The 526,923-nt window shown below is 41.2% G+C and overlaps 1 protein-coding gene and 1 long non-coding RNA gene across 2 annotated transcripts; both read right to left on the reverse strand.

The window, feature by feature from the left end:
• Nucleotides 1–10,874: 10,874 nt before the first annotated feature.
• COL25A1 (collagen type XXV alpha 1 chain) lies at nucleotides 10,875–206,374 on the reverse strand. The gene is made up of 37 exons (XM_075929187.1): nucleotides 206,292–206,374; nucleotides 199,577–199,658; nucleotides 180,538–180,555; nucleotides 149,989–150,015; nucleotides 149,796–149,822; nucleotides 135,748–135,807; nucleotides 133,688–133,795; nucleotides 130,901–130,936; nucleotides 117,706–117,732; nucleotides 114,530–114,574; nucleotides 97,446–97,499; nucleotides 94,921–94,947; nucleotides 93,774–93,818; nucleotides 89,275–89,307; nucleotides 89,033–89,068; nucleotides 86,447–86,491; nucleotides 67,069–67,131; nucleotides 64,767–64,835; nucleotides 61,813–61,857; nucleotides 60,015–60,059; nucleotides 58,168–58,245; nucleotides 55,414–55,437; nucleotides 53,904–53,948; nucleotides 50,748–50,792; nucleotides 50,387–50,467; nucleotides 49,381–49,443; nucleotides 47,535–47,585; nucleotides 47,195–47,221; nucleotides 45,613–45,693; nucleotides 43,941–43,976; nucleotides 42,730–42,783; nucleotides 31,450–31,503; nucleotides 28,884–28,910; nucleotides 27,754–27,807; nucleotides 22,862–22,948; nucleotides 19,264–19,302; nucleotides 10,875–16,103 (listed from the first exon to the last, which is right to left on the reverse strand). Exons 1-37 carry the CDS (start codon nucleotides 206,372–206,374, stop codon nucleotides 16,068–16,070), a joined length of 1,857 nt encoding a protein of 618 aa, XP_075785302.1. The 3' UTR covers nucleotides 10,875–16,067.
• Nucleotides 206,375–223,909: 17,535 nt separating this feature from the next.
• LOC142829562 (uncharacterized) lies at nucleotides 223,910–457,129 on the reverse strand. The gene is made up of 4 exons (XR_012904070.1): nucleotides 455,751–457,129; nucleotides 454,847–454,916; nucleotides 233,457–233,501; nucleotides 223,910–231,170 (listed from the first exon to the last, which is right to left on the reverse strand). It is a non-coding gene; the product is annotated as an uncharacterized LOC142829562 (long non-coding RNA).
• Nucleotides 457,130–526,923: the final 69,794 nt, after the last annotated feature.

A 526,923-nucleotide genomic window follows, 5' to 3' on the forward strand; every position in this document is an offset into this window, starting at 1 on the left:
TGGCAGAGACCCTGGAGGTTTTTCGCCTTCCTCTGTAGCATGGGGTACAGATCACAGCTAGAGGATTCTCTGCATCTTGAGGTCTTCAAAGTATTTGAAGGCTTCAATATCTGAGATATAGGTGAGAGGATTATTCTAGGAGGGGTGGGTGAGATTTTGTGGCCTGCACTGTGCAGCGGGTCAGACTAGATGATCATAATGGTCCCTTCTGACCTTAAAGTCTATGAGATGCTCTTTTGTGCAAATACTTTTAATGGAAAAACTTTTCCATTAAAAATATTTCCGCAAAATCATGCCAGTCTAGATGCAGCCCTGGAGTTTTGCCATTGACTGCAGTGGGGGCAGGCTTTTGCCTGCTATCTCTAGGAGGCTGAATGCCTGCTAGCGCGGTGTTATGTGCCCCTCTGTGAACAATCTACCCCACTGCATAAGGGTGTAGCATACCTGTCTCAGTGTGCAGCCAGCCAGCAGGAGTGGGAGGATTTTGGGAGCAGCTATGGGATTTTCCTTAGGGTTTTCCCTCACACTTCAGGCCCACACAAAGGCTAACCAGAATCTTGTGTGTAGGGAGCAGCAGGTCTGAATTTGGGGGGAGGGAGGGAGCTGCATGGGGAGCAAAGGGAGCAGCTGAGATGTTTCCCACCACCCCCGTATCTAGCTGCTCCCTGGCAAGATCCCAGGTGCTGCAGCAGACACGCCAGCCTCTCTGGCTCCTGGTTTTTCACCCCTTGCATCCATAGAGTCCCGCCAGGCCAAAGCATGTGAGACAACTAGCTTAAGAACAGCATGCAGAGTGGAAACATGTATTATTCCCACAACAGATCCATTGTGGGTGCTCTGTGTCCTGGTTTCTGCCCAGTGGCTGTTGCCAACCTTATATGTCATGTCCTTGTCCTTCCTGAAGTGCTGGTGGCTTTATAAAAGGTTACACAGTTGTGAAAGTTGACTGAGTCCTAAGTCATTGGGGCATAGAGCATCGGGGGGGGGGGGGGGAGGAGGGAGGGGGGAGGAGGGAGGGTGGTAGGCAAACATTTGAAATCCTTTCTTTTCTGATGCCCACCTTTCTGATGAGCATTTTCCTGACCTGGGGCACCAGCAATAGGGGTTGAAGCCAGCTGGAATCTTGAGCTTCACTAGAAGGTGACTAGGGGTCTGTGTGATCTTATGTAAATAAGCTAGTGATTTTCTTTCAGTTCCTAACCAAGAGCTATCACCATCACAAGAGTTAATGGTGACCACCAAGGCTGGGAATTGCAGCTCCAGGAACTGACAAGACTATAAAGACCTAGGCTACGTCTAGACTGGCAAGATTTAGCGCAAATACTCTAAACACAAGAGTTTTTGCGTTAAAGTATTTGGCTACATCTACATTGGCATGATTTTCCGGAAATGCTTTTAACGGAAAAGTTTTCCATTAAAAGCATTTTCAGAAAAGTGCATTTAGATTGGCAGGACACTTTTCCGGAAAAGCACTTTTTGCAGAAAAGCATCCGTGTCCAATCTAGACGCACTTTTCCGCAAAAAAGCCCCGATTGTCATTTTCGCAATCGGGGCTTTTTTGCGGAAAACACTACTGTGCTGTCTACACTGGCCCTTTTCCGGAACAGTTTTCCAGAAAAAGACTTTTGCCTGAATGGGAGCAGCATAGTTTTTCCGGAAAAGCACTGATGATTTTACATGAGATCGTCAGTGCTTTTCCGGAAATTCAAGTGGCCAGTGTAAACAGCTGGCAAATTTTCCGGAAAAGCGGCTGATTTTCCGGAATAACTTGCCAGTGTAGATACAGCCTTTGATTTTGCGCAAAAGCATCCATGTCAGTGTAGACGCTTTCTTGCGCAAGAAAGCTCCAAGGCCATTTTAGCCATTGGGCTTTCTTGCGCAAGAAATTGATGTTACCTGTCTACACTGGCCTCTTGCACAGGAGGACTTATCCCTGAGTGGGAGCGTCAGAGTATTTGCACAAGAATCACTGATTTCATACATTAGAACGTCAGTGTTCTTGCGCAAATACTTGTGGCCAGTGTCGACAGGCGGCAAGATTTTGTGCAAAAGCAGCCACTTTTGCGCTAAATCTTGCCAATGTAGACATAGCCCTATTCTTTAGTTGAATATGGTGGTATTACTAATGCAGGTCAGTAAAAGGATTTATTTAATACACAGGGCCAGGTGAGGCACTGGCATAAATCAACAGTTCTACCAGAAATATCTTGCTATTATTTTTAAGTTGCCAGTGTCACTAAATTGTATACTCTCCTAAAAGACAGCCTGGAGCCTTAAGATTCTAAGATAAAATTCCTTTCCACAGAGTGACATTTAATTTCTAAGCTTCATTGTTTATAGTAGCAACCAGATTTCATGCTTGACTGCCCACTTCAGATTCATTACCTTACTACGTAACGGACACAAAAGCCTGCCATGCTACAACGATCTCTGGTTGGGCTCAGGGACCTGCCTATGCAGCGCTCAGTGAAAGCTTGGAACTTCAGACTTGCTTATTAATTTTAGTAAACAAACATAAAAATGTAGCCCAAGCTCTGTCCCACAAAGACCTGAGTTGTGCTTTGCTTAACTTTACGTCATTGAAATCAGTGGGACTACTCATCCCGTGAAAAGACTGGTATTCATATAAAATTTTTTGCAGAATTGTGGCCTAGACTGTCATTTGGAATTAATAGTAATGAAGAACCAACATAAGTACTTGATAAGCTATTGACAATTTAAAAAATATCAGTCATCACTAATTCTACTGCTAGTGAACTCCTAATTCATGTACACCTAAAGCGATATATACACTTCATTTGAAGACAGAAGCCACGGTGGTCTTTCCCTTACAAAATGTAATTCTCAGGCTCAAAGCTAAGAATATTCTGACTGCAAACCTGAGGTAGAAATTTTTAAAGCTAAAATTTGGGAGAGTTTGCTTTCAGTGTGCCAAGTTCATCTTCTGACACCTTAATCTGGCAAAATCCCATTTCTCTTTGGTGAGGGAATTAGATGAATTTGGCCCATGACTGCCTTTAATACTCAGTCTTTATTTAAAAGATCCCATTGGAGCCAAGTTTCTAAAAAAAAATTGCTATCGAACCATAATACCAAAATTTTCATCCTCATTAGATTAATGCTGCCTTAACATGTTATGGTCCATTTCTGATCTTGCATCAATGCTAGTTGGAACAAAATACAGGACTATGTAGCACTTTGAAGACTAACAAGATGGTTTAGTAGATGATGAGCTTTCGTGGGCCAGACCCACTTCCTCAGATCAAATAGTGGAAGAAAATAGTCACAACCATATATACCAAAGGATACAATTCCTTTGGTATATATAGTTGTGACTACTTTCTTCCACTATTTGATCTGAGGAAGTGGGTCTGGCCCACGAAAGCTCATCACCTAATAAACCATCTTGTTAGTCTTCAAAGTGCTACATAGTCCTGTATTTTGCTTCAGCTACATCAGACTAACACGGCTGCATTTCTATTGCTAGTTGGAAGTAATTCCATTAAGTTAAAACTAATGTGCATTCAGAATTGACCCCATTTAACTATTGGTTAGCACACAGAAGTAAGAACCAAGGATGCCTGGGTTTTATTCTTGATCATGGACCTGAGCCATTGAAGTCCATGGGAGTTTTGCTATTTACTTCAGTGAAGCAGGATCAGGCCCTTAGCAGAGTCTGAGGCAATCTACAAAATGGGTGGAAAATAATTTCCCAACATTCTACAGATGCCTGTAGAGGCATCTGAGGGCCTCGGTAAGAGGCAAGAGCAACATATTAAAGACTAGTTTCTGTCTACCTGTGGCTGTAAACTAAACTGCATATTATTTTCTATGTGGTATGCAAAATAATCCTCACCATTGCTTGATGTGTTTAACCACTCGTTCAATATTTAAACATTGTTTTCCTGTACAATGACAGATGCTACTTTTCCTGGTCACCATAGTTTTGTTTCCAGTGGCTTACTATAAATAAAATATTCTCATCTGTTCCTAAAAGCCATTTTTTCCTCTTAAAATTGACAATTTTTAATCTGTTCTATAACCTACTCTTAGACTCATGTGACTATGTCTACACTAGCAGGTTATTGCTCAAGAACGGCCGTTCTTCCGCAGAGCATCCACACTGCCCACCTGCTCTTGCGCAAGAAGATTTACAGTACGGCATGGTAAGAGAAGGCTCTCTTGTGCAAGAGCTCTTGCACAAGAGGGCAGTGTGGATGTGCGGCAGGGGTTTCTTGCCCAAGAAAGCCCTATGGCTAAAATGGCCATCAGAGCTTTATTGCACAAGAGAGTGTTCACAGTGCCATGGATGCTCTTGTGCAAAAGCACATCTTGCACATGGCAGTGTGGACGTGTTCCTGCACAAGAGTTCTTGCATAAGAACCCTTGCGCAAGATGTTCTTGTGCAATAAGCCACCCATGTAGACAGAGCCCCAGAGTCCATGATTCTGTGGATTTCCAGGAACTTAAAAAAATTTCCCACTGCAGAGAATAGATGGGTCCTGGGACTGTCTTGTTAGCATTCTTCCTGGCAATGAGCAGAAGTCAATAAAGATGCAGGGAAATCTTTACTAAGAGGCAAGAAGACATGGGACTGTCAGGACATGATTTGGGTAGTTTAACCTTTGCTCGATCCATATTCTGACTCAAATATGTGTAAGTATTTTTATGAGTAGATGCTGTTGTCACTTACATCAGAGCTGCAGACTTTTTTTTTCTTCCATATGTTGAATCTTCATTTCAACAAAATAAATGAATCCCAGTTTAAGAGATGAAACATAGGGCACTGGAACAGTGTCAAGTGCTGTAAAACAAGGTGCAGTGCAGAAGGGAGAGCCTTTTAAACAAAGACACTCATTTCCCAATGAAAAACAAATATAATAAATGGGAAAAGAATGACATGGTAGCTTTCCACATGCAATTCCTCTGAGTCCTTCTGCTTCAAGATCTCTGGAGAGTGGAAAGATTTAGACTAGACTCGGAGAATAAACACAATTAGTGCAACAGTGCATGAAGCCTATGGCATACTGGCAACCTGAGGTCAGACAACTATAACAGAGTATGCAACTGTGATAAATATTAGAGTGGGGAAGCAAGTAATTACAGGCGCTAAGAGGCAAAGCCTGGAGCTAGCTAAAGTCGTACAACAGTTACCAGAAAACTGTACACAGGTAGTCCCTGAGTTACGAACACATTGATTTATGACCGTTCATCCTTATGACCAACCTCCCATTAAGCACGTCCCCGAGTTATGAACGCGATCCATGCTTACAAACAGTGCGGTCACATTTAAATGAATGGGGTCCAACTTACAAACAGATCGAGTTACGACCGAGTGCTTGGTACATACTCGTTCATAAGTTGGGGACTATCTGTACATTTGGAAGGCATGCGTGACAAAATGATCAGTTGCAGAGGAACTCAAGGGCTGAGAGAACTGTTGGAAAGATGGTAAGAGTCTGACCTAATGCTAACAAAGCCGTGAGTGGATATGCCAAAAATAATGGCAAAGCCTTATTAGGGATGGCAGCCTGTGCACTCAGGCTGTACTCCGAAGATCCCCCTGCCACTCTGTGCTGCCGCCTTTGTATCAGATGCAGCAGTGCAGGGTGCCAGGCAACAGCTGATTCATGAGGGGAGCCAGTTTAAAAACCAGCTCCCCTTGCAGACCAGCTGCCTGTCATCTCATGCTGCTGCCTCTCATATAGAGGCAGCAGCACGGGGTGGCAGCAGCCTCTATCCCGGGGTGGGTCTGAGCTTTAAATGCAGAGCTGCAGCAGGGGTAGGTCCTAGACCTGGCGGAAGCCAGGACTGAGCTGGGCTGCTGGCCAGCATGCTAAAAAAATTACTGGCAGCAGGGGACGGGAGTATGCCTACAGTCTATACCATTAACCTATAAGCTTTTGCTAATCAGTTAATTGACTATACTATTATATCCTTCACATCAAATGACAAGACTTTGTCGCAAATGAGGAGCTTTGGAATAGTGCAGGACAAGAACCACTTGATGGTTAAATCAAGAGAAGAAAGTGGGGATGGCTAGGCCACATTCTCAGAAAACCATCATCCAGCATAGTCTGTCAAACTCTCACATGGAACCCGCAAGGAAAATGCAAAAGAGGAAGACCTTAGACAACATGGAGAAGACATACTAAGACTGAAGGACAACAACTGGGGTACTCCTGGAGTCAGCTAGAAGTTTTGTCTCAAGACGGTGAAGTGGAGGAGACTTGTAGATGACCTATGCTCCATTCAGAGTACAAGAGTTTAAGAAGAAGAAGAATGATATCTCTAAGCCATATTGGTGAAGACAATCCTGTGCTACAGTGACTTTTGGAAGAGTACCTTAGTGTACTAACTGTGATGCTGACAGATCAGATGCCAGCGCAAGCCAGAATCTCAAGACAATTCACTTGTGTGTGAATATCTAAAAATATTAAGTGTAGTAATACTTTTGAATGTTCACATTACCTTTGCAATGAATTGATATTATTTTATTATAACCTATTGATCGCTATCACATTACATTATGCATACTTAGTCATTGGATAACGCTAGACCAAAATGTTAGTGCTAAATTGAGATGTTTGTGTGAACAGCATTAAAAATAAGCAAAGGTAACTCAGTTACCTATCCCTATTATGTAATAACAGGGCATTGCATTATGTATACCACTATAACTAGCTTGGCTGTTTGCTTTCACCAGCATTGAGTTCACAATGGGAATTTACAGACTTTATCTGCATTCCTCCTTCCCAGCCAGCAAAGAGAGGCCCAGAACCTGTCAACTAGCTTTTTTTGTGCAAAGATATAAAAAATGGATTCAAGGAAAGAACCTTCATCTTTGAACTTCTTGGACATTCACCGGGAAGCATTCCAGATGCAAGAGTGATCCTAAAAGTTATTTTGAGTAGTCCTGAGAGATTACTACTTCTCTGCATCATTTAGGATTTACTAACTTTGACTCACCTGTTAATATATTTTATCTGCTTTAACACTTCATTTCTTTTTCTTGGCTAATAAGCTATTAGCTTAGCAGAAAAATTGATGCCAGCATTGTCTTTGGTGCGAGATTGAGGTCTGCTGAACTGGGGTAACTGCCTTACTATTTGAGATTAGGAATAACTTGAAATACCATTTTTGGTTTTAATAACCTCTTATCTCTTAAATTCAGCTTATCTGTGTGGCAAGACAGGCTGGAGGATGCTAGGGGATTATTTGTGATTATTAGGGGATTATTTGGTAATACTGGTGTAATGATCCAGGGGTACACATTTTGTTACTGAATTGGTGAATTCTAATTATAGAACTACTTCTGGGGGAATTCCACACCAAAAATTAAATTCTGCACACTAGATTTTAAAATTCTGCATATACTTGTGAAAATACCACAATATAATCATGTCAGTTTCAATTATTTTGGTAACTTAGTCAAAATACCTGTCAGCAATATACAGGCAGTCCCTGGGTTACGCACTTATGAACGGGGCTTTTCTCGCCCCGGAGGACACGGGCGGCGGGACCACCCAGATGCGCCGCGGTCCCGCCGCCCACGTCCTCCGGGGCGAGAAAAGCTGCTCCATGTCTCCCTGGTCTGCTGTCCCCCCCCCCCCGACCAGGGAGACGCGGAGCAAAGCCGCGGAGGACCTGGGCGGGGGGACCGTGGCACATCTGGGCGGTCCCCCCACCTGGGTCCTCCACGGCTTTGCTCTGCGTCTCCCTGGTCTGCTGGGGGGGGGGAGGGGCAGCAGACCAGGGAGATGCGGAGGACCCGGGCGGCGGGACCGCGGTGTGTCTCGGTCCCACCGCCTGCGTCTTCCTGGTCTGCTGGGGGGAGGGGGGAATGTGATCTAGTGGCCATAGAACTGGACTGAAAGTCAGAGGAAATGGGGCGAAATCCTGATGCCTTTAAAGTCTCGGACTTCCTGTAGTCAGCCGCTGGTCAGTTTCAGCAGCAGCTGAATCTGGATGCCAGTTCCGACTTACATACAGATTCAACTTAAGAACAAACCTACAGTCCTTATCTTGTATGTAACCCGGGGACTGCCTGTACCTGTGGCAATACAAAGATTCAGAAAACATTTTTTTACTAGATTCCTTGCTAAGTATATTAATACCAATCTTTAAATAATTCATTTTAACCGCAATACAGGAACTTATTCTTTGCACTCCTCAAAAGCAATCAAAGGCTGCAGGGAGTCAGAGAACAGAGTAGCTGAGTGACTGGGAAGTCATTGTGAAGCAGGAGCCTGAGCATGAACCTAGAAACTTGTTGAATGTGGGTGGGAGAAGTATGGAAGATCGTGTTGTTTTGACAGAGGGGAGAGGGGGTACCTTAGAGGAGATGGGAAGCCTCCCTTATGCATCCCCTGGCTGACCGATACTCTCTCCCATTCAGCCAGGTATATCTGTGCCCATCCCTGTTCAAGAGGTCCACATTTGATCCAACAGACTTTTAGTTTAACATCTATGGCATACCAACCCCAATTGCTTCATTCACGCTGCCTGAGGCTGCTAGGAGCAGAAGGGTAATAGAGATGTACCCGTGTTAGTCTGGTCTTGCTGAAACAAAAGACAGGCCTATGCAGCACTTGAAAGACTAACAGGATGGTTTATAGGTGATGATCTGAGGAAGTGGATCTGGCCCACGAAAAGCTCATCACTTATAAACCATCCTCTTAGGCTTTAAAGTGCTGCATAGTCCTGTCTTTTGTTTCAGGAGCAGAAGGGTTATAGTTGTGGAATTCCCTAGACTAGCTCAGATTAGTGACATTTCAGATGGGTAGCCGTGTTAGCCTGTAACTAGAAAAACTTAAACAACAACAAATAGTCTTTCAGCACCTGAGAGACTAACAAAAAACGTAGATGGTATCATGAGCTTTCGTGGACACAGCCCACTTCTTCAGATGAATGGAGTTTAAGGGGTCCAGTTTTCAAATAAATAGCACAGAGAGGGGATTAGGAGAAGAGGAGGAAAAAGAAGGAAAAAAAAGAAATGGGTTGTGTCCACGAAAGCTCATAATACCTTCTACATTTTTGTTAGTCTCTCAAGTGCTGCAAGACTATTTGTTGTTTTTTAATTTTTCTTTCAGATTTCTGAACTTGTCTTAACATGTGCTCAATAACTTGTGATAGAAGCACACTCCAAAAGAGAATAGTACAAGAACACCTACAACCTATGTCATCCCCAACTACTCACCCATTCTACTTCTGCAAATAAAATGGGCACTCTTACTGTTAGACAGATCCTGCCAACTGCTCCCAGAGGGAATGAGGTGTGCACATGTTCTTGCTTTCAAAAGTATAGGCTGCTTAGCAGGTCATTCATAACAGCATTATTGGAAGAGCAGAGATGAGCACACAAGGATTAGAGGTCTGGGCTCAGCTCTGCCTTACACAGTACTTCCTGTGTAACAGTGGGCAAGTCACTTAACCAACATGTGCCAAATTACCCTAATCTGTGAAATGGAGCAGTATTATTTTTTTAACTCCCTGTAGGAGTATGAAGTGTCACTCAGTTCTTTGTAAACTCAAGTCTCTGTTCTCAATCTAATTGAGACTAAAAACCATGACCTCACCCCTCAGCCCTGTATGAAGTTCCCTGAGCCAACCAGGGATTCTGGTGAAGAAAGCAAAATGAGAAGGAGTTTGGGTTTTCTAAAAACATCTGGAAAGTTATCTCAGCCACTTTGAGTCGTTTCCTGCATATACACACACATTGCATTGTTCCTTATGTGTACAGTCAGCCACCTCACCGCACTCTACTCTGCCTGGTGCAATTTCTGAATGTTCATAATTCAGTCAGATCGAACCAACTGCTGCCAGAACATGACTCTACCTCACTGAGGACACGTCTTTCCATGCAAAACTGCAACTTTCAAACAACTGTTTCATTTACAGGGCTGTTAAGAATAGGATCCAAAATGTTATAAAGTGGAAATGAATCTTGTTCAGTCACCTATCCCTCCAAGGGTTGAAATGTTTTTGCTAAAACCTTTCACAACCAAAAGTAATCCTTTAGGAAGAGGAGAAGCCTAGAAAATCTCCAAACCCCAAACCCTCCAAAAGCATGGTCTTACACAGCTCAGCCTGGCCAAGAACAGGCCTCTAGAGCTGAAACCTCTTCCAACTTTAACTGCTGTGATTCTGCTGCTCCAGCTACAATATCTGCATAACAAAACTGCAGCTGTTTCACCACAGACCATATCATGCTCTCCTGTTTATGGTGTGCCATAAACAACCTAATGGGAGACTGTTTCTTAACCTTTTCAGGTTGGCATCCCTTTATTCTAACTCAAATTTTTGGTAACCCCCTAAATCAGTGATATTCAGTCGGATCTCAGTGGTTCAGGAGCCAAATTAGTGATCAACATTCTGCAAAAGAGCCAGTAATGTAAATTCATTGTTTCAGTTACTGTAGGCACTGTTAATCACAGTGATTTAATATGATGTGCTGCAAGGAGCCACAGGAGACGCATTAGAAAACAGCTTGAAAACCACAGTATTACTGTCCTAAATTTTTTGTAAAGGTCAAAACCTATAACGTATAAACCCATATAATTCACTTGTGTTTTGAGAGAGTGACAGGGAGTGTTTTATCTTGTAAACTAAAGTTATGGGAGAACAAGATTTTTGGTTTGGATTGTAATACATTTTTCAACACCTCATGGCTCCCCGTGGGTGCTGACCCCCAGTTAGGAAACATTGATATAAGGGGAGTTGTAGCTGATATGACTATTAACTGGAAGAAGCAGCAGTGTATTTCACACAGCAATTAGTCACAACATAGTACATGCAGCTTTTAATCCAGACACTAGCACACATTTTTGCATCAACACTGAGAACTTTATAACTATGGAAATCAGCATCAATGATTGGATTAATATTTTAATAATTACACACTTTTTACATTATGAAAATAAGTCATAAATAGTGTAAAAATAATTCTGAAGATCAACTTCTCGCAAGCTAGGACAAAAAAACCAAAGTACAAAACTCAAAAACAATATTAAAAAAATGAAAACCAAGGAGAAACTTTCAAAACAAATCCAAAACCATGCTGTTTGATCTGGTTCACAATAAAGTAGAAATAACACATTAAAATGGATTAAACATTGCAAATATTTACACTACTGGGCAAAACAGGTTTTGTGCCATTATTTACAGTGACAAGACACTCCAAATAGTTGTAGCAGAACTGATCACATGAGACTGACCTAATGTTTTCCCAAAAGCAGTGTAACTCTTGCCAAATTACTTTTCATTGCATTTTCATCTCCTCTACTGTACTTACAAGAGACCATTTGCAATACAAAAATAACTGCACTTATAGATGAAAAAAGTAAAAAATACAAATAAAAATATATAATATATCGCAAAGAAAAAAAAGTCAGATACATACATCTTTTACAAATGGTACTAGGCTGCATGATATTATATTTTCCCAAACATGTACAATAATATAAGAATATTCACATAAATGTTAACAATATGTAAAACATTCTTCTACAAACCAACCTCTTCAATAATACTTCAGTGTGCAAGTATCAATGGTATCTGGGAAATTCATATCATTTCTTGGTTAAACAAATAAAACACTAAAGGTCCTAGGTTGGATAAGGCCCCCTGTTCTCCAAAGAAAGACAATTGTTTCTAAGCAGCATTAAATTGACATATTTAAAATTACAAAACAAACAGCACTCCAGAAGATTATTTTTAACATGATACTCCCCAAAAGAAATGGAATCTATGTATTAATTCTATCAGAAATGAAGGTGGCAGGCACTTGTTTGCAACATCATTTAATGAAGCCAACCACCATGTAAAATACTTCAACAACAGAAGGCTTAAGAGAATCTTTGTTTTCACATTACTGTAACATTGATTCATAAAAAGCAAGTTGCCATAGGAAAGAAACCAGTCAGATGATAGGGCTTATCATTTTAAAAGGCCAAGGAAAATGAATCAGTATTCACAACCTCTGCTGGGACTCTTTGTAAAGATCTGCATTTCTGTGAGATACCTTTTTTTTTCCTGTTGTGAAAACCAAGGTAACTGTAAACCTTGGGTAAAATGTAAAAATACAGATTTACAAATATGTATGTATGATGAACAAGTAGTTGAGGTAAGAAAGTTTGAAAGAAAATGTCAACTTCTGCATGTCCTGTAAGACCTTCTACACTTTCAGAAAAGCGAGATCATTCCTGACCCCAGTCCCACCGAAACCAATGGAATTTCTCTAATGAACACCCAGCTTTTCTATAGCACGTGTAATTAGTAGATCTCAAAATACTTTACAAAGGAGATCAGAGGTATCATTATCCCCATTTTACACCTGGAGAAACTGAGGCACTGAGTGACGTGACTTGATCAGCATGGCAGTGGCGCAGCTGGGAACATAATCCATGGATAAGACCCTGGCATGAGTCAACAGAACAATTCCCATTCACTTTAAAGGCATCAGGATTTCGCCCCATTTCCTCTGACTTTCAGTCCAGTTCTATGGCCACTAGATCACACTGCCTTAAGAAATTTAGGACTATTTGCATGAGGCAGGGTTGTAATATTTTCTAGTGTCCTCATCAGAGAATACATACACAGCAGTACTTAAGCTGTGTGTATTCAATATTATCAAGACTATTTTCAGTTTTCCACACTGCACATAGCACAGTCTCTGGAGGACAAGCCATTTTTAAACTATTGGAGCATGTATACTCCTTTTTATGGATGCAGACATGCTGATTTGACCTCTTTCAAACTTTTCCACAGCACTTCTATGGTATATAGGGAAAATACATATAAACAGCTGGATGCACAGAGTCATTCTGACTCACTAGAGATTGTCAGACAATGACATCAAAATCACCAATAAATTTAAAAAAATATATTCAAAGAAAAATAAGTTATCAATATTGTGAATGAATGTTTCATGCTTTACTTTGTAAAAAATGAGGTTTCAAAGCACCCTGTAAGAAAATTCTTCCCCCTCCCTCCCCATCTAGCTTATGAAAATGAAGACAGAAGGCCACTGTTCAATGTGGCTGCAATACACTTAAGTTAAAGATACATAAGAAGATTGGTACCAAATACTAAAAGTCTTAAACGGAGGCACAAGAAATAATCACAAAACAAAGTTTGGGATACAGAATGCAAATTTATGTCCTCTACACATTTTTAGAGCTGAAAAGATTGGTAGATGAACCACTGTTTCTGCATATTTGCAAAATTAAACAAAGAAAATGGTATCTAGTGAAGGAATGCCACTAAAAGTGTAATCATAAAACAGATGGTTCAAACCAAAGTTGCACTGCCAAAGAAACAAAAAAGAAATAATAGCACCAAAAACAATTGTCTTTAAACTGAGCAAATATATTGTAAGTCTTCAGAGGGTGCTTTTCATTATGAAATATTAACCTGAGATGCTTTGTCTTTGCTACATATTAACCTTTTCTAGTTGCTGTTTAGCTTCCATGCTAGTTAACACGCTGTAGGCACCTTTTCAATACCACTTAGTATGTATACCTTATTGTTCTAACCTGGCTGTTGGATTGATAACACTGTATGTCTACTGATGAGACCCCATTTTCAATGGAATGATCCTTTCCTGACATTAGCCAAAATCCAAGACACCCATTAATTGACAGCAGAAGCATTGTTATGTGTTCTATGGGCACAGTGTGAGTGAATGTAGCATGCTTACAACAGAGCTGAATTCTGCCCTGTGTTTTAGTTACCAAATACCATCAATGGAACGATTTGTACTATGATATTTCAACAAAAGTATAGGAACTAAGGCTCATGTTTTTCTTGTTTACAAAATAGGATTTTTAAAGTTGATGTTAAATCAGTTACAGAAAAAAATACGGGGGTGAGAAGGGACAACACACATTTGATAGTACCCTAACTGATAATTCCTTACAATGACTTGTTTTCATGGGCAAGTCCAAGTTTTTGTTATCATATGCAGCATGCTAATACTAGAGTAACCTTCACTTATTCTGCAACCATAGAATGTTATGAAGAACCTGGACCTATCCTGATTTTTTCACTAAAACTAGCTGATTCCATACTGCTATTCTCTTTTATCTTAACATATTTATGCAATTTAGCTAACCGGGCAAATTTTCTCATTAGAAGTTAGGAATTTATCACACTGCACCAGACAATAGATTTACAAGTCCAATAACTTACTTCTGTGGCTTTCCAAAAGTTGGTGTGCCACAGAAAGATGCTATGGATTCCAGTCTCTAGGTGTATAAGTAACCTACCCAGAATGTGTCAGAAGTACTCTCTCCTGTTTAGAGGACAGCCTTCATATTTTCCAAGAAACAGAATAAAATAGGAAGGTGGCAGGGTAGAATGCAGCTGCTTCTGCCTTGATCCTGTAATCCTCTAGTCTTCATGGGTCAAACTTCCACTGAAGTCATTACGGTAATGGGCAGACTTACAACAGTATGTAATAGGCTTGTGCAAGAGTTGCAGGATCAGGCTGCTGGTGGTTGTTAGCACTGTAGAATAAAACATCCATTTCCAACCCAGCATCACTAGGCTATTTAAAAGACAACTGCACCAGTAAGCAGACTTTCTGTAGGAAATTAAGATGGAGACCTATGTAAGACGTCAGCTTTTATATAATTAAAAAATTAATAACTTTCTCCTTGAAAAGCTATTTTACTGACATGGTGTTGATAGACTGAAATGCCAATCACAATCTTATGCAGAATGAAAGAAAGGCCTACAGTATAAGCTCCAGTGACTGGAGATTTTAATGTGGTAGTAACCATCCCCTTGAGAGTGAAATGAGGAGGGGTGCCCACTTCTAGATAATATACAAATTCACTGAGTAGCAAATTATGTATATTTCCAGGAATGGCAGGGTACCCACACATGGATGAAGAAATATTCTTTTCCTACAGCTCTGTTTTTGGACTGCCTATAAAAATGAACTCTCCAAAATGTATATTTAACAGCTTATGATCATCTCAGTATGCACACTTATTTGAATAGATCTAAAAAGAATTTGCATCTGCCAAACACGAAACTGTTTCATGCAAATTAATTTCTTAATCTGACAACAAATGCACCTTATGAAGACTCAAAACTGCAACTGAAACAAATTCTCAGGAAGGTTCAGACTACAAAATTAATGTTTCCAGTAATCAAAATGAAGTGAAACAAAATAGTTTCAGCTTCTCTTGTGTACTAGTCACTTAATCAGAAATGGAAATACAATTATAACTTATACTGTATTGTGACGACCATCCCATGATAATGATTTGGGCTCACTTCTTTTTTACAGTCTTGGCAACCATGTTTAACAAAATCATTGCAATTGCAGAAAAAGAACCATATAAATAAATCAGCCCATGAAAGTAAAATGAAATAACTTTTTTCCAACTTAAAGACTTCAAAGACTAATAACAGATAATACTGAAATCAGAGGAATACATGTTGTGAAGTTATTTCTTTCAAAGCCTGTTTGCCAAAACAAATCTGAAAGAGGCTACTGAAATGAAACTTTTGCAAGTTTTGAAAGCTAATGTTAATTGCGTTTCATTTCCCCCCAGAAGATGTAAGGTTGTGTAATTTATTTGGATAATCCAAAACTCACACACACAGATCCCGTCAGTTTCATTAGTCCATAGAAGAGTGTTCTCAGACATTCCCATTGCCAAGAATGCTTTCCTTTAGCAATCCAAAAATACAATATGTGGGGCACATATTGTGTCAATCCTTGAATCAGGCTGAGAAGCTTCTAATCTCAAACGGGGCCTGCTGTCAAATGATCCACTTGGCATCTTTGTAACCTTTTCAAACTGCCCCAAGAGGAAGTTGGGTTTCTCCTTCAAACTTCTTTCTAAGCAGCTGACTGCACTTGACATCTAAACCCATCAATCTTGAATGTCTTCGTGACTGTGAGCAGTGCAAGAAAACGGATGCAGATCAACAGGCGTGACCCTTTTTGAGCAGGGTGGGGTGTCACATGACCCACAAATCTGGAAGCCGTCCACCTGCGGTTGGAACTGCATTCCCCAAAAATTCAAGACCTTTTTCTAATCTCCTCTGCCTTATCTCTTTTTGGCAATAAGCCACGGTGTGACTCCCTTGAGATAACAAAAGGAAACAATTCAGAAGTTTGGATCAAAGGTCACAGTGAGCTGCCGTTTAGTATGTGGAGTGATCACACAACAAGCAGGTTTGGCACACAATTCATGCTTTTTTTTTTAAAGTCTGTACAAGCAGGGATGGTGGCATGAATCAGTGAGGATGTTTAAGATGAACATGGAAGCAAAGTCAGTAAATTCCAATGGCAGTTGGTACAGTACAATTCATAGCATTTAGCTCATATTTGGTCACAATTTCATGTAAACTAGTTCATGGCACTCATTGTCCATGCAAGTCCACAAGCCAAAAATAAGAAAACTTGCAGAAAAACTAAATCTCCATGATTGTATCTCTATAGATATCTCTATAGAGAGACTAATCTTTATTTTTGTGGGCTTTTCCTTCAGTTATATAGACTGCCTAACTGCAGATATATGTGAAGAAAATGTACACGTGGACTACTGCAAACAAGTGGAAGCAGCTACATGTAAACATATCTCAGACTTGTAAAATAAAATTTCTGTTTTCAACTATAAATACAAAAAGTGGAGCATTATACACAACTTCATGCTTCTATGGTTAGATTCATCACTGCAAAGACACAAAAAGAGATACATTGGCCACGTTAGTAATCTATTAGCCAAACGTTTATCGAAGTGCATAAATATAGGGCTGATCCCCAAACATCTTTCATTCTCTTAGCCACAAATGTGCTTCCAAAATGCCTATAGTTATTTTTTTTAAAAAAGCTATTGTCCAGCAAGTAAAGCTATTACTTTGTTGTATCTATAGGAACAAAGCTGAGCATCTTGAAAACATGTGTATTTAGCAGCATGTTGTACGGATGTGAGACATGGTGATAACAAAAGCTTTGAAGAGAAGGATATTGGCTTTCGAGAGGAATTGTTATACAAAGATTCTGAGACTAGGATGGATGCAGAAGGTCACCAACGAGGAATTATATAGGAAGATACAGCCGAAAGAGAACCTACTGCAGAAGGTGATACCATGGAAGTTACAGCTATTCGGGCATATCTGCAGAATGAACAATGAGCGAAAAGTTAAGACCCTGGTATTCAGCATTTTGGATGGTCCGAATAGGAGAGGCAGACCCCACAGAGAATGGGTAGATGATATAGTAGATTGGTGTGGAGCTAGTCTACAGAAACTAAGCCACTTCGCACTGGACAGGGAAAGATGGAAGGAAATAGTAAGGGACTCACTGGACACCAGCGGGCATTGAGCCCTTGGTGATTGTTGATGACGACGATGATGATGATATTTCAAAAGCTGATCCTGGAAAATGATGATCACATAGTGGAGTCTGGCTAACCATGAAAACAGGTGGATATTTTATTTGAAAATATCAGCTAGTGGGTGGAGTTGTGGGTCAGGCAGTGAGTAGCCCTCAAGCCAGGAAGCAGGAATGCTGTCAGCTACAGGTATACAAACTAGCAACAGATGCCAGGGATGAAGTTTACCCAGCTAAGCCATAAAGACCACTCACAGGGCAGCAGCATATTGTGGCAGGTTGTACTGAGTTGCCTTACCTAATAGAGTAGTCCCAAGCCAGCTGCTGCAGAGCATAGTTAGCTTTATATGCAAACCCTAAACAATGTATAGGTTAGACTGAAATTAAAAATTCCACTTCTAAGCTGGGATAACATGCATTTGGAAATGTAGCTGAATTTGTAGAGTTAGAGCCTGTCTTCACTTCAGGCTGGATCAATGGGCAGCAAACAATCCAGCAGGATCGATTATCGACTGCCGAACGCTCTCCTGTTGACTTTAGTACTCCACCAGAATGAGACATGCAGGCGGAGTTGACAGGAGAGCATCAGCTGTCAACTTAGTGCAGTGAAGCAGATCTAAGACCTACATTATTTACATAGCTGAAGCTGCATGATTTAGGTCAGCAGTCTGTGGGAGTGTAAACAAGGCCTCAGTCAGAACACCTGCAGCTTCCCCTGAACTACTGCCTCCTTTGACAAGAGAGGCACTATTTCACTGGTGGCTTTCAAAACAGGCAAAGCAACTCAGGAGCTGTTGTAGTACTTGAAGCTATTTGTTACTCATCTTTGAAGATGAGCAGATCTAAAATTAATGGTGGTGCTTACCCAGCTACCTGTCTTGTTGCTAGAGGTAAACAAGAGTCACTGTTGGCTTCCCATGATAATAAGCATTGTCTGTCTTCTCAAAAGAGGTCAGTATATCTGCCTATAATTCCTTAGGTAACTGGCAACTGAAGTAGGGATGCACATGACATCCGTGATTCTTAGTTTCCCAGAAAGAATTATTCAGAGACACTGGCTAGAAAGTTATAGATATTTGTGACAGACAAATATCTATAACAAAGTAATAGCTTTACTTTTCCAGATCTTTTCCATCACCTTCAAACTCGCTCTTGCTTTCACTATTCACTATTTTACTTTCACTATTTCCTTCTTACAGACTAGATTATAAATCATGTTGCTCCCCCCTGAAGTCAAATGAGAGATTTTCTAACCCCAACCAGGAGTTCACACTTGGTTTATTCTTTCAAATGAATTCAAGCATCAGTATTCAGAGAGGAATAAACATCCTTTCATTGATACATTTGCTCCGAATTCTGATGTTTTGGAATCTAGCACTGTCAGAGTTCTACTCTTAAATAGCAGAAATCTTTACCAAAGTAACAATGTTACTGCTGTAAATCAGCTACAAGCGCTAATAAAATACAACTGCAGCACTTCTGGAGGGTTTGGAAAAAGGCAAACAGGAAGCAAGATGCACTGTCCCTTTGGAGATCCAGAAAAGTCAAAGCTCATAGGTCAATATGAACATTTCGGTAAGACTGCCATGCCATTGATGGGCAGGTCTGATACAGTCTCCCAGGTCAAAAGCAGGGCCTGAAGGAGATATTGTGCCTTCCCAGCAACTCAGGCACCAACTTTTTTTTTTTATATATAGGGCATAGATCAGATGCCGTTAGAAACTCTACACAGTACAAATTCATCATGCAAATAATATTCAAGGAGAGGTTATAACTTGGGCTGCAGTGTATTCCAAAGATCTGTAAGCTATTCTTACTGACATCAGAATGTGTGAAGTCAAAAGGGTTCTCTTCTGCCAAAGAAAAGGGACAATGCCTATGTGCAGAAATGATTTGGAACGTCTTACCTTTTGCCAGCAGCCTGGCATTGGTAATCCATCTGGCCCCTGTTCCAAGGAGAAAGACAAAAAGTGCATAGTTGAGCCTGACAGTGTATCTGATGAAACAATGAGGCCTTCTTAGCCCACGACTAGTTCCCACTTTCTAACTATAATTCTGTCACTTAATATGAGGGAAATTCTAACATCCAATGGAGACTGAGGGTATGTCTAGACTACATGGCTTCGTCGACAGAGCCATATAAACTAGTTTATCTGACATAGTCAATGAAGTGGGGATTTAAACAATCCTCGCTTCATTAAAATAAAAATGGCCACTGCACCGTGCCGATGATCAGCTGATACAGCACAGCACGGCAGTCTAGACGCAGATCGGTTGACAAGGGAAGCCTTTGTTGACCGCTCTCTTATGCCTCGGATCAGCTGATTGTCAGCACAGTGTGGTGGCCATTTTTATTTTAACGAAGCGGGGATTATTTAAAGATACATAGTCAATGAAGTGGGGATTATTTAAATCCCTGCTTCATTGACTATGTCGGATAAACTAGTTTACATGGTTCCGTCGATAGAGCCACGTTGTCTAGACATACCCCGAGTGTGCTCACACTGAGCGCATACAACCCCCTCACTCCAAAATATTCAAATCCCAACTACAGTGTGCCTAGTCCAGGTCAGAACTTTAAATCACAACTGCTGATTTTTTGCTGCCATGCAACATATCAGAGTCAAATCAGCTGAGCTGGATTCATTGTCTGCATAACGCTATGCTATTATTCTAGTGTAAAGAATCTCTTATTTATAAGTCATGGATATTTAGCCATAGCTCCATCAGCAATAGCATATCATTTGTTGTTTTTGAGGTCCTGGTACAAAGTTAATCCACTGATAGGATATTTATGTCCAAACTACACATGGGAATATTTTCATATACATTAATTGTCACCTTTATAAAATTAAAACTAAATGACTGAACCTACTCATGCTGAAATTGGTGGGATAAGTTTCCCTGAGAGCAGGCCATTAAGGTAGAAGCTGATTGTTTTGAAGCTACTTTTTGTTACTTGAACTGCGCTAGTTACTACAGCACTTTAATACATTCCCTGCACTTTAATATATTCCTGATTTACACTGGTGTAGAGAATCAATCTTGTAATGTGATGAGTGCACAGAGTTGAGAGCTGACGGACTGTAAATGAGAGGAGAATCTTAGATGCCAACCATTTATAAGGTTAAGGGTACTACTGTTTTTTACTTGGATTTCTTATCTGTTAACAGTTCTGAGAAACAGAGTTTGTGTGTTTTGAGTGTTTTTCCCCCACTACTTTCTGTTAAGAACAGCCTGTTTTCTAGACAAGAAACTGTTTGTTTAAAAGCTTATTCTGATAACTGCCTATATAGCTTACCAATAGCACAACATTTTTTCATAGCAACGGTGTAATGATTCTCTAGATATAAATGATATGACAGGTTGAACCTCTCTAAGTCCAGCACTCTCGGGACCAGGTCGGTGCGAACCAGAGAATTTCCTGACTATGGGAGGTCAATATTGTCTAGCAGCATTGCCAACACTTCCACTGCTGACTGAGCTCTTAGATGACATTTAGGGGTAAATTAGAGTCAAATAATAGCACAGAACACTGAGAGCCAGGACTGGTGGCTGTAAACAAACTTTATGGGGCCATCAGAAACTTGACCACACTCATAAGCAGACATCTGGCTAACTAAAATCATGCCAGACCACGGATGTTGCCAGACCACGGATGAGTGCCGGACTGGAGAGGTTCAACCTGTACAAAGACAAACACATTTTTTTAATTATGAAGGCATGCTTGAGTACCCTCAACAAAATATGAGATAAAGTTATCATTATTCAGAAGCAAACAAAATAGAACATGGACTATGTACTTCAGATTAAAATTCCATTGACAATTTAGATTAGAAACTTTATACTTGATATACAACCTACTTCATTTTAACATTCATCTTCAGAGAATCGTGCTTTGCTAACAAACAATATCAGAACATGCAGACCAAATTTAACTGCCAACAATTGAAAACACCTATATTGAACCTTTCAGAAATGTGAATGTACTGTTCAATTTTAATTGGAAAAAATAAAATATACTTAGATTAAAAAAAAAAAATCTGTGTTGCCAGATTGGTACAAGGGAGAGGATCAACAAATAGACTTTTAGTATAGGGGGGAACTTGAATTCATGCTAACACAGAGTGGGGGAATATTGTGTGTATTTCAGGGAGGTAAGTTCCAAAGGAAAGACCATTAAATTGAAAACGTTAAATAAGGAAGACAGGGTTTGGGCTGCAGACCATTATCTTCTTATAAAGCTCAGATAAGTTTTACATTTCAAATTAAAAGACTATTCTGATCTATAAGCCCGGTCCCCAAAACTTTGTTCACAGGACCTGATCCTGCAGATTTTACTCATATCTTAGCTTTTTTGCAAAGCTCTATGATTTAACTTTGACAGTGGGTTATTTATCTCATTCTCTGCATAAATGTAATTTTGGCTCACTCCTGGAAAAAAAGATGCACTCACAACTCCCATTGTTTTCAGCTGGAGTCAAGTGTGCAGAACAGTTTTGGGTGTAGGTTAGGGTGAAACACATTCCTATGCAGACAATCAGCACTACTTAGGCTGTGGGACAAATAATGTTTGTTCCTGGTACTGGCTTTCTGCACAGAAGTGTATTTCATTCTTAGTGAGCAAGGCAAAAGGCACGTGTGTGGGGCGGGAAACAAACAGTGCTGAGGGAAAAATTACGTTGGAAGAACATGTGACGTGGGAGCAAAATGCTGGATGTTAGGTTCCAGGTATTGACAGAATGTGTCTTCTGGATACAGTTATGATTGCTGAAGCAGCTGATTTGTTCATGCACATGCATGTATTAGGTGGATAATGTAAAGTCTGCTCAGAAAAACACCACTTTACACGAAGAACAACGGACTACATACAAAGGAATCGCATGCAGGGTTGGTAGGAAAGAGAAATACTGTACCAATTGGCAAGGGGCATCCAGCCCATCCAGGCCTGGCTGGCCTGGCTCCCCTTTTTCCCCCTTAATTCCACGGAATCCCTGTTTGTAAAGATTAACTTGCAACGTTACTGACAAAGAAGTGTCTTTGATATTTGATTCAGCTGGAGCAAACAACAGTAATAATAATAGAGACCAAGAGGAGCAAGCTTACAGCACCAGTGATTAAAACCTGTGTGGCAATGATCCAGGTACAATCTCAGCTTAGCTTTTAAATGGCTCGCCTGTAAAAAAAAAAAGAACTATGCAGCAGAACAGGTTCCCAATTTGTATAAAACATTGGCAGATAAGCACAAGTTGCCAAAATGTCTACCCAGCATGTTCCATGAAAAATATTCCATAAGTGAGATTCATTTTTAAGATCTTCATACTGGTAATTTAAACCAAATTAGGAGGACAAACATAGTCCAGGCAGTAATTTGCAGACTAGGAGATGAAGCGCTTTGAATAATACCAGGTTATACTACCACTGTTGCTTGCTCCTCTCCCCTCATTGTAACCCATTATAATCTACAGCAGGAGGAGCGATTTCTAATACATGAGTGAGACATACCAACGGGCAAGGTGCATCTAATCCAGGGGCACCCTGTTCTCCTTTCTCCCCTTTAGGCCCCTTTTTGCCTTTCTTTCCCTTTTCCCCCTGTGGACACAATGGTTTGGATAAAACAGATGTTTCATTCTTTTGGGTAAAAAAAATATAAATGAAAGAGACTGGTTTAAAAGATGAGGGTTTTTTTTGCCAGTGGAGGGCTGAAAGGACACTTACCACTGTGTTCTGGTTTGGATGGCACATAATGTAGAGAAATAAATGATATGATCATAAGCAAGAAATGCATCAGTTGGCATTATTGAGCTTTTGTATTAATGTCAGTGTGGTGAAATATTTGAATCCTAAAGCAGGATTTGAAATTATAGGCTGACTTCCTGATTCAAATTGTGGACAAGGACAGAAATGGCAAGCGGAATGTGTTCCTTTCTTTGGGAGCTACGGAGGAAGTAGAATTTCCAGTCTGAGGTGTCTTTGGAACAACTAAACAGATCAATTTAATTTCTGTCAATGGGTGACCAGAGGGAAAAATAGTGGGAACAACTGATTCCCAGTGTGACTTAGTGGTGATTATGTCCCAACATGTCTTATATTGAATGGATCTCACATGCATCAGTCCCAGTACCAAATCTGCCATCAGTTACTCCTATGCATATCCACTGAAATCAATGGGATGGCACGGATACTGCTCTGAACACAATTTGGCCCTTCATTTCAAATCCTGCTAAAGGGCTCAGAAGATCCAAACTGCTTGATATTGAGGTGCTATGAAATTTTCCAGCAATCCCTTCTCAATTCAGAAACTAATCATAAGTGCTAATGGCTATGTTCATTTAAATTTTGCATTCAATACATGATTTCCAAATACCTCTTTACTCCTTTGAATAGGTGACTGAGTTTGCTTTTTAAAACAAGCAAGCGATTAAGATTTCTGAAAGACAAGTTTACAGCCAATTTCACAGCTTTTGATAAACCACAGAAATGAGACACGGAAAAAATAATCTTCTTTTTCCCAATTGGGCAGCTCTGAAAAGGTGACTCCACTCAAGCAGTATGTGATTTTTGGAAAGTCAATTTTGTAACTGATTTCACACCAGTTGATCACAATGGTAAATGAGTTTCAGGCTCACTTGCAGTTTAATCAAACCAAAACTGCTTCTATAAAAAAAAATAAAAGGAGAGGAGGGCATCAGGTACATTACAAAGAAATAGGAAAATATTGAAAGGAAAATTAGTATGATGCTGGAGAACAACCAAGGAAGGGATTTCAAGGTTGTGGCTATGAAAGGATTTGATTTGTAAGGAAAAGGATAAAAAAAGACAGATGGAATTGTAAGGAAAGAAGGTAAAAGGAGAAGGAAAGAATGCACCTTTGGAAAGGCAGACTTACTTAGGATGAAGAATAGTAAATGGACTTTCAACCAGTTTCACACCAAACACAAAGATTAAATACATTTAGAAAAGGATTTTTTTTTTTACAAAAATTGATTACATTTAAGAATCAAACTGTCTTACTGTAATGCATTTACACAAGGGAAAGCACAACAGACATGAAATACTACAGTATACCGTACCATTCAAATGAAAACAGGAGTTTTCCACAAATAGATATGCTGTATTTATGATATCATGTGAACAGAATGCCTCATCTATCTTTCCTGTGTGCCAGAAAGCATTCTTCCATCAATCCAACTGTGTCTACAAAGGATTAGATCAGCACCCTTGATGCTTGGGGAATGTGTGTGTGTGTGTGGATTTTTCACACGCCTGCACACCAAAACTATATCACTCTACGTGTTAAATGTAAACCAAGCCTCAGTCTGTTTTAACTCACTGAGCCGCCTACTAATTCTTCAGTGAACTGGGTAGGATAAGAAAACATGGGGGATAGTTTCTTTTCCCTAACCTGCCAGTCCCCAGTCTCCTGAATTTCATGCAAATTTCAAGGGATCTCAAGAAGTCAAGGAGTATTGGTGTGAATGTCCCTTGTGTCACTACTGCTCTCCAGCACAGATGGATGCTGGGAAGCACAGCTCCTGCAGCAACCATATTTCAAGAGAATCTTCTATATGCCCTGATTCTGGACTATTTCCTCAGCATCTGCAGGCTCCTACTTTTCCTGGGCACAGATTCCCCTCAGCACACAGAAAGGAGCATGAGACTCTTGGGTGTGGTCTATACTAGACCAGGCAGGTCGGCTTAAGGTATGCCATCCAGCTATGCAAAATGCACAGCTGGATTTGGCTTATCTTAAGCTGAGCCATTGTTTACATTGCAGGAGGCCAAAGGGAGCACATACTTCCCTTACCCCTCAAAGAATGAGGCGTATAAGACATCCACGGGTGCTGCCCTCAGTGTTTGATTTGGGGCGTCTACATTAGGCCCACTAAATTGAATGTTAGAAGATCGACCTCCGGCGGGTTGATCTCTGTAGTGTAGACAATCCCTTAGAGTGAAGTCCTGTGGGATTCCAGACTTCCCCCTCTCCTCCAACATCAGTGAGTCTCACTTTGTAAGATGGAACCTTAACCTGGGTCCAGAAAAATCAATCTCTGTCCTTCTTTTTAATAGTTAATGTTTTACCTTTTAAAAAGGTGGGCTTTAAAAATGAAATGGTAAATTATTGGCCTCTATATTTAGTGGGATTTTTAAAACCCATTTTAATGACTCAAAATACTACATTATTTAAGAGTAGACTTTTGAAAATTCATTTTTTTGATTAATACAATTTTTAAAACAAACAGACAAGAAACCCCAATCAAACTAACACAAAAAAATCAAGCCACTTTTAAAAACCTATTTCTTGAGAAGCGCTCCTAGGATATTACCTTGTCTGTCAACTTACAGCTTTGAGCAAACACGTTTTTACAGCCAAGTTATGCAGAAATTAAGGTGCAAACACTCACTCGCTTTTACGATAGCAGAGCTAGTGAGTACCTGTAGGAGAAACTATCAGTCTACGACTTAATCCAGAACCAAGGGGCTGCAGATTTATGTACTGCCTAACATTACCTGAAAGGAGCACATGCATGAAAGAGGAGATGTCACTGGTTGCTAAAAATGCCATGTTTTTTATGCTTCAAATTTCTGCAATGAGCCTCAGATTTTTGGTGAAGAAATGTAATAACCTGAATCTCTGAGACATCAGCCTAGCAGTCAGTAGCAGTCAGCACTATTTAAAGTGACGCCATCCAAACAAAAAAATCATGATTTAGTCAGTGTAAGCTGGCAGAACTAAATTGAAATCAGTGCAGCTAATTTACACTAAGGATCTGGTCTCACTTCACTGACTTTTCCCCCCTTACCTCAACTACTCCAGCTGAGAAAAAAAGTTACAATGGGTGAGAGTGAGAGTCCTGAGTAAAAAATGAATTGGATAAAATTAGCCTCTTTTGTTCTGATCTTGGAACAATGGCAAACAAATAATGATTTCCTCACATCCATTTTCCAAAAAAATCAGATTTTTTTTGAGCAGGAGAGGGGTTACATTTCTTTAGGTCTATGACTCAGCTGTGCGTGAACATCACGTTCTGGCTGTTTGCTCGGAAAGTTGTGCTAATGAGGGATGGGTTGGGCAGATAAGTTACAGGATATTGCTTCCTCTTGCCAAGAAATAGCAGATCTTTAGGCTTTGTGGGTACATGTACCATTAGAAGCAGAATCAGTGTTGCAGAGCTAAGATGTTTTCTAGTATAATTTATTTCCAAGATGTACATACCTTCTATTTCTTTGAACACAAGAAGTAAAAAAATGCAAAAACACGCCCCCCTCAGATGAGATACCACTGAGAAGCACCTGTCTTGGGCCTCTTTCTCTTGGAATGTCATTGTATAATATATATTGCTCCTCCTTCCTATCTCAGCCCCTGAGTTTTCTGGGAAATCCCTTACCTAGGATCACATGGTTTTTCCAAAGGTGGCCTGTCCTCCCTGCTCTACTCTACAACACAAAGGAACTCTAAAAACAAAATTCCATCAGAAAGAAGAGAGCTTTAACCTATACAATCCTCTTTAAAAAGGTGCAGGTGCAGTACTGCACAAATCCCTTTCTACGGAGAGTTTAATCCTCCTGAATGCTTATCCCTCAATGTCTCGTAACAGGCAGGATATTAGCCCTGTTGCCATAACAGTATTGTCTCTGTCCCCTGACTGGTAAGATGCACGGGCACTTTTGAAGCAAATACTCATCATACATGTAGTATTTATATTCTTCCCCAGAGTCACATTCTGGCCCTAAAAATTTAAATCGCTTTTCATTGTGCTTACTATTTGCATATTACTCAATTTGGGCTGTGAAATGAGGCTAGTTAATTTTACTTATGGTTTTCATGCACTAGAGAAATATTGCATTATTTGGTTTACAAATACTACAGAGAAGAGCTTTAACCCATACAAGTTGATTACAAATAATGAAGATAAGTCTCTTAATTGTAAAGTGTGTACATTTTGTAAATAATTCCTAGAATTATAATGAACCAGATCCTCAGCTGGTATAAATCTAGACCCACTGGAGTCATGGGGGCTGCAATGATTTATACCAAATGAGGCCTTGAGCCAGTGTTCTCTCCCCAAAAAATTCTCACATCAGTGGCACGTGCACTGGGAATCACAGAGTGACAAGGACTTTCATTAAGCATGGTATGGATACCAGAAAAGGAGCCTGATCCTAGGGTGAGAGTGAACAAACCCTTCCCCTGCGATCAAGGCAAGTGTTGGATTACTGATTCTGCAGGGAGATTTTGGTTCTCCTCTCTGATGACTCCATCTACAAATACATGCAACCTGACTTTTGGCGCACCACAGGAAGAAAGATCAGGTTTAATGGACAGAGAATAGGCTTGGGACAGCAAAAGGGACTGGGCTGAGGAATCAAGCAGCAGATAATAGCACTGAGGTCACCTTTTCTCCCTTTTCGCCTAGATCACCCTTTTCTCCTCGAGGACCAGGGAAACCCTATAAAAAATGAACAAAGATATCTATTGGCTTCTCTGTCAGTGTAGGTTAGGTTTCAAAATACTGCTGGGAAATGAATACAGAAAAGAATACTGCAGTGCATGCTCTTTTTTAAGAACTTGTTTCATATTGAACAAGCTCATTTCCCAGCATTCTCCTATTGTTGGACATACTCAGTGAAGAGGGTTGCTGCAGTTTGGTGCCTTTGACAGCAGGAAAGGTGGGAATGGGATGAGAGTAGGGATGGCAATAGGCTCTGACCCGCATGCGGTAAGAAATCCTAAATTGTGAAAAATGCCTCATCTGTAAAGTTGTGGGATTATTACTTTTTTAATAGGGATAAAGTTATTCAACCAAATGTTAGTGGCTCCTTGTTCTGCTCCTAGTAAGTGGCAGTAGTTAGAGTCTGATCCTGCAAACCCTTATTACCTGGTGTAGTAGATACTACTGTGATTAGTGCCCGGCAGGTCAATGGGACTATTTTGGGTAGTAAAACCGTGCTTTGTAGGCTGTACTTTCTCAAAATGCAGTCTGTCCCTCTGACCTCTCTTTATCATATGCAAACGACAGCAAAGCAGTGTTTAGTATGTTCTCTGCATGGTCAGCATTGGGGTTGCCAGATGGTTTCACAAAAAATACCGATTCCCCCCCACAAAAAAAAGGCCAGGAAAAAATTCTGTTGAGGAAAAAAAAAAAAAACAGGCACAGGAAAAGTTGTTGAGAAAAAAAAAGGGGGGCCGAAATGCAGCCAAGTACCCTTTAATTCCCAGGCCACTCCCCTCTCTCTCCATCCCAGCCAACTCGAGCTCCACCGCATATCCCAAGTGGCCTTCCGTCGGGTGCCCAAGCTGGGCCTTGGGAAAAACAAAAAAATACCAGACATTTTTGGGGTCTGGTATTTTCTGAATTTTGTTACAAGACGGAAGGCGCAAATACTGGGCTATCTGGTTCAATACTGGCCGCCTGGCAACCCTAGCTCAGCATGCACAGAAAATGGGAAATAAAAATTGTACTGCACCGAATAAAGGAATTATTTACCTACCATTTTGAGTAAATTGGTCATAAATTTTACTTACATCAAGGCCAGGCTCGCCATCTTTGCCCTGCCAAAGAACGATATAAACTATATTAACATCCCTAAGCTTCGGGACTATGTGATTCTTATCTGCTAATGATGCCTACGAAGGCTATCTTAATATGCAAACACTTGCCTTCTGCCTACAGGAGAGCAACAGCATTCTTTCTGTTCTGTAGCAACACACATTTCTAGGAGTTACACAAATAGCATTGCCATTAGTGAAGCAACTTTCTGTCAGCGTTTAACATTTCCCCGGCCTCCAGGAGCTGATAACTTGACTGTAAAAATTTGCTGTAGGTTGAAGCTTATTGCACAAGTTGCAGGAGCAAGTTAAAGCAAAGCAATCGCTAGGATTTCACCAGTTTCACTTCACCACAGGGGAGGAAAAGGTGATGGTTTTACTTATGAAAGTGGCCAGCAAATAAGCATACACTGAAAACTAATACTCACCCAGTATGTCACAGAGATTTTTAGTACACAGAAAGAGCTGAAAGCACTCCCTACCCATTGGTCTTTTCCTGCTCCAGACAAAGTCTATGGAAGTTTTGCCATTGACTTGTCCAAGCAGGATTAGGTGCACTGACTTCAGTGGGAGTTGAGGGCACTCAGCTCTTCAGAGGATCAGACCCACAGCATGCATCTAAAGCCTCATCCTGACACCATGTCTGTTAAGGAATGCACTGAAGTCATGCCAGGTCACCAATCCCAAAGCCATGGTTTTATATACTTCCTTATCACTAATTTATTTCATTTCTCCAAGGCTCAGACACAACAGTAGGGACAGCTGTGCTAGATAATACACAGGGAAAATGGAGGTAGGTTCTGTCACAGAATGGCTGTATCTTTAAGAATTGAGCTTCACTTGTGATGCACTGCCTAGCTTCCAACTGAGACTAATCCACTCAGGATGAGGTAATTTTAAAAGCCAGCAAGTGGTTCAATTGAGGGTAGAGTGTTCCCAGGAATGAGGAGGCTCCAGCAGATAACCGCTTGGTGAAAGAATTAACGGGAGCTTGTTGATTCTTGTGGGAGGCCCTGGAGTGGAGTTTGACTGGCAGGAAGTGATCTACAGAGAATAAGTAGGATCCTGCAGAAGACCCTGGATTAGAGGGAAGGGACAATTGGCGATGGAGAGGCATAACCATGGGGGCCGAAGGCATTTAAGCTATAAGGAGTAGCTCTGTGGTTACAACAATCAGAAAAAGAACACAGGATAGGCCTAGCTGTCAGATCATCCCCATCTCTTGCCATGTTCTCTGTGCCCCCCCATAGGCAATTTTATGCCTGCAGTTTTGAGGGTACACATAACTTGTGTGAGAGATGTCACTTCAATATCGAAATTTGAGGGAGCTATTAGACAGCCACGGGACATTAATTGTAACTGCAAGCTGTGGACATAAAAAAAGGGAGGGCCCTTAGTCGCCACTGTAATTCACTTGACTTCATCTTTTGCACTTGTTGCAAACAGCAGAGAATCCTGATTTGTTCTCACTTTGCACAGGTATGAATCACTACACAAGGAGCAAGGAAGTGGAGAATCTGGCCCTGTATCTTCGGAGTTTTGTTGTGGGACTTTCCTTACTCCCCTGCCTTTAAGTTGCCTGCTTTGGTATATTTAGATCCAATTTCTCTCTCTTCTGGTAGCTGATCAAAAAATAAGTGCCAAAATACTATAAGGAAGCCAGTGATAGAAATGTAGCCGTGTTAGTCTGGTGTAGCTGAAGCAAAATACAGGACTATGTAGCACTTTAAAGACTAACAAGATGGTTTATTAGATGATGAGCTTTTGTGGGCCAGACCTACTTCCTCAGATGAAATAGTGGAAGAAAATTTTCTTCCACTATTTGATCTGAGGAAGTGGGTCTGGCCCACGAAAGCTCATCATCTAATAAACCATCTTGTTAGTCTTTAAAGTGCTACATAGTCCTGTATTTTGCTATAAGGAAGTCAGTGAGACTTCCAGGTCAAATTTGCAAACTTGAGAGGTTTGGATTAGTTTTAGGTCATGATCTGAATTTCTGAATATTTTACCAAAGCAAACCCAAACTATGAACCTTTTAAAGTTTTCCCATCCAGAACTCTCAGAAATGCAAAAAGCAAAATCTTCCACATGCAAACACCACAAAAATAGTAACAGCAAAATATCATCACATCAAAGAAATCTGAAGAAAACATTACAAAAATCACAAAAACTTCCATATCTACTCTCTGCCCTGAAATCTTTGCCAGTCTATTTTGGTGGTCTCAAGGCATCTAACAACATGTACCAACTACAGATAATTAAAATGGCGTGAGTTGCAGAATAAGGGACACTGTAACTCTAGATTTCCTCATTCTCGTTAGTTTGTTAGTTCCATTCTTTTACTTTTGCATAGATGTAAGTGTGTGCATGGACCTGCTTCAAGCACAGTGACTTGCATTTTTAGGGATTATTATCTGCCCTTACATCTTGCAACTAATTACACTGCTGGATGAAGAAGGGTCATAAAACACAGCAAAATTTAATCAAGGAGTGGTGAAAGTGCTGTACAACTTTGAATGTATACAAGTCCCATGCAACTTACAGGCAAACCGTATGGTCCTCTGGGTCCAGGGTCACCAATAGCTCCTTTTTCACCCTAGAAGAATAAGATTGAAAACACACATATGGTTCAATCAGCAAAGAGTATCTTTATGTGAAAAGGATCCCTTTTTCCCTCCCCTCAATAACAGAAGTCTACATATCTCTTATCCTTTGTCTGGATGACATCTGCCTATCTGATTTTCAGCAAACAGTCACATGAAAAAAAGATAGGGTTGCATATTCCTATATTCAAATATACCGACTGTGTCTCTTTCTGGGCAACTCAAGATAAGCCAGGTCAGCATGATAAATGACAACTGTAATAAAGGTAAACATCGTGTAATAATGTTATATTGTGTTGTTTGTGTAGTATCACAAACGTGTATAGTCATTAAACAGCCAGTGCAATGAGCTTCCAGCCAGTGTTATAAGCTTGTAAGAGCTGGAGCACTGGGTCCTCCATAGGAGACTAATACTGTAATGGAAGCTGTGGGTGTTCAGCACTTTGTATCAGGCTCTGGCTCAACAGCTGAGTTTTGCTAAGACGAACAGAAAAATGAGTGCCAGTTAGCTGCTCTTTCAGTTCCAGAAGCTAGAGATGCCTCTGCTCAGATATATTAAAAAAATTCTAACCCAGGGTGAGACAACCAGAAGTGAATCCTAAGTCAGGGGAAGAACAGTTTCCAAAGAGGAGTCATGTTAAAGCAACTATCCACATAAATTTTTACAAGCCAAGACAGAGGAAACATTTCCAGAATGAAATGAAATCTCTAGAAAACAAATGTAGGATTGGCATCAGTACTGGGCTTGGGTTTATTCAAGACAACTGACAGGAAAAAATAAAACACTTTTTAGATCAATTCACACACAGCTCTGCAGTGCTGCAGCTGCAAGACCTCTGGTGTTGATCTTGTTAAATCATGTGTGCTAAGCTCCTGGTGGGCAACAAAATGGGAGACTCCAAGAAACATCAAGTGTGATGCAGAAAGTAATGAAACATTTGCTTTCCAGGGAGTTCTTCCTTCTTACTAAGCACTGAACCACACAGCCTTTTGCTGGGACTGTGTTGCTGGCGGTGTTGTGTTTTGCATGAGACAAAAAAGAGAGGTTCTGGTCATATATGGTTTTCTAACCTGCTTATTTGACCATGTTCCCCCGGGAGTGTTGCTTGGATATCTTCTTTTTCTTTTCCTTACAAAGCATTAGTGTAATATTCCTGGCATGCAAAGCCACCGTGTGCTTTCCCAGAAGCTGCCACAGTTCAGTGGTAGATGAACTGTCTGCGTTTTAGTGAAAGGTGCTCTGAAAATCCAGAATCTTTATCAAGTTTATTAATGGAAAGGGTACATTTTAGAAATACAGACCAGAGATGTAGCTGTGTGTATTATCTTAGGGTGTCATGGCTAAATCATGTGCAACGCTCTGACAACGTACCACTTAAGTGTAAATTATTATGGCTGGGGCAGTAACAGCTGAAAAAAAATCTCAACCTCTTGTTTAACAATCCCCACAGCAAGGACTACATTAGGGGTCTGACATTTGATCAGGTTTAGATACTTTACATTTTTGATGAAGATGAAGATTTGATGAAGATTTTAACTCCTTATATGCGCCTCAGTCTGGATGAGACTAAGTATCGGATGAAGGTCTTTCTGTTCATCTCCCAACTGCTTCTGAGCAGGCAGCAAGACGAGACAACAGGCGGTACTGGAAGTAACAGCTGATTTACAAAAATAATCCCCTGGGACCTCCACACTTTCTGGCAGAAGAAGCTAAGAGATTTGCTCACCTCCTTATAGAACAACTACAACGTTCTTTGATCCATACTTGAGATTCATCAAGACTAGATGATGTCCTTTTGATCTAGACCATATGGAGGCCTCTCAAAATAAGCCTGTATCATTGTTACACATATGGTAGACATAAAAATACTGGCAAAGGGTTTGGCAAATCAGTTCAGGGAACTCAGACCATCTATTATACACAAAGATTGAACTGGATATATACCCTACACAGACTGTCTATCTTCAGTATGAAGCACCTGCAGAAAAGTGTTTGGAACACAGGCTCGTGCCATCAGTGGCTATGAATTAGGACAGAATAAGGGGAAGGGGTAGATTGTTGGGACCGCTGCCCTGAACAGTGAACTAAACCACTAGCTTCAGGGAAACAGACATTCACAGTCTAGTTTTAAGAAGCTCTTAATCTTTTATTTCCAGAGTCTTGCCAGGGCAAAAAGAACAAGGTATGGCTCTTCAGTGTTGTTTCTTGCCATTTTAGATCCAGTGTCCCGAATGATGCTGTTCTGTGTTGTATTAAAGTACTGCAGGAATAAGACTATATTTTGGTGTCTCCCTGGAACTTGTACACAAACTAGATGAGAGGCCACTCTACCAAGGAGAGTATTGAATGAAAAATGTGTTATCAGAAACACTAACATATTTTGAATGTCTATAATGGCAGAAGTTTTAGGAAAGCCACATGTTTGAAGTCCTGAAAAGAGCTTAGCTCAGAGACAAAACTGCCCCACAGGTGAGAATCCTGTGGAATTCATATTTCATTAAGCATTAATCTTTCAAAACTTTTTCAACAGACAAGAGACTGGAAAAATAGTTTTGCTAGCCCCAAGGAACATACAAAATACAACTACTCTAAGATGTTTGATTGTCCAGCAGAAAAAGAGGGTTAGCTGGTAAACAGACTATGTAGATTAAATGTTGTTAGTTCTTTCAGCCAGTCTTTATACCTAATATTTAACAATCAGCGCAATTTTTTGGTTAGATAAATTTTTAAAATATAAGTGGAGATGGGTTGAAAAACTCACACAGTGCCTGGTGAAATGGCAATGCTTGTTTTCAGTGGACTAATAAAAATCTGAATGTATATAGCACCTTTCATACCAGAATAGCAAAGTGTTTTAGTTGTCATAGCTCTTTTCTGACAAGAAGCATTACATACATATATAGCATATTGCACAAAGAGTTATCTTGAAAACCTCCTCATGGTCTTCTGAGAGTATTACATTCCATGTAATAGATAATAATAATTTGCAATGCTTACACAACATCTTGCATTTTTAAAGCGCTATTTTATCAATAATCATATAGGGTTATAAAGCAATTATCACCATATCAAGTTTTACAGATGGAGAAACTGACACAAAGACCAACAGACTCTACTCTGGTTTAAATAAGTGCAACTTTGACTGGAGGCAATGGGATTGTAGTCTCTTATAGCAAAACTGAATTGGGCCAAGAGAAGATAAATGTCATGACCAAGGTCACACAGTGAATTACTGTCAGAGACAGAATTAGAAATAAGGTTTCCTGTCTTGGAGTCCCCTGAACCAGTTCTTTAAACACACTGCCTCTCTCAATACATTTTTGTATGTAGGAGTATTCAATATACAAACGTTCCTTGGAATGTTTGCCACATTCCAAGGAATGGTAGAAGTTATTGTATCAAGTGACTCCATGACTGCCCAAAATTCTGCATATATAAAAATGATTCCATATAATGAAGGAACTAATACTTTTTAATTTGTTTTTTCTTACTCCCTGAAACACTTGAGTCCTAAATCTGCACTCCATTACAGTGTCTTGTAAAAAGCAAGATTATCTTTTCAACTTAAAAGTATATGTGCATTTACAATTTACTTTGTATGTTCAACTGACCCTCGGTAAACATTTCACCTTGAGAAATCTACTTACCCTTTCAATTTAACACTAGCTTCTGTTCTTGAAGAAAAGATTTAGCTATCAGCAGGGACAAAATTTGATCCAGTACTGTGATATCCAGCAGCCCTATTATGGGCTAGTGTTTGAAATTTAGAGGTTGACGTCCAAAGGTAAAATGTTTGCGCTCCTGATTTTGCATACAAAATCTCAATAAGTGATTTGCAAATTGTAATTATGCATGAAAATAGCAGACAGCACATTTGTTATATATTCCAATTTAAACAGTTAAAATATTTTTACAAAGGTTTAGGCACCCTGAGACATGACATAAATACCACAACAAAATCCCAACAGCATTAAATGATTATTCAAGCAGGAACTCTGTTGATCTATCACATACAAAAAGCTCCTTTCCACCCCCATCACTGAATTGATTAGTTCTATTTGGGTATGTCTACACTACAATGTTAGTTCGAACTAACGGACGTTAGTCCGAACTAACATTCATAGCCGCTACACTAGTGCTCCGCTAGTTCGAATTTGAATCGAACTAGCGGAGCGCTTAGTTCGAACTAGGAAAACCTCATTTTACGAGGATTAAGCCTAGTTCGAATTTACTAGTTCGAATTAAGGGGTGTGTAGCCCCTTAATTTGAACTAGTGAGAGGCTAGCCCTCCCCAGCTTTCCCTGGTGGCCACTCTGGCCAACACCAGGGAAACTCTATGCCCCCCTCCCGGCCCCGGACCCCTTAAAGGGGCACGGGCTGGCTACGGTGCCCGTGCCAGGTGCAAGCCTGCCAGCACCCAGCCAGCAGACCCTGCACCTGGCACGGCACAGAGCCACCCACCCGATGTCCCCCAGCCCACCCCCTCTTCCCGGGACCAGGCTGGCGGCTCCCGGGAGCTTGCCCTGGACCGCAAGAGGCGGGCACCTTCCTGGGCTAGTGCGGACATTGTGGACCTCGTCCACGATCTCCGCACTAGGCACAGGAAAGTGGCCGTCTAGGGCAGGAGAGCTGCCAGCCTGGCCACCCAGGAGCAGGTGTGCATGAAAATCAAGGGGGTCCACTGAGACCCCCGACCCTGAGCCTTGAGCTTACAATGGCCGTCCTGGGTCAGACCAAAGGTCCATCTAGCCCAGTAGCCTGTCTGCCGACAGCGACCAACCCTAGGGACCCTGGAGGGGATGGACCAAAGACAGTGACCAAGCCATTTGTCTCGTGCCATCCCTCTCCAGCCTTCCACAAACTTTGGGCAGGGACACCACTCCTACCCCCTCGCTAAGACTACTCCATGGACCCAACCTCCATGACTTGATCTCACTTCCCTTTAAACTCTGTTCTAGTTCTAGCCTTCACAGCCTCCTGCAGCAAGGAGTTCCACAGGTTAACTCTTTGCTTTGTCAAGAACAACTTTCTCCTACTAGTTTGAAGCCTGCTACCCATTCCTTTCCTTTGGTGTCCTCTAGTCCTTCTTTATGGGAACTCATGAAGAACTTTTCTGAATGCACCCTCTCCACCCAACCCCTGCTTTTAGAGACCTCTATCCTGTCCCCGCTCCATCTCCTCTTTTCTAAGCTGAACAGTCCCAGTCTCTGTAGCCTCTCTTCATCTGGGACCTGTTCCCAACCCCTGATCATGTTAGTTGCCCTCCCTTCTCCCAGCCTTTCTCTTCCCCTCTCCCACCTCCTTTTCCCAGTCTCCCCCAGTTTTGTTCAATAAAGACAGAGTCAATGTTGGAAGAAACGTTATCTTTATTTTGTACATCAATAAGAAGGGGGGCTAGGGAAGGGTAAGTGGAAGGAGGTGAGGGAGGAATGGGATACGAGCCCCCGATGGGGAGGACTGGGCTGGCTCTGCGGGCTTCTGGGGGTGGAAGCTCTCCTGCAGCCCCCCGATTGTCCCCTGTCCCCAGATGGCAGCCTGCGGCAAGTGCAGCCGGGCTGATGGCCGAGTGGTGTGATGTGCCCAGTGTGGGTACTCCGGGCACTCCAAGCCAGGACTGCTTTGCAAGCGGGGCACCCCTTAGAACTGTCTGTCCGGGGTGGGGGTCGGGACCCTTTAAGCGCAGCCCTCGGCTAGCCTGAGACAGCATCTCCACGCTCTAAGTCCTCCTCTGATGCCCTGCCGGCACTGCTTCCGGCCATCCTTAAGCCCTGTTCAGGGTCCACTCAATGTGGACTTGCTAGTTCGAATTAGCAAAACGCTAATTCGAACTAGTTTTTAGTTCTAGACGCGTTAGTTCGAATTAGCTTAGTTCGAATTAACTAATTCGAACTAAGTTAGTTCGAATTAGCGCTGTAGTGTAGACATACCCCAAGTTAGTTAGATAACCATAATGCATAGGAGCCTAATTATGGACCAGAATAATATTGTGCTGGAACCCTTACAAATGGAAAACAAAAACATTATTTATAATTTAAATTTAAGCTTTCTTTTTAAAAAAAGTTTGGCGTGGATACAGAGTTCCTGGTCCTCCACAATTACCAGACAAGACCAGGATGCATTGCAGCAAGGGACTTAATAAACTTAGGAACTTCTTGGTAAGGGAGTTCTTTAGGTGCTACTCAGTACATGGATTTTCATGTTTATGTCCTTACACTTATAGAGTGTATCTTTTAAAGAAGACTTGAGTACTGTAATCCCTAAACAAATATTCTATGGCCCTCAAGACCATTAAACCAAACTGAGTGGCAACATTAGCTACTGTACCTGATTTAGACTACAGTACATGTCTAGATCTTGTATATCACCACATATATTTTAAAAAATGAATCCTCAAGTCATGCAGATCTGTCTCGGATGAGCCACTGTTAAAGCTAATTGGATCCATGCCATACACTAAGCAATGACTTCAATATGGCAGGTCTGAAGTAGTGTTACCACTGCTGTTTGTTAGAAATCCAAACAGACAGAATTCTGGGTTTGCGACTCCTAAGAGGTTTTAGTCAGTATCAAGTATCATCTTTTGTTTTGCTGTACAAGTTTAAGGCAGTGCTAAGGTTGACAGACTCATAGGCTATGTCTAGACTGCAGGCTTCTTTCAAAAGAGGCTCTTTCGAAAGCATCTTTCGAAAGAGCCTCTTTCGAAAGATCGCGTCTAGACTGCAGGCGGATCTTTCGAAAGAGCAATCCGCTTTTTCGAAAGAGAGCACCCAGCGAGTCTGGATGCTCTCTTTCGAGGAAGCCCTATTTACATTGAAGAACGCCTTCTTTCGAAAGAGGAACTTTCGAAAGAAGGCGTTCTTCCTCATGAAACGAGGTTTACCGCCATCGAAAGAAAAGCCGCGTTCTTTCGAAATAATTTCGAAAGAACGCGGCTTGAGTCTGGACGCAGGGGAAGTTTTTTCGGGAAAAGACTACTTTTCCCGAAAAAACCCCTGAGTCTGGACACAGCCATTCTATTTAGACTGAAATTGATAGGAAAGTTCCTGTGGATTTTCAGTTGGAAAAAGCTCGGTGACATTTAAAAGCTTCCCTGATTTTGAGGAGACCTCCTCAACTCCTTTAAAATCCCTTTTCCTCAGGGGCAAGACTCAGCAGCGATAAATATGGAGCACTGAGCTTTTTGATATTGTGCATGTACACAATCAAATCATACTGTCTTCTTCTTTCTTCATTTTCTCCATCATTCTAGGCACACGAGACCATGACACTGACCAAAATCCTTTTCTATGAAACACGCAGAATGCAGGAGGTCTTACTAGTTTCTTCCTGATCTGTGATTGCAAAATACCCATTGCCCTGGATTCCTCTGTTTGGGTACGTCTAAACTACATGGCTCCGTCGACGGAGCCATGTAGATTTGTTTGTTTGGCAAAGTCAAATGAAGCCGCGATTTAAATGATTGCGGCTTCATTTAAATTTACATGGCTGCCGCACTTAGCCGACAAACAGCTGATCAGCTGTTTGTCCGCTCAGCGCGCTAGTCTGGACGCTCCCCTACCGACATCAAAGCCCTTTGTCGGCAGCCCCGGTAAACCTCATCCCACGAGGAATAACGGGGCTGCCGACAAAGGGCTTTGATGTCGGCAGGGGAGTGTCCAGACTAGCGCGCTGAGCGGACAAACAGCTGATCAGCTGTTTGTTGGCTCAGCGCGGCAGCCATGTAAATTTAAATGAAGTCGCGATCATTTAAATCGCGGCTTCATTTGACTTTGCCTATGTGTCTAATCTACATGCCTCTGACGACAGAGGCATGTAGCCTAGACACAGCCTTAGTGAATATCAGAAGCATCTCCTACAACCTAAGCAGATGAATATGTGGTCAGAATCATTTGAAAATTTCACTTCAAATTTTCCCTTTTGTACAGCTCTGTGGCTGCAGAGATTCACAAATAAAATATTGTGTTATATAAAGTGCCTAAAAAACAAGTGAGTGAAATGACAAGTAACTCTTGAAGTCTCAGAGGAGTAGCAGTGTTAGTCTGAATCTGCAAGAACAATGAGAAGTCCTTTGACACCTTATAGACTAACAGATTTATTGGAGCATAAGCTTTCGTGGACAAAGACCCACTTCGTCAGACGCATGTAGTGGAAACTCCAAAGGCAGGTATAAATATACAGGCATAAGAAAAGAGTTTCAATCAAGAGTAAGGCTAGATATAATGAGGTCAATTCAGTCTACACAAGAGATCCTCTTCCTGGACACTATAGTGCAAATAAATGATGGTCACCTAAACATCACCCTATACTGAAAACCTACGGACCGCTATGCCTACCTACATGCCTCTAGCTTCCATCCTCGACACACCACACGATCTATCGTTTACAGCCAAGCACTAAGGTTTAACCTTAGTGCATTTGCTGCAACCTTTCAGACAGAGACAAGCACCTACAAGATCTACACCAAGCATTCTTGAAACTACTGAGGAAGTGAGGAAACAGATCAACAGAGCTAGACGTGTACCCAGAAGTCTCCTGCTACAAGACAGACCCACCAAAGAAAATAACAGAACATCACTGGCCATCACCTACAGTCCTCAGCTAAAACCTCTCCACACATCATCAGCGATCTACAACCCGTCCTGGACAATGATCCCCCACTCTCACAAACCTTGGAAGGTAGGCCAGTCCTCACCCACAGACAATCCGCCAACCTGAAGCACATTCTCACCAGCAACTATACACCGCACCACAGTAACTCTAACTCTGGAACCAATCCCTGCAATAAACCTTGGTGCCGACTCTGCCCACATATCTACACCAGCGACATCATCACAGGACCTAACCACATCAGCCATACCATTACGGGCTCATTCGCCTGCACATCTACCAATGTAATATATGCCATCATGTGCCAGCAATGCCCCTCTGCCATATACATTGGCTAAACTAGACAGTCCCTACATAAAAGAATAAACAGACACAAATCAGATATCAGGAGCCTGGCAATACACAACCTGTAGGATTACACTTCAATCTCCCTGGACACACAGTAGCAGATTTAAAAGTAGCCATCCTGTAACAAAAAAACTTCAAGAGCAGACTTCAAAGAGAAACCGCAGAGCTACAGTTCACCTGCAAATTTGATACTATCATTTTAGGATTAAACAAAGACTGTGAATGGCTAGCCAACTACAAAAGCAGTTTCTCCTCTCCTGGTATTCACACCTCCACATCAGCTGGTAGAAGTGGGCCTCATCCTCCCTGACTGAATTGACCTCGTTATCTCTAGCCTTACTCTTGACTGGTACCCTTTTCTTATGCCTGTATATTTACACCTGCCTCTGGAATTTCCACCACATGCATCTGACGAAGTGGGTCTTTGCCCATGAAAGCTTAAGCTCCAATAAATCTGTTAGTCTATAAGGTGCCACAGGACTTCTCGTAACTCTTGAAGTAAATACTAAATTTGTTTTGTTCCAATTCCAGACTTCTTATTGGTAGTTATTGTTTGTAATGTGGTCATTGATGTAGTATGGCAAGAAGAAATGGTCACTCACACTGTCCAGGAATGCTCTTTGAGGTGCATGTTCCTAGAGGTGTGCCATTTTATGTGCGCTAGCAGTGTCTGTCTGGCATGTGCTTGAATGCTTTCCAGCCTCATCCCCTGCACCATTATTATACACCACTATGTGGGCAAACTATATTCAGTGCATTCTCTAGTGTGAAGCTCTGTAGCACAGAACTCCAAAGCAGCGGGGAAGGAAGGTGGGTAGTGGAGCAACTGTAGGGGACACACAACTTGAAGAACTGCAGTTACTGCACAGGCTGAGTAACCATTTCTTCTTCAAGTAATGCCCCTACAAGTGCTCCACTCTATGTGACTACTGAGCAGTTCCCCTGAAGGTAGAGGGGGCTTCAATGTCAAGTCCACTATAGAAGAAAGAACAGTGGTGTCAAATGCAACATTAGAAGCTGAGTCGTGACTTATTGTGTAGTGTTCTGTGAATGAAGATTTGTAGCAAGACTTAATTTAGTCAGATATTCACGTAGCAAGTCTTTCATTTGAGACTGCAGACCCATTCAATCTATCTGGGAGAAAGACAAACAATTCGGGAGTCTTTCAGAGGTTAGTCTAACCAGACAGGGTGTCAGGGATGTGCAGTAGTTCCTCTTTTTTTACCTAGGTGAGGGTTAGTATAGAAGACTGGAAGATGAATGGGTTGGTTAATATGGAATTCAGAGGAAACTTTAGGTAAAACTTTGGGGTAGGGTCACAATGTGGCCTTGTCCTTAACAATACTATGAAAGAGGGACATGCCATAATGGCCTGTATTTCCCCAATTCACTGTACCAGCGTGGAGGCTATCAGGAATGGCGTTTTTAAATTGAGAAGTGAGTAGATATCCATCAGTTCAAATGGTGGTTTCCTAAGGCATTTAAGCACCAGACTGAGATTCCAAACCAGAGTAGGATTTCCAAGCAGCACTGAGGTCATTGGTGGAACATGTCCGAGGACACACAAACAGACAAATCTTGTCCCATTTTGAGAGAATGTGTAGTGAGTAGATTTCTCTGCTGTGCAATAGTACTCTTTTTACCTTTTCTGAGCAAGTTGTATCTATCCTGTGAACCCTCTACCCACTATGAAGCACCTTGAGAGTTGGGTGAAGGATCTTTGTGCTTTCTTGGGAGAGGAAATGAGGTATGACATGGAGAGTGGTTGATGAGCAAATGGCAGTGTATTAGGATGACTCTGGATGTGTCTTTTATTTTAAGCAGCCCTCCACCACCAATGTTCCTTTGTGCCCCCTACAGACTGAAGACCTTTGCTTTAGGTCATACCCTCAGCAATGCCTGTGCAGGTATATTGTTGTCAATATCTTTGCCCTGTTTTAACTGAGTGGAAGTCAGTAAACAATTCTGCTGTGCTGAAGAAGGACTAGCATATAGCTCCTTCCCTCTCATCTCTGTTAGTGCAGCAGGGCTAACTGGGATGGGAGACAATAAACACTTATTTGAATAACTAAATTAAGCAGCTATGACTAAATACTTAGATCAGGATGAGTAAGAATGTGCTAATTTTACATTTTTCAGTTTAAAAATGCACTTTAAACTACATAAGAAAGTCTGACCCTTAAATAGACGAGGTATTATTTTGCTCAATTACATTTGTTGATCTTTTCTTCATAAGGAGAAATATCGATGAATGTATACTTACTCTATCTCCTTTAGGACCTGCTGGGCCATGTGGACCAATTGGACCATCCAGACCCTAAAAGATTAAACAAACAAGTAATGAAAAACAAATGCCCTGAAATCTTCTAGCAGTTCTTAACTTCAGGTTTATTCTAGTCAGGAACTGTCTTAGAATCAGTTCAGCTCCCACTGGTTGAAAATATGGTCTGGGATTTTCAAATCTTAATTATAATGAGAACCAGGCATCCAAATCCACTAGGTGGTTTGAAAATCCCATCTGTAAACTATTAGCTGTGATGTAGCTCATCTTTCATCTAATTGGTTTGTACTTTATTGCTTTAAGTGAAGAGATTTATGGAGGTTTTAAAATGTAGAGTGAATTTCTGCCACTAGGAGTTAAGGGTTATACTAAGGGTTGTGTAGATTAAATATAAGAGGCCATAATGATGAACGACAGGCTTAACAAAGCCTTTAAATACACCACTATGTTGTTCTTTCACTTTTCCCCTTCCTTCTTCATCATTATAAATGCCATAGCAGTTAACATTTGTTTTAAATATCAGAAGGCTCAAGGTAGAATTGTAGTAGTTTTGCACCAGTCACAGACTCCCTATTATCTAATCTTGTGAAATTAGTACAAAACCCATCAGGGCTTCAGATTATATATGGAACTCTAATCTTACCAAGTAGAATGAGCACTAGTGAAACCACTGCTTTTAAAAAAAAATTGGTTTCTAAGATCAGAATTGATGCTCGAAGCATTGCATGGTTTGCATCGCTGAAGTCAGAGGGAAAAGTGCAAGCAAAAGACAGGAAAAGGGAGATATACAGTATGCTTCAAGTGGCAGTTCTCTTTACTTGGAACTTGACAAAGCTACAATTTCCAAAGCCAATGTAAACCAAGGATGAACATAAAGCTCAGAAAGAAGTTAAGTATACTTGGATACACTGAGCTTTGTTCCCATTTTAACAGGTTTTCCTATACAGCTATACAAACTAGGCCAGTTCCAACCTAAATTTTTAATATATTTTTAGGATCCAGAGCTCCAAAAAATCCGGCACTAACTGCTCCCCTCTGGTAACCTGTACCAAGACTTTCTCCAGATTCAACATCATGTAAGTTGCTTTATAAATTTTGCCTCAGTCCATTTCAGCCACATATAAACGAGGCAAGTAAGACCACCGTGAAACACACAGACTCAGTAGCATGGCACAGGAATGCAAGGGACTCACCCGGGGTCCTGGCTTTCCGTCTAAGCCAGATGCTCCCTGTATGATTAGGTGGAAGCATGGATGATGGGTATAACATGAATGACAAGAATGTGATATTAGTAAATGGTGTTGATGAATAAACATAACTTAAACACAGAATATAAGCAGTTACAGGGTTCTGGAATGAGGATCACATTTCTACAACATGTTAGTTAAAAATTACATATAACACTAAGAGCCTGATTCTGATTTCAGTTACAGTGGTTTTAGATCGATGTAACCATATTGTTGTAATTAATAGATCTAATGGAATTACTTCTGATTTACACCAGTGTGCCAGAGATCAGAATGAGACTCTAGATTTATTAGTGCTACAAACATCAGACATTATGGTGTTTCTTGTGCTTTAATGTACAAATACTCAATTTATACATTAACTAGTAAGTTGTCTAATGTGAATTATAAAATAATGACAATACTGACTACTCTACTTTGCAATATAATTAAAATATACATTTTAACAATAATAAGTGTTTAAGATGAAGAAAATTGTGTTACATCACCAACAAAATCTTGGCACCCATTACAATGGTTTTATTCATTTTTCAGGAGCCCAAGAGACAATGAAGTTTCCTGGGTTTTTCTTTTTTTCCAGCAAATTACAATTGTAGCCAGTGTTCATGAACAATGAATTTAATTCCAGGCTGGAAGCACATAGAATGCATTGAACTTTCAGTTTAACATCCTTGGGGACTGGCTGACCCCTGGTGGATTTTATGTGAATAACATAAGACTGGTGTCCTGGAAACTATTTGCTGGATTATCAAAGGGACCTTGTCAACATGAAAGTGGTTAGTTTTATTGAGAGAAATAGAAATCTTGTTGGTAAAGGTGACATTCCTCAGAGTCTCTCTGCAAATCTTTAAAAACTTTTGACCAGACTTTTTTCTGGTCATTTTTAAATGCCGTTGTGTGCAAGAGGGGAAACAGATTGTCTAAGTGGAAAACAATGACATTGACTTTTCACAAAGTGCTCTAAAATGCACAAAGTAAACACACTAAAATATACTATTTTTCTTTTAATCACTTCCAGCTTTGCTGTCTCTTGTGACAAAATTTTCAAATGTAAATGTGATTGTTAAGATCAATCTACGCCAAGTACTTATAATGAGAACTGTTCGGAACAGTCCAAGGCAAAAGTAAAAATATCCAGCACCCCTGACTTCATGGGGAATGTTTTAAAATTCTATGGGCCAATTTCCAAGGTCTTCTCTCAGATTTACTCAGTCCTGACTCAGGCAAACCTGCCACTTTAGTGACACTTCTTCAAGGAGATATCACTGAGGATACATCAAAATTAATACACAACGTGTTTGATAAAACCATGGTTTTAAAGCAAACACCACACAACACTGAAATCACAACATGATTAATGTAATGGGGCTGACAGCATCCTCGTGAGGCCTTTAACACTATCCACTGACACGTGACAAAAAGAAACTGACAGCACTAAGTGTTACAGGATGTGACTCTGGACAATGGCACAGACTCTGGATACAACAAAACAAGGCTGATGTTCTGCTCCAACATGATAGAGATTTAGAAATGCTGTTGAGTAAACCAGAGTTGTTGGTTGAAAGTAGAGAGAAAAGTTTGTGATTTGCACTGAAATGGAATAGGTTTTTTTACTTACTGGAAGACCAAGGGGCCCTCTGTCACCCTTTTGACCTGGTTCACCTTTCAATCCTTTAAGACCATTTAACCCTGGTTCACCCTAAATGTAAAAGTATAAATGCCAATTTTTGGTGCTATAATGGGTATTTAAGCTGGGACAGAAGAGAGCCGGTCTCAGATGTAGCTGCAAATTCCAGTTTGAAATACCAGCATCAGGTACTATCGTATTGACCTGTGCTAAAATATGCAACAGAAAATCTCTGGTCATTTTAAATACAATTGTGTTTAATTGTAATGAAATAAGACATGAAACTCTGCTGTGCAAGACTTTCTTGAATCACTTCTATATAATTATTGAAATATTTGTCTGATGTGGGGTCAGTTGTAATTTTCCTGCTTTTCTTTTTAAGTTTCCTCTATGTCCACACATTTCTGCCACAGACTGATAATTCAAACTAAAGAAAAATCTCAGACAAGAATATTAGAAACTGCATTTTGTTCACATTAGTGATAATTGCAGTAAGATCTGCAGAAAGATGCATTTTGTGTGGAAATACATTCTCTTCCAATACCAAACTGGAATTTGCAATACAGTCTTATGTAAAGATACTTTAAACCTTTAAGCACACATCGTTAAACTGGAAAGTAAGAGGAGGAGTGTGTTGTACTGGGACAATGCATTTTTAGGGTCCATGATTCACTCATCTCACCAAAAATGGTATTTATACTTGAACAAAAGATATTACCTAAAGATTGCAATTATGAAGTTACATAGGCATCACTGTAATAAAATTGTGAAGTGAAAAATGGTGGACCTGGGATATGCGTGAAAACATCTTCATGCCATGTAAAACCACCACCACATGGTGTCTTTACAGAAAACTCAGGGTAGCTAAATGGAATTGCATAGGATTTTCTCTATGCCCAGGACTGTTCCCTATGCCTTGTTCCCATGGTTTCTCTTTGCTATACAAAAACCAAAGCATACAATAATTTAATCAAATTAGAACATGGTTTCTTTTAACCCTCCCAAAATCATCTACATGTTCAGGCCTCTGGGGTGTGTGTGCATGTGCACATGCTATGCAAAGGATGAAGGAGTGCCTGGGGTTGTACTCCAGTGGGGATAGTAGCAAGTGACATGAACTTGTGTTGGAAGGCATAGGAGATGGGAGAGGGAGCAGAGAAAAAGAAGATGTATCTGGAAACAAGTTTATCTCCTCCAGGTACAACACACTTATCCCCTGTGTTCTAAAGTGCAATTTAAGGCAATTGCAAAGCACTAATTAGAATAGTATGAAAATCTCACCAGGAAACAGGAGGATAGATACTTTTAATAGCAGTTCATAATCATCATTATAATAACCTAATCACATTTATGCTCCCGTGAAACACACACAAAAATCATTATATAAATAATTGCAATTAAAAAAAATTTAACTTTTACTTTAAATATCTGCTTAAAGGCTTAGGAGTATCAGAAATATTTAACAAATAAACGAGACAAAGGACACAACATAGCTGCATGCTTCATTATTATTAACAAAGAACATATCATGGCACATTACAGACTTAAAGAATCCAGGCAATTATTTATTTACCTTTGGGCCAGGCAGTCCATGGGGTCCCTGAAAATAAAGATTCAGTCTTTTATTGAAGAAAATAAAGGTTTTGCTGCCTTTTCTAGGTACAAGTTGCACCTGCATTTTTGTTGTCACAAAATAAATTGCGGGTGCCAATATAAGTAGTTGCACCTCTAAGTGCCTCATTGGGGGAACATAACAGGGAAACGTTTATACCCATAATTCCTTTTCCCACTGCCCAAGAACTTTGGGTTAGGATCCAAAATGCATGGCTGTGGCCAACTCTAATAGTCATGTTCTCTCATAGCACTTCACTTAAACAAGCATTACAACAGGGAGTGAGGGAAAAAAGTCTTACCATAGGGCCTGGTGACCCATGAGGTCCTGGTGGTCCTGGCGGCCCTATGATCTACATATAGAAAATGATGTCATTAGCTCATGTAGTGAAGGGAATTCCCCTTGTAAATAGAGGAAGTCAGACTCTTTCTCCAGATCTTCACTAATATCATTTATTAGGGCTGGGGGCGAGGAGATCATTCGAATGTAAGGCTTAATCCTAATGCTGAACTCAGTACAACAGCGGCGAGGAGTCCTGTGGCACCTTATAGACTAACTGAAGTGTTGGAGCATAAGCTTTCGTGGGCAAAGACCCACTTCGTCAGATGCATGTGACGAAGTGGATCTTTGCCCACGAAAGCTTATGCTCCAACACTTCAGTTAGTCTATAAGGTGCCACAGGACTCCCCGCCGCTTTCGCAGATTCAGACTAACACGGCTACCCCTCTGATACTCAGTACAACAGGTAATCAGGTTATTCAGCTTTCAGCATGTGCTTGTTACAGGCTGGTTTACTTTACTGATCTCACCAAATTCAGAAAGAAGAATTTAATTCCAATGTTTATAATATTTAACACCACTTCTCACACTTGGCTGAATCCAGATAGGGTTGTGACAGCAGCATGGAGCCACTGCAGGGCTGCCAAGTGGCACAACCAGCACAAATGGCTTTTCTAGCCAAACCTCTGAGGTTAAGCGCGGTGTCGACAAAGTAGGTTTTAAAATCTAAAACAGGATGAGGAGAGAAAAGTTGACAATGGCTGGTGGGAATCTTCTGGGAATGGAGAGGAGCAGTGACACCTCCACCAAGAGAAGAAGATGAGGATGAAAGCCAAGGCTGTTTTCTCTAGGGGAAAAGGCTTTTACAAAAGCACAGTTGTTCAGCAAATCTGTGCTGAGATCTTTTGAGTTCCACACACACATCATGTTGGAAAGTAACTAACTGATTTTTCCCTTAAGAGCTAGAGTGAGATATTTATACTCTGTTGTGAGAGATGGTACCTAGAGTTGCTAGGTTAGGGAGCCAGCAACTCTTGAATTCTTATCCTAGCTCTAACATTTGACTCCTTTTTGTCTTGGGCAAGAAATTAACCTTTTTTTTGCTTCAGTCTCATGATCTATAAAATTGAGCCAACAGTGTGTACCTACATCACAGGAGCCTCATGAGGTTTGCATTTCTATTTGCAAAATGTTTTTAAGAATCACATATATGTCTGGTACTGCAAACACTTACTTATGTGAGCAATCCTGAATATACCCTTGGGACTAGTAATGCCAGTAAAGATGCACCTATGCATAACTATTACCAAGGTCAGGCCCAAAATCATTAAGGACTGGATACAATGCTTAACAAAATCAATGGGAGTCCTTTACGTGACTTCAGTGGGCTTTGTATTGGGGCTTACCATCATTATAGCCCTTTGAAAATCTAATTTTCATCCTTCCCTCTGAGATAGTCTCTGTACAAACTTGACAGATAGATAAACAGATTGCTGAGGCAGGAAATTCCCATTAATCTTATCTCTCTCTGATTCAACACAAGAAGGCTGCCAGTGGCTTATGCACGGGGGCTAGATGCTTATGTAGTTTTTAACTGTATAGCTTATGTCTAAATTAGCAAACTAGTGAACTGCTTTCCAAATAGACCCATTGTTCTCAAATTATTGTCCAACAGGCGTCTACCTTGTCCACCCTAGTTGATCACAGAGTGAAACATTTTGAAAACCCAAGAGTAGGAAATTAGGGAGGTTGGTAGGAGAGATCATCCACGAAGGTCCCTCCTGCTCTAATATGAAATGTTCCTCAGAATGAAAAGGTGGAGAACCAATGCTATAATGAACACATCCCAACAGCATGGCAAGACTTACAGAAGGACCCTGAGGACCAGGCAAACCGACATCTCCTTTTTCTCCTTTCATACCATTGGCTCCCTAAAAATAATTATAAAATGTTATTAAACAATTCCTGTTTTACTAACATTGACTTCACTCTCGAGAAAAGAACATTTCTGTAATTAAATATTTATGTTTTTCATAATAAAAGTATTACTTATAATGGAATTGTATCTCCAGCTGTCATGACTTTCATACTTGACAACATGTATTATAAATGTATGTTTATATTGCAAAACCCCATGATAATAGCTAGTAAGCACTACACCATTAAACAATTACAGATATTAATTTTAATATCCATGGTTAAAAATATAGGAAGAGCAGACAGCAACACATTTATTAAAAGCTCTTGTAATTAAACTGATTTCATTATATATTCTGTATGTGAGTGTGTGTAGGCATACACATACTATCTCTCTCACTCTCTCTCTCTCTAAATATATATATATATAGTCTCTCTCCATATGTAGATATACACCCCACACACAAATACATGGCGTATGTGTATAAAACCATTTTGTAAATACAGAACAGATTTTTCAGAAGTGTTTATGAAATTTTTTCCTTCCAGAGTATGAGTCATTCACTGAGGGTCCTGGTAGCGAGATATCTCTCTTTCTTTTATAATCAAGCAGCTCATTTTTCCTGAACCTTACCACATTTATTTTTGTCAAAGCACTGATGTGATTGATGACTAGGGCAGTGGACAAGAACATTTGTTCAACATACCAGCTAATCTCCGTCTTTCCAAAGTGAAATTTTATTTCTCCATATATAGAATGAAAAGCTCTGGCAAACAGCCTTTTGGTCTATTGTTCATGCTTTTTCCTACACTAGAAATGGAATAACTAGCACTTTCGTTTTATGGTTTTTGCTACTTTGGCAACTTACAAACATTTGAGAATTATCAAATGTGGAAGATATCATTGAAAAATTCAAATTAGCTTTCATCTAAATAAAATTTATTTTGCATACTTACCGGTAATCCTGGGAGACCAATTCCTCCCTTTTCTCCTGGCATGCCAGATTCACCCACATCCCCTTTCGAGCCTTTAGGACCCTGAAAAATAATCTTTTTGTCATGAAAAAGACTTGTACAATGCTCACACGTCAATAAAATCCTAGATGTGTTCAAGGATAAACCGGTACAACGCAGAGTGACCTTTTGTCTCTTAATTAGCATCACTGTATATCATCACTGCATAATATGCGATCGCTTAATGTGCCATGTCATATGATTATGAATTCTAAGCCCATCCTATCCATGACGTACAATGTTTTTTCTAAAAAAAGCCATAATTGTTGATAGGGTCTGGCACTAGGTGAAGTACTTGGTATACCTGCTCCCCTTCGGCTCCTGGAGTTCCTGGGGACCCTGGTTCACCCTGTAAAACATAAGGTGGAATAGTGTTATTTTCTCTTAATACTGCATTTATTGGTGATATTATGCTGTGCTAAATTATGTTGGTCAGTATCTCCCCTCCCCCCACTTCACACCTTATCCATGTACAGCAGCCCAATTAATGATACAACCCCATATTAACACTGAAGAGAATATGAGAGAGAGATGCCATCTGGTTAAACATGTGGAAGTTTATCTGTTATGGTATGTACATACATAGAATATTTACAATGAGCTCGGCCATGCAGCTATAAAATGACTGCACATTGGCTGCCTTACATGGGAGAAAAATGCCATCATCCTCCCAAAAAACACCTACTCTGCACCATTAGGGTCAAATGGGAGTTTGTCACTGACGTCGTGAACATAACATTAAGCCTCTGGTCAATGGTTTACTATGTTCAACACCATTACTGACAATTTGGGTGAATAAATATGGACCCCTCGAACCCTTTACATTTTCTTCCCTGGCTAATTTGACCATGTTATTCAACCAGGGAAGACCCTCCCTGCCCCACCAGAATGTGGGAGGATTCCTTGATTCCTGAATGTCCTTCCCAAGGGAGAAGGTGATACATAGGAGAGTAAGGGTGGGACCTTTGGTTCCGACCTCTGAAAGTCTGAATTCTGCTTTACCTGGCTCTTTTAAAGGGGAAAGTTTCCTTTTTTTGACAAGGGAGCAACCTCTTCATCTGTACCCCAGATTTTCAGAACCCCATCCCTGAGTGGGAGCTGCAGTTTCTTTGGGCTGCATAAATCCTGCTGAAATGACTTTCTATGACCTGACATATACTGTCCATTGCCAGTTTGTGAAAAGCAGTTTGACACTATTTTCTCACAAATTGCTTGCACTGACTCACACCTATTTTGGCATGTGATGAAAAACCTTTATATGAAAGAACAGTTTTAGATAAACCAAAAGTGATACATTTTTCCTGTGATATCATGGGATGTGATGCATCATACACTTAAACTAAATGACTTTGTTTCCACTGTGGGCTGCACAAAAGGGTATTTGCTCTTCACAAGAACTCATAATCACCAAGAAACTTTGTTGTTATGCAAACAAGATTTCCTCGAGGCTACATGATATGATAAGCTCTTATGAACTCTGATAATTATCTCTTAATTAATTAGTTAGCTATCCTACATTAGCTTAGGGAGTGATTCACTATTCATTCATCATATTCTGATTAAGAAAACCCATTTTAAGTCCAGGCAATGAATGAGTTAGACTGTAAAAACAGAGTACAATCTGGAGGTGATGGGGTGTACCAGGCCCCACACTGTGAAAGCTGAGCCTATCAGGCTCACCTGGCTGAAGAAGCCCTGCTCTCGCAGCCTTGCTGGGCATGCTCAGACTATAGCCCAGGTATAAAAGCCTGGAGAGTGGCTGACTGCTGAGGAGGAAGGATGTACTGCCTGAGCTCCTGCAGGCGAGCCGCCTGAGAGATCAGACCAGGAGACCAGCCAGCGGGAACCAGCCAGGGAGGCTTCCATCGTGGAGGAGGAGCAGCAGACGGATGCAGCAGCAGAGGCCAGTCAGCAGAGACCGGACACAGAAGGGCCCGGATCAAAGGATGCCGACGGGGAAGACGCTAGGAAGTAGCCCAGGGTGGAGAATTGCAGTCCCGAGAAGCTTAGCGTGTTTTAGGCGGACTACCTGCTGAGCTAGTGACAGGACATGCCCATCACTGACAGGGCCCTGGGCTGGGACCTGGTGGAGAGGGAGGGCCTCTAGACTCTGGCCTCTAGGCTGCATTGCCCTGGTGAAGGGGGAATTGCTAGAGACTCTGGCCGCTAGGCCACATTGCCCTGGGGAAGAGGAGCTCCAGGGTATAGCTGTGTCGGGGTTGCAGAGTGGCCCAAGGGCTCAACAGTGCCCCCCTGGGCAAGGGACAAGGGAACTACCCTGCGACACTGGACAATGAATAGCATACAGCTCCTATATGCTGCATCATACTAAATGTGTGCATCATACAACAAAATAATCTATCAGAATTTGATCAAATTTTGAACTGAACTGCAATTAATAAATGTTATGTAATTAGACATCTTTTATATTAAAAATGCATAGACCAAAAAAGAGAGAGCAAGGTACTCTGTTCCATTTTGTGTAGGTTTGCTGGAATGAAAGAGGAAACTCCCACCCACCCCCTTGCCTATCGCTATATCCCTGCAAATACAAGTCAGAATAAGGTTTTAGTTCTCTTAAGTGCCATATACGATGCTGGCTTAATGGGCCTAATGGTGCTCCACACCACCTAAGTGATGGATCAGTTGGCTTTGGGTGGTAGTCAGGGGAGTAGAATACAATGCTTCTTTTTGGAGCAGCAGTATAGGGTGCTGCAGGATGCAGTGGTTTTCTCTGTCGGACGTGTGTGTATATGTTACAAAAGCTGCATTAATATGTCCCCATATTTTGGCAGGCATTTCAATGGATAGTCCCATTACAGACTATTCCTGCTAGCCAAGAATGTGAACACTCTGGATGTTGATGTGTGCGTGGAAACCACTGTCTGGTGAAGCCGCTACTTTGAAAAATATGTGAATTACCCTCTCTGACCACAAGGCCATAGCCTTCTCCCCAGCAGAACATCTACAGATCAACCTCAGTGCAGATTTGGGCACAGTGGCTGAGCACGGGCGATTTTCTATTGGGCTCTTATGCAAAACAGAGAACTAAAACTGTTTTTATACTAATTAAGAAGAACCACAAGCAAATGTAAGCAAATGAAATACAGAACATACAACTGTACATGTAACATTTTTCTGGTTCACTGGCAATTTTGAAAAATGGGAAAAAATCATTTTGGGTTAAATAAAACATTTTGTTTCATTTTTGAGCACTTTTAACTTTTAAAAAAATTAAAGGAAATTTTGAGAGAAAGAATTTAAAACATTTTATTTAGAATACTTAAAAATGAAACATTTCAATTTTTAGAGAATTATGTTTTGTTTCTTTTCTGAAAGATTCAGTGTCATTCAATGTATATTTTTAACAGAAAAAATGTTTCAGTGAAAAAAAAATCACCCAGCTGTATTAGAGAATCTTAGACTTTTAGAGGGGGATGTGGCAACAAAGAAAGATCACCTTTGGTCCTTGTGCTCCTTGAGGTCCGGGTGGCCCTGGTGGACCCTATACAAAACAGATAAACCTGTTAGCTGTGGACCACATAAGCTCTCACAGGACATATTGGATACACATATGTATGAACTTCACCATTGTTAATAACACAACCAGTCTTTCTAAGAAAACTTACAGGGAAGGACCACATCAGCTACAAACAGGTTGTTAATTTATTACACCTAACAACACACACAATGGAGTCACAAAAACCAATGACAAAACAATACTGCACATTTGTGGTTTTGAACTAATGAAGGGGATGCTGCTTCCATGGATGGCAATGGCAAAACATCCGTTGATTTTGGTGGGAACATGACTGAATCCCAACGTATGAAACATATAAAAGCTGGCATCAGGGTCTGATTTAGGGCCCACCAAAGTCAAGGGACACTCTCCTACTGACTACAATGGTTCTTGGATCAGGCCCTTAGTGGCTATTGCTAGAAGATACTTATCTCTCAAATGTCTTTGAGCGTGTTCAGTGCTTTGTGGGAGGAGGACAGGAGTCATTAACTCATCCCCTTTTGTCTAGCAACTGTAGCAGAACCAACCTACAGAATTGTTGACTATTCTGAATGTTGTGCAAGGGGGGGGGGGGAATGCATTAAAAAATCATCAATAAAACAACATTTACAAAGATGGCAAAATGGGCCCAATGAAAAATTTAGAGACAAACAGTCCAAAAAGGAAATAAATATTTGTATATTATATATATAATTTGATCAAATCTGCTGCTCCATGGGAGCCTAATTCTGTAAAACTCTAAGTGCATTCTAGAACACACTGAAACCCCTATGTTTCCAGTGAAGTCACATACAAGGCCAAACTATGGCCCAATGTCTATAAACCTCCAATGGCAGTTACTGAGAGTGCAGAGCACAAAAATACTCAGAACTCTGCAGGATGTGAGCTGTAGGTACTGGAAAAGTCTCAGTACTTCATATAACTAGCTCTTCTAACAGCATCTGGTAAGAAAGGGAAGAAGAAATCCTCACACTAAGTCTTTCTCTTATATTCCTGCTTGTAAACTGAAATAGGAAACTTTTAAGGGAAAAACTGAACTCCTGTGTAAAGTTTCCACCCAAAATCATTTAAAATAACTGTTTACCTTGAAAAATAAAGCTGACAACTAATTAATAAGAGATTTGAGAGCAAAGCAAATGCAGGATCTGCTCTCTGACTGCTAGTGCATACCAAAACCAACAATACCAACAATACTAAGAACCTTACACATCTAATCTGCTTCCTATTTTTATCAATGGAGTTTTGTCATTATTTTATAGTAATAGTTTTAGGCTTTAGTTTTCAAGAATATGTTCATTGTAAGGAAACATTTAGTGAATAGACACACATGATAATGAACAGGATCAACAACAGATAATGAAGATACACCCTAAACCAGCAGATGTACGAACATGCAACTATACAGAATAAAACAGCTACAAAGCACAGCAAGTCATGCAGTAGGAATTACCGTGACAGTTAGGGTGGTAATCCTCTGTGGGCAAAATGTATTAACAAAAGACAATGTTATCAGATGTGAATATTGAAATAAAGTATTTCACTTGTTTAATAATGAATTCCACAGAATCTGTGCTGCATCTGGGAGAGCTGTATCTTAGGCTGTGTCTAGCCCACATCCCTCTTTCCACAGAGGAATGTAAATTAGACACTTTGAAATTGCAAATGAACCGGGATTTTAAATATCCAGGCTTCATTTGCATAATTGCATAATGGCGCTCTTTCAAAAAAGTGCTATTTCGAAAGTTAAACCATGGCCTAGACACGGTTCTTTCAAAAACAGCAGGCTTTTTCAAAAGATCCTGTACTCCTTAAAAAATGAGGTTTACAGGATCTTTTGAAAAAGCGTGCCGTTTTCGAAAGAACTGCATCTATTACGCGATTCACCATTACGCGATTATGCAAATGAAGTGCAGGATATTTAAATCCCTGCTTCATTTGCAATTTCAACGTGTCTAATTTACATCCCTCTGTCGAAAGAGGGCTGTAGTATAGACACAGCCTAAGAGAGCTAAAGTGGAATAGTCATCAAGGTACACTGCACTTGGTATCAGTGGTTTACCCTCATTAATTTACATGGCATTTTTATGTAAGTGAAAACTTACAGGTCTGGCTATAAAATGTTCAGGTACAAATAAGATATACCTTAACAACAGTAGAATTTGAGGAAGGAAAATGTTTGGCTCCTCTATGTTTGTATCTATCTGTGAATTTTCCGCAACTCTCTTTTGCCCAAGGCTGTTATTTTGCCCAATATTTTGAGGTCTCTGCTGATTCTGTCTCATTAACAAATACAATTCTACAGTTCCCAGAGCTGTGATTCTTGTAGTAATAACAGTACACAAACCACAATGTTAAAAAACAATATTGTGCTAAACGTGAAGTTGTTGATACACAATATCACTCATGTTAACTTCAGCTCTATTTAAAACATTTGGAAGACGGGCAGATCAATATTTTCATAATGGAAAAAGGCCAATAATTAGACTATTTAATGTTTAAGTTTCAAAGACAGAACCAATAAAAAGTAGTGAAAATATTCCAAAGGCAACACAAATTATCTGGTTGTATAGTTTAAACATAGAGCTGAACTGTGCTTACATTACGTACATACGAGTTTTCATTAACAATGTGACCTCTCGCACAAATAAGGCAGACAGTATTAGTCATGAAAATGGTTTTAACTATGTGCCAAGAAAGATGTTTATACATTTAAAGTGTCAATCTAAATATAAGATTTAGTTTTATTCAGTTTAATAGGCATGTAATTGCACAATCAAAACCTTTTTTTATAAAACTAGAATCATATCAATACAAACTAACTTTGGAACTAAAATCTCTAGCAGATGGCATTTTATATGGTAGTGCATTTGCATTCACCCTATATACGGAAGTATTTAAAGAGTTTAAAATAGCAGAAAAATTAAATTCTGCTAATTTACATAACAAATAATTAAACAAATTATACCAAATCCAGTAATTTATAGTTTTCACACCTGTTTCATTTCTAACTATATATTTAAAATTTTAATACACAAAGCACTAATTCTGCAGTTCCTCCCAAGATAATATGTCCACTTCAACTATTTGCTTTTGCCTCTGAGATCTAGGAGCAGACCCAAAGAGAGAGACTCATTTATGTATTTTGTGCTTGACCTCTAAGTCAAAGACACAAACTCTGCACAGTTCCTGCTTGAACTGTGATGATAATTTCTATATCTGTTTTCTGTGTTACTGCACTAAGACATCTGATTCTCTGGTGACATGAAATGGAATGGGAGGCACAAACTCGCTTCTTAGGCTGCTTTAGGATTTCTTCCCAAGTGGTGTAGGAATGCAGACAGAGGTGCTGTATCCTGTGAACTGTCAACTTCTCCTTACAATGTGAGAGGCACTGAGAACCCATCAATACTGAAAATTCCTATTCACTTCAATAGCATTTGCAGGTCCCAGAACCTCCAAGAATTTGGCACAATGAAAACTGCAGGTGAGCGCTTGCCTTCTCATAGGACTGAACTGTAGTCAGCAAGACCACCAAATGCTGTTCTTATAGCTTGCCAGTCACCCTGGGACACTTGGCTTTCACGTGAACATTCACTCACCCTTTTCTTAAAACACTTACTTTTCTGGGGCTGAGTAAATAAGGCCACCAAAGCTTAAGTCTATTTTATATATTTACTGCTAAGAATCCTAATTCGGGATGCTGATTGAATCCACAGCTTGCTAATGGAATCAAGTGAGTTGGTTTCCAAACCTCAACGTTTCTGCTCTTTTCATTTTGTGGAAAGAGTAAGAGGAGGAGGAGGAGGAGAAGAAAAAGACAAAGAAAGACAGTCAATATTATTCTACATGAACTGAAAAGCAGAAACTTCTGTGGGATCTGTGTAAATGGTTTATTAGATGAATTCAGCACTCACAGCTGTGGAGCCAGCAATGAATCAATTCTGTCCTCGTCAGATGATGTCAATAGAGTCCAGAGGAGATACACAGCTAATTCACTCACCATTTTATCAAGGAAACACTTTGTTTAACACCAAAAAAGAAAATCTACATGCCAAGCACTGGGGATTCCTAATTAATATGTCCAGGAAATGTTTAAGATACTATGGTGGAGTAATTTCATGTCCTATGCAAAAGAAAAATACAATTATGCCAAAGAGCTGTTCTTCCTGTATTGAGTCAGACAAGCTTCTTTATGCTCACATACCTGTAGAGCTTCATGGATATTGCCATTGTAGTCAATTATCTCGGTTGCACCTTGATCTCCCTTTTGTCCAGGTGGACCCTGAAACATATCCACCAAAATCTACATTATTTGAGTCAAGCACACAAAACCTTACTAATTGTTTTATCCTTGTCTACCTAGATTCTAGTCTGTCTGAGACTGTTTTATTCTATAGTGTTTTATTCTTTGTTTGAAAGATCTCCCTGTCCTTAAAAGTTCAGGGTCATTAAGATCCAAGTTTTGACTGGCGCACTATAGAGATGAGAATCAGAAAGGAAAGTTTAGATTTGAATCTTGTGTCTCCATTTGGGCCCCATAACTCATCAGTTTCTGTGTCCTATTATTATATTTTCGTTAAAGTGGTTTTCAGGGGCATGAAACTCATTCTATCTATTAAAAGGAATATTGACCTCTTTCACATTGCAGCTGAGACTATACTAGCAACAATGCTGATTAAACACAGTTATCATAAGCCTGTTTTCTGCAAAGTTTCCATGACTCAATGTAGCAAAGTGATGTTCAGTCTTCTGATACTTGTCCTATTTATTCAACTCACTTTCATTCCCTGAACTTTTCTCTGGATCTTGGAACATTATATTTTCTTGCTTTTTATAGGGTTGCCAGATGGTTTAACCAAAAATACCAACCCCCCCCCCCCCACAATAAACCCATTGGAGAAATAATTCTGTTGAGATCAAAGTTGTTGAGCAAAAACAACAACAAAAAAAGGATCCTGAGAGTTGTTGAGCAGCAAAACAAAGAAACAAACAAAAAAAAGTATGGACCCTTTAAGATGGCCATCACCATCTTTTTTTCCTGCTCCGGGCCAGATGGCTCCCTTGCGGAACCGAGTAAGCACCCAGTATTTTCACCTCCTGGCCAAGAAAAAAAATTAGAAAATAATGAACATTTTAGATGTCCGGTATTTTCTGGATTTTTTTTACTGGACAGCAGGTGAAAATACCAAACTGTCTGGGTCAATACCGGATACCTGGCAACCCTAGCTTTTATCATTTTCAATAAATCACAGACTACAAAAGTTAATCTAAAACTAAAAGCACTGAAAAAAGCCACTAAAAGGTGCTCTATCAGCCCTACTTTCTTAACTCACACAGGTAAAAAAAAAAACCAGACCTCGCTTACAAAATCTGCAAATCCCAAATCCCTCTATCCTCTCATCTTCTCAATCTACTCTCCCTTCCAGACCCAGCTAAAGAGTTTGCGGGGCCCAAGGCAGCATGCTGTGGTTGGCTGAGCCGCACAGCTACACAGCTCCCAGTCACAGCAGTGAGTGAGCGGCCAGGTAGGCAGGGCTGGGAGCTGAGCAGCACAGGGCCCTGAATGCATGTGGCCCAAGGCAACAGCCTCACTCGCTTTGCCCAAAGGCCAGGCCTGCTTCCTTCCTTAGAGAAGCCTGGGGCAGAGGGGACTTTCCAGATAGCTGGGATCCGGGCCAGTTAGCCATATCAGTACTTTAAACTTCACCTGGAATCAAATGATTGCTACAGCAGGCAAACACGAGCCAAACAGTATTGAAGGACGACTAATAATTTATGCAGTGTTGATTCCAGGAAGTAGAAAAACAAGGAAGGGAAGCTCACAAACTTCTCTCTCTCTTGTCAACAGAAGTTGGTCCAGTAAAAGATATTACTAATCTTCTAGATATCTAGAGTATGATTTATAACACAGCTTTTCTTGTTGATACTGTTATCAGCTCTCTTAATGCCACAACGACGTCAGTAACAATTGCATTTAACCAAGGATGGTGCTAATTTGCTTTCAACCGTGGTTGTTGACTTGGCCTACACGTAAGAATAAAGTGTACTTACCCTTGGACCTATAGCTCCTGAATCACCTTTATCTCCAGGGTTACCCTATGGAAAGGTAATATTCGTAAGCAAAAAAAAAAAAAAAAAAAAAAGATAAACAATCAGTCCCATATTGTTGGTAGTTTAAATATTTTTACTACCCTCCCCAAGCATATTTAGAAGGGAACAGATATACTTTATTTTAAAAAATGAAACAAAAACTTGATATGGATTTAAAACACCAACAGAATATGGGTTTTAATTACATAGGGGTATTTCCACTGAAGTCAGTGGAGTGTCAGGATTGACTCCGTTGCAGCTGAGAACAGAGTTTGGTTCTTTGCGTGTTGCATTTGCTACAGAATACATTATTGGGGTTGCTTAAGAAATAACAAAGGATTAAAAAAAAAAGGCAGACTTCAACTTAAGTCATTTAAACAACCTCCCTTTTCATGACAGCTTGGATACCCTGCTCTTAGAAGCTTTATCAAAAAGCTTCAGGGGTAAGTCAGGAACAGTATGGCTACACCACCTGGGGTTGGTCCAAGTCAGCTGACTTGGGCTCACAGGGCTCGGGCTGTGGAGCCCAAGATGCTATGTAGATGGAGTTGAGTACCTTAAGCTGAGCCTCCAAGTCTAGTGTAGACCTGGAATGAAACTGTGTCAACCCTAACTACAGTGACCTTGACACTACACTGATTATGGGAGGGTGTTATTAAGTTGGTGTAGCAGGCGGGTTACTGCAAAGGAGTACAGACACTTCCACAGTTGGGTTGATGTAAGCTGCCTTGTGTTGACCTAACTCTATAGTGCAGACCAGACATAAAAGAACACATTATTGAATGTGTAAAAGTCCAGTGAAGACCAACTTCCTCAGCATAAGGAAGAAATCAGGGGATATTTAATTGTAGTTTATACCATGTTGGTTCTTTGAATCACTTTTTTACATTTTATTGTTCACTATAGCCCCAGTTCAGAAAAGTATTTAAGCATATGTTCAACTTTGTGAAGTCAATGGGACTGAAGCACTTACATAACTTTGCATGTTTATGTGTTTTGCCAATGGAGATACTCATGTTGGGCCCATGTTACAAGCAATATAGAAACGATTCTCAGCACATCTTTGCTCTCTCAAAGTGATTCAATTAAACAAAAGAACAGTGCACTTTTATTGTGTGTAGATTCCTGGTATCAACTGAAAGACCACAGGAAGCATATGGTTTTGAAAAAAAAAATTGAAAATGTTTACTTTTGCTTTTTGCCAAGGCTTAATGTAGTTTTTCAACTAGTTAGAGGAAAAAATCGGAGACACCCAAATCTTCTACATCTTACTGCACAAGATTCAAAATAAATAGCCAGAACCACTCACAAAACATCAGCAGAATAATAATAAGAAATTATATTTAAATCAAATACTTTTCAAGGGTTATTGGATCAGCAAAATGGCAATAGTACCAATTTTAATAACTTTTTCCTCCCACCCCAAAGAAAATGGATTAAAACACACCAGTCTAACAGAGAAAGAGAGAGAAAGCAGGTACATGTTAAAAAGAAAGTAGACAAAAAAGAGACTAATCATTTTAAGATGTTACAACAGATAAAGAATGAGCACAGTAATGGTGTACAAAATGGTGTAGTGCTTCATTCTGCAGACCTGACAGTTAAAAAGTACAGCGAAACCCCTGGGAATTTTGCTTGTATGATGACTGCAGGATCAGTTATCATTTCTTTCGAAATGACAGTCCATGTCATGTTAACTAGTAATTTGCCCAGAAAATCCTCAGGTTACACCAAAAAAGGCAATTCAGTTGACACTGACCTTTGACCCCTTTGGGCCTCTAGCTCCAGATTCACCTGATTTCCCCTGTGTGGAGGAAGCCATAGAAGATGGACAGAAGAAAAATGAGAGAGAAAGGAAAGAACAGAGGCAAAAAGAAATTAGTTCTGGCTAGTAGTAGTAGAGAGCAGTGGAAACACTCTATTTTCTATGAACAACCTCATGAATCCATATAGTAATGAGTCTAATAGCACCCACAATAAAGAATTCTTTAGTATTGGTGTGCCTATGCTGTAGATTCCCTTCTTTCACAGGAATTCCACCAACTGTTCTCTTATTGATTCTTGCAGAGGACTGGCACAAATAATTCTGGCTTACAAGAGGTATCCTCTGTACTGTTAGGTCCTCCAAGAACTGAGAGGTGAATAGACTCTGAGCCCTGGTCTACACTAGGGACTTATTTTGAAATACAGGCAGTCCCCGGGTTACGTACAAGATAGGGACTGTAGGTTTGTTCTTAAGTTGAATTTGTATGTAAGTCGGAACTGGTACATATTGTAGGGGAAACTCTAGCCAAACATTTTTTTTAGTTTTGGATAGCATAGGGAAAGGTTAACTCCCCTCTAATGTTTGTTTTGCTGTCTGTTCCCCTGTTCAGAAGATTTCACATCTATTTCTGTCCCTGTGACAAACTCAGGACTAAAGGAGTAACTCATCAAATACCAAACAGCTCTGCACCATGCTTTGAGCTAATAGCTTTATTTCCACACACCACCCAGGGTTCTAGGAGGAGGGTCCTTTTTTTGCTAACACAATGAGACCAGCACTTTGTTTGTTTTGGTGGAGTCTTTGTTTGCCCAGGGAGCCCAGAATGTATAGGGGGAGGAGGGGCGGAGAGGCTGCTTTTGTCTGCTGTTCGGCAGCCTGTTGCTCAGGGGAGGGGGCAGCCTGTTGCTGGCAGGAGGGGAGGGGGAAGGCGTGCAGGATGCGAGGCCGCGGGGGGGGGGGGACAGCGGGCGTGGGGAGGCACTTTTCCTCTGCCCGGCAGCTCTGCGGGATCCCTGTCCCTGTGGCCAGCTGCTGCAGGCAGAGGCCAGTTGGAGCCGGCCGAAGAGGAGGAGGAGGTGGATTCTAGGACCCAGGTGAGCGAGCCCCGGGGACGCTGCTGCGCTCCGGGAGCCCGGCATGTATAGAGGGGAGGAGGGGCAGAGAGGCTGCTTTTGTCTGTTCGGCAGCCTGTTGCTCAGGGGAAGGGGCAGCCTGTTGCTGGCAGGGGAGTGGGGGGGGGGGGGCAGCGGGCATGGGGAGGCACTTTTCCTCTGCCCGGCAGCTCTGCGGGACCCCAGTCGGAGCCGGCCCGAGGAGGAGGAGGATCCTAGGACCCAGGTGAGCGAGCCCCGGGAATGCTGCTGCGCATGTGCGGGAGTTGCCTCACCCCGTTCGTATCTAGGGATCCGACGTAAGTCGGAACCACGTAAGTCGGGGACTGCCTGTATCTCCTCTTATTTCAAAATAACAAGCAGAGTGTCCACATTACCATGCCTGTTATTTTGAAATAACAGGCTGGTTATTTCAAAATAATAACTCCTCCTTTCCACGAGGAATAACAGTTTTTTCAAAATAGCAGTAGTGTGGACGCTCCACTGCTGCTATTTCAAAATAACTACCCCCCAGAGTCATTCAAAGTAATTACTACCAGTGCTACCTGGGGCTCTAAGGGTATGTCTATACAGCAACATTATTTTGAAATAACTAGTGTTATTTCAAAATAACTTAGTCTGCGTCTACACAGCAGGCAGTTATTTTGAAATAATGTTGAAATACTGTCAAGCTGGAGGACTTCTTACTCCGACTCCTGTAACCATCATTGTACAAGTAGTAAGGGAAGTCATAGGAAGACTTTTTGAAATATATGCTATGTAGATGCTCCCTATTTTGAAATAAGCTATTTTGAAATAAGCTACGCAATTGATGTAGCTCAATTTGCGTAGCTTATTTCGAGTTAAGCCCTGCAGTGTAGATGCACCCTGAGTCAAGGTAGTGCATCCACATTAAGAGAGCTTGTCTTGGACTAATTTTGAGGCTTCCCTGTAGTGTGAACACGCTATTTTGAAATAGTTATGTTAGGAGCTATTATTTCACCATAAGTTACTTTGAAATAATTTCCTAGTGTAGACACGCCCTAAGTGTTTACAGGATAGTATTGCTAAAATAAAGTGTTACCACAATAGTTTTCCCAGGAAGTATAGATGAATAAAGATCTACCAGAAAGAGAAGCGAGGGTACCTTTACAAGATCCATCAAAAGTAAAAAACTCAATCACCAACGCTGTAGAAAATGCTCGGAAGATATTACAATGTGTTTAGGGCTATTTATTTTTTCTTACGAAATTGGAAGACAACAAGCAAAATGGATTTTCTCTGAACTTGAAAGGTCACAGTGTTCAAACAGCGTGAACTAGGGTGTTTGTAGACACATTTGATTCAGGGCAGAGCTTCACCTTATATCAATTTCCATTGCTCTATCACCATTTATACCTAGTGAGGATCTGTCTCCTTCAGTCCAAACAATGGATTCCACTTCAGAACTAATTCTGCAGCTGCGAATTCTATATTACCACTGGCTGTTGGACTATACCACGGGTATGTCTACAGCTGGAGATATAATTTTCAGCTTGGGTGAATGTACACACAATAGCTATGACTGATCTAACACACTATAAATAGGAATGTAGCCATGGTGACTTCGGCTAGCTGTCCAAGTATAATCCCACCTATGAATTTAGGTCCATATTTCGGGCAGCTAGCTCATCTCATCACCCATCCTGCTGTGTCTATGGCATGGATAGATCTACCCAAGCTGGAAATAACCCCCCTTGCTGCAGTGTACAGGTATGAATTTACAGTGTTGTGCTTTGTTCTGTATTTCTGAGGTAGCTCTTGAGTATTTATATCTATAAAACTAACAAAAAATTGCCAGTGTCAAATCAGACTGACCTTTGGCCCTGGAACTCCAGGTTCGCCTCGCTCACCCTTCCCAGGGGGCCCTGCTTCTCCTCTTTCACCCTGTCAAAAAATCACAACACACATGGAACACTGGCTAACTTTCAAAAAGGACAAAGTTAGTTCAGAAAAACAAAACAGGGTATATTTTCAGGCCCACCTGACAGCTATAATGGGATGGAGAATATTTTTCCTAAGTAAATTTACAGCATTCCTGAAAGCAGAAATGGATGTTTCTGTAACTTGAGCTGAATAATTTTCTGTTGAACAAGACTGTATTATCTGAGAAACAGTATGTAACAAAAGAGCAGAATAAGGCATTCACAGAAGGAAGCAAACTTAAGGTAGCGCTGCGTCTTTCTTCCATTCTCATAATCCTTGGCTGAGTTAATTCCAGTACTCTGAATGAGAGTAGTTCATGTGATGGGTAAGAAAATGAAGGTGGCCTTTTTGGAACGTATTGGCAGTCAGTGCAGCAACAAGCCACTTTTTCTGGCTCACCCAGTTAGGTGAGCAGCTGTATTCTGCACGAGAGCCAGAGAATGCTTTTCACACAAAGTAAAGTTATACAGATTGTACCTCCAAAATCTGGCAACATCCCTGGCAACATCTTGGAGCCTGGGAGCCTAAGGGCAGGAGGTCCAATTGGGCTGGTCATCAGGGTCAGCAGCCCAGGTGGGGACAGCACGGGACTGGGGCTAGAGCCCCACAGCAGATTCCAGGAGCCCCCTGGAATGTGGGGCTGAGGCACGGGCTACGTAGTTTGAACTATCTAGCCCGTGCCGCACGGCACGGGGTTTGCACTAGCCGGCTTTTAAAAATGGTGGCGCCGGCTTTATGCTAATGAAGTCCGGGAAATTCAAATCCCGGGCTTCATTAGCAAGTTCGGTATGCATACATTACCCCGCTAGTTCGAACTAGCGGGGTAGTGTAGACATACCCATAAGGAATAACACTAAATTCGACCTTGCAAGATCGATTTTACGGTAGTGCAGATGTAGCACTGTGAAAATTGACATTCTTGACTTCTGAGTGGTTTTGACTGCTCTGGCCAGGACTTTCAACTCTACTGCTCTCCAGGAGAACAGGAAAAGTCCCAGGAAAATCTGAATTTTATTTCCTGTGTGGTCAGCATGGCCAGCAGACCTCAGAAGAGGCAGCACACCAGACCCTGACTTCCCAGAGTCTCAGATAAGCACCAGTATGGAGCGTGCAGGAGATCCTGGACCTCATTGTTGTGTGGGGAGAGGAATCTGTGCAGGAAGAACTATGAACCAGCAAAAGAAACACAGAAATCTATGCCAAGATTGCAAAGAGCATGGAGGAGGAAGGATACACTAGAGACACCCAACAGTGCTGAATGAAAATAAAGGAGCGGAGGCAGTTGTACCAAAAGACAAAAGGAGGCAAATGGATGATCTGGAGCATCACCACAAGCATGCCGCTTTTGTGAGCAGCTGCATGTCATCTTTATGGGGGACCCAAACACATCTCTAGCCAGCCAGTGGATTCCTCCCAAGAAACTCAACAGGCTACCTCGGGCAGCAGCGTGAAGGACAGCATGGATGAGGAAGAGGCGGAAGAGGAGAATGAACAGCAGGTGAGATGGGCAACTTATGTCGCCAATAACTTTTTATAACCTTGGAGAAGCTTCCTGCTACGACCTCTCGCAGCTGGGCACTGATCCTGGGGAGGATACTTCTGGTGCCTTCACATTTTTTACCTTGCTAAAAGTGGGTTAAGGCAATTGGGTGTGATCTGTGGCAGCCACTGTGGCTACATAGTAGGGGGGAGCGTTCCCCGGAAATACTTGATAATGTGTCTGGAGATGGAGTGGGAGTCCTCCCTGCACATCTCTAATAAAGCTCTCATACAGGAACTTTTTGATCCTTCACACAGAGTTTCTGGGGAGATCTGCCTTATTCTGCCCTCTGCAGTAGGACACCTTTCCACATTAAGCCAGCAGTAATTGGTCTGGGGTCATTGCAGCACAAAACAATGAAGCATAAGGTTCAGGTGTGTGGGCACAGTCAGTCAGCATCTGCTCCCTATAACTCTGTGTGATTCGGAGAAGACATCTCTCACATGGCAACCTGGGTGAAGCAGGGGAAGCTGTTAGGGCGGAAAGAAATGAGTGCATTATGGAATGCTGACAACATATAACCAGAACCAACTGCTGAACAGTTTTGGTCCCAGAGTGCACTGGGAACATAACCCAGAATTAAAAGGGATGCAGGAAAATATATTAAGGAACTCAATATAATATGGGTGAATGCATGAGAGGAGCTAAACTTACTTTTGTTCCTGGCAAGCCTGGTAATCCAGGTTCTCCCTGTGGACCAATGAAACCAGGTTCGCCCTTTAAAAGATGAGAGCATATTAGATTATTCTTTATTTAATAGCAACTTATTACAATAAAATCAGTTTACTTTTAATGGTATTTTTCTCTGATCATTCAGGGCTTTCCAGCTGCGATTCAAAGAAATCGATAGAAAGATTAATTAGGGATGATTAATTAATCAGGGATGATCTCCATCATCATACTTCTTGGAGCAAAATGTCATGTAGTTTGAGAAAATCAAATAAACTGAAAAGTGGCAAATTTAATTTTTATGAAGCTAAAGACTGTTAACATGGCCTCAGATTATGCTGCAACTGATCAAGCAAAAATTTGCCAAGGCAAGACAAGCATCATGGTGGATTCAGCAGGTGGGGGTAAGAACCAGTGCACCTTTAATTCCCTACCTTTCCCTTTACCCTTCCTGCTCATTTATCTGAGGAGCGGAATAACTGGGAAGTACCCTCCCCCCATCATGTTGCATGCGTGAGAAAAAACAATGCTGCTGATGAACTCAGGGTGCGTCTACACTGTACTGTTATTTCTCGATACCTAGCGCTATTTCAAAATAACAATGTGAGTGTCTACACAGCCATTCAATTATTTCAAAATCATTTAAAAATAACAAGCGACTTATTCTGAAATCTGTAAACCTCATTCTACAAGAAATAATGCCCATTCCGACATAGCTATTTCAAAATAAGGCGTGTGGAGACACTCCACTGCTACTATTTCAAAATAGCCCTTCACCAGGGCTATTCTAAATTATTCCTCCCCAAAGCCGCCTAGGGCTCTAAATCGAGATAGGGAAGTGTACATGAGGGAAGCCTGCCTCGGATTAATTTTGAGGCTCCCCTGCAGTGTAGATGTGCTATTTTGAAATAAGCCATTTCAGAATAACTATTCCAGGATAGCTTATTTCGAAATAAGCGTGCAGTGTAGACCTACCCTCAGAGAGATTTCTTGCATATCTGCCTATGAAAATCATTGCTCTCACTGATCATGTCCCACTAGTGGTACAAAACCAGGGCCAGCAGATCTGCTCAAGCACAAAAACAGAGAGAGGGGAAGGGACATTAGTAAGAGATAAATAATGCAGAAACATGTACTTCTTAATGAGGTTAGAGGGTATGTTATAACAATAAAAATAGTCCTATAGCTCACATGCAGCCTTTGTAATGTTAGTGCACACCAGTAAGAGTGTTCAGGTTTTCATTTTGGAGGGAGGCATTCTCTTTTGAGGCTAGCAAATAAAGAAAACACTTTCCCTCTATACAACCACGGAATTTCAATCATTCATTTTAAAATTACAAAGGAGATGGCCAGCTCAACATTATTTTACAACATACCAACACATAGTCAGCTGGGCACCTTTATTACTTGACCTACTAATTATGATTTCTAGGGGGAAGAAACAAGTACTGATTCCATGATCCAACTTCCTTTTACCAGCAGCCAAGCTTAAGAAATGTTATCGAAAGATCATCACACAAAGCTTTAGAGTTGAATCCATGGAATAGCATCGTGCTTAGGCCCATACCAGAAACTTTGTATACTGTAAAAGGAATGCTGGCAAAATCCTTACCCCAAACCTGGAGAGAGATTACTCTACAAGTGCTTTATATCAGGGAGGATATTGTGAAAGGTCTGTGGTTTTATGTCCATGAGTGCAGGGCTTATTCCGAGACTTACTTTAATATTTTATCAAAATAGTTTTCTATAAATTGTGTAATATCCTTGGGCTGGGCATAGGTATAGTGGAAAAATTTAAATAAAGAATAGGGTTTCACCTTCTCTCTATCTGGAAACCTCAGCCCACCATATTCTTACCTTACTACTAAAGCAAGGCATAGGGATGAGTCATTATAATCTGGATAGATAGGGAACTATAACCCTGACCTAGGAATGACCCCTAAATATAACCCATATGAGTGGTTTATTTGGGCTCATGGAGGGTGGAGGGACAAGAAATCTCTGGATGGGCTGTCTGCCAGCTAGAATTCTGGCACCTACTATCATTGCTTTTGGAGCACAGATAGGATTGTGTTTGGCACATCATGTGCTCCTAGAATTATTCTTTTGTCTTTTTTTCCTATGTTCAAGAAAAAAACACCACCACATCTGTTAATGTTCCTGGATGATAAGTCACCTCAACTTATTTCAATGATGTCGTACTACCTTCTCAATGTAATAACGTCCCTGATGCAACCTGCTGGGGTGAGAGAGCCACAGTTTACAGACAAAAAATATGGTGTATAAATACCCGTAGTACCATTTTAAAAATAGAAAAAAATACTGGTTGCCCTAAAAAATATATCTGTTGATGCTCAATGCAACATCAACGCATGTTCACATACAGTTACTGTGCTACAACCTGCCAGGGCCATGCGTCTTGTGGCTGCACCCCATATATTTTTAAGGCCTCCTGAAGAAGTTGGGTTGACACTTGCAAAAATCCTATGGCTAAAATAAAGGGAGGATTTAGGACACTAAGAAGTGCCCCCTCTCAGATTTCTGCCTCTCCAGAAGAGCAATCTGGCAGCTAGTGGCTCTTCTGAATGCTTCAGCAAGATTAGCTTTGGTATGGGGTCCAACCTTCAGAAAAGCCATGAGCAACTTCACAGAAATGAAAAAGTGGGATCCAAGTACCTAACCTCAAGCTTTTTGTCTAGTGTAGACAAGTCTGAAATGTACAAAGAAAAGGGCCAAATTCCAAACTCACATTATGCCCTGGAGGGAAGTGGTAGATGTGAAATACTGGTAGCACGGGAAAATAAATCACAGCCAAGCTACTGTACTTGAGCCAAGAGGGAAATGACAGATAGATAACATGGAAGATTGATCTAGCCACTGCACTGTTTTCAGGGGCCAGAAAGCAGAGGATGGGGGAAAAATGAACACATCTGTGCACGTAATCTTCCTAGATCATTGCCTAAGCATGATTATATCTCTGTACTCAAGCACCACAACCAAAAAGGGCACTGTGACCCAGGGACTTCCTGGTGCCCATTTACAGATGGCACATAGGCACATAAGGGCTACAGGGATCCTCCTGAGTTTGGTATCTACAGGCTATTTTGCCACTGTCACACAAGGTCACTACTGAAGGCCTGTACCAGACTGGTCCTCATAATTATTGTAAAACTTGTGTGCAGATAATGTGAAAGGAGTTATGTACATATACACTGAAAATTATGTTCTTAAGGTTTGTGACTTGTGAATAGGGCCCAAATGGCATGTAACAGGTTATTTTCAGGTAGAAGTTGTTTATTTATCAGTCTAACTACTTATAAACTGAGTATTGAACATAAGAACATGAAAACAGCCATATTGGGTCAGACCAAAGGTCCATCTAGCACAGAACCCTGTTTTCCAACAGTGGCCAACACCAGATGCCCCAGAGGGAGTGAACAGAACAGGCAGTCCTCAAGCAATCCCTCTCCCATCACCCATTCCCAGCCTCTGACAGAGGCTAGGGACACCATTCCCACACATCCCTGCTAATAGCCACCAATGGACCTAACCACCCTGAATTTATCTAGCTCTTTCATTACTGTTTGTAATGAAAACAAACCGTTTTATCTCAGGAATGTATGCAAGTGCTCCTGCAATGCAGAAAGGGGCAATCATCTTGTTTAGTCCATGGCGCAGACAAGACAGAGAAGCCATAACGAATTATGGTTAGAAAATCAAAGACCATGTGTTTTTTTTTTTAAATAATACCTGACTGTAAAAGCTTAACCCGGAGTTTTGCCACAGGAATTCAACACTGGATTCTGATCAACTTACACAGATTGTTTATGCTGGTGTAACTATTAACTTCATTGAGCTGGTTAAGTTAGATGAGAATTGGGCGCTAACTATTGTGGGACTCAGCACCCTTTAATACAGGGAAATAATGCCACTAGGAATTACAGTACCTGCTGTCACACATGCTAATCTATTTTATTTTAGCAAAGGATTTGTCTAGTAGGTACGATAAGTGAAAAATTCACCTCAGTGTAGAGAACTCATGGCAAGCCCTCTCCCCCCAACTATGGCCCATACGAAGGGTTCATACAGGCTCTCCAAACTGGAACGAATGTCATCCTAGATGATAAATCATATTTGCTCTTGTCTTAAAAATGTAGCCTCAAAAACTGGATTCAGCTTGCATCACTGATTAGAAATATCAGAACGCAGAGTGTCTCTCTCACATCTCATTTAATTGTCTTTTCTTTAGCACGGATATACATAACACGCTGAGGACAAAAGCTGTGATCCTGGTAACTGAATCAATATATAAAGGTAATATAGCTTGCAGTCAGGTAGCATGTCAAGATCTAGACAATACATAGATAGATTCCCAGACTCTAAGACATTGAAGTGAACACTTCTGTCTATAAAAATCAAGATAACCTTTAATTTCAAATTCTCTGAACACCTGGTGCGGTTTCTTAAAGCAAAACAGAAATTTTATCTCCTCAAGATCTACTATAAGCAGCTTGGAAACTGATCTGGGGGATCCAAGAATATAAAATCTTGAAGGTCACATGTTAAACAGGCGAGATGATTGTGGCAAGAGATTGGACACTGGTATTTTCTAGAGAAATAGCAATTTTAATAGTAAGAGTACTGCCAGGCAGCTTAATAAAAAACAAAACACACACAACCACATGCACAACCCTCCAAACAAACAAACAAACAAACAAACAAACAAACAAACAAACAAACAAACAAAACTAGAAACACTGAGAATTGCATTTTAGCTTCAAATTTTTGTGTTCATTAGTTACTATGAAACACTTGCTTATATTATGGAACGGTCTCACTTATAATACCTGTAATCCATGCTGTAAGGTAATATTGAAGTGTTTGTTCTATAATGTATAAATATTCACTCAAACTGTAATCCAACCAGAAAAGAAATATGACCAACTGTGAAATACTGGTTTGCACCCAAAAGGAGGGATTATCTCTGGCCCATTGAATCCAAATGGGCCATTATAAACCATCAAAAAGCATGAACTTTTTTATTGCTCCCAGCACACCCAAGAAGAGGGGATGAACAGAAGCGCTCATCCCATCAGCTTGGCCTTTAGGAAAATAGAGATGGAAAAATCCTTGGCCAGAAGGAATTAGATCTTTTTATGCTCTTCAGACTCCAACGTTGTATCTATACTTTCAATTGATCAACAAAACTTTAGTCTTTCGTGGGTGCTTAACCCTCCCTGCAAAAAGACAAAAGTTTTGCTGCGGCATGTACAAGTGTGAACGCTGCTTTGTTGGTGGAACATGCCACCATATCTGAAGAAGCAAAGATTCCTAAACATAACCAAGAGTTCCTAGTATTCACATGGGTTATCCAAAAGGATTGTTTAGAACAGGTGAATTTCAGCAGTTCTATCACCGCTCGAAGCCTAAGATTGCAACTGGCGAATGTGTGTGCGCGCGCACACATGCATAGGTTTATCTGTTTTAACTCTATAAATAACTCTCATTTCTTATTAGGCTATATCTACACTAGAGACCTTACAGTGGCATAGCTGTACTGAGGCAGCTGAGGCTCTGGAAGATCTCTCATGTAGCTGCTCTGTGCTGATGGAAGAGAGCTCTCCCATTACCAGGTTGCTTGAGGGAGGGGGCTTTAGGGGAAGAAGCTGGGCCTGACCCCACATGCACGCACCAGTGGTGGGGGCAGGAAGTGAGTGATGTGGCTGGGAGCTAGCAGAGCAGAGTTGGGGTAGGGTTGCTCCACTTCTGCCACCACCAGTGAGTGCAGGGTGGGCTCGACACCGCCTACCAGTGCCAAGCCCCCTGCTAGCCCCCCTGGACATGCTGCTTGGGGGAGAGGGATTGGGAAAAGAGCTGGTTTAGGGCCAGGGAGGGGGCAGAGTAGGGGCAGGAAGTGGCATTGTGGGGGCAGAGTGGAGGCTCGGGGGAAGGGACAGAGCAGGGGAAGAAAGAAGCTGTGTGAGGGTGGGATCTGGAGTAGACACAGGGGGTATCTGGGGGTACTGTGCCTCCTGCAGAGATGACTCTGGCACACTTCCATCTATGCCAGCAAAAAATTGTGTCACTCAGGGGTGTGCTTTTTCACACCATGGAGTAACACACATTTTGCTGACATAAGTGGTACTGTTGACATAGCCTCAGTTAATAAATCCTCCATTAATTTACTAAAGATATGGTTACAAGTGTTGTTCGTGGTGTGAGATCTAAGGTAGAAATTGACCTGAGGTAAGTGACTGGTCCGTTGGGAGTAGGAATAAACAGAATATTTTGTGATCTTTATTGTAAAGAAACCATCTATCACAGTATCAGACTTGCCCGGGTGGCAAGACTGTCTGTGAGACCATGTGAAGGCTATACAGGCAGTCCCCGGGTTACGTACAAGATAGGGACTGTAGGTTTGTTCTTAAGTTGAATTTGTATGTAAGTCGGAACTGGTACATATTGTAGAGGAAACTCTAGCCAAACATTTTTTTTAGTTTTGGATAGCATAGGGAAAGGTTAACTCCCCTCTAATGTTTGTTTTGCTGTCTGTTCCCCTGTTCAGAAGATTTCACATCTATTTCTGTCCCTGTGACAAACTCAGGACTAAAGGAGTAACTCATCAAATACCAAACAGCTCTGCACCATGCTTTGAGCTAATAGCTTTATTTCCACACACCACCCAGGGTTGTAGGAGGAGGGTCCTTTTTTTGCTAACACAATGAGGCCAGCACTTTGTTTGTTTTGGTGGAGTCTTTGTTTGCCCAGGGAGCCCAGCATGTATAGGGGGAGGAGGGGCGGAGAGGCTGCTTTTGTCTGCTGTTCAGCAGCCTGTTGCTCAGGGGAGGGGGCAGCCTGTTGCTGGCAGGGGGGAGGGGGGAGGCGTGCAGGATGCGAGGCCGCGGGGGGGGGGGGGGCAGCGGGCGTGGGGAGGCACTTTTCCTCTGCCCGGCAGCTCTGCGGGATCCCTGTCCCTGTGGCCAGCTGCTGCAGGCAGAGGCCAGTTGGAGCCGGCCGAAGAGGAGGAGGAGGTGGATTCTAGGACCCAGGTGAGCGAGCCCCGGGGACGCTGCTGCGCTCCGGGAGCCCGGCATGTATAGAGGGGAGGAGGGGCAGAGAGGCTGCTTTTGTCTGTTCGGCAGCCTGTTGCTCAGGGGAAGGGGCAGCCTGTTGCTGGCAGGGGAGTGGGGGGGGGGGGGCAGCGGGCATGGGGAGGCACTTTTCCTCTGCCCGGCAGCTCTGCGGGACCCCAGTCGGAGCCGGCCCGAGGAGGAGGAGGATCCTAGGACCCAGGTGAGCGAGCCCCGGGAATGCTGCTGCGCATGTGCGGGAGTTGCCTCACCCCGTTCGTATCTAGGGATCCGACGTAAGTCGGATCCACGTAAGTCGGGGACTGCCTGTATAGCGCCTGAGGAGTTTAAACTGGCTACTTGGTTGGTGAAATCAAAGTACTGAATTTACAAACAGTTTGGGATTTGTGCCCTGACTCTTAATCTTCCCTGAAGTTGGTATCTTCATGCCTAAAACAATCCAGACAGTATGACATTATTAATATTAATGATAATACTGTAAACTGCTAAATGTGATCATGTCAAACCATCAGAATCAATAATCCACATCTCTCTGTTCTTCCCCCAAGTGTTCATGCAATACAGAGTTACTAGCTTGGCAAATGACAAAATTACAAGACACTTGTTGCAAACCTTTTTAAGTATTATTTTAGCCCCAACAGATAAACATAGGCGATCAAAATGAAGAAATGTGTTAGTCCATTAAAACAAAAGTGATGTCGTGCATCTGACAGTATGTAAGATAGATTAGCTAATACTTTATACTTTAAAGGGCTTTCAGATTCATCCTTTAGGGAAGTTTGTAATGATGTTAAACATTTTTTGAGGACACAGTCTATTTTTTTTTCACAAAGATTGTTATCTAGATGAATTCTTCAGTGGCTGCTTCACGTTTATCAAAACTTTTATGGGAAGAAGTGGAGACAAGCTTTGATATGAGAGGCTAGGGGTAAAGAGGCCAACACCATTTAATCTTGCTTGCTATAGCTGTACAAATTTGTACTTCATTTTCAGCCCTCTAAAGATGAAAATACCACCTGTTGTCCTAACGGAATTTTAATCACCATTAATTTGTTGAAGGATTTACACTGCAACTTATTAGCAGTGGATTTCTAACCACTTAATGACTTGGGTTGGGTCTTCATTTCACAGTTTATATACAGAACAACAGAATTATTTAACACTTTTATATAGGTCCACTCTGCATCTAATACCTGGAATATTTCTATAACATACGAGTTTAAAAAATATAAATACGCTGCTTAAAATAACACATTAAACTGAACATATATGCAACAACTATGGGTAAGTAGTATACATTTGGTTATAATGGTATAACGAGGATTTTGATTTTCTCATTAATATTTTAATGACATAATTTCTCAGTTAGAATAATATCTGCACAAACTGAACCTTTAAAACAAAAACTGTATTAAAAGGTGTGACAACTTATTAAAAATTTGTCTTAGTCTCAATTGACCCCTTTGACTTCCCTCTGCTGGGGTACATCTAGACTACCACGTTTTGTCGACAAAAGTGGACTTTTGTCGACAAAACAATACCAGCGTCTACACTACCGCGGAGTTCTGTCGACATAACGTCGACAGAACTCCGCGGTTTTGTCGACGCTGGTATACCTCATTTTACGAGGCAAAACACCTTCTGTTGACAGAGTTCTGTCGACAGAAGGTGTTATTGCCTGTAACGTTGCGTCCAGACTACGGAGTTCTGTCGACAAAGCGGCTTGCTTTGTCGACAGAACTCCATGTGTCTGGACGCAAATTGTCGACGGAAGTTTTGTCGACAGTATCTGTCGACAAAACTTCCGTCGACAAAACGCGGTAGTCTAGACGTACCCCTGGTGAGAGAAATGCTTAAGCTCAAAAGCTTCTCCCTCACTCTCTCTCTCTCCTCCCAACAAAATGTCCAATAAAAGATATTACCTCACCCACTTTGTCTCTCTAATATCCTGGCACGAATGCAGCTACACCACCACATATTTTTGACCTCCAGCAGTCAGTGATGCCAAATAAGAATGTTAAGTAATGGTTATTTTACTAGTCAAGTAGCCGATGGAATTTCCATTGACTACTCGATTAGTCGATAGGCACTTCTGCATTCCTTCACCTGGGGCTCTTGTACATTTCAAAGGAGGAATGTGGAACTCCGTGTGTAGCCAGGGGCCAGCAGGAAGTCCCACAGACTCCGGATTGCATGTGGCATGCCAGCTTTGAAATGCCACGCGGAGCTGGGGTCATCTGGGGACTCCCAGTATAGCTGATCCCCGGCTCAGCTGTGTGGTGCTGTCCCTTTCAAATTCCAAGGTGGTGTTTCAAAGCAACAGCGCCACACAGCTGAGCCGGGGATTAGCTGTACAGGCGCTGCCCCTTTGAATGCTGCCTCCGTGTTTCAAAGAGGCAGCCACACAGCTGATCCCTGGCTCAGCTGTGCTGCGCTGCCACTTTGAAGTACTCACGCTTCCCCACCCCTTGCTGCCTTGTGGGTAGGAGAAATCGACTAGCATTTGCTTATTGGCGAGTGGAGTAGTCGACTAGTACTTAAGATCCCTAATGCAAAAATGACATCAGAGAATTCAAAGACATTGTAATTCTCTCATTGAAATACTTGTGTAAAGCAATAAAAAACCTTGGGTCCAATTCTTCCTGCCATGTAAAAAAATTCTTGGCAGGGCAAAAGACCCTCCCTGAACACCATATGAAGCTGTGGCATGGTTATCCAAGGTCCTCATTTTAAAACTGTTATGGTGGCACAAGACAGTTAGATTGTAAGTCTCCAAGGAACACAGACATAAACCTTACAAGCCCCCAACCAAACCTGCTGAGCACTTGTCCTTCACATTTCTCAAACCATTTGCTCTCCCACCACAGCTTTTTATTTGCACAATCCTCCTTAATGAGTTAGTACGGTTTCCAGCGTGAACCTCAATAGTGACATGCTCTGGAGTTCTCCGTTGGTGTATTCATACAGCAGATCTTCCACTACCCACCAGCCCCTGGCTCAGTAGCATCCCTCCCTTGTACACTGCCGAACCCCACTCCCATGACAGCCCACTGCAAATCAATATTTTTAATGCCCTCTTTCATTTATGCTCCTACTAAGCAGGGAGAGCTATGGAAATCTGGAATCCAGGAGTTACTCCATATGTAAATAATTTGCTCTTTAATTGTACACTGAATTGCCCCTTTGATTGTTTTTCAGTTTGGACTATGCAAAGTGAAACGTCCTCATTTTATCCAGTCTAACAGATACATTTTAGCTTGTCATGTCTAGGGATGTGCCATTGTTGAAAGATCTTCGGGTATGTCTATACTGCATTCCTCTTTTGAGAGAAGAATGCAAATGCAGCTGAGCGAAATTGCAAATGAAGCACAGATTTGAATTTCCCGTGCTTCATTTTCATAATCGTATCTGGCCGCTATTTTGAAATACCCTATTTTGAGATTAAAAATGCAGTGTAGACACGGTTATTTTGAAAGAAACCCCTTCTTTCGAAATAATCCTTACTTCTTAAAAAATGAGGTTTAATGGTTATTTTAAAAGAAGGGGTTTCTTTCAAAATAACTGCATCTACGTGGGGTTTTTTATCTCGAAATAGGGTATTTCGAAATAGCGGCTGGATGCAATTATGCAAATGAAGCATGGAAAATTCAAATCCACTCCTCGTTTGCAATTTTGCTCAGCTGCATTTGCATTCCTCTCTCAAAAGAGGAATGCAGTGTAAACATACCCTTCATGACTCATTCCTAGACATAGTTAAACAATACAGCTGCGTCTAGACAGGCAAGTTTTTCCGCAAAAACTTGCCAGCTGTCTACACTGATCACTTGAATTTGCACAAGAACACTGACGATCTAATGTAAGGTTGTCAGTGTTCTTGTGCAAATACTATGCTGCTCCCGCTCGGGAAAAAGCCCTCTTGCGCAAATGCTTTTGCGCAAGAGGGCCAGTGTAGACAGCTAAAAATTGTTTTACGCAAAAAATCCCCGATGGCGAAAATGGTGATTGGGGCTTTCTTGCACAAAACTGCGTCTAGATTGGCATGGACGCTTTTCTGCAAAAGTGTCCGTGCCAATCTAGACGCTCTTTTCTGCAAATGCTTTTAACGGAAAAACTTTTCCGTTAAAAGCATTTGCAGGAAATCATGCCAGTCTAGACATTGCCTACGAGTTATATTCTTTCCTTTATGCCATTAAGAAATGTATAGACAGATTGAGATTAAAGAGTACAAAATAAAGCAACTCCAATGAAAGCAATGAGGTACATCAGGACTGAATTTGAGCTATGGCCTTCTATGTTGATTCTCAGACACTGGCTTTTGCTGTATTTTTGTTTCTATTTTGTTCTCGAAGGACTATAATAGTTCGCCTACAATAAGGAAATGAAGGGGACAAAGGGAAACCCTATAAACAATGTTCCATGTTTTCTTAGACCTTTGTTTAGATTTTTGATTGCAAAAATTGGCTTCAGAGGTGCCCTGCTGCACAGGTTCCCTCCTTGCTCATGAAACCATATCTTGACTTTCTGATCAACCCAGTTGCCTAATCAGATTCTTAACTAGGAAAATATTTCTGGTTTTGTATTTATGATCACCATTTGTTTGGCTTTTATGATTCGTTAGAGGCAAAATGTACTATTTAATCTGCCTAAAAACCTGAAGCTTCAGCTTACAACCAGACTCTGTTTTCTACCACATTTATTGCCTTTTAGTGAGCCCAATGTTCATTTTAAAGAAAAGTGCAGTGGTGCTTGAAAAATGTGTGCTGATTTGCAATGGTGCTAAAGGTATCAGCAATAATTCTGATTAATGTGTCATGATTCGGCATGCATTAGTCATACAGAATACATCTTACTTAAAGGCTAATTAGAATTCAAGCCAGCATGATACCTTCTTTTGAGGATTACAGTAAAAACATTTGTTGCAACAAGAGCTTCATTTTTTTCCTAAATACAGCCAACTTTTTAAATGACTGATCAGCTAAATTATTAGAAAAAAAGAATGAAATTCTACAGTTTATCCAAAAGATTGTTTCGTTCTAGAACCAAGACAGACAAATTTAAGGGGCTTCTGTTGCAAATATTAAAAAGGAACTGCAACTGTTTTTACTCATTTATGACTACCTAAAATCAAGAAAACATTTTCTATGGTGGCATTACATCATAAGAGTGCTTTCAGTTTACTGATCTGAGGTCTCCATTATAGCTGATAAAATCCTTGATTTCTGAATACATGAGTCTGCTAATTGGACTCTCAGATTACTCAACTGGATTCTAAATTTGGACTGACTTTAGCCTGCATAAAGAAGCAAATTAAAAGACACCATAAAACAGTTTTCCCATAGCAGATCAATATTTTAACCTGTAAACTGTAAGAGCTTTTGGGGAAAACAGAATTCACATCTTGTGTTCCAGTTATTTATTTTTTACCCTTTTCTCATTTCCCTAGTACATTAGTGTCTTTTCCATTTAGGTGCCAGTCACAAGGTGTTCAGAGGAGTTCAAGATCCAGCTTGGGTCTTTTCTCTGATTTCTGCCCAGAAAGAAGGAATTTTTAGAATGATTGTCTCTAGGACTAACATGAGTTGAACACTTGGCCACAACACACGGAGACCAACAGAGCAGAGATATAAGAGCTCCCTTTTTCCCATTGAGGGAGACACCATGGAAAATGTAAGACTTGTAAATTTTTCTAATGAAAGAAAAGGAAAACCTGGTGAAAACAGGAATGGCTTGTGGATTCCTCTCAAAAGAGAACCAGGACAAGAATCTATCACGCCATGGAAACCTAATGTCGGAATTCAGAGCAAGGATCAAACAGACCATGCCCAAGGAAAAGAGAATGGAGAGTAAATATTACCATGGCAAGATGGTAAGTCACTTCAATAGCACTTAAATCTGAGATTTTGGATCCTAACTTTAGGCACCAGGTTTGAAAAATTTGGCTTTTATTTTTAAAGCTTTGCCTGCATGGAAATCACGTTTTTCTTGGACTCTTTCAGAACTTAAAAATTTGGTTCTGAAAAGTTTTAAGTATTTCAAACATGATTCTAGGCCACTATATCCTACTGGGTAGGGAACAAGATTCTGGGATATGGTAAGAAAAAGAGGGAGAGAAATAGTCAAATTAAAATACAAAATGTAAATGAAGGTTAGAATTGTCTTTGCTTTAGATAAAACAAACATGAGCCAGACCCTGAGGTCCTTAGCCAGTTTTTACTGAGTCCTTACTTAGTAAAATTGTAATTATGTCAGTTGTATGCTGCTGGGAATAGAGTATGTTGACTTGGATCTAATTCACGTGGTCTAGATAAGCAACTATGTAGAAAGATATAGGGACTGAATATTGGCAACTCTGTGTGTGTCAGCCATTCTAACAGAGCTGAGAATAGAGCAAACTATTATGTTTGTCCCTCCCTATACCCTCCCCCCCAAAATCACAACACAACCAAACAACTAGGGCAGAGAAGCCAGATCCTTCAATGAGAATTTGCTGGAATAAGGCTTATTGAAAAGTCTGCTGAGATCTCAAGATTTGCCCCAATATTTGTCTCATAAAATACTAGGAACAAGAAAAGAGATTACACCTAATATGTTGATGGAAAGCCTGATTTCACAGATTATATTATATTGGGCCAAATCTTGCAAAGAACATAGGGGACTGAACTTGATGACCCCTCGAGGTCCCTTCCCATTCCAGTATTCTATGATTCTATGATTCTGGAAAAAGGTTATACTGGCATGGTGTCAATGACTGTATTGGTTAAATGCCACAAAGTTTAACCAAGTCAATAGAATACCTTGAGAGAAGGTCTAGACATCACAAATGAATGAAATTACAAATACCTTCAATGTATGTACTTTTAATGACTTTCTGAAGAGTAGGATAAACCAAAGTTACTACACTTTTGTTCTATTGAAAGAATTCTGCATACTGTTAACATCAGTAATAGTCTTACTAACAGCTAACCTGAGATTTACAGAGATTAGTTAATATTCTGTGTTTTGGTGCTTTACTCATTTTCTGAATGACATGGTGGAAAACAGTCAAACACTCATTAAGTTTGCTGCCATTCCTAAACATCAAAAGGTGGTCAAAAAAAGTTTTCACTATGTCACAGTTTTGGAAATAACGGAGTGAACTTCTGCATTCTCTGTGGCACCAACTCAAAATGAAAGGGATGAAAAAGACCAGGAAGCACTCCAAAAACATCTGTATGCATGTCGTGAATAAGCATCAGAGTATAATTAATAAGGTCTATGCCAGATACACTGAATTCACACACGATATGTCTGTGCCTTTCAGAGGCTGCCACTCTTTGAGACTGAAATCATGTTAATCTAACTCGCTATCTGGAAGGGAGTCAAAATTGCCGCATTAAATAATTAATAGAATAATTGTGCATTATGAAATTGAAACTCTTCGGCTGAGTGATACTTATTAATGTTGTAAGCGATTTTGACTACTCTTTCAAAAATATCTTAATGGTCCTCTTTATACATATGCCACATCCAGCACAAGAACAATAAAATGCACCTTGAAAACTATAGTGCACTGATTGAAATGACCTTTGCATTTACAAAATTTACACGAAGACTGCTTTCAAACTTTCCCCATATATAGTGTATATGATATTTGCAGTTGCATAATGTGTTTCATTCTACAGCCTGCTACAGTGGACAATCCTGGACACTGTGCTGAGAAGAATTTGTAGATGAAATGACACATTTCAGGAACAGCAGAGGTTATACCTCTTATTTATCATGACATACATAAAACAGCACAACGCCATGGTGTTGTGCTCTTCTCTTTCCCTTCAGAGTTACAGAATGGACAACATCAATTGAAGCTTTCTTAGAATTTGTGGCACAAGAAAACATCTCCCCTGCCATATTTCTCATGCAGGAGCCTGTGTGTGTGTCAGTTTGTAGACTACCAGCAAATTCCAAGGGGATTTGGAACACAGCAGAATTGCCAACATGCTCCTCAAACATCTGCATCCTTCTATATAATATAGGTAATGTTACTGAAAATGCATACCTATATTATTAGCTCATCCAGGGTAGCTTCCTTATGACTTAACATTCTCTTGAGCCTCTCTTCTGGATTCAGTTTCCCATTGGCAGGTAACACAGTGCCATGCTGCCCTGAGGGTTTGGTCAGGGAATGCAAATTTAAATGGCACCTAAAGCTCCATCAGAATCTGCGCATTTGAGAATCAATGCTATCACCTGTCCTACCACTGTTGGTGACCACTGAGGTGGCAATGGCTGGCAACAGACTCTCCAATGAGACAGCCTATGCAGGCATGTGGAACAATGCCACACACGTCCAGGCAGGCTTTTCTATATAGATCCTTACACTGCAATTACTACTATAATATCTCAACATCTAGAGTTCAGTATTGAACCTGGGCCTCCCATGTGGCAGGTTTGAATTCTATCACTGACACCTGCATTATTCCACCACCCTAGATGCTTAATGCTGGAAAGCATCTATTCCATAATATCCAGAACTTCATGCTGCATCTATTTCTCACCTTTTGTCTCTCAAGTGGACATCTCTAGACTCCCTCTTTCTGCTGTCCTCATCTCCAAAATGATAATATATGATGAGACAAAACAAAGATGGAAAGTGACTGCTTTCTCACAGGTCTGAAGCACCAAAATGCACTAGAGACTTTTTAGTGTGTTGCAGCAGGGTCTACAGGTAGTGCAGGGCAGGCTGCAGCACTGCAAATTTATACCTCAGCTTGCTGCACACTAAATGTTCAGCTAGATCTGTCCTTAGAGATGTGTTTAAATTAGTTTTAGATTTTATGGGTGAAGTTGTCAGCTGAGTCAGTGACAGTCATTGGAATCTTTGCAGATCACTTGTAACAGTACAGTATCAATAACCACAAGTCAGAAGATGATTTAGAAATGAATTCATTATTTTGGAAGGGCCCTTAAGAAATCTAGAAAAAAAAAGAAAAGAAAATTCCATTCTAGGAATTGAATCCTTACTAAGAGATGCACCTCTAATTTTTCCCAAAGCACTTAATTGTTCTTCTCATTAAAAAGTATATGCTTCAGGAGAACTCTCTCAAAAGTGCTCTTTCTGCCAACCCCCAGAAGATGTTATTGTAACAAAATCTTCTACCTTGGTTGCCTCATTCTCTCAGGACTTTCAGTGCCAAAAGCCATCTTTGATAATTGCTCTTAATCTGTTGGCAATGGCCTCCAAAAGACATATATTATAGATATACTACAAAAAATGTTATATCTATACAGACTTTCCAAAGCAGATAATTACTAAAAGTGTTTTTCTGCATATATTAAGTTCCCATCTATATTATACACAGATTAAACATGGTTCTTGCTTACGGAACACGCAGGATTTAACATAATTTCTATCTCCAGGTCCTGCACTTTTCAGTATTAAAACATGTAAATCCACATTTTAAAATGAGCACACATGCTTCTGTGTGTGTAAGATGTCCAATCAACTCTCATACTTTTCCACAAATGAAAAGCAGATGCTACATCAAAACATTGTAGCACTCGACAACTGTCACTGAGTATGCTACTGAAAATATTATACACCATGAAGGAAAGACTGGTCCTACTGAAGTGAAAGGGAGTTTTCACTTTGATGGAGGCAGGATTTATTTTATCCCTTGTATTCAGTGGGGAGAAAATAAGAGCTCTTCATCAGGCCCATGCTGAAAATTCAATATGAGGAAATTCTCAGCTGTTTCACTGTTTGAAAGAATAACCTCTGCCATGAAAGAGCAACAATTAACCCAGTTAGTTCTTATTCATAACATCTAAATCTGCTCACTTTTTGTGGTACAATACAGTATGAATCAAACTGAGTTCCAGTGGGTTGTGCCCATGAAAGCTCATGATACCATTTAGGATGAAATTTAATAATGACAAATGCAAAGAACTCCACTTAGGAAGGAATATTCAGTTTCTCACATGCAGAAGGGGAAATGACAGTCTAGGAAGGAGTACTGCAGAAATGGATCTAGGGGTAAGAGTGGACCACAAGTTAAATATGAGTCAACAGTGTGGCACTGTTGAAAGAAAAAACAAAAACAAACGTGATTCCGGGATGCGTTAACAGGAGGGTCATAAGCAAGACATGAGAAGTCATTCTTCCGCTCTACTCTGATCTGATTACACCTCAATTGAAGTATTGTGTCCAGTTATGGGCACATTTCAAGAAAGATATGGAGAAATTGGAGAAGGTCTAGAGAAGAGCAAAAAGAATGATTAAAGGTCTAGAAAACATGACCTGTGAGGAAAGACAGAAAGAACTGGGCTTATTAAGTTTAGAAAAGAGAAGACTAATAGGAGACATGATAGCAGTTTTCCAGTATCTAAAAGGGTGTTACAAGGAGGAGGGAGAAAAATTGTTCTCCTTGGCTTGTGATGATAGGACAAGAAGCACTGTGCTTAAATTCCAGCCAGAGATGTTTACGATGGACATTAGGAAAAACTTCCCAACTATCAGGGTGGTTAAACACTCGAATAAATTGCCTACGGAGGTTGTGGAATCTCCATCACTGGAGATACTTAAGAGCAGGTTGAATAGACATCTATCAGGGATGATCTAGACTGGGGTGGGCAAGAGATGGCTAGTGGGCTGAATCTGGCCCACAACTGCCTGCCAGGACCCTTATTACAGAGCAGCTGCAGCCACTTTAAATAGCTGGCTGCTAATTGATCTGCAAGCTGGCAGGGAGAAGAATGCTTCCTGCACTGTCTCTGCCTCCTAACAAACTCCCCAAGCTCCCACAGGCCAGCTTCTGGCCAATAGGAGATGAGAAATTTTGCTGGAGGCAGGGGAAGCGAATGAAGCCTCCTCACTCCCTACTCTCTTCTCCTCTCCCCGTGCTGGAGCAGAGCCATGTGGAGTAGCACTCCACTTCCCCAGTTTCAGGCTCCTAGAGAACTGCTGGCTGGGATCCGGCTAGGTAGGTGCCTCCCAGCCAGAGCCTGCCTCTGGCACCCCACATCCTCTTTCTCCCCAACTCTGTACCCCAGGCTACCACCCAAACTCTCTGTATCTCCTCTTCCACCTGTTCCAGTCACAGGTCCCTCCCAGACTCTGCACTCCCTCCTACATTCCTCCCCCAGACCAGAATTCTCTCCTGCACCCACACCTCTCTCTCCCCCTGCATCCCATTCCCCTGCCCCACGTCACCACCCAAACCCTCTGTACCCCCTTTTCCCTCTTCTCCCAGGTCACAACTACTTCCCAGACCCTGCACCCTCCTCTTTCACCCCTTCCCCAGGACAGAATCCTCTCTTGCACCCATAGCCTCTCCTGGATCATGCACCCCAAGCCCCCGCCCCAGATCACAACCCTCTCCTTTACCCAAACTCCCTCTCAGACCCCACACCCTCTCCTGCACCCCTCTCCTCTATCTCAAGCTTCCTTCTACACCCCACCTGCAGACCCAAACCCTGTGCTCCTTCTACAGAAATTCAGCTCTTGACTACTTACCAAAATTGTAGAGTGGCCTCCTATTGAAAATTACTGTCCACTCCCGATCTAGAGAGTGCTTGGTCTGAGGGCAGGGGACTGGACTCGATGACCTCTTGAGGTCCTTTCCAGTTCTAGTATTCTATGATTCTACATTTTTGTTAGTTCTAAGGTGCTGCAGGGCCATTTGTTGTTCTTTAAGTTTTTCCAGTATCATTGGCAGCAATTCCCAATGCAACACTTATGCCAGGGTTGAATTGACTGCATGTCTTTTATAAGAATTTGCGTAAAGATAACAGGCAGACTGGAAGTCAGCAGATAAATCCATTATTGGTCCACAGACTGTCTGACTGCTTAACGGTAATACTGGATAAAGTATTCTTATTCAAATATTTTGACTTGTCAGTGGAAATTTAATAAACCATGAGAGCAAAGTCTATTTTTGCTCATAAATAAAGTTGGTTCTCCACAATTTGTAAATAATGAAGACAGCTCTCTGGCTGTTAGCTCTGCAGGTTCTGTAACAATACTCATTAAACTGCAAACCAAACACTGGTGACAAGCCTCCTGAATTAGATACAAATGTAACAAAAACTTTTTAAAAAGTAGTTCAAGCTTCTTTTCAAAGCGAGGTGACATTTTAGTGAAGATTAAAGTATAAGGCACATTGTTCATGGAAAACTGGTCATCTATACAGATGGTCAATTTTCTGTGTGAAGCCTTCATGTGCCAAAATCCATTTTAAAATAAAAAAATGTTTAGAAAGATGTAAGCACAACTACATAGATATTATGGTATTTACCTTTATCCCAGGAAGTCCAGGAAGCCCAGGAAGACCTGGTTCACCCTATACAGGAAAATTATATAACATCACAGAACAATATTATGATTGGTATTCAGAGAATAACCAGGTATACAATGCAGTTGGTACAGTATGTGATACTCTATATGAGATTGTTATTCATTTCAGGATTGCAGATAGTCAGGCCAACACAATGCATATTGAAGGGCTTGCTAAAATAGAAGTATGACTAAAGCACATAAACTTGAATGCCTAAATTTAGTCTCCTAAAACTACAATTAAGGATTTAAACATCCCCTATGGATTTAAGAGCCTAACAAGACACATAGGTTGAAAATTCTGGCCAGCATTTTTATCAAAAGGAGAGAGAATTAATTAAATAAAACGAATACTGACATTTACTGCATTTGCAAAAGATATTTGATTCTATCCCCCATACAGATATTGCCTGTGTAGGGTGCTGTGTAACTGTCCAGTTTAGCAACAAAAGTGATTAAAAATAAGCTTAATTTAATTTGTACATTTTCAGGGGGATTACTCAATTATAATTAACTACAGCCTGAACCTTTCTAGTCCAACACCCTTAGGACTCAAATTCTAAGTGATCTAACTAAAGTTATTAAAAAGGACTCTTCAAGGAAAGACTTTTATTAAACACAGAAGAATTAAAAACACATTTCAATTAGTAGTGTTCTATTAAAGCCCAGTGTAGCTGAACGGACAGTATTTCCAGTCCATAACCTTTTCCAAAAATATAAGTTCAATATGATGTATGAGATTAAATGATTTCAAGAAGCTGAATAAAAACTCCAGTTTATTGAACTGAAGTAACCAAATATTCTAAGTTGTATTCTAAGTTGTGGGCAAAACCTATAATGTATATGGCACATCCTTTTTTCATGTATTCACAGATATATTTAATTTAAACATGAAAATATCCTCACATTAGAATCAATACACAATTAAATAAGTAAATAAACTACATGGATCAAAGCCTGTCTTCATTATATTTACACTCAAATAGTGAATCTCATTTAAAGTGCAATACAGAAATGTTGATATGTATTTTCTAGTAATCTGTACTTGCATAGAATATATAAGAATGGGCAAACCCCCATTCCCTACTAACAACTTATTTAAGAAAAGCTCATCCTGTCTGCCAAGAGAATTTTGACTGGTAAGAACTACAGGACTATAGTGTTCCCTGCTTGGCAGACAGCAAATTAGAGTATGAATCTAAACATCTGAAGTGCATTCTATAGTTTATTATTAAAGTAGAACATATAGTACACCTATAGCTAATGATTCTATAGGTTAGCTAGCTAAAACTGCTTTCACTAGCTTTTCCTAATTGAAGCAGAACTTTACTAACACATGTAATTTGCATATCATAATAGTCTTATAAAGTCTGTTTCAAATCATTACAATTCAAATGTGCCATGTTCAGAAACTCAGCTGCAATTTTTTCTTTTACTGATTTAAAAAAAAAAAGATTTCTCAGAGTTCCATATACTGTAGTCATAAAAAAGGAATGGAGTTTTAGAATAGAGTGGGCCTGATATTCCCTATATTCTAAACATGGTTTTACTTCTTCCCTGCCCTGAGTACTGGAAGCTCTCCAAAGTGTACCTTGCACAGTAAGAATCCAGTTCTCCTGTTGGGATGGGGAGATGTTTCTTACTTTTACAAGAGGTGGGGATGGTGAAAGGTTGCTCCAGGAAGCCCTGTAGACTCCAAAGGGAAGCCAAACTTCTATCCCACACATCCCAGGATTGCAGCAATAAAATCCAACCTCTCCTTGTTCCTTGAGGGATACATTGTCACTAGCTCTCTCATCTATGCCTGCATCCTATCCCATCCTCTGAAATAGGCTCAACGGCACAGAGAGGGCAGGCAATGCTGCTTGATGCACCATTGATTTCTTATTGGAAACATCCTAGGCTGAGAGGGTATCATGTCATATCGAACAGCTGCTCCCCCTCTACACCTCTGTCAACCAAAGAAACTTTGGCTGCACAGTGTCCAGTGAAAGGCTTCTTTGGAGGCTAGCACAGAGTAGAGCTGCTTGCTTCTGACTTTTCAGTGCCTATGTCTGCCAGTTTAGCTCTTCTCTACTTCTCTAGTACAAGTGAAAGAACATCCAGCCATAGAGTCAATATTGATTTCAATTTAGTATGGTGAAATATCAGACTATAATCTCCAGGTCAGTATTTAGTCAAGCATGCAAGGGTCAGTTGTCCACATTCAGAGAGATAGCAAAGCCATTCTTTATTAGTTTCAGATAGTTGAGATTGTGCAAACTTTCTGTGTGGAAAAAAAATTGCCCTCTACTTGTAAGAGTGGATGGGTTAGCCTAATTCTCACTTCTCATTCTAGCCAGTATCATGTTTTTTCCAAACCCAAAATGATCACAAACAAAATGTGTGTAGACCTTGAGCAATCAGTACAATTGCAATCATTGCTACTATCAAACTAGTAATTTATTTTCAAGAGGGAATATCCTGTACTTTAAAAGTTGTAGATAAACAAGATTTTATCACAAGGTTAATCATGAGGAAAACAGGGACTGAATATTTCATGTATTACCTTTTGTCCAGGCCGACCAGATTCTCCAGGTTCTCCCTGATAGAAATATTAAACAAACAAACAAACAACCACAAGATCAGAGAAAAAGAAAAAAAATCAGAATTGGAGAAGAGGAAAAAAGTTATAAAATTATTTGTGGCAGGGATTAGAAAGCGACAGGGATTCTGCAAAACAAAAAGAAAAACAAAAACAAAAAACAAAAAAACACATACACACACCAATCGCCATAAACACAACATTACCTTAATTCCTGCAGCAGAAGATCCGGGGTCACCCTAATAAAAAATTCACAAGAAAACACTGATCACACTCAATATGTACATAGATTTCTCAGGAAACAGATACAGTATAACAAATACATGCATGATTATCCTGGAATCTTCTTAAGTACCTTTCAATTACTGTAGCAAGAATAAATATGTTTTGCGACATTGCATACCAATTTGACCATTTACAATACGTCAGCATTATTCAAAGAGAAACAATTCCGTATTCAAATAAATGCAGATGAGGGATTTGCTTTCCATTTGCTTGAAAAGTTTTACAACCAATAATGTAGCTGATATAATAAAAATGAATTTTAAAGAGATGTGCAGTAGGAAGCTAGAGGGTAGGGCTATGTCCCGTCTTATTTTGACATCTCCAAATCTCTGGCACATATTCTAAATCTAAATCATTTGCCATATCAAAGGCATCACTGATCCCTTTGGTCCATAGCTACAGATGGCAAGTGTCAGGCCTTAATTGATAAAGCTTTGTGTTAATGACATTCAACCTCAAAGAAACCAGTAACCCATCAGTTTATCTTAATCAAGGTATGTCAGAGGACCCATCTCTTTTCCACAGTTTTTCACTGTTTTTCTTGGTGCTAAATGTTGCAAGTAACAGAATGTCAGATGAGCTGCAATTTATATGCTCAGAAAAGGTCAGTTCTTTGAGCAACTAGCTTTCAAAGAGGTTCTCTTATGTTTTGTTCAGCTTTAATCTGTGTTGACTGGGTTTGATAGGAGGTAACCTGCCCAAGGTCACAGAATTAGCCAATACTTTTGTTTCTCAGTTCTTTGCTCTATGTATTTAGCCTTCATGGACTTGTGAAAATTCTTGTATTTTCAATTCACTGAACCTTGTCTTGAATGGGATGCCAAAGGAAAGTGGAAGAAGCTAAGTTATCGAATGCTACTTCCCACTTGAAAAGTTTCACTATTCAGCTTATTCATGTAAATAGGTCAAACATGTGGCAAACTGCAGACATCTACAGGACCTGTATACATTATTTTTCTTAAAGCAGCATGCTAGTGATGCACATACTGAGTAAAATAGGTAATATCTGTAATACACTCTGAAGATGTTAAGCACAGTATAAATACTAAGTATTATTATTATTAGTCTCACACTATATAAAACAATACAATTTAAACTGTGAGTATAAAAACATCAGTTTTTGATCAGCCGTCCAGTGGTTCAGAAAAGCTGAATGAAGAGCCAGAGTGATTTATATTTTAAAAGCTGGTTTTTAATTTAAACAAATGTGTTTTGCTTGTACTCAGTGCAACTTCTGTGAATTATAATGAAAATTAAATAGTGCCATGTACTGTGTTCAAAATCTGTGTTCAAAATCTGACTAGATTTCCTTTTATTTATTGTAGCTTTGTATTCCAAGGGCAAAGAGAAAACAAAAGGACATTTTCTAAAAGGCTGATTCATGTCTGGAAATCTGAGCTGTCTTATTTTGATAGGCATGTATGAGCGATATTGCTGTTGTCCCTCACAGCACGTACCACTAATTTTTTAATAGCTATAAGATAACAAAGCAACTGCAGAGAGATTGTTACAAGTCCAACATTTTAAGGGATAACCCTGGAAATAGCACAAATAAGGCACGAAAGTGTTTATAATCCACTTTCGTTCAAGAACGAAAACAAATACAGGATAAAAGTGAAAACTAAACAGCTAGAGCATGTTCTTCATGCCTCATTCAGTCAGCTGGCAATGAAAAAAATGTCAGCAGGAGAAAACACGAATGGAAGAGCACATCAAGGGGATTTTGTCTGCTTGAGAAGCCAATGATGAGAGCAGGAGAATGGAAGCAAGGACTAGTGAGTGGGTTTCAGTCAAGTCTGCCATAGACTCTGTATGTGATCTAAGACGACTCTATGATGCCAATGTTGTCAAATTGAATATATGCACACAAATTCATATTTACACAGTAAGATCAGTGGGAGCTGCAAATGTGTATCATCTGTGAAAATGACACGACTTTCATTTAGGTGCATAAAATATGGGCATATGTTCCTAACTTGTTGTATCCATGTTTGAAATTGTTACTTCTGCACCTCTCTGTGTCTCAGTATCCCTGTATATAAAATGGGAATAAATAATATGCATGTCACAGGAAGCTGTGAGTCTTAATGTTTGAGATCTTTGGATAAAGATACCATATAACTGCTCATTAATTATTATTTACTTCAATGATTTACTCATTGTTCATTCAGACAAAATGTATGCAGATTTACTGTATGGGGAGTGGACAAAAGAGAGAGTACTGGGTGAACTGACTCTAACCTTATTTCATCTCGGAACCTTATTTTTGGTGCAGACTAGTCTTGACCAATCATTTCAGCACAATGAAAACTTCTCTGGTTCCCTCTTTCCTCAGGCTCAGAGATCCCACCCCATATTACCTTGACAATAAGGGTACGTCTAGATTACACTGAAGTTTCGAAAGAGGATATGCAAATTCAGCGCGAATTTTCATATCTTCTTCCGATCTCACTTTTGAAAGTGGAACATTCGAAAGTGAAAGTAGTTGGGATGTGGTTTTTTTGGCAACTCCCCCCCCCCTTTTGAAAAGCTGCTCTTCCTCAAAAAATTAGGTTGACGTGGCTTTTTCAAAAAGGGGAAGGTTGCTGAAAAAAATGAGCTTGAAAGTGAGATTGGAAGAAGATATGCAAATTCCCACAGAATTTGCATATCCTCTTTCGAAACTTCAGAGTAGTCTAGACATAGCCTGAGGCTCAATAAGTCTGTAAACCTCACTGAAGCTCTCCAGCTAAGTACTGCTTTGATGCTTTGTCCTAGAGATGTCCCTGAGTGCATCATATCTCAGAAGCCCAAGAGCCATCTAAATATCCCACGTTCCAAGACTTCTGAGGCATATGGTGCTTCCTGGATTAGCGATAGTATGGAAAACTTTGGCCAACACCCAATGTCAATGGTGCAGCAGCACGGACAGTAGAGAGATTTGCTGGAACACAGTGAGATGCTTCTATCAGGGCAAGAGGGAAAGGAGATAGCTTCTCATATCCCTACAAAGGGCTAGATGAGAAAGTGAAAGGCTTCTCATGGCACTACTTGGAGATCCTGCAACTATGTTGGAAGAGAAAGCAATAGAGCTTCCGCCCATCTCCTTGGTATTAATGGGGAGAAGTGACTGATGGATCAAGAAAGGGAAGGAAAGCAAGAGTTATTTGGGGAATATGCTACTGTTGGTAGTTCTAATTAGGAGACGGCAATCATCTTGATTTATTTCTTCTGCAACTAACACAATTAGCAACCACTGGGCCAAATTAATCTCTGAGTATAATGACTGTCTAGAAGAGTGCAGGTCACTGGAGCAGTGCCCACAGGAGCACTGCTCCTAATTACATTGGTGCAAATGTGGAGTAATTACTGTGGCTTCAATGCTTACTCATTCCTAAACCTCTGCCTCAAAAAGATCTTCTCCTATGTTCCTTATCAAACAGTTCTTCATTGCAGAGATAGTCACCAGGGATATAATCAGAGAAGTTCTTTGGCCTTCTCCTATACCTTCACTGATCCATGGAAAGCCTGACTCCCTTTAATTCTGACTGGCAGATCTTTATGTTGGAGAAGTGGGAAGGAAACTGACCAAAGGTAGTTAGCTATGCCAAACCAGGAGATGTATCATAACAATAGGCCTGATGTTGATAAAGTAATGAGTGCCATACAAACACAATCTATCCATTCCCATTTCATACCAGTATTCCAGACAATTACAAAAAACTTGGACATGGTACGAGCATTATATTTCTGTTCAATTAATTCAGTTACATTTTTTTCAGATGACCATGCAAAAGGCTATCTGCTGACCAATTTTTTCTAAAAGTTCTTTTGAACTTGGCTACCAAACCATCTGAGATTCACACAAAAACAAACAAAATATCCTTCCAAAGCTGGACAATTTCTCAATAGAAAGAGGAAATTTTTTTTTTGGCAGGGGCGGGGGAGGGAATGCATGCCAAGAAAGTACTTCAGTAGCAGATACAAATGCTGCCCAAATATTATTGACTCTTGCTAGGATTTTGATTCCTAAGTGTGTTTTGAAGATAAGATTTATGTTCTTACATCAGTTAGGCACTGCAATGCTGAACACAGCAACACCTTTAAATATATGGGACTTTAATAACAAAAACATGCATAATTTACCAAACAGACATAACAAGAATAACTGATAGCTTGTGACCCAAGTTTCTGTGTGATGTATATTTAGAGGTTTATAAAAGATGCACTTTCAGGTCCCATGTTTAACTACTGTAGACCCACTGTACCTAATTAGAACTGATGAGTTTCTACTTTATGCAAGAATAAGTCGAAGTCAGACAATTTGACCTTAAAAAAAGTCTCTTTGTATATTTTCCTTTTGGTGCACCCCCTTTCATCTTCTGGTTAGATTTTATGGCCTGTAACATGTCTATTCACCTCTACATATTAACATATGTACCTTTTCACCTCTGTCACCTTTGGGTCCATTTTCTCCAGCATCACCCTAAAATTAAAAATAAAATCTTTGTCAAGCTGAATTTCACAGTTTTCGAAAGAAACGTACACAGAAATAATTTCCAATTTGCAAACACTATTACCAGGCTAACAGTTTTAATTCACTAGCCAGTGAATATAAAAATGGCTAAATAAATAAATGACTTCATAAGAAAACAAAACCAACTAAGTAAACACATGCATTTACCTTACCACTTTGTGTCTCAAACAAATGTAATAAGAAATTTACATAATTAATTCAGAGCCTACATTCAACTTAAATCCACTGGAGGAGAAAAACAGGAATTGATATATTTAATTTGGATTGGTACAATTAAAATTTGTTGATAAATATAATCTATAAATGGCCCAAAGAGTGCACCAGTGGACTCATGTTAAATAAAAGGAATTTTTATATAAGTAAAGAGTGCCTGTCGTTTGTAAAATATTTCTTAAGGAATTCTCTTTGCCAGGGCCATGATCCAGGTATGGGGCCCACGGCAAACCTCTTTGCCACAGGCCCTGCCCTGTCTCCACTCCACCTTGTTCCATGCCTTCACCAAACCCCACCCCTGCTCTACTTCTGCTGTGACTCTTCCTGTCTCTGTTCCACTCCCCTGATTCCTTCCCCAAGCAACGCAAAAATACCCGGGGCCAGGAGGCAGGAGAGGTCAGCCCTCCCCCTGCACTCACCACAGCAGCAGAGCCACCAGGAAGACCTACTCCACCACACTGTGCCACCCTCCTATCCCGCTGCACCTTGCTTCTTCATGGCAGCGAGAAGCAGAGTGCCCTATGGCCAGGAGAGGGCAGCGGAATAGAGCACTGCTGGGCTGCTCTGGATCCAGCTGCCACAGTGATGGGGTGTGTGTGGGGGGAGCAACCCTGCTGCTTCCCCACCCCAGGCTTCTGTAATCTCCCAGGTCCCTCCCATCCACAGGACAGCTGAGGTGGCCACTATCTGGGCCCCCGAAGTGTGGGGCCCAGGGTGGTCACCAAGAATCATGCTATGGATGGGACAGCTCTGATCGTCTTTTACAGATCAGTCCTCCGTCAGGAATTCGCAGGTCTTCAAAACAAGATAAACACAGGGAAAATGAAACATGCTTCACCTTTTCTCCACGTTCTCCAGGATCACCCTGATCAAAAGAGCGGAAACAAAGAAATCCTGAAGTCATGAACATAGGTAATGTTCAGAGTGTGTCATTAGATAACTCAACAGAAGAGCCATGAGACGAAAGAGAACATATTTCATGCAAGACACTATAGAGCAGCTGTATTTCATTTAATATCAGATTATTCAACAGAAGAGGCCATGTCAGAAAAGATTCAAAACTTAAAGCTGATGGGCTGCATCAATCCTTTACACGCAGTGCAAAACTCTGCTAACAAAGGCCAGTCCGTTAGGAGGAAGACTCCTCTTTGTCTTTTCACTTTGGATTAAGGCAGGTGAGGAATAACCTCATGGTTCTGTGAAGCAGCCCATCAGGACCAAGAGGAACCAGAGGGAAATGTGCCCAGTCCATTTTATTCTAGAGGGACTGACAGAAAGAAAAAAAAAATGAAAAAGAGGGAGGGTCCTGAGGTTTGGAGATGAGTTTAGAGAACAATGAGAAATGTAAACCCCTTAAATATTTTATCTAGATTCATAATCTGGTAGCAAGACAAAGAGTATCTAGTGCTCCCTGTATTAAAAGACATCTTAAAGCCATTACTTTTCAAATCACAAGTTGTTTGAGAAGCGAGTTCAAGAGCAAATCCCTTTTCATGTACTGAATCTGACCCTGGCAACCCAGCTCTGTATTTTTGACAATTCTAGTTTATTCACACCTCTTTGATGGCTGATGGTTGCTTGGCAACTTAAAGAATACTGCTGTGAATATGAATTAAGCAATAAATGCAATCACTTTGCTTTCACTGTGTATAAACCAAGAAAAGGATATGCCCCTAAATGGCAAATCACTACATTTTAAAAGACTGTCATGGCTAGCTGTCAATAGCAATGTGATTGGGAAAAATCAGCTGAGAGGCATATGTGACCTGATAGACACAACTCATGGGATTAGAATTGGTATGATCCTGAGAGGCCCAATAATCAGCCCATTTTTGATATATCTGACTTGTTTTCGAACAATGTTATCAAGTTTTGTGTGTGCAATTTCATCTGTTTGGAAGCAAGTAAGAAATAATAATTAGTAAAAAAACACGCAAGGCAACATTTTCTTTTTTCCATAACTAAAGATAAGAGCTGTAAAATGATTAACAATTAATTACCATTAATTGTGTGATTAAAAAACACTATTAAACAATAATAGAATACCAGTTATTTAAATCTCTTCTGGATGTTTTGTACATTTTCAAATATATTGTTTTCAGTTTCAACAAAATGTACAGTGCTAACTTTATATTGACTTGTATTACAAATACTTGCCTATAAAAACATAAAACAAATATTTATTAATTCCCCGAATACAAGTACTGTACTGTAATCTGTTTATTATGAAAGTTGAATTTACAAATGTAGAATTATGTGCAAAAAACTTGCATTCAAAAATTTAAAAAATGTAAAACTTTAAAGCCTCCAAGTCCACTCAGTCCTACTTCTTGTTCTGCCAATCACTCAGGGTATGTCTACACAGCAAAGTTATTTTGAAATAACAGCTGTTATTTCAAAATGACTTTCCTAGCATCTACACAGCCAAACTGCTATTTCAAAATTAATTCAAAATAGCAGAGCGCTTATTTTGAATTTGGTAAACCTTATTCCATGAGGAATAACGCCAAATTCGAAATAAGTGCTGTGTAGACACTTATATTGAAATAGGGGCCTCCAGTCTTCCCAGCCTCAACCAACCGGAGCCCTTAAAGGGGTTGACTCTGGCCACAGTGCCTGTGTCAGCTCCAAGCCTGCCAGCCCAGAGCCAGCAGTCACTGCACCTGACCCAGTGGCTCCAAAACATGAGCCAGAAACCCACTGGCAGCCAGTCCTCCACCGCTCCCCAGGAGCAGTCTGCCAGCTCCCAGGAGCCTGCCAGGCCCAGAGAAGGTGAGTGCCTTCCTGCTCCAGGGTGGAGATCATGGACCTTATTCAGGTTTGGAGGGGATGTCCATGATCTCCACACTAGATGGAGGAATGCGGCCATTTATGGCAGGCTAGCTGCTAGCTTGGCCACCAAAGGCCACATGCGAACCCAGGAGCAGGTTTGCATGACAATCAAGTTGGTCCAGCAAGACCCCCACTCCTGAGCTTCCCCTCCCCCCCTTCTTCCCCTTGCTTCCCCTTTCCAGCTCCCTCCTCCCAGGTTTTCCCCTCCCCTCTCCTACCCTCTCTTCTCCCCTCTCCAACCTCCTTTCCCCAGTCTCACCAGAGTTTCATTTCCTCCCCACCCCATCTAAACAGGTTTCCAAATTCCCAAACACTTGCATCATATTTTCCTTGCAGTGCATGCGTACTTGTCACTAACGTTGACTGGAATTAGGTATGTGCAGCAAAAGAACATGCCCTCCTACACTTTGCACTGTAGAGAGGCAGAACACTACAAATCAGTCAGCATATACAAGTCAAAATCCCATGATACCATCATCCATATACATGCCTATGCTGTGCTTTATTTTTCAATTGGTTTTTTGGACTAACCTTAAGCCCTGGTGCTCCACTTTCTCCCACTGCACCAGGCAAACCTGGCTCACCCTAAAATAACAATAAAGAGGTGGTGTTAAGAAAAAGATGAAGACTGTCAACAGTATTCCACATAATGTCTCCCATTGGATTTGTAGTAGTGATGGAGCAACCTCAAAAAGGGTTCAATTTGGATAAAACCTTAAAGGTTGGGATGTTTATATAAAGCTTACTGAACCTCTTGGGGTTGGTGTTGATCTCATTTACTCCAGTCTAAAGCAGGAATTACTCTATTGAAGTCAGTGAAGTTACAATGCCGACAAATAGTCCTGGAGAGGAAGATTAGAGTGCCTGAGTTGACAAAATTGACCAATATCTTCACAGATCTTTCTACGCAGATAGCTAGCACGTCCTCCTTCTCTTTGGCCAGGAAATACCAACAAATTTATGTTGGTACCTCTGGAAGACAAGTGTACAGAGGCATGTGAAAAGCATGTGTTAGCTTTCAATAAAGGCCAGTTCTAGAAGTGAAAGAGGTTTTGGAAAATAGGATGTTCATTTTATTTTTGAATATGAATTTGTTTGCTCAACTCTCATTCCCTTCTACTGAAGATGGAGAAACAGGACAGGACTTTTCAAAGATGCCAGGTTGGGATATCAGTAATTAAATAATAATTGAGTACTGCTTAATAATGTTTGTTACATAGGCAGTCAAAAAAACTCCTTGCTTTTCCTAAGTGAAGCGATAGATAAGAATGTTGTTACTTACAACTTTTATACTTTATGAAATTTACCATGTTTTCCCCCTCCCATCTGTGTAGGTGAATGAAGACACCATTTAAAACTTCTAAATAAACACGATGAAGATGTCACCAGATTATTAAAAAGCTAGTAGAGCTAGCCAAACTAATAAGGTTGCCTATACAACCCTGCTTTACTAAATGACCTAATAAGGTTCCTCAGATAACCTTTAACCATAAACATGCACAGCACAGCTTACCTTCACTTGACGTTGATCAAATATGTTCAAAGGCATACAGGACACGATATTAAAAACATATTCAAGTCAGACTCCTAAATGTATATTTAGGTACCTAAATAAAGTGGTCTGATTTTAAGAAATGCTGAACTCATGGCAACTTCCAGACAGACACAAACATTAGACAGGGAACTGAGCTGACCAAACAAGAGGAAAAAACAAAACCAAGAAACCAGACAAAAAACAACCCTGCAGAAATATTCTCTTCTGCATGCACAGAAAAACTGGCAAAAAGCAACCAGTTTTGCAAGCCAAATTAGAGGGCAATTAAAATGGAAGCTGATTGCAACCACAACTATGGAGAGATTATAATCTTCCATTGCCAGACGCTTTTTCCATCCCTAATGCTACGGTCAGTTATAAACCACAGTTCTGCAGTATCCATTCCTGACAATCATGTAGCATTCTATTTCTGAACTAGGTTACAAAAATATGTTATGTTTATCAAGAGCTGGGTAGTTTGAATAATACAAAATAAGAATATTGAGATTCTCTGCAAAGCATCTGTGACATTAAAGAGGGAAGTTTTTCCAGCAGAGTACCTTGTCACAGGGAGTTATACTGCTAATTCAATTCAGGCAATTCATTGCCATTGGTTCCTGGTATTTTTAATTGGGTCTAGCTTTGGATTGCCAACTTTAGTTGGATGTATTCCTGAAATTTCATGGCATGACAATCTTTAATTAAAGATTAATCTTTAATTCCTGGAGACTCCAGGACAATCATGGAGAGTTGGCAATATTAGGAGCCAGCTCTGGAAGCCATGAAGTCTGATCTATCAGTAATCTGGAATTTAAATATACTGGCTATCAAACATACGTGCTTGACAAAGGGCCAAACTAAAAGTCACTTAAAGACATTTGTAATTTGAGACACTGAGATGGACTAAGTACTTGTCTGTTTACTCATTTCTACACCACCCTTCCAAAAAAGACTCATTGTTCATTTCTGTCCCCTTCACTTCAAAATAGCTGTTGTCTGCTGACACTTGCCAAGGGCTTAAGTCTCTAATCAACGTATCAGGGTTCCAAACTGCCACCTTTCCCCAAGGCCTGCATATCATTGGTATTAATGCCCATAGTTATCAGTATGGCAAAAAGAGGCTGCATATGTAGAGCAGAAAATTCACCTGATTTTCCTTGAAGCGAAATGCTGAAGCTTTAATCAAGCCACAGTAAATCCCTCCTAAAACAAAACTCCATCTCTGACCCCGCCCCCCCCGTGGGTCTTTATAACTTACTCTGCCTAAGGAACAATATCCCCATTTAATTTCTCATCTTACACTTTTTCTGCAGCCTGTTTAGTTTCCTGAGAGCGCTGACGGGCCCTTGCCCCCTGCCTGAGGGTAGCACCTGGGCATAGAATGGCCCCAGCCTCTCGCAGCTCCAGAGCTTCGGAAAGCTGGTGGGTGGCCTGGCCCCAAACCTGGAGTTCCAGAGAGCTGGTGGAAGTGGCACAGCTGCAGAGACAATGGGTAGCGCAGCCACAGCCTCTCCTGGACATGCATGCTGGCTGGATCCCCCAGTCCTGAAGCCAAGCTGCCAGCCCTAGTGCTGTGCAGCCAAAGCGGCCCCAACTTTGGGAGGACAAGTGGCATGGCCTCCAGCCTACCTGCCTCAGCCTCTCTGGCACTGGAGACTCTAGTGGAGCATGGGTGGGGCCAGGTGAGGCAGTTTTGGAAGGCACTACCTCCCCCTGGCTATACCAACTACCCATGTCCCTAGAGCCATGTTATTTTAGAAGCCCTGAAACCCTCTTCTCTCACCCACATATCTGGTCTTCCAGCCAAAGAGATTATCCACTATTTTAAAAAGTGTTACTTTTTACCAATGTGCACACAGAACCCTCCAGAAGATGGGGCCTAGAGGTATATAATACCCTCCCTCAGCTTGTTTGTATCACTGTCCTGTGCTAAACTTTCTTAAATGGTGGCCATGCAACCAATCAGCTACATCTCTCCTGCAGTGGGACACTGGTGAGAAACTAAAGATCTCTCCTTCCTCTGCAACTTGTTACAGATAACAATTCCGTCAAGAATTAGGGTGCTCTAAATGCTTATCTTGCTAACCTATTCCAAAACTCTTGCGATAGCCTTTCGAAGAGTGATGTGACCACACAGCACAGGAGTGCCTTACATCTGCGCGGACGGAAGGGCATACAAAAATCCTTTCATAGCCCACCGAACAGTGGCCCAGCCCTGCAAAGAACCTATTACAAGCAAGGAAAGATAATCTCAACTGATTGAAAATGACAGAAGCCTACAGTCTGGGTATCACTAAGCCTTAAGGAGACTGGATAACGCACTATGAACTGCAGCAAAACCACAAGGGAACACTGCAAGTTGCAAAGTTGTTTGTTTAGTGGAAAGTCACATCTCAAAGTGGGACACTGTCACGGGGCGAGCACTCACCCTTACAGCACTTCCAGTTGGTCACTCGGGGAATCAGTACTCCTGCCTCAGAATGCCCTCTGCTGGTCAGGGTCCCAGACTCTGTTGCAGGTCTTCTACTGGTTCCGCTTTGAGTACCTTCCCACCATGGTGCCCTTTCCTCCTCATACTGTCCTAGATCTGTGCCCCTGAATTCTGGTGTCCTTCACTTCCAGGGGCCCCCCAGTTCCCTATACCCAGCTTGCCTCTGTGACCCACTGCCAGTTATCTAGCCCCTGCCACTGCAGTCTAAAATGGCCACTCATTATTGGCAATGGGGTGTGGACTTTCTGCCTTTGCCTTCCTTGGCTGCTTCCCTGCTGCCCTAGTATTCTCAGGCCTTGCCTCAAACCCTGCAGCCTGGGAGTGAGATTAGACCAGAGCTTCCCAGCTCTGCCTGCCTTTCCCCAGCACTGCTGTCTCAGAAAGCCTCCAGTTTCCATGGTAGCTAGGTCCCTCCTGTTCTCCAGCTAGAGCAAGAGTCTCTTTGATCCTCCCTCCAGGAGCCCATATTTATATACAGCCCCAGCTGTGGGCTTCGTTCTCTCAGCACTCTCCCAGGGCTGAGTTTGAACCCTTAAAGGGCCCATGTGGGACAGACACCCCATTATAGACCCTATCACTCCAGCTATTATGGCTTTTAGCATGCTTCTCTGATATCTGTATACTATGGACCAAATTCTGCTCTTCAATTGCATCATTGGAACTGAGGGCAGGATCTGGCACTATATGCTGATATTTTGGAAAGTTTCAGTTGTTCAAAGCCTTTAAAAATACAAAAACTCGACAACATTTCAAATACTCAGTTGATGAGGAAATTCCACAGGTAGTTATAAAAGCAAACCAGCAGCTGACATTTTAACTGCAGGTAGATTGATGATGCTTCCTCTGCCATACCCTTAAAACACAACATTATTTTGAGTGTATTGGTCCCAACTGGCCATTTCAGTATTTAGGCTGAAAATAATGTTGAATGCCTTTGTTACAAAGTATGGCATATTCCTTTATACATTTTTTAACCAACTACACATTTTAAAACTGTAATGTAAAACACTGCTTAGGTCTTTTTCAACCATTCAAGTAACAAAGAGTAACATAAAAATTTGTACCATTTACAGTGGAAAAGTGGTTACACCATTTTATAAGGAAACAAAACACCACAGGAAAAATCGGTACTTTAACAGTGCTATCACATGCAGTCATTTCAATCTGTTAGTTTTTCAATTTGGCATTGGTAAAATGAAGAAAGCTGTGGATTTCAATCTTGAATCAAATACAATTTTACATTCACTATGCTGTAGTGGATGTGTCTCCTGACTAGCACTGAAGTATGTCCCCAGCACCGGAGCAATGACAATGAAAATGTTAGATTGTGGAAACTGTTCTGTGTATCATTTAGCTCTATATTTTTTGGCATTTCCCCCCACAAACAGTTGTTCTGTTCACAGCACATTCCAAAGTTTAGGTAATGGTCCACTTGTATTTGTAAACTCCTGGGAAACAAAAGGCACTATTACGGGGAAAGGAGGGAGAGAAATTCACCTAGCAAACATATCCTATACTTTTTTAGGGCATAGGTAAAAATATAACCCAAGCACTACATTAGAATGAGAATGATGACCGTATGGTACCCTCACATGGGAAACTGACAGATGGCTCAGAAAACTGTAAAATCATCTTTGGAGCATTCCCTGTTGTAATCCTTTCCATACAGCAACATACTAATAACATAAGAATGGCCATAGTGAGTCAGACCATAGGTCATTCCAGTGCCAGGTGCCACAGAGGGAATGAACAGAACAGGAAATCATCAAATGATCCATCCCCTGTTTCTCATTCCCAGCTTCCAGCACCAGAGGCTAGGGACACAAGTTAAACTGACTTCACTATGGCTATAGAGTAGGGCAGTTAAAAGAGGTTAAGTAATCTTAGTGGTTACACATTGCAGTCCTTGCAGCATAAAGCTTCTAATGCAGAGTCCACAGTGCAGCCAGCTCCTCAGGAGTAGGGCTGGCAGTCATTAGCTCCCTGTTGCTGGCTCTGCTCCTGGGGAGCCATGTGTACTGAGATCTCTGCAGCATAAGTTTTATACTGCATTGCCCATATCGTGGGGCAGCATCTGGCTCCCTGGGAGCCAATGAGCACTGGAAGCTGGCTTTTAAGTCGGCTCCGGGCATACACCAGCTCCCGCTTGCTGTCCCTGCTCCTGGTGTGTAACTGTTTGGGTAAACTCATACTTATTGGTTAACTGTTTAACTGGTTACACATCCCTACTATAGACACCACAGGACTTGACACTAGTAAAGATAGCTATTGTTTCAGTAAGCTGAACAGCATCTAACACAAAGACACCATTATATTATGCCATCACTAAGGTTAGGTGAATCACACCTTTTAGAATCACACTATCTATCACCCCAAACTTCTGAGAATTTCTATATAGGACACTAGTATGAGTCATAAACACAAAGAGAAAAACTTTATGTAGCAACGAAAGAGCCCCCCCAACCAGGAAGTTCCTGCATTCATTAAGCTCCCTGCCACAACACATTCTGGTCTTCTACGGTTACTGCAGAGGACCAGGAACTCTATAGTCACTTCACGGCTCCCTTTCTTTTTCACAAAATATTACAGCTTAAATTATAGACAAATGTACAATAAACTTCAATTTCCTTAAAACAATTTGCACCATGATGTCCCCATATCAACTGCATTAAAATAGTCTAGAGTAGTATTCTAAGCCTTTTATAGTCTCTAATCAGTCTTCCAGACCATGCTATCAGCTCTGCTGAGTTTGTGCCTGTAGTTTTTTGTCAAGAGGGCTCACTTCCTGACAGAATATCTGCCAGATCTAGACCCTCTCTTCATTGTATTGTGAAATACTGAAGATGAACTTGATTCCTCCGGAGAATTCTGGATGAGTCTTCAGGAGGTTGGATTAGGGAGTTTCTACAAAATTGGGACCAGGTTCCAGTGTCTGGGAGCTTTTAAGATAAACTTTGTGGCCTGGCCTCAGTTCAGTGTAGTCTTCTGTGCTGAATAATGAAGCTTTGTTGTTGCAGAATTTTTACTCCAGCATCCTGTTTTCAAAATTGCTTCATGTCAATCCTTAGGCATCCTGACATCATAAGTTCTACTAGAGATAGTCCACACACAGGGGGTTCTGATTGATATGTTAGGAATGCTCCTTTATGAGTCCACTGTTTTTTTAAGAAGTCTTTTTAAAGTCTACACTGCTTTCCCCCTTACCCATAGTTCTGAGAATAAAGGAGACTACTAGAATGATGACCCATAGTTCTGAGAATAAAGGAGACTACTAGAATGATGCTCAGAGTAAAAATCCGGTGCAAATGCTAGCAATGTTCCACAGATAAATTAAGGCCCATTATCAAAAATGAACACTTCAGGAACTCCGTGTCTCACAAATGCTGACTTTAGTTTCAGGATGACCTGTACTGATGAAGTCTGTGTAAGTATCCAAGTCAATACATGTGGAGAACTAATTGACCACAATGATGTGTGCGTATCCTGTCCAGAAAACAAATCTGTGGCTACTTGTGGCCAAGGGCTGTCAGGTAGCTTTGTAGAGAGTAATGGTTCTCACAATATTTTTTTCTTTATTTGTTACATCTCACAGCCCTAGACTAAGTTCTGAATTTGCCTACTCAGACAGGGCCATTCACCACATAGATTGTTATGGTCATGATCTGCATTTGTTCATACCTTGGTGTCCCTGATGGATTTTGAACAGCAGCTCTTGCTGAAGTACCATAGGGATCGGAATGAATTGTCCTTTCAGAAACAGGCCATTTACCATGTGAAGATCATTTTGATCTTGTGAATATGGAAGTAGGTCTGGTGGAAATTGGCTCCAGAACTTTGGCAAAGTTTAATCAGTTTCTTACCCTTTAGATGTTTACCTCCAATTCTTGAAGTCAGCTGGCAGATGCTGGAATTGCTGCCAGAAAAGTACAAATGTCGACTCTATAGCTTTTTCGTCTTTCATTTGTGGCTGCTAAACTGGGGAGCTTGGAAGCGTCTTCTGCTATGAATGCTTTCTCTGGTATATGTTCAGCATAGTACAAAAATTGAAGTAGCCATAGGCCAAATCATTCCAATTCCAATTAGTGGTTTTGGACATAATAATGCCACTTGTGGTCTGTTTTTATGTTCAAGATCTAGCCAAACAGATAAGCACTGAGCAGTTCACAGAGAAAAGTGACTGCTAGATCTTCCCTTTTCCACTTGAGGATACTGCTGTTCACTTTCTGTAAGCCTTGATGTCCCTTTGGCTGGCTTTGTGTGAGCACTGTTCCTAAACCATACATGCACATTTATCTGTTGCTACTGTTGTCAGATATTTTATTGAATAATGTGAAAAAACACGCGGCACTGAACTAAATTTGTCATGAATTTTACAAAATGATTTGTTATGTCTAGAAATCTTCCTACAGCAAAAATGTATTTGGGTTAGGATAAGATGAGCAAAAGCACTCAATTTGTCCGAATCCAGCTGCATTCCATGTTTGTTAATTATGTGTTCTACACATTTTATGTGCTCCCTTCCAAATTCACATTTCTCATTCAGAGTGAGGCCAGCATGTTGGAAGCATCTCAAAACTTCAGAGAGTCACTTATCATGTTCATTTTTATCTCTGCCATATACCACTTCATCTTCCTGGCAAAGGATGCCAGGCAAACCTAACACAGTCTGAAAGATTCTCTAGAGTTCTAGTGCTGAAGATATGCTGAATGGAAAAAAATTAAAACAGGACCTTCCAAAAAGCATTGTGAATGTCACTCAGGGTACATCTACACAGCAACATTATTTTGAAATAACTTAGTCTATGTCTACACAGCAGGCAGTTATTTTGAAATAATGTTGAAATACTGTCAAGCTAAAGGACTTCTTACTCCGACTCCTGTAACCCTCATTGTACGAGGAATAAGTGAAGTCAGAGGAAGAGTGCTCTATTTCGAAATAAGTGCTATGTAGACGCTTCCAATTTTTAAATAAATTATTTCAAAATAAACTACTCAATTGATGTAGCCCAATTTGCGCGGCTTATTTTGAGTTAAGCCCTGCTGTATAGATACACTCTAACAATATAAGTTCTTTAGAAAGGAGGATTTGCCAGAAGCCCGCTGTAGTACCTAACTCAGAAAATTTTGGCTTCTGATAACTGAAATAATGTTTCATGTCTGGACAACTGCATTTCTTCCCCTTTTGGTATTCTCACCATTTTATCAACTGTTGGGAGTTGGTCACATCCACTCTGATTGAACTGGCTTTGTTAACACTGGTCTTCAGCATAGCAATGTAACATTCCCGTCTTTGTATGTACAGTATGTAGATATCGCTACTAAACCAAAGTTTCCACTTCATGAATCTGATGAAGTGGGCTCCAGCCTACAAAAGCTTATGCCCAAATACATTTGTTAATCTTTACGGAGTCAGAGGATTCTTTGTTGTTTTTGCTGAAACACAACTGCCCCTCTGAAACTTGCAAGAAGCATGTGTCTTTCTCTATGGATGCGTTTATTAAGGTGTATTAGATCCACACAACTTCAGATTTTGCCACTGGACTTTAATACTAATACTAGGGAAACATTGTGTAATATCCCAAATGCATCGTTGAATTCTTCTGACATCTTATAAGCTGTGGGAAAGACATGAAAAGGAACCAAAGGGAGTCGAAAACATATTTCACCTTGCAGATGCTACATGCACTGCACGACTGGGATCTAAAATCAGGATCGTTCAGCAAAAATTTAGGTGGGTGGCTAATCTAACTTTTGTGGCATGTGTTGAATTTAAAAGAAAAGAGTAAAAAAGAAAGAAAAAAAGCAGCCTCTTTCATGTCAGCATAATTTTGGTGTGATGAGAGGCTTTTGGTAAAGCATCTGGTTGATTTTTTCCCTCCCCCTGAGAGGAAAAGTTTGTCAGTGCTGCTATATTTTTCAGTCACTAGAATGTAATTAATTTTAAGGAAGAGGAAATACAAGAGGCCCCCAAAACCTAATCCAGTCTAATTTTACTGTAAAATACATAAACGAGGACAGGGGGGGAAAAGTGGTTTCTCAGACATGTTACTGTGATTTTCATTTCAAGCAAGGGTTGAATTACCTCCTTTCAACTTGCTTTTCATTCCCCCCCAAAAAAGGAACTTAAAATTGTTTGTTTAAGGACTGGAAATCTCTCCTGGCCCACTCACCAGGTGAAATTAAGTGAAAAGACTCTTCAACAAGGCTCAGCTGGCCCACAAAGTCGTCTGAGAATTTGTGAACTATACTCAATGATGTTTCCTTTCTTAGTATTTCTTCTTTTAATAAACTGCAGTTCATACAACATGATTTTTGTACCTGAAAAAAATACTTTAAAGAAAATCTTTTAAAAATATGTATCCTGTGTAATAAAATAGTGCTGGAGAAGAAATGTATATGCATGAGAGTAATAATAAATAAGCAATCAAAAAGGTAATAATAAATCTGCACACCCTCAGTCTCTAAATCTCCTAACATATTTAGAAGAAGTAAAATTCTTTACCAAACTGCTATTGAATAACTTGGTCAAATTATTGAAGCAATTTAAAGTGAAATGATCTACGCTGACCACACATTTTGCTTTCAATTCATCCTTTTCAAAAAAAATGCCCCGGTAATATATAAATAAAAACAGGGGGTTAACCTTTGTAGGTGGTGAAGAAGGGAGGATTTATGTACTGGAAGAAATTCTGATTTAAAGCTAACGAGAATTACACAGCTCAAGTAAGTCTCCAATCCATTCATGGGAAAGTAGATTCCTTCAGGCAAAATATGCTGCAGTCTTTACTTAGACAAAACTCCTACTGGCTTCAAAAGTCCTTCTTGCTGGAGACAACAGGAGTTCTGCTGGAACTATGGCTTTTCATGTTATCTGAAAAAGTTTAACCTTTTGGCACCAAAATATGAGCACTGGGACCCACTTGCACAATTCATTGGCAGGAACAGGACTTTATACTGCACAGTGTATTTATTGTACATTATATGTGTCTTTGTGTATGATTCCTTGCAGAATCTCAATGATATTTTAGTTTAGCTTTTCAATATTGTCTCACTAATAAATGGAGTGTATTAGTCATTTCCTGTAAAGAGTTGCAACTTGACACCTTTGTGCTACATTAAAGTAATTCATTTTCTTTCACAATAAACAAATAGTCAAAGGCTATGAAAAACAATTGTGGTATAATGAGAATATTTGTTACTATATTTTTTATTGTAGATATCTATAGCTTTGCTCTATGATTTAGTTGCTTAATTTCGTAATACATTAGTATTTAGTACATTCTTTCTTCCAGGTCAAATGTAAAGTGTTTAACCTGAATGAAAACGTGACGACACCTTTTTGGAGATATATAACTATTTAAGAATGAAAATGGCACAACTACTGAAGGAAATCAGAACATAAAACCATGAATTGAAAATGTCAGGCTCATCTTTGAAGTACAATTTCAATTTGATGAGTATCATGTAAAAATCCATAACTTTTTTCCCCGTGGAAACTGCATATTTATTTTTTCCTTTGTAACGTATGAATATCACACCATACAAGTAACATTCAGAAGGTAGTTTTACAAATTGTGAAATCACAAAATCATATCTTTTGCCTACAGCAAAAGGACAGACTGGTCTCTTTGATGTATTATCTTAAAAAATATTGGCCACAATCCAGCAAATCCTCTCACACATAAGTAGTCCAGTCGAAAAAAATGTCTGTTTGTGCAAGTAAAAACTATTTGCGTGAGTAAAGCTGTGGTCTCAATCCCCTAAAAATAACCTTATAAGAAGTGAATCATCAACCAAATATACATTACAAGCTTTGTTATTGGGAACTCATGAGGGATGGGGGTTGCTAGTTAACGGAATGTGCCGGATACTCAAGCTTATTGCTCTGCCTCACCCAGGGGCAGACGACTGTTTTGCAGGGCCCTGGGCAGCGTAACTCCTCGGGGCCCCCCCTTTGCCACGGCACATGCGTGGGGCTTTTTTAAGCGCGGAGCACGGGGCGGCCGCCCTGTTCGCCCTGCCCTATATCCACCCCTGGCCTCATCCCTACTTGGAGGAAACTGCAGCAGCCAACCCCTGCCACCTGGGAAGGCCTGGCGACTCTTTCCCTTCCCTCTGATCCACAGAGCCATCCTACATGGCAGGCAGATGAGCGGGCCAGCTGCCCAGGAGTCCTCTGGCAGATCAGCTCCCAACAGCTCAAGGCAGATTGAGGGGAAGTAGGTGACATGACAATGACATCATTTGGCAGTGCAAGCTGTCAGAAGCCCCGCAACGGCTGGACGCATGAAGCCAAATGGCTGGACAGGTGGGAGTCAGGCACATGCCTGAAGATGGGGGGATATAGTGGCTGGAGCAATGCTGGTAAACCAAGTTTTCTAGATATTCAAGTACTGGATAACAAAGCTTTTATTGTCTCAAAGGGGTAGTTGTGTTAGTCTGTAACTTTAAAAACAAGTAGCCTTGTGGCATCTTAGAGATGAACAAACATATATACTGTATCATGAGCTTTTGTGGGCAATATTTATTTTCTCAGATGAGCAAAGTGGAGAGAAAAAACTTACTGTAGTTCAGTTTGCCTGGGCTTAACCCTGTTCTTCCTTTACAACTGAGTACGCCAAGTTTTCAAAGATGACGTTACTAATTTTGCACCCATATGTTGGTAGACGCGCCTGATAACACTTAGGGTAAGTCTAGACAGCGGCTCTATTTCAGGATACTTCTAGTACCCTGAAATAGCATTTTCCGTATCTTCACAGTGTGCCCATTATTTTGAAATAGCTTTCGAAATAATGGGCACGCTATTTCCATGTCCCTGTAAATCTCGTTCCACAAGAATTAAGGGATGTGTCGGAATAGCGCTCGATTTCGAAAGACACTTGAAATAAGCTATACAATTGCTTATTTTGAGCTACGGGTGCAGTGTAAATGCACCCTTAGTGGGCAGGCTATCGGGTGACAAACACCATGGGTGTGTCTAGACTACATGCCTCCTTCGACGGAGGCATGTAGATTAGCCAGATCGGAAGAGGGAAATGAAGCCGCGATTAAAATAATCGCGGCTTCATTTAAATTTAAATGGCTGCCCCGATCTGCCGATCAGCTGTTTGTCGGCAGATCGGGGGAGTCTGGACGCGATGCCCCGACAAAGAAGCCTTTCTTCATCGACACAGGTAAACCTGGTTTCACGAGGCTTACCTGTGTCGATGAAGAAAGGCTTCTTTGTCGGGGCATCGCGTCCAGACTCCCCCGATCTGCCGACAAACAGCTGATCGGCAGATCGGGGCAGCCATTTAAATTTAAATGAAGCCGCGATTATTTTAATCGCGGCTTCATTTCCCTCTTCCGATCTGGCTAATCTACATGCCTCCGTCGAAGGAGGCATGTAGTCTAGACACACCCCATTTGAACATAGAAATCATGCACTGGCAATCAGTGTCTGCAGTCTATTATCTGTGCCCGTAAGTGACTATGTCTGCACAATTGTTCTCTCATGAGCACAGGTACAGAAATGCTGATGCAACATCTGAGAGACTTGTGGCAGGTTTGGATAATTTTTGGTGGTGCCCAGAACAGGTTCATGTTCTGCCCCTGGTGCAAGAGAGGTGAGGGGTTGGGCTCTGGAGGGATTTGGGTGCAGGCTCTAGGAGGGGCAGGGAGTTGGAGTGCAGGAGGGGTTGAGAGAGTCGGCACTTAACGTGGGAGGTGCCAGCTCCCAAAAGTGACAACACACCAGTCTGGCAGCGGCTCGGCACTTGGGGTGGGAGCAGTGTGCAGTGATACACTTCCCAGGGGCTGCAGGCACATGCTGGCTGCTTCTGGGAGTCATGTGGAGCAGGAAGCTGCCTTCGCTCCACTGCACTGTCAGTAGTGGTAGTGGTAATGGCTAGGGACCCCAGGCCCTTTTAAATCACCTGAAGGGGTTTGGAACGGGTCCCATATGAGGAGAGGTTAAAGCTACTGGGACTTTTCAGTTTAGAAAAGAGGAGACTGAGGGAGGATATGATAGAGGTATATAAAATCATGAGTGGTGTGGAGAGGGTGGATAAAGAAAAGTTATTTATTAGTTCCCTAAATAGAAGAACTAGAGGACTCCAAATGAAATTAATGGGTAGCAGGTTTAAAACTAATAAAAGAAAGTTCTTCACACAGCGTGTAGTCAACCTGTGGAACTCTTGCCAGAGGAGGCTGTGAAGGCTAGGACTATAATAGAGTTTAAAGAGAAGCTAGATAATTTCATGGAGGTTAGGTCCATAAAAGGCTATTAGCCAGGGGATAAAATGGTGTCCTTGGCCTCTGTTTGTCAGAGGCTGGAGAGGGATGGTAGGAGACAAATCACTTGATCATTGTCTTTGGTCCATCCTCTCTGGGGCACCTGGTGCTGGCCACTGTCGGCAGACAGGATACTGGGCTAGATGGACCTTTGGTCTGACCCAATATGGCTGTTCTTATGTTCTTATGACAGCAACAGGCGGGGCCGTGAGAGGCACATGGGGACAGCAAGCAGGGTTAAGGATAGAGCTGACCCAAATATTGGTGGAGCTGAGCCCCAGTATTTCTGAAACCTGGGCACCATGGGCTCTCATAACTCACAGCCCCTGATCTGAAACCCCCCATGAAAAATTTGGTTGATGGTATTTTAACATTTCTTAGCTCTTCCATATGCTGATTCCAAAATATTTTGTCCTTTGCTTTCTTACAATAGATAACACTATTAGGGCAAAATTAGGTTCATGTTTTACTAGCAATAAATTACTATTAAATGTTAATTATTATCATCAAATCATATGGATCCTGTACTGCAAATTATAATGTTAAAATGCTGTACTTCTTTGGTTAAGAAAAACTCATTTAAAATAAGTGATCAAAAACTTTTGAGTTATTGCTTTAGGTTTTTTTTTATGTGCATAATACGATCTTTATATACAATGGTTTGTCATCCAAACACAGTGAATCAATTATATTTTTTCCTTTTGGTATTCCCTACAAGCGTTTTTAAAGTTTGGTAGGAAAGTTAGTGTTCATGAGAAAAACAGATGCATAGTACTGTCTAGAGCCAGGCCAGGCATATTATGTAAACTTCCCAACCCTGTACAGCCAACAGATTTTAGTGCTGATGTGAAACACTCCTGCTGTTTTAGTCAGAGGCCTCTCTTACACACAGAGACCATCAGTCATATTGAATGGTAAGTCAGTTCGGTGATGGAACTAAAAGATTAGGACTACCAAATTGATTTCACTAGTGACCACAGATAAATCCCTCCTCCTCTCCCAGCTGAATAATGGGGGAGGGGGGAATTATTTCCCTCCAGATGTAGTATTATGCATTTTGCCACCATGAATCTATGTCCATGGTCCCCACTATATTACACTTATTATTCATTATTTACAGCTAGTAGCACAACAATGTGCTAGGCACTGTAAAAACACCAGAGAAGACATGCTCCTTTATAGCAAGGCATTAAGCCACCAGAAAGAAAAAAACAAACTGGGAAAAATCTTTTGTTTTTTTTTTCTTTCCCATAGATATACTGTCTAAAGTTATAAACTTCCCTCTGACAAACTTCCATTTAGCTCCCTGAACCTGCAGAGCTTGACATTATCTATAGCAGGGCTGATCAAACGGACAGAACTTTAGAGCCACCAATGACAATCTTCAAAAGTTTGAGAGGCAGGGTGTGTCTGACAAAGCTCAGAGTTTTAGCCCTGCTCCTGCTGAAGTTCAAAACCCCAGAAGGCTCACCTCATGGGTTCTGAAGCCTGGAGAAGTCAGAAGCAATTCATAGGGGAGCATGTGGGATCATGCCAAATGTTCCCTCTAATTTTGTCCATCCATGTGTGGATTCTTTCCATCCATGTGTGGACTACATTTTGTTATGTGCACCGGTGCTTGTGTTAATGTTTACCATCCATAGAAACAAAAAAACTAGTTATGGGCACTCCGCTAATCAGCTGGACAGCAGTTGCATCTCTCCTGAGTGGCCACACAAGCGCACAGCTTACAGGGAACGCTGGTCATGCCCATTTACCCCCTGATTTCTGCTATGGCTTGTTGGCACTCCTCCGACACATTGGGCCAGAGAGCTCCCTCCTTGCATGGCAAACTGGGAACTGCTCTCGGCCTGCACAAAGGTGGCAGCAAACAGCTAGGAGCTGCAGGGAGAGCCAATGCTTTTGTTGCTACTTCTCATGGAACTCCCAGCCGCTTGCCACGGCCTCGCCACGTGGAGCTAACACTTGGCAACTGAAGGAAGGAACCACTGAGGGTAAGGGGGGGATCTGCCTAGAGGGATGTGATTCAAGCTGTTGATGTGGGGAGTGAATGCCCTCCAACTCTCAGCAGACACCAATTGTCACTGCCCCACCACCCTGCTGTAGGCAGAGACCGCTGGTACTAGTATGGTAGGGGAGACTGGGGGGACACGGAGGGCTCCGTGAGTCACACTTTAACTGTAAAAGAGCCACCTGAGGCTCCAGAGCTGAGATTTTGGGCATATCCGCTCTATAGAAAAAGCCAACTACAGCTGTCTGCAGCAATGAAGGAAGAAGTTAATTTCTAGGTTCAGATTTCATAGGTGTCTGGCAGATGGAGGGCACAGCTCATTGAGGGCTTGATCCTCAGAAAACAAGCATGAGCCACTTTACTCACATGAGAAGTGTCATTATCTTGAATGGAAATACTCATGGGAGTAAAAATTGCTCTCTGTGGGACTGGAACCAACAAAGAGCTATAAGATTCTATTTTTTCCTGTATGTCTAGAAATTTAAGGCTGTTTGTTGTCTTAATTTAAGTGTAAGGAGACTTTCAAAGTACACTTTCTTGTAATCAACAGGACTGTATTTGTTTCATCTTAAAAGCTTTTTCTCCTTTCCTTTCCAGATCCCACAATCTTATTATACTCTTTATTCAAGCAAACTCCCACAAACTTGAATGGGAATTGTGTCTGAGTAACATAGGACTGGGACTGCAGCATTTGACTATATATAAAATGCAAACTCTCCAAAACAAACTTCAATTTAAAAACTAACAGTGACATTGTACATATTTACCCATCTATTTTCTTAACAACATTACCATTTTGAACAGAATCTTTGTCTATCTATCTTTGCTTACTTGTTTTATGTGTATTTTTATACCCAATCATTCATCCTCATATATATTCCCTGGGAGTTCAGAAAACTAAAGTTTCATTTTATGAATTGGGTAATTAAAATTGTATCTAATGAGACAAAGAGACTGAGGATTTGTCTACGTGAGACATTTCCATTTAACTAACACTGGTGTCTTTAAAAACTGATTTAGTTAAATTGATGGAAACCCCTGTGTGAACGCTCTTAGTCTAGCTACACAGTGACTTATTTCAGTTGCACTTAAACCTATTACACTAAACCAGAAAAGACCTGTCAAACAAAAAATAAGAGTATCCACAGAGCCTTTGGCACCATGTTAACAAAATCCATTAAAATAACATCTTAGGTTATAGTAGTACAGTTCTCTCGTAGAAAAACTCGGACATGCTTTAGAAACTAAAGTAACTAGAATATTTAGCACTGAAAAAAAGAAGGCCAAAAGTTTCATATTGAACTTACCATATGTCCATCTATTCCTGGAACACCAGGTACTCCAATAGAACCCTGGTGGGAAACATAGACTGGGGCTTAGTAAGTTTAACAAATTATAAATTGTCAGCTGTAAAGTTAAATGTAAACTTTAAAGAATTATATGAACACATATGCTTGCCATAAGTACAAAACGTTTGAAAAAATAATCAGCATTGGCTGACAAAGAGCTATTTTCACTTGACCTTCTGCACTAACGAGAAGTGTCCTAGCGTTATAATTTTTGTGCTACTTGATGTCCTACTTCATCAACCAACTTCAAATGGCTGAGTATATTGTAACGTTCTGAAGCCATCAGTGCAAACTAAGACATTTATAATTCATTTCCCCTGACCACTTTGTATGAATATGGAAGTCTGAGCCCCCTAATCTCAGGTTTGCACCTATATGATAAAAAACATTCATATCAGGAATCATGTTCCAAAGTTACTAACTGGTAGCACTGATCTATCTTTAGTACTTTTAAGTGATAAGCTGGAATAATTCTGTCTGGCACTGTAAGCAATAGCCAGCCTTTTAAACTACTTAGTTTCACTTACTACAATCAAAACTATAAAAACCACTATAGAGCAAACAAGAAGCAGATGTGAAGAAAGAATTAAAAAGAAATTGACTCTGAAATGTAACATTGGAAGGATCTTTCTTTCTTTTTTTATATAAGGCATTAGCACACATTCAGACTTTGGTATGATGCATTGTCTTTTTGTAGTATCTTGTGCAACTGTCATTACAAATTTTCAGTGATAACTCAGGAGGTGAGGAAACAGCAGTACAGTATGTGCTGATGCAGCAGTCTTTTTTCACAGTAAGTTTCAGCGAACAAGTAAATTGAAACCATCAATTTATCTCTCACTTATAAACATATCCCCAGCTTAGATCACAGACTAGTTTGTTCTAAAAGGAAGGGAATTGTCAATGGTGAAGTGTACTGCTGCCCAGCAGGATCCTTTCAAACAATTCTAGAGTCTCCTGCAAAGCCATTCATTTGGGTTCCCTTTCTACAAGATCAAAGAATCAGTAAGGGACCGTCTCCCATCCAACCAGCTATTCACATCAGTTGGGATGTTCAGTCCAATGGTAGAAGTCCGGGGATATAGAAATCATTAGAAAATGTATCCAATACTGGTGTAAGCATTTATGGATAAGTGGGGGTAGGAAACTAACGGATGGAAGATTCCTGCTAAATAAGAAAAGAAGAAAATGTGTCATATGACCAGGCCACAGTAAAGGAAGAGATATCCTGAACTTTCAGAAAGCTACAGCTCTTGTCTGGATAGAGCTGTGTGAGTTAGTCAGAAATTGTGTGTATTCCATACAAGGTGGCATATCAAACTAGCACTTCACCCTTTTCTACTCTGCTATTGCTTGATGCAAACAGCCCATGAATACTAACCAGCAATGGGGGCATTAGAGAACACACAGGATACATCTGCACAACAGCGTTATTCCTGAATAACACAGTCCGCGTCTACACACAAGCAGTTTACACACAAGCCGTTATTTTGACATAATGTTGAAATAATGTCGAGCTGGAGGACTTCTTACTCCAACTCCTGTAACCCTCATTGTACCAGGAATAAGGGAAGTCGGGGGACGAGTGCTCTGTCTCGAAATAACAGCTGTGTAGACAGCGCCAAAAGTTGAAATAAGCTATTTCGACTTAAGCTACACAATTAGAATAGCACAAGTCGAGTAGCTTATTACGAGTTTAGTCCTGCTGTGTAGACATGCTCATATTCTTGCTGTTCCTCCCAAAAAAATGGAGGTCCAGGCATAGGCTCAGAAGGGAGTTAAACCATCAATCTCTTAATAAAATGGTTAGGGTTTTTTGTGTTTTTAGTATGGACCTTTCCTTGGTTGATACTGCTGATTTTTCTTAGGATATTACAAGACGTTACAATGCATAAATAAAACAGGTTAAAATTAGCATATGCTTAATCACACAAAAGGATCTCAGATTTTCTAACATTAAAAAATAGTTTTGCTGACGTTAAGCATGATATTAGAAAAAGTGCAGGAAATAGAGCAAGGAAATAGTGCAGCTCCCAACTCCATGTAAGTCTGAAGGAGTGGTGTTAAAATGGCAATAGGAGGACTAGGGTAGCTTTACAATTTCACACACTGTCTATCAGAGATTACATTGCTAACTATACAATGCTCCCCTCTCTATCCCCAGGACTTGATCCTGCTCCTATTCATGTCAGTGGAAAAAGTCCCATTGATTTCAAAGGTGCAGGAAGAAGTGTAAGGAATGTAGTTTTTACCTTCTTTTGTTTGAACCAATGCCACACAGACAACATTTCAAAGAATGCTGTGCCCGTGACAGTCTCAGAAACAGAAAATAGAGAATTATATCGTTCTCACCTGTGAAGGGGTAATTATTCTCTTAGGTTTTCTTTATGATTTTAAATCATTAAATGAATTTTATTAGACTTCTTCAACAATATGGTTTATGTTCTGAAACCATTTATCAAAAATTTTGGCCTTTGTGATAATTGAGTGACGTGCTGGCAAAGTGCCATCTACTAGTTTTCATTACCGATAGATTTAGCATTGCTTGAATGGTTCAGTCTCATAAATCCTTGGTTCACTCCATCAAACTGCAGTAGTCCATCCTGATGAGTGTAAATAATGCTGAAAGCATTCACAGGAAGTCAGTTGTCAGGTTGCCATAGAAACAGGAAGACACCAGCAGGCCACCTGAATACAGCCAACTGAACACCATTTATCAGCAACACCTACATCCTTTATTTCCTTTATGGTCTTTTTTGGTCATATGGCACTGATCTACTTGAGTAACGACATGCATTCAATTTGAAACTTTATCCCCTACTTTTCACAGTGTTTTAAGTTTGGTTTCATAGTTACACAGTACTTGAATAAGAAAATTATAGTGACCTTTTCACCTGCAAATTCAGCAGACAGATTGAAAACAGTCTGCTCTGCATTGCTTGAATTTCCTATAATGGGGGAAATCAGAAATCTTGTGTCTCACATTATGTAGTTGTATTTTCAGAAACAAAATTCACAGACTAAACTAACTGCTCCAATGTAATGTACGGTAGCTAATTCCATTCACCTCTCTTGCTTGCAATTTGGCACTGGGAAGTATAATCACTTTCACAGTATTGTTGTTTATATCATACCTTTTGTCCTGGAGGTCCCTGAGGTCCCTGAAAAAGGGAAAATAATTCAATTAGCATAATAATGTAGCCAATTTAGGCTTAAATGACCAATTAAAAATGTCCCATTGTGTAAGCATTCTTATGCTCGACTGAAACCAGACGATGTTTTGGATATCAAGGAAAAGTAAAACTTTCTGCTGGAAATGTACAATGGATCTTTTCTCCTCTCTTTTGGAATAGCATTAACTGCAGACTGGAAAAAAATCAGTTTTTCCCCTATTTTCACCTTTTATATTCCATTCTGTCTGTCTGTTCTTATAGCTGCAAAGGTGACAGTGTTCAGAAAGTTATGGCTTTTCTGCCTTTGATACCAGCTAAGAGACAAGTATGCTTCCACAGCGAAATACCTACACTATATATTTGCTGGGCAATGTAAGAGAAAGATTTAAATAATGCACATAAACTCTCCTTCTCCCCCAAACCACACCTCTTTTAGTCCAAGACCAGTAACTGAGCAAATCTGCGTAAAAATCATAGCATTTGTGGGACTTTTATTGTGCTTTTATTTTTCAATACAGTTCAAAAACACCAACCAATTATTCTTAACACCACCCTTGAGAGGCAGGGAAGCATTATGATTCCTATTTTACAGATGATCAGAGAGGTTAATGGGCTGTTGTCTTTAAAAAAGCACTTAAACATCTGCTTATTGTTAAGCATATGCTGAAGTCCCATTATGGGACTGGTGGGCTCTTGGTTCTCCACTCCACCCAAGTGGAGCTTGGCTGCAGAGGAGAGGAGAGGCAGCAGGGAAATAGTGCAGCTCCAAGACCCATGTCTGTAGGCCTTGGAGGAATTTAGACTAGCTCCAATGGAATTCCTTCCTGTATTCCTCTTCCTTGGCAATGGTCATGGGGAGGTGGGGACAGCTGTTACAGAGGCTGGTTCTGCCACCTCATCCAGCCTTATACTCATGGGCTGTGTCTAGACTGGCAAGTTTTTCTGCAAAATCATCTGTTTTTGCAGAAAAACTTGCCAGCTGTCTACACTGGCCGCTTGAATTTCCGCAAAAGCACTGACGATCTCATGTAAGATTGTCAGTGCTTTTCCGGAAATACCATGCTGCTCCCGTTCGGGCAAAAGTAGCATCAAAAATAGCATCCCCTATAAACTGGGGACATGCTGTATAGCGCACCATACCCCTCAAAAATGAAAACAGTAATACCATAACAATGAGTTCTGTAAAGGAAGCCTGAACCCAAACCCCTTAATTCTGATTGTAAGGGTAAAAAACAATTTTGGAAGACCAAAGAACAGATATGTTGGGTAGTGCAAAGGTCCATCTAGCCCAGCATCCTGTCTTCTGACAGCAGCCAATGCCGGATGCCCCAGAGGGAGTGAACAGAACAGGGAGCCCTCAAGGGATACATCCCCTGTCACCCATTCTCAGGTTCTGACAGAGTCTAGGGGAACCATTTTTACCCATCATGGGTAAATAGCCATTGATGGATCTATCCTCCATGAATTTATCTAGTTCTTTTTTAAAACCGGTTATAGTTTTGGCCTTCACTACATCCTCTGGCAAAGAGTTTCACAGGTTGACTGTGCATTGTGTGAAGAAATACTTCCCTTTGTTTTAAACCTGATGCCTATTACTTTCACTTGGTGATACCTACTTCTTGTGTAACGAGTAGGAGTAAATAGCAGTTCCTTACCTACTTTCCCTACACCAGTAATGATTTTAGAGACCTCAATTCATACCCTTATTAGCCATCTTTTTTCCAAGCTGGAAAGTCCCACCATATTAACCTCTCTTCATATGGAAGTCATTCCATATCCCTAATCATTTTTGTTGCCCTTTTCTGAACCATTTCCAATTCTAATATCTCTTTTTTGATATGGGGTGGTCACATCTGCATGCAGCATTCAAGATGTGGATCACATCATAGATTTATATAGAGGCAATATGATATTTTCTTTATTCTTAACTATCCCTTTCTTAATGATTCCCAACTTTCTGTTTGCATTTTTATTTTATGTCACATATATTTTATACATTTTTTGTATCTTGCAGTGTTGTTGTAGATGGGTTGATCCCAGGATATTGGAAAGATGAGTTGGTGGAGGTAGTATCTTTTATTGGACCAAAATCTGTTGGTGAGAGAGACAAGTTTTTGAGTTACACAGAACTGAAGAAGTTGGTCCAATAACAGATATTACAGAGACAAGGTTGGAAAGGTATGTAAGCACATAAATAAAATGTCAAGGGTAGGGGGAATGGTTTTAATTACTTTATCTTTTTAGGAGTGTAATTAGGAGCACTCCTACCCTACATGGGTAAAAAACCCAGGAACTAGAAAACAGAATGGAAACTTGTACAATGTATTCCCATTTGTTAACTAGGATCCACAGAGTGCTGTATTGCCCATCCGATGGTCTGGAAGGATCTTCAACCCATTCTAGGTTTTGGGACACTCATCTGCAGAGAGCCTCCATTTCCAAACAGCTCCCTCAGCTTTTTCCTTCCATAGCACCATTTCCTCAGGAGCAACATTAGGTCCCTGCTAGTGGTTGCAATGAAACCCTTCTCAGCAGTGCTTAGCAGCTGCACATTCTATTGTGGCTTGGGAAGGCTAACCTGAGCAATCAGGTTTGAAACCTTGTCTGTAATAGCTGCACCAAATAGGGATTTGAGAAATGCTAAAATACGATGAAAATAAAAATGAAGCCCCTGGGAGAGAGGCCAACAAAACCTTTGTAAATCTTCTATTTAAATCAGTATAATATATTAAGATACACAGTAAGTAAATCAGCTACCCAATATGTCAGAAGGATTGCCAGGGATGGGAGATAGACTCTAAAAGACATTCCCAAACCTAACTACTGTAATGTAGGCTCTCAATGAGAGATCAGAGGCTATCGGTCACAAGAACCCTATATTGCTCATGGTGGAACTAAGGGGAACTAAGTGGTTGCTACAGCTGATTGTAAGCACATGTGCAACACATTGCACATGCATCCTTCTCATGACAGTGGAACACAGGATATCTGAGGACAAGGTGACTCAACAAGTTTGTGAGAGCCAGTATGTAAAAGCCCGAAGACTTCCAGGTTGGCTTTCATCACTTCTTTGTGAACTTAATGAGTCTCTGTTCTCTTCAAGGTTTAGAACAGTAAAGATGAACAAATGGGCTGTGTCAGGTGATTTGATACTTGAGTGTTCCCTGGTTAATAAATATCTGGATTAAAATCCTGCTGCTAATGAAGTCAATGGCAAAACTCCTGTATTGGCTTTACTCAGCCAACTCTCCTACTAAAGTTAAAAAAAGAAAAAGAAAAAAACAAACTAGGCCCATAATCCTTATATTGTTCTAATATTTTTGAGCACAATCTGTTAACTATGTGTGCTTTAGAAAGTTGCAGAACAGGAAAAAGTGTTACAGTGAGGAGGAAATATATAAACCTGTCCTTTGAAGATTACAATGTAGTTCAAACGTAAAGTAATTGCAGCTTGCAATGTTTTAGGAAGAGTCACTCAAGGTGTTTTTGTATCCAATTTCAAATTGGCTAGATGTTTAACGTTCAAGGAAATGTAAGAAATATAAACTCTGACCATTTTTATTTGTATGTCTGGTATAGCACAGATGATTTGTTTTACAAGATATCAGATTTCGTGGCTAGCAAACAAATGCCAAATGAGAAAACATAATGAAAAAGTACAGGACATGTGAGCGCTTTTGCTTATTGGGGCATATTCATATTAGATCCTTTTAAAATGTGATGCAATAGAACACCTCTGAACGGCAATACATCATTGAATCAAATAAGTGCTCTACCGTGAGTCTGAAAGACTCTCTTATCTATTTGCATGTTGGTGTCATGCTTGGGGGTTCTAGCCAGACCAGTAAGTGGAAGTGTCACAATGTGCCCTGTTACTACGTGTGACACTGCTATGCAGCTTGGGCTCAGAGCCTTGATACCAGCAGTAGCTAGCTCACAGCACCATGCCTTTCCAACAGCCTGGTTACTTGCAGGGTGAAACCAACAGCCCTTCCAGACCTGAGTCTCCCCCAAACTGTCTCCCAAAACTTAACAAATGCTCTGCTCCTTTAAAGAGACAGTGCACATTTTGTTGTTCCCTGTATGTTGGCCCTACAAAATATCCAACCTCTACCATCCTGAGGGCAAAAAAATATTGAGACAGAAACCTCAACCAGGGGACAGTATAAAATGCTAACCTTATATAAGGGGTGAAATACAAGCTGCATAGTCAATGAAGGTTTTGCCATTGACGTCACTGGAGCCAGGACTTAACCCATTGAGCATCTGATCCTGTTTTGCATGCATAATGGGCATATGAAGAAATTTTGAAAATTTTGTCATTATGGTTCCAGAATAGACTTGCCCCATGCCGAAGATCAATCTACTAGCATTTGATTTAGTGGGTCTAGTAATGTCCTGTTTAATCAAATGCTGAGGGCACCACTACTCCTTGATTCACAAGAAGTAAGGGAAGTCGATGGGAGCATTTGACCTCACACTGTAGAGATGGCACCAACCTAGGCTTTAGGTACCTTGACTCCAGCTACGTTATTGACATAGCTGGAGTTGCATACCTTAAGTTGACCTTCTGGGTCTAGGTTAAACCTGGACGTATAGTATGTATTTACATTCAGCTGCATTTGGCTTTAGAACTGGTGAAGTCATCTGTATAAAATGATAGGTACATAAGAAACAAACTAATTTTCAGATGGGAAACTTCACATATATTCTGATTAGGCAGTGGCCTTAATGCTATTCGTATTCACAGATAAAAAAACAACAGCGATAACAATTAATTAGTTTTCATATAATGCTTTTCTTCAGCAGATCTCTATTAATGGTTGCTATGGCATCCCAGGAAATGTACGTGTCATTCCATTTGATAACAAAAGTATAGAGGAGCTAATTAAAAATTGGAAAATATACTCTTGAAACTAAATTATGGGTCATATCCTCAGCTTATGTAAATTGATATAGCTTCAGGTAAATCCATGGAGAAGTGTGGGTTTTTACCAGCTGAAGATCTTGCTCAGTGATGACATAATTCTACCATTTAATTTGCATTATGACTTCACCATTTCAAGTTTGGTTCCTTTTCTGCGTCAGTTGAGGTTCCCTGATGTTTGCAAAATTTCCCCTTGAATGAAGAGTTGTGTGGCCTCTATTTATGCCACACAATTTTTGAATGAAAGACTCAAAATTTCTAGAACAAAACAATAGTTTCCGAATATAAAGGGTGATGTGCAAAAAAACCTGTTCTCTTAAAACTTGTATTAGAGCATAGTAAATATACCAACAACAATTTTCCACTGTTCCTTCATGATTTCATATATATGGCTCGAAGTTTCTGTCTGGCAGAGAAAGATATTAATTCTTTCTTGGGGTCCCAAGTGGAAAAAGTAAAAATATGTACTACATTTTAAAAAAAGCTTTCAAAATCAGTTAAATGTTAATATATATCATACATCATTAACTGATCTCCCACTGGGTTTATTGGTCCATGAGGCTAACAGCGTGAGTGAATTACTGGCAGATCACATCGGAAGGATATAGGGTGAATTCAGCCTGAAGGAAGGGCAAAAGAAGGGACAGCACTGACCAGAGGAACTGGGGCTGAAAGCCACAGGACAGCAGGTTGGAGGACTGGTAAGTGTGGACTAATGATGAAAGGGGAAGTAAGGAACATTAAAGAATAGGAAAGGGAGACACCAGAAGGATGGGCAGGATGTCAAACACATGTGTATGTGGGGACGATGGGGGTGCATCAACAGGAGGAGGATGTAAGGAGATGTGCTTTTTTCTGCTTTCATGAACTTACTCCTCCATAATAGGTTAAGAAAGAAAGAACAAACGAATGAACACAGGAAGAAAAACAGAATGCAAGTGCACACTGATTTATGTTTCAACTGGTAGCACTGCAAGAACTCAGTGATAAATGGTGCAAAAGCTTGAACAAAAAAGGCTGCCTTCAGTAATGCCACTTCAAGATGGTAAAACCCCAAGATAAAGTCCAGGTACTGCAGAAAGCAGATTAGATAATTCAGTAGTGGTACTTTACCCTCTGAGTAAATACTGAGTAAATACTGAACAAATACTCCAGTCAGATGCTACATGTGCTATGCCATACAAGGTGCAATTTTGGGGATGCGATTAGCACCAAGAACTGATCATCTGTGATCATAAAAACTATTATTACATTTTTCACAAGAAGAGAAGTTTGTCTGCCTGAAAGAATTGCAACATGCTGTCATCCAGGTTTGAGCTTGCTTTTCATCTTCATCATCATCTTCTTTTGGTGGGATAGAAATAATTTTTGCAGTAGGCAGAGATCATCTGACTTAAGTTTGTCATCTGTGCAGCCAGTAGCTTTAATCTTCAACAGCTTACTCATTTTGGAAATCTGTAGAAAATATCAGGTGAATAGAGTCCAACATGTTCATTATTTGCTCACTGGACCTTAAATATTCCACTGGAGACATTGTAGTACACCCATGTGACTACACACTATTTTATATTAATGTAATGGAAATGTACGGCATCTGTAGAGTACGTAATTGTTAAGCATATAACATATTGGACCTACAAGCCATGCAATATATTTGTACATCTGTTGCTCCTGCAAAAACCTTCATTTGCATTTTTATACATGCAAACTGATTTTGTTTTCTCATTTGCTGGCTTACACTCACACTTTGTGTAAAAAATGCATTTTGTAGAGCTCACCTATTGGTCACATCTTTGAAAATGTGGCCTAATACCTCAGAATCTTAAATAGTTATATGGTTTTTCTTTCCAAAATAGAGAGAGAATTATCCATTCTGAAAACCAACTACATTTTGTTAACTCACAGGGTATGTCTAGACTACGTGGCTCCGTCCATGAGGCATAACGGAGTGGTCAACAAAGGCTTCTGTTGTCAACTGCGGAGCATCCAGACTACCGCGCTGTGCCCGCAAACAGCTGATTGGCACAGCGCGGCGGCCATTTTTATGTAAATGAAGCGGCGATTATTTAAATTGCCACTTCATTTTCCTATGTCTAGTAAATTCATCTACATGGCTCCATCGACGGAGCCATGTAGTATAGACATACCCACAGTTACTAGAGATCCTTGAGATATATTTACAGATCCTTGAGATATATTTAAACCATACAAAGGCATACTAAAGTATATTATATTTTCATATAAGATGCCAAATTTAAACATGCAGATATCTGAGGTATAGGAAAATTGAAAAGAATGAAAAACCTATGACTGGCAATCTTACTAGCAGTAACATTAGAAACTCAAACAGCCACGTGGATATGCATTAGAGGAAGGAATAATTGTCTTAGAATTTATATGCTAACATGTTACGGCCAACTTTTAGCTCTAAAAGTTGCAAATTTCAGCCAACTTAATTCTAAAATAACCTCATCCAACATTTATATTGACTACACTGTTAGGATGACACACATATGGGCAATCAAGAAAACAGAAGAGGGAAGGAGAAAGAAAGAAACTGATTAGAATATGTTTACTTTTATTCAGTAGTATATAGACAAAGCTGTGGGCAGCAACAAAGCGGCTGCAGCTCTCCACATGGCCCGGAAGGATTGGGGTGGGAAGAGGTGGGGCCTGGGGCAGAAGGGGGCGGGGCTAGGGCTTGCCTTCCCCAGCTGGCCTTTGACCCGACACCCATGGATTCACTCCTCAGGATTCCACCAAAATTTAAAATACTAGCGTTTTACAATGTCAGCTTTGATATCACTTTGTGAGTTTCATATAGTTTGATCTTTTTCTCCATATAAAAATTAATAGGTTTTGTTTTTCAAGATTTGGTGATGGTTTCTTATGAGAGAGGACTCCGGGATCAAAACCTGCATTTCTGAAAAAAACAACATGTAGGTCATGTCTTCTGGAAGAGGTGTCCAGCAAAAATGGATAAACACAAAGTTGTTGCTCCTAAGACTTAACTGGGGTGGGTTTGCACACCTAGACTTACAAAATGATGGAAACTAATTTAGCTATAACTACTCAAGAGAGAGATCTTGGAGTCATTGTGGATGGATCTCTGAAAACATCCATTCTATATGCAGTTAAAAAAGAAAACAATGTTAGGAATTGTTTAAAAGGAGAATAAGGCAGAGAATAACGTATTGCCTCTGTATAAATCCATAGTACACCCACATCTTGAATACTGTTTACAGATGTGGTAGCCTCATCTAAAAAAAGATATATTGGCATTGGAAAAGATTTAAAAAAGGGAAACAAAAATGATTAGCAGTTTGGAACAGGTCCCATATGGAGAGAGATTAAAAAGACTTGGACTTTTCAGTTTAGAAAAGAGGAAACTAAGAGAGGATACGATAGAGGTCTATAAAATCATGACTAGTTTGGAAAAAGTGAATAAGGAAAAGTTATTTATTTGTTCCTATAACCTAAGAACGAGGGGTCGCCAAATGAAATTAATAGGTTGCAGGTTTAAAACAAACAAAAGGAAGTTTTTCATCATGCAGCGCACAGTCAACCTGTGCCGTGAACTCCTTGCCAAAGGATTTGTGAAGACCAGGATTTCAACAGGATTCAAAAAAGAACTAGATAAACCCATGGAGGTTAGGTGCATCAATGGCTATTAGCCAGGATGAGTAGGAATGGTGTCCCTAGCCTCTGTTTGTCAGAGGCTGGAAATGGATGACAGGAGAGGAATCACATGATGATTATCTGTTCTCTTCACTCCCTTTGGGCCACCTGACATTGGCCACTGTTGGAAGTCAGGACACTGGGCGAGATGGACTTTTGGTCTGACCCATTATGGCTGTTCTTATGGTGATTATTGTACTGTAGTATGCAACATTTTGCATCCTAAAAGCAAAGGTCTGTATTTACCAACAGTACCCTCTGGCTGCTTTGCATTGCTTTAGGGATGCAAAACAGCTGTAAACTTAGCTTACTTGACTGTTAAGTCTGGCATCCAGCTGCTCTGTGTCACCGAAGTGGCACAAAGGAGTTGGCACAAACCACTGAACTTAACACAAAATACTTTAAGAAGGGTTTAAACACCCCAAATACAGACTGTAAAGTATTCATATAAAACAGTATACGAATATTAATATTTCAGTCCCAGGAGTTGAGGTTTCCTGTCGCTAACCGCAAATGAGAACTCATTAGTTTGCAACCAGAAATTCTAACTCCTGGTACAAAATGATCAGCAATTCCATTCCTTGTGCTCAGTTCTGAACAAGAGAATGAAATAATTGGGGACAACTCCTTGGGTATTAAAGATTGCTTACTGATCAGGACACCTGGGTGAATAAAAAATAGGTAGAGAGATGGCTAGTAAGTGGCAGGCCTTAAGTATTGGGGCTGTAAGGGGAAATATCCATACCAAGCATTTAACTTTGCTCATCATGGTGCAAAATAGCCTCACCCCAGCTAATCTAAAATTCAGAGGTGATTTGCTTTAGCCTAACTCCACAACTCAGCCCACCTCTGAATTTTCTCCCACCCTACACATATTCAAAGGGGAATTAGAGTTACTTCAGTCTCCGAAAATGTAGTATTACTTTCTCCATATATACAAAAAAGATAACTAGTTATATCCTGGACCTTTTACTCGTATTTGCTTTATGTTGGCCAGGATGGGTAGGAATGATGTCCCTAGCTTCTGTCAGAATTTGGAAATGGGTAACAGAGGAGGGACCATTTGATGTTTATCTGTTTTATTCATTCCCTCTGAGGCATTTGGCATTGGCCACTGTCTGAAGACAGGTTTCTGGGATAGATGGACCTTTGGTCTGACCCAGTATAGCCATTCTTATGTTACTATAATGTTCTTTTGTGCCTTCTGGTACTGCCATTTAACCTTTATTTGTGTTAGACCCAAGGTGCCACAGGACTACACATTGTTTTTAAAGTTACAAACTCCATCTGAGACTTAAATATTCCTTTATCACTTCCTAACCTTAAAAATTTGTATCCTTGTTCCTTTTCTCTTAAAAACAGGTCTTTTAAGATGCTGCCAGGAAAGTGACCCTCCCACTTTTGATATCCTACCATTTTGGCCCAAATGGAAAAAATACCTTCCCAGTTCAAATGATACAATCAGTCAGGGCCACAGTATCTAGGGGTATGTCTACACTACCACCCTAGTTCGAACTAGGGTGGTAATGTAGGCAACCGGAGTTGCAAATGAAGCCCGGGATTTGAATTTCCTGGGCTTCATTTGCATAAAGCCGGGCGCCGCCATTTTTAAATATCCGCTAGTGCGGACTCCGTGCTGCGCTGCTACACGCGGCACGGACTATGTAGTTTGGACTAGGCTTCCTAGTCCGAACTACCATTACTCCTCATTTCACTGTCATAACACCATTCAAGTCAGTGGGCCCCTCATTTAACTGAAGAAAATTATTCCCAGGAATCAAGCCACATTAAAAATGATTCAAACTTATTGTGTGTGGAAACACGAATCATTTGAAATTTACATATAAGAATTTAATATATCCATTGAGTTGTATGCACTGTGGCAGGGTCAGTCCCACTCCTGGGTCCCAGGCCCCTGTTCTACCCACTATCCCACACTTCAAGTTCCACTTGACTCTTCTCAGTGTTTGGCCTTCTGTCCCTTGGCAAAACAAAGGGTGTTGGGGCCGATGCTCCTGGCTAGTAGGGGCTGAGTAAACGGTCCTCCTCAGCCACTGGCTGATGTTTCTGGACACCTAGGAGGAAGGAAACCTCCAAACACACCCTGTCAGAGCCCCTTACCGCTTTGGCGGTGCTGATGTTCTGCTCAGCTCCTTCCATTCTCCTAATTGTTAGTTCCAGTAAACATCCACTCTCCAAACTCCTTTTCCTCTACCTTCCCACACAGGGAAGGTTTTTAAAGAGGTCCAGAGGCAGCCTGACACCAGCTCACCTGGCCTTTAATTGATTTATAGCTGCCCTGCCTCAGCAGCTCTGGGTTTTTTTTTTCCCCCAGAGCTGCCTGTCTCCCCTTCTCTCAAGCCCTATAACCAGCCCTGTCACAGGTCACATAAATAATGTTTAAAAAGTCACTGTGCTCACTGTAGGCCCTACATATATATATATATATATATATATATATATATATATATATATATATATATATATATATACACACACACACAAATTGTGTCTATATTCTGCGGTCACATTTTAGTTCCAAACTGTCCTTACTTGAATAGGCCTGAATAACGCTCATTAATGGTAAGAGAAGTTATGCAAGAAAACTGAAGGAAAATGTGGGTGAAGATTTTATTTTGAGAACCATTGTGATGAAACCTCTGCCTTAATAACTATGTAAGAAGTAACACAATACAGTGTGTGACTGTTGTGAGAAACCATGCTGTGGGTGAGCACAGGCACACAGTCTGCCAGGACCTGCTGTCATCTCATTATCTCCAAACAGTGATATTCCACTTGGATGCCCGCAAGACGGACTGTTTGTGAGAGGAAAGAGTTAGCAAAGCTGAATAGTTTCATGCTGTGCATGGCACTTGTTGGTCCAGAATTGCAAAGGTTGGAATCTTAGTTTCCCCATTCTAATAATGCTTCTCACCTCTGTGGGAAGATATCAAAGCACTTTGCCAACATTAGGGCTTATGAGGTAGGTGTCCCTATTCCCACTACAAAAGTGCAGAGTCTGATCCTGTAGCATTTATTCACATGAGTAATCCCACTGAACCTAACATTTGGAATAGTTGGCTTCATCTCTGGGTAGGGATGTAAAATCCCGTTTCATTAATTAACCTGCTAATTGTTAATTTTACCGGTTAATCGATTAAACGGGGATGAGCCGCTAGTAGGGAGCTTCTCCAGTTCCCAACAGTTAACCAATTAACTATTAACATTCCAATCTCTGGGCACTACCAGTGGCAAAGATGGTGCAGGCACCTTGCACTGATGCAAATCTCACCCAGGTAGACTTTACCTCTGGTGATCCTGTGCCAAGGTCTGTACTAGAAGACATTTACAGAGCTTGAATGAATCTGGTCCACAGTGCATTAATGAGAGCCTATAAAATGGTATTAATACAAATGTAAACGAAACCCACAGCTATTATGCACATTATAATCAATGGGCAATCAAGAAAACAGAAGAGGGAAGGAGCAAGAAAGAAACTGATTAGAATATTCAGTGGTACTCTTTTTTCTTTAATCATTATCTTAAAATAAACAAGCTACAGGCTTTTCTTTGCCTGCCTGCTCCCAGCAGGGCATTTCACAGCCTAGACATTTCTTAGGTTATCGGCTTCTATGCATATATGACTATTGCCATTCAAAATAACTGGAACTTTTTCAAGGTATAATAACACAATTTCTGCTGAAAACTTCATAAATTCAGACTATAAGCGATCAGATTTGTGTCCAATTCTGGATCCTGCTACCAAGGGCTTCTAGATATTCACAAATCCAAAAGGCCCATGGGCTGTGATTTTATCAGCTCTTATAAGGAAATAGGTTGGATCTGACTAGCACTGTGAGAGGAGACCTCAAAGGACAGAAAAGAGTGAATGGATCACATATTTTGTGCATGCTGGCCAGCAAACACTCTTTCACCTGCTCACTGGTTTAAGTGGGGGTTAGAAGTGATGGTGTTTATTTTATTTCAGATTTAATAGGTTTTATTTTCTTGATGCAGCAGAACAAACCTATTTCCAGATCACTATATTCATAAAAATGCCTCTCCTTGACTATTGAATTAAGGGCCAGATTCTTCCATATATTGGAGAAGAAGCGCACAAGAAGAACATCTTGTGAGTTTCGGTATGCAACATTTCCTCTTTTATTGTTCTTGAAAAGATGCCAGAACTCTTACCACAGAGCCAAGACAGAGTTGGGGTTGTTAAAGAAGTGGGCAAGATACAACAATTAAGCTCTGTACAGAGGGCAGACATGGGACTCCTTGGGAGCAGGGTATAGCTCAGCTGGCTCTTTTCCTCCTGTTGTGCAATCAACTGCCTTGGTTTCTCTCAGAGGAAAGAAGAGTCAGCCTGTTGTGCATAGGAGAGATCTGTCCTTCTATGTCTCATCATAAAGGAGAATCCATACACCTTTCTCACTAAAAAGGGTTAAACAAATTCATAGGACTTTTTGGAGTTACCACCATTGATGAGAACATAAATGTACTCCTTACAACTGTTTAGTAAACTAGAAACAGAAGAAAGGTACTTACCGTCAACCCTTGTTCACCTGGTTTTCCTGGCTCTCCCTTTAAAAATAAATTGGACTTATATCAATAATGTTATTTATATCCATTCCCTACTTAGTAGCATTAAAATGTCTATTAAGTACTGTACACTGAAATACCTACTGTAACACATGACAGCTGCAAGAATATCTAATATCTCTGGACCCGAAATAAACTATAAGAAAAGACTGTCATGTTACATACACCTGAATTATACCTAAATGCTTCAGTGTTTGTTAAAAGTGATGCATTGACTGCCCTTGAAAATGAAGGCATTTTTCCACAGAGAAGGTATAGAGGAATTTAAGTGTAAGGTAGGCTGTCCCACTATGGCTTGAAAGGACCTTAAAGATAAGAAAATCAATCAATCCCCATGCCTACTCATTCTTTGGCCTCTCTGCTGAAACTACAAACAAAGTTTGCCAACTAGTGTAACTGAAGTTAATAGGATCTTGACTGAGTAAAAACTGGATAAGAGATTTGGCCCAGTGTCTGACTGTGGTGCTCATTTTGCTGCACTAGTCCAAAAGAAAGTGAATTTGTTCACCTTCATGACATGCTACATGTCTGAATACTGAAAAACAGTGTTTCCAAATATTCATTCTAATTCCAAACAACTGTTCAGTTCAACCATGTTTGTACTACTCTGTTCACTTTGGAAATCATGTGAACGCACTTTTATTCATACGACTGATTGGGGAATGGCTAGTTATTGTCATGAAAACAAAAGTATTCATAGAAGAAAAGGAATACTTGTGTTCATTCTTCTCTTTATTTAAAAAGTTTCAGTCCAATCACAGAGCAGAAAATAATATGATGTCCCTTAAGTGACCAATTATTCATTTATAGTAAATCAAGTTGTATATAGCCAGACTGAACAGCAGTGAAAAAACACAAAGACTGAATCTTGTTTGTTTGAAATGTCTGGCAAATGGCCACAAATAACACATTTGCAGTGACCACAGTCAGTTTGCAAATGCTTCACACACACAAAAAGAACTAAATCATAATACACATTATATGCAACAAGTAAACTACATCCAGTTGCATATTTCCTGCAGCAAAGTAGTGGGAAGAGAGGGGAGGGAAATAATAGTAATTAGTGTTTTTAGAGAATTTTGATATGGTCATTGGTGCTATTTGTTCCCAAATGTTGTGATCTGCATATGCATGCACTTAAAAGCCTTTAGATATGCACATCCTTTAAAGCTATGTAAATAAACAAATAAACATTATAATCTGTCCTTTGTGGTCTGAAGTCAAACTTATTGCAGGACCATTATGATTCTTGATGACCCCTACTGTATAAAGAAGATGCATTTTTCCCTGCTATGTTAAACACTACTGCTCCCCTTGCTTGAGAAGCAAAAATCAAGCCACATTATCATCAGTCTTGCTTTCTTTTCATCAGTGCCAACCTCAGCCTCTTGTGCGTGATCCAGAGAAAATTACACTGTTGGGGTCAGACAGCTGATTCAGATTTCACTTACACAACTGTAATTCAGGAGTATCTCCACTATGTGAGTGGAGTTTTACTGCTGCAAGGGATATCAGAAAGAAGTCCAAAGTTTTTTTTGACAATGCAGAGATGGTGCATCTCTGCAGAAGTGAGTGGGTGGCTGAGATGAACCTTCAAGAATGGAAAATAGCAGATGTATATGACCTTTCAGTGTTCTTTTAACCAAAGATTTTTCAAGGCAATTCTTGAAAGGCTTTTTGGACTCAGATATCTAAATTCCATGTCTTGTTGGGTTTTCCCAAGAAGTTTTAACAGAACTGAGCTATTATTGTTATGTTATGTTCTATAATTTTATATAGTTAATATAACGTAGGATGAGGCATTCAGAATGAGATCAGAGCATGAGATTGGATGTATTTTCCTTTTGGTTTTTACTTAAAAAGGACTCTGTAGGAAAGGTTTATGTCTTCCTGCCCTGGCCTCACATATGGAACCATGAATTTTCCTTCACAATGTTGATTTTATGTCCCTTTGAACTATGAATATGAAAAAGGGGGGCAGGCTCCTTAAAAAAACCTAAGGACTTTAGTAGGTCACCCAAATATAAAACCATGAGCATTTCCAAGACTCGTTAAAAATAGGGCCAAGTGACTTTTGTATTTATGATTTAATTTAAAAAATGTTGTCAGATCTCCAGCAACAAAATGCCAAAAAAACGAAGACTCTTCCTCCCAAACAAATGATGACTGACTGAGAATAACACCACTGAAATATATGGAACTTTCTGAGGAGCGGTAGGCTGCTCATCTCTGGAGTCTGGATGGCAGAATCAGGCTCTGAGAATAGTGCATAGAATTTATTAATCTATTTCCTCAAACTTCATTTGTTAAAAAAATCACCATCATCATTAGGGAACTAGAAATCAAACATATAATAACCTAGATCCAAATTTAGCTTTAAGAGTTTTAAGTGAGTGGTTGTGTTGAAACATCCTCTTCTTGTTTCCAGGAGGCTACCTAGCATTGTAATAATTAAAATATCAGGAAACAATTCAGAAAGGTCAGGGACCAGGGGGAAATAATTTCCCATGAGAATCATGAGATCTGGGTGCTTTTTCCTAGCCTGGTTATTTACTCACTGTGTGTTGCATTAAGCATATTATATAGCCTTCCTATGGCTCAGTTTCCCCATTGATAAAATGTGAATAATAATATTTCCCACCTCACAAGCGTGTTTGTGAGGCTAAATGTATTCATGCTTGTAAAGAACTCATACACCCTAGTGATGACACTATATCCTCTAGGCTAACTCACCGGTACTCCAGGCATCCCTCGGGGGCCATCCTTGCCAGTGTCTCCTGGAGGACCTCTGGGTCCTGGTGGTCCTGGAGGACCAGGGGGTCCAGCTTGTCCTTGGTCACCCTGAACAGGAGTCAACAAAATCATCATCAGAAGTTTATCTTCAGATGTATAAAGCCTCACAAAAAGACACCAACTGACCTGCAACAAGTTCCTAATGGGCTGAAATAGCTGCTATGAGCAGGATGCTTACTTTGATCCTGGAAGGAGACAGTCTTTAAGCAGCATCTTCATTTCTTATGGCAGAGACTGCACTTAGCCTCAGAAGACTACTGTGCTGCACCTGTATGGTGCAACCAGCCAATATAGTCACAAGTGTGAGGCTCAGCTTCCAAACAATAGCAGGATTTATAGCATATGTTTAGCATAGCCTGGCAAAACTCTCTTCACCCCGTTTTCCAAAGCAAGTAATTGATTTGGAAGAGCAGGAATGATTTTCACTTTGGGATCATCATCATGATCACAGATTCACAGCAAAGACTGAGTGAGTAGGTTTGTCTGAGAGTTGTTCCGTTTTCAAAGTAATTTTGCAAAGCTCAACGATTGAGTACTGATGGAGTTCTAAAAGGATGGTGAAATATAATTGCTTTGCTGAAAAGCTGGGTATAATATTTTATCTGTTTTCAGTAGCTGTTTGATAGTGATAAGCAAGTGTCTACTTTTATGATTTGGATAGATTTATTTTGTAATAGCTGAATTTACCGATTGCCAAAACACATTTCTTTCCTATTAAAAACAGTATTTTTATTCATTTTCCAGAACACAGCTGCCAGCTCCTGTAAGAAGCCTCATTGGCTGAACATTAAATATGAAGCTTTTAGCGAAGCTTTGTGTAATTTTCCACTGCTATTCTACACATATACATTTAATAAAAAATGGTTTATTTCCATGATATTTTTCAAATTAATTACCCACTAAAATAGGCCATTTGACAAAAAAAGTATAGTATAGAGTAATAATCAAATGCAAAGAAGAACCAGAGTCCAGTGAGATTAAGCACTACCTTAATGAGGCGGCGTTTAATGAGCTGCTGATCAGCAGAGAGAAACCCATGATTGATTTTAGGAAACACCATCTGATCAGGCAGGTGAGGTCAAAGGTTGAAGTTCAGAGATGAGAGAGTTGAAGAATAGACATCAGAAGGCCCCAAGAAAGAAATAAATATATATACATTAGATTTATAATAGCTAATATAGTATAAACTGGTGCTTGTGTCTGATAAAATCTGTGCCTTTTCTTTATAAAGGATTTAACATAGAGATTGACTAGATAAAAGATAAAAGCTTTGTTACTTATGGATTAATTAAAGGTAACATAACACAAGATTTCTTCCTAGCAATTCTTTTAGGTATCTCTGAGTTCACCAACATTTTATAATCTTGGGGTATAAAATCAGCATATTTTTATATCCTGGTCCTTTAGCAAAGATTCCATAGACAAAGCACCAATTCAATTTTCAATCAGATTTTCCAACCAGCATACTGTGCCATGAAGAATGGTGCCATTTTAATGATATCTGAAATCCAGGCATACTTAGCTTGCTTAAACCCTTCCTGCTTAATTTATACATTTTTCAAAGTGCATCTGCAAGGGTACAGCTTAAATTACTGGTGCATGACACATAAACAGATAATTGAATCTGTCTATGCTCATTAGGTGCCTGATGTATAGTAATTTGACATTTTCCATACTCCCGTATGTCTTCATAAAACACAATTATAATAAAACTTCATCTAACCACCAAAATGCCCTTCAAGAGTATGGGTGATATGGATGCTAGTATAGATAATAACACACACAGAGCTGGATTCTAATCTCATTCACACTGTATTTCAGGAGTAATTCCATTGGAGGTAAGTGGAATTACAGCATGAAACCTGTGTGGGGTGAAAGCAGAATTAGGCCCTTAGTTAGTAAGATGGGCTAATCAGTATCTCATGGCAAAAATAACTATTCATGGGCACTGTTATGCTGATAGGGAGACCTGACTGAACAGGTACATGTCAGCCACAAACCTTGACGGTGAGGATCTGATTACTGTGCAGAGCAGCAACTGTGGGGAAGCCTGGCAGACCCTAGGGACACAACATAACATGGGACCAAAACAACACGACACAAAACAGCACACAGACAATTTACTAATGGACAAACAGAACAAACACTGTGTTTAGTACGCCCCACTGCCTATCAACAGCTCGACAGCTTTGTCATATGGGAAACAGAACTAGGCGCGAACAGTATATCAGAGATTTGTTTGGTTATATTGCATAAAGAATATAAAGGAATATTAAAGGAAAAAGCCACTCAGCAGTGTCAAATGTTATTATGGATAATTATAAACATTTGACATCTGTTACGCTACAGTTGGCTGAGGTATAAGCCATTTTCAAACAATATATATGTAATAGCACTTATAGAGAGGTACGTGTACAAAGCTCTGCCTCGAGATCACTGAGGAACCTGAAAGACTGAGAGCAGATCCTGATATGACTTTGAATTATTATACCTATAATACTCTGTTTATCATATGACATTCAGTACATAAACTGATACTATTTATAAACAACAATACACATTGAACAATGGTCTACTGCTAGATCAGGAGTAGTCAGATGGCCACGTTCAACATTCTCAATATAGACAGCAGTATCATCACCTCTAGTTCAAAATTCTCCTCTCAGATCCCCCATGGTGATTTCACACATTCTACTCTTCCTGCATGTGCAGAACTCCCATTGTATTGATGAAGGAAGAGGAGAATAGCCGAGTTGGAACCAGCTGAGAGGATAAGAAAGGTGAATTTTGCATCCAATATCCACCTTTCTAACATATCATTGGAGGGTGGGACTTAGACCTGTTAAAGGGAAAAGGCTTCTCTCTCTTCCACAGCTGATCAGTATATTTTTCCTGTAGCACAGTATGTTATCTAAAATATCTCGGGACACTTCTGGCCTGACAGAGGCTTTATGCTGCAGCAGCATTTTTTAAACCATTACAAGTAGCTGAAACCTCTTCTGTCCTCCCTTTCCTTTTTGATCAGAGGGATTTTAGATTTTTCTTTACAAATAAAGTCCAATGGTACATTTAAATCACATCTTAAAATTTGGGTAGTGACTCTCCTCTCACTTTTGTTTTATACTGAGTCACCTCTGCTGACTTCAGTAGAGTTATTCCTTATTACACCAGTGAAGTGAGCAGAGACTCTGATCCTAGAAATGAACTGCAATGACAAAAACCAAACTGTATTGGCCTTGCTATTTCTGCTACGTTTAAGGTGTATAATTTTTGAAAGAATTGCATTGTCCCCCTTTTATGTTTTTTAAACAAGCTAAAAACATCTAAACACACACTGCTACCAAACACAGGAATGATGCATAATTTGGAAAACAGATGTATTTAATTGGTGTTTGTCTTATTATGGAATATGAGTTTTAAAAGTTATTAGATGGTAACATGCCAGAATCTTTACATCTGTGACTCATTAGCCATACTGTGCACATGGTCCATTCCTTTCCTTGACAAAATACAATCCTTAGGTAATGAAAACAGGTACGAACAAAAAACCAACAAAAGAGCTAAAACCTAAACAACAGTGATACACACTAAATCTTGTTTATTTAAAAAAAAGGATTAATTGAAAATATTTTAATGGCTTCATTTCCACTTCGTAGGCTCTACAATTACAACATGATAATACATGATGTTTTTGTTAGCTCTGCATATAACAGGTTTGAAATTTGGCAATTTAAAAATATTAATGGACACTTGGATCAATATTGATTTATTCCCTTCTGAACATGAACCAGACCTGTGGAAGAAAAGGAAAAGGAGATTTTGCTCAGAAAAGGTGCCCTACAGCTCAACTCAAAAGCTCTGAAAGGCTCAAGCTTGTGAATTTTTTGTGCATCCCTCTACAAAATGTTTATATGCACAGACACCACTGGCATACTCAACCCCTCTGAAGCTACCAAAACAAAATAATGAGCAGTTATCAATATTGCAGCTATTTATATGTATTGCAGATATTTGTATGTACAAATATATTAGGGCAAGAGAGAAACCCTCTTTCTAATATTATTTTACAAGTGGATTCTGATTTGCTCTTAGGAAGATGTGCAATAGTAAGGAAAGACATTGCTACATAAAAGCCAGACCATGCACTCAGGGTAACATAGACTACTACTGTATTCCCATATGGGCACAAGGTGCTCCAGAAGGGGTTCGAGAGGAGTCAGGATAATGATTCCCCCCTCCCCCCCCCCCCACACACACATAAAACCTTCTGGAGCTAGGCAGGCATACTTAGATGTTAAGTAGAACATTGTGAAGGTGAAAGGAAACAGGTACATAGGGTCTGCATGCCTGGGAACTTGAAGAGGCATTTTGCCTTCTGGGGTTCAGATGGTGCTGTTGCACAATGAGTCACTCAAAATTAAAGGACACAGAAGATCTATCTTCTGCAAAATGAATTCTCCTCCTTCTGTTCTCCCTCTCTGATACAGTATTTAGATCTGGGGTTTTTTCTAACTGGAGATGTTGCCAGGGATGGATTCAAAGTTGCTCAGTGGTGGATTATTTCATTTATTTTGTCTGAGTTTTAAAACACACATAATAAGAGCACTCATCTCTCACTCTTCATTCCCCTTCCAATAATTAGGGCACCACAATAAGCAACAACTACACTGGACCACTAAGGTTCATCGACAATACAGCCTGAATTCATTCCCATTCCAGAACTCCATTAGCTCACAACATCCAGATATGCACAGTCAGATTCTCATTGATCCCCCTCCACAAACATCTAAGTAGAACCATGAAATTTGGAGCATGGCCACCGGTATGGCAACACATAGGGCCCTGCTTACCAAGCTGGACACTTATCATGACTGTACATTCCTACATGACGCCTCTGGAGGAAACTGATGAATATTAAAATTCCCTGTTACATCCATCATACTGCAGTCTAACTTCTTCAATGGAGGAATTCCCCCAGCAGTCCCAGAACACACTCTGGTGGGAACACAATACACTGTGCTCAGGGTGGCAGTCTTCATAAGGCCACAACTTCTTTCAGGTATTTAAAAGACCTCCATTGTAATTTTACTGCTGTTTTTTAAATGCAATAGCTTTATGAAGTCATTATTACTAGCGTTATATAATGCTGCATATGCTATATGCTGACTGTTGGATTTGCTCTTTATGGTGAATGTGAGAAAGTCCTTATTAGACAGACAAGGTGGGTGAGTTAATATCTTTTATTGGAACAACTTCCGCTGGTGAAAGAGACAAGCTTTTAAGCTCTTCTTCAGGGGACCTGAAGGAAGTTTGAAAGCTTGCCTCTCTCACCAACAGAAGTTGGTCCAATTAAAGATATTACCTCACCCACCTTGTCTTGTTACTATCCTGGGACCTAACACATCTAAAACACTGCCTAGAAAGTCTTCCTTAGGTTTTTCCTTCTGACCTGTCAATAAACCCTTGCTGCACAAGCTTACATGTTCCTGTGAAGACATGGTAAATGAGACAGGAATTACCACCTGCTGCACACTTGCACTTCCTAAGTTACAGCCAGCTGCTGCTATTTCACATCAAATCACACAGGCTTCAGGCCAGAATGATTTTGACACTTTTTATGGCTGACTTCCCTCCCCCATCCGCCACCTTAAGTTCTAATTAATCCCTCAGACCAAGTGCCAGTCCTGCAGCTAATTATTTTACCTGCCCTGGGGAATACAGTGTCCTGTATCTCTCTGTACTGTGCCATGGACTCACAGCGGGAACTCTTTTATACAATCCCTTTCATCACAACTGCTGTTTTCTCCATCACCAGAAGTCTGCTAACTTATACAAGGCTTTGTACTGAATGACAAGGATTGTAGGGTATTTTCACACACAAAGTAATACATCACTAAGCTTTAATGTTAATGTATTATGCCACTGTTAAAAGTTATGTCAACTCAATAAAACCCTGATAGTTAGCAACAAGCATAAACTAATTCTGACTGGAATAGAGTCATTGCAAAAACATTATTTTCTATGATCAGTAGACTTTCATACCAGACTATGATTGACATACTTTGTTTTTAGCATGAGAGGTATTCCAAATAACACAATCACCTCCCCAGAAATAACTCAGTGACAAGTATATTTTAAGTGAGAGCATAAGAATGTAAACTGCAGTTTAGTTGCCTGCATAGTATATATTCCACAGTCAGGTATAACATGAGTTTCAGTGGACAATTTCAACCTGAACTACATGGCTATTCTGTCTAAAGACAATGTCTCAGAGCAAACGCAGCTCCAACTGAAAGAATCCCACTGACTCATCAGTGGATGTCTCCCCCCTGACACTGCTCAAAATGTGCTCAATTCCTTTCTGTTCATTTCAGACACATGCCAGAAAAGATAAATGGCACAACTGCATTTAGAGTACTTATTAGAGCTGGGTGAAATATTCACAAGGAGGAAGGCGAAAATTTGTTCCTCTTGGTTTCTGAGGACAGGACAAGGAGTAATGGGCTTAAAGTGCAGCAGGGGAGGTTTAGATTGGACATTAGGAAAAAATTCCTAACTGTCAGGGTGGTCAAATATTGGAATAAATTGCCAAGGGAGGTGGTGGAATCTCCCTCTCTGGAGATATTTAAGAACAGGTTAGATAGACATCTGTCAGGGATGGTGTAGATGGAGCTTGATCCTGCCTTGAGGGCGGGGGGCTGGACTCGATGACCTCTCGAGGTCCCTTCCAGTCCTATTATTCTATGATTCTATGATTCTATGATTCTTCTACTGCTTGTGTTCACTGCATGATTTTACAGCCACATAAAATCAGCGTAGAAGAGACGAAGTGGAACTACAATGGCATAAACCTGGGGTAGCACAGTAAATAACCAGGCCTCTTTATGCAGATGGTAAGTATCTCTGATCCCATTTACAGATAGGGGAATTCAGACCCAGAGAAATTAAATTATTTGTCCAAAGTTGCAGATTGCACAGTAAGTTACCATTTAGAACCAGGACAGACCCTCACCTCTCTGCTGTTAAGAGCAAGGGTCTCTCAGATAAGCCATTGAAACTTTCTATGCCTCAAGTATTGCCACCTAACAAATATACTAAAGGTAGTTTGAGTTAAACCTTTATTTACATATAACAAAAGAATGTAAAGATTAAGGGCTTGACTTCATAGGAAGCTATACCACTACATAGTAAGGTGGGAGTTTAAATTGTTATACTAGACACATTTATTTGGAACAAGCATGGCTTTTTCTGGTTTAGTCTAAAGAACTTTCTTAGGGTACGTCTAGACTACAGGCTTTTGTCGACAGAAGTTTTGTTGACAGATACTGTCGACAAAGAGCGTCTACACTACATTCAGTTCTGTCGACAAAGCAAGCTGCTTTGTCGACATGGTAGTGTAGACGCAAAGGGCAGTTTATATGCAATAACACCTTCTGTCAACAGAAAGAAACTCTGTCGACAGAAGGTGTTATGCCTCGTAAAATGAGGTTTACCAGCGTCGACAAAATCGCTGAGTTCTGTCGACGTTATGTCGACAGAACTCAGCGGTAGTGTAGACGCAGGTATTGTTTTGTCGACAAAAGTTCACTTTTGTCGACAACACTCTGTAGTCTAGACACACCCATAGAGACATAACCTACACCAGAAAAGAGCACTCTTCTGTAATACAAACGTCCATATGGAAAGTGGATATGGGTGACAGAAGAGTGATCCTGTGATGGTTGTGTTCCCTCCTGCTGGGGCATCTAGTATTTCTTACCTGTCCCCAAGCTGCTTCAGTGCCAGAGGACTGGGGTTGTCCTCTCTCCCCACGCAGCCTGCACACTGAACCCATCATTCCAGTTCCACCACAGAGCAATGATTTAAATGAAAAAGCATAGAATCATAGAATGCTAGAACTGGAAAGAATCTCAGCATATCATCAAGTCCAGTCCTCTGCCCTCACAGCAGCACCAAACACTGTCTAGATCATCCCTGATAGATGTCTATCCAACCTGCTCTTAAATATCTCCAGTGATGGAGGTTCCACAAACTTAGTAGGCAATTTATTCCAGTGTTTAACCACCCTGACACTCAGGAAGTTTTTCCTAATGTCTAACGTAAACCTCCCTTGCTGCAATTTAAGCCCATTTTTTCTTGTCCCATCATCAGAGGCCAAGGAGAACAATTTTTCTCCTTCCTCATTGTAACACACTTGTAGATACTTGAAAACTGCTATCATATCCCCTCTCAGTCTTCTCTTTTCTAAACTAAAGTAGCCCAATCTTGAAAAATCTGCTGCTGTACTTGAGTATAAACATGCAGCAGTGGGTTTTCCAAAGACACTGTTAGGGATACTGTATATCTCAGATTAGAATCATGTCCCCTCTCAGTCTTCTCTTTTCTAAATTAAACAAGCACAATTCTTTCAGTTTTCCCTCAGAGGTCATATTTTTTAGAACTTTAATAATTTTTGTTGCTCTTCTCTCGACCTTCTCCAATTTCTCCACATCTTTCTTGAAATGTGGTGCCCAGAACTTGATACAATACTCCAGTTTAGGCTAATCAGTGCAAAGCAGAGTGGAAGAATGACTTCTCGTGTCTTGCTCACAACACTCGTGTTAATGCTTCCCAGATTCAGGTTTGCTTTTTTTTTTTTTTTTTTTTTTTGCAACAGTGTCACACTGTTGACTCATGTTTTACTTGTCATCCACTATGACCCCTAAATCCCTTTCAGCAGTACTCCTTCTTAGACAATCACTTCCCATTCTGTATGGCTACGTCTAGACTAAATCCCTTTTTCGTAAAAGGGATGTAAATTAGACGTATCGCAATTGCTAATGAAGCAGGGATTTAAATCTCTCCCGCTTCATTAGCATAAAAATGGCTGCCACTTTTTTTCGGCACGGAGCTTTGCTGGAGAAAAGCACCAGACTAGATGCTGATCTTTCAGAAAATAAAGCCTTTTCTGAAAGATCCCTTATCCCTCTTGAAATAAGGGATAAGGGATCTTTCGGAAAAGGCTTTATTTTCCGAAAGATCCGCGTCTAGACTGGTGCTTTTCTCCGGCAAAACTCCGTGCCGAAAAAAGTGGCAGCCATTTTTATGCTAACGAAGCGGGGGAGATTTAAATCCCCGCTTCATTAGCAATTGCGATACGTCTAATTTGCATCCCTTTTACGAGGAACGAGGAGTACAGATAGTTCGGAATGGCTACGTAGTTCGAAGTATCTAGCCCGTGCCGCGTGTAGCCGCGCGGCACGGGGTTCGCACTAGCCGGCTTTTAAAAATGGTGGCGCCGGCTTTATGCTAATGAAGCCCGGGAAATTCAAATCCCGGGCTTCATTAGCAAGTTCGGTATGCATACATTACCCCGCTAGTTCGAACTAGAGGGGTAGTGTAGACATACCCTTAGCTCCTTGAGTATTCTAGGATGCATTTCCTCAGGCCCTGGTGACCTGAAGACATCTAACTTTTCTAAGTAATTTTTAACTTGTTCTTTTAACTTCTAAACCTACCCCATTTTTACCAGCATTCCTTATGTTAGGCATCCTGTCGCTCTCCTGCCACCAAAACAAATAAGTCATTAAGCACCTCTACCATTTCCAAGTTTTCTTGGAAAAACAAAACTTATTTGAGTTAAGGACCCAAGCAACATGGATAAATCCTCTGTTACTGTTTAAGTTAGAGTTGATAAGAATGATGCATTAGAGCATAAACTAGTTGCACAAGGGATTCAGAAAAAATGGCCACATCAGAGTACTAATGTTTACACATTTTGGAATGTTTCCATGATTGCCTCAAAAACAGGGTGCTGGCCACTGCCTGAAACAGGACCCCGGATTAGATGAACAAAGAGTTAGATACAGTATGGAAATCCCTATTTTGGGAGCTGAGTCTGTTTGGACTCAAATAAACATCATCACTTCATTCAGAAGGGAGAGGAATCAGGCTTCTGGCCAGAAATACATTACAGGTGGTTTTGATGCAAGCTAAAAACTAGTGATTTATTCTTCATCTCTAATTATTATTTTCTGACCATCAGAGAGTAAATAATTGGAGTAGACTCTGCATCTAGTAAAGTCAACATGAGTTCACTGCTTCAGGCCATGTCTTCACATGCAGTACTGCAGCTTTTGGTGAAAACAGTCCATGCCAATGGGAGAGAGCTTTCCTGTAAGCAGTGCTGCAAGAGGAATCCATTTCTTACAGGTACATGGGGAAGAAGCTAACGGGGAGGGCATGTGACTCTCTATTTGCCTCCTTCCCATCCTGCCCCCAGTCTGGAGCCCCCGATGCTCTCCCTACCCTCCCTATGGATCTACCCTGCCTTACCAGGGTAAATGGTCTCTGTCCTCCTCCCTGCTAGACACTTCAGAACCGCAGCAGTGAAAGGAGCAGAATGCTGTCAGCTCCTCCACTGCGGCTCCACTGTCACTGCCCTTCCACACCGCTGCCTCTCCTGGAGTCTGTACAGCAGCTCTGCTGGAGGACAGGGCTGGAGGCAGTATAGCCATGTTGGAGGAACTACTGAATTCTGCTTTTTTCCCCTGCTGCCCCATTTCCCTTCTCTCTCCCCCCACCTGCCATTGGTGGGCCTGGTACTACTGCCTGTAAGCATAAAAAAACCACACCATGAGTGACATACAATATCTTGGCAGGAGAAGCTCTCCTGCCAACAGCACCGTGTACAGTAACGTTTTCATCAGTGTAACTTAGTTGCTCCGGGAGGTGAAGCGTTCACATCCCTAAGTGAATTAAGTTTCATCCCTAAGCAAAGTAAGTTTTGCCAACATAGGCAGCAGTACTGTAGACATAGCCTTGCTTCGGTGTGAGTAGAATAGCCCCGAAGTGTTGTTTTTACTCTGCATTCACTGGAAACATATTAACTAAAGCTATCGTGCATGTATCAATCAATCAGGTTTATAAACAATCTGATTTTTTTCAAATACTCCTTCAATTGGCAAAATATGCTGATATCATTAGTTCCCATTAAATATGGAACACTCTATAAAAGCTCTTCTCTACCAGAGTCTGAAATGTAATAGGCAAAAACGTGATTTGATTTTAACATGCAATCAGGACACTTTTTAATTTTAATGAGCTTGCTGTCATCATGACAACTTTCATCCATACTGGAAGAAATTAGAATAATTTTCCCATACTCTAGTGCAGAATGATCTCTTGAGGTCCCTTCCAGTTCTAGTATTCTGTGATTCTAACCTGCAAAGCATCAATTGCAACACAGCTATTTCTTTTTCCTAAGCAATACATACAGCAGTAAATATGCAACAAATTCATTAAAAGCAAAGGCAAGGGTTAAGCAAATAAGAACACTGCATTACTATCTGGGCCTAACTGTTTTAACAGAGCAAAAGAATCTGTTTAATCATTCAAGTCAACAAAGGTTAAGATAATAAAATAAACTTCTGAATGCCTTCCTTTTCTGGAACTTAATCTCTGCTGCTGAAGACATTTTTAAGATGCTATCAGTTTTGTATAGACCCAGCTGTTGGAAAAATTCACTTGAACACACCACGAGGAGAAAATAATGTTAGGAAAGTTGTTATGTATGGCTCCTGGGTGGCTTGTTATTGCACCTAGCTCCCAAAACTAATTTAGAACCAGCTGCTGGCTTATGATTTTTAGTCCTGATAAACAATAAATCTCTCACGTATCAGAAGTGAATGACAGAAGCTGTTTATTATGTCATTTGTGGGAAGATGATAGCAGACTGATTAAGATACTGTGCTGATAGCTGATTAACCTCTGCACATTCGCCTCTTAAAGTCTATTTTCATTAATTAGGCTTCTACCTCTGCTTGGACAATAAATCCTTTGCTATCTAAAGAGAGCAATGTTCCTTAAGTAAAAATCATTATGAAATCTTCACAGGCTTTGCTAGGCTCTAATCCAATAGTTTTAAACTGAAGTGGAGCAGAGCCACTGGAATGGAGCAGTGGCTCAGTATCAGCACATATTCTAATAGCCCATGGGTTAACACACATCAATTTTAATTTTCCATGTCCTGGCTCACTACACAGCAATGTAGACCTCTACAAACGTGTTGTGAAACAGGCACCCTTTGCAAAATGGAAACTGATTCAGAAGAGCGAACAGTGAACCTCTTGCACTCAGAGAAATTCTAATTCTGCAGCTGATCAAAAATCTGGTTCAGTGAGAATTGTTTTAAATGAGTAACAAATTAATAAGAAGTGAGGTACAAATGTACAGAAAACAAACTTACTAAGACCAAACAGTTAAGGTAGATCAGACTTTCTAAAGTGCTCAATCCTGGCATATCTTTGGTCTCACTGGAGTGAATGAGGCAGGACAACGCTGAGCACTTTTGAAAAATCCAACTCTTCACAAATATTAGTCCTTAAAAAAAATACAACCTGAAAAAATACCCCAAACTCCATGAAAACTGTAAGTCTCTGAACCTCTTTTGCAATACCTCTTAGTTTGTACCTCTCAAATAGAGATGTGCTACACAGGGCCTTATTTTCAAACCAGTAAGTATGTATACCTTGTGCACTCTGTTGTGTGTGCAAAGAAACTAAGGGGAACTTCTGCAACTCTGAAATACTGTATTTAATTCCCCTGTCCCAATAGTTTCAGAGTGATTTAAGCAAGCACCATCTTTAAATTTTTAAAATCACAACAGGAAAACTGACAAAGGGATGTGTCTGAGGGCGGTAAGCAAGATGTTCTTGTCACAGGCATAAGTGATGAAGAGAAGATGATGATCTGCATCTTCCTCTTCATTTCACTGGGGATTTTGCAAGCTTCAGAGTCTCATTTTGACCCTGGCAAATCTCCACTCTTTGGTTTCTTTTACTAATGAAAGTGCCTAAAAGAAGAAGGTGGCTGTAATAAAGGCTTAAGGGGCTCTTTTGAATTTTCAAAGACTTAAAATTGGCTTGAAGCAGTAAAACCTTCTCTATCAACAAGTTTCAAAAGCATCTGTGAAAAATGTCTTATAGAACAAAGAAACCGCAGGCTCCATATCTCTAAAAACTGAGCTAGTTTCAAAGTGTCTGGGACTTTCAGGTACAATAACCAGTCTATTTGCAGGGGTTTTTGAATGTAAATGTTGATGTCATTCCAGTATCACTTCCAGGCAGAATGCTTTTGGGAAAAATAGAAACATCCGAGGGTCACCTACCACAATTATGCAAAACATACTGAAAAGTAACCAAGCAAGGAACAAGTGGGTGGTGCATGATGGATTTACACCAAGAACTTCTATTAAAAACATAGGCTACGTCTACACTGGCCCCTTCTCCAGAAGAGGCATGCTAATTTCGAACTTTGGAATAGGGAAATCCGCGGGGTATTTAAATATCCCCCGCGGGATTTAAATAAACAAGTCCGCCGCTTTTTTTCCAGCTTGGGGAAAAGCCGGAAAAGAGCGTCCAGACTGGCGTGATCCTCCGGAATAAAGCCCTTTTCCGGAGGATCTCTTATTCCTACTTGAAAAGTAGGAATAAGAGATCCTCCGGAAAAGGGCTTTATTCCGGAGGTTCGCACCAGTCTGGACGCTCTTTTCCGGCTTTTCCCCAAGCTGGAAAAAAAGCGGCGGACATGTTTATTTAAATCCCGCGGAGATATTTAAATCCCCCGTGGATTTCCCTATTCCAAAGTTTGAAATTAGCATGCCTCTTCCGGAGAAGGGGCCAGTGTAGACGTAGCATAGTGTCTAATCCTCAGGCATAAATTGAGCATATGCATCCTGAAGACAGTAATCAGAAAAGATGACTATTACAGTATGAAAGGTAAAATAGTAAGATAGCCTCCTAACATTTACACTTGAAATACCTGAGGAAAAAGAAGGAAAGGCTACTGTAAAGAATATCCAAACTCATTCTGAGAAAGATAAAGAACATGAGAGAGGAGACTCTGTAAATTACTCAAAAATTTACAAACTTCTTAATGAAACCCTTCAATACAGTGTAAACCGATTTAGCCTCTGATGACGCATAATCAATCCTACAGCATACTGTCTTCCCAACTCTGCATCTCCACTCCTAACTTGTTTTTACCATCCAGCTCTGCATCTCAGCCAGTCTCTCTGACATCTCCTGCAGGTTGTCTGTCAACTTAAACTTAACACATCTGCGGTTGAACTTGAATCTGATTCTTCTGTTCTTTCTATTTGCACTATGCTAGTCTAAAGTCTAGCTAGTCTTGTTAGCCTCAGGACTGAAGAGCTGCAGCAATGGCCACTTTCTCCTCCTTTTCTCATTCTGGATTTGTGCCAGACTGCAGAATCTGGGCCCTTTTCTCCACTCTCTTCAGTCCTCTCAATCCCAGTACGCTTTAACACCACCTCCATTCTCCGATGACCTGGGAGCCATCTTTGACTCTGCCCTCTATGCTGCCACACTCAAACATCTTTTCATTTTTTACTGAACAGAATTTTCCAGCACCAATGTTTTCTCTCTTTCCATCATGCTAGAGCTCTCATCCAGGCCCTGATGGCCTCTTGGTTTATTTAATTCCTACAATCCCTTTTTCCCTAGCCTCTCTCCAACCTGTTGTTCTGGCCATGATAACCTTCCTTTGAATTCCTCCATTGACAACTTCTCCACCACATCAAATTCAAGATCCTTGTACTCATCTTTTTAAGGCCTTCTAAACTCTGCCCTTCCATCCATTTCTCTTTTGGGCCTTACTAAGATGTTCCCTGACACTGTTGATTTTCTTAACAGGCTTGACTGCCAGGCTTGACTACCTGTATGTTCACTTGTCCCACCGGAATATATCCACTGTCTTCTGTGCTATACCTCATACAAACAAAGCCTCTCCAAAGTAGTATAGAGATGTTTCCTCTGCACTGCTCCAAATCCCTACTCATCGATTCACTTTCGCCAAGACGCCTTCAGCAAACAGCCAACTCAATGAGCTGGCCAGTGAGGATTTCTGAGATTTATTTCAGCTACTTCCATTTTATAATTTAAAAAAATCTTTAACTGATTCAGAAACATTGTGCATATTCTCAGTAACAATGTGCAGCTCTCACTGTTACTCTTGTCTTCCTTCCTCACTCCTGCCTTTCGTTTGTTTCCTCCTCTTGTTTGTCTTAAATTAGATATTAAGCTATTTGGACTGGAACTGCTGCTTTCTATGTGTTAGTACATCACCAAGCATTATGGGGCCTGAGTGGGGCTTCTAAGTACTATTGTCATCACAATAAAATGGGCAAGTAAATATGTTTTGACTTTAAAGGATTCTAACTCATAGTGTAATTAAAATATATTAGCTAATTGACAGAAAACGTGCCCTGGCACACACTGTCATGAGAAAATGCATAAACATGTAACTGAACTGAGCCGCTGCATCATTAGAACAATATGTCCAAGCATTTGTATAATGAAGAACAGATGTAAAGAGAATGAACTGGCACTACCAACATAACAATATGTTCACTATTGTATTCCTGCAATTAAAACGATCACAATAGTAAAAAACTAAAATAACCCTACAAAGAATGTGTGAAGTTTACATTACTCACTCTAAAATTTGCTCTATTTCTAACTGCTTGAAAAAATACTACGTTTAACAAACAATAGCATTGTTCTATGAAGTACATGTATGAAAGCACAAGAACTAGCCCATGCATGTGCCATGTTTTTATAATTCTCTAAATAATGGGCATTTTAAGAGAAAATACAGGACCACATATATTATAAACCCCTCCTGCCCTCATCATTGTGGGAGCCCATGCTAGGTCTGAATGGTGGCTGGGGAAACTGGAAGGTTTGCTCTGGCAAACCAACTCTTACACAGAAGAGCAAAATCACTGTCAAATGCATTTTCCTCCACTAGCAGCAAATGTATATTTTCATAGACAGTAACGTATGTATGGCTACTCTTACTCAAATGCTTTTCAGAGACTATTTGGTTATATTTAGTATTGCTGTCCTGCAGACACTTACTATAACATGCAGGGTAAATGCAGCTAATAAGCATGATTAGCTAAGACACTGTTTAATTTAGTTTTGCGCTAAGGACTAATTGCCTACTCAGGGAAGGGGTAGTGTAACATTTTTTTTAAGATGCTTACCCGAGGGCCCTGATCACCTTGATCTCCCTGCAAAGTGGAAAGATGAGATGATAGTTTTAACACAGCATCTGTGTGCTACCCAACTCTCTTACATAATCTCGTATCATATATGTGTCAGTATAAACTACGTGTTCAGTTATTACCAGAAGGGGTTTCCATTTACTTTGTAACCGTTGACAATGCATCTACTCACCTTCTCGCCTTTTGGACCAGGAGGGCCCTGCAAAATAAAACAGAAAAGAATTGACAAATTATTGATGCTAATGACGTTCAGTGACCAGTTAGAGGGACACAATAAAAAGCAGAGCTAAATGATCCAGAGACCTAGCCTTAATGTTATGATTTCTCACGGTCCTCATTCCACAAGCAGCATGTATTTTAGGGAAAGGCTCTGCAAAGATTTATTAGCAGGTGTCATGTGGTTACTCTTGTTGCATTGTGCGCACTCTCTGCAGTAGGAAGGCTCACAATAGTAAACAAGAGGAGCAAAATCCTGGCAGTGGCAAGTGAAATGGCAAAGCAAAACTCCCACTGACTTCAACAGAGCCAGGATTTCACCCTACATCTGGTAATAAGCATTTTTTAAAACAGTAAAACTTTTTTTTTACCACATCTAGTTAATAAATTCAGAGTTTTATACATCTGTCATGTATTTTGGCAGCCTTCTGAAATTCAAACAGTAAAGGAAAATTAGATTAGGAATTCTAGGCGCATAGTAAGTCATGTTCCTTCCACTGGCATGCTGTGATGCAGTAGAGGAAAGTGAGCTTTTTTTTTTCAGAATTCAGGCTGAAAATGACTTTTCAGATTGAAGGGTAATTATTTTAAAAGCACCAGACAAACAAAATGATGTAGTGGTGTTGATAGGGTGGCACTGTCGAGTCTTTCATTATTCTCTGTTGTACAACGAGTTCCCAACTTTGTGTTGTGCACCTGTCTGGAACCAGCTTTCTAGACCCAGTTCTCAAGCTGTGGTTTGTGGATCAATTGCGGGTAGTCTGCACAGAACTGGTAGATTAAATGGTGCCGACTCTGCCTACATGTTTCCAGCTCCTTTCGAAGGTGCCCAGGTATTTCGGTGAAAAGGAGAGTTTGTGCATTGGTAAAAGCAGCTGGAAACAAAGAGGACAAGGCAGTCATGCTGTGATCCTTAGGGGCCATGAAAACAGCAAGAGAAGAAGAAGAAACAAGCACCACTACCAGAGAACAGCACCACCAGCACCATAGTTAAAAGTAACTAAATAGTTTCCTAATGCCACTTACCCACCTAAGTAAGCAGTGTAACTGCTACCAGGACTTTCATGAGCACAAACAGGAGGGGAAGTGGTTCGCATGACTTGCAAAGGGAAGAAGGGTAGCCCATGAAATACTGTCACTTTGGATGCTGTAAAAAGCTTTAAAAATTCCTGTGCTAGCCAGTTTCCTGTGTGTTTTCCTATAGGAGAGCCTCTGCTGCTACACCTTTCAAGGAGACTCAATGTATGTTAACCTCTGTAGTTGGCGCTCTCTTCTGGCTGGTGCAGAAGGGAAGAACCAATGGGAGGGGTAGAATCAAGCCCGGGCCTCCTTCTTACTTCTCCATTTCTGCCCTGGGATGACTAGAGGAGTGGAGCCCTTGATCTCAACTGAATACTAAGACTGTTGTTGTGACCCTCTCCCCCTTGTCACCACAGAGAGGCTGGACACAGCTCCCCCCTGAAGCTTAAAAAAGAAGGTAAAGCACAGATGCACTTGTAATGCACATTTGTCTAGGTGAATCCATTTGGTCAACATACATCTCCCACGGCTTCTTCTCAGAGTAGAGGTTCACATGCCAAACTTAAAACTGCACAGAGGATTCTGCATTCTGTGTCAGCCACTGACCCCATAAATGCTTGCACTGATGTGACTCAGAGAGATAGTAATGCAGCACATTTTCAGCAGGCCTGCTTTAAAACGTGAATATATATCTCGCTTAAGCTCTCAGAATGATATATATCAACATCTGCCAATAGTTATTGCAGACTAGTGTCTGAGAGTATAGCATGTGTGTAGTAATAGTTGGTAATCACTGACTTTATAACGGTGACCACTAATCCGAGAATACAATATCTGCTGGGTTACATTCCATTATCTTAAAAAATAATCCTATAACTGACCTTTGACAATCCCTCAGCTGTGCACTACAGCTAAAGGACAAGATTCAGTAAAGCTGTATATTATGCTCCCTGTGCCAGTGAGGCCTCCTGCCACCCAAAGGTATTCATCTTAAGGAGGGGCAGGGAATTTTACTGCCACTGTCCTCTCTTGGGATTTCTGTTGGTGTGGGGGAAAACAGTTAATTCACAGTCAGGTTTCAACAGAGACACCATTGGCAGAAACTGCTGCTGCAACTATAGCCCTTCCCAACCAGTGCCAACCAGTGTTGGGCTCATAGGTATGTAATTAGTTCATTCAGACACAGCTAAGGATGCAGTCAATTTGCCCCACCACAACTTTCTTCCCAGGAGACACACTAGAGCCCTGGGGGCATGAATGTGAATCCAACCTATGATTTTAATAGAACTTGTTTCTATTATTTGTTTAAATAGCTTGTCCAATGATTTTTGCCCTCTTTTCTCTCTGCAGATTATCTACAAACATCTCCTATTTCTGTGAATTAGTTACTTATTCACAATTGTCTGACGGATCAAATTGGTTTCTGGGAGTATTTCTTTTTTTGCATAAGATGGCTAGTTATCTAAGTCACGTGTTATTGTTTCTCTTGACTGGATGTTTTATAATTAATAAGAATACCCTTTTCTGCTCATAACTTATCCATACATATTCATACATGTTCCACAAATCTATTGCATGAACTAATAATATCCTTTTCAAAATAGCCCCCAGGGCAATTTTGGTGCGAATACTCTCACACACATGTGTACTTTTATTCACCATGTTTTTGTTTTCCACAATTTTCTTGCAAATTAAAATACTGGTAAAGGTCAGTGGTGTTTCATTGCAAGGATATTCAAGTAATATTTTACGGCTGTTTTCACACAGCTCTAGGTCTGTAGAATACCATTTCTATTGTTCGGGGAACTTTAAAAAGGAAATCTCCAACCCTCAGCCTTTGACATCTTTCCATTTATGTGGAGAAATTCTCCCAAAGCTTTACTGAAAAGTTTACTAATGTGCGTTAGCGAGGAGGGATGAAAGAGAGAGGCTATAATGATTTAGGCTGGTAAAGGCTGCCTAAAAGGCTGGTATGAAGTAAAGTGAAGTTTGTGGAGGTGGTGTGAGAGTTTGGGGCCTGGTTTGTTTAAAGGAGGGTAAGTGTTGCAGAGGCTTTGGTTTTCCCCAAAACTATTCTTTCTTCTTGTTCAGAGAAGAGATACAAAGAACCAAGTGAGCTAAAAATGCTAATTTTGAAGGCTGCAGCAGGGGCATCTTGCCCTTTTCCAATGAAGCCTTCTGTGCTTTCGTGTGTGAGAAGGCAGAGATCAAGCCTCTAGCTGCTGCACAAATGTGAAAGCATTTTGTGTCAGTTATGTAAAATGTCTGAGGTCAGAACATTTCTGAAATAACTTTACAGTGTTTTCACTGGAAACAGAGGCTCTTTTCTCAAAGTGTAATTATCTACTGCAGACGGCCATACATTTTCAAATAGAGTTTATAGCCTGTTTGGCATAAGCAAGGCTTCGTAAATCACAAACACATGCAAAATTTGCATTCATAATTGGGTGATAAATACTGCTCTTTTTAAAACTGCGTGTTCCAAAGCAGACTGAAAAGTATCCAGGCACCTGCCAATGGAGAACAAAGCTGAAGTACGGGTCAACTATATTTTACAGCTGCTGCCCCTTAGTATGGACACAAGCTACATTTATACATTCAGATTAGTGTCAGGTGCTTCTTTTTTGCTGTCTTGACTACTGTCACATTTCCATTCCTTTGTCACATGCTCATTATTATAAATAGGTATACAAGCAGTGGAAGAGCAGGGCAGTGTGGTAATGGAAAATATAAGGCCAAATCCTGCAGTCAGACAAGATGCACATTGAAGTTTATGAGAAAATTATCTGAGGAAGGTCTGCAGGATTTAGCCATAGGCTGTATTTTACGGCACATTATCTGAAAGGTGGCATTTTTTTTTTTACTCTAGCATAACAGCTATTTTCACCTGGAAAGTTCTTCTGATGATCATATCAGCAACATCTTCTAATGGTCAGTATTGAAATCAAATGTAAAAATATTTGATCGTGCATTCTTTTATCTTCCAAGCTATTCCAGCTTTTCTTTAAAAGTTTAAACACAGCTACAATTCTCCCTTCATTATAAACCCTCAGCTTGAGTCCACATAACATGTCGCTGCATTAGGAACCAGTATACAAAGAAGTTCAACTAAGAAGTCTCCCAACTTTATGGTCTTTCTCTACATTATGCTCTGTTTCTATACAAAATACTTAAACAGAACATGAAATAATGAGTGAGGCTCTGTAATTGAAGAGGGAAATACTGAGTGCATAATGTAATGTAACACCTAACAGATTAGGAGGAGGTTCAAAGATAGAGCAATGTGTCCAGGTTATGCATATAAGGGCAGATTCACAGCTGTGGACCCCTAGGAGCGGGTTTCTGGTGACAGTAAATTCACTCCACCTGGAGCAGTAATACAGATGTGCAAGTTATAGGCATTCTCTGGAGGCCAGAGCTGATTGGCAAAGGCCATGAACTGTGGTAATGAAGGTCAACACAGTGGACTGCATTTAGAAGGCTGTGATGATACAAGGTCAATATAGACTGTGGCCTTATATACATAAGCTGGACACATTGCAATATCTTTGAATCGCCTCCTCACGCATATCCCTAATCTGCTAGGTGTCACGCTACAGCCTCAATGCAACTGCAGAAATGTACTGACTAACCAACCAAAAACACTTAAAAAAATTAATATGGAGCTTAGCCTAGCCCAATCCAAGTCTTACAGTAAACACATCAAGCGATAACCCAAAACTTTTCCAGGTTAAGGGACAACTATCAGGTAGCTTCTCATTATTGATAAACAGGCATTAAATCATGTTTTCACAATGACGACCATATATACTCGATCACAAGCCTGTTTATTCATAAGCCAACCCCCCAAATTAAAAAAAATGTAAACACTACAATGACCCATTCATAATCTAACCCTATATTGATGGTTTGCAAACCTCGAGTCCCAGCTCATCAGCGTAAGCCACTGGTACGTTGGGACGTTTTGTTTGTCTTGAGCGTTTGCAGGCATAGAGTCCTGCAGCTCCCAGTGTCTGTGATACACTGTTTCTGGCCAACAAGAGCAGTGGGAAGTGGCAGCCAGCACATCCCTCAGCCTGTGCCACTTTCTGCTCCCACTGGCTGCTGGCTGAGGGGCTCCATGCCTACAGATGCTACAGGTACATAAAATGACCTGGCATACCAGTGGTTTGCCCCACTAGCCTGGGAATTGAAGTTTGCTGACCCTCTTCCCCAGTTAAAAAAATATTGGTAAAATGCATTGACCTGTTCCTAAAATAACCTCCCAAAAATTCAGATTAAGATGAAGTATATACGGCATATAAAATATAACATTAACCTATAATTTTTTGAGAATTTTATTTCAATAATCCAAGGTAATTTCTATAGGTGAGGAGGAGCCATTTTACTATGAAACTGTTGATATTTCTCCCTTCACAATTTTGTTCAGAACTCTCAGCTGTCCCAAATTATAAGAAATTTCCTTGATTTTGAAACTAAAAAATCAGTCTCATAGAAACCCAGCAATGATTGTAAAAGTATCTTGTACAATATCACAGGACAGGATATACAGAATTATGAGATGTGATGTTATAGAAAGTACTAAGAAAGTTACAAAACATTTTAAGCTTCCTGCCCTATTATTTTTCTTGTTTCCCTTATGAATCCAGGAACATTAAGCAGCATGGTTTTGGACTTCATTAAATTTGGCCATGTTTGCAGACAAGAGCTGCATTAGCTGGCGCACAATGCCAACATCTCACCTTGGATCAAATATACAAATGCTCTCCAAAATTTCCAGTGCATTTGAACAACCAATGCTGCCTCCAACCCCTTTCTTTCACGTGTTTCATTCTCCCCTCTGGGATTCATATAGTTTTCCTTGTATCATAAAAAAAATCCTCTTTACAAATTTTGCTTTACTCTTGCCCTCTGCGTTGCAGTTTCTTTTTGTTACAATCTTTCTTCTAGTACAGAAGAAAAGAAGTCTTCATGTTTGACAGTGTAATTTGTTCCTGACTTAATAATCAAGAAAAGCTATGAAATTGTGCCAAAAGTACGATGTAAAATCATTGCACGTCACTTAGATGAACAATTCAGTCTTGTAATTTACTTGTTGATGTCAACGCTAATCTTAACCCGACGTTTACTTACACCACTATATCAGAATGCAGTGATATACACTGCTAAGTAAGTCACACAGGTTCTCAAACTACAGGCTAGAAAACATGATCTATCCACGAGGTGCCAAGAAAGTGAAGACTTCCATTATAATAGCACTAATTTAAACATGTAGCTTCACTGAGGCTGAGACCAGGATGCAGCCTTACAAATACTGCCCCTGAAGCTCTCAGAAAACTACTGTGGCCAGTGATTCCCTCTTCTACTGTACTTCCAGATACCCTGAAAGACAAGAGCCAAGCCAGAGTATGAACCCCAGACTGGCAGCATGTTAGCACAATGAGCTATTGCTATATCCTTTGAACACCTTATCTTTTATCTTGTGCACATGATTTCTTTGATTATCAATACAGTTGTCTTCATTGTTGCCACATGCTTTTCTTAAAAAAAAAACATAACCTCAGCGCAAATAGTACTTAAAAAAAAATCCAGAACACTGGAAGAATATGGATAAGTGTCACTGTCTGAGTTTTAGACAAAGGGTCAAATTTAACTCTTACACAAGAGACTGAAATGCTATTTATTTCAGTAGCATTGAGCCTGCTTATACTAGCAATGTATTTGGCTCAATTTCTCTTTGTAGCCGTCCAAAACTATAAATAATTAGGGAAGAGTAATAACATTCTCTGAATCAACTGTGATGTCTCTTCTGAACTAGAGCTAGATGAGTATCTGCAGGATACTCCTAGACCCACTATGCTAGCAGGACACCATGCCCAAGAATATCAAGCCAGATAAATGAGATTCAATAGCAAAACCAGAACACTAAGATAATTCTCTCATCCAGAACAGTCCCAGAGTTCCTGGATGCCATTTGTTGGCTAATATCATGGACTGTACATCCCAGACAAAAATTAATTGAGCTGCCACCTCATTGATCACAATGTGTTTCCCTACGCTCATACTTTGTGTCTCGGCATAAGCATGAATTTACTGATACTCTTATGCATCCATTCAAATTTTGAGCACTGATGTGGATACATACAGTGAGTTCATAAAGTCATACCAAAGATTCTTGTGATAACATGAAAATATATCTGTATTGTTAACATCATAACTATAAAATAATTAATTACTGATGGATAAACCATAGAGGGATTAAGATATGTAGGCCAGATCAGATATGTACCCAAAACTTTGTTCAATTTTGTACTTCATAAATATATGAATCTAGTACATAAGAATGCCCATATTGGAACAGGCCAAAGGTCTATCTAGCCCAGTATACTGTCTTCCAACAGGGGCCCATGCCAGATGGAGTGAACAGAAACAAGTAATCATCAAGTGATCCCTCTCCTGTCATCCATTTCCAGCCTCTGTCCAGAGGCTAGGGACACTATTCCTACACATCCTGGCTAATAAACATTAATGGACATATCTTCCGTGTATTTATCTAGTTCTTTTTTGAACCCTGTTAAAGTCCTGATCTTTGCATCATCCCCGGGCAAGGAGTTCCACAGGTTTCCTGTGCATTGTGTGAAGAAATACTTCCTTTTGTTTCATTTAAAACTTTAGCCTATTAATTTCATTTGGTGACCCCCTACTTCTTATATTATGGGAAGAAATAAATAACTTTTCCTTATTCACTTTTTCACACCAGTCATATTTTTATAGATTTCTATCATATCCACCCTTAATCACCTCTTTTCCAAGATGAAAAGTCCCAGTCTTTTTAATGTCTTCATATGGCAACCATTACAAACCCCTAATCATTTTTGTTGCCCTTTTCTGAATGTTTTTGAGGCGGAGTGTTGCTGCCCCTAGTGCCCGCCCTCCCGGTGCTCCGGGGCTGGGGAGGCTAAGTCGAGCTGTATGGTGCAACTCACCCTCCTCCCTCCCCTAGTGCTCCAGCACTGGGGAGGCTTGTAGCCTATCAAGTTACTTGCCTGTCATGCCAATAATATGGTTATGTTAATTTAGATTAATTAAGTAATAGTTAAGAACTGTAATGCAAAAAATCTGCTAAAGGCTGGTCTGCAGCACAATGTGCCCTGCCCGCCCAGTGCCTCAGACTGGATCAACTGGGCGGTGGCTTATCTACCTGGCCAGAAGGCTAGACTTGGGGGAGTGGGAGGCAGGCATTGCAAAGCGGCTCTCAGCATTCCCACAGGCCCTTTGTGTTAGCTTGACTGATGTCTGGATTCAGGTGTAATGCACTAGGCCTTATGTCTGCCCATTGCAGTTTGGGAAGGCCCACTGAATACTAGCACAGCAGCACTCAACTCCTTGGGGAGGGAGAGCTTTGCCATTGACCCGCCTGTGTACAGTTCCAGGCCCTTTCTTAGCTGGAGGCAGGGCATGTTTGAAAAATGAGAGTCTAACAGGAGCCACAAATTAGTGATCCTGCTGCTCGTACCTGTCTGTGTGCATATGCTGCTTGATATGGTGCCCCTGGCTGGTAAAAAGCCCCGCCTCCCCCCCCACAGCCAACCAGAAGCCTGTTCGTGCCATGGACTGACTGGGTTGTGTGGCAGTCCAGATGCCATTAGGTGTAGAGCCAGCATGGGAGCAGTACAGCCCAGCCCAAGGGCTGTCTGGTGCATCGGGTTCCCTTGCAGTGCAGTGGTTCCTGCTCTAGGGTATAACAAAACAGTTCAGCCGCTGAATGCACTTTCCAATGAGTGCTACATCACATAAAAGTGGGACCCCAACCTAGGGGCGATAGGGAGAAGAAGATGTAATCCTTGGAAGGGCCAGAATGATGATCCCTGGTGATGGGGAAGGTGAAGATAATGATGAGAAAGATGATGGGCTAACACCTAAGATTGTTCTAGAAGGAACGATGTAAGTATATGGTAAGGAAATATGCATGTACATTCCCCATCTTATGAAATTGGGGTGTCTGTGACTGTGCTAACTGTATTAATAAACTATATTTGTAAATATACAAGAGTTTCTATAGTGTGCGTGTTGCAACTGTGCACATCAGGGTTCCCAACCGCAGAATAATTGAATCCAGGCCTGATCCTGGGAGAAAGAACCTGTAAATCCTAACGGTGGGTAATTAGAAATTTAAACATAATCTTAGATCAGGCAATAGGCTGGGCCGAACTGTATGGCACGGCACACCCTCCTTCTTCCCCTGGTGCTCTGGGGCTGGAGAGGTGAGGCTGGGCTGGGCTGGGCCAGGCCACGCGGCACACCCTCCTCCAGGGCTGGAGATGCTGGGCTGTGCCACGTGGCCTGCCCTCCTCCTTTCCCTGGTGCTCCGGGGCTGGAGAGGTGAGTCTGGGCTGGGCTGGGCCTCCCCTAGCCCTGCCTTCACCAACCACCCATGGATGGGGGTGTATCATGGCTTTATACAGAGGCAATAAGAAATTCTCTGTTTTATTCTCTAATCCTTTTGAAAAGATTCTCAAGATTCTGTTTGCTTTTTAGACTGCTGCTGCACATTGAGGGGATGTTTTCAGAGAATTATCCACAATGGCTCCAAGATCTCCTTAGAGGTAATAGCTAATTTAGTCCCGATCATTTTGTATGTATAGTTGGGATTATGTTTTTACAATATTCATTACTTTGCATTTATCAACATTACAATTCATTTGCCATTTTCTTGCCCAGTCACCTAGTTTTGTGAGCTCCTTTTGAAGCTCTTTGCAGTCTTCTTTGGTTTAAACTATCATGAGCAGTTTAGTTTCATATGCAAATGTTGCCACCTCACTATTTACCTATTTCTCCAGATTACTTATGATATGGAGAAAGGGGTATTGGGTCAGACCAAAGGTCCATCTAGCACAGCATGTAGTCTTCCAACAGCGATCAATGCCAGGTGCTTCAGAGGGAATAAACAGAACAAGTAATCATCAAAGTACTGGCAAAAAATGCAGACTGAATCACGTAGACTGACGTCATCCACATATGCACAGAAAAAGTGCAGCATGGGTGAAGGATGTCCACACTGACCCACCAACATGTCTTAGCCTTGATTAGGAGGCAATCTCTCACATCAGGGTGAAATTTCAGCCTCAATGGCCATTTCACTCATTGGCATACTTGCTGTGATTGACATCTCTGTTGCTTTTTATTCTGGGGATGTGAAGAACTGTTCCCTGGGAATGGAATGAAACCACCCAAGTTACACAAGCATTTGAAAAACTATTTGATGATAACTTTCAATAACAACCCCTCAGAGTTCATAACTTATTTTGAAGGACTGGCCATTCAGAGACTGGAGCAGCACAGTTGTTAATTTCCTTTTCACTTCCTCAAGCTCATTTTGGTATTCTGTCCATTCTTGCCCTGCCTGGGGGCTGGAATCCTTTCCCATTCTTATTCTGGAGGATGTCAAGTGGTGCTCTTTTCTTCTTTCTGCCACAATCTCTCTCAACTGGGATTATGTATGTGTACCCAAGCCAAAGTTCAATGTAACACTATTTCTCACACTACTGTTCACTCTGGATATCTGTGCTCATAAGTAAAGTGAGCATAAATTAGCTATGTCACAACTCAAACCTGGAAGGGGAAGCATGCTTTCCTATGCCCCTTTACACTAGTGGAAGGTATTCATTGGAAGCTTTGGGCACATGATAGGATTTTTTTCAATAGCAAGAGAACGTGCAGTTGACTGTGCTTGTACTTTAGTTAATATATATGTACTGCAGTCAATAGACATTAATATACTGAAATTCAGGTAGCAGAACAATACATCAGTAGCTGCAAAACTGCAAACAGAAAAAGGAGGACAAAGAAAGGAATGAAAGGCTACCTTAGCATTTACAATAAAATGGAGCTTGAGACTGAACAATTTCAAAGCACTTTCCACAAACAAGATCGTGTTTATAAAGGTGTCAAACTCTGTTAAGCTGGCAAAGGGAGTTATAGCTATAAACACATTTATAGCTTCAGATTTCACGCCTTTCATTTTACACTAAAGATTAAAGTGACCGTGAAACAAAACGGAACAGGAGAAAAAATAAATAAAACTGTTAGATCTTCTAATTAGCCTCCCCACCCATATTAGGGCTACCAATGATACAGAACAGATCTGTATTATTTTGTGGATGCTTCTGTGATGATCTTTCTTCTACTAAGACATTTTTCTCAAAAGATTCTATGTCCATTTAAGCCCAGGTCTAAGAGGACCCACTGGGTACTGACTCTGATCACAAAGCTCTGCCTTATGGGAGCAATTAATGGGGTCTAGAACTGAAAGAACACTGGGGGGGGGGGGGGGGGGGCTAAAAGAAAGACTGATAGAGCCCAATGAAATTCAGGGCTTATAAAACTGCCTGGATCAGAGAAACACATTCTGACTTTCTTTCCTAGCACAATACAAATTAAATAGCAAAATTACACCTCCTGCCAATCAAAGCCATAACCCCCTTTTTTCATGGCCTTTTGAGATAAAAAAAAAAGTTTAGCAACATGTTTATAACATATCTCTTTGCAGATATTTCTGAACTGGAATGTTCTTCCATTATTTCTAAAAGTACAATATGAATATAGCTTCTCGATGAGGCCTAGGAAATCTTTACATTATTGTACATAACTGTAGTTCACAATGTAATGTTTTATTCATGTTAGCTTAAACTTAAAAAAAGCAGCTCCTTTAAGGCAAGGTTCTTGTGGTATGTGTAATTACTCAGAGGTCTGGTAGATAACCCAGTGTCTTGTGAAAGACTCACGTCAGGGGAGTGATCTTAAGTATCATTTTCTCTTAGGGTGTGTCTAGACTACAGAGGGTTTTTTTTTTTTAAAAGTGGCCTTTTTTGGAAAAAACTTCACCTGCATCTAGACTGCCGTTGTGTTCTTTCAAAATTAAATTGAAAAAACACAGTGGTTTTTTTGAAATTGGTAAACCTACTTTTACCAGGAAGAATGCCTTTTTTCGAAAGAGCTCTTTTGAAAAAAGGCGTTCTTGAATGCAAACAGGGCTTTTTTGAAAGAGAGCATCCAGATTGCCTGGGTGCTGTCTTTCAAAAAAGCGGATCGCTTTTTTGAAACTCTTGTGGCTGTCTATATAATCTCTTTTGAAAGAGGCTTGTAGTCTAGATGTACCCTTAGATCATAGCTTGTGCCTTAAACACCTTGCAGAAAATGACATCTGAGAGTATGCAAAAGAGGTTCACAATACAGTTGGGCAAAATATTTTGGACACAACTTTTTTTTTTATGAAAAAAGCATATTTGGGTAAACCGAAATAGTTGAAAATCCATGTTGAGTTTGTCTAATAATTCCTTCAGCAGGGAACAATTCTGAACAAGTCAAAGTGATTTTTCAGTGTGAAATGACTCTTCATTTAGAATTTTATTTTTATTTTAGGATTTAAAAGTTTTTTAAAAAACCTTCAGAAGCAAAAATTTTTGCAACCCAAAATGAAAAATGTTCAACTTTTTGTTCGAAAATAAAATAAAAATAAAATAAAATAAAATAAAGCATTTTGTTTCCCTTTGGTCCAATGCCAATTATATGTATGTCTACACTTCAACAAGGAAGGTGTTTCCCTGTGCAGGGAGACAGAAGCACACTAGCTCTTGAGCTAGTGCACTAGAAATAATAGTGTAACTATGGTGACATGGGAAAAGCACAACCTACTCATCCATACACAATCGCACCCAACCCTCTGGGTATGTACTTGGATGGCTAGTCCAAGTCAATGTAGCCACTCTTCTATTTTAGCACATTAGCAACGGTAGCACATGTCTGGACATCTGTACTGAGAAGCACATTCCCAGCTGCAAGGTAGACACTGTCTGAAAATAATGCGAACTTGCCATTACTAATAGCCGGTTCAGGAACAACGCTGCTGCTTACTGACACCTGTTTTTCAAATACTGTAGCCACTTTCTAGTGGAAAAAAATGGTGAAATTGCTACTTTTGTCATTTGGGGAAAAGCATTTAATTAATACCTCGTACAGTGTCTCCTTTAACTAGGAATGGAGAAGAGCAGAAATAAAGTAAATGGTGGACTCTTTGTAACTTGAAATCTTTAAATCTCAATTTCAGTAACTCAGCCAGAGGTTATCAATCTATTATAGCAGTAGTGGAGAGGGAGGAGGAAGTTCCATGGCTGTTATGTACAGGAAGTCAGATTACATGATTGCGATGGTCCCTTCTGGCCTTAAAATCTAAGAGTCTGTGAACACAAGACACATGCAGACCACTAGAGACCTTGCATAGATGATGGACAGCATAGAAAACTGCCTAAGCTAAATTGCTAGAAATAAAACTATAAAGCATCTGATTAGTGATGAGGTTCATCACTATCTAAGCACTGGGCATTCATCATCATTGACATTTTACAGCACAATTTCTAGTGAAGTAACTATATACTAATTTGTGGTAAATGTCAACTTGAGAATTATGACAACTGCAATTTTTTTTCAGATTTGAATGACTTCTTTCAAGATTGTTTGGTGTGACAACCTAAAAACAAGATTTAATTATTGAAAATAATAAAACAATAATAAAACAACGTCTCATAATATATTCTATTAAATGGCAGATGCCTCTTTGGAAGAATTTCGGGCTCATTTCAACTCTTAGTTACATAGATATAAAATTTGCGCTTATATAACTGAACAGAATTGGAAACAGGGTGTTAAAAAGTACTGTGAAAGCAATTAGTTGAACAGCTATATTGAACGGCACTAGAATTTACCTTTTAACATAGACTTCTAAAAATCTAGGGGCCAAATTCTGCTCTCAGTTTCACGAAGACAAATCCAGAGTAATTCTATTTACTTGAGTGGAATTACTCTGGATTTATCTTGGCACCAATTAGAGCAATATTTCAACCAATGCTTGTACTGTATTTTTTCTCTTCTAAATTTTACTATAAACTACATTACAAAACACGCTCATTCTTTCAAGGAATAAGAAAACCAAAGAACAATTTAGATTTCCTTTTAGAAATGTCTACAGATAGAACCATATAATGCAACTGTAAAATAGGTGGCAGGTTATATTATATAAATCATGACTGGTTAGAAGGGCAATAGCAGTAAAATATTAATATGAAGCCTTAGCTGTGTAAAATATTGCCCAAGGGAATAGAAGAGTTTCTGAAATTGTAATATAATCCCCATGCCCTAGGAGTGAAGGAATTATTTCACAGTCTATGTAACTTTTTTATCCTTTGGGTATGCTAAAGCTAGGGAAAATAACACACAAAAATGTTGGAATGAAATTTTGCACTATTGAAATTGCTTTTTAAATTTTCCTGTGGGACCATATGTTTCCTCCTTTTCCACTTTACCTTGCACATCCTGTAGGTCCTCAAATAGTTTTTCTGTCCACTAATGTTATTGCTACCTTGGACATTGTGTAAACAAATCATAACATCTTTTAAAAACAAATTACATTATGGCTATTGATCAACTATGGGTAATAAAGAATTGTAGAACTTTACACAACCTAAATCCATCTGAGGCAAATTTCAATCCAAGAGGACACTACAAGATACCTAACCATCCCGTCAGAGTTGTGACAATACAAAGTCAGACTCTTTGGGGTTCTAATTCTGGCTCTAACCTGGGTCTGTCAACCCTTGCTCACAGAACTAAGTCAGCTGAAGTCAATCGTACTTGTGTGAGTGATAGTAGAAAGATCGAGTCCTTAACATCAATGCCTCATTTTCCCCCTCTGCAATAAATGATAATAAAGAAATACTTTATTGAAGTATTTTGAGAAATCTTTTTCTTACTATATATTTTAGAAATGTGCCTCAGTCTGTCTGTCCATTCATGTATGAGTCCATTTGTTCAAGAATTCCTCCTAAACGGTAAGAGCTGGGACTACCAAATTTGATATGCAGCTTCCTCTTATAACTTAAAGCAAGATAAGGGTTTGGTTGTGCCAAGACAATGGGATGTGCCTGGAATTTGATTGTTTCTCATAAAATGGAAAGGGAGAGGTCTGGTAGGAGGATTGGACCAGTAGGGGGCAGGAATGGAAAAAGGGACAGCTATCTACTGTATATTTCAAAGAGTTAGTCTGTTTGTATGTCTATCGGTGTGTCTGTCTGTCTCCCAGACAGGGGACATATATCCCTTCCCTGGCTTTGCCAGCTGCAGTGGCCATGGCAAGCACTTCTCATCTGGCCTCAAACTGCTGCAGTGATAGAGGGGTTGGGGTTGCCCTTTCTCCCCAGGGCGACCTGCACACTGAACCCCATATCTCCAGCCCCACCCCAGAACAATTATTTAAAGGAAGAAAAACTAAACTTATTTGAGTTAAGGACCCAAGCAATGCTGGATACATCTTCTAGTAGTTAATATGTACAATGTTTTTGAAGATGAAACACCCTATAAATTCTATATGATTGTACATTACTTACACATATTTATACTAATGCATATATAAGCACAAGGTGACTAAAAGGATTTTTTTGTAACCTCGGAGGCTTGCAACTTTTTTTAAAAGGAAGCAATTTTAAACAACATCGAGTTTATTAAAAACAAAACTAAAAATTTTCCTAAGACTAATATTTTTGTCTGCAAAACTCAGGCCATCTTCAGGGGAAATTACAGACATGTGTATATATAAATGAATATTTATTCTTTTGGCAAACGATCACTAACAGACATACAGTATAATGCAACTGTATTATATTTCTTCGGAAATATGTGATTCTTTTAAATATTCCCCAGCAGCTCATGATGCTTAACATTCCTTATGAATGGCAGTATTTAAGACTATCCAAGAGCCTCTATTATATAGCAGGGCATCCAAAGTGGATTCCATGGGCAGAAAATGGCCCATCGAGTTCTGAATTATTGCCTGCTATACACATTGGTGACCTGCAGAGATTACAGGTTGCAGCATGCCATGCTCCATCTTGATGCAAACAGGCAAATTACTGAAAATGAAGAGGACATTTTGACCTGTCTTTATGAAAAGAATTATAGTATTTTTTACGGCACTAAGTTCTTTTTGCATCATGTTATCCTCGTGTAAATGTGACCAATCTGCATATAAGCAGAATAATGCATCAGCACAGCTATGCATGCCAGCACCTCATCAAAAGCCTATAATATATTACATTCCTGCTAAAATCTGAAAGAGAGGGTATGATGCATTAATATTTTGGTATTTGTAATAATACTGTTAAGTGTTAAATGTTTTGAAGCCTGCTCCTGCAAATGCTTATTCATGTGAGTTTACTCATGTGCAAAAGGCGTTATAAACCGGGCCCTTACTGAAGATTTCGGGTAAATCAAGGACCCACTTAAGTCACTGGCAAAACTCCCATGGACTTCAATAAAATGTGGATTTTTCAATGGAGGGCCTATTCCAGCCCCTACACACATAAGGAACATTTATACTTGCAAGCAGTCCTGCTGAATTCAATTGCACTACTCATAGATTCATAGAGTTTCAGGCCAGAAGGGGCCATTAGATCATCTAGTCTGATTTCCTGTATATCACAGACCCTTAAATTTCACCCTGTTATCCCTGTATTGAGCACAATAACTTGTGTTTGGCTAAAGCACAACTTTTATTTGGCAAAAGCATACATTTCAGAAAGGCATCCAGTCTTGACTTGAAGACATCAAGAGATGGATAATTCACTCCACTCTCTCTTGATAGCTTTTTTCAAAGGTTAATCACCCTCTGTTAAAAATGTGTCCCTTATTTCCAATTTGAATATGTCTGATTTCAGCTTCTAGCCATCAATTCTTGTTAAGGCCTTCTTAGTACCTGGTATTTTCTAAGTGTAAATGCCAGGCTGTCAAAATAAGGCAATGAAGAAAACACATGCACGTACAGAGAGAGAAAGAGAGAGAGTTAATGGACTGTTCCTGGAGTAAACCATAGAACTAACGGCTTTTACTTCAATGATCCCCAAACTGTGAGGTGTGTAGGAATGTTGGGGGACCCTGATGGGGCCCAGGCCAGCCCTCAAGAGGGTTAGGGAGAGATTTCCACCCAGTCCTGCTCTTCTCCCAGCTTTTCTCTGGCCTGTCAGCCTCAGCCTCTTGCCCCGCTCCTACATAGATTATATATTAACAACATTATATTAATATGTTACTTTTGTCAACCAAAGGTGTAATCTCATCAAAGAAAGATATAAGGGTATGTCTACACTACCCTCCTAGTTCGAACTAGCGGGGTAATGTATGCATACCGCACTTGCTAATGAAGCCCAGGATTTGAATTTCCCGGGCTTCATTAGCATAAGCGGGGAGCCGCCATTTTTAAATCCCCGCTGCTTCGAACCCCGTGCAGCGCGGCTACACGGGGCTTGAACTAGGTAGTTCAGACTAGGGTGCCTATTCCGAACTACCGGTACACCTCGTTTCACGAGGAGTAACGGTAGTTCGGAATAGGCACCTAGTCCGAACTACCTAGTTCGAGCCCCGTGTAGCCGCGCTGCACGGGGTTCGAAGCAGCGGGGATTTAAAAATGGCGGCTCTCCGCTTATGCTAATGAAGCCCGGGAAATTCAAATCCCGGGCTTCATTAGCAAGTGCGGTATGCATACATTACCCCGCTAGTTCGAACTAGCGGGGTAGTGTAGACATACCCTAAAGGTTTGTTATGTAACACCTATTTTCCACAGACTAGAATTAATTACAGTCCTATGCTTTATTCATTGGTAAATGATGAAATCTCTGTAACATGAAGTCTTTAAACCAGTGGCCACCAATCAGGAGATCGGGATCTGCTAGTAGACTTTGGAGCCTCTGACAGGTGATCCTGACTGGTTTGGCCTGGGAGGATATCAAGTGCAGGACATCAGCTGCCCTCCCCCCTTTTGCCATGCTGCTTCTGCCCTTTGCCTTGGAGTCTGCCTGCCCCTGTAATCCACAGAATGAGCGGGATGGGGCCTTGGAGAAGGGTCAGGAAGGCAGTGGGGCAAAGGTATTTGGGTTTGAGATAGGTGCTGGATTGACTTAAATTCAAAAAGTGATCTTGTGCTTAAAAAGGCTGGAGACCACTGCTTTAAGCTATGGTTTGAGGACTTCTATTATTTAGCCAGAGGTTATGAGTCACGTGTGTGTGTGTGTGTGTGTGTGTGTGTGTGTGTGTGTGTGTGTGAGAGAGAGAGAGAGAGAGAGAGAGAGAGAGAGAGAGAGAGAGAGAGAAAAGAGGTTATGACTCTATTACAAGAGTGGTGTGTGTGCGGCCTGCAATGTTCAGGAGCTCAGACTAGATGATCACAATGGTCTGCCCTGACAGTCTATGCGTCTAATTGAATCCCATATCAGCTTTTCTATTATCTTGCCAGCGATTAACATCAGACTAGCCAGATGACAATTGTCACCTCATCTTTCCTTTTTAACATTGGCACAACATTAATACCTCTGGGCTACGTCTAGACTGGCCCCTATTCCGAAATAGCCACGCTAATTTCCAATTTTGGAATAGGGAAATCCGCGGGGGATTTAAATATCCCCCGCGGGATTTAAATAAACATGTCCGCCACTTTTTTTCCGGCTTGGGGAAAAGCCGGAAAAAAGCGTCTAGACTGGCGCGATCCTCCGGAATAAAGCCCTTTTCCAGAGGATCTCTTATTCCTACCTGAAAGTACTTTATTCCGGAGGATCGCGCCAGTCTAGACGCTTTATTCCGGCTTTTCCCCAAGCCGGAAAAAAAGCGACGGACATGTTTATTTAAATTCCGCAAGGGGGATATTTAAATCCCCCGCGGATTTCCCTATTCCAAAGTTGGAAATTAGCATGGCTATTTCGGAATAGGGGCCAGTCTAGACGTAGCCCTCATGAATAAAAATTGATTTATTCTCACAAAAGATAAAGGATCAGGCCTTGGATAGTATAGGTCAGCTCATATTTTAAAGCAACCCAACAGCCTGAGAAATAACTAAGTTTCTCAGATTTCTTGATTATTTTTGTTTGTTTATTTAGCTCCATTGGAACGGTAGGGATCAGCAACAGATTGAGCTGGAACTTAGAACTGAACGAGAGCATGGGGATCATTAAAATGGCTGAGTAGGTGTTTAATATAGAATACAAAACATATGAAGTAGGATAGTAAAATACCATATTATATTCTCGAATATGGTATGGTATTTTGCTCTGACATAATTCCTAATAAAACATAGAGGATGCTACCACATTTTCACAGCTTTTAGAATTATACAAGAAAAATGTAACTTTAATCTGACTGAAAAGTAGGAAATGTTATGAGAATACACAAGACGTTTCATAGTTCTTAAATTGTTTTTTGACAAGCTATTTGTAGACCTGAAATAGAACCATAGTAATACGCTTGCAATTGGTTGTTATACTCATGAGTGCTTTGTAGAGTAATACTATACAGAATTACAGGATCCAAGTCTTTTTGACGTGAGATAATTTAAGCCCTAAAAATACCACAGTGATGAGTGTGAAATCAATTACCCGTTAAAAAGATAGAACATGCATGGTATGTTTCCACTTAACACTAACGTTAAGTGAGATGAGGGAAACAGATTCCCTAGTTTTGTCTTAAAAGATGTATTGGTAGATTTCAGAAACTATGGGCCTATCAAAAGAAGCTAGAGATAACACCCTTCAGAAAGAAGTAGCTGGTCAATTTGTTATTCCTGCAACCTCTCTTTCAGACCCTGGTTAGTAATTATTTGATTAAGTTGTACATAGGTCCTCCAAGGCCTAATTCAGCAACAACTCCTGCAAGGTTCCAAGTGCCCTTAATTCCCATGAATTTAATTGGCAGATGGGGAAGAAGGCTCAGCACACTGCAAAAGGTTTAAAGAATCTATTCCTCCAATTGGTCTTCATCTACTATATGTAGCTGTTCCTGAGAAGCTCCTTCATCAGGAGATGAGGAAGAAAAAACTCTATGGCTATGTCTACACTGGCGGCTTCTTGCGCAAGAACATCTTGCACAAGGATTCTTGTGTAAGAAGTCTTGTGCAAGAACATGTCCACACTGCCATGTGTGAGATGTGCTTTTATGCCAGAGTGCCCATGGCAGTGTGGACGCTCTCTTGTGCAAGAAAGCTCCAATGGCCATTTTAGCCATAGGGCTTTCTTGCGCAAGAAACCCCTGCCAAACGTCCACACTGCCCTCTTGCGCAAGAGTTCCTGCGCAAGAGGGCTTACACCTGTTATAAAAGAGTGTAGCTCTTGTGCAAGAAGCCTCTCTTACCACATAGTACTTACTGTAAATCATCTTGCGCAAGAGCAGGTGGGCAGTGTGGACACTTTCCAGAAGAACCGCTGTTTTTGCGCAATAACCCGCCAGTGCAGACATAGCCTATAGCTTTGGACAAGCACCTTGGCACTGATGTTAGCCTGCACAAAACCCTGTTTGCAAATGTTGCTGACTCTAATGGTTTTCTTTCTGATTGTTATACTGGTTTATATTTTTTTATTTGGGGGGGGGATGGTAAAAAACCTGAGAGCATCTTTAAAATATTATTGGGATTAAAAGATTTGACCAGACAGCTTTCTGAGCCAGAAGAATAAGTCTATACAATATCAGTACCTGGATTTGCTGGCAAGCACTTAAATATTCTGCTATCTGAGCACAAGATCTCCAAAGCTGATTATATGAATTGCAACTCTAAGTAGGAAACTGAAAAAGCAAAATACACATTCTTCACAAAGCAGGTAAAGACAACTGGAAATATATTTTTTCATGCTAGTCATCCCCCCTCTACATCCTTTACACCTGGCAAAAAGGGGACAAGAATGGTATTAAGGGACCCTAAAATCCCTGGATCTGATCTGGGAAGACTCATCTAGCACAAGTACTGCAGAAGACAGCTATAAGGTTACCCTTCAAGGACAACCTCACAAGACCAGGCAAAAACAGTGGGAGGGGTGGACTATGGATAGGGCTGGGAAAGGTATTTTGAGGGTGAAGGCCTAGCATGTAGTGCTGTGGAGATTTTGCTTAGTGCTTTCACCTACAGAGAAGCCCTGGGGAGACTACCAGAAATATCAGGTACCTCTCCAGCCTCCTGAGCAGCCAAAGGATAGGTAGGGTGCAAAGGCTTACAGTGACTTAGCCACTCCCCTGTGTGAGTTCCATGTTGTGTTTCCAGCATAGAAACTCACCCTTTGTATTTACATTATTCTGTTCAGTTACTCGCACCCAGGTGTATATTTATCCAGTGCAAGTGAAGCACACATGTCCCTTCCTGTCAAATTTTTGTCGCAAAAAATTGTTTTTGAATTTATTTGTGCCTTGTTATAGACAAACCTCTAATCAATACATTTTCCAAACTGTTATACATATGGATGTTGTATCTGATAAGTGATTTTTACCCATGAAAGTTTACACCCAAATAACTCTCTTAGGGTATGTCTACACTAGCCCCTTAGTTCGAACTAGGCTAATGAGGTGTAACAGTTAACTCGAACTAAGGACTTAGTTTGAGTTAACGTTTGACTGCCACGTGTCGCCACGGGCAGTTATTTCGGACTAAGGGGATTTAAAAATGGCGCCCGGATGGGAAGATGCAAATAAAGCCTGGGATATTTAAATCCTGGGTTTCATTTGCAACATCGAATGCCTACATTAGCCTCCCTAGTTCGAACTAGGGGGCTAGTGTAGACATACCCTTAGTCTTTAAGGTGCCACAGGACTCCTTGTTGTTTTTGAAGATACAGACTAATGCAGCTAGGCATCTGAGACTTATTATTATTAATTTAATTACTCTATGAAAGTAAATGGCATACACCTTATTGTGGCTGTGTTCGCATGCGGGTTTTGTTTTTTAAAACATCAGACATCAACAAAAAATCTTGAGCCCAATTTTCCAGCTCTCTCTGGTGAAAATCAGGAGCAATTCTACTGAAGCCAACAGATTTATACTGGAGCCAAAGAAGAATCAAGTCTGTTGCTTTTTACTAGGCTACCACTGTAAAGAATTTATAGACCATAGATATGGCATTTGTTTCACGAGTTACACAACTTAATGCTGGCTAAGTGTTTCCTGCAAAGATCACATTAAATTTCAGTACAGTATAAAGATTACATTATGGCTGTAAAAAAGAAAGATTACTGAACAGGTCCAAAAAAGAGAAGTAATAAAGTGTCTAGAATACTCTCTGGAGTTCTACCAGTTAGATACTTCAGTGACTTTGTTCAGATAAGCTTATTTATGAGACACAGTTTTTCAAGGCTCAGTCCTAACCCCTCAGAAGTTAATGGAAAAGCTCCAATTAACTTCAATGGGAGTAAATTTTGGCCCTTGCTGTCAAAATGCACACATAGCAAATAGAATTGTGCATTCTATCTAATTCTCTGTCTGATTGCATCCATCATATATGTGGTAGCTCGAAGTGAGCTGTATTTATTTTTCCTCCAAACCCCCACTGTAATAACAACAACATTAATTAGTTTAAGAGCCCAATTTATCAGAGTCTGGTCCCAACTTTCTTCTCATTTACACTGGTGTAAATCTATTGACTTCATATTTTGAATAGAAATGATTGCAACTGAGAGGAGAATCACCTTTACATATAGACAAAACTATAAATGATGTAAATAACTTTATAAAGAACATTCAAAATATGCAGACCCATTATTTAATGTGTCTTCTTCCTTATTATAAAAAGTTAGTACATTTTTATTTTCTCATACAATGCTTTGGAGGGTAGGGTCATAAATCAAAATGATCTGGACAAACTAGAGAAATGGTCTGAGGTAAATAGGATGAAGTTTAATAAGGACAAATGCAAAGTACACCACTTAGGAAGGAACAATCAATTTCATACATACAGAACGAGAAGCGACTGTCTACGAAGGAGTACTGAAGAAAGTGATCTAGGGGTCATCATGGACCACAAGCTAAATATGAGTCAACAGTGGGACACTTTCAAAAAAGAAAGCAAACATGATTCTGGGATGCATTAACAGGAGTGTTGTGAGCAAGACACGAGAAGTAATTCTTCTGCTCTACTCTGCACTGATTAGGCCTCAGTTGGAATATTGTGTCCAGTTCAAAAAGAGGAAACTTAGGGGGGATATGACAGGGGTCTACAAAATCATGACTGGTGTGGAAAAAGTGAATAAGGAAAAGTTATTTACTTGTTTCCAAAACATAAGAACTAGGGGTCTCCAAATGAAATTAATAGATAGCAGGTTTAAAGCAAACAAAAGGAAGGTTTTTTTTCCATGTAGTGCATGGTTGGCTGTGGAACTCCTTGCCAGAAGAGGTTGTGAAGACCAGGACTTTAACAGGGTTCAAGAAAGAACTAAATAAATCCATGGCAGTTAGGATCTATTAGCCAGGATGGGTAGGAATGGTAGCCCTATCCGCTGTCAGAGGCAGGAAACGGGTGATTGCACATGGATTGCTTGAAAATTCCCTGTTTTCTTCACTCCCTCTGGGGCATCTGGCACTGTCCACTGTCGGAAGACAGGATACTGGGCTAGCTGGACCTTTGGTCTGACCCAGTATGGCCATTCTTATGTTCTTGGCACCACATTTCAAGAAAGATGTGGAGAAATTGGAGTAGGTCTAGAGAAGAACAACAAAAATGACTACAAGTCTAGAAAACATGATCTATGAGGGAAGACTGAAAGAACTGGGATTGTTTAATTTAGAAAAGAGTATACTGAGAGGGACATAGTTTTCAAGTATCTAAAGAGGTATTGCAAGAAGGAGGGGAAAAATTGTTCTCCTTGGCCTCTAATGATAGGTCAAGAAGCAATGGGCTTAAATTGCAGTGAGGGAGGTTTACATTGGACATTAGGAAAAGCTTTCTAACGGTCAGGTTGGTTAAACACTGGAATAAATTACCGAGGGAAGTTATGGAATCTCTATCACTGGAGATATTTAAGAGCAGGTTGGATAGACATCCATCAGGGATGATATAGATGGTGCTTGGTCCTGCTGTAAGGGCAGGGGACTTTACTTGATCTCTCAACGTCCCTTCCAGTTCTAGTATTCTATGATTTTACGATAAAAAGAAAGTAATTCCCCATTAATTTTCAGCACTTGCCAGGATACGATATCAGGGTTCTATGTTTTCCATTCAATAGACATAGACATCACAAACACCCAGTGCAGTAGCTCTCCGTACTGTTTATAAAGTTATTTACTGTAGGAGAAACAAAAACGGTAATGAGGTTTATAAATTGGCTTATTGGTTGTTACTTAAATTTCAGTTTAAATTTCTGGTTTTTGTATAAAGTTTCAATGGATAATATGGATGTTTCTTTATAACAATTTTTTCTTATTTTTATCAATTTACAATTTCAGAGTTTTGATAAATCATGGGGGAATTAAACAATGGAAAGGAGAGTTAGACAAGTATTTAAAGACAGGAAAGCTGTGCTTTTTCTGAATTTTCCTACTGTAAATTTTGATTACCACTGATGGGAAAAAATTTATTCAGTTTGTTTGTAGAAGGTGAAATTGCCATTTTGTGATGTTTATTGATAATCTAATCCTCCCAAGCACACCTATACTGAAATTTTGGCTCTAATGACATCAATTCCATACTGAACTCAATCCACTGTGCCTAGAAATCCAGGATTTGTGAGACTGTACATAACTTTATGTAACACTGATCAAATTTGTAAAGTTTGGAGCTTAAGTTTGACTTGCCTACCCTATGTACCACACATAATGCAAATCTGCACTAACAAATGGCATTTTCACATAATAAATGGGTACATCTCCTTTTATAGTTCAGTGGAACGGGGACCACTTGATGAAGTAAGGAATCAGCAGCTACTAAGAGAGAAAGAGCCATCTCTTGTCAGTTTGGGTCTTCTCTCATTCATTATGACAAAACATTGAATGATTGGGGTGGGAGTTAGCTGACAAGAATCTCTGGCTCATGGATAACTAGAAGCCAGAGTCCTTCAGCTAAGACTGCAGTTTGCTGAGATGCCCATGGACAAGGAGGCAGTAAATGGGGCAGTCTTTCTTCTGCATTAGCAGTCACAGGTTACTTCTCTGGACCTAGTTTTGGTTCTGCACACCATGAGCCTGTCTCTCCCCCTCGCCCATCCCCTTCGACCCATGGTAATGTTGCAAGAATCCACATAGAGAAACTGTTGATAAATGTAAACCTAAATTTGGAGCAGCTGGGGAAAAGGAAGCCATCTTGAGCAAAAAAGAGATAGCGTTGTTAGGCTATTTTGTAATGGGGCTGCAGCGAATAACCCAGTCTGTTTTCCAACTCTTTAGTGTATCCACAACCCTGTTGATTTTTATGACACATATACCATGATTATAGTTTTTACAACACCCATGCCTAGCAGCCTGATATGAACCAGACTCCCCAAAACTAAATTACATATATATTTACTGAGGGAAGTACCTCAAAAAGGCTGAAAGTGGATGGCTATCTAAACTACCTGCACCTATAGAGAAACTCACCAGGTCTTGCAATCCATTATCCCCACACAATTGCCTTCCAAATCTATTCAGTGATTGCAATTTAAGCACAAGGGACTTGTTGCCTGCTACTCTGCACACTAGTATATCTGATGGATGCACTGCTCTCTATTCCAGGTCTTTGCAGGACCTCCAGTCATGGCCAGTACTGCCCTAGAAACCTGGAAGCTCATTAAGGGATGATAAATGGCTATTCCCCCACACACTGCAACACAAGACACACAGAGCTGTTGAGATTTTTTTTTCCTGATACAGAAAAAAAGTACAATATGAATCCACCACTCTTAGAAAACATGTCAAAGTGTTTTTTTTCCTGCTAAATCCACTGACTGCTTAGAGTAGCTTCAGCCAATGAGGAAATGAGAACAAATACTATGGGGCTTTTGAGACCAAATGTAACAGTATTGATGCTCAAAGCTGAAAGTTAAAGAAGCTCAAAGTTACAGAAGTGCAAACATTTGTCACAAAAGTGTTGCAGTTCCCCTATAGTATATGCATAACATTACAGTGGATGTAAATATATTTTAATCAGATATTGCCTGTTCTCACATTTGTGAAATGTCCATGAAAGAATTTTACATCCACCTGATATTTGTCAGTGTAATGTTATGCACTTGCTATATGTCAATATTTTACGCTGTTCTAATAAGGATGTGAAGAGCTACTGAAGGTAGACCAGTCTCTGTAAAGGCTGTGATATCCTGAACAGTGTCTTGGCTTGGCCTCTTTGGCTACTCCTCCTAAGTAGTTATGCTGAAACACTGGAAGAAGTATGCTGCACCAGGAAAAGGCCAGGCCCAGGGTACTTTCCTGTAATGCTGGGGGAAATGAGGAGATTGTAACAGAGCCCCAGTTAAGCACTTTGACAGTATTTTTATTTACTGATGGTGGGAATTATTTTTTATTTGTATTACAGCTATATCAGAAAGATCTGGATCCCATTGTGCCAGGCACTGTATAAACATTGAACTGGAAAAGCTTATCATGGGATTTCCTAAGCAAGATTGTCCTTCCCTTTTATTGTTGTAGTATGTTCATTGTTTTCTAACATTTATGCAACTTTTGTTACTAGAAAAAAACAAAAGTTACTCCTCTTCTCATTAGTGTAACCCATCTTCTTTCATTACCTGGGTGTTACATTCCATGTAGAACTCACTACCTAAACTACAGGTAGTTTTCTGTTAATATATGTATGTATATTTTAATTGCATTCAACACTTGTTGCATGATCATGCCTGAGGGGTAAATTTGCTCCTATGGATTCACTATAAAAATGACCCACTTTGGTAAGTATCACTCCTGGATTTCATATTCTAAGTAAGATATCCCTGATGCAGTTTGGAACAATTTTAGCACTGGCTTTTCCAGGTTAAAATAATGAAGCGCTGATTCATGTATTGCCACTATTCCTCAGAGTAATCCCGTTAACAGTAGGGTATTCTAAACTGTTTTCTTTTTAAAGGGAAAAAAGTAACCATAAATTGGTGCTGTACTATTTAAAAGCTATGAAAAAAATCTATAGTTATGTTTCAGGTTCAATATTGTCAGCAGTAGAATAGGAGCAGAAGCTTTAATAGAAAATGTTCCTGGTTTGTAATATGGAGATCATTTTTACTAAGCTGAAATAGGAAAATCATAAAATCAATTAATCTTTTATACTGTATTATTAGAAAAAAACCTCATCGATGCTAAATCAATAACATTTAAATGTAAGAATGTGGGCTGTTTTCCAGTAGATTGTAAATTTATTTACATGTCGTATTTACATACGGGTTGCTTGGATGTAATAAATACTTAGTACATATCTAGGCTGACCTAAGAATAGATGTTAATGTAGGACATAATATTGTAATTTAGCTCTGCTCTTAGAGCAAACAAATAGGCCTAGAACAAAGGACACTTTCTAAGTGTTCCCTTTGTCAGCATAGGAAATGTATTCTTGGAGCCAGGAACCCTTGCCAAGCCAATTAACTTTTTGCACTACAAATTCCTCATGAGCATAATTAAGACTGGAAAAAATACTTACTACCAGGGCTCATCAAAAACTTGTAATCAAAATTGGGGGATGATGGTTTGCTAAAAGTGTCTGCTTCCTGTAAAAATACTCATTTTTCATTAAAAAAAAAAAACCCTAAATGGGGAAGCAATGTTTCAGGCAAAAAAAAAAAAAAAAAAAAAAAAAAAAAAAAAAATTTAAGCCAACAATTGAAATATTTTGATTATAAAATGTTGCTGTAGTGCCTCCCACTCCCATTCACCTCTGTAGGCCAGGCTTTCTTGCCAGATTTTGTGTGTCATGGCACTTGGTAAAAAAATATACACTGTATTTTAAAATAATCCATATTAGCTAATTTATGGTAAAACCCTGTCATTTGCACCTGTGTTAGCCAGCTCCGGTAAACCCTAAGAGACAAAAGCATATGACACGCCCATCCAGCCCAGGGAAGAGCCAGAACAACTGCCCTCTGCCCCAGGTCCTGCCTCTGCTCTGCCTGTGCTCCACTCCCACCCTGCCTCTTCCCCCGAATCCCTTCCCTTCAGCAATATGGGCCAGAGAGATTGGGGGGGGGGGGGGACATCTGACAACTGCAGCAGGGGTCTGGCCCACATGCACTCATCAGCAGTGGCAGGGGAAGTGGAGCAATGCAGCCCTAGTTTATTCTGCTTCCCTAGCCGTGTCAGTCCTCTTCCTAATGGTGGTCCTTTCCCTCCCCCTTAGTGACACACCGGAAGAGCAGAGTGAGCGAGCTAGGGCTGAGTTGCTCCCTCCCCTGTTGCTGCCAGTGAGTACATGGGGGTGGACCCCTGCTGCAGGCTCCATACGCTCCCCCCACTAGTCCCCCGGAACCCCTAGGGACTCTGGCCTCGACGGCTGCTGGTTGGCCCTTTGCCCCCTCCTGCCCATAGTGTGGGGGCCCCTATGTGTTGCCCCTGGAGGGACTCAATCATGGGAAGCAGTGACTCTGAAAAAGATTTGAGGTTCATAGTGTATAATCACCTGAACCTGAGCTTCTATTCCAGTACTGTGACCAAAAGAGCTAATATGATCCTTGGATGCATATATCAGGGACTCCTGAGTAGGAGTAAAGAGGTTATTTTACCTCTGTATTTGACACTGGTGCAACTTCTCTTGGAATAGTATGTCCAGTTCTGTGCCCTCAATTCAAGAAAAATGTTGATAAATTATCTAATATGCCTTGTAGCACTGGGCTCAAAGAGTTCAATCCTACTCCACTTAAGGTGCAGCAGCAGTCAAAAAAGCAAATAGACTGTTGGGAATCATTTAAAAAAGGGACAGAGAATATCTTATTGCCTCTACAGAAATCCATGGTATGCCCATATCTTGAATACTGTGTAGATGTGGTCATCTCATTTCAAAAGAGATATCTTGGTAATGGAAAAAGCTCAGAAAAGGGCAATTAAATTGACTAGGGGCTTGGAATGACTGCCATAGGAGAAGAAATTAAAAAGACTGGGACTTTTCATTTTAGAACAGAGGAGACTAAGGGGGATATGATAGAGGTCTATAAAATCAAGACTAGTGTGGAGAAAGTGAATAAGGAAAAGTTATTTATTTGTTCCCATAATATAAAAACTAGGGGGTCATATAATGAAATTAATAGGCAGCAGGTTTAAAACAAACAAAAGGAAGTATTCCTTCATGCCACACACCTGCGGAACTCTTTGCTAGAAGATGTTGTGAAGACCAGAACTTTAACAGAGTTTGAAAAAAAACTAGATACATTCATGGAGAATAGGTCCATCAATGGCTGGATGGATAGGAATGGGTAGCGTCTGTTTGTCAGAAGCTGTGAATGAGTTACAGGGGAGGGATCACTTGACAATTATCTGTTCTGATCATTCCCTCTGAGGTACCTGGCTTTGGACACTGTTGGAGGACAGGATACTGGGCTAGAGGGACCTTTGGCCTGACCCAGAATGGCCGTTTTTGTGTTCTTATACTTAATCCAACAAAGAGAAGGTTATGGGGTCTTTTGTTTCTCTTTTAAAAGTATCTACATGGGGAATATATATTTGATAATAGGTTTTTCAGTTTAGCAGAAAAAATACAATTGAATAGCAGCAGCTTCAAACTACAGAAATTCAGATGGAAAATAAGGCAGGCATTTTAATGGTGAGAGTAATTAACCATTTGCATAATCTACCAATGATCATGGTGGAGTCTTACATTTTTAAATCAAGATTAGAAATCTTTCTTATAGACATGTTCTAGGAATTATTTTGAGGACATTCTATGGCACGTCATACAGAAGGTTTGGCTGGATGTTCACTGCGGTTCCACCTGGCTTGGGAACTATCAGTCTATGAAGCTCTCACAATGCACTACAACCATGTAAAATGACAGAACCTTAATTTTATATTAACTAAAACCCAATTCAGTTTTGCCTAGTCCTCCTTCCCTTTTATCCTTCCATTTTTTTCTGAATATAACCCAAGTAACTTATATATAATTTGTGCTGTATCTAATACTTCTCCTCTTTTATTTTCTATGTCTGACTGAGTGCTGAGGATGAATTTCCTTTTCACTGAATTCCCATTTCTTTAATTACACTTCAGGTGACATATTGTTGTGCTATTCTGAACCAAAGCAGAACTAATTTAGGGACTGTATATAATTAATCAAAATAGCCAGTGCAATAACTGAAAGAACTGAATCCTGCCTGGGTTACAATAGCATTATTAGCATGTGATTAATAAGCAGTTAATGTGAACCAGCTCCTGCTACACATTTGCTAAGTTATTTCATCTTCCTTTAAAGTTACGTGGCAAAGTTTCAACCCGTAGTTAAGTGATCTGCTTTATTTGGTAATACATTGTTAAACACACCATCTGGTTAAACAGCTGATGAAATTAAAACAACCATATGGGGGCCCCATGTTTCTCTCTTGGGAAATATTTGGTCTACTGTGTTGTGTAATGATTACCAGCTTTTAAAAAAATGCTAGTCCCAAATAATACAAAGAAATTGAAGATAATCAGAACTCCATTCACTCCAGTTAGGCATAATCTAGTGTAAAAGAAAAAGACACTTACTTGAGGACCAGGTTGACCCTGAAAAATAAGAGAAAGAGAGAGAATGTTACAAAAAGGTATCACTAATCTGAATAGAACCTGACAAAAGTTTTCTGATAAGGAGGTGAACATTGCAGCAAGAAGCAATCTTCATAACATTAGATTCTGGAGTCTCCTCATTATGTTCAATGAGTGCTTGTTTGTCATAATGAACTAATCCGTGGAAAATTATGACAATAATACATCAATAAAACTTCATTTAAGAAATTTCATAGTTCTACTGATCAGATTAGTGCAATTCAGAAATAATGGAAGAAAGACTTAACCAGACAGGAGTGAGGGAGAAAACACAGATATTGGATTTATTGAGATAAAAACATTGGGCTTTATTTATTTTGTTAAACCACAGTAATCATGCTTGATTCACTGGTGCAAGGAGGTTTAAACTACTGTCTACTATGTTAATGAAGGCTGCATGTTGGGGGAGCACACGTATCAGGCAGGTCTACAAGGTCTATTCACGCCTGCCTAAGGAGCATAGGTTTAAACTGAGGTTGCAGTACCACAGGATTCCTGACAGCAGAGGTTTCTTGTGGATACATGATTCAATGCATCTCCTGTCTATATCCTCCCTGACATGCAATCTGCTCCTTCACGGACTTTTTTGAGGCAGTGCTGATCTGGTCAGCTGAGCCCCGGGACAGACTGAGGACTTACAGGAATCCTGTGCTGTTACAATCCCTTTCTGGATGTACTTTCTGCCATAAGGGCCCCTGTATCTTGGGTTCCCCTGGAAAAATTTAGCAAGTTCCATGGGTAAATGTGAAGAGGAAATGTATTATGGTACAATATAGTAAGTGTGATTGTGAACTACAACCTCACAGAGGATCAAATCACATTGGAAGACAAAGAGGAACTTTTACAAGGAGACAAATGTTGGAGCTTTTTGAACTAGCTAAGATATTGGCTTTTCTAGTAACTCAATAATATTCTAGTTTAGTGAGAAAAACCTTTCCTTTTGTTGAATGTAACTGTGCCTAAAGACATTTTTAAAGGAACTAAAAAATGTCTTCACTTTATCTGGATATTGTAATTCTTAAAATGGGTTTAAAGGTTTATATGACCTCTAACCAACTTGATCTGTCCTTAACCATTTTTTTCTCCAGAATGATAAAGAGCATAATCAAGATGCTTTCTACTCGCAAACAAATGTTCTGAACCATGTCACTTTTTGCTTAAAGTTGGTCAGGTTTTATTACACTAAATACAGAAGAAAATGTCCCTTTGAGTTACAATAAGTATTTGTAATCTGAATTCTATGATCACCAAATAGTACTAGAATATTACATACCTATCACAGTCAAAGTATAGTAAAATTGTAGTAATCACACAAGCACTGAATGAGAACTACAAACTCCCATCACTCGGGATGTGGTTGGCATTTTATATTCCTTCTTTCTGAAGAGTGAGTTTCAAAACCAGCCACTTTTGAAGATTTTCAAGCTTCATTTTTAGGGCCAAAACAATATTTAAAGTTGTTAAACTGTTGTAATGTAAAATAATGCTTCTAAATTTGTCAACTCTGGGGCTGATATATCAGACTAGGTTAATCCAAGGCGATGAAAAGAATTACCCAAGTCTCATGGATTTTCCAAAAGCCTATACTTCATCCCACTTAGCTGTAACAATTTTAAAGTTAGTGACACTTCAGATGTACATGCTGGTCCCAATCCTAAAATCAATGAGAATTTTGCCTAGTAATGACTGCAGGACTGAGCCCACTATAGATAAACCAAATCTGGAACAATACCAACACACATATATACACAGATTCACAAACACATGTAAAGCCATAGCATATTCTGAAATATCTGAAAGCTATAGCATATTCTGAAATATTATAAAAGACTATATTTTGACTTCAACTGACCTAAGAAGGAAGTCAAGGCAGATTTTCAAAGTCAGTTGTACACATTTGTGAGTACCTACCACTGAGTTGCATACAAATGTCCATACTAGAGATGTGAAAGGTTAACTGATAAGCATCACCCTTAACAGGTGATGCTTACTGGTTCCGTTTAACCAGTGGGGGCCGGAGCAGCTTGTTTCAACTGCTGATGGTGTTTTCAGCACTGAGTCATCTAGCTGTACTGGGAACAGATTTAATTGATCCAGTGCTTCAATTAGGATTGACAGTCAACGCACTATGTGTGGAATTGTGGCAAAATTCCCACTGACTCTATGGGATCAAGATTTCACCCTACAACTTCCAACATTGCTCAGACAGCTGATTTGAACTGGGGTTGGTGATAGTGGGAAATTTTTCAAATACAAATTTCAAATTTAAATTTCAAACACAAAATACAAATTTCAAATTTTTCAAATAGTCTGCATAGGATACTTGCCTGGCAGGTGGGAGACCCAGGGATCAGTCCCTCTGTTCCAATCACTCTAGTTATTTATCCACAGTGGAACAGCTTCAACAGAAGAGACTGACGAAGCTCCTTATCAGAGTATTCCCTAGTTGAGAAGTAGGAACCCTCCTCTCAGCAGTATGGGAAACTTCTTTTCAATTCTTTTCCTCCGTCTCCAACAGAGGGCGAATTGAATCTTGGACTCTCACATGCCAAATGAGCATTCTAACCACTGGTGTCATTAGAGGAAGTTTTGGAACAAATTGATAAATTTAAGAGTAACAATTCACTGGGACCAGATGGCAGACATCCAAGAGTTCTGAAAGAACTCAAATGGGAAATTGCAGAACTATTAACTGTGGTTTGTAACCTATTCTTTAAATCAGCTTCTGTACCTAACAATTAGAAGATAGCTAACATGATGCCAATATTTAAAAGGGGCTCTAGAGCTGATCCTGGCAATTACAGACCTGTAAGTCTAACGTCAGTACTGGGCAAATTAGTTACTTGAAACTATAGTTAAAGAATAAAATTGTCAGACACTTGGATGAATAGAATTTGTTGGGGGAAAGTCAACATGTTTTCTGTGTAGGGAATCATGCTGTACTAATCTGGTAGAGTTCTTTGAGGGGGTCAACAAACATGTGGACAAGGGGGATCCAGTGTAATAGTATACTTAGCCTTTGACAAGGTCCCTCACCAAAGGCTTTTAAGTAAAGTAAGTTGTCATGGGATAAGAGGGAAGATTCTTTCATGGATTGATAACTAGTTAAAAGACAGGACACAAAGTGTAGGAATAAATGGTAAGTTTTCTGAGTGGAGAGAGGTAACTAGTGGGGTCCCCCAAGAGTCTGTCCTGGGACCCATCCTATTCAACTTATTTATACATGATCTATAGAAAGGGGTAAACAGTGAGGTGGCAAAATTTGCAGATGATATCAAGATACTTAGGACCAAAGCAGACTGTGAAGAGCTTCAGAAAGATCACACCAAACGCAGTTTTGATTGGGCAACAAAATGGCAAATGAAATTTAATGTTGATAAATGTAAAGTAATGCACATAGGAAAAAAATCCAACTATTTATACAATATGATGGGGACTAATTTGGCTACAACTACTCAAGAGAAAGATCTTGGAGTCATTGTGGATAGTTCTCTGAAAACATCCACTCGGTGTGCAGTGGCAGTCAAAAAAGCAAACAGAATGTTAGGAGTCATTTAAAAAGGGATAGAGAATAAGATAGAAAATATCTTATTGCCTCTATATAAAACCATGGTACTCCACATCTTGAATACTGCGTACAGATGTGGTCGCCTCATCCCCAAAAAAGACATATTGGCATTGGAAAAGGTTCAGAAAAGGGCAATAAAAGTGATTACGGATTTGGAATGGGTCCTATATGAAAAGAGATTAAAAAGACTTTGACTTTTCAGATTAGAAAAGAGGAGACTAAGGGGGGATATGATAGAAGTCTATAAAATCATGACTGGCATGGAAAAAGTGATTAAGGAAAAGTTATTTACTTGTTCCCATAACATAAGAAATAAGGGTCACCAAATGAAATTAATAGGTAGCAGTTAAACCAAACAAAAGGAAGCACACGGTCAGCCTGTGGAACTCCTTTCCAGATGAAGTTGTGAAGACGAGGACTTTAACAGTATTCAAAAAAGAACTAGATAAATTCATGAAGGTTATTCAGGATGGGTAGGAATGGTATCCCTAGCCTCTGTTTCTCTGGAGGTGGGTGACAGGGAAGGCATAGCGTCAGGATTGCCTGTTGTGATACCTCCCTGTGGGGCATCTGGTATCGGCCACTGTCAGCAGACAGGGTAATGGGCTAGATGGACCTTTGGTCTGACCCAGTATGTCCATTCTTACATTCACTGTGCTATAAGTTACAAGATGTCTCCTCAGTTGTAAATAGGACACAACTGGATAGGCACCTCTGCCCCACAAGCAGGCCCCACAAGCAAAATCCGATCGTTGCAGGTTCATCAATTGATCTGGGGCTTAGGCAGGAGAGTCTTGTGCAGAGGAGGAGAATAATCTTTGATGTGGGGCCAAGATTTTCAAAAGTGGTCGAGGGCCACACTCTTCCATGATATTAATGGAGGAGGTGTGGGGTCTGGGATGGAGGTTAGGTGCAGAAGGGAGCTTGATGTAAGGGATGGGGTGAACGAGGGCCTGTGAAGTCTGGGAGGGAGTTTGGGTGAAGGAGGCAGTGGACTGGTATGCGGGAGTCTGGATTGTGACTTAAGGCAGGAAGGGGTTGTGACCTAGGGCAGGGGATTGCAGTGCAGGGGTTTGGGTTGTGACCTAGGACAGGAGTAGATTGCAACCTGGAACAAGGGATTTGGGTGCAGGGTCTAGGAGGGATCTAGACTCAGGAAGGGGGCAGAGGGTTTGGATTATGTGGGGTTGGGGGAAGGCAGGGGCTGGGGCTGGGGTATTAGAGGCAGGCTCTGGCTGGGTGACTCCCAGGAAGTAGGCCAGTATGTTTCTCATGCAGCCTCCCTGCCTGCCCCACCCTGAAACAGGTGTATCAGTGAATAAGAGCCTGAGGGAAGGGGAGACTGGTGCTTCATGCGCTACCTGTTCTTCAAAGAAGCAGCTCCTATTGTCCAGAAACTGGCCAATGGGATTCTGCTGGGGACAGGGGCAGTGCCTGAAGGCTCTTCCCACTCTCTCCATTTCACAGCTAAGAAACACAAACAACCTAGCAGTCAATTTTCTGAGCGGTGTGTGGGGGCAGGGCAAGCAGGGAGTCTGCCTGATGCTCTCTGCTGCGTCCGGGCCAGATCCGGTGGTTTGGCAGGCTGAAGACCAGCCTGCATGCTATATTTTGGCCAGCCCTGGTCTTGTGGGTGCCTAAAGGGAGGCAGCAGTGCACACACTGAGAAGCAGAAACTTAATTGCCTAGATAACTTTTACCCTGAAATTTTCAGTACCAAGTTGAGTGTATGCATTGACAGGAGATTTCTGGATTGCAATGGAGCCTCCAATTGGGGTTTAGATGCCTAAACCAGAGATTTAGGTGCCAAAATACCTTTGTGGATTGGGGCCATAGTGCTTTGTGAAAATTCTCAGGAGCATAAGGACGGCATCATCCTTAATAAGGTTGATTTATAGTGGCTGTCTCAGTCTTAGCACCAGAATTATCCAGCATGCAGCTGTATATTTGGATAACCAATATAAAAGCACCCCTAAGACAGGAAAAGATTTCTGCGTCTGCTGCACTCTAATTGCACAATTTCCTTTCAAATGTGAACATATAATATGCAGACTTGTGTCAACTAGGCTAATTATTTCATGGCTATTAACCCTTTTTGATCAATAAATATTTCTGTATACCCCTCATAGCCCAGATATTTTGTTACTAACCAACAATTGCAGTTATAGAACAGTTTTTGTTATTGCTTCTTTTCATTTGTCTCCTTTATATGTTTATTGCTGCATATGTAAAAATGCCAATAAATTATACAAAAAAGATGGTATAGCAAACCCTCTATTCTCATGGGGTATGTCTACACTACAGCGCTAATTCAAACTAACTTAGTTCAAATTAGTTAATTCGAACTAAGCTAATTCGAACTAACGCATCTAGAACTAAAAACTAGTTCGAATTAGCGTTTTGCTAATTCGAACTAGCACGTCCACATTAAGTGGACCCTGAACCAGGCTTAAGGATGGCTGGAAGCAGTGCCGGCAGGGCATCAGAGGAGGACTTAGAGCGTGGAGATGCTGTCTCAGACTAGCCGAGGGCTGTGCTTAAAGGGTCCCGACCCCCACCCCGGACAGACAGTTCTCAGGGGTGCCCCGCTTGCAAAGCGGTCCTGGCTTGGAGTGCCCTGAGTGCCCACACTGGGCACATCACAGCACTCGGCCATCAGCCCGGCTGCACTTGCTGCAGGCTGCCATCTGGGGGGAGGGAGCAATTGGGGGGCTGTAGGAGAGCTTCCACCCCCAGAAGCCCGCAGAGCCAGCCCAGTCCTCCCCATCGGGGGCTCGTGCCCCATTCCTCCCTCACCTCCTTCCACTTACCCTTCCCTAGCCCCTCTTCTTGACGTACAAAATAAAGATAACGTGTCTTCCAAAATGGAATCTGTCTTTATTGAACAAAACTGGGGGAGACTGGAAAAAGGAGGTGGGAGAGGGGAAGAGAGAGGGTGGGAGAGGGGAGGGCAACTAAAATGATCAGGGGTTCGGAACAGGTCCCATATGAAGAGAGGCTAAAGAGACTGGAACTTTTCAGCTTAGAAAAGAGGAGACGGAGGGGGGACAGGATAGAGGTCTCTAAAAGTTGGGTGGAGAGGGTGCATACAGAAAAGTTCTTCATTAGTTCCCATAAAGAAGGACTAGAGGACACCAAAGGAAAGGAATGGGTAGCAGGCTTCAAACTAGTAAGAGAAAGTTGTTCTTCCCAAAGCAAAGAGTTAACCTGTGGAACTCCTTGCTGCAGGAGGCTGTGAAGGCTAGAACTGGAACAGAGTTTAAAGGGAAGTGAGATCAAGTCATGGAGGTTGGGTCCATGGAGTGGTATTAGCCAGGGGGTAGGAGTGGTGTCCCTGCCCAAGGTTTGTGGAAGGCTGGAAAGGGATGGCACGAGACAAATGGCTTGGTCACTGTCTTCGGTCCATCCCCTCCAGGGTCCCTAGGGTTGGCCGCTGTCGGCAGACAGGCTACTGGGCTAGATGGACCTTTGGTCTGACCCAGGATGGCCATTGTAAGCTCAGGGCTCAGGGTCGGGGGTCTCAGTGGACCCCCTTGATTCTCTTGCACACCTGCTCCTGGGTGGCCAGGCTGGCAGCTCTCCTGCCCAAGCCGGCCACTTTCCTGTGCCTAGTGCGGAGATCGTGGACAAGGTCCACTATGTCCGCACTAGCCCAGGCGGGTGCCCGCCTCTTGCGGTCCCGGGCAAGCTCCCGGGAGCTGCCAGCCTGGTCCCGGGAAGAGGGGGAGGGCTGGGGGGCATCGGGTGGGTGGCTCGATCTGTGCCAGGTGCAGGGTCTGCTGGCTGGGTGCTGGCAGGCTTGCACCTGGCACGGGCACCGTAGCCAGCCCGTGCCCCTTTAAGGGGTCCAGGGCCGGGAGGGGGGCAATAGAGTTTCCCTGGTGTTGGCCAGAGTGGCCACCAGGGAAACCTGGGGAGGGCTAGCCTCCCACTAGTTCGAATTAAGGGGCTACACACCCCTGAATTTGAACTAGCTAGTTCGAACTAGGCTTAATCCTCGTGGAATGAGGATTACCTAGTTTGAACTAAGCGCTCCGTTAGTTCGAATTAAATTCGAACTAACGGAGCGCTAGTGTAGCGCCTATGAAAGTTAGTTCGAACTAACTTTGTAGTGTAGACATACCTGGGGGCAATTATACTGACATTTGTCCCTCACCTGTTTCATTAGCCACCATCCATTCCTGCACATAAGTAGTGTTCCCATTTTCAGTAGAGTCTCGTGGTCAGTGTTGCTTCATATTTTTTCTCTCTTTTTTTTTCAGATTGGGTTTGAGTTTCACTTGAACATTTTTGGCTGCAAAATTCTGGAGTTCAGTTTGAAAGCCTCTTCAACATTATCTTGATCAAAGGGATTTTGCCTGGCTGCTAAATGATCCCCTCCTCCCAGCGAATTTGATATCAGCTACTGACAGGACACGGGATACTGAAAGGAATGGGCAAGGAAGTGAGGGCCAACTGAAGCAGCTGTAGGATCAAAGCGAACACCAAAAGCCTTCCAGACAAGTAACAGAGATGATAAAGTACAGATGAAGCAGCGTAGTGACTGGTGGTTGTAATTGTAACAGGAAGGTTAGTTTGTAACAGAACCAGAACCCTGGAGAATAGAGAAAAGACTAAAAAAAGGAAGGGAAGAAGGTTGGCAAGAAGAATCAAGTAGATGTGGTTGAGAGAAGAAGCAAGTAGATGTGGCCAGCTGAAACTGCGGTTGGCAGCAAACAGAGGGAATGGCAAGAAATATAAGCATTCCTGGTATCAAAGCAAAGAGAAGAGTCAAACTAGAAAGAGGGAGAGAAGGGAGAGAAAAGAATGACAATGAAATTGAAGGAGAGTGCCTTTCAGAAGTAGAGAAAGAGAGAGAGGGAGCAGAAACTGAGTCATTTGCACCACCTAAAACATTTTTTCTAAAAATACAGGTTGGACCTCCCTGATCTGGCACCCTTGGGATCTGAGTGGACTTGAAGGAGGGCATTTGCCAGACCTGAGGAAGTCAGGCATGGGGTCTCCCAGGGCTCCACTCCTGGCTACCAGCCCGGGCAAAGTGCTGCCACCAGCCAGTAGTGAGACTTCACTCCTAGATGCCACATCACTCTTGCCAGAAGGTCTCCCTGCCCCGGCTGACGGTGGCTCCATGTTCCCGGCTAGAAGGGGCTTCCTGGCCGGTAGTGGCTCCGTGCCTCTGGCTGTAGATGCTCCCTGCTCCCAGCCAGCAGCAAATCTACAGCCCTGGCCAGCAGGGGCTCTATGTGGAGCTCTGCTCTTGGTTGGCAGGGCTCCTGCCAGTCCTGCTCCAGCTTCTAGCTGGGCTTCCTGATCCCAGGCCACTGGCCCTCCAGGCTGCCTGCCGGGTGAGCTCCCAGGTGCTGGCAACCTCTGTGGCTGGGGCTCTTTGGTCTCATAACATCCGTGGTCCTGCTGGACCACAGATGTTGCTGGACCAAAGAGTCCTAGACCATAGAGGTTCAACCTGTGCATAAAGAATGTCAAGATCTTCCCTCACAAGCCACAGAAACTCCACCATGCATTTTCTAATTGAGAAAATATTTGTTGTAACAACTCATAACTAGACAGAATACACTCTACAAAATTAAAACCCACCTCTGATTTAATTAATTACAATTTCAAAGCATCCATTTCCCCGAAAGAGTATCTGCAATGTGATACAAATAACTGTAAAACCAAAACCAGGCTGACCCAGATGCCATCAGCCAACACTGGACAAAAGACTCAAAACCTTAGAAAGATGGTCCAGTGAAGAAAGACTGCCAAAAAGGGTCATAGGTGTGCTATTACAAATAGGCAGACATCATGCTAAGTTTTGAAGATAATCATGAAGCTACTTGGATGGACCTCCTGTGAGTGAGTTCTATGGACAAAGATTCTGGACTGAGATGGTCCTGTCCCAACATGATCCAGAAAAAAAATGATCAGGACATAGAGATAACAGAGAACAGCCAAGTTATGTTGGATGAATGCAAGAAGAAGAGGTGGTTGGTCAGACCTGGGTTGCTAAGGGCCATATGCATTATACCAAGATGAACTATCCAAAAGGTGGCTATAAATGTACTCTAATGTACTTTTTATAATAAATTATTTAAAAAAGACAGAAAAGAGGAAAGATATGCGGAAAGACCTAGTTTATACTGGTTTTTAACAAATCACCTACCAGCTTTCCATCCATACCAATTGGACCCTAGGATAATCAAAAGCCAAAACAAAATGAAACAGTTAAATCATAGGTACACTGATGTCAGGGGCAAATATACAGACTTGTGGAATACTGTAGGTTTGGAAGATGATTTACTGTATGTACATCAGCAGTTAAATGTAAAACCCTACAGGCACCTCAGACACCAAAATTAAGAAAAAGGCTCAGCAGGAGAAGCAGACCTGTGAAGGTAGTAATCAGAACAATATGGTGGGAAGTAATCAGGCAGTAGCTGATGTTTGACAAGAAAGCGTTCAACTTGAAATGAGAGATTGGTTAGTCTTGCAAACCACAATGGTACAATATGACAGACCATATGAAATAATGCATCTGGCTTATGTATTTTACTTTAAGCAATTAAGGAACTATATTAGGTAAGCCATTTACTGTATGGATGTTATTGCAATTACAGCTTCAGGAACACTTTAAAAAAAGCAAACACTCCTCTCTAAAAATCTCACAAGTAATTTAGCTTTCAGATGAGGTTATTACAATGACTGTTATTAAAAAGGCAGCATTTGCTAACAGTTACTACACTGTGTTAGCTGAGGTACTGAACTTTTGCTCTGTACTTAAGGGAAAAAAATCCTCTGATAAAAACTAGCGTTTTCTTAGTAACAACTGCATCTATTGCGATGTGATATTTCAGAGAGAGAGAGAGAGATTATTTATTACCCAATGTTCAGATTTTGATTTCGGTTATATGGATGTAAAATCAGAGCCACCCCAGTCACTTCAAAGGATTTATTTTGATCCATATTGGTAAAACTCAGAATATGTACCAATATTAAATATATGTAGAGACTGTTTTGGGAAATGTTATCCTTTAATGGCACATCTACACAACAGCCTTATTTCAGAATAATTGGTGTTGTTACGAAATAACATAGTGCACATCTACACTACAAGCCTTTATTTCAAAATAATGTTGAGCTGGAGGACTTCTTACTCTGACACATGGTAAGCCTCATTTCATGAGGAGTAAGGGAAGTTGAAGGAAGACTGTTCTTTCTCGACTTCCTGCTGCGTAGATAATGCCAAAAGCCAAATTAAGCTATTTTGACTTAAGCTACGCAATTGACATAGCTGAAGTTGTGTAGCTTAATTTGACTTTAGCCCTACTGTGTAGACTTACTCTTAGATTTAAAATACCCTCAGTTGGAAGCTAGATCTTTTGAAAATCTGGCCACTTATATAAGTGTCTAAATGGCAATATCAGAGTTCTGTACTCTGGAAAATCTACTCTTGAATCACAACAGCCTTCTGACAAATACAGTTTATACACTTCAGTAATTCTGGTTACTCATTTGTTTAGTTAGCAATGGATTGATATAAAAGAATAATTCGCTCATTTTGAGAGTTTGTCCAGTAAGACATTGTGCTTTCCAATATGACGATATTTATGACTTCATATGATTATCAGCATATCACTGTACATCACTATAACAAGAGTCACGGGGTAGCATCATGTCCTAAAGTGATATCATGCTGCATCAAACACTAATACAATATCAATATGCAATGATTTAATCTATGTCTTGGAAGTTATTTTTCTGATCCTTTAATGTCCTGCAAACTAAGGTGTAGTAATAATTGGACTGATCCAGAGATGAATTAAGACAATCTGAAGCCCTATGAAGATTTAACAAGAGGTTCCCACCTAATCCACTTCTACATCATGTTTCTTTGCCTTTTTTTAAGGACAGCAGGTTTCAGAGTTAGAATGAATGGGAAATTCACACCATTGTTCAGATTTTCTACAGAGAGGAAGACGGCTCCACAAGTTACAGTTGGATCAAGTTTTCCAGCTTTTCTTCACATCTATGGGTGCTAGCAACATTATTTTTTTAAATTAGAGATGAGATACTGACATCATGACATGCCACTAATTTGCTGGGGGTCTAGGCATGGATCTATCTGCCTCTGCTTTAGTCCAGCCATGGATTGGGTAAAAACAAAATAAGCAAACAAATAAAAACAGAATAGATGGGAAACTACAAAAGGTACTGTATGTATCTGATTTCAGAGAGTGACAATAAAATGCAGCCAGACAAACAAATATGTATTAAAGAAATTTATAGCAGCACAGGTCAGAGTAAGTCACTGAAAGCAAAGCAGAAGCCAATTGCCTCATCAGCATTCTCAATACGTGCTACATTACGTCCCAGCAGCCCTTCTGGAATCATTGCTTCTGAGAAAGATATTTTCATCTGCCCTTTTACTTTCATTTATAAAAATATTTGGATCACAACATATCTTAACTGAAACAAAGACTTATGACATGGTGGTTTGAATCTCCCTCTTACAAATAACAGTTCCAAGATGGCAGAAGAAAGTTTGCAGCTGCCTCAGGACTTGTAATTTGTCTCGTAGAAGTAAGACTTGTTCCCCCCCACCACATACCTATTGTTATTGTTACATAATAAAGTAAAACATTTATCCAATTTATTTAAAAGGGCAGTTTTTGTGATTATACTTCCACACTGCCCTGTAAGATATACCACATAGAAAACACTTCATGATTTCCTAGCAATTTTATTGCATTTTGAGGCCTACATTTTTAGAAATGATCTTTGGTTTTGCTAGTACAATCTTATATCTTCAAATTATATCATATGCATTTTTGCTTCCACAATGAACTATGCACACAAAGTAATTGTAAGTAAAGCTCTAATAGCTAGATACATAACTACTAGTACAAGAGAGAAATGTATTAACTGTGAATGTGTGTGTTTGCAATTTGTTACAGGTGCAAAAATGAAGGCTGAGTTGAATCCTGATGGCAAATCAGGTTCTAGTGAATCCTCATTACAGTTTAGCAAGTAAGTAGAAAGAGATACAAACACTCCTTAAATTCCCCATGTAGCTATGTTGGCTAGTAGCCGAGTCTAACATTTTGGCCAACTGTGGGTTTAGCATTAAATCCCAGAAGATTAGTTACTTTTATGATGACTGACTAAACAAAGAATTATACAAGTATTTATAGAAGGCAAACTCATCATAGGTTGTAACTGCTGGCTTATAGTGAATGGCCTCAGTGGGTCCCCTAGTCTACTTCAACTCTCATAATTAAAACAATGTTTCTATTTTCTAAATGAACAGAGAATTTCTTTTGCCTCACTGAGAATAAACATTGTACATAATTTATATCACCAGCTGAGTTACCCTACATGATGGGCATTAATTATTCTTATAACTTTTACCTTCTCTACAGTCATATAATATCGCTACTGTGCTAGAATTAAGCATCTATGTGACATATTTTCTATTAGTAAGTCCATGATTCTCAGTATTTCATAACTCTTGGAAAGGTAGAAGAGGAAATTCCTACAAGGCTGAAAATGAACATAAATGAGGTTTGAACTTGCTCCCATTGATTTCAATGGAAGTTTTGGAACAGAACAGAGTGAATGGTCTCAACCTGGATGAATCTTCTGGGAGTTTTGAAAAAAATGCACAGTGTAATTTATGTTTATGCAGGTAACTAGAAGTGAACCAATATATGAATAAGATAATATAAGCTCTAAATCTATGTTGGGCTCCCAAACTTGGCTGAATCATTCACATTGCCTTTCCAGGCCATTTTATGTTAAATGAAATATGTTGGACCATCATATCGTCTCTACTCTCAACTCTGGTTCCCTGTTACATATTCTGCATACAAGGCCAATAAAGAATTCCCATACAGGAGTACAGAACATGGAACTAAGATACTCATTGTTGATCCAAGAGCAGGATTTTGTTTCATACAATTTGGACTCATTGCACAAATCAGTAGCAGTGACTGCTCCCAAATTTTTCATTCAAGAATCTATGCGTACAAGTAGAATTAAGGAGATGTACCTGTCCATCTCACTGTCATAATTTAATAATGCACAAGTAATCATTGGGCTAGAAACAAGTCCCACTAAAGTTACTGGAAGTTTCACCATTGAGTTCAGTGGAACCAAGTGCAATCATGTTTTAGTATATGTGAGTTAGTTTTGTCTCTATGGGTATGTCTATGCTACAACGTTATTTTAAAATATCTTTTTTCGAAATAGAGCGTCTACACACAAAATGCATTTCAAAATAGCTTTTTGCTATTTCGAAATACTGCATCCACACTGATTGGATGCTGAATCGCATATAAGGTCAGTTGGAACTGGTTCTGGCAGGGCATCAGGTCAGAAGTTACCTTGTGGCCAGGGCAGCCAGCAGGGCACCCTGGGAAGTGCTGGAGGCCCCCTATTTTGAAATAAGTGTCTACATAGCCCTTATTTAGAAATAGCAATTTCGAAATTGGCGCTATTCCTCATGGAATAAGGTTTACCAATTTCAAAATAAGCCCTCCGCTATTTCAAATTAATTTTGAAATAGCAGTTGGCTTGTGTAGATGGTAGGAAAGTTATTTTGAAATAACTTTGCTGTGTAGACATACCCCACGACACTAATTTGACATATTTTTAAATTATACTAGTTTAAGATAGTCACAGATGCATATTGGAATTCATAGACTCTTGGTATGATTAATATTACTGACATGATGACAATTTTCTAAACATAGTTCAGTAAGATAGGTTGTGAAATTGTTGCTAGCAATTGTCTGAATCCTTTTATGTAAATACACATCCACTACAAGGTTTCCAGCAAAGTCTCTGAAAAATAAAGCAGGAATTCAGCTTTAAAACAGCTACATGAGTTGTTAACCATTTATTATTGTCAGTGAGAACTTTAAAATGCACACCTTAAAAAGTTTTTCAATGTCAAACAGCAATTTTACAAATCATCCACTTTAAATACTAATACAGTAAAAGATGGCACATTTTTCTTTTTGCATTGCCTTGGCTAGTTCCTGATTCACACTGGTTAGAAAACCTACTGTTGACAAATCTGTTAATCGCGAAGCCATTAAAATAATTGATCTCCATTTCCTCTCTCTCCCCACCTCTCAGCTAATTACATGTTTAGCAAGACTGGTGTTTAATTAGATGTTTTGATGCGATATCCCTAGTAGTCTGATGCCTGAGATTTTTTTTCTTGTAAAAGTTTTTTAGAACATAGGTGGGTGGTAGGTTTTTTAAGAGGAGCGCCTTCACTAGGTAAATTGCTTTTCCTGATGAAAATCTGTTGGCTCTTTTTCTATGAGTCTAAATGACTGCTGTTAAAAAAAATAGTGAGCTCAAACAGCTTAGCTGCAGAAGTTGCGTGCCCAGTCTCCTGGAGAGAGGCAGCACTTAAAAACATTCTGCAGCAACTCCTTCTGGCCAATGGATCACTAACTACAGCGAGAGTCACATGCCAACGATTGAAATGTTAGGGGAATGAAAAGATGTTTCTTCCTCGAACACCTAACAGATAGATAGATAGATAGATAGATAGATAGATAGATAGATAGATAGATAGATAGATAGATAGATAGATAGATAGATAGATAGATAGATAGATAGATAGATAGATAGATAGATCGATCCATAAAAACAAAAGCATTGACAGTAGAGATGCATGAAAGCACTGTTGACATATTCCATAAACTGGGAGTTGTGTCCTCTGCTTGCTACACTTGCCTACCCCCTTCTCTGGCTGAGAGAGCCTGTTGACGCTGATAACATGATGATGTCATCCTGTCGCCTGGAAGGAACATTCTGTCATCCAGCAGGAAAAACTTTTTTATGTAGAGAGATTATGGAGTTTCTTGTATTTTTCCCTGAAGCATTTAGTACTGGCCCCTCACAGTAACATGATAGTATATTAAATGGACCATTGATTTTATACAATACAATTAATTAATCCTTTTTGACGTGGAGAATTGATTTATAGTTTTAAATCTCTATTGTAAAAACTGTTTTAATACAATTTTTGCGGCAGAATTGTGCTTTGCTAGCCTTAATCAGGAGCAATTTATGCAGACCCCAGTCCTGTCACTGTCAAAAAGACTTGGACTAGAGAACAAAAGAAATATTGCCACGTTTAAATCCATTCAAAATTCTGCTGCCAACATTATTTTCCCAGCTCATTCTTTGATTTCTCTCTCTCTCTCTGGGTATGTCTACACTTACATCCTCTTTCAAGAGAGGGATGCAAATGCAGATATTCTAAATTGTAAATGAAGGTAGGATTTAAATATTCCATGCTTCATTTGCATAATTGCATTATGGCGCTATTTCAAAATAGAGCTATTTCGAAATAAAAATGCTGTGTAGATGCGGTTATTTCAAAAGAAAACCCTTCTTCTGAAATAACTGTTAAACTTCGTTTTATAAGGAATAAGGGTTATTTCGGAAGAAGGGTTTTCTTTCGAAATAACCGCATCTATACAGCATTTTTATTTTGAAATAGCGCCATAACACGATTATGCAAATGAAATGTGGGATATTTAAATTCCAGCTTCATTTACAATTTTGAATGTCTGCATTTTCATCCCTCTATCGAAAGAGGGTGCACGTGTAGACATACCCTCTCTCTCATATATACACACACACACACACACACTTTGCAACCCCTCACTGGCTCTATTTCTACTGCAGCAAACATCATTTGCAATTTAAAACCCTGTAATGCCCAATATGGCCTATAATTACCTACTTTTTTAAGCCTTGCCCACAATGCCATCTCTAACTGTCCATCAGTCTCATTTTCACCTCAATACCTTTGTGCTCTCCCATCCTTTATTCATGGAAAAAGTTCTCCCGAAAACAAAATGCAAAAGCCATTCTACCATCCTCAAACCCCTTATAAGTCACCTCTGTACAATGCCTATAAAATACCATTGCTGCTGTCTCACCAAATGACCACTATGGTATCAGAACCACCATAGCCCTAGAGAGAGGAACAAAACTACCACCAGAGCAAGGGATCTCATGGATAAAAGAACTGAACCACTGACCCAATGTTGGGGTCCCAACGTGCCACCATCATTGCTACCATTGCTGTGGGCAACAGCTGCTGTCTAGAGGGGGTGAAATAACAGCTACTGTTTGAAGAGAGGACTGGCTGCTTAGCAATCAGTCAGCATCACCAATTCTTGTACATGCTGTTGCCTGACTCAAGAAGATGGGAGCTACTGGAACACAAGATCTTTCCCTTCAGATGAAGAAGAGGAACAGAAACAGGCACAGAATAATTCAGCTAAAATGGGAACAAGCAGGAAAGTCAGGACAGTAAAGCAGACTCCATAATGGACCCGAACCAGCTGAAAGACTTAAGAACAAAACCTCAGGCCAGACCTCAACTAGAGAAATTAGAGGGACCAAGACCCTCCAGCAGTCCCCGGCCTGAGTACAAGTAAGTATGTAACTTTTTGTTTTATCTGCATTTTCCTTTCTTCATTTGTCTCTTCTTTAATTTTTAGGAAGCCAAAGGAATATAGAATCTAAAGGCATGAATTTGCTAAAGTAGGTTTAATATCCTACTTAGTCTGAATTAGACAGTAAGAGCAGAAGTTCAAGAAAAAGACAAAATACACTGCTGAAGAGTCCAACAAGAGCATCAGTCTATGAATAGCAGCATTTGAAAGCATGGATGCAGTCACCATGTTCCTAACAACAGCATTAGCTGGTGCCCGAAAGGCAATCTGAATTCTCTCATAGCTCATTTGGGAGATGATGCTGATGGACAGTTATATCCAAAGGTGCGGAGTTTGGAAAATGAAAAATTGCTAGGAGTTTGGCTGATTATGGTGTGAACTACAAAATTACCTCATATGGTGACAATAAGAAAGTCTTATGGAACAAAACTACATTCATAAGCTATCCAAGGCACATCTTGCAGCTGAAAAATACTCGTTGAAGTAATCAAACTTCTCTTGGGCCAAAACAAAAAAGCAGCCAGGTATATTTCTGCCCACCAAGAAACCATCTGCTAGATTTTTCTTATAAAATATTGAGATGTATCAGAGGGCTCTGACTGATTTTCCTATTCATGCAGATACACAGAAGAAACTGGAATGGATCCAACAATGGGATGAGTTCTTCTGTAAGGTATATCCTTGAATATACTATGGCCAAAATGAAAAGAAAGCTTCCAAATATACGGGCGAATAGAGCCAAACACATTGTGAAGGTAGATGACACGACTTCCAAGCTACCACTCAGTGATGCTCATGTGCATTAGGCAGCAATGGGACCATCTCCAGATGCAAACCACTCTTTCTCTTTGAAGCTGGTCCATCTGACCATATTGGCAACCACAAGAGCAGCTTTTTTAGAATGTTTGAAGTGCAGAGCATTCCCTGAAAACTTCCTGCAGAATAACTATAAATCTTTTGCATCTGGCAGTGCTTCCATCATGTTGAAGAAAGTCAATCAAGACTAAGGATGTTAAATATCAATTAATTTGCTAGTTGAGTAGTCAATGGAATTTCCATCAACTACTTGACTAGTCAATAGATACTTCTGCATTCCTCCTTTGAAATGTTCAAGAGCCCCAGCAGGGCTGCAGGCTCCACCCGGGCACTCCCGCTTTGAAAATGTGGTAGCATTTCAGAGGGGCAGTGCTCCCCAGCTGATCCCGGGCTCCCTGCAGCACTGCCGCTTTGAAATGCTGTGCAGACCCTGGAGTCAGCTGGGGAGCTGATACCATGTTTTTTGGAAATGCTGTGCAGAACCCGGGGTCATCTGTGGAGTCCCCTGCTGACCCCAGGTTCCACATAAATGCAACACGGAACCTGAGAGCAGCTGGGGGGGTCCATAGCTGACCCCGGTTTCATGCAGTTTTCAAAGTGGGGATCAGCTAGGGACTCCCCAGCTGACCCCACAGCATTTCAGGGAGGCTAGGATCAACTGGGGACTCCCCAGCTGACCTGGGTTTTGCAGACATGCCACGGAGAGCCCGGGGTCAGCTAGGGAGTACCCAGTTGACTCTAGGGTCCATGCGGTGCTGTCACTTTGAAACGCTGCCGTGGTATTTCAAAGGGGGCAGCGACGCACATCTGATCCCAGGCTCTGTGCTGCATTGCCCCTTTGAAACGCCGCTGCAGCATTTCAAAGGAGCAGCGCCTCATGGAGCCCGGAGTCAGCTTTGTGTGGCTCTGTTGCTTTGAAATACTGCGGTGGTATTTCAAAGTGGCAGTGCCACACACAGCCCAAACCCATACCTGATAGAAGCAACAAGGGGGGAAGCGACTAGTTAACTCGACTATCCAATAAGCATTTGCTTATCAGATAGCTGACTAGTCGACTAGTCCTTAACATCCTTAATCAGAACTCACTCACCATTTACTAACTAAGTACCTCAATCTCTTTGTCTACCTGGGCTATAGACACAGGCTGTAACTTACTATTGGAGACACTACCTGAAACATCAATAGTACAGCTAAGTAAAATAAGAAAACTTTCAATTTGGAGATGTCATTATCTTTTGCTTCAGTATTTTCAATTGAAAATGAAATGTTTCAACATTTCTGAAATTGAAATGTTTCATTTAGGTTTGTTGAGATGATTTGAAATGCTTAATTTCTTGTCAGGTCAAATTTAATTGATTTTTCCGATTGTGGCACATTGCTTCTGTTCACCGCTATGGGCTAGGCATTTTGGCTGGATTACACCTCCCATGCTTTTCTGTAGTGATACGAGTCCCATGATGCATCATACCAACCTGAGTCAGAGGGAGATCAGGTCCTGTCAGTGAGCTTGGCCCACAGGAGAGAATGGGGACCCAAACTACATCTCCCATCATGAGGAAAAGAAAACAGTTTAATGTTTTACTGGATTTATTCAAAGCTAAACATTTCAAGTCAGTTTAACAAAATGAAATATTCCATTTGAATTTTACAGAAAATGTGTGTTCCATAGAAAAACCATTCTGATGGAAAATTCCCAACCAGCTCTAACAAAAAGCATGAATTACCTCTGCAGGTGATTCTTCAGTAAATCAGATACCCATTGAAACCTGTTTTGCAAGAATAAATGTTAATTATACACCTGTGCTAAGAGTGTAGTCCTAGATCTGCTCACCATTGGCAAGACTCTGGATATCTATTGGGGAATATAATCTGAGGCATTTACTAAGGCTGTGTAGAACAAGTACCCTCCTCTTTAGAAACATCTGTGAAGTTTCCATAGTTAAAAGACAGAGATGCCAAGCAATGTATCAAGTACAATGGTGTTGAAAACATCCTGATTTCTGTCATGTTCCTGAAAAAATTAGGACTTATGTTGGATGTTTTGTTTGAACTGTGAGACCTGTTTAGGCAGTTTCAGAGAAAAGATATGACATTCCCTAAACCCCTCTCCCCCATGTCATTTCCACACTCATTCTTATGTATGGATGATGCTCAAGGATCATCTGAAAAGATGGAACAAGATACATCCACAACAGATTCGGTTTTATTGCAATGTCAAATTACATCATAGAGAACGTGTGTGGATCCATGCTGGTCAATTTTCGTGCAGCCTGGCAAATGCAAAGGAAAGTCAGTTGATTCTTCCAAGAATGAGAAGGAAATGAGTGGGCTTATATGTAAGTGTACATTGATGTATTCTTTCATACTGTGCTTCTTGGTGGATGAAGCACATATTAATAAATCACTATATACCAGTACCCTTGACTAATAAGATGGGAAAAGAGAGTAATGCTAAATATAATTTCCTTCTACCACCAGCAACCACAATTAAACAACATTCAATTACTTTGGAAAATAAAATAAATACCTTAAGGCTATTTAATTTTACTGTTGGAGGACAATAAATGATATGGCACACTAAGAAACAATAGATTATAATCAGCTGCTTATAAAAAGAACAGCTTGTATCAAAATTGTGTTCTTAAAGTGATTGCCTATTTTCCTCAGCCATGCACATGAAAAGATGTTGTACTCAAACAACGAGCATGTGCATGGAACAGATAGGAATCTGAATCTGGGCCTAAATAGTCTTATTTCTCTTGAAGAAATTGAAAATTCTGTACCCCTAAATAGAAAACACATGGCTAATTCATCAATGCCAATGTCACTCTATGAATATATTTGATGTGGCTGGTGTCATGTTGATGAGAAAACAATAAACTGTGAAAAATGTCACTTCTCAAAATTGGCTGGCTAGAGTTCAGCAGAGATGGATTGTTGTAACAGCTGTGGCATGATGACTTTGATTAATTAGATTTTTTTCTTTCCCGGAATAATTCTGAAGAACCACTTCCCACCCCCATAGAAGTCAATCCATTTGTTCACATAAGTCATACTAAACAATAATCTGTTCTATTATCACTGTCTTAAGAACTGCAGAGCATCTCCATGCAGTTTTTTCAATTCTCTTTCATAGGGCTTCCACTCATTTTTTTTTCTAGTTTCCTCAAATATTCCTCTCTGGGGGAAGGCTTAGGGGTCTACAAGGAAAACCCCAAATGTGGTCTTTCAGCATCAAGGAATCTAGGGTACGTCTAGACTACAGGCTTTTGTCGACAGAAGCTTTGTTGACAGATGATAGAATCATAGGTCTGGAAGGGACCTCAAGAGGTCATCGAGTCCAGCCCCCTGCCCTCAAGTCAGGACCAAGCTCCGTCTACACCATCCCTGACTGATGTCTATCTAACCTGTTCTTAAATATCTCCAGAGAGGGAGATTCCACCACCGCCCTTGGCAATTTATTCCAATATTTGACCACCCTGACAGTTAGGAATTTTTTCCTAATGTCCAATCTAAACCTCCCTTGCTGCACTTTAAGCCCATTACTCTTTGTCCTGTCCTCAGTAACCAAGAGGAACAAATTTTCTCCTTCCTCCTTGTGACACCCTTTTAGATATTTGAAAACCTCTACCATGTCCCCCCTTAATCTTCTTTTTTCCAAACTAAACAAGCCCAGTTCATGAAGCCTGGCTTCATAGGTCATGTTCTCTAGACCTTTAATCATTCTTGTAGCTCTTCTCTGTACCCTTTCCAATTTCTCCACATCTTTCTTGAAATGAGGCGCCCAGAACTGGACACAGTACTCCAGCTGAGGCCTAACTAGTGCAGAGTAGAGTGGCAGAATAACTTCATGAGTTTTGCTTACAACACACCTGTTGATACAAGATACAACCTAGAATCATATTTGCTTTTTTTGCAACAGCATCACACTGTTGACTCATATTCAACTTGTGGTCCACTATGACCCCTAGATCCCTTTCCGCCATGCTCCTTCCTAGACAGTCGCTTCCCATCTTGTATGTATGGAACTGATTGTTCCTTCCTAAGTGGAGCACTTTGCATTTCTCTTTATTAAATTTCATCCTGTTTACCTCTGACCATTTCTCTAACTTGCTAAGGTCATTTTGAATTATGTCCCTATCCTCCAAAGAAGTTGCAACCCCACCCAGTTTGGTATCATCTGCAAACTTAATAAGCGTACTCTCTATCCCAATATCTAAATCATTGATGAAGATATTGAACAGTACGGGTCCCAAAACAGACCCTTGCAGAACTCCACTTGTTATCCCTTTCCAGCAGGATTTAGCACCGTCGACAAAGACCATGTAGACTACATCCAGTTCTGTTGACAAAGCAAGCCGCTTTGTCGACATGACAGTGTAGACGCAAAGGACAGTGTAGATGCAATAACGCCTTCTGTCAACAGAACCTTATTCTTCGTAGAATGAGGTTTACAGCCACCAACAAAACTGCTGAGTTCTGTCGACGTTATGTCGACAGAACTCAGCAGCAGTGTAGAAGCAGGTATAGTTTTGACGACAAAAGTCCACTTTTGTCGACAAAACCCTGTAGTCTAGACACACCCCTACAGTCCCACAGAAGGTCAACCTCCTTGCTGTTTCTCTGATCCCCACGTTTCCCTAACACATCCCCTCATGGAAACTCCACATGGTCATTGGGAAAATCTCATCTGAGAAGTGCACATGTGAAGCTGCTCCTAAGGGTACAGTGAGAATGCTGCTTGTGGAGCACAGCTAGCCAGACAGTTAACCACCACATGAAAATGCTGGGAATATGACAGAAAACTCCTCCCCTCCACTTTGCCTCTCCATATACCCATGGAACCTGAAATCTGGAGCTGCCATGGTTGGGGACCCTTAGGCATGAGACAAGGGTAGGAATGGTAAAAGAATGACCTCTTCCCACTTCTACAATCCTCCAAAAGAGTCCAATCAGAGTAGACAGTTCCTCTACATTTAGAGGGACAGGGCACAAGCAGAGGCAAAGTCCTTAAAAACAAATGATTTAAAGATTTTTAAAAAATGAAACACTGTTCCATCCAAACCATTTAGCGTTTATTCTGTGCTAGCTACTCTTTGGGGATGTCCACATTGAAATTAGGGTGTGTAACTGCAGCCCATGTAGGCACACCCAAGGTAGTTTAAATCTTGCTAGCATTAGTGCATCCACAAGCTTCTATTTGAGCTGTACCAACCCACTCTAAAACCCTTACACGAGCTTCTCAACCACACCAAAATCCCTGCTGCTGTGACTTTACTAAGATTGGTACATGAGCTAGCTAAATTAAAGCTTGCTGGCTCTACATGTGCTGCAATCACACCCCCTGATAGCAGTGTAGACATGCCCTTTGTTTCACTGATCTCCAGCTAACTCAAGGGCCAATGTTCCCATATATAGGACTGATGCATAGGTGAAGCAGTTCCTGCTGGGCTAGAAATATAGGAAAAGACTATGCAAATATGCCATGTTACATTTTAACAGCAGAACAGGTGCTTTCAACCCTTGTTCCCCAAAAAACACATTGCCACGTGTTCGGATGTTCAAATTTGCAATTGTGCATGTGCAGGTCCATTCAGATTCCAGATATTTGTGTCATGCACTGCCTATATTTAAATGACATTTATTTGTAGTAACTGTAAAGGAGCGATTGTATTTTTGATTGTGCAATAATTATTTATTTATTATAATTATTATCATACAGTGTTTAGCTCCTCCTACACTAAAACGAACTTGTACATCAACACACTTTCTACAGAGGGTCAGACAGAAGTAAGGTACAGTGGGTTTTTTTTTTGTTTTTTATTTTTAGAAACTGACTTAATACCAGGTTCCCTGTGTACTGTAGATTGTAACAGTACGCCACTTGCTGTACTTCATACCTGAAGAAAGAATTATCTCTGACCCAAAAGAAAAATATTCACATAAATCTCCTCCGTGACAGTTCACAAAACTTAGTTTCCAGAAAGAATGTCTACTAGTGTGCTGGAGAAATCAAATTTATTGAGCATGCAATAACAAAGATAATAAATCACAGAGTATTTAGGGGAGCCTTTCATATCTTTATTTGTGATGATTTGTGATGTATAAGATTTTATTTTGATTAGTTCAACTGGTTTTGCTAGGGAGTCAAATTCTACCTTCACTTGTACACTGACCTTAAACGGGAATAAGGGTCTGATCCTACAAAATCTGAATGCCCTCTGGGAGCACCCTCAGAGGTATAAGCAATATGGACATGGGCTCTCAAGCAGCACTACAAGTGGCTCCAATCTTTTTGTACCGCTTCACTAGAAATGTTTGTTCTTTGTCCTTCGGAGATGTAGGTCCTGATTCAAAGCCCAATAAAATCAGCGGAAACACTTCCACTGATACTGATGTTCTTTACAGTCAGAGCCAGACTGATGATACAGCACAGTATGCAACTCCCCGTGATTGTGGTGGTGATGACTTTGATTGGAGTAGCCTCCCTACCAGCACCATTTGGTAATGCTTCGTGCAAACTGGTCCATCGTTAAGGAAAGAAAATGTGTATTCATTTGAACAAGTCACAAGATAACTTATCTCCAACAGGTAATAATTAGTGGTATCTAAAAAAGGGAATGATAATGCCATAACAAAGAAATAGGGAAATCAATCGGACTGTACTGCATATTCACAAGGGACAATTGGGTAATCTCAAGAGCCTCCTAAACCTCCAGAAAATCAAGCTAGAAGAAAACAGGGGCAGTCAGTGGTTGGGAAGGGAAGAGGATGAAGGAGACAATAAGCCACATGGGGGAGAGGTGAAGGCAGGTAATAAGAGGGGCAAAGAGAGTGTAGGGGAGACATGAACCCAGTAGGTAGACAGGATCAGGATGACTGTGTCTTTTGGAAGCTGAGAACAATGTGTTTTCTTTCCCAATTGCTTTGCTCTTAGTTGGCTGCTTCAGGAGCTACTATCATGGACCTGGAAGAGGTGATCTTCCTCAAAAATGCCACTTTTCTTTATCCCCCTTTAAGAAAAATAGCAACTGTACTTCTATGGAAGGATAAAAGATGGAAAGGAGCCAAATCACTGCTCTCTCCTGCTCTTATCCTTCCCCACAATCTCTTCTACCTCTCTACTACCTGTTGCTTCACCCCACATCCTCCATATTGACAGGTCACATAAAGGCAGAAGGGGAAGCAGCAGCTTGGAAAGCCTCATTTTTATTTCCATGTTCCCTCTAACAAAGGCTGGTCTTTGATGCATTCTCCACCCCAATTTGAGAGCATGCTGGATATTCCAGTTTGGACCCTAACTGCAGGCAGAATTTGGTCCTAGAAGCTTATCTATATCTAGACAAAAAACACATGCGAATGTATGTGTGTTTTGTGTTTTATGTTCTATAAAACAGGTCTTAACAAAACAGAGCCCAGAGGACAGAGAAACTTCTATTTCTCTCTTTTTTTAAGCAGAATTCAAGAGATGCATTTGAAAACAGTCAGAATTTCCATGATTTTGGCACAGATGGCCTTCTTCAGGGACCTTAAAAGGGATCAGTGAAGAAGGCTGTTAGTGGTGAAACATGGAAACTTTTATGACTGTTTCCAATTACATCCTTTGAACTGTATTATATATGAAATGAAACAGAAGTCTCTCTTCATGTTCAGGAGCAAGAACACAGTTCTTTAGCCGTAAATCTGTCTAATGGATTCACATTTTTTTCAAAAGTTATTTAAAAAGGGCTAGTGAGTTCCTCTGTACCTGTGCCCTGATCATTGTGGTTAAAGTAATTTATTACAGGTTGTGCATCTGGAACTTAATATACTGATTTTCTTACTATGGTTCTGAAGTTTCCACATAATTCAAAATGGCATCATAGTCTTCATGTTTCTGTTTGCATTTGATAAAAGAATTCTTCATCTTCACCCTGCCGCCATTGCTACAAAATCAGTAGCAAACAAGAACTAGCTAAATTTTGCAGCAGAAACTAAAGCTGAAATTACTGAAAACACATCAGCAAATGAATACATGTTGAACTCTCTAGTTCAGCACCCTCGGGACCTGACCAGTGCCAAACCAGAGAATTTGCCAAACTACAGGATGCCAATATAGTCTAGTAGCAATACCAACACTTCCACTGCTTACTGGGCTCTTTGAAGACATTTAGTGGTAAATTAGAGCTAAATAACAGCACAGAACACTGCAAGCCAGGACTACAAGCTTTAAATAAACTTTATGGGATCATGGGAAACTTGGCCACACCCATAAGTGGACATCCAGCTTACTAAAATCACGCAAGACCATGAATGTTGCCAGACCAAAGAGTGTCAGACTAGAGAGGTTCAAGCAATAGTACATAGAAAATAAAAAACCTTACCTGTTCGACCATCAAAGTTTTACACCTGTGCTTTTGTGAACAATATTTCAATAGCTAGCACATTTTCATACCATTCCATTTCTAACCATTATTAAAATTCTATCCACAGATGAAACACCTACAGAAGTTCACAGGAGCTGAGCAGATATGCCTGAGAACAGAATGCTCTAAAAAATGTGATCAAGTTAACAAATTTAACATTTAGGTTCATCTCCTCATTGGTCTTGCAATCTCTGAACTATACCTTGAACTGCCACTGCATGGAAGCAAAATTGCACTAAATTGAATAACTGTCAAGTTACCCACTTGAATGTTGACCCAATATATTATTGACCATTTGAATGCCAAATTCCTCCCATCCCTCTCTCCATCACTCACATGCACACCAAAACAAACATCAGGAATTTTCCAGACTTTTAACTAGTTTTCAAGCTTACAAAGGATTTTTGCAAAAGCCAGTGACAATATAAGGAACAAAAGTTTGCCTCTGTGTTCTTGGCCTGTGAGGAACAATTTGTGTGCATGTGATGGTAATAGTAAGTAACACTTTACACGCTTTAAAGGCAAAAACCTAAAATGAGAGATTTCCTATCATATGCAAAATTATTAAGATAATTGATTCACATGTCTAGAAGTAAAAATGTGTGGTTGTTTCCTATTTAGGCATATAATTAGGAATGGCTAAATGGTTAGACTACCAGACAGAATAGCACAGGCCAATTAATGCAACTCAATGGACCTTTTTTATAAAAATGTATTGGCTCTTACATGTTAGTGTTGACTAGGGGCGTAAAGCTAGATTATGGATGATGAAAGATACTAAACCGTTCTAAATTATCCTTGGTGTCTGCAGAGTACTCTAATCCACTCTTTCAGCATTCTCTTGCACCTGTGGAAGCCTGCAAGTTTGTTAATAATGCTCTCTGGAACCACGTGTAAGTAGCAGACTAAAGTCATCCTGATAACTGCAAATCAAGAGACACATTATGTGTGACTAACACTGTTGAATGAAACTGTATATCTGAACCTAAACTGTAATTTCTCAAACTCAGGAATAAGACATAGAAAAACCTGTGCCTTCAGAAGTACAGCATTTTCTTCAACAACCACCATTGTTCTCCTGTAGCATGGGTATGCAAGCCCCAAAGCTGCAGTCCTTTCTTATGGTAAATATTATTTATTCAGATGAGTGCTCCTAACAGTATGGGACCACACTCCTAAGCAAGTGATGCTCAGTATGAACAAGGATTACAGAACCAAGGACTATTTTAGTATAATTAATATGGCAATAAGGGGACATTAAAAAAAAAGCTTCTGTGTGAAGCTTATCAAAAATGGCACACGGAATTTTTTTTTTCAAGTTTCCAAGTCTTCCCTCTATTTCTCTTGTTAAAAGCTGCAAACACACAGTCCATGAACATACAGTGCACAATATTTGTTAAAAAAATCATGTAGCAGCAGGAAGCTGATTTTTACACTACAATTGAACACTTTGAATTATGACAGTCTGGACTTCTACACTGATTGCTTCCGCACGCGTGCACATGCTGACATTGTAAACAAACAATATCATGTGACATATAACTTCCATCATGCAGAATGCAACTCTATCCACAGCCTCAAAAACAACTCTGACATTATACTCTATAGGCTGACAAAGGGAGTGCTGTAGTCATCATAAATAGGTCAGACAAGCCCTAAGAGTATGTCTACACTAGCCCCCCAGTTCGAACTAGGGAGGCTAATGTAGGCATTTGAAATTGCAAATGAAGCCCGGGATTTAAATATCCCGGGCTTTATTTGCATGTTCCCGTCTGGTTGCCATTTTGAAATTCCACTAGCCCGAAGTAACTGCCCGCTGCTACACGTGGCAGTGAAACATAATTCGAACTAAGTCCTTAGTTCAAATTAACTGTTACACCTCATTCCAGGAGGAGTAACAGTTAATTTGAACTAAGGACTTAGTTCAAATTACTGTTTCACTGCCGCGTGTAGCCGTGGGCAGTTACTTCGGGCTAGTGGAATTTCAAAATGGTGACCGGACGGGAACATGCAAATAAAGCCCGGGATATTTAAATCTCGGGCTTCATTTGCAATTTTGAATACCTACATTAGCCTCCCTAGTTCGAACTAGTGGGCTAGTGTAGACGTACCCTAAGGTACAATCAGATTTGCTCCAATCGCACAGATAGAGACAAACACCTACAAGATCTTTATCAGGCATTCTTAAAACTTAAATGCCTACCTGGGGAATTAAGGAAACAGATTGATAGAGCCAGACAAGTATCCAGAAGTCAACTACTTCAAGACAGGGAGGGCCCAATAAGGAAAATAACAGAACATCACTGGTCATCACCTACAACCCCCAGCCTAAAACCCACCAGTGCATCATTGATAGTCTACACCTTATACTGGAAAATGGTCCCTCACTCTCGCAGTCCTTGGGAGACAGGCCAATGCTTGCCTATTGTCCACTCGACAACAGGAAGCAAATCTTTTCCAGCAGCTACACACCTCAGATATACAGGCAGTCCCCGAGTTACGCGGATCCGACTTACGTCGGATCCGCAGTTACGAACGGGGCACTTCCTCTCCCTGGTCTCGAGCAGACCAGGGAGAGGAAGCAAAGCGGCGGCGGAACGCGCGGCCAGCTGACAGCCCAGACGCGTCTGGGCTGTCAGCTGGCCGCGCGTTCTGCCGCTCTGCTCTGCTCCGCTCTGCTCCCCCTCCCCCTGGTCTGCAAACCATGGGGGGGGGGGGGGAAGCAGAGCGGAGCACGCGACCAGCTGACAGCCCAGACGCATCTGGGCTGTCAGCTGGCCGTGCGTTCCGCCGCTCTGCTCTACTCTGCTCCCCCTCCCCCTGGTCTGCAGACCCGAGGGCAGCAGGATAGCCACGGCGCGTCTCGGCTGTCCCGCTGCCCGCGTGTTCCGCCGCTTTGCTCCCCGTCCCCCTGGTCTGCAGACCAGGGGGACGGGGAGCAAAGCAGAGCAAAGCCACGGAGCCCGAGGGCAGCAGGATAGCCACGGCGCGTCTGGGCTGTCCCGCTGCCCCCGTGCTCCGCGGCTTTGCTCCGGACGCCTGTGGTACAGCAGCTGGGGCGCTGCCGGTTGGTCCCGTAGCGCCGCTCTGGGTGCCACTGGACCAACCCAGCAGCACCCCAGCTGCTCTGCCCCAGGTGTCCCCTAGTCAGCAGCTGCTGAAAATGACCAGTGGCTGACTACAGGAAGCCCCTGCCCCGGGCTTCCTGGAATCAGCCGCTGATCAGTTTCAGCAGCAGCTGACTTGGGGATGCCTGGGGTTCTTAAGTTGAATCTGTATGTAAGTCAGAACTGGCGTCCAGATTCAGCCACTGTTGAAACTGATCAGTTTCAGCAGCGGCTGAATCTGGATGCCAGTTCCGACTTACATACAGATTCAACTTAAGAACAAACCTACAGTCCCTATCTTGTACGTAACCCGGGGACTGCCTGTACTCAGCCAAGAACGAACCCCATTGCCAGCTTTGTCCACATATCTATACAAGTGACACCAACACAGGATCTAACCACATAAGCTACAACTTCAGGGGCTCATACAACTGTGCATCCTCTAATATGATATATGCCATCATGTGCCAGCAATGCCCCTCTGCCACATATATTGGCCACATCAGACAGTCTCTGTGACAAAGGATAAATGGACACACATCAGAAGCCAGAAATTATAACAAACATGAACCTGTAGGGGAACATTTTAACTTCCCTGGTCACTCAATAATGGATTTAAAAATAGCCATTCCTCTACAAAGGGGAATTTCGCTACCCAATTACAGAGAGAGACTGCCGAACTGGAATTCATATAGAAGTTTGACTCTGTTACCCTATTCTTATATAAAGACATTAACTGGTTGGCGCCTTACAAAGCCAATTTCTCCTGCCTGTAACATCCACATTTTTACATCAAAGGCTATTAATGGGACACATGTGCAGCCCACTTAATTAGGCTCATTAATAAAGACTGCTACTTCTTTTGCTGATGCTCAGTTTCTGTTATTTCCACTCCAACTCATCTGATGAAGTGAGCTTTACCCATGAAAGGTCGTGATCCTATATATATATTTGTTAGTCTCTAAGGTGCCACAAGACTACTCATTGTTTTTAAAGTTACAAACCAACACACGGCTGCCCCTCTGAGACTCTTGGAATTAGTGAGCATTCATGTGCATGATTACTCTCCTTCATGGTTGCCTTGAGAGGTTAAAAAACAAGGGGACTAATTCTGTTTGGTATACCTGCAAATGTTGGCAATAAATTATTCTGAACTCGCACCAGTGAAAATGGGAGCTGAATGTAGATCAATGATTTTATATTATATACTGTAGTCCGTACATGATATGCACATATAAATAACAGAAGATAATAACAAAATGCTAATTGTTTTACCTTAAGCAAAAGATATCAGTACCAGAGACAAAATTACAATGTGGTTTCAAAGAATACCCTTGGGAGGCTGATTTATTATTTGCACAGTGTATTGTCATGGGAAACATTTCAGCTGACATTCCATACTGCTTTTATAAGTTGTTTTACAAGCATGTTTGCTTTAACTAATCCTCATTTCTACTGTCCTATGTGCACACGTGTACCAGTGAATAAATCTGTGCCTGTGAGGAGCTAACAACAGCCTCTACACAAAACTGCTGCCCTAGGAGTATCCTGGTCTTCTCTTTGAAGCAGGAGAGGAGAGAAATGCACGTTCAATGTGTTTCTGCCTGTAGCAAGTTTCATTTAAAGTAGGAGAATTTAGCCCTCCCTAACAGTAATTTGTATATTAAAATAAGATTAGGTCACCCAATCCATCCCCGGACATTGAACGATTGTACCTCAATATTCAAGTGAAGATTTTCAAAGGCATAAAGAGGAATTAAGAGAGCCCTGCAAATCTGCAGATTTCCACTTTATATCCAGAGGTATCTGCATCTGTGGATGTGGATCTCTGCTGTTCATTTTTGCAGATACGGATATACATTGCTTATTTAGAACCTTGTGAACTTGTGGATATCTGCAGGTATCCACACCGACTGACATCAATGTGGATAGCCGTGGCTCATTTTTTCAGATATGGATACAATTTTTGTATCCATGCAGGACTCTAGGAATTAGGACCTGATTTCCATTGTGTGTCTAAATGCACTTGGAAAATCACCTCACCAGTTGGTTTGTTCAGTCAGATCATAGAAACAGTACCATCTGAAGCATGTGCTTCAGGAAAAAATTCTTGAGATTAACTTATTTTTGACTTTTGCTATAATCAACAAATGCACACGAGTGCCTCATATGCATATCAGTTTGGGAACTGTCTGGCTACATGGGATTTTACACCTTTACCGTTTTCAGCAATATCATAGATCCAAATGAAAAAGCTATAATTCAGGGGTATCATATTGGTTTGTGACACTCCTGGAGAGCTTTGTACCTGTAAAGCATCGAATGGATTACGCACATTCTTATAAATAGGGTTTTTTCCACCCAAGACAGGCATATGGCTAATCTTCATATTATAAGTAATAAAAATAAATACAAACCATTAATATAACTATTACATATTTTCTTCTGATCTTTTAGGACCTCGTATAACAAAATGTCAATCAAGCAATGATAAATGTTTTAAAACAATGAAATATTTACTGATGAATTAATTTATCATTGGGCTACACACACACTTTTATCTTGTACCTTTTATTACAAATACAATTAGACAAATGAAGGATGTATTACATTTCCTGCCTACGTATTTGCTGGGTACAGTGTTTTTAGAACTTGAAGTTTCAGTCAACAGTTTATTTCCTATATAATTCTATTTTCATTCATTCTGTTGACCTATATTATCTGCTGTAAGGAAATTATTAGGTAGTCTGCTCAGAATTAGGAGTGCCAGAACAAAAAACAAAAAAACAAAAAAAATCAAAGGCACAGCTAGAGACCTTTAAATGGTTTTAGGTATAAGTTAAATCTGAATCATGTTTGCCAAAGCACGGACATGATAATCCTGTCTTCAGTCTGTTCTGCTCATGCTTATTTGCCAAACTAAAATCAGAGTAGCAAGAAAAAGAATAAATTGGTCCAGTGTGAACAGAAACTTACCTTCTGTTAATTTTTCAAATAGATGGCAGACCCAAACCTCTAACTAGCACAAAGTTGTTCTTTTTCTCTCTGTTCACAGAACTCAAACAGAGAAGAGAATAATCTTGGAAAAGAAAAAACCACCAGTAGTGAAAGAATATGATTCAGATGTCTCTTTGTATCCACTCCATCCATCTACTATGAGAGCATTAGAATGGCCATTCTGGGACAGACCAATCGTCTATCTAGCTTAGCATCCTGTCCTCCAACAGTGGCTGGCACGAGTTGTCCAAGAGAGAATGAAAAGAACAGTGTAACCATCAAACCATCCAATCCGTCATCCATTTCCAGCTTCTGGCAGTCAGAGGCTTAGGGACACCCAGAGGATGTGGTTGCCTTCCTACTAACAAATATAATCGTCTCTTTATTTTCTTATGTGCACAGGGCCAGCTCCCCAGCTGGTGTAAGTCAACATAGGTCCAAATGATGTCAATGGTACACCATAACATCCGATTCTTCTTATGACAGCCTTTATTAAATACAGATATCTAGCCTGCCAAGTGAACTACTGCACAAAGTACCATGCACATATGTTGATTTTACAAGACAAATGGAGTTATCTGCTAATGACTAACATTACAACTGGGCTTCACATGTTAATTTAAAGAAGCTGGATGAGAAGTGGGAAATGATAAATGACGGCAGAGTCACTAACGATGCCTCTTCAGGTGCCTATTTTGCAAATTTAATTTATTAAAATAGTCATTGTTTGCAAAGATGTTTACAATATTAAAAAACACTAAAATATTAAAATGAGCTGAACAATATAATGAGAAAGTTTTAAGAAGCTTAAATCAGGACACACAAAAAGTATGTGTTTATTATAACACAAATCCTTTTTGAAATCAGAAAATTTAGGGCTGGTCTAGACTACATCCCTCTTTTGAAAGAGGGGTGTAAATTAGGCAGATTGAAAGTGCAAATGAAGCATGGATTTAAACATCTAGACGCGGTTCTTTTGGGGAAAAAAACCCCTTTTTCGAAAGATCCCGTACTCCTCACTTTTTATATAAGACTGCAGTTTCATTTTCAAAAAACCCTTTTCCGAAACAGCAATCGGACACAAATATGCAAATGAAGCACGGGATATTTAAATCCGCGCTTCATTTGCACTTTCAATCTGCCTAATTTACATCCCTCTTTCAAAACAGGGATGTAGTCTAGACATAGCCAAGGTTTCTGATTAAGATCTGTTGAATTATGTCCTTCTAATAATTGCACACTGTAAAAATGATAAAATTCATCTCTCTGATACAAAATGTGGACTTTTTTGCTTATAGCAACAGAATATTGTGTATGTGTTGTATATTCAACACTAGTTCCATGTAGCAAATTCTCATTGGCCTTACTCAGACTTCTGTAAAGAGGGTGCTTATTCAGTGATGATATTTACTACACCATGGGTGTGTCTACACAGCAAAGTTATTTCAGAATAATGGCCGTTATTCCGAAATAGCTAGGCAAGCATCTACACAGTAATTCTGTTATTTCGAAATAATGGACAGCTTATTCTAACGTCTGTAAACCTCATTCTACAAAGAATAACAGCTATTCCAAAATAGCTATTTTGAAAGGCGTGTGTAGATGCTCCACTTTTGCTATTAAAAAATAGCCCCTCACCAAGGCCATTCTAAGTTATTCCTACATTAGGGAAGCCTGCCTCGGACAAAATTTGAGGCTTCCCTGCAGTATACACATGCCTGTTTATTTAAACCTTTTATCCTTTTTTTCCTCCTCTGGATTCTCTATTGTTGGTCCACATCTTTCTGAAAACAGGGTGCCCAAAATGAACACAATACTCCAGCTGATGCCTTATCACTGCTGAAAAGAATGGGACAATTACCTCATGTGTCTTACATATAACACTCCTCTTAATACACAACAGAGTATTAGTTGTTTTTTGCAACTGTATGGCACTGTTGGCTCATACTCAATTTATGGTCCACTGTAACCCACCATCATAGCCAATTATGCCTCATTTTGTAATTGTGCATTTGATTTTTCCTTCCTTAGGGTAGTACTTGGCACCTGTCTTAATTTAATTTCATCTTGTTGATTTCAGAGCAATTCTCTAGTTTATCAAGGTAATTTTGAATTCTAATTCTGCCCTCTTGAGTACTGCAGTCCCTTCCATCTTGGGGTCATCCACAGAATTTAAGCATGCTCATTTTGCCACTATCCAAGTCATTATAAAAATATTGAATAGTATGAGATCCAAGATCTACCCCCACCATAACATTCCATCAGATATCCCCTCCCAGTTTGACAGCAAACTATTGATAACTACTAACTGAACACAGTTTTTCAGCCAGCAGTGCATGCACTTTATAGTAATTTAATCTAGACTTCATTTCCCTAGTTTACTTATGAGACTGTCATGAGTGACTGTGTCAAAGATCTTATTAAAATCAAGGTATATCAAATTTATTGCTTCTTCCCTATCTACCAAGCCAGTAACCCTGTCAAAGAAAGAAATTAGTTATATTAGCATGATTTGTTATTGACAAATACATTTTGGCCATTATTTATAACCCTATTATCTTCTAGGTGCTTACAAACTGTTTAATAACTTGTTCTAGTATTGTTCAAGGAATCAAAGTTAGGCTGGAGAATCTATAATTCCTGAAGTCCTCTTTGCTCTATTTTTAAAAGACAGATAGTATGTTTGCCCTTCTCCTGACCTTTGGGAATTCACCAATAATCCATGAATTCTTGACGGTAATCACTAATAGTTCCCAGATTACTTCAGCAGGTTTCTTAAACTGGGGGGATTTCATCTGGCCTTGTTGATTTGATTACATCTAAGTCACCTAAATATTCTTTAACTTGTTATTTCCCTATTCTAGCTTGTGTTCCTTCCTCCTTATTGTTAATATTAATTGTGTTAAGTATTTGTCACAATTATGCTTTTTAGAGAAAAGTGAAATAAAACAGGCATTAAACACCTAAACCGTCCTGCTATTATCCATTATTAGTTCTTCTTCCCCAGTATGTAATGGACCTATGCATCCCTTTGTCTTTCTCTTGCTCTGAGGCTGCGTCTAGACTGCCCAGTTTTTCCGGAAAATCAGCCGCTTTTCTGGAAAAATTTGCCAGCTGTCTACACTGGCTGCTTGAATTTCCGCAAAAGCACTGACTTCCTACTGTAAGAAATCAGTGCTTCTTGCACAAATACTATTCTGCTTCCGTTCAGGCAAAAGTCCCTTTTGCGCAAAGCTTTTGCAGAGAAGTGCTTTCGCGGAAAAGCGTCCATGCTAATCTAGACGCTCTGTTCCAAAAATGCTTTTAACGGAAAACTTTTCCGTTAAAAGCATTTCCGGAAAATCATGCCACTCTAGACTCAGCCGTAGTATATTTAGAGATCCTTTTTATTGCATAATGTTCTTTGCTAGTTGCAAGTCATTTTCTATATTAGCCTCTCTCATTTTGTTCACACATACATGCTATTCTTTTGTATTTTTCTTTAGCAATTTGTCCATATTTCTACTTTTTGTAGCATTCTCTTTGGATTTTCAGGCCGTTAAAGTGCTCCTGATGCTGCCATAATGGTCTTTTCCTATTTTTCCTATCTTCCCTTCACACTCGTATAGTTTGCTGTTTGCCTTTAATATTGTCCAGCTCTCCTGACCTCCTCTTTCCCGTAGATTTTTCTCCCTATAGCACCTTAACCTACAAATTCTCTGAGTCTGTTAAAGTCTGCTTTTTTGAAGTCTATAGTCCTCCTCTTTTCTCTCACAATCCTGTAATAAGGTAAGTGGGCTAGCAGCCTACGTAACAAATGTTGACTGTTTCCAAAGTTTCTCTGCTACACTGATATACTTTGCAGGAAAACAAGGTAATCTGCACTAAAATACCCAGTTACTGCAGTGGCCAAGAGGGAGAAGGACACTTTTGAATTGGCCTCTTGCAACATGTTAAAGTAGCAGCCACTAGTTCTGTGACAACTGAGGAGCTGACACTTTTTCCCATTTTAATCCTGTATTTCCATTGGTTCATATATTAACTCAGTCGTCAAACTAGAGCCAGGACTGAAATTCTGGTATAAAAACTCACTTTTGGAAGGGATTATTTTTATACCGTTTAATTTACAATTAACCTCCCCCCCACACACAAAGATGATGCTTATTAGAGGTGGGTTGAACAAACTTGGAATTGTGTGTGGACTGAAGGTTATACTGCATATTTTGACTACTTCAGCAGCTTCTCAGTGCATACACAGAGCAGTGTTGAAGGATACTCCTCAGAGTTGCACTTCCAAATATATCACTATTGAACAGGGTAGCATCAACATAGCAAAGAAGGCCATCTGTCACATTACTGGTCCCTTTAAGAGAAAGGCTGGTGGGGGGAGTACCCTTTTTTCTCACCAGCTCATTCCAATTGGGCTGAAGAAAGAGGACCTAGAGGAAGAGGGACCTGGTGAGTATGGGATGCCTGAGGGGAGGAGATTGGCAGGAGATGAGAGCTGTCAAAGCCAGAGGGTGTCTTGTGGGGGAAGGCTGAAGGTAAGAAGAGCAGCACAAATAGTTTGCTGGCAGGCCTCGCTGAGCCAGAGTCAGAGGGTTGAAGCAAGGTGAGAAGCAGAGGAAGATGCCTACAGGCTATAAGGCAAAGAGCTGAAGGAAGAGGTTGTAGAAATTTGATGGGAGGGCAGCACTGGAGGGACTTACCAACTTACTTCTCCTCATGGGAGAACTGAACCAAAGGCTACAGAGAAGACTAGAGAGAGTGAGGAATGCTCCTCTGGAGAGAATGGTTTCCTGGCAAAGAAGCTGGGAAGATTCCTGCTGGGAAGAATGAAGTTACACTCCAGCTGGAAGGGCTGGATTGGCTGTTCTGTTATAGGGGTGGAGGAGGATGGACAAGGAATCTAGGTATGGCAGCAGACAACAGTGTATGGTGAAAATGCACTCTCAGCAGAGAGGTTGGAGGTGGTTCCCACTGGGAAGAGTTAGTTTTAAGGACTATCTTTGGAGGGGCTACAGGGATTGTTTTGGACCTTTTCTTACCAGACTATTTGCATTGTATTTTGTAATAACCTGTCTCTTAGGAGGAAAACTATTCAAGCAAGCGTGAGTGGCTCTGCTACTGACAAACCTAAGATGGCTGCACACAAATCCCCTTATCGCCTTTTCCTGCTTCCACAGGATATTTGGTACCAGTAAACCAGAGGCATAATCCAGGTAAGATAGTAAGAAATGGGATGCACAGAATGGTATTGTATTTCTTTACAAATCTTAGTGAATTATTAAACCACTGGCCACATTCTCATAGGTGAGGTAGGACTGTGGGATATAGAATCAGCACGGTTTTGCTGAGTAGGGAAGGCCTGGGTGCAAAGAGAGTACTCAGGGTGTACCCTCTGAGTACCATACATCTGCATCAGGGCCATGGAAGGGGGCACAATATATGGGAATTTTGCATACACTGGCTAAAGCCTTTGTGAAGGGACTGTACAAGTACTCCACATTCTGTGCCAGGCTTGTGTGCAAGGTGCTCGCGCTCTCCCGCCTTACTTGCTTATTGCCAGTTCAGCTGGGATGTGCACAAGGACCAGGATTTGGCTCCTAATGAGCATGATTCAGTCGGAGGAAGTATTAAAATGCATGAGTCTGGAGTTTAGAATGTTGGTGGAAGAAACATCCACAACACAGATCTTCAATTGGGAGAGAAAAACCTTGAAAAACAGTAAAGCCAAAAGCCATAAAGAATAGTAAATTATATATCAACGTGAAACATGATATGACAGCAAAAAAAAAAAAAAAAAAATCAATGTGATTTTAGGCTGCATAAGCATAAAAACGGCCATATTGGGTCAGACCAAAGGTCCATATAGCCCAGTATCCAAGACAGTGACCAATGCCAGATACCCCAGGGAAGTGAACAAAACAGGGAATCCTCAAGCAATCCCTCTCCTGTCATTCATTCCCAGCCTCTGATAGAGACTAGGGAGAGCATTCCTACCCATCCTGGCTAATAGCCATTGATGGACCCAACCTCTATGAATTTATCTAGTTCTTTTTTGAACACTGTTAAAAACCTCCTCTTGGCAAGGAGTTCCACAGGCTGATCGTGCACTGTGTGAAGAAAAACTTCCATTTCTTTGTTTTACACCTGCCACCTATTAATATAATTTGGTGATCCCTAGTTCTTATGTTATGGGAACAAGTAAATAATTTTCCTTATTCACCTTTTCCATACCAGTCATGATTTTAGAGATTTCTATGAAATCTCCCCTTAGTCTCATCTTTTCTAAGATGAAATGTCCAAGTCTTTTTAATCTCTCTTCATATGGGATCTATTCCAAACCTCCTAATCCTTTTTATTTCCCTTTTCTGAACCTTTCCCAATGCCAACATATATTTTTTTGAGATGAGGCGACCACATCTTTATGCAGTATTCAAGATGTGGGCGTACCATGGTTATATATAGAAGCAATAAGATTTCTGTCTTATTCTCTATCCCTTTTTTAATTATTTCCAACATTCTATTTGCTCTTTTGACTGCTGCTGCACATTGAGTGGATGTTTTCAGAGAACTATCCACAATGGCTCCAAAATCTCTCTCTTGAGTAGTTATAGCTAAATTAATTTCCATTAATTTGGGATTATTTTTTCCAATATGCTTTACTTTATACTTACCAACATTAAATTTCATTTGCCATTTTGCTGCCCAATCACTGAGTTTGGTGTGATCTTTTTGAAGCTCTTCACAAGTCTTCTTTGGTCTTAACTATCTTGAGCAGTTTGGTATCATCTGCAAATTTTGCCAGCTCATCATTGATAAATAAGCTGAATATGATTGGTCTCAGTATGCACTCTTAAAATCAGGAATAAGGGACCTTTCGGAAAAGGCTTTATTTTCCAAAAGATCCCTGTCTAGACTGGCGCTTTTTTCCGGCAAAGCCCCGAGCCGGAAAAAAGTGGCAGCCATGTTCATGCAAATGCAGCGGGGAAAATTTAAATCCCCGCTGCATTTGCAATTCCCACTTGTCTCATCTGCATCCCTTTTCCGGAAAAGGGGTGCAGTGTAGACACACCCTTGTAAACTAGTAAGGCAGGATTTCCCTTTACAGAAACCATGTTGACTTTCCCTCCCAACAAATTATGTTCATCTATGTGTCTGATGATTTTATGCTTTACTATAGTTTCAACTAATTTGCCCAGAACTGATGTTAGACTTACTGGTCTGTAACTGTCAGGATCACCTCCACAGCCCTTTTAAAATATTGCTGTCACATTTGCTATCTTCCAGTCATTAGGTAAACAAGCTGATTTAAAGGATAGGTTACAAACCACAGTTAATAGTTATGCAATTTCACGTTTGAGTTCTTTCAGCACTCTTGGGTGAATGCCATCTGGTCCCGGTGACTTGTTACAGTTAAGTTTATCAATTTGTTCCAAAACCTCCTCTAATGACACCTCAGTCTGGGACAATTCCTCAGTATTGTCACCTAAAAAGAATAGCTCAGGTTGGGAAACTTCCCAATATCCTCAGCCGTGAAGACCAAAAGAAAGAATTAATGTAGATTCTCCACAATGACCTTATCATCATTGAGTGTTCCTTTAGCATTTCGATTGTCCAAGGGCCCCACTGGTTGTTTAGCATCTTGCTATTATTTTTTGAGTTTTTGGCTAGCTGTTTTTCAAATTCCATTTTTGTTTTTCTTATTATATTTTTTACAGTGAATTTGACAGAGTTTATGCTTCTTTCTATTTTCCTCTCTAGGATTGTCCACTTTTTAAATGATGCCTTTTTATCTCCCACTGATTCTTTTAGTTGGTTGTTAGTCTACGGTGACACTTTTTTGGTTCTCTTCAGTAGAGGCTCTGTTATGGAAAGCAACTCCATAAAAATGGCACCAAGGGTTCCTTATTTATTGTGTCTCAATGATTTCTAGTTCTAATTTACTCAGTTACAGTGTAAGGGGAAAGATGTTATTTTTAACTGCCAGCCCTGCTAATTTACCCTGGTGCCTGAAGGTCAAGCTGTGTCCTTTCTGGTGCACATAAAATCACCAATAACCATCTCAACAGGACTAAAGGTATGACACCTCAGTTTCACCCATAATACACTTCAATTACATTAGAGCCATTGATGGGGATGTGTCAGCCAGAAACAGCCCATCTTCACTTTCTTATTCCCTATTGAATCTTTTTTTTCCTTGAAGGAAGGGATGAAGTGGAAGGTATTAGCAGCAAATTTGATTTAGAAGTCAATGATGATATATATGCATGTGCTCTCTCCAAGTTATTTTCCAGAGTCACTGTTCAGGGAGAACTGAGGAAAGGGGGAGATTCTACAGAAAACTGTGAAAAAGTACCTTATGGTATTAAGTGGATTTAGTTTCTTTTTTTTTTTAAAGTCCACAGATACTTCTTAGTTAGAAAAGTATAAACATATTTAAAATAACAGTCAAAACCAAAAGAGATTATTCTGGCCCTTCCCTGACTTTGCAAATGGCCTGATGTATCTTATGCAAAGCTTTCCGGGGACAACGTCAACTCCAATTCTAACCAGAATAAAATCAAATTTTAATGAAAGTGGTTGCCTGTACTGCAGTGCTGCCTTTGAGTCCCACTGTCAATGTCTGTGGTTTCAGAATCGCTTTATGATATTTTAAAAATATTTTTCTTCCCCTCGTTGGTGCATGAAAGGCCAACAGAAACAAAGGGGAAACGAAGGACCAAATTCTGTGCTTGTTCTGTGGGGGACGGTGCCAGAAACTTTCACACACAGCACTGCATCATCTTTGTAAGCTCTGGAAAGAATTACAGCCCCCACATTCTTCCCCATTGCTCAGGGGCTACACAATGCATAATCACTGTCTATCTCTGAGCTCCAGGAGGCCTTCAGTCTCACTGAGCAGAATCCCTTCCAGTGCTCCCTCTGGGACAGGATAGCTTCACACCAACCCTTAATATGAACTGTGCCTAACTGACACAATTTAGCTCTAATTCATAACCTCTACAGGGGAAATAATGAAACTAGTTATGAAGAAAGTGCTGTCAAATGCCCAGAAAAACACACTGAAACAATAAAATATTTTCCCCTCTGGTCTTTTTCAGCAGTGGTTCTCAACCTTTCTTGTATCTGGGCCTTCCAAAAACATCATCTCCCATTACAGAGGGTCTCCATCCCATTTCACAATGAGGTAAGGACAGAGTTGTCCCAGTCTCCTGAAATTTACTTGCAGTCTCTGTACCATCTTCTAGTACTGTAATTGTGGGTGCTATTTCTAACGCAAGTGGGAAAACCGGAGGTGCAAATGTTAAATTTGCCCAGTAATGTAGAAGGAATTATTCAGACTGAGGCGTACGGAAATTTCGTCACCCCAACCTCAGCTCAGGAGGAAATGAAACTGCCAGTAAGTCAGCTACAATGTTCATGGTTCAATATATTTTAACATTTTTGAGGGTATTAATTTGTTGACCACTGAAAACCCCACCGGTAAAGAATTTGAGTTTGAAAAAGCAGTAATAGCCAAATGTTCTTCAAATCATTAAATGACAACTATAGGGGATGATTAAATTGGATACATTCCCATTCTGCCATGTGGGAATTCACTCACACCTTAAAGAGAAGGGACAAGTTAAGAAGGAAGTCTAAATAGGCTATGAAGGTGGGAGTCAGACATTACAACTTTGCAGTCTCTATACTACTACTATCACTTGATGCAAAGTCTCTGCACTTGGGCACGTGCCCAAATGGCCACTTGCATCAGCACTATGTGAACTGACCAGAAATGTCTACATCAATGAAAAATGCAGTGAACTATGAATAAGTCTCCCAGTGCATGCCATGCCACGGTTCGGCATAATGGCTTTTGGGATATTTTAGAAGTTCTTTCTCCAGGGATTTCTGGGAGCTACAGGTCAAGAACCCAACAGGCCACTTTCTACATTCCATAACACTTGACACATTCCCTAATTTTAGCCCCGTTATTTCAAACGCCCACAGTCCTGCACACCAGTTTTCAGTTCCTGACATCACTTTGACAGAAGCATAGACCCTTCAGAGCTCAGCTCAATTTTCATGTGCATTGCTGTTACAGGACACACTAGTCTCTGCTACAATAGAGATGGTGAGGAGACCAATGAAGAGATTTTTGAGCTCAATAATTGGGTGCTGATGGACATGCTGATAGCATTCACAGATTAACTCCACATGGTGAAGTTCCACTTCGGTCCAAAGAAATTAGCCTTGATTGCAATGAAGGTTTGGGATAACAATCAGCGGGTACTGAACTTTCAGATAAGAAAGCTCATATTCCTTGAGTTGTATGCTGAGCTCACCCCAGCACGTGGACATCAGAATGAAATCTGAATTGATAGTAGAGAAGCAAGTGCTGATCATGCTCTGGAAAACTGCAACATTGGATCGGTACCCATCAGCAGGCAATCATTTTGGAGATGGAAAATGCACAGTGGAAGTCATTGTGACTAATGTGTGCACAACCATGAAACACCTCGGCTGTGTCTAGACTGCATCCCTTTTCCGGAAAAGGGATGCAAATTAGACACATTGCAATTGCAAATGAAGTGGGGATTTAAATCCCCTCCGCTTCATTTCCATAAAAATGGCTGACGCTTTTTTCCGGCTCGGAGCTTTGCCGGAAAAAAGCGCCAGTCTAGACGTGGATCTTTCGGAAAATAAAGCCTTTTCCGAAAGATCCCTTATTCCTTATTTTAAGAGGAATAAAGCCTTTTCCGAAAGATCTCTTATTCCTTATTTTAAGAGGAATAAGGGATCTCTTGGAAAAGGCTTTATTTTCCAAAAGATCTGTGTCTAGACTGGCGCTTTTTTCCGGCAAAGCTCCGAGCCGGATAAAAGCGGCAGCCATTTTTATGCAAATGAAGTGGGGGGATTTAAATCCCCACTTCATTTGCAATTGCGATGTGTCTAATTTGCATCCCTTTTACGGAAAAGGGATGCAGTCTACACACAGCCCTCCTATTACACAGGCCTGTGATGCTCAGAAACAGGCAGGAATTAGTGGATGGATTTTCAGCAACAGGGTTCCTAAGCTGTAGTGGGGCGATAGACAGCACACATCTCTCTCTCAGCACCAGCCCACCTTTGTATTGAGTATGTCACCAGAAAGGAAAACTCTTCAATGCGAAAGGTTCAGCTACCAGCAGAGAGGGTGTAGAATGAATGCAGAGACACCAACCTTGCTCTGAAACTTCTAGGAATGTTTATGGAAAAAATAGGAAGGAATTAGGCAGGTTCTTTGGACCTCTCTTTCCCTCCTTTGGCACCCTCATGGAAGGTGGGTCTCCCCCCCCCCCACACACACACTTCACCCCCACAGAAATTGGGGCATCTCCTCCAATCCCATTCCCTCACTGTATAAAGTCAAGAGGAGGGCTATTGCAACTGTGATCCTCCAATCCCAAACAAGGAGAAAGGGAGAATCAATCGTAGGAAAGTTGCCTTCTCACGGAACTCCTTTGACTCTTAATTACCTTGGCCATTCTCAGGCTTGAACTTCCTTCCCAAGATTCTCCCTCCTCTGCCACCAGCACCTCATCCTGCCGCTCCACCTTCTCCTCCTCCTTGGTCTGCACAGTGAGTGCCTGATAGGAGGCAAGCCACAGCCTTTGTCACTTGGCACTGTATTCACTGCCCAAGCCACAGGCTGTGCACTGCACTCTAACCACCCCATGTGGACCCTGCTGGCATGCTAGAACACTTTTACATAGTCCAAGAGGGTCTACATGGGGCAATTACACCACAATATGCAGCCTGTGACTTGACTGATGAATCCAGCAGTGACCCAACATATTCAACATCACCGCAGCTTGCCTCTTATCAGACCCTCATTGCGCAGTCTGTGCATGCACCACAAAAGAGGAAGAATAGAATGTCCCTTACTACTTGTTGTGTTGGTGACCTGTTTGCTTGTGAGTGACACACACACTATATATGTGTGAATTTGCAAAATTAGATTTCAGCCTGAATTAGTAATTTCATAATTACATATAAAAATTGAGAGGATTATGGAAGAGTAGGAGAGTTGGCATCTCTGAGACTGCTGAACTTGCTTTGGGGAGGTTGAAGGAACACTGGTGCAGTTTACTCAGTAGATTGGCTCTCAGTAAAAAAAACACCCCAGCTGCATGATGTGTAAGTCATACTATCTGTGAGGCAACAAGGAAAAACCTGTCCCCAGAGTGGAGAAGCATGGCTGACTGGCTCTTTGCCGAATGTGAACAACCAGACATCAGAACTATTCTGAGAGCTAACAATGGAGCCGTTCACACATCTCTCTCTCTCACACTCATACAAAAATCAACAACTTGACCCAGGTTATGTCATTGATAGCGCCATGCATTTAATAATAGCAAAAATGATATTCAGCATTGCTTCAGTTCTAATTTTTGCCACGCAGTCCCTGAAGAACTCTGGTCCATGTTCAGAAGGATGGGTGGATGAAAAAGTGGATTTTAGAAGCTCTTGGATTCTAGGGTCCAAAGAAAATGGAGTGGGACCAAAGATTAGGCCCTAAGGCTGTAAATACACTCACAGTTAAAAAAAACTATGGACTCTATGAACATATGTCTGTAACCATCTTTTTGACAAATAAATTATCATCAGATCGGCTTACATTTCAAACCACACAATAAATGGTTTCTTTCTGCTTCCTACATTATCTTCACCATGCATCAATTACAATTCTTGCTAAAGCTAAGCACCCAGGTCCTATTAAATCCCCATATGGTTTGAGAGTCTAGCTCTGTAGGGGTTCTCTGGAAACACCATCCTCTGTAATCAGAACATGTAGGCTAGTGCAGAAGGCAGAATAGAATTATTGTCTACTTTCCCTCCCAACACAGAACATCTTTGGTCTAAGTCACTTAAACATTATGAATAGAACTGCAATTTGGACTCTGAAGTATTTTCGGTCTTTCTTTCTAGAGTTTTTGATTACAGTTTCATCATGACCATGTTCTTTAGATGAAATTCCCCTGTATTGTTTGTTGACTCTTTCACCACAATGCTGCCTTTAAACTACTACTAGGGTTGGATTGATAGTTCCAAACACACTCCTGCCCTCCCCTTTCCTCTGTAATTTGGAGTGCCTCAATACTATGGTTTGCATGCACACACAGCAATTGTTAACACATATGGAGCAGTAAGACATCTAACTGCCTGATTTGAACAAGCAACCCAAAGTTTTGAAGGCACCAAACTACTACTAAGATCAGGATTAGACAAAAAATTGCTGCATTCTGTAATTATATTGTGTCTCAGATTTGCCCACTATCATCTTTTCTATCTTGGTTTCCCACTCTGTGTCCCAGCCATGGTCTACACTTATTTCAAAATTGCGCGGCGCCTCCACACTACCAAGCCCAATATTTAAAAACAACGAGCTAGTTATTTCTAAATAGCAGCTCCGGCTTTCCATGAGGAATAACGCTTATTTCAAACTATTTATTTTGAAATAGTGGGTGGGTGGATGCTCAGCTGCTGCTATTTCAAAATACTTGGCCTCTCATAGCTGCACAGTGGATACTTTGGCCACACCTGACATCTCCACTGCTCCCCTTCTCCTGCGGGAAAAAGGCTTGTGGCACATGCAGACCTCTGCTTGCCCAGTGCCGCACTGCATCATCACAGGAGCCATGGCTCCCTCTAGGCTCCCCCCTCCCGCCAGTACTCCCACAACACCCACAGCTGCCCCTGGCTAGGGAAGTAGAAGAGCACCAGCATGGCTGATCTCTGCAACAGAAGGCACAACACTGAGGTCTACAGTTGGATGACCACCAGCCTGGCCAAGAAGGGATTCATATGAAAATTAAAAGGCTCAGGCGGGCCTACAATAAGGCCAGGCAGGAAGGACGCTCTGGGGTGGCACCGCACATGTGCTGCTACTCTGAATTTGATGCCATCCTGGGAGGGGACCAGTCACTTTCCTCACCATCATCATCGAATCCAGTCAGGACACACTCGGTGTCAGCCTCCACAAGGGAGGGATTGTGGTGAAGGAGGAAGAGGACCAGGAACTGCTCCTGAGACTGGAGCCAGTCGCCTCATCCTATGATGTCTTGCAGGCATTGGACGAAACCAGGGAAGGCCCTTCAGGTGAGTTCCATAATTTTCCCTATACACACGTGGGGCAGATGGTGGGCTGCAAGGGGCTGGGTGCTCCTCGCTCAGCCTACTAGGCCTGGGGATCGTGCAAGAGCCTGTGCTCATGGGGTGACCCAGTGTGTGTGGGACACAGAAGGAGGCCAAGCCACCCCATCCCCCGCTTCTGCCTGCAGGCTCCTGGCCTGGCCGGCACCTTTCCTTGCCTGCTTGTCCCCAGGACATGGAGTTAGCCAGCAGCTCCATCAAAAAGTACCTCTGCCTTTTTATATAGTCTGAGGCATGTTGGTTGGGGTCCACGATGAGGATATGAGTGCCGTCTATGCCCCCCCCCCAGTTGAGGAAGCCCAGAATGGCAAAGTCATCAACTGTTGTTGATGTTGCCCAGAGTGATGACCTTCTGCATCAGGATGTTGTTGATGGCCATGGCTACCTGCGGGATCACGGCCCCAACTTTGGATTTCTGCACGTGGAACTGGTTCCTGATGAAGCAGTAACAGTCTGGCGTTTCAAGCTTCCACAAGGTGATGTGCTTCTACAGGGGGATGGTGGGTCGCTGTCACTTGAGAGCAGGAGTGAGTAACTCACAGAGCTCCAGGAAAGCGGCTTCCACATGAGGAAGTTCTGGAGCCATGGCTGGCCATCCCACTGCTGCAGGACGATGCGGCCCCACCAGTCAGAATTAGTCTCCCTCTGCCAAAGCAGCATTCAACAGTGTCTAGTGGATTTAGGGTCATTTCAGCAGCAGAAGTGCCAGGACCTGTGTAAAGGGGTCCTCTGTTTGGGGCTGTTCATCATCCTGCTGGTGCAGTATGTGGGCAGTGTGGACAAACTGCGCCATGAGGTGCAACACGAGGCCTATGAGCATGGCACTGCTTTGCAGCAGCTCCAGTTCATGATGTGAGTACTGTGGCATGCGCAAGGGCAACCAGAGTACAGTGTCAATTTGGTGTCCTCGATGGGGTAGGCAGCGTAGGAGTGGCATGTGAAAAGCAGCCGTAGAGTAGAGACTCTCAAAGAGCATGTCTCAGCTTGCCTGACCAAGCAGCCACAGGAAGTGTCTGCCTTCCCGGTGCCCTCCCCAGAGTACTTCCGGGGGCTCTACGTGTGAGGCAGACTCCAATCAGTGCGGACACACTATTTCGATGCTGCCTTATAGTATTAATGTGCTATTTCAATTCTGTTATTTTGGGAGTTATTATTTTGATTTTACTTTTTTTGAAATTATTTCCTAGTGTAGACATGCCCCTACAAAGATGACAGTACAATTCAAATTATGCTGCTGACTGGCTACTTTCTAAAACTCTTATTTGTGGTTCTCCAAAAAGATGCATTATTTCATACATTTCAATTTTTTAGACAGAAAGCCATGAAAGTATAAATGAAGATGACACAACAGTGAATTTTATACATTATCATAAAACTGCTTTATACTATCTTTGCAGACGATTGCTAGGACCCTTATTTTAGCAATTACTTTGCTTAAAATGCATAGAACTAAGCCAAAAGAAACAGAATACAATGCAAGTGGAACACTTGAAGGTTCAATATGCTAGCTGAACAGCTTTCTGATAAAGAAAATAGGTATGTGGGATCCACATTAAGTAACATTTAAAATTAAGATGGAAAAAAGTATCTGGGTGTGTACAAGAATGCACAGATTCAGAACATTTCTACTATCAAACACTGCATTATGTTGATAGGTTATTGTGCAAGTCTATCTCTCTAGAATATTTATAAAGAACTGTTACATGAAGAAGCCAACTTTTTTTTGTTAAGTCTCTTGTTCTATAGGCACTTGAAAAACATCAGGGAAGGGTGAATTTCCCCTAGTTCATTAGAAGGTTAAGAAGGCAGACACAAACAAAAAGACAGAAAAGAAAAGAATGATTCTCAGAGCAACAGAAGCTCTCAAATATATTATAGAGCAGTTACCGGATAGCCATTTTGCCCTGGTTGACCCTGGTTGAATGAAGTGAAATGGGTATGACACACATTAAAAGCATATTCATGACATGTGACATTAACAACATGTACAACATGCTAATGGAAAAAATTAAATGTGTATAGCTATTGATCTTTTTTACATTTGATTATATTTACAGATGAACAAATATGGCACTGAAATATACAGTGAAACAATGGGTTTTTTTTTGTTTTTTTTTGGCAAGAAACGTTATTCAAGATAAAGCATAGTCAACATTAAAAATAACTGACAAAAGGGTCATCTGTTGCCTTTGATCCTTGATGGAACTCTTGCTTTAGGAGTTATACACATAGATTGAGGGGCAGCACATGGCAGAAAGAGACTAAGATACATGTAAGGTGTGCTACCAATAGTATGCCAGTGTCACGGAAGAAATCATAGAAAACTCTATTGGGTTATAAAAACCACTGGACTTTGACTGTAATCCTGACACACTGGTTATAGATGGAAATGTCAGCTAAAATTTCAGTGGTTACCTTTGAAGTTGTTATCACCACCTGCAGTTACTACGTGATGGTACCTAAGGTCCCATATTTATTAATTATTCTAAATATAGAGAACTACTGTGGAATCCCAGGTGATAATGACAGTATAGTTTTTAAGGGTTATCACTACATACACAGGCTCAAACTTAGAGTAAAACATTGTCAGAAGTGATTTAGACACTTGGGAGCCCAAGTCCACTGACTCCCAATGAGACAGACTTTTAAACCATTTCTGAATAATGGATTTCGGTGCTTTTGAAAATTCCATCCTTCAGATAAATAAGTCTCATTGAAAGTCACTCCTAAGTATCCAAGCCACTTTCAAAACAAAAGCGTAGGCTCCTAAATCACTAAGATGATTTTGAAAACTTTACTCATAGCCCTTGGAGCTAATTCTGAGTTATGGTAATAATGTATGGTTTTACATTAAACAAACAAACAAAAAATGGAACTGTGCTAATTCATTAGGGAGATTTCACTATCTGTTTTGCTAAAGTCTCTTGCTGTAGGAAAATCATTTATATCCTGATTAATGCTTGATCTTTGCATGTTCTGAGAAGAAACTGCAAAAAATATTTAGAAAAATCAACTTAAAAAGCAATAGTGTGCATTAAGCCTACTCCTTCTTTGATAACTTTTCAGATGAATTTATGTATGTAAGCCACTGAGCACTGACAATTTAGAAGTTAAAATGTTTCCTGTAACATTACTACTTGGTAGTTACAGTTAACCCTAAAATGACTGTGTCAAGATGACAGAAATTCAGAATATTAATTAATTGTTTTAAAATACACATGTAACTCAGTTGATAAGATAATTGGGTCATGAAAGTAAGACTGAGGAAAAACCAAGGAAAGAAAAGAACAAGTCTACTAAAATCACTTTACAGAAGACAATAGTCCCATGGTTGCATTGTTATCCACGGATGGTATAGTATGACAACATATATGGATACATTTTTAGATACATATTTTAAATACTATATATAGAAAGAGATATGCGAGTTAAGTCTGCAAAGGTGTGAACAAGAAAAAATTGAATTATCTTGTCAGAAATAAAGTTATGGCTAGTTTACTATCCTTGCTAAAGATGAGTGTTATTATTTAATATTTGTATTACAATAGCATCTAGTGGCTGCAGTCTGGATAAGGGTTCATGTAGATATTGAAAAGACAGCTCCTTTCTCAACGAGCTTATTTTATCAGAGTAAGTTACTACTCACTGCCAGTAAACGTGGCTGAATTGGTACCTATATTTATCTGGTACTTCAACAGATTAACATTTAAATACCAGACTGAATAGACATTAATAACTAGTAAACAAAACGGACATACATACTTACATGCTATTATGATCCAAAAATGCTATCTGTAGGGCCGAGGTAAGGTTTAACCATTTCAAAGATTTGTTTAAAAATATGTTTCCAAACAAACTCCAGCGAAATCAGTAAAAGTTTACACTGTCCTAACAATAACTTTACATTTCCTTTGGATCAAATACAAGCCATTCACTGTGACAATTATTTAACATGGTCTTAACCCCTTTCTGCCTGATCTTGTTTAACTTGGGAGACCAAACAATGTATCAACTGTACTTACAGGAGGTCCTGTGGGGGGAAAAAAAGAGAAAAAAAAAGAGTATATAAGTTTATGAAGTTAGTAAGAAAGTCATATGCAAGAAACCAAAAATGAGACCACATGATTATAAATTAGCATAATCAACATACTGTTTAGATTTTGTTTTTTAATAATATTTTTCTTCACTGGTTCTTTGAGGCTGATAGTGATGCCAAAGACTTGAATACATGCAGTTTCTTTGCTGAATAATAAAATATTCTTCACCCATTCCCAAGCAATTTCATGTTAATTATTCTTCATCTATTTTCATGCAGTCTCATGGCAGGCCAAAAAATATTAACCATGAAATACAATTTGTTTTCTCAGACATCACATGTGCATTTATTTTATATCCACCAGTTTTAATTAGCCATGCAACTGGGAATTAAATTACATCTTGTCTGCAGAATTACACAATATATTTTACCCTTGGCATTTAACCTTGGCATTGAGACAGAAATACTTGCATCTAGATCTTCTTACCTTCCTCCTTTGCCAATAAGGAGAAGTTCCTGTGATCACCTGACTCTACAGAAATTTCCTTTCATCACCATCTTTTTTCAAGACCCACTTATAAAATGCTCCCTATTAAAATGTCACACTTTGTGAAGTGATATTTGCACATTTTTCCAATTATTTAGATTCAAAAGCTTTTGTACAGCACTTCTTGAGAACATTATCAAAGGGCTGCAAATCAAATCTAATATTTCATTCGTATTAAGTGGACCAGCTGCAGCTCCCAAATCAATGGCTTTTCATTAGCTCTCATGCCTCCCTCTAACTTCTGAATAAAGTGAGGTGCAAAGAGGGCATAAAATAGCAACAGCTGTATTTTCAGTTTGCTTTTGATATTATCAGGCCTTTTTTTAACTACATAGTTTTATTGTCTAGTAACTAAAGTAATTTCTTTACACTGGTAAACATTTTCAAAGAGTGTTTTAGTGTGAAGGGTCTGTTTCTAAAGGAAAGAGATCAATTTCCTCTGTTAATATTTTAATGTGTGTTTATTTCATGTGTAAAAGCAATGGACAAGCATACTGCAAGGTAGCTGCCAAGTTCATTTGAAATGTCACGATCATTTGTAAAGCCAAATTCATCCTGACTGATTCCTGCTATATTGTAACTTTTTTTTTCTCTGCAGCCAGCATCACACTGATTAACATATCAAAGTTAGTTGATGTTGATCTAATTGTTTCTTTTAGCTTGGCTTTATCTTAGCTATCCAAGAAAAAGAAAATAATTTTCTAAGAACAAAATAAAGTTATAATTTGTAACTATCTAAAAGACAAAACAATAGATTACTGTGAACAACAACTTTTATGGATATCAACCAAAGTGTAAGTTCATCCTAACTTGCTAGATGAATTCACATATAACCCAAAATACTCAGTATAACCTTAAGTACCTATTTCTTTGATGCCACTTCTAGAAAACCCTATCCTGACAAAGAGCTGAATCCTGCAAAGTGATAAGTACCATCAACTCCCCCTGATGTCAATAGGAGCTAAAGGTGCCCCACATCCGGAAAAAGCAAGCTCAAAGTGCAGTTTCCACACAGAGAAAAAAGCTTCTCTTTATTTATGTGTTGCTTTTGCAAACTTTCAGCTACAAACACAACTAAACACAGACTGGATTTTAATTCCAGAGGATCCCAAATGCTACAACTTCCTAATAATCAACAGCTCATTTTACAAGTTCAGTCTATTAGACATTATCTCCATGACTGTTCACATAACACATTCCCTCTTGTTCATGACATGAGCTGTTCTAAACCATTATCACATTACTTACTTCAGTGCAATTATGCAGATGTGCACTGGTATAAATGAGAGAAAACTCACAGTGCTAAAATTATTTCAGCATTACCAATAACCTGTTTCATTATTAAAGTATTTTTATGTCAGCAATTACAAAAGCTATGAAAGGGTCTATAGATGCATCAAGCACTGTGAAGCATGCCTACAATTTTAAGACTCTTTGATATTGAAAGCAATTTAGAGGGCCGCAAGTTATATGCCAAGGATGACTAAACTTTTATCAGAATTTTTTACAGGTCCTTTCCTCCTATAACTCACAGGCAACAAAGAGCAAAAATAAGGCATGCGAGGTGTGCCCTCTGCCCCCAGGAAAAAATGCAAATCAAAATAAAGTGACTGAGTCATCATCTATCCAGTAGAATAATAGATACATTTTCACAAAGCAGACAAAATACTGAGAAAAACATCCATCTGCCCAAAATAAAATCTGACATCTTGCTTCCAAAAGTGAAAACTTACCCGTTTCTCCTCTTCTGCCCCTCTTACCTCGTTTCCCTGGAGGACCTGAAAAAGCAAGCAGTTTCTGGATTGTGATATTACAATTTAATATAATTCTTAACATTTAAAATGCAATTTTTTTTTGACATAGTAGGATTAAACCTACTCAGAATGGGCCAGATTTTGGCCTTCTCCTAATTGGCTGCATAGATATAAGGAACAGTAAGATTCAGATTCACAAATATGAAGGTCACAGTGGACCATTAGCTCATCAAACCTAAACTTCTGTATACCACAATGTAATGAGTCTATAACAGCAACATGGTCTCCCACTGACCCGGAAGAGGAAGGAATCTCTAATACCCATTGGTGGGCAGGTCCAGCCTCACTTAGCCCAGGCCACAGGAAGCCGGGACTAGGAGTATAAAAGCGGAGAGCGATAGCTAGGGAGGCAACAGGGGCTGGAGCAGCAGGAGGCAGCAAGCTCTGCCCCAGGGTCGATGATCACCTGGGAGGCACGGACCGTCCTACCCCCAGGATGAGGTCCACGGCATCAAAATAGGGGCAGGAGTCTGGGTCTGCCCCTGGTTGGGAGCTGCCCCCTGTGGCCCTGGCATACGTCTACTGCAGCTCCTTTATTTTCATGAAAACCTGCTTCTGGGTTCGCATGTGGCCTTTGGTGGCCTGGCTGGCAGCCATCCACCTGTAGACAGTTGCATTCCTCCATTTAGTTCGGAGATTGCGGATGTTGGAGGCATCCCCCCAAACCTGAATTAGGTCCCTGATCTCCGCACTGGACCAGGCAGGCGCCCACCTTTTCCAGCCACTGGCAGGCTCCTGGAAGTTGGCAGACTGGTCCTGGGGAGCGGTGGAGGGCTGGCTGGCACTGGCTGCCTGGCTCATGCTGGGGCCACTGGGTCAGGTGCAGCGACTGCTGACTCTGGGCTAGCAGGCTTGGAGCTGGTTCAGGCACTGTGGCCAGAGTCTACCCCTTTAAGGGCTCTGAGGACAGGGGGAAGGGAGAGGAGTTTTCTTGGTTGTGCCCAGAGTGGCCACCAGTGGTCTACATAGCGCTTATTTTGAAATAGCAATTTTGAAATTGATGCTATTCCTCGTGGAATGAGGTTTACCAATTTCATAATAAGCCCTCTGCTATTTCGATTAAATTTCGAAACAGTGGTTTGGCTGTGTAGACGCTGGTAAAGTTATTTCGAAATCATGGCTGTTATTTCGAAATAACTTTGCTGTGTAGACACACCCTTACAGAAAAAAAACAACAAGTGGTCTGTTAAGCACTTTATAGACTAACAAAACACGTAGATGGTATCATGAGCTTTTGTGGACATCTGAAGAAGACTACATGTTTTGTTAGTCTATAAAGTGCTATCAGATCATTTGTTGTTGTGTTTGTTGTTTTTTAAGTTTGTCTAGTTACAGACTAACTTAGCTACCCTTCTGAAGCTATCAAAATATTAGCATGAATCCACAGGCATTTGCTATTTATGGTTGGGGCTTTTTCATGGCTCGCCTTACTATGAGGTGAACTGAGATGGCTGCCTCAGGTGCCAGACTGAGGGGGGTAGGAGGGGTGCCACTAGGACCCAGATAATTGAGAACTTTCAAAGTTTTGGCCCAAGCAAGGAGGCATGGGGGCATCATTTGAGCTCCCTGCCTCAGGTGTCAAAATGTTGTGGGCCGGCCCTGGGCTTTTTGTCAGGGTTAGATCTTGTCCTTAGATTCTGTGGAGATAATTGAAAGAAGAATGATTAAATGGAGGACCAGGCATCAGGAGGTTCCATTCCCATTTGCATCAGGTGGTTCCATTCCCATTTCTGCCAACGACTTTCTGTGTGGTTCTGTCAAGTCATTTAGACCAAAATTGCCAAATGTGGCTTGCTGAAGTTAGACGATTCCATATTTAAACATCTAAAATGCAGGGAACTGAATTTTCAAAGATGTTGAACATTTTTTTTCCGTGTCACTAATTTCAATAAGACGTGTTCAGAACATCGGAAAATCAAGCCTCCTTTAAGGGCCTGATCCTACAACACTGGAGTAGAAGGTTTGTCATTGAATTCCTGTGGGGCAGAATTTCACCTAGCAGCTTAAATATGGATATAAGTGCCTGCAAATTTTGTCCTTAACCTCTGTGTGCACCAGTTCTTTCATCTGCAAAATGACAATACAGATAAGGGTACAGTATCACCATCCTTCCTCAAGACATATTGTGAGACTTACTGAAAAAGCACTTCAAAAATATTTGGATCAATAGAGCAATAGGTTTTGTTAGTCAAACATGTAAGTTTCATGGACTCGGACTAAATGCCAGAAATCAAACTTTAATGCAACAATAAATTGTGGCTTCAGAAAAAGAGGATTACAATATTTATTTGAATGAAGCTATTGAAAAAGAGGATATGTGGAGAATTGATTTGCCATCAAGTGTATTTTCCTTGTAAGCCCTCCACATGTGAAACTGCCAATTAATGCCAATGGAAGCTCATGGGACCAGACAAAATATTCTTCTCAGGCAGAGAAAGGGCAGTACATGCTTGAAAAAAAATAGCTGGCTTAAAACAAACACATTGTGCAGCCTCCCCAACACTACTTTTCAGGTTGTACCCTGTTTTTATTATATGCAACTTTATTTTCAAAGGGGCAATGTGGACATAAGTTTCCTCCTCTTTGCACACAAGATTAGAAAGGCAGAGAATTGTCTTGTGAAATTTAGAGAATATGGACCATACTGTTACAGTTTTTGAATTTTATGCCAGTGTATTTTCTTTGGCATCAATTGTTACACTATTGTCAAACTGAAGTAATGCATTAGCAAAGCAAATCCTGTCAGTTTAAAGGTTTTTTTTTTAAATTTATCTGTAAACCTAAATAAAAGGATCAGAATTTGGTCCCCAGTTTCTACTTTCCTTCCTCTATTAAGTAGTTTTTACATCAGTCCTTACTTGGGCAAACTTCCACTTAAGTCAGATAGTTTGCCCCAGAAAGACCATAGTACAAACTGGGGCCTGACATTTGCAGTGGCTTCCAATGAGCCTTGGCCAAGTTTTGCAAAAGCAGCCTCCCTCCCCATGGATGCTGAAGAGGGATTTATAGTTTTAACTTGAAATGGTGTGAAACTGGAGTCCCAGCTGCTCTGAGATTTTGGGTTCAAACCCAAGAACTGAAAGTGAAACCCTTATGGAATGAACAAAAAATAAGTTTCTTAAATTGAAGCTTTGGACAGCTGTATTTTATGCTTATATGTAACTCACTTTTGGAGAATCAAGACCCAATGTACATGTTGGACATCTGACATTTCCACTGACTTTATTGGATGAATGCAGGATCAGGTAGATACATAACAGCAATAAAATAACAGGACCAGCAACTTACTCCTTAAAGAGAAACTAATCTATTTGAATATTTCTTCCGGTATCAAATGCAGATTACAACTACGCTGATACTTTGAGATCACTGGATAAAAACGCGGACAAGTGCTAATCGCTGAATACATTCTAATTGTTATTGTAGCTTCACAGTCACGACACTATTGAAGTCTATGGAATTATTCGAAGCAAAATGCAGGACAATGTAGCACTTTAAAGACTAACAAGATGGTTTATTAGATGATGAGGAAGTGGGTCTGGCCCACGAAAGCTCATCATCTAATAAACCATCTTGTTAGTCTTTAAAGTGCTACATTGTCCTGCATTTTGCTTCAGCTACCCCAGACTAACACGGCTACATTTCTATCACTATTCTATGGAATTATTCTGCATTTATGTCAGCATAAAAGAGATCAGAACATGGCCTCTGACCTTTAGCTCCCCGAGCCAGCCTCATTTAGCTGGAGGAACTGCTGCTGAAAGACATGAGACATTCCTCCTTCTCAATTAAAACTTTAGGAACTTTTGTCCTGTACTGCTCTGACACCATGGTGGCCTTTTAACTGATCCTTGGGATGTGGGAATGTTAGCTGTGAAATAATTGGTAGATCCTTCAGACTTCCACTGGAATGCTGAGTGCCACCAGAGGATACAAAAAGAATACAGAAATTGTTTTATATATGCAATGGATTCCACTTACAAGTATTTTTCATGCAGATAGGCCATTATGTTTGGCCCCAATTCAGAAAAGCACTAGCACATTTGCCTAGGTTCATCTCTACATTCAGAAAAGCTCATTAGGAAATGCTTACATGCTCTCTCAAATAGGTATGCATTCCTAAATCAGAGTTGTTAGCATTATCTGATGGTGCCCAGCTACCAAAAGCATTGATCCTTAAATACAAACGTCTGTATTTTTCTCTATTTATAATCTCACAATTAACACAGGAATTTGGAGGAGGTATGGCATAGTGGAGGAGGTGTGTCAATATTTATAAAGCTATATTAAACATGACAGTTCATTTTAAAGCAATGCAACAGGTATTCATTCACACCATTTGGTTTGATATACAGTACTCTACATATAGCAAATGTACTGTACTTTCTCACCTTGGATGAAATCCCTGTGGAATATGATCAGCAAATTCTGTGCCGAGTTATATTTCACCCATATAGAGTACTTAAACAAGACTTGTTTGTTTTAAATGTCTTTTTCAATTTTGAAGTCTCTTAAAAAAAGGCTTTAATCTCAGTGGAATAAACTGTTTTAATGAAGATTAATGATGCCCAATAATAGGCAGTAGGGAACTATTAATATTACAGTAGCTAAATTCAAGAGCTGCCAACTTGCTGATCTACAGGGTTTCTAGATTTACCTCCAGGTTAGGAGTGTAAGTGAAACATTGTAAAAACCAGCTCTTGTTCCTTTTTTTTTTTAAACCTATTTCACTTTAGAGATATTTAAAAAAAAATGTTCTTGAGGAGATTGTGTATGAGTCCAATTCCTGGACATTTTAATTTTAATAAAATGTTATCAAAAGGACAGTTTTTTGCCATTAGAAAAACAAATGAATGTCATTATTTTCCATATACATACACAATTTTGACACATTTTTATAGTGATTATTATTGAATTTTCCATATTTATATAAAAAAAGCTAAGTAGTTACCTATCTTAATAGTTTTTTCTAATAGAAACCAAACATCATCATTTTTTTAAAATGCCATAAACCTTAGCTATTCCCAAGTTATACTTTCTATTACTTTTGGTATTACTTTCTGAAAAAGTTTAGCTTTTTAAAAAATCGAGACAAGATCAAATGTAAAAATGCCATACTCCTGCTAAATAATAGCTTTAGACTTAGTACTTTAACATTGATGTGTTCTCTAAGACAGTAAATGAAGTAGTGAAAGAGTTACAAATTCACTTGTTCCGCCATGTTCAATGGATAAAGCACAAAACTCCTCTCAATGGTAACTACTGGAGATGTGAGAAAGATGGTGTCTTAAATCGGCAAATCATCATTTGATGCATAAATCACATCAAAACTCTCATGGAAAATTACTTTTCAAAAAGAAGGTATGACTAACATGACTTTCCTCTCTTACTAATCTGGTAAGAGGTCTCATCCACCTTTTCATACTCTCAGAAACCCTCAGTTATAGAGCTCACAGCCAGGATGACTAGCATTTTTTGTCAAGTGTTCAACTGTCTTTCTCTAGTTCATGGGTTCACAACCTCAGTATCACAGGTATGAACATCTGAAACACTCTGCTCTTTCCATATTGCTAAAGAGAAGGATGCTTTTACCTAGCTTAATGAGATAGGATCCTGGTATGGTAAAGGTAACTGTAACTTTCCATATAGATACATTCTCTTGAAAACTTCTTCCACGTTTCTCCATGCCCTTCCAGGGGTTGAGCCCCATTTTTTTTTTGCAAAACTGGACATTTATCCAGTTTACTCATATGGGACAAATGCCCAGCTGTGCCAAGAATGTCAGGATGGCAGGGACAGAGCTTAAAAATGGCACTGTCCCAGCCTAAATGGGATGTATGTCTAGACAACGTGTCATGTCCAGACATGAGGGAGAAAAGGGGTCTTCAGTCTGAGACTATGAGCAGAAGGCAGGGAGGGCTGGAGGAGGTGGGATCTTGATTCAATCCTGTGCGATGTCCTGTTTTCCCTTTGGGAAAATATGATCACCCTACCAACAAGCCAGTCCTCAGAGTAGAGAAGAGACTTGCATTATTTCAAGGGATCTACTTAATGATTTTCTCCTATAGCTATAGGACATAAGGAGTCATTTCAACAACTAGGAATCCAGGACAAGGATTGGCATAGGAGCCATTATGCTCACAGAAAGATTGCCATATGCAGTTAAACTGGTTTTAAGGTACTAGAACAGCATGAAACAACCTTAAGAAAGAGTAGTGTATCTATATTTATGTGCCCAGAATAAGATTTATGATGTCCTTAACTATTCATTTCCTTGCATTTTGCAAACAATGTGATACGTAACACTGTTGTCATTTATCAGCCTTGACTGGTTTTTGCAACAAAGATTTTTAGTTTTGGAATGACATACATTTTCAAACTGTACATAATGGCTATAAAGTCCATTCCTTTTTAATTTTTATTTATTCTCATATTTTCCAGCTCCTAGGTTTGACTCTTTAATAACGGTGTCGATGAACCAGTATATAAACCAGTTTATATACTGCTGCTGTTCTCAAAAGTGGTATTTTATGAATTAAGTACTAATTAATTATACTAATTAATTACATTTAATACCGTAGACCTACATACAAAACTGAGCGTCTAGTCAGCTGTCGTCATAGCCATAGTAACCTATGGCAGTGAAACCAGACAACAGATGCTCAGAAAATGGATGCATCTCACCATAAGAGCTTGAGGAAAATATTAGGAGTATGTTTTTCTTTCCTCATAACTAACTCCAAGGTCAGAAAAATGGCTAAAGTGAAGTCTCCATCACAAATAATTTGTAAGAGAAGGCATCTATGCCTAGCATGTTACAAATGGATCGTAATCAACTACCAATTATGGCTCTCAGTTGGAAGTCAGAAAATCCAAAAAGAAAGAGGGTAGACCTAGGATGACTTGCAAACATACACTTCTCAACAACACAGATTTTCAAAATTAATTTGAAATGGGAGGAAATGGATCACATGGCAGTTGATAGTCATGAAGAATGTGGGTAACTCAGTGTGCTGAGAAGCACAGCATTGACTGAGATGTAAGGTAATGAATTATGGCTGATTTCTTGGAAATTGTTAAAATACCACAGTCAGTTCCTTGGCTCTAATGAGACCTAATGTGACAGTTTTTATATCTATCATTCTTTTTTCCTAAAAAATGTTTCATTATTAGATTTTTTTTCCTTCCTCCATTATTCTGGAGACAATTTATTATTAAAGGGGTACATGTTGCATAGAGAGAAATTACTTAGATTTTTGCATAGCATATGAATAGAAACATGTTTGAAAACATTGGCTACTTCCAAAGATTGTATATTAAAAAAAAGATGTTTCTGGTCTAATAAAAAAATATTAGTGTAAACTCAACATTTTGTTCTGCAGAACTCATAGGAACCAAGTGAATATTCTAAACAGTTGGTTCAAATTTAATTATTTAGAATCTGAAAAAGAATCATGAGAGAATGGGGAGAAGGAGCAGAGATTTAATGAAAATTGGGATTTTCTCTTCAGGGTTTTTTTTTTTTTCCATGCACATTCTAAAACCAAGACCAGTCTTCTGAGGGAAATAAATCCCACTGACTCATACATCACAACTGTTAGGTTGTGATGTACTACACATTTCTTTGTATGCATTAAATCCCACCGACTGATAGGTCTTCTCCATCAATAAATTCTCTGATTCTATTATCAGTCACCGTCAGCAACCACTTGTCATGCCAAGCTGTTTTGTCATTTGATCAAATAGGACCTGATTCATACATGTGACATGATTTTAAACTTGAATATAGATCTCCAGAAGATTGGTCTGCATTAACTCAGTGCACCACCTGAGAAAAATGGACAGATATGCAAAAGACCCTGTTCACAATCTAGCCATGTCAACTCAGCCCCTGGATGGTTCATCTGTCTGCTCATGCACATAATTCCCACTGAAGTTAATGGGAATTTCATGCTGCTGATACCAAAAGAATACATGTTAAGGTATTTAAAAAGGTAACTACTGCTATTTTTATTTTACAGATCATGATAATTCCTCTTATTGGCTATAAAAGGGTCCAACTACTGTGTTAACTATCTGAGTTTAAATCCAGAGTAAATTTGCTGATATCAGTAGAGTTGTTTCAGTTGCTCAGTGAAGTACAACTTGGCCAACGATAAAGTAGAGAGAAGAAAATGCCCCCACATCCCTTTTTAATCCAAACTGGTCTTTCCACACAGACTTCACCAGGGACAGAAAGCTCTCATCAGCCTTGTCACAAATGTAAACAATTGCAAATTCTATCATCCAATTTGCAAACCATTTCACTGGTTCCCTACTTATTTCAGGATTCAGTTCAACTGCTCTCCTAGATTTCTCTTTGCTAACAGGAAAAAATAATTAGTTGCAGAATGGCATTGAGAACCAAGTAAACTATGCCACAGCTTCCTCACTGTGCCAATAGCCCTTCTATGCTAAAGCCATAGAAGTAAAGCACATTATAGGGAAGGGACGTGCACAGACAAAGGGGCAGAGATGAACATCCTCTGCTGAACGTGATATATATTGCTGTGAAGCATTCCTATGGTATGCACAAAGTGAACTCAAGTTAATGCTGCTGGAATAACTATCCCTTTGTGCTATGTTATTTGCATTGGAATGGTCACAGCACACAACCATCCGCAGCAGCTTGACATCTGAGCAGGGAGAGACAGGGATCTTTACAGTCTTGCTTTCTGGATTTCTTGTCAATGTGAAATCTGAAGGCCACAACCCAATGCTCCCTTTACAATTCTGCTGTTGATCCCTTCCCAACCAGGAGAGTGAAAAGATTTTTAGCTCCAGCAGACACATGGATTTGGGTAATACATATTGTTTTGCAGAAGGAGAACATAAGGGTAGTGAATTTTAAAATATTGCATGGATTTGTTCCAGGCTCTCTCCTATGAACCTTTTCTCTTTGTATTCCCCTCCAAGCTCTCTCAGTTCATTTTAGATAAGCCTTTCTTCTCTACATAATCTCACCACAGCTGGCATTTAGCCTTTTGCTCTATGCTGCCTACAATTTCAGACAGCTCACCTGTACTTCCGTACTTGAATTCCCTATCTCACTTCAAACCTCTGCTGGAAAAACAGCATTCATGGTCTCACATGCAGCACATTTCCTTCTTGACTCACCTGAAATTTTAGTGCTTATCAGGGTTTGGACAGGTCTCAGAGGCAACTATACAACTTGGCTAGAGAAGTATGGAAAATTAATCTGATTCATCCATAGAAAAGTAATCTATCTGACCTATCTGTCTACCTTCATAATGCTTCACAAATTATTGAATGATCAGAACCCAGGTCAATCTAGTACAGTATGTTTACATAAAAGTCCAATCCCTTTTGTGAATGTTGCTAAATTCTTCATGTCAGCAATTTCCTGCAACAAATTCTATAGTCTAGGTATATGTGTGAAAAAGCATTTCTCTTTATCAATTTTGAATTTACTACGTCTCCATTTTGTTGAATGTCCCTTGTTCTTGTGTTATGAAATGGGAAGGACAGAAGTTCCCACTCTGCCTTTTTCCTGTTCATTATTTTATAAACCTTGATTATTATATCCCTTCTTATATGTCTCCTTTCTAAAGTACACAACTGAAATATTTTCAATTTTTCTTATCAGAGAGATTTTTCCATACCATGGCCTTTTTCTGAACCTGCTCTAATTCTGAAGTGTCCTGTTTGAGATGGGGTGACTGGTTGTAAAAATTAGATGAAGCTGTATCAGTGATTCATATAGAGACATTATTTCTGTACTATTCTCCATCCTATTACTTATATACCCAGCATGTAAGTGTTTTTGACCACAGCTGCATATTTAACAGGTATCCTCTCTGAGCTGTCCAGAAATGGAGCCAGGTTTCTTTCCTGAGTATCTGAGCACCTATGAAATTATGAGGTATACACACAAGGATATAGATTTCTTTCTCCAGTAAACAGGATATGGACTTTGTGTATATGTGCACAGCATGTTGTTTCTGAGGTGGTTTTACTTTGGGAAGGCTAAGCAATGTAGCAGCAACAACATTCAATAAACCTATTAGCATCCTCCACTGTTTCTTAGAATAGGGGGAGAAGAGTGATTAGGTCTGTAGAGTCGAGTCTGTCATTTTTTAAACAAACATTTTTGCTTTTGAGTGATGGTTTTTAAAATAACATGGTTGTAATGTCCAGACTGAAGACCATGTTTACAGAGAAAGCAAGGCAGAAATCCACTGCCGAAAACAATCCAGCTCACGTTCTATAGTCAACTCCATGCATGCTGGGCCAGGAATTTGGGGTTTAGTCAGCACTTTGCTGATTATGCCTGCACTGCATAGTTATTAATAAAGCTCCTGCTACAGCTATGTATCATGCTTTGGCTCTTTGATTTATAAGTGTTTGAAGTAGCTTGGGCCAGAGGCAATGGTTGGTTCTAACATATATCATGATGGGGTAGGCACAATTAACGAACATACAACACTACACACCCACATGACCATTTTTGCAAATACAGAAATAGCTATCATCACCTGTCTGACAAATACGGCTGAGGGACAGCTGAAGTAAGCAGGCATAGCCACTCTATACTAGTAAGGCATGAAAGCCTTCTCATAGTTTCAATTTGCCATTCCATTGTATTATTACCATTGCCATGCCAATAGTTTTCCTTATCCTGATACAAAAAGCATACTATATATGGAGAAAATAACAGAAGTTTCATGTAACTTTTTCAAATACATATTTAATTTTGATGCACTAGTAATAAGATGTTAGGGCCAAATTCTGCCCTTGACTTCAATGGAAACTGCACCAAGATAAATAAGGACTAATTATTTAGTCTTTTTAGGGCTTAAAACTGTGCTCAATATTTTAATATATTTTGGCTGGTGTTTAACATATTACGAGTGATCTAGAGAAATGAACACAGAGCTAGGAATCAGGAATTCTCCACTTCTCGTCCTGGCGCTGCTTTTGATTTGCTGGATGGCTTTGGACAAGTAATTTCACATGCCTGTGTCACAGTTTTATCCTCATTGACATAGGTTACAATAATGCTTTACCTTGCTCATTGGTACAAAAAATCTCAGAGTTGTAGCCATATTAGTCTGTAACTTTAAAAACAACTAGTAGTTCTGTAGCATCTTAAAGGCAAACCAAAATATATAGAATCATGAGCTTTTAGAGGCAAAACGCACTTCATTAATTCACCTGAAGAAGTGGGTTTTGCCCATAAAAGCTCATGATTCTATATATTTTGGTCTCTCAGATGCCAAACATGAATTGGTTAGTTTCCTTGCTACAGTACTTGAAGCATGCAAGATCTGAAATGAGTCTGTAATCATCACCATGAAATAGCAACGTTTCAGAAGGTAACACGTAGAAATACCTGGGATACATAAGAGAGGGTAATACTGAGATGTATTAGGTTCCACTGTAGATAAATGTTGACACTTTAGTGCCAAGCAATGTCTTCTCCCTTGGTATAAGCTATTTGGAGTAGGCCTTATCACTGTTACGTGTGTGCATGGTGCTTCACACAAAGGGTCCACGCTGGCTGGAGCATTCATATACTACCACAATATAAATGTTAAATTGCACATAAAAAACTACATTAAAACAACATTGATGATGCAATGTCAAGAACACCAAAGTTAAGAAATGCCAGCATTAAAGCTGCTCATGCAGCTCTCTCCAAGATCCTTGTCCCAATCCATTGCCTGTGCTGATATTCCCAAGAGGGCCAGGGCCAGCTCTTTTTCATTCTGCCTTTGAATGAGTTTTCTTCCTTCTCCTTGCCACCTGGATGCTGACAGGGGAACCATAGAGCACAGGAGAGATACACTCCCTGCTCTGAGATCCTATTCCCAGAGCCAGAGAGGCTGTACAGCAGCGGGGAGCAGCAATTGTACAGAAGATAATGCTCAATGCTACCGGTTCTGGGCTGCAGTATGCTCACTCATCTAGGGAAGGAACAGTGCATGTACATTCTGTTCCATGAGGGAGCTGTGAGTCAATGGAGAATGATCAGGGTAGATGATATACTCACAGAATGTAATGGACAAATTATAACACATTCCTAACTATCATGTAAGAACTATGACCAAATGTGGGTGGCTTTCAAGGAAATAACAAAAGATATCCCTGACACTAATTTTAAGCTTTTGCTCAAAGATTACAAACATTTTTTAAAATGGGCAGAACACTATATCTTTACCTAATCCCATTCTTGGAAATGAATGTATCATTTTTTTGCTGAAGCTTATGCCATCAATATTGCTCATTCATGGCAATGGAAATAAAAGGGAACAGGAGGAACAAATGCCTTAATGTGGGATTTCCAAAAATATTCAGCATATTGGTTGGGAGTTTTATAACTAACTTCAGAGTTAAGCCAACACTAGTGTTTCTGAAAATTCCAGCATCAATGTTTTATTAAAAGAGATAATTTAATGCTCCACTAAGTGCTTTTAAAACAGAAAGTAATGCTCCCAATGTAAATTTTCATGATACTATTCCAACAGATCCCAAACCCGGTTCATCTCCAAAAACTTGCTCCAAACTGGCAAAACCCCATGTTGAAATCACAGTATCTTCCGTTAAATTAGAGGGCAGTTTTAGCACCGTTTTAGGCTTCACAATTGTGACAACAGCAAGAAATATTACTTTATATTGTATTTTCCAATATTAAGGTTGCTATTATGCTATATAAATGCAAGATATAAATGAATTAATTTTTATGCCAGGCTTTCAAAATACACAGACAAAAATATTTATTTACGAGATCTAACTCTGTTTTTAAATACGCTTTCTTCTGGATTCAGCAAATTTAGTTTCTATTATTGCTTGTCATCCAGTGGTGAACTAATTTTGTCAGTTTTCTGAACCAACAGAATGTCTTCCCTTCCTTCCCCCCCTCCCCCCCCGATTCTCAATTTTCTTGCTTTTATGGGCAAAGCAAGTTTGAGGGGCTAAAAAATACTGAAGCATATATGCTGCTAAGGAGATCTTAGGTAATGCTATCACAGTCTTCAGTAGGAAATATTCATGTTTAAGTGCTGTGCTTTTGGCTAGCAATTTCTAAATATAAGAGAGACAAATATTTAACACCCTTTCCCTAAGAAATGTCCTTTTACATTATGGGGTCCAGGTGTCTCTTTTTCTCACATATCTGATCTGCACACTTAACTTTTAGACCACAACTGACAAGACTTTCATGATTAAGGTGACAGATTAAAGTGCTCATTGAATATAGAGGTTTTTTATTTCACTTATGACAGTAGTGCATAGAGTGACAATGAAATATAATACTACAAGATTAAAGGCGGCATGTAAGTCAGTCACACTAATACTGCAACAATCTTGGTCTAACCCACACATGCTGATCGTCCATGTAAACATAATACTCCACTCCGAGCGGAGCATATTCTTTTCAAAGTTGTGTTCATGTGTCCTTTCTCATTTCTAACATAATAAATAGATCATTTGATGAGGAGCTTAGTGACAGCTGCAGAAGTTAGTTCTAATTACAAAAAAAATAATCAGTGGCTTTGAAACACTTAATAATCCCATATTGCATAACAATGCTGAATGGACATGCAAGACACAAATAGCAAAGAGCTAATAACATTGTCTTGCTTGTGACAAATAAATGCTACAGTTGTTTCACTGATATTCTATGGCAGTAGCACTGAAGCTCCATTATCTACAAAAGAAAAAAAACAAATACATAGGTTTTAAAATGTCTCTTTCGGATTAATACAGAGTGGAGATATAACAATAGGAGTCCCAAAAACAATAAATAGAAAGTCATTTACTATTGATAACTTACATTTCAGAGCCCCAGCTGGCCTATTGTAGTGGTAATGACTTTGGGTCACTAAGAAGATATTTGTTCATAAGTTTGCTAAACGCTAAAAGTCATGAACCAAGTAGAAACACTGGATGTATGACTTATTATAGCAGTCAGAGAGTTATTAACAAGCCACTTCACCTTGAATGGTCCCTTGAAATGTGTTAACTACTTATGATACACAATCCACCCCATCTTGTACTGAGCTGTGCCACTTAAATTTTAGACCATGTCTCCCTCTCTGAGTACATTTCCCAGACCTCAAGGACTCAGAGTCTCTATCATCAGATGGGACCATCATGATCATCCAGTTGGATCTCCTGAATATCCAGGCACAGAACCTGAACACCAGCTCTGAATAAGTTTGAAAGCTTGTCTCTTTGACCAAGAAGTTAGTCCAATAAAAAATATATTACTTCATCCATCTTGTTTCTCTAATATCCTAGGACCAATCTGGGTACACCACCACCACATATTGTTCATCCTGGCAGAAAGAGGTAAAATGCTTTTTTAATTACTTACAAAATAACATGCGACTCATTCTGAGCCAAACTCTGCTGCTAGGATGCATGGACTTCAACATGAGATGTTGTTGGATATGGACTGCACTATAAATGCTTAGTGAATGTACTACCCTGTCATCCTCAGCTATATTCTCCTGTTCAAGCATTCTCGTAAGATTTTCCTGAGGAAAGCCAATCAGTCTATCTTGGGCTCAAGGGAGATTTAAAGTGGATATGCTGGTGGGAAAGATAGGACATTCATTATTTTAACTGTGGACGTGTCTAACATAAGTATAAGCGACTAAAGAAAATTGCAACAGGTTGGGCACAGAATGACACCTCAGAGTTGAAGGATGAACATTTTATTGAAAATCTACATAGATTTGTCTTTGGCCAGCAAGTCATTATGATTTTCAAGTGATGGCAAAAATGTTCAAAAACAAACAAAATCCCAATAAAAATGTCATGCTTCAATGCAAGATGTGTTCTACACAATATTCAAAAGGCAGCAAAGGGGTATGAATACTTTCAGCTGCTTGTCTATGACCAGCTGTACCTTCAATAGCTTGGAAACCATCCAGTGAGTAACCAACAGCCAACTGTAACCCCATGTTGAACTTAAAGAACTTAATCCTCTCTATTATTGCCTTTTCACAGGTGGAACCTATGCCCTTTTATTTTATCAAGGTCCTCTGTACGATGAGGAGGAACATATATCTATATACTCTTTCCTCTCATTATGGGTCCAGATTAGCAGAACAAATCTAGTAGCAAAACCCAGTCTCTGATCTATCCTTTTAGACAGCCAGACACAAAAAACCAAAACTAGAGTCTAGCACGTGTATATGTTAATGTACACACTCTCTCTCTCTCTCTCTCTCTCTTTTTCTACTTTAAAGTCAGTTCCTGAAGTTCCTTACTCCATTTTTGATTAATGTGAGTTTTATTGAGTACAACCTCAATAAAATCTAATTTCCTCAAGCTATACTTCAACCTCTGAGAAATTAGTTTAACAGATTTTATTTTTCCAATTATACTTAGAATGATAAATATAACCTAGGATATAATAAAATATTTCATATACCAACTAATTCAATTTCAGAATGAATAAAGAGAAAGACATACACAGGAAAATATATGAAAACCTGAAATAATTCCTTTATGATAGCGATATGGCCCAAGCAAATAAATCGTAGCTGAAAAAAATCTTTCCAGTAAGTTACAAACTGGTACTGTATATGCTTTTAAATCTACTGCTAACTCATGTACTGTTTAAAAGAAAGTTATTGTGATAAACCACTAAATAACTACAGTATTTTCCCCATCTACTAATCAGCTCCAGATTAAAAAAACACCCAAAATGGGATTAATAGGAGTTCATTAGTTGTCTGTTCATCTTAATGCCATACAGCTGAATAGTTCTCAGATTGTATCCCTGTCTAACAGTGCATCTGAGTTAGAAACAGATATGAAGGGAACTGGCAAGAGACTTGGGTTCTGTTCCTGGCTCTGCCACTGTCCAGTTGCCTGACATTAAGCAAGTCACTTGGCCTCAATGTGCCTTACATTCCCATCTGTAAAACAGAAATACTGACCTCCTCTGTCTGAGACAAACTGAAAAGCATTTTATAACAGGTAGGTGTTAATGAAAATGGCTCATTGCCTCCTTCATATGTAGCTTTGCAGCTATCCTGGGAACAGACCCACTGGCTATACCTTTCTGGCATGTCTACATTCCCCCATGGTGAGCTATGGAGACCCACCCCAGTGAGCTATGGAGACCCACCTCAGAGATAGCCGCAAAACATCAGGGTATAGAATCTGTTGTATAGGATTTCTGCTGCTTTCTTCGCTCTTTATCCAATATGTAGGGCTAATGTTCTTTATGAGCCCTGTATGCCTTTGTAGAAGCCCCATGAAATGCCTATCCTTCCTAATGCATCCTCAATAAATTAGTTGACTGGGTGTTGCTGTATAAGCAAGTTGATGACCTTAGGTGTCTTTCTAAGAATTCTCTCTAATTTGTCAATGTTTTTGTCATGGTGAATTTACCAGAACTGTAGACATTTTAAAGAAAAAGGGCATATCCTAACTATCCAATTATTAAAAACTGTCTCATCCTAATATGGTATTTGGACTTGACTATGTAATTGGAGATATCACGACAGTTTAGCATGACATCACTGAAACAATGGGTGAGCAATGTTCCCTCTATTTTTTTTCACCCATGGGCAGAATAAATTGTATTATGTGCACCAAGGCATGTGCAGATGTGCACCACCAATAGAAACACATGCTGCTGGCTGTGGGTGCATTGGGTGCTCTGTTAGTCAGGTGGGGAGCACTGGAATCTCTGCTGGGCAGCCACCCAAGTACCCAGGCAAGTCTAGCTTATCTGTGCCTTCGGCAGAACGAGATGTAGAAAGATGTTAGGCCAGCGGTTCCCAACCTTTTCCAGATGGGGACCCATTTTGACAATTCAGGAAGACTTGGTGACCCAAGACAATTCAAAAACTAGGGGAGGAGGGAGGGCAGAGCCACTTGGAGAGACACTTGGTGACCCTTTTGAAATGTAATGGAGACCCATATTTGGGTCCTGACCCATAGGTTGGGAAACCCTGTGTTAGATTATACATTAAATCTAAAGTGTTCTTTAGTGCTATCAAATTCATATAGTAGGGAACTTAAATCTTCTGAATGTTCAATTTATAGGCAATTAAACAGTGTCACTTCACATTTGAATATTCTTCATGGAACATAGAAAGTTACATTCATAACTCCTGTTAATGTTAAACACTAATAAAAATGTCTTATTTTTTAACTTTAAACTAAGGTTTAAAGGTAGCATACAGTCTCTGGATCAAAAAAAAGTCAGAGGATTAATCTAAACTAAGAAATCAAACCATTTTTCTTATGCCTATGCTGCTACAAAACAATCTTACTAGGGACCACAGTACTACTGGACATATTCTGTGTTCTGAGATTCATAAGGTCTTATAAAGCAAAAGGTTGTTTAGCAATAACCACTTCAAAGATACTATGACTGGTGAGATGAACTCATATATTCATGACAAAATATTACCTTGGCAACAACATTTGGAACAATTTAGAGCTTGTTTATCAAACTACTTGGCAAGCCAATTAAAAGGATATTAGAAGGGATGAAATAAAGGTATAGAGTTTTTTCTCGGTGTCAGTTATGAAAAAGCATGTTAAGAGCTGCCAGTGTTCCTCAGACGATAATAAAAGGTCATAATCATCTGCAGAACTCAAGAGTCAAATATCTTTTCTCAATTCAGAACAATATCAATCCTAATTAACACAATACTGGAGTAATCAGCCAAAACCTATCCAACTTCAGAGAATGCTGCAAAACCACATGTTGTTTTGGCCTTTCCACCATAACCGACAACAATAAAATAACATACACACAAGAAAACAAAATGTTCTATAATCTGTGAGAAGCCAAAATCCTTCTATGGCCAACTATGAAAATCTACATAATTATACTTAGTTATTAGACAGAATGATGAAAAGCTTTTCACAAATACAGAGAGTGGCATCAAAGACTACTTGTGTTTCTACAGAATTTGGAGCTTTTAACTATATCAATGTCAATCTCTCAAATGTACTTGCTTGACATACTGGAGAAAGTAAACTAGTAACACTAGAATTTTACTTGAAGGTAATTGAAAAATATTAGTGTTCATTATTTAATATCTTGTCATACTGTCTGCCAAAAGTACATCATTATTCAGTTTAAACACACTTGGTGAAAGACCTGTATTTTACCAGTTGAAAACTGAAAGCCAACATGGTGAATATGAATAATCTGACATGAAGGCAACATACGTAGTAGATATTAAACAGCGTTGGATCTATGTCAGAAGAACAACACTCACCTATTTAAACATACTGTTCAACTGTCTGGTGCATGTGACTGAAATCATTTTGAAACGGAACCAGACAGAATGGCAAAATCCCACAAGTATTTTAAAAGTACATCATAATCAAAGGTGTTGAAAGCTGTCTTAAGATCAAGTGCTTCAGGATGAGGACAGATTAGAAGACAAAAATCTGTAAATGTAACAAGGTTATTTATAACCCTGACAAGATTATGAATGCTTTTACAGCTCTGAAATTTATCACGCAAAGAGCTTTTTGATAGATGGCTATTCAATAATGTAGGTATCACCCATTACAGAAGCATTTGGTGGTGAAAAGGGAGGATTTTTTTGTTTGTTTTTTTGGTCTTGATTGCCTGTGGAACATCACCGCTGACAGACAAAGTCCAGAGTTCTTCCTCAACTGATTCCTTCTCATGGTCCTTACTCAAGCGTTTCTGCTCTTAATTAGATTTTCCTATACTCATTATAGCTATATCCTGCCATATGCCTGCTCCATCACTTATGAAAAGGCAATTACATTACTAAGTGCTAATAATATCCTACCGCCAAACTTTCATCATCCCATTCTTAATAAGGAGGTGATGTTTGCTCACTCAGCAGTAATTTATAAACTAGCCTCTATATAACAATGGCAGAAGGGTTTGATTTAAAGCATCTTTTTTAAAGTATGGAATTAACTCAGGGCTTATAAAATTTCAAGAACATTCACCAAGATTTTACTGTTTTCTCTGGTCCAGAAAATCTGTAAGATATAATAAAACAGAATGAATCTAAAAAAGCAGACAAATATATCATGTTGTTTGGGACTCATGAGACTTGTTCCTTTCTTTGCCACTGCCCTGCTGAGTGACTCTGTGCAGGACTTCTTCCTCATCCTGTCAAATTTCCCCATCTCTAAAATGGGAATAGTGATACTCACTTCCTACGTGAATCATTTTGAGATCTATGGGTTAAAAAGCACCGTGTGAAAGCGAGGTGATATTATTATTACTACGGCTCTGCCTGATGTCGGGTATAATGCAAAATACTTAAAACTCCAATGGAAAAAAGTTCTATGCACACAACTCTTTTCTACCTCCTTCACCAATATACACCATGAACACCTAATGGTCACCTTAGGAAGAACCAAGAAAATACAGTCATAGTAAAATCACAAGACAGGATTCACATTTGAAAGTCTGTGTTATGACTTCAGCAACTAGGACATTATTCTTTTGGATCTCATGTTTGGAGCAATATGTATTCCTCAAGCAGCTTTGCCACAATTTATGGGTGTGTTTTCAATTCACTGGCACAAGCATGACTAGAGATGCAGGTATCTCTAGGAGTTCTTCCTTATGCCAAGTCTACACTAAAAGGACAGGTTGAATCAAGATATGCAACTCCAGCTATGTTAATTACATAGTTGGAATTCACGTACCTTGATACGAGTTTTCCCACAGACCCCATGGCGGGAGGCCAACAGGAGCAAATACTCCCGGGGGCTTTGTTACTCCTTGCAGGAGTACCAGCCACTGATGGGGGCACCCTCCGAATTTGATTTAGTGTGTCTTAATGAGACCCAGTAAATCGAACTCCAGAAAATCAATTGTGACAGCATCAATCTTCCCCCAAGTGTAGGAGGAGAACAACTCACTGTGTTTAGACATTTAAAATCATACTGATACTACTGCTAGCTGAACATGTAAAACAGTTTCTTGTTATCCTTGGCAAAATTACAGGTGCATGCTGCCACAAGGCTCATACAAATCTTGTTGATGTACTTGAAATCCCTGCTTATTACAGATTTTTCTCAGTGGGACCAGCAGGTGATTAATGAAATATATCCCAAACGCCTCTAAAATAGATATATCATTCCAAGAATTAAGTTCATTAACATAGTTGCAACTGCTTCAGACAGTGGATCTATTTTATGGATGGTAGCAAGAAGTATATATGCATGTTATTTGGACATAATGCACTGTAAATCTCACCACAGAATTTTTTTCCAGAGTTTTTGCAGAGTCCAAAATTCTGGTTGCTATTATAAGAGAACCAGTCCTTACTGTTCTTATCCCTGCATCATCTGAACGCACAGGGGTAGAAAGTGTTTTATAGGAATCAACAAGGTTCATTTTTCTTGGTAAGGACAGACTGTCTTTTCTAGCCATGAATGGTGGAAGGCCAACTGAATGGCATTTTCAAGAGATGTCTTTACTACTGCAAACAGTAGCACTACTGCTTTTGTCTCCTATATTGTGATTAAACTTTGGTGGTGACATTAATATAGGAGTCTTTCAACTGTTTCAAGCACTTCTGAATACAAAATTAATTAAAGCAGTGGAACAATCTCTAATTTTAAAGAGTAAGTAGATTATAAAATTCATAGACGTGACACAGAAGTACAATAAAGGACTCCATGATAGACTATTTATTCATATTTTACAATATACTTTCTTCAGATATACTTTTAAGAGAATACATCTGTTAACTTTTTTCTCTTGTTTTCTCAGTCTCCATTGCATTCAGTTACTAATCCATTAGGGAGACAGCCAGGTTCAATAATTCTAATATCAGTTTCCTCAAACAACTCTCAACAAACAAAAAGAAATAATATAGGACACAAATTTGCCCTCACTGATGCAAGTACAATTCCTATGAAACTCATGTATCTAAGAGTTTAAGTGAAGGCAAAATTTAATTTTAGGTTCCTAAATGTGTGTGTTTGTTTAGTTTTCTTTATTTAATGAAACTTATTGTTTCATTACTGGCTATGAGTTACGAGTGATTTCTTAAGAAACAGAGCAACCTTCAAAACTTCTCTGTCTGAGGAAGCTGGATGCAACAAAATTGTAGATGGGGGATAATTATTATCCCACTAATTGATTTTATATCAGTGGAACCTATTTTCTGAACTATAGCTATTCCTGACTCCCTATATTATTTCATTTACTTTAGTGAGATTAATTCTGATTTACATTAGTTTAAGTAAAAACAGACTCTGACCCTTTAATTCAGGCTGCAAGTGATTGAATTCCTCATTTTTAATTGTGATTTAAATCAGCAACCGAGGAAACTTGATTTAAATCAACAGTTCTAATTTTGTTTTTCATTTGTACTTTTTAGTAAAAGAAAGATTCTCATCTCTTGATAACCATTAAAACATGTTAATTTGCAACCAAATATAGACATCAGTCTAAATTCAGTACTTTTTTTTTGCTAACAAGGAGAATACACTATGTTTATACACATTTATTTAAGTGAATATATATCTTAAGATACATGTATTCAGATTCTGAATTTTTATGTTTTTTATGTTAAAAATGGTGACTAATGCATATTTATTTACTGCATGACTATTTTATTTTACTTGTGATTTGTGCCAACCTGCATTTGGAATTGGATCTAATTTGGAATTAAATTTTAAAAGGACAAGATCAATATTTTAAAATTGTTGTATTAATTAAGTAAGCCTACCTTAAATGAGCTGGATACATAAAAGAGTAGATTTATTAAAACATGTTTTGCATTTAAAAATGATTTATTAAACAAAAATAAAAGACATTATCTGTAGCTAGTGAATTGAACTGATTTGTCTCTGGATAACCATGTCCTGCAAGATTTTAGAAGTAGTAGACCTCATCTTCCCATAACTTATTTTTATTCTTAGCTTGAAAGAGAAAAACAAGTTTTCCTGGTTTTTCCAATTTTCAATCTGTTTTTTAACTTTAAATGAACTAGTCATTGAACTGAACTAGTTAAACAAACTGAAATGAACAAAATACTCTTTTTGCCTCTGAAAAAGAAGGTACTGCTTTCAGAAACTGGTTGAGCACTTGAACACCTCCAGGTGCTTAATCAATGACTTACTATATAATCCATTAAAATAATGTACCTGAAATTTTAAAAAAAAATCAAGTATTACATGTTGGCTGCCTAATTTTAAAAGGAAATGATACAAATGTTCTGTTTGCAAATATCTCAATAAGTTGATACCTACGATAAACCTTCATAGGACTATCATACATGGGCACAATATATTTGATATAATCTTTAACAGTTTAAGACACAGCGTGAGATTTACTCCAGTTTTATACAATTTCTAATACACGAAGGTACACAATATTCATTGTATCAATATATCATAATCACAGGGCACAATCCCACAAATACATACTATTGTTTAGCACAGAGAATATTCCTATTGTGTTAAACGTTGACTTCTGTAGACCTATTTAGAGAATCAAGTACTGCATCTCGTAGTAAGCGTCTGCAGGACTGGGCCTATAGTTAAAGGTTGGAACACCCTGGGCTGGAATCCTGGGGACTTGACCAGTCAACAAGGGATACTGACGGACCAGGAGAGGTCGTTCTGGCCCCCTACTGATACCCAGACCAACAGATGGCTTCCCTGCCTGTTCCCCCGCTGCACTGCCCTGCCATAGCAGCTTGCTGCCCCGCCAGAGCCCGTTAGTGCTCCGGCCACCCTGACGCAAGCCCAGCCGGACTCCCATAGCAGGGCTCCTGGACTGTGGGCCTTCTTGCAGGTAGTCCGGCTGGGCTCCCAGTCCATGCAGGACTCCTGCCTCCATCAGTACTCTCTTGTCAAGGACCAGAGAGTCCCAGTTTAGAGAGGTTCAACCTGTACTTTATTTAATCCCTGGATTAAGAAATAATAACAAAAATTTATATTTTAATGATGCTAAATGAAAACCTGAAAGAGAACATAACACAAATGTGTATGCAGTATAATTGCCTTATTTCCAAAGTGATTATCTTTTTAAAGAGATTTCTCAGTGAGGTCACTATTTCGCAGCTTAAAACACATTAACACCAACAATGGAAATAGTTGCAAAGTGTTATTCATCATAAAATCTTCTTTCAAGGGCCATATAGCTACACCACAAGCTCCAGAGACACTGCAATAACTTCCACCAACCCAGATGGCTACGATATGTTTATTTTCACATCACTGACTCTAACTCCCTAACACTACAGGGGGGCCTAAACACTTTATTACAACAAACTGTATTCTTTGGGAGTGTATACCACCATGCTATTAAGGCTGCATGTAAAACTGCAAAGCAGGATTTTATCCTCCAATATCTAAAGCCCTTCTGCAGTTGGGCAAAATGCCCAGCTTGGTAAAATTACAATGGTATGTCATCTTCTATCTCTTTGTTTAAAGTGATGGATTTCATATCAAGTTATTTTGCTGGAGTCAAAAGTAATTTTTTTCCTGGAAGCAAAGTGGAATGGCATGAGGCTGTGTGCCAATTCCAAAGTACTGCAATATGCTTCTGTGGCCATTTTCATTTGTAATATTATATAGTAATTCATATTTTATACCCTGCCAGCACTTTATCCCAAACAGGTGCTCAGATAAATACTTCGTACTGTACCAGACTGAAAGTTAACAAGTCAAGATAGGACTGCAGGAGAAGCATGTGGGAAAACTGTATGTTATGCTTAACAGGACTGTATTCTGGATCAAAGATAACATCCTACTGATCATGGCAATAGTTTCACCAAGTGTCAGTCAAGGTGGTCCTTTTTTAATAGTTCCCAATCCCATCTACATTTGAAAAGAAGCATTTCTGGATTATGTTGATTGTCATCAGAGAAAGGAGTTACTGGGTTTGCTCTAACTCAGGGCTACTTAATTTTGGAAGCCCTAAGGGCCACAATGATACTCTCAGCAGTTGCCGAGGGTCGCAACTTAAGTGTGGTTGCATGTACATGCAAATATATATGCAAATATATGCAACTAGCTTCTTTCACACTGGCGGGTATGAATACGATTAAGGCAAGACTACATAACTCATGGGCCCCATTTAAGTCAGTTCTGCTGATATTAATAAAATGCAATATTTACCTGATTTTCACCCATGACAGCACTTTTAAAAAGAAAATTGTATACCAGGCTACGTCTACACTGGCCCCTTTTCCGAAAGGGGCATGCTAATTTTCAACTTCAGAATAGGGAAATCCGCGGGGGATTTAAATATCCCCCGCGGGATTTAAATAAAGATGTCCGCCGCTTTTTTCCGGCTTTAAAGTAGGAATGAGATCCTCCGGAATAGGGCTTTATTCCGGAGGATCGGGCCAGTCTAGACGCTTTTTTCCGGCTTTTCCCCAAGCTGGAAAAAAGCGGCGGACATCTTTATTTAAATCCCGCGGGGGATATTTAAATCCCCCGCGGATTTCCCTATTCTGAAGTTGAAAATCAGCATGCCCCTTTCGGAAAAGGGGCCAGTGTAGACATAGCCCCAGTGTTTTGGGTGTTTAGCTTAAAGTTCCAGGTTGTGCATTTCTTGGAGTGATTTTACTCAGAAAAAGTTTCCAAGCCAGAGCGTTCCAAACCATGGTGGATGGGGAACTGGGTGAGTCAGGCTGGACATGAGAGGCAAAATGGACAGGTGCCCGGGATCCCTGTCCTGGATTCCCAGCAGGGATGATGTCGCCACGCAGGAGTCCGTCACTCCATGCGGGACGGAGTTAGGGCTGCCTGGCTGCAGTGCGGGACCCAAACGAGGCCAGTGTGAGCCAGTCAGCACCTCTCAGGCTCTGCTCACAAGGCTAAGCAGCCAGCACTTCCCGCAATGCCCCGGCACTCCCGGCACTTCCTCCCTGGGGGCTAGAAACATTGACCCGTCTCTTCCAGCCAGCCCGTCCACTTGTGTCTTTCAGTGCTCACCCTGCCTGGGAGAGGCCTCGCTGTTGTGGAGCGTGTTTCCAGTGGAGGCCATGTTCAAAGGATCCCACCTGTGGGCCACATGTTGAGCTCCGCATAAACCCAAACTGCACCACGGGCCACAAACAAATGGGCCAAGGGCCACATGTGGCCTGTGGGACACGTGTTGACAAGTCCTGCTCTCACTAGTTGCATACTAATACAAATCACGTATAACTGCCCATGTAAGGCTCACTGATGGGGAAAGGGTGCAAAGAGAGCAATTGCCCAGGGGCCTAGGCAATTTAAAAGGGCCCTGGCCACCACCACCAACAGCACAGCAGGGCTTAGGCACGCTCCCTGTCTGCCCTCACTACTCTGGAAAGCATCTAGCATGTCCCTGTGGCCCCAAGGGGGAGGAGTTTGGGGATCTCTGTTTGCTGCCTCTGGCTTGAGTGCCAACTCCACAGGGCTGGTGGATGGTGCCTATGGGCAGTGGCCCATGGAAACCCCCCATTTCTCCTGCCTCCCCCCACACCACATCTAGGAGCCGCCACCAGAGGGGTGTGGCTTGTTACTCTCAAGAACCACCAGAGGTAAGTGCCAAACTTGACTACCTCATGCACCTCAACCCCCTGCTCCACCAAACTCCCTCCAAGAGCCTGCACCCTGTATCCTCTCCCTCACCTCAACCCCCTACCCCAGCTTGGTGAAAAGTGAGCGAGGATGGAGGAAAGTGAGTGAGAGTCTTAGCAATGCAGTAATAGCTCTTCATCTTCTGTTATGCTCCACTCAGGTACCCTATCTGAGCAACACAGATTAACAACAAATCAGAATCACTTCCAAGGAATTAGTTAAAAGGCCCACAAGAATACCGCAGGCATCTACAGAGCATGATGTCAATTTTAGAAACAGATTTGATAACAGGTCTAGTGGCACAGTTAGTTGCATTGTGCAGCAGAAGGAGAAGACAAAAGGAGGGTTGAGAGACAGAGAGTAATGGAACACCTGCTGTCACCTAGGGTGTGTCTAGACTACATGCCTCCGTCGATGGAGGCATGTAGATTAGACAGATCGGCAGAGGGAAATGAAGCCGCGATTAAAATAATCGCGGCTTCATTTAAATTTAAATGGCTGCCCCGCTCTGCCGATCAGCTGTTTGTCGGCAGATCGGGGCAGTCTGGACGCGCCGCGTCGACAAAGAAGCCTTTCTTGATCGGCACAGGTAAACCTGGTTTCACGAGGCATACCTGTGCCGATCAAGAAAGGCTTCTTTGTCGACGCGGCGCGTCCAGACTGCCCCGATCTGCCGACAAACAGCTGATCGGCAGAGCGGGGCAGCCATTTAAATTTAAATGAAGCCGCGATTATTTTATTCGCGGCTTCATTTCCCTCTGCCGATCTGTCTAATCTACATGCCTCCGTCGACGGAGGCATGTAGTTTAGACGTACCCCTACAGTCTGTTTTGAATCCATGCTATACAGTTTCACCCATGACAGCATCAGGGTGTGAGTAATGCTGAAGACCAAGTATGGACCTGCCTAACAACGACGTGGTGTTTGGTCAAAATGTCCCGAGTAGCTGATGGAGCCGCGTCATTCAAGAAATGTAAGAATCATGGCTGGATCCCAGCCATTCAGCAGGGGTACTAGGGATTCATACTAAGATATTATTCTTAATTTCTATAAAACCCTTTCTTTGTAAGACAGACACATACTTTGGATTACATATATGGATTACACAAAATCTGCCTATCCTTTAAATGTATTTTAGCAGTGAAAAGAATTTGAACTTGTATCTCAAAAATGAAATGTGATGGCAGACAAAAGTGCTGCGAGGCATCCAGACATTGCTGCCTGACTAATGCCAGCATGATCAGCTGCCACTCTCTGACCCAGTGCACTAGTTACTGTCCACCTCTGCAGCTAACAGCTTGCACAGGTGCAAGATGACTCTCCAGTCTAACTGGAAACTGCAGAAGTTCTGCTCATCTGTCATGCATGGGAAGTTTATTTCAGATCAAGAGGCCCTTCGCTCTACTTTGTCTCCTCAGCATCACTGAGGAAGTTAAGAGAAACATTTGCACATGCATGAAAGCATAGAGGATATAATAGCTTGAACCCAGGAGGTGACAAGGGCCTCCTGGATTATGCTCAATGTTATCTGCTCCCACTAAAAATCAATGATTCTCATTCCTCCTATTTCTTCCCTTCAGAGTATGTCAGCATACAGATGTACAAATCTGAACAAAACTCCCATTGGTTTCAGTGGTATATTTTCCTGTAGATAGTCTGCATTATTTTTTCTATTCCACATGTCTTTTCCATTTGCAGTGAGACAGAGTAAAGTTTCCTAAATCATTAAAGGCCACATAAAAAGGTGCACATTACTGCTCAATGAATAATGGAAAATCCCACAAATACTCCATTATGCTGTTGTAGGAGAAAGATTCTGTTCTTTCTCTTTGCTGCATGACATATATTCCATATGGCATTCAGACCATTATTATAAACCTAAAATTAAGGAAATCATGATAATTCAAGAAGTTAAATGCAGAACTGTTTTAATAAACTGGTATTTTTGTGGTAATAAACCAATGCTACATTAAAAGATTAGGAGTGTAAGCAGCAATAGCTGTTTCCCTCTTCCTCTGACTTGGACTCCTCCACTTACTGGAAGACTGACATTGTAAAGATTGATTCCCCGAGGTTCGATTTAGTGGGTCTAGTAAAGACTCTCTAAATCAACTGCTGATGGTACCCCCATTGACTCCGGAACTCCACTGAATCACGAGGAGTAAGGGAAGTCAATTGGAGACTCCCATAATGGTGACGCCATGGAAACTTGACCAAACGTACATCAACTCTAGCTATGTTATTCATGCAGCTGAAGTTGTGTATCTTAGGCTGACTTTCTCCCTTAGTGTACATCTGGTCTCAGAGTCAGCAAATTACAGCTGCCTCCTCCAACCTGGGTGCATTTGGGGAGGAACAATTTAAATGTACTGCAGAAACCCAACACATTTCTCCAGCTGTGCTTTGAAATACAACATTGTTTCAATCTTAATTCTGAAATGAGAGACTATTCCCTTTAACACCGCTACCAGCCCAGGGCAGGCCCCGAGCCTTGTAAAAATGTCATATTTCAGACACAGAGGTCTAGAAAAGAAGAAAAGTTTTGAAAGGAATCTTCAAAGGCTGATTCTCACCATCTTTCCATAGAGGATGGTTTTATGCGTGAACCGTAGATATTGGAACCACAAGATCAAGTGGACTGCAACCATTTGCAAGCTGAGTACAATGGTCTGTTGCCACTACGGTAACCTCTGGCTGTAGTGCCCCGCTCTGTAGTTGGATTGCACCCTACCACCAACTGGGGTGTACAAAGCAAAGCCATGTGGCATGCCTTATTGCGTGTGGCACCAGAGTTTTACCCTATAGCACTCGACCTTAGGTTCCAGAAGGAATGCTTACAAAACTAACCTATTCTATCCAAAATTATGAGCAGAGCTTTTTATTCTGTTGGAACTTAGATTATTGTGCACATAAGATTTATAAGCATCTGGTAATGAAAAACTCACAATTACTTAGTAAACATTCTTAGAAGAGATCAAGCATTTCAGCAATGAAATCTCTTAGTTCAATAGTCTTATGAATAAAAACAAATACACACAGTAAGTGTCACCAAATACTACACAGGTGTCATATCCAGGGAAAAATGTAATTTTTGCAAAGGTTTATAAGACATATACTGGAATCCAATATCACAAGTCTGATAAAATGGCATACAGAAATAGTGATTCCACAATTAGATGTAAGGCACTGTTAAACTAAAAATGTCACTTCTGGAGAAAACCAATCCATTTTTAAACAAAATTGTTTCTCTAACAAAAAAGTCTTTGGTTTTATGTATGCAGAGCGTGTATTCTACCTAGTCAAGGAAAGAGAGAGAGGGATGTTGTCATGTTTTTCCAAAGTTTAGTCATTTGATAAAACCTTGATAACTTATTTGTAAATGCTTAATCTGAGGTTTTAATCTTCAAACAGTTTCCATGCTGACAGATTTGCTTTTATTTCTCATTCATATTCTGCCTCCACATAATTACCACTTGATTTTGTAAATGATTTTCCATCCGGAAAGCTCAACAAGGAAGATGTCTATCATCTAAAACTTACTATGTTTATCCCAAATTGGTGAAAACTGCTGGGAAAAATCATCAATATTGTGTACTTAAACCAAAATAAAAACATGCGTTTCTGGAACATGAGACAGGCATTAAAACCTCTCCCTTTTAGGTGCTGAAATATAACTGGTCTCCTTCCTTCACCAGTTTGTTTCAAGCATTACTACGAAGAGTATTATTTCTAAGTGTTATGAAGAAATGCTTTTCCCCCCCCCACTTTAAATTCAAACACTAACACCTCTGTTTGAAAGTCCAGCAGAATATATAGAGTTGCAATTCCACTTAGAAGTTTATTTTCTCAGCCAACATCATTTTCAGACTTATGGGAGTATCATAACATTGTGTGACAGCTACTAAAGTAATTATGTTCAGTTCTGAATGAAGTAGTGATTGACTGCTTTCATAGAATCATAGGACTGGAAGGGACCTTGAGAGGTCATCGAGTCCAGCCCCCCGCCCTCAAGGCAGGACCAAGCTCCGTCTACACCATCCCTGACAGATGTCTATCTAACCTATCTAACCTTTCAAAAACTGAATTTGCGTTTTTGTAGGTTTCCCAGGACAACAACTACCGAAGAAGTGCTTGCGTGGACAAATAAAAATATTAACACAGGAAAATGAACATGAATACCTTCCACAAACCTGGTACCCTCTTTTATTAAATATCATCTCCAGGGCTCTTCACTAAGAAAAATCAATTACAGTATAGGTTTATCAATAGCTTTAAAAGAAATATATGGTGTCCAAAAGCCTTTACCTCTTCAAGCACTGTTTCAAAGGTAAACAAATCACCTTCTTTACTAGTACTTCGCCTTTTCAGGGCCCACTGATGATTGGTAGCAAAGTATTCCATATACTACATGTGGGAGATAACAGCTCTTCATGTAAAACAATAATTTAATAAACTTTTGTCTTCAGAACTTAATTCAGTGGAAGCTATTCTAGTCTGAAATATGCCGATACTAGAGGATTTAGCTGGTGTTGCACAGGTCTTTTGTGGGCTCAGGGCAGGGGAAGGAGGGAGCAGCAATCAGGGTAGGGGATTGGGAAATGTGTGTGGGAGATTAGGGCAGGGGAACCACTTGTTGGCAGGGTCCTCCTCCTCCAGTGCCTCCCCCTGGGGCTGAGAAGGGAGTGGTGTTTGGGCTCCAGGTTTGGGACACTCATACCCCTTACCCGTGGCTGATGGCCAGCAACATTCAGAGCGTCACATCTCGCTGATCACTCTCTTACTGATGCAGCTACTCCCTTATGGTCATTCTTCAGTATAACTGTCCCCTGTGCTTACTGCCCCCTGTGATCATTCCGGAGTATAACTGTCCCTGTTATTAGTTCCCTCTCTTTCCATTTAATGAGAAACAATCAGATTCCAGGCATATCCCATTGTCCTGGCACAATCAAATCCTTAGCTTGGTTTAAGTTATGATAAGAGGAAGCTGCTTTCCAGATTTGGTGGTCCTAGCTCTTACCATTTAGGAGGAGGACTCACAGACAGTCACACAAAGCTTCTAAAATATATAGTAAGATATATCACCACTTATCTTCATAGAATCAGAGAACACTAGAACAGGAAGGAGCCTCAAGAGATCAAGTCCAGTCCCCTGCCCCTATGGCAGTATCAAGCACCATCTAGATCAGTGTTTTCCAATTTTATTTGGCCACGGAACCCTTTTAAACTCGTAAGAATTTCGAGGAACCCCTAGGGAAAATTTGTTGGAAAAAAAAGAGCCACCGGACCTGAGTGCCACGGCACCCACCCCTCTCCTCGCCCCCCAGAAGACAGTATATGGAGCTGAAAAAGTAGACCGCAAATAAGTAAAGATAATAATAGTGAACAAATGCTAAATAAGGTCATGAGATCAATATTTAGTTTAATTGCCCATATTTAAAAACAAAAATCACTTTTAATGTGTACCAAAAAATAAAGCTCAAAAACGAATGTGAATTATAATGGCAGTTTTCGTCTTTTCTTGGCAAATTCTTTTTATATTTTGTTTAATATTAAAAAGTTGGATTTGCATATCTGGCGCAGCATTCAGTCGATTTCTGTATTTTGTTGCTGCATAATTCGAGAACCCAGTTTCACATAAAGTATGTGCTGGTGAAGGTTAACAACTGACAAATTGCACGTCTTGATAAAGCTGAATATTCTTGACATAAGCCGCCCAAAAACGTAATCAGAGAAACTTCTTTAAATTTTTGTATTAATTGGCCATCTGAAGTGATTTTGATTAGGTTTTCATAATCTTTCATAGAAAAACTGACTGGCTTTCCCTGTTATACTTAATGGATTTCAAATCCAGTTATTGTCATTTATGGTTGGAAAATACTTCATGTTTGTGTATAAATCAGAAAGATGATCTGCAATGTCCAGGCCAGGAAGAAGATCACAGAAGAAAGCCTGGGGCAGAGTTGTCTGGCCAGGAGGGAGAATACAGAAGGATTTTGGGACAGGTTGTCTGGCTAGAAGTGAGGGTACAAGAGGAGTCTTGGGGCAAGGTGCCTGGCCAAAAGGGAGGGTACAAGAGGGGACTTGGGTCAGGGTGTCAGAGCAAGCTGGGAATGCGGGCTCTTGGTAGGGGGGAAGGGAGTGAGGGGGATATGCGTGCGGGGTCTGGGCATGAGGGGGGATGCTTACCTGGCTTGGCACCCTGCTGCAGCAGGAAAAGCCTCCAGGCAGCATGCTCTTGTTCCTGGGGTGGAGTGGGATGGGGCTATATGAGAAAGCTAAGGCACATCTGCGGAGTAGTGTGCAAGAATAAATTTGGCAAAATATTTTTCAGACGGCCAAATTTTGTCCTCAAATATGAGTGCACAGAGTCTAGCCTTGTATTAAATAGATTTCTTCTCCATTTTATTTTGGAATTTCCCCATAAATTATAATACATCCAAAGTAGGAATGTTAAAATGTGTTTAATTAAATAAACAGGTAGCGGTTGCCCACGGGGGCGGGGGCAGTCTGCTGCTCAGGAGCTGGTGCGTGCAGGGACTCCCATCTGCATCGCTCTCATGTGCACCAGCTCCCACCTCCGCACCCTGACCACTGCTGCCTCTGATACTGAGGCAGCAGCACGGGATGGTGAGGGGACAGGCAGCTCACCAGGAGTTAGGCTGTGCGGGGAGCCTGCACGTAACTGTGAAGGTTAACCTATGAGCCCAAGCTCATCTGTTAACCATGTACACGGTTACACTTTCATGTCCCTAATCCAAAGTCCAGAATAATGAAACTGTTCTGATTGGCAGGTGGCCCAGTGAATCCAGACGATTTTCACATACATAAGAGCTGAGTATTTCCTGCTGTGAAAAAATTTCTCTTGTGGCATTTTTAGCACAAAGTCCCTGATGCTAGAACTCATTTTCCCATAGGTTCAATAGAACTCAAGTGCATCGATGTCTAGGCCAAATTGCAAACTCTGTCTAGTTACTCAGCTTTTTCCTGAGGGAATGGGAGTTATTACTGTGAATCGTGGGAAATAGGTAGGTATTATATTTTTCTTGACAGTACTGTCAATTTGCGTTAATTATTGTGTTATTACATTTTAATGTATGTGTATCTAGGAATAAATACATTGTTAAATAAAAAAAATAAATAAACTTAAAAGAGCTTTTAAAACTAGTGTGAAATATAACACAATTTCTTAAATGTCACCACGTACCTTTCATTTGTGAGCAATTTCTTTATAGCGTACTGTTTGCTTTACAGGATTAAAAAACATGTAGGTATTTTTGTGATGCTCTTGAAAGAAACAGAATAACTACTTGAGTAAGTGACTCTTTCATCATAGCATCACAAAAACCTTTGCACAGGCACAGAGGTTTGAGTGTGTTCAATGTCTTTCTTAGCTGTGATTTTTTCAACTAACAGTCAAATGTGACAACTTTCTAGATCTATGTTTGTACATGTTTGATGAGTGATAAAATAATCTCTATCAGTTCTACATCTTGCACAGACAACTAAAATTCTCTCTCAAGCTTTATTCTGAACTCTCTCAGGTGAATGTGAGGCCAGACTCCTTGATGTCTTTGCTTGCAGCTGGACCTGCAAGAATACTCCTCTTCTTGAGCACATGATAACCCTCCTTGCCCACCAAGACTGCTCCTACTTGGTGAACATGGTGTCAAAAATAATAGAGAATCAGGGATCATGTCTCCATCCAATCCGTACTAGCCCATAGAGCAGGGCCAACATACTGGGAGGAGCATTCTATTCCTGCCTAATGTATGGTTCAAACTGCACAGCCTTGTGTGCAGGAACAGCATCAATGGTGTTTGGGGCTGTCAAACAATTTTTCCAATATATCCCCTCAGGTGGCAGGCTCAGTGGTGTCTCCCACTTAGCCTTATAACTTTACTACAATCTCTGCTTTCATAGGTAAGACCAGAAGAGACTACTGTGACCATCTACTGTGACCTCCTATATAAATGAAGCCACAAGTCTTCCCTGAATTAATTCCTGACTGAACTAGAGCATATATCTTTTAGGAAAAAAATCCTGTCTTTCACTTCTTGTCCTCTATCTCTAAAGATCAACACAAACATAAAACACATAATAATAAACTCATGCAAAGGCCACAGGAAACAAAAGGAAGCATTTCAACATCTAAAGCCCTCAGCAAAGCTTTGACCCAGGATTTACCCCACACAAATGGTACATGATAAGAGTAGGGTAGAATCCTGCCACCTACCCAAGACAGACTGCAGAGCACTGCATGCCACCTGCATGGTCAGGCTACAGCAGCCTCAAAACTGGAGCAGCATTCACAGGCCCTAGGCATGAGTTTAGATGCAAGGATTCATATGATCATGAGTTTCTCTCCATAAACTCTACCGCAACCTCCCCCTATGTAAGCCAAGGGGAGAAGTCACTGCAGATCTGGGCTCTGTGACAAGTAAGGGACATGCACTCCTCAAATATGGCCTAGCTACACTCTGAACTTCCCGGTATTGTAAAGCAGCAATGGTTTCACTAAATTTGTAACCTCACTTTTCCTTTTCTCATCTGGCAGGATTTCCTCTTAAGATCTTACTCAGGCAATGTTTGTACTGACTTCAAAGTGAACTGAATTATCCTCAGTAGCTATATTTCAAGTCTTCATTGAAAATAAATTTCCACAACTGTTTTAGAAGATTTTACCTTTTTTCCAATTATTTCTTATTATCATATGATTTCCCTGATGCTAATTTTAAGACCGATAGAAAGCTAGAAAAGGTGAAATTCTTCCATAATAAGCAATTGTTAACACAAGCATTTTTGAAGGAGCAAAGATACAATGTATCCTTGCATTTGTCTGAGTACATTAACGTCATTAAAAAGTTAATCATTTGTACTAAAGGGAAAAGGTCAAGCTCTAAGAAGCCCCTTAGACAAATTCTATTGACATCATAAAGCAATTGATACTAGCATTACAATAAGAAGATTTTGTTTCTAAAATTGCACTGTACACAGTTATGAGTATCAAGTGAAAAGCTATTTACTGAAAACTATGACAGGAGAGCAGAACTGCTTTGCCTGTCTGTCAAACACCAGGTGACACACAGCTTGTTCTATCATGTGTTTTTCCACGGCACAGGTTTTTCCACATTTCCACAGCACTGCCAACCAACCAATGGCATGAGCAAATCTGAGCTTGTCTTTGAAGGACCCGAAAAAAAATTTCAACAGGTATGCTGCCTGTATCCCTGAGAAGAGCTTGATTCTGCAACCATTTATGCACTAACAGGTACACCTAAATACAAGTGTTTGCACAGTGGATTGTAAAGTCATACTACATTTCCATATTAAAATTCCATTACAATCAGTCACAACATTGACTGGTGAGAACCCCACCAGTATCATTAGTCAAAGTAAGTAAAAATGCAAAACGACAGTTGGTGTGATCATGCAGTATGTGTTAGGAATAACCTGATGTTTGGGAGGGTGGAGGGAAGTGTGCATTCTATAGAATGCATGACAACTGCTTGCTGTGGAAAGCAGATACATTTCTGCTAGTATTTAACAAAATCCACTAAGGTGGTAAAGGACACATTCACTGAGCTCATATTCTATGTGAATGATTCTGTTCATGAGCATGAGCTGCGTAAACACTGAGGGCCAAATAGCACCACATGGAGATGTGCTTCGATATGTAGGGTGACCAGGTGTCTTGTTTTAGACCAGAACATCTAGTCAAAAAGAAATCATGGAGGCTCTGGTCAGTGGGGCATAAGGGGGTTCTGGATAGGAGGCAGAGGGTTTCAGGGGATGGTAAGAAGAGGGGAAGCAGGGGGGTAGGATAGGGGATGGGGGATCCCAGAGGGGACAGTCAGGGTGCAGTGGGGATTGGATAAGAAGTGGGTGTCCCAGGAGGCAGTCAGGAGATGGGGAGCAAGGAGGGTTGGAAAGGAGGTGGGAGTCCTGGGGGTGACGGTCAGAGAGCAGGGAGAGTGTTGGATTGGAGGTGAGGTACCTGGGATAGTGGTTAGGGGATAGGGAGCAGGGAAGGTTGGATAGTAGGCAGAGGCTCAGGGGGCAGTCAGGCTCCTCTCCCGCTGCTTCCCAGCCTTCTTCTTGCTCTCATCTCTCAGAGCTTGAGCTGTAGCACATGTAGTCTGTTGCCCAAATACCAGCACCCTGGAGTTTGAGGTATGTCTATGCCTGTCTTCAAGTGCTGGGACATGGAGGGATATAGTGAGGAGTATGGGGGACAGGAGGTGGGATGGGGATGGATGTAATGATGGGGGGACGGAGTGTGTGGTGCTTGGGATTTGGGATGGGAAGGGACACAGTGAGAGAGATAGTCATGTGGGGTGGCGCAAGGTGGGATGGGAATGAGCCTGCTGAACGTTCAAGTGATGCTAGTTCAAGGCTGGGCAAAACTTTTGGCCCAAGGGCCACACTGAATACAGAAATTGTATAGAGGGCTGGATAGGGGAGGCTGTGCCTCTCAAAACAATCAGGCATGGCCCTGGTCTTGTTGTGGCAAAATCAATTAGTAATCACAAGTGAGACAAATTACTGCCATTAATCTTTGCCCCAGAACTTCAACTCCATTGTTACACACACACACAAATACAGGTCGGGATTTTTTTTTTTAATGGAATGATATTGCTTTCACCAAAACTTTAGTTGGGAAGTTGTCTCAGGGTAGGGGAAGAAAGCCTCATTTCAGATTAGCTTATATAGTCCAGTGGTTAGGTGACTCTCCTGGAGTGTGCAAGACCCACGTTCGAGTCCTTGCTCAGAATCAGACAAAGCAGGAACGTGAACCTAGGTTCTAGTGTGCTACAGTTAGACTCTGCCTTTCTTTCAATCTCTCTTGCTGGAGCTGTTCCACTTTGTACACATAAATATGCACTCAACCAGAGAAAGAGAGAAACTTACTCTTATAGCCCAGTACTTAGGATGTTCATCTGGGAGGCGGGAGATCTAGATTCAAGTAAATGCTCATCTACCCCGCTAACCTGAGGAAGAATGGTACAAGGGGTAACTCTGGAAACTGGCTCTCCCTTGCTTCACGGCTTTCCATCCTGCTTGCTATTTGAGTTCTTTCTTTCTAGAAAACTGTCCTTGATTATTTTCGGGGTCTACACTTATGACTGATAATGGCAAGCAAACTCATTTCCTACTGTAATGAATTGTAGGCTGGTATTGAGCTGAAAAGCTATAAAGCTGTGGGGCTGGAAGACAGAAGGAAGAGAGCATATCTAGAATCACAAGCAAAGTGTTATAGCTGTGAACAGAGAGAACAATTTCCAAAACAAATTACAGACAAATTGCAGTTAAGACAGCCTGCAGCATCCAGTACAGATTCCAATCAAGGACTAATGTTTGCCACATTAGATTTGATTGAACAATGTAGGTTACAAGCTTTTCTGGTTTCCCAAGCAATTATCCAAAAGTTATTCAAATTCCAGCTCTAATTCACTCTTCTTTCTTTCTATTTCCTAATATGATTCATGTCTACCAACAAAACTGTTTAAAAGACCTGGGCATTTATTATTGTATCTAACATGGACATAGTAAAAAGAAATTGATGTTTCAACCAAAATGTGTATCTAAAAGGCTATGCTTTCACCCTCGAGGTGCTTTTTGCTACATATCAGACAAAACTCAAGCTCACCGTGAACTGTAAAGCATTCACATAAATCAATGACCTCGTATTTTTTCTGAAAAGATCATGGTAATCATGGCAGGTTCAATTGCTTAAAAGCTAACCCACATCTTTAGTTTTGGAGACAGACATATACAAAATACACAAAAAATGCATCTAGACCATATACGTGATGGATCAGCGACATTATTTAAGGAGAGCTACAGAACAATATCTGCATTCAGAAGATGCCAGACAGCCTACAGTTGCACTAGAATAGCACGCGAATTTAATTCTCTTCATTTCCATTACTCCTGCTTCGCATGAAAATGCTATCAGAACAGAGGAAACCTATTAAAGACATTACCATTCTTCCTATCAATATTTATTGAACACTTGTTTTTAAACTATTCTAACAGACACTATATAGTGTTTCCTTTTTAGATATGCGGGAATCCTCTATTAGTCCTTTAAGTGCCATTACTACTTTCAAGAGGATTTAGCTTGATTCATATACATAGCTTGTGCTTGACGTAAGGTTTATATTTTTGGTAGCAGGCTGTCACTTCAATCGAATAATTTATATCACATAGTATTAAGACATTATATTTTGGCAATAGATTTTATACCGCATGTTTGAAAAACTTCTGAAGGTTCAAAGATTCATCTGTCAGAAATATGTATTTTTACATGAACACTCTAAATGTTGTGGTAGTTATTTTCCCAATCTGCTACTAATTTAAGCAAGTTTGGAGGTCTTGTAAGTAACTTAACAGAAAACAAAATCATTTTGTTGTAGAAAAGTAATGAAAGCAGAGTTCATGATGGATCCTGACTAGAGATGGGCACACCACCGGAAAAAAGAAAGAATCAACTAAAATCTTTTTGTTTAAACACACTTTTCTAAACCAAAGCTATCTTGAAAGTTTGAAAAAAAATCAATTAATTTTGCTTAGATTGCTTTAAATTAGTTATATCTAGAGTGGTAAAAAAAATAGAGAAGTTTTTACTTAATTTTTTAAAATTCTGCAGATTTTGGAAAATAACTGTTTTTAATTTGTTTTCAATATTGTGGTTTAAATTTTTGTTTTTCTGTGTTTTACCACTTCCTCCATTTTTCCCTCTTCATTCCTTTTTCTATTTTGTCACTGAAAAAAGGGGAAAGAGCCGAAAAAATAAAGAAAGAGGGCATGGAAAAACCAAAACACTGCAAAACCAAACCTTTTTTTTTTTCTGGCTATTGAAAAAAATTGAAGATTAAAAAAAAAATCACCAACATAGTGTTTTAAAGAAAGAATTTTTCAACAAAATACTTTTTGTTATTTTTTTGTCATCTCTAATCACATGCCATCTGAATGTTATAGTTTCCAAGTATCAGAAGTGGAACAACTGAAATATTGCTCCAAAAAAGATCTGGTATCAGAGGGGTAGCCGTGTTAGTCTGAATCTGCAGAAGCGATGAGGAGTCCTGTGGCACCTTATAGACTAACTGAAGTGTAGGAGCATAAGCTTTCGTGGGCAAAGACCCACTTTGACATGCATCTGACGAAGTGGGTCTTTGCCCACGAAAGCTTATGCTCCTACACTTCAGTTAGTCTATAAGGTGCCACAGGACTCCTCATCGCTTCTGCAAAAAAGATCTGTTGCTCTCTAACCCCGCTGGAAGTAGAAATCTCACAAGACAACCTGTTCTCCTTACATTTTTGTAGTAAAGTCATTTTGATAAGCACAGGGTAGTGCCTGGTCTCAGTGTATATGACACACGGAAATTAAGCCTGTGCAGTACGTGAAGTTGGTGGGTGGACTGAATGAGATGCCTGATGGCAGAAGAGTTCCACAGTTAAGGGCTGCTAAAGGAACCAGGAGTATAGCTTTGGGTACATTTTCAGGGAATAGAGCTAGAGTAGTGTTTGGTGACTGGGAAGGAGACTTGAGTCTCTATCTGAGACAAATGGAAAGTTCAATACCTAGAAGGAAATTCAATCAGATTTTCTGATGGGCTATGAACTTTTGAAAGAGTCATCTTGGTAGTTTTGAGGGGAGTATGGTAATTTAGGAAGTAATAGGACAATACGGCCACAGATGTTGCGGGGAGTGCAAGGAGAGCTGGTCACTTGTCTGAGTGAAAGATCTTGTTGAATGCTAGAGCCACTGCAGGCAGAGTCCTTGGCTGCAAGAGTAGAGAAGGGAACTAGTTCAAAGCTGGGAAGTTATCTACTGTGAACCGAAAGTGTAATGCATATATACAACAGAAATAGAATACACAGCATCCAAAGCATAACCCATTACCACTGGAAGGAAAGGAAAATGTGATGCTGCCTATTCTGGGGTCTATCACTGTTGATGACACATGCTGTCTGTTTATACAAGGCCAGCAGTCTGGTACAAAATTGCACTTAACCAGGCTTTTACTCAGACATACTCATCCACATTTGTGCATTACTATTTACTGAGGACACATATTGTATACTCATCTACTGTGTTTGAGAGTAAAATCAGAACTATGTTTGTTTGCATTAAGTATCTAGACAGTATAACTCATCAGGGAGGATTACTGTCAGCTTGTTTATTTAAATGTTTCAGACTTTCTATTTGATCATCTCCTATTTTTTTTAATACAACACAACAGCATTTTATCATGACTGACAAACTTGCCCAGGAGTTCATCTTAGCTGCAGTTATGCAGAACCACTAAATGCCATATCTGATTATGGGGCATGTGAACTTCCTTAATTGCAATTATATTGTCCCACGTAAACAACAAATTTCATTTTTAAAGCAGCAAATGACATTCATTTGAAATGATGAGACAACAACATCCGCTGAGGGACAGATGGTCTATCGATTTTGTGAAGGGCTCCTCTACACAGAGGTACTTTATCACTCTTTGCTAGCGTCTATATGAAGGCTTTTTGTTGCTCCAGACAGCACATTACATCAAAATCATGTGCTTCCTGAAAAACTTTCTGGATTTATAGTGTGCTGCTTTTCTTTAAGCAGACACAGTCGTGCTAAATTGTTTAAGCTGATACCTGCTTTGGAAGACTCAAGCCATCATGCAGGTAAGTGTATGCACACAGAAAGACAATGGTATTTTTCAACCTGAACACAAAGAGCTGGTGGAAAAGAGAATATAGAAATACCATACTAGGAAACAGAGCAAGCATTTGGGAGACAACAGTTCTAACACATTCTGGCTATTGAGATGCTTTTGTTTTTGACACCACTCACTATTTGCTTAAGCAAAATCCAGCAAATGCTTATGTATCTATAGGCACGGAGTTAGAAGACTCGGGTAACCACCTGCTGCACTCTAAGCTGCTGGAATGCTTGCTCACATGCCAGGACACATGCTTGAATCTAATTTAATTATCTTTGACATTCCAACAGATGTATCATTTGATTCTTTTCCTTTCAGAGTAATAATTAAGCATTTTTTGGTAATGAGTTAGCTTTGATCCTAAATTTATATCAGTCGTCATCACCACCACCTCTGTCATTTCCACTTCTTGGCTTAAACTTGAAACACCCTACGAATCAAGCTCAGATCACTTCACCTGTTTGTAAGAAATATTATATGTACAGAGATATATAAAATGACATAAGGCATCAAACTCCTTATGCCAGCATTGGCCCCGCCCCCCTCATCCCGAAATTAGCATCTGGCAAATGAGCAAGTCAGATTACTAAGCAATGTGTAGCCACCAGCATTTTGTCAATAGGGTATTATGCAACAGCTGCTTTATAATAATGTTTTCCCTTTCATGAGGTTTAAAAAGGTAAACAGACAATGAACAACGAGTTCAGCTCACCAACAGGAATCTTTCACAGGAATTCATTTGTAACAAAATGCCTTGCATGGGAAAGGTAAACCTAACAGAGAAGAAGAGATTAGGAACTTGACTCAAGGAAAAGGCCACACTGAGCTCATTTAAAAAACTCAATGTTTGTACGACTTGTCCAAATCAAATATTTACATGTCTAGACAGAGGGATGGTGTATTGTAAAATGCTGTACATATATATTTGTTAAATAATGGCTCAAGAACAGGGTTGTGTATATAAAACCTTGCAGTATGTTCATTATATGAAGGCAACAATGTCAGTCTTCAATAAAGATAATGTTCTGCCTATATTTCAACAGACTTGTTTATACGTTATGTCATATACAAATAGTGAGAGAGAAATTCAAGAAAGTTCCTTTTGACAGAAGTGGGCAAAAGCATGAGGTAATGCAGGGGTCATTTTGCAAATGAACCTATTGCACATGGCCAATTCTATTCACCTCCGTGAAGGCAAATATATTTGTTCTCAACTGAAAATAAACTATATGCAGTTTTAAGACATTTCATTACTTAATAAGCTTAAAGAAAACACAGCCCCATTGATCCACTTGGCTTGGCTAGTGCAGCACTCTGTGAATCATGGAGCAGGAAGGGCATATTGTGTAGTGATCAAACCAAGGAATGAACTGGGAGTTAGGACACCTGGGTTCTTTTAGCCCAATAGCTGTGTTGAGAAACAAAATTAATTAAGACTAGTGTGTGCTTGGTGCTTGCACAGGTGCTTAACCAGGAGAGTCCACAAGCAGCTTTTCCCCTTTAGCACCTGCATTACAGCTAGGCACAGCCGAAACCCGTATGCTCTCCAGAGAGCGAGGACAGCTTTCTTCTAATATCACCAGAGGCATTATCCCACCTCAGAGGAAAGAAGAGGGACAGGAGATGAGACCTATGGAGGGAGATTGACTTGCCAGGCAGGGAAGCCCACACCATACTTTTCTAGAGGGTGATTTTGGTTCACACTTGCCCACATGCCATGGAGTTTCTGAAGCTCACATCAGGGCAAAACGATCCCACAATGACTGGCCTGTTCCTGAATTTGACAATCTTTGGATGCTCTGTATGAACAGCACCAGTCCATAGGATAAACATACAGCGGAGGTTCAGCTGAGGTGTAATGTTTAGAAATCTTGTGTGAATAGAACACAGAACATCTAGGGCTTCCACCAATCTGCTATTTAAAAATAATTTCGAGATGGCGGACTTCTTACTCCGACTTCTATAACTCTTATTTCATGAGGAGTAAGGGAAGTCGAAGGAAGAGTGTTTTTCGTTTGACTTCCTGCTGCGCAGATAACACCAAAAGTCAAATTAAGCTATTTTGACTTTTCAGCTACGCAACTGATTTTTGCCCTACAGTGTAGAGGTGCCCTATAATGTCCCTTCTCTAGCTATCTCTAGCTATCACTTCTTTTTTCACTTCTGAACTGCACTGACTTTGATCACAACTCCTGATTCACAAAGGCATGAAATCACAATCTATATTCTCTAAATCTGCCTCTCCACACCATTGAAAGAAATTATTTTTTAGCATAGTTTGATAGCTAAGTTTGTTTCTTCTTCTAAGTTGTCATAGGATGCTGTAGCTGACAGTTCGGCATCGTGTGGGTTGTTGGGTTTTTTTTCAGCACACCAAATAAAATAACTATTGCTTCAATATATTCTTCATGGGTAAGGACTAATCATGCCAGGTGCTGTACGTCTCCTATACAGAGCTGAGTCTCCTCAAATCTCAATGAAGTCAGTAGGAGCTGATTCTGACTGGAACTCTAGGGATCAGATCCATTGAATCCCCTCTATTGTACAACATCAAACATAGTTTAAAAAAAATCATACTCCAGGAAAAGCACCTTTCACTTTATAGGTTTATAGGGAGATCTGTTTCCAGGTTTCACACAATCAACCTTGAACTTAAAGACATTATTCCTATCTCTCATTTCCAATTTAAAACAGATGGAGATGGAAATTTCAGCTTTTACATTGTGTAAAAGCAGAATAATTTATGGCTGTGACAATTAAGGGTCATCTAGCACAAAGGCTGTAACTGTGGAACGTCCCAAGGGTCAAGGGCAGTGCAGGCAAGAGTATGCATGACTTTTCTCTGTGCCCCCATCCTCTTGCGTACCAGCATAAAGGCCAACCATCATGTGTCCTTGATGTTTTCTTTATCCTTTTTAAGCTCCTAATTCATCAAGACTCCCCACAAATACATATCTAATTTTAAGCATTTAATTCTCACCTTATGCAAGTGAAAAAGTCTCGAAATGAAGGGTATTTCTGTTGTGTTTAAATACTTTGCTGAGTCATGGCCCACACGAATATATAGGAGAAAGTGCCCAGCAATTATTCTATTGAGTAAGGCCACATTCTGCACTCAAAGCCATGAAGATAGAGCCTGATAACTGTGCACAACCCCACTGACATCAGTGGGATTTCATTCATCCTTGAGCCTGAATGAAATCCCATTTTAAATTGCAATATTGGGATATAAGAGGTGGCTCTAGTAAAAAGCAATGTGACCTCTGAATGAGAATGCATTATTCAGATATAATTACACTTGTATTTGTAGTATATGGATTTCCTCCCTGCACACACTTCACTGAAGACTGTTTTGAAATGTTTTGGCTTGATTTGTGATGTACCAAACACACATAAAACAAAATTATGCCTTTCGAGAGTATGATTTTAATAATGTTTGCTATTGTGCACTAGAGAGGACACACATTCTGAGCCCAATTCTGTGACGTTCTGTCAGCCTCATCTCCCATTAATTGCACTGGGAACTGAAATGCCTTTTTCTCCTTACAAAAAGTGCCCAGCACCTTGCACGATTACTCCTTAAACAGGGAGTGAACAAGGAGACTACATTAATCGTGGTTATCTAACCTGTACCTTTTTATTCAGCAGTTGGCATAAATTTACTCACTTCTTATTTTATCCCCACATTCATGCAACTGTTAGTTAGTCTAAATAAGTCCTCGAACATCAAACTAGACTTGTACTATCATTTACATTAGAAAACCCATTCAAGTGCCTGAAGCTCAGCCAAAAAAGAAAAAAAAATAATGCTCCTGACAAAATGTGTGAAGATCTCAGCTTAGGAGCAAATGAATTTTACACACATTTTTATTTTTCATTACTCTGACGTGGAGAAGCTGAGTATTTCACAGTCTCAAACATTTTTTTTTATATTTATCTATTCAAACAGAGACTTTAATGTAAAACAAAAGCCTAATTTGGAATATGAATAAGCTGTTCAGTGGTTGACTCTAATTCTGTATTTTTAGATGCTTTTCCCATGACAAACTACTAACTTTATAATATTTTTTAATTAATGTAACACTTTTGAAAGATGCTGAGTTGACCATTCTGAACACAGAAACCTGTTGTTTAGCCACTGCGAAAGCTCAAGCAGTGGGAGTACAATCTGCCCCATAATACCTAACCCTGACCTTAAAAGACCAGCTTTAGGAATCAGGGAGCAGTTCATTCTCTGGCCCATTCTGTACCAGGCCTCAGCTGCCAACAAGTATCCCTGCTAGAGCCAATTGTGGATGCAGTTATGTGGAGATCTTTCCAACAGGCAGTCACCTGAGACAATCAACTTATTGCGCATACCAGTAGCTCACGGAACAGCCAGTTGGTGGTATAAGGTTGCTGATTCCCTGAGAAATCCAGTCTATCCAATTACTAACTCAAACAAATACACAGACACTGGCCAAATAACATCTGGGCTGGGCAGGTCTGGAAATGGAAGATAAGGAACAGAGATTCTAGAAGTTAAAAGCACACAAGTACTAAGAACAAAAAGCCATCTACCCAAACATACCTACTCAGTTTAGGATGAAGTTAATGCAACCATTCTACTTTCTCACAATCTCTTTCAATATACACGTTCTCCAGAAACAGATCTAGGTATCTCTTGAGCTAATTTATACAACCTTCTCAGTAACTCAGTCCATGTGTTTATTATACTTCGCATGAAATGCACTCTATCCTGCCCAGAAACAGACAAAAAATTCCTTTCAAGCTGACATCTGGCTGTCCCCCATAGAAACTCATATTCTCAATGCTTCTCTTGGGTCTTCCCTTCACACAAACTATGCCATTTGAGCTACCATTGGTGTTTTCCTTTTCATCCCCAATGAGGAATTCATAACCAACAGTTCACTACATCCGACCTTATAAAATACACAATATTACAACTAGTCTGGAAGGACATGAAAGAAAACTTTTAATAAATAACATGGAACATATCCCTTTTATACTATTAAACCCTTTATTATTTCCCTTAGCAATTAAATTCTTTACAAGATACTCTTACCCAAGCTCAATAAAGAGCAATAACATGCTCACAGCAGCAGAAATACTGTATTACTCTGCACTGGTGCAAGAAGATGAAAGTAAAGAGAGCCGAACATGGCCCTGAGTATTTCAAATGATGTTTCTCTCAGGCACAAAACTTTGCCAAACTCACTGTTCATACATGAATGTAACCAGATCTTCACTCAAAACAATTCAACAATGCTGGAGGTCAAGTGGCAGCACTAAGCTGAGTCACACTGAGCATCTGAATTCAGGTCTTGAGTTGAATCCCAAACTGGCAATAACTGGGATCCCCATGGAGGTGGCACATTCAACTCCCTACAGGGAAGGAACGCCACACATATCCCTTTAGGAAGAGCCACTCTCCCCAAGCCAGGAGCAGCACTGGCAGGCCTGTTGACGCGGGGGGAGGGGAGGGAGGAACAAGGGGCACAGAAAGAGAGCAAATGAGACCATTGCTTCAGGACCCAGCAATTCAAAAGGTCCCAGGGCTTTGGGCTGCTGCCACTTCTACCTTAGAAGCAGTAGTGGACAAAGCCCTGGGCTCTTTAAATCATTGCCAAAGTGTGTGTCGGGTAGCTCTGAGGGCTGCCTTGGTGGAGGGACCTGCATGGTGTGTGCTAGGCAACACAGACCTGCTCCATATGCCTAAGGCCCCACCCCTTCTAGCAGTACGGATTCAGCCCTCCCCCCCCCCCCCCGCCCTCCCCACACACACCTGGGGGCCCAGACCAGGCTGTCATGCCGGGTTACCAGATTCCACTAGTTTCTGTCCACATAGGTTTTATTTCCCCTACTAAGATAGCTCACACATAAAGCGAGTGCACCTGAAGTGAAAGATGTGCTGATTGCACACATTGACTAATAGCCATGTAAGCTCCCTCTGCATATAATCAAACACTGCTATGGTTCAGCCAGCCACATCCCTCAAATTCTGAGTACACAAGCACAGTTAGCAAACTGCCCTATCCCGGGAGACACTCTTGGGTACAACAATCTTGCAGCCACTGAGATGAAGCAGGGCCACTCATGCGGCCCGTTAACAAGCCTTGGTTGTCCTTTGCTGATATATAGAAACAAACATCATTTGTGCAGCATGTAGCGTACATAATGGAAAGAACTGGGGATGAAAGCACCAAATGAACCAGAACTTGCCTCTTTTCTCTCCCCACTTGCTTCACAACAAAGTAGAGCAGACATATAGTATTACTTGGTGACCAACTACTGCACTGCTTCCTGTTCTATAAAAATTAACTCTCCTTCCTCAGTAATGGGAACGGCATATGATGCAATTCTCCACCTGTATACAGATACACCCGCTCATTGCTTTCTTTGGAAGGCCTAAAGTTAAGCCATTCCTCACAATCTGCTTTTAATATACTTCTACATGGAAGCCAAGCCTCAGAATCAGCCAAGCCTCCTATTTATCTGTTTCAAGAGCAGACAATATTCTTATTTTTCAAGTCTGAACTTGCATGGCAACCAAAACATCATTTAATGCAACAAGCATTTTGGCTGCCTAAGAGGTACAGGATCAGTCCTGCAGATTACTATGATACCATGGGTAGCATGGGAGGAATGTTGAGGAGTACCACAAGGAGTGTCACTAGTGTCAGCAAGAGTAACCACAGTTTTGAATAACATGCAGACACACTGTCATCCAGAATACAGAGTTGGTGATGTTCTTTTTTTTAAACTGGTCATCACTGAATTAACAGTATTTCTTGTTGTTAAATGACTTGGAAAGCTGAAAGGATGACTAAAAGGAGGAAAGTTACTCTGCTTGAAGGGATGGGGTGGATTACACACACTCCCTCCACACACACATATTCCAAAATACAATGCCAAATAATATAGAAAAACAATGCAGATATATTGTTCAGAGAATCTGAATGCAAGTAAACATTGGTTTTGCAATTTAGCTCTGCCACATTTTCCTTCACTAAATCTACAACATATCATTTTCTTCCCAATTATTGCACATGCTGATTTTCCAGAAACTGTAAAGCTCCCTGTCAAAACTATTTCAATACTGTGGAAATCCAGATTACCAGCTTTACGGTGTAGAAAAGGCATGCCAAGTTAGACACAATAATCTGTTAGGCATAATGAATCGACTGTGCATGTTTTCCACTTTCTAATTCTTAGAATTAGTGAACACTATGGTGTATGTGCTTGGGTGGAGAAAGGGAAAAAGTAAGAACATAAGTTGCGGTTTCAGTGTGGCTGAAGGGTATGAAAAATATGTTTTATCGGAGGTGAATCTGAAGTTCCAGTTCAGCAAAAGAAAGGTGCAAAGGCCAAAGTTTTCAAGTTTATATGAATAAAATTAGTTATCTAAATACATTCTGCCTGATTTTCAGAAGTGCTGTTCAACCCCTGATAATGTTAACTCCAATTGTAATTGTGAGCTGTCAGTCCCTCTCAAAATCAGGACATTCATTCAGGTAATCCTAAATATGGTTTTAGGTGCTTCACTTTTGGCACTCATTCAAAAGTTTTGGCCAACTGGGCTAAATCTGATCCATATTTACACTTTGCACAGTTCTGTTAATACCGTTAAGTTTGCATGAGGTATAAATGAGGAAAGAATTAGACTCAATTATTGTATCTCCTAATTGCCTATGAAGACTTCAGTCCTTTATTGTTAAAAAAAAATCAATCAATATATGTTTGTGGAGTTGTAAAGTCACATACGAATCAATACACCCACAAAAACCTTATGGCAGTCCTTTCTCCAGTCCTGCATCTTTACCAAATCTCATTCTTCTGAAAAATGACTATGATAACAATGCAAGGAAGGTATTTCTTAAACACATCCCACCACATGCCAGTCAGACAAAAATCTTGCAATTATCAAAAAGGCTTTCAGGGACCTCAGAAGCCATGGAATTTCAAACTCTGTAGGAGGACTGGTTAGGAAGCCAGATGTGAATGTACTCACGAAAGCTTCTTCTCCTTATTCTTAATCATCTCCAGGCATTCTGAACCTTTATTGTTCAAGAGAGGTACAACACATGATTCATTAATAGTTAACAGTACATGTGACATTCCAAGGGTGGATCCAAATACAGAACATGAACTTGAAGCTTTATCAAAAACTACAAGGTCCAGATAAAGAACATTACTGAAAGTCACTTTAGGTTTAATTACTTCTCCTCTCAAGAAAGGAGACATTAATGAATGAGTTAGTTTAATGATCACCAGTTTCATGGTGCACATTTTTTCACCACATATTTCGTGATAATAATCTGGTGCAACACTTAGTTTCAATAGAAGACCATATCAGAGGCGATAAAGCTCTATCATGCAGTCTTTGTGAACTACAAAGTCAGTATTCAGTCTCCACAGCTAAACCTTCCTTAACACAGAACTGAAATAGTGACTGTGCAACATTTTACCAAACAGTTTCCATAGTGGTTCTTTTTCAGTGTATTACAAATATTTTCTTCTCTTCTATGATAAAAATTGAAACAAACTGAAAGACTACATGGATAACTTTTACCATCAAGTAGTAATAAAGTTTCTGTGGCTTATAACTTTAGTTCTGAGGAAGGAAATAATTAGCAGGTGAATTTAAATAGTTGCTGTCTCATTAAGCTGTCAAAATAAATTTTATAATTGTCTTTTAGTTTCCAATGAAGGGATAACACTAAATGTTTACTACATTAGCACGAATAAAGAAATCACACTAAACTGTCCCCTTTAGTCCTTGAAATGTGTACCTGTGACACTGAGATAAAGCAGGGGCAGGGAGCTACCTGTCAATCTTTCATCATCTCTTTTATGCAAAAAATTAAAATGGAGTAATCAGAAATACCAGACCACACTTACAGAAAACAATTACTAGTCTATTACTCAGAAGAGTAGCTGTGTTAGTCTGTAACTTTAAAAACAACAAATAGTCCTGTGGCACCTTAGAGACTAACAAAAGTATATAGTATAGAGAGATTTTAATTGGTAAAACCCACTTCATTAGATACATCAATTTACACTGTAGCCTTCTTCTGGAAAAGCTTATACAAATGAAGGTGCTTTTTGCACAAAAAACCCCTCTTACGCAGAGCCGTTCTTGAAAAAATGAGGAAGAACAGCTCTTGAGCAAGAGGGGGGTTTTGTGCAAAAAGGAGCTGTCTACACAGCTCCTTTTTGTGCAAAAGTCTCTTGCACAAAAACAACTGCTAATTAATTATGCAAATGAAGCATGGCGATATTCCACTCTGCGCTTCATTTGCATAAGCTTCTCCGGAAGAATGCTACAGTGTAGATGTAGCCTAAGGTGCCACAGGACCACTCATTGTTTTTAAGGTAATACTGACATCTCTAAAGTCACGAATGAACATCCTGTGTAGACAAATCAGTTGTTAGCTGAAGAAAAGACAATCCCCAACCCCTCTTGATGTGGGGTCAAAATACAGTTGAAACAAACACATGCTTGGAAATCAGGAAATGCTAGTAATTTTTCTCCAGTTGGCTTTACAATTTATATAATTTAATAGCCATGATTCATGGTTTAGTAATACAGTAGAAGCTAAAGATACCAGACACTCCTGAGTTTCCACTCAAGCTAACAGGTTCATGCAGACAGTCAATACTTCATAGGATATGCCTCTAAGCATACCTCCCAGGATAAGGACCGTAATGAGTTTGGGCAGCATGCCCAATACAACAGAAATTGTTTTACAAACCAGAATTTCCATTGTATTCCTAGTTCCCTCCTCTTTCTTATATCAGTCCTTTAACTGAAATATGACAGTTCAGTCTCTGAAATTTAAAGCAAAAGTAAGTTGAGGCAAATATTCAGTCAGTCTTTTACAACTGTATTAAATATCTCTCTTGATTTTTTTTCCTTCGCATGACTCTTAGAATAAGATCTTTTTCCATAATTAGTGTCTGAATATGAATTCACATGGTTTTCCCATTGGAATTTTTGGGAGAAATCTACAGCAGTTTCAATTTGTATTGAGTTCTACATACAAATTGGAGGGAGGAGGAAATCTCTGGAAATATCATTCTGTGTCTAATGTAAACTCATCAGCTATCATTGCCAAAATGGACACTTTTGAAACACCAATTGCCTCAGAGTATTTCCTGTTATACATGGGTACTGCCATACTTATGTGTCAATGTTCAATTAGAGGGTGATAGAAACATACAAGAGTAGATTCTGGAGAGAGGATTTTTACATGCAAAAAAAACAAAGGAATCTTAAAAGATTAAAACAACATAAAAGCACCCTCTGCATCTTTCATGATTAGTTTGGAACAACGTAGATGCAAACAATCTCTCTTATTTCATGTTTTGTAAACACTCAATCACTGAGCACTAAGGCTAACTTATGGAATCCTTATAATAGTCAAGCACACAACTCCAATGCATGGAAAGACAGGATCTTCAGACAGGTAGACCTCTTCTGTCTGCTAGCTTTTCCACAGGATAGCTAGGATAGTATAAAGAGTTGGGTAGAGGTGCAGGTCTACCCTGGGTGCTACATATTGAAAAGAAGAAAGGAGGAGGCAATAGAGGCAATAGGCTTCCTTCATCCCCAGCTAGTCCGATGAGTGGGCTCATGAAACTCCAGTCCAGGGCTGGGTGGGCAGGCAGGAAGTGTTGGAGAGGCAGGTGGAAGCACTGCAGGATTCCCATTCCGTGAAGCACAGATTGGCCCCATTCTTCTCTCTGGTCCAAGATGGGGTACAAGGCTGGCAGTCTCAATCCCCCATGGCCAGTACTGGTGGTAGAAGCAAGCACAAGAAACAGGAGTCCCTAGCAGTGGTTGCCCTAACAACCATAGGCATGCACCAGTGGTGTGACGTCTGCTTGAATAAGCAGCAGCTGGCTCAGAGCCAGCCCCAGACATTTTGGGGGCAAGGCTGTGCAGCAGTTTTCCTGCTGCTGCCTCAAAACACAATTGACTCCTACCCATCAGTATCACAAACTCTTTGCACAAGGCCAGATGAATTATTAGAGGGAGGGCTAGCGTAGTGATTATTTTGGGTTACACCAATATTAGATTGAGTCTTTTGACAGAAAATTGTGTGTGGGGCGGGACTGCATGTGTATGCCTAGGGACTATGGGTACCCCACCTCCTGCTTCAGAAGTGGTTCCTTTCAGGCTTAGTGACCAGTTTATATTTCCATGACTATCAGCACTTGGAAAAAGGCTATCGACTTAATTTTTCCCTTAGGAAAAAGTGAGATTCAGCTTTATGAGCCTCCCAAAGCACAACTCCGTTGACTACAAGCTCAGGCAAGCCTCTTCCAGGTCCTCAGAGCATCTCCCACAGGTATAAATAACTGGAATAATTCTATTAAAACCAATGATATAAAACTGACATGACATCAGAATCAGCCCTTTTGTGTTTGGCCCCTAATGCTTACATTTGAATCTGAGAATTGCTCGGTACAGTCAGAGAAAAATAATCCATCGAAACCAGGCAAATATGCATTCTTCCAAATCCCCTATCTCCCTTTTATTTTCATTCTATTCCTTTTTCAAAACAGTCAACAGTCTTGTTTCATGTTTTCACTTTCTGCCTGTAGAAATCTCCATGTCTAAGTAAACATGGGTAAAATCCAATTTTTTCTACTTTTCTGCTGATTTCTATGATACTTTACAAGTCAAACCAGAAACAGGAGTCCCTAGCAGCAGGGGTGATTTTTTTCTTATAGTCTGCTCAATGAGGCAGATAATGAACATACGTCTCAATTTTAAAAAGTGTAGAAAACTGTCAATGCTATAGTCTTCATCTTCTTAGTTCCAACAAACTGCTATAACTATTCCTACTGGTCATCTCATATAGCAATCAGCATCTTCTCTCTCGGCCTTTTCATAGCCCCAGAAAAATCAAGCTGAGAGACATAAGCTATTGACATGTCTCAAAACACTACTATTACACTTAGTTTTAAGCATATCACAGTTACAATGTTTAAATCAGCAGTTTTAACTGATTAAGCAGATGTTCATAGGAGACAGCCAAGTAGTATTAAACTTAGCGATTAAAATAATCCTTAAGTCTTGGATGCTAAATAACTTCATATAGACCAATGGATCCATCATATTGTCTTGATTTATAGATTTTGAGAGATTTTAGTCTCCAAAGAAAAGATGAAATCATTTTCATTATCTAGAATCCTACAGCTATGTATCTAAATTAAGAGTTCAATCCTATAAACACTTACTACTTAGTGTAGCTCTTAACTACCATGAACAGTCATATTGAAATTATTGAGAATACACATATGCCTGCTTTGAAAGACTAGGCGTGTAATAAGCATCTGGTAGTCCACAGGCACAACGGTGAGATAACCAAATTAATGTAGGTTTTGAATGAGGAATTCTGGAGGTTAACATTTACATTTGGTCAAAGTGCACACACACACACACACACACACAAACATATGTGCATTTCCTTCCTCCATTCATCTTTACTCAAAGTGCTTCTACACATCACCCTTAGCTCGAAATAAGCTACACAATTTGCACTACGCAAATTACGTAGCTTGTTTCAAGTGTATTTTGAAATTGCTTATTTAGTAATTTGGCGCTGTCTACACAGTGCCAAATTTTGAAATAACGTGCTATTCCAAAATTCCCCTTAATCATCGTAGAATGAGAGTTACCGGGACATCAGAATAAGCCTCCCATTATTTATTTTGAAATAATGGGCTGCTTCAATAGACGTATCCTGAAATAGCTTCGCAGTGCACACGTACTCATAGTGAACAGTGCCTTACCCCCAAAGCAGCCCTATTTATTTTAACTGATTGGTTTCAATGGAGCATGTGAAACAACATGCAACTCAACATGACTGTGGTGGCAAAACTGGGAGAGATTTCTGAACTGACAAGAGTACATTTGAGAGTCTCTGAGGGTACGTCTACACTTTTTACTATTTCAAAATAGCACGTCTACACTGAGTGGATGCTGAATTGCACTTAAGGCTGACTGGAACCACATCCAGCAGGCCATCAGGTCAGGAATTACTTAGCCTCAGGCAGCAGCCACACAATCTGAGGCCTGTGCTTAAAGGGAACCCCCCAGACAGCCAGTTCTCCAGTTTCCCTGCTTGCTTGCCTACCTCTATGAGAGACAGCAAAGCATTTTGTCTCTGTGTGCTCTGGTTGCCCTCACTCAGGACACCACAGCACTCTGCAACATGGAGCCAGAGCTGCCCCTGGGCACTCTGGTGCTTCTTGTGGATGCGTTCCTGCGAGCCTGGCTGCACTTTATACAGGCTGCCATCTGGGAGGTCCATCAGGGAGCTGCAAATATTCTGGAGGTCCTGCGGGAGAGCTTCCACCCTGAGGAGCACTAAAAGCCTCCCTGGTCTGCCCCACTAGAGACTTGTGCCTCATTCCTCCCTCACGTCCTTCCACTTACCCCTCCCTAATCCCTCTTCCTGATGTAAAATAAAATACATGTATTTTCATGAACACAAACTCTCTTTAACAAAACAGGGGGGGAGGTAATGAAACTCTGGTGAGACTGGGGAAAGCAGAAGAGAGAGGGTGGGAGAGGGGAGGGCGAAACCTGGGAGGAGGGAGCCCCAAACCTAAATAAGGTCCATGATCTCCACCCTGTAATGGGAATGTGCCTGCCTTCTCTGGGCCCTGGAAGGCTCCTGGGAGCTGGCAGACTGCTCCTGGGGAATGGTGGAGGGCTGGCTGCCAGTGGCTTGCTGGCTCATGTTTTGGGGCCACTGAGTCATGGGCAGTGACTGCTGGCTCTGGGCTGGCAGGCTTTGAGCTGGCACAGGCACTGTGGCCAGAGTCAACCCCTTTAAGGGCTCCAGGGACAAGGGAAGGAGTACAGTGTTCTTGGTTTGAGGCCTGAGTGTCCACCAGGGCACCCTCGGAAAGCTGGAACCCCCCTATTTCAATATAAGTGTCCACACAGCACTTATTTTGAAATAGCTATTTCAAATTTGGCGTTATTCCTCGTGGAATAAGGTTTACCAAATTTGAAATAAGTGCTCCGCTATTTCGAATTAATTTTGAAATAGCAGTTTGGCTGTGTGAAATAAGGGCTGTTATTTCGAAATAACGTTGCTGTGTAGACACACCCTGAGTTTTCTTAGCATTGGATAAACAGAATGCACAAAATGTTCCTGTATTACAGAAATATAAAAAAATTAAAGCAGCATTGGTCAATTGTGACTAATCTTTTCCTCCACCATGCTTCCCCTAACAATTGGTGGTGGTGATGGGGGGAACTCTTTTAACAGAACAGGAAGGAGACTGCTTCTTTAACCCCCTGATGACAGAAACAAATTGTTTTGCAGCCAGGGGAAGAGATTTCCCCAAATGTGCAAAACAGATCCTTCCTCCTTGATATTATACAGAGCAGTAGCACTGTATTTTCCAAAGAATACCGCTCCCTAAACTGTAGCAACAACAGAGATTTTTTTAAACATGCAGCTTTCCACTGATGTACAGCAGGTATACTTCTTACTGAGAAAATCTCTTATTTTAAAACTCTCACCACAGAACTGTCCTTTTTAAGAAACCTATCCAATCTCTAAACATTTAGTATGTCCTTCCCATTATTTCTACTATTAACTTTTGGAATAATAAAGTAAAATACTTACCTACATATTTTGAAATAGTGCGCACACATTGGGGAACTGTTAGTTCTTGTTTAGATCTACACAACCAAACAGTGCCCAATCTATTGGGTTGCTTTAGAAATAAAACCCCTGTAGCATACGTTGGGCTCTGCATAACCCTAAGTAAATTCACTAGGGAACTAACTATATTAAGCAACTCAAAATATAGTAATGGTTAATTAAAAGAAGTAATGATCATGGGACTATTGTGAATTTTCCCCCTCACTTTTGAGTTTGGATGAACTCATGCAAGTAACAACTCACCAGTCAGAAGAAGGCTTTGATAATCTGACCCTACATAATTTTAAAAAAAACTTTCTACCTGTAGAAGTAACAATTTATGTATGTTTGGTACTACTAGCAGCAGCGACGGATTTACGGCAGGGCGAGCGGGATGGCTGCCCTGGGCCCCGCGCTTCCCGAGGCCCCGCGCATGTGCCATGTCAAAGGGGGGAGGTCCCGCAAAATTTTGCTGCCCTGGCCCCCGCGGCGCTTCCCTGGGCCCCGCGACACTCTAATCCTCCCCTGATTAGAAGACTTACTCAGCATTGCTCATCTCCTTCATAGCAGGGCTCTGGTGGGGTGGGGAGGTACAGTAGTCAGGACAGGGATTTGGGAGGCTCAGGGCAGGGGTCTGGAGATATGAAGGGAGGCAGGAGTCAGATCAGGGGGTGAAGAAGTGCTTGGGGCAGGGAGTGGAGGTGCAGGAGTCAGGGCTGGGGATTGGGAGGAGGGGGAGATCAGATGAGGGGATAGAAGACTCAGGGAAGGAGGTGGGGGAGGCTGTTGGCTTCTCACCAAGGTCTGGGGGGGGGGCACGTCACACCTCGCCTGCTGCCTTCTCCCTGGAGCTAGCCTGGGGCAGGAGGCAAACACTCCCTGCCTGCTGGCTTCTCTCTGGGGCTGGCCTGGGCGGGCAGGGGAGGAAAGGGGGGACCTCACACACCCTGACCACCCACCAGCACTTCCCTGGCCCTGCTCTTCCCCCCCCCCCCCCTTCCATTTGATGTGAAACAACCATGTTTCACACCCATGTCGGTATCTTGGCACAACTAAACCCTGATCTTCCTTTAAGTTATGATAAGAAGGAGCTACCTACCAAATGTGGTGGTCCTAGCTCTTACCATTTAGGAGGACTTCTTGAATAAATGGACTCACATACAGACAGAGACAGACAGACACACATTTCTAAAGTATATAGATTGATGTTAAAAATAGTTCAGTATGCTCTCTAACCAGAAGACACACTGTACACTGAAATTATGTTATGCTTTCTACACACTGTATATGTTTGCATAGTATTTTGCTAAACACGTACTTTTAGACGTATGATGGTAGGGGGAGTTAATGAAATTTAGCTCTCAGAGTGCCAATCCAGAATGACTTCCAGAATACAGAAGGGCTGTATTTAGCCACAATACTGGCACAGCTGGAGAGTAGCAGTGTAAGATTATGACACTCAAATATAGCTCAAGATTAAGATGGAAGGACTCCCTGGGGTAAAGGTACTTCACTCTCCTTGCCTAGCCTTCAGCCTTTCTACTAAAGCTTCCAACACAGGGGCCATTTGTGATGGTAGGCTTTCCGATAAGTTCAACTGGGAACTGGACTGAAGCCAATTCATTCATTTGACATATGGCATGAGACCATATTTGATAATATTGTCTCATTTCATTCACTTTTTTGTATTTCTTTACATGGATTTAATTTTTTTCTTTTTTAAAAACATAAAAATACACATAAAAATGGAATAGTCATGGCCTGTTAAATTTCACTCTACAACAACGTGATTCCATTTATTAGGGATGTAAGCCCTGCTGGGGCTCTTGTACATTTATAAGGTGGAACATGCGAGTCCTTATCAACTAATCAAATAGTTGATGGAAATCCCATCGACTATTCCATTAGTTAATTAATCGACATTTAACATCCCTAAATTTATGTCATGTTATTAGATAGGAGCTGATCCCACGAACAGGAGACAATTCTTTGTAGGTAGAAATCCCATTAGGTCCCTGGAATGGTCTGAAGAAAGACATTTCCATGTTTTCAGCACAGCAGTACTGAACTGTTAAACAATCTTAATACAAATATTATAATATAACATTATTCCAGAAATAATGGATCTAGTCATCTCAAAAAACATCTTTAAAAATTTTTCATTAACATTCCAAAGAACAATATTTTTAAGATTGTTGTAACAGGATTTGCCAAACGTTTTTTGACATGTGGACTAAATCAAAGAATGAGTTTGTGAGCTGGTCCTCTCATTGTATGTACTTCCCTCTTTGTGCTAGGAGACAGAACAAGCCTGATTCATGACTCGGTACTATCTATGCTCCAGAAACAGGATTTAAATGATGCTTGGGTCTTGTGCTGAAATATATTTTTCCCTCTCCCCCTCTCTTCCACCCCACACTATGCACCAGAGCACTTTTAAAATGGGGACTTGAAAACATGTTTGAAATGATAATCCAAAGTAATCCAGATAATTTGACAGGCGGCTGACAGACAAAATGAACTAACATGCTCCTGTTGACATAGAATAATAAAATTCGGCACAGATTCATTTATTACGGGCAGATGAGTACAAGGAGAATTCCAAATATGATCATTGGGTTATCTAGAAGAGGTCAGCCAAAAGAACATTGGCCTAAACATGTTAAAAAGTGATATTAATTTCTGGAACACACAGTAGAATTTGCAGTATTCTATAAACATCACAAGGACTGTAAGGAACCACAGCAATTAATCATTCCAAATAAAATGTTTAATTACTTATCACTTCCTATCTCCTTCCTCAGTCTACTTGGTAATATGATCTGCACTGTAGTGATGAAGGACTGTATCAACTGCATGCGGATCGGATACAGTTCAAAAGCAGATAGGAAAATAGATGTACGCAAAGGAATCTCAGATCTGAAGAGCATGCTGTATTAGATGTTAGTACACTATCCTTGGTATTGTACGCTGTGTGCAGATAGAAAGGAAACTAGGAGTTACATTTTCCACTTGATTTACACAGTAACGTCCATTAACATACCAAAGGTAAATGCATGCATCCAGGAAAAAATAACCTCCCTTATAAATAAACTAGAAGACTTACCTGACATTACCCAGGTCCTTCAGGGTAGGGACTTGGGGATGTGGGGTGACAAGAGTCAGGGGAGGGAACTGAGGAGGGGCTCAGGGCAGGGGTGCAAGAGTGAGAGTTGGGGATGAAGAGGGGCTCAGGGCTAGGGATGCAAAATCCTGTTTAATCAGTTAACCAGTTAACTGCTTAAACTGGGGTAGGCTGGAGCAGACTCCCACCCGCAGTGTGGCATGGCAGCTGGACCGGGCCCATCACACCACAGGCAGACAGAGAGCTGCCCCTGCCCGGGCAACTCAATAAGGACAATGCTGACCAATTAACAGGTTAACCATTCACAGCACTACCCAAGATAGGGAGTCTCATCCAGCAGGGCTCTCTCTACCCCCAGCCAGTGGGGCCTTCTCTCACCTCCCCAGCGCTACTGGCACTATTTTCCTCACTGTCCCCACTCTTGTGCTGTGGCCAAGGGCCAGGGTATGTGTGTTTAGGATACAAGGGCTACTTACCTGGTCTGGCAGCAGGCAAGATAGTGGTCAGCTGGGGCTGGAGGTCACCCTCTAATTAGTAGTGCCACTGCCCCCAGTGGTCACTAGCTCTCCACCACACTCACTGCCCCCCCCCCCCCCCAAGGGCCACTCTCAGTATTACATCCCTTTTCTCCACTGCTCCCTTTCCATGTTAAGGAAAACAGTCCCAATCCAGGGAATTCCCATTTTCCTGGCACAACCAAATCCTGACTTAGCTTTAAGTTAGGATAAGAAGAAGTTGCATACCAAAGTTGGTGGCCCTAGCTCTTACCATTTAGAAGGAGTTCCTGAACAGTCAGACAAACAAACTATCAAATATATAGTAGAGGTAAACTATATGACTGTGCACACATATCAGGAGGATCTGATGGCAGCCATGGTAATCAGAACCTCAAGTGACTTGTGGTATTCAGCACCCCAAATGTATGTACAAGGTAAGCTCCCAATTCTGTCCTTGGATAGATGTATGTAACTCACATTGATGTCAATGACACTTACAGGCATAGACATTAAGGTAATACTTACTGGAGCTGATGCTTTGGCAGCATCACAGTGGAGCAGAAAAGACTGTGTCAAACATGACTAGAGACTCACAGATACTAACAAATTTAATCTAGATCTTTCATGGCTGTTAGTAAAAACAGGGGTAACTAATCTCCAATTACAATTAATTTGTGAACTCATAATTCTCTTTATTTTACAGGGACTAATGATCCACACTTTCCAACTTTACATTCTTGTTACTTGTTCCAGAAAGAGGAGGTCCAAACTTGATAAAGAGATGTTGTGTGTCATCTCTTTCCACTCTACCGTGGTGATGTTTTTGCATATACGTTTTTATACACCCCACACTTCCCAAATGTAACCCTTGATTCCAGTGGAGTGATTCTGACATGAAGCAATGGTGAGCCAGACCCAAACTTTTGCTCAAAGGTTAGGCTTACTTACCCAGGAATAAACACTACCATTTTAAAGGAAGGAGAATTACAGGGTCAAATTGAGATTCTGTTAGAGCTATAGCACAAAGGTATAAAATGGATCAAGTCTCTCTCTCATCCCACTGCATTGGCTACATATAGCAGGTTCCAGAGAACCATTGTATTTTTCCCCTATATGCCCTTTTCACAGGTGGACAAAACAGGGCAGTTCTGAGGAGAGCTTTGACTCTAATCTTGAATGCACCAGCCATCATGCTTGCACAGACATGCCAGGGAATACACGCTATATAGGAAAATACCCAATGAATTTTGCTCCTACAGCAATGGAAGCAGAAGGGAGACTATGACAGCATGAGTGTACTTCTGGGTCATAGTAATCACACACACACACACATACACACACACACACACACACACACAGGTTGTGCTGAACATTTTGCCTTTACTTGGTGTTTTGAGCAAAAACATTTTTCAGACTAGGAATGAAACATGACAAAGTATGCAGCTGCCAATTATTCCCATAAATCTTAATAAACCAATAATTTCAACCAGGATACTTGTGAGTAAGGTACACTCAATATATGAGTAGGTATAGCAGAATCTGACTATTACTGGTAAAGGCCAGGTCTACATTAGAAGAGAAAGTCAACCTAAGATATGCAATTCCAGCTACATAAATAATGTAGCTAGAGTCAATGTGCCTTAGGTCAAATTTCTGGGTCTCTTCTGTCAACTTTCCTTACGCCTCTCAACCTAGTGGAGCACCAGAGTGGACTGGGATGCCATCCACAGTCAATTTAGGAGTCCTTACAAGACCAACTAGATTGAACCCTCCACAGCATCAATCTTCCAGGAAGTGGAGACAAGCCCCAAACCCCTTAAAATATAGTTTAGCTATTAAAAGCCACCACAAATTAATGAGTAATTCTACTTGTGCACTGTTTTGGGTTATGAGGCAAACAAAACACACACAAAATTAATCAATGTGCCCAAATTCAACGTTTAAAAGATACCCTACATACATGTCCTTGATTTTTATATCATAGCATGACATTTGGAATATTCTTTAGTCATGTTGTTTCTTGCCATATAACTCATTTTACCACGTAAGTAAAATCTTCTCAAATAGCAATAGTTTTCAGGATGTCTTACAAATCCACAGGTTGAGATGGTTCATACAGAATCCCATACAAAACTATGCATTACAAACCCAACAGTTCATGTAGAAGATTCTCAAGTATATGTAGAAAAAGCAAGGAAAACCCTTACAAATCACCCATGTTACTCATTCCATTACTACTGCTCAGAATAAAGTGCCCAATCTTACTTTGTGGGCTATATTTAGGATAAAGTACACAGAACACATCCTGTTTAAGACAGGAAAAAGATGTGAAAAATGCGTGTACTTTCCTAACAGAACTTATACAAAGCTGATATTGATGGAAATGGTTTTTTCTGTTCTTTAGGATATATCAAAGGGATCTGTAAATGTAAGCCATTCCCCACTTACTTCCACACATTGATAAGAGAAAGAAATCAGAGAGATACCCATTAGAGGAAAAAATGTTCATTAGACTGCAAGACTAATGAATACAGCAATAAAAATCTATTTCAGTAAGTTTTGTAATCTGTTTAGCACATCACTTAGCCTCAGTATAATGGGACCTCTATCAGGAACGTTTTACCTGAGTTTGGGTTTTACTGAATATGTTTTCATGCTGTCAAACACTACTTCATAGAAGTGGTATTACTATGGGCTATTTTATGGTGTTTTAAAGATTCTCAGTCACATATCTGACATTTGTGGGGCTGTTAGACTCCAACATAAGTGCTAGAAATAAGGGTGCTACCAAACCCCTTCGTTTAAAGGGGTCTCCACTGTTTACAGTTTGGTTTAATGTTTCTCTGCACCCCTACTATGGAAATTGTTCCAGCACCCAGCCTCTACATGATTTCAGTACCAAAACTGGCTCAGTTTTCAATTCAATAAAGATTGTTCAGCCATGCTGCCAACTCGGCCCAGAGTATGAAAGTCAAACTGGGCTCCTGGCTCGGTGTACATCACAATACAATATGATCAAGACAAAATTATTTACTTCATATCTAGAGACAGAGACATCTCCCAAAATTTAAGACAGACTCTTCCAGAAAACATACCTCTGAGGAGTACTGCCTTGCTCAGAACATTGCTGTTAAATATACACTGCATAGTGCACCATGCACCAGCCTGAGCAGCTTACTGCATCTGCAGAGCTGATAAATGGTCTCAATCTTTGGATTACCGGATACTGTATCCCAGGAGGCAACAAATCTGAAAAAAGCAGCGGTGGCTGTGATAGATAAGTAGCTGACTACTGTGATGCTGTGGCCAAAAGGGCTAATGCAGTCCTTCGATACATGAACAGAGGAACGTAGAATACAGAGGCGATTTTACCTCTGTATTTGGCACTGGTGTAATCACTGCTAGGGTTGACAGATGGTTTCACAAAAAATACTGAACCCCAAGTGTCCCACGCGACCTTCACCTGGGCGTCCGAGCCGGGCCTCGGGAAAAAACAGAAAATAACGGACATTTTAAATGTCCAGTATTTTTGGAATTTTTTTTACCGGACGGAAGATGCAAATAGCGGTCTGTCTAGTTCAATATCAGACATGTGGCAACCCTACTCACTGCTAGAATGCTATATCCACTTCTGATCCCCACAATTCAAAAAGGGCTTTGGATAAACAGGAGAAGGTACAGACACGAGCCAGGAGAATGGTTAAAGAATTAGAAAACTTGTTCTGTAGGAACAGACCTCATGGAGCTCTATTTATTTAGCCAATGAAAGGGATGATTAGGAGGTGCCTTAATTACAATGTAGCTAAAAATACTTACATAAAGGAACAAATATTTGATAATGGGCTCTTCAAGCTAGCAGAGAAAGGTATAACAATCTAATGGCTAGACGCTGAAGCTAGTAAAATTCATTTGGAAAAGAATCATACAGTTTAAACAGTGAGTGTAATTAACCACTAGAACAACTTACCAAGAGTCATGGTGAAGTATCCACCACTGAAAATTTTGAAATCGAGACTGGATGTTTTTCAAAAAGATATGCTTGAGGAATTATTCTGGGGAAACTCAAGGGCTTGCATTGTGAAGAGGAGAAACTACAGGATCAGAATGGCTTTTTCTGGTTTTGGAATCTAAGAAAAAATACATTTCTGAAGTCTCATTTCAAAGGGACAAAGGCACAAATCATGATAGTAAAGGAAACAAGGAAAAGAAAATGTCATGCTATTCTAGCCAAGAAAGATGCAAACGAACTCCCACCTTTTTGATTAAAGCTCCTATCTAATCTTCCCAAACATCCCTGTATCTCAAAGCTCTGAGAATAAAAACCTAATTCACAGATGACAGGTGAACAACCACAGCCAGCAGTGCAGATGTTAGCCTTGCCAACATTTCTAGTTACTTTTCCCTAGTCACCAGTTCCATTTTGGTCTAGTCTGAATTGGGCCCGCTTGCATTTCATAAAGACACCAGGTTGATTTTTTCTGCTGCATCATCTGGGACTGATGCGATGTAATCACAGAGGGAAGAGCACACTGCATCCTAAACACTAATTCCTAGCTCTTAACAGCACATGTGCAATCTAACTGTCTTCATATTATGCCATAATTGACACCTGTACATTACATTACTCACCTCATTACTTTTAGTAAATTTGCTCAGATTGGAACGGACAGTACTAAAGAAAGAATAAAATCCAATTAATTCTTCTACCTGTAGGACTAAATGAGCTAAAATGCAGTAAAAACTTAAGTCTGTATCTAAAAGAAACCATTCCAATTCAGTGGTATAATACACACTGTGGCAAGGTCCTCACTCAGAAACCCCTTCTTCAGCCACAAATCAACTGGAGACCCTCTCTTGTGTAATCACTAAAGTCTTTTATTGCCCAAGCCCATTCCACACCACCTTCTATTTACAGAGGTTTGTTTGTTCCAGCAGCAAACTCCCCTACACTCTCCAGCTGGCTGTGACACACTCAACTACTCACTGGCTCCTCCCCTTTCCATTACCCCCTCCCTCCCCCCCTTATCTAACCCCTGCTAATGAGGCCCACAGCTGTTTCCCATTAGCCCCTCAGGCCTGGGCTTATTCAGCTGGCTTCAATTGCCCTTTTCAGCCAGGTTGTAGTGGCAGAGCTCAGGCTTAGCCAGGAGCCTGTCACAACAGAAAGCAGAATTGTTCATTAAGAAACTAAAATTTGATATAGTCATATTACAAAATAATTTTTTGATAACACAGTTCCTTAAGCAAATACACGTTAAAAAATAGAGGCAGAAGCATTTTTAAACCACAAGCATTAATAAAAGAATTCTTCACGCTCAAGAGTTTTTTGTGCTCACAGTTAACCCAAACCTACAATCTCTATGATCATCGCAATTTAGAGTAGGAATGTGGAGTAGTTAGTATGTCTGTATCTAGGTCTTTGCTGATTTTAATTATACTGATGTTTCCAGACTAGTATCAAATTAAAACGAGGCAGTTTGCCCCAGTTATCTGAATGGGAGACAGTTACCAGAGCCTATTTGTTATAGAGTGAAGTTCCATTACAGTACATCCAAAATCCTATGATAAAAAACATTGACATGAAAGGTCAGATTATGCCTTAGCATAAGTGGCAACCCTTTTGAATTTAGAAGACTTGTGTCCATTTACACCAAGGCTGAATTTGGTCTTGTAAAGCAATTGACAAGGAAAAGGCAATACAATTCCGGATAATGTTCTCACTCCTGCAGAACTTCCCAACTGCTTAATGGCAAAGAGCCAGGCTCTGAAATCAATAGCATTACTTCAGATTTAAATAGGTTCTAACTGAGGTCAGAACCGGGCCCAAAGTGCAAGCCTCAGGGCCAGTTCCTGAATTCCTTTGTGACATCTTTGAAGTCAGTTAAAGATTTGAGTGCCTGAGGAATGCAGCATCAGGTTTCTAAGTTTGAATACGCTTGATTTTGTCAGCATATCATAAACTTAGATCCAGCAATTAAGCACCAAGTTTTACCAAATGTAAAATTGGGCCAGATTGTGCCCTAGTAATACCGATTCATTTGTCACTTCCTCATTCCTCAACTGCAGTTTTGTGGTTTTGCCTTTTTTTTTAAACTGCTTGGTATTTGCTTCAATGCATACATGTCCTTCACAATCCATGCCTTTGCATGTTGGGACCCATGGGAGCCTGTGAGCTGCAGAAGAACTTAAATCTTTAAATTGCAAGATGTGTTAAATGTTCCATTTCAGTCTTTGCTCACTGTAACTATTCCAGGCAATGTCATTACCTCCTCTGTAAATTAAGTCTATTAAACACTATCTAATCATAGCTCTATGATGATAGTAGTTCCACCAAAATCAGTGGGATTTAATACTATTGGAATGGTTCCATAATACACAGTCTGCTAAAGGCTATACAGGCAGTCCCCGAGATACGCGGATCCGACTTACGTCGGATCCCGCAGTTACGAACGGGGATTTTCTCGCCCCGGAGGACTGGAGCGGCGGGACGCCTGGTCTGGCCGCCCGCCTCCTCCAGGGCGAGAAAAGCTGCTTCCCGTCTCCCTGGTCTGCTGGGGGAGTCAGCAGACCAGGAAGACGGGGAGCAAAGCGGCAGAGGACCCGGGCCAGACCCGCAGCACTGATCTGGAAGCGCCGCGGGTCCAGCCCGGGTCTTCCGCCGCTTTGCTCAGCGTCTCCCTGGTCTTCAGACCAGGGAGACGCTGAGCAAAGCTGCGGAGGACCTGGGGACAGACCCGCGGCGCTTCCAGCTGATCAGGAAGCGCCGCGGGTCCGGCCCCAGGTCCTCTGCCACTTTGCTCAGCGTCTCCCTGGTCTGCTGGGGGGGGACACAGCTAGTGCCCCCCCCCAGCAGACCAGGGAGATGTGGAGCAAAGCCCGGGGCCTGTGGTAGAGCAGGTGGGGCGCTGCCGGTTGGTCCCGCAGCACCGTTCCTTGGCGCTACTGGACCAACCTGGCAGCACCCCAGCTGCTCTGCCCCAGGCGTCCTGATTCAGCCGCTGCTGATCAGTTTCAGCAGCGGCTGAATCAGGACGCCTGGGGCAGAGCAGCTGGGGTGCTGCTGGGTTGGTCCAGTAGCGCCGAGGAGCGGCTGTGCTACTGGACCAACCCAGCAGCACCCGAGCTGCTCTGTCCCAGGCATCCCCAAGTCAGCCACTGCTGAAACTGACCAGCGGCTGACTACAGGAAGCCCGAGGCAGAGTAGCTCTGCCCCGGGCTTCCTGGAATCAGCTGCTGATCAGTTTCAGCAGCAGCTGACTTGGGGATGCCTGGGGTTCTTAAGTTGAATCTGTATGTAAGTCGGAACTGGTGTCCAGATTCAGCCGCTGTTGAAACTGATCAGTTTCAGCAGCGGCTGAATCTGGATGCCAGTTCCGATTTACATACAGATTCAACTTAAGAACAAACCTACAGTCCCTATCTTGTACGTAACCCGGGGACTGCCTGTACAGTGTAGTTTCCGTCTGCAGATATGTGCAATAGATAATAGATATTCTAAAACTCTTTCAAATTAAAAGTAAAGAGCTATAATTAACCACTTCTGCAACATGGATTATTGGTTTGAACCAAATTCACTTGAATGACTGGTTTTTATACAGAAGCAGTTTTTAAAAAGCATTTAAAGCTCCTGAATTTGCAAAAATACCAGAAGAAGGGTTCTATTCTCTTATACAACAAGACTAATGGTGAAAAATTTTAAAACATCCGAGCAGAGTCAGGTACCTAAATCCCATTGACATGGAATAGGATTTGAGCACCTAATTTCCTTTGGCTCCTTTCAAAATTCTTCACTGTGGATGGGATTTTAGGAAGCATTTAGGGCTGACCTCATTTTGTTCCTACAGGACCAATTGTAAGGTCTCACTGACTTCAGCAGAAGAGTTAACCCACTGCACATTGACTTCAATGGGAACAGAGTCAGGTCCATGTTGAGGTCTTTTAAAAATCAGACTCTGATTGCTGTGCAATATCATTTGGATTTATCAAATTTCCTGCACAACTGTTAACTATGAACAGTCTCAACACAGCACACAGACCTATGAGTTAGTATCAAAGCTCTTGTGTTTTTGTGATTAGGCTTTACTGATGAATGAAAAGCAAAAAAAGGAGGTTACTTACCTTTGGCTGCCAGCCTTTGAGATGAGCATCCCTTCGGGTGCTCCACATCAGGTGACAGCAAAGCAATTTGCCCTATGGAAGGAGGGACTTTGGATCTGGAAGGTAAGCTGTCTTCAGGACACCCTTTGCCATGGTTGTGAAGGGAAGAGGGCCAACAGAAAGTGTGTAGTACTTAGCAAAAGTTTGTTCTGATGTCCATGTAGCAGCAGCACGTATATCATCAATGGGAACCTTCCTCGGGTAAGTGACCAGAATAGCAACTTCTCTTATGGAGTGTGCCCAGATTGATATAGGTGGTGGTAAATTATTCAAATAGTAGCACATTCTGATGCAGACAGATATCCAATGGGATAATCTTTGAGATGCTATCTGATGTCCCTTGCTCCACTCCGCAATGGAGATAAAAAGTCTTGAAGACAATCTAAAGGGTCTTGTTCTGCATAGATGGAAGAAGAGTGCTCTGTGGACATCAAGCATGTGCATTTGTGCTTCAAAGAAGTTTGTGTGAGGTTTAGAACAGAATACAGGTAAGTGTATTATCTGATTAATGTGGAACATAGAGCGTACTTTGGGAAGAAACGTCAGATCTATGCCCAAGAACCATCGAGGTGCCACGGCTTGAGGTGAAGTGTGAAAAATTGTGGATGCGGGGCTTTGGTTCCTGGTTGGAATAATATGCTCGAGTTGCATGGGAGCATGAACAGGAGATTTAGGGTCATTCTCTTCAGGAAAGGAAACCACGATTGTTGAGGCCATGAGGACGACCCTCGCTTTGTCCCTCTGTATTTTGATGAATATTCTGTTGAGGAAGGGAAAAGGAGGGAATGCATAGAGTAGGTGATGATCCCACTTGAGGATAAGATCGTCTCCAAGTGAGTCCTTCCTGATGCCCGCACTGGAGCAATAAAGCAGGGGTCTTTTTGTTTGCCCTGGTGGTCAACAGGTCTATGTGAGAGTATCCCCATTGTGTGACTATCTCTGCGAGAACTGAAGGGTCAATCTGCCACTTGTGATCTTGTGGCAGGGCCCTGCAAAGGGCATTGGCCGTGGTGTTTAGGATGCCAGGGAGATGGTACAGGTTTCTGGAGATGCCAGGAGTGTGGCACCAGTTCCATAGTGCTATGGCTTCCATGAATAGGGCATGAGATTGTGCCCCACCATTTCTGTTTATATAAAACATACAAGTCTTATTGTCGGTATATATTCTGATGTGCCTTCCGGTAATGTGAGGTAGAAAGTGTTGGCATGCGAGCCAAATGGTCTTGAGTTTGAGGACATTGATGTGTAGTGTCCTCTCTGCCATAGTCCACAGGCCCTGGGTTGTGAAATCTTTCATGTGTGTTCCCCAGCCTGTGAGGGAAACATACATGGTGATGACCACTGTGGGTTCCAGAGTTTGAAAGGGCACACCCTTGCATAAGTTGTCTGGTTTTGTCCACCACGGTATTGCACCTTTGACTGTGCTGGGAATTGACAGTGTTTTGGTTAGGGAGTGTAGGTTGGCAGGTTGGACTACTAAGGAGTTTGGTGGTGAATGCACAAATAAGAACTCCAACCCCTTTGAGTGATCACAGTATTTCCAATATGCCTTTTTACAGGTTGGAGGAATTGAGGCAGGGAAAGATTTGCCAGACAATTCTGGCGGATTCCATGATGGCTGAGTTGATAGGCAAATCCATTGTTAAGGAAGGCGTAGCCTGCAAGATGTTCATAAGCTCATGTTGCGTGTCCTGCACTTCCTCCATTGCAATGTTAAGTTCAGCTATGACTCTCTTAAAAAAAATCTTGGAAAGGGGTGAAGTTCTCAGTGGTTGCCAGAGGCAAGCAGCATGATAGCCTCATCCATCACAGATGATGAGTTTGTGTTTAATGATGTGTCCAGACCCAAGTCACAGAGCTGCGGTTCATCAATTTCATTTTGTTCCAGCTGTATCAGGGGAGATTGGGATGGGGAGAAAGTGGTTTTTTTAATGTGCTGTGGCAAGGGCCCCTCTTCCCCAAGCCATCACTGGGTAGTTCTCCTCCTCTTAGCCCCCGAGTTTGGGGTTTTACAGCAGGTCTCAATGACAGGAAGCCCAGCCAGGTGCCCTCAGGTTCCCTCCCTAGCTGCCTTTACCTAGTGCTTGGTCAAAATTATTCTCTCCGATTTCTTCCTCTCTGTCTCTCCACCACCTTCCTTTCGTCCTCTCACTCCTCCCCCCCCCTCCAACTGCTGAGGCTTTTAAAGACAGACAGCAGAGAAGTCAGCTGGCCCCAATTTACCTGAGCCCACTCTCTCCCAGCTACATCTAATTGGGCTGCAGTTCTCTGCTTCTCACAGGTTTTTTTTCCCTTTTGAGCTACCTTTTCCCTTCTCTGCAGCAGCTCCCAGGCCTGACCCTGTCAAACATCCTGCCCCCTCCCCCCCCCCCACTCAACTCCATGGGGTTGGGTTACTTGGGTCGTACAACAATGCACCCTTGATAACCTATCTGCATTCCCATGCTGGGTTCCTGATCTGTGTTGCACATGGAAGTGGAAGGGCTGCAGGGACAGGAACCACCGGGTAACCCTCGAATTCTTGTTCTTGTTTCGGTGCATCCACTGCAGAGGTGCATGATCAGTGACCAGGATAAACTTCTGCCCAAGGAGGTAGTAGCGAAGGCTTTCCATGGCCCACTTTACCGTGAGACATTCCTTTTCTACTATGGCGTAGTTTTGTTCCCTCGGCAGAAGCTTCCTGCTGAGGTACAGGACTGGGTGCTCCTCTTCCCCAAGCATTTGAGACAATACAGCCCCCAGTCCAACCTCGGAGGCATCGGTCTGCAGGGTAAACTCCTTCTTAATATCAGGGGCTATGAGAACTGGATCGCCGCAGAGGGCATTTTTGAGATCTTTAAAAGCTTCTTCCTTCTAGTATGCTCTGATGGCCCTGGGCAGACTTCTCTAGAGGGCCAACTATGTCCATAGCAATCTGTTCAAAGGGGACTTCAATGATTGGTAGAGGTACGAGTGGGGCCCTTAGGTGTGGTCAGGGCCCATGTAATTGGCACTCCGGGCAGGAAGCACAATACCTCTGGACTTCTACGTAGATCCCAGGCCAAAAGAACCTCTGAAGGATGCAGTCCAGGGTCTTATCCACTCCTAGATGCCCTCCAAATAAATGACTGTGCGCCAATTCCAGTACTGCCCTCAGGTGCTTGCGTGGTACCAAGAGTTGCTCCACCTCTTGTCCCTGGATATGAGCTACCCTATATAGAAGATCCCCCTTGATTATATAGTAGGGCCCAGTGCCTTTGTTCCTCCCCTCCACTGGGATCCCATTAACTTCAACCACCTCCTTACGGATATTCTGATATATTGGATCATTGGCTTGATCCTGCCCAAAGATCTCACTTGGGGATCTCACCTGCTCAGGCTCCAGGGAACCTAGCCCCCTTTCCTCCCCTGATGAGCTGGGTCCTGCTTCAGGCTCATCCTGTCCTGGGGCGTCTGCCCTAGTAGTTGAGTAGGCCTCCCCCTCTACCAGTGCCTGCTTCCGACCTTGGGCCAAGATCCTTGTCCCTAATTTTTTTGCAGCCCTCCTCTTCCATTGGGTTTTCCGGGGTTCCCCAGGCACCAAGAACATGTCCTAGGAGAACTCATGGAAGGCTGGGAGGGAGCTATCCTTCTCCACCCAGTCCCATGGTAGCAGGTCACTAAACCCAGGGAAGTCTCGTCCAATGACCACCGGGTAGGGAAGCCTTGGGACCACCCTCACAGTTACCTCTGTGACCCGCCCTTGTACTTCTATTTCCACTGGGATGGTGGGGTAAAAATTAGTATCACCATGTACACAAGATACCCCAGTGTATTTGGCTCGAGCCAGCTGGTCCTGCTCCACTAGCTTCCCTGAGATCAACATAACTGCACTCCCATTCATTTTCACAGGCTGGGTATACTGATGGGGGCCCACTGCTACCCCTGCAAGGTTGACTAGGACACTTTGAAGGTTCCCCAGGTCACATTGCATAGGCTCGTCTACATTGGGGCACTGAACCACAATATGCTCTATCTCCCCACAGGCATAACACCTATAACCTGGGCGGGATGGCCCCTTTCGCTTTGGGCTGTTGGGTCTTGATCCCTAGCCCTCTCCAGTCCAGCCCCCAAGGTCTTTTGCCCGTTCCAGTCATTCTTCTGCCTCTTTTCTTCCTGTCTGGACTCGGTCAGAAACTTCAGGGGCACGGGTCTTCAGGGTGAAGGTGGACCTTCTGCTCCGCTGCACCTCAACCCTGGGGCTGCGGGAAAATCCCTTAGCAGTCAATCATCTCTCGACGAGAGCCACTAGTTCATCAAACATCGTGGGGTCATTCTGGCCCAACCATTCCCAAAGGTCTGGGGGTAAACCCCTCACGTACCGATCAAGGACAATCACCTCGATAATCTTTTCGGGGCTGTGGATGTCGGGCCGCAGCCACTTCCGAGCCAGATGGCCCAGATCAAACAACTGAGTTCTGGGGCCCTGGTCGTCTCGGTATCTCCAGTCGTTAAATCTCTGGGATCTCACTGCAACCATGACCCCAGCCCGTGCCAGGATCTCCGCTTTCAGCTGAGGGTAGTCGGATGCAGCCTCCTCTGCCATGTTGAGGTATGCCTTCTGGGCTTCCCCGCTCAGAAAAGGGTCTAAAATGCTGGCCCACTGAGCTTGAGGCCAGGCCTCCCGCAAAGCTGTCCTTTCGAAGGCCAAAAGATAGGCCTCAACATCATCATATTTTGTCATTTTGTGTAAGTAGATGTTGACCCATAAGGGTCGGGCCCCATCTTGATCACGTACCTGGACTGTCAGGGCTTTCAGCTGGTTCACCACCTCCTGCAGGGTGGCTCTGTCCTGGGCTACCTGGCTCATCAACAACTGGTTGGTTTCTTGTTGGATCTGCACTGACTCCAGCTGGGCAGCTGCTTGCACCCAAGTATCCTCTTGTTGGGCAGCTGTGGCCCGCACCAGTGCTTTTACCAGGTCCTCCATAGGTACTTCTCCTTTGCAAGGGGCCAACTTGGCTAGATTTAGGGTTGCTGTGAGGCCTCACGGCCGTAGATCCCACCCCTGACACCATGTGTGGCAAGGGCCCTTCTTCCCCAAGCCACCACTGGGTAGGTCTCCTCCTCTTAGCCCCCGAGTTTGGGGTTTTACAGCAGGTCTCAATGACAGGGAGCCCAGCCAGGTGCCCTCAGGCTCCTTTCCTAGCTGCCTTTACCTAGTGCTTGGTCAAAATTGTTCTCTCCGATTTCTTCCTCTCCATCTCTCCACCACCTTCCTTTCGTCCTCTCACTCTCCCCTCCCCCCCCTCCAACTGCTGAGGCTTTTAAAGGCCCTCAGATAGCCAGCAGAGAAGTCAGCTGGCCCCAGTTTACCTGAGCCCGCTCTCTCCCAGCTGCATCTAATTGGGCTGCAGTTCTCTGCTTCTTCTCACAGGGGTTTTTCTCTTTTGGGCTGCCTTTTCCCTTCTCTGCAGCAGCTCCCTGGCCTGACCCTGTCACAGTGCTTTTTCTTTGATAGTCTCTTTTTGTGATGTTGAGGCCATGGGCTCCAACATTGCCATTGCGGCGGATAAGGCATGGGTAGTGGTATCCACTTTGGTAGGGTGGGTAATATTGGCATGCGGTGAATGCCCTGATGTTTCTGTGCCCGGTGACAGCCGGGGTGAGAAATCTCCTGGTTAATCATCGTCATCACTCGATAACAACATAGGTGATGACATGAATTTGGTTGGTGTTGAGTAGGATAATTTTTCCATGCCTAGAAATGGAGAGTTATAAGTTGACGAGACCACAAGGTCTCTGATGCAAATTAGTAGGTGCAGGAATAAACAGCACCACAGCTAGTGGTGTCGCGCTTGGTGCTGACGTTTGCGGTATCTCTGGTACCTGGGTTATTGTACGTGCTGACGTATGGTGGTTTCTCTGCTTTTCTCGTTTGTTTATCATTCAAACGCCATTTAGGCAACTGCAGCTCCTGTGGCAGAGAGAAGAAATGTCTCTTTGGGGACATTTTAACTTTGTCCCTCTTATTGTTGGGAATCCCTTGAGTGCCCAAGTCTGAGGAAGGATGTTGCCCCTTTTCAATCTGAGCATCTTCGAACGGAGGTCTCTGTCTCTCCATGTGTATGCCTTATGTTTAGCACAGTGTGGGCAGTCCCATTGAAAAGGGGAGTCCCCGAGATACTTGACACATTTGGCATAGCCATCTCAGGCTGGCATTGCCTCGTTGCAGTCTATGCAATGTTTAAAACTGGGTGAACCCATCATCCCGGGTGGTCAGCCGTAACCAGGGGGAAAAACAACTTGGGGGAACCAATGGCAGTTTTTGGTTTGGTTTTGTTTTTTTAGGCGAAGAACTTGGTAAGAACTAGGGAGAAGAATTTGGAAGTTAAACTAAACTACTTATCTACATACATTATTCAGGAACAAAGAGCACTGCAGAGGTCCATCTAGAGCCAAGGATGGTATGAATCAACTGAGGGGAGGGTGGCTGCACGTGCACGGGAGTGCCAAGTGGCACCCTCACACTTCACACACTACGCATGCATGGCCCCAATGCACTGTTAAGAAGAATCTGCTCTGCGGTGCTGGGACACACCAACACCCCAAGGACATCTCTTGAAGAAGAACAAACAGATACTTAAGCTTCCCTCTATGTTTTATCAGAACACGAGCTCCCCATGCACTGTTGCAGCCAAAAGGGAGAACGCGACCTTTGGATACGTAAATGAGGGACTTGAGCAGAATCACAGAGTTTATTTTACTTCTATATTTGGCACTGGTGTGACTATGGCTGGAATCCTGTATCCTAGGGTACGTCTAAACTACATGCCTCCGTCGACGGAGGCATGTAGATTAGCCAGATCGGCAGAGGGAAATGAAGCCGCGATTAAAATAATCGCGGCTTCATTTAAATTTAAATGGCTGCCCCGCTCTGCCAATCAGCTGTTTGTCGGCAGATCGGGGCAGTCTGGATGCGATGCGCCGACAAAGAAGCCTTTCTTGATCGGCACAGGTAAACCTGGTTTCACGAGGCATACCTGTGCCGATCAAGAAAGGCTTCTTTGTCGGCGCGTCGCGTCCAGACTGCCCCGATCTGCCGACAAACAGCTGATCGGCAGAGCGGGGCAGCCATTTAAATTTAAATGAAGCCGCGATTATTTTAATCGCGGCTTCATTTCCCTCTGCTGATCTGGCTAATCTACATGCCTCCGTCGACGGAGGCATGTAGTTTAGACACACCCTAAGTGCCCACAATTCAAGAAGAATATTGAAAAACTAGAGATGGTTCAGAGAAGAGTAATGAGAATTGTTACAAGATTATAAACCTTTCCTTTTCATGACAGATAGCAGGAGCTCAATCTATATATCTTAACAAAGCAAAGATTTAGGGATGACTAGATTACAGTCTCTAAGAACCTATATAGGGAAAAAATATTTGATAATGGGCTTTTTAATCGGGTAGATAAAGGTATAATATGATACAGTGGCTGGAAGCTGAAGCTAGACAAATCCAGACCAGAAATAAGGCATACTTTTTAACAGTGAGGGTAAAGAAACCAAAGGTTAGCATGTGCTAGGGAAAGCCCCTCACTCAAACATCTTGGAATGCAAGAGAATGAAAAATCACAGACTCTCATTCTCCCTTGCCCTTTTATGCAGTATGTGCACATGGAGAGGGGAGGAAGGACTTACCGTGGCAATGCCGGGTAAGTCTTCTAATAGATTTATAAAATAAGAATAAAATGCCTATGTCCTGCTATAGAAAGATATCCTAGTTACTTTTCAGATTCCTTACTGTTAAAGACACAGATGTTCCAGCACAGGGAGTCTCTGGAATAAAGCACTTCAGTGCTAGAGAATACAGAATCATAATTACACCATTTTGCTAACCCTGCAGGCAGGCAAAGAGTAATTTTTCTTCATATCAAGCTGTACCTTGACTGCTTAGCACATTTCTGCTATCAATATAACTGCATGCTATTTATGTAATACATCTATTGAATTTTCAGATATATCGGCTCTACAGACAAAATATATAATGAACATATAAAATGATACAGAAGCATAAACCTCCACAGAAATTATATGCATCTATTAATACAATTCATAGGGGAACACAGAGCCAATCAGAGCCCTACTCATTTAATCTGAAAAAGTAATTTTTTCTAGGAGCCTGCAAAAGAGATTAAGTTGATCCTTAAATACAATGTTTTCATTCAAAACTGATTTTTTTGGTAGGGTACCAAAGATTGCATGTGTCACAAACAGGTAATGATTTGGGGCTTAATTTTACAAGTTGTGTGTGCATTTGCACTAACTCAGGAAATTACTGCAAGACACTTTATTTAGGTGATGTGGAATACCTCCCAGTCATGCAGCATTTATGGGCCCCTGCCCCACCCTCTTTAAGTGTTGTGTGTCTCCAGGGAAGTAACAATGCACCAGCATCTACATTTTTCTTAAGCACAGGAGCTGAAATTCTGTCAATTCACTATACAAATTGCACAAGCATAGGTAGGAAGACTCCTTACACAGTCCCCACAACCCACTGTGCACATGTCTAAGGGCTAGGCAGAATATCACCTTTAGGGGTTTTGTTATTCTTTTAGTTTGTTTTAAAACACATTTCAATTTATCAAATTATCTTAATTACATTGTTATTTTAGGGTTGCTAACCCTTTTCTCTCTTTCATCTCTGCAATCTGACAAACAACAATATGTTCCAAGTTAACAACTACAATGCCCAAGAATTAATAACCTTCTGATGCAGAACAATTACTTTGACATAAGGATTGGGAAGACATTGCATTAGAAAAAATGAGTCAGAAATGTTGTGAGTCCAAGACAGAGTTGCCCTGTTTTTCCATAGATTGTGAGGCCAGAAGGGACCATCTAATGATTTTGTCTGACCTAACGTATAACAGAGGCCAGAGAATTTCACCTAGTTGCCTCTTCACTGAACCTAATAACTTGTTTGCCTAAAGCATATCTTCCAGTCTTGACTTGAAAATGCCATGAAGAGATGAAGAATTCACCTCTTCTTTTGGTAGTTTATCACAATGGCTAATCACATGCACTGTTACAAATATGCACTTGTTTTTAATTTGAATTTGTCCCTTTAATTTCTACCTATTGGTTCTTCTTCCGCTTTTCTCCCCAGAATCAAATCACTTCTTAATCTTCTTTCTGGTTAGTTAATTTTCTTTAGCAAAAATTGTATGCACTTTTAAGAACACAGAAAAGAAGTTTCAGTAAGCTCACTGAACATTAAATACCCCTTACAGTTACCAAGTAACTAAGTGCTATCTGAAAACATTGTTTTTAAAATGTGTGTAAAGCATCCATAATTAAAAAAAAATGTAATTTATGCTACCTACCACTGAGTAAGTAGCTAATGTAACAATGAAAGTGATTTAGAAATTTCACACCGTCAGACAGACAATCCAAGAGCATCTGCAATAAGAGAATTAAACTTTATTTTGACTCTGTCTTTCCTTAAATAGCATCATTTGGGGAAGTGATGACAGTTTCCACCAATAGAGTGTACGCAACACTTCGGGATTTCAGATGGTGAACTGCCAAAGTAAATTGAGTTGTCGATTACCCACATACTCTTCAGGTCTCCAGTGAAAGCAAAAGCAAGGCCCGCTTCAACTGATGTTTTTTGTGATGGTGTGCTTCTCAGATCCTTGACGTGAACCAAATTTTATCTCATAGGGACCAATTAAAAAACAGACCACTTCTGGATACAGATGTCCAAAGTATTTTCCTGGTATAGACTGATGACATAGCATACATGTACATATGATATAAACTCAATGGAACATCACCAAACTAGAATATTTGTTTAAAATAGCATATTGAAATAGCACAAAATATGTATGAATGCAATAGTATTTCCAGAATTCAGCTCTGCTGAGTTATCACAGTGTGTTCAGGTTATTTGTTTTTTGTTTTAAATGACTTCGTTATTCTATTTTGGGGGTAGATTAACCAAAAGAAAACACAGACTAAACTGCCTAAGGGTTCAGTCTGAAACAGCTCTCTATTCTGGACAGAAGAGTGAGCTATGAATCATCTACTGGTCCTTTACTTACACAGAAACAATAATAGACTGTATGAGAACAGCATCTAGCAGTACTGCTATAGTTCAGAATCTGTCAGTATTTCTATTACATATCCCTGTTTTGAGAGGTTTATAAACTAGCATTAAGTATATTTGCTCTAGGCCAAAATTTGGCATGAAAGGGTCTAATTCAGAAGAAAATTTATTAAATACGTTAAATCTCCTCAACAGTCTATTTAGCCATTCAGCATTAATGTAAATGTTGAGGCGGTAGGAAGAGTTCTCTAGTTTTGATTTATAATTTTAAGTTTGCAACAACAAAAAATAAAAGGTTTAATTGTTGAAACATAAGCAAGAGACAAAGTACTTGTGTGGAGTGACTTTTGACAACTCAGGGCCCACTTTGTAATTATTTTTAAATAATAAGGATCATAAGGTGTCCCCACCTAATACCTTTTTCTTTATGTTTTTTATGATATTTAGAAATGATTTGTCTACAACTGTCTAATCAATCTGGGTCAAATCCTAAGGTCCTTATTTAGCTGTTGTATGGGCAAAATCCATAGAAGCAATAAACTGAAGAAATCCGGAAGAAGGGTTTTGGGGTTTGGACTTTTTCCTCACTAATAAAATAAGAAAAAGAACAAGCCATTTACACTTGGAATGCACAGAAGAGAAAGAGAAGGCTCAATAGGACCAGGACCAGGATTCTGGTAGCAGAGATGCAAAGAAAATTTACTTCACAGGAAGAAATGATTAAGCCTCTACTATAACTTATGTGGATGATCTAAATGCATTCACTAGATGTACAGATATATATTTTAAGATATTTCCTGCTGTGAGGAGCATAAACTCTAAATAGACATGACAGAAAGAGTGTGAAAAAAAAGCATTTGATAGACAGGGACCTGAAGCACAAAAAGTAAGTGACTTGGACAAGGTCACACACTGTCTGTGACAGAGCTGAGAACTGAACACAGCTTTTAATTCAGTGTCTTTAACCACAAAACCTCTAATTCAATTTCTATTTTTTCTCTTATTCAGTGTATAACTACAGATAAATAGTTGACCTACAGCTTTTAACTAAAGCATAACTCCATAGTCTGCAGTGCAAGAAAATAAATACTCGGTATTTAATAGGTACGTCAGTCAAAGGCAGCTTACTTTGCAAGACTAACAGTCATTGGTTACCCAGATCTACACAACTTCTTTCTGTGGGCTTGCCAGGATTGCTCCACTTAGAGTGGCGAAACAAATTACCTAATGTTCAGCGTGTACGAAGTAATATCAATATCAGGGAAAACTTTCATCGAAAAATTTAAAGGATCAGAGTGAGTGAAGAAAGCCAAAAACATACAGGTATGGAGAAAGCAAAGAGAGAGGGAAAGGAGTAATATATCTTATAATGCAAATATTTCCTGGAAATACTAACTTTTTCTGTCAATCTACTGTAGTGTCCATTTATCTAATTAAATCAAAAGCTGCTGACTCTGGTCTGCCAATCTACTTCCCTTTCATTTGTCAAACCCTTTTCAAAAAACCAACTTCTTCCATGATGCACAGAAAAAGGGAATAAATAATAATTAGGGGGTTTTTAAAAATCTTTTTCTTAAATCACCAAGTTAAGACTGTGCCCTATGCTGTGTAACTGTGTTCTTATTGCTGTACCCTCTCCTTCCTCATTATTTCTACTCCCTACTACTTGTTACTTGTGGTATCATGTCTAACAAGATGAATTCAGCACATCAAGGCAGAGACTTTTTTGTCTGAACTGTAAAGTACCTAGCACAGTACAGGTTGGACATCCCTCATCCAGCACCCTCGGGACCTGACAGGTACCAAACAAGGGGATTTGCTGGACCACGGGAGGTCCCTCCCAAAATGGCCTATGCTGCTCCATAGGCTGGAGCTCTGCGACTGCCACCTGGGCCAGAGCTCCACAGCTGCAGCCAGAGCTCTGTGGCTGGGGCTTGAGCTCTATAGCTGCTGCTGTCACCGCCCCTGAGCTCCATGGCGAGGACCAGAGCTCCCCAGTTGCCACTGCCAGCCCCTCACTACTGCCCAGCCACGGGGGCCAGAATTCCCTGCTGCATCACCTGCCCCTCTGTGCTCACCCTCCCAACATGGGGCTCCCAGCTGAGTTGCTGGCCACCCCACTGTTCCTGACCAATGACCCAATCTCCCTATACCTGGGATCTGCGGTCCAGGGACATCCATGGTCCTGCCAGACCATGGATGTTGCTGGACCAGAGAGTCCTGGGTAAGGGAGGTACAACCTGTATTACTACTAACTTATTATAAGTACTAGTTATAGATCAAAGACTCCAAGGCCATCAGCATAGTATTACAATCACTAATACAAAAAAGTATATCATACAAACACAGGAAAAGTGAAGAAGCTATATTTGGATATGTCTAGACTACATGGCTCTGTCGCCAAAGCCACGTAGATTAGTTTACTAGACATACACAAATGAAGCGGCGATTTAAATAATCGCTGTTTCATTTAAATTAAAATGGCTACCGCGCTGTACTGATCAGCTGTTTGTCGGCTCAGCGCGCTAGTCTGGACGCTCTGCGGTCGATATCAAAGGCATTTGTCGACCACCCCGTTATGCCTCATGGGATGAGGTTTACCGGGGAGGTCGACAAATGCCTTTGATGTCGACCGTGGAGCATCCAGACTAGCGCACTGAGCCGACAAACAGCTGATCAGCACAGTGTGGCAGCCATTTTAATTTAAATGAAACAGCGATTATTTAAATCGCCGCTTCATTTGGGTATGTCTAGTGAACTAATCTACATGGCTCTGGAGACAGAGCCATGTAGTCTAGACATACCCTTTATTACACTGTATTTCTCAGGGAAGTATGAGTTTTGACAAGGTCAATCAATATAAGGCCATGATTTAGCAGATAAAAAATAAATAATAACCAAGTAACTTCTCTCAGTGCATTTACCTGGGCTTTGTAGACTACAAGTATGTTCACAATGTACTTTTTTATACTTACACATGTTACATAGCCACAGAAATTTAGGGCCCAATCGTGTAAGTAAATGAATAAGTCATGTGAGATGGGTTGCTAAACTTATATTTATGTTGATATGGTCACACCTATCATGGTAATATGGGTTACTGTTCTCACCCTGCCCTTTTTATTTTTAAAAATGATGAGAATAAGCTTAATAGGTTTTAAAATACACTAGTAAATGGAATCATGCACTTTACTGTGATAGTAGCTTATTAAATATATGACACATTTGTATTACATAAGACAGTTCTTTCAGAGTTTAAAGCTTTAGAACAATCTGAAGTTATTGCACATAAAGAGCAATTGGGGTTTATTACATTATAAATTATACACTTGCAGTCAGTAAATGAATCACACTTTGATAAATGCTAAGTAACAAGAAAATCTTTTTAGCCCTTGTTTGCAATCCATATTTCACTGAGACTTTTTTTTACATCATAAAATCATCCAGGGAGAGAGATATAAAACTCATTACACAAAAATATTTGTTTAATCGAAACTGATGGCTTAAATGCTACAATATGTTCCTTGAATATCTTCACATTAAATAGTAATTGAACAAAAAGCCTCTTGGTCCTGTTCAAGGGCAGGTCCCACAAAGCTCCTCATTATCGTAATTTCCAACTTAGAAGCCAAACTAAATAACAAGGAGTAATTTGCCAATTAGAACTTCCTGCTCTTTTCCCTTTATTCCTTAAACACCATTCAGGGGCTGAACCAGTCAAACACTTTTAGCTTCAAAACAGCAACTGAAAGAATTTAATTTGTCTCTCTCCATGGTGAACCTGTCAAGAGGCAGCAGTGATGCATACCATGTCCCAAAACAACAACTGCCCTTAAATACCCCAAAACGGGTTTCCATGCAGTTGCATTACCTGAGGTTTCCTTTTCTCATTTCCTATTATTTTGTTTCCATTACTGGGGGAGGGGAAATGATTGAGTTTTAAGACTTCTCATCAATGCTTTCTGACATCTGGAAATGTCCCAGGGACAAAAGTTGTCTTTTGCAAATGGAGAATTTTACAAATCAGAGGTACAAACAGATGGAATAAAACAGAAAAAATGTCCAACCCCTCTCCCACCCCCCACACCCCAAGGTTGTGTTCAAATGATGAAAACTGTAGCGGTGAGTCCACATCCAGAGAGATTTACCATCCAGAGAGCTTGAAAGGAGAGAACACTACATATGAATCTTGTGATATTTCTTTTAGAATGCAAATTCTAACCAATGCAACCTTTCAAAAGCCTAATTACAGTCCCCAAATGAGAGGCAGAATATATGAGTACAGACAGGCTCAGATACAGGACTAAGATTAAGGAGACTTGGATTTTACTCTCATTCTGCCACAATTGTTTCATGCAATATTGGTAGCAAGCCACATGGGCTAACATTTTCAAAAGTGGCTACTGATTTTATATGCCTCAATTTTGGTGGAAGCAACTTAGAACACCTACCGCAACTTTTCAGAAATCCTGAACACCCAGGAATTCACAGTGAAGGTGTAGGTGTCTCACGTTTGATATCCAAAAGTGGAAATACTCAATTGTTACTTTTAAAACACTTGATTTCAATCTGTCTCTGCCTCCATTTCAACTTCAGTCAATGCAGAATGCTAAAGTGTGACAAATTGAGACTTGAAATAAGGTACAATTTTGTTTAAGTGTGAGGGTAATTAATTATTGGAACAACTTACTAATGGTTGTGGAGGATTCACCATCGCAGAGATATTTAAATCAAGATTGGATTTTTAAAAAAAGATATATTCTAATTCAAGCAGGAATTAATTCATGGAAGTCTCATGACATGTCGTATGCAGGAGAACATGCTACATAATCAAAATGGTCTCTTCTGGATTTATCATCTGTGATTTTTAATGCAAAAACACCCTTGTCTCCCAGAGTATTGTGAGACTAAATTCATCAGTTTGTAAAGCCAGTTGAGGTGTCCACATGAAAAGCACTATAGAACAGAATTGAAAAGTAAACAGCAATGCTACAGATCCAAATGTATTTAGAAATACATTCTAAAACAACATATTTGAAACCAGTCCCCACTTTACCTTATGTGTATATTGTCCCTGCACAATAATAAGTCAAGCTGGCTTTTTGCTTATCTAGGCCTCCGATCCACAGCCAATGGGAGCTATGATCCCCAATACCTGTGGAGGCACAGGCAAGAACTGTGGCATGTGGGAGCTGACAGGGGCTAACCCTAGTGGACTGCATCCAGCCTTAGATCTAATACACTAGGATTGTGTCAGGGCTTAGAGATCAAAACCAAACCTTGAATTGTCAACAAAGGCCCTGAAGAACAATGAGAGCTATTTTGAAAGGAATAACGGTTTAAAAAATAAGTTAAAATCATGAATTTGGAAAGTTTTGAACCTGAGCAATTCTCTTGGAGCTCTTCCAGATTTATTTTGGGTTTGAGATTCCCAAAATTTCACCAATCCTTTCTTAAAAGTGACAGCTTTCAAGACTACATTTTTAAAACTTGTTAACAGTTTCTCTAGCATAATTAACATTTGAGAGAGACAAAGTAGGTGAGGTAATATCTTTTATTGGACCAACATATTACCTCACCTATCTTCCAATATCCTGGAACCAACACAACTACCACAACACTACATACAAGAATTTGCATGTGTGCAAACTGAGCTTTTTACACTTCAGGGACAGGTTTTTCTGTGGTTTCCTTTTAATGATTTTTTTTTAATGTTGTAATTGTAAGTTGGCCGTTAAAGTTTCTTCCTTTCTCCCCTAACTGTTTAAGTTAAATTGCCCTGCCGCAAAGAGAACAATTCTAAAAGATAAAACATGAGTCATTCCTACTCTACATATACTATGAGGCTACGTCTACACTGGCGGCTTCTTGCTCAAGAACTCTTTTGTGGAAGAGTTCTTGAGCAAAAAAATCTTCCACAAGAGTGCGTCCACACTGCCATGTGCTTTTGCACAAGAGCATCCATGGCAGTGTGGACGGTCTCTTGCGCAAGAAAGCTCTGATGGTCATTTTAACCACAGGGGCTTCTTGCGCAAGAAATTCATGTTGACTGTTTAAACTGCCCTCTTCTAGAAGAGCTCTTGCGCAAGAGGGCTTATTCCTTGTGGGGAGAGGAATAACTTCCTGAAGAAGCCCTGTTTTACAAAGCTATACTTTAAATTTACTTGCGCAAGAACACTCGTGCAGTGTAAACAGCAGGCAAGTTTTTTTGTACAGGTGTTCTTGAATAAGAAGCTGCCAGTGAAGACATAGCCTGACACTAATGTGGGTTACGCCATTCACACTGGTGATTTTCTGTTTGTGAGACTCCCAAGAGTCTCTTGTTCTTTCCCCTGAAGCTCCAAAAGCACCGATATCTGATCCTTTTGAGGCCTTGTTCTGCAGTCCTCTTTTGCTCCTTCCCTGTTTCCCCTGAGACCATCACTTTTACGAAGAGACTCCAGAATACTTCCTTAGCACCATGGGCTGACACGCTCCCAGAGGGAATCGTAACAATGAAACAGAAATGCAAGAGCAGTAGCTTTATGACAGTGTTTCTCAAAGTGGTCCATGAAACCACTTTGAGAAACTGGTTAACTAGCTGTGCCAGTTTGTTTATTTACCAGCGCTGCATCCATCAAGCGCCGTGGCTCCCATTGGCTCCAGTTCACCATTTGCAGCCAATGGGAGCTGCGGGAAGTCGCCTGGGCTGGGCCGCCACTTCTTGTGGCTCCCCTTAGCTGCAAATGGCAAAATGGAGCCAATAAGAGCCATGAGGGTCCGTAGCCAAAATACTGCTGAATAAACAAACTAGCATGGCCAGTTAACAGGTTTCTCAATGGTTTTGTGGCCCACTTTGAGAAACACTGCTTTAGGACAGTTTGAACCCTACTTATAGCTCATGCTGATAACAGCTGAGTGAGGCCAAGAAGCCTTCTTATATCCTCCAATTCTCAACCAACCCTCTGTGTGAGTTATTTCACTGCACAAATGGAAGGCTAGATTTGAAAGGGATTGTGATAGATAGATAGATAGATAGATAGACAGACAGACAGACAGACAGACAGACAGACAGACAGACAGACAGACAGACACCAGGCCAAATCCTCTTTATAGTGCACAGCCTACGCTGAGCTAGCAAGATGGATATTATTTCTTGCTATAAATGATGCAAGAAAAATAAATTTAAGTTATACTGATGTTGGGGGAATATTATACATTCTGGAGTAAATAGAAATTTTCATTGGAGACCTTAATGAATAATAAGATGATTGCAAGAATACAAACATAACAGTATCTGTACTAAAACACTGAGGAGTGTTGTGGCATCTTTAAGACTAACAAACAGATTAATCTGGGAATAAGTTTTTGTGGGTAAAATCCCACTTTATCAGATGCAAGTGGTATTTACCCATGAAAGTTTATGCCCAAATAAATCTTGTTACTCTTTAAGATGTCAGAGGACTCCTTGTTTTGGCAGACATAGACTAATACGGCTATGCCTTGAAATACCTGTACTGCTTTCTTCTTGACCAGAATAATGATAATATATTGCTAAAGTCAAGAAAGAGAGAGACTATTAAATACTAGTTTAATAGTCAAATTAAATCTTTCCAGTTAGGGATTACAAACTCAAGGAGGGGAACCAAGTTAGCCATGGATATTGATCAATTAAACTTTTAAATCATTTCTAATATCAAAACCAGATACCAATGGTTTAGGACTGGACAGCTCTGTTTTAAATTTTGATAGCCGACTTGTCAATACTTTTTACAGTACCTCTGATTTCTATCTGCCTATTCCAGAAAAAAAACACTACCAATGTCCTTATCTCTATCCTTCATGGTGCCCAGTAGGACTCATGGGTATCTACTCTCTCTGTTATACCTATAGATTATGTTTGCCTTAATCTAAGCCACATACATTGTACTCAGACACCCAACTACAATGATAGACACTATACAAATCCTTATAAATATACGAAAATTATTCTTCAAAAATTGTCTCACTGCCAACCAAAGTCTTACAACCAGCCTGCGTGCAGCAGATAGGACAGAAACATAAAAGGAGGAAAGGTAAAAACAAAATAAAAATAATGACATCTAATTGCGCCACAAAACGATACAATATATTTGACTGCTTCCATTTGGTGATATTTTGTGAATGCTAGATGATATGCTGGAATCCACTTCCTATATAAATCTGGTAGAAGGCCAAATATGAAAAGGTGAAGGACACAAAGGTTCATTCATAAACCATCATGATAGCATAACTATGTGCTTCAAAAATCCATCTCACAGTGATTAGTCTGAAAGTTGGCTTACCTCAGTGTGGTTCTAAAAATTAGAAACTATTAGGTTTCCTGAATTTCTAATGTTTTTGGCAGTTCTCCTCAACCCAGTAATCAAATAATACCTCCTAAGGGCTCTTCTGAGAAGGACCCAGGGTTATAATTTCTTGAATGCTATGAAAATGGGATTTTATATGTGGGATAAACCCCAGGGGTGCAACTGCTGTGAAGCACTACTTTGTCTGGGCAAAAGACAAATATATTGACTTGATGAAAAGTCCTTGTAGCTTTCTAATTTATTTTAACAGCATGTATCAGAAATAATTGTTAATTCAAAAACATCAAGCAAATGTGCATGGGGAAAATGAATCAAGTAGTGTAAGGAATAACAATTTTTTCAACCCTGCATTAAAACGCCAAAAAGTGACCTTCACATTATGCTTAGGCATTGAAAAAAAAATCTCAAAAAATGTGCATAATAGTATTCACAATAACAACACACACTAAATAGTATGGTTCATCTGTGGATCTTAATGCACTTTACCAAAATTAATTACCTCTGAAGCTAGCATTGGTTCATTGATTTTACAGATGGGTAAAATGAGACGTAGAGATGTTAAAAGCAAAATTTCCAAAAACTGTCCACTGGGCACTCTGTAAAGGATATGGATACGCAAGTCTAGGAGCTCAGAAAATAAAGGGCATTTTCAAGCAGAATATAAGTGATCCTGGTTCTTTGGAAACAGGATTTCTGAATTGGATGCTTAAGGAGACTTGACACTCAAAGGCTCAGCTGAGTACCATGCCACAGAGATGTTTCAAACCTCATGGACATACGATATCCAGGCTGCCCATGAATTACTGTTCTCTCTATTTCTAAGGTTATGTTTACACTTTGAAGGTTTGGCGACAAAAATACTGTCGACATGCAAAAGTCACCAAAAGTGAAAACCGGTCAAACCGTTTTTTCTGCCTCCCATTGTCAACATTTCATGGCCACATCGCTAACACCCTATTGATATAGAGAGCAAAGTAATGTGGGTAAGCATCCCACAGTGCACTGTGTGGAAAGGCAGAGCTGATCCCTACGTTTTGTGGGATTCCCTCATATCTCTGTGAGATCTCCGTGCTAAGGAATGTCAAAGCAACATAGCAGTCTCTCCAGCCCTCCCTCTGCAGCAGCTGGGTAGGACAGAAACACTGCAATGATTTGCTCTTTGTTTATTCCCCAAACTGAGCAGCTCACTCAGATGTTACATACTTCCCAGGGCTTTGAAAAGGGAGGGGGACATGACTGCATGGCAGCAGATATCACAGAACACTGAACACAACCATCAAGGCAGGCACAGTGGGATACTAGCAGAAGCCAGTTCTCTCAACAAAACAGAGTCCACACTGGCTCTTTGTCAACAATAGAGTGGGGGGGGGGGGGGAATCTCTCGCTGAGCTTATAGTCCTTTGTTGCCCAAACTGGGTCTTTTCCCCAACAAAAGTCACATTGCAGTATAAACATTCTCACTGTTTTGTCACCAGAAGGCAGTTTTTGCAACAAAATGTGCCAGTGTAGACAAGCCCTAAATGCCATTATCTGCCCCACTCCATGAAGAGTCACTCAAAATATTTTTTCAGCCTCATCCAGTGGGACAATAGGCTTAGTGTGATAATAAAACATCCTCACCAGCACATGAATTGGTATAAAAAACTTTAAGATTTGCAGAACCTGACAGCACAGATCGGAATTCCTGGCATCTAATTACCTAATCTTTGCTGCAAATTAAGAAGCTAAAGAAACAAGTCCTCGAATTCATGGCTACACTTCACTTTGTGTGTGCAAATATATAACAAATTGGGTCTGAAAAAGGGACCTTACCCCACTTAAAAGTGTACTGCAAAAATATTTAAACAGTGAAGTTCTTTCAATATTAACGCAAAATGGAAGTGCTGTAGCTAGCTATAAACGTATTTACAGTCACTAGGAGCAAGGCTACTATATTTTCAGTGTTATAAATCATGGATAGATTGTCCCCAAAACTTGTTCAAATGGAAGGGATCCAAAATGCCAGAATTTTGGGTAAAAGGCACAGAAAAGGGGAAACAATACTTATACTACATTAGCCTCCCTTTCCCTGAAAGCCCATGAAAGTCTCTCTATGGGTGGTCCATGAACACTGAACTTCATCACTAGAGAGTAAGTAGGCATAGAGAAAAAGTGCCTCGGTTTTGGGAGGAACCAAGTTGATACAAATGACCTTTCATAACACCACACATTCCTGTTACCAAAATTATTTTTGTAACATGTTTCATGGGAGAAATTGCTTACAATCAAGAAATCTCCATGTCGCAGACCAGGCCAGCCCTCTGGCTGTACTTTTCATGTTAAATCTAGATATAATAAACATATTACTGTATCTATTAAATACATTCCACTGGAAATGAATAATACAGTACATATACATTCAAAAATACACAGTAATATATTTGCACATACAGTAATACTCATTGTCTGTGGTCTGTTAGCCCATGCCAAATGAATTGGTGATCTTGGTCCAATTCCTAGAGAACACCTGTCCACATCACAAAAAAGCATGTCATAATTGGCAGTCTCAGCAGAGAGGCCAATGACTGGCATGGAGAACGCATTACCCTTTCCACCCTATCATTCCAGAACATGGTCCAGTCATACTAGCAGCATGGATTCCAGAGTGTACAATGCTGCTGCCTGTACTGTTCCCATTCTGATAATAAAGGCCCTCATTCAGAAGAGTAACCAGGCATGTTCTTAAATATGTATCTGTTCACGAAGCACTTAAGCATACACTTAACATTAAGTGTATATGCCTATGTCCAACAGCATGTGCTTAAGTTATTTCTTGAATAAAGCAGTCTTTCCTAAATAAGGGTTGAATGGAGGACTTATTTTTGGCAATTTCCTAAGTGGAGCTGGCTGGGTAACTACACTAGCTCTGACCAAGCTAGCATGCAGGATGGCCTAGGCACCCTAAGTGCATAACTAGGGTCTCAGATTTGGGGCAGCTGGCCCAGCCCATAATTCACACCATTAAGGCTGCACTTCTCCTTGCATACTAGCTCGATCACAACTAGTGCAGCTATGTCTATTCAAGCTGTAAATTACACCTCTGGCTCCGGGGCAAACATACCCTATAGACAACCACCTAACCTCAGGAAGATTCTTACCAACAACCACAGGCCATACCACATTAATACCAACCTTGGAACTTTCCCTTGCAACAAATCCCATTTCCAACTTTGTCCACATATTTACTGTGATGACACCATCACTGGACCATGTCAGTTATATGATCAAGAACACATATTCCTGTTCATCCAGAAATATAATTTATGCCAGCATGTGCCAACAGTGTCCTTCTGCTATGTATATTGGACAGACTTCTCAGACACTTCGCCAAATAATTAATTCCCACAAATCAGACATCAGACATCTTCCCAAGGAAAAACCAGTTGCTTTTCATTTCAACCTACCTGGACATAGTTTTAACAACCTTACTACATGCATCTTACTTCAAAGAGACTTTAACACCAGATTACAGAGGGAAACTTCAGAACTTTCATTCATGCTTAAATTTGACACTTTACAAATGGGCCTTAACAAAGATGCTAATTACCTTACCTATTACAAAAAGAGCTTCCTCACTTATCACCCCTGATTAGCCATTCATTGACTCATAAATAGCTATTCTCTTCCTCACCCCACCTTCTGTACTAAATCTGATTTGTCAGTTTAATAGTGTGTTCACTTTTTTCATTGTATTCCTTTGGTATATATGGTCATACCAATTCTCTTCCAGAATACGATCTGAGGAAGTGGGTCTGGCCCACGAAAGCTCATCACTTATTAAACCATCTTGTTAGTCTTTAAAGTGCTACATAGTTTTTCCTTTTGTTTTAGCAAGATCAGACTAACACAGTTACCTCTCTCTTACTATACCCACAGGAAGAGATTGTGGCTGCGTTTCCCACATGGCCTGAGCTTGCCTTCTTCCCAGCTAACTCCAACCACTCTGTGAGCTGCACTAGCCAGAAATATCAGTGGCTAGTGATTTAGTACCCAAGCTCCTGAAAAATCCTTGGTTGCTGGAGGCTGAGTCTCATTGTTTTGGTGAATCAGATCAATGATATTTATTTAGAACTAAGAAAGGGACAAACAGGATACATAATCCTATTTTAACCAATTTAAATGTTTGGGTTAATGACCAAGAGAGGTGCCCAATTAGAAGTACATTGTTCATTCTTTACCCTGGCAATATTTACAATGTGCAAAATGCTGCCACTATATGTAACGACAACACAGACCCTGAAGAGTTTGCAATCCAAGTGCCAGATTCTGCCACTTTTGCGTATGTTAAGAAGTACTATATTCTGCAGGTAGTCCTATTGCCCTCATGAGGCTGAATTTGGCCCCATGTTTTTGAAACAATTACAAGTGTTGTTACAGCATTTAACCACATTGTGGTTTATAATGAAGGCTCAAGTTTTATTCTCCGTACAAAACAGTGCTGAGTACTCAGGATTATGACAAGTGCTCTCATGAATAATTACAATATATGTACACAAACATATAAGTAGTTATATAGTGATGACCTATAATTGAGAGCTAATTTCAATAATGAACCTATAGGAAAATTCATTGGGCACGCTGTTTATTCTGATAATATTGCAGAGATCATGCTCCACTGGAGCAAAATTAAGTTAATAGGACTTCTTGAAGTTCAGAGACTATATGTGATATATCTAATAAGAGCAGCTGCTTAATAAGTATAGGTGGCAAAGAATGCTACTCATATTAATTATATATGAATTCATAATTACAGCAACTGTGGGAACAGATCAAATATCACTTTAAAAGGATGGCTCTTCCCCCTAATCTTACGTTTAAAATATTGAAAATCTCTTATGGCTAATGCCATTTTTTTTAAATAGCTGAAATAAGTTGCTTAACTGGAGATCAAATGTTTTGCTTTCAGTCCCTGTCTCTGCTTCTTCGTATCAATATTTGAAAAACTATGATTACCTTAAAAAAGTGCAAGCATAATTTAGGAAAAATGTTAAGAAGCTAAATTATAGAGTGTATTAAATATTAGTACTATAGTGGAAAATATAGTCTGTCTATAATTACCTGCCGTTGCAGAAATGTCATTCCTAATATTAAATTGTCCTAATATGTACAGTACACCTGCGTATCTATGTATTTTATTAACACAGTATTTAAGTACCAACTTCACATCAATGTTGAACAATGTAACCGGCATCAGTGCTTATGCGTGTTTGCCATTTAAAGAATAATGCATAGGATAAATCTGAAAGAGCACCGTGGCTTATGTTAAATCATGTTTCTGAATCTAAACTATTTAAATGTAGAGGAGTGCTAACTCATCCTCTGTGCTTTGCAACAATCATTAGTGAGCTGTGTTAGCATGCGTGGCTGACAGTAGCACTGAAAGGGTTTTCAACAGCTGGCTAAGGATCTGCTGATTTTGATGCTTTGCAATCAATGGGCTTTTCAGTTTCTGAAAGCAAAACTTTTATTCCAACTACACTGCTACCTACCAGTTCATGGTGCTGAGGATGGATGTAGCAATGCTTACCACCCTTCCTCTGCCATACAATTTTTAAAGTAACTGCTCTCCTTTTACTCTTTTAAATGGGAGAGGAGCATGCTATAGAGACTCAAATAGGTACAGGTACACTACTCCATCAGCCAGGTGATATTAAATTACAATATCTAAAAGTATCTGAAGAGTATAAACATCCCAGAAGCAGAGAAGTTGCTCAAGGAGGTTCTCTCAAGAATTTTATATAACATATCACTGTGTTAAACCTCTGTGGTCTTGGACTCTCTGGTCCGGCAAAATCCATGCTCTAGCAGGACCACGTGCTTGACCAGAGAGCCCCAGCCACAGAGGTTGCCAGCAACTGTGAGCTTAGCCAGCAAGCAGCCTGGAAGGTGAGTGACTTGGAGGCGGGAAGCCCAGCCAGTGGCTGGCAGCCAGAGCAGGACCGGGCAGGGAGCTCTGCCAGCTGGGAGTTGAGCTCCTCCAGCAGAGACATGGAGTCCCTGCTGGTCGGGGGCATAGATCTGCTGCTGGCCAAGGGCAAAGGAGCTGCTGCAGGCCAGGAAGCCCCTGCCAACTGAGGGTATGTCTACACTACAGCGCTAATTCGAACTTAGTTCGAATTAGTTAATTCGAACTAAGCTAATTCGAACTAACGGATCCAAACTAAAAAACTAGTTCGAATTAGCGTTTTGCTAATTCGAACTAGCATGTCCACATTAAGTGGACCCTTAGCCAGGGTTAAAGATGGCCAGAAGCAGTGCCAGCAGGGCATCAGATGAGGACTTAGAGCGTGGAGCTGTTGTCTCAGGCTAGCCAAGGGCTGTGCTTAAAGGGACCCAACCCCCACCCCGGACAGACAGTTCTCAGGGGTGCCCCGCTTGCAAAGCAGTCCTGGCTTGGATTGCCCGGAGTACCCACACTGGGCACATCACAGCACTCGGCCATCAGACCGGCTGCACTTGCCACAGGCTGCCATCTGGGGAGAGGGGGCAATCGGGGGGCTGCAGGATAGCTTCCACCCCCAGAAGCCCGCAGAGCCAGCCCAGTCCTCCCCATCAGGAGCTCGTACCCCATTCCTCCCTCACATCCTTCCACTTATCCCTCCCTAGCCCCCCTTCCTGATGTACAAAATAAAGGACAATTGTGTTCAAAAATAGAATCTCTCTTTATTGAACAAAACTGGGGTAGACTGGGAAAACGAGTTGGGAGAGGGGAAGAGAGAGGGTGGGAGAGAGGAGGGCAACTACAATGATGAGGAGTTTGGAACAGGTACCATATGAAGAGAGGCTAAAGAGACTGGGACTTTTCAGTTTAGAAAAGAGGAGATGCAGGGGGGATATGATAGAGGTCTATAAAAGCATGAGGTGGAGAGGGTGCATCAAGAAAAGTTCTTCATTAGTTCCCATAATAGAAGGACTAGAGGACACCAAAGGAAAGGAATGGGTTGCAGGCTTCAAACTAGTAACAGAAAGTTGTTCTTCACAAAGCAAAGAGTCAACCTGTGGAACTCCTTGCTGCAGGAGGCTGTGAAGGCTAGAACTAGAACAGAGTTTAAAGAGAAGTGAGATCAATTCATGGAGATTGGGTCCATGGAGTGGTATTAGCCAGGGGGTAGGAGTGGTGTTCCTGCCCAAAGTTTGTGGAAGGCTGGAGAGGGATGGCACGGGACAAATGGCTTGGTCACTGTCTTTGGTCCATCCCCTCCAGGATCCCTAGGGTTGGCCGCTGTCGGCAGACAGGCTACTGGGCTAGATGGACCTTTGGTCTGACCCAGTACGGCCATTGTAAGCTCAGGGCTCAGGGTCGGGGGTCTCAGTGGACCACATTGATTTTCATGAAACCTGCTCCTGAGTGGCCAGGCTGGCAGCTCTCCTGCCCTAGACGGCCGCTTTCCTGTGCCTAGTGCGGAGGTCGTGGACGAGGTCCACGATGTCCGCACTAGACCAGGCGGGTGGCCGCCTCTTGCGGTCCCGGGCAAGCTCCCGGGAGCCGCTATACTGGTCCCGGGAAGAGGGGAAAGGCTGGGGGGCATCGGGTGGCTGGCTCGAGCAGTGCCAGGTGCAGGGTCTGCTAGCTGGGTGCTGGCAGGCTTGCACCTGGCACGGGCATCGTAGCCAGCCCGTGCCCCTTTAAGGGCTCCGGGGCCGGGAGGGGGGCAATAGAGTTTCCCTGGTGTTGGCCAGAGTGGCCACCAGGGAAAGCTGGGGAGGGCTAGCCTCCCACTAGTTCGAATTAAGGGGCTACACACCCCTTAATTCGAACTAGTAAGTTTGAACTAGGCTTAGTCCTCGTAGAATGAGGTTTACCTAGTTCGAACTAAGCGTCCGCTAGTTCGAATTAAGTTCGAACTAGCGGAGCGCTAGCGTAGCGCCTATCAAAGTTAATTCGAACTAACGTCCGTTAGTTCGAATTAACTTTGTAGTGTAGACATACCCTGAGGGAGCAGGGAAGCCTCCACTAGCTAGGGACATGGAGCCTCCATGGACCGGAGATTGGGAGCACTACCAGCTAGAGCAGAGTGGCAGCTGGGAGTAGAACCCTGCCACTGCCCAGGGGCAGCACACTGACCAGACTGGTGGCCAGGAGGGGAGCCCCATGCCTGACCTCCCCTGGTCCGGCAAACTCCCTCCTTGAGGACCACTCAGGTCCTGAGGATGCTGGACCAGGGAGGTCCAACCTGTACTAGGACTGAATCTGAGGAGGGAAGTGAATAAAGCTGAACAAAGCAAAATGTCCAGCTGTCGGATGGTCTCTTGAAATAATTAGTAACATTTCAGCACTAGAATAATTTAGAACGAGACAACACTGGACAAAGCACAATGCAATATCCCACAATGGCAAGATGAAATACAAAATCAATATAGTTCTTTTCCATCATTTATTTTAATGATTCAGACACAGAAGCTAACCTACTGAGATGGCATTAATAAAACTCTGTTGGAGGATTCTACTGAAACAATCAGAGATAAAGGACGAGCAATTTACAGCACAAAGAAATAATGCTTGTAATATTAAAACGTTTCAAAAAAGTTCAACTGCAGCTACATTTACAGAAAGACAAAAATGAGAGTGAATCAAAGTTTAAATCAGAAAGAGAGAGAGTCTCCTGAAACCATTTTTAAGATGGTCGGAAACAATCAGCCTCTTTTTAAAATGTAAAACCACCAAAGCACTCAAAAGAGAAAAAACCTTTCCTGTGCAGCATGTCTGACCTTCACAGCTAACCCTTAGCCTACTGGGAAAATGCAGCACATACTGCAGATCCCTATCCATCACTCTTATTTTAACAGTCATAAATTACTTCCAGTGATGTAAAGCAACAGGATTCTAATCCAATAATATAAGACTTGAATTCCACCAATTTTCATTCACATTTAGGTGTCAATTTCAAAACTTTTAAAGAGCTAGCTACTCATTATAAGAGTTGGCTTCAATGGCATTACCTCAGGAGTGAGGTACCACTTATTCTGAGGCAAGATAGTACAATTTGGCCCTAAATGCACTGAGCTAGCAGAACCAGTAGTAAACATTATTCTGGTTGAACCTCCCAAAACCGGTACTCCCTCATCTGGCAACACCCATGGACCATGTTGGCTCCGTTTTACCATTTACAGCCAAAGGGAGCCGTGGAAAGCTGTGACCCAGCCTAGGCCACTTCCCATGGCTCCTTTAGTCTGCAAATGGTGAACTGGAGCCAATGGGAGTCATGAAGCTCTGTGGCTGTGGCGCCAGCAAATAAACAAACTAATACAGTCAGTTTACAGGTTTCTCAAAGTGGTTTCGTGAACCACTTTGAGAAATACTGTACTAGAGTGAGGACGACTAATAGCATTGAAAGCATCTTCTTTTTTACCCTCAGGCTACGTCTACACTGCAGGCTTCTTGTGCAAGAACTGTTTTGCGTAAGATTTCTTGTGCAAAAGGTCTTGCACAAGAGTGTGTCCACACTGCCATGTGCTTTTGCGCAAGATATGTGCTTTTGCACAAGAGCCTCCATGGCAGTGTGGACACTGCCTTGCGCAAAAAAGCTCTGATGGCCATTTTAGCGATAGTGGTTTCTTGCGCATGAAACCCCTGTTGCCCGTCCACACTGCCTTCTTGCGCAAGAGAGCTTATTCCTCATGAGGAGTAGAATAACTCTTGCACAAGAAGCCCACTTTTCTGATGCTTTACTGTAAATTTACTTGCTCAAGAACACACGTGCAGTGTAGACGTTCCGCAAGTGTTTGCGCAAGAATAGCTGTTCTTGTGCAAAAAGCCTGCAGTGTAGACGTAGCCTCAGAGTATTACAGTGCATATAGAAAATTAAGATACCTAAACATGATTTCCAGTATTTAAAGAGCAATTAACTATCTAAAACGTGTATAAACAAGGTTGTGGACATTATTCAAACACATGATTTAAAACATTGTTTTGTCTTCTTTCCAAGTACCCTGAAACTGTGGATCTCGCCTTCATGTGCCTACTAAGCCCCAATAGCCCCTGTTCAGAATAGGGATGCAAGCGACTAGTTGAGTAGCTGACTACCCTGAGCATAGGCTGATCAGGTAGTCAAGTCAGTACTCGACTAATTGCTTTCCCCCCTCCTCCGCAATACCCCTGTATAAAGCCAGTGTGAGCCCAGGAAGTCTATTAGATGCTTTGTCAGCATAGGAATGTTTATGAAAGTTATGTTTAAAAAAAATCCCTCCTAGTAGTTGCCTTACATGACTAAGGAAGTAGAACTTAGCTAATGCTATCAACTGTCACCACCATGACTCAGAGTGCAGGACTCTTTGGAGAAAGAATCACAGTTAGAAATTCATAAAAAGCCAGATAGTTCCACTGGGAGGGATTTGGCAGAAGGGAGAAATAGAGCTCCATATGAGAACCTAAGTTACATAAGCAGCACACTGACAAAATTATCAACACCTCTCTCCCCCAGAAGAGTAACCCTAATAAATGAGCATACCCCAGAGTAATGGGCAAATCTAGTAACACCACAATCATCATGGATTTACTTTGAATATTAAGCAAACCAAGCAATGATGAAAATCTGTAATACTGCACAAACTTTCTGTTTAAAAACTGATGAAACTCTGAAATTTTAAGACAGGACAGCAGAAAAACAAAATTCAAGGAGAGTTTTAAAGTACTTTTTTGTGTAAAATGAATGCTGGCATGCAATTAAAACAAAATACAATTAGTTTCACCTTACTAATAACTTATTTCTTGGAAGAGACATCCATGCTGTGTTAAGAAGAGAATTAGAAAAAATGTTCATCAATGTATATAAACAAAAAATCTAGGACCTTCAATTCTACCCCTATGGAACAAGACGTGGTCAATGTCTAGAGGAGACTAATCCAAATGGCAAAGACTTTGCTTTCTATTCCATGATTCCTCTACTTAGGATAGGTTGTATCATCACTAAGGCTGAAACGGACTTTAAATGTAAAATAGGTGCAATATTTAGTTCATATCCATACCATCATGCTCCTCACAAGAAGCATGGAAGGTCAAATAATAGATATGCAGCGGGAGATTCGCCTTTTATCTATTATAAAAGCAGGTATTCGTTTGCTGCACCAAGGAACATAGGTTGCAATACTTTAAAATGAACAGCAATGAAACAGTTTCCCCATGGGTTTTGTCTGACACATTTAAAGCCTCACCTATTTTTTCCTGTTATTTTGAACAACATGAATTTAGTTATATAGTCAATATCCCCTTGGTACGACCATCAATCACTCTCACGTCGTTTATGGAGCTGTCATTATTTACACCAATTATAAGCAACACCAATTATAAGCAATGATTCACTATTTCATGTTCTAACTTGGCAAATACTGAATTTAACCCTTTAATTAATATTCTGAGAGTTAACCCATAGGACAAGCTCTCTGGTGCCGATTTCAGAGCGCACGAACACAGTGGATCTGGTGGCCAACATTTTACCCTAAACGTACTGACTGTAATGAAAAAAGCCCACATTATTACAGATGTGCCAACAGGAAATCTGAACCTATTATAATCTACTTCAAACAACGTAACCAATAAAAACATTTAGAAACCTTCTATAAACTCTTCGGCACGTATATATCTATCCTGGAAGTTTCCCAGATAATAACACTTCACTAAATAATAATTTATTGCCATTTTAAATTCTAGAACTACCAAAGCTTTGTTAAAACCAACAAATCAGTTGGCCAAGATATTGTGTTTTCTACATACTGAATTAATCTATAATGAAAATAACTTACAAGTGAAAAGAAGCACATGAATTTATGTTTTTAAAATTATCTTGTTAAATATTATCTGAACTAGCTTGTTCCCATGTCTTCTATATTGTATCCCCCAAACCCAAACTCAGCAATGTCAGACCCTACTTAGATCTTGTGTCAGATGTGTGCAGCCCAGACCTTGTGCTCTGCAGGGAGCATAGTGGCTCCAACCCTATTAGCAGGAGGTTGCAGTTGTGGCGTCTTCCTCTCTCCAGCTTATCAAAGTTGATGGGGGGAGGGAAAGTGATGAGCATTTCTGTCTGATGCAGCTTCAGACTGATCCCTCTCCTCCATCTGCTGTCCCACTTCCTCCAAATGGAGGCTGTAAACTGGTGAAGAGAAATGTATGCTCCATCACATGCTGAAAGTTGTGGGGTAAGAAGTCCCTTCCTCCCCCCTTAATTACATCCATGCTCCCTTGCCCTTGTTTTATCTTGTCTTCTGCTTGTATATGCCCTCCTCCCCAATACATCCTTACCATGCCTAGTCTTGTCTTTGATGTTCCTGACTCCAGTCCTGCTAGTAGCTACGTGGCTGGCTTTTCTGCACATGGCAGATTGTGAATTTTCTTGTGCTAATAGCTTTGGATTCTTCTCCCTCTCTGCTCTTATGAGTACAGTAGACCCTTGGGGAGGCCCCTTATTACTCCTCCCTTTTTTAACAACTCTTCTACAGCTGTCCAGGCCTTTCAAGAACTAGCTGAAAATGAAAAGAAGCTAGAAGCATGTGACCTCAAGAACAGTGGACATCTGTGATCCACAGAATTCAACTTGAGAGCCACCTGACTAATGAATAAGTACAAAAATGGTATTTTTTCTTTGCTGCACTGGTTGTAAAAAGAACTATCTGATATTATTATACATACAGATTCTAAAATGAAGTGGAATAAAGATTAAAAGTACACAGCAATAATTTAAGAATAAAAATAATTGCAGGGATGTTGTAATTCTCCCAAAACAAAGCAACAGAAATCAAGAAAATTCAGAGTTAAGGATGAATTTAAAAGAAAGCCATGAAGTATGGAAATGCACAGCAAGGCACCCAAAATTCATTACGCAATGCAATAATACATTTATGATTAAGAATGTCAGTGTTTGTGGCCCCAGTTTAGATTAAACTTTTAATTACACATAGGATGGGAGGGGTCATATCTGAATCACCTCCAGGGTGTAATTATATATCTATGAATGCCCTAATCTGCATACACACACACAAATGTAGTAGTATTTGATGATGGGGAGATGATACATACCTATAAGATTTTTAGTCTAGCTAAGAACTGCTGGGAACTCTATTCATTATTTATTTCTTGGTAAAGAGGTGCATAGTTGTGATCTGGGCAAAACTCCCATTCAGTTCAAAGGGAATAGGAACAAGGGTCTCTGTTGTTTCAGTCCTGAAAAAAGAGGGAGCATCAAACAGTTAATGCATACAATATATTTTGGTGCTATTATATCCTGATTCTTTCCTTCTTTATACAGGAGTGACACAGTGGCACCGAAACAAAAATAGGTATCTTGGATTTGATTCTCCTATCTCACATACTGCCATAAATCAATTAAGTCAACAAAGCTATCCAGTGTAAGTGAGGGGGGATCCAGGCTGTTAGAAAATATTCTCTCCTTGGCAGATTTTATCACTTTTAACACAGCTCCAATTTCTAAAGAGGTTAAACATATTTCTTTAGCCATATTCTGTCTTACTAATTGTTGCCTAAAATAGACTATATCAGGCATGTCTCTTGCTTTGGCCCGTTCTGCTTATTGACAAAGGTACTATTTTGTACTAGGTGCTGACCCTTATTAAGCACATGTGTTCATCCTACAGTATTTTATGCATTATCTAGGAGGCTGGTTTATGACAATGTTTCCAACAATGGCATTTATCTATTTTAGCGACAAATCAAAGAAACCCAAGCTTTACTAATACAGCTGCCTTTCACATGCACAGTTCGAGCAGTCATTGACACAAGTAAGCACTGAGTTGGCAGCCGGCACATAACCATGTAGCCAACACTGACATACACTGAGTTTAAATAGTGCCATACCATTCCTGACACTGTAGCACAGTATCAAAGGCATGGACATAACTGGAATGCCACAGTCTATGTCCCTAAAGCTCCTGAATACCTCTATATAAAATTACAGTTATGTTGACAAGCCACCTGTTGGGCTGAAGAAAAACTAGATAACATTGTGCCCTTGTGAGGCCACCTTTTAATGCATGTCCTCCTGACATTTTTCTTCCCCCCTACACTAATACACTGTCGGCCAGGCTGTGCAAACAGCCCATGGCTCTATGTGGAAGAGATGTGGAACGTCCCAGCCCCGCTGGGAGCTGCAGAAAGGATTGCAGCTCAAGAGACACCTTCCACTCCAGAGCTCTCCAGTGCACAGAGGGAATTCTCAGGTTGCACCAGCCCTTGGAATAGCTCCGTCTGCTCTCCCAGCAGAGACGGATGGTCTGTGTCCCTTTGCTCCGGAGACAAAGGGAGGCTCCTGGCTTTCTTTTCCTTTGCTGGCCCCAAACATTCAGAAATAATGAATTTGGCTCAAAAATAATGAGATGCAAATAATAAGCATAATTTAAGCTGTGGGGTTATTTTGTTATTTTAGGGCAGGGGTCAGCAACATACAGCACACATGCCATAAATGTCATGCAAGATGATTTTGAGTGACACGCGGGGAGCCAGCACTGCTGCTGGAGCCTCGCAGCCAGCATGCAGCCATGAGGCTGCAGCACCAGCTCCGGGGGGCAGGCAGAGAGGTGAAAAAAGCAAACACACACACACACACCCTGCAGAGCTACATGTGGAGGAGCGCCACTCCACCCCCCTCTGTGGAAAAGTCCTGCCCACTGTTGGGCGTCTGTTTCGGTGGCTCTGGCAGGGCAGGCTGCAGATTGGGCTGCGCAGATCCTAGCTGGGCAGGACAGGCTCTTATGATGTACAAGCCCTCCCGCTTCCCCAGCAGCAGGTTAGACTGCGTCGCTCCCAGGGTGATGGGAGGCAGCGCTGGAGCTGAAGACCCTGCACACGCAGGACACAGGTGGGGGCTCTGGGCCCTTGAGGGCTTTGCACCCACGGGGACACAGTCCGGGGGCACGCAGATCCATAAATAGATGTGAATAAGTTAAATCTTGGTGTGCCACTTCTAAAAGGTTGCCAACCCCTGGTTTAGTGTTTATTTATTAAGCTTTTCTTTGCAACCACAAAGATTAACTATTTGCTTCTTTTAAATCTCTATAAAAATGATCCAGTTGAAAAAACAGAATTCTTCCTCCCTGCAATTCCTTTGAATAAAGACAATGGTTGTACATCCAATTCAATCACTAATTACGGTCAGAGCTGCCTACCTTAAAGAATGCCTGACTCTTTCCTTTATAAGAGTCTGCTTTCATTTCTTAGAACTTTGTCAAACTTGACAACCTGGGCTGAAGTTGCCTAGGACAGCTGAGTTCCTTAGGCTGATTTTGGAAATTTTCCACCAAAACAGTTAAGCTGTTTCACAGAACAAAGTTATGGGAAAATTACATTATTTGGGTCACGTTACAATTTTTTTTAAACTATTTCACTGAGATACTCTGCCCCTTCCATCTTTTAGAGCAGGATCTTGAAAAATTGAAATGCAGCTGGAATCATATTCTAGAATCAAAATACCTTTTGCCATCCCCATGAATAACCACCCAAATCTGGCCAAGTTACATGCCTCTAACACAGAGGCAAATAGATGGTCAATATGGTGTGAAAGTTTGGACTTGCTGTGTGTTTTTTCAGTTTTTAAAAAGCTAGAAAATATTCATGCAACACTACCAATTTTTATCTACAGGTTGAATTTCTCTCATCTGGTACCCTTGGTACCCGACTGATGCCAAACCCAAGAATTTGCTGAACCACAGGAGATCAATATTGTGCAACAGCATTACTAACACTTCCACTGCTTATTGGACTCTTAGAAGACATTGAGGGGTAAATTAGAACAGCACAGAACACTGAGAGCCAGCAGTGGTCACTGTAAACAAATTTGATGGGACCGCAGGAAATTCGGCCACACCCATGATAAGTGGACATCTGGCTATTTAAAATCATGCAAGACCATGGTGTTGCCATACTAGAGAGTATTGTACTAGAGAGATTCAACCTGTAGTATTCTATTATATGTTGTTGAACCGATTTTTCACTGATGCTAAGAACCCAGAGCTCTCACTGACTTTAATGGGAACTTTGGGTGCTAAAATACCTCTGATGAAAACCAAGGATGTTAAATATTAACTAACTGACTAATCGAATAGTCAACGCATGTTGCATTGAGTATTCGATAGGGCACCTTTGCCTCTGAGTGTAGAAACAACCGTAGGGCTGTTGCTACATTTTAAAGGCGAAAGCACTGCGTGGAGCCCCGGGGTCAGCTGGGGAGTGCCCAGCTGATCCTGGGCTCCACGCAGCACTGCTGCTTTGAAACGCCATGTGCAGCCTGGGGACACCCCAGCTGGCTTGGGCTGCATGCAGCATTTCAAAGCAGCAGCACTGAGTGGAGCCCGGGGTCTGGCCCCAGGCTGCAAGCGGCGCTGCCGCTTTTAAGTACCCCCTTCACTTCCCCCTCCTTGCTGCCTCTTTCTGATAGAGGCAGCAAGGAAGGGGGAAGCGACTAGCTGACTATCCTGTCGACTATCCAATAAGCATTTGCTTATCGGATAGTCAACTAGTCCCTCACATCCATAGTAAAAACAAAAACAAAAAAGAACCATATAAATATATATTATAGAACATTTATTTCCTGGCAAAGTTACACAACGAGCTACATATAAATATTCTGGTTCTCTATTCCCCACAGCTTCTCACTTTAATCCATCAGATTTTCACTCTCCTAAGCTTCTCACTAGGGCATTTAACTGTTCCAAATGTCAAGTGTTACTGCATGTATCTCGTCTTCACCTTGTAGGGTACACATAGATCTGCTAGGCAAAACTGGGATTGTGAAAGACATTGAAAAATAAAATCAGATAAGTCACTGTAGAAAACGAAGCAATTTTCAAGAAGGATTCAAAGGGAAAAATGAAATATGCTTATTTTTAAATGTTTTGATCATTTCTGAGTATTGTTCTGTTTATGTTTTGACTGAAATGTTCTAAAGGTTTTATAGAGTGATTTGGGGGGATCAGTTTTGCTATAACAAGCATGCAAAGCTCTTGAAAGGTGCCATATTGATAAGGTCAGAAACTGAAACCTTCCAGTTCTTTGCCGTATAGGAACAGCACATGGCAAGACTTGGAAGCTTCATCAATCTGCCACAAATCCAACCTCAACCACAGCGAGAAGTTGCCTCCTTCTAGAGGTTAAAGGGCAGTTCAGTCTTGATACCTATTCAGTCCTTTATCTGAAAACTAGGATAGTCAGATAGAATAACAAAAAAATGGAGGGAGTGTTACGATGTGGACACCTGTGCAATAGGAAATGGACTACAACTAGACACTCATTTCATGTTTACTATCAGCTATTAGATACTACCAGCTCTCAGTGACTATCTACTCCATGTTGATTTGAACTTGTTGACCTGGGAGTGAGAGGCTGTGTATCCCATTACCAGGCCTGATTAAAGAGTGCATGTAAAGAATTCTAAACTGCTCCACTGATTCCAAATGTTGGGATTGTCTTTTTTCTGGTTTTAACAAAGTACATTTACTTGCTAGAGAGAGAGAGATAACTCATTTCCCTTGAATTTTAAATGTTAAATTGTGGTTTTCATTAGGCTGGTGCTAATTGTACAAGGAGACAGTCAGGATTTATTGATAGGTTGTTTTTACAGCATATTTTATTGTTTTTCCCTGTTCCTTCCCTTTTGATTGTACAGACTATAAGGCTGCGTCTAGACTGGCAAGTTTTTCCGCAAAAGCAGCTGCTTTTGCGGAAAAACTTGCCAGCTGTCTACACTGGCCGCTTGAATTTGTGGAAGAACACTGATGATCTAATGTAAGATTGTCAGTGTTCTTCCACAAATACTATGCTGCTCCCGTTCGGGAAAAAGCCCTCTTGCGCAAGTGGATAGATAAAATGGATTTTATCTATCCTAATATTTTTAAATTTTTGTTTTGTTGTATACTTATGTTCTACTTAAAACCTAGTTATTAACTGCAACAACTATTTAGGTTATCTAAATAGATAAAATTGCTTATTCTATCTTATTTCCATTTGATTCAGAATTACACAGAAGCAATGAGATTGCCATACCAAAGTAGTAGTTCTTCTAAGCCAGTTTCCAGCTCTTTCAGAGGCAGGTGTAAAGAAAAGCTGCAGTAGGCAGTTATGGTCTATCTGCCATAAGGGAACTTTCTCATTAGTGATACCCAGACTGAGACACATGTAGCCCTGCAATGGATCTCCTGAGGCTTTTTGCATCACATGATATTAAAACACTGTGTGATTTAATTGTTAACCGATCTACATTACTAACCAATAAGGATGCTTTTACTATGTTATTAGCCAATTATAGAATACTTGGTCAGTCATTTTGCTGTGAGATTAATTAATTAATTAATTAATAATAATAATGATTGTTATAATATAAAAGAGGGTAATGTTTGTTAATTTGGCTCCTGAACCACTCAGGGCTGAGTGTCACCGCACTAACCCCTGTTGATTAGAGTGGAGGATATAGGTTTATATCCCTTAATTCTTTAAAAAAAAAACTTTATATTTAACTACAACATGTGTACTAGGGCCCAAACCACAAAGCTGAGATCTAGATCCAAACGTCTCCAAAATTTGGAGACACTAAGATCAGAGCCTGGGGTCAAACACAGCTATAGTGACTGCAGGCTGTCAGAGCTCTACACATCCCACTTCAATCTCTTCCCACGGACTTATTCTGTATCAGGAACTTCACCAAAGTTAGTAACTTTTATTGTCTTGTTGTTTCTTTATGATAACTCCTGTTGAGCCAAAGGATTCCTTGTGGAATTTCTTTCTTTTTAGAAAACAAATATCAATTGTATTCACTATACAAAAATGAGGCATTTCAATACCTTATCATCAATAGATTTATTCCAAAGCATAGGTACTAAATGGCCACATACTGCAGAACCTAATGTCCAGCTGACCAGCACTAGTCTCAAGTCAAGTGGTTTTGTGCAATCTTTTCACTCACATACACCTGGTGTCTTCTCAAAATCCCTTTACTTGTTAACCAGTAACAGGAAGTGTGAGTGTTTTACACACTTACAAAATCTAAGTCGTTAGAACAGGGGTCTCCAAACTACGGCCCGCGAGGCCCTTTCATCCGGCCCGTGGAGACCTTTTTGTCTATGGAAAAAAAATTACGTGAAGAACAATTTGAGAACAAACTTGTCCGATGATAATCTCAGGTCACTGTTGATGTTAGGGACAACAAATCTAAAGCCAGAAATGTCTGCTATTTTGGCATCCAGGAAACAATTTCACCATTCACACTAATACAGGTGTTCATGTGTAGTGTATCAATGTGTTATTAAATAATAACTGAATAAAATAATATTAAATAAATAATTAAAAACAACATCCATGTTTTGATTGTTTTTTATTTGGACCTCAAGTGTGTAGTTGGCCCCCGAACTGCTGTTTGATAGTTAATGCGGCCCTCGGGCTGAAAAGTTTGGAGACCCCTGCGTTAGAAGATCATCCTTACCCTGAGGTGAATGCCCCCTTTGCCTCGCAGCCAGCTACACTGACTTTGCTGCCAGTTTATCCCACTGGGCAATATAATGGGGAATCTAGTTCAGGGGGAGGGAGGCTGACAGAATTGCCGGGCTCCTAGACAAAGTGGGGAGAGGGGGAGAGGCAGCTCCACACTCCCAGAAGGGGTGGGGCTGGAGCCAGTCAGCCTTCAGTGCCACCCAGACTGTGCCCAACCCACTTCCCAGCCGGCCCTTAGCACCGTCCGGACCCATCACTCTGGAGGCTGCCACTGCTACAGTAGTGGTAGCAGTAGCCAGGAGCCCTGGGCCTTTTTGAGTAGCTGGGCCCAGGGGCAGTTGCCCCATTGCCCCTCTCCTCCCAGAGGCGGGGCTGGTCAAGTCCATTGTATTTAACTGGGAAATAATAAACATTGATGGACTAAACTTGAGGTTTATTTTATTTTATGAGATGTAATAAATGGGCCCAAAGAGTCCAAGGTGATAACATGATCCCATCATTCACCAACATTTAAAAGGTATAAACAAGGTTTGAGGTTTAGTATACAGATTATGGATACAGAATAAAGGAAAAACAGTTAAAGGATTTGAAATAAAGACAGATTTTGTTTTAACTGCATCCCTTGTTCCCTTTCTCATTTGCTGGAGAGAGTTTTTTAGAAGGAAAACCTCCCTACTTGACAGCCTGTTAGAAAGTATTAACTGTCCTTTTGGAGAAAGGAGAAGTTAGTTGAGATGAGCTAGAGCCATCATTGCTGCTGAAGTCCTATGCTGTTTCAAGATAAATCCACACAAATGGGGAAGAAAAAGAACAGCAAAAATAGAAAATGCCCCTTCTATCTCAAGTGTTGACTTTTATTAGGTATGTAGCGTATGGGTATAAATAGAGCAAACCGCTGGAATGGATTAGGTATTGTTCTTCGTTCTGATTCCATAGCATATAAGCATGTGCTTAAAGTTAAAGACACTCTTCATTCTTCACAGGATCAGGATTGCTGAGCACAAAACAGGATGATATACAATATGCATCCTTATGACGGGCTGCTCTGTGTGCCGTCCATTTTTTAGAGAATTATGAAGCCTAAACAAGACACCATTTAGAATTAAAACAAACAGATTTTTATTTCAGAATCCTAGGAAATATGTTAATTCCAATAAGGCTGAGACTGATTTGGCTTATAGTGTTGTTTCAGCCTTGAGGTGCAGACCCAGCCGCCACCTGTAAGTTCCTCCAAGTTTGACCTTTGTCCATCTGTACAAACTTGCCATGTTTCCTATGATTACCAAAAGAGTAGCCTATTGTTAACCCAATGACAACTTATACGCTGAACCAGTAGTCAATCGGGGGGAGATGTGTGAACCATTTACTGACCTGAATGACAAGCTGATGACCTTGTGGCCCAGCCTGTAAACGAAAGGGAGTGCTTTAAAATGGTCATTATGATTAATGGTTTTCCCAGACTAGACTAAATGCATAATTGCTCAAACAAAATATACCCCTCAGGATCCCAAATAGCATCATGATATCTAGATATTAAATTTCTTTTCAACTTTTCTAATGTCCTTCTTAGTACAAAGGATTATTTAGCACTTTATTTTGTCACATACAGAATGAACCTAGATTAAAATGAAACTAAATAACAGAGCATAAAATTATAATATATTCCATCCGTTATATAAAAAGTTCTCTTGAGTTTAAGGGTACTGTAACTTGGGTCCCAGCTATTGTACTACGTATAACACCTTCTCATAATATGTAGTTTATTTCATTCCCAAAGATTTTAAGAGTAGATTAGATCAAGTCAGAAAATTGAACATGGCCTAACAGAGCTGTTAATCAATTGTAATCAAAATGTAAATCTGCTCTACCAGTGCCCTAAGGACATTCTTTACCAATAAAAATTCAACAAATCAGCATAATCAGAAAGAGACTCTAGTTCTATGTAATTCCTAATACCTTATTTTAAATTAGTAGCAAGATAAAATTCTTTCCATCAGCACTGAGAAGTTCTGAAGACAGGGAAAGAGTTCACAGGGCCTATGAGCATCACTAAATGTTTTCTACGTGTTGCACCTCTCATAACTGGTACTCTCTGGTCTGGCTGGACTGCGGATATTACTGGACCAGAAAACCCCAGAACCTAATAGCACGAGGGCCAGCAGCCCGGCCCAGAGGAGACCCACAACAATGCTGAAGGCAGGGACTGGAAAACCTCCGTAGCCCTTGGCAGCACAGAGTAGGGGGCTGGGGAGCCCCAGGTGCCTGCAGCAAAAAGGGGCTGGCAGCCGTAAGAGCCCAGCCCCCTGTGGCAGCCCACGGAAGGGTGAAGCTGGAGAACTCCGGCAGTATGGGGATGGGAGCTGGAGAAACCTGGACACCTATAGCAGTGCAGGGCTGGGGAAATCTGGCTGCACATGACCATGTGAGACAGGACCTGAGAACCCTGGCTGCAAAAGGGAAGCCAGGGCCAGAGGCAGTAGAGTGGGGGAGAGGGAGCCAGACGGGGTCAGCTGGCTCAGAGCCTGTGGCAGGGATACCTCCTCCGGTCCAGTAAATTCTGTCGTTCCAGATCGGTCAGGTCCCAACCATTTCGGACCAAGGAGGTCCAACCTGTGTTAGGTGGGGAGCTATTGGGTAGCCTATTTGCTGATTGCAGGAAGCTAGGCAAATGATCTGCCCCTGCAGAGAGAGACATAAGAAGTAGCCCAAAGAATCCTAAGTTAGGACTAGTCTTTTTCAGCTATTAGGGATTAATATCCATTTGACGGACTATAAAAATGTGTGCCATTGAGTGTTAAGACTTTCCTGGGTTATTTATGATTATCAACACTAATGAATTCCCCCAAGCTTTTAGTCATAAGACCTTCTGAAGTCATTGGGACTGAGAACTTAATGTCAATGGAGCTACTATACATCACTGTACATAAGATCAGAATCAGATCCATTAAATCTTGATTAACAAGCACCTTCAGTCCATTCAAAAAACAAAACTCTTGCTCTTAAAGGAGCTGTCATAGTCAATTATGTACCTAAAGGGTTTCATGACATCAGACAAGGTTAGGATCTCTGTCATATGCCACAAGTGACAAATATTGTCAGAAATCATATCCCATATTCAGAGTCAGTAAGCTATGATATGGGTGTGCACACATTTAAGGAAGATTGTTCAAATGTTCACAGTTTATCAGTAAAGGAAAAATGCACAGGCTGCCTAGAGATAAAGTGAAACAAAATCCACAGGGTTTCGTTGCAAAAATCTTGGTTCTAAAACCTTCCAAATGTGTCAAAAGACACATTGATTGGCGGTTGTCACTCACCATTATGTTTTAAATCTGTGGCAATCATTTTTCAAATTAATGGGGTCTTGTCAATTCTCTACCACCTTGAAAATATTGGTCCCTGAGGCTTCTTACTGAGTTTGAAGTTCTCCAATTTATGGTTAAATTCCAAAAGACAAAAATTACCAGGATGGAGTGAAGGGAAACTCACATGCTGCAAACATTATCTTATACCATTAAAAAAATAGCAGCTACAAACCAAGAATACATTTCATATGGAGGATTAAATTTTACCAAGAAAATTGGAGATATTTCCAGAATTAGGAATTGACTAACTGCTAGATATCAGCAGTCCCCAAGTTTGACTAAATATAAATATAATATTTTATCTATATACTACTGCTCAGATAAGCAAGGTGATATTACTTAATTACTTTTTACTTATTTCATTCTAAACAATTTCTTATAGATGTTTACTGTATGTGTAGAAAACATTTTACACAACATCAAATCAAAACTAAAAATCATAAAAGCTTTTAAAAATCCTTATGTAATTTAGAACAGGGAAGTTGCATTTCTGAATGCAATTTCTGAATTCAGGAAATCTGAATTTCTGAAATGCTAATATAAAATGGAATTGCACATGCAAATGTTGGTATGCAAATGCATGCACATTATTTGCACACAGATCTCAATTTTTTTAAAGCCACTTATTTTAGAAAAAAACTTTCTTCTTCACTGCAAGGTATTTTCTCCACTTTGGAATTGCTGGGCTTACATCCAGAAAGCTAAGAGTTTATCCCCCTTTTTAAAAAAGTCTCTTTATGGGGATTGCAGCCCTCATCAAATGCTCCCTCTTCTATGACTCATGAACCACTATAAAAGTTTAAAGTGCTGCCAGTCTGATTCTCTAGCTTTTCTCTGCACTGCAGTGAAAACCTATCCATGTGAATTGGCTCATTTACTGGATTAAACCCTTCCGACTAGAAATTCCTGAGGTTCAGGGTTAAAGCCTGAAATCTCAATCACAACCCTAATAGAGCCCAAAGAGTGTATGCCTTCCACTCCTTCAGGAAAACCCCGTACTGAAAACATTTCCCCCATTCACCAAATTCTCAGTCAGCTCACTCCTTTGCTCCATTTATTAACTTTTACTCCCTGGAAGGGTTATTTTCCTTTCCTTTAGTCTCAAATGTTTCCCCTCTTGGCTTCAGCTGCTGTGTCTGCGCGTCCTTTTACCGAGCCTACTAATTTTAGTAGGTAGTGTTCCAATCACTGTTCAAAGCCTCCCTTCTATGTGCTAGCAACACTGCAATGGTTGAGAAGAAGCACGGAAGAAGGAGCTTGCTCTGTTCCAGTCTTACTGGTCTCATGAAGCCAAGTCATTTTTCTTACATATATTTCCAGCTCTGTTTACTAAGTAATAAATATAAAAGTGTGTGTGTGTGTGTGTGTGTGTGTGTGTGTGTGTGTGTGTGTGTGTGTGTGTGTGTGTGTGTGTGTATTGCGATCTCCTATTCTTTTATTACAATGTTTTGTTCCCCTAGTCCTTCAAGCCTTACCAAATATAAGATTCTACTACTCTTACTCCATAAGTAGTTACATTAATATCAATTAATGGAATTACAAGCAGATTAAGTTACTGCTGCACATGATAAAAGAGTGGCAAACTCTGGCCGCAAATCCATGGTCCATTTTAACATCTACTGTTCTGACGATATTAGAGATGAAATGCTTGAATAGCTGCCGACATTCAAGAGCTTGCAACCATTTCTGCTGCCATCAGGTTACAAATACTCTCTCACCCTTTACATTCTTCCTTTTAAAGTAATTGAAGTATCATCTTAAATGGAACTTTTCCAAATTCTTAGATATTTCTTTCACAAAATAACATTCTCAGTTACTCCCATGTACCCAGTTTCACTCCAGGAGTTTCCTAAAAGCATGAAAATGAGACGTGTGTTTCATGATGCCAATGGTATTTACCAGCATGCTTTATATCCACTCCAATGGTTACGATTCTTCGTCTAACTTTTTCATCTTATAATTGCTCCACACTCCCTACCACAGGACAGATCAAATACTGCTGATTGGGTTGGGCCTACATAGTTTTCATAATCCTCAGTCAATATGATACCCTATTCCAAATTCAGAGTGATATGAGGAGGTCCTTTTGTTTAAAAAGGCAGCATTGTTATGGTTTCTTGTCAAAGGAATTCAAGATGATTAGGGTCATTTTTGTTATTATAGTAATCAGGATCCTGCCACATATTCCTTGCTCTTATAAATTTAAGTAAACAAAACAGCAAAGCCCTAAATACTATCTTGCTATATAGTCTACCCCACAGAGATGTTTGTAACTCTTTCTGCACACCAACCCAGGGGCAGATGACTGTTTTGCGGGGCCCCAGGCAGCGTAACTCCGCGGGGCCCCCCCCCCTTTGCCATGGCGCATGCGCCGTGACACCATGCGTATGCGCGGTGGCGCCACGGTGCATGCGTGGGGCTTTAAGCGCGGGGTCCGGGGCAGCCGCCCCGTTCACCCTGCCCTATATCCGCCTCTGCCCCTAACCCTCTGTCCCCATTGTGACACATTTTGTTCTCTAAGGAAACTCATTCTTACACTCAAAAAAAAAGAACGGAGATCTTGTTCCCTATCTTTCATTTTAATTTTACATGCAAAACAAGTCAGCACCTCATAGTCTGTTGTGACCAATCCACTTAAACTCAACATATGTTTATTCAGAGGTGTCACAGCTGTTGGTCACACAGAATGCAACCAAGGAATAAGACTTACTAAAGCTTTCCAAACATTTGTGGTTACTTTCATTGCTGTAGTCCTGACTTCTAAATGTTTATTATAAATGAACTTCTGTCTGTGAAAAGAATAAGCAAATACTGTAGCAGACAGGGACAGCCAGAGATTGTTGGTTAGGTTTTTTTGTTTGTTTGCAATTATAACGCCCAGAGTCTGAACATGCCTTTTACTTAGGGTACATTTACACTGCAAGTTTTTTTTTTTTTCCTGAAAAAGCTATTCCGGAAGATATCTTCTGCAAAAGTTTATTTTGAAATAGAGCACCCACACTACAGGGAAGCCTCAAAATTAGCCCAAGACAGGTTCCCCTAATGTGGACTCGTTAGCTCAATTTAAAGCCCCAAGAGGCACCGGGGAGGGATAACTTTAGAATGGCCCTGGTGAGGCACTATTTCGACATAGCAGCAGTGGAGCATCCACACACACCCTCTTCGGAAAAAGACCTCCATTATTTCGATTTTCTTTCAAAATAACACAGTTGCTAGTATTGGACACTAGTATTGTTTTTCCAGAATAATGGCCATTATTCCAGAAAAACGGTGCAGTGTAGACACATTCTTAGTTTCAGCCTATTGTCTCCATTAAATTATCACTATCTGATATAAAAGGGAGCCAAGCGGGAGTTAAATTCAAATTTAGGTGAAACACTGTTGAAATGTAAGCTATGATAGCTTTAGTCTGATTTACCAATGGAACCTATTTCCATGTAGTACAGAAAAATACAGCACAAAACAAAATATATATTAATAAAAACAAAATACAGTCATAACAAGAGAAAACAACTGCATGATTCACTGATCCATAAAAACAGGAAGGTCCTGTAGGGTAAGGAAATTTAGACTGTAAGCTTTTGGACTAACTTTTTGTTCTGTGTTGATACGGCACCAAATATAATGTGATCCTTTTTCATGACTAGGCCTCCTAAGCGCTAATGCAATGCAAATAATATTATGATAGAAATTAACTTGGTTGTAGCGTGAGTTTTATAAGCATCTCAGAATGGAAAAGGGTATATCACCATACTATTCAGTGCCCCATCATCAAGCAGAATGGTAAATCTAAGGCTGCTGGGTCACAAAAATTTAACAGCCATCTTAGATATGCAGACAAGAAAACTGCCCCTTCTTCTAACGAGGTAGCTCTCCATTAGAATGCCAGTTTAGTACACAATTCCCTCCTCCCAGCTGTGGTCTCACAGTTTCCAAAAAGTTGGACTGAAGCGAATGAGGGAAAGAAGGGGCAGTGCACCACACACGTCACCATCTGATCCTTGTTTAGTTTTGGTAACTCTACCTGCGCCCCTTGGTGGATCAGAATCTACCCATCTTCCCTTCTTGGGGCCACTCCTTTTCTCCAAAACAGAACTGCGAAAACTCCCAGAGCCTGCGCAGACCTCGCTGAGGAGGCAGACGCTGAAGAGCTTACAGAAGAGTGCACCAACATACTGGGTTATCAGGGTCCTCAGACAGCATGCTAATCATTCTCTCCTTGATTAATCTAGCCTGCTTTACAGCTAGTGTGTGCAGCTTCCTAGGGGCCCACATGTCCCCCCTAAAGTTATAATCACTGATATGAAATTGCACATACAAATCAATACATACATAGATGTTGGAAAAAGCAGAAAAGGCCCCTGGGGTTTATGGGTCATTCCTGACTCAGAGGGCTTATGCACATAAACTTTGGGTCTGTACCCATGCTTGCTCAGCTTGACCCTCTTCCAAAACAGCCCTAAGTGACTACTGTTGTGAAGGATCTGGAGTGCTGGCTTCTCTGCAGGCCTTGGAAGGGAAAGGCAAGGTAAGCCAGCATAGGAGCAGGTGTCTGTTTCCCCATTCTCCACTCTTTTGCACACTATTTCACATGAGGAAAATGCTGCTAGCCCCAGAATGAAATTAACTTTGTGGTGTCTTTTTCCGCAACTTTGCACAACAGTACACAGAGTTCAGTTTAGTACAGGCCAGATCCAGTCCACCCAGGGTTAGCTCCTGGCAGGCCCCAATGCTATATTTATCTGCATGTTCCCAGCCAATCAGAGCTGCAGGAAGCAGTATCCTGATCCGTGATGCTTCTTGCCACCCGCAGTGGCCAGGAATGGCATTCTGCGGCCAACAGGAGCTGTGATCACTGGTACCTGTGGCTGTGCAGGTAAATATAGCAGTGGTAGACTGCCAGGGATTAATCCTGATGAACTGCTACCGTATTATTGCCCGCTCCTGATTTAGTGCCTACTTGCTGATGATTTTCTGATACTTCAAATAAAATTCATACCTGTAAAGTCAATGTTCAATGAAGAACAAACATTTGTCCTTGAATCCATCATTCCCACACAGTTACAACATATCAGCATATTCAATATTACTGTAATTCACTCTTCAAATGCAATAAAGTTCACACATGCATGCACAAAGGATTACAGAAAGGAAAAGAACCAAGAAAGAAGTTATTTGCTAACAAATATTGGCATGATTTTAAAATATACTTTAGTTATATTAAGTGTGCTGGAGGATTTCAGTAGCATATATTCTATTCCCTATTGGATAACAAATGTTTTTCACTTGGCACCACTGTTGCATCAATTGTCATCCATCCATCCATCACCAGTTAATTTTCAAAACCTGAAAGATTCTCTTTTAACTACAGCTGTGTCTCATTTGCTCCTCTTTGCCAATGTTGTCCCAGTGCTATTCTTAAGCTTTTCTCTTTTCTTCTCTGCTGAATGAAAGCATTTTCATTCCTCATTTATGAATGTACATTCAGCAAAATTAAGCTTCCACCAATCCATTCTGTATAACTCTGTCATCTTCCCTGTTGTTTCTGGTTCACAAATAAAAATAATTAAGCTGCATTCTACTGGGCCAGTTGTCTGTTGTATTTATTTGCATTATGCATGCCACAGCTGGAACAGGTGACAATGCCTCCCCAGCTGTAATGCCTACCTAAACATCAAAATATTGGTGCAATGGGCTTTGTGTTCCTTTGATCTCTTCCTGAAGTCAAAATATTGACTTATGAAACGGGTTTATTATTAGAAGGTTGCATGGCACTGTGAAATCTCCAGACTTCTTTTTGCTCAGGAATGTGCTCGCCACCTTCTGCTACCATTGACAGACACAAGTTGAAGAATCGATTTGCTGACTCTCTTCCAAATGTGTAAGAAATCATTTGGGGACCAATGATTTTCCAAAACAGTGAAGATGCACTCTAATTGACAAGTGATAGAAATGTAGCTGTGTTAGTCTGGGGTAGCTGAAGCAAAATGCAGGACAATGTAGCACTTTAAAGACTAACAAGATGGTTTATTAGATGATGAGCTTTCGTGGGCCAGACCCACTTCCTCAGATCAAATAGTGGAAGAAAATAGTCACAACCATATATACCAATCCTTGTTAGTCTTTAAAGTGCTACATTGTCTAATTGACAAGGTTTTTTCCCCTTTCCCTCCATATCCCCCCTCTTTTTTCTGCTACTTATTTATACCTCTGGACCCCTTGCTCTGTTCATCTGAAGAAGTGGGTTGTGCCCACAAATGCTCATGATACCATCTACATCTTTGTTCGTCTCTAAGGTGATGCAGGACTATTCGCTGTTTAAGGTTTTCCAATGTACTGGGTATACTAAAAAGTCAGCAAAGCTCTTACTACACCACCATGTATTTTCTCCCCGTCCCCTTGTACATATATTATATGCACACACACAAATACACTAACTCCACATATAAACAGATTACATCCTGTCTTGTGCCAACAACTCAGATCAAAGCTCATATTGCAAAAAGGAGAGCAGCCTACATGGGTCAGTTACATGCAGGCTCCCCAGACACAAGAGCAAGAATGGACGGGGCAGGAATAGTGATAGGGCAGACCCTTGGCTCCACTTATAGCAGCTACTGTAGCTTCATGGTGCATCCTGAGATGTTTGTAGTACCAGGTCTATACCCTATGCCAGGTATTTCTCCCTTGGAGTAGAAGGAAACAAAGCAGATTGTGACTCTAAGTCACAATCCAACTACCCACCTGCTCCTGTGGCAGGGCATAAATGCATTTGCTTCTTGTTCACGGCTTGTTGCAAAGTCACAAATAAACCCATAACAACAAGCTTTCTTAGAAACTAGTTGCAATTTGCAGAATCCCTCTGCACTGAATGACCTGAGTCAAAACCGCTGTCTGTATAGCACGAGTGATCCTCAAAATGGCATTAATAATCCTTAAAGTTTTGTGTAAAGCATGGAGAGCACTATAAACATCCAATACTGAGAAAATACCAGTACACAAGGGTGCCATTTTGAGAGGCCAAGGGGGCGGGCGGACGGACAGCAGCTGTGCATAATGGGATGCTGCTTGTTTTTCTTCCCATTCCCCTATCAGGGAACAAGGGGAAAGTACACAGATTTCATGAATTACTCCTCTGCCCTCTCCCTTCACTGGCCAGGAGTGAGAAGCATGCACAGAAGCCATATACTTTCCCATTGCTCCCTGTCAGTCAGGGGAACAGGAAGAAAAACAAGCTGCGTCCCAGTATGCATGGCTGCAGCTCTTCCAAAATGGCACCCTTGCCAGTACATAAACAAGATTGATAAAGGATCCTGTGTTTATGGGAGTGCATTTTCTCTTTTGTACATGCATTGAGACTGTTGTACGATCTAAGTCACCCCAGAAACATTTCTTTTGAGTTATGTTCCTTCTTTCATGTATGAAACAGTAACATTAAAAGTAACACACCCACAACCTTTGCTTTACTCTTCTCTCTCTCTCCCTATCTACCTCCTCCCACCCACCCACCCATTAACATTCTTTCCATTAACAAACAAAAATACACACTCCTTTGTTTATCTAGAAAATAGATGCATATTAACACCATAAAAACAGGAGGGTTGACAAAGGCCCGGTTGTTCCCCTACAGTATATTTTTTCTCCAGTGCTTGGTTCAGTCAATTAATTTTTCATTACCCTGGTAATGGAGCTTCTCCCATTTTCCTTGAGAGATTATTCCATCATTTAGTATATTTGATTGTTAGGATATTTTTTCATAATATTTAGCCTAAATTTCCCATTGCTTAATTTAATTCCAAACCATTATTCTTACTTGAATGCTCTGTTGAGTATCCTAAACAATTCTTGCAAACAATTATTGGCGTTAACATTCTTCATGGTGTTAACATGTAAATGATTATAAATATCATCATTAGTTGCTGATTAACCAGAATATGATTGTTTTGTCCTTTTAATTTTTCCTCATAATACACTCCCTGAATATCTATTGTTTCTGTTTCTCTTCTGAAAAATTCCCATAATTTACTATGGCATTGTGAGTACTAAATTCATTTTCTAGGTATAGTTTCTCAAAGTCGCCTTCCCTGTTCCCTGGTTAATTATATTATATCACAGTAACCACAATTCAAAATCATATTGCTGTCTTTTTGAAATGTACTTTATACCCAATTCATAACTAAACTACTTCTATCACCTCTTGGCAACCTGGATTTCCACATGTCTCTTTCCACTAAATCACTCTATTTTAGGATTATTTTTCCAAGATGTATGAGCATGCATTGTCTCAGGTTCACCTTTTTATGCATGTACATCCAGCACTTGACTTACTGAATCTAAAACTAACTTAATTTGTTTTATTCTGAAGAAAAACGTGTCTGCCATACAGCAGGCTCAGGAACGAGAAGAGTATGTTTCATACGGCTGACTGAGATAACACTTCATAATTTTCCAGAGGAGTAATGCACACAAGGAGGAAATTAAACAAGTATTCTTATAAATATTTTCCTGATGTTATTTTCATCATGAAGAAGTGAGATTACATTTACTCCCTTGATAGCAAAATGAAACACACTGATAAAATCAGTGCATTTCAAAACAATGGATATTGAAATGGAAAAGTCATACTATTTTATATAACTAAAATGTTATGTCTTCCATAACTTGAAATTGATTATGCTTAACAGGAATGCCTACAACCAAGTCAAGGTGAGAAGAGCAATTTAAATGATGTACTCTCATTCCTAATGAAGGTTTAATTCTCCATAACACTTAAATACTAATATGACCCCCTCTCTAAAGCACATGGAGAGCTATTGTTTAAAAAGTATTATGCAAGAGCTGTGCATTATTTGTTCATGATGATCATTACTGCTCTGAATCTTACCCTGTGATATCATCCAAACAGCAACTTTCTGAATAAAAGCATCTAACAGGCAAGGCTTGTCTTTACAAACCTTAGGTCATGGCAAGCTGGGTGTAAATCTTTGAAAGAGGAGCAGATTGAGGCACACTAGGGAAACTCTTAGTGTGTAGTGGCATTGTCCACATAAACACTTACTGCACAGTAGGCTAGCATGGATTAGATTTACACCCCAGCTTCCTGCAAACTAAGTGATTGTGGAGACAAACAATAATTATTCTATTCTGTTTGTTATTCTATCGTGCTTCTCAATGAAAAAACCTGTGAAAACAGTAATTGCCTATGTAATAAAACAGTGACCAATGGAGCTAATCCAACTGAAATCTTCCACTGATTTCACTTGGGGCAGGATCAGGTTGTACAAACACAAGACTTTCTAGACATTTACCCTCCTAAGAGACGAGAGACCTGACACCGCATGTATGTCTACATCACTCTTTAGGTCAAATCTCTTCACAAAGGAAAGTAAAGGCCATAAGAGACCAAAACTCTCATGTTGAAATAACTGCCTCAGAGAAGAAGCATAAATTAGGCATTTCCCTTCATAACAGTTGTGTCCCATAAAGTTATCATTTCTATAGCATAACATATAGACTTTGAGCCATGCATTAGGAGCATAAAAGTGTAAGTTGTGACTTCATGAAAACCTCAGAAACCTGCTACTTCCATCCTACCTATCTACAATCAAACAGCTGTTTTTTGCCTTGTTACACTGACACTACCATTTCAGTGCCACCAACACAGTCTCAGAAACAAGGATACCGAAATTATAAAAATCCCAGAAGCCTTAATAGAGTTTATGTTATTTATCCTTTCTTCTGACAGTACTAATTTCACTCAAATGGCACTGCTGGCTTCCCTAAAATGGGTGAGCAGATGTTCAATGTGCTGGTTTCAAATTTAAGGTCACACAGAATGACACCAAAGATGGACAGAAATGTAAGTGAAATAAAATAACTGTACTACTGAATACACAGAAACATATAATGATGTTTACTGAGTTTACTTTGATTGTTCATTCATGAGGGTATGGGAACTGCATCAACTCGCTCTTCTGCAGATGAAATATTAGCTATTATTATAAGATATGTAACACCAGCATTTTCAACATCCTGCTCATGGCTAATACCTCCCAGAATGCAAAGAACTTATGTCTTGGTTAAGTCTAATTGCAGTCTAGATTTTCTACTTCAGATAGCTGACTCAGACTTTTGGGTTTGCATATTCTGCCATTGCACACGAACCTATTTCAGATTGGATTAGAAATTATTCCAGCCTTGCATGGTTTTTGCACACTTATCAGGTCAGGAATATTGCCATTTGAAAATCAGCATTTTACTAACTGTTACCATGCATTGATAACTGAGAAACAATAAATATTCTGCGTTCTCGGTAAGAAGGGGAAAGAGGCACTGGATGGTGGAAATAATTCTTGGGGATTCAGGATGTGAATGTTTAATCAGTTAACCACACGCGGGGGTGCTCCAGCCCACTCACCCCCATTTAATTGGTTAACCAGTTAAACTTATTTAATCAATTAACTAATTAAACAGGATTTTATATCCCTACCTGAGATCCTGTGGACTGTGAACTCTATAGGTGAAATCCTGACTCCACTGAAGTAAATGGCAAATTCCCCAGAGACTTGGATTTTCAGAAAACTGGGATTGAGCCACATAAACAATGCCACACGGTCTGTCCCCTGGCTGAGTTTCTCTAATTTTCATGTAAGTGAGTAGAGGAATATGGCCTACAGACTTTTCTGTTGTTTCCACAATGGAAGTGGAAGGGAGAGATGGGGAGGAAACTTACTTTGAAAACAAAAATCAAATGAGCCAGAGCCCATGACACAAATGTAATGCTTTCCAGTAAAATGATCACTTAATAATTTCTATAAAATAAATTGTAAAGAATTCTCTTTAGTTGCAGAAAACTGCATTGAAGAAAAATCAGGCATACAGAGTGTAGTTATGCTTGTGACTATTTTCTCTTCCCTGCATCATTGTATTCAGTCAGCTACAGGGGCCCACACAGCTACAAGTGTGTGCAGCTCTTTCTCAGCAGAGAAAAGCAGCCAAATTCTCAGTTATCTCCACATCATTAAAATGAGCTACAAAACTTTCTTCCAAGAGTGTCCCCTTCTCCCTTCAACCAACTCCCTCTGTGCAGAGCTGAGCTCCTTCAGGGCTAATGTAGTGGTTACCATCTGCTATCAATACTGTCCACACGCTTCCCAGTCGAGATTTGTTTCAGGCCAAGTTTATCTTGTGAGTTAACGGGAGGTGACAAGCGTGGAAGTTCATGAATTTTCCCTGTATGATTGATTCAGCCTGGCTGACCAGATCCATGCTAATGAGGATATGTCGGCTCAAAACAAAAATATTTTTGAATAATTTAAAAACTTCAGAGCTTGATGTGCCAGATAATGTAATTCACTGTTTAATTATGGCACCAGAAGAATCTGCTTTTGTATGCATCTACAAGAAACATTATGGATTGTAAACGTGCTTGTTATCAAAATTAACTTTATAAATAATGCAAAGCAAAAAAAAGTTAGTCTCTAGAAACACAATGCCACAGAGACAATGAATACTTAGGCTGCATTGCCATTCACAGGTCTTTTAAACACAGCTGAGAATTCATGGAAATATATAAATCGTCCAAATAAAAAAAATGTGAAATTAAGTTAAAATGCTGTAGTTGATGTCAATTATTGCAGACTTTGATATAGTATAAAAATAACTATTTTTGGTTATTTAAATTTTTTCTAAGAGTTCATATTTGTAACTCCTCTTGTTTGTTTTTTTTAAAAAAACATTCGTTGCTCTACTGTGACATTTGAATCAATCACTTGGGAAACTATGCAAGTAAGTTAGTGTCAAAGTGCTAAGGTACTGACGGATCAGATGAGATGCTGTAGAGCAAAACATCTGAGATATTCCCATAAGCGACAGAGCTCATCCATTCTGCAGCATTACTGGCTTTGGTCATCCAAAAGCTTTTAAAACTCAAGTCTAAATTCACTTGGTTTGGTGGTGAGACTGTGCACTGTGATCACTCCAATGGGCTGCGCTTTGCTTTGCTACAGCATCCCAGGACTGGAATCTGAAAGTCTGGGAAATTATATAGAGGACACAATCTAAACAAACATGACCTTGTGGTCTACGCCTTCGGAGATGAAGGCTACTTTATGGATCCATTAAGGACAGCTGCTGGATTTGCCACACACTGCCAGATATAATCAGATACTGGTACTGTAGTGGTATTGAACTGCACATCCATATATTCAGCATAATTACACTTCACGTTTTTAAATGCTCATTCCCTCCCTGCAGCTTGTCTCCTTCACTAGTTTGATCTCTAATATCTAAAACGTAAATTTCTTGGGGCTGGACTTTTTGTAAGTTCTGTTAAATAACTCACACTCTGAGGTACTCTCAGTGATCATTCTTAGAGGACCCCAGGTACCGTACAGTAATAAGCACTAATTCTTAAACTAATCCCGTGTCCCGTGGTTAAATAAAGCATATGAAGCAGTGAAGTGATCAGAATATAATAATAACCCAGAGCCCAACCAAAACACATTGGAACCCCCCAACATAGACCTAACTGGAATATAAAAAATACTTAGCCTGGCCTAGGAGGAGGCCACTGCTAGGACTAGATCTATAGTGGGGAGAGAATGACAGGCTTTGAGAGAAAAGGCTTCCCATCTTCTCAAGACTTTAAACAAACAAACAAAAAAAATCCAACCTGCCACTCTAAAGTGCCATTGAAACTAATAAGGTAGATGGTCCATGATCCATTTGGCTTAATATTATAGAGCTTTATATATCAAAAATAAGGCCTATATAGAACATAGGTATTTGCATACTAGACACCTAATCCGCTTTTCTGGTTTTTTATATAGTGACAAATGCCAGGTGCTAGAATAAGGCACAACAAACAGCGTAGAAGACAAATACAGAATAACCCAGTCAGAGGGACGATTTCTTCCTAATCCACATCAGTTAGCAGTTGGCTCATGACCTGAACCATAAGAGTTTACATTCCTTACTTCAAGTCAAAGACAAAAACAGCAGGCTGGTTTAGAGGTAGCTCCCAGCTTTCCTCAAGAAGAGTGACAACAGACTGCCAAGGACCCCTGGCTTCCAAGGCCATTTAGAGTCTAACATCAGGTCTCCATTTGACCCAGCTGGAGTTTCTTATGTAGCTGGCTTCTGCCATCACCTACCCAAGTGGAATGAAAGAAACATTGAGAGGCAGAGACAGTGTGGATGTGCCTAGGTACCTAGCATTTCCTCTCCCTCCCTAAAGTGTAAAGCCTATATTGGACCGTACAGCTAAGACCACCCCTGTTCCTTTTCACACCAGTCCTTTCCCCACAAATCTGTCCCTATCCTTGGCCTCAAATACAGCTCAGGGGAGGGAGGGATAGCTCAGTAGTTTGACCATTGGCCTGCCAAACCCAGGATTGTGAGCTCAATCCTTGAGAGGGCCATTTAGGGGATCTGGAGTAAATCTGTCAGGGATGGTACTTGGTCCTGAGGGGTCTGGACTCGATGACCTCTCAAGGTCCCTTCCAGTTCTATGAAATAGGTATATCTCCATACATCACTACAACATAAACCTCAAAGCTAACTTCTCACGCAGCAATTTAGAAGGAATGGGGGTAGCATGAGAGCAGCTTTAAGCTCCAGAGGAGTGTTTTCCAGGAGCCACCCAAGACATGCATTGAATCAACACAGTGCTCATGCGCTTTGGTTCCACTTCTAGCCCAGCTGGTCCAGTCCATTCTGGATCCTGGAGGACTAGGAGCTGTATACAACACAGCAGGTTTTATGCTGCACAAAGGCCAAAATATTGTTCTACTCACTGAAAACGTAGGCCCCAAAATGCTACTGGTTTGTATAGATGTGTGGATAAAGTACCTGTATTTAGCACTCAAAATCTCTTGGGCTTTTGGAAAAGTATTTATATCATCCAAACTGAAGCTACACTTAGGGGCTGTGTCTACACTGGGCCACTTATTCCGGAAAATCAGCCGCTTTTCCGGAATAAGCTGCGAGCTGTCTACACTGGCCCTTGAATTTCCGGAAAAGCAATGATGCTCTACTGTACAAAATCAGCCGCTATTCCGGAAAAACTATTCTGCTCCCGCTCAGGCATAAGTCCTTATTCCGGAACACTGTTCTGGAAAAGGGCCAGTGTAGACAGCCCAGTAGTCTTTTCCGGAAAAAAGCCCCGATCGCGAAAATGGCGCATTCCGGAAAAGCGCATATACATTGGCCACAGATGCTTTTCCGGAAAAAGGGCTTTTCTGGAAAAGCAGCCTGCCAATGTAGACGCTCCTTTTCTGGAAAAACTGAAAACGGAATAGTATTCCGTTTTAAGCAGTTCCGGAAATTCATGCCAGTGTAGACACAGCCAGGGTGTTTATTTTAATTACTACACTTTCTTTTCCATCCCATTAATATTGCTTAGGGTGCACAACAGGGCTTCCAGTTTCCCCAGCAGCAGCTCCATGATGCCACCTCCCTCCCCCCCCACCTCATGCTGCTGCCTTTTTCATAGGCAGCAGCGCAGTGGAGAGGCAAGGGAGGCTGCCGCAATGCAGCCTCTGTCCACAGCGACCTGGTCTCACTGCAGATAGGGGCTAGTCCACAGTAACAGCACCTCTCTGCGGGGCATGGGTGTAGGTCTGAGCTCCCCTGTGGACAGAGGCTGCTCTGCAGTAAGTTGGGACCACCTCAGACAGAGGCTGGTCTGAAACAGTAGCCCCTGTCTGTGTGGGAGGGTCCAAGGTCCCCCTGGACAGAGGCTGCTGCTGCAGACCAGCCTCTGTCCATGGGGAGCTCAGACCCCTGCGGATAGAGGCTGCTGCCACCCTGCAATGCTGCCTCTGTATCAGAGACAGAGTAGGCAGCAGGCAGCTGGCCTACAGGAGGAGCTGACTGGCTCCCAGGCAGATCGGCTCCCACCTGCCATCCTGCACTGCTGCCTCTGATACAGAGGCAGCAGTGCGGGGTGACAGGAGGATCCCCAGGAGTAGGGCTGAGAGTATACTGGCTGCCAGCCCTGCCCCCCCCCGGGGACTATCAAATAGTCGTGTAACCACTAAGATTTCATGTGGTTACACAACTTTTCAATTACACAACATCTACCATCCCTAGTGCACAATACCTAAAACTTAGAACTATACATTAGACATAGGGTAGTATATTTGAATGAAAATGTATTGTATTTGCTGCAATTGTGTTTACTCTTTGTGTAACAGCAAAGGAAACACTGCATGTCTAAATATTGATTTTATAAAGTACTTAATGGCAAAGAAGAAGCCTCCATTAAAACTATTTCTTCCTTCAGGTTTGCTGTCCCCTCCATTGTATGCCTGTCATTTATCATAGGATGTGCGCTAAATTCAAGGAACAATGCTGACTTGACATAATCTGAACACAGCAATGTGATAATTATCTTAAATTGTGTTTACTTCTATTAAGTAATAAAAACAGAGAGGGGCAGATTTTCATAAGCGCTCAGCATGTTGCCTTTATGAAAATCTGGTCGTAAGTGTCACAATAAGAGCTGCTGGATACTAAGTGCTTTTGCAAATCAGTCCCTTATTTGCATACCTAAATGAAGCTGAGCTCTTGAAAACTTGGACCCTACTGCAGCTGCTGAGGCTCTGAAAAATCTGACCCCGAATGTTTTTGAAAATCTAACTTTACTGTGAAGTGTTCATTTCATTTTTAAAGCATTACACAAGCATGAACTCATTCGACCTTACAACACTCCTGTGACATAGGCATGTATTTTTATTCTTATTTTGCAAATAGGAAAATGTTTTCAACCTATTTTTTTAAACTTGCATGTATAAAATAGGCACCTGCATTCATAAAAAGGCACCTGAATAAAAACAGTCTGATTTTCCAATGTGATAAGCCCACAAACTAGAGTGACTGAAGTCAACAAGAACCCTGAGTGCACAGAACCCCTAAAAATCAGGACACCTTTATTTAAGTGTCTCAGAGTGGATGCAAGTGATTCATTCTGGGCACACACATTTGAAACTTTTAACCTAAATTAACTGCTCAAGACCAAATCAGTGTCAGAAGTAGAATACAGAAATTCCAGCCTCCTATTCTTGTGTTCAGATGACTGGAACACACATTTCATCTTTTCCTTCTCTTTGGATCACTCATTCATGAAATCAAGTCACAAATATGAGATATATGTAGTAACAGTAAGGGTCCAAAAGAGACCCTCATCTATATATTTTCCACACATATCACTCTTGTGTATTTGCATGTTTAAAAAAGTACAAATGCTTTTCACCAGTTTTCCGCTGTAAAGGGATACTCAAGTGCTAGCTAAAGAACATTAAGTAATACAGATAAGTACACTTTGGACATCTCAACACTACTAGTTGGAATAGAAACAGCCTGACGTATTTCTATAAATTCCCATAACTCAGGCATGGCAGGCTTAGCAATTTTATTAGACGCTTTAATAGACATGAACAGGCAACTGTTAGGGATTTTATAACTACTCTAGTCTTCCCACATGCCATAGAAAATTGGCACACTGTTACAATAGGTATTGTGAGTCAAGTTCAGCTGGAGTATCAGGAATATAAGTTGTATTAATAAACACAAAGAGTAAAATAAATGTTTTAAATGCCTCAAACTATGAATCATTAGGGCTTTTATTATATTTTTATATGATGACACCATGTTCAGAGCACCACAAACAATTATGAAGACCCAGTCCCTGTTCCAAGGAGCTGTCAGGCTAAGTTTTGACAAGCCTTTATTTTTCTAGCTTACAGTATGACTAATGTATCATTTCTTTTAGTCATTTATAAGAGGAAGGTCAGTGTTTGACATCCTCAGAATGTGCTCTGCCACCCTGGTACAGGAATGCTGAGTGTCATATCCTCATATCCTTGTTAGCAGTCACCAGTGACTGCAAGTTTGCACTAACTAAACTATGACCACCAAAGGTGACAGTCACCATCTGTGCCCCACTAGATTAATGTTCTGGGCAGCTGATTTTGGAATTCTTCCAAGCTGGCAAAAGGAACACATCCTCCGCCACGTCATAGATGGCCTTCCACACAACCTGTCTTGACTAGCCCCAATTGCACCTGACACAACAACTGTTTGGACAGCTCCAGCCAGTACTGCTAATTTCAAAGCCCTGTACGGTTAAACTATGCATGTTGGTCTCATCCTGGTTCGACCATCGTCATCCGAGACCTCTGATATGTTGTCACGCTCCCAAACATTTGCTCCAGCTCCTTTGGACTTAAGAAACTAAATCCTCTATCAAAACGTGCATGTGCATTTCCCACATAGAAGCAGAACATAATTTTTTTAAATTTCATTTTGTGTCATTCAGTGTGTTATATAAGATCTGTGATGCAATAAATTCAGCTGTCGTAGTAGTCAAAGCCACAAAATGAATGAACATCCTAAATATTACTTAGAAAATAAAACCAAAACAGGAACTCCATTTTTCATTTCTGATAGGAGTCCTATAAGGTCTAATCTACATGTAAAATTTAGATTGACCTGATTACATCTCTTCAGGCTGTGGAAAAATTCACACCCCAAGCACCACAATTAAGCCAGTTTAACCACTGGAATTCTTCTTGTTAGCCTAGTAATTGCTACTCTAAGTAAGGAACTCTAAGAAAAATCCTTTCCATAATGGTAGGAATCATTTATAGTATGGTGAGGCAGCATCACAACTGTCGCACCATAGCTGTGCCTTTGTAGCACCCATTGTGCATGTGTGGCCTAAGACTTATAAGTTTTAGAAAAAACTTAAGACATTTTATGCAAAGCTTTCTAATCATTGCTGCTGCCAGTGCTTTACAGAATTTGGAATCCTATCCTGGAAGGCAGGAAGGCACAGTAATAGCAGAAGCAGAGTAACATTAGAGATAATGTATTTAGTTCCTTTTCCAGTGTTATAAGACAGCAGCTCTTCCTGTAATTCTTTACCATTGTCACGACACTCGCAGTGCCATGAGCTACCACTTCAAAGAGAAGTAACAGACTCTCATAGGATCAAGCCCTTAGTGGTTATGTTAATAAAAGGAAACATGATATGCACCAGGATTTGCAATATTACTCTGTTAATAATTAAAAGTACATTGCAAAATGAAGAGATTTACATAATTTAATCATCTTTCATAACAGACAATGCAGCAAAAGTGTTTTAAGAGGATGAAAATATAGCCTCTTTACCCTAATCCTCTTACTATACATTTCAGAAATGTGTACCTGTCTATCTGTGTGTCCATTTGTTCGACAACTCCCCCTAAGCAGTAAGAGCTAGGACCACCAAATTTGGTCTGCAGCTTCCTCTTATTGTGACTTAAAACAAAGTCAGAATTTCATTGAACAGCTATCAAGATAATGGGATGTGCCTGGAATTTGACTGTTTCTTATCGAATGGAAACGGAGGGGCCTAGTAGGAGGAAGTTATATTGTAGAATGATCACAGGGAGGCAGCAAGGGGACAGAGATGGGAACTGGGACAGCAAGAACCCCATTGGGCCAGCAGAGGGCAGTGGTGGAGAAAGGGACTGCTACCTACTATGTATTTCAGAGAATGTGTCTGTCTGTGTGCCTGTCTGTCTCCCCGCCGGGGCACATGCACCCCTCCCTCAGCTGTGACAACTCTGTCATGGACAGGCGCTTCTCACCTGGCTCCAAGCTGCTGTGGTTGGAGAGGACTGGGGTTGTCCTCTCTCCCCGGGCCAGCCTGCATAATGAACCCCTCATCTGCAGCCCCACCCCAGAACAGGGATTTAAATGAAGAAAAACAAAACTTTTTTGAGTTAATGAGCTGGCAACATTGGGTAAATCTTCTTGTGAAAAATAAAGAGCTCCTCTGTGCCTTTTAGGTACAACCCTGTGTTGCAGAGGTCCCAGAAGAGAGCTGTTGCACCACCCCATTAAGAAAATGCACTCTTCTCTGTGACTATCCAGCTCCAGTGAATGGCATGGAGCCCAAAGCAGGCTCATATTCACACTTCCCCTCACCTTCTTTGGGACAGCCAGCACATATAGTCCTTGTGCTCACATATGTACAAGGGATGAGATTATCCCTGCACAGGAATTCAAGGGAGTCTTCTCAGCCACCCACCTCCTTGCACAGAGGTACAGGGGCCAGCCACAGTCTGTTTCAACCTTCTTTTTATTTCTCCAAAAGATGGGAAATAGGCTTTGCTTCATTTTCCTGCTACGTCTGGCTACATGTTTGCATTCTGCAGGCCTGGCTATCTCAGCATGACAGTTTTATTGCCAAAGATAAGGAAATATATGAGTTATTTAAAAGCAAATGAGCTCTCAGAATTTCAAGTTAATTGCTGAATGCTCATAAATTAAGAATGGCAAGCCATACTCAGAGCCTGGTTCATACTGCAGAAAGGGACAACTGCTCCCAGAGGCCTATAGAAACTCACTGGGTATAAAGCTACCTGAACTTTGGGACAGTTGACCCAATAAATACATACGATGGAGGAGAAGTATCCCCCACCTGCATCCCTCTCAGACAGTGCAGTACAGGCTCGTAGGACAGGGAGAAGTATGATGTCATAAATGAGTTCTGGAGGCATGACTGTGACATCTCACACCCACGGTCTATAGATCTTTTGACAGGAGGTCCCTGGCTCCTTGCCCTGGCTGCTGCTGTTTCAAAGCTGTCCATCAGGTGACTCTTTCTTGGGCCACCTGGCCATTTTATGGTCCATCCCAGCTGTGCATGAATCACCTCATCCTCACCAGGACATGGAGGAGGCCCTTTACACACTCAGTAATTTCCCTTGCTGCCATCCTCACGTGCCTGACTGCTATGCATGGCAGGATGAGGATGGCACCACAGGAACAGGAAGAAAGACAAACTGGGCCATATCGGATCTTATTCAAAATGTGTTAATAATCAGAGAGGGGCATTCACAAATACTAGACAAACACAGGTCTTTTTTTATGATTATTCTGAGAGGTGTAGGGTGTTTTTGTCACACAGATCTGACTCTGCTCCCTTACATTTCAATGGCAAAACTTTTAACTTCAGTGGTTCAGGATTGCATTTGCTCCATTTTCAAAGTCCACCTTTCACATGATACAAGTGTAAGATCATCTCCAAAACTGTTTTCACATACACTCATGTCAATCAAATGAGGCAACTTTTCTTCAGCTGGTCTTGAGTATCTTGATGTACACGTTTGGTTTTCTATTACTAAAAAAAAGTAGCATATCTTGATGTGCACTTATCAAAAATCAGCATGAAGCTTAAAAATTAATGTGTTCAGAAGGACACAGCTTATGCTAATATGCTTTTGTTTCACGCTGAAGCCCTATTTAAAGCTCGTAATAGAAATGAGTTTCCCCCGGCAATATTAAACACATTCCAAAATATAGACATCACATTTTTAAAATGCCACATTAAAGTAAATAATAGCTTTAAAACAAGCAGGAGTTTAATATTTTTAATCATTAAGTTGTTCAAAAGAGGATCTCCCATTTCTAGTTGCCTGCTTCTAAGACAATTGTACAAACTTTGGTATCAGAAGGCAAAGACACAACCAAAAAATGTGGCTTTCCTGCGGAAGACAGGATTTGATGTTTTTATTGTTTCACTCTTTAAAACACACCACTGAGAAAAGGGAATGCTGAATTTTTGTTGGCCGTGGGTTTTTGACCATGCAAGTGGCTTTGTGCCAGAAGCTTTCAAGGAATATTGCTCATAGGTTTACACTGACCTAAAAATACATATTTTACTGGGTTAGGATTGATCAAAATCTTCACTAAGAGGCTCAAAATGCCTGTAGCCAAATTTCCTCTGTGAAGAGACATGTGTTGTATGTCTGCTCTGAGAGTCCTTTCAATAAAAAGTTCTCTTTTATTTCTCCTTATCTCCCACCCTTTCTATAGCGTCAGAATAAAATCGGTAAACTTGCATTTAACACGAAGACCACATCCAGTGTTGAGGATAGAACAGAAAGCAGTTTTATTATATAAGCTGTTGGTGTCTGATATACAAGAACACATCCATGTAGTATTTTTTATAACTAGAATCAAAGTCATAAACATTACTATGTAAGGCACATGTGGAAAAAACTGACTATGGTAGTTTTGTGAAGAAATCCAATAGGACCCAAGCATGCTGATAATTTTTTGTTGTCATGTGAAATCCAGATTTATTTTAATTGACAATTGTCCTCCCAAAGGAACATGATGCAAGGTAGGGCTATAAAATCCCATTTAATCAATTAGCCAGTTAAACATTATGTTTAATCAGTTAATTGATTAAACAGCCAGGCCCGCCACAGGCAGGGCCTGCTCCAGCTAGGCTGGAGCATCCCTTACCCCCACCAATTAACAATTCACATCCCTAATGTAAGGATGTTTGGGTAAGAAAGGGTCTTTCTACACAGCTCCAGGTAGCCAGGTATTTACTAAACTGTTCGAGATTAGGAATGAACATGGTAGGGGAGACAGGGACAAAGACCTCTGCTTTGGCTAGAAGGTTTAGTCCTTTGGCTAGCAGTCTGCTAAATATTTCAGGCCCTACAAATCATGGCACAGCCTTGTAATTGTGATTTGTCGCACATTTTTCTGTGTGCTATACATCACTGAAATCCCATTTCCTCAGCCCACTGTGACAAGTAACTGCTATAAAACAAAGCTCTCCAATAAGATCAAGGGAGAAAGAAAGAGAAAGTCAATTGTCACAGCCATAATCATTTACCCTCAGTCTCACAAGTTCTGCAAGCTGGGTTGGAGGGGAAGGGTCACAAAGAACCGACTAGGCACCTACTGAAGAACTGCACCAAGTCAATGCTAGAAACTAAATCAAGAAAAATCAGTCAAATTCCCAGACAAAGCATAGAGTAAACTCTGCTGTCCCACATTGCTAAAAATGCTAAATTTCTTTGTGCACAATACCTGCTGCAGAGGGAGCAAGAACTACAGAACTTACAGAGCTTATGGTGACCATCTGAAATTGTGCACAGAGTGACAGTTACTGAGAAGCAGAGGAGGAGAGTGCTGAAGGCTCCAGCTGCAAACCTGAGAAGGAGATTTTCTCTGGGTTCTGTCATGACTTGAAAGCATGAGGTTGTCTTGGAGGCAGGCTGGAGCTGCAGGAGGAGTGGGTTGCTACAATACACCTTAAGCAGATACAATGTGTACCACTCTCTCTCATCTTCAGTATGCAGTGGTTGAAGGGTTGTGACTTTACCTCCTTCCAACTACTGCCACTTTGAGGTGGCTGCTCTAGTAAGCAGAAAGTCAGTAACCGGTCCATATGAAGGAACGGACTGTAAAGCCACAGCAGCCATAACAATGTAGCCCATTCTGAACCTCAAAAAATCTGGCTCCTGATTATATGGCAAATAAAACATTTTAAAAACCCACTTATGTGCCACATATGGATAGTTCAATGGCAACAGGCAGCTACTGTCATGTTACTGTGTGTTCACAGCCCGGCAATAATAAAATAACTCATATGTGGTCATTTCAGAGCCCTGTAGTTTCCAATGCATGTATTATAATGGCTATCAGTCACTAAAGGCCAACAGAAACTGTCATGCTGAATCACAATGTTTCACCAGATGCTTCTACATGTCACCACTGTGTGTGGAGACCATTCTACTAATGTGTACTATCCTCCAGTTACTTACAGTGACTAAGGAGCTGTATTCATTACAAGGAATTCTTCTGCACCATTAAGAAAAACTTTCCTACTTTTCATTGTTATTTTCTCAGTTCTCCTGCTCTTGTTTTCATTCCCAGCAAATACTTAAACTCTATTGTAATATAAGGGACCTAATCATGTTCTTAGGTGCTCTGCTGAACAGGAATAGACTGCTAATGCGGAGTCTCTAAAGCATGTAATTACCTGAAGCTTGACACCATACCCCTTATTCATGCAAATAGCCACACTGACTTTAATAAAACTACTTACATAGTTACCAGTTATGATTAAGGCTGTAATTCTGTCACAGAGGTCATGGAAGCCATGGATTTCGTGACTTTCCGTGACCTCCATCACTTTCACAGCTGCAATGGTCCAACTGCCCCGGTGTCTCTTGGCTAGCCTCAGCCTCCACTGCCTGGTTACATTTTTATTATGAGCATTTTCAAGTGATAACTGTGGGTAAGCAACTCCAGTAGCATAGAAATGTTAACTCTAGATCATATTCCCAGGTTGCAGGCTCTGGGCTTTTAATGGATAATGCTATGTGCTCAGGGCATTTGAAATCCTTTCTACTGCTGAATGCTAGGACCATCAACACTGCTAGCTCCTGGAAAGGAAGCTGCAAGAGAAAGGGAGAAGGAAAAGCTATCATTCTATTCTCTCTGCCCGCTGCTCCCATCTCCATGTGGATTACACGGCCACCAGTGGAGGGCAATGATTCTATGCCACAATCCAGTCTTAAATATTTAAAGACAGATACTCATTAACAAGTCTTATTCCATTTTTATGCAGGATGTAACAAGAATAATCTCAACAAAGTCATATCAGAGTAAAACTAGAGCAGCAGAGGAGAGAATCAAGCTAGCTGTATACTGACAGGAATCTGAGGTTTATCAAAACACTGTGGTACTTTTTAGATTATTAGTTCCATGACTAGAACATATTTAGACTGGAGTTTGTTGCTATACCCAGTTATGCATTTGACCTTGCAAGCTGGAAGGAAGAACATCCTTGTGGGAAATCATGAAGTCTAGTGAGAAGAGAATCCTAGTTATCTGACTTGGGTGACAACTTCAACAGCTGAGGCTATGAACCCCAATGTTTCTACATTCTCTCTCTGTCCAGTAGACATTTTACTTATCACCCGCAAGAAACACAGACGTGAAATGCTTAAAGTTGAGCAGCTGCTCCGGAGGGCCATGTGCTCATTCATTAGCAAGCTGATTCTATGAGGTTTTGTCTTTTCCCAAACCTTTGAACTATTTTTCATTTTGGACTAATGCAAACTTAAAAAAAAATCTGCAGGAGTGAAGAGGGCAAATTGCTTTTTCAAGAAAGTCCAGAAGTGAAAGCCCTATAGTTAAAGGACAAGTGCTGGTGCAATAAGTAGGGTGTGTATGCTTCCCCACACAACTTTGCTGATTTACCAATATCTTGATCTGCAATGTTTGATTCCCAACAATTAAATGTGCTGAATCTTTCCTAAGTGAGAGTGCTGGCTTGTAACTCAGACTAAGACAATCACCAGCTAAAAGTAAGGACCAGCAAACTGACTTTCACTTAAATAATAAAATTAATGCATTTATCCATTTTACCAGATAGACCACAGACCACCTTTGATCGTAATAAAAAATTAAGGTGTCACAATTAGGGTGGATAGGCCAACAAGTTCACCAAGCTCAAAAATATTCTCTCAAAAATAAACTTTCCACCAAATAATCCCTATAAATTTTCCACTGAAGGGCATTTTTAACTGAAACCATGTTAAATTCTAATATAAATTGATCCTTGTTTTGGGGAAAGTAATATTTATTTACGGAATTTCAAAGCCACAGTGGAACAAGTTGCTTGAAATAAGGTTTAGCCTGAAATGTCTTTCTGTCAGGGATAATTTTTTTCCTCATTTGTATAGTACCTAGGATAACAGGCCACAATCACAAGTGAGGCCTCAAGTGCTAATGTAATATAAATGTTAAATTATAATAAATTTTAAATAATTTAAAACCCACGTTAATGGTTTTGCTAAAAAAATAAAATGGCAACATTTTACATTTTATTTGCTGTACGTCTAAAAAACCCAAAATTAAATGGAAAAAGTTCATTTTCCAAATTTTATTTTCAATTCTTTTTTACAATTCTCTATTCTCATCTCCCCTACTCCAGGAAGATTTGCAAGACTGATAAAACACATTAGGCTCCCCTCTTGCAAAAACCAGACCAAGATGCTGAGTCTCTTTCAGCTTGCTTCCATCTCTCCAATCTGCCACTTTGGTCTGATTTTATGAGATTGCAGATATATACCAGGATCTTCTCAGAAGTGCTCTAAGAGCCTGTAAAGTACATTACAATGCTGTGGAGAACACAGCAGGCAGACGGAGTAGAGGGGCAGCCTGACACAGCTGTAAACCCAAACAAAACTATTAAGTCTAAAGTCAAATCCACCAGCCTTGACAGTATACTTTTAATGTAAACAAAACACACACTGTACAGTATACCCCTAGGAACAGAGCTGAACATCGGTCTACTTCTTACTATCTGACTTCTTTTGCTGCTCAAACAAGGCTCAGGATTCAGACTTGAGACTCAACTAAAATTTACAGTTTTCCAGACTCTGTCATCTTGAACACATCACGACACACAGAAGCCAAGAAAAACAAATGAAATTCATGTTTTACTGGGTCCCACATGCTGCGATATTTCCAAGCCTGCTAGCATCCACCAAAAAACATTCAGAATGTTTGATTCTGGAAACAAATCCATAATGAGGATGAAGCACAGGATAAAATCAACTCAACAAGTCACTCCATGTGGTTTTCATTTAACTGTATTCTGCAGAGGAAGTGAATGTGGTATATAATATACGTGGCTCACATTTTGAAGACTCCTGTCCATTTATATCTATTTTTTCCAATTCACATCCTCAGAGCCATTCTCTCTCTCAAGTTTCACCAACTGCAGTTCAAGCAGGAAAAGATACCCACTCAAAGTTCTGAGAGGAGACCAGACTAAATACAATGTGTGCACACACGTGTATGCGCACACCCACACAATATGTATTGCACACATGTTCTGTACAGCACAGTGTATACACATTGCCTGGTTGAACTAGAGTGGAGGCTGCTATAGTACCTAATTTTTAAAGACCATTTGAAACACTCCATACAGTAGTAAAGATAACATTGAAAATAAGCTGAGTTGAGTAGTTTTCCTTCTCTCCTCAGGGAGTAAAATTAAAATGACAACACATTAAAGATGTTCACAGGGTTTGGATGTCACCCAAATGTTTACAATAATATATTCAACAGAAACCGTATCTACAGTGCATATGTACATTACAGATGTGTAATATGCATATGGTGTGTGTGTGTGTGTGTACACATCCAACTTTAAACTGGATAAGGTCCTATATAGAAGAATGTGACAGATAATTCAAGCTACCGTTACGTAGTTCCTGCTCCATGTTGCAAATGAATTAGTGGATTTTTTTACCTCTTCCATGTGTGTGAAAAATTAAAATTAAATATTTCACTTGGACAGAAGTGCTAGTCACTGTGTTTAGTTCATTTTATAAAATTTTGGGGTAAAATAAAACTATTGTATTGTCCTTCCATTTGAGGCATAGAAAAGGCAGAGAACAAAGGAGACAGTACAGTTAAATTGATTTATTTTGTACACTTAAGGTTCTAGTTTTGACCCAATTCTAATCTAAACTTTTACATTTATCAAGCTAGTTATTGACTGATCCTGAAATACCAATCAGTTATTAAAATGTTTGGAATAATTAACAGGTAGATAACATACAGTAGCACTAGATTTAGCAATAACCACTGTCACAATGTAACACAGCTTGTCTCTAGTTATTTTATTCCAGCTGTGAGAATGAATAAAACCTCCTTGCTTAGCTCTTAGGCCACTCATTCATTATCCTTCCAGGGTCTTGGGTAAGTAAGCAAGACAGTATATCTCCACTATCTCATGGACCAAAATCAGTTCTTGCAAAATACATTTACTCTTCATATCCCCAGAATTACAGAGTTTGCTCTGATAATTACAGTCTATGAGCTAAATCTGGAGTATGAACCAGAATAAGTACATTTACTTTTAAAATACTATATCACTTGTCTGGCAGGCTATTTAATGATACATTTCAATAATTTTTAACTTACCTTCCATATGAATTATGGTGGCAACAGAATGAAGAGGCCTCTGGGTCTGCAGGGAGATAGGTAAAAAAAAACTTACCTATCCGCTTACACAGCAGTCTGTGAAAAACAGAACCCCATCAAGGAGGGATCTGTGGGACCCTGAAGAAATCTGAACTACAATACACTGTTTCACAACGTTCCCGACAGAGATGGGAGCTCAGAGAATTTGAACATAGTTTTCAGGGGGCCCCGTTATATGATAAATCACTATTTCAATGGTGATGAGAAATATTTAAAAAGCAAAACTTCTCCTCATAGATGCTTGGATTCAGTGTTTAAGACCCCTCTACTTGTATTTTCAAGACCCCCAGATGACTGTCTCATGCAGATTTATTCAGTCAGCACTCCCAATAAAGACAAGTGCACCAACTACCGAAGCCATAGAAGGGGTTGATTAAATAAAGCCCAGATTGAGCCTTCAGGTTCAAACCTATATAAGGGGCATTGTATATATGCACCTCTCCAAGATGGCCCTACAAACCTTGTGTGTCAGGTTGGGTGTTTCACTCATTCACTGGCCGTATAGGACCAGAGCACAACTAAGCATGAAGACTGCATGGGACACCACCAAAGAAGTCTTAAAAATGCAAGCGTGTGAATATTTAATCTAGTTACTACCACTAGGTTTACTAAAGTCCTAGAAATTGACATACAAGTGGCTCAAGTGACCTAAATGTTTTTAAATGTATTTGCCTATGTCATACGCAGTACATTTCAAGGTAAACTTACATGGTATCTTCTGCTTGTTCTAATCACATGTGCAAGAATTACCACAGTCCCATTTTGTTTTGGTAGGATATGGACTGCAACAGGCCAGGGAGTTTACAGAGCACAACACATGAGCCACCATCACCAAGAGAAACTAATCTGCAGTCTCACAGACAAAGACTGGATGGTCGTGAGGTCTAAACTACACTGTCACTGAAGCAATGTGGTCAGTCAAAGGCACATCTGGTGGATGGTGAAGAGAAGTTGGCACTGACACTATGTTGGGCAGATCTGAACTATGGTTAAGCCCACGCTTCCTTAAGTACATTAGTAATTACAATGATAATTGCAATAGTCATGTGACTAAAATACGTTTTGCTTAATCATTGCTTGTAGATAAAGAGAACCTCAGTTTTTAGACCTGTCAACCTGCCCCTCTTGCTAGCATGAAAACATTTATTAGTAACAAAGATGATTATGGTAACAATCAAATGAAAATGGGACGCGAACCTGAGTAGCTAATAAGAGTAGGGTTGCCAGAACATCCCATAGAAAAGGGATGTAGCAACTCCAGTTAGCACCGCCAACCAAGCTATTAAAAATTTGGTCAGAGGCACAGTTAGCTAAGGCAGGCTTTCTGCCTGCCATGGCTTGGCGCAGCTCCCGGAAGCAGCAATATGGCTCCCTTCAGGCTCCTACTTGTACAGGCAGCAAGGGAGCTCAGCACGCTATCCCCAGCTCAAGTGCCAGCTTGGCAGCTCCCATTGGCTGGGACCTGCAGCCAAGGGGAGCTGTGGGTGCAGCACCTGTGAACAGGACAGCACACAATGCAGAGCACCTGGTAGCAAATCTGCATAGGAGCAGGAGGAGGAACATGCTGATGCTTCCAGAAGCTGCTTGAGATAAGCAGCAGCCAGAGCCTCTGGCCACCGCTGTGACCCATCCTCTGCTCCAGCCCTGATCCCCCTCCTGCCTTCTGGACCTCTTAGGCCCAACCCTGAGCACCCTCTTACACCCCAAACTCCTCCTCCTCAGACATTCCCAAGAGTCCACACCACCTGCTTGAGCCCTCACCCCCTCTCACACACCAACCCATTGCCTATGCCTGGAGCCCCCTTGCACCTTGAACTCCTCATTTCTGGCCCCACAAGCCCTGCCAGAGCTCTTACCCCTCTCCTATATCCCAATACCCTGAGTCAACCCAGTGGAAATGAGTGAGTAAGGACAGGGAGAGCAAGCGACAGAGGGAGGGGAGACAGAGTGAAGGAGGAGGAGGGTGGGCCTCAGAGGAGGTGCGGGACAAGGGTGTTCAGTTTTGTGCAAATAGAAAGCTGGCAACCTTAAATACCAGTATGAACCTGGGAAACAGACATTCAGGGTCAAAATGATAAACCCAGGGGAATAAACTAGGGCATTATTATTAATCAATATTATCATCAATCATGTTTATTAGGTGAGTGCCTATCAACTAACAAACACTGGGGCCTTCTTGTGATTGTACAGTGCCTATCACAGAGTAGAGATAGTCCCTGACCCAAAGAGCTGATTTACTCCTGATTTCGGTTGGCATGAGACCACAGTCAGACTTACCATATGCAAGTGACCCAGCAGGCTAATTTTCAGTAGATTAAATGCATTTCCCAAACTGGAATTTAACCCGCACAGTAAGGCTAATAACACGTTTATTCTTTAAAAAAGTATTACAAGTTTTTAAAAAGCATGCCCACGATCAAGATGGAGTTTACATCTCCTTCAAAAGACAATATGATCTCACAATGAAGAGTGCCACTGATTGAAAGGTAAACATCACACCCTGCCGAATGCTCGATTTTATCTGAATGTCTCCCAGTCCCATCCACGTGCTGGCCAGCGCTACTTGGCAAGATCACAAAAGAAGAGGCTCTGGCCACAGGCTACATCAATGTAGATACTGTACAAAGGCCAACAAAGAAAACATTTGACACTGGAAACCTAAGAGTTCTTTGTTCACCAGAGAGCTGAGCCCAGTAATGACAAAGAAGGATTACTGTTCGTTCTTTCAGAGTCACGATAGAAATCAACTCAAGTTTCCCCTACTCAAGTTCATAACAAAACCCTAAAGCAGCAGTGTCGATACACAAGTGCAACAGAGACCAAAAGAAATACACTTTTGACATGTAAGAACTCGTTGCTGCTCAGACAACAGTGAGTGGACCACTAGAGAAAGGAAGAGCACAAATAGAGCCCTGCACCTACTCCTGCTTGAATTACATAATCATAGAACATTAGGACTGGAAGGGACCTTGAGAGGTCATCAAGTCCAGTCCCCTGCCCTCACAGCAGGACCAAGCACTGTCTAGACGATCCCTGATAGATATCTATCTAACCTGCTCTTAAATATCTCCAGAGATGGAGATTCTACAACCTCCCTAGGCAATTTATTCCAGTGTTTAACCACCCCGACAGTTAGGAAGTTTTTCCTAATATCCAACCTAAACCTCCCTTGCTGCAGTTTAAACCCATTGCTTCTTTTCCTATCTGCTCTCATGTCCCCTCTCAGTCTTCTTATTTTCAAACTAAACAAGCCTAATTCTTTCAGTCTTCCCTCATAGCTCATTTTCTCTGGACCTTTAATCATTCTTGTAGCTCTTCTCTGCACTTTCTCCACATCTTTCCTAAATATGGTGCCCAGAACTGGACACAATACTCCAGTTGAGGCCTAATCAGTGCAGAGTAGAGCAGAAGAATGACTTTTTACATCTTGTTCACAACGCTCCTCATAATGCATCTCAGAATCATATTTGCTTTTATTTAAACAGTGTTACACTGTTGACTCATATTTAGCTTGTGGTCCACTATGAACCATAGAGCCCTTTCTGCAGTATTCCTTCCTAGACAGTCATATTCTGCATGTATGTAACTGATTGTTCCTTCCTGAATGGAGTACTTTGCATTGTCCTTCTTAAATTTCATCCTACTTACTTCAGACCATTTCTGCAGTTTGTCCAGATCATTTTGAATTATGACCCTATCCTCCAAAGCAGTTGCAGCCCCTCCCAGCTTAGTAAACTTAGTAAGCATACTCTCTATGCCAATATCTAAATCGTTGATGAAGCTATTGAACATAACCGGTCCCAAAACAAACCCCTGCGGAACCCCACTTGGTATGCCCTTCCAGCAGGATTGTGACCTGTTAAAAACTACTCTCTCAGAATGGTTATCCAGCCAGTTATGACCCACCTGATAGTAGCCCCATCTAAGTTATATTTGCCCAGTTTATTGATAAGAAGATCATGCAAGACCATATCAAATGCCTTATTAAAGTCCAAGTATACCACGTCCACCGCATCTCCCTTATCCTCAAGACTCGTTATCCTATCAAAGAAAGCTATCAGATTGGTTTGACATGATTTGTTCTTTACAAATCCATGCTGGCTGTTACCTATCACCTTATTTTTTTCCAGATGTTTGCAGATGAATTCCTTAATTACTTGCTCCATTATCTTTCTTGGCACATAAGTTAAGCTGAGTCATTCTTATTTCCCTTTTTATAGATGGGCACTATATTTGCTCTTTTCCAGTCTTCTGGAATCTCTCCTGTCTTCCACGATTTTCCAAAGATGATAGCTAAAGGCTCAGATACTTCCTCTATCAGCTCCTTGAGTATTCTAGGATGCATTTCATCAGGCCTTGGTGACTTGCAGACATCTAACTTTTCTAAGTAATTTTTAATTTGTTCTTTTTTTAATTTATTTTATCTTCTAAACCTACCCCATTTCCACTAGTATTCACTATGTTAGGCACTCCATCATCAGACGTCTTGGTGAAGACCGAAACAAAGAAGTCATTAAGCACCTCTGCCATTTCCAAATTTCCTGTTATTGTTTCTCCCCCCTCACTGAGCAATGGGCCTACCCTATCCTTGATCTTCCTCTTGCTCCTAATTGAAGACCAGGACTTCAGAGCTAGTGCCATTGGCAATACAAGCCATGCTAGAGGTTGGAAGGAAATGATTCTTCCATCCACTTTACAACAAAAAGCAGATCTGGCTAGTCACAGGATGGAGCACTATTCACCCCCCTGGAGGCACTGGCCATAAGACATCAGTGGGATCTGAAGGTACGCATCTCCTTGCAGGAGCTTTCTTTCCACTGTAGCCGATTCTCATGATATCATGTGCCTCTTAATATCTGATGTGTTTCTTAAAGACACAGCTCATAGAATCCTATGATTATGCGAGAATCATGAGAAAAGGTATCGAGCCCTCATAATTGCGGAGAAAAGGTTGCACATTAAGCCTAAAGACACAAAAAACAGAAGGCAAATAAAGAGACCATCATTTATCATTTTTTATAGTCTATTCATTTTTAAGGCAATCATGAATTTGGGGGCCTGACTTGTGAATTTTGAATCTTTGGGGTTAATGCTCTCTCACCTTGCAAGACTGCCCTCACAACGTCTAAAACTTCACCCACTTCCTGGATTTAACTTTTGTTCATTTAAACAACTACCAAATAAATCTCAGTGTCAGCTTCTTCCTGAATCTGCCCTTTTGCAAGGATTTCTCTCTCCAGGACCCATCTGTTCCTGTCCCTAATTCACTGTGCCACAGATGGGACCTTAGACACTTTTTCTAACTCAGTCTTGACTCTTAACTATAGGTGCTCTACTATAATAAACCAAGAACTCATCTGCTTAGAAAAATCAGCAGCAATAACCTCAACACAGTGCAGCGTTCTAGTACCTGACACCGGGGTGCACTAGCAGAAATAACTGCATTTCTATGCAGAGGCCCAGAATCTCATCACTGCTCTTTGGCAATTTTACAGTTAGCATACATGGGGTTATCAAAACATCCCCATTTCTCTTATTTCTGCACACATAATCTGGGTTGAAAAATATAGGCTATTTTTTAACAGTCACTTAAAATATCACATAACCTATCCTAGGGTCGAGCAATGCTTTTATGAATAAAGATGAAATAATTCTCCACATATCATCTGTTGCTTAATGGAACCATTTAGGTAACATGACAAGTGGATACTGAAGGACAATTGTTTGTTTCCAAAATAATTGGTCTGTCGCTTGTTGTGTGCCGATATTGCAACAGTCTCACCTCATTCGAAGGAGTCTCTCTCAAGGAACATACTTCCTCAAACACAATTCCTAGATGTTCCTGTAACATGACATTCTGATCTAGCACAGGAACAGGATACATTGTTTACTACAGTTACATTTGTTTTTTCCTCTTTCAGCACATCAATTATGAACTAAGGCAAGTAGACGAAGTTATTCCATACAGCCTACAATAAGCCTGATTCTCCTGGGAAGTAGGGGTCACCCACTTTTGGCAAAAAAGTCTAGCAATAAATTGCATACATATTTACGTTCCATAGGCACTTATGCATAGTGTGGAGGCAGGAAATTTTATTTTCCCATTATTTTTCATTCAGCCTTTTCTCTTCACAAAATTGTTTTAGGATGAGGGAGTTGGTGTTTTTCCCCCCTAACCTACCTATTTTCTAGGTTTCACTAACTTAAATACTAACACCCATTTTAATTTACATCTCATGCAAATTAGATTTGATAAGGGCCTAAAGAAGCACCAGCGGGGGAATAAGGCCAATTCAGCAATAATAGTGCATCCACTGCATCTCTACCATCTAGTACAGTACTTCATTGGGTCTAGCCAGTAGAAAAAAAATCTGACCTTAAATCAAACAATTTCTTTCTTAATTTGATAGCCCTATGCGAGACCCTGTTGTGAGCAACTACGATAGGGAGCGAATGTGGAAATGGGATCAAAATTGTAAACAAGAAGTTGGAATTAATAAAAAGTATTTTAGTTCAGTCCATAAATTACAATGTTTTATTCTTAATCTGATATCTGACACCAAAGGCTAACATCCTGTTTACCCTCACACTGAGTTAAGTGAAAGACTTTGCTGCTTTTGGGTGAAGTGCCAAGTGTTTCAGTGTGCCCCATGCTGATTTCGGAAGTTGCCAAACATCAAAATTAGAAATGAGCATGCCAGCTGCCCTTGTACCTCACTCTGTGTATACATGATACTACCGAGTCAAAGCATCTCATATCGGTTCATCAATTAGCCAAGGGAAAAAACAGAAGCTTAAAGATCTTGGCACAGCCCTTAGAGTACAAGAGATGTAAATAATATCAGCATCTGCATGAATAGCAAAAGGGACATTCAAGGTCTTACCATTACACTGCCATCCCTTTCTTTCTCTCACATACATTATAGTAAGACACTGTATTTGATACCCATAATGCACGGTTCTAGCTGCTGAGATTTTACAGACACACTCTTCTTGCAAGTGAAAATTAATTTACTAACTAAACTAGAATATGTATCCCATCATACACAAACAAATCCAACAGATTTTGTGAGATGCAATCCATAAATTAATAGGCCTTTTAGAACCCTGCTCGTAAAACATCCGATTCCATCTTTCTTTCTAAGGATTGTAAAATGCATATAAGAAGCTCAAATACTAATAACTAAGAGCTGTCCTCTACTTAAGGAAAAGGGCAGCTTTCCAGAACAAGTGCATCACTGTAATTAAAACAGGAGCCTTACATGCCAAATATTAACCTCAGGGCAATCCTAGTCAGAAAGGTAGAAGCAATAAATAGGACTTGTACTTTTTGCATCCTTTTCCTTGATTAATCATAATTGTGTGTCTAACTGGTAAATGCTCATGAAAAACAAAAAAGGAAACAAAAATGTTGGCATAATTTAGCACAATGTGTATATAAGAGCAGCCATCTATTTGAGCATTTACATTAGTTCAGGGCTGCCTATATTGAGTACATAATGACCTCGTATGCCTATCTGCATGACCATTCCTCTCACACTACACCACTCACCAATCTCTGCTGACACAATCACTCCACTCAGTGAGCTGGGCAACAGCAGCCCAGGCAGAAGGAATAAGAAAAGTCTCGCCAGACAGTATCACTGGCTGCTCAGCTTTCAGATATTTGCAGAGCTACAGCACTGAAGGGAGGAAAATGAGGAGAAAAAACTGGAGAGGAGTTGAAGTGGATAAAGGTCTGTGGAAAGAGAAACAAAAAGTGAAAGGCGGCAGCACAAGAAATGTCCTGGTGCCATTATGCTGATCTATGAATGTTGCAAGGCAACATTTTCTATTAGAAAGATGTCCTGGCCAGTACAGTGATCAGTGAAGGGCAATTAGCTTCCTCTTCCTTATCTTCAGTGCTGCTTCTTGAGAAAGGAAGACTGGAGACACGGTGGTATGCCACCAGCCACATTTCCTGTCCAATGTCCAGCCTAAGTGATACCACCTTCTGCTGTTGCTTTGCTAAGGCTAACTCGTGATCCATCATATAGAGTGCCTTCGCTCCCCGGGTGTAGGCTGTCCACACTGCAGGTCACAGCAGGAAACTCCATGGGGCTGCTACATGGATGGGGATGGGCAGAGCCTTCATTCAACCCCCAGTTTGGAGAAGGATCTAATCCGTGTCAGGAAAAATGCTGATGCAGATTATTTCACTCCTGGGACAAGAGACAGTCTGGGATTCATTTGTGGCAATCTGGTCCCTGGTCTGCTCCTGGACTCCCCTTTCTCACAGTCCAGGGTGATATCCTACCCCATTGAAGTCAATGGGAGTTTTGCCATTGACTTCAGTGAAGTCAGGATTTCACCTTTAGCCCAAAAATAAAACCAGCAAGACTTGTTTCAGTATTCCTCCTTCCTCTTCTCCTTCCAGATTAGATGATGCTTTGCAGGAGTGAGGGAATATCTGTAACGTATTTCTCCAGGAACTTGGGGAAGAAAGTACTCTAATGCATCCTAACCAGAGTACAGGCTTTAATTTAAGTGAGAAAAGAACCACAGTATCTATATAAAAACAGATGGGAGATCCCAAGCTGGTGTAAACTGATGTAGTTTGGCTTCAGTGGAACTACACCAATTTCCCAAGCTGAGTAGCAGTAAGTATCTATCTGCCCACTCTATATACACCCTGGGTATGTCTAGACTGCTTCCTTCTGTCGGCAGAAGGATGCAGATTAGGCAGGTCGACATTGCAAATGAGGCATGAATTTAAATATCCGGTGCCTAATTTGCATAAAAATGGCCACCATGTTTTGCCGACTCAGCACTTTGTCAGCAAAAAGCGGCAGTCTAGAAGGGGATCTGTTGAGAAAGAAAGCCTTTTTCAACAGATCCCTTATGCCTCCTGCAAAGAGGTTTACAGGATCTGTCGAAAAAGGCTTTCTCTCTCAACAGATCCCCCTCTAAACAGCCACTTTTTGCTGACAAAGTGCTGAGTTGGCAAAATTTGGCAGCCATTTTTATGCAGATTAGGCACGGGATATTTACATTCCTGCCTCATTTGCGATGTGGACCTGCCTAATCTGCATCCTTCTGCTGACAGAAGGATGCAGTCTAGACATGCCCTCTTAGTAAAAGACAGATATAAAATCTCCTATGCAAGTAAAAAAAAAGTGTCTATGGATCAAAAAAAGATATGCCTGACTTTATCCTGTGAGCAGCCCTGTCAGCATTAAGATGGTAACCTCAGAGATGTATAAATTAGCCAACCCTTCAGGCCACATGAATTATCCACATGAACCTGCACAGTCCTACAATTCCCATTCCTATAAATGTAGGCTTCAAAAGAGAAAGATAGAAGAATGGAGCATTTCTAAACTGTCAGCACTTCATGGAAGTGTCCCTGTATCATTTCCATATGAGTGCATACTTCTAGGAGGAACTCAATTAAGGGGCAAGGGTGTGAATGTGTGGGCAGGACCGGACGGAGGCATGGGTGAGCCGGGCAGCTGCCCAGGGCGCCAACCGATGAGGGGCACCTGATGGCAGTGTAAGGGGCGCGTGGTGTCCCTTACAGCTGCCATCAGGCGGCACGCACCCAGCTCCCGCAGCACCAGCCAGCAGTGCCCTTCCCGCCATGGGTGCAGGGCCCTGCACGGCCTGGCGCACGCGCCAGCAGCGCTGGCTAGGCCAGGCTGGCAGCGCATGCGCTGTGCGCCCCAGGGGCGGGCCCTGGGCGATGCGCCAGTGGCCGTGGCCGGTGCGCTCATGAGCCATGCGCCGCATGCCCGGGCCCAGGGCGCCAAAAGGGCTCGGGCCGGCCCTATGTGTAGGGGTGGGTTGGTCTCGGTCTCTCTCTCTCTCCGCCCCCCCCCTCCCATTTTCCCTCATTTTAGACTCTGGACTAGAAGGCCACATACTCTTGTAAATATATGGTATTGGCTTATCCTTCAGTAGAAAACAGGGTATGGCAATGTATGGAAAGGAATTACTACAATTATGAAGCTAAGGTCATATCTACACTGCAGTGCTATTTCGGGATGCCAGAGTTATCCCAAAGTAGCTATCCCACATCTTTTGAACGCATCCGCGAAATATAGTGGATGTGCTGTTTCGGCATTCCTGTAAACCTTGTTGCACGAGGGATAAGGGATGCCTCGAAACAGTGTCTTATTTCAAAATTTGGCGCTATGTAGACACGTCAAATTTTGGAATAGCCTATATTGAAAAAGAATCAAAATAAGATACACAATTTGCATAACGCAAATTACGTATCTCATTTCAAGCTAAGGGTGCAGTGTAGACACACCCCAAATGGCATCAAAATACACCCTTACAACACAATAGAGCTTTACCTACTGCCTTTAGGGGGGATAACTTTGAAAGCTTGGAGATGAAAGGGAAAAGCAATATAGGAAACAATTATTTTAAAATAACAGAATGCGTTGCATCGAGGAACGACCAACAGCATTTGGATTAGATGAAAAGGAATTGGCGAGCTACTTACGTATTTGTCATTTTATCGGGTGAGTTACAAATTTACCAACAAGATGTTCTGAATGAAAGCCAAGAGAAGTGTTTATACAGAACCATTATTAATGGATTCTTGAGTATAGTTAATGATTTCATACTTTCTAATAAATGTACAGTAATAGGATACATATGTTAAAATGCCTGAGAACAAGGGATGGCACAGATATTACAGAAATGGTCTTGTTAAAAATAATAAATTGAGGGCAATCAAAAACTGGAATTTATGGTTTTAGGAGACACTGAGGAACTGCACAACTGCTGGTCAAAGAATTTCCATTAGCCTCCTGATGCAGTCCATATACCTACAGGTGCAGGTACAAAGAATACTCCATGTGGAGACAGAAATAATATTTGCAGTAGCTCTTTAATTGTTATTTTAGTTTTCCAACACATTTTTATGTGTCAATATGATTTCTTAATGAGAACTATTCAAGTGCCCTTATAAATGCTTAAAACACACCAGTGCTGGTATTCATGTACCATTACAACTACTTTCTTATGACAAATGCTATGTGTAAGTGCCACAGAGAGTGCTAGAAATCACACATGAATGTTCTTTCCAGTCTTAGAAAGAAATGGGCAATATAAGCAATGCTGGTACGCAGCTCTCTAGGCAAGAGGATCTAGGCAGAGTATATTGGCTGAGCAGTGGTGAGAGATAAACCAGGGGAGCAGCAAAGCCTGGGAAGAAAGACTGAGTTGACATTCTGGTTATCTTATTACTGATTTGTTAATAAAAGGCAAATTCCATGAAGAGAATAAGTTTCGATTTTTCATACACTGTAGAAGGTTTTTTCCAAAGCATATGGGGAAAAACACTTGCTCACAAGAGTTATGGCACAACCGGTATGTAAGGAGGTTCTTCCCAGCACTATCAGTAAGAAGCCCTGAAATATGAGGGCTTATACATCATTTAGGAACTTTATTTTTAAGAGGGTTTTTTTAAATGTCTCAAGCAATTCATTTATAATTTGCAAGTTAAAGTACAAGCAGATTTTTTTCAAATATTTACATTATAGCTTAAATACTTCTTAAATATTTCATTAAAATCCATGTATGATCTCATAAATACACAAAAAGGGAACAAAGTTTCAGTTGTGAAATCTCTAGAGGAAATCTCTAGAGATATAAAAGGTAACAACATCAGAGGGTAAGTAGTAAATTTGGGCCAGATTGCTCTCTGCATGGGAAAAAAACCCACATATGGGACTCTAAGTTTCCATTTCCCAAGTTTCCTCATAGTCATTCCACAGAGTTGGTGGTGCAGGGTTCCTCATTCTAGCAAGAAGAGGCTTCTGTCTGTAAACCTTAAGATATCTCCTGGAAGCTTCTGCTTTTTCAGATGTCTGTCACCAGCTCTGGCACCTCAGTGCAAGATTTCCTTTCATTCACTGCCTTCAGAGCCTTCCTCAGTAGAAGACCTGTGCATGTGATTAATAAAAAAGTGATCCCTGTCCTTTTTTCAGGTGACAATGATGATGGAAAATGCTGGTAGGGAGTGCATTGGAATTTTCTTGTATTTTTTTTCAGTTATGCAACTTAGCATCTACGAAAAGGTGGGACCATCTCCCACTATGTGTACACCAGTGCACGAAGAGGAGAAAGAACAGGAAACCTTTACTTCCTGAGCAAGCAGCATGACAGAAGGTCATTGTAGCATTCAAGATCACACTAAGAGAAGGAGCATGGCTAATGATTTGGGCATGATCAGCAGTCAAACAAAAGAGCATTGTATATGTACGTATTTATAACATGGGTCTGGGAGAAGGCATGCTGCTTTAGACAGTCATCAGAGTCCTCACTGATTCTAAGGAATTCTATAGTAAAATCTCTTGGGCAAAAATGCATCTTCTTTGCATCAAACAGAGCAGGTCTTACTCTTTTTTCTTAGGAGGAAAAAGACTGGTTAAAAAAAAAATCATAGCTTGATTTTTTTCTAAAGTATGCTTTCCTTCTGCTTCCTCCTAGATTTTCTGTCCCAACAATGAGATCAGAATAGCTGACTTGGAGGCATACTCTAAGCATCATGGGAGTATAACAGTGAAATGCGTATGAAATTCTTTCAGATGCCTCTGGGTTTGTGAGCTCCATAGGTAATTGTGCTGACAACTTTAGCTTTCTCTTTGGATTTGTCACGTGGGTATCTGGCTGATGGCTCATCTGTTATTTCACAGCATTTAGTTTTATTTCAAGAACACTGCAAATAAACAACTCCAAACTTCCATGTTCTTTGATAATAAAAGTCATATTTTCCAAACATCTCTGATAGTCAAATAAACACCATTTTAAAGCAACATTAAAAGGTACCACATCCAAAGGAGCAAGACTATTTTAAACATAGGCTCCTGCTACCTCATTTTTTCTGCTTCCTTAAGGCACTGTTTGTGGTTCGGACAATAGATCCCAGACCACAAGCAAGTGTTATTTGTTCATTACTACTCTGGTTACTAATTGTTATATTTAAGATCCTGGCCTAGAATGTGCTGAGCCCTGAACTACACATAGAAGATTCAGTCCCTGCCTTAAGAAGACTATAATAAAATTGGTACTTTAAAGGTTAGCTTACATATAAATGGTACACAAAATATTTATGTCCATTTATGTTCAGATCATAGCCCAGATAGTTCAAATAACTATTTCCATGTAATTTGTTGTGCCATGTGGTATCCTACTCTGCTGAGTCTTACGCTATCTACTGATGTTAAAATTTGCCCTAAGTACAGGCAGTCCCCGGGTTACGTACAAGATAGGGGCTGTAGGTTTGTTCTCAAGTTGAAACTGTATGTAAGTCGGAACTGGCGTCCAGATTCAGCCGCTGCTGAAACTGATCAGTTTCAACAGCGGCTGAATCTGGATGCCAGTTCCGACTTACATACAGATTCAACTTAAGAACCCCAGGCATCCCCAAGTCAGCTGCTGCTGAAACTGATCAGCGGCTGATTACAGGAAGCCCGGGGCAGAGGCTTCCTGTAGTCAGCCACTGGTCAGTTTCAACAGCGGCTGACTTGGGGACGCCTGGGGCAGAGCAGCTGGGGTGCTGCTGGGTTGGTCCAGTAGTGCCGCCGCTCCTCCACGCTACTGGACCAACCCAGCAGCACCCCAGCTGCTCTGCCCCAGGTGTCCTGATTCAGCCGCTGCTGAAACTGATCAACAGCGGCTGAATCAGGACTCCTGGGGCAGAGCAGCTGGGGTGCTGCCGGGTTGGTCCAGTAGCGCCAAGGAGCGGTGTTGCGGGACCAACCGGCAGCGCCCCACCTGCTCTACCACAGGCTCGGGGCTTTGCTCCACATCTCCCTGGTCTGCTCGGGGGGGAGGGGCCACTAGCTGCGTGCCCCTCCCCCCCCAGCAGACCAGGGACATGGGGAGCAAAGCCACAGCGGCGGCGGGGTGCCGCGCCTCCCCGGCTTTGCTCCAGGTGTCCCTGGTCTCTTGGAGACGGTCCCCAGCAGACCAGAGGCACCGAGAGCAAAGCGGCAACGGCGGCAGAGTCCCGCTCCTCTGAGGCTTTGCCAGAGCAAAGCCTCAGAGGCGCGGGACCCCTCCGCCTCCCCAGCTTTGCTCCAGGTGTCCCTGGTCTGCTGGAGATGGTCCCCAGCAGACCAGAGGCACCGGGAGCAAAGCGGCGGCGGCGGGGTGCCGCGCCTCCCCGGCTCTGCTCCAGGTGTCCCTGGTCTGCTGGAGACGGTCCCCAGCAGACCAGGGGTATCCGGAGCAGCTTTTCTCGCCCCGGAGGTCGAGGTGACGGGACTGCTGCGGTCTGGGCGGTCCCGCTGCCTGCGAGCTCCGGGGCGAGAAAGCCCCGTTCGTAAGTGCGGATCCGACATAAGTCGGATCCGTGTAACTCGGGGACTGCCTGTAATGTGAAACTCAATCAACAGCACTGGAAATTACCAAAGAGATTAAACAAATTAACTTTTGGGATGGTTATGTCACAAGTTAAACTGAGAAACAGGAGAGCAAGTCGGTGGCTATAAGCTTCAAAGATTTCTCAGGAAGCCAACTGGAGACATATGTGTTTTCTTCGGTAGCTCAATATGAAAGGCAAGTCTGCATTTTTCTTGTCACATGACATTTAGTATAAACTTTTCTGCAGAGCAGTAAGGGCTTGAAGGCACATTAAAGGAGCCACTACCCAGGCCCTCAGCAGTATCCTATCTGCTACTGAAGCAACTGAAAAGAATCCACAGAGTGCTTGGGATGTAGCTGAGATTCCCCAGGGCAAATCTTCAGAGAAGAACATGCCTCTGGCTGCATTTGGTCTTCCAAGCTCTCCTTTCCCAACAGGCATAAGGGAGTTTTTCACACTTCAGTGGATGTTTGGGAGCTGCCATACACATTGGAATCACTGTCAACCAGCTATACAGCAATCATCCTGCCAGAGAGTCATAAGGGTAACAGTGAGACCCATGGGCAGGCAAGTATCTTTATGCAAGTTATCCTTCATCTTGAGTGAATCTCACGGCAGGATTTGTGAAGCAAAACCGCTGCTTTCATGGGGAGAATGCTGCAAGATTTTCCTCCAGAGCGCTCTTACCTGCAGGTTCTCTCTTCTGAGATAGCAATCCAACTATTCAAAAGACAATGTCAAGAGCAGCAGGAAGTAAGTCCACTGAAGAGATTTCCGCAAATCTGACCCTTGCATAATCTGAGGAAGGAGAGTACTATAAGGAGAGTCAGGGCCAGCTCCACAGCCCTTCTCCCATCCAAGGAAAGAGGCTTTTACCAGCTGTAAGTAATTCTGAAATACTAAAGGAGGCTCTGCTAGGAGGAACATCGAAGACAGCTCTCCCATTCAGTGCTTGAAGCAATTATATTTTAGAGGAAAATTAGTGTCTAGGATGCTTTCAGTCTTTGTATGATTAAAATGGAAGACAGAGGAGGAAACCAAAGCACTCAAAAGGTTAAAAACTCTATCCGATAATGTGCAGGCCATTCAAACAGATGTTCCTAGTTTCAAGACTTACCCAGATTCCTGATGAAAGATAATCCCTTGTAAAACTGAAATGCTGGACAATACCAGCAAAACTCCTCATGAGAATGTTGGGACTTGTAGATAATGGTGTCCATTAAACCTGGCTTGGATTCTCTTCATTTGTAATGCAGACTTCTCTTTTGGACAATAGGATGGGCAGCTTTTATTATTCTATTTTATAAATTGTTATCCAAAAACCTTTAAACAAAATTCAGCTATCATAGAACTATTTTAGTCTGTGGACATCTAAATAATCCTTAGTCACTCAAGTAAATATTTTTTTTAAACTCTACTAAGCACCAATCTGCATCTTTAGCAGCCTAAATACCTTTACAATTCTGGCTTTTGGAGCTCTCAAGCCAGCTGGAATCTTTGTGTCCATAAGACAAAAAATTATCAGCCCCCATTCAGGAGAAGTCGTGTGTTGTCTGGGATATATTATAGTATGTCAGCTATCTGAACTGTGGTTTCTTTATTTGGCTTGTTACATTTTGTTTTAAAGAGTAACTGATTTGCTCTTCAAGAGACCCCTTAAGGGGTCTTGAAATTGAACAGACCCACAGTTCTCTGAAGGTGCTTGTATTAGTGGTTTAACTCACATTGAAGAGAGAAATTTAGAAATGACTGTGCCAAACAGATCTCTTAATAACAAAACCAGCTCAGTAGAGACAAACTGATTGTCTACAGAGCCATTCAGCAGACACACATTGGCTATTTTCTTTTGGAACACAGGTAATTTTTACCACAGCATTATAATTATGTTAAACAAACCTGAGCTAACTCTGCCCATGCATCATGCTTGAGTTTGTATACCTGACTGAGTGCTATCATACACCAAGGCTGTGTCTACATTGGTGCGATCTTGCGCCAAAGCGGCCGCTTTTGTGCAAAAACATGCTGCCTATCTACACTGGCGGGGAGTTCTTGCGCAAGAACACTATTTAATATGTGAAATCAGTGCTTCTTGCACAAGAATTATGATGCTCCTGATCAGGAATAAGCCCTCTTGCGCAACTGTTCTTGCGTAAGAGGCCAGTGTAGACAGGCAACATTAATTTCTTGCGCAAGAAAGCCCGATGGTTAAAATGGCCATCTGAGCTTTCTTGCGCAAGAGAGCATCTACACTGGCACGGATGCTCTTGAGCAAAAGCACATCTCTTGCGCAAAGGCACATGCCACTGTATACACTCTCTTGCACAAATACTTTAACACAAGAACTCTTGCGTTAAAGAGTATTTGCGCAAGATCACACCAATGTAGACACAGCCTAAGGATTTTTATTGAATACGTACACATTGAAATTCACTGACAACTTCAGTGAAAGCATTCCCTGAGTAAGGACTGAAAGATGAGGCCCACAGAAATATACCATTTACTGCTAAATCTATATAGCAAAACAAAAACGATTACCAAGTAACTCTTTCAAAAGTGTGGGTTAAATATAAATTCTGAAATCTGAATCATGGAGAACAGAAACAATTTATCTTTTGTAAGACCATACTTTAACTTCTATGTTATTTCAACACCTTATTGCTCTTATTGTATCATGTTTCTACATTTCTCCTTATTGCAGACTTCATAGCCATAGTCACAGACTGTGAAATAATAAAAGTTGTTCAGTGTGGTAAACAGAGGAAAATTATTTGTTTAAGCACACAGCCCAAACAAAACCTACTCCCGAAAACTGACTTCTCTACGGCTTAAAATGTCTTTGATTGGCATTGTGACCTGCTAAACATTCTTCATCTAGCCTTACTCTTTTTCAGTTTCAGGAAAAGTGAAACACCACACAAAATGATAGCACAGCCCAAAACTGCTAGTTATGTTTTGAAAATCTGAAAATCTTTATATACATATTCTTTAAACAGAATAATTAAAAAAGGGATAGAGAATAAGACAAAGAATATTTTATTGCCTTTATATAAAGCCATGATACGCCCACATCTTGAATACTGTGTACAGATGTGGCCGCCTCATCATAAAAAAAATATATTGGCATTGGAAAAGGTTCAGAAAAGGGCAACAAAAATTATTAGGGGTTTGGAATGCATCCCATATGAAGAGAGATTAAAAAGACTGGGACTTTTCAACTTAGAAAAGAGGAGACTAAGGGGGGATATGATAGAGGTCTATAAAATCATGACTGGTGTGGAAAAAGTGAATAAGAAAAAGTTATTTACTTATTCCCACAATATAAAAACTAGGGGGTCACCAAATGAAATTAATAGGAAGCAGATTTAAAACAAATAAAAGGAAGCTTTTCTTCACACACACAGTCAACCTATGGAACTCCTTGCCAGAGGATGTTGCAAAGACTAGGACTTTAACAGGGTTTAAAAAAGAGCTAGATTGATTAATTGAGGTTAGGTCCATCAAAGACTATTAGCCAGGGTGGGTAGGAATGGTGTCCTTAGCTTGTTTGTCTAGAAACAGATGATAGGAGAGGGATCATGTGATAATTACCTGTTGTACTCCCTCTCTCTGGGGCATCTGGTATTTACCACTGTCAGCAGACAGGATACTGGATACCTTTGGTCTGACCCAGAATGGCGATTCTTATGTTATGTTTGTTCATATGCTTCCATTCACATCACCATAACTTGCTTGAGAGGTATGGAGCCAAATTCATTATCACACTCTCATTGCTTTTGCTCTGTTCTGGAATTGCAAAACATCCACAGACTCAACAAACATACCCAGTTAGTGGCTGGTTTGCATGCTCCAAGCAATGCAATATAGCTAGAGCATTACTGATAGATCTGACCTTTAATATTAAAATGTGACTGACAATGACACAATCTGCATATATTCTAGATGCTGCCATGCTACATGTAGTTTATGTAAAGAAAATCCAATGTCCACATATGAGAGATTCATTTATGCTAGATTAGACCACGAAATTTATCTGGTCAGCAGGGGAAAAGACTCAGAATTTAAAAAAAATCTCAACATTCAGCAAGTCCCATTTCAGCAACTAAATAAGTGGATGGATTTTCCAGAGAGCCACTGCCACCTAGGCAACAAGAACAATGGGAGCTTCTGGGTCCTAATCACGTCTGAAAATCTGGCCACTTTTTGGGTGCCTAAATCGGACATGAATCCTTTCAAAAAAATCCAGCCTAGTGAAGATACTAATGAAGAAATTCTCAGAAAGCAGACAATTACACAAGCTTTCATTTGTAGTTTATTCTTCAATGCTACCTTCCAAACAAAGATCTGAAATAAGTTTAGAGCAGCCAGAAAACATGACTAGTAATGAATGGCCTGCTGGGATGAACCATTTTGTTGATCCTTTTGTGCACAGCTAATTGTAACTAATTCTGTTAATACATGCTCAGTTACATGAATATCACTCATCTTTTGACCTCATACATAAGCCCTTCACTAGAAGTGCATTTATACAGCACAACTCACTTTGCTGTGTCTTGTTCCAGAGCAACTAAATCTTTACTCGGTCCTTAATCAAGACTTCAGCGGTAGGTTGCTTTTTTTCCTAAGTACCACACTTTGGTTGCTGTCCTGATGAGTGAGTTAGTGCTCCCTGAACTTATTCCAGCAACCTGACACAACTGGCTGACTGAACTGCCATTAAATAGAACAGCACAATAATTTTCATAAACTCACAGATTCATATGCTTCAGAGCCTGCAGAGGCCATTAAGGTCACTCGGACCTCCTGAATAATTGAAGACATCGAATTTCATCTAGTGATTCCTGAAATAAGACCATTGTTTCCTGACAAACTACAGCACATGTTTTAAATAGACATCTTGATTTCAAAATGCCATCTGATGGAAAATCCACTACATCCCTTGGTAAATTATTCCAATGGTTAATTTCCATCACAGTTAAAAATCTGTTACTGCTCTTCCTTAAACTGGCAAAGGCACAAGATAGTACTATTTGGAAGTGAGAATGAACAAAAATGCTTCCCAGGCCCTGAAGGAACCCAACACTCTGATCGTTTTGGAGACTGCCCTCTCCTCTATGTAGGCACAGCTCATGCTGTTGCATCCTGCCTGCCCTCCCCTCCACAAACATGCACCACCGCTTCTGGCATCTGGATATCAGTGCTGACTGGTGGGACTCGCTCATCGTGGAGCAGTAGGATGACCAGAAGTGGCTCCAGAATTTTCAGAGATTCTTTCGAGAGCTCTGTGAGTGGCTTGTCCCTGCACGCAGGCCATGGGACACACATGAGACCTGCCTTCCCCCTCTAGAAGCGCGTAACCAGAGCCCTGTGGGAGCTCGCCACGACACACAGCTACCAATTCATCAGGAGCCAGTTCGTCATGGGGAGATCAACCACTGGAGTGCTGTTCATGCAGGTACGGCACTCTCAGGCTACTGTCCCAGGAGGGGGTGGGCTGCTGGGAAGTGGGGGGTGCAAGCACCCTCCCCAGGAGTGTTCAGTCCTGCCCTCACACAGCTCTCAGATGGGGTAAGTGGGGGGTTGCTACTGGTGTTTGTGTGTGGGGGAAGAATTGGGGGCCTCCCAAGGTCCCTGGTACCCCTTTGATTCTCTGTTTGTCTGTCTGTCTGTCTCCTTCTGCAGCTGGTTTGGACCATCAACACCGTCCTGCTGCGCAGATTCATCAGTCTCAGTGACATGGACTCCATTGTTGCCGGCTTTGGCAAAATGGACTTCCCCAACTGTGTGTGTTTGGGGGGGGGGCTACTGACGGCACCCACATCACCATCTGGGCCCCTGACTACCGGGCTTCTGTGTATATGAACTGGAAGGGGTACTTCTCCATGGTTCTGCAGGTTGTTGTGGACCACTGGGGCCAATTTATGAACATATACATGAGGTGGCCAGGGAAGGCGCATGATGCCCATGTCTTCTGCAACTTGAGCATCTTCGAGAAAATGCATGCCGGAACTTTTTTTCCCTGACTGCACCATCAGGGTCAGGGACGTGGACATGCCCATATGCATGGTAGGGGATGCAGTCCACCGCCTTTTGCCCTGGCTCATGAAGCTGTACACCGGCCACCTTGACCACTCCAGGGAACGGTTCAATGCCAGGCTTAGCAGGGCCCGCAAGGTCATTGAGGGTGCCTTTGGGCATCTGAAGGCACGGATCAGATGCCTGCTCATCCGGCTAAGTGTCAGAGGGTATGTCTACACTACCCCCCTAGTTTGAACTGGGGGGGGTAATGTAGTCATACGGAGTTGCAAATGAAGCCCGGGATTTGAATTTCCCGGGCTTCATTTGCATAAAGCCGGCCGGCGCCATTTTTAAATGCCGGCTAGTTCGGACCCCGTGCCGCGTTCCACGAGGCGTACAGCTAGTTTGGATTAGGAAGCCTAATCTGAACTAGCTAGTCCGTGCCGCGTGTAGCCGCGCGGCACAGGGTCCAAACTAGCCGGCATTTAAAAATGGTGCCGGCCGGCTTTATGCAAATGAAACCCTGGAAATTCAAATCCCGGGCTTCCTTTGCAACTCCGTATGACTACATTACCCCCCCTAGTTCGAACTAGGGGGGTAGTGTAGACATACCCAGAGAGTGGAACATCCCACATTTGGTGGCCGCATGTTGTGTCCCTCACAATATTTGTGAGAGGAAGGGGAAGGCATTCTTGCCAGGGTTGGGACAGAAGCTGACCGCATCAGCAGGGCCTTCGAGCAGCCACACATGGCTGCCATTGGGCAGGCCCATCAAGGGGCCATGCGCATCCAGGAGGTCCTGAATGAGAGTTTCTCACAAGGACCCCAGTGACACTCTCCCTTGGGCCTCTCCAGAAGGGGCCTGTGCATTGTGCCTCTTGGCTTCCTCACTCCCCCCCCCCCCCCTCCCTTTCCCTGCTGAGACAATTTAAAAAAAGACAGTTCGTTTTGGAAAAAATAAACTCTGATTTTTTTTTAATGTGAAGTCAAAGTAACTGGGGAGGGACTGGAGAAAGAACTTGGGAGAGTGGAGAAGGGGGGAAAGAGGGAAGGATGAGAACCTTGGAGGAGGGGTGAAGAGAAGCTCAGGGATGGGCCTGGGAGTGACGCCTTGCTCTGGTGATCCCACTCCCAGAGGTGCAGGGGCCTTGGTGGCTATAGTGGGGGTTGGAGGAGAAACGGGAGCAGGAGCAGGCAGCATTCTGGTGACCATGGTGGGCCCTGATCCAGCATCTCCTGCCAGGTGTCTCACCATAGCTGGATATCTTCCTCAAGTCTGCAGTCCAAGGTCAGCTCCATGGATCGGAACACTGCGAGGTGCTCCTTCTGGAACTCCTCCATGGGTCTCCGGCACCTGTGGGTCCCTTGCATTTGGGAGGCTGCCCCAGGCAGTGTAGACCACCCCCTCCTGCAGCTGGTCCAGCTGGGGAGAATAAAGAGAGATGGTCAGTCATCCCAGGAGACACTGTGCCTGAAGCCTTGTCCTCACCTTGGAGCCAAGAGCAACAGTTCTTGGCTCAGATGAAGACAATGTGCTTGGAGCAAGGCCATGTGCACTCTAGCCGGGGGGCCTTGCCTGCAGGGACCCAGGTGTCCAAGGGGAGAGCCTCACTACCCCTATATCCTGGGAACAAGTAGGCATATGAAGGTGCTGGCCAGACTGGGATCCTGCGGGCAGGTGGAGGGGCCTTGGGTCAGCTGGGCTTCCCTCCGGGCCATGCATACCCCGGGTCTGGAGTGGTGGCATCCCGGAGGGAGAGAACTTTTATCTCAGCCTGCTGGAGGAGAGGGGGACAGCATACTTGGGGAGAAGGTGTGTGTGAGTGGCAAACGCTCCTTCACCTCACTGCGCTCTTCCAGGAAGTGGATGCTGCCCCAAGAGAGCAGGCATGCCTGTGTGCAGAACTGCTGAGAGAGTGAGAGTGTGTGTGTGTGTGTGATGTCCCACCCCGGTGTCATGAGTATGGCAGGCCTCTCCCAACACCCTGTGGCCAATAGCACAAGGGTCCTCCGGTGCAGCCTGCTGAGCCTGTGCACCCCAGAATGATGATACAGGTGCTCCCACATGCACAGGCTGCTACGCAATTCCCCAGGCCGCAACGGCCAAGTGAGAAGCATGCCCCAGCGCCTCGCCTCCTGCCCCCTCCACTGTGTGTGTGCAGGGAACATGACGGCACTCACCTGATGCGCCTTCCCCAGCCTCAGACGATGGCTGGGCCACATCTAGGGCGTGTGGTACCGGCTCCAGGGTCAGCATGGTCATGGTGATGGCCTTATCCAGCTCCTCCTCCTCACCAGCTCTGTCCCCTGGGAAGATGACGACGGGCATCTCGAGCCCCGAATTAACTACGGGGGGGGGGGGGGGAAGACTGCTCTCCCCCCCCAGGATGTGATGTAGGGTCTCAAAGTAGGGACATGTGGGGTTCTGCCCCAAGTGGGAGCTGCACTCTTAGGCCCTGGCATATGCCTGGTAGAGCTGTTGGACTTTCATCCACACCTGCTCCTGAATGTGGATGTGCCCCTTGTTGGTCGGGCTCTTGGCCATGCGGCGACAGACATCAGTGTTCCTACTCCTGGTGCAGAGATGCTGGAGGTTGGCCTCATCACCCCAAACCTCAATAAGATCCAGAATCTCTGCCCCAGACCAGGAAGGTACACGTCTCTTTAGGGCCTGGGCAGGCTCCTGGGAGCTATCTGACTATTCCCTGGGAGCAGCGGAGGGCTGGGTGGGAGCAGCACCAGACGGGCTCACTGTGGCCCAAAGAGAAGCAGCAGCAGCTCCTGGGTGGTTCAGGGCTGTCAGGGCCTCCGGCATGCCACAGGCCCTTTCCCCTGGGCTGCAGCTTTAAGGGTTCCGGGGGAAGGGGGAGACTATAGAGGTTGGCTGAGTGTAGACAGAGCAGCCAGCAGGGCACCGTGAGAAGGGCAAGAGGCCCCTTACTTCGAAATAACTGCAGCTGCCCTCTCTACATAGCCACTGTTTTGAAAAAGGCATTTCAGAAGAGGCATTATTCCTTCTAGGATGAGGTTTACCAATGCTGAAATAAGCTACCCATTACTTCGAAATAATTTTGGAATAATAAAATTGCGGTGTAGATGCTTGCATCGTTATTTTTGAATAACAGACGTTATTCCCATTGTAGTGTACGCGCACCTTTACACTCTGATTTCCCGTTGAGGTATACGCGCACCTTTGCACTCTGATTTCCCGTTGAGGTATACGCGCACCTTTGCACTCTGATTTCCAGAAGACCCTTAAAAGTCTAACAAACATTATCCCTATGTTTTTGAGAAAATAACCAAGAAAGTCTGTTTAAATTTTCAGAGGGGGAGGGGAATGGCTGCAAATGATTTAATGACAATGATGTGAGTACTGAAGCACTTGTTCCAAGAAATTAAAAAAGGAAGCCTCCGAAAGTAGAAAAACACTACCTTTGAGAAAATTATTATTAAGTAATAGTTATTAATCTCATTCATGGACAGAGATTTCCAAGAATACTCAATGTATGTTTTCCTGCACTGCAATCTCACAGAATGCCATTTGCAACATGGAAGATTAAGTCTTACATTTTTGCTGTAACTATTTTAAATGAACTTATGTGGAATCCCTTGAGAATAACCAATTTCTTCCTGATAGAAGCTCTTGAACTAAGGCACAAAACAGCAGTGGGAGGTAAATAAAATAGTCCCCACGTGATAGGTTTTTCTCTGCTTCAGCTATTCTAGCTAAGTGACTTGCCCAAAGCCACACAGACAGGATGACAAGGATATAGCTGGGAATTAATTAGCATTAATTATAAATATCAAATAATTGTAATGTTCAATACAATTAAACGCACAGTTATTTTGGAGAGACAAAGTGGGCGAAGTAAGGTCTTTATAGGACCATTTTCTGTAGATGGAAGAGACAAGATTTCAAGCTGCACAGAGCTCTTATTCGGTTCTGGGAGGTGTACTCAGACTGTCACAGCTAAATACAAGGAGAAACAGATAGTTTAGCATTAGTAGTTAACACATATCATGAGAGACCATTCAAAATAGGGATGTTAAATTTAGATTAATCAGCTAATCAAGCAGTGGACAGAATGTCTACAATCAACTACCTGATTAGTCGATAAGGGGAGAGGGGGTGCTTGCTATTCCTGCTGCGCCTCTGCTTTTGAAGTGTACCAAGAGCTGCTCACAGCTCTTGCTACATTTCAAACGCAGAGGTGCAACTTCTGGGACCAGGCATGAGCCAGGACAACTGATTCCTGGATCATACCCAGTCCCCCGCTGCACCTCTGTCTTTTAAATGTGGTAAGAGCTGCCTGCGACTCTTGTTACATTTCAAAAGCAGAGGTGCAGCATCTGGGACTGGGCACGAGCTGAGACAGCTGAGTCCCGGCTCACACCCAGTTCCCAGCTGCACATGTGCCTCCTCTGTTCCCCCCATGGAGACAGTGCTGGGGAGAGGAGGGAGGAACAGGCTTTTGGCCAAAACATGGTGTTTAACAACAATATACTGTGCACCTGCAATGTCATTGCACCACAAAACTCTGAGCCTTAGCTACATCATATTGCATTACAAAATATTAAAGTAACATCATCACACTGTAACATTATGTTAGGCCACAGAAAATTGGGCCTAGGGTGGTCATGCTAAGACAGACCCAGAAGAGTCCAGTAAAGGGTTCTGGGTAGACCCTGAACAAAATTTAAGACATGAGTTAAGCAAGGGAATGAGATAAGCGAACAGCTGCATTTTTGTACTTGCTGAGCTGAACAGCTTAGTTAAGGAACTGATAAGAAAACTCCCTGTCTCCTCATTGTCTGGTAATTGCCTTCTGTCTTAATAAGAAAGTTGCAAATGTATCAAGGCCATCTTGTATAGTTGGCAAGGTATGCATCCATGCTAGAAGTTTCTAACTAACAAAGGGGGGTGGGTTGCTTAAGTAAATAGTCTATGATGCAACGGAACTGGCTATATAACCCCACTTGTTATAGAAATCGGGGGCTGGTTCTCGGTAGAGACGGGCTGCCCTCTATTGTCGTGTGCACTCTTCAATAAAGAGCTTTGTGATTAGACCTTGCTGGTGTTGCCGGTCTCTTTGCAGTCAGATAATGAACTGAAGCCGTCTGGGTTAGAGTCCCAGACAATTATGACTCATAAATGTGCCCTATCAGGCAGGCCCACAAAAGTATCTTCCCCATATAGGAGTAAAAAACAACATATGGACAAATTTAGGCCTAGTTTAAGTAACTCAACTGACTCAATTCCCTTCCCTTCACAAACTTCAGTTGACTCCATTTCCAAGCTCGTTGAATTCATCTGGAAATCATTCAGCTTCATTGACTTCAATATTCCATTCCTTAAAATCAAGTCTGAATGTGGCCCAATGATGTCTCTTCTCACTGTTACACACATATGCAGCATAGATTACTGGCAATGGATGTTATAAAGGCCTCTAGGGGAAAACAGACTCCTATATTTGAATTCATTTGCTGTGCCTATGCTGAAATATATTATTCTAATCTTCAAGAGAATTCATCAAAAGTCTATATGACATACAAGAATTATGGAAGTTGTACATTCAACATGTAGGGCCTAAGCAAAAGCATACTGAAGTAAACAGAAATACCACCTTTGAATTCAGTGGGCTCTGAAAGATCCTTAATCACTATATAATCAGTACTAATTGATTTCAAAATGAACTACAGTCTATTTGCTGGAGAGTATAAATCAAAAATGACAAATCGCAGTGAAAGCAATTAAAGATAATTACATGATATTTGATTGTTTCATGTAAAATATTAAATCAGAAATCCTTTCCAGTGTCATTCTACATCACCAGAGTTCACAAGAGCTAATCAATGTGTGCCTGAAATGAAAGTGAATATTGGATAATCCCCAAAACTATAAGACTACAAGTTTTTACACAGGTTTTTCTGATCTTCCAGCATTCCTTGCACTACCCCTCACGAAAAACTTGCCTTTTCCTCTTGTTTATATTGTTATTTCTACTTAATTGGTCTACACGTTTGCAAAATCGCCCTAAGTGATTTAGGAGCCTAAGTCCCATTTCTCAAAAGTGATCTGGGCACTAAGGAGCCTCGGTCAAACCAAAAGTCAATGAGATTTAGTCTCCTAAGTACCAAAGTCATCATTTTGAAAATGGTACTTGGGCATTTTTGTTGTTTTCCCCCCAGTTTCTATTTTATGTAAGGAAGCAAAGGAAAACCTATGTGTGTGATGTGGAATGGGTGGAGTTAATGACTGAGAGAACAAAGCAAAAGAACAGCGGGAAAAAAAATCAGAAATTGTTCAGGATCACAGCTCAAATAAAAACTGAAAAATGCTTAAAATATAAATCTTGCTCATCAGATTGTCTGTGGGAATCATTTTCAGCAATTTTTTCCCTTCAAACATGTTATTTGCAAATAGGCATTATTCATTATTCGATTAGCTCTACAGCTGTTCAAGTTATTTTTTCAACAGTATGTTCCTATCAATGATTGAATAATGTATTTTGCAATTTTATTTCCTTCCTTCCGCATTATTCAAATATCAGTAAAGAGAAGGACTCTTATGCAGGAGGTTTGATAGAATTGCTGGGCCTGTGGGCAGGGGACAACTCCACGCTCCCAGAAGAGGCAAGGCCTCAAGCACAAGGAGGAGGGCTGGGAGCTAGCTTTCCCTTGCCACCCCTTCAGCATTGCTCAAAATGTACTGACGAAGTCTCTGGTGGCAATTTAAAGCAGTGGATCTCAACCTTCTTTATAACACGGACCAACAAACTCATTAAAATCTTTTGAGGGACTGGCATAGAAACATTTGAATATTCATTATGTTAATTAAGTTGAATATTAAAGCTGCACAGTCCTGGAGCCAGCCGCAAACTGGGACTGCTTAGCCCCAGCTTGTGCCAACCCAGGAGCTAAACCTGCTGTGGCTCTGCATTTTAAACGTAATAAGAGCCCATGTGGGCTCTTACTACAGGTTGGACCTCCCTTTTCCGGCACTCTCAGGGTATGTCGACACTACCACCCTAGTCCGAACTACGGTGGTAATGTAGGCAACCGGAGTTGCAAATGAAGCCCAGGATTTGAATTTCCCGGGCTTCATTTGCATATTGCCGGGCACCGCCATTTTTAAACGTCCACTAGTGCGGACTCCGTGCCGCGCAGCTACACGCGGCATGGACTAGGTAGTTCGGACGAGGCTCGCTATTCCGAACTACCGTTACTCCTCGTGAAACGGAAACATTTTAAAACCCTCAACAGAAAGAGCATTAACCTGACACAGAAACAGCTGGCACCACCATGAGAAAAGAATGTTCCCAAAAAAGTTCACGTGTGTTCAATGCTATCCATCATGCTTCTCCTTCTAAGATTTCAAAGTCATATAAAAAGTGCTAATTAACACTGGTGGAATTAGAGAGATGTTGAGCTATCTGACTATAGACAGCCATACCTTCCATTTCCCAAGCATCTGCCATTTCATGGCATTGTTAGTCATTAACACAGGCCCATCCTGAAATGGGCTGAAAAGTCAGTGGCTTAAGGACCTCAAGATCTGGTGCTAGGATCTCAACAGATCAAACAACTTCTATTGACTTTACACCAGGGATGTATATCTGTGAAAGGACGGTAGGATAGCACTTGAGGTTTCAGAATATAATTTGCCTAAAGATGTATTTTAGTAAAGTACTTTAATACCTGTTTAACCTTAAGCATATGCCAGTCACTTCATTCTCTCTTCAAGAGAGTTATTACTTGCCTTAAATCATGGACAATGTTTTAAATGGCCCATATCTGAACCTCCTCCAATTCCACAATGCCCTGGTTCAGTCAGCACACCTTGCAAATTCTAGGTATGCAAGTGCAGTTAGCAAAACTACCCTATCCCGGGAGACCATCTTGATTATAACAATCACGCAGCTCACTGAAATGAAGGAGGGCCACTCATGTGGCCAACTCTCTAGCTTAGATTGCCCATCACTGATATGGCCTGTACCCAGAGTAAGTCTGAATACAAATTCAAGGTATTAAACAGAACACTATTAGTAACACTGGCAGCTTGTTCTTCAGGAAACTAAAAACTATTACTCTGATCTGCATTTAAGTAGCTAAACAATTTTCAGTTCAGAAGAAAGGAAATGATTGCAGAATAATATGCTTAAGATTGCTCATAACTGCTCTGAATGAGCACTCCAATGGGATTAGTCTTTTCCAGAGCTCTGAACTTTAGTGTGTCACCTAGCTCTCGTTGAGTCCAAAAGAGTGCTGCTTGATGCCCTGTATACAACCAGACATTTTTCTAAAAAGCCAATTTAGTTCAGAGCTTGAATAAATTACATGACATACATCTAATTCTCATTTTCTCTCAACAAGAGCACTTCTGTATTCTCCTGCTTGCCACGCAACAGCGGTTGGCAGGGCACCTTAAATCTAAACTGGATGAAACCCAAAGCAGTTCCCAGGTCACCTGTAACTTCTCCAGCTCATTTTCAAAAACTCCCATTAAATTCATAAATGCAACCACAAACGGACATTTCACTCCTTCAGGGTTGCAGGAAATGAATAAATCATACCCATTCTATGAGACCTTGCACAAAATGAAATTTAGCACAAAATACTATTCAATAGAGAAGACTTGCGATCTCTCCCAAAAAGGACGACTCACTATCCAGTTTCATCAATATAATATGTGATTTAGAGTCCTGAATCTTAATCCTCTCCATTGTTAATGCAGTTATCTCTTGAACCCAATAAAATTGTAAATTTAAACTACCAACTCTAATTTGCTTTCTGTTTGATCTGATTCTCCTCTTACATCATTATAAATCAATAGTCTCTCAAACAAATACAATGGGATCACCTTGGTGTAAAATTGGTGTAAGTCAGAGGAGAATCAGGCCCACAATAAAAGCTCATCGGGCCAAGTAACCAACTGATATTAATCAGCGTACTGACTTCATAACACTACACTGATTTACACTAGCTGAGAAACTGGCTCTGGATATTTCATATACTTCCTATGTAATTAGAAGAAATGACGTTAAGTCTGTGCAAGAAGTTGAGCCTCGGTATTTGCATTAGAAAGAAAAATAATTGTTTTAAATTCTTGTAAAAAGAAGTCTTGATAAATTTTTAAAAAGTTTAACACACTGCCATCTGACTTACACTGCAGACTTGAAAAATGAACCTGCCATGAACATAAACTTGAATTAGTATGATCCAGATCAGTCATGTAAAAGTAACAATGTATTCTGTTTTATTCCCCATGCTTAGTTTTATCCTGGGAACATGGTATTGTTATCATGTCTCTTGCATGGGTAACCAGAGAGCTACACATAAAAATGGTTTTAATGAGATGTATTTCTGAGTGAGAATAACAACTCTGATTTACTGATTGTGACTATTCAAGGTGCAATGCATTAGGACATAGAAACTGAAGGAATACAAAAACTTCTGCAAATCTTCTATGAATTAGTGGTGAACAGGGGGGTGAGGGGTTTCACATTGCTTCTAATTACACGTTAGGAAGACAAGCTGCTGAGGAGTAGTTATTTTACAGTGATCCTAGGATGATTATCTTAGATAAGTTAACTTTTTATCAACAGTGAAATGATTTTTGTTTGCAAAAAACAAAAGTGATATGGCTGTGAAAGAAAACCTAAATGCCACAAGAAGGGATTTGATGATGCAGTTGATGATGGTCTTCATTCTAAGTCCACACTACAACAATTCCATAGTGTGGATTTAGTGGAGCCATCTTTCATACAATACTTTAATTGTAATTTTACTCTAAGCAGGGACTGTAAAAAAAACGGTATTGTAAGGCTCCCTGTTTATTTCCTTTCATTGATTTTCATGTTAAATATGCTCTAATAGGATCTAATAGTACCCCTACATCTTCCCAAATTATAATCGGAGTCATTTTATTCTATCTGGAAACCAATATTTCCTCAGGGACTTCAGCTGGATACGGTATTCCTTTATTATTTTTCCTGCTATGTTACTGGGCTATTTTATGCTATTAACCATCTGCCACATTCCACTCCAGGGGAATATTCTGAATGTTAGATGAAAAGATTCTTATAGCATTTTATAAAGTACTTTGAAATTCTTAAAAAACAATGAGGAGAACTATAGCATATAGAGACCAACAAATGTATCATGAACTTTCATGGGTAAAACTCACTTCATCAGATTGTATCATAAAAAGTGTCTTTATTATTACCACCACCACCACCACCTCCTGCTCCTCAGATCCTCAAATTCTATCTTGTATATGTTTAAATGGACCTTTAGGCAAAATCAAGGCCCTATCCTGAAAATACAGTCTCCTGCTCTCACAAAATAAACCCAACAAGCCAGCTCCTCCCCAGCAGCACTGCTTTTTTGCACTATGAACTTCAATCTTGCTCTAATGTTCTTTTTACCAGCCATGGGAGGATAACCCACACAGTAATGATTAATTTCTGGTGGCAGAAAGCTCATGTAACAGTAGTTATACTTCTCCCTTTTGATGCCACTGAAGTAGAAAAGAGGGAACATGGCTAGCTATAAGACAAAATATGGCAGGGCGGGGGGAGGGGGCAGAGAGAAGAGTGGCTGGGATACCCCTGTGCTATACTGGTCCTCAGTTATGTTTCTGGCCACCTTTGACACTGGTAGCCAAGTATAAATTAGACAAGCCATCAGTAAACTGGGCGCAATACTTTAATTTGATATTTCTAAGGTGTTCAGATGCTACAGTGACAAACACCCCATACATACTCAGTTACATTCTAAAGCTGCTCAAAAACTTTTAGACGGAAACAATTTTCCATCAAAAAAATCCATTTTATCAAAAGCTAGTGTTTCACATGACCATGTTGATTTTCATTAAATTTTCCACAGGAAAATTTCAAAACTATTCATTTAGACTGTCCTGTGTCAATTTGGAAGTATCAAAAAGCAAAGTTATTCACCTGGGCGCAGTAACTGTCATTCTTCGAGATGTGTGTCTCTGTGAGTGCTCCACTGTAGGTGCTGGGCTTGCCCCAGCGCCACAGAATGGAGACTTTTGTAGTAGCATTACCCGGCCGGATGCCACACGCTCAGTGGCATCTCAAGGCATTTGCGTGAGTGAGTGCGTGTTCCAGACCCCGCCAGTTCCTCAAGGCCACCTTGGAATCTGAAAGACAACAGGAAAGAGGACTCCAAAGTGGGAGAAAGGCGGGTAGTGGAGTACCTACTGGGACACACATCTCGAAGAACAACAGTTAGTGCACCAAGGTGAGTAACTTCGCTTTCTTCTTCGAGTGATGTCCCCATGGGTGCTCCACTGTAGACGACTGAACAGGAATACTCCACTGAGCAGGAAGGTGGGAAAAAGAGAGTCTCTATTTATCTGCTGAAAAAAGCACTGCTGGTGCAATCACGGTATCTGAATGCCTCCTGTGATGTATAGCGTAATGTTTATAGAGGTATCGTGTGAGGACCAGGTGGCAGCTTTGCGTATGTCCTTTAGGAGAACACCCTTGAGAAAGGCTGTTGAAGTTTCCATTGCTCTTGCAGAATGGGCTTGAGGCTGTATCGGGAGCAGGGTACGGTTGGAAGCGTAGACCTCAGTTATACAGGTGGTTATGAGTTTGGAGATTCACTGGGATGATGTTGGATGTCCTTTCGATCTCTCGGCCAGAGACACAATCAGTTGGTCGGTTCTTCTGAAAGATTTTATGCAGTCTATGTGAAAAGCAAGAGCTCTTCAAACATCAAGTGTATGGAGAACTGCTTCACGTGAGTAGGCGTGAGGCTTTGGGTAAAAAGATGGGAGAACAATTGGTTCATTCACATGAAAGCTCGATGATACCTTCGGCATAAAGGTTGGGTAAAGTCTTAGGACTACACTGTCCTTATTGAAGATGGTATACAGGGGTGTTGCCATCAGAGCTGATAACTCGCCAACTCTTCGCACTGACATAATGGCAAAAAGAAAAACTATCTTCATAGTCAATGTCTGAAGCGGTATGGTAGCGATTGGTTCAAATGGTGGAGTCGTTAAAGCTTCGAGTACAATATCTAAGCTCCACGCAGGAGGAGTAGGTTTACGGGGAGGGCTTAGATTCATAAGTTCCTTAATGAATCTTTTTGCGTTTGGATGGGCGAAGAGGGAGGTGCCCTCAATATGTTGTCTGAATGCCAAAATGGCTGCTAGATGGACCCTGAGGGATGCCAATAACAGCCATGTGTGTTTTAGGTGGAGTAACTAATCGAGGATAACGTGCAGAGGGATCGATTCAAGAAGCTCTTGCTGTGTAGCGCACCACGAGACGAACCTGCATGATTTTGAAAGGTAAGTGTTTCCGGTTGCTTGTCATCTACTATGGATGAGAATGTGTTTGACTTGTGTGGAGCATAGGGATTCAAAGGGATTCAGCCAGTTAGGAACCATGCAGCGAGGTTCAGCATATGAATCTGGGGATGTTGTAATGAGCCTTGGTTCTGCGTGAGGAAGTTCGGAAGGGCTGGAAGTGGAAACAGTCTGCGGGGTGACATGCGTTGGCGGAAGAGGAACCAGTGCTGACGTGCCCATGCTGGGGCTATCAGTATGACCATGGTCCTGTCTGCTCTCACTTTCTGCAGAACTTTGAGAATAAGAACTGTAGGTGGGAAGGCATATAGGAGAGTTCCATTCCAGTTGGTGAGGAATGCATCCCCTAGGGAGCCCAGACCGAGTCCTGCCCTGGAACAGTACTTCTGGCATTTTTTGTTGTGACGAGTGGAAAAGAGATCTATTAGGGGAGTGCCCCAGTGTTGGAAGAGGACATGGTGGAGCCCATCGTGTAGTTCCCACTCGTGATCCAGGGTGAAGTGCCTGCTGAGAAAATCCACTGTGATGTTCATAGTTCCAAGTAAGTAGGATGCCACAGGTGTTATTTTGTGATGAATGCACCAGTTCCAAAACCGGATTGCCTCCGCACAAAGGGAGCGGGATTGAGCTCCACCTTGATGGTTCACATAGTACATCGCCGCAACATTGTCCATGAGAATTCTCAGTGTGGTACTGCGGATATGATCGTGGAAATATTTGCAGGCGTTGAAGATCACCCAGAGCTCCAGAAGGTTTATGTGGAGCCGTGTCTCTGATAATGACCATCGGCCCTGTGTGGACATGGTGCCCATGTGTGCACTCCATCCTAGGAGGGAGGCGTTGGTGGTGATGTGGTGCAAGGGTTCCTGTTGGCGAAAAGGTACACCGGTAAGAAGGTTTTTGCGGTTCATCTATCAGGTGAATGACTGAAGGACAGATTGTGGAGGGATTACTGGCCTGTGGAAGTCACGTTTGGTGTGACTGTACACTCGCGCTAGCCAATACTGGAGGCTGCAAAAATGTAGTCTGGCGTAGTGTACCACGTAAGTGGTGGCGGCCATGTGACCCATGAGCTTTAGGCAAATGATTGTCTGGACAGTTGGGCTGCCTTGAATGATTTGTATGAGCTCTTGAATGGCCTCGAATCTTTGTAGAGGTAAGTATGCCCTGGCGGTGAGCACACCTAGTCAGACGCCAATGAATTCCAGCTCTTGAGTCAGATGAAAAATTGACTTTTGGTCATTGATAGGAAGTCTGAGGATATGGAAAGCTTGCCTGGTAGCGTCGACCATATTGAGTACTTCGGTACAAGTGCGATACTTGAGTAAGCAATCATCTAGATAAGGAAATAGGATTACTCCTCGTTGGCAGAGGTATGCCACCACTACCACCAGGATTTTAGAGAATACCCTGGGTGCAGACGAGAGGCCACATGGTAGGACTTTGTACTGGTAATGATCTCTGCCGACTGTAAATCGTAGGAATCTTCTGTGTGCTGGGTGGATTGAAACATGAAAATACGTGTCCTGGAGGTTGAGGGCAGCAAACCAGTCGTTGCAATCCAACACAGGAATTATAGCAGCAAATGTTGAATAGTTGCTTTCTTAGGAATCTGTTCAAACAGCGGAGATCTCATATTGGTCGCCATCCCCCCGACTTTTTCTGAATGAGAAAATAATGGGAATAAACCCCCTTGCCCTTGAACTCATCCGGGACTGGTTCTATTGCCCCTAAGGAGAGCAGATGGTCAACTTTATGCGTAACAGGGCTTCGTGAGATGGGTGCCTGAAGAAGGACAGGGTGGGAGGAGTAGTGGGAGGAATGGCGAGAAGGGGATGGAGTAACTTGACAACTATTTCCAGCACCCATTTGTCTGCAGTGATTGTGGCTCATTGGTGGTAAAATGGCCTTAAATGTTGGTGAAAGAGGAGGGTGTGGTGACTGCTACTGTTGTAGGAGACTGTCTGCGTACCCCCGACCAAGATATCAAACCTGCTGTTTGCTGTTCAATGTGTTCTGCATGTGGTTGCCCAGATTTTGGCACCTTTGTGGTCCTTGGCATGGGTGTTGTTGGTCGAAGCTTCTTTGCTGTTGTTGTTGCCGCTGTTGTCTCACATATGGGTAGTCATAACACCATTAGTAAGGAGTATACTGGCGTCTCCTATACGGTGAAGTATACATGCCCAACGTCTGAAGGGTCGTGTGTGACTCCTTGGAGGAATGCAGTACAGTCTTTTCAGTGAACAATTTGTCCCTGTCGAATGGTAGGTCCTCAACTTTACTTTGTAGGTCCTTTGGGACTCCCGCTGCCTGTAGATAAGATGCTTGGTGCATGACTACTGTTGTGGCTGTGAAACGGGCTGCTGTATCTGCCACATCCATCGCTATCTAGAGGGCCGTTCTCATTGACGTATAACCCTCCTGCACAATCGATTTTAGTATAGGCCTTTTAGACTCCGGCAGGTGGTCCATCAGTGGCGTGAGCCTTGTAAATGTATTGAAGACATGAGTACAGAGATGAGTAGTTGGCAATTCTGAGCATAAGTGTATAGACTTTTCTGCCCAATAAATCAAGTCCTTGTCTGAAGAGGTGTGTTTGTACTGTGGGGTTTTTAACCTCTGATGGGCTGCATCAACTACTAAAGAGTTGGGCTGGGGATGAGTGAAGAGGAATTCCATGCCCTTGGGAGGTACAAAATATTTTCTGTCATCTTTTTTGCTGGTTGGTGGTGTAGAGGCTGGGGTTTTCCAGATTTCCTCAGCAACCACCAGTATAGCCTCGTCCCAGGGGATAGCTAGCCTCGCTCTGTGTTGTGGCTGGAGATTTTTAAGACGACGGTGCTGCTTGTCCTTTATTTCATCCAGCAGTATCTCTTGGCTAACCGCCACTCATTTGAAAAGTTCTTGGAACTGTCGGATGTCATCCGGTGGGGAAGTGTCCCCAGGAATGACAGCTTCATCTGGGGAGAAAGAGTGGTCAGTAGGGGACACCTCTGGTGGCTGCTCCTCAGTGGAATGGTGGGTGTCATCTGACTCTGATGGAAGTTGAGGTAGGGACATTGGTTTCCCCATTGGGGTAGGAGGAGCCAGAGTCAGCGAGTGTCTAGAAGATGCGCAGTCACAAGATGACCTACTGTGTGATCTCGACCTATAGTGGTATGAGTACCTACTACGTGAATCACGGTGGTAACAGCCGTCACGGCAGTAAAAACTGTCCAGTGGTGAACGCCTGTCAGAATAGGAAGGGCAGACACATTCCCAGTGATGACTGTGAGGAGAGTGGGAGGAGCAGGAGTGGATGTAGGAGGCTCTGGATGAAGCCGGAGAAGTCAAAAAATGCCGGTAGTGATGTTGTCAGGGGTCCCTGTAGGATGCTAGGAAAGGGGATGGTAGCTGCTGGTGCGGAGAGTATGGCGATTGGTGCCGGTGACTGCAGTATGGGATCGCGGTACTGGTGGAAATGGAGACACTGCCGGTGAGAACACCAGAGATGAGGAATGACTTAGACGCAGAGGAGTATTCGGTGCTGAGGCGTGCACCCCAGGGTCGACTGTGTGCAAAGTCGGTGCCGCTGATTTCGGTGCTTAATCTCTCCGTGCTGCATGGAGGACTGAGGTAGGAATGGCTGCTGGTGCCGATGATGCTCTCAGTACTGAGATGTCTTTTGGTGCCGGACGTTTGTTAGGGTGCGGTGCTGAAGCAACCCTTGGGGCCACTGTCCGTGCAGGTTTCGACACCACGGATGTCTTTAAAAGCGGCTTTGCAGTGCCTGAAGTGCCGGGCTTATCTCCTGTGCTGACTCTGGCATGTGAGGTGGCCAGTAAAGACTTGGCCGGTGATGCCCGTGGTCTTTTGGGTGAGACGGCTGTAGGAGACGAGGTCCTACATTTCGGGGGCTGATCTCCTGAGGCTGACTCCAGGTGTGGTAGCTGGAGGACTTTATTGAACAAGATCATTCGGAGCCTCATTTCCCTGTCCCTCCTGGCCCTTGCAGTCAACTTTGAACAACGTGGGCACTTCTGGGGGACATGGGATTCCCCAAAGCAGCAGATACACGACGAATGCCCATCGGAGGCTGGCATTGCCTCGCGGCAAGTGTTGCATTTTTTAAAACTGGGTGACAATTGCATTTCCAGTGACTATAGTGGGTTTTTTGTTATGTTTTGTTTTTAAGAACTAAAACTATACTATGCTATAATATATAACTATGTACAGCAGAAGGGACCGTTGGAATAAACTGAGTAAGAGTGGGGGAGGAGAAGCTCTGAGGTATTTAAAAACAATTTTTTTTTTTTAAATTAGGAGGAATACTCGAAGTAAAAACAAGGACGAATGACAACTTTTAACAAGGGAGAGCTCAGGATAAGGACGGAAGGTGAAGAGATGCAGTTCACTCTGTCTTCAGCCTAAGGCAGTCAAGAGGAACTGGGGGGTGGCCGGACCGCACACTCACTCAAAATGGCACAAATGCTGCGAGATGCCACTGCGCGTGCGCAGTCCAGCCAGGTACTGCTACTATAAATGTCTCCATTCTGTGGTACCAGGACAAGCCCAGCACCTACACTGGAGAACCCATGGAGACATCACCCGAAGAAGAACATTCTATTTCAATAATATTGAAATCTTTTCTTTCAACTATCATTGTTCATTTAACTGTGATTATAATGTTATAACATGTCAATATTATCAAAACTCAACATTTTAATGCTTTTGAATTTATTTTTTTCTAAATTTCTGTTTAGTGGAAATGTCTTTTTGTTACAATTCAGAAAACATTTTTCCCCTAGGGAAAGAAAATGCAGTTTTTTAACCAGCTCCAGTTTTCCCTCTAAGCTAAGTGTTTGGGTAACCACCCACGAAAAATTAAAATACCACCCAACTGATTAGCAGGGCACACAAATTCAACAGCATCCAGCAGCACGTGTTACTACTGGTGGCACGCATCCGCATATGCCTCAGAGTTCATAACAAAATTTATTTTGCACATGGATGGAAAAAATTAGAGGGAACATTGAGCAGCTCTCTACTTGAGATTAAATGTATTAAATGTAATAGTAACCAGATAAGATATGTTGATACAGCATAGCACTCTGAGACCAGAAGCAGAATAAAAAAATTAAAAAAAAAGAATCTTTCAGCTACCATTGTGCACACACCCCTAGACACAGCCTGTATTCAGCTTGGCCAATGCTGAGGATCTGGTTCATTGATTTTAATGGTGTTATATATGGGTGTATCACTATATAAAACATACACAGGATTGGGTCCAGTCAGATGGAAATCATATTGCACACACTGTGCACATTCAAATTAGGGATGTAAAACCCTGTTTAATTGGTTAACTGTTTAAACACAGGCTGCGTCTAGACTGGCATGATTTTGCAGAAATACTTTTAATGGAAAAGTTTTACCGTTAAAAGTATTTCCGGAAAAGCGCATCTAGATTACCATGGATGATTTTGCGCAAAAAGTGCTTTTGCACAAAAGCATCCATGGCCAGTCTAGACGCGATTTTGCGCAAGAAAGCCCCGATCGCCTTTTTAGCCATCGGGGCTTTTTTGCGCAAAACAGTTCTTCCCTGTCTACACTGGCCCTCTTGAGCAAGTATTCTTGCGCAAGAGGGCTTTTTCCCGAGCGGGAGCGGGAAAGTATTTGCACAAGAAGCACTGATTTTGTACATTACAAAGTCAGTTCTCTTGCGCAAATTCAAGCGGCCAATGTAGACAGCTGGCAAGTTTTTGCACAAAAGAGGCCGCTTTTGCACAAAATCTTGTCAGTCTAGACACACCCACAGTATTTAACCAGATAATTGATTAAGGTGAGGCAAGCAGTAGGGCCAGGGAGCTACTCCAGACCCTACCAGTTAAACTCTCTCATCCCTAGCTCAAATGTGGAGGAAATAAAAAGGGAGATTCATTTGAATTAACAATTCACGCGGGCACCAGTAGACAATATAAAACATGGAGAGTCTGTTTAAAACAAATGGGTGTCTGAGAGAAAGCAATTCCTGGGCCATTTTAATTTTCTCATCCAGCCCTTTTGTAGCAGCTTAACCAAATCTTACTAAACAGTAATAATCTTTATATAGGGATAAGCTGCTCTTGAATAATGTGTACCATGATTAAACCTCAAAATGCTGCCCTTTCGCCTCAAGGGTGTATGCCTTCTTTTTTGACTCTTTCCCTTTAGAAGCTGTAATTATAGCCTGACAAATTCATCTTCCCACTATATTAGATTACATTAGTACACATTGTATTGAGCTTCACCTTCCCATGTCTCTGTGTCCCTAAACCTCTGACTACCAGAAACTTGAACTGGATGACAGGGGTCTCAATTTTATGGTACATGAGCTACAGAAATGTCAAAGATACAGGGACTGATTTTCTGCTGATTTAAAAGATCATAGTTCCTTTAAAGCTAGTGGAGCCACACCAACTTATAGTAACTGAGTGTTTATTAAAGTGGAATGATTCACAAACCCTAATCTACAATGGAATAGAAGTGCAGACTCAATTACAAATAAATACTAAAAAAATAAAGAGGGCTGATTTAGCATAAAATATGCTAGATTGGCAGGACGCTTTTCCGCAAAAGCACTTTTTGTGGAAAAGCGTCCGTTGTCTAGACGCGCTTTTCCGCAAAAAAGCCCCGATCACCATTTTCGCAATCGGGGCTTTTTTACGGAAAACAAATCTCTGCTGTCTACACTGGCCCTTTTGCGCAAAGTTTTTTGGAAAAAGACTTTTGCCCGAACGGGAGCAGCATAGTATTTCTGCAAAAGCACTGACAATCTTACATGAGATCGTCAGTGCTTTTCCGGAAATTCAAGCAGCCAGTGTAGACAGCTGGCAAGTTTTTCTGCAAAAGCAGATGATTTTGCGGAAAAACTTGCCAATCTAGACACAGCCTCAGGTTTTTGTGTTTCCCCTGCTAGATTTGATAACTTTGCAAACTGCTAAGTCTGCAAAAGGAATGCAGAATTAATATTAACAACCTGGGCGAAGAAATGCAAACCAAAATAGGACAAGAATAGGTGAAAGAATATTTCAACAAGTTAGACATGTTCAACTTAGCAAGATCTAATTAAATTAATCAGAGACTATTTAAAGAACTATCTGAAATAATCTCAGAGCCATTAGGAATTACCTCAGGAAACTACTAGAGAATAGCAAAGGTCCCAGAAGACTGGAGAACAGCAAACATAGCACCTATCTTTAAATAGGAAAACAAAGAATGCTGGGAATTATGGACCAATCAGCCTAACTTCAATACCTGGAAAGATGCTGGAGCAAATTAATAAACAATCAATTTGTAAGCACCTAGAAGGCTTAAGGTTATAAGGAATAATCAGCACTCTTTTGTCAAGAACAAAACATAGCATACCACATTACATTCCTTCTTTGATAGAATTACTGACCTAGTGGATGGGAGGATGTTGTTAGATATTATATACCTTGGTTTTAGTAAGGCTTTAACCAACTCTGAGTGACATTCTCACAAGCAAACTAGAGAAATGTAGTCTAGATGACATTACTGTAAGATTGGTGAACAACTGTTTGGAAGACTGTACTCAAAGACCAGTTATTAATGTTTTGCTGTCAAATTGAAAGGACATAAGAGGGTTTCTTCAAGAGTGAGTCCTACATCTGGTACTATTCAATATTTTAACTAATAAGTTGGAGAATGGGAGTAGAGAGCATGCTTATAAAGTTTGCAAGGACACGAAACTGGCAGGAGTTGCACGAACTTTGTCAAGGGCATTTTGAATTTGAAACTTGTCCTCCAAATTAGAGACTTGGTCTAAATTCAACAGGATGAAATTGAATAGTCAAGTGCAATGTACTGAACTTCAGAAGGAAAAAAAAAATCAAATGTACAATTACAAATGGGGAATAATTTTTCTAGGTAGTAATGTTGTTGAAAATGATCCAGGGGTTATAGCAGATCACAAACCAAATACAAGTTGACAATGTGATGCAGCTGCAAATAAGGCTAATACGATAAGGCTTTACCAAGAGCATTTTATGCAAACTACAGAAGGTAATTGGTCCTTTTTGCCAGTACTGAGACTCTGATTTCCAACTCTGTGCGCCACAATTTAGGAAATATGTGGACAAACTGTAAGGAGTTCAGAGGAGAGCAACAAAAATAATAAGCATGCGCAAGGAGGAAAGGTTAGAAGAACTGGGCATGTTTAGTTTTGAGAAGACGACTAAGGGCAGACATGATAATCTCTCAATATGTTAAGAGCTGTTACAAAATGACAGTGATCATTTTTTCTCCACGTCCCCTGAAGATAGGACTAGCAGTAATGGGCTTAATCTGCAGCAAAGGAGATTTAGATGAGATATTAGGAAACACTTTCCAACTATAAGGGTAGTCTAGATCTGGAAGGGTACGTCTACACTACAGAGTTATTTCAAAATATCTTATTTCAAAAGTAACACATCTACACACAAAATGCATTTTGAAATAGCATTTGGCTATTTCAGAATAGCACATCCACACTGAGTAGATGCTGAATCGCATTTAAGGCCTGCTAGAACCAGGTCCAGCAGGGCATCAGGTCAGGAGTTACTTTGTGTGACTGCTGCCTGAGGCTATCTGAGGCCTGTGCTTAAAGGGACCCCACCCCTCCATACAGACAGTTCTTAGGTTTCCCTGCCTACCTCAGTGAGGGACAGCAAAGCATTGTGTCTCTGCGTGCTCTGGTTGCCCTCACTCAGGACACCACAGCTCTCTGCAACATGGAGCCAGCGCTGCTGCTGAGCACTCTGGTGCTTCTTGTGGACACGTTGCTGTGAGCCTGGCTGCACTTTCTGCAGGCTGCCATCCGTGAGGTCCTTCGGGGGGCTGTCAGTATCCAGGAGGCCCTGTGGGAGAGCTTCCAACCTGAGGAGCACTAAAAGCCTCCCTGGTCTGCCCCACTGGGGGCTTGTGCCTCATTCCTCCCTCACATCCTTCCACTTACCCCTCCCTAATCCCCCTTCCTGATGTCAGATAAAATGTGTATTTTCATGTACACAAACTCTCTTTATTTAACAAAAGGGGGGGGGGGAGAATGAAACTCTGGTGTGACAGGAGAAAGGAGGTGGGAGAAGGGAGAAGAGAGAGTAGGAGAGGGGAGGGGGAAATCTGGGAGGAGGGAGCTGGAAGGGAGAAGCAAAGGAAAGAAGTGGGGGAATCTCAGGGCTCAGGGTTGGGGTTCTCGCCGGACCAACTGTCTCCCAGCACTGCAGGTGCGGGGTCCTCAGTGTCCCCGGGGAGGGGGTGTAGAGGGTGGTGAGGGTGTGGAGGAAGAAGCGGGAGGGGGAGCAGTAGCTGAGGAGGCAGCAGGCACTGGAGCAGCAGGAGGCAGCACGCTCTGCACCAGGGTCTGCAGGTGCTGGTAGATGGCATGGCCCTGGGCAAGCTGCTCCCGCCGGAGCTGCAGGTCTTCCTGCACAGAGTGCTGGAAGCTACGGTGGAGGGCTCGCAGTGCCCCCAGGTGCTCCTGTTGGTACCCCTGTGCTGCACAGGTGGTCCTGCGGAGTCCTCGGGCATGGGAGGATGTCCCGGGTGGGGTGGGGTGGTGCACCCTGCACACACAGCTGGTGTGGCTGTGGAGAAATAAGAGAAGTGGTCAGTTCTCCCTGGGGACACAGTGGGTGAAGCCCAGCTCACCTCTGCAAGGCGAGGATGACTATGGCCTGCACCATCAGAGCTGATGTGCTTGCACAGAGGCCATGTTTGGAATGTCCTACTATCCCCAGGAGTGGGAGCTACCTAGAGACCACACCCATGCCCGTGCTGTATACAGTGTGGCGGGGGAGGGGGTGGAAGATGTCCCCTGCCTCTCTGTAGAGTGGCCTTGTGGAGGGAGGGCATCCTGCTGTGTCCCACCCCGGAGTCAGGAGACTGTCATGCCTCTTCATACATACACCTGGATGGCTAACAGGGTAAGGACCCTGTGTGGCAGCCAGCTGGGGCCACATGCCCAGGGGGATACAACCCATGCTTGCACATGCACAGGTTGCTGTGTGATCCGTGGACGGCAAGGCCCACATGCGCAGTCCCTGGTTTCCGGCCCATCTTCCCCCCACCCCGCATAAGGGGACAGTGATGGCACTCACATGTTGATGACTCCCCGGCCTTGGATGACACCAGCGACAGGCCTGCTGGGATAGCTCGGAGGTCCTGGGTGTGCAACACGGTCCCTCCGCTCTCCTGAGGCTCCTGGCCCTCCTCTTTCTCCATGCCCTGGTCAGGGCCCTCTGCCCCACGGTTGATGACCACCTGGGGTGCACAGACCATCCCACCTTCCAGGATGTGGTCCAGGATGTCAAAATAGGGGCGGGTGTCTGCCCCTGTTTGGGAGCTGCCCCCTGTGGCCCTGGCATACGCCTGCCTCAGCTCCTTGATTTTCATGTGAACCTGCTCCTGGGTTCACATGTGGCCTTTCGTGGCTAGGCTGGCAACCATCCTGCCATAGAGGGCCACATTCCTCCATCTAGCGTGGAGATCATGGACATTTGGGGGCATCCCCCCAAACCTGAATATGGTCCATGATCTCCACCCTGGACCAGGAAGGTGCCCGCCTTCTCCAGGCCCTGGCAGGCTCCTGGGAGCTGGCAGTCTGCTTCTGGGGAGCGGTGGAGGGCTGGCTGCCAGTGTCTTGCTGGCTCATGTTTTGGGGCCACTGGGTCAGGGGCAATGACTGCATGGCTCTGGGCTGACAGGCTTGGAGCTGGCACAGACACTGTGGCCAGAGTCTACCCCTTTAAGGGCTCCGGTGGACAGTGGGGAAAAGAAGAGTGTTCTTGGTTGAGGCCAGAGTGGCCACCAGGGAAGGGCTGGAGGCCCCCTATTTCGAAATAAGTGTCTACGTAGCACTTATTTCGAAATAGCAATTTTGAAATTGGCATTATTCCTCATGGAATGAGATTTATCAATTTCGAAATAAGCCGTCCGCTATTTCAATTTAATTTCAAAATAGTGGTTGGCTTATGTAGATGCTAGGAAAGTTATTTCGAAATAACGACTTATTTTGAAATAACTTTGTTGTGTAGACATACCCGAATAGGCTTCCAAAGGAGCTTGTGTTGCTTCTCATCACTGAAAGCGTTAAAAACAAGTTGGGCAAACAGCTGTCTGGGACAATCTAGTTTTACATGAACCTGACGCAGTGAAGAGAGCTGGATTTGACTTCTTGAACTTCTCTGTTCTTCCCAAACACAGTGCAGTCAAGACACCTATCCAGTTTTCAGAGAACATGCAATCAAAGATGCATAGGACTAAAGAAAAACTCTTCACAGCTCTCAGGGTTTTAAACCATGAAGAACACAGGCTTGTAAAGAAGGTCTCTTGTCTGAGAAAAATGTATGAAATAGTGTTTTCACCTTTGAGTACTTTTAGACCGGTAGACCTTTTGAGCATCCAGATGGCCTTAATTAAAACAGAGCAGTTTCTAATTTACAGCACAGGAAACATTCTGAATTTCTTGTTGAAGCAGAGTTAGTGAAACCCCAGTAACCCCAATCTCACCCCCAGACAACTACTTCAATGACTAATTTATCTGCTCAAGTTCCTGATGTGTTCGTAAGTCTTTTTTATGGCAATAATTATGAAGTACTTCTATGGCACTTGAATGCCAAATAAATAAATAAATAGTTTCACATAAAAATGGATTTGTTATTAAACAGAGGAACTATTGATTTCTTTTCAGTTCACCTTGAGTCCACTGAGTTGTTTCAGCTCAGGACACAGAGGCCAAGTGCAGAGACAAAGAACCTTCGGTCTGGAATATTAATAGCTGTCTTGCTTTTCCTTTCATATACACCACATTTTATAAGTGTGACATCACTGCTCCGAAGCTTCTAAGTGGAATACCACTCGTCTTTGCACATACTTGTCATGTATCTCACCAGGCTGCTTTTCCTGTACACAAACACCCAAGGAAATGCCATGTGTTTCCTCAGCTTTGCACCATGTGTGCAGTCCATATCCACTCAAAGTATAATCATGCAAACAATCCCCCTGGAATTGTCCTTAGATTTAAAGTCTTTAACCCTTTTTTGGCTAGCCCTTCACATCTAGAAGTTCTTCATGAATAAATATTTTCTGGATTTTTGTGTCAAATTAATAAGTATTGTATGGTTTAGACTAAAAGCCAACAGACTGTTTATGAACTGGACAAGGTATATTCTGCAATTCCAGTGGATCAGATATTATGGCCGGTGTGAATAATTGCTCCTTTAACAAAAACAAAACAAAACATATTATCAAAAAAAAATCAAAGTGATAGGATTACAAAACTATAGGATGTTTTAATTTTTTGCGTAGCAAAATTAGGCTTTGTTGCCAGTAATATGGTGTGACAGGAGAAAGGAGGTGGGAGAAGGGAGAAGTTTCAGAAAGCCTGCACATTATCCATCAGAAATTCAGCTTTTACACTTTAGTTACAAAATACTGAATTATAGAGCTAACTGTAAATCTATGGAGGGTGGGCAGCAGGTTTGTTAACTTCAGAAAATATAGTCTTAATGTCCATGTTAAATTACCCAGCACTAATACTATTTCATTACACCAAAGCCACCAAATGGGCATTGCCCCTAAGATCTCCAAATCAAGTACAAAGGCTTGAGGAAGAGAATGGTACATTCTCACTACATGCAGTCCCCGACTTACGCGGATCCGACTTATGTCGGATCCGCACTTACGAACGGGGCTTTCTCGCCCCAGAGGTCGAGGTGGCGGATTGCTACCTGCGAGCTCTGGGCGAGAAAGCCCCGTTTGTAAGCTGCTCCGGTGCCCCTGGTCTGCTGGAGACCGTCTCCAGCAGACCAGGGGCACCGGGCGGGTTCCCGCACTTCTGAGGCTTTGCCAGAGCAAAGCCTCAGAAGCGCGGGGAACCGCCGCGGCTGCGGCTTCAGTCCGGGTGCCTGTGGTCCGCTGGGGACAGTCTCCAGTAGACCACAGGCACCCGGACTGAAGCTGCAGCAGCGGCGGTTCCCGCGCTTCTGAGGCTTTGCCAGAGCAAAGCCTCAGAAGCGCAGGAACTGCCGCTGCTGCGGCTTCAGTCCCGGTGCCTGTGGTCTGCTGGGGATGGTCCCCAGCAGACCACAGGCACCCGGACTGAAGCAGCAGCAGCGGCGGTTCCCGCGCTTCTGAGGCTTTGCCAGAGCAAAGCCTCAGAGGCGCGGCACCCCGCTGCTGCTGCGGCTTTGCTCCCCGTGTCCCTGGTCTGCTGGGGGGGGCACAGCTAGTGTGCCCCCCCCCAGCAGACCAGGCTTTTGTTTTGGACCCTGGGGCAGAGCAGCTGGGGTGCTGCTGGGTTGGTCCAGTAGCGCCGAGGAGCGGTGCTACTGGAGCAATCCAGCAGCACCCCAGTTGCTCTGCCCCAGGCGTCCCCAAGTCAGCCGCTGCTAAAACTGACCAGCGCTGACTACAGGAAGCCCGAGGCAGAGTTGCTCTGCCCCAGGCTTCCTGGAATAAGCCGCTGATCAGTTTCAGCAGCAGCTGACTTGGGGACGCTTGCGGTTCTTAAGTTGAATCTGTATGTAAGTCAGAACTGGCGGTCAGTTTCAGCAGCGGCTCAATCTGGACGCCAGTTCCGACTTACATACAGATTCAACTTAAGAACAAACCTACAGTCCCTATCTTGTACGTAACCCGGGGACTGCCTGTACTTTGCACTGCCAACAATGTTGCAAAGCAGCTGTCAATTCAATTTAATTTAAACCCTCTTGATCAGATCAGAGGGTCTGGTCCTTGGTGCCAATGGGCATCTACATCCCTATTTCACCACTTAAATCAGCAGTGTGATTTTTCACCAGCATTTCTCATTGATTTCACTCAAGTAAGAATTGCTTGTGTGATTAGGTATTTTAAGGATCATTTCTAGACTCCAATAGACACAAACCATATCATTGCACTTTACAGTCAGGACACTGGACATCTTTCTCCATTGATTGGCTGTTTGTGATCCTTCTCCTCCCCCCCTCCCCGCCAGCCCCTCCAACCTCTCCCTCATCTTCCAACCCTCCTCCCCCAGTCACCTGTCCCTCTCTGCAACTTCCCTGTATCCCTTCCTCCTTTTTCCCTTGTTCCAGACACCTAGGGGCTTCTCACTTCCTGCCATTCCCTTCCACTCAACTTGTGTGCATGTGCACCTGCCTATAAGTAAGTTAACATTTCACTCTCACTGTTTCCACTCACCCTTTGTCTATACTAACTATTTAAAATGTAAGCTTTTTAGAGTAGGGACATTTGTGCTTGTTTTTCAGTGCCAAGTACAATGGGGACAGAATTCATACTAGGGATGTCAACATGTAGTTGACTGCACAATTAACCAATAAGCCTGGGTTTATCGGTTAACCCTGTCAACTACACACACTCCTCCCCTTGCTGCCTTTGTATCTGGGGCAGTACCAGGCCCTGGGGTAGGGATCTGGTACCCATAAGGAGTCAGCTTTTTAGACCTCTCCCCACGAGCACCAGATCCCATGGAACTTCCTCCCTCTCTTCCCCCTCACTGCTGTATCAGAGGCATCAGCATAGGGTGGCAGGCAGGAGCCTGTCTGCGTAGATAGCTGGGGAGACAGGGGGCTCCCCAGGAGTGGGGCTAGGAGCACACTGGCAGCCAGCCCCACCCATGGGAATATCGAATAGTCATGTCACCACTCAAATTTGATGAGGTTACACGACTATTAAATTATATGCTACCTAACATCCCTAATCCAAACCAGAGACTTTGGCTGTGATACAATTATTGAAGAGTAACATTTGGTTTTTCCCTTTGTCCCTTTCTTCCCCTTCCCTGCATGCATAATTCCAATTAACATTAAAGGGAGTTACATGCTGGCAGGAAGTATAGCTATGCAAACATCTCCAGGGGAATCCCCACATAATATGTCAAAATGGAATTACAGCTGCTTAGCAGTGCCAGGAAAGCCCCCCTCCATCACTGGATCCCTGGCCAGACTATCCTCCTGAGGAATGATTCCTGGATAGCAGGCTGCCTGAGTATTTGGTGTTAAAAAAAAGGGGGGGGGGGGACTAGCTTGATTGGTCTACTGAATTAGGGTTAGAAGGAACTGCAAGGATCATCCAGACTAACTCCTAATTTAACCTAAGTATCCTAAATTCAATGGACAGAACAGCTGATTTGCCCATTCCCATTAGAAGAATAGGAACCTAAGCATTACAGAAAAATAATTCAAACAAAAGGCAGTTAGAGGGAGAAAAAATCTGAGGTTGTTTTATAAGAGCACACAAGATCTACAAAACCCTGTGACTGAACAATTAATTTGTGTGAATTTTCTAATGTCTTCTAACCTTTCATTTTAGAAATTCTAAGAAGTCAGGCTTATTGTACTGTAAGCAGGTATAGCCAATCTCTTTACATTTCCCTTTAACTGTGCTACTTTTGTGTCTTGCATAGCATCTCAGACAAATCTTACATTTATCAAGACCTAAGCAAATATAATATCTTTGCCATGTCACTGGACACAATCCATTCCCAAGTGAAACAACAGTGTCCTAGTCCCAGGTACACAGTTAAAAAAAAACACCAGCATCTGAATCTAAGCTTTATCATTACTGCCTTTCTCAGGATTAGTTTGGTAATGTATATGGACCATGACCACTGATTATTCACATGTGGTTTTCAACTCTTAATGTTGCACTAGTTGTGATCATGGACCAGATCCTCAACTACTGTAAATTGACTGACACCACGATTTACATCAGCTCAGGATCTAGATCATTATGTTTATGAACTTGATTAAAGAGCTGTATTTGTCAGTCCTGGAGCATGGAAATAAAAATGTAACTACATTCAGTACCTGTCCAGTTCTCTAAATCTCCTCATCCCAATGCCCAACACTTTGTTATAGTGTTTGGGGTTGGAGACTGCAATATCCCTTCATACATGAATTTACACTCAGTTACCTATATCTTTCCCAAAATCCGAGTTCAATTTCACTTAGATTCCCCCAGCAGTATTTTTCCCCCATAACAAATTCTAAATTTTATTAAATAAAGAGCTTAGGGGAGCATCTGGTCCTCTTTCATCCCAGCAATTTATTATATTTCTGGGGGTTTTTTATTACTGAATGTTGAGAAATAATCTCAATTGTTATCATGCCAGGTATTTCAGCATCACTTAACACACAACACTCTGAAAGATCATAAGGATTGCCTATTTATGTTATATTTTTCACATGAAAGGTACTGACTTATTTTTAAATTGTTATAGTGGGTGTTATTTATGACTGTCTGGATTTCTCACCTGAGTGTTTTTGTAATTGGAATACTTGCAATAGGATATTTTTTTTAAAATCTTACATAATCACCCAGATATGTGCACTACAGAGATTGGTGTTATATTAATTTAATTTAAAATGCAGGAAAACTAAGTTTCCATGCAAGCATCACGGCCTCTGAGCAACCAATTTAATGTACTTCCTTATGCCCAATATATAGAATGACTTTTAAAATTATATACTTTTACAAGCCGCTTTGCCATCCTTGACCTTGCAGTAGAAGCACATGGAATTCAGACTCTCACAATGCTTGCAGATGTAAAGAATGACTTAATGTTTCTGCTGATAACTTACAGACTGTCTTTAAGTACCCTTTGATGACTGAGTGTATTCACTTCTTCATAGCTAAGATAGCCTATTCACTTTCATGAGTTGAAGCCTCTGTTTTCCTCTCTAGTATGCTTTTTATACTTGCTGGGAAAATCTTTTCCATGAAAAGGTTACACACAAACTAGAAAAAAAAAAAGCATTTCTCCCTAAACTTTTACAAAAAGCACACAAAAAGAAAAAAAATGAGCCAGCGGATTTCAGTGTTACAAAACAATGGCTTGTTTGTTATGTTAGGTATCTGTTCTGCAAAACTGATGAATTATCTTTGTTACTGCAACTCTAGTACTATGAATTAAATTTGAGAGAACTAGGAGATTCTGAGTCAAGGAACTAAATGTGCAAATGCTGGTTCATATAAATGAGTAGCTCAGACCCATGTCAATAGACTATTTTCATGAGTCAGAACATTCAGGATCAGGTTCTAGCATTTTCATAAAAGCCATCAGTTCTATTCTCATATTCATTACAACAAAGTATTTTGTTACATGCCACTTTAAAAAAATGCTATAAGTAGGTAAAGGTATCATTCAACCAAAACTCAGTAGCGCACAATATAATTTAGCTATACAAACACAGTTTCTGAGCCTGCAATTAGATGTGCAAAGGTGGATCCTTTTTGCCCATGTGGATTTCTTGCAGGCCCAAGTATTCATCCACAGGGATACAACTGAAAGGGAGAAGCCAAAGGAAAAAGAGTCTAGTAGAACCTCAGAGTTAAGAGCACCTAGGAAAGGGACACTGTTCTTAACTCTGAACAAAACATGATCGTTGTTCCGGGAATTTTACGGATTCCCTCTATATTCACTTTCTGAAAATAATTTGGTCCCCTCAAAAACAAATATAAAAGAAACCCTGGGGATGCCACATCAGTTAATTCAGTAAAATATAAATTTAATCCACAGAATTTTAATGCAGAGAAACTACAATTAAACTGTATGTACAGTCGTTAACATATTGAAACGATGAGTCATTTCAAAAGGCTGAATTTATGACTGATATAACAATATAGGTTACAGGTACTAAAATCGTGCTTGGAGGTCTTTCTTTGTATAAATGTATGTTCTTTGTATAAAGGCTGAGAGATTATTATAGGCAGTCCTAAACCTGTCGTCATATTCTTCATTCTCCTGGATAAATTATTTTCATAGTCTGAGTCAGTTTGTCCAGTAAAGCCTCAGTCTCAGGGCTGTATAATAAAAAACAACATCCTATTCACACGCACATCACTTCTGGATATGGGATTTTCTTAATTTTATACACTGCTACTCCTATGGTGCTGTTCTGATTTTGTACTATCCTCCATTAATCCAATATCTCCTGTAGTGTAAGCCATTAAACTACCCTTCATTTTTTTATTCTGATAGAGAACTGTATTTTGTCATAGAAAAATGACTATTTTTCCAAAGCTGAAAGCTAACTCAGAGTTCAATTCAAAGCCAAGCTTTTGCCCTCTGTCTGAAATATAATTTAAACATAAATCAGATTCACTTTAAGCACCCTTTCAAACTCTCATCTTATATTTGCAAGTTATTAAGTTATACTGCAGCTATACAGGGAAAGTTTTCATCAAAACTCACTGCCTCTTTCTGCTAGTTGCTAATGTGAGATGTTAATCCACAACCCAAAATATTTCTGCAGTGACCAAAGGGATTATGAAAACCATAGTACCATGTGAACAAATAAGCACCAGAGTTCACAGAAAAGAAACTTCCTGTTTCCATATATCTACCATGGAGAAGTAATCCAGAATAAAAACAGATAAATCAATTTATGTCAAAAAACATATGAAAGTTTATTTAAGCATGAAAGTTGATTTCTAAGATTCAGGATGATGAGCTATAAAACATGTACTCTAAATATTAGACTGTTTTCCCCAAATTCCCTCTATATTCGGTAGGACAGCAAAAATGCTCATATCATCTAATTTCATCTTCTTTTATAAATCTAAATAAATGCCAGGCCTGACCTGGAGAGACTGAGTTGTTCTCAACTATATTAGGGTAAATCTGGAGTAACACCATTGGCATCGGTGCAGCTATTTCATATTTGGAGTAACACAAAGTCAGTGATGTTACAATGCACATAAAAATGGTGTAAGCAGGATCTCAGACAGGTCCACTGTCTATATCAGTAATAGATTTGTCAGTCTCCACTGACTTCCAGAGTTACTCTGGATTTATAGTGTATAAATAAAAACAGAATTTGCTCCAGCAAGCCAGCAGAGGAGCAATATAATTGTATCAGGACTTGATTGCATCTAATAGACACAGCCCCAAGTGAGAGTAGCACAGAGCTGTCAGTAAGCACACTTGATTGCATGAGAAATAAGCTCAAATATTAGTGGGGCTGGCAGGTTATGATTTGGGCCTGCTGCCTTCAAAGGAAACCTATGTCCAGTCAGCTGTTGTGTTCTGAGATTAAGGACACCAACATTTAAGGACATGGCTTTTGTGAGTCTTGGAATATGATGTAACAAGCTTGAAACTTCCTGTTCTCAAAAACCTGGCTCAAACACAAACCTCCAAATTTAGGTCTAATGCGGAAGGGTGTACAGCTACTTTCAAATTCAGAAATGCAAGTATCAGGCGTGTGGTGCCAGGACATTTATGCAGCCTATAGATTGGTTAAGGGGCTAAATTAAAATCATCAGAATATTATGGTTGTCTCATACAGCATTTAAATACACCTTCAATGAATTTTCAAGATCAAAGTCTTCTGATATAAATAGACTGAACAACCAGAAGGGGTTCCAATTTCACAAAGAGAATTTATAGCCTCCAAAAAAATTTAAACATCACATTTGGAAATTTTTCCATAGTTATCAGTTTAGGTACCACTCAAATTACCCTAAGGGGGTGGGGAATATATTTCTATTAGAATATAATTATTTTTGGCCTTTGGTCTACATCTTTTTTAAAAAAAGCAATATGATAAAGTTATCACTTTTCTGAGTGACAAACTGACTTCAGTTTTTTCACTAAGACTTTATACTAAATACTCCACATTACCCTTTCACATCAATTAAAATTAATCCAAAAAACACTGATATTTCCCATCTGGAGAAGTAATGAGGACTCACTAAAGAAGTGACCTGACAGATGAATGCAGTATTTGTTTCAGGCCCCAACAACAGCTTATTACATTAGATTTCTAATTAAAAGAACCAGAGATCTGCATTCCACACATACAAACACACAGATTTAATGCAAAATTACTGTGATCAAAGACATCTAAATATCTATTTGCATGTGAAAAATATCTGATATGCACAACCATCTGCAGTAAGCTGCACTTAATGGACTCAACCTACACATGGACCTCTGACCTCTTTTCTAAAAATCCATTACTTCTCATCTTTCCCTGTGACCCTCTTTTACATGTACAGTGTTGGTAAAACCGATTGTATCTTCAAAGTAAGCACTAGAAAACCACTACAAACCCAGTTATTTAGGTCTCTGATAAAAAAGTCAAACTAGAATTGTTTTTAAAGTTATGCCAATAATAGATTCTGCCCCCTCCAAAACCCACACAAATGCTGATGAACAACAAAACTGTTCTACATTTTATATATTTTAAAAAACCAGGAAGGATGGAATAATGCCTTATTTCAGTGAAACCAAATGACTTAGTGACCTTCTGCAGTTACACCAGGCCAGATGATTACTGTGGCAGATGATCATAAACCCTCATTTTTGGGCAGGAGGAAGTTACTTTTGCTTGCAAATGAATTTAACATTGTTATACAGAGATCCCTTAGTGTACTTTTCCTGTTACCAGAACATCTTGAGAGAGAGAGATTCTAATACTCTTACTTATGGTGAGTAGTACCTTGCTCCTCAAGTATTCCCCCCTTAAAATAAACTGAATTATTTAAGGAGTGAACTACTATTCAACATAAGTAAGGTATTTAAACCTCTTTCTGAGTTAGCTCTGGCTGCAAAATGCACTTCCACATAGGAAAACTTTGGAAAGACATCACCACAGGACTATGCTTTTCAGGCTGGTCAAGTTTGGAAAGGACATACGCAAACGAAATAATCTTAAGTCTCCAAGACATTCACATAATTGTTGGAAGACTTTTTACAAGTTATTTATCTCAAATCACGATTTTGGAGAAGGCGGGTAAAAGCTTTCCCTTTCCCAACTCATATTATTGCTTCTCTTTGCCCCTGGAATTCTGCAAATTTCCTTTCCCCAGTCACTAAAATAATGGAAAACACTAACACCACAGCTCATCCCCTTGCATTACCATAATACCAAGGAGCTCCATTCATGGATCAGAAATCCACTGAGAACAAAGGGTACGTCTAGACTACATGCCTCTAGCGACAGAGGCATGTAGTCTAGACGTACCCAAAGAGACAATCTAAATATAAAACATGATGACATCAGGTGGATCCAGACTGACAGAGATGTGTAAGATAACAGTGAGACAACTTTGGAGCGTATGAGTGGTATGAGCTTACTAGCATCCAAAACGCTGTATATAAGCATTGCAGCAAGGGGGAGAATTTTAAAGAGGGATCTGAACAACAACAATTAAATGGCTTTATGGAGAGCATGGCGGCAGGATGGGAGAAAAGCATGAAGTATCCAGTTGACACTAACAGATTGTTATCAGTGGTGTTCTGCATGGAGAGAACTTAACCAGCATTATGATGCCAATTCCTTTTCTTCCCCATAAACAAAAAAGTATGGCTATGTCTACACTCACGGCTTCTTGCGCGAGTAATATGCAAATGAGGCTAAGCGTGGAATATCACCGAGCTTCATTTGCATACTTAATGAGCCACCATTTTTTCAGAAGAGGCTCTTGCACAAGAAGGAGCATCTACACTGCCCCTTCTTGCGCAAGAAATACCTTCTTGCGCAATGCCGTTCTTCCTGTCAAGTAATAGGTGTAACGGCATTGCGCAAGAAGGTTTTTCTTGCACAAGAAGGGGCAGTATAGATGCTGCTTCTTGCGCAAGAGCCTCTTCTAAAAAAAATGGTGGCTCAGTTATACAAATGAGGCTCGGCGATATTCCACACAGCCTCATTTGCATATTACTCGTGCAAGAAGCCGCGAGTGTAGACATAGCCTATTTTTCAGACAGTCCTGCAAAATCAATCAACATTTAGAATTCTACTGCTACCAACTGCCATCTCTACTGAGGGGCAAAAGAAAAAAGAAAAAGACAAGACAATAAGGCATTCAAATTAATATTGCTAAGTACAGCAAATTTATTGCAGTCAAAATGTTATAAAGTTAAAATGAGTCTACAATGCTGTTCCCATTATTTCTGCATAACACGGTCATAGGAAGCAATACATTTTAGCAGCACTGGCATTATTATTCGAGACAAAATTACATTGATCATACTGTCAAAGTCAAAGAAATTGTCTTAGAAATAAGCCTCATTACTGGCAGAACAGCTGGTCTATCGCATTACAAGTTTATTAGCTAGATTATAGGTGAAATTGTCATTCATGTAGTTACAGTTACTTATGTACTGGGTCAAGACCTAACTAGTGTTGAATGGGACCAATGAGACTAATCACAGGGCTAAAGGTACATACATGTTTATGTGTTTTGCCACATCAACACCATAAGAACTTAAGGTAGAGATTAAGCACTTCCTAGGGCTTTGAGTTGAACTCTCTGCTATAGTTTATTCCATCTTCTAAAGAAAAACAACCACCACTACCATCCTCAGTAAGTATTTGCTCCAAAGGAGCCAGAAGTAATCAAAATTGTGGACCACCATGTTGGTACAACTGCTCTTTAACACAGCTGTGTGTGCCTAGACATTTCAATGCATATAGCAGATGCACAGATTTCAGTGAGAGATCTAAGTTCAGGACAAATGACATCTTTAACTTTATCACTATTAGCAATTTACATCAGCCTTCTAACTTATGACAACAACAAAATAATGAATTCACAAGCAGCAAGCCCACAAAATACATGCACATCTGTCACAATGGTGCCTCCAACACCTTCTCTCGCTAGTCTTTTCCATGATCTTATACTATTTAAAAAAATCCATCAACAGATCAAGTTTTGATCTCACAACACTGGAATGATTGTTTCCAATGCTTTGCCAAGTCACATAAAATGGATTTTTGTTAAGCAAAAGATTTGTTTTCATTCCATTAGCGTAACAATATTCAGAACCACAATGATTTCAAAGCAGCAAAGAAAATATTGAGTCTTTTTTCTATCACCACATATATGAGAAGTTCCTGGATGTTTTGAACATGACACAACGTTAATGGAATAGCTAAAGATTTCCTTATAACTGTAGCCTGTAAATCTCCAGAGTTTTTCAATGTTCATACCAACCTGTTTGGTTTGGCTTAATTTGCCAGGGTCTTATCCCCACTTTTGATCTGAGTTCCAAACACAAAAGTGAAACTCAGCTGAAACTACCTACTTTTGCCCAGTTTCCTCACAAAAACGTCAGTTGGCCAAGGTTCATTCAAAATTTGGCTCAGAACTTGAGACACAATCTTTGTCATAAGGCTGTCAAATCTAAGCAAATGTGGCCTGAGATTTGAGACTTAACCTCTAATCAAACTGTTTCCTTCCCAAGATAAAAACCATGCTAAAGGGCAGCCTCACGAAAGGACTTACAGAAACTGCAGCTCCCTAGAGAAAGTCTTTTTTCAAAGAACATAAAGCTTTTAAAAGGCTGCTACCAAGTGATAAATGCTAGCTCTGAGTTCTGCAGGGGGTGGAAAACTCCTTAGCATGATTTTCTCAAATCTTCCTACCCCTCCCACTCATGAGAGCTCCACAGTTTATAGTAAATTTAATGAATAAACTTACTGTATAGAGCCTGGCTGAGCCTCTACTGCAAAGCTCAGCCAGGTCTACACCCAAGATCTACAGCTTTATGCAATCATCTCTGCTGAATTAGACCTTGAAATTTGCTTTGCTTGAAGTCAATTGCCATTGAAGTACTGTGTCTCAGCTTCTGGAGTGCATGCTGTCTTGTAATGCCTTTTACTATTTCAGTTCAGTTTGTGTTGTCTTTGTTGCATAAGGGAGTGTGAAAATTCAGCCAACAAACTGGTGATTCCTTATGGAGCAGTAACACAGGACTTCAGTATAGCTTCAAGTGGCCATTTGTAAAAGTGAAATAAAATTCAGGTGTGTGTTCATGCATCATGCTCACACAGACATTTCTGACATTTCAATTTTAACATCATCACTAAGATGGAGAAGTTCATGATTTAATAATTTCAGAAGGGTCCGATCATTTAATTCGAAAAATCACAGTTTTAGATCTAGATTCTGTCAGGTTGTTTGGGTTTTTTTGTTTGTTTTTTGGGGGGGGGTCTTTACCATTCACTGACCCATACTAATGATGTTTTGGAAATGAAATAGTCCACTGTGCTCAGAATCTAAGTGAATGCTCTTAGCCTGTTGCTTGTAGCATTATATCTGGTACAAATAGCCTGCACTGCAGGCATAATATCTTTCCAAGTGGAACAGAGTTGCCTTTGAACAAGCTAACTTGAGTTTTAATTGTTAATTACAGGGTAATGCTGATGCAGGTACCTCTGAATGAATTCTTCATGTATTTCAAAAAACATAAGGCACTTCATGTTGTAGCAGAAACATTGGCCCTGATGTAGCATGGTATGTACAAACATTCTTAAGTACTGCTTACTGAATGTGGTCTTATTGCTTACATTACAAAGGTCTCCTTGCAATTTGTATTAAAAGTACTTATCATATAAAGCTTTTGCTTTAAAAATGAATAAAAAATGTGCAAATAGTAACAGCTTTGTAATGTCCAAATATAAATGTTATGTAATGTTGTAATAGTTAATTTACATTTGTTTATTTAATTTCTTGGGGGGGGGGGGGTGTTTATTTGAATATTGTTTCTATTACAAAGTAAACCATTTGTTATGGGAAGACAGAGCTGTAGTATAATTCAAAGACACTACAGTACTTGCACTTGTCTGTGCTAATATAAACTAATAGAGCTGTGCACTGAATTCAGAGAACTAGTTATTCTAAATGAACCTCCATCCTAATATAAAATTAGCTTGTGAACACCATTAATCTAATACAAAATAATATAATCATTTCAATACTCTAGTATTTATACAACCTACATGGAAGCTTAAGATTCTCAGGAACAGAAGCTTAAAGTAACCTGACTGTAATTTGGTCATTGGGTAGTACCTTACTTATCAAGAAGACTGGTAAGTAAGGTACTACAGGTTAGACCTCCCTGGTCCGGCACCCTCAGGACCTTACCAGTCCCAGATAAGGGATTTTGCCAGAGCAGGTGTGGTCATTTCTTGCCCCTCTGCCACCAGCCCCCAACCATTGCCCTCCCAGCTAGCTCCCCCTCTTGCTATCTCTGGTGCCCTGTCAGCCCCCACTGCTCTACCAAGCAGTCCCGCCGCCTCTGCATATCAGGCTCCTGCTCTCACGCCCAGCTCCTGCTGCTGTGCCAGTAAGCCCTGCTGCCTCTGGTCACAGGGTACCCACCGCTGTGCCAGGCACCCCCGCCACCAATGCATGCACCGGGCTCCTGCTCCAGCGCCCAGCAGGCATGCTGCCTCTGCACACCAGGTTCCTGCTGCAAAGCCTGGCTCCTGCTGCCACTCCAAGCAGCCCCACAGCCTCCGCACCACGCTCCTGCTGTCACACTTGGGGCTCCCTCAGCCCTGCTGGAAAGCCCTTTTGCCGTGCATGGGGCTCCCACAGCCATGTGTGGGGCTCCCGCAGCTCTAGCGCTAGTCCTCCACTGGGACTCTGGTCCAATAGGACCATGGATGTTGCTGGACCAGAGAGGCCTGGTTAAGAGAGTTTCAACATGTATTCAACCAATGTGAGACCGAATCTGGCCAATTACAGTTTTTCTAACACACTGGCTCAAATTTTTGTACTAATTACCCCTTTCATATAGTAAGCCTCTGAGTACAAACCCTACCCCCTCCCATACATTAAAACAATTTTTTATATATTTAACACCCTTATAAATGCTGGAGGCAAAACAGGTTGGGGTGGAGGAAGACAGTTCATGACTGGGGGGGAGGAGAGGAAGGTCAACAAAATTGCTTGGCCACTGGGCAAGGTGGAGGCAGGTGGCTTTATGCTCTTGGAAGGGGAGAGGTCTTAGGTGGAAGAGGCAGGGCTGCAGGAGCTAGCTCTTAGTGCCGCCTGGACCATGTCACACCCCTTTCCAGCCAGCCCTTAGTGCCGCATGAAGCATGCTGCCCGTGCTATAGTGCCAATTTAAAAGGCCTGGGGCTCCAGCTACCGCCACTGTGATAGTATCACCAGGACCAGGACAGTTGCCCCCCTTGGATGTATTAGTTTAGGGCCAGATCAACAAAGTGACCATTTATCTCTCCCACTTACACTCCCTCTCCCCGGTATATTACTGCATTTACAAATCAACAAAGACATTCAGAGTAGATCCCCAATATTAACAAGAAGGCAATGTCAGTAGGGTATTGTCTACTGAACCACAGATTTTGGAATTTGCTATCCCCACTCGGTCCACATTTTTAACCTTCTATATGTGCTGAATCAGGCCCCAGGTGAAGAAAAATGTTTAAAAAGTATGGGTTTTATCTGTTCACTGATATTCTGATTTGCTGGTAAATTACTGCCAATTATACTTCTCAGGATGGATGGAGTACTTTATAACTTGATGTCCATAATAAAACATACATATATATTAAACAATTTTTAAATTTTGTAAAAGGTACCAGAGCACAGATTTGGAGGTATTTGATACATTAATAACTCAAACTTTTATTTCAGTAGCAAGAAAAGAAACATTTGTAATAAAACCTTACAACTATGCTGAACTAATATAAAACGTAAATGATAGCAGCATTCACAATGAATAACCTATACTGAAAATGAATTTGTTATCCTTTCAGAGATTTCCACTTCAGACAGTTTTTCAGTAAAGGTGACAATTTTCAAGGCTGTTTTAACAAAGCAGAATTATCTGAGTCTTGAAAAATTTGAAATGCATTAAGAGATTTTGGAGATTTATAAAAACAGAAAGGTTTATGATGAGGTATGAAAGTTTATTTGGCACTATAACGTTTGGCAATATAACAATTGGTTTGGGAAATCATTTCATGTTTAATTGATCTGGTAACTAATATATTATTTAAAAACAAAAACAAAAAACCATTACAGTACTGCATATTTACAAAACAAGTTTCACTTCTCAAAGCTTCTCAAGCTAACCTGATGAGAGTCAATCATTTCTCGCTTTTTCAATATAATTACAACATATCTGAGATCCATTGCTTTACAATTTGATAACCAGATATTTCTAAGGAAAACATTATATAAAATAATGAGAAGTGTGGATTCTAAGCTAAGCTGTCATTTCATCTTTCATAGATCTTCAAAAAAAAAAATCTTCTGTTAACTTAAATTTTAATGATGTAGTATACTTCATTACAGCTACCCCCAACTACCTATTAATACAACTTTTATGTATTTTTGCACACTCATAAAAGGGAAATTGCCATTACCTTGTTTGCATAAATCTAAATCATAATGAAATCTCCCTTTTCCCCTTCATGCCAACAAAATTCTCCAAACGCTCCAGACAAGTTTCCCTGCACCACAGGGGAGCAAAGGCCAAAAAGTAAACTTAATGAGGCTAAACAGGGGCCTTCTAGCTCTTGCGAAAATGTTAATCTTATTTATAAAGGAAGCAGAGTGGGAGAGGGGAGAAAGCTCACAAAACGTATAGTGCTGATTGCAGGGAAAATGTTTATAATATTCCCTTTGTCCAGGTTACCATGCAGAGCTTGAATTCAAAGAAAACAGAGGGACTACAACTGCCCTTATTAAAATATATTAATTAGTTTAAAATATACAGTTCCAGCCTTTGAAAAGCATAGGAAACCCGTGGGACAAACAGCAGGGCCCTGCAAGACTTTGCCCATGATCTTGAATTTACTCTTCTGAAGACACAGTCGCAGAAAGCTTGGCTCAGAAGCTTCTTTCTCCCTTCACCCCTCCCCCCCACATTTTATTAAAAGCTTTTTTAAAAATGTCTCTGTTTTTTAAATAACAAAGGCATATTTATTGTTACCCTTATAGATTGAGCTGTACTAGGAATTTGTAAGTTATCTGGGTAAGGAATCTTAAAATACATAGACTTCTGTAAAATTGTTTTTTTAAGCTATAGTCAAAGATACTGCTACATAGCAAGAATATACATCAGAGAATCTCAGAACCTGCATCAACTAACTTGAACTTCAGTCACAGGACTAGTGCTACAGGCTAAAAATAGCAAAGTTGACAGTCCTGCTTAGGTGTGGGCTTGAACTCTCAGACCCAACTGCCACCTTCCTGGAGAAGGAGGTTCTACCAGAGCTCTGGAGGAAGAGCTGTGAACAGACCAAGCTGCGGAGGCCAGCCAGAAAAGAACAAAGGAAGAAGACCCCAGTCCAGAGGAAAGTGGTGAATAAGGCTCCTTCGATGAGTCCAGTAGGAAGTAGCCCAGGGCAGGGAGTTAGGTCCCCGAGAGCTAGCGTATTTCAGGCAGATTCTCCACTGAGCTAGTGGTGGGATATGCCCACCATTGACAGGGCCCTGGCTGGGGCCCGGGTATCCCTATACCACACCCATAAACTCCCCAGCTGGACATGACAATTATGATTAGTGACTGGGGCCGCTAAGCTTCACTGACCTGAAAGGAAAAAAACGGACTAGGAAGTGTTGCTAATGACTCTGGCTGTTAGGCCTCCCTGTCCTGAGGGAAGGGAGGCCTTAATTGACTCTGGCCCTGGGCCTCACTACCCTTCGAGGAGGGGGTATTTTAGTAACTGTGGCCATTAGGCAAGACTGAATCATTGAAGACAGGGTGTAGTTATTGACCCTGAGCCATGAGGACTGAGACCTACACAGGGTGGAGCACCCTTTAGAAGGTTTTAGAGGCCCAGTGCCCTGATCCTCAGAGGGTTGGGTGTACTCACTCTATGGCAGTGAGTTATGAGTAAAAGCTATATTTTATGAGCAGGATCCCCCTTTTAATTCTGGAATTAAATATTTAGCAATTGTTAATAGTAAGCCCAAGATCGAAACCATATCCCTGTGACTACTTGTTGGGTACCTGGAATATGGGGAAGTAATGACATCTTTCTCCAAATTAGGAGGCAGGCCACTGACTGATTTTTATTAGGAACAGGATTAGGTGGTTTGAACAAAACAGAGAAATTCTGCCAACAAAGACTTTTTGAGGGACAAAACATTGGGACTCCACCAACATTCACAAGGAAAATCAGAATTGGCACTACTATTTGCTTCCCTGCTGGAGAAACAGACTAAGTAATAACAGGCAGCTACATGATTTTCTAATTGAACAAATAGCTTAATCTCATGGTGAGGATGGATGCAGCATATAATTAATGTTGATTTAATGAAAACATTTACTTCTGGTTCTGAAGCACATGACAGTTATTAGTTATGTTAGGCCAAGAGTTTGTTCTCTTATCAAATATTACTTTAAAGCTTACCCTCCTAAATAACTTGCATATTTTGTTGATTTTTTTTACTTGAAAGTTACTCTACATACTGAATACTGTAACATCTGAATGTAAATTATTCACTTGTCATCATTTGTTTATGGAAAGCAACCTGTTCCCAGACAAAGTGCATTTGTAATATTTGTACAGTATTAAATTACAAGTGTAGGTGTTTTCAAGATGTTAAGAATACTGTGGAGACAAGAGAGGGTCATGCAAACCTGACCTACCAAATTTCTATTTACTTCAGGCGGATATCAGCAATAAATGAGATGTAATCCAGGCTACTTTTGTTCCATGAATAAGACAATTGAAAAATTTGATTCAAGACAAACAGGAGACAGAGGAAGAGAGTCTGGAAATGACAACTGAAGCACTATTTTTACTGTTCATGAAAGAGTAAAATATGATGGCCAAACATTCAAAAGATAAAAGTACAAATGTGTATGCAAATAATACAGCCACTTAACACATAATCTGCATATGCAATTACCCAGTTAGCACATGCAATCACAGTAGATATGTACACTGGTCTTAGGGAACCTAACTTTCCTTTCTTGAAAGTGTAGGTCAAAAATTATGATTCTGATCAGAAAAAGAGCCACATAAAAGTGGTTACCTTATTACCCAAGATATCTTTTTTCTCTATGTCCGCACATCTTATCAACTTAATTTACTTGTGAAACTAATTTTCACTACTGTTTGCCCTGAAGACCTAACACAGCTACATAAGCATAGGCTTCATGCTGTTCTGCTTGGCACATCATAAACACTATTGCAGAATCTTTGTTGCTGGTGAAAAAATAACAAAACACAGCTTGATTCTCAAACAAATAGGCTGTGAACAAAGTGCTAGAAAATAGAAATATCATCTTTTGATTTATAAAATGAACAGGTTTACAGAGGACACAAGAAAATAAATATTAACCTTATGCACACAAACTGTTTTTCAAAAGAGTTATATATATAGTGCAGTTATAGCCACATATGTATGTGTGTGTATATTTAATACACACACACACACACACGTATGTATAACTGCATCTTAAATAATTAAATTATCTACCTAAAAAATCACAAGGTCAGGTTAAGAAATGTCAGGATGGTAGCTGGCCTTGAGGGTTTGTAGAAAAGAAAAACAGATTAGTATTTATAAAAGGAGACATTGAAAACTGTGATAAAATTATAAGCTGTCACTCGAACTTCAAAGCACTTGCAAAGTAAGGGGCTTTGTAGGGAAGCACAACAATCAAGCTCTGGTGCATAAAGTATGACTAGGTATGCCTTTCTGCCTTAAGCACACCTTGTTTTGTGTACTCTGTTTTTGGAACTTGTGTGGTAGGGCTATGAATTCTAAGCAATAACCTAGTGTAAGACTGCACCCTACCAGGAGATGTATACAGCTTGAACCTCTGTGATCTGGGATTCTCTGATCCGGCAACATCCAGGAACATGCAGCCAGGCAGACAGCTTGGAGGGCCAGTGTCATAGTGACAGGAAGCCCAGCCAGCAACAGAAGCAGGGTCAGGTGGGAGTCCCGTCAGCCAAGAGGGCAGGGAAATCCTGCTGGCTGGGGTCAAAGAGCTGCCACTGAACAGGAACAAAAAGGCCCTGTATACCAGCTGGGGACACAGAGGCCCTGCCGGCTGGGGGTGTGGATCTACTGCCAGAAGAGAGCAGGGAAGCCCCTACGGCCTGGGACAGGGAGCCCATATTGGCTGGGAGCGCAGATCCACTGCCAGCTGGGGTCAGGGAGCCCCTCCTCTTGGGGAAAGGGAGCCCCATGGAACAGAGTGGGGTGTAGGGTTGCCAGGTGTCTGGTTTTCACCTGGACAGTCCGTTATTTCTAGCCCCTGTCCGGTAAAAAATACAGAAAATACCGGACATTTCTGTTTCTGTCAGATGGAAGACCAGTGGGTGGGAACATTATTCCCCTGCCGGGTCATTGGCATGCGGAGCGAGGGGATATTTAAAACCTTTTTTTTTTTTTTTTTTTTTTGCTCAACAACTTTGGCTCCCAGTTTTTTTGCTCAACCAATTTTTTTTTCCTGTCATGTTCAGGACTTTTTGTGACAGTATCTGGCAACTCTAGTGGCAACCCTAATGGCTGGGGGCAGCACACTAGCCGAGCTGGGGGCCAGAAGGGGAGACCCAGAAGAGCAAACTCTCTACTTTGGGACCACTCAGGTGCCGAACCAGGAAGTTCCAAAAGTTTAATCTACTTTTTTGACGTGTACAGCATGAACATAACAAAAAGGTTTAGATTGGGGTGAAAACATTTTGAGATTTTTTGAATATTTTTAATTTGCTCTACAATGAACCAGAGAACATTTGAAGCCAAGCCCACATCTAGTATATTGTCAACAAAACAGATAGTCCTTGATAGTAAAAACTATTGAACATAGGAAGTACATCAGAGTGTAGTTTTAAAAGACTTAAAGACTAGCGTGCCAGGACTGTTTTACACTGCTCCAGTAATATAAAACAGCCATAAACCTGGCTTACTATCCAGCCTAGTTTATGACTGTTTTGTATTGTTAGATCAACTCAAAGCAACTGAAGAAATGAATCTGACCCAGTATTTTTTTCCAGAATTACAGACCATTTTATGGGATAATCAAAAAATGTTTATTATTTAAAGAAGCAAGGATTAGTCCCTTTTCCCATTCAAGGCAATGAAAACATTTCTGTGGCTTCCAATGGTTCAGGATTGAGGCCTGTCTTGGATTTTGCTTTGCTTTATTCTGATGTATATTGGGTTTGGAGGTTTCAGGAAGTAGTTTTCCTTTTTTCCACATAAGGATAAACATCTTGGATAAAATGGATGTTGATTTTACTGATAAAAATTAGAAGAAAATAACCTATAAGAAACTACCAATAGCACACAGAAAATGTTTGTATTTTTAATTTGTTACCTATTACTTTTTTTCCCCCTGGCAAAATATACTACGTTGATGTCCTGTGAGGATTGAACAGTAGCAGTGCCTTGAGTAGAGGGAGTGCACAGCTGTCACAGCAATGCTGTGTGCAATCAGCATGCATGTCACTTCACTGGACTTTGCTTTATGTGCATGTCACTTTAGTAAACCTGTAGGAAGAAAACCTACACAGACAGCAACCAATAGAATCTGGCAACCCTGCACATGTGCAATGGTAAACAAAATGTCTAATGGGCCACACACAGAACCCCATAGGGCCATATGTGGCCTCGGGCCATAGGTTGCTTACCACTGATCTATAGTATAGAATGGGAGGGCCTTGGGATCTTCCTTGTTTTTTAATTAAGGCTGGACAAAATTCTTCCATCAAACCATTTTCTAGAAGAAAATTGGGTTTTCTATTAAAAAAATTTTTGTCTGTGTGTGGTGGGGGGCGCACGGGCGTGTGCGTGTATATAAAGTGTCTCCCTGTCTCAAAATGTTTTTAATTTGACAGGAAGCCAAAAAAAAAAAAACAGAAAAATCGTTTTTTCCATTTTCAAAGAAAATGTTTGCAGCTTTCAGTTTTCACCAAAAACCTTTTTCTAACAAACCTCTCAACCACCCTTTTACCCATCTCCCACAAATACCTTTTCAGATTTTTGTTGAAAAGCCTACATTTTCAAGGGGAATTTTAAAAAAATGAATATTTTCAGTCCAGCTTTAGTCTTCATTTAACTGAAATGTCACTTTTTTGGGCAATAATATTTCGTTTCACAAACGCAGTTCTGTTTATGTACATTATTATTCTTTTTAATTTAATTTTTCAATTTGAAATTACACATATATGTTTGAAGTTTACACATTAAGGGGTTTATACGATTTTTATCGAGGAGGCGTTGAACATTTTCAGCAGCCATTTATTTGAAGTAAAGATCTTGTTTCGTGACAAGAGGACGTATAGCTATTAAGCACTATATCTATTCTTTGGGCTGACGACCCAATGCCCATGCTTTCTATATGTGGAGTAATTTAGTCACTCAGGGAGTCCCATTTAAATCAAGTGACTTAAATATCACTTTACATTTATGTGTTTAGAACTATCTGATGGAGCAATATTTACCTATTATCTCTCTCTTTTATGTTCTTTGCTTCAGTAAAATAAATATTGCTTTAAAAAAAAATCTATTCTCTTAATGTATGCGTGGCTGGGTTTCAGGTTTTCAAGCCATCATTACTGCAACCAAAGATCAATGACAGAAAAGGTCAGAAGAAAAAAAAGAAGTAATTGCTTCTGATAAACTACAACTATTAACAATACTACAAGTGCAACAAATTAATCTTCTCAATGCCAAACTTATGAACAATCATTTGCAATAAAGTTATTTAATAGTTATCAGCTAAATAAAATAGCACAATTCTAACATTTTATTCCTCCCCATACAGTAAACATATAAATATTCTAATAGCATGTTTATCAACAAAAGATAAACTGTCATTGATCACAGTGAAAAATGCCCTAGACAAACAAAAATATATTCATTTTACTAAATGTGTTATTTGGGTATTAAACAATTGCATGCACCCTCCCCATCTTTTAACTGATTTTATGTCTGTTCACAGATTATAGTAGAATAAGAAGAGCTAATTCTTTGCCCCCATATCTAAATCAAGAGCATTTTTAGATTCCTGAAAGGGCTGATGTCCAAAGATCATATTTTGTACAGATGTGATTGAAAAATAAAACAGACTATTACAAAGTGTAGCACATTTAATGAATGCCAATGAATATTAAGAGTAGCTGCTGGCGTACAATACATCAGCTATATTACGTACAGCAGGTTTAAGAGAAAATAATTTACTTGTATGAACCATTTTATGTATATAATAAGTAAAGCCCTGCAAATCCATGGATATATCTGTGGATATCTGCGTCCACAGATGTGGATATCTGTGGCTCAGATGTGCAGATGTAGATACAAATTTTGTATCTAGAAACCTACACATTTGTGGGTTTCTACTTTATATCCATAGGTATCTGCTTCCACAGATGTCACAGCTTATTTTTGCAGATGCAGAGGTCTAATAATAAGCATATAACTTTCTACAAGAAATGTTCTCATTTGATTATATTCTATCCTTTGCAAACACTGTTGTGACTGTTAATTATATTACGCCTATTGGTACTGACCCTTCTTTTCTGATTGTATTTCAAATACAAAATTAGCTTTTACACAGAAGATACATACGTAAACATATAAACAATGACAGTCTTTATGAAGCTGATGTTTTACTAAAACCCCTTTTTCACTTCACACAAGGGTAGTCTTAGCTTCCAAACAAATCAGCTGAAAAGAACAGTAGCAACAAGCAAATGTTCCCCTGCTGAGTCTATGAAAAGTTTATGTTCCCATCATGAAGCAGCCTTGCAAAAAAAAAAAAAAAAAAAAAAAAAATCACATGGTGGAGATGCCAGTGCTCAAGCCCTTGTATATTTTGTATGATCCCAAGTGGAGAAAAACAACAGTCCATTTGCTATGTAAGGACCCCCACCCTACCCCCTCCAACCCACATGAGCCCCTCTTCTGATGCTTTTAACTGATGGCTGTCTGTCACAAAAAGTCCCTCTCAAACCACTTTCACTCAGAGGTTTCATAGGGTTTAGACAGAGGTGACCGATCATGGCCTAACAAAAAGATTAGTGTGTCTGGACACAATGCAATGCAGAGATGTGAGTAACCCCCTTTGTAATGTCCTGCGCCACAGTTTAAGGAACACTGAATGCAGTCAAAGAGGGAGTTATGCTTAGGCGCCTAAAAGAAAGAAGATGATTTGAGGGGAAATCTGTCTTCAGCTGGAAACAAGCGTTCTTTAATACCATCATGAATTTTCCCAAAGCGTCTGAATAATCATGGGTTCATTACTCCCTATCTCAGAGCTATTATTAGTAATTGACTATGTTAAACAGACACAGTTCAGCTTCAAGTGTGATTAATGGGAGAATAATATACTGTGCCCCTGCCATATACAACCAGTCTGAGAAGCCAAGCAGTTTGTATGTCACAGCAACATCAGTGTGGTAAGAATGCATTTATAATGATGTCCAAAGGAATTCTGGAGTACAATCCCTCTTACTGGGGTATAAACTGATTTGCTTCATTCAGAGGAAACCTAGGAACCTCCGAGGCCCACCGCTCACAAAACATGAAACCATTCGCAGGGTCAGAGTTCAAAATTTGGGCATAATCCTTGGCGTCCCATCAAGCAAGGTGTGGAAGCACCGAATGAGCAACATGCTCAGCCCAAGAGGCGAGAGCAAGAGTCATCTCATACTGCAGCAATCCATCAGATCAAGCCTGGAGTGGAGCTGACAGCCTGTGGAAGGAATCAAACCTAGCCTTATGCAGGCATAGGAAGCTAGTATGCTTAATGCCCAGTAGGCACCTATACCCCCCATCAGAATTTGGGGCATCAAGCCATGTGAATACAGTTCAAAGTAGGATGACTCTCTAGGGCACAAGGGGAAGTAGCAGGGGCTGGAGAGCAGTATTAACACAAGTCCTGTCTGTTGGGTGGTATGATGCTGTGCTGCCCCAGGCTCAGAATTCATGACTGCCTTACTCCAGGGGATAGTACTTTGCTATATGTCACCGCTGCAACAAAGTATCTCTCCCCACTCCAGTGCCAGTTTAACTCTGTTAGGATATGTCTACACTACAAAGTTAATTCAAACTAACAGCCGTTAGTTCAAATTAACTTTCATAGGTGCTACACATACAAACCGCTAGTTCGAACTTAATTTGAACTAGCTGAGCGCTTAATTCGAACTAGGTAAACCTCATTCTACGAGGACTAATGCCTAGTTCGAATTAAGTAGTTCGAATTAAGGGGTGTGTAGCCACTTAATTCGAACTAGTGGGAGGCTAGCCCTTCCCAGCTTGCCCTGGTGGCCACTCTGGGCCAAATCAGGGAAACTCTTCTGCCCCCCTCCCGGTCCCGGAGCCCTTAAAGGGGCACAGTCTGGCTACGGTGCTTATGCCAGGTGCAAGCCTGCCAGCACCCAGCCAGCAGACCCTGCACCTGGCATGGCACGAGCCAGCCACCTGTTGCCACCCAGCCCTCTGCCTCTTCCCGGGACCAGGCTGGTGGCTCCCAGGAGCCTGCCTGAGGCCGCAAGAGGCAAGCGCCTGCCTGGTCTACTGCGGAGATCGTGGACCTCATCCAGGTTTGGAGGGAGGCCTCCAATGTCCGCGACCTCTGCACTAGGCACAGGAAAGTGGCTGTCTAGGGCAGGATAGCTGCCAGCCTGGCCACCAAAGGCCACATGCAAACCCAGGAGCAGGTTTGCATAAAAATCAAGGTGGTCCAGTGAGACCCCCCCAACCCTGAGCCCTGAGCTTAGAACGTAAGAACATAAGAACAGCCGTCCTGGGTCAGAACAAAGGTCCATCTAGCCCAGTAGCCTGTCTGCCGACAGCGGCCAACACCAGCTACCCCGGGGATGGATCAAAGACAATGACCAAGCGATTTGTCTTGTGCCATCCATCTGCAGCCTTCCACAAACAGAGGTCAGGGACACCGTTCCTACCCCCGGCTAATAGCACTCCATGGACCCAACATCCATGACTTTATCTAACTTCTCTTTAAACTCTGTTATAGTTCTAGCCTTCACAGCCTCCTGTGGCAAGGAGTTCCACAGGTTGACTATTTGCTTTGTGAAGAAGAACTTTCTTTTATTAATTTGAAGCCTGCTACCCATTCATTTCATTTGGTGTCCTCTAGTCCTTCTATTATGGGAACTAATGAAGAACTTTTCTTTATGCACAATCTCCACACCACTCATGATTTTATTGACCTCTATCATATCCCCCATCAGTCTCCTCTTTTCTAAGCTGAAAAGTCCCAGTCTCTTTAGCCTCTCTTCATATGGGACCTGTTCCAAACCCCTAATCATTGTAGTTGCCCTTTTCTGAACCCTTTCCAAGGCCAAAACATCTCTTTTGAGGTGAGGGGACCACATCTGTACACAGTACTGAAGATATGGTGTACCATAATTTTATACTTCCCCTCCTCCTTCTTCCCCTGGGTTCCCCCTTCCAGTTCCCTCCTCCCAGGTTTCCCCCTCCCCTCTCCCACCTCATTTTCCCAGTCTCCCCAGAGGTTAATTCCCCCCCCCCCCCAGTTTTGTTAAATAAAGAGAGTTTCTATTTTTGAACATGTGTCCTTTATTTTTTACATCAGGAAGGGGGGTTAGGGAGGGTAAGTGGAGGGGGGTGAGGGAGGGATGGGGTATGAGCCCCTGATGTGGAGGAATGGGGTGGCTCTGTGGGCTCCTTGGGATGGAAGCTCTCCTGCAGGATCTCCTGGATCCTGACAGCCCCCCGATTGATCTCCCCAGATGGCAGCCTGCAGCAAGTGCAGCCGGGCTGATGGCCGAGTGCTGTGATGTGCCGAGTGTGGCACACTCAGGCAACTCCAAGACAGGACTTGGACAGGCTTTGCTGTCTCTCATCGAGGTAGACAAGGAAGCGGGGAACCCTGAGAATTGTCTGTCCGGGGTGGGGGTGGGGTCCCTTTAAGCACAGCCCTCGGCTAGCCTGAGGCAGCAGCTCCACACTCTAAGTCCTAACCTGATGCCCTGCAGGCACCTGTTCCAGACATCCTTAGCTTCGGTTCAGGGTCCGCTCTATGTGGACATACTAGTTCGAATTAGCAAAACGCTAATTCGAATTAGTTTTTAGGTCTAGATGCGCTAATTTGAATTAGCTTATTTCGAATTAACTAATTCGAATTAAGTTAGTTCGCATTAGTGCTGTAGTGTAGACATACCCTTAGGCACCACCCTCTGTCAGTAGACTTTTTGGCGAGTGTATACATGTATAAAATCTTCCAAGTGATGCAACTCCAGAGACTGCGACCAAGTGAAGTGTCACCCTTCCTCACTCAGCTCTTGACATCCCTTGACCCTGATGGAATCCCAATGAGACACACATGTTTTGGTTTCTTCCACTTCATTTTGCCCCACTCTCAAAGCCCCGTGTTGGAGCCACAGTCACAATATAGGGATGGCAACTCTCCTTTCCCACGTGGTCAGAAGATGAGATATAGGAAGGGTTGTGCGAGAGACCCAGAATGCCTGTGGAAATGGTTCCTTACCCAGGATCTGATGGCTTGGTTGAGCCTCCCGTCTTTGTGCTTATATTATAATCATAGAATCCTAGGGCTGGAAGAGAACTCAGGAGGTCATCAAGTCCAGCCCCCTGCCCAAAGCAGAACCAATCCCAACTAAATCAACCCAGCCAAGGCTTTGTCAAGCCGAGACTTAAAAACCTCTAGGGATGGAGATTCCACAACCTCCCTTGGTAACCCATTCCAGTACTTCACCCTAGTGAAATAGTTTTTCCTAATATCCACCCTAGACTGCCTTCCTCCCCCCCCCCCCCCCCCCACTGTTGTTCTGCCATCAGACACTACTGAGAACAGCCTGTCTCCATCCTCTTTGGAACCTCCCTTTAGGAAGTTGAAGGCTACTATCAAATCCCCTCTCACTCTTCTCTTCTGCAGACTAAAGAAACCCAAATCCCTCAGCCTCTCCTCATAGGTCATGTACTCCAGCCCCCTAATCATTTTGGTTGCCCTGTGCTGGACCCTCTCCAATGCACATCCTTTCTATAGTGGGGGAGAGGGGCGCTCAGAACTGGACACAATACTCCAGATGTGGCCTCACCAGAGCTGAAGAAAGGGGAATAATCACTTCTCTAGATCTGCTGGCAATGCTCCTCCTAATTATTATTATTATTAATGTTCCTCCTATTAGCCTGGCTTGATTTGTGTTTGCAGAGGCTCTCTTCTGCAGGTTCTGTTCAGTCATGTCACTTCACAGAGAGATTCTCCTCACAGCCTATCAAGTCACCAGATTATCTAACTGCCGAGCCTGGAGGATAATACCTCCTCTATAGGAGGAGCTGGCTGCCCCCACTGCACTCACACATTCCACCAGCCAGCCAGCAACCCACAAATGGAACATGTTAATACTGAACACAAAGAGACATGCAACAGGTAGCTTGTTAAGAAAGGGGAGGAACAATTGCATTCATCGAACAGTGAGTTTTTGAAGTTCAGTATTGGAGGCTGGGGAATGGGTAAACTGGTACTTAAAGTTCAAACAACTGTCTGAGCTGAGTGGAAGGGACATATGAATAAAAGTCAAGCTGCAAGTTGGGGACAGAAAATACTCAAAAAGCTGGTCAGAGGGATACAGTAAAGAACACAAATGCCCAGCTGTATACACTGTGCTATCTTTTTTAAAATCCCAGAACTGATGCTTAGAACAAATCTGTAGATTTAGGAGGAGTGTTTAGTCTAGTCATTTGGAAGTAGTCAGTATTCATAGGAGCTGCATACTTTGAACACAAAAGTGGGAATACACAGGCCTGCAATAAATGTAACAACTCCCACTGTCCAGACAGCATCTGAGTGCTAACAGAATTATGATACTGTTATGAAACTAATCTTGTACTTTTCCACATGTAAGCAACTGAGGATTTTACATCTTGGACCAAAATGAAAATAATATAGGTTATAGCTCTTTTCTATTATAAAAATGTCCATAGTATTGGAGCTGAAAATAGGCTTTCAGGGTTGGTTATAAGATGGCCAGACCGACATGAGGCCAGAGTCTGCTTTTAGACAGGCTGATATAAATCCAGAGTAATTCCACTGACTTCAATTGAAAACCATAGGGCTAATCACGTGTGTAAAGTTATACATGTGCACAAGTTTGCAGGATTGGACCCAATTATTTTCACTTAATAAAATGCTATTTTAAAGCTATTTTCAGTTATATTTTGTAAGAGAAAAGTCCTTATTAGCACAAAGATACTGTAACCTATCATCAGTTTAACTAATTCCTGAGCTTTTACTAATATTAGCATAAGGCCTTATTTCTCTGTATGAATAAGCTGAACTTGCCATTCGTTATCCATCTGAGTTAACCAGGGAATAATGTTCTTTAGTGCCTTTTGTTTTATTAGGAATTTATTTCTTAAAAAATGTCCCAGAGCAGTAATTATGAAAAAACTTTCCAGAAAGAAAAAACAAAATACAGATATGACACTGTTAAATCTCTTCAGAACACAGCAAGCAAGAATGACTATGCAAGCACTGCAAATACATTTTCTCTGTTGAAATATTTAAATCCAATTATCAAAGGCAGAAAAAAAATCTCTTTCCATTGAATGTATATTAATCTCAGTCTAAAGAGGGCATGGGTGTATATTTCTTCTTTGTTAACATCCAATGGCGAGCTCAGTGTTGATTTGTTAAGTACAATGCCTCTCTAAAAATAAATAATTAATTTTCTAAACAACAAATATGACACTAGCAGGTGGACTCATGCCACTTGGCAGGCACACTTACTCTGCTGCACTCTGCTTCCCCATGGCTCCTGCTGCCAATGGGCAATGCGGGGGAGATCAGCTGCTGCTGCCACCCTGCACCAGGACCCCCAGTAATCCCTGAGGCCATATCTTCAGGGAATGGAGTGCCACTGGGGAAGGAGAGGGCAGGGTGATGTTGGGAAGGGGCAAGGCTTGGGGAATGGTAATGGACAGCCCACTGTCCAACTCCCTGGCTGGATTGTGCAACTACTCTGGCCGGGGATGGCACGTAGGCTGAGAGTTTGAGACCCCTGTTGTACAGGCTTTTGCTTTTAGCACGGAAGGTCCTGTTTAAAACCTCACAGATGACCCAACTGAAAGCATTGGGCACCTCAGAATCTGTTTTTAGTCCAATGGTTCTCAAACAGCCCCGTTTTAATGGAGTTTCCAGGGCTAGCGTTAGACTTGCTCGGTTCCGGGGTTGAAGCCCTAGGATTGAAGCCAAAGCCCAAGGGCTTCAGCCCTGAGTGTCAGGGCTCAGATTGCAGCCTGCATTTCTACATGAGCTAATAAAACTTCCACCTCTGCAATATGAGTTAGCAGCTTATTTACCTTTCCAGTCACCAAAATATAGGATAACATTCACTCCATGTGCGTACAACCGGCCATCTCTCTGATGGCAGTCGCATCTCTCAGGGCAGATTTTGCTACTTCACAATTAATGCATCCTTTGATTTCAAAACTACTCTCCTCTCTCCTTCAGTGTAGGAGACTTTCTTTTAAAAGCAGTTTTCTGCTCAACACATCAATCAATAATGCCCAAAATATCACTAAATACAGTTCGCCAGAGAATGAATAATGTTTCACTGGGTTATGGGAAAAAAATCCCACTTATGAACTACAGCTTTAAAATATGCTTGCGGATTTGGTGGGACCGGTTGTTTTTCCCTCTACATTGCTATATATAGCGAAGAACAGAAATAATAAATAAAAAAGTGGAATAAATGTACTTGGTTAAAAACAGCACAACTTACAAATGGCAAAGCAGCCTAGAGCCATGAGTGATGCATAAGGTGACAATGAGATATTTTCTCTCTGCCCTGTTCCTCCTGCGCTTTTTAGTTATTGCATTTGCACCATTGGCCCTTTGAACTGTAATTCACAGTGACAAGTGTGTATCTTAGAAGAGTAGGGGGAGCAGTTTTATGAAACTAGAAGCTTCACTACCTATGTAAAAATAAGTGAAAAGGGAGCATTTGAGAGTCAGCCTGTCATAACATCCTCCTAAAACTAACCAACTGAAGCAGTCTCTAGTTATGAGACAAAAGACAGGACTATGCAGCACTTTAAAGACTAACAAGATGGTTTATTAGGTGATGAGCTTTCGTGGGCCAGACCACAATTTGATCTGAGGAAGTGGGTCTGGCCCACGAAAGCTCATCACCTAATAAACCATCTTGTTAGTCTCTAAAGTGCTGCATAGTCCTGTCTTTTGTTTCAGCAAGACCAGACTAACACAGCTACATCTCTATTACTATTCTGGTTATGAGGACTTAGCTGTAACTCCCCAGCATAAATCAGATATCTGCATTCACTGTAAATAGTAGGGCAGACCACTCTGGTAATACATGGGATTGCCATACAACTCCAGACTGTCTGCTGCTTTCCCTCCAACAACTACCTAGCTATGTTGCCATGGTCCGGCTCTCAGCCTACCCGTTGCACAACATGAAAAAGTGCAGAGGAACTTGCAGCTGCTCTGAGTAACAGTAATTTATACTAGATACTATGTGATAAGTTATATACTACTTTGGGAAGAAAATATGCCCCTGAGAGCAGCTGTTGCCTAAATCTTTCCAGCTTCTCTAGCCGATTATGTTCCTCAGCTAAGCTTGTGCATTATGGTCATGGTAGGGCTGAAGGAGGCTTCCCAATAGGAAGCAGATACTCCTTTCGCCACCTTCAAAGAGTTTGTGAGTTTTTGTTTCATTTCTCAGGGGCCAAAGGTCAGTTTCTCCAAAATGAGGTCCCTGAGTCCCTTTCCAAAAGAGCCTTCTCTTCTCCATGTTTACTGAAAGTGTATTTAAATGCTTCATATTTAAAATAGAGACACACTGGACCAGATCTTCAGAGGTGGTTAAGTTCCTAACCTAGGTTCCACTAGAATCATACCTTTGAAAATCTAGGCCACTGTGACTTCAGATGTACGTGTAACAGCACACATGAATTGCAAGATATTCCACAACCAAAGCCAGAGTACAAATGTCTAAAGAAGATTGTTTAAAGCAGGTCTACTCAACATGCGGCCCATGGGCCGCATGCAGCCCACAGTCCTTTTTTTTGCAGGCTGCGGTGCAGTTTGGGTTTACACAGGGCTCAACACGTGGCCAAAACAAAAAAATAGTCAATATAATGGTCTTCTGTTGAGAACACATTTTAGTAGTGAAATTCCTGGACTGTCATTCCTCATTAAAAGTGCTATCATATGGGTGGAAATTAGGTAAATATTGCATTTTATTAATATCAGCAGAACTGACTTAGATGGGGCCTGTGTGTTGTGTCATCTTGCCTTAATCTTTGTATTCATGCCCATCAGTGTGAGAAGCTATTTGCATACATGTGCATATATATTTTCATGTAGATGCAGCCACACTTATGTTGCGGCCCTTGGCATATGCTGTGAGTATCATTGTGGCCCCCAAGGCTTCCAAAGTTGAGTAGCACTGGTTTAAAATATAAAGGCTTAATTTTTAATGTGGGGACTTAAGGTCTGCCTTCATATTTTAACCTGAAATTGTTTGCATAAATTGTAGAAAACCCTAAAAAAAATAAGATCCATAGTATTTTCACATTTTTGATTTTTCTCTTTTCTCTTACATTAAAGCATTTTGTTTGCTATGCTTCTACTTATCTATGTATCATAAGAAGCAAGTCACACTATAGCTGAAACTGTTTTTACTTTTTAAAATTTCAATATTTATTTGAATAATTTATTTTTATATTTATTTTCAAAAATGTGTTCTCACTAAGAGGAGCAAAATCATTCCCATTTATTCAAATAAAGCAACAAAAAAGAAAAAACCCATTGGTTGGGATGTGGAAACATGATCAGTAAAAACTTCCCTTTTAATTAAAAAGACAATAATGGTACGTCTACATAACAGGGATAAAACCGAAATAAGCCATGCAACTTGAGCAATGCTAATTGCATAGGTTGAGTCAAAATGGCTTATTTTGAATTTGGGCACGTTTCAAAACAATACTTATTTTGAAATAGAGCACTCTTCCACCGTCTTCCCTTACTTATTTTGAAATAGAGCACTCTTCCACCATCTTCCCTTACTCCACATTCAATGAGGTTTACAGAAGTCGGAATAAGAAGCCTGTTATTTCGAATGTATTTTGAAATAATGGGCTTGCTGTGTAGACGTTATTCTGAAATAACACTGCTGTGTAGATGTACCTAACTGTCCAACTTCCCAGCACAACCTATAGACTTATTAATTCACATAATTAAATAAATAGATTTATAGTTCTTGATTCCCCCACCTCAATTGGAAGTCAGTTCCCTCTTAGATTAATAAATTCCTCCATGACATAATACAGTATGATTCTAATCTTTTTTTAGATGAAATTCTGACAGTGAAATCAGTGGCAAAACTTACACTATCCACTGTGATCTTAAACTCTTCCTGTATTTATCCACTCTCTGGCTGTGTCTACATTGGCACCCCTTTCCGGAAAAGGGATGCTAATGTAGACTTTGGAATTGCAAATTCCGCGGGGGATTTAAATATCCCCCGCGGCATTTGCATTTACATGGCTGCCACTTTTTTCCGGCTTGGGGATAAGCCGGAGAAAAGTGCCAGTCTAGACGTGATTCTCCGGAAAATAAGCCCTTTTCCGGAGGATTTCTTGAAAGTAGGAATAAGAAATCCTCCGGAAAAGGGCTTATTTTCCAGAGAACCACGTCTAGACTGGCGCTTTTCTCCGGCTTATCCCCAAGCTGGAAAAAAACGGCAGCCATGTAAATGCAAATGCCGCGGGGGATTTTTTGCAATTCCGAAGTCTACATTAGCATCCCTTTTCCGGAAAGGGGTGCCAATGTAGACACAGTCTCTGTGTCTTCCAGAAATTTCAAGTTGAATGAAACTACACTGAATTAAGTATACTTTCATTCTGTGTGAAGGTTTTCAACAAGGATTAACAGGTTTAGCTAATTCTCTTCAAATTCACACCTTTAGTTAATTCAGATTAGCTTTCCTACCTCCACATAGAGAAGTCTTTATATACCTATAGAGCATGCTCAGTTATTGTAATTGTTTGGACGGTAATTTCACCATTACTAAAACAAACACACGCACAAAAGCCTTAGGCCACAGTCTCCCTAGCTTCCCTGGGGACGCACAACATGGATATAAGGCACTTCTCTTGTTTTGTGCAGGTCATGCAAGGGCTAACTACAATACTAATCCATGCGCTCAGATGCTGGTCTTATCCAGCTTCCTGAGGGACACATAATGCCTTGAAGGGAGGCAAGGAGGAGGGAAGGACATAGCTCCACCTCACCCCCTTAGCACTAACCAACAAAGATGACTAGTCAGGCAGGGAATGAGTGGTAAACTATATCCCACAAATGGGCATAGTTAGTGCTAAGAATAATTTGGAACTGGGAAGAGAGCTCTCACTGTACCAGATGAGGTAGGTTCTTCTGTTTTTAATTGAAGAGAGGGTGTGATGTCCTCCCTGTTCTTCCTTGCTTTTAACCCCTGGGATTATTTGCAAATCTGCAGCTCTCTAGGGAGTCAAGGGATTCAGTAAGTATCCTGTAGAAATCTCCATTGAGTTCTGTAATCACTCCAAGCCTGATTCTGCCACCCTTGTGAGTGCTTGCTATGTGAGTAGTTCGATTGATTCTATCCTGACCATGACTGGAGCTGCCAGAATCTGGCTCTAACTGGGCCACATTTTCCAAACGTGTATAAATTGCACCCACAGATCTTGCACATGGAAAACCTACAACTGCATGTTCACATAATGACCATACCACATACACATGCAGTCTGCATGAGCAAACACAAGCTCTGTGGACATGAGAATGTTTTGAATGGGCAATTTAGGCAGTCTGTTTTGAAAACTTGGTCTCACAAATTGTCTCTTTCCTTCTCTGGATTACATGTCCTGTTCTGCATACACACACACACACAAATTTTGGCACAGCTGTCAGACTTTGCTTTTCATGCTAATAGGAAAACTTGGCGGAGGCAATAAGATTTCAGAAAGCAAGCCTACAAGATCACATAACTAGAGTACTTTTTTCCTAACAGTTTGCTACAGCTTTAGTTTTATGGGAAAAGAGGGGCTCTTCCACACCATATCACTCTACCTCTCCTTACCATAGTCTTAAATGATGTGGGCAATCAGATAACCATTCTGTTGAAGACTTTTAGGAAACCTGGCAGGGTAATCAACTGAAATGACTAAGGCGGGCGGGGGAACCTCTTCATACACTGGCATTCTTGAAAGGGCTGCAACTAAAAATAATTGTTCAAAAATCTCAATAACATGACAGAGCAATTCTATTATTCTGCCTGGTGACCTACAAAGGCATTTACAGATTGCTATGGTCAGCCAAGCTTTATTCCAAATCTAGCTAGTTACTACAGTATTGAGCAGTACAGAAACTCCAGGTTGTGTTCAGTCCTGCAGCTAACTAAGTTAATAACTTGGTTGGCTGCAGCAAGATAATTTAGAAGGTAATCAGAAAGTACACTGCTGCATGCTATAGCAATGCTGTTATTTTAGTATCATCAGTCAGTTCAATGTACTAACACTGAACTGAAAACCTACAACTCAATAGAACTTTGGCAAATCAAATTCAACCTACCCAAGCTTTAAAATCTTCAGGTGGGAAAGAAACATATCATTATAATCAGAAGATTAAATTCTGTTTATCATACACAGCTTAACACAAGAGTTAAATGACAATTCAATACCTATTCAGGCCTTTTTTAGAAGCCAAATTTAAACATTTATCTAAATTTGTTTGACAAAAGCAGAGGAAGAACAGTAAAATGTAATCCAAGACATTTGAAGAACCTTATTAATAAAACACAAAGAACCAAAATATCAGTTGGTGCAATACTGTTGAAGTCAGAGTTACACAGGAGATGAATTTGGTGCATACTGTTGTCAATCATCCTTCCTTTAATCATCCTTATGTTTCATTCATCACATTATACACAGTCTCCCCACAGCAAAGAGATTTAAAAGGTCACATCTTAGCCAATAAAATCATTTATGTGTACTATGGGGAAAAACAGTAGCTGTAAGCAGTCATCCAAAAGTGACAACATATTACCCAGAAGGTTGCATACTACCGCACATCAAAGATCATGTGTGCCAAGGAACTAGAATCAAAGAATCAGTGAAAATACGAAAGAGGAAATAAAAGCACTGTCAGAAAAAATTACCATTAAGGAAGAATATTGCATTCAGAAAATAGCTGATGCAGAGCCATCAAGGAGATAAGAAGTTCTGGAAGCTGGGATAAGACACAGCACTGCTGGATTTTTAAATAGTAGGGGGAAACAATTCTGGTATTTTCTATATAATTTCATACTTTCCTTCATGATTCCCCAAACCTGCAAACATTAATTCACCTCCTCTTATTTTTACTTCTTTAGTTTCTATAGGGCTACTTTACTGTGGTCATAATACATATCCTACTGATGTCAATTTCTAGAGTCTTTTAATCCCTGAAATTGGATTTCTCTTTTATTCTTTGAGTCTCATTACTTGTAATACTCCAGGAAACAATCTTAATGGAACACTGAGAATTAGAAATCCGATGAGTCTGGTCACCCTATATGTCACACTTCAGCTGCTGGCACTGTACCTTAAAACAGACTCTAGGTTTGCTTCTAAGAGAACAAAAAGTAGCACAGGTATGTAGAGAAAATAGATTGGTTTCATGCACCTGTATCACTATCACAATAAATCTTGCGTATATGATATATCATAAGCTTGATTATATAAGACCATTTGTGTTTGTACAGCACAAAACTTTCATAGTAAAGATTATAAATTATAAACTGATATGGACAAACTGAAACTGTGCATCCCTGATAAACTTGGTTTACAACATTGCTGCATCCACAGAATGAGCACACTTACATATAACAGCACTGAAGCAGACTTGATAGCCTGACTGTAGCAAATTGCACAGTGAACTGGGAGGCACTTCTAATTCCAAACCATGGGGATAGATAATCAAGGTGACATGATTGTAGAAACAGCACAAGATAGCTGCAGATGGTAGAGGAATGAAGAAATTGGAGTTTGAGAATTATGATGGTGTCCAGAAACTGGAAATTATTTCAAGCTACAGGTATCTGAACACTCAGGGCAAAAATGGGGAAATGTGAGGAAATGAGGGGGGGAAAGCACACACACAAAAGAACATTAACACACACACACACTCAGATGCAAAAAGGGGAAAGGAAAAAGAAAACTAAACTTCAGATTCTCATCCATCCGGGTATTCAAGTAATTGAACTTAGTTAAAAGTTCCAGAAAAACAGAATAATGAAAAATAAACAAATGTTTATATTTAAATGATAAATACACATAATTCAGGTATTGTATATAATAGAAGTTAGACATGGAAAAGACTTATATTATCACATAGACCATCCTTTTGACAGCATAGAATTAAATAGATGCAGGTGTACATAGACATTTGGGACTAGACTGCATAGCAAATTCTCATTTGCACAATACTATAAAACAAAAGCTAAATAAAAACCAACACAATTATTCAGGTCATTCTTGAAGTTTAGTTTAAATAGTCTTCAATGATCATTGGCAAAACAAACCAAATTCAGTAAGATGTAATGATAGTTGCATTGTCCATTGAAGGATATTGTTAATAAAATGGATAGGAACAGATTTATTCCTGCTGTATAGGACAACTCATGTATTTCTAACCATCATGCATATGGAATGCACAATCTAGCATTTATAAGGATGTGTGACATTTCATATAAAATTCCTATTTATCTCAATATTTATGGGTTTTTACATTCATCTGCTATTAATGATCCCATTATAACCCTACTATTTGCTGCAGTTTAATTTTATAAAATTCAGACAAGTTAAAAAAATTGCAGGCTAAAAATAGCAAGATCAATTTGGAAAAGCTCATGTTGTTTCACTGTGAAAGAAGGAAACTGTACCTCTGAAAGGGGTGTACTACACTTGCATTTTGAAGGCTAAGAAGATATTTTAAAACTGTTATAGGAACATTAAACAACTGCATGGAATTTCACCCACTATGTTATATAAAAGCTGTTTGTGACATTGCTATGTTTAGCCATCACATACAGAGCTGCTGTACCCACCTAAGACTGACTCATCCTGTGTTTTCACATTTTTCAGCTTCCCTTCAATCTACCAGTAACCCTCAGAAAGTGGAGGAAAACATAAAAAATTTTTCTCCAACAGACACTTTTAGTGTTTTTCCTCAGGGTTATTCTTGTGTCAGATTACTTTCTTGTGAACGTACCACCAAACAATTCCTACTTGCACTAAAATCAATAATGCTGTTTCTTAATACTATGTAGGACCAGATTTTTATATTCTTATACTGATACTCTGACACTTAGGTTAGGTCTACATTGCTGAGAAAAGAAGGAAAAAGTTGCAATTTACTTATCTTTTTCTGCGTTTTTTTCTGAAAGAGGCTCTTCCAAAATTTGGCCCATCTCTCACGGAGAGAAATACAGGGATGCCGAAAGAACACGTCTGCTTTTTCAGAAACTGTTCCGAAAAAGCAGACGCGTTCCTTGGACACAGCAGAGCTTTTTCAGGATTTCTCACTTAAGACAACTCATGGAGCAAGGCACGACTCAACATGAGTAAGGGTATATAGATGAAAGTTAGTTCCTGCATATGATTACTTCAGACTCTCTGCAAAGTCAAAGATGTATTTAAGTTCTTTGCTAAATCTGAGATCTAGTCTACAGGATCCAATCTTAAATGCAAAGGGCTTGTCTTTACAGTTACAGTGCTGTAGTGCTTAGCAAAGCACTGTCTATATGCCAAAGGAGAGCTTCTTCTATATACCTAGGTAGTCTATCTCCCCAACAAGCAGTAGCTCCCTCAACAGAAGCCCTTCCATCGATACCGTGCTGTGTACACAGGTCGGTATACAAATGTTGCTCAGGGTTGTGTTTTTCATACTCAAGCAACACAGTTATACCAATACACACTCATAGCATAGATCAATCCTTAGTGTTTTCTGTCAGGTATTGAATCTTCAGTGGGAGCTAAGAAGACTTAGCACCTTACAGGAGTGCCACAACAAGAACTACATTAAACTGTAATACTCATTTTTAAGGAAGAATTAAAAATACTGAAGTATTATATATGAACAGCCAAACTGGATCAGATCAGTGGTCCTTTGACTCAGGCCTAACATTCTGTCTCCCAAAAGTGGCCAATGCCAGCTTCCCCAGAGGGAATGAACAGAACAGGTAATCATCCACCATTTCCTACTTCTGTCACACTTCACACACAGTTTCACATCCCTGCCCATCCTGGCTAATAGCCATTTCTGGACCTATCTTCCACATGAACTGACCTAGTTCTTTTCTTAGGCATGTAATAGCCTTGACCCTCACACCATCCTCTGGTAAAGAGTTCTACAGACTTATGGTGCCTTGATACAAGTTAACATCCTGCATTTTTTCAGACATACTGATTTTTAAAAGATTCCTAACAATTAGAAAATAGATTACATCTAAGGGAAAAAAGTGTGTCCTGCAATCAGGAGAACTGGAATAATTTTTATATGGGGGGGAGGAGCTGTTGATGGAAACCATGCATTTGATGTTTATTGTTACTAGTTGAAGCAAGGGTGTGTGGCAGCACCCCTAATACCTCTAGATCCACAGGGCAGAAGACCCAATGTAGAGTAAATTATGTAATGTTTAGCCCAACTTGTTCCCAGTCCCCTGAATGAAGGGCACCTTGCCAGAAATTCACTGTAGTGCTAGTTACAATGTAGGACATAAACCGGCTCTCTCCTTATGTCTGAGGTAATTTAAGAGGCATGTTAGTATGCACTTGGATTTCAAACATTATTGTTCTGATTTGTGAAGAAAAGGAATGCTTACTACTGTCATTTGAAAATTCTGTAAATATTATTGACTTTACCTGTTTTCCCTGTCTAGTTTTAGACCCATATAATTGAAAACAAAACATTAATGTTATTGATGTTAAACAAGATTTTTCATTGTGTAGCTTTTTTATAATAAAAAGCATAATTAGAAAAACATGTTTTGTGGAACCGTTCCATTCCACTAAAAAGGAAACAAAACACTATTTACTCAAGATAAGAAGATTAAGCCCCCGATTTTCCTTTAAGGATCCACATAAGGATGGCCTTTCAGATTATGAAAATTGAGAATCTGGCTTCCCTCAGTGTCCAAGCTATTCAAAACCCATTTTCCTTTGAACATCTGAGTTCTTATCGTGGTCAACCACCAGAGGATGAATAACTCAAGCTAATGAGATCTACACCAGTCGCAGGAGTTCAATAACAAACCAGAGATCATATTCTCCCCCATTTCTCTGAAGATTGAATTTCCTTCTTTCACTTTGATAGAGGATGATATAACCTATTTTTAAATAATCTTCATTTTTCTTTGAGATGCAGAATGCTGGAAAGACTATCTTGGTGGCCTTTTGGCAGCTGTCTTTCTCCCAGCATACTGGTATTAAAGGACCACCTCTCCATGTCTTCTGAAGTTCTCCTTGAAGTCAGATCTAATGGTTGAATATCTTACCACTATGTACCCCTAGTAAGGAATTAAGGGAGCTAAGCAGAGCAGCAAAAGTGGGATTGTGCAGTCATGGTAAAGACACTATTTACTCTTCTGAATCAGGACTAAGCTTCACAGGTGCCAAGCCACAGAAGCCCACTGAGTTTCCATGATTCTGTTCCTAAGCCAAATATGACCCTGAATAGAGAGTTTCAAGTCTGTAATGGAAATGTTATATATATATTTTTCCCCAAAAAAGCCCTTTGTGGTGAGTTAAAGACTAATCCTAACTGAAAATTAGTAAATTATTTTAAAGATGTTATTTTATAAAGACAATTTAGTGCATGTGAAAAGTATATTGGCTGTCTGAAGAAATAATTCTTTATACATAGACCAGGTTTCCCAGGGGAAACAACAGTACACTACTCTCCCCTCTTTTCTGCTCTGCTTCAACCCTGACTGGGACAGCACCTTCTACAGTTGCTAAGGCACCACTGTTTTGCCTTTGTGTCTGTTCAGTCCTTGTCCTCTGTGCTGAGACTGCCAAACTAACATCATTTTGATGTAGACAACTGTCCACTGGGAATGCAGATGAGAGCATCTAATCATTTTAAAGAGTTCAAAATGCAACCATCACATGGTGCTAACTTTCAGTCACTACAAACCTGCCTCCAAACTGAAATAGTTACAATGAGGTGAAAAGCTTTGTATCTTATTTCTAATCCTCTGGCCAGCTAGTCCTCTCTGTAAGATAATTTTTGCCAGATCATATTAATTATTCCAACCTGATAGATCTACATTACATGCTTCCCAACATACTGTATTTTGACTTAAGCCATCTGATTTATGCCATGCCTTCTGGTGAGGATTGTTGAAAAATACTGTAGAGCTTGCAATCTATTTGGCACAATATAATGGAATGTATTGCATCAAAATAAAGAACATTGAGGTAAAAACTGGTATTATGTGGAGCTCTAGTGGTAGTAAGGAAGTAAAGCAGCACATAACACCAAACCAGACAATGGCAGAGGATGTCCTGAGCCTGAAAACAGAATAGTAGGAAAGTGACAAGATTAATTTAAAACAGTTAACATGAAAAGACAAAACTGTTTGATGCTTCAGGATTATGGAATACACCTCTGTATATATACATAATATTGTTCTTTACTGCTAAATCTTGAACTTTGTCAGTGTTTAATAGCTAAGCATTAGGAATATTAAATTCAGGCTGTATTCACAACTCATTAATTTTTGGTTGATAAAATTATTATTGCTTTCACCCTTCTACTCCAATTGTATAATATTTCTTATCCTAGCTCGCAAAGAGTTGAGTAACTCCATGCATGCTGTTATACACTTCTGTTCAAACAATCATATGCCCCATATCATGCTAGTGGCTAAGATTTCTATATAGGATAGTTTTTAAAAGATACTATCAGTTGCATTATCAGCAAAATGCTATGCCAACTGTCACAGGGAGTTTCATTCCTGAGGTTCAATAATCCCCAAAAGTTGATGAGTTTGTCATGAGTTAATCCCTTGACTAGAAGAGCCTTCAATTCCTACTTTGCAGTCTCATATCCTACTGATATACTAATAATTTATACAAAAAACACTGTCAAATATTGATTCACTATATCCCATCTCTCGATGTATGTCAAAATCCTGATCTCTTAAATAAAGAGCCATTTTTTCACAACATAATACTTATATTTCATACTGTACAACCATGGTGCCCCATCACACACAATGTCTGTGTCTCTACAGTATCTATTAAACACCAGCATTATCTTCACAACTTCTGAGGAGTAAAAATACGTGGTATAACTCAACAGAAGTCTAATAATCAAAATGAAATTATTCTTTATCAGTAACCTAAATATAGCACCAGACCACACATAGAAGAGAACATCATGCAGAAAGAAGCAGAAAGCTACTGTTTGGTTCCACAAGCAACTGACCCTACCACAACAGAACTCAATGCTGAAGTCCTTACTTAGACAACACTCCCACTGAATTTCTTGGGAGTACTGCCTGAATCCGGGCTTCAGTATTGGGCCCACATTCCTTAAAACAATATACAGTATGAGACTGTCACTTTCTAAACTACCATATTAACCATGAAGAAGAATACAACTGGATAACTAAAACGTTCATAGGTACGAGGGCATATTTAAACAGAACCCGAATGTTATTTTTCATCATATGAAACTAGAGGCATATAGGAAATATATTTCTTCTCGTTAAGTTAACACATAGGCTTGGTTACACTTTTTAAGCATCCCTTGGTCTAATTTTATTTTCATTGATTTTTTTCTAATCTTTTGCCACCTCACAATGGAAACAGGGTAACACTCCTCTCACTCAAAGGTGGAGCTATTAAAAGGTGTATCTCCCACATTATAATTAATATTTGCTGTTATTACATATATAGCTGACAGCCACAGGAAGAAAAAAAGTCAAAATCCTCAGACTCCAAGGAAACATTTCAAAGTTGTTCCTGTTTACCTGCTGGGCAGTTGCACTCTGGAGGCACTTCTCTTGCTATTCTTATTTTTGCCAAATGCTCGTAGGATTTCTGTGAGGGGAAGGGGAAACATTAGCCAGCTTGGTAAGCATTAGCTCATTCTATTACAGCCCGGATTATAGACTTGCATGTGTTAAACTATGATTTACAGCTACTTGAAAGACTGCATAACTAATGATGACTTTTTTACTTGGACTTGATCCAAACTGTATCAGTTGACCGATACACCCCAACCACAACTTGAGCATTTTACACACAGAGAGAGATGGGTTTCTACCCATGGCAGCTTTACTTGTGTGGTATCACCTCTCCATAGAAAATACCTCCTCCCACACACATAGCATCTAGAGCCTAAGATTAAATGTAGAAACTTGGGCTCCTCGGGTGGGAGAACAGTCAATGACATTATACACGAAGGTTATCTTCTCTATCACGTTATGTCAGCCTCTGCTGCCAAACCGGCTAGAGAGATCCTTACCACGGCCCTTTCAAACCCAGACCGTACTTTTACAAGGGCTTCTTGTCATCCAACGCACCCGAGGTAAAGCATTTATTGGAATCAACGATATTTAACTAAGGGGATTTCCCTTTTTCCTCTATGAGATCTGATTATCTTGCAAACATGAGCAAAAAGTCCCTGTCTCTTGAGCTCTCCTCTACCCTCTGCCACACAAACATTTGCGTCAAGGAGCTGTCCACTTTTTCCACTCAATGGTCCCCCTCGCTCCGTTCCCTCCCCCGCCCCCCAAAATCATTTCCAGCATGAATCTTGGGGGGGGGTTGGTTTGTGAAGCAGAAACTCGTGTTGGAAGTGGCTAATTAAAGGCTTTTCATGGGACACCACGATCCCGGCCACGTCCAGACACAACACCGAGTCTTCCACACCTGAGCTAGAAGTCGCTCCACTTTTTCTTGCATCATTGAATTTAGCTGATCCAGAGAGAAGCCGGGCAGCAGCTGGTAGGAAGCAGCAGCAGAGAAGTCCCCTTGGGCGCTCTCGATGGCAGAGACCCTCGCGTGTAGGTCGCTGGTCTTCACCCCCAGATACACACAGCAGGCTACAGCCGCCACTGACAGGAAGGCGGCCAGCAGCGAACTGAGGGGCAGAGTCCAGCTAGGGCAGCAGCGCTGTCCCCCAAGGCAGCGAGGCGCCCCGGGGCCATCCTGTCCTTTGGCTTCTTGGCTTTTCCCCAACATGCTTTTCCACCCTGCAGATGCAGCAGGATTTTTTTTGCTTCGTCCGCCCTCCCCTTTTCCCCAGTGGGGGCAACTTGTTTGCAGAGGGGGGAGGGAAAAAAAGCGGAAAACAATCAAAGAGCGAGCCCAGCGATGAGTTGCAGGCTTTCAAGGCAAGGAGAGCGCGCGCGGCGGAGCCTTCATGGCCCAGCTCAGCAGGGCACCTCTGGAGGGATCATCCAGCGGGAGACACCCCCAAACCAGCCGGGCAACAACAAAGCAGCAGGCTGGCGGGGGGAGAGGGGAGTTGTTCAGCCCCCCTACCCGCCTGGATAAAGAAAGAAAAAAAACCCCTTTGCTTAGTACCCCAGGAGTGGCGCCCGCCACTTGTCAGCGAGACTTCAGGTGCATGGGGAGGAGACCGGGGGCTAAGGAGGTGGCCCTCGCAGAGACGCAGCGAGCGAACTTGTTGCTTCCCTTTCTCCCCCTCCACCTGGCTGCTGGCGCCGCGCACGGCACGGCGAGGGGGCACCTCGCCAGTGGCTGCTGCCCCAGGGCGCTTGCAGCCCTGCCTAGCCCTCACGCTGTATGTGTGTCAGTGGCACAGCGCGGCGGCGGTAGCAGCAGCAGAGCGGCGGCAGCGGCGGCTTCCTCTCTCCCTCCGCACTGGCCACAGCTCCCGCTACACGCCTCCTCCAAGCCCCCGACAGAACCTCCCGAGCCTCATTAGCATAATTTATTCACCTAGTCCGAGGGGAGGTCGCCCAGCGGGAAGACCGGGGATTCGGCGCTTTGCATAATTTATGCAGAAGCGCCAATCGCTCACCCAACGCTGGTTGGCTGCGCCCGAGTAACGGGCGCGGACGGGCCACTTGCGAGCGGGCGGAGGAGGGGGGAGAGTGATGGGGTTGGGGCTGCTCCATACGGGGCCAGCCTGGGGCACCCGACCCTGCTTCTGGCTCCTGCTTCCCCCCCTCTCCCCCGGGGCTGGGGCGCGCGCCCAAAGAGAACCTTGCGGCAGTGTGTTCTGATTGCTATTAGAACGCTGCATTGTCCGTCTGGAGAGGTGGAGGGTGCGTGGCTTAAGGACAGGGCTTGACTCCATGCCTGGTTTAGTCCCTGCGAAAGCTGGACAACAGCATTACTTCCCCACACTCCGCATTTCCCCCTCTGCTCCACAGACCTCTCAGTACCCAGCCGGCTACACAGCATTGTCCTTGTGTTACCGGGGAGGAAACTGAGGCACGGAATCAGTATGTGACTTGCCCAAGGTGATTCAGCCATTCAGTCTAGGTCTACGCTGCAAACAAATCTTGCAGCAGATCCACCTCAGTTGATTGAAGCTAGCCGGACGACAAAACTGCAGCGTAGATGGTGCTGCTAAGGCTGAAGCTGGGGCTTTAGGACCAGCCAGGAAGCCTGGGACAGCTGAGCCCAGCAAGCCCTAGACAGCTGACACAGGCCAGCTGCAGGTGTTTTATTGCAGTGTAGACATACCTTCAGTGGCCAAATCAGGAACAGGAGCCAGGTTTTCCAAAACCATGCCCCATTAAGTAACGACTTGGTGACTCACTCAGTTTTCCTGTCTGTGAAGTAGGAGAAATAATACTTTCATGCTTTAACAGGTGATAAGAGGGTGTTGATATACAATTCATTAATATAGGTAGAATTAAACAGTATTATTAATCATTATTCAGGTGCCATTTTCGAAAGTGGATGCACGACACACTTAAGAATGAAAAGTACATTTGTGTGTACAATTTTGTTGCTATTTGCAAAGTGTGTGCACACACACTCTGCTCAATAGGCTTTATTTTCAAGGTAGGTGTGTGAACCATGCAAAATTCTGAATCTGTTAAAAGAGCTGAACTATTTTCTCTACCCTCTCCTTGGCTAATCTTTTTATCTATTGGAGTTTTGTTTTCGTTTTCCTGAGTTTACAAACATTCTTCTTCACTGTTGCACACACAGCTATGAATTTTCATTATTCCTGATTTGTATGACTAGAAAAGCAATGTTAAATCTACAGTATCACCACATGACCTAGTGGCTATTTCAGTTTTTGTGCTCTTTCTTTCTCTTTCCTGCTAACACTGCATTTACCTGTTACGTTTTGTTTCCCATTTTAGTCTCACCACAATGCAACTGAAAGAGTTGCTGCTGACTAAAAAGAAGTGCTTAACACTTATATAGCACTTTTTATGCTTAGCAAACTTTTCAAACACTAAGGGGCCTGATAGTAGAGTCCTTATTCACTCTGGTGAGCACTTAAAAGAATATTCTCAGCAAAGACAATGGAACGACTCCCATGAGAAAGTGCTCACTGCACTAAATAAGGACTCGATAACCAGACTTCAAATAGATTAACAGAGTTAGTCAGACAATACAGAAAGTGATTTGTGAAAATTTTCACAAACAAAAGCAGCAAGTTCAGAGGGTGAATGTTTTGCTTTGGTGGAATCATTTGTTGTTGAGGAGTATTCAGACAGTCTCTGCTATCATAAAAACTATTTGCAAATCCTCAGAGCTTTATCCATTGTAGCATAAACGATCATTTGTCTGAAAATTTGTAGCAGAAGTGTATTATTCGTAGTTACCCATTTGCTATTTATAATTTGTTTGTTTTTTTCTTTTAATCTAAATTCCCAGTGAGGGAGCAAAACTAATCCCATGCAACTTTAGGTGACCAGTCATTTGCTATAAATAGTGAACAGTTGAAGTGGACAGTTTACAAATACCCGCATCCCCTGCCCCCATCAAAATCACACAGATTATTCTGCCAACATAGATGAATAATGAATACTCTCTTAGGCTCAGTTCAAACACTAGTTCGTAGCAGTAAAGAGCTAAATTTGCAACAAACATTATTTGCAATGTATAATCTTGCCATATGAAACAATGTTCACAACACTCCCTCTTCCCTCAAGCAAGCACTTTTATTTCCATTTACAGCTGGGAATAAGGCAGAGACAAGTTAAGTCTCCTAATTAAGGCCACTGAGAAAGCCAAAATTAAACCCAAGATCATTCCTGCACCTCTCTCAAGGCAAACCATATACTGCTATATTTTGCACTGCATCAACATTAGGTGCTGCTTTATACTGATTAAGGTGAAATTTATGGCAATTTATGTCCATTTCAGAAATGCAGAAACATCCTCTCTTTTGATCCTTCCATGCCCCTAGCAAGGGTTAACATTAGCATAGTATATAATATGAAAAGGAACTACTGTTTGGCTAAGGAGGGGTCACTGCGCATCCTTGCTCCATATGCAACCATCTTGAATTTGGATTAAATTAGAATAGTGCAAAAAATACTACATGCCAGAGAAGAACTAATTAAGTCACAGAGCTGCAAGATTACATGTGAAACCACTAGCTATATCTCTCTGTCTACATACATCTGCCATTATAAAGGTCACCACACAATCCTTAGCAATCCAGATCACCATATTCCCATTGGACAAGTTATAGCTCACATACCATATGTACCTCCTATCTATATCCAGAAAAGTCACAAGAAACCTTTAATTTTCTGTTGCCCAAAGTATATAAGGATTACTACTGTGCTAAAATCAAAGACCAGGGGAGGCCAATGAAAATTATTAGGGACTAGGGCACATGATTTATGAAGAGAGGCTGAAGGAACTGGCATTATTTAGTCTGAAGAAGAGAAGAATGAGGAGGAGATTGAATAGCAGCAGCCTTCTACCTGAAGAGGGATTACAAAGAGGATGGAGATAGGCTATTTTCAGTGATGGCAGATGACAGAATAAGGAGCAATGATCTCAAGTTGCAGTGGGGAAGCTCCAGAATGGATATTAGGAAAATATATTTCACTATAAGGGTGGTAAAGCATTGGAAATAGGTTAGTAGGGAGGTGGTGGATTCTCCATCCTTAGAGGCTTTTAAGGTGGGTTTAGCAAAGCTTTGGCTGGAATTATTTAGTTGGGGTTGATCTTGCTTTGAGCTAAATGACCTCCTGAAGTTTCTTCCAACCCTAGTCTTCTATAATTCTATGAAACAACCCCTGTACCTCAGATACCGCTGATCACAGATAAAGTATATTTTATTTACATTCAGACTATAGAACATTTTAGAGCCTATTCTATATTTGGTAACTTACTAGAACAAGGTAGCTTGAAATAACAATTGTATCCCAGATATTATATGGCAAGCTATTTACCTGTACAGGTAAAATACAAGAAGTCTCAGATCTTCAGCAGCTAAACTTAAAATGCAGTAAAAATAAGATCTCAAGAAGATCTGTTGAGTTGATGGTGCCCAAAGACTCAAGACAATGGTGCTCTCTGAAAGGAAGAGGTTAACTGGTCTGTGTAGACCCTGTTGGGGCTCACTCAATGTTCCCTTGTGCATTTTAATGTAGTACTGTTTTAAAGAACACTATGTTAATCATAAAATTATAGGAGTGGAAGGAACTTTGAGAGTAGATCTAGTGCAATCCCCTACACTCATGATAGGACTAGATATTATCTAGACCATCCCTGACAGGTGTGTCTAACTTGCTCTTAAAAATTTCCAAAAGATGGAAAGTCCACAACACCCCTGGGCAATTTATTCCAGCCCTTAAACACTCTGACAAAGGAAGTTTTTCCAGTGTCCTTGCTGCAATTTAAGCTCATTGCTTCTTGTCCTGTTCTCAGAAGTTAAGGAGAATGATTTTTCTTCCTTGTCCTTGTAACAACTTTATGTACTTGTAAATTGGTATCATGTTCCCTCTCATTCTCTCTTCTCCAGACTTAACACATACAATTTTTTTCAATCTTCCCTCATAGGTCATGTTTTCTAGACCTTCAGTCATTTTTGTTGTTTTTCTCTAGACTTTCTTCAATTTGTCCACATCTTTCCCAGAATTTTAGTTGTGGCCTTATCAGTGTGGAGTACAGAGGAAGAATTAGGCCAGCTCTACACTAGGATATCAGTTCGAATTAAGATACACAACTCCAGCTATGTTAATAATTTTCAATTTTAATCCTATCCTCCAAAGCAACCCCTCTTGACTTAGTATTGGCCACAAACTTTATAAGGTTACGTCTACACTGTGGAGCTATTTTCGGATACCTCTGGTATCCCAGAATAGTTATTCCATGTCTTAAGAGCAAGCCCCTTAAATCGAAATATAACAGGCTTGCTATTCCCATGTCCCTGTAAACTTCATTGCACAAGAGTTAAGAGATGTTTCGGAATAGGGCTTTATTTCAAAATGACCTCGAAATAAGCTACGCCATTTGTGTAGCTAATTTTGAGATAAGGGTCCCATGTAGACACACCCTAAGTGAACTCTATATGTCATTATTTAAATAATTGATGGAGATACTGAAAGAACAGAAGCCAGAACTGATCCCAGCAAAACCTCATTTAATATACCCTTCCAGCTTGACTGTGAGCCATATCCAACCAGTTACGCACACACCTATTAGCAGCTCCATCTAGGTTGTATTTCCATAGTTTGTTTGAGAAATGATCATGCAAAACAGTATCAAAAGCCTTACTGAAGTCAAGATATACCACATCTTTCTCCCATTCACAAGAGTTGTTACCATTTCAGAGAAAGCTATTAGGTTGGTTTGACATGATTTGTTCTTAACAAAATCCATGTTGACTGTTAACTTATCTTCTAGGTGCTTGGAAATTGATTTCCTGATTGCTTAATTTGCTCCACTGTCTGTCCAGGTACTAAAGTTACGATGACTGGTCTGAAAAAAGAAATCCACCATTTATTTCCATAGCATTCCATCTCATGTGAATGTATTATAGATCACTTCAGAACAGAAACAAATTATCCTATGGTTTTTAGAGTCTCAAATATTCACTAAAGTATCTATAAAAAGGGAAATAAGAACAACCCAGGAAACTACAGACCAGTCAGTTTAACTTCTGTGCCAGGAAAGATAATGGAGCAAGTAATTAAGGAATTCATCTGCAAACACTTGGAAAATAAGAAGGTGATAGGTAACAGCCAGCATGGATTTGTAAAGAACAAATCATGTCAAACCAATCTGATAGCTTTCTTTGATAGAATAACGAGTCTTGTGGATAAGGGAGAAGCAGTGGACTTGGTATACCAAGACTTTAGTAAGGCGTTTGATACGGTCTCGCATGATCTTCTTATCAATAAATTAGGCAAAACAACTTAGATGGGGCTACAATAATGTGGGTGTATAACTGGCTGGATAACTGCTCTCAGGCTATCTCTACACTACAAGTTTTGCTGGAAGAGGCAATGCAAATGAAGTGCGGATTAGCATTTTCTCACACTTCATTTGCATATTCTCTTCTGATCCATTTTTGCACTAGGGGTTTTTGTGCCAAAAGAAGCGGTGTGGATGTTTCTTTTTTGAACAAAGATTGGTGTACCTCCTTGGCCTCTGAGGATAGGACAATAAGCAATGGGCTTACACTGCATCAAGGGAAGGTTAGGCTGGACATTAGGAAAAACTTCTTAACTGTCAGGGTGGTTAAACACTGGAATAAGTTGCCTAGGGAGGTTGTGAAATTGTAACCCACACACCTAGGCTATGTCTACACTGGCGCGATCTTGCGCCAGAGCTATGCAAATGAGGCTAAGCGTGGAATATTGCCAAGCCTCATTTGCATATATAATGAGCCGCCATTTTGTAGAAGAGGCTCTCGCGCAAGAAGGAGCTGCCTACACTGCCCCTTCTTGCGCAAGAAAAACCCTCTTGCACAATGCTATTATTCCTGAAAATAAACAGCATAGCGGCATTGTGCAAGAGGGGTTTTCTTGCGCAAGAAGGGGCAGAATAGACAGCTTCTTCTTGCGCAAGAGCCTCTTCCACAAAAATAGTGGCTCATTATATATGCAAATGAGGTTCGGCGATATTCCACTCTTAGCCTTATTTACATAGCTCTGGCGCAAGATCGCGCCAGTGTAGACATAGCCCTAGTGTGGTTACTGAGTACTGCAAGTGGCACCTAGACCACTGTAACAGTTAAGATCAAAAGACCTCTACAGCATGGGCTGGGAGCCAGCTGGCTTTTAGCTCAGAGGGTAGAGGCTCCTATAGTCTGCTCCAGAGGTCCTAGGTTCAAATCCACCTTGGTGGTGGTTACAGAATCACCATCTCAGGATTTAAGAGCAGTTGGATAGATATCCATCAGGGATGGTGTAGTCTAGATAGTACTGGGTCCTGCCATGAAGGCAGGGGACTGGACTTGAGGTCCCTTCCTGATCTATGCTAGTGTTATAGATGACAATTCTGGCAGGAGGCTAAAAAAATGAGTGACAAACTGCATTCAGAAATGGAATGAGGAGACCAGATTTAAGAACGTTAGACTGAAAGAGGCTTACTATGACTCCAGAACAGTTAGGGCCTGGGGTGCTCTGATCTGTTATTTTCATTTATATATATAGCACTATTGGTATGCTGGGCTTTTGCAGACAAATATGTGGACAAAATCCCTGCTCCAAACAGTGAATAATCTAAGGGTTCAATCTGAAAACTCTTATACTTGTGCGTAACTTTACACTTGAGTACCCCCCATCCAAGTGAAGGAGTGAAGTTAAAACAGGTACTAAAGTGTATGAAAGATCAGGGACTATACAGAAAATACATAGACAAGGAGCAGGAGATAGGCTATGACAAAAAGCACGTGATAGAGAAGTGCTGTTTGCCACATGCCTTTTTGGTTCCACAGTTTTATTTGGAGCATTTTGGCTGTCCGTTTTGTTTTGCTGTTGGGTCAGTGTCAAGTATTTCTTTACATAAGCAGCATCTGTATACTTTGGCTAAATTTTTGTTTTAGAGTAATGAAAAGAAGAATGAACAAAACATACACTTCTTTATAGGGCATAATGAGTGCCCCTCAGTCTATAAAAACCACATCAGCTCTGGAGATAAAAGGCTTATGTCCCTCCGACACTGGAAGAATGATATAGAATGGGGGAAAACCTAACTGAAAGAGTGGAATTTGATTTATTAAAATGGAGAATGAAGAGCAATGGGCAAGAAAGAAAATAAGAGTTATTGGAAGGAAATTGAAAAGAGTGAGTTTTGCCATTTGTCAAGGTGAAGTGTGTCTGCTCTAACTGGGGACAAGACTGTTGAGACTTAATAGATTATTTGGAATAAAATATCTTAACACTAACACTGCCAGCTCTACCTCATGTCTAGAGTTACCTCCATAACTCTGTCTAGGATTACATATTCTTTTCCCTCTACCCAATTTTCTATGGAGAAGGATGTTCACATTTTTATCATGGTGTCCAGTACTCTCAGACGGAGCCATTTAAAACATCCCTTCTTGCTATCTTCGTTGCTTCCTCCGCAATCCTAAACCCTTTACATTATATTTATTACTAAATCTGCATATAGGCATATAGGTTATGTGTATTATTAAACCTGCAGTAGAAAGACTTCAGTGGATTTTGCCAACATTGCTTTGAGTGATTTTATTTTTGCAATCAGTTCTAGAACATTTCATTTTACTGAGCTCTGAATAGATCAGACTCCATCCCCAAGTTTAACCACATTTGGGAAAGGGGATAATAATATTCCATGTAACGTTAAGCAGTTAGTTCCTTGCTCAAGAATCAGTGTTTTACCTATTTTCTCTTAGCAGTTGCAATATGAGAGGAAACTTTATGGCTTAACTTAGTTCTATTTCAGGGTCATTGCTCCTTATTTCAAGGAAGTTAGACCCTCAAGATAAAGAATGGTGAACAGCACAGTTTTCTGAGTTACCATGGATATATTTTAATTTCCACCTAGACCTTCTGATGGTGGGCAAAGCAGGCAGCTGCCCCAAGACCTGGTGATTTAAAAGGGTCTGGGGGCTCCTGGCTACTGCCACTGTTATAACAGCAACACCAGTGGCCAAAGCCCTGGGCCCTTTGAATCACTGCCAGAGACCTGGGCAGCATGTACCAAGCAGCGCTGAAGGGCTGGCGGGTGGAGGCTAGCCTCCAGTCTTGCCCCTTCCATGTAAGACCCTGCCCCTTCTGGGGGCCTAAATCTAGGCCCCCGCCACCTTGCCCAGGGCCCAACAAAGTCTGTTGGATGCCTGTTTCTACCCAAAATCTCCCCATAAGAATTCTATTCATTCCCTACTTCTACTTTTGCATAAAGGAAGCCTCAGAAAGTAAACAGAGCTATTGGCAACAGCATGGTGCTTAGAATGATGTGTTCCAATTAGAGATGTTAAATTTAGTTTAATCAATTAATCAACTAGTCGATGGAATTTCCATCGACAAGTCGATTAGTCGATAAGCAATTGATAAGCGGGGGAGCCGCAGCAGAATTAGCTCCCAGCCCCAGGAGCTAACCCTGCTGCAGCTCTGCCTTTTAAATGCATTAAGAGCCAGCAGGCCAAAGTACAGCTTGGGGGATCCAGTGCGAGCCAAGACAGCTGATTCCTGGCTGGCACCCGGTCCCCATTACCCCCTACCCTCCATGGAAACGGTGCTGGGAGGAACCAACTTTTAAGCCCGCTATCCTCAGCACTGGCTCCTGCTCCCCCCCTTGCTGCTTTTGATAGAGGCAGCAAGGGGGGGGGGCAAATAGTCAAGGGACTAGTCAACTAGTCACTTACATCCCTAGTTCCAGTGAAAAGCAGAGCAACATTAAGTACCTTGGAGGATTTGGGCCTCAGTACCTAGGAAATTGTTAGAGGAAGTCAGTCTAGCTGCTATTGGCCTTTGTTCAGGGTCCAATTCCTAGATGAAGTGTGGGCAAAAATCCTTTTTTCCTCAGCATGAAGACACCACTGTGAGAGCATCCCAAAATGTTGATCTTCGACACCGACACATTCAAGAGACATGTCTTGGTGCTCTCAATATTGAGGATCTGTTCTTCTCTGTGTATTTCTATGTACAAAGATGTAATAACCACTCCTATTTGAAATTCTCTGGGCTTACTCTTATTTTAAAGAATTCAATGGGACATAAACACAGTTTTTATTACCAGTAAAATTGTGAGGAATTAATATTTCTCCTAGCCATAAAGAGAAGTTATCAAGCTAAAAGGAACATGACCACCATGAAATTCTCATGAATCAATTCATTCCGAGGCTTAAGACTTAGCAAAGACCTGTCTACTCTGAAATCTTCCTGGTGAGGAATGTTTTTTTCCCCTTTTGATAAAAACACAGAGGAAAATAAGCCTGTCAAGAAATGTTAGTCGCTTAAAGTCTGTAAATAGCCAGGAGCTCATATGACCAAGCATAATGTAATTCCCACATTTTCTTGGGAATATAGGTCTCGGTGTTGTGTCTCTCATCCTGGATCTCCATCTCAGAGCATTTTTTGTTTTTTTTTCAGAGTTCAGGGTTGGGCAAAAGGACCTCCGTGGGCCAGATCTGGCCTGACAAGCAGGTTGATCTGGCCCATGGAGGTCCTGCTGCTCCCCCGCCCGCAGACCAATTAGGGCCTGGGGGCAGGAGGAAGCTCTCGAAGTTTCCTATGCCATGCCAGCCAGGAGTGCGTGGTGCTTAGAAGTGCCAAGCACTCTTGGCAGGGCGGGAGGAGACTTTGTATGCTCCCCTGCCCCTAAGCCTGATTGGCCTGGGGGCAGAAGAGGGAGCATGCGAAGTCTTCTCCCACTGCCAGGGGCATGGGCGCCTATGGGGAACCTCTGGGGGGGGGGGGCAAAGACTTTGCGTGCTCCTCCATCCCCAGACCAATCATGGTCTGTGGGTGGGGAAGCAGGGAAGTATCCTGGCCCGGCCCCTTACACTTAAGGTCCCACCCCTTCTGGTGCGGCCTGGGGCCACTTCAAAAGTTTCTGAATGGGCCCCTGGCAAAAAATTATTGCCCACCCTTGGTCTAGTTCTATAGTTTGTAGATGAGGAGCAAATCAAAGATGAAACCAAGAGTCTCTGTCTTCCCCCGCACATGTTTGCCTACTTACACATTTAAATCTTTGTTAGTAATACCTATTGTTAGGCCCAGCAAACCATGGTTTGGTTTAAGTAAAGAAGTGTTGGGGTAGCTGATTGAAAGCCAGTGGGTTAACTAACCAGCACATCACCACATGCATGAAAAAAAACCCCCACCTCTCCAGCCATAGAATTCCAGGCCTTTTTCCTGCAGGGCTTCAGCTAGAGATCAAGCAATTATTGAAAATAACATGGTCTTCACGAAACAACAAGTAGGTCAGTTAAGCTGGCAAGATGCTATTTTTTGAGAGGCTGAATTATCTTCAATTGTCACCTGATCTCCACCCCACGAGCTGGGAGGCAGCTGGTCAGTCACAGGTGGAGGCTAAGCTTAAGTCTCTGAAAGGCCCACCCTTGATCTATTTATATGATAAAATGATGTACAGACCTTACAGAAGTGTCACTTTATCCAGGAAATTCAACTCCAGCTGGGATGAAATATGTTAAATGTCTAGGAGCACAGAGCAATCCTATACAATAGGTCTGAATGGGAGGGAAGATTGCTTTCCCCATCTGAGACTACAAAATGAAATTAGGTGAAATATAAATTTCTAGAGTCAGAATTTTGTTAGGACAACAAAGTTAACATTCCTATACTTGCAAAGTTTGCCACAGAACCTTGAATGACTATATGTACCATATATACCTGTTAGCCAAAGGCACACCTTGTTTACACTGGCAGCTTCTTGCGCAAGAACTCTTTTGCGGAAGAGTTCTTATGCAAAAACTCTTCCACAAGAGTGCATCTACGCTGGCATGTGCTTTTGTGCACGAAATGTACTTTTGCGCAAGAGCATCCATGCCAGTGTAGACGCTCTCTTCTGCAAGAAAGCTCTGATGGCAATTTTAACCATAGGGGCTTCTTGCGCAAGAAATTCATTTTGCCTGTCTTCACTGGCCTCTTCTGGAAGAGCTCTTGCACAAGAGGGCTTATTCCTTGTGTGGAGAGGAATAAATCTTCTGGAAGAAGCCATGTTTTATAATGCTTTACTGTAAATTTACTTCTGGAAGAATGCTCATGCAGTGTAGACAGCCAGCAAGATTTTGAGGAAGAACGACTGTTCTTCTGGAAAAAGCTGCCAGTGTAGACTTAGCCTAACTGAGTTAATTTAGGACCTGATCTGATTAGATGGAATCATGTCTTTGATTCAGAAGTGGGTTCTCCTCAGATCCTACCATATCTATCACTGGCAGATTTTTCTTTTAGTCTCTCGATAAGCACAGATGCAATGGTAAATTTAATCAGTATATTATGAAGCATAACGGATAGAACAATATCATACAAATGATCCAACAATACCAATCCCAACTCCGCTCCCACTGATATATGAAGAAGACAGTGCAGATTAAACCATGAATTAACAGCTGGATACTATACTGGATGACCAATGGTCTGGAACCGGAGCTTCGGTAGCTGAGAGGGAGGAACACTGAGGCATCCCTGGTGGTAAATGAAGCTACTTTGAACAGCTCAGTCTTTTGGAGAGACGTGCGCCTTCGCGACACAAAGCTGAACATGACTGGCAGTGTTTAGGTCCAATGTAACAGGACAGGTAGCTGCTGATTCACAATGTTGGGCCTGCGCCACAACTGTGGATCAGAGCACCCTGGCAGCAGTAGAAGAAGAACAGGACTAGAAAAGTGGAGATGGTCCTGGCCTTCGCCATGGTATCCCAGTCCAGTGTGCCTCTTTTCCTTGTTGGATTGGAAAACTCCCGACCCAATCCTCTCACAGGTCAGGTTATTTATAAGTTTAAAGGCGGGAAACTTATCAGAGTCCTGTGTGCAACATGCAGAGCGACATGTGCAAAAAGTTTGTACCTGGTGCACAGGATTAGTGTCATGCTCAAAGCTTTAGTGCTGAGTTGATAGAATCTTTTGGCAGCAACTGTCCCTGTCAATCACACGGGTTCCATTTTGACATCCTCACACACATCCTGACTACATTTTGATTTAACACTATCATGTTAACAAACTCATCCATTATCCTGTCCATTTATAAGGCGACCCACCAGGATGGATATAAAAAAATGGCAAAACTCTATGACCTTTTCATAAGCCGAACCTATATTTCAGGGCTTGGCAAACTTGAGCTCATGGCCGGTCTGGGTAACCTGCTGGCATGCCAAGATATTTTATTTACCTAGAGTTTCCACAGGCAGAGCCCTACAGCTCTCAGAGGCTGCAATCCACCCGTCCCAGACAACGGGAGCTGCAAGAAGCAGTGTGGTCCGAAGGTCATGCTGGCCACCACTTCCTGCTGCTCCCATTGGCTGGGAATGGCAAATCACAGCCACTAAGAGCTGCAGGGATTTGTGCCTGCAGTCACTACAAGTACACAAAACATCCTGGCACCAGCAAATTACCCTGATGGGCCAGGAGCTGAAACTCACTGACTACCGTTGTACATCACCAATGATGGAATTTCAATTATGGACTCACCTCTTTAAAAAGGGGTGCTAAATGTTACTTAAATGTTATACTTGTTATGTCAGAATTGAGATAAAAAGTATTAATAAAAATAAAAAGCATGGATATCAATAATATCATTTTTCTCAGTTCATGTCCATGTAAACAAATCACTTAAAACATGACAGGTCCAAGCACCAACTAGACCATTCCTGATAGGAGTTTGTCTAACCTGCTCTTAAAAATCTCCAATGATAGAAATTCCATAACCTCCCTATGCAATTTATTCCACTACTTAAACCATCCTGACAGTCAGGAAGCTTTTCCTAGCATCCAAACTAATCTGCCCCCTAGCTGCAATTTAAGCCCATTGATTCTTGTCCTATCATCAGAGGTCAAGGAGAATATTTTTTCTCTCTTCTTCTTTGTAACAGCCTTTAGGTACTTGAAGCTGTCATGTTCTCTCTCAGTCTTCTACTTTCCAGATTAAATGAACCCAGTTCTTTCAATCTTCCCTCATAGGTCCTGTTTTCTAGATCTTTAAAACATTTTTGTTGCTCTTCTCTGGACTTCCTCCAATTTGTCCACATCTTTCCTAAATGTGGTACCTAGAACTGGACACATTACTCCAGTTAAGGCTAAATTTGTGCAGAATATAGCAGAAGAATTACTTTGCCTGTCATTTCAGAATATTGTTTAACCTTATTGCAACAGTGTCATATTGTTCACTCATATTTATCTTGTGGTCCACTACGTCCCTTAAATCCCTTTCTGCAGTACTCCTTCCTAGACAGTCATTTCCGATTTTGTATGTGTGAAACTGATTGTTCCTTCCTAAGTGGAGTACTTTGCATTTGTCCTTGTTGAATTTCATCCTGTTTACCCCAACCATTTCTCCAGTTTGTCCAGATCATTTTGAATTATAATCCTATCCTCCAACGAACTTGCAAACCCTTCCCACATTAGTATCATCAGCAAACTTTATAAATGTACTCTCTATTTATAACACATATTTATACTGATCATAAAAGAAGTCATTGCCATGAATACTGCATCCATTTAAAGTAACAAAGGCTTTGTTTAGTGGACTAGATTAGCTAAAAGAGCGGTGCTGTACATCTGCACGAAATTTGACCCATGCATATCACAAAATGCTAAATCTTACAAGTCAATCAGAAAAATACAATGAACAATAGTACTACAGCTCTGGTGTCAGTCTGCTATTGTGTAATTTGATCTCTTTATGCATGTCGACTACTGTAATTTGTAAGTCTTGAGCCAATATGAAAATATTATGCACAGATGATTCTGTAATACCATTTAAATAACCTGTTATCACCACAGACATGCCAATCTACAAGGCTGCTTTGAAATAAAGAACAATAATAATTTGACAGTGATAAAGTAGGTGACATTCCTATTTAAAGTCCTACAAAGTCTAGAACTACATTATATTCTAAGATTTGCATACAAGTATTTAAATGAAAAACAGTACAATCAAAAGAAAATGGTCTGCTTATGATGCAGCATCAAAGCTTAAAGCTGTTGAATATGCAGAAGCAAATAATACTTGCACCACTACCTGTGAATTCTGTGTCAATGAGAAGCAAGTAAGAGAATGGGTCGGGGAGAATAAAAACACTAAGGGTACGTCTACGCTTGCTCCCTAGTTCGAACTAGGGATGCAAATGTAGGTGACCGAAATTGCTAATGAAGTGGGGATTTAAATATCAAAAAAAGAGGATTAATGTTAGTTCGAACCAAGGGGTTTGGTTCAAACGAATGCGTCCCAGTGCGCACTTCCTGGTTCGAATCAGCTGTTGAGCGGAGTAACGCGCTGGTAAATCATGCTAATAAAGTGTGGGATATTTAAATTCCCATTTCATTAACAATTTCAGTCGCCTACATTTGCATCCCTAGTTCGAACTAGGGAGCAAGTGTAGACGTACCCTAAAAGACATGCCAAGAAGCAAGAAAAAATGTCCAACGAGGTGCACTTCATTTCCTGAGTTGAAGAAAGATCTCAATGATTGGGTTGTTGAATGTCAACAAAACGGGTACCTCCTCAGCTGAACTGGCAGCACCATCCCATCCATAAATTGGTTCAGCACAGTCTTCCCAGGCCCCAAACTTTGGGGGGACCTTGTAGTGGCCACCTTAGCATGGACAGGACCCAGGGTGGCCCAGGGGATTACCTGGGGAGCCTGATGCAGGGCAGCAGCAGGGATTGATTCCCCACTCCTGCACTCACCGCAGCAATAGGAGCCAGAGTGCCCTGGGAGCCTTCTCCATACTTGCACCCATCTCTCAGCCCACAGTTCTCCGTTTCACCATGGCAGTGGGAAGCAGGGTGTCCCAGCTCCAGGGTGCTCTGCTTCCTACTGCTGTGGTGAAGTAGAGTGTAGCAGGTTAGGAGATGGGCGGCAGAGCAGAGAAGGCTCCTAGGTCACTCAGGCTCCCACCGCTTTGGGGAGTGCAGATGTGGCCTGATTCCTGCTGCTGCTCCACACCAATCCCCCTCTTCCTGCCCCTGGCAATCTTCCAGATCTCATCTTTTGGAGGGGAGAAGGCTTTGGACAAGGGGGTGCAATGGGGGCAGAGCAAGGGAGGGGAAGAGGCGAGGGTAGGGCAGAGCAAAGGAGGGCGGTACCTGTGACACAGGGACCACAAACCCCCCAGGGATGCCCATGAGAACTGGAATTCATCTGGATGCTCTACAAATGTTGAAAAACTACTAATACAAGTCAGTAAATCCATCATTGCTGTGGCATCAGCGAGTTGGTGTACTCGTTTCATGAACCATCAAGGTTCCTGCCTTTGTCAGCAAACAAAGAGCACAAAAGCTGCCGAAAGATCGTGAAGAAAAAAAATCACATCTCTCCAAAAGTTTATTATAAAACATTGAAAGGAATATGCATTGGGCTGTCACAAATAGGAAATATGGACAAAACACCAATGACTTTCAATCTCCCAAGCAACAGAACGGTAACCAGTGTCAGTGAAAAAAAAACAGTTTTAATTAAAACCATTGGCCATGAAAAAAAATCCATTTTACAGTGGTTTTCTCATGTTTGGCCAATGGCTCAAAGCTCCCTTCTGTTATTATTTTTAAAAGAAAAACATTGCCTGAAAACATGGAAATTTCCTGCTGGTGCCATTGTACACACACGAGACAGATGGATGAAAGGGGGACTATTGAATGGCTGGGAAAAGTGTGGAATAAGAGACCAGGAGCAATTCTCAAGAAACCTGCTCTGCTTGTTTGGGATATATTCAGAGCACACAAGATGGATGAGGTGAAACACGTAGCCAAAAAAATAAAAACTACTTTGGCTGTAATACCTGTAGAACTTCTGTTCAACAGCCGCTTGATGTCTGCCTGAACAAACCCTTTAAAGTCAGGCTATGCAAAATGTGGTCTGACTGTATATGCTTAGGCATGAAGAAAGTGACAAAATGTGGGAATTAAGGATGTTAAATATTGACTAATTAACTAATTGAATAGTCGATGCACTTTGCATCGACTATTCAATTACTTGATAGGGTGCCTCTGCCTTTCAAAGGTGAAAGTGCTGTGTGGAGCCCGGGGTCAGCTGGGGGCTCCCCACTGATCCCAGGCTCCGTGCAGTGCTGCTGCTTTGAAATGCCGTGGGGAGCCCGGTGTCAGGCTCCTCATGGTGTTTCAAAGGGGCAGCACCATATGGAGTCCGGGGTCAGCGGGGGAGTCCCAGCTGATCCCGGGATCCACGCGTCACTGCCACTTTGAAACGCCGTGAGAAGCCTGACGCCGAGCTGGCCCCGGGCTGCACGTGGCATTTCAAAGCGGCAGCACTGCATGGAGCCTGGGGCCTGGCACTAGGGCTCTTTCTGATAGAGGCAGCAAGGGCAGGGGATATGACTAGTCAATTCTCCTGTTGACTATCCGATAAGCATAAGCATTTGCTTATCGGATAGCCGACTAGTCCTTCACATCCCTTGTGGGAATCTGATTTTGAGCTTTATCAGTCTGGTCGCCCAATGGGTCAAGGATGTGTGGGAGTTCATTCCCTCAGAAATGATCGAAAAAACCATTTCAGAAATGCAGTATCAGCAATGCACTTGATGGGTGAGAAGACGATGCCATATCTGACAATGACACAATGGAGGCTGATGATGAGAAGGGATCAGTCTGAAGGCGAAACTGCCAACATCTACAGTAACAATGCAGGTGGAGCTATGACTGAAGCTGAGTTTAATTATCTGTTTGGTGAATCAGAGACTGATTCGGACTTTGAAGGATTTTAAGAAATTCTAAATAAGCACATCAGAATGATATGAAAATTTAAACTCAGAAAATGGATGCTTAAAAAATGACTAATTTTGAAGGTATGTGTGCTATTATAATAGGTTTTTTGTTAGATTACATTACAATAATCCTAGTAAAGCTTGCCTGTCTCTTGCTACGCCAATTTTTAAAATACAGCAGGGTTGGCAAATTTTGGCTACCGGCCCATTGGGGTAAGTTGCTGGCACGACGGGAGTTTTTGTGTACCTGAAACACCTGCAGGCACAAAGTCTTTTACTTTTTAGTAGCAGTTTGATATTCCTGGGAAGTGATGTGGTCCAAGGGACGTGCTGGCCCCCACTTCCCACAACTCACACTGGCGTGGAAGAGTGAATTGAAGCCACTGGGAACTGCAGGGCTTCATGTCTGCAGGCACGGCAAGTACACAAACCATCCTGGCATGCCAGCACCTTACCTTGATGGGCCAGAAGCCAACGAAGTCCTTTGATAAGCTAACCCCCACTCTTAGCTGCTTTGCTTTTTTTACCAAAAAAAGGCTTATGAATATTTATGGTAATTAGAATGTTAGCTTTACGTCTCATGAAATAGATGGCACTTAAAAGTGCCCTCTAACAACATGTTATCAGTTCTCTGTTTTGATTCAGGAGGAAGAAGTCTCCCTATGGGATCAGCAGCATCACAAAAGTGTTCCAAGTGCTACTTTAGATTGACTTTAATTTGTGAGAAGCACAAGGTATTATGGCTGAGGCCAGGACATATTCATCTCTAGCGTGTAACAAACACTTAAAAGTTACCACAATTAAGACACACCAGTAGTATCAATCATCCAAGGGGTAATAAAATTTGGCTATAAGATGGGAATCCCGCTCTTTTCTGGGCACTGCTTAAAGATTTTGCTGCCAAATTTTCCATCAGCTATATTATATGGTTTAGTTATTTGAGTCTCCATTCATGTGTCCGTTCTGGAACTAATTTTTTAGGTGGTTTACCCACAGGAGTACCAGCTCAAGTGCTTAAAATAAAACTGGATTTTTCTTATGGAAAGTAAGTTAGAACCCGGCTGTATATGATTACATACCGTAAGAAACTTATAACCCTTTTTCTCAGTCTGTTTATAAGAAAAGGGCAAGTCCCATTTATTTATGAAAGATGCACCTACTGAAATATCTTGGCACAAAATAAGGTACATTCATTTTAACACATTATTAACTACAGCTGTGATGTAAGACTTCCTTGAACAATGGAGGAATGGTGTACCCCATTGTGAGCAAACTGCAGCATACCCACCTAAATAAGAGGTTACAAGCTACCTCTATATCAAAGTTTTCTTTGAAAAATACAGACAAAAAAAATACAAATAAGCAAAAGAAAGACTACGATTTCAATAGGTTGAGTTATTGCCATAGCCCTATTTGTGCCACCATCTATACCATCATGATTCAAATTGATTTGAAACCCTTTTTCTCAGTCTGTTTATAAGAAAAGGGCAAGTCCCATTTATTTATGAAAGTTACACCCACTGAAATATCTTGGCACAAAATAAGGTACATTCATTTTAACACATTATTAACTACAGCTGTGATGTAAGACTTCCTGCATAATCGGATACACTGTCACCTGCACTGAATTTGGAGTTCAAAATGGAGTGACCTCTCCTAAAACCAAAAGGCAGAAATCTCTGTAAATTAGTTACAAGCATTTCCTTTTACATTATTCTTTCTGGCTCCCGTCTCCACCCTTGTTAAAGTTCTGCATTAAAACAGAAGGGCAGATAAGTTTCCTGTCTTTGATCGAGTTCATTGTTGCTCTGTGCAGGGCACCTGAAAGACTTTGCTGGAACCTGAGCAAGGTGGGCGAGGGGAGGAGGGGGGGCAGCTCCAGGCTGCCAGAATAGGTGGGCCTTGGGCAGAATGAAAGGGGGTAGGGCCTAGTATTCTCCCACACTCAGTCCTTCAACACTGGCTCGAGCTGCCCAGGGCTCCATTGGCAATTTAAAGGGCCTAGAGTTCTGGCCACTGCCATTGCCTCTGTAGCAACAGCGGCAGCTGGGAATACAGGGCCCTTTTAATTCACCAGGCCCTGATGAATGGATATTCCCATTATCCCTTGGCTCTGGATACTGCTTATCTAACCTTTTAGTCCTGAGGCTCTTAGAAATACTTCTCAAGAGGGTTTTTTTTTTTTTTTTTTTTTTTGCAGGGGGCCTTGGGATGCACTGTCAGCTAGTATCAATTAATTTCCAAGAAAAAAGGAATCTCTGAAAAGGGGTAGGAGGCCCCTTTTCAAGGCCCTCCATAAATTACACAACGTATCACTCTTCTCTACTATTAATGGACTCAGTGGGCCAAATCCTTAACTAGAATAAATCAACCTAGCTCCATAGTCTTCAAAAGAACCATATTGATTTTCTCTGACTGAGGAGCTGTCCCAGTACATTTTCCAAGAACATAAACATTTTCAGCAAAGTGTAGCTTAGAACAAATTTGTTTACCAGACAGTTTGCCGTGTTCCTTTGGTTCTGGCTGTGAGAAAGCATTGTGTGTTCAAATAGTAAATAAATTGATTCTCCAGTCCCTCTTCTCTCCAAGTACATGCACCTCTTTTCTGTGAAATGTATCACATGTTAAGCAGGAATATTTTTGTGAGAGCCCCTTGAGAAATTATTGGCAGCACTCTTCTGCATTACCTGGTTTCTATGCAATTGTTTACTGTCATCTTAGGTGATCTTGCAGTTACCGGCCAAAATTAGTTGGTTTTTACTACAAAAGTCATATAGGTTATATCGAGCTATGGAGCTACAATGATTGACATCAGCTGAGAATCTGGCCATTTTGATTTTGAATACATGGTTGTCTATGTATTATGTAATCGCCTATGATAAATGATTGGGCAATCAGCATAAATAGTATTGCCTAAAGAAATGTGCTAATATAAAAACCAATCAAGTAGTACTTATATCATCAGTTGTTATTGTTTTAATTTTATTTCCCTATGATTAACTTTTAAAGTAGAGTATAATTTCTTGGAAGTGAGTACAAATACTTAAAACTTAATCAGCCTCTTACAATTACAATTTGTGTTTTTAACTGAGTTTTGCAAAACACATTTAAACACATAAAGGTCATTATTTTGTCCCCTTGAGCCATGCATTTAAATACCTTTAACATTCATGAGACTTGTGGGTATGCATCCAGGGAGAATAAACCTCTTAAACACCTTTTTTACTGTAGCCATTTTGTTTCCTTAGCATTTCTCACTTCTCATGGCTATTTTGTTTTACTTTTCTGTCTTTACAAATACATATAGCAACCATTCATCACTCTTCTAACAATCCTTCCCTCGCTCCTTTTATTGATAGTTCAAGGACACCTGAGATGCTGTTCCTTACTTCATTTTCCATTTTCATTGTGAACTTAAAAACGCTTCTTTTTTCCTCAGCAACTTGTTTCCATCCGGAGACAGAAGCTTGCTCTCCTATATTTCACCCTTCTGAAGGGATATTTATTTGTCTGAAACCACTCAGTGTTTAACTAACAACCTGATTATTTAGTTAGTTAGTTAGTTATTTTGCATTGTCTTAGTATAAACTTAAATTTCTGTAACACCTCTCATCCCAAAGGATCCCCAAGCACTTTACAAACTATGGCCCTGATACCGCCAGCACTTACTACCAGGTGTGATGTTAAGTAGTCCCACTGGGATAAACAGTTCATTGTTGGCTCCTTTTGAACAGTAAAACCCCGATAGTGTCAATCTTGGTGTAAATACAGTACCACTGATATTCCTTTGCCATTTCTAGGATAGAGGGAGTTAACCAACTGACACACAGCTCAGCAGTGGGCGGGAGAGGACATTTTTTCTGTAAATGTAATGGGCCAGTTTACATAGGAATGGCACTCCATACATCAGAAATAACAAACAATTGCTATACCCAAATGAGCTGTTAGCTACATTTGCTGGCTGAGTTATATTTCCATCATTTTACAATGAGCTGTTTAATAAATAACTTCAGATCCAGTTGTAAGCTAAAGATTTTCTCCTGTAACAGCAAATCATTAACACAATGAAGCAAAACAATAAAGATGGAGAAGGGCAGAAGGTTGTTTCCAATGCAGTTCAATAAAAAAAAAGATGCAAAAAATATTTCAGTTATAGTTAAAAAAAACCAAACTGAATGCAGTACATCTTAGGGTATGCCTAGACTACATGCCTCTGGCGACAGAGGCATGTTGATTAGGCTACCCAGCATAGGAAAATGAAGCGGTGATTTAAATAATCGCCGCTTCATTTAAATTTAAATGGCTGCCGCGCTGAGCCGATCAGCTGTTTGTCGGCTCAGCGCGGTAGTCTGGACGCACCGTGGTTGACATCAAAGGCATTTGTTGACCTCCCAGGTAAACCTCATCTTAAGTTCACAATGAAAACGGAAAATGAAGTAAGGAACAGCATCTCAGGTGTCCTTGAACTATCAATAAATCGCCGCTTCATTTTCCTATGTGGGTAGCCTAATCTACATGCCTCTGTCGCCAGAGGCATGTAGTCTAGACGTACCCTTGGCCTGTATCTCAAGGTTTTGAGGAAACTCCAAGCTGCAGTACTTTGAATTTTGCTCTCCTGGTCTCTAAGATGTTTATATCATATCACAGCTCACGGTTGCTTGGGTAGTATGTTAGTCATCATGGTCTTTATACTTTTAGCCAATGTGCATTTAATTTTAGTTATTGTACTCCATTTGTGCCTGAGGTACATCCTTCACATCATATGGCAAGACTTTATCACAAATAAGGAGCTTTGGAATACAGCAGGACAAGAACCACTTGACGTTCAAATCAAGAGAAGAAAGTGGGACAGCTAGGCCACACTCTCAGAAAACCATCATCCAGCATAGTCTGTCAAGGAAAACGCAAAAGAGGAAGACCTCGGACAACGTGGAGAATATCTACTAAGATTGAAGGACAACAACTGAGGTTCTCTTAGGCTGTGTCCAGACTCCATGCCTCCGTCGACGGAGGCATGTAGATTAGCCAGATCGGAAGAGGGAAATGAAGCCGCGATTAAAATAATCGCGGCTTCATTTAAATTTAAATGGCTGCCCCGATCTGCCGATCAGCTGTTTGTCGGCAGATCGGGAGAGTCTGGACGCGATGCCCCGACAAAGAAGCCTTTCTTCATCGACACAGGTAAGCCTCGTGAAACCAGGTTTACCTGTGTCGATGAAGAAAGGCTTCTTTGTCGGGGCATCGCGTCCAGACTCTCCCGATCTGCCGACAAACAGCTGATCGGCAGATCGGGGCAGCCATTTAAATTTAAATGAAGCCGCGATTATTTTAATCGCGGCTTCATTTCCCTCTTCCGATCTGGCTAATCTACATGCCTCCGTCGACGGAGGCATGGAGTCTGGACACAGCCCTAGAGTCAGCTAGAAGTTTTGTCTCAAGACAGAGTGAAGTGGAGGAGACTTGTAAATGACCTATGTTCCATTAAGAGTACAAAGGTTTAAGAAGACGACTCCACCTTTTCTACTGTATTTATTAACTGCAGGTGGAACCTCTCTAGTTTGCACTCTCTGGTCCAGCAACATCCTTGGTCCAACATGATTTTAGTTAGCCGGATGTCCTCTTCTCATAAGTGTGGCCAAGTTTCCCACTGTCCCATAATGTTTGTTTACAGCAGGGGCGGGGAACCAAAGGCCTGGGGGCCAGATGTGGCCCCCAGCTGGCCTAGATCCAGCCCCCGAGGCTCGGGGCTCTCACCCCCCAGCATTGGAGAGCCTGTGCTGGCACTGCAGACCCCTCATCATCCCCTGAAGGACTGGAGCACACAAAATCTACTATCCGGGCCCTGCTAGGCTCTGGTATGCAAGGAGAATGTGGGGAGTCTTTCTTCTTCTCAGCCGGGGGCCACGTCAGTGAGAGTTTGTTTGGGTTTTGTATGTTTGTTTTTTCATCTCATTTGTGTGCAGCCCCCAGCTGATTTTTCTGTGGATCAGCAGCCCCTGACCCAAAAAATGTTCCTCACCTATGGTTTGCTACCATCAGTCCTGGCTTTCAGTGTTCTGTGCTGTTATTTAGCTCTAATTCACTCCTAAGTGTCTTTAAAGATTCCTAAAGAGCCCAGAAAGCAGTGGAAGTGTTGGTAATGCTGCCAGACAATGCTGACCTTCTGTGATCTGGCAAATTCTCTAGCACAGCACCAGTCAGGTCTTGAAGGTGCTGGATTAGAGAGGTTCAACCTAAACTTCAGCTTATCTGAAGTGCCTGTGATTTGAATTTGCAGCAACAATGGGCTATCAGACATCCTCTCTATTAAGCTTATATGTCACAATAGCAGCAGTGGACAATGAAAGCAAGGAGCAGTTGAAGGAGAATACATCATCTCGGCACATCATAGCAGGACAGGGTGAAATCAATGACCCATGACCATCCCAGTGGCTTTCAAAAGTGTGCATAGTAAAAATAATGCACCTGTAAAACAATGCACCAAGGTAAAAACTAGGCGGATATGAAAAGCACCCTTGAGCACCATCAATGCTAGCTGAGTTTGCAATATCAGCAGGAATCAGAAGGTGAGGTATCACAGATGGTCGACATAACAGAGAGGCTTTGATGCAGTAAGGAAATCATGTTTATCTGTATCTTTCAGTTCTGGTGTGAGAGAGCAATCTTCTTATTATGCTAAGGAAAGAGGTAGGGCAAAAGAGCAGTTATCACCAGCTTTGGGATATATGCAGATTGTATGATATTGAGCGTAACTAGAGACAGTGCACGTACATGACTGTTTGCAATGTGCCCAATATGCCAAAAGATCAGATAGTTAAAATAAGCAAACTATGCTGCTGGGGGCAAAGATCTGGCTTAGGAACAAAGAGTGGCAGCACTCAACATATGGGAAGAGTCTACCAATGTAAAGAGGCTGCTGATGCCACCACTACCACTCAGTAAACTCATGTCACTTCACAGCACCATATGAATCTTAGATGGTGCGCAGTTATCTCATGCAGCAGATACCATGTGTCAAGAAAAGAACAAGTCAGGAGCAACTTCAGACAGGAGTGTGAAACAAATATTTATACTCTGCACTGCAGACCCTGGAAAAGAACTGATGAAAATATTAGTCATTGCAGAGGATAGCTATGGAACAGGAATCATATACACGTGGTAGGGGATATGTTACCTCGCTGAGAAGGCTTACCCCTGGAAACAATGCCCCCAACTCATTACAGAGGACTTGTCTACATACAAACTTGCACCAATTTAAAGAAATTGCTGCAAGTTTGTAGGTGAGAGCTCAGATCAATGCAAACCTGGTTTATATCAGTTTAGCTCGCCTTACATCAGTTTAACAGGGGCAAAGGTTCCAGATGCATTGCAAGGCATCCCCACATACAGAATTGTACTGGTTGAAATAACTTGGAACAATGTGACATCATTAGTTAATGTAGCGCAACTGTGTGTGTGGACCTAGCATTAAATATAACTGGCCACTGACCAGCAGATCTCTAATTAAACAAGCCCAAACTGATAACATTGGCAGAATGAGACAAGTCAGACATGGAGGTAGGTGGAAACGCCTCATCATTCACTCACATAGTGGCACCATAATAGCTCACATACGTGGAGAGAAAAGTTAGCATGCTATTGCTCACTCATTACTAGGTTTTTAATGCTGGTTCTAGGGGACTGCACAAAGTAGGAGGGATTTGGCTACCATGGCCATACCACCTTAGGAAAAGAACACACAAACCAAGAATAAACCATGCACATCATGATTTGCCCTCTCCATTCCTGCTTTGTGCAGGTAGAGTGTTGGTGTAATATTTCCTCTGTCTTACTGACTTTTCAAAGTGTTAAGGTGTCACATGCTGCTCGCTTTGTTTCCGTCACTGGCTTGGCATGGCTACATAGCCAGCATTTTGTAGGTTCAAAATCCAACACAGAATTCTATGTTGTGGGGCTCCTCCTTAGGGTGGAGTACTAAAATTTTCACAGCATTGCTAAATCGATAGAGGAGGGGTGGCCAACCTGTGGCTCCAGAGCCACATGTGGCTCTTCAGAAATTAATATAGGTACCAAATCCAGGGCTGGAGCTACAGGTGCCAACTTTGTACTGGGCCGGAGGGTGCTCACTGTTCAACACCCCAGCTCGGCCCTAGGGCAGTCCCCCTCCATCCTTTCCCCCTAGGATCCTGCCACTTCCTACCCTTTCCACTGAGCCTCTTACACCCACGCTTCCTCCCGCCAGTGTCTCTCACTGAGAGAGTGCAGATCACAGTGGACAGGAGGAAAAGGAGAAGGAGGCACTGACCGGTGGGGCTGCCAGTGGGCGGGATATGCTGAGAGTGGTGGTGGGGAGATGATCAGGGCGGGTGTCATAGAACTGTTGCTCTTTGGCAAAGTGCATTGGTAAATTCTGGCTCCTTCTCAGGTTTAGGTTGGCCACCCTGCTATAGTGCTTCGAATGAGTTTCACAAGTTTTGATGTGTTTCTGAAAGTGAAACACATCCTCTTCTGTCAAACGATTATATGAGAATCTCAGCTTCCTTTAAAAAAAAAAAGTACGTTTCTAGACCTCAGAGAAAAGTTTAAAAAATGAACCCTAACAGCTCAAAACCCAGAAAGCAATTTTTTTTTAAAAAGTCCATATTTATTATTTTTAGGCGTGTGTGATTTATCAACCAATTTCACAGGGGGTGTGTGGAGCTGACATGTTTTTTGAATGCTGGCAGACTTAGTGTACGCACTTTGATTTGCTCTCTCCGAGGCTATTGTCTTAAATAATACAGTATAGCCAAGTTTCCTTGCATAACTGAAGATGTAGGGCAGTTATGATTGGTTTAGGCTTGTCAGTAAATTATACAGCACCACATTGTAGCTGACCCTTACGCAGATGTGTAGGGCTTTGTGGGGGAGAGAGACTGGGCGGCTCTCTTGGGGGGCCAGCACAAGGGCCTCTCACAAGTACATTCCTTATGCTTTGGGGAGCAAAGGAATGTTCCATCAGTGCGCCCCCACAGATGAAAGCTACCCCAAGAGGGTGGGGCAGGGAGGAAACAGGCCTTTCCCTCCCTCTCCATTTCTCTGCCCAGCAGAATGGGCTGATTGGTCAGGCTACCTGAAGCTCAATCTCTCCAGTATCTTATAGCTATGACAACAACAAATAAAATGCACAGCTTTCCGAGAGAACTAGTATTTCTGTATCACCTTTCATCCTGAAGGATCACAAGCGAAGCATTGCTGAGATGCCGCCACCTCTGGTATGCGGGGGGGGAGGGGGGAGCCATCTGGCACCCAGAATGCTGCATATCAAAGAGAAGTAGCATTAGAAGAACACTTTATATAAATGAATGCATATCTGAGCTATCATAACTCTATCCTGACATAGTAAAACCATCAGGACAATATTACAGGCCCAGAAGGTCTGTTTAGCAAATCTAGTTTTCAAATAAAAAAAGGTGTCAATCTCCCAGCAGGCTGTTTAGCATATTAAACAGTGTGGCAAATATTCAGAAGTACTGTATATTGTATCCTATTTATGTTTGGATTTTATGTCTGTATTTTGAGCCAGTTACAAACACAATCCTGTGAACTTAATGTGGAGCAACGTCAAACAATTTTATAATTTTGATATTGTCAGGTTGTGATTCTTGTCACCTATTTTCCCTACCCTTTGTGTAGTCTGTTAAATGATAAAATGTTTATTGTTTGAAATTAGCCATGTGAGAGGAAAAGGACACTGTGACAGGTTGGACTACAGAAGTCCCATGGGAATTGTCACCTGGTGGACTGATCAAGCCAGTGATTCCCACCTTCCTGCCCTATGGGGCTCCCCGCCACCTTGTTCTGTTGGGACAGAAGCTCTGGTCTCCCCCTCCCAAGGCATCGAGTTGGGGTAACTGCCCCTCAGCAGATCAACACAGACATAGCATCTTTGAGTTATGAATATTCATAAGCCAATTTTCATAAAACATGGGGAGGCATTACCGACTATTCAAATCTTTAGACCTGAACTCCAAAGGTAGTTTGTCTCCAGATCTAATCCTAAAGTGGAAGGAACCTGTTTCCCAGTTCTGATTCAGGTACTGGTGAAATTTGGTTCTCATCAGATTTCAGGCCAAGAGGCCAGAAACCTAGTAAGAACAACTGATCTTACAAGGTTTCAGTCATTCAAGATATCCACTATTTGAACTCTCTCGAGAACAGCTAAGTAGACTCCAGCACTATTTAATCTAAACTTAAACTCTCGTTTTTATTTTTTTCAAACCATAACTTGACTTAATCAGGATTCTGATCTAGAGCAAAACACCACGGCTGTATCTACACTGGCAAGATTTTGCCGCCTGTCTACCCTGGATGCGAGTATTTGTGTAAGAACACTGATGTTCTACTGTATGAAATCAGTGCTTCTTTCACAAATACTCTGATGCTCCCGCTTAGGCATAAGTTCTCTTGCGCAAGAACACTTGTGTAAGAGGCCAGTGTAGACAGGTAACATCAATTTCTTGCGCAAGAAAGCCCGATGGCTAAAATGCCCATCGAAGCTTTCTTGCGCAAGAGAATGTCTACACTGGCACAGATGCTTTTGCGCAAAAGCAAATCTTTTGCGCAAAGGCACATGCCAGTATACGCTCTCTTGCGCAAATACTTTTAACTGAAAAACTTTTCCATTAAAAGTATTTGCACAAAATCATGCCAGTGTAGATGCAGCCCACATTTTTAACTCTTATTTTAATATATTGAATGCCAAATGTACTCTTGGAATATAATACATGAAAGAATCTCTCAGTCTCTGGGTTTGAAAATGTAAACCACAGTTATATCCAAATACGAATGTTTTGGTAAATAAAAGATGTATTGGTGCCATTATATCCTTCTATGTTACAGTCTGGACAATGCAATGTTTTCCCTTATTCATTTGTATGTAAAACCAGATTGCACTTGACTTATTTCCCTCAATATTATAAAGCTGTGTATTGTTGGCAGAACATTATTGTTGCTAGAAATTAGATCACTAGCCTCTCTCAGACCAGAAAAAAAATTATATAGAAGGAGCTCAGCAGATGGCCCAGCACGTAACACTGTGACTGCCATGAGAGAGACATCCATGATCAGCACCGCTGATCCTCAGGCCAACTGTGAGGCACCCATTTGTCTATGAGATGTGAAGTCCTCAGCCTCCAGGGCACTTAGTGGTTGCACTTTTGCGCTGCCTAGCAGGTGGTTACCAAGCAACAATGCAGTTTCAGAGGCTTACTGTCGTCCCAGCCACTGGATGAATGCATCAGTCACAGCTGCTGCTTTGAGAGCATGATTTCGGGGGAGGGGAGAGTGGGATGAAGGTAGCCTTAAAAGGATGGGTTTTTTATAAACACATTTGATAGTTTTGGTGATCAGACAGTTGATATTTAGAGTTACTCTTTCCATGGTACATAAGACTAGAAGGAAAGTTGGAAGGTCCCTGGTGCCAACCCTCATGGCAAATTAGCAAACAACATCTTAGCTATTTTTTAAAGTAGGGTAACTTTAGTATCTGACTTTGCTATCAGTGAGTTACAAAATTCTACATTTATCATGATTTGTGAGAGGCAGGGAATACAAAGCAACAATGGCTTTCTCATGTGTGGAAATGCATCTCTCAAGTGGGAAAAACCCATCCCCAATTTTGTGTTATAAGATTGTTAACAGCTCTGACAGTGCCACATTAGCTGAAAAAGAAATGATGCACATAAACCATTTGGATTTTGAATGTTTCCTTTAGTCTCCTGTTGTCTGCCAGAACAGCTCCAAAGCATAAAAAAAAGTTAATACCATACAAATATTTCTTTCCTCTTGGGTTTGTAACAAAAACCGCTCTCTTGCTGCTTGCAGATATGTGTCTAAGCTTCAAAAGGGCCTGATCCTGGGTAGAACTGCATGCTTTCTGTACGCTGCTCAGTGCCCCCAATTCCCATTGACTTCAGTGGTAGTTGTGAACCTTCAGCAATTCCCAGTTACAGCTCGGCATCTTGCAGGATCAGGCCCTAAGAGAGACCCAGGCTGAAATCTTGGCTCCATTAAAGTCAATAGCAACATTTGTATTGTCTTCAGTGGGCCAGGATTTCAGCCCTGGGATTCACACCATTCCCTTTGCCAATTGAACAGTGATTAGTTCCTGCCTTTCTTCAGCCAGTTTCCCACAGCACTGGATTTATTTGTGGCCTAAGTAGTCAGGCCAGGAATTCAACGTAGCCCTCCTGTCCTGGAAACCGTTGATGGGGATATACATCAATCATCAAAAATATATACAAGAGATTTAAAAAAATAGCATCCACATGAAACATGGGGTAGGGGGAAGGACACGGAGAGGAGAACGCTTCTTAAATCTGTTTAACGGTTTGCCAGTATTTGTCCCTGCACAGCAGTCTCTGGGTCACTCTTCCCATGTCCCTCACCCCTAAAATGCTCACTTCTGGCATTCCTTTTGTGTGAACATAAGGTGGGAAACAGATTGTGTCTGGGGACACACAATGGGGGTAAAAATACTCTCTTTCCTATTGCACCCATACAGAGTGACATGCAACTTAGTCCAAAACCGTACATCTCATTGCATACGCAGTTTGCAAGAATAATCACCGTCATTCTTCATTTTTGCAAATGTATTACATGCCAGGTTTTTCAAGTAGTCTGAAAAAATGTTGTGCACAGTCATTTCCATTTGTACATGGAATTCTCTGGCTTACGTGCCCAAATAGTATGAGATGCGGTAGGAAGAGCCTTCCAAACTTGCCCCAGTACAGGCTAGCACAGATGGTTCACCAAAGCAGCACTGGTTAAGCAGTCTGGGGAGCATGAGGAGATAGTTCTATTGCCACCCAAATTCTAAAATGGGACATTTTTATATGACCATGTTTCGCTTTTACAATGTTTCCTCATCCAAAAAAGAGTAACTTTCATTTCACAGGTCACATTCACCCTCTATTAATATGACAGCATAGTTTTTTTCCCCTCTTCTACATAAAATGAGGCCTGATCTGAAAGATGCTGAGTGCCAGCAGCCAATGCTGATCTTGCTGGGAGTTAAGAATCACAATCTCAGACTCTTGCAAAATCAGGGTCTAAATACTAACACTCAGATTGGGGCAAATGATGGCTATTCAATCAGTAATTAAGAGGCTTCACCTGATGAGACGGAGCACCTGGCATGTCTCAGTTAAAATATGGCGGCTTTGTATGATGTGTTGTTCACAAGGAGAGCAAAATAGTACATTCTTCTCTCCGCCACAGGAATTCCAACAGAAGCAGAGAGGCTCTTGAGAAACCAGCTGCTCCTAACTTTGCCACTGCAAGAATGCAGCTGAATTTGAAAACTTGTCACCAGGCTGAATCCGTGATACACCTGTCCCTCTCGTCAGTCTCCTTTGGAAAGTCTCACAGGGACTTAAAAACTAAAGCCATAAAAATGGGATTTAACCAGACTTATTCTAGAATGCAATATGTAACATACATGCTCCATATGTCCCATGGTGGGAATGTCCTTTAAACCAGGATATGTAAACAAGACAACAGCTGAGGAATGGCATGAGCTGACCCAATTTAATTCAGAGGAGGAGACTGCTAGATGAAGCTTTAGAGAAGGATTCCTTTTTAATAAATATATATTTATACACACATGGCAACAGAAAACAGGAAATATATTTGATAGCAAGCACTTTCATCTACTTTTTTAATTTAACAAGTAGTGGAGCAAACAGACACCATTTCAATAGGGCCCCCAACCCAGTAATAAAAATGGGAGGGGAAAACTGTTCACTGTTCACTTTCACCTATTGCTACATAGAGCTGGAACATCTTGACTCGTGAAAATCCTGGCTCAAGGCTAGGTGACAGATCAGTAAGGCCATGTCTACACTACAAACTTGGGATGACTATTTACTGTGGTTTATCACCACTGAAGGCTTATATCATACATGTGGCTATTTGTATTGGTGGTGCTCATATTCATTAGCAATGCTTACGGTAATGTAAAGTTCAGTATGCACAGGTAAGTATCACAGTAGGCCATGAACCATTGCTGGCACAATATCTTTTGGGACACTTTCATATTATTTTGTAGCATATGTCTAGACTGCATTGCTTTTCCGGAATACCAGAGGTATCCCAGAAAAGCAATACCACGTTCAAGGAATGCATCTGCTTTTCCGAAAATTTTTCGAAAAAAGCAGACTCACTCTTTCACCATCCCCATAAACCTCATTCTATGAAGCATAACAGATGTGTTAGAAGAGCACTTTTTTCTGAAATTTGGCGCCATGTAGATGCACCAAATTTCGGAAAAGCCTCTTTCGAAAGTAAATTGGAAAAAGATACGCAATTTGCGTATTGCAAATTGTGTTTCTTTTTCTGATTTAACTCTGCAGTCTAGAAGTAGTCATACTAACGATTTGCACAGGTATTTCTGGGAACAAGGGAACAAGATCCCAGCATGCAACTTTCTCCACCCCATAATACCTTCTCTATTTCATAACTTTTGTACTTTTTTAACCCGATGTAATGCCAGGAGGAATCAAACCTGGGACAGTTGGAGCTTAGTGTATGAGTTTCTACTGCATTAGCTAAAAGCCAGCTAGCTTCTTCCCTAAGGCTGTAGAGCAAATTCATCCTCTCTGTAAGTGGTCTCAGTGCCACTAGTTGGGACAATACACCACTCCTAAAAAGTGTGTGTGTTACACTTGCACAATCCTTTTTAGCTTCTATCTTTTCTGACAAATTTTGAGCCTGCTAAGCTCAGCACTATTCCCATGAACATTGCAAATACAAGCTGCACAACTCAACTGTACGGACTTGCAGGATGTACCCAACTACCAGGCTTACCCAGTGAGAAACATGAGGCTATCTTTGAGGACACTTTGTTGGTGGACATACTGAAATAAAATTAAAGGTTGCTAGAGGTGTACATGGAAGGGCTGCAGTTGGTGGAGTTTCATTTTTAGGTCTAAGAAATGAGCACTGATTGACGACTTGCATCATAATACAGGTTTGGGACAATGACAAGGGCTGCAGAACTTTTTGATGGACAAGTTCCCATTCCAGGATCTTGATGACAAGTTTGTCCAAATCCTCCAGTGCAAGGACACCAGAAGTGGATCTACCTAGACAGCACAGAAGTGAGTGAGAACATGCCAGATTGGTACCACAGTTGAAAATCCATAGAGGAGGGACATTTGTATGCACGTATGTAAGGCCATTAATCTCCTGCTACACAGAACTGTGGTTCTTGGCAACATGCAAGAATTAGTGGATCGATTTTCAGCAATATGTTTCCCATACTGCAATGAGGCCTTCCTATCCCTGTTTTGGCACAGGTCCACTTTGCTACTGAGTACCTCTACAGAAATGGACACTTTCCATGGTTATGCAAGCAGCAGATGTTCTCTGTGGAGGCTTCACCTATATCAGTGTGGAGTGGTCTGGACAGGTGCATGAAGCTCACATCTTTAAGAATACAGGACAGTTCAGAAACCTGCATGCAGGGACACTTGTTCCTAAACAACTAATTAATATTGGTGATGTGGAAATGCTAATAGTGATTCTGGGAGAGACATCTTACTCCTCATTCATGAAGCCATCTACTGGCCCTCTGGACTAGGCTGAGGAAAGATTCCACTACCAGGTGGTACAGAATGACAATAAAATGTCCTTTTGGTAGACTGCAGGGTCATTGATGTTGTTCATTCACTACATTAAATCTCAGCAAGAAAGCCACCCAGTGGGTACAGCTGCATGTTGCATAATATGGTACACAAACAGGGAGAAGCTGCCATCCAGAGTGGAGAGGCAGGATGAAGGGACTGATGGCTAAAATGAAACATTTAGACAAAAAGATTATTAGAAGAGATAACTGTGGAATTGGGGGGGGGGGGAGATGACGACTAAAGGATAGTAATTTTCACAGTTATCTTCAATGTAATTGAAATCATGTCAGTTTTGGTTTTTGCTTACTGATATCTAGTGTAGTAGTTCTCAACCTTTCCAGACTACTATACCTCTTTCAGGAGTCTGATTTGTCTTGCATAACCCAGGTTTCACCTCACTTTAAAACTACTAGCTTATAAAAGTAGACAAAGATACAAAAGAGTCACAGCACATTGCTAATGAAAAATTGCTTACTTTCTCATTTTATACTCCTCTCCCCCCACATCACCACCATGTTAAGAACCACTGACAGAGCAACGTAAACATGTCCTGTATGGAATTTTAGTTTGTACTGACATCACTGATGATTTTAATATAGCCTGTTGTAAAAGTAGGCAAATAACTAGATAATTTGATATACCCCCTGGAAGATCTCAATGTAGTCCCAGGGGTACATGTACCCCTGATTGAGAACCACTGCTGTAATGCCACCTGAAAATTAAAATAGTGCTGGACTTAGGCACTTACGTTCACTATGAATTGTGTGGGTGCTTGCTGCACATTTTGGATTTATGACTGGATGCTTTCCTGATGCTATGGATTCTGTGCTGCTCAGTGTGCATTTATAAACACTGATTTCTTGACTGCCATGATGCATTCTGTAATATTTTCTGGGAACTAATAGAGATCCTTTGATCCAGCAAAATCTAAGTGCACAAAATCAAAGTGCAAACACACATGTAATGTCACGCAAACAACTTAAAACATTTTTTAAATTCCTGTTGAAGAGGAAGTAGCGATTTATGTCCTTTTGTGTAAATAGAAAAGTTGTTCAGTGCACTCCATTGCAGCTACACATACAGCAATCTGTGGTTTTCTCATGCATGTGAAGCTGTGGTTTTCTTTGCTGACTCCATGCATGGAGTGATGGGCTACAGATGCCTTGTGGTAAGTTGAGGTACAGGAACCAGCAACCAGAGAGCTTTCTCAAGGCTGATGAATTTGGGATTTTTGGACCTGTAGGTCAACCAGGATCTGCAGCATTTGGATTAGCTGCTTGTGAAGATTAATTATGTCCTTGTGAATTTGCTGCTCCTTGACCTACAAAGACTCGTGGCCTTTTGCCTATCCTGTGTCTTTCTCCATGCTCTCATTCATATTAGGCCTCCAAGCCCTTTGTTCATGGCCTAAGACACCATCAGTTTTTAGAATCTTACAGAACAAGTCCTGCTGAGTCCTCTTCCTATTCCCCCTCATTAGGGTAAAGCACTCTATGGGCATGGAGGAGGCATCTCTCGAGGTTAAAACAGCATAAGCAGATAAAAAAAACAAACCCACAGATACACCATTAGATGTACAGTCATATGGGAAAGAAATTTCAAAACTCCCTTCCTTTGTTCTAGTGAAAACTTTTAACAAGAAACACCTCAGCTTTGGAGCACCTTGGCATAGTACCACTCCCCAGCTCCAACCATGGTGAGTATGGCATGGAGTGTGAGTATGACTGTGAGCGTGAGTGTGTGTTGCATTAATCTATAAATTGTTGGGTCCCTATTCTCTGGACATAAATACAGGGCAGGCAGTGACTATTAGCACTGCTTTTCACAGGCAGTGATTTTAGCTGATATCTAATCCCTGAGTGTCACAAAGGCACAGCGTATTTCATTGCTACTAGTATCCCAAACCTGCCCTGACTCATTGGTGCTATCCTGGGATGGAACGAGACAAACTCATCACAGCGTAGTGCAGGAAAGTGTCCTAGAACAGGCAAAGAAAGAAGGCTGCCATCCAGTGTTGCCTCTAAGCAGAGTGGCAGCACAGCTTCACAGGTGAGTAATCAGCCCCACCCAGGCAGAGGCTCAGGGCTCCTGGCAAGGAGTTGACTGATTGGGTGGGGCTGATCGCCTGTGAAGCTCTGTTGCTACACAGCTTAGAGGAAACACTGCTGCCATCCCTATAAACCTTCAGGAGAGGATCTTAGAGCATCTCCATAAAAGTTTCATTAAGGTCCTATTCACATACACCAGCTGCTATACATACCTTCTCTCTGCCTGCCTAGCCCAACAAGGGAATGAAAAGCAAATGCCAACTCTGCCTCTGTTGGTTCTAACTCTACCTAAGCACAGGACACCAAATCAAAGTGTATCACATAACTAAGCTCATGGTATTTTTTTAGGAATTTGTTTCAAATTTACTTCCTAACTTTTTATTTTCTCATATTATACCTATAAAACAATTAAAAGTCAATTCCTTTGTCTTGTCCATCTACAAGTGTACTACATATGATCTTTAAATAGAAGAAAGGGGAATGAGAAGGAAGAAGAAAAAACAAATATATTTTGCAAGGAAAATTGTATGCACACTTACCTGAACTCCCTTCTCCTTCATCAGCACATTTGCCCACACTCACCAGGCAGGACAGATTAGACTCCTGTGGAGTATCCAACAGGTTTAGATTGCTGCATGGTTGGAGTCCTCTGTTGGGCCATCACCCTCCTCCTCCTTGCTGCTCATTGCAGGGGTGTCTGTGCCAGGTTCCTCTGAGGTGTCCACTGTGCTCTGTGGGGTGTGGTGGGGTCACTGCCAAGAATGACCTGCAGTCAGTTGTAAAAACAGCAGGTCTGCTGGGCAGCAGCAGATTTCTCGTTGCCCTCCTTTGCCTTGTAGTAACCCTGGTGAAGTTCCTTTGCTTTCACATACCAATGCTGTTCCTATTGCCTGCCTCCCTTGTGCAATCTGTTTGTAGATGACCATGTTTCTCTAAGTTATTCTGTAGCTCTACTTGCACCGACTCTTCTTGCCTGCTCCAGGGAGAAGTGCTTCTAATACCTCTGTACGTGTATGATACCATGAATGTTTGAACACACCCACGAAAGTGAGCTACTACGTGCACCCACCAAGGTGGGCAACCAGGAAAGGGCACTTCTAAAAGGGTGAGGACTGAGGAAGTTGTTCCAGTCTCTGTCACCCCCAGGGACAGGAGTTTAAAACTGTGAGCAAAGCAGCGACTGTAATGAGGACTGGAATGTTGTGGGACGCTGGCTGGAGAACTGTTTGGGTCCACATAGCTCATGCAGGGCCTACACTTGGACTCTACCAGCCCGAGTAGTCCAACCAGTGTTCCCACTAATGTGCGTTCCTGCGTGGGGGCGCACCAAAAATTTGCCTCCCGCCCACCTACTCAGCAGAGCTGTGCAGTGGCTACTCAGCTGCTCCAGGGCTAGCCAGGTAGAGGGTGGCTGGCCAGCTTCAGGAGCAGCAGGGCAGCCACCATGAAGCCCTGGCCCTAGCATCAGCACTTTTCCAGGGCTGAAGTTGTGGGCTGTGTGGCAAATGGAAGCTGCTCCAGCAGCTCCAGCGGGGGACAGAACCAGATGTCAGGCAGGCACTGGCTGGGCAGTTCCAAATCTGGGCGAGGCACTCAGCCAGCTGCAGCAGGGCAGGCAGCACCGCTGGGGTTGGGAAAGCACCAGCCAGCCAGCAGCGCCTGGCTGAGGAGCAGGATGGGATGCAGGGCAGCCCGTGGGCCAGGAGAGGCAGGTTTGTGAGGAACTTCCCTCCCTGCCCCCAAGGGAGCAGCCCAGACGTAGCGCAGGGCGCAGCTGGCACAAAACTGCCTGTGGGCATAGGGAGGCATCCACATAATGGGATTCCAGGTGCACACCCTGCCACTGTCCGTACTTCACTGCGCAGGGCCCTGCTGCAGGCATGGCAGCCGGGGGACATGGAGGGGGCACAGGCAAGTGCATGTGAAACTCCACGAAGAAGCATCAGTCAAGGGAGCCCTGCACAGGCTCCGCCCCCAAGTATTTGTCAGAGGGTGTGGTGAGAAGGAGATGGGGACGTAGGCAGAGCAATAAGGGAGAAAGTTACATTGCAGTAGGGCCTGCTGCTGCTGCCTGCTAGTCCTTGGTCTGTGTCTCTTCCGAGGGGAGGCTTCTTCCCAGCAGCCAGGCAGACAGGGATGGAAGAGCCCAAGCCAGCAGCAGAGAGCAGGAAAAGATCTCAGAGGGGTGTGAGCTGCAGACCTTAAATGGAAGCAGATGGGCTGATCCCCTAAGGACACAACTGCATATAGAAAATGTGGGAGGGAGAGACAGTGGAGGCTGCTGCTGATGCTCCAGGATGTTGATCATGATGTTTTGGGAGCTGTTTTGCAAGGAGGAGAAATGTGGTCAGGGCCTATCCTAAGGGAAGAGGGTGGGAGTTTAGCTAATGTTGTAGCAGTCCCATGGGTTTGAGAGAGGTCATCATGCCAAGGGCTGTGGGCTGCAACTTTTTCCCAAAGTGTCTCTAGTGGGAAGTGGGGGGAGGGGTTGGTAAACTTTTTTGACACTCAGAAGGAAAAAAAATCCTACTCGTTTTCTTTCTAGCTTGAATAAGGTTTTTTTTTTCAGACTAAAGAAACTTTGATGCCAGGATTAAATCACATCTGGAGCAGAAATGCAAAATTGCATGGGGTAGTCAAGCAGATTGCAGGACAAATTCAGTACATTGGCACTTAAGGTCAGCCATAATAATAATGATGTGTGGGTGAAAGTTTTGATGGAAATAGCTCTTTTTATTTTTTGTGACTGGGAAAGATCTGTTTTAGTTTTCTAGCTTCCATAACATTATTTTATATATATCCATGAGTGGAGTGAAAATATATATATACTGTAGTGATTTTACTACATCATCATAATGGGATGCTTATCTCAGCTGGAGACAAAGGTGAGTATAAACACATGCATACACAGGTTTATGCAAGGAAATTTACATAAGTCTAACTTTGTCCTGTTGACCATCGGTAAGTTTCTACTATTACTTCTTCAGAAGTCAGCAAAACAAAGGTCTGCAGTCAGGCTTACCAAACCACTGAGGTAACTCAGTTGCAGCCACTGAGGAGGTAAAAAGTATTTTGAAGGTTTCTGTATGGACTTTTAGGTCTCCTTTAGCTTGAAAAGATAGAGTATTTCACTTTAGACAAATTTGAAAGCTTTTGCATTATGACATGAGTTTTTAAATGCACATTACAGGCAGTCCCCGAGTTACGCGGATCCGACTTGGGTGATGGGGGGGGGGGCAAAGCAGAGCCAAGCCCCGGAGGGCAGACCAGGAGGAGGGGGGGGCAAAGCAGAGCAAAGCCGCGGAGCACGCGGGCAGCAGGAAAGCCACGGCGCATCTGGGCTGTCCCGCTGCCCCCGTGCTCCATGGCTTTGCTCCAGACACCTGTGGTACAGCAGCTGGGGCGCTGCCAGTTGGTCCCATAGCGCCGCTCTGGGCGCTACTGGACCAACCGGGCAGCACCCCAGCTGTTCTGCCCCAGGCGTCCTGATTCAGCCACTGCTGGTCAGATTCAGCAGCGGCTGAATCAGGACGCCTGGGGCAGAGCAGCTGGGGTGCTGCTGGGTTGGTCCAGTAGCGCCGAGGAGCGGCGGCGCTACTGGACCAACCCAGCAGCACCCCAGCTGCTCTGCCCCAGGCGTCCCCAAGTCAGCCGCTGCTGAAACTGACCAGTGGCTGACTACAGGAAGCCCCTGCCCCGGGCTTCCTGGAATCAGCCACTGATCAGTTTCAGCAGCAGCTGACTTGGGGATGCCTGGGGTTCTTAAGTTGAATCTGTATGTAAGTCAGAACTGGCGTCCAGATTCAGCCGCTGTTGAAACTGATCAGTTTCAGCAGCGGCTGAATCTGGACGCCAGTTCCGACTTACATACAGATTCAACTTAAGAACAAACCTACAGTCCCTATCTTGTACGTAACCCGGGGACTGCCTGTAATGGTGGATGCTTTCCAATATTTTTTCAATAAATAAGGTTGTTGTTTTTTAATCCTTGGAGATAAGTATTTACTGAGATACTAGATTAATATGAACCTATTGTATCGATACATCCTGATGCTCACAGAAGTTAATCTGTTTATAATTTACTTATTTTCAAAACAAACAAATAAAGGTCTGTGTAAAAAACTAAAGACAGGTAAGTGCACTGTTATGCCTTAACAACCACATCATTTACACAAGTTAAGAAAGTCTTAAATCTTAGGCTTCTCACACAGCAAGATTGTAAACTAGCATCTGACATGGATCATCGCACTGAAATCCCACTTTCATTTTAAACGTGTATTTTAGGTGATTATTTCAAAGCCTGTATCATGGGCGGGCAAGAAAGCCTCCGCTAGGCTGGGTCCAGCCCAACAATCAGGTTGATCCAGCCCGCAGACACTCTTCCACTCCCCTGCCCCCAGGCCAATCAGGACCTCCTCCCCCACCCAGGCTGAAGAGCTGGCGGTTTACTCTAAGCACCACGTGCCCCTTGCAGGGCGGGGGCAGGGAGAAATAAATTTTGCATGCTCCCCCGACCCCAGGCCCTGATTGACAGTATCGAATTGACAGCATCAAATAGAATCCGAGACAAACCAGCACCAGACGCAGGTGTCTAGGATTCATACCAAGATGAGGTCTAGAAGAGAAGCCAGCACAGTCTGCATCACTGCTCAAACCGCTCCCTAGATGACTTGCTTCTACATGAAGCATGAGCCTAACAGTGGGCTGTCACTCAAGCCCTGCTGGGTGGTACTTTTTGCAGTGCCTAGCTTCACAGGGTCCTTCAGCAGAAATACCTAGACTAAGCTTCCATGGGTAATCAGGAATCATTAGAACCCTCATGATCCCAGGCTTTAGCTCTGCTGCATCTTACATAAGGAGTTAGGGTGGTGTACAATAAGTCTGTCTTCACCTGACTCCCAGTCCCACCCAAAGCTATAATTTATTACAAGATTGTAATAACAGGCAAATACTCTGTCTGAAAGGAGGGCAGAGCAGCACTGTAAACAGAGCTCTCAAAATCTGCAGATACTTGTTTTATAACCATGGATGTAGATGCAGATATCTGCAGCTCATTTTTACATCTGCAAATGTGGATACCAATTTTTCTCTGCACAGGGTTCTTAACTGTAAGCAAATAGCTTATAAGGTTTTCAGATTAAAATCTTAAAAGTATTTCATGCTTTCACTGTCAAAAGAGCTCCGCAATGGTGGCTAAACATGGGGAAATGGCCTCCATTCGTCTTTGCAAATTGCTGAAGAATGAAAGAATGAATTTAAGAACTCCGATCCTTTTTAGTTTGTGTCTAGGGTTTGAGCATAAGCATGGCGTGGGACTATCTGTGAGCTGGAAGTGCAGTGCACATTGGCATGCAAATGAGTATACCAAACACACTTGTTATCACAAAGAACTCTTAGGGGAAGGAGGGCTGTGATGGACAGGGAGAAAGTATTCCTAGGGGTCAGATACGGAGCTACAAGGAAGGAATTCAGGGGTTAACGCTGAACCATCAACAATCTCTCTCCAGTCTCACAATAAGGCATTGTTCATTCTTCTTACTGGTGTCCTATATTAATAATGGTATATTTAGTTTCATTAGATTGCCCTAGAAATTAGAGGCCCTACCCTATCCCCAAGGAAAAAGATGATGAAGTGAAAAGCAGTCATGCTCTTACTTTCTATCTTTGCCATAGCCAGAAGATAGAATAAATTGTCCAGGAAAAATTATTGCTCACATACCAACTGGTCATTGCGTTTCCCACCGTTTTTATGATTATAGTCACAGCACTAATGGGATCCTAACATTCCAGGCTAGGATCTCCGTCAATCTCCGCCCTTCAGTGTTAACTGCTGAATAGGAAGAGATATCAGAAAGCTCGAGGGTGCCGTGGATTTGAGTTGTCAACTATGATACATATAGCTGTAAATTATATGCATTGTGGTAGCACCCAAAGCCTCACCCAGCACAGCAGGGTCCTAAGTACTAGAGACATCAGTCCTGCCTGAAGAGCTTACAGGGTGACTGATCCAAGATCAATAAGGGAGCACTGCAAATGGCGGAAAGGAAGGGAGGGCTAAAATAAAATGAATAAATCACTTGGTCACTTGCGAAACAACGTTAGACCTGGATAAAGGCTCTGATGAACTGGTAGCAGGTGAACCCACCACCAAGAGGGTCCTTGGTCAGGACCCCGTGGAGAGAGAGGATGTAGGTCCCCCAACTTTGGCCACCACCAACCATGGGGTGGTGACCCAGGCTGCCGATTGTATTGACTCTAACCATTGGGATGCACTATCCTGAGCACAGGGGCTGTTCAGCTGCCTGGCTGATAGGCCACATTGCCGTCTATCCAGGCAATGGTAAAGGAGACAGGCACTGAACTGCATAGTCCAGAGATTTGGGGCACCATTTAAAATTGGTCATAGGACTTTGACATGCCTCCACCTCACACTGAAAGATGATTAGGTGCATCAGCCTCATGACAATCGTGTAAGATAGTTTATGCAGAGCAGGATGATTCTGAAGCATTTAAAAAATTGGTTATTTTAAAAAAAACCTAAAGAACTCAATAATCACTGTTTTACCTGTATGTCACTCCACTTAGCTGATTGCTAACTATATTATCAATCAGAGCATCTGAGCAGACCTGGTAACAGAACTTAACAACATAGTGGAGAAAAAAGTTAAGTAGATGGAAGAGTTATGTTGTCTGCAAAGCAGCAGTTCCAGTTATGGATGATGTCTGATTCTGCAACTGAGACAAGCTTCAGCAATGATGAAAGGCTTGGACTGGGATATCAACAAATGTCTGTTCTAATACGCTGAGCCTAAGGGTTCAGTATGCAGGCTGCCCTGGGTAAAGAGAACTATCCCAGACTTTTCTCATCACAGTAGCTTGGAGCCAGGTGATAAGTGCCTCTACATGGCCACTGCAGCTCCAGCAGGCACAGTCAGGGGAGGTCCAGGTTCAGGTTCATCTGCCCTCTGCACTTTCCAGCCAGAGTGAAGAATGCAGAAAATTGTGCACTCCCCCTTCATCAGGGAGCAAGGGGAACAGTCAATAATGTTTCTTTACAAATTGGGGGGGGGGGAGATCTCCCCTGCACTCCTTAAAGGATGACTGGGGGTGTGGGAGCCTCAGGAATAGGGCAGTTCCAGATGGGGGTCATGCCCCCAGCCAGCCCCTCTCACCTGCATAGTGATTCTGGCTCTTTTCTGTATGGTTTTATGAGAAGCAATCCTATTCCAGGCACGTTCCATTTTCCTGGCACAATCAAACCCTTACCTTGCTTTAAGCTGTGATAAGAGGAAGCTATAAACCATATCCTAACTCCTACCATTTAGGAGGAGTTCTTGAACAAAGAGACAAACAGATAGGCTACATCTACACTGGCCCCTTCTTCGGAATAGCCATGCTAATTTAGAACTTTGGAATAGGGAAATGCGCGGGGGATTTAAATATCCCCCGCGGGATTTAAATAAACATGGCCGCCGCTTTTTTTCCGGCTTGGGGAAAAGCCGGAAAAGAGCATCCAGACTGGCGCGATCCTCCGGAATAAAGCCCTATTCCGGAGGATCTCTTATTCCTTGAAAGTAGGAATAAGAGATCCTCAGGAATAGAGCTTTATTCCGGAGGATCACGCCAGTCTGGACGCTCTTTTCCGGCTTTTCCCCAAGCCGGAAAAAAAGCGGCGGCCATGTTTATTTAAATCCCGCGGGGGATATTTAAATCCCCCGCGCATTTCCCTATTCCAAAGTTCTAAATTAGCATGGCTATTCCGAAGAAGGGGCCAGTGTAGACAAAGCCATAAATTCTCTCAAACATACTAGGTAGGTGAACAAAGCTAGAAGGAACTGTGTATACCTGCCCCTGCCTGTCTTTAAGGGGTGCAGCATAGGGTTGCAGGCAGACTTTAGCAAACTTAAAAATGGTAGGTAAGATTCCATGGGAAGCAAATTAAGGGGAAAAAGAGTTTGAGATCTGCAGGCCTTTTAGAGAGACATTATTAAGGACACAAGAGCAAACTATCCCAAAGTGTAAAAAGATAGGAAGAATGGTAAAAGGCCAACGTGCCTTAACTAGGAGATCTTCAATGACCCAATACTAAAAAAAAACCAGTTGTATGAAAAAGTAGAAATGAGATAAAAAGAATTAATATAAAAAAACAAGGACGTAGGGACAAAATTAGAAAGGCCAAAGCACAAAATGAGATCCAAGTTAGGAATATCAAGGTATCAAGTAAACATTTTACAAACACATGAGAAGCAAGAGAACGACCAAGGATAGGGTAGGTCCAATACTTAATGAGGAGGTAAAGACGACAACAGAAAATGGTGCAATGGCCAAAGTATTAAATACCTTTTTGGTTACAGTTTTCACTAAAGAGTTTACAGTGATGAAATAATTGAGATAGTGAACATTGGTGTAAATGATGCATATGAAGCCAACACAGGCAGAAGGGGGAGTTAAGATATAAATTACTTAGGTAATTTTGATGTCTTCAAGTTGGCAGTGCCTGTTAAAATGCATCTTTGAATTCTTAAGCACCTGTCTAAAGAGATTTCTGAACCATCTTTGAGAACTTGTGGAATATGAGAGAGATAGAAAAGGAGCGGAAAAAGGAAAATATGATACCTATCTATAAAAAGAGGAATGATGACGACTCAAGGATTTATAGACCGGTCAGCTTAACTTCAGTAAGATAATAGAGCAAATAATAGAGCAGTAACTTCAGAAAGATAATAGAGCAAATAATAAATCTGTAAGCACTAACGGGGAAAAATAAGCTAATAAGAAACAGTCAACATGGATTTATCATGAACAAATCTTGTCAAACCAACCTAATCACTTTATTTGACAGGGTGGCAAGATTTGTGGATGTGAGGAGACTGGGGGGAAGCAGAAGATGTGATCTCAACTTTTGTAAGGCTTTTGATACTGTCTCACATGACCTTCTCACAAACAAATTAGAGAAATATGACCTACACAAATCCGCTCTAAGGCAGGTGCACAACTGCCTGCAAAGCACTGCTCAAAAGAGTAATCACCATTGGTTCACAATTAAGCTGGAAGGGCGTATCAAGTGAGGTCCTGCAGGGATTTGTCCTGGGTCCAGTTCTATTCAATATCCTCATAATGATTTAGATAATGGCATAAAGCACATTTATAAAGTTTGTGGATGATACCAAAGGGTGCAAGCAGGGCTGGCCCACAACATTTTGGCACCTGAGACGGAGAGCTCAAATAACACCCCCATACCCCGTCCCTTGGGCCAAAACTTTGAAATGTCTCAATTCTGCCTTCTTCCCGTTCTACTCCTCTCATGGTATTGCTCTGCTACCTACATATGCACTAGCAGCAGACACAATTTTCTGCATTCTGGGTCCTAGTGGTGCACACACACACACACACACACACACACACACACACACACACACACACACACACACACACACACACACACACACACACACACACACACACACACACACACACAGGCTGTGTCTACATTGGCATCCCTTTCCGGAAAAGGGATGCTAATGAGACACTTTGGAATAAGTGGCTTAAGTGGACTAAGCACTTGCTTGGGACCCCCCCCCCCCCCCCAGCTCAACGAAGCTTCTATTATTTTTTTATTATGTGTTAGGGGGAGGGGAATATTTCTGCTTAGTGCCCCCAGTGGGCTAGCACTGCCTCTGACCTTAAGGGTAGTTAAGCACTGGCACAAGTTAACTAGGAAGACTGTGAAATCTCCACCACTGGAGATTTTTAGGAACACAAACACCTGTCACAGATGATCTACTTGGTCTGCCTCAACACAGGGGATTAGACAAGATGGCTTGAGGTCCTTCCTAATTCTATATTTCTATTATTTTGTTACTAAATTTAAGCCTGCGGCCCATCTTTTTGATTCAACAGCAGCAATCCTCATACAAAAGGCACCCAGTGAGGAGCAGAGTGGCCTGGAAACTGTTTCACAATGCTTGTTACTTATATAGTACTGGAACAACTCTGTGTCTTGCCCTTCCTGGCTGAGGGGGACAGATTTACTGAATGAAGAAAGGCATGAACAAAGCCTGCTAACAGAAAAAGAGAAAAGAAGCTCTTGAAGTTTTGGATATTTACCACACAAAACTGATGACCCACCAAAAAGGCATAAAATATAGTATTTAACTGAAATAAGTAGCTCAGGTATCTTCCGATTCAGTTGGGTTATTTTAGATTAAGCTTTAGGTTTTAAAACGAACCCTACCTAAGGGATCCTTGGACTCAGTATATTATCAGTAGCACTTGAAATATGTTTCTTCTTAGTGTAGACCAGGCCTACTCAACATGCGGCCCGTGGCCCGTTTGTTTGCGGCCCGCCTTGTGGCTTGGGTTTACGCAGGGCTCAACATGTGGCCTGTGGGTGGGAGCCAAAACAAAAAAGTAGTCAATATAATGGTTTTCTGTTGAAATGCATTTTATTAGTTAAATTCCTGGACTGTCATTGCTCATTAAAAGTGCTGTCATATGGGTGGAAATAGGGTAAATACTGCATTTTATTAATATCAGCAAATCTGATTTAAATGGGGCCTGCATGTTGTGTAGTCTTGCCTTAATCTTTGTATTCATGCCTGTCAGTGTGAAAACCTATTTGCATATATATTTGCAAGTATATGAAACCACTCTTAAGTTTCAGCCCTTGGCATGTGCTGTGAATATCATTGCGGTCTCTGGGGCTTCCAAAATTGAGTAGCCTGGTGTAGTCTTCAAAGCACATTACAAAGGTAAGTAAATTCCATTACTTCTATTTTTCAAGTAAGGAAACTATTGTACAGTGAAGTGACTTCTTGTCAGCAAATTAGAGAAGCATGGATTGGATAAATGGACTGCAAGATGGATAGAAAGCTGGCTATATCTTCAGGCTCAATGGGTAATGATCAGTATCTGATTGGCAGTTGGTATCAAGCGGAGTGCCCCAAGGGTTGGTTCTGGGCTGGTTTTGTTTAACATCTTTATTAATGACTTAGATGAGGGGATGGATTATAGCCTCAGCAAGTTTGTGGATGACACTAAGCTAGAGGGAGAGGTGGATATGCTGGAGGATAGGGATAGGGTCTGGAGAGACCTGGACAAATTGGAGGATTGAGCCAAAAGAAATCTGATGGGATTCAACAAGGACAAGTGCAGGATGGAAGAATCCCAAGCACTGTTACAGGCTGGGGACCAACTGGCTAAGCAGCAGTTCTGCAGAAAAGGACCTGGGGATTACAGTGATTAAAAAGCTAAACAGAAATAAATAGTGTGCCCTTATAGCCCAGAGGGCTAATAGCATATTGGAGTGCATGAGTAGAAGCATTGCCAGCAGATGTAGATTCCCCTTTATTCAGCACTGGTGAGACCATACCTGGAGTACTGCATCCAATTCTGTGGCCCTCATTACAGAAAGGATGTGGACACATTGGAGAAAGTCCAGTGGAGGGCAAAAAAATTATTAGGGCCTGGAGCACGTGACTTGTGAGGAGAGCCTGAGGGCTTTGGGCTTAATTTAGTCTCCAGAAGAGAAGAGTGAGGAGGGATTTGATAGCCACCTTCAACTATCTGAAAGGGAGTTTCAAAGAGGCTGGAGAGATGCTGTTTGCAGTGGTGACAGATGAACAGAACAAGGAGCTATGGTCTCAAGTTGCAGTGGGGGAGGTCTAGGTTGGATATTAGGAAAAACTATTTCTCTAGGAGGGTGATGAAGCACTGGAATGGGTTCCCTAGGGAGGTGGTGCAATCTCCATTCTAGAAGTTTATAAATCTCCATAAGCCTAGAGGTTTATAAATCTAGGCTTGACAAAGAGTGGGAAGGACTTGAATCCCCCACCCTGCCCTCTCCAGGCAAATGCCCTATCCCCTAAGATGATTTAGTTGGGTGTGGTCCTGCTTTTCATGGGGGGTAGGACTTGATGACCTCCTGAGATATCTTCTAGCCCTAGGATTCTATGACTTCCCCAAGGTCACATAGCACTTTACATGATAGCCAACAAAAGAACACAAAAAACTCCTTCCAACCCTATCTTCTAACCACTGGAAATGTAAGCTATATTAAATCAGATATTTGTGCTATGTGAGGAGCAAGGCAAGAAAGGGAAATGCAGAGTATGAACTTGTCAAGACATGTAGAACATTCTCAGCTTATGAGATGCACTGTGATTTTGCTTTGATACACTTTTCCCTCAGAAGCCATTAGTTTTTTCTTTCTTCTTTTCCCTTAAATTGGAGATGATAGAGTTGAAGTTAGACAGGAAGCCATTCAAGGCTCCTTTTCAACCAGACATCTATAGAAGGTCTGAGATCAAAAAACCCTGGATGTGAACCTGAATCCAAACTTAGTTGCTAAGGCAAAAGCCCTCAGGCACAGTATTTAACCAGTGAACGATCATCTCCCTTTACAGTGGGTCGTTCAAAAAATCACTCTTTGGCAACAAACCTTCTTTCTCATCTGTACTCAGATTGCATAGTTTCTTACTCACCTAGGGTACGTCTACACAGCAGAGATAAGTTGAATTAAGCTACGCAACTTTAGCTACGTCAATTGCATAGTTTAAGTCAAAATAGCTTAATTTGGCTTTTGCCGCTGTTTACACAGCAGGAAGTCGAAGGAAGAACACTTCCCTTACTCCTTGGGAAATAAGGGTTACCATGAGTCAGAGTAAGAAGTCCTCCAGCTCGACATTATTTCGAAATAAAGGCTTGTAGTGCAGACATGCTCCTTGTTATTTTGGAATAACTTAAGTTATTCCTAAATAACGCTGCTATGTAGACATACCACTGGAAGTCAGGCTGTTAAAGGAATAAAGGCGGCAAGGTCTGGCCCTAAATGATCAAAGATATTTATTTATAAGCATGCAAAGTTTGTTACTTCCATAACACCAATAATGATTTTCTATGAATAACGCTAATATGTGAATCTTCATTCCATTAAAGACACTAGATTCTATCACTTTCTTTATTCCAAAAGTATTCTCATGAGTAAAACATTTATCAGCATGTCACATTTGGTTGACTAGTATAGTTTGTTATGCTATATTGCCCTATGTTATGTGATCATGTAATGAAATATCATAATGCATCCATAAGGAAACATGAACTCAGTTACTGAGCTTTGGTGAGTTTACATCTCTACTTTATGGATGCATTAATATTTTGCATAAATGCAAAATAATGGCATATTGAATAACAATTTGTACTATCCCTCATCAAAATAATCTGATTTTCTCCTCTGAAAGCAGACAAGAAAGTGTGTCGCTCTATGAGAAAAAATTAGGTCTATCTCAGGCACTAAACATGATCATATGTCTTTACATTTCACATACGCATAATGATCCACCAATAAATCTGTATTGTATGAAATGTCCTAAAACATTTCGTTTTGTTGTGTTATGTTGCATTTATGCAAATAAACTGCTCTGTGTAGATTTAAAGGGAATACATTTATTTTCAAACTCGTTGCCTACTATCCCTTTCATATAGGAAACATCTGTACCATATTTATGGATATGGTAAAACAGTTAAATCACTAAATTGCTGCATCTTTATCCTTCCCCAAAGCGGCCTATGCTGCAGTTTGCCAACCATTTAAAATGTATTCTAAATGTTCTTCCATCATTTCCTATCTTGAAATAAGCCATAACATTGCTCAGTATGCTGACATTTCTGATCCTTTTCATCTAGAGAGAAGTCTGCTGATTTCTTTTCAGCTCAGATGAGAATAGTATGAAACAAGTGATTTTTTCAGCATTGCAAGGTAGGCAATTCATTCAGGCAGCGAATGATTCTGTATTACAGTATCACATTTGCAATGCTATCTTTACATGGTTGAATTGCCATTTTCATTATAAGCCCCATTTTCACAGGTTTGTAACTCATCCATAACTTGCCATTAAACTCATCAGCCCAGGAACAAATGTTATTCCAAAACTCTGTCAAAGTGGGCTTAGTTTATTGTTTTTAAAAGAGCTCAAATATTAAAAAGCTTATTTTAGATGCTTTGTTCTCAACCTCCATACATTTTCAGCAAGAAACAACAAAACCAGGGATTGAGCTATGGAACTTGCATTCACTTTAACTGAGAACCCTTTGGCATCTTGTATGCTGTGCAATTTAACTACTGGCATTCCCATCCCTATTCAAGACACTGCATTTATTGAGCTTCCAATGCTAACCTTCACAACCCTACAGCTGCCTTCCTACTTGTCTTTGTCCCAGAAATTATGAATTTAAGAACTTTTTAAAAGGAGGAAACCACTATCAGAAAACTCTATGCAACTAAAAGGAATGCAAAATGAATTACTCACAAATTATGCACAAATAGTTTATATAAGATTATAATTTTATAACTAACTCCCCTGCCCTTTTTCACTGTAAACCTGGTCCTTTCCCTTCCCAACCATTTGTTCATCATTCAGTAGGGCTGTCTACACAAGTTTTTTCGGCAGAAAATATGCTAATGAGGGACTCATTAGCATGAGTTGCAATGTCATGAGCATATTTTCTGCCAGTTCTTTTTGCACAAGGGGTTTTTATGCAAAAAGAAACAGTATAGCCGGAGAGGCATTAGGAGCTTGCACAAAACGGAGGTTTTGCACAAAATACATTGCTTCTTTTTGGTCAAAAACCCCTTGCGCAAAAAGAATCAGCAGAAAATATGCTAATGACATTGCGACTCATGCTAATGAGTCCCTCATTAGCATATTTTCTGCCCAAAAAACAAAGCCTAAGATTAATTTTAGATGTATATCAACCCCTCTGCTGGAAAATCCCAAGAAGAAAACCTTGGGAGAGGGACACCCCACCAAGTCATGAAGTTTCCTCTAACTGGTTCAGCATGAGGGAAGAGTAATGTCTGTTATCCTGTGGAACCAAGTATTCCATCTCCAGCATCCATGGATTCTTCCAGAGTTGGGATGGGGGGAGTCTGTGGGGTTTTGCAGGAGACCATGCCAGTGTATGGAGAGTCTGAATTTGCTCTGGTTCTGGAGGATCCTGTCTGTCCTCCAGCTCACATACAACATGAAATGGCAGTCAGGCCTTCAACCACTGGTGGCCGTCTCTGGATCATTAAAGGGGGTTCTACAGTGTAGGGATGTAAAAAAGTAGCTGATTAGTCCACTACCCAATAAGCCTAGGCAGTTCCCTCCCACTCACATTCTCCCCCTTTGCTGCTTCTAGATCAGAGGTAGCAAGGTGGGGAAACAGGACCCAGTGCTGGGGGTAGCCAGCTTGAAAGCCAGTTCCCACCAGGACCGTCTCCATGGTGCTGCTTGTCCCCTCCTCCACACTGCTGCCTCTATTGGTAGCAGTGTGGGGCAGGGCATGGGAGGCTGCTCCAGCAGCAACCCTGTCCATGGTCGGGGGGGGCAGTGGGGAGTTGGGTCCCTTTGCTGACATGGGCTGCTTCGCTACAGCAGCTCTGGTCTGCGGGGGGGTTCCTACTTCCTGCAGGGAACCCCCGGCAGACGGGCTGCTGCCGACCGGGCAGGAAGCCGGCTCAGTCCTAGATTGCTCCTCTGCAATTTAAAATGTAGTAGGAGCCAGGCGGGCAGACTAGTCCATTTCTCTGCCATTATAGGATTGTTGCCTAATTCAGCTTCATTCATTTATCTAGCCATTCATCTGCACATTTGTACCATGTGCAAAACTAATGCACATGGTACAAAATCTCTTCAGAGATGGGGTTTCCATCACTTTCCCTTGAAGACTCTTTCATAATCTTATAGTTCTCATTGTAAGGCTGGGTTGTCTTGTCTGTTTTTTGTTTTGTTTTTTTTCTTCCCTCCTCACCACCTTTTCTTAGTTCCATGTCATTATTTGCCATTATTCTCATTTGTACCATACTAAATAATTCCTATTGTCGTTAGGTGTTTCCAGCTGTCAAGTGGTTTTTGATGATTGTATTGTCCCCAATACACATTGTTTAGCCATGCAATAATTGTTACAACTACATAATCAATTATTCTAACTCCTGATCAAATTTGTTGCTCTTCTTTGAACTCCTTTCAGTTTGTCAGTAACTATTTTTGGCAATGACATATTCAGAGTTGCGTGCTATAGCCCAGGAGCAAACAGACCAAAATTATAGAAAGAGGTACTATTGCTTCCCTGCTTTTGTATATGTAGAACTTAATCACCGTGCCTTTGATATATTCCAGTAAAACTGTAACAGAAAATTGGAACTTTCCAAAAAAGTATCCATTCTGTGGTTTCCATATGTTCTCTGAACATTTTAGCATTATTTCTTTCCTCTCATCCTACTTAAATGCATATATTGAAAATAATTAGATGTCTATTTCAGTGCTTTTTAATCAAAATGTTCTGTGGCTCAAATTTATATCATTAATAACTTTAAAATTAAATCTTGGCAAGATTACAGCACTGTTTGGGGATTTCTAAAACTTATGAGTCAGACATATTGTCCCAATATTAGCTGATCCTTACCCAAAGTGTTTGGGGACAGAATGTTAACAGTATAGATTTGCATGTTTTTGTAATTTATCCTCAGTGCAGGAGAAGTCTAATAATTTACAATATGAATTCATTGTAAAAGGCATTAAGTTAGTTCTGCCCAAGTACTAAGTAAAGGGTACAAATAAAATGAACAGGACAAAACTACTGTGAACTCATCTATTCCCTATTTTTAGTGGGACAAATTCAGATCTGGTATAAGAGGGAGCAACTTTATTGGGTATAACAAATATGCAACACTCTTTTACTATGTTTGCACTTGGCCCACCTTTGAGGTTTTATCATTCTTTAAATTAAAACAGGAGAAGATGCCAGGAAAAAAAAACAACCTTTACAGGGAACTTACAGGGTAGTGAAGACTCACAGGAAAGCAACTACCTAGTAATAGAAAACAAAATAAGCACTAACCTGATCTTGATTTCTATCTAGAAGGAAGAATTAGTATTGAAATGGCTCAGTCAGAATACTGCTGCTCCTTCCAGTTAATGTTGCTGAATAAGCTTTCACTCTATTCAAACCTAGGTAGAGCTGTCTTATTCAGCATTAGCCAACTGTATACTCAGAACTACTTTTTTAACCCAATCTGTGCTATCCAGCCCAGAGAGAAAAGAGATATGGTAATATATTCTGTTTATGCTCATAATGACTAAAAGTGCATGCAAGTCTGAACACCTGTCATTCTCTTACTAATTCTTGAATCCCATAAATTTGACTTTTGCTCAATCTAATTTAGCAAAGGCAGAAAAACATCTTGGGCTGAATGTTTTCTGGACTCAGTGAAAGCCATCATCTCACTTCATACAAACCATATTTTCCTTCTGCTCTGCCACTATTTTATTTTGGTGTACACTTGTGGCAGGTTAGCAGTGTCATTGTTCAATGAGGTGTCCATCTACAATAGTAACCATGTGTAGCATAGCTTGTCCTTTCTAAACATGCTCAAAATGGCAATGCAAAGAGCCAGAAGTAGCACAGGGATTTAACTTCAACATGAACTATTCATCCTTTTCATTGTAACAGCAGATCCCAAAGGAGCAGAGGCTCCTTAAAGTTCAAGTACCACTGGGATCAATAACTAGGTAAGGTCTTTAAAATGGGTGGATGTTCCCCACTGCTAACCTTAAGCTGCTGAAGGCTTTGGCACCCATGTGATCATTGACTGAGTAGTAGTATTCCTTGATAAGTGTGCTTTGTAATCAGTTGGTTTTCATCCTAATCTCTCTGTACCAAGAAAGCTTCCAAACCCAAACCAGGGTTAGTGTATCCCCCAGAGATCTCTGGACTAAAGTCAGCTGTGATTGAAGAGATAATGTAAGTCAAATGAGAACAAGGGTGGCAAAACAGATTGATATTACATATATGGATGTGCAAAAGCAGTGTATCTTAGTTTGAACTAGGGTGGCTAATGTAGTCATTCGAACTTGCAAATGAAGCCCGGCATTAAAATATCCCGGGCTTTATTTGCATGTTCCTGGGCGCCGCCATTTTTAAATGCCCAATAGTTCGAACTCCCTGCCCGCGGCTACACGCGGCACGGGCTAGGTAGTTCGAACTAAAGCCCCTAATTCAGACTACTGTTACTCCTCCTGCAATGAGGCAGGGAGTTCGAACTATCAGGCATTTAAAAATGGCGGTGCCCGGGAACATGCAAATAAAGCCCGGGATATTTTAATCCCAGGCTTCATTTGCAAGTTCGAATAACTACATTAGCCACCCTAGTTCGAACTAGGGTGGCTAGTGTAGACATACCCTCATGTACTTAGAGAGCAGAAGTGTCAAACACCACTGAGAGAGGACTGTTGGTGGGCTATTTTATTTTACACCTATATGCTAAATGCTTTTCCTCCTACATACAATTCTCCCATCCCCTCAGCATATAATCACATGGATTTCATATGGACTAAATGACATCTTTTGCACAAGATAACCTTGTTTTCAGTTATACTTGCTTTCTGACCAATATACATCTGACATGCAACTTACAGAGGTGTAGAAGTTAACTGTTTTATCAGTGAATTTTCATTTCTGAAATAGCCCTAGAATCACAATGATCACCCAAAAATATACAAGTCACCCATAATACTAGAGCAGAGTTTTGGTGGTATGGAGTTTGGACTTATTGTAGGCATTTTGTGGGGGGAGGGATAGCTCAGTGATTTGAGCATTAGCCAGCTAAACCCAGGGCTGTGAGTTTAATCCTTGAAGAGGGGATTTGGGGCAAAAATTTGTCAGGGATGGTACTTGGTCCTGCTGTGAAGGCAGGGGACTGGACTCAATGACCTTTCAAGGCCCCTGCCAGTTCTAGGAGATAGGTAATCTCCATAAATTTATTTAAATATCTGCTTGTAAACCCCAACTGTGTTATCAGTGCTAAGGCTACATCAGTGGTTCTCAGTCTTTTTCATACCATGGTCCCTCTGCATTGTTCCACCTATGTAGAAATATGGGAAAGGCTGGGTGGGGACCATAACACCCCACTCTCCTTGACACTTGTACATAACTTTTACACTGAGAACTTATAGTCTAGCTTTTTCCTCTGATGCTGCAGGGTTAGGGCAGCAATTATACTTTAGGCCAGGATACTAATACTAGATAGCAACATTCTAGGTCATGGTAAAGTCTGAGGAAACAGGAACACTATAAACATTCTCAATATGCTACACCGTCAAAAATATCTGTGCTAAATAATAGTTGGCTGATTCCTTACGAGAATTCACTGTTCAATATTCCTTTTGTTTGCTAAAGAGAGTGGCCAATTTTTGGCATCTTTGGCTGTAATATAGCCTTCTAAATAGCCTTTAAAGGGATATTTTTCTTTCCACTACCAGTAAGGTATAATCTCTCTTTAATGGCAAATTCCACTGGCCTTTATATAGGTGCCAGTACATGATGAAGCATTCTGAGAGTATACAAAGAGTGTGGGTGACCTAAAATAATGCATGAGAGATTCAGAGAGGTACAGAAATATTGCAGGTTTCCAACTGGCTTTGCCTAACCAAATTCTTCAGAATAAAGAACCTAAAGCGTCCAACTAGAAGTGAAAGATTCTTTCTTACTATTTTAGGCTGCACCCTAGCATTCAGCTTTCTGAATTTTGTGTCTCCCATTCTTAGGCACCTAACTCTTCCCATGCATTGCACAGAGAAACCCGGGTACCTAACTACAGGTCGAGGATTCCACCTGGTAGCAAGGCACCTAAAAGTTTGGGATTGCAAAACTGAGCACTGCATAAGTCCCTTTGTGGATTTAATCCTGAAGTCCATTTAGGCACCTAAATTAGTGGCCTGATTATAAAAAAAGAGTCTAGCAGACAGTATCTCAACATCTGTGGACTTGAACTTGAAAGTCATCCTACTTATTTAGGTGCCTACACAGCATAAAACACCTTACCCATTATTTTAAACTGATTTATTCAGTAGTCAACAATTTTTTTAATCTGTCCCTTTGCAGAAGGAACGGTGCACCTTAAGTATATACTTGCAAGAACATTAAATAATATAAACTGGTATCTGGAAACTGAATGGCCAAACCAGGAGCAACTGCCAATGTTCCAATTTCTTAGATATCTGCATGCCAAGATTAAACCACCTGTTTTAACCCTTTATAAAGTTCTGGTACAAAGAACTTTATGAGTTCTACTTTGTGCTATCGTGTTGTTAGGAGGCCTTGCCAAGAAGCGAGTGCATGGAATAGGATAGCAAAGGAGAGACTTAAGGATCTGAAACACAAGTGGCGATATCACAGTGGGGTAGCACTAAAGGAGCTGGCACAAGACCAGAGAGTTACTTGTGGTAACAGAAGAGAGTTACTACAAACCCTCATCTTCATTCCATTACAGCAGTTGGTAGCTGTTAGCGACACACAGACTATGAAAGGAGAATGAGACGTGGCCACATTTCTATCATAAGAAGAATGAATAAAATGCATTAGGTCTCTGCACATGAAGAATGAAAAAGCTATACAAATAAACTATTTCTGCAATAGGCACAAAGCCAGCAGCAACATTGTTTTAACGGCTAGAATCCAATATGAGAGCAATGAGAAATGACAGCTACTCCAAAGACATCTTATAATAATAATAAAAAAGCCCACAAGAATCTGTATGTCACTCAGTATCTGATTTTTCCAACAACAGAACTACTGTGTCCACAGATAGATCAGTTTTCTTTGAGGAAATGAAGGAACCAACTTTATGAAGTGATTTAAAAGGGGATGTGGATCCCCCAAAGTCCACCCATTGCCTGGTTGGATTTAACAGCATACTTCTTGGTCTCCTCATCTGTTTTCACTGGACTAGCCTTTAGGAAACAAAGAGGGCCTGATTCTTCTCTCACTTGCAACGGTATAAATCACAAGTAACCCACTGGACAACCAGACACAGTGGTTCAACATAGATACTGGTATAGGACAGAACTACACTTTACCTTCACTGTTTGGCACTTAGACTGGATAATGAACTACATAGGCAACACAAACATTGGTACAGCAAGGGTGAATTGCAAATGCTTAGAAGACCTAGACTTTACTGATGCAGCACTACTGAATGAGAGTCCCAAAAAGTTAGACAAAGACAATCAGGCACAAACAGTAGGACACACAGGGCTCAGAATTAGTTATGCTAAGTCAACTATTCTTGAAACTCAGACATGAAGTAGTAACATCAGATTAGAAGGGGAAAAAGTTATCTCCACCCCAAGAAAGTAGACAGCAACATATTGGCCAACTGAGATCTCAAGAACAAAGTGACATTCACAGCATTTACTAAACTGATTGTATGGAAACCAAAGATATATAGCATCAGAACAAAACAGACTTTTCAATTCTAATGTAATCTCAGTTACATAACAGACAGCTAACATACAGCTATGATAGCTGGAGTCTCTGGAGAGCTACTGACATGTTAAGACAAAAGCAAGATGTCTTAAAAAAAAGTTCCAACAAAAGATTCTGGGCATTAGTTGGAAAGACTCCCTTATCAACCAATAGATATGATAGGTCAACAGCCAGTAGCTCATTTCCACAAGAAGCAGAAGGAAGTAATGGACCTATTTAGGCCATGTGTTCCTGATACCAAGCCAGAGATTCCCATATGAGCAGAAACCAACTGGTGAGGAAACAAGGGTACCCAAGAAAAATCTAAAGAACCACTCTGTAGCAGGTAGAGCAGAGAGATCAACATCATGGAACAGACAGAAAGACCAGCAAATGACAAAGGAGAAAGGGAGAGACTAATTTCCAATATTGGCATGGGAAGGATGTGATGTAATAATCCATGGAAGCCAATTAGAGTAAAACTGATCTGTGATCAGAAACAGACAGACCTCACAGTTGAGATTTTCAAAGCAGTTAAAAGGATTCTAGACATACATCTGGCATTTGTTTTATTTGTACTATGGCTCCAAATTCTCTAGGTTTCCCTGAAATTTCAAACACATTAGTCATTAAACCCATAGTCTACCATTAAAAATCAGAGTACTGAAAGCAAGAAGGAAAAGTGGGTGTACTGCTGGAAATTCACAGCACTTGGCTCTGAGTTTTGTGGCCTGGCACAATTATTACTGTGTAGAGAATGAAAAAAAGGAAGTGCAAGGAAGAAAAGGACTGAATATATCCTCCAATTAATTGTTCTAGTTCCTTATTTCATCATGCTTTGTTTCAATTTTCCATTATTTTCTCTTATACAAAGCACTAGGAAAATAGAAAAAGAGACAATTCTAAAGGCACAACTGCAAACTATCCTGATGCAAAGGAGAGGAAAAATAATAAGAGGTCACTAAGCCCCATCAAGAGTTCTTTAATAACCTGAAAATCAGAAATGAATACTACAAAAAGTGGAAACATAGATCAATTGCAAAAAAGGAGTGCAAAAGAATTGCATAAGTATGCTGGAACAAAAAAATCAGAACTTGTGTATCCTCGAGGGAAGGAGAAAACACTGATGGCATCAAAAAGGTGTTAAATATATAATTTGCTACAGTGTTCACTGAAAAAATGAATGGTGAGTGACCAGATATACGACACAAAATGCAAGCCAAATTAGGGAAGGAACGCAAAGAACGTTTAGATAAGTTAGATGTATTCAAGTTGGCAGGCCCTGATGAAATTTATCCTAGGCTGCTTAAGGAACAAGTTGGAACAATCTGAGAACCACTAACAATTATCCTTATGAATTCATGGAGGACAGGTGAGATCCCAGAAGATAGGAAAAGGACAAATGTAGTAGTTATATTTTAGAATAGACCCCTAGAATTATAAACCAGGTAGCCTAACTTTGATACTTCGAAAAATACTGGAACATATTAGTGAGCAATCAATTTGTAAGCATCTAGATGATATCAGGGTAACGAGGGATAGACAAATTCATAGTTGCAAGAACAAATCATATCAAGCCATCCTAACTCCGTCAATGATACTAATTACTAGCCTAGCATATGGTGAGTGGGGAAGCAGTATATGGAATACATCTTTAGTTAGTAAGGTTTTTGACAGTCTGATGTGACAGTCACAAGCAAATTAGGGAAATGTGGTCTAGATTAAATTACTATAAATTAGATGCACAACTGGTTGAAAAACCGTACTCAAAGAGTCGTTATCAATGGTTCACTATCAAACATGGAGGTGATTTCACTATCAAACAGGGAGGTGGTTCCCACAGCCATAGGCAGGATTCTGTAGGTGCTCCAGGGCTGAAGCATCTACCAACAACAGCTGGTCAAGGATGTCACTGAACAGCTGTTTGGTTGGTTGGGGAGGGCAGAAAGCAGTGAGTGACAGCCTTAGGGAGGGAGTAGAGGAGGGGTGCAAAGAAGCAGAGTGAGGGCAGGGCCTCAGAGGAGGGAGTGGAGTGGGAAGAGGTGAAGTGAAAGCAGGGCTTTGGGCAAGAAGGCAGAATAAAGGTGAGTGGGGGTAGGGCCTTGGGGGAAGGGGCAGAGTGAAAGTGGAGCCTCAGGTGGAGCAGAGTTGAGTCTCCTCTGAGGAAAACTAAAGTCGTTGCCTATGCCCACAGAGGTCAATTCTTAGTCTGGTCCTATTTAATATTTTCAGTAATGACTTGGATAACAGAAAGCCAAATATGCTTATAAAATGTACAGATGAAAGACTAGGACGGGTGGATGAAAGGATTAGAATTCAGTCTGACCTTGGCAAATTAGAGAGCTAGTTTGAAATCAACAAGATGAAATTCATTTAAGACCAGCACAAAACACTACACTTAGGAAGGGGGGAAATGAAATACGCAACTACAAAAACAGGGAATAATTGGCTAAGTGGTAGTACTGCTGAAAAGGATCTAGGGGGTATTGTGGATCACACGCTGAATAGGAGTCATGAATGTAATGCAATTGTGAAAAAGGCTATTGTCTTCCTTGGTTGTATTAATAGGAATATCATATGTAAACTTTAGGTGGTTATAGTCTCACTTTAGTTGGCATTGGTGAGGCCTCAGGTGGAGTATCATGCCCAATTCTGGATGCCACACGTTGACAAAGATATGGACCAACTGAAGAAAGCTCAGAGGCGTGTAATAAAAATGCTAAAAGATATAGAAAACCTGACTGATGAGGTAAACTTTAAAAACTCTGCCTGTTACTCTTGTGAAGAGTGAGGTGGGGGTTGATAGCCCATAACATATTTGAAACTGTTATTATAAGGACAGGGATCAATTGTTCTTCATGTCCACTGAAGGTATAGCAAGTAGTAATAGGCTTAATCTGCAATAAGGGAGATTAAGGTTAAATATAAGCTTTGGAACAGGCTTTCAAGGAATTCTCATTGTTGGAGGTTTAACAGGTAAGAGAAACAACTGTCAGGAAGTGTAGATTTGGTACTACCTCAGCACAAGAGACTGGACTTGACCTTGCAAGATCCCTTCCATCCGTCTATTTCAGTGAAGCTTCTGAATGCTGTTCAGTCATTTATGGATAAAGTCTAAACATTTCTCACAAGCCAAGCTTCCTTCATTTCCTCTTTCAAATCCCTCCTTAAATGCATTTCCTTTCAGTGACGTCTCCTCAGCAACATCTGTACTCAGTTTATGTTGAACTAGTACCCAGTGACTTGTGTCTGAAGTAAATTGTAAACTCCTTAAGGCAGGGCCTATGCTTTGTGTGTCTTTGCAAAGCATATTTATGGCATTATAGCACTAACCTAAACCCACCACCACAATACCAGAAAGTCCTGTAAGTCAGATTTCTATTGAGTTTCTAGCAGTAAAGTTGCTGAAGAAAGCACCCTAATGTGGCATTCAATTTCTTGGGGAAAATAACTATTCTATGCCAGAATTCAGAGAAGCCACACCCCCATGCTTCGCCTCCTCCCCATACAACAGAAAGATAACAATTAAAATATTTTATACCAGCACCATGTCTTTCCTAACTTTTTTTTTTTTTGGCTCGTTGCCATAGTTTTTGTATATTTAGGTCAACATTTGGTGCTTAAAATTGAGCAGCTATATCCATATTTAGTCAATGAATGTGTGGAAGCTCAGCACCCCCAAAGTTAAGCTACTTACTAGGAACTATGGTACTTAACTCTATATTTAGGTCTCTTATCTTTGTGCCTAATTTTCAGAGAGAGTGAATATCCTCAGGTCTCATTTACTAAATATGGAAATAATGCTTACTTTTAGGAATCAAAGCCTGAAAACATCAGCCTCGCTCCATAAGATACTGCTGCTCTGTTGCTCCTGACTTACATGTCCAACAGATTGCTATCAACCTCCTCTCTCTCCCCCACATCTATTCAGAGATTTGAGCAATGGTAATAAAAGAGTTGTTCAGCATTAAGAATCCTCGTCTATGAACAGTAATTTATGTTGGCGACATGACCATTGTGTGTTGCCAAAGGAATGTTCTACTAATATTCGCAAGTTGTTTTCATGGCAGGGATAATAAAGCGACAGCAGAAGACAATATCTGATTGGAAAGGGAACATTCTGAGCACTGTTACTGTGACAAAGTTGCTGAGGAGAACATTATAGCTACTCCGTCTCTGGAGCTTCTCGGCAGTGACAAGCAAATATAAACACATAATAAAGTTAAATTAAATTAGCCCCAACCCCAGGCTCCAGGAACAGCTTTTCCAACACCTGAGTTTCAAAAGGCTATCAGAGTTAACGCTATCAGAGTTCTGTCCAGATATAGAAAAATGTCATTATTTACATTCTCCAGAGCATTTCTAATTTCACAGTTTCATAACAGCCCCATCCATAGTTTTATTTTAGCCCTCAAGTTTCTCCAAATATGGCAAAGTTACAGGCGAACCAGGCCTAACCCTTCCCATATGCATATCACTAAGTCTTTTTACAACAGTCTCCATCAACATTGTAATCCTAGATCAAAAAAGCATATTACTACATAAGCAATTTATATAAGAACTCAAATTTGCAGTCTTGAAGTGTTAAAATATTCCTTCTCAGTGCTACTGGTAATTGCGGGTTACTGTTCCACTCACAATGACAGTGAGACATATTTCTTTCTCTCACTTAAGTAGCTATTGAAAATGTGTCATGGTTTGACAGTGAGAGAAGGTGGGTGAGGCAATATCTTTTGTTGGACCAACTTCTGTTGGAAAGAGACAAACTTGTGAGTTTTAAAGGATTTCCTCTTTCTGTCCTTCATCTGTGAATAATCAGCGTATTCCATGTACAGCAGCATCTCCTAGTGGACATACTATCTTACTGTGTGGTGGATAGCTAAAAACAAATATCCTATCCAGGCATGCAATTTTTCCTTTTACAGTTACATTTGCATAAACTTGATTTTGTCTGATTTGTTCTTTATCTCACAAGTCCTAACATTAAAGGCTAAGGGCAACAGTCACCTCTGGGATATGGCAACTTTCAATTCAACCCCAGGATTAGGCAGAAACTAAGCCACCAGCAACCCAAACTCCTTCAGGGGATCTGGGACTAGTCCACACAGTTGATGGAGCTTGATCACTGAGGCAGAGCCAGGTGAACCAAAGAAATCCTCTGTTGGCAAGACTCTTGTGGAGTTTGTCCAGATCCCATGTGCAGGTTGGATGCAATTTTGCTTTCACTTTAGATTTTATACCAGTGTAACTCCACTGATTTACATGGATGTGGAAGGTCTCTGGCTTCCCATCACTACTTGATAAGCAATTCAGGATAAGGACCTACTCTTTGATTGGCCTGCCAGGAACCAGGCACATTTCCAGGCCTGCTGATGGCAGGGAGAGAGGGCAAAGGTGGCACCTGCCCCGGGACCCAGTGATACAAAAGAGCCTGGAGTTCCTGGCACCTCCACTGCTGCTGTAGTAGCAGTGATGGTGCCAGGAACTCCAGCAGCAGTGGCTGCCAGAGGTGTAGGCCCTTTCAATTGCTGCTGGAACACTGTGTGGCACACTCTGGGCAGCACAGAGGGATGCCTGGAGGATGCATAGCACTTTCCGGATGGCACAGAGAGTGGCCTGGTTCCAGCCTCACCCCTTTTGCTTGAGGCCCATCTACTTTCCTGAGCGCAGAGCAGGGCCTCTCTCTCACCTTGCCCAGGGGCCTTGTTAGGCTGTCAGTCCCGCAAACAAACAATTTCCAGATATTCCCAACAATTTGCAGACAGCATGGGAATATCAGTATGTGGCCTGTACAAAGCAGAGGGAAAGGGGAGTTTTAATTAGTAGATAAGCAGCACCGAAAAATTAGTTGAAGATTCAAAAAATTCTAGGAGGAACAAATCTAAATTCTTAGCACTGTCATTGCCGTCACAAGCACAACGAAATTTAACTTTAATTAGCAACACTGAACCCTCCAGCAACTTAAACACAGCACATTGGCTATAGACTACATAATATTTCCACCCCAGTCTTTAGTTAGCAGGATGTTAGCCTTATCAGAAGCAAATCAAGGTAGTTCAAGAACAATCATTTTGCCACACATTCATAGGGAGGGCTTGATTTTCTGAGGTGCTGAAGACCCCACAACTCCTCCTTAATTAAATGGGAGTTATAAATGTTTCAGCGCTGGGGGCACGACACAACACCTTATTCAGGGCAGCCCAACAGCAAATGATGAGCTCCTGCTGAAGTCAAGTTGAAGGTAAGCTTAGTTATAGATCCAGCACAAGGATGTTTGAAAGATCTGGATGCTTATATGGCAGCATCCAGGGGCATACTCTGAGAGCTTCTGCAGCCTTTGTCGTAAGGCTTGTTATAAAGCTTATCCTAAAGCTGCAGATCTCCAGAACCACCATTATATGACTCTTCGGCTACGTCTACACTGGCATGAATTTCCAAAAATGCTTTTAACGGAAAAGTTTTCCATTAAAAGCATTTTTGGAAAAGCACGTCTAGACTGGCACGATGCTTTGAAAAGCGTCCGTGGCCAATCTAGATGCAGTTTTCCGCAAAAAAGCCCCGACCGCCATTTTTGCGATCGGGGCTTTTTTGAGGAAAACACTACTGTGTTGTCTACACTGGCCCTTTTCCGCAAAAGTCTTTCAGAAAAAGACTTTTGCCCGAACGGGAGCAGCATAGTATTTCCAGAAAAGCACTGACGATCTTACATGAGATCATCAGTGCTTTTCCGGAAATTCAAGCAGCCAGTGTAGACAGTTGGCAAGTTTTTCTGCAAAACCAGATGATTTTGCGGAAAAACTTGCCCGTCTAGACACAGCCTTCGTGTTTAGCAGTAAAATAGGGTCTCTGAGGAAGGCTGAAGAATGGCAGATGGACTTTTTACAATTCCCATCGTCTTCATCAGCTGCTTCATAGTAAGTGGCAGGACAAAATCAGCAAAGTAAACCCAGGAACTGTCTCCATCCGCACTGATTCTCTGCTAGAAGCTCCCTAGGTAGGGACCTACTAGAACCAACTAATAACAAAGTGCATTTACCAAGAAGTGCTGCTACACTGTCAATGATCACAAAAGTGGGAAAAGCTTCAGTGGTGTAATGAGATCACCAGAGATGAGTATCCTGTGCAAAATCTACATTCATTGAAAGGAGCAGAACTGCAGTTATGTCCCGGTCACCTTTAAAGAGGTTAATATCTATCAACTTAGATGGTACACCACAATATAGAATGATTGCCATGCCAGGCAAGACTAGTAATCTGTTTAATTCAGTATACCTGTCCAAGAGCAGCCAGTGCCAGAAACTTCAGAGGAAGTTCCACAACTCCTAAAACAATGACATATGCAATAACATGCTTGTGGGTGAAACTTCTCCTAACAAGAGGTACTTGTATATATATTATTTTCCATTGTGTTGCAGTGAAGTCAGTGGAGAATATGGTACTGATCAATTCCATGCTATAATGTTTATTGACATGACAAGCTATCCAAGTATTGCCCAACTCTCTAGTGAAAGGAATTTCTCAATCCGTTTGAGGGCAGAAGTCTCTTCACATAAATATTTGGCCAGTTTCAGCTTCTAAAGTTGTTCAGACAACACTAGACATAGAATTACAGAGTTTCTAACCTGTGACCACAGAAGCCTGGATGTTTATAGTTCCCAAGAAACTGTTAATCCACAGCATGGTCCTTTTGAGCTTTAATTTGTGCTTTGCCAGCTTAATTATCTTATACTTTAGTTTTTGAATGGTTTGATCTACAATTCACATGATCTCACTCACATGAGAAATCCCTTTGAAACTAACTGGGCTATCATGTGAGTGAGCTCCTCAGGCCCTGTGTCTACAACATAACAGACATACTGAAGTATGGTTGTTATGTCCTGCCAAAATGCAGAAAGGGAAGGGAGTCAGTGCCTTTGATATAGCTAAAAGAGAGATTCTTTCTAACTACAGTTTCTCAGATTTACACATTGTTCGTTCATAACCAACAGCAGGGTTAGCTTTAGGAGCAAAATACATATGTGGAGTCACATGAAAGAAGGCAGGCACTCCATTGGATTAGACAGTTAGAGCTCCATTTTAATGGAAAAATGTGTAAAATGTCAACCTGTGGTAGGTCTTCCATATGTTTACTAGTTTTACATAGCTCATTAAATATTACTGGAAAAACAAACTTGTAATTGCTTAAAACAAATATTTCTTAAACTCAAGCTCAACCTGTTCTGAACACAGCAGAAGGATCACTTCTGTAGTTTGGGTCTTGAAGGATAGCAAGAAAATGGATCCGTGAGAGGCCATGCCTGTGGATGTGCTGGTAAATAAAGCATACACCGGGGGCTAACCCTGGAGAAGAGTGTTTGACCTGTGGGCTGCCTATTGCCCATCTCTATCATAGAGTTTTCAGAGCAGACAAGAACTGAATTACTAATGTAAAAAGCAAAGAGACACAAAGAGAAACAAAGAAAAAAGTCTACACTTATGTCTGGAGCACCTATCTCTCTGGGCACTCTAGACAGTGTAGATTCTTTTAATATCTTATCCAAAATTAAAGAAAAAGTGGAAATGGGTAAAATATTATTCCCAATATTTTCCATATATTCTGAGAACATTGGTAATTTCAGTAACTATTTAACTAAGGAAGAGTGGCCAACTTTCTAATCACACAAAACCCCTGCCCTGCCCTGCCCTGCACCCTTCCCCATAGTCCCACTCGTATCCCCTCTCCCTCCCTAGCTCATTCTCCCCTGCCCAGACTCACTTTCACCGAGCAGAGGCTATTTTTCAGATATGGACCTTGCTTGCTTCTATACCTTTAGTACTACCAACCTCAAATGTTCAGAACGCTTGTGTTACCACTCCTTTCCCAAATCATGAGCTTGCCCCCAAAAATCACAAGATTTGAGAGGAAAGACTTGATATCATTTTGTGCTATATTTGAATATTTTAAGTCCTCCTACCTTGTGGCCTCTGGGCTTGTAAATTTAACACATTTTCCAGGAAGCTACAGGGCATAACGGGTGAAGAGATTTATTCTTATATATTTTGCTATCCCAAACTTGTGGGAGAGCTGGAGCTTTTCACATCATCGTGAGACTGCTAGCACAGGTCAAAAATGCATTATTTCCAACCAAATCACCAGAAGTGGAAATGCTATAAACACCTCTGAGTGCGGTACTTAGAGTTACCAATAAAATGATTCATGATAGTAAGCAACATTGTTTATGTTTGCAGGACTCAGTCCTTAATCATAGTAATATAGTTTGTTGCATTAAAATAAATTGTTTCAAAACAATTCTGTGACAAAAAATGTTAAAGGATTGAATATTTGTATGAACAATATTTACATTTGTGGAAGTTGAAAGATACAAAGGACACCGAACCTTAAATGTCAGGGAATAAGATTGCTGACTGCGAAGGTCTGGAAATATTTTTTTTCCGCAGCACTGAACAAATGGTGTGCTGCATGATAGCCACTTATTTCCTTCCACAGAATCATTAAGCAGGATACCACACTAAATGGACCAATGGGCTGACTCAGTAAGCCAATTCATATGTTATTGGTTGCATGGTAGCATTAACTGCTTACAGATTTAATATCCAGCTCTTGCTAATGCATCCTCATTCATAATGAATCTGAAAATTAATGGATTTGGGTTTATGATGGAATTGCATTAGGGGGCTGGTGTGTTAAGTGCTAACACATCTGGATTTGATAGCAATTAATGGATTTAATCACAGGCTAAATGCTATACGTGAAAGTTCATTAAGCTTTGTAAGACAAAATAATTGAACGTCAAAATTACATTTTCTTTGACTTTAGCAGTGTAGTTTTTACAATAGAGGAACCTTGCAAATATATCAGACTGAAAACTCAAAAACTTTTAACCTTTCACACATTTTCTATAATGTCTTATAATAGTTGCTAAATATTAAACAGGAGTATCCAAACAAGCTTGTCATCCTTTTTCGTTGGTCTTATAGTGAAGTCATATTAAATAGAATTTTGACATTACAATAATGTCCATAGCAACATACTGATGTAATAACTGCAGGATTGGTGAACAAGCCTATAAAAAGAAAACAAATATATCTATATATAATCTATATATTCTACTAAAAACATACACCCCAACAACCTAGTATTAGCATTAAAGTTGAAACATCAAGCACTCTAACACAGAGCTAAACATGAAGGCTACGTCTACACTGGTATGATTTTCTGGAAATGCTTTTAACGGAAAAGTTTTCCGTTAAAAGCATTTTCGGAAAAGCGTATCTAGATTGGCAGGATGCTTTTCCGCAAAAGCACTTTTTGCGGAAAAGCGTCCGTGGCCAATCTAGACGCGCTTTTCTGCAAAAAAGCCCCGATCGCCATTTTCGCAATCGGGGCTTTTTTTGCGGAAAACAAATCTCTGCAGTCTACACTGGTCCTTTTGTGCAAAAGTTTTTCAGAAAAAGACTTTTGCCCGAATGGGAGCAGCATAGTATTTCTGCAAAAGCACTGACAATCGCACATGAGATCGTCAGTGCTTTTGCGGAAATTCAAGCGGCCAGTGTAGTCAGCTGGCAAGTTTTTCCGCAAAAGCAGATGATTTTGAGGAAAAACTTGCCAGTCTAAACACAGCCGAAAAGTCAAAATCAGATGAGACTACAGGCCAATAGCCAGGACCTCCGGGCCAGCAGCAGAGCCTGCAAGCACAGGGCCAACTGCCAGATAGGATCCTTGAGCCAACAGCAAGGGTGAATCCTTACGGCCAGTGACTGAGTGGGACCCTGCCCAAGAAGCCGGTGACCAAGTGGGACCTATGGCTGGCAACAGAGCCCCTTGGCATCAGCTGACCCATGGTTGGACCCCAGCTAGCACAGGCATGGGGTTCAGTGGCCAGAAGGAAAATCTGGAGGTTATGCAACACCCCTGCACACTCCTACTTCCCATGCCTATGACAGGAAATCTTAGGCATGTTCTACACTTAAAAGTTCAGTGCAGTAACTATTTCAGTAAGGATTGTGACTTAACTAAAATAAATTTACCAATCCCTCTGGTGTAATTCAGTTATATCACTCTAAAGGTGACTTTTACTCTATTCCCCTTGCCTTACAAGAATAACTATACCATAGGGCTGTGTCTAGACTGGCAAGGTTTTCCGCAAATGCAGCTGCCTTTGCGGAAAAGCTTGCCAGCTGTCTACACTGGCTGCTTGAATTTCTGCAAGAACACTGACTTCCTACTGTCTGAAATCAGTGCTTCTTGCGGAAATACTATGCTGCTCCCGTTCGAGCAAAAGTCCCTTTTGCGCAAAGCTTTTGCGCAAAAGGGCCAGTGTAGACAGCTCAGATTTGTTTTGCGCAAAAAAGCCCCGATTGCAAAAATAGCGATCGGGGGGGTTTTGTGCAAAAGTGCATCTAGATTGACACGGACACTTTTCCGCAAAAAGTGCTTTTGTGGAAAAGCATCCGTGCCAATTTAAACGCTCTTTTCCGCAAATGCTTTTAACGGAAAAGTTTTCCGTTAAAAGCATTTGCAGAAAATCATGCCAGTCTAGACATAGCCAAGCAGTATGTAGCTATCTAATGTACATAGGTTAGTCTCAGAACCAGCAGCCAGAAACTATTTTGTCTCCCATGATTCTGTCTTTAATGGAAGCCGCCTTAGTTCTCAGGAAATATTCCTCTTAATTATCTTGTGAGTTGTTCATTAAAAGAAAATCAAATCATAACTTGAAATTTCACATCCCTTTAACAGCCACCGGAATGCCATTGACCTACTGTGCTCCTATTAAGCACAATTTATAACAGCTCCACACAGTTGTGTCAAAATGTATAGTTTAGCGGGAGCTTTAAACTTTCATTTTGTTAATAAAAATTAGAATAGCAAATTTAGACAGAGAAAGAGGGAAAGAAAAAGCATTTTGCTGTGTGAATTTTTCAGGGCGATATATTGGATAGACATGTGGATAATACAAGTTGTAAAATGACCCCTTTATTTAATTTTTTCATGAGGTTTCTCATTTTTGGATACTCTTCATAAGAACACTGCTTGCTTCAATACAATAACATTATAACAGGTTAGTGCAGTGTTTCTTAAACGGAGAACAGAATTCAAAATAGCCACCATTAAAGGTGGCTTTCCCCCATCTCTTTTTTTCCTCAATGACTCTCTCTCCCTCCCTCCCCCCCCCCCCCCCCCGGACTCTTCCTGGCTTTCTTTTTTTTGCTTAACAAAAAATCCTTGGGGTTCCTCAAAAAAAAAAATGATGTTCCTCGGTCTTAAAAAGATTAAGAAACACTGGGCTAGTGTTTATATGAGGATTTTTCCTTTATTATGCAGAAAACTTAGACATTGTCACAGCAACACTGTAACATGTCTGGCTAAAAAGTCTCTCACAGCACTGTCTCTTGGGGAAAGACCCCAACGTTACAAAGGAAGAACTCATAAGTTCACATGTCACCTAGGAAGCCTACAGACATTTAAGCAATTCTGACATTACCAACAGTTGAGAACAAGTGGTGCAACTTTGAACCACCCTCAAATATGAAAATAAGAAAAAATCAAAACTGCACCAACTTCAAACTGGTCTTGGATTATTATAGAGCCTTTGAAAAGTTGTTGAATATTCATGTTAGCATCACTACAGCCGTGACTCTCATACAGGGATGGGGATGGTCTATTAAGTATTTTCTCCCCCTCCCCTTCTCCAGTCCCTAAAACCAGCAAATGATTGTCCCTACATAGTATTTTGGAAGACTTTATTCAGTTTACTTTTAAAGAGAAATATAAAACATGTTTTCATTTTAGTCATTGGATTCTTTACTTTGGTGACATTTTCTACACTGTTCCAGTTTTCTGATTTCACATTTGCTTAATATCCTATAAATAACTTGCTGTAATAAAGATTTATAGCAATAAGCTTAAAACAGTATCACCATCTTATTTCTTGTTTTCCTCCAGCTTCATCTTTGCATGTTATTTGGGTTTATAGATGTTACAATGTAGACATACCCTAGATCTGTTTCTTTACCATTGCTGCAATTTTTCCCATGCCACTTCTGACCCAGCCACTTAAGTTCCTCTCCTGGTCTCTGCATGTCTTCCCCTTAAAGAGTCTGTCTCACAGACTTCCCTGCCTGAAGCTTTCCTTGCAGACTCTAAGCCTCCTACTGAGTTGCTGTTCCAGATGAGCTTTATCACTACTTATGCCTAACATTCCTTTCTTTACTAAACCTACCTTCCACTCTTTATAGGGATATGCCTAATTCCCCTCAGGTGGAGCTCATGCTATAATCAGGTTAGCCTAGCCCCTATCTCTCCAGTGCGATGGGAGGGAATAAGCTAGCCTGTTACAATCTATCCCCCCAGCAGATTCTGATATTATTAGATCTATCACCTCCTTTGATATCAATTGTCATTGTGTTGCTTACTCTCAGGTGATGGAAGTAGAAGTGGAATGGAAATGGCTGCTGTTGAGTGTTTCTTGAGTGGTCCCAGACAGTTGTTTGGGTCACTTGCTTCTACTAGTTCCACAGGGTTGCATCTTGTCCCCTTCCCTGTTCAGCGTGTATATGGTACGCCTGAGAGGGCTACTCAGCAGACATAGGTTGCCATGTTTTCACTACCTTAATGACACTCAGTTCTGTATTTGTCTCATGCAGTCCAGTGAGGACATGGGGTGGGATGAGAGCGAGCTGGCTGAAGTAGGGTTGCCAGGTGTCCAGTTTTAAACCAGACAGTCCACTATTTGAGCTTTCTGTTCAGGAAACAAATTGAGAAAATATAAATGGGAAAATATAAATATCTGGTATTTTCTTAATAAGATGTAATGTAGAGTGTGATGTAATGTCAAGTATGTCCGGTATTTTTGCTGAAACCATCTGGCAATCCCAAGATGAAGTTCAATCTGCCAGACTCAGGAACACGGTGCGCATGATATCTGCTCCTCTTCCTGAGTGTGAATACCTGATATTTATCATTAAGCATCTCACTGTAAAAGTATAGTTGGGTTCATTGCTGCTGTTGGAAGAACACACAGTCACAGGAACCAAAACAATTTTTTTCCATCTCTGACATGAAGATTGTGGCTGTTCCCTTTAAATGTGACTCTTCAGCCATGGCTTTGTAACCACCAGACTAGATCTCTGTGCTGTGTTCTGCCTAGGGCTGCTTTTTATATCCAGCTGGAAGCTGAACTTGGTGCAGGATATTAAAAGTTGCATTTTGTAGGTGTATGGCACTGTTCTGCCAGGATCTGCCGTGCCACTAAGTCTCTGGAAGGACTTTG

This window comes from Pelodiscus sinensis, chromosome 5 (assembly GCF_049634645.1).
Source record: "Pelodiscus sinensis isolate JC-2024 chromosome 5, ASM4963464v1, whole genome shotgun sequence".
NCBI classification, from domain to species: Eukaryota; Metazoa; Chordata; order Testudines; family Trionychidae; genus Pelodiscus; species Pelodiscus sinensis.

Coding starts and splice junctions, on each gene's coding strand:
- COL25A1 (XM_075929187.1), bottom strand. CDS start 206,374: ATGAAGAATTCTTTTATCAAATGCAAACAGAAACATGAAGACTATGAT. Junction 53,949..55,413: donor TTACCACCCTAACTGTCACG/GTAATTCCTACT, acceptor TGTTTTGTATAG/GGTCCACCAGGGCCACCCGG. Junction 42,784..43,940: donor ACGGAAAGCCAGGACCCCGG/GTGAGTCCCTTG, acceptor TTAATCTTTTAG/GGTCTGGATGGTCCAATTGG.